This window comes from Bubalus bubalis, chromosome 16 (genome assembly GCF_019923935.1).
Source record: "Bubalus bubalis isolate 160015118507 breed Murrah chromosome 16, NDDB_SH_1, whole genome shotgun sequence".
In the NCBI taxonomy this organism is placed as follows: domain Eukaryota; kingdom Metazoa; phylum Chordata; class Mammalia; order Artiodactyla; family Bovidae; genus Bubalus; species Bubalus bubalis.
This window is the reverse complement of record NC_059172.1, coordinates 18065590-18565548: the sequence shown is the minus strand read 5'-3', so window position 1 is coordinate 18565548 and position 499959 is coordinate 18065590. Positions and strand designations below refer to the sequence as shown.

Here is a 499959-nt window from a genome sequence, read left to right as displayed (position 1 = left end):
TCTGCGTGCTCAGAGCCCTACCACATCTCCAGCTCTATCTCCCTCTACCCCCTGCTTTGCTCCATGTTCTCTGGTCACACTGGCCTCCCAGCTCCTTGCATCAAAGTGTGCTCAACAAAGTGTGCTCCTGTCTGCAGGGCCTTTCACTTTCTATTTCCAATAACATTCCTTCACCCCCATATCTCTTCAAAGGCTTGTTCTGACTTGGTCCTCTGTTATTTTGTCCTAATACTACCTTCATGATGGTCTAACTTCTTACTTTGCTTCATTTTTCTTTGAAACATTTATTACCACCTGCCATTATTTTATATTTGTTTGTTGTTCAATTGTCTGTCTCCCCCACTGGAACTCCATGAGACAAAGACTCCTTTGCTTTGTTCCCAAGTATATGGTATATCCGGAGAAGGCAATGGCACCCCACTCCAGTACTCTTGCCTGGAAAATTCCATGGACGGAGGAGCCTGGTAGGCTGCAGTCCATGGGGTTGCTAAGAGTCGGACACGACTGAGCAACTTCACTTTCACTTTTCACTTTCATGCATTGGAGAAGGAAATGGCAACCTGCTCCAATGTTCTTGCCTGGAGAATCCCAGGGACAGGGGAGCCTGGTGGGCTGCTGTCTATGGGGTTGCACAGGGTCAGACATGACTGAAGCGACTTAGCAGCAGCAGCAGAAGCAGCATATGGTATATCTCCAGGGCCTAAATAGAATAGTGCTGAACAAAATGTAATACCCAATAAATGTTTGAAAGAAAAAAATGCAATGAAAAGAATGAATAAATGAAAGAAATTAAATAGAATGAAACAAAATTAATTGAATGGATGAAAATTAAAATGAAAGAAAATCCCATGAAATTTTTAAAAAAATTCTTTTTCATGCCACTATGATCTTTGTTCTTAATTTCAATGTTTGAACTGAGTTAACCACTTATCTTCCGGAACCTCATTAATCATCCCAGAATACTTAGTAGTAAATCTCTCCTAAGCTGTCATCAACTGACCCCAATGCAAGAATTCAGAAACTTGCAAAGATTTTCTCCTTTATCCTTTTTCTCAACTACAACTGACAGTCCCAAGCAAAGATGCACCCCATAACTTTGACAATGAAATAATTGAGAAACTAATGTACAAACAGATTCTTCTATTTTGGGTAAATAAGATCATTTGAGGACAGAAAAATGGGAGAGGGAATATATACAAAAATTATGCATTCCTCAAGTCAAGACCCACTCCAATACTCTTGCCTGGCAAATCCCATGGACAGAGGAGCCTGGTAGGCTGCAGTCCATGGGGTCCCGAAGAGTTGGACATGACTGAGTGACTTCTCTTTCACTTTTCACTTTCATGCATTGGAGAAGGAAATGGCAACCCACTCCAGTGTTCTTGCCTGGAGAATCCCAGGGATGGGGGAGCCTGGTGGGCTGCCATCTATGGGATCACACAGAATCGGACACGACTGAAGTGACTTAGCAGCAGCAGCAGCAGCAGCAAGTCAACAATCCAGTGTTTCACTGCAACTTTGAGTGGACCCCTGGCTGTAGCCCTAGTGGCAGCTTATGGAATTGCAGGCAAGGAAGAAGTGGGACGCAAAGAGAATTAACACTTATTTTAAAAATTTAACAACTATTTTAAGGGGATCATGAGACAGCTTCCCTTGGTGGTGCTAGTGGTAAAGAACTCGCCTGCCAATGGAGGAGACATAAGAGAGACATGAGTTTGATCCCTGGGTTGGGAAAATCCCCTGGAGGAGGACATTGCAACCCACTCCAGCATTCTTACCTGGAGAATTCCATGGACAGAGGAACCTGGCAGGCTACAGTCCATAGTGTCACACAGAGTCGGACACGACTTAGCTCACAGCACACACATGATAGAGTTGCCTCCTCCATGGAAAATCAAACCCCAGTCTCCAGTTAAAACAGGATCTAGAAGCACCACTCTGCAAGGTGCAGATGTCAGAACCATTTGACATCTTTGTTCTGTCCTATACTGCGGAAAATTCTGAAAGAGATGGGAATACCAGACCACCTGACCTGCCTCTTGAGAAACCTATATGCAGGTCAGGAAGCAACAGTTAGAACTGGACATGGAACAACAGACTGGTTCCAAATAGGAAAAGGAGTACGTTAAGGCTGTGTATTGTCACCCTGTTTATTTAACTTATATGCAGAGTACATCATGAGAAATGCTGGAAGAAACACAAGCTGGAATCAAGATTGCTGGGAGAAATATCAATCACCTCAGATATGCAGATGACACCACCCTTGTTGCAGAAAGTGAAGAGGAACTCAAAAGCCTCTTGATGAAAGTGAAAAAGGAGAGTGAAAAAGTTGGCTTAAAGCTCAACATTCAGAAAACGAAGATCATGGCATCCGGTCCCATCACTTCATGGGAAATAGATGGCGAAACAGTGGAAACAGTGGTTGACTTTATTTTTCTGGGCTCCAAAATCACTACTACAGATGGTGACTGCAGCCATGAAATTAAAAGACGCTTACTCCTTGGAAGGAAAGTTATGACCAACCTAGATAGCATATTCAAAAGCAGAGACATTACTTTGCCAACAAAGGTCCGTCTAGTCAAGGCTATGTTTTTTCCAGTGGTCATGTATGGATATGAGAGTTGGACTGTGAAGAAGGCTGAGTGCCGAAGAATTGATGCTTTTGAACTGTGGTGCTGGAGAAGACTCTTGAGAGTCCCTTGGACTGCAAGAAGATTCAACCAGTCCATTCTGAAGGAGATCAGCCCTGGGATTTCTTTGGAAGGAATGATGCTAAAGCTGAAACTCCAGTACTTTGGCCACCTCATGTGAAGAGATGACTCATTGGAAAAGACTCTGATGCTGGGAGGGATTGGGGGCAAGAGGAGAAGGGGATGACAGAGGATGAAATGGCTGGATGGCATCACTGACTCGACGGACGTGAGTCTCAGTGAACTCCGGGAGTTGGTGATGGACAGGGAGGCCTGGCGTGCTGCGATTCATGAGGTCTCAAAGAGTTGGACACAACTGAGCAACTGATCTGATCTGATCTGATCTGATAGATGCATTTGATGAGGAGTATCTGTCTGAATTCTCACAAGAAGCATGCAGGAAAGATATCTATCTGTCCCAAGAAAGCCAACACTCAGAGATATGACATTCACAGAGGTAAAGGGGGAAGGACTTGAACCTAAGGTAGCTGATTCTAAACTTTGAGATCCTCCCAGTACTTGTCAAAGGGGATAAACTTCACAAGCGTATCTCATTTCAGTCCACATCAAATTTCCCAAGTCCCTGGAATTTGAATTTCCCTGCCAGTTATAGTCTCATTAATTCAATGGCCTTTATCAATTGCTTCCTGGGTGCCAAGAACTGTGCTTTGCCCAGTGGGTCCCAGAGGATGATGAGTGAACAGTGATAATGACAAAATTCAGGTGGTGAGAAAGCAACTCCTAAGGGTGTCAGAGCTCTTTCTCAGATTGAGTTACTTTCTCAGTATTGAATAAATTGTAATTTGAAAAGCTGATAAAAGTGCCTTCTTTCAGTGAGCCAAGCCAATCAATATGTGCCAGTTAAAATTCTCCTTTCTGCTTTTCTCCTATTCAGGGAGGCTGGAGAAAAAGCAAGCATTTAAGGGCTGAGTTTACTGAGCTGAATTTCTTAATGGAGTGATTTTTGTTGTTGTTGGAGTGATTTGTTTCTGAAGAATAGGCAGTCTGGGGCCGGCTAAGTGGACTGCTTTCCTGGAGCGAGAGGAAGACAGGGCTTACTTGCTTCCTGTCTGCTGGTCAGGAGGGATGTGGTAAGGGAGGGGGAACAGCCCCTGCATGAACCTGAGTGGACAGACATCGACTCCCACTGGCCCCAGGGACCTGTCCCTGTCAGCTGTCATAAGTATTGATCAATCACAGAAGCAGATTTCTAGAACAGTAGGTACCTGATGTAGGACACACATATTCACATACCAAACTTGAAAACTTTGGCTCTAAAATCTTAAAAGGGGTTATTTCTACTTGGTGCACCTATGAGTGACTTTTTTCCCCCTTTTTGTTCCATTTGAGAAAATTTCTCATGTTTCTTCTATAGTCTTTTATCCCCTAAAGTCAATAGGTGTCATGGGCTAGCATAGATATCATTGGGCAACTCTCCACCCACTTTTACTCTTTTCATTCCCACTTTCATTCCCTTTTCAAAGTGATGTCTTTAAAAAATAAAACGTTCTCTCTCCCCCATCTCCTCTGTACCTAACAGGGCTGAGAAAATTCTCATTATGCCTAAGAATTGATGCTTTTGAACTGTGGTGTTGGAGAAGACTCTTGAGAGTCCCCCGGACTGCAAGGAGATCAAACCAGTCAATTCTAAAGGAAATCAACCCTTAATATTCATTGGAAGGACTGATGCTGAAGCTCCAATACCCTAGCCATCTGATTCTGGGAAAGATTGAAGGCAAGAGGATGAGTGGGTGACAGAGACAAGATGGTTGGATGGCATCTCTGACTCAATGGACATGAGTTTGAGCAAATTCCAGGAAATGGTGATGGACAGGGAAGCCTGGCATGCTGCAATCCTTGGGGTCACAAAGAGTTGGACACAACTGACCAACTGAACAATGACGATATGCTCACCTTTCCTTTCTCTCCCCTCCCTTCCTCCTCACAGCCTTGCTGAGATTGCTGGGGGTTCCAGGTTGTAAACGGAATTTCTCCTACCCTCAGCCACATGCCTGTCCATCAGATCCCCATGGATGTTTCACTTAGGAAGGAACTGCCATGGGCTCCAGCAGGGTAGATGGCAGGAACAGGGTTGACACATGACAATAAGGCCATAAATCCATCCTGTGCAATTTCCTTCTCCTGAGCTCCAGGAGAAAGAGGGCTGAGACAACTGACCAGGACCAAAGAGCCACAGGATGACCTTTGAAGTACAAGGGTATTCGGGGATTTGCCAGTTTCTTCATTTGTCAAAAGGAGAGAATTTTTGACAGGTGTCTCTGCCACACAGGTGGCAGCTGCCCCTCTGCCTCTGAGGAGCAGATGAAGTAATGGATGCAGAAGTGTTCCGAAAGGTCAAAGTCCTAGAGAATGAATCATCAGGCCTCTCTTCTCCATTTCTTTCCTGTCTGGCTTCTCTCAGCTTTCCCCAAGCCTACCCCAGTCTAGGCCATCATCATCCCATCTCTGCTTCTTTTGGTCTCCTTGTCTTTACTCTTTCCTCACCTCAGCCCCACCTGTACACTAATGCCCCATGATCTTTCTAAACCCCACTGCTCAGCAAAGTGCATCCCTCAACAAAAATTCTTTTTGACCAAAACAAAAGCCCCAATTCTTAGCCTAGTGGTGGTAGGCAGAGTTCTAAAAATGAGCCAGTGACACTCACCTTGTATAATTCATTCTCCTTTGAGTGTGGATGGAACCTGTTAATAGGATGAGCTAACACTTCCATAATTATGTCATAAAGCAAAAGGGAAATTACCCAGGTGGACCCAGTTTAATTATATAAGCCTGTTAAAAGCAGAGAGTTTTCTCTCAGCTAGTAGCAGAAGAGAATTCAGAGATCAGAAGCCTGGGGAGGATTCAACAATAACCAGCAAGGAAGTAAGAACTTCAGTCCCACAACCACAAGGAAATGAATCCCACCTGCTGAAGGAGTGCGGATGCTGATTTTTCCCCGGACCATCTGGATAACAGCCCAATCTGGCCAAGGCCATGAGTTCAGCCTTGTGACTTTTAAACAGAAACTCCAGGTGAACCTACCAGGATCTCCGACCTACGCAACTATGATATAATAAGCAGTGCCCTTTCAATCTGCGAAGTTTTTAGCAATTTGTTATGCAATATGTTCGTTCAAGCTGCTTTAACCAAATACCATAGACTAGGTGGCTTAAACCACAGAACATTATTTCTCACAGTTCTGGAAAGTGGAAAGTCTAAGATCAGGTTGCCAGCGTGGTCAGGTCCTCCTGGTGAGGATCATCTTCCTGGTTTACACATGGCTCTCATCTTGCTGTGAATTATGCGATAGAGAGAGAGTTCATCTCTCTGGCCTCTAATCTTGTAAGGGCATTCACCAGGGCTCCTCCTCTCATCACATAATTATCTCCCAAAGTCCCCACCTCCCAATACCATTACATCCAGGGTTAGGGCTTCAGCATATGAATTTTGGGGAAGATGCAAATACTCAGTTCCTAGCATGCAGCAGCAGGAAGTAAATATACTTGATATTTCAAGACGTTAAGAGTTCTTAGTCATCCTACATCTCCAATCCACCTCTTAAACTTAAGCTCTGGTGTGACTGTGGGATTCGAATCTGAATTCTATCACTTGCTGGTGAGTTAATGACATCTACTCTGTGTCTATACATTTAGGATATTTATAGAACCTTCCTCATGAGACTGTTGGGAGAATTAAATTTGATAATCTACCAAAGCACTTAGTATAGTATCAGGCAAAAAGTATATGCCGGATAAATCATTTTTTTCTTTGTGTTGTTGTTATAGTCTCTGAAGACGTTCCTCTGAAGTCAAATGGGTTTATTTATTAACCTAGGAAGATTCACTCTTTTCTTGGCTCACATCATGCCTCTTCCCCTTACTGCTCTGCCTCTCAAATATCCATCCTTCCAGGCCTTGCTCAGATTCTTCCCTCCTCCAAAAAACCCTCCCAGATCCTTCTAGCTCATGGTGGTCTATTCTTTGGGTTAACTGCTCAAGTACCAGAGAATGATGTAAATACTTAGACTCTCATATCTGATCACTTAAAAGGATGGTTTTTGTTGTAAAAAGAAATGCCTGTTTGTTAAAGATAATTGGAAAATCCATAACAGCTGAAAGCAGGAAATAAGTCACCTGCTGCCGTTATTTAATATCTCCTTCTGGCCTTCCTGTTTTTGTTCTTTATGGATATAAAAACATATAGGTAAACAGTTGCTTTCCAGAGAATTAAATCTGTGCCAAGTCCACCCAGGGCAAGTATCTACCTGAGAAGAGATTAGGATATGTTCACAGAAGGAATTCAAAGGCAAAGTACAGTGTGACACCAAGCCTTAGTCATGCAAAATAGGATTTTGCAGAAAACCAGAGGGTTTAGCCAAGGTTCCTGCATTACTTTCCTATGGCTGCTATAACGATTACCACAAGCTTGTAAATGAAACAAATCAGTTCTCTGACAGTTCTGGCAGTCAGAAGTCTGAAAGGACTCTTCTGGGCACAAGGTGTTACTAGGGTTACCTCTGTGGACTTCAAGGGAGGCAGTTCCTTTGCTCTTCCAGCCTCTACAAGCACCTGCATGCCTTGGCTCATGGCTACATCACTCTGATCTCTGCTTCCATAACCACATCACCTCCTTACTTTAACTCTCCTGTCTCTCTCTCTGATAGGGACACTTGTGGCTCCATTGGGCTCACTGGATAATCTAGAATAATTTCCTCTCCTGAAGATGCTTCATTTAATCATATTCAAAATGTCTATTTTACTTTATAAGGTAACATAGTCACAAGTTCCTGGGATTAGTATGTAGGCATCTTTCAGGGGCCACTATTCTCTCTACCAACGTACCCTAGAAAATAGAGCATAAGATAAGGATTATATGCTGCTCATTTTATCCTTATGTATAAGCCTAGGGCAGTAGGAGTGAGGGAAAAGGGAAGTAAAGCAAGTTAAAGTGTTAGTTGCTCATCAATATCTTACTCTTTATGACCCCACAGACTGTAGCCCACCAGGCTCCTCTGTCCATGGAATTCTCCAGGCAAGTATCCTGGAGTAGGTTGCTGTGCCCTACTCCAAGAGATTTTCCTGACCAGGAGATCAAACCTGGGTCTGCACTGCAGATAGGTTCTTTACCATCTGAGCTACCAAGCAACAAGAATGCAAAGCAATGTAAGATGATGATAATTGAGCAGACCAGGATGTGTTGAGAAAAGGCACAGCAGCTTGCTCTGCAGGTGAATGGTCCAGCCCTGTGGAAGTCTCCAAGCAGGCTATTTGGAGACACTGTCTCTGGAGCAGTCAGTTGAAGGGAGGAAGGAAAGGGAATTTATCTGCCAGGTCCCCTCCCAATTCTTATTTCTCGTTGATCAACAGTTGCCCCACACGGAGTGAATCCCTACACATATTTGGGTTGCATCATTTGGGATCCTTTGAGAGATTTTTGGAAGGCCCTTCAGTGTGGTGCTGTACCTGAGTCTGGAAGTGATGGGAGGAACCTGACACTCCATGAACATTTGGTCAGCCTCAGCAGGCCTACGGGGAAGTGATGGCCAAGACAGCGTGATCAGCTGAGGGGCCAAGTTGCAGGTGAAGCCAAAATAATTCAAGAAAGACAGTGAAGTCAGGAGAATCTGAGGATGTCCCTGAGATGTATCCAAGACATTTCACCTCTGAATGTCTCAGATCCACCAGACCCTCCCAGTATATCCTCTTCCAGATCATAATATGAGGCATGAGGTTATTTTTTGAGAATAAGATGCCCTGGCTTCTCCCTGAGAAGTGAGGTAAAAATCCAGTCAGTCACAAAGTGCCCTTGTGGTTACAGCCAGTCTAAATTTCCAGTAGAACTGAAGGCAAGAAGATGAACAGAATAAGCAGCACTCCCCTCTGTGTTGGTCCCAAAGCCTTGACCAATATTCTTCACTCCCTCTTCTACCACCCATGCTAGGCCTCTCTGTTCCTCCTCGGGCTGCTTTTCTGTGGATCTGCATTACTAGAACTTGCTGTGCCCTCTCTGGTAAAATGGGAGAAGATGATTGGACTCTGAGATTTTATTCTTTCCAAAGTGACTTCCCAAGGGGTGGAGCTCCCATGTGAAAATTGGCTCTGTCTTATATCACACAGTAACTTAGGCTTTCCCTCTCATGTCCCTTGTGTAGATGAGGCTGGAGTAGGTGGAGGGCCTCCGGGTCAGGCCCTGCTGCCTTTTGCAGCTCCATCATTGGCAACCATGTTGATCATGGTTCTCTGCTGGCTTAGTGGCACAGGACTGAAACAACCCTGCAAACAGGAATCATCAGCAGATATGCCATTAGAGAGAGGGGAGTTCATTAAGGGCTCCCATAAGGTTTTAGAAGGGAAGCTGCTAGAGAAGCGGTTCTTAAAATGAAATTATTTTAGCGGTAGCTACCATCTATTGAGCATCTGTATGTCAGGAGCTATGTGTGTGTGTTAGTCGCTCAGTTGTGTCCAACTCTTTGCAACCTCATAGACTATAGCCCACCAGGCTCCCCCATCCATGGGATTCTTCAGGCAAGAATACTGGAATGGGTTGCCATTCTCTTCTCCAGGGGATCTTCCCAACCCAGGGACTGAACCCAGGTCTCCTGCAATGCAGGTAGATTCTTTACTGTTTGAGCCCCAGGGAAACCAGGAGCTATATGAGGCCTTTTTCTTTTTTTAAATAGTTGATAGGAAAAACAATGTTGACATAGAGACAGGATCTAAGATAAAAACTGCCTACGCTTCAGTCACCTAATTAAGTCGCTATTTTTATTTTTTCCACATGCATATATAGTTCTTTCATATTCCTCATAGCATTATAGATATTAATTTCTTCATTTTTACTTTAATTTTTACCATAAATAATATTTACATTTTGTGAAAATCACAGTTTATCTCTCTTTCTTCCAACTTTCTCTCCCCCCACACTGTGACCCGTGTTAACGACCTGGGGCATCCGTCTGCATCTCTTTCTATGTTCATTTAAAATAACAGCAAATAATAATAGCAAAATCCTTACTCAATGCTTATTACAAAGCAGGCATTGCTTTTTGTTTTTTACCATATGATCTACACTAGCTTGTTTAATCCTCACAACAACCTTAAAGGAAGTACTAGGGTCTTCTCTGTCAGTCCAGAAAGTCCAGAAAGACTCTAACTTTCATGCAGAAGTTGCAGGTTTGACCTCTGGTCAGGGAGCCAAGATCCCATGTGCCTCGGGGCTAAAAACAAACAAACAAACAAATATTAAAAGAAAACAGAAGCAATATTGTAACAAATTCAATAAAGACTTTTTTAAAAAAGGAAATACTAGGGTTATCCTCAGTTTACACATGAAGCAACTGAGGTCCAAGATATACAAAATATTCAAACATATAAACAAATACCTAGACACAAACAAAGGAGGTTTCTCAGTCATTTAAAATAAACCAAAAAATTGGAACACACAGGACACATTTCACTGCAGGAGCTTTTCCAGTAGAGGATATCACTGCTCTCTCTAGGTCAACAGGGCCAGCTCTAACTAATTTTTTAGGAGCAAAACAATGCACCATTGTTTGAAGGTACCATCATTCATTGGCTCTATTGACAGGGATTGATGGTGTTTCTGCCTTTTTTTTTTTTTTTTTTTGCCACTACAAATGATGTAGCAATAAATATCCTATAATTTAAATCCGCTGGTGCTGGTACTTTCATTTTGACAGGATAGAGTCAATGGGTGTTGGTTCTAAATCTGGCATCCTCCATATGAAATGGTAAGCACAGCTGTGAGCTGAGCCAACACACCCAGCTCTTGAAATACATGAGCTGCCCTGAGGTCAGGAGAGAAGACATACCATTTCTATGGCCAAGGGGTTGGGAGCCCAGTAAGACATGCCATCAAGGCAGCAGAGGAGGCCAGCTCAGGGCCCAGCCTCCGGACACACCCCAGTCAATTCACAGTTTCCTTGGGTATCTCCTGGGCACACAGAGTTGTAGCGACCATGCTACACCTTCTGGTCTCAGAGTGCTCATTCCAAAGAAAGGAAGGAAAAAAGAAATGGAGCTACTTATCCTCTTTCTGCTCCCCTGGAAACTCTTGTGCCCTGGAGGGACGCATATTAGACTCTGCATCAGATCCTACATTTTTATAGCTGCATGGAGGAGGGAAATGAAAAACTATGAGAGAAATGAGAGAGGTGACAGATAGTGGTTGGGGTGAAAGAATCGCTGTTCTTGACCTGCCAAGTGGAAGAGAAAAACATTTCAATAAATGTTTATAATAGCCTGATGTGTAGAAAAAGATGGTTGTATTCGAGTAGGAAAGCATCTTCAGGTGACAAGAAAAATTTAAAAACTGATTGCAGTAGCTTAAAGGGAATATTCCTAACACATAAAGAACTTCTAAAAATTGAGGAGAAAAACACCAAAAACCATACAGAAAAATGGGCAGAGTTTATGAATGGTTTTACAGAGGGGAAATGCAATGACCCCAGTGCAAATATATGATAAGAACTCAACTTCCTCTGAGTATGAAAAATGCAAGGTAACACTCTATTGAGATATCATTTCTCAGCTATCAGGTTGGCAACAATCCATATTCCAACAACATGTTCTGTTAATACAACTTTCAGGAAACAAGTCCTCTCATAAATTGCTGGTGGAAGTGCAAAGGGTGCAACCCCATGGCGGGGAATTTGGACCATCCAGCAAAATTAAAAATTCACATAACCTTTAACACATCAATCCCACTTCCAGGAATCTATCTCAAAAAGTAAACTGGTAAAAATGTAAAGTGACATAGTAGAGGTTATCCACTGCCAGTAATTACATTAGTAAGAGGATGGAAACAATCCAGATGTCCATCACGAGGGCACTGGTTGAATAAATTGTGGTGCAACCATATGATGGAGGATCACACAACTAAAGAACTAAGTAAGAAGGCTCTCTACATACTTACATGAAATAGTTTCCAGGATGTAGTGTTAAGATGAGAAAATTAGAGAATAGGGTTTATAGTATATTTTATTTAAGAAAGGGGGAATATGAATATAGAAACATATATTCTTATCTTATGAAAAGGTAATAATGGAAGAGTAAGCCAATAAAAATGGGGGACCTTTCAGGAGAGAGAAGGAACAGGATAGAAGGGCAAAGATGGAGCCTAATGGAGACTTAATTGCATGTAATTTGTTGTATAGTTTTAACTTGGAAGCCATGTAAATGCAGTAAATAAAAATAAAATTATAGATGAAGAGATTTATAAAAGTTGGAAAAATGGAAATTCATAATAATCATAGCATACTAGATAGGTGGTTTAGCCACCCAAAGAAGAGTTGTTGCAAATGACTCTATAAAACAGGATGTTGACAGTATGTCCTTAAATGGGTAGATTCTGAGGACTAAAAAGAACTGTGAAGAAATCTTAAACTGCATTCAGTGGTGTATTGGCTTTCCCAGGTGGTGCTAGTGGTCAGATCCCAGAACAGCCTGAGTGGAGAACTATAATCCCTACTGCAGGAGGAAATTGCCTACACCTAAAGAAATTTCCAAAAGAAATTTTAGGAACTGGCTGAGTTGTACGAACAGAGTTCAAAAAATATATAAGGGAGTAGATCTTTAGGATATTAGACTAGGGAAAGAGGCAGAATATGGAGCTAATGTATGCAAGCACACACCTGTGACGTGGGACCCAAAGTATTTGAGACCAGTCTTGTTACCTAGAAGGGTTCCTTGAAATCTGGACATGACAATAGCATTCAATAAATGAGCTAATAATGTCAGAAGTCAGAACTGCCTTGGCAGAATATCAAAGAAGCCAAAAGATTCAGGAAAACATGAGTTGTAGAATGGACTTATGATGTAGGACTACTGAAAACTCCTTGCCAGGCTATGTGCTCCTGGAGGACACAGACAATGGCTTGTTCACTAAGGCAACAGAGATTTCACTCGTGAGAGGGGCACTGGTATCTTTGAAGGCAAGGTTGACAATAAGGATGTCACCATGGAACTAGACTTGCTAATATCAGTAGGAAAGGTGGGATTCTGGAGTGGCAAAACAAACGCATGTGGCAACACCTAACACCAGGACAAGAGGCCTGATTATTAAAATTGGCAGAAGACCAGAATGGCATTCAAGGCACCTTGACCTGCAGGGATCTATGGCATTGGCTAGTACACTTCCTAGTGGTTAGGAAGATGGCAAGAGTGTTGCTCATAATGAAAAGTACCCATAGCTGGAGAGCAAAAGGCTGATGCCTGTCCTTCATCCCCTTGTGGATCTAAGTCAGACTCACAAACCCTTAGGCCATAGATAAGGCATTGGGTCCCCTTAAAGAAAGATCCTGTAATGCCAATATGAGTATATATTGGAAGTAGTTTTCCAATCTTTCCCCAAAGAGACCCATTGCTTTTTGCCAGGGTAATATAGTACCTTGGGTTGAATGTCTCTGGATCTACCCCTTGTTTATTTCTCTGGTTCCCAATGATAGCTTTGGTTAGAATGCATAGATGGGATGAATATCTTTAAGAGGTCCTTCATATTGGCTCCCTGGCTGATGGGGAGGGTGGGGCGGTAAAAGTCATTTTCATAGGAAGGGCCATGTGGAAACTATCTTTTGTCCTGGTCAAGACAGTGAATCAGAAGCAAAAGGACATTTTGAGAGGAATTACCGAAGTGAGTGCTACTGTTGAAAGACTTAAAAGATGCAGGGGCAGTAGCTCCCATCACACCGCTATTCAATTCACTTTTCCAGGCTTTGCAGGAGCCAGACTCTTCTTGGAGAATGGTGGTGGGAAATGACCGTGAGCTTAATCAGGTGGCCACAACCGCAGCCCAGCTGCCTTGGCAGTTGTGATATCTCCGATATTTGATATGTGGCTGTTGATAGGGTGAATTATTTTTCCCTTCATTCTTAATAATAGGAAGGTGAAAAGCATTTCTCTTTTACATGGCTAGGAAAGCAATAAACTTCCCCTATTGTTCCTCTGTTGAGAGATGTATTGGAGCAAAAGAGGTAGGTGCTGTGGGAGTCTAGACCACCTGTTCATGTCATTCACTTGAGCCATCTGGATGTGGTCAGGCTGAATCCTGAATGTATCATTTTTACCATACAGCAGATTACTTCTGTATCCACCCAACCTTCTGACTCATTGGCTCCAATAATACTCAGATCATAGGGAACATTTATGGTTGCCTAGTCACTTGGTGTCCCATGGTCAGGCATTAGTCATGGGTAGAGCCAAGAATCAAGGTGTGGCCTCGTTGCAGAACCCTGGGAGTCTGTACTGCATCTCTCTTACTGAAGTTTATTTAAAACTCCACGGCATCATTATCTGCCATGGTTAAGTGCTGCTGGGTCATATAGCCTAAGTGTCAGGGAAGTTTATACTACTGCCTGGACAAGTGGGAGAGCCCTTTATGGCTTTTTGGCTTCAAACCTCATAGGAAATTCTCATTCCTCTGAGTCATACAGTAGGACTTGACTTGGCTCTAGAAGCATGAGTAGAATGTCGATTCCAGCCAAAAACGGGCTGCTGCCACATTAAAGCACCAGTTAAAGATGCCCCCAGAAATCATGGTGAAAGAAACCCTCCAGATGGCTAGAGCCACCAGCAGTTGGCTTAATGGGTGTGCAGATGTTACCTCCTCATCAGTAGTGAATGGCCCAACTTATTGGTCAGGGACTTGGAAGGAAAAAGACTACAGTCCATATACCAGTGTCCTAATCAACTTGATCTGGCCTTTTAGCTGATATTTAACTAAGCCATTCCACCTTTTTATCAGGCTGGTCATCCCTTGGTGATGAGGGACATGAAGACTGCATCTTTGATTTGAGGCCAGTGGGTCATATCTGCCTGGTAGTATTATGAAATGTGTTCTTTGGTTCAATGAGTACATGTAGTATAGGATTCTATAAAGAGAGATTAAGCATTTTGTCAGCTCTTAGATAGTGGTGGATGGTGATACAGACATTGAATAAAAAATTCTACCTAATAAATGCCTAAGGAATAATAGATTTAGAAAATAACCTGTGATGATTAATTTTATGTGTCAACTTGACAAGGCCATGGGTTGTCCAAAAACTGGGCTAAACATTATTTCTGTGTATGTCTGTGAGGATGTTTCTGGATGAGATTAACATTTGAATCAGTAGGCTGAGTAAAGCAGATCAACCTCCCCAGAGTAGGTAAGCATCAGTTCAGTTGCTCAGTGGTGTCTGACTCTTTGCGATCCCATGGACTGCAGCACACCAGGCTTTCCTGTCCATCATCAACTCCCGGAGCTTGCTCAAACTCATGTCCACAGAGTTGGTGATGCCTTCCAACCATCTCATCCTCTGTCATGTCCCCTTCTCCTCCTGCCCTCAATCTTTCCCAACATCAGGGCCTTTTCCAATAAGTCAGTTCTTTGCATCAGGTGGCCAAAGTATTGGAGCTTCAGCTTCAGCATCAGTCTTTCCAATGAATATTTAGGACTGAGTTCCTTTAGGATTGACTGGTTTGATCTCCTTGTAGTCCAAGGGATTCAAGAGTCTTCTCCAGCACCACAGCTCAAAAGCAGCAACTCTTCGGCACTCAGCTTTCTTTATGGTCCAACTCTCACATCCACACATGATTACTAGAAAAACCATGTCTTTGACTAGACACACCTTTGTTTGGGAACGTAATGTCTCTGCTTTTTAATATGCTGTCTAGATTGGTCATAACTTTTCTTCCAAGGAGCAAGCATTTTTAAATTTCATGGCTACAGTCACAATCTGCAGTGATTTTGGAGCCCAAGAAAATAATCATCCAATTCATTAAGGGCCTGAAAAGAACAACAACTATTAAAAAAAAAAAAAACAGAAGAAGGAAGAATTCATTGCTTCTTCTGCCTAACTACTTGATCTGGGACATTGATTTTCTCCTGCCCTCAGATTGGGATTTACACCATAGGCTCCCATGGGTCTCAGGCTTTTGGACTCAGATTGAATGACACAGCAGGCTCTCCTGATGTCCAGTTTGTGGATGGGAAAGCGTGGGACTTTTCAGCCTCCATGATCTCATGAGCCAATTTCCATAATGAATCCCTTTACAGAACCCTGTTGGTTCTGTTTCTTTGGAAAACCCTTAATAGTTCACCAGTTTGCAAACTGGAATGAAATAATAGATTTAGCAGTGATTATCAATAAACACCAACATAATTAGATTAAAGGTTGATAGTGAACTTGACAGTGGAGGCTGACATGAATGAACCCAGCGATAATTCTTAACATCACAGAGAGTGAGTGAAGCAGATATTCTCTTCTTGTGATGTGATACAATAGGCACGCCCCTGTGAATAGGAAGCCTGAACCAAACTGAACCTTTGAATGTAATGATCAGCTTACAGGAAATTCAGGGAACATGGGAACAAATTTAAAAATAACATAAAGATGTGATCAGATAAGCCCAAAATGTTAAGAGATTCTACTATAAAACAAATAACCCAATTTTTCCAAAAAATTATTGTGATGTATGAATTTTGGCTTTTTATTGGAATGAACTAAGTATTGAAAGATATTTTTGAAACAATGGGGCAGTTTGAGGATAGACTAGGATAAGATGGTGCTATTAAGGGGTTTTTGTTCATTTTATTAGCTATACAACATGCTATCATGCTTTTTAAAGTTATTATCTAGTATAAATGCCTGCATGGGTGTGTGCTAAGTTGCTTTGGTCCTGTCTGACTCTTTGCAACCCTATGGACTATAGCCCACCAGGCTCCTCTGTCCATGGGATTCTCCAGGAAAGAATACTGGAGTGGGGGACTTCCCTGGTGGTCCAGTGGTTAAGAATATAATTTACCCCCTAATGCAGTGGATGCAGGTTTGATCCCTGGTCAGGGAACTAAGATCCCACATGCCGTGGGGCTACTGAGGCCATGCGCTGCCAGAACTGGGATCTGATACAGCCCAATAAATAATAAATATTTTTTAAAAAAAAGAATACTAAACTGGGTTGCCATGCCCTCCTCCAGGGGATCTTCCCAACCCAGGGCTCAAATCCATGTCCCGTGTCTCCTGCAGGTCATACATTGCAGACAGATTCTTTACCACTGAGCTACTGGGGAAGCCCTGTATAAATGCATATTGACCTATATTCCTGGGATTTTTCCTTCAATACTCCAGAAAAAAAGGGGAAGTTAGAAATGAAACCATAATGGAATATGTTGGTAATTGTTAAAGATGAGTGATTGGTACATGGAGGTTTATTGCAACACCATTCTCTCTATTTTTCCAAGTATACACTGGGTTTCCTTGGTAGCTCAGCTGGTAAAGAATCCACCTGCAATGCAGGAGACCCTGGTTCGATTCCTGAGTCAGGAAGATCCACTGGAGAAGGGATAAGCTACCCATTCTAGTATTCTTGGGCTTCCCTGGTGGCTCAGATGATAAAAAATCTGCCTGCAATGCAAGAGACCTGGGTTCAGTTCCTTGCAGAAGGGAATGGCTACCCCCTCTGGTATTCTGGCCTGAAGAATTCCATGGACAGAAGAGCCTGGCAGGCTATAGTCCATGGGCTTGCAAAGCATCGGACACAACTGAACAACTTTCACTCACTTCACTGGTTATCCAACTTTTTGCCCCTAGACCTATTCTCTGTTCTACTTTGCCTTGCTCTGTACCTTTAAGGCCAATCTTGATAGAGAATCTCCTAGACTTGCACTGTCGGCTGGTTTCTGGCTGGGTCCAGCCGATGGGGTCACCACAGCAGATGAGGAGGAGAGAGCAGTTGGTGTTTATTCCCCCTCGCTTCTTCACTGCCTTCCTGAGATTCTAATAGCTCTGTTCTGCTATAACAGTGGTAATAGTCAGCTAGGGCTGCCGTAACAAATGCCACAGACCAGACAGCTTAAACAACAAAAACCTCTTTCTGACAGTTCTGGGGAGCTAGATCAAGGTGTTGGCAGGGTGGGTTTCTTCTGTGGCCTCTTTCCCTGGTTTGCAGATAGCTGCCTTCTCCCTGTGTCTTTACATAGTCCTCCCTCTGTACCTTTGGGTAGCCTTCTTTCCTCTCCTTGTAAGGACGCCAGTCACACTGCATTCAGTTCAGTTCAGTCGCTCTTTACAACCCCATGGACTACAGCACGCCAGGCTTCCCTGCTTCCCTGTCCATCATCAACTCCCAGAGCTTGCTCAAACCCATGTCCATTGAGTCAGTGATGCCATCCAACCATCTCATCCTCTGTTGTCCCCTTCTCCTCCTGTCCTCAATCTTTCCCAGCATCAGAGTCTTTTTCAATGAGTCAGCTCTTCGCATCAGGTGCCCAAGTATTGGAGCTTCAGCTTCAGCATCAGTCCTTCCAATGAATATTCAGGACTGATTTCCTTTAGGATTGACTGGTTTGATCTCCTTGCAGTCCAAAGGACTCTCAAGAGTCTTTTCCAACACCACAGTTCAAAAGCATCAATTCTTTGGCACTCAGCCTTCTTTATAGTCCAACTTTCACATCCATACATGAATGCTGGAAAAACCATAGCTTTGACTAGATGGACCTTTGTCCGATACTGGATTAGACCTAATCTAATGACCTAACCAAATGACCATTTTAACTTATTTCTTTAAAAGCAATCTCTCTGGATACAGTTACATTCTGAGGTAGTGGGATTTAAGACTTCAATGTGTGAAATTCTGGGGAGATGGGGTCAGTGCATTTGAGCCAGAGAGTAAGTATTTTAGGCTTTGTGGGCAATATGGTCTTGATCACCACAACCCTGCCATTACAATCTAAAGCAGCTACAGATATTATGTAAATGAATAAGCATGCCTGTGTTCCCCTAAAACTTTACTTACAGAAACAGGTGGTAGGTCAAATTTGGCCCTTGGGCTGTAGTCCACTGAACCCTGCATCTGATGCAGCTCCCATCAGTCAGCGCCTTTCTCCTATGTTCAGTTCTCAATGGTCTCTGCCCTTCAAGCCATGGGGTGGTAACAGTCCCCACTATTGCTGCTCCCTGGGGGCCACGCTTCCCCTCTCTGGTTCCATGAACCTGATCACACTTTCCTCAGCCCCTTCATTCAGATCTCTTCAACTAAATGCTTTTTAAGTATAACATCCATTTCTGGTGAGGACACCCATTGAAATAACACAGGTTTGAAATTCCCCATAGAAGAATCATAATGAATGAAAACAACAGATGAAAAGCAAACATTTTAAAAATTATTTGTTTAGCTGCACTGGGTCTCCACTGTGGCATGAGGGATCTTTAGTTGTGGCATAGGGGATCTCATTCTCAAACCAGGAATCAAACCCCAGCCCCCTACATTGGGAGCATGGAGTCTTAGCCACTGGACCACGAGGGAAGTCACTGGAAAGCAAGATCAGTGTGACTTGGCTCTTGGCTCTGTAGAGCAGAGGCTGGATGGAGAACCTGGCAGGCACTCAAGATGAGAACCAAGATAGGGCCAGTGCAGGCAGAGAGCAGGCCGAGGGCCTGACCAAGCCAAGAAATGGGCCGGGCACAGGCCAGCAGCCACAGGCGTCCCTGGCCACCGCCTGGGGCCCAACATGGACAGCCATCCCTCAGTTGGCCCAGTGCAAGGACGCAGAGGCCACCATCTCCCCCTGCTGCATGCGTGTGGCCACAGTCATTCTCCACACCAAGCACCGTCTCAGAGAGGTGTGGGACAGTCGGAGAGGCTGAGAGGGTTTTTGTTTGCTCACTTGTTTATTTTACTTAAAAAGGCGAACCACGACTTCTAAAAACTTGCATTAAACTAAGTTTATAAGACTGGATAGAAAATATTTTATCCGGCAGCTAGGAGCCTATAAAAAAAGAAAAAAATCCAAGTAGATACGGACAACTAGAGAACCTGCATTTTCTCTGCAGCCCCAAGAGACAAGTGGGTAATTTGGGGACCGGCTCCAACTGTAATAGGCCTGTCAGCTCCAGCGAGAAAAAGGAGACTGAGGTTCACGAGGTGAAATGGACTCCCAGGTGACTTGGATACAGGGGTGCATCTCCTGGGAAAACCCAGGGACCACAGCAGCCAAGGTAAGCCTCCCTGAAAGGTACAGAGTTGGCTTGCTACCCACCCCGGAGACAGTCCTCAGCCTTCACCAAACGCTTCCAGTCGGAGGCCTGCGAGGAAGACCCTTCACCGTGACTTCACTGTGCTCTGCTGGCCGCAGGGGCCCTGGGAAATGAAGCCAGCCCATGGCCAGCCAGCCTCCCTGCTCCTCCCTCCTCCCCTTTATGAACCGCACTCTCCTGTGTGTTCCTGAGGAAATGGCACACATTTCCCTGCCTTTGGTGCTGCGGGCAGTGCAGCTGTTTGCCCCCATTCACCTGCCTCCTGAGGCCACAGGGAGAGGAAATGAGGAGGGTGAGCTCATCCGAAAGGGAAGGAAGCCAGGCCCCAGGGTGAGGGGTGGAGCCAAAGGGCATCAGGGATTTAGGTGTGAGCGTGGGGCCCCTGGAGCCAGGGGATTCACAATCCTTGATATGCTTGCAAATGTGTATCCAAAACTCCTACATTCATCAGAGCAACCTGGTACAATCTGAGTGCTTACTGGCTGGCAGGAAGGGGCCCTAGTTCAGGCTACTAAAACAGAACGCCATAGACTGGGTGGCCTATAAACAGAGGAAGTTTATTTGTCAGAGTTCTGGAGGATGCAAGGTGGAGATCAGCGTGCCAGCAGGGTCAGGCTCCGGTGAGAGCCCTCTTCTGGGTTTTCACAGGGCAGAGAGGGTGAGAGAATTTTCTAGAGCCTCTTTTAGGAAAAGGGGCCCTTATCCTGTTCATGAAGACTCCCTAAAAACCCCGCCGCCTAAGACCATCACACTGGGTCTTAGGAGGTCAACAGTCAGTCCATAACAGGTGAAAGCAAAAGAAATGATTAAAAGCAACTAAAATTATTTTGCTCTTTCAGTCAACCAGTACGTTTTGAGTGCTTGGTGTAAGCAGATTGATGTTTTGGGGTATAAGGAGTGGAGTGACAATTGAGGTGGCAGGGTAGACATCAGGTAATAAACCATAATAGGTACATGTATATATACACACACACACGTTTGTGCTGTATATAAGCCCCCTACATATGAACAAGTTCTGTTCTGAGGGCGTGTTCCTAAGTCCAGTTTGTTTAAGTCCAGCAAAGTCAGCCTAGGTACCCAGCCAACACAATCAGCTATATAAGAGCTATTGTTGTCTAATCACTAAGTTGTGTCTGACCCTTTTGTAACCGCATGGACTCTAGCCCACCAGACTCCTCTGTCCATGGGATTTTCCAGGCAATAATACTGAAGTGGGTTGCCATTTCCTTCTCCAAGGGATCTTCCTGACCCAGCGATTGAACCCATGTTTTCTGCTTGGCAGATGGATTCTTTTCCATTGAGCCACCAGGGAAGCCCCAGCTATATAGTACTGTACTGTAATAGGTTTATAATACTTTCACACTAATAAACATACATAAAAACAAGCACAAAAAGTAAACACTTTTAATCTAACAGTACAGTACCTTGAAAAGCACAGGAGTGCGGTACAACAGCTAGCATTCAGGCACCGAGCCGTTCACGTCTCTGAAAGTCTATAACTTGCAGTTTCATATGTGTGGGACTTTCTGTACATACTTTATGTGTTTTTGTGTGCATACATAAAATGCATGCATGCTATACTCATCTACATGTGTGTACAGTACATAGATAACATGAGGTAAGCATGAGCGCTTTGATGAGAAATAGAACACGGTGAGGGGAGAGAGAGGATCAGAGGGTCAGTAGCTCTGGTCTGTAGCAGCGTCCACCCACTTTGTCTCTAAAGCACCAGATGGTAAATGTTTAAGGCTTTGCGGCTCATATGGTCTCTGTCACCACTACTCTTGTCCTGATTACTCCATTTCTTGGGGCTTTGGAGAAATCGCTTCACCCCTGTGTTTGCCACCATTTCTAAGTTATAAAATGGGACTCAGGAAAAGTCCCTACTTCCAGTGGTTGTTAAAAGATAACATGAAATAATATTTTTAAAGTTCTTGGCACCAAATAAACTTGAAAAGTTGCTGCCTTTGTTCCTCCTCCCACTCCCCAAATCTGCAGGTGGATACAGCCATCAGGTCACCTGACCTGCCGCACACCTGGCCTCAGCTGTGCAGACCCCTCTCTGCCTTCATGCACAGACGAGCCCGGTGGGTTTAAGTCCATGGGGTCACAAAGAATCACACAGTGACCGAGCACTCTGCCTTTTAGTCCTTGGCATCAGGAGAGCCCCAACCCCAGCTTGGCAGGCCGGTCTGAAGCAGCCGCTTGGAGGAGAACACAGGACCCCACACAGACACTAGCTTGATTCATCCTGTTTAGTCCCTTACAGCGATCCTGTCGCTTTGATAGACAAGGAGACTGAGGGTCATGGATGACAAGAAGTACTCAGCAGCCTCCATGATGCTGTTCTGTTTGACACACTGTGGTGCTGAACACACAGGGAAGAGTTCCAGTTGAGAGAGTAGCAGGCCAAGTGGTCCAGAGACGGTAGGAAAGGTGCCCCTCCTCCACTGCCATCCCATTACCTGGCAATGTTTAATCCACCCCTGAGGTCCCCCAGGGTCTGCAGGATCAGCCTCTCCCTCCTGCAGCTTCTGTGCAGACCTTTCTCTGGTTCCATCACACTCCATCACCACCGCCTACTCTGTGCTCCATCTCCTCATGGGCTTCCTAATTTAATACATTTGAATTAATGAAAAATAAAAGCTCATTTGATGATGGGAAGATCTCCCAGGACATTGACATTTCAGCAAAGTTTTCATTCATTTGAAGGTGGGCAAGTCCCAGTGGTGTTGTCAGGCACCTTGGTAGCCCCTCTGAGGATATTTATGTCAGGAAGCAGATAGGGAAGCTTTGTACCATTTTAACAGAGGAGGAAACTGAAGCTCAAAGAATTTCTCAATGTAGTTATGCCTTGCTATTTAGCTCATGCCAAATTATATGCCACTGAAATCAGGAATATAAAATCCACCAGCCTCCAGCTAGAAGAGATATTTAGGTCAAGAAATGAAGGTTGATTGAAGCAAGACATTAAGGAGGAGTTCCAGTTGGATATGGAAAAGGAGAAAATGAAGAGATATTTGCACAGATATATTGCATATTCATAGTATTGCAATTTAGAATTTTCCAAAACAAAGGTCCATCTAGTCAAAGCTATGGTTTTTCCAGTGGTCATGTATGGATGTGAGAGTTGGACTGTGAAGAAAGCTGAGCACCGAAGAACTGATGCTTTTGAACCGCGGTGTTGGAGAAGACTCTTCAGAGTCCTTCGGACTGCAAGGAGATCCAACCAGTCCATCCTAAAGGAGATTAGTCCTGAGTGTTCATTGGAAGGACTGATGCCGAAGCTGAAATTCCAATACTTTGGCCACCTCATGTGAAGAGTTGACTCATTGGAAAAGACTCTGATGCTGGGAGGGATTGGGGGCAGGAGGAGAAGGGGACAACAGAGGATGAGATGGCTGGATGGCATCACTGACTCAGTGGACATGAGTTTGAGTGAACTCTGGGAGTTGGTGATGGACAGGGAGGCCTGGTGTGCTGTGATTCATGGGGTTGCAAAGAGTTGGACACGACTGAGTGAATGAACTGAACTGAATCCTAATCCATTTCCCATAAATCCATTTACTGATGTCTAGAACCCCCACTGAGAAATTTGTTTCAGATCTCCTTTAGAAGTCTTATTTAATTCCCAGTGTGCCTGGCCCAGTGGCAAGAGATTTCCAAGAAAAGGGAGGGAACCTCTCTTCTTGGTTTAATTTTATTCTGGAACACTTGTGAAGGCTCAGATCCAAGGGGAGAAAAAAATACCCTTCTATTCCAGGCAGCACAGCAAGGACATAACTCAAAAGCGAAAATCCTCCTGTAGAAGGAGGAAGGTACAAAGCTGCTCACATTAGCACCACATTGCAAACTTAACATCTGCTTAAACTTGGAGGGAAATAGGACTTTCCAAGGGCCAGGGGCAGGTGAAACAAAATGAATGTTTCAGTCTTATCCTGTGAAGATTTAAGAGGAAGTATACTTTAACAGTGCAAGAAAGATGGATGGATGGATGGATGGATGGGTAGGTGGATAAGTGAATGTACAAGTGTTTTGCGGTTCAGTTCCCAGTCGTGTATGACTCTTTGTGATCCCATGGATGGCAGTACATCAGGCCTCTCTGTCCCTCACCATCTTCTGAAGTTTGCCCAGTTTCATGTCCATTGTATCAGTGAAGCCATCCAGCCATCTCATCCTCTGGTGCCCTCTTCTCCTTCTGTCCTCAATCTTTCCCAGCATCAGGGTCTTTTCCAATGAGTCCAGTTATTCGCATCAGATGATCAAAATACTGGAGTTTCCGCTTCAGCATTAGTCTTTCCAACGAGTATTCAGGGTTGATTTCCCCTAAGATTGACTGTTTTGATCTCCTTGAATGAATGGATGGATAACTGGATAAATAAGTGGGTGATGCATGAGTGTGTGTGTGTGGTGGGTAGATAGATGGGTTATTAGATGGGAGGACAAATAGATGGGTAGACAAGTGGATAGGAAGAAATAGATGGACAAAGTGATAGATAGATGGATGGATGGTGGCTTAGCTGGCTGGTTGGATGGGTGGATGGAAGTATAGGTGAATGAATGAATGGGTGGTAAATAGGAAGATAGGGGTGCTAGGTGGCTAGCTAAATTCTGATCATGTTTGTGTTTTGTTTCACCTATATGGTATTTGAATTAATAATTCTCATTAAAGCACAGAAGAATGTACCTAAAAATCTGGATTTCTGGCTTTTCCTGAAAAATCAGCTCTGGCAAAACTGGGCCTACATTCCTTCACGGAAACAACTGATGAGTGATGACTGCCCGCTGTAAATTGGCAAGCAGGCGTCAGTCCACCAGGGTCCCCACCACCCCACGGGAGCCCTCATGCCTGCCAGCCTCACTCTTTGACATTGTCTACTTGCCCAGTCACCATTTGTTAACTCATCATGACAGAGTGAGAGTGAGAGTGAAAGTCACTCGGTCGTGTCCGACTCTTTGTGACCCCATGGACTATACAGTCCATGGAATTCCCCAGGCCAGAATACTGGCGAGGGTAGCCCTTCCCTTCTACAGGGGGTCTTCCCAATCCAGGGATCGAACCAGGTCTCCCACAGTGCAGGAAGGTTCTTTACGAGTTGAGCCACCAGGGAAGCCCAAGAATACTGGAATGGGTAGCCTATCCCTTCTCCAGCAGATCCTCCTGACCCAGGAATTGAACCGGGGTCTCCTGCGTTGCAGGTGGATTCTTTACCAATGGAGCTATCAGGGAAGCCCTGTTAACTCATCATAAGACCTGGTAAATACGGGCCCTTTAGTAAGTGGGCACGTGGTAAATTCATCGTTTGATAGCTCTGCCCTCAAGCTCCTGGTAAGAAGCTCTCCATCTCCCTTCGCTTTACTGCCAGTGCCATAATCCACCTCTTAGAGGCTGGCGATGAAGGCCTGGCCTCACTGCACACCTCCTTAGTATGGAGATCTCACCTGTCAGCACGACATGAAAAGCCTTTCAGGATCCAAATTCTCACCTACCTATTCAACCATGCACATGAACTACTCTATCACCACTGCAAACTAACATATCTAAGCTGCTTTCTCCTTAGGCAGGGCACGAAGCGACAATTCTTTGCCTTTGTGCTATTTCACCAGCCAAGAATGGGTCCTCAGTCATTCTTGGTCTGTTTGGTGAACTCTTCATCCTCTAAGGCTCAGTACAAGTATGGCCTCCTCCTTGAAACCCTCTCTAACCACCCTCTCCAGACAGAATGAGATGCTGCCTTCTCTCTATCCCCTCCCCCATACTTGGACAATTATAAAAACACAGCCCCACGTGACAGTCTCTCCCAGGAACCACACCACCCAGTCTGGATCCTCAGGGCCCAGCGGTTTCCAGCCTGCAGTTGCTCTCCATACATGTTTGCTGTTGAACGAGTCATCTAGCTGTGCTGTGCTTACTTCATCATCAAGATAGCGAGAAAATGCTTTGCTGTAGAAGTGACTCAGGTTGTGTCCTGAACACCTGCAGGGGACACTGACATAGTTTAAAATAGGAATGACATTCCTGGATTGTGAAGCGCACAGCAGTATTGGAGGACCTGTCCACAGACCATCCTGATAGGCAAGTCTCAAGAAGAGGTTTACCTCCCTCCAGCTAGGTCCATCAGAATAGACTTTGTTTATTTACTATATATGTGACTTTGGACAAGTTGCTTCAGCTGTCTGTGCCTCAGTACATTCATTAGTAAAAGAGCAATAAAGAGTTCCTTCTTGATGGGATGGCATGAGAATTATATTGAACAGTGTTTGACATGATCATTACCACCATTGTCAATATCATCACCTTCATCATCATCACCACCACGCCCACCATCACCACTACACCACTTAGAAGTTCAGGATTACTTTGATCCTAGACCATGAAAATTTGTTTGGCCCACATTTCATACAGCCCCTGGAGATCTACATCAGAGTGGCCTGCACGTCCTCTCTCCTGCTTCAACATCCCAAGGAAGTTCAAAGCCCTCCCTGTGATTTCTCAGGTTCTCAGGGTTGGGGGATTTATAGTCTCAAGACTCTTGCTTCTGTTTGTGCCTATGAAGTCTGTATCACTTTGAATCTGATGTGAAACTCAACTCCTTCCTCAGCCAACTCATGTGCAAACACACACACACACACACACACGCCACTTCTTCTAAGCATCTGTGGGTATATATTTTCCTAATCAGGGTAAGTTGGAGGGGAGAAGTGGAAAAGAATTGTAACCACAGACTTACGAAGAACTTAAAGTTCAATGTCACACATCCCAGTGCTTTAAAGTTCCCACTGCCACCAGGGACCTGTCTCCACCAATCTTCCCTACACATTCACATGGTTGCCAGCTTTTCCCTTCTCATAGGCACATCTCTCCCTGTTCCTCTCTGAAACAAAGAAAGAACTGCTGTCCTGAACTCATTCAGATCAGTTTAGCTTTGTCCTCCATCACCTTAGTTTTTGCCAGAGCCCATGCCCCTGGGACATTGCCTCCAACTCAAATATAATTCATTCCCCAGAATTCTGGGGACAGCTTTTCAGGCACTAAAATTCTCTCCTCTGCTGTGCTTGAGTGAGGCCAGCTTCCCAGGTCTGTCACCTGTGCAGACACACAGAAATCTATAGTCTATACTTAGAAGGGCCATGCTTAGGGTTTAATGTTATTTAGTCACTGTCTTGAAAGTCTTAATAGTTTTATGTTTAAATTTGTGTTCTATAAGTGCAGGCCTTCCCTGGTAGCTCAGTCCGCAAAGAATCTGCCTGCAGTGCAGGAGACCTGGGTTCAATTCCTGGGTCAGAAAGATCCCCTGAAGAAGGAAATTGCAAATCACTCCAGTATTCTTGCCTGGAAAATCCCAGGGACAGAGGAGCCTAGCTGGCTACAGTCCATGGGATCACAAGAGTCGGACATGACTTAACAGCTAAACCACCGCTGACTGCAGGCCAATGGGTCTTCATTTCAGTGAGGCTTGGAGCCTAACTTTGTGCACGGTCTTCCCCTCCAGTCACCTCCTGCCTGCATGCTGGCTCCTGGCACCCAGCCCTGTCTGGCCTCCTCCTTCCCACCTCTGCCCCATGACCAATGCTACCTTTCTCCTGGGGTGTACGAGAGGCACACACACGGATTAACTAATTGAAGGTATAAAACTTGGCACGTAAGAGATATCCTTGTTTTACGTTTCCAGGTCAGAGCCCCATCTGCTCTGCACCCCTGTGTGTGCAGCTCTCCAGCCTTTCGGCTTTCAGTTCTCCACTTCTGAGTGGCTCCTCCATTTCACCCCAGATCTGATAGCATGGCCCTTCTTCCTAATAATATCCAAGTACTGCTGTCTTCTATCAATTAGATGTCACAGTCCAGGGTCCCTCACCTGAGTCACAGATGTCTATTTTCCTCCATCATTACCCTAAGAAGGTTTTCAATACTGATCTCCATCTTCTTCCTCAGAATCCTGCTCCTCCTCTGTCATTTGGCTCTAGATCTTAGTTCCTGACAGCCTCATAGGTGTATATCTAAGTTCTTTTCAACTCTGACTCCAAGGCTGGAACTTACCAAACTATTCTTCATGCCCCACCCCACACCCATCCTGCCTTCTTTCCCCGACCCATGGAGCTGCAGACATGTGCCTCCCATTTCCAGGTCAGGCCTTCAGTCTAGGTCCAGAGTTAGTGGTCTGCTCTAATGAGGTCATCCAGGCTAGGGAAACTCCACTTCACCTCCCGGTACAACACCCTGGTTTGCATAACCCCTGAGTCCATCTTCATGGAAGGATTTCCCCACACCCTGTCCCCCAGGCAGGGAAAGCCGCCCTGGCAGACAACCTTCCGTAGGCCCAGAGTCACCAAGATCACCTGGGCCCTCTCTTGGATGGCTTCAGGAGAAGACAGTGATACCCTGTACTCTTTCCCTCCACCCCAACTACCTCTTTTTCTCAAATTGTTAGGTGACCAGCAGCCTAAGAATTTGCTCAAGGTGATACAGAAGTGGTCTGACTTTCCTGCCACAGACTCATCTCACAGCACTGGGGCCTTTTTGAATCAGTAGGGCAAGTGACATGGAATTGAGTTAATGGCTAGCCCATCGCCTTGACTTTCAGGAATCCCAGTTCTCCAGTTGCTTCAGAAGTGCTGATCATTGTCTCTGGTGAGTGTGCCATCTTTTCCAACACAGAAGAGGGCTGTGCCCATACCACCTTCCCCACACGTGCCTAGGCCAGGGTGGACTATCAATCACAGAGCTGACATGTCAGTCTGGGTATAGCCATCACCACTCAGCCTCTTTTTCTGGTAACTTCAGCGACAGGTTCTTTTAATTATGCCCATCTTCCATTTCATGTGATTCATGGGGCTTCCTGCCTGGAGGCTCTAGGCACATGATGTAAGCCAGAGGAATCAAATCAAACCAGGCCCCTGCCCATGGGAATTTGCCAAGTGAGAGGGGCATGTGATCCACACTGACCAATCAGGGACCTTCCCTGGGACTTTATATATGGGCTCCAGGAGACAGAAGCTTTCTTCTGCTGGAGTTTCCAAATAGTGTGATGGAAGTCTGGCGCTGAGATCATTTGGTGACAGACCTCCCTCAACTTCTTCCTTTTTGCCACTGGAAGGTAGGACTACATGGAGGGAAGCAGAGTTTGAAGATGGGTGGAGGAAAAGACAGCAAAGAGGATTAGAGAGAAATGCGGAGAGAACAGTGGAAGGAAGAGGGAGCCCTCCAGAATTCAGCACATGCTATAACCAGTTCTCGCTGCCTCCCCTAAACAAGCCTCAGTTACTATGTCTCTGCCTCTCTGCTTCTTTAGCTCAAGCAACTGCGCCTTGACATCAAGTTCTCCCAGTGAAACAATCTGGCTAGTCATCCTAGACTTTGCTGGATCTGAGACCATCTCATAGGTTGGTGATTAGAGTAAGGATTGGCTGTCCTCAGGTAAGGTGGCCAATCCCCCGTGACCAGGGAGATGGGAATTCACAGGGTGCCACAGCGGCAGCTGAGGGCAAAGAACTTCCAGAAAGGAGTTGGCGGCATAGCATACCTCCTGGAACTGTGGCCATCAAGGGCCACTAGTCATCCCCAAACTGGATTCTTTAATATTTATTGATTCACGGGTGGAAAATACTGAGTTGATTGCCTATAACTAACTCATACAGGGATCCCTCAAATTAAAGGGAGCTAGACATGAGAGACAAAAAAAAAAAAAAAAGCAATTTCCTCAAAAAATGCAATTTATTCATTTTTTTTTCCTCTGTGCCTGATTTCCTTTGGGTCGGCCCTGATTTCCTTAAAACCTCCCAAACCCCTAGACCCAGCTTGCATCTGGAGCCACATCCCTAGTCTAGGCTCAGTCCCTGCCAAGAACAGAGAAGCTGGCTCGGCAGTGAGGGCTTCCCAGGACACATTAGCCACTGTCAGGGTGAGAGATGATCAGCCGTTAGACTAATTCCTCATAAAATATCACTTAGGCCAGAGTAGGTTAGCTAAATATGTGGTCTTAAGAATTACACAGAGCTTCTCTTTTGGCTCCAACAAAGAAGAGACAGACAGGGCTGCAGAGGTATAACCTTGCAGGGGCCTGCACGGCTGCTGCTGGGCTGGTTGCCAAGTGACTTGAGGGCAACACCAGTGCAATGAGAGGGCTGAGGTTTTCCTGTCCCCCCACAGGGCCTTCCCTCCCCCTGCTAACCCTGCACGTCCCTCCTGCTGAAGTGGACAGCAGTGGAAATCGAGAGGCTCCCTCCCTCCTTCTCTGAAAACACCACCCAGTCTCCAGTCTCCGCAGACTTCAGTGAAAGATGCCAGGAAAGTGGAGTGTAGAGTAGTTCAGAGTGTGCTGAAAATGCTTGGTCAGAGCACACTGATGGTAACGCACAGGTTTGTAGTTCATTATTAAGAGAAGCATGATATCCACTGCTCTCCCTCAGATGGCCTCCGCTCTAGCCATGCTGGTTCTCTCCATATTCTTCAAACACAGCTGCCATGCCCCCACCTCAGGACCTTTGCACAGGCTGTTTCCTCTGCCTAGAATTCTTTCCCCATACATTTCGGCATGGCTTGCTTTCTCACTTTCTTTGAATCTTGACACAAATGTTACCTTCTCCACGAGGCTCTCCTTGGTCACTGAATCGGAAGTATCAGTCACTCCAAACTGCTGCTCTTCTTTTCTGCATTTTATTTTTTTCCTCCTTATTATTTACACTTGATATATTTTACTATTTAATTTGTTTATCTGTTTCTCAAGTTTCATGAGGTCAGGGATTTTTTTTCTCTTTCATTCACTGCTAAATCATCAGCAATCAGTCCCCTCTTATAAGATACTGATTGTCCACTGCCTGGCACACAGTGGGTGCTCAAAACATATTTGTTGAATCAATTAATCCATTGGAATGAGCCCATGTTTGGAATTGGATCTGGTTTGAATGTGTGTTCAACCAGTTAGAAACATTACTTCTCTCCGAGTCTCAATTTCCTTATCTGTAAATTGGGTATAATGTCTTTTCTATAGGGTTCCAGAAAGGAGGGTAGAGAATCCACTTGTAATGCAGGAGGACAACAGGAGATGCTGGATTAGTTCCTGGGTTGGGAAGATTCCTGAAGAGGGAATGGCAACCCAGTCCAGCATTCTTGCCTGGGAATTCCCACGGACGGAGGAGGCTGGTGGGCTACAGTCCATGGGGTCACAAAGAGTCGGACACGACTGAATGACTGAGCATTCATGCTGAGGGGAGGGTAGCGAGATAATGCATGTAAAGTACTGAGCACAGTGTCTGGCTTGGAGTAGGAAGAAAATTGCCTGGCAAATCCCATGGATGGAGGAGCCTGGTAGGCTGCAGTCCATGGGGTCGCTAAGAGTTGGACACAACTGAGCGACTTCCCTTTCACTTTTCACTTTCATGCACCGGAAAAGGAAATGGCAACCCACTCCAGCGTTCTTGCCTGGAGAATCCCAGGGACGGCGGAGCCTGGTGGGCTGCCATCCATGGGGTCACACAGAGTCGGACAGGACTGAAGCAACTTAGCAGCAGCAGGAAGAAAATAACCAACAGTTATCTTGCTATTGTGAAAATGTAACTGATTGTTACTACCCAAAAGCTTGAGAACAGGTCAACAGAAAGAACAAAAACCTTCAAATCTGCCTGGGTTTGAGGTCAGAGATAAAATAAAACTCATGTGCCAAGATGCTTCGGTATGGAAGACCCCGTGTGTGTGTGTGTGTGTGTGTGTGTGTATACATGCACACATACACCATCCCATTCATATAGAAGTTAGATTTCATGGGTTTTAATCCCCATCACAATTACTCCAAGCTCTATCTTTGGGTATCTGTGAGTGCAAAAGTCTTGTAAAGACAACACACATATACAGGTGCTCAAGCATACACAATCATGCACAAGGGGCTACCCCCACCCCCAAGAAAGGGGCCCTGTAGCAGGGCAACTACTTCGTTGTTCATGGATTGGAGGACTTGGGAGGGAAATTGCACCCTGAAAGACATGCCTACACTCAGGGTCCTTCCTAGATGCTCTCCCTGGCCAAACATGGCTCTCTGTCCCGCCCCGTGGCCCTCTTGACAGCCTCAGACAGCCTTCCGAGTCTTCTTGAAGGGACTCATGACTTCAAGACACAGAGACCCTCTAGTGGTCTGACTGCCAGGGGGAGTGCTTGGCAGCACAAGCTGCCTGAATCTGTGCCTGTCCCAGGTGGAGCCAAGACACACAATGAGCAGGACAATCATCGTGGAGCCAGAGTTTAAAAGACAAAGATTTTCTGAAGGACTTCCCCACCATGGCAAGGCACCCCAAGGGGGCTTCCAGAGCAGAGCAGCACCTGATGAGAATGGCTGATGGGACTGGACAGTCCCCAGCCTCTCCATCCCACCACATCCTGCCCCTCCCCGCCATGCCCCGGCCCCTGCCCTCTGCCACAGTGGAAATAGTGTCCTAGGACGAGCACTGGCTTCAGAACCAGGCAGCTTGAAGACTGGAATCTTAACTCCAACACTTGGCAGCTAGGAGAACTTCAGCAAAGTACTTAGCCTCTCCGAATCACAGTTTTGTCATCTGTTAAATCATCTGAACGGTAACTCCCTTGTTGACTTGATGGGAGGATTTAAGTCAGAGCCATCATGTACTGCTGCTCAGGTTGTGCACTGCACAAATCCAGGTGGCCATCGTAAGGCCACAAAGTCAGTGACAGCCCTTGCATTGTGCAGGCTTGGAAATATTGTGTTAAAAGCATCTGAGACAAGGCCTGGAACCTAGTGAGTGCTGAATCATTGTGGCCAAAAAAGATTAGGCTGATTCATCAGACTTTCAATTTACAAAAGGACAACCACCTAGCTTTCAGCTGGTGTAATAGCTTCAGAGTAGAAAGTTGTAGCCATGGTGATATATGAGGCAACTTCAGTGGTGACAGGGCTATGATGTCCTCAGGGAACCTATTTTCACTTTTCTTTAGAGTCCGGAGCTCCAGAAGTTGGTTACAGCTCTCCGCTTACAGGACATTTTTTGGGTGAGTAAATCAGATAGCCTGCAGTGCCCGGATGTGTGTGCTCTTGAAATCATTTGGTCTTCATAAGGTGAGCTTTGATGTAAGTGGTGTGTACTTGCCTTTTCCTATAAAATAATATGTTGCTTTCTTAAATTAAAACATAATGTACAGGGGACTTCCCTGGTGGTCCAGTGGTTAAGAATTCACCTGCCAATGCTTGGGGAACTAAGATCTCACATGCTGCAGAGCAACCAAGCCCCCATGCCACCATGAAAGATCCTGCATGATGCAGTGAAGATCCTGTGTGCCACAACTAAGACCCAATGCAGCCAAATAAAAAACATTTTAAAAATGTTATGCACAGAAGAAGTCCCAGTGAGAGAGCCAGGTCTTACCAATCTGTCCACAGCGAAGTCCAGCAACTGACAAGTCACACTGGCAAGCAGAGGACTTCCAGTCAGCAGTTCAGAGCCTCTTTCCTAGAGGTCCATCAGATATTAAGGGACGGATTCTGGAAGACAGAGGCTGAAACAACAATCCAAAAGAAAGAAAAAAAGGGAAGGGAGGGAGGAAGGCAGATAAGAAAGAAAGGAAGGAAGGAAAGAAGAAAGGAAAATGAACTCAGACAAATAATTCAAAACAGGAGGCAAAATAACAGTTCCACCAAATTTGTAATTAGCAGCCATATTGAGAGGATTTTACAACTATAAAACAAGAACAAGGGGTCATAATAAGAGAAAAAAAAAAAGAAACAATGTCTGGAAGTTCAAAATGTAAAAGCAGAAATAAAAATGCTGTTGATAAATGAGATGATACAGTTGAAGACATACTCCAGATACTCAAACATAAGAACAGAGATGGAAAATGAGGGAAAATGGTTATGTTCTGTCTGGTGGATAGTCAAGAGAGAAAACGAAGTGGAGGAAGAAGTACTAGAACATTTTCTAGGACTCAAGAAAGTAATATTCCAGATGGAAGGAGCCTTCAAAGAACCTAGCCTAATGAAGGAATTCTCTCACATCAAAGCCAGGCATTCCAAAATTGCCTATCACCAGAAATAAAGAAGATCCCAAAAGCTGTCAAGGAGAAATAGTTAGAGATTACAGTGGCGTACAACTATAATAGAAGACTATAGAACAATGCTTTCAAAATTCAGAAGGAAAATGGTTGCCAACTTAAATTCTGTGGCCAGGTGAATCATCAGTCAGGAATGCATATAGAATAGAAGCATTCGGAAATTGGAGCTAAGACTCCAGTCCCCAGAGTGCCTGATCCTGACGTCAGTGCTCTTTCTAGGATGCTATTGTCACTGTGGCAGTGAGAGGAGGATGGGGTGGGAAGGAAAGCCTGGGGGTTGTCCAACACCATCAGTCATTCTCATCAAGTGCTGCTCTGCTCTGTTTTAAAAAATTTACCTCCAATGTACCATTTGAAAGAAGGTACTGAAGGATGTGCTCCATCAAAATGAAGGAGTAAATTGAGAAAGAGGAATGGAATCAGCGAGTCATTCACCTAGCACAGGATGGCAGAGAAAGGGGATTATCAGGAGGATGGAAAAGAGATGACAAGGAAACCAGCTGTATAGCACCCAGAGAGGAAAAGCAACCCAGAACAGAGTAGAAGAGCAGAGGGACTCTAGGAGTAAAAATGAAATGATGGTTTATTTGACACAGTTGAATGTGAGAAGAGCCATTCCATAAGTTGTACAGAAGGTTTCATCAGAAATTTGAAGAAAACCAAACAATTTTTAAAGCAATTAAATACAAGAAAAGAAAATCATTGGAAAAGACCCTGATGCTGGGAAAAATTGAAGATGGTAGGAGAAGGGGACGACAGAGGATGAGATGGTTGGATGGCATCACTGACTCAATGGACATGAGTTTGAGTAAGCTCTGGGAGTTGGGGATGGGCAGGGAAGCCTGGCGTGCTGCAGTCCATGGGGTCACAAAAAGTTGCACACAACTGAGGGACTGAACTGAACTGAAGTACAAGGAAAAAACATTGTACAGTTACCTCCTAAAAGAATATTAAAATTTTCTCTCCATAATAGCTCTTGACAAACTATACCACTTTTCAGACAATAAGCATTTTCTGTCTTTCATTTTATTTTTGCTTTTGAGACAACAAAACTTCACCCAGAAGCACACTAAATATATATGCCATAGGAGGTGATAGTTTGACATTATAATGTTAGGCAATGACACACTTCCCAATTGATTAAACAGTTGCCAGTCAGAGACTAGCATATTGGACCAATGTGAGATACTTACTATGCTTGGGTGAGCCCAAATGCAAGGAGATCCAACCAGTCCATTCTGCAGGAGATCAGCCCTAGGATTTCGTTGGAAGGAATGATGCTAAAGCTGAAACTCCAGTACTTTGGCCACCTCATGCGAAGAATTGACTCATTGGAAAAGACTCTGATGCTGGGAGGGATTGGGGGCAGGAGGAGAAGGGGACGACAGAGGATGAGATGGCTGGATGGCATCACTGACTCAATGGATGTGAGTCTCAGTGAACTCCGGGAGTTGGTGTTGGACAGGGAGGCCTGGCGTGCTGTGATTCATGGGGTCGCAAAGAGTCGGACATGACTGAGTGACTGATCTGATCTGATCTGAAATGCTTTGTTAGGCAAGGAATGACAACAAGAAAGACCTTAACCAGCACTTCAGTCTATTATGGGTGCCTGCTCTTTCCTTGTATTCCCAAGCAGTCTCATCTCTAGCCTTCTCTTAGTTCTAGAAGCATTTCTACATACTCCAAATTTAAGTGCAGGTTGAGTGTGAGACATCCATGAGCCCAAAAACTTTGGTGAAGAAAGTGGTACAGCAAGAACATACCTTCCAGATAATGACTCCTGCAACAGGCATGCTTTTAAATCTACTCTTCCTCCTCTGGTGAATAAAATAAGTATCCATTACATCACACACACACACACACATATATATATATATATATTTTTTTTTAATTCATGTTATATGTATATATTTTATTTACACTATATATATATATATATATATTGCATCACATTATATATATATATATATATATTTCACCAAAGGAGGAAGAGCAGACTTAAGTGCATTTTATATATATACATATATATATTGAGGCTTGCCTCCTGGCTCAGATGGTAAAGAATCCATCTGCAATGCAGCAGACCTGGGTTTGAAGGGAAGCCCACATTTTATATATATGTATAAAATGTGTATACTATATATGTATGTGTGTGTGTGTGTGTATATATATATATATATATATACACACACATGCCTACTAAGTTGTTTCAGTCATGTCTGACTCTTTTCAACTCTATGGACCATAGCCTGCCAGGCTCCTCTGTCCATCGGATTCTCCAGGTAAGAACATTGGAGTGGGTTGTCACGCCCTCCTCCAAGGGATCTTCCCAATCTAGGGATCGAACCCATATCTCTTACATCTCCTACACTGGCAAGCGGTTCTTTACCACCACCGCCACCTGAGAAGTCCTATGTATATAAATACACGTACACAAGGTATATTTACTATCATGTTATGTATATTTAAAATTGTTTTATTGTTCAATTGACTTATTTTTCTGCTGGTAAAAATTGTTTGGGTACCTGGGGTTGCATTCAGTTCAGTTCAGTTGCTCAGTCATGTCCGACTCTTTGCGACCCCATGAACCGCAGCACACCAGGCCTCCCTGTCCATCACCAACTCCCGGAGTCCACCCAAACCCATGTCCATTGAGTCAGTGATGCCATCCAACCATTTCATCCTCTGTCATCCCTTTCTCCTCGTGCCCTCAATCTTTCCCAACATCAGGGTCTTTTCAAATGAGTCAACTCTTCACGTGAGGTGGTGAAAGAATTGGAGTTTCAGCTTCTACATGAGTCCTTCCAATAAACACCCAGGACTGATCTCCTTTAGGATGGACTGGTTGGATCCCCTTGCAGTCCAAGGGACTCTCAAGAGTCTTCTCCAACACCACAGTTCAAAAGCATCAATTCTTCAGCATTCAGCTTTCTTCACAGTCCAACTTTCACATCCATACATGACCACTGGAAAAACCATAGCCTTGACTAGATGGACCTTTGTTGGCAAAGTAATGTGTCTGCTTTTGAATATGCTATCTAGGTTGGTCATAACTTTCCTTCCAAGGAGTAAGCGTCTTTTAATTTCATGGCTGCAATCACCATCTGTAGTGATTTTAGAGCCCAGAAAAATAAAGTCAGCCACTGTTTCCACTGTTTCCCCATCTATTTCCCATGAAGTGATGGGACTGAATGCAATGATCTTCGTTTTCTGAATGTTGAGCTTTAAGCCCACTTTTTCACTCTCCTCTTCCACTTTCATCAAGAGGCTATTTAGTTCTTCTTCACTTTCTGCCATAAGGGTGGTGTCATCTGCATATCTGAGGTTATTGATATTTCTTCTGGAAATCTTGATTCCAGCTTGTGCTTCTTCCAGCCCAGCGTTTCTCATGATGTACTCTGCATAGAAGTTAAATAAACAGGGTGACAATATACAGCCTTGACATACTCCTTTTCCTATTTGGAACCAGTCTGTTGTTCTGTGTCCAGTTCTGTTGCTTCCTGACCTGCATACAAATTTTTTAAGAGGCAGGTCAGGTGGTCTGGTATTCTCATCTCTTGAAGAATTTCCCACAGTTTATTGTGATCCACACAGTCAAGGACTTTAGTCAATAAAGCAGAAATAGATGTTTTTCTGGAACTCTCTTGCTTTTTCCATGATCCAGCAGATGTTGGCAATTTGATCTCTGGTTCCTCTGCCTTTTCTAAATACAGCTTCAACATCTGGAAGTTCACAGTTCATGTATTGCGGAAGCCTGGCTTGGAGAATTTTGAGCGTTACTTTACTAGCGTGTGAGATGAGTGCAATTGTGCAGTAGTTTGAGCATTCTTTGGCATTGCCTTTCTCTGGGATTGGAATGAAAACTGACCTTTTCCAGTCCTGTGGCCACTGCTGAGTTTTCCAACTTTGCTGGCATATTGAGTGTAGCATTTTCACAGCATCATCTTTCAGGATTTGAAATAGCTCAACTGGAATCCATCACCTCCACTAGCTTTGTTCGTAGTGATGTTTCCTAAGGCCCACTTGACTTCACATTCCAGGATGTCTGGCTCTACTTGAGTGATCACACCATCGTGATTATCTGGGTCGTGAAGATCTTTTTTGTACAGTTCTTCTGTGTATTCTTGCCACCTCTTCCTAATATCTTCTGGGGTTGCACTGGGATACATCAATGTTTTCCCCAATTAGATTAATGGAATTTTTTTTCATTCATTTAACAGGTCTTCACTTGTTTGTAAGGTTTTTCAGGATCAAATTAAAATCTGTAAAAGGAATAGGTATTTAGGAAATGAAAGGTAAATACATTACTTGGCTCAGCAGTGAACATTTACATGATCCCTAATCATGAGAACAACAAATATGAGTTTAATAAAAGTAACGATTTAAGCCATACAGATGAGGATGCTATATTAGAGTTGAATCTTCATCTTTCTTATTAGGAAGTCAATATGTGATATATGAACCTAGAAAATTAAAAATAGCAATGCAAATAAGTGATTTAAGAGTGAATGCTAGAAGCATCATCTAAAAGGGTTAAAAGTGGTTGCCTCTGAAAGAAAGGACTGGGGTAAACAGGAAGAAGCTTTATTATAAGCTTCTAGGACTGTTTGACAATAGGCAATAACTTTGATAAAAATTTAAATTATGTTTAAAAAGTTAATAAATATTCATTGGAGAAAGCTCAGAAAATACAAATATGGAAAGAGAATAAATAAAAGCCATTCATAACTTATCAACCCAGAAAAGCCAATTGAGAAATACTACTTTTGAGTCTTTCCACTATACATACATATATGCACATTTTTAAACTGTGACATTGTGTTGTTAGTATTGTTTTGCAACACTCATTTTCCCAAAAAGTAACTACAGGGAATGTTTTTCATATTAATATTCATCTACTACATCATTTTAATGGCTGCATAGTCCCTATCATATGGATATACTAATAATTTATTTAATTCAGCTCAACATTAACCACTAATTATTCAATTGGCCTAATTCTTGCAGCAAACAAATGCAGCTTTAGCTTATTTTGGAAAGAGAATTTTCTCTACTCTGTGTTCAATTGTTGTCTTCAATAATTTCGGTTTTTCTTCACTAGCAAAACAGTACGAGATTTCACTTGCTCTGAGAGTTTCCTCTGACAATCTGCAGGTTCTTTTCTGAAATTCTCTGCCATTAAAGTTGGAAGTGGAATGCACGTGTGGTAGATGTCTGCTCCCGCCTGTCGGTGGCCTCCTTTTGTCTTTAGATAACAGCACCTCAATTTTCCTGGGTAGAATCCCTTCTCCCTCCTCTCCCAGTGCTCACCCATGGGGTTTGGGTGAAACTGATCCCACCCTCCATTTTGGAAGGTGATTTCAGCCTAATTCTTCTTTCTAGCCCCAGTGAATAGTTCAGGGGTGAACACATACATAGACCTGATTCAATGAAAGTCAGCTCTAGACTTTCACTGAAACCTTTAGGAAAGAGAAACTCTCTTTCTTCCACTGACACTGCTGAGCTGAAAAAAGCATAAACCTGGAGTGGCTGGAGGGCATTTGCCATTACAAAGGGAGAGCCGGAAGTGAAGTGAAAATCACTCAGTCATGACCAACTCTGCAACCCATATATAGTCCATGGAATTCTGTAGTCCAGAATACTGGAGTGGTAGCCTTTTCCTTCTCCAGGGGAATCTTCCCAGCCCGTTGAACCCAGGTCTCCCACATTGCAGGTGGATTCTTTACCAGCTGAGCTACAAAGGAAGCCCAAGGGAGAGCCTACCTAGGGATAAAGAAGAGCAGGAAAGGTGAGCCAAGAGATGCAGAAAGTCACATTCCCACTGACACCTTTTGTGCTCCTGGATCCAGCACTGCCTGGTGTCCTTAGCCACAGTTGTATGAATTAACAAATTTCCCCTTTCCCCTTAATCTCTTGAGTTGAGATTCTGTCACCTGCAAGTGATTGTGTATGTTAACACAGACTCAAAGTCAAATAAACAACAGAAAACCATAAGGTGAAAATTAAAAATTTTCCTCCTTACACCGTCAATTCTCAGTCTAAATTCCCCAGAGGCTGTCGCTCCTTACAGTTTCTTACATATGCTTACAAAATGTGTCTGTGCATTTACAAATACACAAATTTTTGAAGATATACAAACAGGATGACACTACTGTTCTGCAATTGTGTTTTCTAGTTCACCATGAAGTGAAGAATGCCTTTCCTCACCACATTTGAACATTTAGCTGATTTCTCCTACGACCTGCAAAGGTCCTATTATATGGACATCCACGTTCCAATCAGTCTTGTGCTGATGGCCATTTAGATTCTCTTGGTTTTTCACCACTAGAAAGAAGCTGCACTGAACATCCTTCTTATAGTTATATGTGACAAATGCTAAAGACGCTGATGCTTCTGGTCCCTCATAACTCAGACCCTCTGCTGAAACCACGCAACTCAGATTGGAATTTGAACCCACTGTTTTTTAACTGAAATCACACACATGGCCTCAGGACTTAAAATCACATTCTTGATGTTTCATCACAGAAAGAATTCAATGAGAGGAGGAAGAGCCAAGATGGCGGAGGAGTAGGACGGGAAGAACACTTTCTCCCCCACAAATTCATCAAAAGAGCATTTAAACGTCGAGTAAATTCCACAAAACAACTTCTGAATGCCGGCAGAGGACATCAGGCACCCAGAAAAGCAGCCCAACTCTTCGAAAGGAGAGAGAAGAAATACAGCTCCATCCACCAGAACATCGACACAAGCTTCCCTAACCAGGAAACCTTGACAAGCCACCTGTACAAACCCACACACAGCGAGGAAACGCCACAATAAAGAGAACTCCACAAACTGCCAGAATACAGAAAGGACACCCCAAACTCAGCAATTTAAACAAGATGAAGAGACAGAGGAATAGCCAGCAGATAAAGGAACAGGATAAATGCCCACCAAACCAAACAAAAGAGGAAGAGATAGGGAATCTACCTGATAAAGAATTCCGAATAATGATAGTGAAATTGATCCAAAATCTTGAAATTAAAATGGAATCACAGATAAATAGCCTGGAGGCAAGGATTGAGAAGATGCAAGAAAGGTTTAACAAGGACTTAGAAGAAATAAAAAAGAGTCAATATATAATGAATAATGCAATAAGTGAAATTAAAAACACTCTGGAGGCAACAAATAGTAGAATAACAGAGGCAGAAGATAGGATTAGTGAATTAGAAGATAGAATGGTAGAAATAAATGAATCAGAGAGGATAAAAGAAAAACGAATTAAAAGAAATGAGGACAATCTCAGAGACCTCCAGGACAATATTAAACGCTACAACATTCGAATCATAGGGATCCCAGAAGAAGAAGACAAAAAGAAAGACCATGAGAAAATACTTGAGGAGATAATAGTTGAAAACTTCCCTAAAATGGGGAAGGAAATAATCACCCAAGTCCAAGAAACCCAGAGAGTCCCAAACAGGATAAACCCAAGGCGAAACACCCCAAGACACATAGTAATCAAATTAACAAAGATCAAACACAAAGAACAAATATTAAAAGCAGCAAGGGAAAAACAACAAATAACACACAAGGGAATACCCATAAGGATAACAGCTGATCTTTCAATAGAAACTCTTCAAGCCAGGAGGGAATGGCAAGACATACTTAAAATGATGAAAGAAAATAACCTACAGCCCAGATTATTGTACCCAGCAAGGATCTCATTCAAGTATGAAGGAGAAATCAAAAGCTTCTCAGACAAGCAAAAGCTGAGAGAATTCTGCACCACCAAACCAGCTCTCCAACAAATACTAAAGGATATTCTCTAGACAGGAAACACAAAAATGGTGTATAAATTTGAAACCAAAACAATAAAGTAAATGGCAACGGGATCATACTTATCAATAATTACCTTAAACGTAAATGGGTTGAATGCCCCAACCAAAAGACAAAGACTGGCTGAATGGATACAAAAACAAGACCCCTACATATGTTGTCTACAAGAGACCCACCTCAAAACAGGGGACACATACAGACTGAAAGTGAAGGGCTGGAAAAAGATTTTCCATGCGAATAGGGACCAAAAGAAAGCAGGAGTAGCAATACTCATATCAGATAAAATAGACTTTAAAACAAAGGCTGTGAAAAGAGACAAAGATGGTCACTACATAATGATCAAAGGATCAATCCAAGAAGAAGATATAACAATTATAAATATATATGCACCCAACACGGGAGCACCGCAGTATGTAAGACAAATGCTAACAAGTATGAAAGAAGAAATTAACAATAACACAATAATAGTGGGAGACTTTAATACCCCACTCACACCTATGGATAGATCAACTAAACAGAAAATTAACAAGGAAACACAAACTTTAAACGATACAATAGACCAGTTAGACCTAATTGATATCTATAGGACATTTCATACCAAAACAATGAATTTCACCTTCTTCTCAAGCGCACATGGAACCTTCTCCAGGATAGATCACATCCTGGGCCATAAAGCTAGCCTTGGTAAATTCAAAAAAATAGAAATCATTCCAAGCATCTTTTCTGACCACAATGCAGTAAGATTAGATCTCAATTACAGGAGAAAAACTATTAAAAAATCCAACATATGGAGGCTGAACAACACGCTGCTGAATAACCAACAAATCACAGAAGAAATCAAAAAAGAAATCAAAATTTGCATAGAAATGAATGAAAATGAAAACACAACAACCCAAAACTTGTGGGACACGGTAAAAGCAGTCCTAAGGGGAAAGTTCATAGCAATACAGGCACACCTCAAGAAACAAGAAAAAAGTCAAATAAATAACCTAACTCTACACCTAAAGCAACTAGAAAAGGAAGAAATGAAGAACCCCAGGGCTAGTAGAAGGAAAGAAATCTTAAAAATTAGAGCAGAAATAAATGCAAAAGAAACAAAAGAGACCATAGCAAAAATCAACAAAACTAAAAGCTGGTTCTTTGAAAGGATAAATAAAATTGACAAACCATTAGCCAGACTCATCAAGAAACAAAGGGAGAAAAATCAAATCAATAAAATTAGAAATGAAAATGGAGAGATCACAACAGACAACACAGAAATACAAAGGATCATAAGAGACTACTATCAACAATTATATGCCAATAAAATGGACAACGAGGAAGAAATGGACAAATTCTTAGAAAAGTACAACTTTCCAAAACTCGACCAGGAAGAAATAGAAAATCTTAACAGACCCATCACAAGCACAGAAATTGAAACTGTAATAAAAAATCTTCCAGCAAACAAAAGCCCAGGTCCAGACGGCTTCACAGCTGAATTCTACCAAAAATTTAGAGAAGAGCTAACACCTATCCTGCTCAAACTCTTCCAGAAAATTGCAGAGGATGGTAAACTTCCAAACTCATTCTATGAGGCCACCATCACCCTAATACCAAAACCTGACAAAGATCCCACAAAAAAAGAAAACTACAGGCCAATATCACTGATGAACATAGATGCAAAAATCCTTAACAAAATTCTAGCAATCAGAATCCAACAACACATTAAAAAGATCATACACCATGACCAAGTGGGCTTTATCCCAGGGATGCAAGGATTCTTCAATATCCGCAAATCAATCAATGTAATACACCACATTAACAAATTGATAAATAAAAACCATATGATTATCTCAATAGATGCAGAGAAAGCCTTTGACAAAATTCAACATCCATTTATGATCAAAACTCTCCAGAAAGCAGGAATAGAAGGAACATACCTCAACATAATCAAAGCTATATATGACAAACCCACAGCAAACATTATCCTCAATGGTGAAAAATTGAAAGCATTTCCGCTAAAGTCAGGAACAAGACAAGGGTGCCCACTTTCACCATTACTATTCAACATAGTTTTGAAAGTTTTGGCCACAGCAATCAGAACAGAAAAAGAAATAAAAGGAATCCAAATTGGAAAAGAAGAAGTAAAGCTCTCACTGTTTGCAGATGACATGATCCTCTACATAGAAAACCCTAAAGACTCCACCAGAAAATTAGTAGAACTAATCAATGACTATAGTAAAGTTGCAGGATATAAAATCAACACCCAGAAATCCCTTGCATTCCTATACACTAATAATGAGAAAACAGAAAGAGAAATTAAGGAAACAATTCCATTCACCATTGGAACAGAAAGAATAAAATACTTAGGAATATACCTACCTAAAGAATCTAAAGACCTATATATAGAAAACTATACAACACTGGTGAAAGAAATCAAAGAGGACACTAACAGATGGAGAAATAAACCATGTTCATGGATTGGAAGAATCAATGTAGTGAAAATGAGTATACTACCCAAAGCAATCTATAGATTCAATGCAATCCCTATCAAGCTACCAACAGCATTCTTCACAGAACTAGAACAAATAATTTCACAATTTGTATGGAAAAACAAAAAACCTCGAATAGCCAAAGCGATCTTGAGAAAGAAGAACGGAACTGGAGGAATCAACCTCCCTGACTTCAGGCTCTACTACAAAGCCACAGTTATCAAGACAGTATGGTACTGGCACAAAGACAGAAATATAGATCAATGGAACAAAATAGAAAGCCCAGAGATAAATCCACGCACATATGGACACCTTATCTTCGACAAAGGAGGCAAGAATATACAATGGATTAAAGACAATCTCTTTAACAAGTGGTGCTGGGAACTCTGGTCAACCACTTGTAAAAGAATGAAACTAGAACACTTTCTAACACCATACACAAAAATAAACTCAAAATGGATTAAAGATCTAAACGTAAGACCAGAAACTATAAAACTCCTAGAGGAGAACATAGGCAAAACACTCTCTGACATACATCACAGCAGGATCCTCTATGACCCACCTCCCAGAATATTGGAAATAAAAGCAAAAATAAACAAATGGGACCTAATTAACCTTAAAAGCTTCTGCACATCAAAGGAAACTATTAGCAAGGTGAAAAGACAGACTTCAGAATGGGAGAAGATAATAGCAAATGAAGCAACTGACAAACAACTAATCTCGAGAATATACAAGCAACTCCTACAGCTCAACTCCAGAAAAATAAATGACCCAATCAAAAAATGGGCCAAAGAACTAAATAGACATTTCTCCAAAGAAGACATACAGATGGCTAACAAACACATGAAAAGATGCTCAACATCACTCATTATCAGAGAAATGCAAATCAAAACCACTATGAGGTACCATTTCACACCAGTCAGAATGGCTGCGATCCAAAAGTCTACAAGTAATAAATGCTGGAGAGGGTGTGGAGAAAAGGGAACCCTCTTACACTGTTGGTGGGAATGCAAACTAGTACAGCCACTATGGAGAACAGTGTGGAGATTCCTTAAAAAACTGGAAATAGACATGCCTTATGATCCAGCAATCCCACTGCTGGGCATACACACTGAGAAAACCAGAAGGGAAAGAGACACGAGTACCCCAATGTTCATCGCAGCACTGTTTATAATAGCCAGGACATGGAAACAACCTAGATGTCCATCAGCAGATGAATGGATAAGAAAGCAGTGGTACATATACACAATGGAGTATTATTCAGCCATTAAAAAGAATACATTTGAATCAGTTCTAATGAGGTGGATGAAACTGGAGCCTATTATACAGAGTGAAGTAAGCCAGAAAGAAAAACACCAATACAGTATACTAACGCATATATATGGAATTTAGAAAGATGGTAACAATAACCCTGTGTACGAGACAGCAAAAGAGACACTGATGTATAGAACAGTCTTATGGACTCTGTGGGAGAGGGTGAGGGTGGGAAGATTTGGGAGAATGGCATTGAAACATGTAAAATATCATGTATGAAATGAGTTGCCAGTCCAGGTTCAATGCACGATACTGGATGCTTGGGGCTGGTGCACTGGGACGACCCAGAGGGATGGAATGGGGAGGGAGGAGGGAGGAGGGTTCAGGATGGGGAACACATGTATACCTGTGGCGGATTCATTTTGATATTTGGCAAAACTAATACATTTATGTTAAGTTTAAAAATAAAATAAAATTAAAAAAAAAAAAAAAAGAATTCAGTGAGAGACAAAGCGATAGGTAAGGAGTGGATTTATTCAGAGAAATACACATTCCATAGCCAAAATGTGATCTGTCTCAAAGGTGAGAATGGCCGTGGGGGAAACACACTCTGCAGACAGAGTGTGGGCCATCTCAGAAGGTGACAGGCCCTGAAATGTGGCTTGGTCAGTTTCTATGGGCTGGGTCAGTTTTTAAGAGATGGGAGGATTATTCTAATTATGTGGGGGAAGAGGTGATGGTTTCCAGGAATTGGACCACAGTCCACTTTTTGATCTTTGATGGTCAGCCTTGGAACTGTCATGGCCTTGGTGGGTGTGTCTTTCAGAATTTGCTCATGTATTACAATGAGTGTACAATGAGGCCCAAGGACCGCTGCTGCTGTTGCTAAGTTGCTTCAGTCGTGTCCGACTCTTCGAGACCCCATAGATGGCAGCCCACCAGGCTCCCCCGTCCCTGGGATTCTCCAGGCAAGAACACTGGAGTGGGTTGCCATTTCCTTCTCCAATGCATGTAAGTGAAAAGTGAAAGTGAAGTCGCTCAGTCGTGTCTGACTCTTAGTGACCCCATGGACTGAAGCCCACCAGGCTCCTCCATCCATGGGATTTTCCAGGCAAGAGTACTGGAGTGGGGTGCCACTGCCTTCTCCGAGCTCAAGGACTACTCAGAGTTAAATCTTCCACCATCTTGGATCTAGTTGGTTCTAACCAGTTTTTGTCATGTCCCATGTCTATGTCCTTTTTTTTTTTTTCAGTAAGTCTGATTTGATGCTTATTGATTTTTAAAATGTATTTAATTTTTGTTTGTTTTTAATTGGAGGATAATCACTTTACAATGTTGTGTTGGTTTCTGCCACACAACAACATGAATCAGCCAGGACTATACATATGTCCCCTCCCTCTTACGTCATTCTTTCAAAGGTTGTGCCCTGCCGCCTTCCCTCCTATTTCTCTTCCAGGGGATACATTTAGTGTAAACACATCCAGGGATGTGTGTCAAAAGTTGCTAGCTGCACCATGTAAGAATAGCTTCCAGAAATACTCCTACTACCCACAGTACCAACCCATAGGGCCAAGATACAAGATACAAACTCCATAGATCATGGCTCAGTAAAAACATGTGTATGGATAACAGGACAGAATTATGTAGGGAGTGGAAGAGAAATGGTCTGAAAAGCACAGAGCCAGAAGCTAGTCTACAGAAAGTTCTCCCAATCATCAGAGGTATGAAAACTGTTTTTCTGTCATAAACATACTTGGCGATGCAACATATACTGTTACCATATTTTTTTTTCTTTTTTGATGAAAATCCTGGAGAATAGACTATATCAAAAATTTTGTTTTTGCAGGGCTTGAATGTGTACAAGTAGTACAAACAGCAAGTATTTCTGTGGGAAGCGGCATGTTTCATGCATCAAAGTTATCAGTAATAAAAAAAATTTTTTCAATTTACCATGCTATGGAAAAGACTGCATTATCTTCTTATTTTCTTCAGAAGAGTTTTTCAAAATTGTCATCATATGAAAAAAAGATCAAAGAATCTGCATCCAAAAATAAAATGTAGGAAAGAAAGCATAATAAGAGTACATCAGGCAGTAAATTAATAAAAATATTATGTTACTTTTCTGAATTTAATGATGCTTATGTCACTTTTTAGGATTCATAATTTTTGCAATTTCTTTTCTCATTGTAAGTATTCATTTTTGTGCATGACTTGTATTTGTAATTTTTTTAAGAGATGCTTTAAAATTACACAAGCTTCAGACTTCACAAAACTTGGATTCATACCTATGTAGTAGCTGAACATATAGTATCTGAAGCCAGACTGAACAGCTTCAAATCTCAGGTGAGCCATTGAGATAGACTGACTGTGTCCCCCAAAATTCTTATGATGAAACCCAGCAAAACATGAACCGTGAAATTCCTTATGTTCAAGCTGGTTTTAGAAAAAGCAGAGGAACATGGGAATGCCAGACCACCTGACCTGCCTCTTGAGAAACCTATATGCAGGTCAGGAAGCAACAGTTAGAACTGGACATGGAACAACAGACTGGTTCCAAATAGGAAAAGGAGTATGTCAAGGCTGTATATTGTCACCCTGCTTATTTAATTTATATGCAGAGTACGTCATGAGAAACGCTGGGCTGGAAGAAGCACAAGCTGGAATCAAGATTGCTGGGAGAAATATCAGTAACCTAATATATGCAGATGACACCACCCTTATGGCAGAAAGTGAAGAGGAACTAAATAGCTTCTTGATGAAAGTGAAAGAGGAGAGTGAAAAAGTTGGCTTAAAACTCAACATTCAGAAAATGAAGATCATGGCATCTGGTCCCATCACTTCATGGGAAATAGATGGGGAAACAGTGGAAACAGTGTCAGACTTTATTTTTCGGGCTCCAAAATCACTGCAGATGGTGACTGCAGCCATGAAATTAAAAGACGCTTACTCCTTGGAAGGAAAGTTATGACCAACCTAGATAGCATATTCAAAAGCAGACATATTACTTTGCCAACAAAGGTCCATCTAGTCAAGGCTATGGTTTTTCCTGTGGTCATGTATGGATGTGAGAGTTGGACTGTGAAGAAGGCTGAGCACCGAAGAATTGATGCTTTTGAACTGTGGTGTTGGAGAAGACTCTTGAGAGTCCCTTGGACTGCAAAGAGATCCAGCCAGTCTATTCTGAAGGAGATCAGCCCTGGGATTTCTTTGGAAGGAATGATGCTAAAGCTGAAACTCCAGTACTTTGGCCACCTCATGCAAAGAGTTGACTCATTGGAAAAGACTCTGATGCTGGGAGGGATTGGGGGCAGGAGGGGAAAGGGACGACAGAGGATGAGATGGCTGGATGGCATCACTGACTCGATGGATGTGAGTCTGAGTGAACTCCAGGAGTTGGTGATGGACAGGGAGGCCTGGCGTGCTGCGATTCATGGGGTCGCAAAGAGTCGGACATGACTGAGCGACTGAACTGAACTGAACTGAAGCTGTCCAAGTCAAGTTGATTGGTGGCTGCTGGAAATGGTTGGTCCTGCTCCCAGTTAACCCCTCCTGCAAAGCCTATGACCAGCTCCCATTTACAAAAACCTCTTCATTGAGCTTAGCAGCCCTGGAAGACGAAACTGTGGCTCAGAGAGGTAAGAGACTTATACAGTTACCCCAGCAGATAAGAGCCCAGGAAAGGAGCAAGAATCCAGGTCTTCTGAATGCCTAAAGCAATTCCCACTCTACCTTATTGCCTCTCAAAAACCTTTCCATTAATGAAACATACTCTTCGAAATGAAATATATTCATAATGAAATATACCCTTTTCTCCAAGTTAGTTGTGAAGAGCAAGCATTAAGACTATATCATATACTGAGAGTGCACTTCTTAGAAAAATAAATTTAATTGCAGCCTCTTGATTCAAATCAAACCCACTTTGTTTTAAACTTTCCATTACGGTAACATAGAGCTGCAGAGAATGTGCTTTCCATCCTAATTTGAGACTCAGATGGCAGCTCCTTTCGTACTTCTATCTTTAAAAGCCTACCTCCCCCATCCCCCGGCTTGTTATCTTCTCTTCCACTTGCCAAACAAATCTCAAAAAAAAAAAAAAAAAAAAAAAAATAGAACTGATTAAATGCCTAAGGGAAAGAAAGGGAAGAGCTCAAAATTAGTAGAATCTGTTCCCACATGTTCAGGCTAATTTAACTTTTCTCACATGACAGATTAGGAAGGAAAAGAAAAATTTGCATAGAAGGACAATTAAGAATAAACAAGAGGTGTCTTCTCTCTCAAAGTAGGACAGGATTCCATCATTTGTTTTTACATGGGTGGCACGTGGGAACTAATGGGTGGACACTTTGTTCTCCAGTATGATCCAGCAAGTGGGAGCTTAATCACAAAGTGAGAATCAGCTCACAATGAAATGTGCCTCCGGCCTTCCACTCGGCAACTGGGCTAACTACCCTAACTCTCATCTTACATGCCGTCGAGCTTATGGAGAATGTGAAAATGCCCAGGGCCCATGAAAGTGTGGCCAAGTCTAATGATTGATAGATAGGTAGATGTAGATATAAATAGACAGATGATAGATAGATATAATAGGTAGATAGATGATAGATAATAGATATATAGGTGATAGATAGATAGATAAGTGGTAGACAGGTAAATGATAGATAACAGATAGATGAATCAATGAAGCAATGAGAGTCTCTTCACCAGAGGGATTTATCTGAATATGAAACACCATGGCTCCCAGCCTATCTTTGAGCTCACCAACCCCAGTAATTTCTAGTGACTCTCTCATTCCTCAAAGCTCTAAGAATATTCAGAAGACCTGCTCTGCAAGGGTAATTATGGGGGTAGATTTCTAATGTGCAAGACTTGGTACACAGTAGCCACTTATTACTCCAGCTGCCACAGGAAGTTCCGCTCCTTGGCAAAGCAAGGATCCCTACACATAGAGAGTCCCAGCTGCTGACAGCCTTAAATTAGCTGGAGATTTGCCTCTCAAAATGAGCTTTACAAGAGCTCAAAGGTCAGTTAACCCCAAATAAGAGCTGGCACGGTCCCCACCCACTTCGTGGTGAACGAGAGGAAGAGAGAAGAGACACAGTGGAGTCTGAAGTTTTCAGCATCTGATTGTAATATCAACTATAATATAATATTTTTTAATAATAGATCATAGAAATTGACTCTGGCTAATTTAATTAAAATGAAATGCTAGCATTTATTGAAAGGATTTATGTTAGCCTAGAGATTCCCAGGAAAAGCTAAACATAACTTCATCAAGAGTAGAAGCCCCAGTAGCTCCTGGAATCTGGGGACCAGGAATCTAATAGCTCTGGAAAATGCATAATGCATCAAAGAACTGCCTTGGAGAAAGGCCTTTTCAAATTATTTTCCCATCAGTTTCCTCCACCTGGTTCAAATTGTTGGGCGAGAACATATGATTAACCCAACCTTGACCCAGGGGACAGAAGGGACAAAGCCTGTCTGTGTATAGTGTCATAGGAGTTATTCCCCAAAGGCCAGCCACTATTATTTTTAAAAGGCCAAAGAGATGTGGACAAGCAAAAGCAACAGGAATTCATTATGCAGTTTCTGTCTGTAACCCAAAGAAAAATATATGTCAAACCTTCCAAAGATTTCAGGCCCAGTGCATGAAACACCCTGTGTTCTATTTCCAGAAACTAAAGATCGTTCACAGGAACAAACTTTCTCAATCCCTACCTTACATATCAGACAATATCTACACCTTGGAAGGAGATAAAGGGTAGGGGCTACAGTTAGTGAGCTGCTAAGGGCTGTGCAGTAAGGGTCATGAGAGGGAAGTGAGAGGGACGGGGTGCCTCGCCTGACCAGGACTCAGGGAAGGGCAAGGAGTCAAGGGAAGGGGAAGGGCTGGGAGTCTATAGAGCGTGGGATGTAGCCTGAGGGCAGGAGGAGGAGCAGGTGGTGCCTTGGAAGGGTGCTGAAAGTGGTTCAGTTGGTCCAGAGGATAGGGGTTTAGAGTAAATTGAACTCTTGTCCCCAATGCTTCACTCTCTGCAGGCTCAACCTTGTTCGGGGCAGGATGAAGGGTACCTGTTTCTGGTTGACTTTGACTTGGCCGTGAAATTGGTAGACTTGTCAGTGTGTCATTAAGAGGCCTCTTAAGAGCCTAGGTTTTAGGCATTCAGTGCTCCATTCACCTCCATGAATTTCTGCCACTTCCGTAAGAAGAACTTGCCCCGGCTTCTTTGCTGGTCCAGGGAGGATGAAAGACACAAGGAGCGTGGCCTTCAGGCCAGTCCACAGAACTGCATCTAGAGGTAGAGCGGTTCAGCCAGGCCCAGTCTACATCAGCCAACCTAAGTGCCACAGCCGGCAGCAGAATTGCTCCAGCTGAACTTCGGATCCGTGGCTGGTTCATGTCACTGAATTTGGGGGTGGTTTGTTATACCGTATGCCTGGGACAAGGGCTGAGGAATACAGGAGCGACAGTAAAGAAGCCTGAGAAGGGACTGAAGAGGTAAGCAGAGGCCTAATCATTAAGGACTCTGTAAACCTATTAAGTTGAACTTTTATCTTAAAGGCAATGGAGTCTATTGAAATGTGTTAAGGAGAGATGTTTCACAGTCAGATTTCCTTCTTAAAAAGCTCACTCTGGGGGCCTATAAGGTAGATAGGATTAGAGAGGCTTGTGGGGTCCAGGAGAGGTTTCCTAAAGTCCTCAAACTAATACTTTTCCAAAGAGCACAATTTTACACACTTGTCTTCCAGTCTATGGATTTCCTATTGACTTTTTAAATGGTATCTTTAATTTTTATAAGATCCAGTTTATTACATTTTTCTTTGATAGCTAGTGCTTTCTGTGTCGGAGAAGGCGATGGCACCCCACTCCAGTACTCTTGCGTGGAAAATCCCACGGACGGGGGAGCCTGGTGGGCTGCCGTCTATGGGGTCGCACAGAGTCGGACACGACTGAAGCGACTTAGCAGCAGCTTTCTGTGTCTGTTCTAAAAAAAACATTGCCTTTCTCAAATTAGGAACAATATTCTCCTTTTTTTTTTTCCCTAAAAGCTTTATAGTCTGGCTTTTACATTTAGGCCTATGATCTACAATGAATTAATTCGGGGGTATGTTGCAAGGTACTATTGATTTATTTTTTTCCCCCATATAAAAACCCAATTATTTTGGCACCTTAAAAAAGGAAATTTTTTTTCTTTCTCTATTGAGCAGTCTTAGTTCAAATATAAAAACTTAATTAGCCATATATGTTTGGATCTATTTCTAGATTCCTTAACCTGTTCCATTGATTTATTTTTCTATTCTTATACCACATTGTCTTGATTATTGTAGCTTTATAAAGGATTTGAAATCAGATGGTGTAAGTCATCCAACCACGTACTTTTTGAAGATTACTTGACTATTCTAGGACCTTTGCATTTCCACATAAATTTTAGAATCAGCTTGTCAATTTATACCCTCTTCCCAAAAAGGACTACTGGGATGGTTAATTGTAATATTTCTAAAGGTTAATTCCAGGGAACTGATATCTTAACAATGTTGAACCTTCCCATTTTTGAACATAAAATATCTATTTATCAAATCTTTAATATTTCTCAACAGTATTTTGTACCTTCCTACATAAAAACCTTTAAAATCTTTCATTATCTTTGTACCTAAGTATTTTGATTTTTTTAATGCTAAGGTAAGTGATATTGAGCTTTTCATTTTCTTTTCCAACTGTTTGTTTTTATTTTACATAAATGCAGTTGATTTTTATATATTGGCCTAGAATCTTGCAATCTTTCTAATGTTAAACAAATCTTTTACATAGCTGAGATAAACTCTACTTGGTAACAATGTATTATATCCTTTTAAAGTGTGACAAGGCTCCCTTGGTAGCTCAGACGATAAAGTGTGACATCTCTTTAATTTAGCGATGAAATTTTTCACATAGGCATAGGAATTGTATGTCTTCTTAATGAATTGACTTTCTCGTTATTATGTAATATTCTTGTAATTGTTCTTGACTTTGTCTGATAATATGGCTACTCCTGTGTTTTCACAATTAATCATTATTTGGTTGTCCTTTTCTATTCTTTTTCTTTTAGTTGTATGTGTCCTCATAAACATTCTATAATTATACCCCATTTTTGAAATCCAGTGTGGCAGTATTGCTCGTTTAATTAGACTGTCTATTCTATTTAGGTGTAATGTAATCAGTGATTTGGTTGGATCTAATTCTACCACCTTGCTATTTGTTTTCTCTTTGCCACATTAATGCTTTCTTCCTTATTTCCCTCTTTTCCTTCCTTTTTTTGGATTAATTAAATTTTTTCTAGTATTTTCTAGTTTTCTTCTTTTTTGTCTTTTTAGCTATGCCTCTTTGTTTTAATTTTTAGCAGTTGCTCTGGAGACTAAAAGAAGTATATTTTGGTTATCAGTATCCCACGTTGAAGGTCAGGAAGGGCGGCGGTGAGGAGATACCCTTTGTCCAAGGTAAGGAGCAATGGCTGCGCTTTGCTGGAGCATCCATGAAGAGATACCCCACGCCCAAGGTAAGAGAAACCCAAGTAAGATGGTAGGTGTTGCAAGAGGGCATCAGAGGGCAAACACACTGAAACCATACTCACAGAAAACTAGTCAATCTAATCACACTAGGACCACAGACTTGTCTAACTCAATGAAACTAAGCCATGCCCGTGGGGCAACCCAAGATGGGCGGTTCATGGTGGAGAGACTTGACAGAATGTGGTCCACTGGAGAAGGGAATGGCAAACCACTTCAGTATTCTTGCCTTGAGAACCCCATGAACAGTATGAAAAGGCAAAACAATAGGATACTGAAAGAGAAACTCCCCAGGTCAATAGGTGCCCAGTATGCTACTGGAGATCAGTGGAGAAATAACTCCGGAAAGAATGAAGGGATGGAGCCAAAGCAAAAACAATACCCAGCTGTGGATGTGACTGGTGATAGAAACAAGGTCCGATGCTGTAAAGAGCAATATTGCATAGGAACCTGGAATGTCAGGTCCATGAATCAAGGCAAATTGGAAGTGGCCAAACAAGAGATGGCAAGAGTGAACGTCGACATTCTAGGAATCAGCGAACTGAAATGGACTGGAATGGGTGAATTTAACTCAGATGACCATTATATCTACTACTGTGGGCAGGAATCCCTCAGAAGAAATGGAGTGGCCATCACAGTCAACAAAAGAGTCTGAAATGCAGTACTTGGATGCAATCTAAAAAACGACAGAATGATCTCTGTTCATTTCCAAGGCAAACCATTCAACATCACAGTAATCTAAGCCTATGCCCCAACCAGTAATGCTGAAGAAGCTGAAGTTGAACGGTTCTATGAAGACCTCCAAGACCTTTTAGAACTAACACCCAAAAAAGATGTCCTTTTCATTATAGGGGACTGGAATGCAAAAGTAGGAAGTCAAGAAACACCTGGAGTAACAGACAAATTTGGCCTTGGAATACTGAATGAAGCAGGGCAAAGACTGATAGAGTTTTGCCAAGAAAATGCATTGGTCATAGCAAACACCCTCTTCCAACAACACAAAAGAAGACTCTACACATGGACATCACCAGATGATCAACACTGAAATCAGATTGATTATATTCTTTGCAGCCAAAGATGGAGAAGCTCTATACAGTCAACAAAAACAAGACCAGGAGCTGACTGTGGCTCAGACCATGAACTCCTTATTGCCAAATTCAGACTTAAACTGAAGAAAGTAGGGAAAACCACTAGACCATTCAAGTATGACCTAAATCAAATCCCTTATGATTATACAGTGGAAGTGAAAAATAGATTTAAGGGCCTAGATCTGATAGATAGAGTGCCTGATGAACTATGGACTGAGGTTCGTGACATTGTACAGGAGACAGGGATCAAGACCATCCCCATGGAAAAGAAATGCAAAAAAGCAAAATGGCTGTCTGGGGAGGCCTTACAAATAGCTGTGAAAAGAAGAGAAGCAAAAGTAAAGGAGGAAAGGAAAGATATAAGCATCTGAATGCAGAGTTCCAAAGAATAGCAAGAAGAGATAAGAAAGCCTTCCTCAGCGACCAATGCAAAGAAATAGAGGAAAACAACAGAATGGGAAAGACTAGGGATCTCTTCAAGAAAATCAGAGATACCAAAGGAACATTTCATGCAAAGATGAGCTTGATAAAGGACAGAAATGGTATGGACCTAACAGAAGCAGAAGATATTAAGAAGAGGTGGCAAGAATACACAGAAGAACTGTACAAAAAAGAGCTTCACGACCCAGATAATCACGATGGTGTGATCACTGACCTAGAGCCAGATATCCTGGAATGTGAAGTCAAGTGGGCCTTAGAAAGCATCACTACGAACAAAGCTAGTGGAGGTGATGGAATTCCAGTTGAGCTATTCCAAATCCTGAAAGATGATGCTGTGAAAGTGCTGCACTCAATATGTCAGCAAATTTGGAAAACTCAGCAGTGGCCACAGGACTGGAAAACGTCAGTTTTCATTCCAATCCCAAAGAAAGGCAATGCCAAAGAATGCTCAAACTACCACACAATTGCACTCATCTCACACGCTAGTAAAGTAATGCTCAAAATTCTCCAAGCCAGGCTTCAGCAATATGTGAACCGTGAACTTCCTGATGTTCAAGCTTGTTTTAGAAAAGGCAGAGGAACCAGAGATCAAATTGCCGACATCTCCTGAATCATGGAAAAAGCAAGAGAGTTCCAGAAAAACATCTATTTCTGCTTTATTGACTATGCCAAAGCCTTTGACTGTGTAGATCACAATAAACTGTGGAAAATTTTGAAAGAGATGGGAATACCAGACCACCTGATCTGCCTCTTGAGAAATTTGTATGCAGGTCAGGAAGCAACAGTTAGAACTGGACATGGAACAAAAGACTGGTTCCAAATGGGAAAAGGAGTTCGTCAAGGCTGTATATTGTCACCCTGTTTATTTAACTTGTATGCAGAGTACATCATGAGAAATGCTGGGCTGGAAGAAACATAAGCTGGAATCAAGATTTCCAGGAGAAATATCAATAACCTCAGATATGCAGATGACACCACCCTTATGGCAGAAAGTGAAGAGGAACTAAAAAGCCTCTTGGTGAAAGTGAAAAAGGAGAGGGAAAAAGTGGGCTTAAAGCTCAACATTCAGAAAATGAAGATCATGGCATCTGGTCCCACCACTTCATGGGAAATAGATGGGGAAACATTGGAAACAGTGTCAGACTTTATTTTTCTGGGCTCCAAAATCACTGCAGATGGTGACTGCAGCCATGAAATTAAAAGACGCTTACTCCTTGGAAGGAAAGTTATGACCAACCTAGATAGCATATTCAAAAGCAGACACATTACTTTGCCAACAAAGGTCCATCTAGTCAAGGCTATGGTTTTTCCTGTGGTCATGTATGGATGTGAGAGTTGGACTGTGAAGAAGGCTGAGCGCCGAAGAATTGATGCTTTTGAACTGTGGTGTTGGAGAAGACTCTTGAGAGTCCCTTGGACTGCAAGGAGATCCAACCAGTCCATTCTAAAGGAGATCAGCCTTGGGTGTTCTTTGGAAGGAATGATGCTAAAGCTGAAACTCCAGTACTTTGGCCACCTCATGCGAAGAGTTGACTCATTGGAAAAGACTCTGATGCTGGGAGGGATTGGGGGCAAGAGGAGAAGGGGACGACAGAGGATGAGATGGCTGGATGGCATCACCGACTCGATGGGCGTGAGTCTGAGTGAACTCCGGGAGTTTGTGATAGACAGGGAGGCCTGGCATGCTGCGATTCATGGGGTCGCAAAGAGTCGGACATGACTGAGTGACTGATCTGATCTGGTCTGATCTACCTGTGATAATGAATTAACTTTATGCCACCTCACATATAATGGAAAAGAAGACCTCACAGAGTATACTTTTATCTGTCGCTTCTTATCTCTTATGATACTGTTGCTTTCCAGTCTTCTTCTACATACATTATACATCTCACAATTCTTTGCTACTGTCTCTGGTTTAAGCAGTCAAATGTCTTTTAAATACATTTTAAGAATGTCATTTATATTTGTACCCAACATATTTTCTATTTCTTTTACTCTTTTTCGATATGATCTGATATCTTATGGAGTCATTTTCCTTTTGCCCAAGAACTTCCTTTAATATTTTGTAGAGTACACATATGCTGCTGCTGCTAAGTCGCTTCAGTCGTGTCCGACTCTGTGGGACCCCATAGACGGCAGCCCACCAGGCTCCCCCGTCCCTGGAATTCTCCAGGCAAGAACACTGGAGTGGGTTGCCATTTCCTTCTCCAATGCATGAAAGTGAAAAGTGAAAGTGAAGTCGCTCAGTCGTGTCCGACTCTTCGAGACCCCATGGTCTGCAGCCTACCAGGTCCTCCATCCATGGGATTTTCCAGGCAAGAGTACTGGAGTGGGGTGCCATTGCCTTCTCCAACACATATGCTAGTGAATAATAATCCACCTTATCTGAAAATGTCTTTATTTGCCTCTGTTTTTTCTAAAGGCTGTTTTTGCCAGAGACAGAATTTTAAGTTGACTGGGAACTTTAGTTTTTCCTTATTTTTTTATTTTAGAACTTTAAAGATGTCACTTCATATCTTCTGTCTGGTTTTATGACTGGTATGATGAGAAATCAGCAGTATTCTTATCGTTATTCCTGTGTATGTAACCTGTCTTTTTTTCCTCTGGCTGTTTTTAAAATGTTCTTTATCTTTGACTTCCAGCTATTCGCTCATGAAATGACTAGGTGTGGTTTTCTTTGTGCTTATCTTGAATAAGTTCCGTTGAGGTGTTTTTTTTTTTTTTTTTTTTTCAGTCTGAATGTTGACAGTTTGTCACCTAATTGGGGAAATATTATTGGTCATTAATTCTTTCATTTCTTTTCTTGCTTCTTTTTACCCCTCTCTTCTCCTACTAGGACTCCGTTTACACTCATACTGCTTGATATTTGCCCACAAGGCACAAGTCTGTACATTTTTTAAAATGAACAGTTTAGATAATGTAGATAATTTTTGTTGATCTGTTTTCAAGTTCACTGATCTTTCCTTCAGTGTTCACTGGACATGGAACAACAGATTTGTTCCAAATAGGAAAAGGAGTACAAAAAGGCTGTATATTGTCACCCTGCTTATTTAACTTCTATGCGGGGTACATCATGTGAAATGCTGGCCTGGATGAAGCACCAGCTGGAATCAAGATTTTCAGGAGAAATATCAATAACCTCAGATATGCGGATGACACCACCCTTATGGCAGAAAGTGAAGAATTAAAGAGCCTCTTGATGAAAGTGAAAGAGGAGAGTGAAAAAGTTGGCTTAAAGCTCAACATTCAGAAAACTAAGATCATTGCATCTGGTCCCATCACTTCATGGCAAATAGATGGGGAAACAGTGGAAACAGTGCCTGACCTTATTTTGGGGGGCTTCAAAATCTCTGCAGATGGTGACTGCAGCCATGAAATTAAAAGATGCTTATTCCTTGGAAGAAAAGCTATGAACAACCTAGACAGCATATTAAAAAGCAGAGACATCACTTTGCCAACAGAGTGCCGTCTAGTCAAAGCTATGGTTTTTCCAGTAGTCATGTATAGATGTAAGAGTTGGACTATAAAGAAGGTTGAGCACCAAAGAATTGATGCTTTTGAACTGTGGTGTTGGAGAAGACTCTTGAGAGTCTCTTGGCCTGCAAGGAGATCCAACCAGTCTGTCCTAAAGGAAATCAGTCCCGGATATTCATTGGAAGGACTGATGCTGAAGCTGAAATTCCAACACTTTGGCCTCCTGATTCGAAGAACTGACTGATTGGAAAAGACCCTGATGCTGGGAAAGATTGAAGGTGTGAGGAGAAGGGGACGACAGAGGATGAAATAGTTGGATGGCATCACCGACTCAATGGACATGAGTTTGAGTAAACTCCAGGAGTTGGTGATGGACAGGGAGGCCTGACATGCTGCAGTCCATGGAGTCACAAAGAGTCGGACACAACTGAGCGACTGAACTGAACTGAATCTTTTCTTATGGATTGTGCAGCTAATGAAGTTTTTCATTTTATAAATTGTGTTTTTCAGTTCTGTACTTTTCATTTGTTTCTTTTTAAAGTCTCTCTTTCTCCATTAGGATCCCTATAACAAGATGTCCATCTTTTCCTTTAAATTCTTTTTTTTTTTTTAATATTTTTTTATTTGGCTCCACCGGGTCTTAGTTGTGGCATGTGGGCTCTAGTTCCCAGATCAAGGATCAAACCCAGGCCCCCTTTATTGGGAGTGTGGAGTCTGAGTCTTTCAACTCCCAGGGAAGTCCCTCCTTTAAATTCTTGAACTTATTTGTAATGGCTATTTTATAATCACTGCCCACTACTGACTACATCTGTGTCATCTCTGGGTCTGTTCCTATTGACTTTATTCTCCTGGTTATGGGTTACATTTTCTTGCTACTTTGGATGTCTAGTAACTTTTTGGAATACTGAACATTACGGATGCTGCAATGCTGAGTCTGGATTATGTCCTTTTCCTTTAAAGAACGTTGCTTATTGAGTGTTGAGTATTGTTTTGGCAAGCATTTAATTCATTCGCTTTGATCCTGTTGAGGCTTGTTTTTCAGCTCTGTTAATGTGTGTCAAGAATAGTCCATGTGCTCGGCTCTAGTACTCCAGTTCCTTGGACTGGCCTCTCATGGGTCTCAGCTAAATGCCAAGAGTGTTCAGTAACATGGTTACCCTGAGATTGACCAGAAGCCCAATAACCCCATCACTGTGTAAACCAAGAATCTCCATAAGTTCATCGTCTCTCAGTAGCTATTCTCTGCCTAGCCAGGCAGAGTCTTGCCCACACATGCACAGCTTTGTATTTGGCCAAAACCTAAAGGGGACGTGAATGTAGATTTCTGGGGCAACTTCTCTGTTCATTTATTTCTTCTTTAGTACCCTATTGCATCAATTCCGGTCACCGCTGCCGCTGCAGCTCTGATGCCTTCAGCCAATGAGACCATGGCTGTCTTTTAACATCTACTTTCTCATGACACTATTTGGAACATGTCCCATAGCAGGAAGCAAGAATGAATGTGGGGCTCACTTCATGTGTTTTCTTTGCTTAAGGTTCACTGGCTATGCTTTCTGTAAATTTTTACAAGCATTAAGTAAAGCTCTTGGAACATATTAGGTGCTTAGTAAGATGGTTTTTAAGGACACAGGCATGATTAACTTGGCTCACTTGAGTCCTACTTCTGGAAATACCGACAAGTCTTATCAAATGGCCTATCCAGAGAATCAAACTCCATCTCCCCCTCCCACTTCCAGTTTCCCCTTAGGGTAATCAACTTTCTCTTCAGAGGCTGGCAAGCAGGCTTTTTTTTTTTTTTCTTTTTGCACATTTGGGTTACTCAGTTTGTAAAGCTTTGAGCATTCAGAGAATGATCAGAATTACATTCATCCACAATTAAGATGCACACTGCTCTCTGGGGGATTTGATACACATTTTCCAAATCAGCTAAATGCTCTCTGGGAGAATTATTTCTGGGGAGGGGGAGATTGTGAATGACCTAGCATAAATCATCATTTAGAAAGTATCCTTAAAGCCCTGCATGTAGTTTTGCATGTTACCAAGGAAAGAGCTTACGAGGTTGTTCAAAGATCAGTGCTGAAGAGGGGAATAAGGCGGCTCCAGGGGAACCTCCTGGGAAGGGAAGACCAAAAGTAGGAGGCTCTTGGGCAAAAGAAATCCCTAGCAAATGCCTCCTGGCTCTTTCCATTCACCTCAAATGTCCAGTTCTGCCTCATCTTCCTGGGGCACATTTTCCAGACCAGTGAACCAAATGAAAAACAGGCTCTTTTCTTTTGTTTTCATCTTGACTAAGAAGAACAGGTCTCCAAAGGGAGGATTATTTCAAGACTGCTTTGGAGATTACATTTGGATATTTCACATTTCACCATTATCTATCATTCTGTACCCCACCCACCCCCACCCCACATACAGACTGTATAACCAACACCACCCTCCTTTCTGCAAAACATGTGTCATTTGGCTTTGGGGCTTAATGACTCCATTCTTGCCTTAGAGATGATGAATGAACAATTTGAGTTCGGAATTCCTATAGTTTGGCTAGTGGAACCAACGCTCTAATTAACATTTCCTGTTCAGCAACAAGCACCATTCTCCCCAGGCCTGCATTTTGGTTCAAAAGCACAAGACAAACAAGGGATGGAAAAGACCAAATGTGTGAGAGTTTTCATTTTCCTCCAGGGGGAAAAAAAACAACAAGCTATGATTTTCCTCCAAGCAAACAAACTGTTTTCCATATGTTTCCAAGAAAAAACTGCTTTTCTGCCATTCTGCACATTCCACGGATGATTCCAGTGGGGGGATCCTAGGAAGCAGCACGTTTTCTCTTGTTGCTGGGAAAATGTGTTTGCCAACTTGTGGTCTCTGCGCTCTGGTAACTGGGCTTGGGGCACCCACTCCAACTCCACTTCTGAAAGGGAGCCAGAGAACAAGGAGGAGCAGGGTTAGGTTTCTACAAGTTGTGAGGGCGGCAGGACAGGAGCTCAGCGAGGCTGGCCTCGTGGCCTGAGGACGCTGCTGTTCCATACTCTTGTCCCTGCCCCCGGAGTAGATGCCGGCAGGATGCTGGGCCTTCTGCAGAAAGATGGTCTAAAATAACTTCTACAATGTAACTTCTGGCTCCTGGGATGCCTGTGGTTCCCACACTCAAACCACAGGGCACAGGTCAAGGGCAGCCCTTCTAATCCTTGCTGCTGCCAAGTCGCTTCAGTCGTGTCCGACTCTGTGCGACTCCATAGACGGCAGCCCATCAGGCTTCCCCATCCCTGGGATTCTCCAGGCAAAAACACTGGAGTGGGTTGCCATTTCCTTCTCCAATGCATGAAAGTGGAAAGTGAAAGTGAAGTCGCTCGCTGGACTATTAAAAACACCTGACCTCATCTTTCCCCTATTTCAACACCTTCAATAGTTCTCCCATTGCTTTTAGGATAAAGTTCATTCTCTCCAGATTTTCTCACGAGGTAGGTTCTCACCAACCTAATTCTACTGTATCTTTACTCTCATCTCTCATTACTCCCTCCACAATTCTGTCTCCACCCCTCTCTCCAGCCCCCACAACTTTCTCCACTCTAGCACACAAAAGTGTTTGCAGCCCCTTGAACACACAGAACTCTCTCTTTTTGGGTGTGCTGTTCCTATGGACAGCAACAATCCACACATGCTCTACCGTGCTGACTCCTAGTCATACGTCAAATCTCAATGCTGGCTTACTTCCTCCAGGAAGCCTTCCTTCCAGCCTGGGGTAGGAAGTGACCTCCTATTTGCTGCCATGGTGCACCATGCTTGCCACATCTCAGTTAGTCATTGATAAGTATTACGAATATGTCTATGTAGCAAACCCTGGGGATACAGTGGAAAGAAAACAGTAATAAACAAGTAAAAGAAGCAAATAAGTGGGTAAATACCATCTGTACTAAGAACTGGGAAGGAAGAGGATATAGACATGAAAAATAAGGAGTGAGGCAAAGACTATCTATATGATTTAACTCTGATGTTCTCTTTACCTCTCTTTCCATTAGACATCAGGTCTTCTGGAGCAGAGATTCATATTAATCATCTCTTTATTTCAAAACACACAACACAGGACGTGGCGTATAGAACGCGCTCGATAAGAGTTTGTGGTTTGAATCACAGCCATTTTCTGTTCCAATTCTAGGCTTATTTTCAGCTCTGCTGGAAATTGGAAATGTCAAATCTTTTTCCAGGAGGGGTAAACTGGGTAATTAAAGGGACCAAGAACAAAGACACTGGCTCAGTTGGGATTCACCCCCCAAATCTGTCATGCACCTATCATTATTCCTATGATAGGAGAGTGTTTTAAAATATGTCCTCAGAGAGAGTAGCCAAGATGATGGAGTAGAAAGGCCCTGAGCTCACCACCTCTCATGAGCACCCCAAAATCACAGCTGTCTGCAGAACAACCACTGATGGAAAAGACTAAAATACATCCCCAAGTTCTCCCTCAAAAGATAAAGCCCAGTTCTTCTCCCCTTGAAGGTGTGCTGTTCTTGGTGACTGATTTCTAATAAATGGGATACTGCAGAAATGATCATGTGCTCATGTGGAGGCTAGAAAGAGAGACACTGCAGCTTCCATCCATCTCTCTTACCTTGCTCTGTGGGAAGCCAGTGCCACATTTTAAGATGAACCAGCAGCTTCTGGAGAGACCCACGTGGTGAGGAATTGAGGCCTCCTGCCAACAGCCAAATGAATGACTATCTTAGGAATTGACCCATTAGTCCCAGGCAAGCCTTCAGATGACTATGGCTATGGCCAGAACCTTGGCTACCTAATATGAGACCTTAAACCACAGCCATTTAACTAAACTGCCCCCACTTTCCTGACCCCCAGAAACCTACAGATAATAAATGCTTGTTTAAAACTACTCTATTTGGGGGCATTTTATTATTCAGTAATAGAGAGTTAAAAAAATTGGTCTGCACACTTGAGTGTATGCAGAAAGACAAAGAAGTTAGCTGAGCCTCCCCTGCAAGGAAGTTAGCTGGGCCTCCTCCTTTCATTCCAGAGAGGAAAGGAGGGTTTGTCTGCAGAACCAGAAGGGTAGTTACTTTATCCTTAGTGGGGACTGGGCCTATCTTGGGATCTCTGGTTTCCAACTTTCTCCTTAGCATCTCCCACAGAAGCTGTGAATACAATGTAGGCATGTCATTCCTCACTCATGCTGCTTGAAAACTTTTTATGTGCTTAGCCATGTGCTTAAGAGCTTTGCATACGTTAATTTATTTAAGCCTCACTACACAGCTGTGAGGAACGATTATTATCCCTGCTTTACAAATGAAGAAACTGAGGCACTGAGCAGTTAACTAACTTGCCAAGCAGGCTTTTCATATTGGACTGGACTGTTAGTCACTCAGTCATGTCCAACTCTTTGCGACCCCACAGACTGTAGCCCGCCCAGCTTCTCTGTCCACAGGATTCTCCAGGCAAGAATTCTCCAGGGAGTGGATTGCCATTCCCTCTTCCAGAGGAACTTCCCAACCCAGGGATCGAACCCTGGTCTCCTGCCTGGCAGGCAGATTCTTTACTGTTTGAGCTACAGGGAAGTCTCTTCCATATTGGAAGAAAGGTCCTAATATAGACGAAGACCTACACTCTGACAGGCATCTTAATGGAAGCATGTGTATTAGCTGCTCAGTCATGTCCAACGCTTTGCAACCCCATGGGCTGTAGCCTGCCAGCCTCCCCTGTCCATGGGATTCTCCAGGGAAGAATACTAGAATGGGTAGCCATTCCCTTCTCCAGGGGATCTTCCTGACCCAGGGATCAAACATGGGTCTCCTGCATGGCAGACATATTCTTTACTGTCTGAGCTGCCAGGGAAGCCCCAACAGATACTTTAATATTATTTCCTTCAATCCAGAAACAAATCTGCAGGGAATAGATCAAACCCTTGTCTTATAATGCTAACAAAAATGAAGCCCAGGGAGGTTAAGTGGCTTGCCCATGGTCATACAGGAAGTGGCAGATGTGGGTTCGAAAGTTAGGCCCGAATGTCTCCAAAGTCCTCTTTCCACAGCATCTAGCTGCCTCTCTGTTCCCACTACCCTCTCCCTGCTCTCTCAGCTTTAGATGTGTGCTTGGCACATCCAGAAAAATCACCCAGGTGCTGGCCAGCTGCTTAAATGAGTAGAGAGCTGATAGCCCTGAATCTGCACACTCCCAGGCACCTCCAGATAGCTTTTTCCAGCACCCACATCTGTGCCAAACCCTGGGTTTTACTGCAAACCCTGGGTAAAAGATGTATGGGCAAAGCAGGAATGGAGGAAACAGGATAAATGGGATGCAATAAAACCCAGCTGGTTTGTCTTCAAGGCAAGAGTTCAATAAATCCAGAGGCACCTGTGCTTGTGACATTCCCGAGGCTGGATTTGCCACTGGGCTTGGCTTGGCTTCCTGAGAAACAGCAGGGATTCAGAGGAGATGGAGAGAAAGCTTTCTTCTGACTGTCAGGAGAGGGAAGAACCTCGTCTATGAAGTCAGACAGGCCAGCCTCAGGACAAATCATAAAATGAGGGAACTTTGTGTCCTGTGCTTACCTACCTGCCTGTCTGTGTAAGTGGAGAAAATGCTTCCCTGTAACACAGCAGGCACTCACTCATCAGTGTTCGTCCCCTCCTGTTAACCCTCTTTCTTACCCTTCCTTAACATGGAAGTCAAGGTGCTTCCTGTGAGCTAGAAATCATTAGCACTCCCTTCATTTCTCTAAGAAACTGGATTGGAACCTCCTCTTGACACTCGAGATGATTGAGTTTTGCCACAATACAGGGGAGAAAAAGAAAACTATGTGGTTCAAATCTGAGGGCTTAAGGATTACTTGGAGACTGAGCTAGAAAATACAAACTGAAGCTTCACACCAGCAATTCTGATTCACTGAGAAGCTGAAAGAAAATTACCATTTACAGTAGATCCATTAGACCTGGATTAGCAAGAACTCCAGGCAGAGTTAGAAAAGCCTCCCAGCCAGGAGGTCAATTCATACTTATTACTCTGAAAAATTATTACGGCCATGGTTGTCTCTAGACAGTTGGACATAAAAGTTTGTATTGAGAGATGAAGGGAGAGTTTGACCACAAAATCAAAAAGACAGTTGCTCTTTTATCCTTTTGGAGACTGGGCTCATCTTTGGGGTCCTTCGGTCCCTTTTAAGAGCTGTTTTTGTCCATTTGTTGTTTATACTCGATGAAATTTTGGCCCTCATGACCTTTGCTCCTGGTATTACACCTATGAATATGTTATGTTACATGGGAAAAGTGACTTTACCATTGTAATTAAAGTTACTAATCAGTGGCCTATAAAATAGGAAGATTATCCTAGATTAACTGGGTTGGGCCAATATAATCACATGACCCCTTCAGAGTAGAAGAGGAAGGCAGAAAGGAAAGCCAGAGAGATTCAAAAAGCAAAAATGACTTAACATGCTATTTTTCACTTGAAGATGGAAGGGCTATATAAGAATGAATATGCATGGCAGCTTACAGACAGCCAACAACAAAGACCTCAGTCCTACAACCTCAAGGGTTGGATTCTGCCAACACCTTGAATGAGTTTGAAAGTGGAATCATCCCCAAAGCCTTCAGATGAGAGCCCTGATGGCTGACACCTTGATTTCAAATTAGGAGTACACTGAGCAGAACTCAACATTCAGAAAACGAAGATCATGGCATCTGGTCCCATCACTTCATGGGAAATAGATGGGGAAACAGTGGAAACAGTGTCAGACTTTATTTTGGGGGGCTCCAAAATCACTGCAGATGGTGACTGCAGCCATGAAATTAAAAGACGCTTACTCCTTGGAAGGAAAGTTATGACCAACCTAGATAGCATATTCAAAAGCAGAGACATTACTTTGCCAACAAAGGTCTGTCTAGTTAAGGCTATGGTTTTTCCTGTGGTCATGTATGGATGTGAGAGTTGGACTGTGAAGAAGGCTGAGCGCCGAAGAATTGATGCTTTTGAACTGTGGTGTTGGAGAAGACTCTTGAGAGTCCCTTGGACTGCAAGGAGATCCAACCAGTCTATTCTGAAGGAGATCAGCCCTGGGATTTCTTTGGAGGGAATGATACTAAAGCTGAAACTCCAGTACTTTGGCCACCTCATGCAAAGAGTTGACTCATTGGAAAAGACTCTGAAGCTGGGAGGGATTGGGGGCAGGAGGAGAAGGGGACAACAGAGGATGAGATGGCTGGATGACATCACTGACTCGATGGGCGTGAGTCTGAGTGAACTCCGGGAGTTGGTGATGGACAGGGAGGCCTGTCAAGCTGTGATTCATGGGGTCACGGAGAGTCGGACATGACTGAGCAACTGAACTGAACTGAACTGAGAAGAGCTCAGAAGTGCTTGCCTAGATTCTCTATCTACACAACTGTGAGATAGTAAGTGGGTATTGTTTTAAGCTGCTGTTAGTTACACAGCACTAGAAAACTAACAACATCTAAGTGTTTTTATTTTTTGAATGTTTTGGTATGGATTTTTTATTTTTGTTCAATTTTTTGCTGGTCTAAGACTTGAATTCATTGATAGATGGTTTCTTACACCCGTGCTTCCTGCCTCTCTTTGAAGACCCTGTCAGACCCAGTCCACATCATACAGGAAACCTTGCCTGGTGGAGTCATCTTTTATCATTAGGAATAATGGTCTTTTCCCAAAAAAGATTCCTATTTTGTTTGTAAGTGAAAGTTAAGGGTGGAGTGGAGGTGATAAAGGGTTGAATGTATACATGGGAAGGTAGAGTAATGTTTGGGAGCCAAATAGAATGCCAAGTTCATTAATTTATTCATTCAAGGATTATCGATTGAGCATCTAATATGTTCCAGGTAGTCTTCTAGGAGTTAAAGAGATACTGGTGAATAAGACTAAGTCCCTCTCTAATGAACTCTACAGTCTAGAGAAGGGAGGCAGATAATTAGTCAACAACTAATAAAGAAAGTATTTCAGGCAGTAATAAGTCCTATGGGGAGAAAACCTCTAGTATTGTAGGGCTTCCAGAGGAAGTCACTATAAAGAAGGTAGCTGCTAAAGTCCTCTCTGAGGATATATTATTGAGCTGAGACCTGAATGATGAGAAGTCTGGAATCTGTCCAAACAAGGGAACAGCAATTGCAAAGTCCCAGAGGTCGTAAGGAGCCTGATATGTTTACTGAACAGGGGAGAAAGGGACAGTTGACAAAGATGCAGTGAGCAAAGAGGAATGAATAGCTGAGATCAGACTGGTAGAGAGAGGCCAAATCAACCAGAGCCTTGCAGACCACAGTTAAGAGTTTGGAGTGATTATCTGCATTGCACAACCACTGAATGTGGCATATTATTGCAACTGCTTCCAGACCAGTCTCTCCATGTTCAATCGCTTCCTCCCCAGTCCCTCCTCTATTCTGCTGCACCTGAGTAACCCTTGTAAATGGCTGGCCAAGCCATGTCCCTCTTTAACTCTAGAAACTACCAGTGAATCCCATAGCCCACTGGGTGAGGTCCAGACTGGACTGGCAGACTCTAATAAGTCCCCATTCTCACTCCCAGGCTTGTCTCTGGGCCTCCCTTATCTCACCCCCATGGTCAGATCACATTAAACTATGCCTGTTCCTCTAAATACATTCTACTTTTCTCTCCTCCACATATCAACATCAAGGGTTACAATGGGAAAAATCTTGCAGGAAGTTTACCCGAGGGACTTTACCCTAGGAAAGGTAAGAGTTGATTTGGAGCAAACAACAAAGATGGTGAATCACCCAGGGACCAGCGATAGCAGGGAGCTGTTACCTGGACAGGTCTTGAGAGACAGGAGGAAGGAGTCATACTAGCAGAGCCTGGTAGGAGTCAGAGCTTGGAACAGGAGCTGGGGTAGGGGGTGGGGGACAGTATATACCTGCTGTCAAAACCATAGTAGGCTTAGAGGGATCAAAGAAGTATTTCAACTGGCTCTTACCTTGCACTCCCCTGCCAGAGCCTCTCATTGGCCCTGAAATAGAAAGCCAGAGGGCAAGTCTGTTTGTTGATGATGTCATAGAGGTCAGCTCATGGCTCACACAAAAAAAAGAACAGCCCAGCTGGGAGAGGACAGTCAGCACCCAGACTTGCTGTTCTTACTACATGGAATGTCTTCCCCTTGCATTTTTACCCAGAAAACTAGCAGTTTATCTTCAAAACTATCTTCCAAAACCTACCTGAGTGGAAAAAAAACATATCAAATTAAAATATTCTACTAAAGTCCTTGCATTGTCCAGGAAGAAGCAAAAGCATTCATTTGTATTAAACTGTTTTAAGTCAAGAAAATACGGTATAATTTTTAGGGCAACCACTAAAAAAAAAAAGATAAAAGAATGTAATATCTAAAAAGATAATAGAGGGTGGAAATGAAATGATTAAGTACACTTGAATAATTGGAAAGAAGGCAACAAAGAAGTGGAACAAAGAAGAAAAATTATAAGTGGTAGATTTAAACCAAGCATATAATTTTTTCACTATTTATACTAATGTGTAAATGGACCAAATGCTTCGATTAAAATGTAAAGAGTGTCAGACTGAATTTTAAAAACTCAACTATGTGAAACGCACCTTAAATATAAGGACATAGGAATGTCGACTGTAAAAGGATGGAACAAAATTTAGCATACAAACATTAAGAAAAACAAAGATAGTGTAGCCATATCTAACAAAGTAAATATTTAAAACATACTAAATATTACTAAAGAAATGATATTTGATGATGATAAAAGAGTCAATCCACTAGAATTAATTCAACTCTGTTCAGCATAACACTGCTAAAGTTTTATGCATGTAATAGTCTCAAAATATATGAAACAGAAGGTAAAAGAACTAAAAGGAGACATAGGCAAACCTATTTCCCACTGAATGATAAAGTAGACAAAATTATCAAAAAATAGAACAACAAAATTAATACACTTAATCTACATTGACTACCACATTCAACAACTGCAGAATATACATTTTATTCAGGTGAACGTGGACTATTTACCAAAACTGACGATATTCACGACCAAAGCAAATCCCCATGAATTTAAAAGAATTGAAACCACCAATTGCACTTGGCCTACAGTGCAACTGAAGTAGAAATAAATAACCAAAAGAGAACTACCCAATTGCGAAAAAATTGTGAGAACCCTAAATGAATGGAGGAATATACCATCTTCATAGATCAGAAAGCACAATATTATAGAGATGGCAGTGTTCCCAAGTTTGACCTGCAAACATCAGTGCAGCCAAAGCAAAACCCCTGCTGCTCCGTGTGAGAGTGTGTGTCTTTGGTGAGTATTGACAAGCTCATTTTAAAATACATATGAAAAAAAATAAAATCCATATGGAAATGCAAAGTGCTAAGCATAACCCAGACAATATTGAGGAAGAGCAGAGCTATAGGACTAACATTACCATGTATCAAGATTTATAATGTTATGGAGAGTATAGAATTATTGCAAAAAATATGCAAATAGACCAAAATAATAGAACTTCCATAAATTGATACACACATATATGGTCACTTAATTCATGATATACTAGAAAAACAGATTTGCTTAAAATAAATTGTTCTAAAGCAAATAGAAATCTTTTAGGGAAAAATCAATCTTGATTCTTACTTTACATTACATATAAAAAGCAATTCTAAGTGATTGCAACCCAAACTGAAAGATAAAATAAAAAGGTTCTAAAAGTAGGAGAACCTCTTTGTGCCTTGGGGTAGTTAATATTCCTTCAGTAGGACATATAAAGTGCTAAATATAAAGGAAATTGGACTATGTTAAGATGAACTTTTCTTTTTCTAAAAACATAATTGAATGAGTGCCAAGGAAGTCCACAGAGTGGGATAAGATATGTGTAACACAAATCAAAAAGAGGACTTGTATTCAGAACATATAAAGAACTCCTATAAATCAATAAGAAAGTAACCAAACATACAAGTCAATCAGTCAATGGAAAAATGGCAAAGACTTAAATAGACGCTTCACAAAACAGATTAGCTAAAGGAATAATACATGTATGAAAAAGTGGTCAAGTTTATTAGGATATCAGAGAAGTGCTAACCAAAACTCCAATGTGACATCACATCTATCAAAATGAGTAAAACTAAAAAGCCAGATGATACAAAGCATTGGTAGGATGTGGAACAAGTATAATCCTGTATATTGCTTATGGGACTACAAACCAAAAGTATCTATGAAAGATGAACATATACAACCCTGATACAACCCAGCAAATTTTACTGCTATGATATACAACGGAAATGCATTCACATACAACGGAAATGCATTCACATACAACGGAAATGCATTCACATACAACGGAAATGCATTCACATACAACGGAAATGCATTCATATACAACGGAAATGCATTCACATGCTCCTCAAAAAGCACGTGAAGCGTGTGCTGTCATACTAGTCCACAGGCAGCGTCATACTGGAAGCTACTCAAATGCTTGTCAATGTCAACACTGTAAGTAAATGTTGTATTTTCACACAATGGAATACGAAGCAGCAATGACAACAAGCAAACTACAACCACATCCAGGAACATGAATAAATCTCATAAACACAATGTTGAGACAAAGAGGACGCAGAAAAGTACATAGTAAAACCTTCTATTTATATAAAGTATGTAAAAGAGTTTATTGTGTTTGAAGTTAGATGGTGGTTACTGAAATGAATGGACAGTGGTTAAAGGTGGGCATGACTGAGCTTCTGAGATGCTGGTTACCAAGAAGTTTCAATTTGTGAAAATACACCAAGTTCTACACTTATGATTTGTATACTCTTCTCTATTTATGTTATATTGTAATAAAAGGGTACCAAAAATTGATTTCTGGTAGATTGATCAATATGACTTCATTAAAACTAGCAACTTCTTGAATAACATAAGCCCACTGATGAGAGAAGGGAAGAGAAGTGCTAACAAGTTACTTTGGAAAACAGGATGATGACTATAATCCATAAAGCTAAAGACAAAAAGAAGTGTGTAGAAATGCTCTACTCTAGTTATGTGAATGTGTTTCTCATAAAGGGCATGGGTTAGTAATTCTGAAATTATGAGTGTGTGACATTTGAACAAGTAAGTATTTATATACATTGTAGGTCATGTATAGAAATACATCATATACGTATGATGTATTTGACCTACCTGTACATTGTAGGTCAAAACAGCCAAGTTTTTCACTATCAGAGAAAGAAGATAAAAATTAGAGAAGTAAGAAGGATCAGATGAGCCCTGTGGTGTTGGATAGAATCTATACATCAGCATAAATTCATGACTTTTAATATACCAATACATCTACATAGATGTATGTGTGATTTATACATGCCTGCATATACTTCTTACTCCTTTCTCTTGAGAGGGCCTAGAAGCAGTGACACTCCGGTAGCAATGAGCACACCTAGCACCAGGATCTTGATTCTAAATACCAATGCATAATTCAAGGAATGAGGGATCTTGGGAAAATGATTGAGTTTAGGGTTTGGAAAGGGAAAGTACATGGTGAGCATGGAGGTCATATGGAAACAGAAATGAAGGAATTGCCAAGGGGGAAAAAAATGATGGGTGATGTTGAAAAGACACAAAAGCCAACTTGAAAGGGTTCCCATTGATTACATCTGTGACAATTTGAGGAATAAATAAATATTTTTTAAAAAGGAATATAACTCATAGAATAAAATAAATGTTTATGAATCCATAGTAATACAATTGAATAGGTAAATGGGAGCAAAAAGACAGCCCTTACTTACAGTAGAATTTCTAGTTAATAAATTTGGAGGGAATTATAGAAGTAGAAAATCCCATATGTGCTCAGTCACTTCAGTCGTGTCTGAATCTTTGAGACCCCGTGAACCATAACATACCAGGCTCTTCTGTCTCTGGGATTTTCCGGGCAAGAATACTGGAGTGGGTTGCCATGCCCTCATACAGAGGATCTTTCTGACCCGGGGTTGAATCCATGTCTCCTGCATCTCCTGAATTTCAGGCAGATTCTTTACTGCTGAGCCAAGGGGGAAGCCCAGAAGTAGAAAATTACTACTAGGACTGGAAAAGGTCAGTTCTCATTCCAATCCCAAAGAAAGGCAACACCAAAGAATGCTCAAACTACCACACAATTGCACTCATCTCACACTCTAGTAAAGTAATGCCTAAAATTCTCCAAGCCAGGCTTCAGCAATTCGTGAACTTGCAGATGTTTAAGCTGGTTTTAGAAAAGGCAGAGGAACCAGAGATCAAATTGCCAGCATCTGCTGGATCATGGAAAAAGGAAGAGTTCCAGAAAAACATCTATTTCTGCTTTATTGACTATACCAAAGCCTTTGACTGTGTGGATCACAATAAACTGTGGAAAATTCTTCAAGAAATGGAATACCAGACCACCTGACCTGCTTCTTGAGAAATCTGTATGCAGATCAGGAAGCAACAGAACTGGACATGGAACAACAGACTAGTTCCAAATAGGAAAAGGAGCACGTCAAGGCTGTATATTGTCACCCTGCTTATTTAACTTATATGCAGAGTACATCATGAGAAATGCTGGGTTGGATGAAGCACAAACTGGAATCAAGATTGCCAGGAGAAATATCAATAACCTCAGATATGTAGATGACACCACCTTTATGGCAGAAAGCAAAGAAGAACTAAAGAGCCTCTTGATGAAAGTGAAAGATGAGAGTAAAAAAGTTGGCTTAAAGCTCAACATTAAGAAAACCGAGACTGTGGCATCCTGTCCCACCACTTCATGGCAAATAGATGGAGAAACAGTGGCTGACCTTATTTTTTTGGCTCCCAAATCACTACAGATGGTGACTGCAGCCATGAAATTAAAAGACGCTTACTCCTTGGAAGAAAAGTTATGACCAACCTAGATAGCATATTCAAAAGCAGAGAAATTATTATGCCAACAAAGGTCTGTCTAGTCAAGGCTATGTTTTTTCCAGTAGTCATGTATGGATGTGAGAGTTGGACTGTGAAGAAAGCTGAGCACCGAAGAATTGATGCTTTTGAACTGTGGTGTTGGAGAAGACTCTTGAGAGTCTCTTGGACTGCAAGGAGATCCAACCAGTCCATCCTAAAGGAGATTAGTCCTGGGTGTTCATTGCAAGGACTGATGTAGAAGCTTAAACTCCAATTCTTTGGCCACCTGATGCGAAGAGCTGACTCATTTGAAAAGACCCTGATGCTGGGAATGATTGAAGGCAGGAGGAGAAGGGGACGACACAGGATGAGATGATTGGATGGCATCACCGACTCAGTGGACATGAGTTTGGGTAAACTCCGGGAGTTGGTGATGGACAGGGAGGCCTGGCATTCTGCAGTCCATGGGGTTGCAAAGAGTCAGACACAACTGAGTGACTGAACTGAACTGAACTGAAACAATGTAGTAATAATTATTGCGTGCAAGAATCATCAAGGGAGGCTAAAATTAGTGGGTGAAAATATAATGAAGAACAGAGTATTTGCATAGTCTCCAAGTGTCTCCCCAGGGGATACCTCTTACTTACAAAGAGAAAAATAGTAACTTTACTTTGGAGAATCCTGACACACACCACCAATAATAATCAATTGTTCAAAGGCAACCTGCATATAATAAGATGTAATATATGTGCCTTCTGATGTGTTGCACTGAGAAGCACAATGTCATTTCCATGGTATGCTTGTCCCCTCCAAATACATAATCTCAACCAACCATGCAAAAAAACCCCCAAAACTGACAATATCAAGTGCTGCTGGGGATGTAGTGAAATCAGCATTCTTGTGTATTACTGGCGGTAGTGCAAACTGACACCACCACTTTGAAAAACTGTTTGGCAATTACTTATTCATACAGTTATACATACACTTGTCATATGACCCAGTAGTTCCATGCCCAGGTATTCATCCAAGAGAAATGAAAACTTGTGCCCACACAAAGACTTGTACAGAGACTTTTATAATGGTTTTATTTGTAATAGGCAGAACAACTCAAATATCCACCAACTGGTGAGTGGATAAATAAATTGTGGTACCTCCACACAACAGAATATACTCAGCAATGAACAGAAACAAACTGCTGATATCAAAATGAATCTGTCTAAAATGCCTGATGCTAAGTGAAAGAAGCCAGACTCAAAAGGCTCCATGTGGTATGAAGCTATTTATATGGCATTCTGAAAAATCAAAACTGCAAACGTCAGGGATTAAAAACAGATAGGTAGGTACCAGGGGTTGGGGCTGAGGGTCAAAAGCTGACTACTAAATATTAGGGGGCCTATGAGACTGTTTTACATGATAATTGTGGTAGTGGTTACATGACTGTAAATATTTATCAAAGCTCAGAACCAAATGCTAAAAAGAGTGACTAAACTCCCCAATAAACCAAAACTTCTTAAAGATACCATGTTTATAGTTTGAGCTTCCCTGGTGGCTCAGATGGTAAAGCGTCTGCCTGCAATGAGGGAGACCTGGGTTCAATTCCTGGGTAGGGAAGATCCCCTGGAGAAGGAAATGGTAATCCATTCCAGCACTCTTGCCTGGAAAATCCCATAGATGGAGGAGCCTGATAGGCTACAGTCCATGGGGTCACAAAGAGACGCGACTTCACTTTCACTTTCACTTCACTTTATAGTTACAAATGCTTAAAATAGTGTTGATAATTATAAGAAAACACGAGACAAACCCAAATTGAGGGACATTGTACAAAGTAACTCTTCAAAAGTGCCAAGGTCATAAAAGACTAAGGAAGACAGGAATTGCCACAGATTAGAAGAGACCATGGCACTCCACTCCAGTACTCTTGCCTGGAAAATCCATGGACGGAGGAGCCTGGTAGGCTGCAGTCCATGGGGTCGCTGGGAGTCAGACATGACTAAGTGACTTCACTTTCACTTTTCACTTTCATGCATTGGAGAAGGAAATGGCAACCCACTCCAGCATTCTTGCTTGGAGAATCCCAGGGACGGGGAGCCTGGTGGGCTGCCGTCTATGGGGTCACACAAAGTTGGACACGACTTAAGCGACTTAGCAGCAGCAGCAGCAGCAGAAGAGACCAAGGAGACATGACAATTTAAGGCAATGTGTAAATCCTAGATTGGATCCTGAACTGTAAAGAGGAAAAAAACGAGATAGTAGGAAACGAGATTAAGGTCTCTGGATTAGTTAATAGTATGGTGTGAACATTAATTTTCTGCTTTGATAACTCCATTATGATTATGTAATAGGTTACTCAGGGAAAGCTGGACGAGGGGCACACAGGAACTCTTACTTTTGCAAGTCTAAAGTTTCTGAACGTCTAAAGTTATTTCAAATTAAAATGTTTAAAATCATCCATAATTTCTATTTATCAAAAGATGCCATGAAACTGTAAAAAGACAATCCAAAGAATGGGAGAATCTATTTATAATATACATATTCAACAAAGAATTCATTTTCAAAATAGATAAATATTAACAAATTAAAAAGAAATATATATAATATACACATATATTATATATATTAGAAGAAGAACAAAAATTGTGCCAGGTAATTCACAGAATACCTAACTGGCCAATAATGGTAAAATCCATGCAATTTCATTAGGCATCATGAATATGCAAAATAAAAACCACAATGAGATGCCACTACACACTTAACAGAATCACTGTTCTTAAGAGGCTGATACTACCAAGTGGTGGCAACAATTTGAATTAGTACTGGATTTTCACATCCTTTTGGTGGGAATGTAAATTGGGACAATCTACTAACGGTAAGGATGTTTGTGCTTTGTCCCCCAGCAACTCTGCCCCTCATAATACAGAACTAAACCTCTATGTGTATATAGTCACCCAAAGACACGCACAAAATTATGATAGCATTACTATTTGTAATAGCCCCAAACCACTGCAAACAAAATGTCGGTCATCATAAATCGTGGCATATTCACACAATGGAATAGTATGCAGCAGTAAAAATGAAGAAAGTACCAGTATACATGATAACATGATTTAATCATACAAACATAACATTGAGCAAAGAGGCAAAATTCCTCTGTGAGGAACAGTTGTTAGTTTGGCAGGTGGTGATAGAGCAGAAAGATGATGCCTGGGGGGGCCTGAGGGGACGATAGGTACAACCATGTGTGCACTTTGTGAAAATACATTGAGCTGTACCCTTATCTGCATATGTTACACCACTTACAAAATATGTAATTCTTAAAACCTTTTGGAAAGAAAATGATACATAAAAATGTTTTCATGCTAATGCTAAGTCACTTCAGTCATGTCCGACTCTGTGTGACCCCATAGACGGCAGCCAACCAGGCTCCCCCGTCCCTGGGATTCTCCAGGCAAGAACAAGAACACTGGAGTGGGTTGCCATTTCCTTCTCCAATGTATGAAAGTGAAAAGTGAAAGTGAAGTCGCTCAGTCGTATGCGACTCTTAGCGACCCCATGGACTGCAGCCTACCAGGCTCCTCCATCCATGGGATTTTCCAGGCAAGAGTACTAGAGTGGGGTGCCATTGCCTTCTCCAATGTTTTCATAAAACTATTTAAAAGTCCCTTTGTTTTGAAGAAAACATAAATGACCTGGATAAAGCACTTCACTGTATGGGTGCAGCAAACAGCTGGGATAGACCTTTTAAATGTAGGTGTGATGTAAAATGTTAGATTTCTATGTGTATGCTGAAACAGTTACAGCCACATAAGCAAATGCCAAAAGCAAGCAGACAGAAAATTAGAAAAGGAACAAGCCATACAAATCTGGAGAACTGAAAACAAACAAAAAAAAGTAGTTTCTAAGAAATCAAATTGGAGAAGTGAAAATACATGTTTTATATGATAATCAAACTGCCCTTCTCCTGATGATTTCGGGACTCTGCCTTCTCAGAGTGAAAGCCATGGGTTACCACGTGGGGCAAGGATGAAGAAAGAAAAAGATACATTGCATAACGAAAGGGCATCAGAATGAAAAGAAGATAATTCCCTTGGACATGAAATGCAATCAAGTCAAGACCCATATTTTATCTCTGCTGGAGGCAGTCTTATTTGTTAGTAAAGTGCTGGGATAATCAACCATTGTTCTCCCTGCCAAGACTGTCAAAACAAATACAAGCTTCTTAGCTCAGTGCTAAAAATGTCTGAGCCTTTAGAGAACAGCTGGGCAGAAAGCAATCTTGTTCAATTTCAGCACATTTTCCCCCAAGTATTAGACTGTCCGAATGCACCCCACATCAAAGTATCCCGGACAGCCACTGCAGGGACAGACCTGTCATGAGAACACAGCCTATCAAACTCAAGTAAGCGGAGCACACAATGAAACCACTTTAAACTTGTCCGACTCCACATCTAGAAGAGCAAGGACTTTGAAGCATAAGAAAAGCTACTCTAAACAAGTTCTTTGAGTTGCTTTTTATAAATACAAAAAAATAATGGTGGTCTGCTTGCAAAACACTCTGTCTTGATATGGTTCTGGGAGCCTTAGAAATGATCTCTTGGCTATCTATATCAATATTACCCAAGGGACACCTTCGCTGAAGCATTTTTTGGAATTATGCTCCAGCTAGGAAGTTGGGTTTTATTAAAGCATGTCTCATTTGTGATTTCTATTAATCAGGAGGTGTATCAGTTAGGATGTTTGGGGTAGCAAGCAACAAAAAATTAAAAATCAACTTAACAGATTTAAATAATACTTCTTTTATCAAGTAACAAGAATCTAAGGTGTAATGTACAATATGGTGACTATAGTTAACAATATCGAACTAGATCAATAACATTGAACTAGATCTTAAAAGCTCTCACTGCATGAAAAAAATTTTAAACTATGTATGTGACAGATGTTAAATAGACTGGTGCCATTTTACAATATATACAAATATCAAATCATTATGTTTCACATCTGAAACTAATATAATGTTACATGTTAATTATACTTTCATCTTTAAAATAAATAAAACAGGAATCCCAGAGGGAAAGCAGTCCCAGGTAGTTTAACCCAGTTGCTCAACTGGATAATCAAAGACCCGAGTTCTTACCGTATTTCGACTCTCTAATCCTCAGGCTAGGTCCCCTGATAGTCATACGATGGCTGCCACCGTTCTGGGCATCACATCCAGACACAAGGTGGTAGAAGGTTAGAAAGTGTTCCTATGAGTTTCGTTTTATCAGTGAGAAAAATATCTTTGCAGAAGGCCCCTCAGAAGATCCGTCATCATGTTTCATTGGTCACAATTGTGTCATATGCCCATGCCTAAGCCAAAACGGGTCACAATGCAACCATTAGATTAATTTCCTTCTAAACACAGGGATAAGGTAAGCTTTCTATGACTGACACGAGGGAGGAATGGACATCTAAATATATGTGGGATCCTGCTAGTTGAGAAGGAGGAACAGGCTGTTAGATGGGCAACCATCTGTGTCTGCTACATTTGGGATGCAGAGCAAAACACGCCTAGCTAAATTGAGTTTTTGGCTTGACTGTGGTATGTGCAGAAAATCTTCTAGAGTGTGACCTTGGTTATTGAAAATTATTCTGAAATGCATTAGTCCTCTTTCTGCCCTACTATGTAAAGTGGAATGATACCTTGGGTGCCTCCACACGGAGACACTCCTCTTCTCCCACGCTTTGAGACCTCCTCCTTTATCTCCATCCTCAGGATGGCAGGAGTAAGCCCAGGTCTGTACAGTGGGCTGCTGCTTTCTTGGTCACAGATGATTGGAGCTGAGGTGTGTACAGTGGACCCCAGCTGGACCAATCAGCTTCTCTTCTCTGGGAATCTGGAATGGGGCACTGTTTGATAGCATCAGTTTCTTCCTGTGGTGGGGCCTGTAACACAAAATCTCCAGGATTGTCAGGCAGCTGTTTTCCTGTGATTTAGGATATGAAGAAAAGCTGATTTGGGGGAAGGTGAAAATGAAATATACACAGAAACATAGATGCATATTTCGGTTCCAGAGGTCCCCTTGAAATCCCCTCACTACACACAGACACACATGTGTGTGCATGACCACACGCATGCACACACACACAAACACACACAACATCCAGATCCATGCTAGCTGGAAGTAGCTCACACTACTTGCAACCAGGTCCTAACTCATACAACAGAGCACAGCCCCTTTTTCTGGAGTGACTGAGGACTGCGGCATTTTAGGGTCATCATTAAAAACTTTCAGTTCTTATTAGTCAGAGCTTTGTGTGCAGAAAACAGAAAACCATACCTGTCATAAGTTCAACCCTGGAAGCTGCTACAAAAGATGCCTTTGTTTGAGGTAAACCCTAACTATTGGTTCAGTTTCTAAACCTTTAACTCTTTTCCCTAAAAGTGTATTTAAACAAAACACTTCAGAGTACGGATGGCGCTAACCGGTCAGTGCTGTGGGTGGTGTTTGCTGGAGAGGCAGGGAATGGAACTAACACATATTGAGTTCCAGCAGTTCGCTTTGCATGTATTATTTACTTTAATCCTCACCACATACTATGCAGCAATCACTATAAAACCATTTAGTAAATGAGGAAGTGGAGTTTCAAAGAAGCTCATTGATTTTGTTAAGGGGAGGAAGATTTTAAACCCTGGTCTGAGGAGAAGCACCGCTAATGATGTTTTTATTATTCCACTATGATATTTTCATACAGAAAAAGAAAAGTACCTTGATGGGCTGCCCTGTTAGGTGGATTCTGATTAATGAACTTTTGATTCTGGCTGTTATGAGTATTCACCACACAAATATCAAATATTTTGTATATTCAGGGAAAGAGACAGAGACAGGGAGGATGACCGCCTAGCACCAGGTCTATTAAGATATTTCTGCATTTTCTAAATGAATCATTGCCACATCTGATAGAAATAAAAAACAACAATTTTTAGCACCTTGTTTATAAAGGTGGAAAACCCAAAAGCCAGGTAGATAAGTGATGGGTATAAGATCCTTAGCTGGACCTAGAAACACTTCATAGCCATCTGCTTCTGACTATCTCAGTAGGTGTACATTCTTAGGCTGTTGATTTTTCTTGACTAATTAAAGCTGATTGGAGTCTTAAGAGTTTGGCTTTGTTTTTGTTTTCCCCCATCTTTCACATACTTGAGCTCACAGGCTGTCTTGCTGCTGCCAATTAGCGATCACGTTGGAGAAGAGTTAGTCCCGGCTGTTCCCAGCTCGTATGGGAACCTGTCAGAATGAGATTAGGTAGAATCAGCCAAAACTGAACACTTTCAACGTGGTTTGTTCCTAGCAAGACAATCATGCAAATGTTTAGATCAAAACTCTCCAAACTTAAAATTGTCACAGACACATAAAGCTGCCTCCCCCCTGCCCCCCGCTGCTGTTCTGCAAACCAGTAAACACTTCTCCATCCAATGAATGTTTTCTTTGTATTATTTAGATATAAAAAACAAAGCAGTTGACTTGTTTTTCTTCATTTTGAACAAATGTCACACGTTTATTTTGAGGCATTCCAACATTACAGACATAGGCATGTACAAAGAGAAAGTTTGGATTGGAGTTTGTAATACTGTCAGTAGACCTTCCTGTAAATCTTGCCAGCGAACATCTTGAAGAATGTAAACCACAGGAAAACCCCAATTAGTCAAAATGCCCAGCGAATGGGAGATTCCAGGTTATCTTGAAGTTACCCAGAAAAGCCTTTTCACATCAATGCTTGATGTTGAAACCTTACTGAAAGGTATGAGTTGAATTTCCTGCCCTAAGAAACACAGCTTACTCTGAATGTGATTTAATGCTTTTCTGATAGTTGAGGGTCAGGCTGAACCTCAGGCTAAATATTCTGGACCCCAATTCCCATTGTCCAGAAAACAAAACAGGAGATTGGATAGAATTTGTCCTTGACCGTAGGAAATGGTTTTGAAATTCCTTGAATAAGCTTCTTCTTTCAAGTATGTTGTTCCTTTTTCCTTGTAGAAGAAAAAAAAAGTCTGCAAAACTGGGGGATTTGCCTATACAAATTCCAGTAAAGATTTAAGTTTTTTTCATTTAGTCCTGATGAAAGATGCATATGAGGCCTTAGCCATCAAGATTTGAGAGCCACCCTTCCCCCCTTAGCCTCAGGCCTGGCATAGGCGGAGCTGGAGGAGAAGAAAGTCCATCCCCTAGCCTTGCCCTCACTCTCACCACCTCCAATAGAACAGAACAGCATGGGCTCTGCACTTGGTCATTTCTTCCCAGATCATCACTGTCTAGTCCAGGGTTTCTCAACCTTGGCACTACTGACTCCTTGGACCAGGCGATGCTTTGCCGAGGGAGGCTGTCTTGGGCTCTGTAGATTGTTCAGCAGCATTTCTGGCCTCTACCCACTAGAGGCCAGAGTAGCACTCCCCCTACCTGCCCCCACCTCCAGCCCAACCCCAATTGTGACACCCCAAAATCTCTCCAGACCTTGTTAAATGATCCCTGAAGGGGCAAAATGCCCCCCCAGCTGAGAACGACCAGTTTAGATGGAGACACAATTATTCTTTTTTTTCCCTCTTCTTGTCAAGATTATGAGTTTTCTTGACCTTGGCAAGTAACTGCATAATATATTTCCTGTGCTATTTCATGGAAGAACAAAAATGATTCTCTGATGAAAGTAATATTCTGATTCGAATTGTGTGAGGCAGGCTTCATTAAAACAACTGAAGGTTTGGCATTATTTCTGCAGGGCCGTAGATTTGTTTTCCGCACCAATTCAATCAGAATTGATTTTTAAATACTGAATTTTCATACCTTCCTAAATTTCCTTTGAGGTCATTGTCATTATGGACTTCAAGTCAGAGCCTCAGCCACAGTCTCTCGTGTGGAACTGTCAGCCTGAATTTCACATTTGCATCCATCGAAGAAATATTTTTACTACTGTTACTGCTTCCTTATGCTTAAGAGATTTTCACCCACTGATTTTTTTAAATCCCTTATTCCCTCTCTCCAGTGAATTGAATCACACTGAAATTAAATTTTCTTAACAAATAGTCTACAGGTTTAAAAAAAAAGTCTGCTAAATTGGTGAACTTTGGGGGTTAGTTTTATATCCCTGATTTTAAGCCCACCGAGGTACTTCTGTTATAGAAAGAGGGAGGAGTTAAACTGTTTTTGGATAAGCAGATTGTTTGTATGGTTAATGCTGCAATGAAAGTCTCTATGCATAAATCTTCACGCACACATCTCAGCAGCAATTTCAGCTAAAACTTAAGACGATGAATATAGGTCAGAGGGTGTGAATGTTTTAAGTTTCAATACGTACTGCCAAATTACCTCCAGAAGGCGGTGCCCATTTTCAGTTTCTTTATTGGCAATTCTCTTGAAGGGCTTCCGTCTTGTTCTGTCAGCCTCCGGGCCTGCAAAGACATTTCCCGCAGGACGTTCTCCAGCTATGTCAATATAATAAGATCCATCTCGAGATATCTGTCAACAGCCTCCCTGGGCCCATCTCAGACCATCTGTCAATGGCAACTCTAATATATTTGGGGAAGATGCTGATGCAGTTGCCAAAAACAAGTTTGCAATATTGAATCAGGGTTTCCAATCAGAGAAGTTGCAGAATTGAAATGTGTCGATGGCATGTGACAATCTTAGTCCGATATCCAGAGACTCCTAGAAGCAAAGTGTCCTTGCAAATTTAAGGACAGCCGCAAGACAGAGAGTGTGGATTACCTTTCCCAGGAATTCTGTAGAGCTCACACCATCCCAACCATGTTGTAAACCTGGCAGCAAGAATTGACTGCCAAACCTCAGCCTCGGGCAAGACTAGGGAGAAAAACACCAGTTTGATGCAGGGCCATAGTACTTAGAAAGGTACAGGGAGACCACCGGACTCTCATGCATGCAACTGGTACCCTGAGTGGGTTTGTATTCCATGCAACCAAAGACACCTAAATGTGATAACATATGTGCTCCCAGGAGATGGAAAAAAATCAGCTTTCTTAAGTGTATGAAATGTCTATAAATTGGAAAACACTACACCTGTATGAGTTTATTACACCTGTCATTATATTGTTATGCACTCTGAACTATTCTAAGATCTGGCATTGAAAGCATCTAGAATCTATCCATTTGATTTTAGATGCTCAAAATCATAAGTGCCAGTAATTGCCTGGTGTCATCCCCTCCCTAAGCCCTCCATTGAGGGCCACTTGAACTCTAAAGAATCATGGAGCCCAAATCAGCCTTTAGCTTTCAAGAGGCTGATATGTATTTCTAGCATTCAGATGGCCAGGGTTGCCTCCGCCTTCAAATGGACGATGTGTGCTCTTTTCTCTGTACCACTGGCTAACTGAGTCACCTTTTGAAGTGTCACAGATAAACACGAAGTGCCCCGATATCCAGTCTGTCCTTTAGCCCCCTGGACCTCATCGTCCTTTTGGCATCTAGTCTGAATGAAAGAAACCACCGAAGCCAGAGCAGACAGAAACCACAAGGAACACCGAGGAGTCAAAGCCCCAGGCCCACCACGATGCCAGCGAGGCAGACCGGAAAGGCAGGACCGACCTGAATGGCTTCTTGCTATAAATAGATTTAACAAGAATGGGCTGTGCTTAGCCACCCTCAGACCATTTCAAAGCATCTTATCTGTTTCTTCTGCATGTGGCTTGTTGAGGATAAGAATGGCCTGAATTTTTTCTGTCAAGGCAACCCAAATGGAGATGAAAACAGCTGAGATTTTTAAAGCAGCTTTGTTGTGCTTAGTCGCTCAGTCGTGTCCAACTTTTTGTGACCCCTTGGACTGGAGACCGCCAGGCTCCTCTGCTTACCTATATTATTTTCCATATAATAGTTCCAATAATTCGACAAGCTAGGACTTTTTATGTCTTTCAGAGAAGAGGAAACTAAAGCTCAGAGAAATGAAGTGTCTCACCCAAAGCTACACAGGAAAGCCAGGACATGGACCCCAAATTGCCTGACATTCAGATCACTATTTCCTTCATTATAGCATAGTGGAGTCCTGGATTGGGATATTCTCTCAGGACTGGGATCTGAAATAACCTTCTCCCAGCAGATCCACAATCTTTCATCTCTGCCTCAGAGCCGCTGTTGAGTTTCTGGGGTAAAAGAAATAGGAAGAAGGTGAGTGATCCAGTCAGGAGAAGAACTCAAGAGATTTTATCACTTTGGTGAAAAAATCGCTATTACAAGGCATGATAGGCTCCCCAGATAGCACAGTGGGAAAGAATCTGCCTGCCAGTGTAGGAGATGTCAGAGACACAGGTTCAGTCCTTGATCTGGAAGACCCCTGGAGTAGGAAATGGCAACTCATTCCAGCAGTCTTGCCTGGAAAATTCTATGGACAGAGGATCCTGATGGGCTATGCTGTCCACGGGGTCACAAAGGGTTGGACATGACTGAACACTCATGCACGCACAAGACATGATAGAAATTTGCTTATAAATTTGTGCAAGCTTTATGTGTTAATTTTTCTATCTAAATGAATCCATTCTACTCTACATCAACATATGTTCTATGCCTGTGCCTTCCTACAAGATTTTATTCGGTCTCATACTCCTAGAACCTGGGAATCCTGACCATTTGTGTTACACCTAGAATTTAAAATTGCCTTTTATTTTCCTTCAATACAGAATCACTGTCAAATTCAGGGACAGTATAGAAAACCAAGAGTGTATGACTGTGGCAGACACAGGCTGCCCAATCAGGGTTCCATTTCCCAGTCCTCTCTGGCTCGAGCTGGGCCCATGGCTGGAGATATTGCCAAGAGACTGGGACATAGTGGAGAAACAGGTGGGTTCCTTCAAGCTCCCTCTCTTTCCTTCCACCTGGATCAGAGAACTTTGGTATTCAAAGGCAATAATTCTCAAACTTGACTATACATCAGAATCAACTGGAAGGCTCTTAAAGCATAGATTGCACCCCATCCTTAGAGTTCTTATTCAGCAGATCTGGTTGGGACCTGAGAGTACGAATGTCTTACAAGTCCCAAATGTTGCTGATGCTGCCAGCCTGGGGACTGTGCTCTGGAAAGCACTACCCTATAGTAATGCCCGAGGGAAATACTGGTTGCATTGGATACTTCTCTGGGGGGCATTTTAAACATTTTGATGCCTAAGCTGCTATTAAAACCAGTGAAATCAGAATCTCCTGGGGTGGGGCCCATGTATTAGCATTTTGAAGCTCATTGGGTAATTACAAAGTGCAGTTAAAAGTTGAAAACTACTGCCTTAAAGTGGAGTCTTAAGATGGAAAGAACATGGGTTCTTAAATCTTTAAGTGTAGGAAAGCTGTCAATGAGAAGTCTCCACTTTAGATTGTTATATGAACAAGAAATGAACTTTTATTACATTACCCGCTGCGAAAATTCTGGACATGATTTGCTGTTACAACAGTATTATCCTAACTAATATGATAATGGTAACTAATAAGAGGAAGCTTTCAGAAATTCTCTTTTTACCTTCTGCCTTGTTCTCCTTTGAGAAGGAAAGTATCAATCTGACTGGTTCCAAGACATTTATTAGCTCACATTTTCTCCTGGTGACATTTCAGTGGAAATAAGGTTACAGCTCATGTAACATAGGAACAGACGCCTTTTCTCGCTCTTCCTTGCAGCCAGGATGTCAGGGCAATATTACATTCCCCTCTTCTCACCCCTTCACTTTCTCTCTCCTTGGACACAGATGTAGCTACCCAACTGGAAGCAGATTCAGAGTTCTTGATTCGGCCTGACAGGTGTTAAAGTATATAGATGAGGCCCGAGACTGACTGACTCATGCTAAGCACTGCATCAAAAATGAAAACTTAACCAAGTTTCAAGGCTTAGCTCTTCCAGAAAAGGGAGGTCTAGATCAACCAATCAGAACTTTCCTGCTCAACCCAAGTTACCTGACATAAGTTACCTTCTCCAAGACTTCATTTCACTCCATGTAAGGAAGCAACCCTGCTTTCACCAATCAATAAGTGCCCAGAACAACTTCCTTGTTCTCACTCACTTTGGTCTATAAAAATCTCTTGCCTTATACCACGCTTTGGAACCCCTTTCCAGCTGCTAGACTGGATGTTGCCTGATTCCAGCATGGCTGACTAAAGCCAATAAGATCTTTTAAAACTTATTCAGTGGAATTTTGTTAACACAGGACTTGAGCAGCCACTGGACAAATTTCTGAGCTAAAGTGACACAATGCTTTCTTTTCCTTCCCTGATGTACGTCAAAAACCAAAAATCAAAACTAAACCAAACCACAACAATAAAATACCTGATTCAACATACATCAGCTGTGTCAGAAAATATGGAACTAAAAATCTACACTGGTTACATCTGAGAATTGAAATCGAACGATAAGGAGAAAGACAGACAATGAAGTCCATCCTTACTTGAATTTGCATTAGGTTTTGAACTAAAGTTCTCTCTCAAAATAAACTGTTTCTTGTTGCCTGCACAGGGGCACTGCAGGGAGATGTAGTGGGTAGGCCAAGGCAGGATTCAAGTGATTTGGGGTCTCCTGATCAAATGTCTTTGTATACCATCCCACAGCTACAAAAAGTGATGGAATCCAGATGGTAACATAAGCATTTAAAAGGCATAGTGACCAAAGAAATGACGTGTATGGCTTTTCGAGGAATCCAACCCATGTCTATGTTCACTGTAAGGCAGGCCCAGCAATCACTTGAATAATAAACTATAAAGATTCCCCTCCCCCCATAAAAATGTCAGCAGTAGATGGGAGGGAAGGAAAGGTTAACGGCTCTAAAAACACATTTTGTAGATTCTGCCTTCTCATGATAAATGTAAAGGGACAAATACTCTCGGGTGAGAATTGCTTTCCTGCTTGAAGGACTGTGATCTGCCTCCCCTCTGGCTGCTCTTATTCTTGGAGCTTCCTCTCTACTTCTCTTAGTGGGAGATAAACAACACTTTCAGTTGCAAGCAACAAAATCCAACCCAAGACAGTAGAAGCCCAAGGAAAATCTCCTGAATCACATAACTGAGCATCTTGAAACAAGGCTTGCTTCAGAGATAGACTAATTCCAAGGTTCAAGCATTGTCTTCAAGATCCAGAATCTCTTTCTTTTCATGCCTTGACAATATTTGCAGGCAGGAACTCCCTATCCATAGCAAGATGTTTACAGGGTCTCCAACCTCACACCTCTCTTTCAAGTGCAGCAAGGTAGAGTGGGAGTCTCCTTCCCAGAATTCTCAGGGAACTCCGCATTGCCTTCCTAATTGGCTCTACTTAAGTCACATGATTATCAGTGAGCAAATCATTGGCAGCCAAAGAAATTCAATGTTCTGATTCGCTTAGGCCTGAATCACATTCTCTATTCCTGAGCCTGGGCTCTAATCCTTATAGAATCACTTGACTGAGAAGGGTAAGGGCTGGTGTGAAATGGAGCAGGAACTTATGGTCCTTGCCCTCTGCTCCCAAGTTCTCTGCCTGCCTTCTATCCATAGAAGAACTTTCAGAGAAGTGAGAATATGCAGAAACAAAGGCAAACCGTCAAAGGAGACCAAATAATAATAGTTTGGTCATTAAGAATAATCAACCAGGATTGAACCCAGGTAGCTCGAATTCTTGACCAGCTGAGCCTCAAGGGAAGCCCAAGAACACTGGAATGGGTAGCCTATCCCTTCTCCAGCAGATCTTTCTGACCCAGGAATCAAACCAGGGTCTCCTGCATTGCAGGCAGGTTCTTTACCAACTGAGCTATCAGGGAAGATGGTAAGCATAATCAAGGGCCTCTAATTCCTTCTCAAGGGCTACAGATAATATTCTGAACCTTATCCTGTGAGCTGTCTTATAGATACTGAAACCCCTACCAGGTGGAAGAAGTTAACTACATGATGACCGGACTGTAGCCTTTACATAAGCTGCTACAATTTTGAGAACCAGCTTTAAGGAAATGGGAACAAACCAACCCTGGGACAAGACTAACTTAAAACAATCAAGATGGTGCTGATCAGACCACTAATGACCAATTTCAAGATGACTATCAGAGTTGACTGTATTGTTTCTGCATGTAGCCCCTCTTTTAGCCTATAAAAGCTCTTGCCCATTAAATGTCTGGGGTGAGCAATCAGCCTTTGGACAGAAGTCCACCCTCCCCACCAGTTGCTGGCATCCAAAATAAAGCAAACTTTCTTTTCTACCAACCTTGGTTCTTCAATGGCTTTTGAGTGGCAAGAAGCCAGATCCCACTCTCTGTTAGAGGTGAAATTGTCAAAAGATGAGGGAATGGATTCTGAATGACCAGAAATCCACAGATGGCTGTCACGGTACCCCTAACTTCCCAAGTCAGCTCCAGAGGATTCTTTAACTGTTTACCCGAAGAGGCAGTTCAGCAGGCACATCTAATTTCCTATACAGCTTTTCCAACTAACTAGTGGGAATAAAAGCTGATGATATAATGGGAAAGATGGAGGCAAGACCAAGCCTAAAATTGACCAGAACCCAGGGGCAAAAATCTCCAGGGAGAAAAAGACTGCTGGAATGAGGGCTGTGTTACCAGATTCGATGATCATTACGCAGATAGAGCAGCCTAGGACATAGGAACTGGACACTAAGGATCAGAGATACTTTCTTTCCAGGGAGACTGATCAGGCGGATGCTTCTTCCCCTGTTAGCTCTGGGCCACTTCTCTTCCTCCACTCTCTTGACACACACATAGATCCTTTTATGATGCTCCATGGAAACCAGAGATGGAATGAATCAAAAGTGGTCAGAGGAACCATTGTTTGCCCTTGTAAAATAACTGAACCCTTGTTAATTTGTTGCCAGCCTTACATCTCTCCAGGAGAGATCCCCATTGGATGGAGGTTGTAAACAGGAAACTTGAAACCCTCAGTCATCCTTTGTATTACTTATTGTTTGTGGGCAGCTGCAGGGGATTCACCATCACAGAGCTTGTTCCTGGGGGGTTGAATCCTAGTGGGGAGACGAGCAGTGTCTCTTTCTAAGACAGAACACTCGGAGGAGAAACCTCTTCAAAAACAAAGTAGAAATGTGGCTCAGGGAATGAGGAAAGAAGCATTTTTAAAGTAGGGGACAGATTTGCCAGAATGGTAAAATAACTCTTAGTTTTACATGGTGTACAATCAGCAGGCCCCCACACTGTGGCCAGAAGAAAATTTAAAAATCCCTTCATTTCCTCTAGTACTGCTAAAGATGGGCCACTGCTGTTGAGAATACTGAAGCATTGGAGTAATAGAAATAAATTGCAAGGTGGAGTGTACTTCAGAATTACTTATGTCTATGTCCAAGGGGACCCTTATTGCAAAAATGGTGCCTAGTGAGGGTTAGGAGCTAGGATTCTGGTGCCAGACCACCTGGGTGTGAATCATAACTCTCATACTCACTAGCTGTGAGACTTTGGAGACATACCACTTAGTCTTTCTCTGCCTCAATTTCCTCATCTGTAACTTAGGAATAATAGTAGTACTGGGTTATTGCAAACTCTAAATGAATTCGTATATGTAAAGTACTTAGAAAATGACTAGCTCATAGTAAGGACTTGTATATATTGAGGGTTTCCCAGGTGGCGCAGTGGTAAAGAATGTGCCTGCCAATGCAGGGGGCACAAGAGATGCAGATTCAGTCCCTGAGTCGGGAAGATCCCTGGAGTAGGAATTGGTAATTTTCTCCAGTAGTCTTGCCTGGAAAATTACATGGACAAAGGAGCCTGGCTGGCTACAGTTAATGGGTTTGCAGAGTCAGATACGACTGAGCAACTGAGCAAACACACACACACACACACACACACATTGCGAGCATTAAATAAGTTATTATATGTACAGTGCTTAGAAAAATGACTAGCTCAGAGTAAATTGTTGTTGGACCACAGTAAGTTCTTGTATGTATTAGCTATCATTACCACTAACCACAGAAGTAAATGCAGCAACTTAGTAGAACATTATTGTATTTTCTATATTTCTTTTTGCAGGGCACAGGTCACCTCCATGTGGCAGACAAGGGCTGATCCCAGCATGAAGGCAATTTCCTTACTAAGTCTGTATTTCCTTGGGAATGTGGATGTTTGTCATAGTGGGTGCCTGTGTATCCAACCTCATGCCTGTCTAAGAACCCAGCATCATCACCTCATTCTCTATGCTTGGATCTGCCTCTTACCAGCATGATTAACAACTGAATTTTCTTGGAAACTCTTCCTGAAGAGGTATGAACTCAACCATTACCTCAGAAATTTCCTCATGGCTGAGCACAGTGGTCAAATATTGGTATGGTTCTTAAATTCTGGAGCTTTGCAGTATAGATCTCCAAATCTGGGTTATTTTTCCCTCCTTTGAAACGCAAACCCTGTGTGCCTGGGACCTTGGTGGTGTTTGCTCACCGATGTACCTCTGTCTAGTCTCAGGTAGGCATTCATTGAGTGAATAAATGCTTGACTGAATGGAATCAGCCTTGACTTTTACTTCACAAAGAGCATCAGCCTCACAGTCCAGGTTGGGTTTCACGCAGTTCCATTTTCTCAGTGATGACTGGTGCATGGGGGAGCTCAGAGTTGCTGGTGCTTTCAGCAGCCTCATAGGGCCTCCATTCTAATTTTCAGTAGCTAGTCACCCCTCACCCCCTCAAAAGCCCAAAGTACATTAAAGTGTAGTCTAAATCTCTTCAGGAGCGAAGAAAGGTTTTCTTTAAATAAAAAACAAAATCAAGCAATATTGCTTTTGAAATAAGCAATTTACCAAATGAAACATCTCTCACAGTAGGGACCCAATGGATTCCTAGGTACATTCAATAAAAATCAAGGTGTTATCTTCTAGGTTATTTGATCCTGTGGGGTCTCTGTACCTTCATTACATGGAGCTGTTTTACTACTTTGTACGTGGTAACTAATCAATGCCAACGCAAATAATTCTTTTCTGTAGATGTATGTAAGAAATTTCTCTTGCTTCTTAGCAAACTACCACGAATTTAACAACTTATGGTAACATCAGTTTAGTATCTTGAATTTACTGTAGGTCAGGAGTCCAGGCTGTCAGCTGGGTCTTCTGCCCAAGTTCTCATCAGGCTGACGTCCAGGTGTTGAGCTGGTCTCATCTGGGCCTTGGGTTCCAGGATTGCTGGTGGCTGGCAGGATTCATCTTGTAGTCCTGCTTTCTTGCTGGCCGTCAGCTCTCAGATTCTAGAGGCTGCCTGCCATTTCCTGTCACGTGGCCTCCGCTACTTGGCAATTTGTCTCTCAAAGGCCAGAAGACTCTTTCACACTTCAAATCTCTTCCTTCAGGAAGGGTCCAGTATCTTTTGAGGGTTCGCTTGATTAGATCAGACCCATTCAGGCTAATTTCCTTTTTTCTTAATTCAGTGTCTCAGAGATTTAATTACACCTGCAAAATCCCTTCACTTCACCTTTGTCATCTAATGTAACCTAATCATAAGAAATTCATCATAGTCACACTTTTCTCAGTCCTGCCCATGCTCCAGGGGAGGGGATTATTCAGGATGTATACACGAGGGAGGCTTCCCAGGTGGCGCTAGTGGTAAAGAACCCGCCTGCCAATGCAGGAGACATAAGAGATGTGGGTTCAATCCCTGGGTCGGGAAGATCCCCTGGAGGAGGGCACGGCAACCCACTCCAGTTTTCTTGCCTGGAAAATCCCCATAAACAGAGAAGCCTGACAGGCTACAGTCCATATGATCTCAGAGAGTTGGACACGACTGAAGCAGCCACGCACGCATACACCAGGGGGCAGACAGCTCAAAGTCCTTCCTACCCCAACATGCAAATAGTTGTGAAAATTGTCCGCACCAGCTTCCATCAAGCCTGTTTTACATCTATGAGACAAGTTTATATCAGCCTATATGTGTACCCACCCGCTTTTTTAATTCTCCCTTCAGCCTACTGTATCATTTTAACAGTTCCTTAATGAACGAGTCAAACAAAATCTTTGACCCATGTTCATTTTTTATTTGTATGAGTCATGACTTTAAAAATATTCTCATTTAACTTTACATTTAAAATATATTTAAATTTTTATTTATTTGGCTGTGCCGCGTCTTAGTCACAGCATAAAAATTCTTAGTTGTGGCATGTGGGATCCAGTTCCAATATCAGGGATCAAACCCAGGACCCCTGCATTGGGAGCAGAGAGTCATGGCCACCAGATAACCAGGGAAGTCCCTTGGCATCACTTTTAGAATAATTCTTTTCATAGTTTCTCTTACAACAGATGTGCTGCCTACTTTTACATGCATAACTAAAGGGCTCTTTCCCACTTCCAGAAATTACCTCAAACAAGTATTCGAATTGTCCCTCTTGACACAGAATACCATTTGCTGTTTTGAAAGGATGGTGCCTCTAGATTTTACTGATCTCACTTTAAGTGAGTCAATCCTGGCACCCAATAGCACTACTTTTGTCTTAGCATTGAAAGGGGCAAATAACAGCCCACCTTACCACCTTTTGACTAACTTCCTTGCTATGCACAAACAATTATCAAAGGTCCCTGCTGACACTTTCTCTTGGAATCCTAATATTCTATGATTTTGATACTGGGATGTACAAAGAATCTTCTCCCCTTCGTGTTCAAAATGAAGCTCTTGTCTCACCACTAGCAGTGATTTTGAGGGGAAAAAATGTCAGCAAAATTAGGGAATACTACCCTGGGATTTCTTTGGAAGGAATGATGCTAAAGCTGAAACTCCAGTACTTTGGCCACCTCATGTGAAGAGTTGACTCATTGGAAAAGACTCTGATGCTGGGAGGGATTGGGAGCAGGAGGAGAAGGGGACGACAGAGGATGAGATGGCTGGATGGCATCACTAACTCCATGAACGTGAGTCTGAGTGAACTCCGGGAGTTGGTGATGGACAGGGAGGCCTGGCGTGCTGCGATTCATGGGGTCGCAAAGAGTCGGACACGACTGAGTGACTGAACTGAACTGAACTGAACTTGTGCTTGGCATGGTAGGTGTTCAGTAAATAGCAGCTGTCTTCTTCCTTTCCAGCCTCACTGTGGTGAAGAGCTACGAGAGAAAAGACATGGGTTCCCTCTTTATCTTGGGATCAAGCCCCTTGAAGGCAGGACAAATGTCTCCTAAGTGAGTATGGCTCATAGCTCACTCCTGTTTGCCTTTCTAAGCAAAGCAAAATCTTGCTTTGGTCAGAGAAATAAATGAAAGCATTATACCAGTTAAATAGTACATAATAGCTCTCTCAGTACAGTCTTCTCCAGTCTGCTCACAGTGTCATGTGTGAATGCTTATCGGGCCTACCCAGTCGGACTCCATAAACTGTATAAAACAGAAGGAATGATTCTGATCAGTCTGGCAGAGTACAAGGCCACAGGAATTGGGTTTTGCTTCTTTTTTTTCAGTCAGGAGCTGGGCTGACATTCTGGACAATCATAACAAAACAATTTTTCTGTCTACGTTTAAAAGGTATCCATCCAGTGTTCCCCCATCCCACTCCCCGTGTTACCTCCCTCTCAAGTTCCCCTATCATTGCCCCCGTCTTCAAAAGCAAAGACTGTACCATCAAAGCTTTTGCCTCCAAATCCATTAGCAAATATTGAGTATGTTTCAACCAGGTATGTTCTGGAGAGAGAGCAATCCATGACAGCCTTTATCCATTTTTCATTACTGCATGGTAAGGATGACACAACAAGCTAATTTAGGAAAAGCGTTAAAGAGGGAAGATGAGGGAGGAGGTCTAGCTTGCAACCTACAACTTGAAAAGGCAGTCAACTGTGAGAAATGCAAACCTTTGAAATTGCTTCCAGATCCACTGTAGATTGTTAGCTAATTGTATTGATTAGTTTTATGTAATTTATTTGTTAGAATTTCTGCTAATGGACACTTCTGAATCATCTTCTGCATTTAGTGTAGCTAATACTCATGGATCAAGTCGTTGATTTATAGGTTATCTACTTTGCTGCTAAATGATTCTCTATGATTGCTTTTTTTTATTACACATTTTTAATCCTGGAGCAGCTTCTATTGTGTCCCATTATCGTGTCCCAATAATGGAAATTATTGATATGGAAATTACCAGACACTGAGCTTACAAAGTCTATGATACACAACAGCATTCCATTTCTTCAAGCGGTAGAATTGTTCCTGTATAATTAGCAGTAAATATTGACATGTCAGTGAAATTAGTTAATTAACTTAACTCAAAGCAAAAGAAGAAACATCTTTAGAAAGGAAAGGAAATACCAAATATTTTGCATTACTGTGCATACTTTGTTAAAGATAAATATAGCAAGTTTGGTATTTATGTTTAACACTTTGGGTTGAAAACTCTTCAGCACCCCTAGGGAAACACAAGAGTGTTTTTGATCATAGTTTCTGTAAACATGCCCATGTTACAGATAGAAAAATTAGCCTCATCATTGCTAATATCCTCATTGAGTTATCCAATATGGTGGCCATTAGCCAGAAGTTTCTGTTGAACTCTTGAAATATGGGTAATCCAAATTAAGATCTGTTGTAATTATAAAATTTACACTGAATTTTGAAGACTTAGTATGAGAAAAAAATGTAAATACCTACTTAACATTTTAATGTTTATGGAACATTTTAATGTTCAATGTGTTGAACATTCAATATGTGGAAATAACAGTATTTTAAATAGTCAATAATAATAAAATGTACTATTGAAATTAATTTTATCTCTTTCTCTTTCTTATTTTTTTTGTTTGACTACTAGGAAAGTTTAAGTTGTATATGTGATTCACATTATATTTCCATGGGATAGCACAAGTCCTAACTGGGTAGTGTCTAGTGCTATGCTGACCAATAAAGCAGCAAATAGCCCCACATGGCAATTATATTTCATTCTAAATTACTTAAAATTAAATTCGATTTAAAATTCAGTTCCTCAGTTGTACCAGGCGTAGGTCAAGTGCTGTTCCCATACATGGCTAGTAGCTACCATTCTGGACAACATAGGTAGAAAGGATAGAGTCCTGGAAAGTTCTACTGGAAAGCACTGGTCTAGCTCATCACTGAGCAGGTACTGGAATTGAGAATGCCTCTCTGCTAAACCCTTGTCCACTGAGATTGAATGAAAATAAACATGTCATAGTAAAGGTAAAACTGTGCGAATAGTGATAGCAGGTGGGTGGCAGTGATGGTTATTAAATAAGGGATTGTCCTTGGAAATTCTCCTCTTCTAAGTGCTGCTCAGGATAAAACTTCAGAGACAATGTTTATCCATTTGGGCGACCACCTAATTCTGATGGACAGAAAAGATGTGAATTAGGTGGAAAAAACAAGAAACAATTAGGACGTTTTATTAAGTATTAGTCAACACGAGCTACCGTGTCAGCTCTAATACCCTCTTTGTAGGTATCTGATGTCCAAAGAAGTTAGGCTGCAGAACAGGCTCTATGTCTACCAGCCAGAGGACACCAGTGTTTGATCCCCTGGGCTGCTTCCCTGAGGTTGAGTCATGAGCGGGGTCTGTTGGTCTGGACGTTAGGGGTCTGCTCTCTGGAGGGGGAGGTCACAGATGTGAAAGTAAGCACGTAAGGGGCAATTTTTATAAAGTCAAGAGTCAAAATGATTCTTAAACCAACACCTTCAGAATCACAAGCCCAAATTCATTTCTTTAGTCTCTCTGATTTTGTCTGTGACCTCTTCTCCCTAGAACCAGAGAAGGTCCAGGCATAGTCCAAAAAATAAGGGCAGGAGAAAAAGGGGGAAATGAACCAGAGTTTCTCTTTTGCTTTCTTTGTCACACTCTCCTTTTAGGGATGAAAGGTGGATAGGCATCACATTTATTTAACGTATACACAAAGACAGGTGTCCCTGTTGGCTCAGACAGTAATGATCCTCCTGCAATACAGGACACCTGGGTTCGATCCCTGGGTCGGGAAGGTCCCCTGGAGAAGGGAATGGGTACTCACTCCAGTATTCTTCCCTGGAGAATTCCATGGACAGAGGAGCCTGGCAGGCTCCATGGGGTCACAAAGAGTTGGAGACAACTAAGTGACTAGTGCTTGCCCTTCACTTCATACACAATGGAGTTGCAGTTCTGTTTCCTTTTTTTGTTTGTTTGTTTGTCCAGAAGTGAAGATACCAAGGGAATTTGTTATGATTGTCTTGTTTTTAGATAAGGAAACCAAGCCTCAGAGTGATTAAGTCCATCGTCCAAGACCACTAGCTGGTTAGTAGCTAAGCCAGAACTTAAACACAGGTCTCCCTCGAGCCAAACTCTGTTTTACATAAAAATACCTCTCTGGGACAGGCTTCCCAGGTGGTGCTGCTGCTGCTGCTAAGTCGCTTCAGTCGTGGCCAACTCTTTACGACCCCATAAAGGCAGCCCACCAGGCTCCTCCGTCCCTGGGACTCTCCAGGCAAGAACCCTGGAGTGGGTTGCCATTTCCTACTCCAATGCATGAAAGTGAAAAGTGAAAGTGAAGTCACTCAGTTGTGTCCGACTCTTAGCAACCCCATGGACTGCAGGCCACTAGGCTCCTCCGTCCATGGGATTTTCTGGCAAGAGTACTGGAGTGGGATGCCATTGCCTTCTCTACAGGTGGTGCCAGTGGTAAAGAACCTGCCTGCCAATGCAGGGCACATGAGATGCCGGTTCGATTCCTGGGTCCGGAAGATGCCCTGGAGGAGAGCATAACAACCCACTCCAGTATCCTTTCCTGGAGAATCCCATAGACAAAGGGGCCTGGTGGGTTATAGTCCATAGGTTCACACAGAGTTGGACACAACTGAAGTGACTTAGCACACACACCTCTCTGGGGCACCCAAGACCTGGCACAATGGGATTTCTTTTGCCAGCATTAAGGTGGGCATAAGTGAGTTAATACTGTCTATTGCTTCTGAGGTGCATTACTGAGCCTGTGGGAGTCTCCACAGACTGGAGTATAGAGGCTGAGAACCTTTGTTTTGTCACTGATAAATGATCTGCAGACTCTTAATCCTGGTTGCATATCCTCATCTGTAAAGCTGTTGGCATGTTTGCACTGAGCAGATCGCTCTATGCCAGTTTAGCTTCCCATGGCAGTTGGGTTTTTTTTTTCTTGAAGATTTTATAAAGCTGAGTATATAATGGGAATGTTTTCATAAATGCTTAAGCATCTTTAGTGAGGCTAATTTATAGAATTTAAATGTTCCTCTTAGGCAGTTTAAACCCAAATTCCCCAGCAGCAGAGAGTGGAGGCTGAGAAACAGGAAACTGCTCCGTTTCATTGTTCATGCTCAACAATAAAAAATTAAATGGCCTAAAAAGTGCAAGCCAGAGAGAAATTTTTAGATCGACATTCTCTTCTCTGAACTTGAGTGATGGTGATGAACACAAAAATTGGATGCGTCTCTTCTTCCCACCGTACGCTCCCCCACCCCACTGAGCCTGGCAGTCATGCCTTGGACCTCTGGGGTGACCCAGTCTGCATGGCACAGTGCTGGCCACAGTACCCAGCCAGTCACTCAGGTCACCTCACCAGGAGCTGTCTTCTAGCCTTCCCTTGAGAAAGTCAGGAACAGCAGTGAAGAACTGTTCTGGGCAGCCACAACCAGGCCCTTCTGCACCGTCAGCTAGAGAGCTTAGCGCTCAGCCAGTCTGCAGGAATTTTCCCATTGTGAGACTGTTTTTGAGCTCCTTTCTGCTTCTATTTTATATCCCCATCCCTGGTTTAGTGCCTGTTTTTGTTTCCAAATTATGAGACGGCATGAAATCTGCCTTCTCTTCTCCTGTGGAGCCAGGCGGTGTATATAAATAAGTAGGTGTATAATACATCAAAAGAGCAAGTCTTTCTCCTCGCTTCTTATCTATGGCTTTAGGAGTTCAATGCCTTCCTTTTGTCTCTTGTCCCTTAACCCCTATCACATGCAAAGGATGCTAAATCCTCTCTGGATACAATGACTTTTTTTTTAATTGTGCATAGCTGACCCTATCCTAGCCTTCAGATCAAGAGATTAGGGACACTGTATACTATAAGACTAATTCCACAACTAACACTGAATAAGTGCTTATGCTCTGAAAAGTGCCTTATAAAAGATATCTCATCCCTTTTAATTCTCACAGCAATTCTCATTCTCATTTGGCAAATGAGAAACAGGATCAGAAAAATCCTGTGATATATTCAAGGCCTTACGTGTGGCTCATGAATGGCAGGGTAGGCACCTTGGTCCAAGCCGTGTATGTCTCAAATGCCATGCTGAGTGGAAGGCCAGTTTTCCAAATTGCCCGTGATGGAACAGAAAGACATTCCTCAGACTGGCCTCCAGGCTGACTGAGACCAGAAGACAAGGTAAATTCAAGCTGTTTTTTAGGCCTTCAGTCACGTCCAGCTCTTTGTGACCCCATAGACTGCAGCGTGCCAGGTTCCTCTGTCCTCCACTATCTCCCAGAGTCTGTTCAAACTCACACCCATTGAGTTTATGATGCCATCCAACCATCTCGACCTTTGTCGTCCCCTTCTTCTCCTGCCCTCAATCTTTCCCAGCATCAGGGTCTTTTCCAATGAGTCAGTTCCTTGCATCAGGTAGCCAAAGTATAGGAGCTTCAGCTTCAGTCCTTCCAGTGAATATTCAGGATTGATTTCCTTTAGAATTGACTGGTTTGGTCTCCTTGCTGTACAAGTCAGGTACCTCTCATTAAGTGACATAGCTCTGTATTTGGAAATTGTGTTAGTTCAGGCTAAGGTGGACTCTGGTGCAATAATATATCCCAAAGTGTTAGTGGCTTCACAAAATAAAGATTCATTCTGCTCATGCAGAATCCATCCTGGAAGACCAGGCTGGATGGAGACACTGTGTGTGTGTGTGTGTGTGTGCACTTCGGTTGACAGCCTGAATGGGAAGAAGCCTCCAGATGCTTCCTGCTTTTAACATTTGAAGACACCTCCAGCTCATCTCATCCCCAGGGTCAATTTGACTCCACCCACCAGAACAAGAGCTTTTCTAGGAGACTGGGCAGTGGGGCTGCTTCAGGTTTCATAGGTCACAGGTTCAAACCCTATAGAGGAACTGTTTTCAATAAGACTTCTGTTAACATTGAAGGGGGTGGGAAATGGACCTGGGAATGCTTTCCTCACTTTCCTTTCTTTGCCTCATTAATTATTCTACTGGGAAAAGTAACAAGGTTGCCCCAGACATGGGGAGAGAGATAAGTCATCCCATTGTGTCCTATCTGAAGTGTTCTCTAGGGAATGCATGAGCCTATTAAAATGATTATTATTTGGGGGGTGGCTGGTTCTGAATCTATAGTAAGCCTAGCAGCATACACAGTGGATTTACACACATCGCAGGGTATCCCTTTCAGTCATTCAACAAATATGTACTGAGCACATCCTAGGAGCCAGGTGCTACTCTGGGTATACTTGAGTGAGCAAAACAGATAAAAACTCCTGTCCTCATATTCAACAGGGAAAATCATTCCTGGCTTTTCCAAACAATCATTTGAAATATGCTTTTCTGGAAACAAAAGTAACATTTTCTTACTGTATAAAATTTAGTAAATGTGAAACATGTTTAGGAAATACAAAAAAATCCAACAGAAAATGATAATCACCATGCAACAATAATGTATGATTACTCACCACTGTATTGCCTTACATACAAGCACACATGAGTGTTACTCTCCAAACTGGAGTCTCATTATGTATTCAGTTTTATATCCTACTTTTTTTTTTCCTAGTTAGAGTGTATTACAAGCTTAGGCCATATTTCAGTCCAGTTAAGTTGCTCAATCGTGTCCGACTCTTTGCAACCCCATGGATTGCAGCACACCAGATCTCCCTGTCCATCACCAGCTCCTAGAGTTTACTCAAACTCATGTCCCTTGAGTCGGTGATGCTATCTAACCAGCTCATCTTCTGGCATCCCCTTCTCCTCCCGCCTTCAATCTTTCCCAGCATCAGAGTCTTTTCCAATGAGTCAGCTCTTCGCATCAGATGGCCAAAGTATTGGAGTTTCAGCTTCAACATCAGTTCTTCCAATGAATATTCAGGACTGATTTCCTTTAGGATGGACTGGTTGGATCTCCTTGCAGTCCAAGGGACTCCCAAGAGTCTTCTCCAACACCACAGTTCAAAAGCATCAATTCTTTGCTGCTCAGCTTTCTTTATAGTCCAACTCTTACATCCATACATGACTACTGGAAAAACCATAGCCTTGACTAGATGGAACTTTGTTGGCAAAGTAATGACTCTGCTTTTTAATATGCTGTCTAGGTTGGTCATAACTTTCCTTCCAAGGAGTAAGCGTCTTTTAAAAATTTCATGGCTGCAGTCACAGTGATTTTAGAGTCCCCCAAAATAAAGTCTGCCTCTGTTCCCATTGTTTCTCCACCTATTTGCCATGAAGTGGTGGGAACAGATGCTGAGATCTTAGTTTTCTGAATGTTGAGATTTAAGCCAACTTTTTCACTCTCTTCTTTCACTTTCATCAAGAAGCTTTTTAGTTCTTCTTCGCTTTCTGCCATAAGCGTGGTATCATCTGCATATCTGAGGTTATTGATATTTCTCCTGGCAATCTTGATTCCAGCTTGTGCCTCATCCAGCCCAGCATTTCTCATGATGTACTCTCCATATAAGTTAAATAAGCAGGGTGACAATATACAGCCTTGACGTACTCCTTTTCCTATTTGGAACCAGTCCATATTTGGGCTACTTGTAACAAAATACCTGAGACTGAGTGACTTATAAACAACAGAAATGTCTTTATCATGGTTCTGGAAGCTGAGAAATTCAAGATCAGTATGCCTGCAAACTGGTTGTCTGGTGAGAATCCGTTTCCTGATTCATAGACGGCATCATTTTGTTGTGTCCTCACCTGTAGGAAGGTGGGAGGGAGCTCTCTTGGAGCCTCTTACATAAGGGCACTAATCTCATCTGTCACAGCTCCACCCTCATGACCTTATCATCTCCCAAAGACCCACCTCCTAATACCATCACACTGGGGGTTAAGATTTCAACTTTTGAATTTTAAGGTGACAAATATTCAGACCATAGCACAAGCTTTTCTCACACCACAAAATTATGATTTTTTACTGGCTGCATATTGTTCTAGCCTGTAGCAATACCAAATATTTAACCATTTTGGAACTATTTTATATTTCAGTTGATTCCAAATTTTTACCAAACTCAGAAATGCCTTGAAAAACAATCTTATACATGAATCTTCAGCCACATCTCTGAATAGATGTTTAGAACATAATCAAAGAAGTGGGATTACTGATTCAAACGGTGTGCAAATGTTCAGATTCTTGACAAATATTGCCAGGTTGCTTTCCAGGGTGTTAGCACCAATTTACATTCTCACCTGTATTTTATGAGATGCCATTCTCCTGCCAATATTCAGTATTAGAGTGTTTCTAATCTTTGCCAATTTGTTACACTGAAGAATGGCATTTCATTTTAAGACTGGTGCACTGCCTAAGTTGCTCAATAATTATTGGGATTTGCTTAAACCTGAGTTTTGATCCCAGCTCTGGCACGTTTTAACAAGATATGCAACCTCTTTAAACATCAGTTTTCTTTCCATCAAATGGTGATAGTTATTCTGACTTCTTGGGTATTGAGTGAATTAAATATATTCAGGTTTATAAACTATTTAACACCGTGCCTGTCACAGAACAAATAAATGGTAGCTGTTATCATAGGTGTTATTCACAACTTTAGAATTATCAACACATGAACAGTTCTGGCCTTTTTTATTCCCTCTGTGTCTTAATGAAAATTTTGATTTTGCTCTACCACATTTCGTTCCCTTTAAATCTCCTCTGAAAGGGGGCTGCAATTTGGTGGTGGTGGGGGGGGCTTTGGTAATTAGAATTAGTACAAATGAGAGAAAAAAGTGCAGTTGATGGCAGCAATGAACAGGGACCTGGTTTTGGTTCCAATCAGGCTGGTGGTGGCTGGACTTAGATGGGTGGTTCTGCTTCACACTGTGGGCTGACTAAGCCTAGATCCACACTGTGAATGCATTCAGATCTGCCTCAAGTATCCCTGATTTGGGGCCTGTATGGAATGAGCAGAAAATACCCAGCTGTATTCTTATGCTAGCTCACCAGAACAAATGAGGTCAAGCAAAACTCACAAGCAGATTTAAGGCCTCTGCTCCAGTCACGCATGTGTATGTAGTCGCTCAGTCATGCCCAACTCTTTGTGCCCCCATGGACTGTAGCCTACTGGGCTCCTCTGTCCATGGGATTTTCAGGCTGGAATACTAGAGTGGGTTGCCATTCCCTACTCCAGGGGATCTTCCTGACCCAGGGATTGAACCTGAGTATCATTTGTTTCCTGCATCGCAGGCAGATTCTTTACCCACTGAGCCATCAGGGAAGCCCCTGCTCTAGTTACATCTGCTGATATTCTGCTGGCCAAAGCAAGTCACCTGGCCCAGGCCAACATCAGTGTCGGGGAGAGGTCTCTTTCCCCACAGTTGGAAAGGGAAGGGAGCAAATATGTGCCAAACAAATGACCATAATGAATGTTTCCAGGAAATTTCAGGAGGAGGGTGCTAGGCAGGGTGTCGTGTAGGGAAGCTGGGAGAAAAGAAAAGTGATCATGAGGCATGTTGGGTATGGGTGAGATTTCACAAATTAGAATTCTTTTAATTTCCAAAAGTCTTTAGTTAAGACCTTGTAGATTACTTTTTGTCTGTCTGGACTGGGCTTCATTAAATGGTACTTCCCTTTGGGACTGATCTTATGCTGTAGTGGCTAACATAATGTCACTTAATGGAAATAATTACTATCTCTTTTACTGTCAACCCTACGTAGCTCTTCCTCTTTGCATATCTTGGAACTCTGAAGCATTCTCTGATGGTTCAGTTTCTTTTCCATCCACTGATAAAAAAGTGCATATTGGTTCAGTTGCTAACGACGTTCGACTCTTTGCGACCTGATGGACTGCAGCACGCCAGGCCTGCCTGTCCATCACCAACTCCTGGAGCTTGCTCAAACTCATGTCCATCAAGTTGGTGATGCCAACTAACCATCTCATCCTCTGTCGTCCCCTTCTCCTCCTGCCTTCAATCTTTCCCAGCATCAAGGTCTTCTCCAATGAATGAGTTCTTCGCATCAGGTGGCCAAAGTATTGGAGTTTTAGCTTCAGCATCAGTCCTTCCAATGAATATTCAGGACTGATTTCCTTTAGGATGGACTGGTTGGATCTCCTTGCAGTCCAAGAGACTCTCAAGAGTTTTCTCCAACACCACAGTTCAAAAGCATCAATTCTTCAGCACTCAGCTTTCTTTATAGTCCAACTCTCACATCCATACATGCCCACTGGGAAAACCATAGCTTTGACTAGATGACCTTTGTCAGCAAGTAATGTCTCTGCTTTTTAGTATGCTGTCTAGTTTGGTCATAGCTTTTCTTCCAAAGTGCATATAGGGACTTCCTAGTTGTAAATTACCAAGCAGAAGTACGGTCTTCAAAGAACAAGTATCAGATGCAGCATTGCCAACTCATCTAAAGCAGGGCAGACATCAAATTTAAGAAAACTTGGAAAGACGGTGCAAGGGTAGGGAATGGGAGCAACCAACTGGGTTTCAATCATGCCTCAGAAGCTAGAAATTTACTCACAGAACCTTCCAGTGAAATCAAATAGACAGTGAGCACAGGGTGTGATACTGGGGAGACAGAGCCCAAAGAGCTCTGAGTGGAACCACGTCATTTTAATGGCCTTTATCGTCTGTGTAAAAAGTTTCCCCTCACCTTCCTGGAGACTGTTTACCAGGAACCTGATCTCTGGGTTTGCTTAACTCTGAGGATGACTGGTACATTGCATGCCTAACGTTACCCCCACGTTCCCAGTAGGATGAGAACCCAGAGAGTAAATTCATCCCCGATTTTAATTCTCATCCACTCTGATTCTAGGCAGGCCAGCTGCACACTGGCTGTTTCAGCTCTGCTTCTTCATCTAAATGTTACATGCCTATAACTTTACCCAAATCATTTTTGCTTTGTTTCAGAGAAAGCCATGCTTTTTGACCTCTTAAAAAAATCCAAGCCCAGAAGAATCATAGATCGTGTAGAGAATTACACTAAATAATTGGTCCACAGCCTTCCTAGTGCTGTGGGGTGGGGCGTCGGTACCCTCAGTATCCATTGGGCTTTCACTAGAATAATAGCAACTTTGTTGTTATTCTTAAATTGCTAAACTGTGTCTGACTCTTTGCCACCCCATGGACTGCAGCCGGCCAGGCTCTTCTGTCCATGGGATTCTCCAGGCAAGAATACTGGAGTGTGTTGCCATGCGCTCCTCCAGGGGATCTACTCTACCCAGGGATCTAACCCCGGTCTTCTGCATCAGCAGGCGGATTTGTTTCCACTGAGCCACCAGGGAAGCTCAGTAAGCAACTTGTACTTTTAAATATATAGTATCTTTGAGTTTTGGGGTTAGGGCATTGTCTCTCATTCTGTGTCTTTAAGTCATTCGAAGACATTTTTAAGAGTTTAAAAAAAAATCTATTGCCATATTGACTGTCTTCCTTATTTCCATAAAAAGAAGGGAGTGTGTTTATAAAATCTTCCCTGCTATTGTTTCTTCCTCCCTCCCACACATCCGCAAATAGTTGCTTTTAAAAAAATCTTTTATGAAGTCCCATTTTAGGCAGTACTTTGACAAGGTTAAATGCTTTGACTCAGGAGTTCAATAAGGCAGGTTTGAGTCTTCAGCCATCTCCTAGCTCTGTGACCTTTACCTTTCTGTGTCTCAGCCTCCTCTTCTGAAAATGAAGAAAAGGACAGGACCTATCTGTGGAACGTAAGATGCCTGGTGTATCAGAAGCCTCATCACTTACCCCATGGGATCTGGGCTGTGGCTATAGAGGGCAACTTTGCCCACACTCTGGCTGGATCCCACCTCCAGCATCACTAAGCCTCTTGGTTTTGCTGCATCGAGAGCTTCTCCAAAGTGGGGCAATTGGGAAGCTCACATGGTTAACACAACCAATGAGGGACAGGAGTCGGTGCATAAATGTCTCATTTCCGAATTCAGAGAAATAATTTGAGGTGTGGTCTCCATGGATCCCAAAGGGTGCACACCAGCGGTGAGTCTCAGCTGCTCAGAGTGTTAACCAGCTCAACAAATACTCCTTTTATTGATTTCTGTCCCCTGTCATCCCTCTGGCTTCACTCCCTCCCTGCTTCCTGGGATCACCTCCCATGAAACGCCTGGTCCGCGTCCTCATCTCAAGCTCTGCTGTTTGGGGGAATCCCAACTAAGAAAACTCTCAGTAAGTATCTACTTGTGGTTTTTATGGAAAAGCATTTCTATTCTCAGGAAGACTAATTTTGGAACTCAAATTCAAGATGAATGTTGAGACATTTTTTGCCCTCATTTGATAGTTTATTTAAATCTAGAAACATACAAACTGATAAACATTGCCTAATTTGGTTACACATTTAGCAAACTCTGTGACATCAGATTGTTCCCCCCAATACTGGAAGCTGGGTGGCTTCTGTATTTCTCTTCCTTTTCTGCCACTTCTCACTATTGCCTTGGGGAGGAGCTGGGCACCTGGGGCGATGTGAGGGACACTCGGGACTCAGGGTCTTTATTCCAACAGTCAGCTCTCTGTACTGGTGTGTGCTGCCTGAATGTCAGCCCTGCTCGTCAAGATTGGCAGTAGGTTCTCCAGAGTCCTTTGCCCTAGCCTTTTTTGATCCCGGATACTGGCACTGGCAGGGCAACTGAGCAGGATGAAGATTCTAGCCAGTGACCAGAGAATATTTTTTTTTTCCTTCAGGGCAAAGCCAACTGGCCCACAACAGTTTCAGCCTCCACTTTGGCTTCATTGGCCCCATGCTGAGAGAGCTGAGCCAACTGGCCTATGCAGACAGCTTCTAGCATTACCACGACCTGATCTTTCCCCCTTGGAAATTTTCATTGTAATTACTCTGGTGTTTCACCACTATCAGGCTCTTGGCTATGTGGCAGGGAGCTGAACCTTGTGGGTGGGTAGGCACACCTCTTTGGATGGGCTCACGTGGGTAAAAGTCCTCCAGCTGTGTGCTCCGCCACTCAGGAGTGTTTGACTCTTTGGAACCCCATGGACTGCAGGAGGCTTTCTTGTCCTTCACTGTCTCCTGGAGTTTGCTCAAATTCATGTCCATTAAGTCGGTGATGCTATCTAACCATCCCATCCTCTGCCTCCCACTTCTCCTTTTGCCTTCATTGGTTCTCTTTTAAATTCAATCCCTTCCTGGTTTGGCCACAAGGGCACAGTCATTGCCAAGGTGATTTTATTATGTGTATCTTGGAGTATATTGCCGTTTGTGTATGTAGTTCTGTTTTCTGGAATTATGACTTCTGGTAGAATTGGGGTTGACTTCTGGCTATCTATTGTTTTTCCAGCTGAAATGTTTTATTCCTTCACTTTGCCATTTTGTGAGGCTGAGTGAGGACACTCATCCTGCTCTGGGAAGGTCATTTTAGAGGGTGTTACTGCTCTCAGCTTTTCCTCCTGCCCAGCTGGCCATTGTGAGATATGAGGCCAGAGGCGGATCACAGCTCTGATGGTCACTGATTGTAGGACTGCAGACTTGTGGCTTGATTCTCTGAGCCTCTATTTCCTCAACTGTAAGGTGGAAATAAAGATAGGACAAAAGAGATCATGTGAATCCAAGTAGGAGGTGATCTAAGGTATTTGTTCAATTAGTAAATGTCAAAGTAACTTCTTGCCAGAGTTCCCAGCCTTAGGGAGATCATGGTCTGATGGGGGAAATGACATATTAATGGTCAACTAAGATACAGACTCATAAGTCCTACCAACAAGGAGAAATACAAAGTGTTACAAGAATACATGGTGATGAGGCTTAACTCAGTTTTGAGGGCTCATGGAGTGCTTCTTGGGGGAAGTGTAGGAAGATTTAGAGTCATTAGTGGTAATGTTAGTTATGATTAGTCAAGTGCTTACTATGTGCTAGGTAGTAAGCTGAGCACAACCTCATTAAGTGTCATAATTGTATCCGTCTCATGGGGTCTTAATCTCCCTTCTACAGTTGAAGAAACCAGCTCAGAAAGGTTAAGTAACTTGCCCAAGGACACACAGCTCAAGTGGCATGTTCAGGCTTGGAAGCTAAGTTTGATCCCAGAACCCTTGCTTTTAACCAGAGCACCTCTGTTCGTGCATGGCCCAGCTTGAAACTGACCATTTGTGACTTCCTATTGTGCACAGGATAAAGACTACACTTCTTAACATGCCCCAAATCTCTTGCCCACTCCTCTGGTCTCACCCTTATGCCCCTCTCTGCCCTCAACCCTCATGAAAACCCCAGTAGCAACTCATGAAAGATATATTCAGCTGAGAAGTCCGAGCTTGTCCTATGGGTAATAGGGAGCCATGGAAGTTTTAAGCAGATTGAATGGCAGCAAAACAAAACCCGAGAAGGCCAGTGAGAAGAAGGCTGAAGCAACTCAGGTTGAGGTGCAGGGGATCTGAATGAAGGGAGTGGCAGGAGAGTAGGAGAAGGGTGAGTTGTATTCAAGAGGTATTAAGTAGGTAGAATTTACAAATCTCAGTGACTGACATTGTTGGGGAAAAGTGAGTGAGAAGTCCAGCCTTATCCCCAGATTTATGGCTTGAATAACAAGGTAAAGGTGCCAGCTGGTCTTAAAGAGCTGTGACCAATGCCTAACAGAAGCAAACAATACCTGTAATTCTACTGTGTTTTCATTACTTGCAGGTAGAAGGGTCCTGCTACTGCTAAGTCACTTCAGTCGTGTCCGACTCTGTGCGACTCCATAGATGGCAGCCCACCAGGCTCCCCCGTCCCTGGGATTCTCCAGGCAAGAACACCGGAGTGGGTTGCCATTTCCTTCTCCAGTGCATGAAAGTGAAAAGTGAAAGTGAAGTCGCTCAGTCGTGTCCCACTCTTAGCGACCCCATGGACTGCAGCCCACCAGGCTCCTCCATCCATGGGATTTTCCAGGCAAGAGTAAAAAAAAAAAAAAAATTCCCTTTCTTGTCCCTTTCATTCCTTCTCTTCCACTCTGGAGGTGGGAATTCACTGAAAGATGCACACACAAAAAATCCCTCTTCTCTACACCCCTGCCATCCAGAACTGAACTGCAAACACACACGGCATCAGCTCCAGATCAGGCAATCAGACAGTACCCCAAAATTAAGCTTTTAAACATTAAAATCAATCAAGCCCAAAGAATCTAACTTCAAGAGATGTTTAAAAGAAGTAGGCTGAGGTGAACAGAGAAAAACAACGTAAATTATTAAAGCAGAGTTTTCATGGTGCAGGAAGAATGTTCCAATAATGTCAGATTAAAAATGTAAATCTACTTACCTTCCAGATGATTTTTTTTTTTTCCTCAGTACTTGTGTTAAAGCACTGCTTACCTGTTTGTCTATGAAAGAGGCTGTTAGTTAGGGAAGGAGATCATGGAAGCATTGTCTCCCATTTATCACTGAGTGAATATCTCCTATCACTTTTGGCTTGTTAGTTACTTACTGTATAAATTTCCCTACTGAAATCTTACTTCAGGAAATCTTACTTTTCAGAACCCAAGCGCAAAATGTTCATAATGTTTAAAAAGACACTTCCTTTCTTCTCTATTCATTTCCCTCCCTTCCTTCTTTTGGACCCTGTGGTGCATTTGTAATATTGAAATAATGACATTAAAATCACTTTTATCTCATTGACTTGGATGACCAGAATATAAGGTTAAGAAGGGTTGGGAACAAAATTATTTAGATGGAGAAACTGGGAGAAAAAAAGTTTCTCTCAAGTCAGTGATCTTCAAGTGAACTTACATTTAACAATGATGCCAGGAAAGCAGACATGTCATGTGGTCATTCATCAGATAAAACATCTATTATCAGTTACCTTGAAAAGAAATATGTTGTGAGCCCCAAATGCAAGCTACATGTGAAATTTTAAAATTTCCACATTAAAGTAGTAAGATACCAGTGGAGTTAATTTGAATATTATTTTATATAAACCTGTACATCAAAATCCCTTATTTCAACCTATGGTCAGTGTAAATATTATTGAGATCTTTTACATTCTGTTTTGTACTGTCTCTGAAATTCAGTTTGGCTTTTTACTTAGCTTCTATCATAATAGCCACATTTCAAGTGCTCAGTATATCTACTTGGGGCTACAAGCAGCTAAAGGCTACCATATTGCACACCACAGGTCTATTGTATATAATTCAATGACAGTTTTCCCTCTCAAACTGATAGACCAAGAATAGATTTATACATTTAATAAATCTACCTTTCCCCCCCTTTCCAACTGAGAAAGAAAAAAAAAATGTCTGTGATGAAAGCTGGCAACAAGGCCCAGTTAATAAATTTCAGGTTAAATTATTTTTCATATAATTGTTCATTGGTTCCAGGCCTGATCACAAATGAAAAATAACTCTTTTAAGGATGTAGACAACTTCATTCAAGGGGCAGTAAAACTGAGACATTAAAATAAATAACAAGCTGCATGTTTTTTCTAAATGAGGGGTAAAATTTTCATCCATTCAGAGGGTACAAATTTTTCATTTATAAATGTCAGACGATCTCTCTTCCTCAAGCTAGTGACTTTATTAAACATGAATTACAAGAACTGTGCTGGTTCCCAGCAGTATTTCTCTGTAGATTAGTCTGACAATTTAAAAATATATCTATACATTTGGCAGCTCTGGGATGACTTTAATTTCTAGCCGGGAGAACTCTCATACTCAGCATTTTTGGGAGTGTGGGAACTACTATAATTAGACGCATCTAGAAAAGTTTTCTGGGAGTTGAATTGTATTGCATAATAAATCAAGTTCCATTTGATGTGCTGAGCATTTCTACCTGTCTAGCCCCAATCCCAGTGAACACATTACCTTTCAAGCTGCTCACACCTTCTAAGTTTTATGAATAAGATGTTGTTTTGCTATAGAAGGCAGCAAGGTTCAGAATGGTATTGTGAGAATCCTTTGGAATCAAAAGGATCTGGCTTCAAATCTTGGTTTACTTTGTGGGTTATTTTGGGCCAGTCACTTCTGCACCTCAGATTTCCCCATCTGTGCAAAAGGCATCATAACATTCAACTCAGAGATTGCTGTGAAGATAGATGTGATCATAAATATACAAAGTTTGATGCAGACACTTGGTTAATGACAATTCTCTCCTACTGCCTTCCTCAGGCTAATGGGTAAGTGAGATTCAATAATGCTGAATGTTCACAGACTCAATGTTTACAGTAAGGCTTTTGTATTAGTTATCTGTTGGTCTATAACCGATTATCTCAAAATTTAGTTTTTAAAACTAACAAACATATAATCTTCCAGTTATCCTGGGTCAGGAATCTGGGCACAGTTAGCTAGGTTCCTCCGTTTAAGGTCTCTCATGAAGTTGTAGCCAAGCAGTCAGCTAGGGTTGGATCTCATCTGAAGGCTTAACTGAGGGGAAGATTTGCCTCCAAGTTCAGTCATGTGGTTGTTGGCGGGATTCAGTTATTGGTGGGCTCATTGGATTGAGGGTTTTAGCACCTCACTAGCTGTCGCTAGCAGCCTTTACACTTCCTTGCCAATTGAATCTTTCCATAGTACAGTTTGGAAATTGGCAACTGGTGAGGGAGACAGGGAGAGAGAGAGAAAGAAACAGGAGCCTGAGCGTTGGTATGATCTAGGTGGCCCTAGTGGTAAAGAACCAACCTGCTGATGCAGGAGACATAAGAGATATGGGTTTGATCCCTGGGTCAATAAGATATCTTGGAAAACGGCATGGCAACCCACTCCAGTATTCTTGCCTGGAGAATCCCATGGACAGACGAGACTGGACGGCTATATTTCATAAGGCCACCAAGAGTCAGACATGACTGAGTGACTGAGCACAGTTTTGGAATACTTTGGCTGTATTCTCTTTGTTAGAACTGAGTCACTAGATCCAGCAACATTCAAGGGAGGGAATGACGTAAAAGTGTGAATTCCAGGAAGTAAGATCATTGAGGGCCATCTCAGAGGTTGCCTACTGCAGACATTTGAAGTTTTAACCTTCATGTTTCCCGGTATTACTTAGCCCTCAAATGTAGGCCCTCAGCGAGTAATGCAAATAAGGGCTGAACAAATGAAGACTGTGAGTCAGAAACTGCAGAATGCCTCACATAGCCCTCATGATAAAGGACTCTGTATCACATGTCAGTTTGATGTCTGTCTGTCGCCCCAGTTAGACTGTGAGCTCTGTGAGTACAAGGAAAGGTGTGTTCACAGCAGCAAACCAGAGTCCAGAACAGTGTTTGACACAGTTCTCTCTAAACAACTGTCAAAAAGTGAGGGAATCAGTGAGTCCTCCTGCTTCATGCAACAACCCCAGGAGGTGGGTACAACTGTTATGCCCACTGCACAGGAAAATGGCACTCAGAGTAATTTGACTCTGAAAGACAGAGAAAGTGACTTTCTCAGCCTCACAGAGCTGGTAAGTAGTGGGACCGAGGGGCCCAGGTGTGCCACGCTGCTCCAAAGCCTTTGTGGAGTAGCTTACTTGACTTTGACGAGTCATGATAGTCGTGGTGTGGGGGAGACAGCTCGCGTGGGCATACATTTCGGGAAGAGCGCAGTCATTTTCCACCAGGCAGCCTCTCAGCAGGCAGATTCCAGCATCCACTCCGTGTGGAGGGGAACGAGCCTTCTGTGACTGTATCCTCAAGCGAATTTCTGTTTTCTTTACATCCCAGAAGGAACAAAAATCAGATGAATGACAGGGAGCGCATAGGGCAGGAAGGATGGCACCCATGTGAAACTGTGAGCCAAGGAAATAACTGGGAGAGGAAGGGAGCAAGGTCATCTACCATCTCTCTGCATGATTTTTATGAAGCGAATGTCTACTAGTTTCCGGTAAACATTTTGTAAGTAGTTTCTCTCTGTCTGTCTGGTGTCCTGTGGCTCTTCCTCTGCTTGTTAGTTCTACCCACATCTTTACTCTTCCTAGAGTTAAAACCTTTTTTTAAAGTCTGAATGTGGCCTAGGTGCTTTGGAAAAAAGGTGATGATAATGACAGTAATTTCAGAATAAACCGTGATAACAATAAAACAAACATTTGAGTGCTTACTAAGCAGCAGTCAAAATTCAAAGTGTTTTCCAATTATGCAGTCATTTATAAGGTCCTATAGAATCATTGAGCCAATCCCCTGGATGGCTTTAAAGCCAGAAGTACTAGTTATCTACTGCTAAATAAAGAATCACCTGGAAGTCAGTGGTTTCAAACAACAATACATACTTATTATCTCTGACAGTTTCTGTAGATCAGGAATTTGGGAGTGGCTGGGTGGTTCCAGCTCAGGATTTCTTGCAATAGCCGGTCAGATATTGGTCCAGGCACAGTCATCTGAGGGCTTGATTGAGACTGAAGGTTCTGCTGCCAAGATGGTTCATTCCAAGTTGGCAGGAAGCTCAGTCCCTCTCCCTGTGGGCCTATCCATAGGACTTCTTGAGTGTCCTCCCAACACAGTGGCTGACTTCATCCAGAGCAAGGGATCGGAAGGAGTAAGGAAGAAAGTGCTATGTCCTTTGTGATCCAGCCTTCAAGGGTACCCTCTGCCACTTCCACAATATCTACTGGTCACACGTGTCAGCCAGGCCAGTGTGGAAGGGATTATGGGAGGGGACTACAGAAAGCACAAATACCAAAAGCCAAGGATCTCTGAGTGCCATCGTGGAGACTGGCTACCACAGCAGCTGCCTTGCAGTGTGAACCGTAACCACAAGCATACCAGCATCTACTTTTTCTTGAGCAATTATTATGGGCAAGGTACTGTGCAAAAGACTTCACACAGCTCATTGAATCCTGACAGCAACCCTAAGATCTAGGGTGTCTTATTATTCCCATTTTACAGATAAGGTAACTAAAGCTCAGAGAGTCTAATCATTTGCCCAAAGTCACAGACTAGGAAGTGAAGAGAACTGGAGCACAGGTAAGAAGAAGTTTATTCATTGGAAGGAATGATGCTGAAGCTTCAATACTCTGGCCACCTGATGCCAAGAGCCAATTCATTGGAAGAGACCTTGATACTGGGAAAGATTGAGGGCAAGAGGAGAAGGGGACGACAGAGAATGAGATGGTTGGATGGCATCATTGACTCAATGCACATGAGTTTGAGCAAACTTCAGGAGATAGTGAAGGACAGAGAAGCCTGGCAAACTGCAGCTCATGGGATCACCAAGAGTCAAACATGACTTAGCGACTGAACAATGAAGAAGAAGCTGAGCTCAAGTCTAGTTTGTGTTATTTTCATGTGTGATATGGCTGGAGCTGCTGTGAGGAGTTGATGAGAAAAAGCATGAGAACTATAGATCATTCTACCAAAGACCACAGTGAGACAGAACTCTTTCTTCCTTTCTTTAACAATGTGAAGCCATGTTTAAGCACACATCCAAGCTCAGAGCGTCTCATTTTTGGTAAATAAGAGCCATGAAGCACTCTGATTTTTATTTTTATGAAACCAACTGTAAAAAAAGACTTGGGATTGGCTCCCTGAGATCTGAACAATTAGCACTGGATCCTATTACATTTTCCGGAAGCTGAGGGTCCTGTGCTTTTGACAGAATTCCAAAGAACTGGCAGAAAAGGCAGAGGAACCAGAGATCAAATTGCCAACATCCACTGGATCACAGAAAAAGCAAGAGAGTTCCAGAAAGACATCTACTTCTGCTTTATTAACTACAACAAAGCCTTTGACTGTGTGGATCACAACAAACTGTGGAAAATTCTTCAAGAGATGGGAATACCAGACCACCTTACCTGCCTCTTGAGAAACTGTATGCAGGTTAAGAAGCAACAGTTAGAACTGGACATGGAACAACAGACTGGTTCCAAATAGGAAAAGGAGTACATCAAGGCTGTATATTGTCATCCTGCTTATTTAACTTATATGCAGATTACATCAGACTGGTTCCAAATAGGAAAAGGAGTACGTCAAGGCTGTATATTGTCACCCTGTTTATATAACTTATATGCAGAGTACACCATGAGAAACGCTGGGCTGGATGAAGCACAAGCTGGAATCAAGATTGCCAGGAGAAATATCAATAACCTCAGATATGCAGATGACACCACCCTTATGGCAGAAAGTGAAGAGGAACTAAAAAGCCTCTTAATGAAAGTGAAAGAGGAGAGTGAAAAAGCCGGCTGGAAACTCAACATTCAAAAAACTAAGATCATGGCATCCGGTCCCATCACTTCATGGCAAATAGATGGGGAAACAATGGAAACAGTGACAGACTTTATTTTGGGGGGCTCCAAAATCACTGCAGATGGTGACTGCAGCCATGAAATTAAAAGATGTTTGCTCCTTGGGAGAAAAGCCATGACCAATCTGCTACTGCTAAGTCACTTCAGTCGTGTCTAACTCTGTGCAACCCCATAGACGGCAGCCCACCAGGCTCCTCCGTCCATGGGACTTTCCAGGCAAGAGTACTGGAGTGGGGTGCCATTGCCTTCTCTGTGACCAATCTAGACAGCATATTAAAAAGCAGAGACATTACTTTGCTGACAAAGGTATGTCTAGTCAAAGCTATGGTTTTTCCAGTCATGGATGTGAGAGTTAGACCATAAAGAAAGCTGAGTGCCAAAGAACTGATGCTTTTGAACTGTGGTGTTGGAGAAGACTCTTGACAGTCCCTTGGAGAGCAAGGAGATCAAACCAGTTCATCCTAAAGGCAATAAGTCCTGAATATTCCTTGGAAAGACTGATGCTGAAGCTGAAACTCCAACACTTTGGCTACCTGATGCAAAGAACTGACTCATTTGAAAAGACCCTGATACTGGAAAAGATTGAAGGTGGGAGGAGAAGGGGACGACAGAGGATGAGATGGTTGGATGGCATCACTGACTCGATGGACATGAATTTGAGCAAGTTCTGGGAGTTGGTGAAGGATAGGGAAGCCTGGCATGCTGCAGTCCATGGGGGTCACAAAGAGTCGGACACGACTGAATAACTGAATTGAACTGAACAGCTTAAATGGTGGGGAAGCTAAAAGTGATTCAATAGAAATACAAAAACAGCACGGAATGTAAAGAGGGCTTTACATAGTTGGAATGGTCTCAAAGACATTAATATATTTAAAAGAAATGTGTGTGCATGTGTGTGTGGCAGGGGGCGGAGGGGAGAGAGGGAGAGAGACAAATTGAGAAAGAGACAGAGAGGCAGGAAGTAAAGCAGGCACTTACAGAGTGGAAGCTCAAGTGCCCAAAGGAACACAGGGAAATAAGAAAGATGGTACTGGGTCAGGTCCATTCCTCCTTCCATATTTCTAATATTTGGAGGCAAATGAACAGTGGTAGGAGAAATTATTTGCCTTCTTTTGTATCATTATCAGAGGTCAGAAGCTTCATTCCAACACACTTGCTGGGAATTTGCATAAAACATTGGGGGTTTTACAATTCTCTGAAGCCCATGAGATGAGCACCCTAGTCCTTGTGGACCCCAGAAGAAAACCCCCAGAGGCTAAATGTTTTGGAGAATTTGTTTGTGTTTTCCATATTTAACAAAGTACTTTGTAGTATGCAACTTGCTCAACTTGCCTACATGGCATCACATTTTCTCATTACCTTGAACCGTTGTTGTTATTTTTAAAATTTTGACCTGATCCACTTTAACCTTTATATTTCCAGCCTAGAGCAGATAATTAAAATGCAAAGACACTGAATCTCAGTATCTTCTGTGGTTTCTCCAGTTCATCTCAAATCTAATGTGGGTATCCCATCTACAACTTCTCTTACCAGCAGTTCCAGCACCCATGCCCTCCCAGCTCCTCCAAACAGGTATGGTTTATACCCAGTAAAATGCGCTTGCTTTAGGTGTGGGTTTTAGGGATGTAGTTCTCTAAGTTTTCGCAAACGCATGAAGTTGTGTATATGTTGTATACAACAACAGCCGCCACCGCTGCTGCGAAGCCGCTCAGTCGTGTCCGACGCTGTGCGACCCCATAGACGGCAGCCCACTAGGCTCCCCCATCCCTGGGATTCTCCAGGCAAGAACACCAGAGTGGGTTGCCATTTCCTTCTCCAGTGCATGAAAGGGAAGCCGCTCAGTCGTGTCCGACTCTGTGCGACCCCATGGACTGCAGCCCACCAGGCTCCTCCATCCATGGGATGTTCCAGGCAAGAGCACTGGAGTGGGCTGCCACCGCCACCACCACTACCAGAATCAAATTGCAGAACAGTCTCACTGCTCCACAGTGTTCCCTTGTGACCCTTTGCACTGGTCCTTCCCCAGGCCAGATCCTGGTGTCTACTGAGCTGATTTTGGTCCCTATGGCTTTGCTTCCCTCCCTGTCCTCATCCCTCATGTCTTATAAATGGAGTCATACCGAATGCCCCCTTGGAGCCTGGATTCTTTCTCCTACCACACTTCTGACATTCATTCATGTTGAGCCACTTGTGACTTAGTCGGTAAAGAATCTGCCTGCAGTACAGGAGACCCGGGGTTCAATCCCTGAGTCAGGAAGATCCCCTGGAGCAGGAAATGGCAACTCACTTCAGCATTCCTGCCTGGAGAACTGTATGGACAGAGAACCCTATAGCCTGGAGGGCTACAATCCACTGGGGCCCAAGAGTCGGACACGACTGAGCGACTAAAGCAGCAGCACCTGTTGCTTCATTAAGTGACAGGACACAATTTCTTTATCCATTTCTCAGTTAATGGATATTTCCAGTTTGGGGTGATGACTTGCATTTTTTCTTGCTTTTTTTTCCGGAGAAGGAAAGGGCTGGAGAGTGGACAACGAAAGCGTCATTGATTCTTCCTCCCTCTAAATCCTCTGGGAATTGTCACCAGTGCGGTCTTGGAGCCCCAACTGCACTGGAGCAGCTGTTCTTTTTGTATTTGGGCTTCTACTTTCACATTTACTTTCCTTTTCTGCAAACTGGGGCCCCTAAGTCCCTTGGTCTAGGCAGACAAGATCCAGAGGAAATAAAGCACAGGCTAAAGCTGTGTGCCTACTTCACTTGTGGATCACCATCAGTTTCCAAATCACCTGAAAGCTTCTTAGAAAAGCAGAATCGCAGGCCCCACCCAATACCTACTGAGTCAGAGTCCAGGTGTGTCGGATGCATTTGAAAAGTTTGAGAAGCACTCCTCGTATTCCATATTGCTACTAAAAATAAGACATATATATATATATATATTTTTTTTTTCTCATAACATTTGGCCAATTCTTTCAACTCTTTCTTTCCCTCCGTGGAGTAAACTCATTTTGTAGTTAGTTCTGTAAAGAATTCAAGTTTGGGACTTGAGGAGGTGGTGAGCGCTGCATCCTTCGAGGATGGAGGAACAGAAGTGGGAGGAAAAAGAGAAAGAGAAGGCGAGGACTGAGCCTGGACTGTTACATCCTCGCAGCCAGAGGGAGTTGGTGGCGAGCGGCCGCCAGGGCCGGACCCTCCGCGGCCCCCTTGGCGGCCTCTCTGAGCTTGGACAACCGGGGCAGGACGCTGGCGGCGCGCGGCCCGGATGCTCGCGAAAACTTCGCAAAGCGGGGCCAGGCCGGCCAGGCTGAGAGGGCGGGGCGGGCGGGAGGCGGGACCGCGGGGGCGGGGCCGGCGCCGCGAGGGGCGGGGTCGTCGCCGAGGCCGCGGGGGCAGCGACGGCGCCGGGCAGCGGGAGCGGCGGCCGCGCCATGTGGCTGCTGGGGCCGCTGTGCCTGCTGCTGAGCAGCGCCACGGGTGAGTCGGGGGGCGTCCGGAGAACTTTCTGAGGGGCGCGGGGCGCGGCGGCGGGGCTGCGATCGTGCCCCCTCCCCTTGCCCGGGCTGCGTCTCCCGGCGCGGGTGTGTACAGAGGGCGGACCCCGGCGCCGGGCTGGCCGGGACCCCGGCGAGGGGCCGCGGCGGGGTGCGCGCCGTCCTATTGTGTGGGCGTGCGCGCCGGCTTGTGCTGTGTGGTGTGTGCACGGGCGGGGCTTTGTGTGCAGTCCGGCTCTGGGGAGCCCGGCAGCTGCCCCGATTGGGCGTAGCTGGAGAGTTCGTGTGTGTGTGTGTGTGTTGTGTGTTGTGTAGAAGAAAGGAAGAAGGGTGGGGAGAGGAGAGAACGCTTCCCTGATCCTAGCATCCCAGACGCGGGGTGCTGGGTGCTGCGATAGCCTCCCCAGGGCCCCTTTGGGTCTTGTGTGCACCCCCGTGCCTCAGTTTCCTACCTGGTCCGCGGGGCGGGTGGTATCGCCCTTCCCATCCATTCCTCCCTGGGACTGTGTTTGGTTTGAGCAAAGGGAGATGAAGCAGGGCCGGACCTGGGAATTATTCATCTTTCCCACTGATTCTGGGAGCAGGACATTTATTTAAATCATCTGATCACCCCCACTCGCCTTACGGTGGACGCCCTGTCCAGCAAGATGCCCTGGGAGAGGGCACGGGCTTCATCTGCCACCCTTTGAACCTGGCATCGCCTTTAGCGTGTGCACCCTGAGGTCTTCAGGAGCAGCGTGATGTTCTCTGGAACTTTTCTGCTGATGTGGGCACGCTCCAGATTCCAGCCCGGAGCTGTTCCCCTGCCCCTGCCCTCTGGTCACAGTTGTCAGCTGCCCCTCCAAGGGGCAGGCCCTTGACCCCCCCATAGTTATTTCTGGGCAGCTGGTGCACGGGAAAGTAGATGGCAGGGCAGCGTGAACTTTCTTCCTCAACAAGCTGGCTTGCCTGAAGTTGGTGCCATCTACATGTCTAATTCATGCTCGATTCTCCCAGATACTTCTAGCTACTTGAGGTGGAAGTATCTTTGGGGGTGTATTTGTTGGGGAAGTTGAGCCTCACTTAATTCCAGGCTTCCCCCTCCCTCCCAGATGTGCACTAGGAAAGACAAACCCTCCTCCTTGTTTGGAGTCCCTGGTCCTGGCCATCCTGAGAATCCGCTGGGTAGCCTTCCCCCACTCTAAGACCTATGACATCATCCCCACTCCTCCGAGACTCCCGCTTAGATGTCTGTGGCTTTTCTGCGGCTTCTAGGGAGGGTGGAATGCTGGTGGCTGCTGTGGATTTTTAACCAGGTGTGGGTCAGAGTGTCCTGTTTGTCCTGAAGTACTCAGCCACCCCAGGGAGAGGGTTCCCAGGGGGCGTTGGCAGTCACAGGTAGGGACGAGTGATTATTTGGAGGCTGTTAGAGCTGGGAGGTTTCCTGGACGTCTCAGACACAAAGCCCTGCCTAGATTCATGCTTTCTATTTGCATTGACCCTGTGTGTCCCCTGATAAAACCCAAGTAGGACAGTCCAGAAGCCAGGTCTTGCTCATGTCCTCAGGGAACTGCCTGCGGCCCAGTAGAAACTGTTATTTATTGCATCTCCCAGTTAGTACTGGGTGGCTTTCGTTGAGTCTTCATCACTGTAAAAATAGCTGTACAGTTAATTTTGTCTTTCTCTGGTCAGCACTGGTTAATATATGTGTATGTGTAAAATAGGGCTAAAATAAGTAGAATAGTCAGAGTGGGTTTGAGCAAGCTCCAGGAGATAGTGAAGGACAGGGAAATCTGGTGTGCTACAATCCATGGGGTTCAAAGAGTTGGACACGACTGAACAACAGTCATAGTGGGGAGGGAAGGATGGGGGGTGGTAGTCACAAAACACCTAGCTGTCCCAACTGGTGGTTTTCTGTTATCTGTGTTTCTTGGGCTTGTGTGGTTTTGACTCACCTTTACAGTGAGTTGCTAGTTTAGAAACCTCTAGGCAGGTTGAAGTGTGTGCATTTTTCCTGTTATATTAAGTATCACCCTTCTAGCAGGGATTTCACTTTGCTCTAACTTGTCACCGGAGAACAGGGCTGGTCATGTCTCCTGAAGCCTGCATGGTAGGTCAATTCGTAGTGGGCCAAAGACCCTGTCCTTCTGTCCCATATCCTCCACCTCCATGCTCTTTTGGGAAGTTGATCGAACAAGAAAGATGATAAATGCCAGTGCTTTGGCACTTTGGATTTCTTTCTCCCTTTGATAGTCTGTGAAGAAACTCGGGGTCAGAGCAGAGCCCTAGTCTGAGTTTCAGGTCTTTGTAGGACTGGAAGGACACTGACATTTCAACAGCAATCTGGAGGCCTCTATTTTTCAGGAATCTTCTCAGACACCTTTGCATGCATGTGTATATTTTTTCCTTCCTTTGTTTTTACTGTTTGTGTTAGGGAAATGAAGCATCGATTTCGACCGTTATTATTTTTTAATGTATCCGGTGAGAAAGGCTCAGGCTGTTTGAGGTCCAGCTTTCCTTGCCGAGGTGGGCTCAGTGGGTTTAAATGCGTGGATGCTGAAGGATATCTAATGGTGGGCAGGCCTTGTGGGGGTTAGACGGCTCACCTCCTTATTGGTTGACCTTTTAGGAACTCCCTGACCTTTTCTACCTGTCCGTGAAAAGGCTTGATTTCCCCCGTGTGTACCCAGGAGTGTGGGTGTTGACCTTTTCTTTTGGAGCGATCTGCTTAGTGATGTGAGCAGGTGGGTTTTATTATTATTATTATTTTTAAACGAACTGAGTGGCTTTGTGCAGCCTAGGCCCGTCGATGAGGCTGTGTGCAGCAAGTACAAATAAACACACCTTGTTGCTTTTTGTCTTCAAAGAGATGGATGAAGGCTCCCTGCTGGGGTGCGAGGTGTTTTTTCCTGACAGTCCACTTCTGCCTTTACCTTTGTGATAAGTGACGGAGAGGCGCAGGATGTGAGCCAGGAGCAGAGGGAGGGCCTCCAAGACTGGTCTAGGTGTCTCATTGCCAAGGTCACCAGAAGAACTTAAAAGTGGGTTTGTATCATCTTCTTTGTGAAAGGGTTTAGAGAACTGGGAATTAGGAGAGTTTCTAATCAAATAATCTACGAAAGTCATGGCCTTTTCCACCTTCCCCTTTTTCACGGGAAAGGAGAGAATAGGGAACCCAGTATCTGTGGACCCTCATCTCCTATGTGTGAGATGCTTTGCTCGCCCTTGAAACACGTGATTCCGTTGAGTTTTTCCAACGATATTGTGTGACAGGAAGTCATTTTGTGGTCCGTGAAAGATTACCCGTACCCACGGTGCCAGATTCTGACTTGAGTTTCTCTCTAGGCCCCCAGTCTGGGCTTTCCGCCCTATTTCCGGGCATCCTTCCATGCCTTTCCCCCTACGTGCTTTTGTGAATTAACAATCCATGAGTTTGTTTCCATAAACAGCCCCCCTTCCCAAATCTGTTCACTTTGCAGTCACAGCAGTTGGTATTTGTGGTAAATACATAAAAATAAATCCCAGTCCTTGAGTAAAGATAGAACTTTCAAAATAGCACCCATATTTTTGCTCTGTGCATGGGAGAGGCATGTCTGGCAGCAAGATACCACTGGACATGGTTCCATTTCTTGACCCGAGGTGTAGTTACATGGGGGTTTGTTTTCATTCATTAAATTCTATATTTACCTTTCCCCCCTTTTCTTACATGTTTATGGTATTTTACAGTTAAAAAATGGAAGACAAGTCAGAGTGATGGAACTGGTTTTAGCTATGAGAGAGCCCTGGGGGAAAATCTGTTTTTGGTTGTGGAGTTATCTTGTTTGTTCTTTTTCCCTCTTTCTCTCTTTGGAATATTTTGGAAATGCATGGGCCGTCCTAACTGTGCAGCTATTTTTCCCTCAACATCTACCTGACAACTGGGGAGGTTTTTAAACATGGCTGCTCCTGTGTGTGTGTTGCTTTTATTGTAATTGTTGTGAAAGAATCTACCTTTTGGGTCTTAAGAGTGCCCTTAAAACGTCTGCTGGGAGAAGAGCCAGGTACTCTGAGGATACAGGATTTGCCTGTCATATGTATTTGATGTTTGATATTGCTCACAGGTTAAGTAAACTTTTGGTGGCTTAGCTGGTAAAGCATCCGACTGCCATGCAGGAGACCCGGGTTTGACCCCTGGGTTGGGAAGATCCCCTGGAGAAGGGAATGGCTACCCACTTCAGTGTTCTTGCCTGGAGAATCCCATGGATAGAGGAACCTGGCGGGCTACAGTCCATGGGGTTGCAAAGAGTTGGACACAACTGAGCAACTAAGCACACACACACACACACACACGTGTGTGTGCACACACACACACACACACAGGATAAGTAGACTTGGGTGACAGGATAACTGCCCGGTCAGAGGGATGGCAAATATCTATTTCAGATAGGATGGTTAGGGTTTCTGGAGATGGCTGCAGGGCTGGGGTTTATCTGGGGAAGCATCTCTCAGCCGTGGTGCTGTTGACGTTGGGACTGGAGAGTTCTTGTTGTGGGGGGCTGTCCTTTGCATTGTAGGTTGTTTAGCAGCACCACTGGTCCTTGGTGCCAGAAGCAGCCTCCTTCTCCCTGCCCCCCTGAGTTGTGACAACCAACGTCTCCAGCCGTTCCCACATTTCCCTTGAGAATCAGCCCAGCTTGAGCACCCCAGTTGCTAACCCTGGGTCTGGTTGTGAGCATTCCCCACCTTGCCAGACATCTGGAGCATCCTTACTGCTCATCCCAAAAGTGTCTCCCAGATACAGTGATTCAGAGTGATATTCCCTTCCCAAGGGTCTCTTCATCATCAGGTTTCTGCTTTCTGTTTCTGCAACCCCACAAGTTCAATGTGAAAATAGGTTTTATCTAGAAATAGCCTCAGCCCTGACCTTTCCCTCCTGCTTCTTGCTCTTGTGTGATAGTGAAAGCAAGTGAAGCTGGAGATTGTGGATTTCATTTCCTTGGGAGAGACAGGCTGAGGAAGCAAGTAAAAGGCAGGTGGTGGGTGACACCAGAGCCACTTGGTTCCCTGAAGACCTTTTAAACTTGGGAGGTTCACTATCCCTGTGAGCTGGAGGAGAAGCGCCCTGAAAGTTTGCCTTGGGAGCTGCGTGTTGAAATCTCACCCTGGAAGTCCCCCTGCCTCCACCCCACAGAGCGGTCATTGTTTCTCTCGGTTCCCCTTCCCTCCCCATGGTTCCTTCCCCCTTCCCATCAAAAGCTTTTAAAACTGGAGTTCCTTCTCTAGGCGGGCGGGGGGGATCGCCTGTACTCGCAGCCAGTGAGCTTTGGAGAAATTTGCATCTTGTACTTTCTTCTCTGAAGTCCTTTGAAAGTTAAGCTCTGCGTCACTTAGTAACTCTTGCATTCCTTGTACACACTGCCTCCCAGCTGTCCGGCTCCTTTGTTCAGTGGTGGCCAGCCTGCCTTGAGTTTTTAGCTTCCTCCTCTCTTCAGAAGACCAGCATCCATGTGCAGTGTCTGCCGCTGTCTTCTTCTGTGTGTGAGTTTGCAGGGAGAAAGGAGCTACCAAGAGAGCAGCGCTGGGTTTGGAGTGGGGAGAAGTGTCCCTTATCTTCCATCAGACACATGAGCCTCAAATCACACCCTCTCCCCAAAGGCTTCTTCAGGTGGGAGCCCTGGCTTCCTGAGCCTGTGAGTCTTGTTTTCTTCCCTTTTGTCTCTGGGTAACTTGAAAACTCTTCTTGAAGCTTTATAGTATGTCCCCTACATGGGAATGGGTTCCATTCCAAGAGGGTATTTGTAAGTCCAATTTGTTCATAAGTTCAATGAAGTTAGCCTACGTACCCAACTAACAGAATCAGCTATGTAATACTGTTATGTAATACGTTTATAATACTTTTGACACAAATAATACATAAAAAACAAACACACAAAAACTAAACATTTTAAATCTTTCAATACAGTGCCTTGAAAGGTGTAGTGTTAGTCGCTCAGTCCTGTCTGACTCTTTGTGACCCCATGGATTGTAGCCCTCCAGGCTCCTCTGTCCGTGGAATTCTCCAGGCAAGAATACTGGAGTGGGTAGCTAATCCCGTCTCCAGGAGATCTTCCTGACCCATGCAGGGGCTGACATCAAATGGAGAGGCACGAAGAGTTACTGACTGGAGGAGGGAGGCAGGGGGGAGATGGTAGAGCTGAAGGATTGTCAGCAATAGGAGACGGAGAGCAAGCTGCAATTTCACTCACAACTGACATTGATGGCAGAGGTCCTGGTTCCTTGTTGGAACCAGATGCACATTTGCATCTTTGAAAGTTTGCAACTTGAAGGTTCGCGTATAGGGGACTTCCTGTCTTTGACTGTTCACTAGTGCGGTACTGGCTCTGTGCTCTAGGGCGGGCAGAGCTGTGTAGAACTTGTTCTTGGCCCTTGAAGACTTGAATGATCCAGTGATGGAAATGGGGTTGTTTACCTCTGTCATGATCTGGGAAGCGCAGAGGCACTCCTCCAGCAAGTGGGGTTTTGGAGGCGTTGTGTTCCTAAATATGAGATATACTGATGTATCTGTGATCTTCATGAGAACACAACTGTGTGGATGTCACAAGGCTTTGGCAAACCTGGATATCCAGTCATTGGGAATATTTAATGGATGAGTCATTCTTTTCTTAAAATTTTTATTTTTATACAACTTTTAAAGGTTACTTTTCATTTGCAGTTATTAGAAAATATTGATTATATTCCCTGTGTTGTACAATACATCCTTGTACACCCACTTACACCCACTGCCCCGCTGGTGACCATGAGTTTGTTCTCTACCCCTGTGAGTCAGCTTCTTTTATGTTATATTCACTAGTTGTGGTATTTTTTAGATCCACATATAAGTGATATCATATAGTATTTCTCTCTGTTTGACTTATTTCACTAAACATAATGCCCTCCAAGTTGGATGGGTCATTCTTAATAAGGTTTCAGAGGTGATGGCGCATGTCTTAGCTTGCTTCTTGAGCTATCCAGATAAAATTTTGGGGTAAATCTAATGGTATTCTAAGGTTCTTGTAACTCTAGGCTTATGAGATTCTAATGAGACATTTCTTCTGGGGCTGTAGGCAGCAATCTTCTTTATCTTGTCATACTTCCTACAGACACATATATGCTAAAGTAAAGTGAAAGTGAAATTGCTCAGCTGTGCGGACTCTTTGCAACCCCATGGACTATACAGTCCATGGAGTTCTCCAGGCCAGAGTACTGGAGTAAATAGCCTATCCCTTCTCCAGTGGGTCTTCCTGACCCAGGAATTGAACTGGGATCTCCTGCATTGCAGGCTAGCACACACATATATGTGATAAATATGTATAATTATATTATACAAATAAATATGTATATTTATATATGTATAATATGCATATCTTGGTGTATATATACACATATCTTAGTGTATGTGTATATATATATGTCTTTATATATATATTCACACACATACATATATATGTGTGTATAGAAACACATATATATGCAACAGTTAGAACTGGACATGGAACAACAGACTGGTTCCAAATAGGAAAAGGAGTACATCAAGGCTGTATATTGTCACCCTACTTATTTAACTTATATGCAGAGTACATCATGAGAAACGCTGGGCTGGAAGAAGCACAAGCTGGAATCAAGATTGCCAGGAGCAATATCAATAACCTCAGATATGCAGATGACACCACCCTTATGGTAGAAAGTGAAGAGGAACTCAAAAGCCTCTTGATGAAAGTGAAAGTGGAGAGTGAAAAAGTTGGCTTAAAGTTCAACATTCAGAAAACGAAGATCATGGCATCTGGTCCCATCACTTCATGGCAAATAGATGGGGAAACAGTGGAAACAGTGGTTGACTTTATTTTTCTGGGCTCCAAAATCACTGCAGATGGTGATTGCAGCCATGAAATTAAAAGACGCTTACTCCTTGGAAGGAAAGTTATGACCAACCTAGATAGCATATTCAAAAGCAGAGACATTACTTTGCCAACAAAGGTCCGTTTGGTCAAAGCTATGGTTTTTCCAGTGGTCATGTATGGATGTGAGAGTTGGACTGTGAAGAAAGCTGAGCACCAAAGAATTGATGCTTTTGAACTGTGGTGTTGGAGAAGACTCTTGAGAGTCCCTTGGACTGCAAGGAGATCCAACCAGTCCATTCTGAAGGAGATCAGCCCTAGGATTTCTTTGGAAGGAATGATGCTAAAGCTGAAACTCCAGTACTTTGGCCACCTGATGCAAAGAGCTGATTCATTGGAAAAGACTCTGATGCTGGGACGGGTTGAGGGCAGGAGGAGAAGGGGACGACAGAGGATGAGATGGCTGGATGGCATCACTGACTTGATGGACGTGAGTCTGAGTGAAGTCCGGGAATTGGTGATGGACAGGGAGGCCTGGCGTGCTGCGATTCATGGGGTCACAAAGAGTTGGACACGAATGAGCAACTGAACTGACTGATATATATATATATATATATATATATCTCCTACCTTTTTTAGTCTCTAATCCTACTAGATTGTAAACTCATTAATGGCTAGAATCATATGTTAAATGTATATGTCATATTTCTCATTTCTTTTGTGGAGTCTAGGAGCATAATAATGGCTGCCAATCACTGGAGGGTTCTCTACCTGGCAGGATGCCAAAACCGCACATATATCATTTCATTATAATCTTCCTGAATTAAAAACATTATCAAAATAATATCTTGCTTATTATAAAAATTTCAAGCACAGTAGAAGTCATTATAGTAAAACATTAACATCTTTCTTAATCCTCTGTTTACATTTCTTATTTCTTTTTTAAGTTACTATTAACTGTCTGGTATATCAGTTTAGTCCTTGTGGATTTATACACACACATGCATGTGCCCATAGAGTTAATGAGCTCATACTTGTCTATAGTTGTTGTTTTTTTACTTGCTTTTTGAAAATGTTGTATTTTATCAATTCTACTTTGAGATATATGCATTGGGCACACTTGCCTCCTGTCGTTTAGACATTCCGTTTATTCCCGAGCACTTGGCATGTTCATTCACCTTCACTTGCCGTTCACTTTCTCAGTTTATAAATGGCACTCTTTTTGCCTCTATCTTAGAAACAAAACGTGATATATCTTCAAGCACCTGACTTTAAAGTGCTTGGCTCATACTTTGCAAGAAAATATGGAACTGGACTTCCCTGGTGGTACAGTGGATAAGAATCTGCCTGCCAGTGCAGTGGAGACAGATTCAGTCCCTGGTCTGGGAAGATTCCACATGCCACAGAGCAACTAAGCACAAGTGCCACAGCTACTGAACCCACATGCCTAAGAGCTCATAGACCACAGCTACCAAGGCCACATGCCTAAGAGCTCACAGGCCACCGCTACCGAGCCCGCATGCCTAAGAACTTACTGGCCACCACTACCAAGCCCACATGCCTAAGAGCTCACAGGCCACTGCTACTGAACCCACATGCCTAAGAACTTACGGGCCACCACTACCGAGGCCACATGCCTAAGAGCTCACGGGCCACCACTACCAAGCCCACGTGCCTAAGAGCTCACAGGCCACCGCTACTGAACCCACATGCCTAAGAGCTCACAGGCCACAACTACCAAGGCCACATGCCTAAGAGCTCACAGGTCACCACTACCGAGGCCACATGCCTAAGAGCTCACAGGCCACCGCTACTGAACCCACATGCCTAAGAGCTCACTGGCCACCACTACCGAGCCCGCATGTTGCACCTACTGAAGCCCGTGGGCCTAGAGCCTGTGTTCCACAGGAAGACAAACCACCATGAGAAGCCGGTGCACGGCAATGAAGAGTAGCCCTTGCTTGCTGTAGGTGGAGAAAGCCTGTGCATAGCAAAGAAGACCCAGGGCAACCCAAAATAAATAAATTAATTAATTAACCAAGAAAATATGGAATTGTAGTCATTCTCCAGTGACAGATACTTGCTTCACTATTTTCATATTTATGTAGTTTCCTTGCCTTTTGTATACACAATAATTTTTCATTTCAGTGCAAAATTTTAGTGTCGTATTTTAAAAGGCTTTCTAAATAGCAGGTAAATTCAGCCTCTGCATTTCCAACAATACACAGTACTAGATGGAAATGATGACACGCATTAGCACCTGTGACCAAGTTCTTCTCCCAGGTGCTGAGAGTGACCAGCAGATCACAGCTTCTGTTTATTCTGTGCTCTCGTAAGGTGTTGATGGCTATTGGGCACCTCTTGAGTTCAGAGATGTTACAGTATTAAAGGTAAATTAGGCACATCCTCATTTCAGAGATGTTCCAATACCAAAGGTATGTGTCTTCTTGCTCATCTTTCTTTTAGTTTTTCTGTAACTATGCATTCTTTTAAAAACACCTTTAAAAACATGTGGTATATGTCAGTACCATGATTTTTTTTCATGTGTCTGCTGATGAATCCTATTTCATTTTCACAGCATTCATTTAGGTAGACAGTATGCTCTGCCATTGTAGAGATGGGGGAACTAGAACACTAAAGAAATTTCCCAACCCTGCAGCCAGTAAGAGGTAGTTTCAGGATTTGCATGTAGACTGCTCTTGACTGCTGGCTCTTCTGCATAGGCATTGAGTAGACATTCAAATTCTTGTGTGTTGGAAGAAGGAGGTGTACTCCTAGATGGTGCTAGAGAGTTCAGTGGTGTCAGTATAGATTCCTTGCTTATTATGTTAGATAGAATAATCTGTTGGAGAGCCATTGGTCAGGAAGCATCTCAAGTTGTTTTTATTCAAGTGGCCTGTTCTCGGCAGATTGAAATTGACATTTTGCTTGTCCCCCCTATGGAGGACTTCTTGTTATAGGCATTTAAATTGGCTTTTGTAGAGGTTTTATTAAAAGAAACAATAGCAACAATAAACAAATTATTTCAGCACCATGAGACTTGCCTTTGAATGTATTCATAATGGAGATGTTTTCCCCACTTTGGTGGAAATATTTTGTTGGAATACCAACCAAAAGTAATTTCTTTTTGGTCAGTACTTCCTTCAAGTAGCGCTGGCTGCCAAAGAGAAGTGCCCACTGTTTATAAAAATCTAAAAATAGATTTTTAGGACAAAAATATAGTGCTGATTATAATGCCTCATATAAAAAGAAAACTTTAAGTTTGGTCTTTCTCACTCCGAGGTTAAGCTGGTATGGTTCAAATATGGGAGAACTTTTTCCGAACTAGTCATTGATGTTATTTTGTTGAGGAAGGTGAAATGTTAGTGTACTGCACCAGAAAGAAATCATAGCTGGAAAGAATTTGCCCCATTTTGTTACCTCAAACCAAGGGGCTCTTATGGACAGTAGGTCCTGTCTTGTGAGGAAATAACACTGCAGGTCTGAAAGGCGTTAATAACTACAGGCAGACCATAATAAGCTTCAGGATTCCAAACCCTCCTAAGTTCTCTCCTGAAACCTGTCTCTCTTTTTAATGAGTCTTTGTGCTACCAGGGGACTGTGAACTGGGTGAATTTGCAGGTGCTCAAGTCCAGCTGTGGTTTTTGACAGGCAACATGGCGAGACTGAAGACAAGGGTTGTCTCTGGCCTGGAGGGAGGCTGCTGAGAGGGAGGACAGCCAGTTAGTTGCCTCTGGAACTGGGTGCTGGAGGGGGATGGCCCCTATGAATAACTTGATTTAGAAGACGTGCTGACCCAAGGTGCCAGCATTCCATGTGGGACACTCGTGTGTCTGTTGGCAGAGCGAAATGAAAACATAAAAGGTGTGTAATTTTATTGCATTAAAAATCTGTTCTCGTTATTATAAGGCCCAGTGAGGTTAGCTTTGGGGATATCACAAGTGTGCTGTCTGATGGCCTTACTGGAACATTTTTCTTCAGCTTCTGCCTTGAATCAGGGCAGTGTTCTCTAGGAGAACTAATTGGACATGGCTGAGAAGTGAGCCCTCGTGATACTTGTAATTCCACAGTCAGTTGAAAAAGAAACCCTCTCAATTGGTTTGGAAAGTGCTAAATTTAGCTTGTTTTTTATTATAAAAATAAAGATGGGGGAGTTTGGGGATGATGGAAGAGTGATTAGTAGCAGGGGGTGTTTCATTGGTAAAAATTTCATCAGAAAAAAATCCAAAGCTATAAAAAATGGTTGATGCTAAGGGAAACCAGAACAGAACTGAATGGGGGCTTCAAAAGCAGATTTTATAAAATTTGATTAAAAGGTATGATAGGAGGGAGCTCAGCTGGCAGGGGTGTGGCATGGCAGGACTGTAAAGAGCGGACGGTAATTGCTGTAGAAGAGAAAGGCTCACATCAGGAATAATCTATAGTAATTAAAGATTGAACTAACCTTGTAAATGTTATAGAGAAGCAATAAACATCTGTGGAACCTATGAAGGGCAGCAGCAATGCAGTAGGGGAAGATTTAGCATGCTCAGAGTTCATTTGTGTTGCCCAAGTTGATGATAATGACAATTCAGGAAAAGCTAACAGATGTCGAAAATATACTAAGGGTGTTTGATTTTTTGAATAAGAAACATACCAGAGAAATTGGAGTGGATCAGGAGTTGGACTGTATATTCAAGGAAAGGAACATTGTCCATCACTGGCGGGCAATCTCAGGATCTTTTGAAAGTACCCAGAAAGTGTAATTTAGCGCTAATCTTGAGCAGAAGAAAGAACTCTCCCATTCTTGTGTGATTCGAATTCCAGAGGCAGGATGGGGTCCTGCATGTTTCTTTAATGTCCATCTTATTTGTTGTTTAGTCCAGCACCTGAGTCAGGGCTTGGCTTAGCGTCCGTCACACAATAGGATCTCCTGTAAGTTACCTAGAAGGCATGGAGGTGATCGCTCAAGATAAGCGACTGTGACTTTGAAGAGGAGAAGCAGTTGAGGGAAGGAGGAAATTGAGAGGTTGCCCTTTGGTGATGCGCTGTTTCTGCTCTAGACTTTGAAACAGTCTCATTCGGCATCAAAGACCTGCAGAGATCATCATAGCAGAGACACCTGTGGCTTAAAAGAAAATGACAAAAAGAAAGAGCGCTTGTAGAGGAAAATGGATTATAGCAGTTTTAAAGGCATGTGATAAATTAGACAATTAAGACTCTAGCATGTGGCATATAAAAAGGGTTTCTGACAGGTGAATGAAAACTGCTGTGCCTCTTAATTCCACTTGAAGGGAGTTTACACAGCTTACTTAACGAATATGAGAAGTTACTGGGAGGAAAGAATTGAAAACAGATCCGTCTCATGAAATATCAGTGTTAAAAACATTAAATAATAAGAAACTTAAGGTTATCTTCTGGCCTAATCTAAAAGGAAGTAAAACTTGCTACTGAGACAACACAAATGATTCGAGGAAGGAAGCGCATCAATCAATATAATCTTAGAGGGAAGTGGAGGATGATAGAAATACATCAATTATAAGACCAAGTGTACAGCAAAATCTCAGTAACTCTTGTGAAAAAAATCACCCAGCTATTCTTCATAGGAGATGTAGTAAACTTAAAGAGACATAGAGTGAGAGGTTAGGGAAATAAAGTCCTATATGCCAAGACTTCTTTTGCAGTCAGATAAGTAATTGCATACCATTAAGCAGTAAGATAGATAAACAGGGATACTGCAAATGGCAAAGGTTTCATTAAACAGCAAGTATCTGATAATCCCATGTAAACAGACATAAAGAATTAGAGACATAATTAAAGGATGTTGAAGCTTCTTGGATAATATTAGTGAGTGCTTGCCAAACTTTGGAAGGTTAAAATATTTAGAGAGTACCTAATTTTAACATTTCAAAGAAAAGGTCTGTGGGAATAGTGGTGCATTAGTCAATCGTGTCTGACTCTTTGTGACCCCGTGGACTGTAGCCCACCAGGCTCCTCTGTCCATGGATTCTCCAGGCAAGAATACTGGAGTGGGTAGTCATTTGCTTCTCCAGGGGATTTTCTTGACCCAGGGATCAGACCTGGTCTCCTACATTGCAGGCAGATTCTGTACCATCTGAGCCACCAAAATGTGCTGGTGACTCGATGATGAGTGTCTGCAGTCAGGAGCGGTGGGTGAGACAAGCGGCTTCCTTGGGACACCCCTAGGGTGTCTTTTCTCCACACAGCTGCTCCCTGGGTTTGTGGAAGTGTTTGCTATCGGAAGCTTTGGGGATAAAATCCTCCCTGCTAATGAGATGAGAAGGTTGATTAAGCTTCGACTTGGGCTTAGTCTGGCACCAGCGTCTGTGGGTGGGAATTTACAAGAGCAGTTTAAGGCCTGCCATATGGATAGAAAAGGAGGCTTTGCAAAAGTGATTGAAAAGAAAAGGCTATTTTTGCTTTTATATCTTAGGAAGTGTTGCTATTATTTAAATTATTAGAAAACATTTTCCTGCTCGAGTATAGTGTATTTTCTTCTTAAAATCGTAGTATTATCGTGGGATTATGGTGTAAGAGCTTTGCTACTCACAGTGTGGGTTTCCAGGCCAACAGCATCAGCATTACCTGAATCAGAACCTGAATTTTAAGAAGATCCTTGAGTGATTCTGCCTTGAATTAAAGTTTGAGATGCACTGATGTGGTCACTAAGAATACAGGCTTTCAAATGAACCAGCCTGGGTTGAAATCCCAGCTCACCGCCTCAGCTTTGGCCAGGTTTCTTCAACTTTTTCCTGCCCACTGTGTCTTCATCTGTAAATAGGGATAATAAGGGGCACCACCCTTATGGAGGAAAGTGAAGAAGAACTAAAGAGCCTCTTAATGAAAGTGAAAGAGGAGAGTGAAAAAGTTGGCTTAAAGCTCAACATTCAGAAAACTAAGATCATGGCATCCAGTTGCCATCACTTCATGGGAAATAGATGGGGAAACAGTGGCTGATTTTATTTTTCTGGGCTCCAAAATCACTGCAGATGGTGACTGCAGCCATGAAATTAAAAGATGCTTACTCCTTGAAAGCAAAGTTATGACCAACCTAGATAGCATATTAAAAAGCAGAGACATCACTTTGTCAACAAAGGTCCATCTCATCAAGGCTATGGTTTTTCCAGTGGTCATGTATGGATGTGAAAGTTGGACTATAAAGAACGCTGAGCGCCAAAGAACTGATGCTTTTGAACTTTGGAGAAGTTGGAGAAGACTCTTGAGGGTCCCTTGGACTGCAAGGAGATCCATCCAGTCCATCCTAAAGGAGATCAGTCCTGGGTGTTCATTGGAAGGATTGATGTTGAAGCTGAAACTCCAATACTTTGGCCACCTGATGCAAAGAACTGACTCACTGGAAAAGACCCTGATGCTAGCAAAGACTGAAGGAAGGAGGAGAAGAATACAACAGAGGATGAGATGGTTGGATGGCATCACCAACTCAGTGGACATGGGTTTGGGTGAACTCCAGAAGTTGGTGATGGACAGGGAGGCTTGGCATGCTGTGGTTCATGGGGTCGCAAAGAGTCGGACACGACTGAGCGACTGAGCTTAACTGAACTGAATGGACCCTCCCAAGCAGAAATATTTTAATTGAGATAAAACATGGGAGGCACTTAGCTTTTACTATTGCTCACTAATATAACTAAATGTTATTTAAATAATTATCCAGGTTTATTGTAAAAATTTGGACAAGAATTTAGAAAAACCTACCTTATAGTTCTGTGATCTAAAGACTGTTAATACATTGGTTTATTTTCTTTGATTTTTATGTAGTTTTAATCATACAGAGAATATAATTTCATATCTGGCTTTTTCCACTTGTGAATATAGCGTTGGCATTTTTCCTCGCTAAACTGATGTAGGAGAACAAATGGTCTAACATCCCAGACTGGCTGGGTGGATTCTTTTGATGTTGGCTATAAAAATTCTCTAAACCAATCAAACTGGCAGTGCGCTTTTTCACAGCTTGTTTCCTTGTCGATCCATGTGGGCTGCTCTTCCCTGCCCCATCTGATTTTACCTGGTAGTCATTGAGGATCCTTCGGGAATTGTGTATGTGAAAACAGCTGGTGATAGGTAAAATTCTGTACACATCTATGTTATTGTAAGTGGGTGAGCTTGCTATGTAGGAAAAGCCCAGATGCATACTTACCAGTTGACTCCAGAATTCCACTTCTAGGACTTTATCCTCGTGAAATAGTTTGGGATGTATACAGAGACTCAGCTATGAGGATGTGTGTGTGAGCCTTGTTTTTAATGGTGATAGGCTGGAAACTAATGCTTTCTGCTGCTGCTGCTGCTAAGTCGCTTCAGTTGTGTCTGACTCTGTGCGACCCCGTAGATGGCAGCCCACCAGGCTCCCCCGTCCCTGGGATTCTCCAGGCAAGAACACTGGAGTGGGTTGCCATTTCCTTCTCCAATGCATGAAAGTGAAAAGTGAAAGTGAAGTCGCTCAGTCGTGTCTGACCCTTCGCGACCCCATGGACTGCAGCCCACCAGGTTCCTCTGTCCATGGGATTTTCCAGGCAAGAGTACTGGAGTGAGGTGCCATTGCCTTCTCCAATGCTTCCTAGAAGGGATGAATTATCAGTGTGCTAGAATACTATGCAGACACTCAAAAAGATGCTCTCCAATATTATACACACGTGCCACAGGTGGCTATTTAAATTAGTTAAGATTAAATAAAGTTAAGAATCAAATTATTCCATCATAGCAGGCAGGCATATTGCAAGTACTCAGTAAGCCTATGTGGCTGCTGCTGCTGCTGCTGCTGCGTCGCTTCAGTCGTGTCCGACTCTGTGCAACCCCATAGACGGCAACCCACCAGGCTCCCCCGTCCCTGGGATTCTCCAGGCAAGAACACTGGAGTGGGTTGCCATTTCCTTCTCCAATGCATGAAAGGAAAAGTGAAAGTGAAGTCGCTCAGTCGTGTCTGACTCTTAGCGACCCCACGGACTGCAGCCTACCAGGCTCCTTCGTCCATGGGATTTTCCAGGCGAGAGTACTGGAGTGGGTTGCCATTGCCTTCTCCACCCTATGTGGCTAGTGACTACTTTATTGGACATCTCAGATGTTGGACTTTTTTATCATCACAGGAAGTTCTATCGGATGGCATCACTTCCAAAGAAAAATTCTTCTGTGGAAAGAGAGTTCTTAAGAAACAGAATGACTCAGATTTGTAGTATGTATGTTATTAAGTCCTCCGCTTGGTACTTGGGGCACAACTAGCATTTCTTCATTTTTCTGAATTCCGTCAAATCTGGCCCTGTTTGCCCTCACTCACCAAAAGCTAGAGATTTGATTTAAGTCAAACGTTGAATTCTATAGGTATTCTCAGGACCCTGGGTGCCTGACCTGGTCATTGGTGTTACTATTGCTTTTTTGTTTTAAGGCCTGTTGCTTAGCTTTGGACCTTCTTGTCTGCCAGACACTTCAACCCACCCCTTCCCATAAATTAACTCTCCCCCATATTTTCCAGCAATGATTTACAAGGGTTATGAGCAGAGCAAGCCATTATACCCCTCCCCCATTCAGATGGGTGCGAAATGTTACCTAAGGGGAGGAAAAAAGGCTGAAACCACACTGCATTAGTAATCAGTTCGTTTGTGTGCTCTGCCTTAGTCTGGTTTGCAGACCTTTGTGGATGCTGTGGAAGAGGGCTCTGTCATAATGGATCCTCCCTCCCCGTCCCTTCCAGCAGCATCAGGCCTCCAGGCACCCACGCCTCTTCAGGAACCATGCCTTGGCATTGGAGTGAACTGATAGAGACGACCCTTGCGCTGATTTCCTTGGCAGATGGTATCTAAGCCTAAGTGATCTTGATTTCTTGCTGGATTTTTAGCCAATGATTCCCGCCAGCTTGACTGGGAAGGGTTTCCCAGCTTGTTCCTCCCCCAACAGCTAAATGCAGCCTTATGTCTGCGGCGTATACCCTTGCTCGCTGTCCGGTCTCACTGTTGATTGAAGTTATGCCTGTGTTTGTACAGAGTTTCAGAGAAAGCTTCTCATTCGCCTTTCAGAACTCTACTACTGATTTTCCCTGTCTAGAAAGCTTTCCTCCCTTAGTCCACTCCCAACACAGAGTGAATCTCACTTCTTTTTTTTCCCCCCAAACTTCACATGTGTGTTTATTGTGAAATGATTAGCGCAGTAAGTGTAGTTAACACTCATCACTTCACATAATTACAGGTTTTTTTTTCTTGTGGTGAGAACTTTTAAGTTGTCCTCCCTTAGCAACTTTCAAATACACAATACGGTATTGTTAACCATGCTGTATATTACGTCCCCAGGAGTTGAGAGTAAAACTGGAAGTTTGTTCCTTTTTGACCACTGTTCGTTTTCCCCACTTCCCCATCCCACCCTTTGCCTCTGGCAAATGCTAGTCTTTTCGGTTTCTGTGAGTTCGGGTTTTTAAAGGTTCCACATGTAGGTGAGCTCATATAGTATTTGTTTTTCTCTGTCCAAACCTATTTCACTTAGCATAATACCCCCAGGGTCCATCCACATTTTCCCAAATGGCATGATTTCCTCCTTTTTTTACAGCTGAATAATTTTCCGTAATCTCACTTCTTAATGACTGCCTCTCCATTGCTTCTGTTCATGTTGAATTTCACATGTGGTATTCTATTTATGCTTGTTCCCTATGCTTGAGTGGTTCTTAAACCTAAATGATTATAAGACTAGCCTGGGTGTTTCAAAATACATGCTTTTCAATTACATTAAATTCTGGGATCTCTCAAACATCATAAAAGAACCAAGAATAATATAACAAATACAAATGTACCTGTCACACAGATCTATCCGATTTTTAACATTTGCCATTTAGACTCTTATTTCTTAAAGAAAACTGTACTACATATACTATCAAAGAGTGTCCCTCATCTCATTTCCTTCTCTTCTGCACAGAGGTCACTGTTATCCTCATTTTGGCATATAGCCTTTCTGTCCATGTTTGAATCTTTTCTCACATTTGTGTACATCTCTTTCCAATGTGTAGTATTTTAAAGTATACACAAGGTCATCATTCTTTGTGTACTTTTGCAACTTACTTTTTTCATTTATTCTTGTAAATTTGAGGCTTATCCCTGTTACCACATTTTTTAAATTGCTCTAGGGTATCTCATTGTATGAAGAGAATAAAATTTGTTCACTCATCTTTTTTTTGGCATATGAAAATTTATTACTATTGTGTTTTCACGATAAAATAAATTTTCAAGATCATCAAAACTCATGATGTTGTTTTTTTCTTCTTGACTTTGTATAAGGCCAAAAAAGAGACATTGGCCCCTTGGACAACCTTAAAGAGGGATGTTACCAACAGCATGACCTTTGCAACCAAGTCCAGCAACCAGATCTTCATCGTTTTTGTTAGTAAGATGCAAACAATCACTGTTGGGTACAAAGACTGAGATTTTTTTTTTTTTTTTATCATTCTTGCTTTGCTGAACCCTGACACACTTCCTGATGACAGAATTTGGCTGTTTGGCTTCACCCCCTACTTTCCCAGCACAATTCCCTTTCAGTCATCTCTTAAGAGGGCATTTAGGTTGTGACCATGACCAGCCACACTGCAGTGAAAATCCTTGTGCACCAGAGCAGGACTTCATAATATTCTTAGAGTAGAATCTCGGATCAAAGGGTTTGCACATCCTCTGCCTGTCTCGAAGTTGCCAGCTTACCCTCTGAACTGGCCCTACCCATGTGTCCTGTCGTTACTGGTTTATGAGAGCACTTGCTCTCCCACATTTCTTCCAATATTTAGACTTGACTTCTTAATTAGTTTCCCCAAGGCCCAAAGTGGTAACTTACTGTGGTTTCCATGTCCTTTCGCTTGATTCTTAGTGAGGGGAGTGTGGTAGGCAGTGGCCAGGCCGCTCTACCTTGCTCCCCCTCAACTCCAAGTCCCCCAGTTGGATGTAGCTGGAGAACTGGGAGGACGTTTGGCACAGGGACAGAGAAGAGGTGTTGCTCCAGGGATGGTGTGGCAAGAATTTCCAGGTCTGGAACTCCAGGCCTTAAGCTGGGTTGTTGTTACTGTTGTTTAGTCGCTCAGTTGCGTCCAACTCTTTTGCGACCCCATGGACTATAGTCCACCAGGCTTCTCTGCCCATGGGATTCTCCAGACAAGAATACTGGAGTGGGTTTGCCATGCCCTTCTCCAGGGGATCTTCCCAACCCAGGCACTGAACCTGCGTCTCCTACTTGGCAGATGGATTCTTTACCACTGAGCCACCAGGGAAGCCCTAGGGCTGGGGAATCAGGTCTAATTCTGCTGGAGGGTTGAATGTTAGCCTTCTACATGGATTCTGGATGCTCCTATTAGGGCTCAGCATCTCCAAGGCAACTCTGGGCTTCTCTGTCTTGGTTAGTGTTTTGCTTTGTGAAAGCTGCTGAGATCACTGACCTAAGGGTGCTCCCTGGGTGAGAAAACCAGCAAAGCAGTGGGGACCTACTTTCTGAACCCCACTTGTGGTGGAGGTGCTGGGGAGCAATGGCTCAGAAGGCAGGCAGGCTCTTGAATTACGTGGTCTGGGTTCAGATCCTGATTACGTCACCTTGGGCCAGTTACAGAGCCTCTCTGTACCTCCATGAGCTCTTTCCCTGGAAAAGGGAGATACTATAGCATTCTTGGGGAGAGTGGATGAGGTCGTGCATGTAAGGTACTTAACGCCCAGTGCCTGGTACTTCAGCAGCATCACCACATGCTTACTAATCCATGCTCTGAGGCTGGGTTTGAATGCTGGGGGTGTTGTCTATGTCCGAATTCCCAGTGCTGGTACTGAAGTGGGAGCTCAGTGAATGGTTGAGTGAATGTATGGGTTGAGTGAATGTATGAGTGAACTTAGGTATGAACTTCAGTTTGCCTGCACGGCAGACTCTGTTAAGACTATTGAGTTTTACTCTAGGAGCAGTGGGAATGTTTTCAACCAGGGACCTTTGGGATCCCAGTGGTGGTCTTGAAACACGAAATGAGGACTCTTGGTCCACCTGACATTTTCATTCCTGAAATATCTGGTCACCAACCATGACATCAGGTGTTTCTGACTCATTTTCACACTGACTTTGAAAAATCATTCTTCCCATCTCCTCTCTCCCTGAGAGGTTTTTTGTTTGCCTTCTTGGCCTTTCTGAAACACATTCAGAACTTTTGTTTTCCTTTGATGACTTTGAAATACCCAAGTATTTGGAGTTTGCATTTGAGCTTGTCTCCAAGTTCTAAAGAGTACTCTCTTTATGACCTAGGACATACTGAAGGGTCGGTGCTAAGTTAGACTCTGGAAGGAGAGTCCTGAGAATTCTGGATATGTCGTAGGTCTGCTGCAAGTTCAGATGGCTCGTCACAGTCTCTTTTGCCTCTACAGAATCCTTTTTTCCATTTTTATATCAAAGAGGGTATACACACCCTGTGGGGCCATCGTGCAGACTAAGTAACTGATGATAATTTTCCATATGTTGGTTCTGCTCTGACTTCAAGGAAATGAACAGCTTGCTTCTGGGCGGTTCATTAAGTTTCCTGGTTCTCTGGAGCACCTCCTTTTAAGTGAGTTCCTAAGGTGAACAAAAGAGCCTCAAAGATTTTGAAATAGAAACGCCCTTCCTCTAAGTACATTTAGAGGAAGACACACAGGCTATTCCCTTGTCTGTTTAAATAATTTTCATTTATTTGAGAGATTGAGGATGCGAGCAGAATGGAATGAAATTGAACTCTCCCTGGACTTGAGTTATTTGCACACATAGGGCATCATACAAAGGCCATTTAGTGTTCCGGAAACCCAGGGGAACAGGGAACAAAGCAGAGAGTAAAAGGCTGGCTTTGTAAAACAAATAAATAGCAATGCCACATGGAAAGGGTGACCTGAGTGAAGGGAGGGAAATAACATGGTAAAGACGAAACCAAAAGAAGACATAATTGAAACAACACAGAAATCAGAGTGCAAAGTTGTAAATGTTAATGGAAGAGCAGAGTTGAGTCATGTACTGACCATTAGCCAGGTTTGTGGACAGAGGATGGGCCAGCCTGCGGGGACAATGGATTTCAATCCTATTGGAGTCGAATTTTAATTACTATTCATTTGTATTTCCTGGGATTTGGGGATGAATATATTTGTGTTCATATACATGTATATGTATATACACACACACAGCCCTTATATAGTTGTGTGTGTTTACACAAATATATGAACATTGCTGTCTTTTGTTCTGGAAAGAAGTTCAGCGTTAGACATAGGAGGTCATCACATTACATCTACTTCTCTGTTTTATTTTTTCTGCATCTATTGAGATGACAAATATATTTTTATTTATTTATTTATTTGGTTGCACCAAATTAATAGGTCTTAGTTGTGGCACATGGGATTTTTGGTTGCAGCATGCCTTAATTGCAGCCTGTGGGATCTAGTTTCGTGACCAGGGATCGAATCCGGGCCCCCAGTATTGGGAGTGCAAAGTGTTAGCCTTTGGACCACCAGGGAAGTCCCTGCCTCTTTTTTAGATTGATCTATTGGGTATGGTCACTGGCTTCTTAGAACAATTACTTATTGTTCCCCTACTTGTGAGGCCCTGTGGCAGGTACTGGTGGGTGTGCAGAGCTTCCCTGACCTTAACTGAGCGTTGAGCACAAGAGGGAAGATGTGCACGTAGGTCTGAGTAAGGCGTATGTGATTGTGCTGAGTGATGCAGTTAGGAGAATGGCTCAGACCCGAGGCTGCCGAGTTCAGAGGAGAATCACACCTCTTCCAACTCTGATGGACACACAGGGGTTGTGAAGGAGGTCCCTAATATGAACTTGGGTGAAAGAGTGGGAGTAAGGCTGGAATTCCAAGTTGGCAAGGGCAGAGTCGCAGAGGTGGGAAGGTGTACGGTGTATCTGGGGAGCCACCAAGGTTACAGTTTTGTAGGAGTCTCAAGGAGCAGTGGGAGATAGAGCTGGAAAGGGGGCATATCTATTACGAAGACTACTCTGCTTAGCTGTGTTCTAGTTAATGGCACTGACTGTGTCCCAGGCACTGTGGAAAGTGCTTTACACACATGCTTTTGTCACATCTTCTCAAGATCCCTGTGAAATAAGGACTGTCACCATCATGGCTTGATCTAGTAGGAGACTGATGCTCAGAGAAACGAAGCAACTTGTCTAGACTTGGGTGAGAGCTAATCTGTGGACCCTGGTCTTTATTAGCAGCAGGGCCTGTGCTTTGGTGGTGGGGTAGTGATGATAGTGATGGCCAGAGATGCCAGTGAGAGCTCAGGCTTTTGTGCTCAGCCTTGGGAAGCCTTTACCTTGATCAAATCTGTTTGGAAAGGTTGGGGTTGGCCTTTTTATGGAGGCTGTGAAACATCTGAGTCATGAGGGCCTGTCTTGGGCTGTTAGATTCAGGAAGAGGTCTGAATTTGGAGACCTTGGAGTGAGCAGTTTCCCCTGAATGGTGAGAGCAGGAGCTGAGTTTTTGAATTAGGGTAAGACTTTGAGCTGGGGAGGAAGTGGAGGCAGCCATGCACCACTGATGGGCATTGTTGGGTGACTCCCATGCTTGAATTAATGGACCAGGAAAATAATGAAAAGTAAACCAAGAAAGGTTAGACTTCTCATGTTGCCTCACTTACTTTTATTTGATCCAATGAAAAAAGTCACCTTTTTTATTCTAGCACTGCATTTTATAATAGAAATCACATTTTAATTCAACAGTTTAGGAGTGTCTCATTCTCAGAACAAAGGTTGGTCCTTTAAATGGGGTAAGTTTAGTTCCAAGAAGAACCGCAGCAAATGTTCCTTCAGTTTCTGATTTCATTGCTGATCGCCAAATGCTTTGCAGTGGACCAAGGGGTCTTGCAGCGTGCACTTGGGAACCATGGGTGGAAGCTGTGCTGTCCCGAGGTGTGACTGCAGGGGACGGAAACTGGAGGCAGAGACTGGGGGCCCTGGGAGGATGTCGGTAACTGGTTTTCAGTATGTGAGTCTTTAGGATTTAGGGAGGGTTTACTGCAACAGGGAGCCCTGCCAATGTTGAGAGGAACTGGGGAGGCCTCCTGAGAGTACAAGAGGGCGAGACATGCCTGAGAGATGAGGGAGGGAAGTGGAAGGGAGAGGGAGGGTCTGACATTAATGTAGCGCCTGCCAGAGGTGCATCATGTGAGATCTCTCACGTAACTCTCATAAAATGTTTCTGGGAGTCGGAAGCACTGTTATCCCCATTTTATAGACGAGGAAACTGAAGCTGCAGACGTTGGAGGTACCGAAGTCACCTCACACCCAGATCGCAGAGCTGGGGTCCACCTGCCATTTGGAACCTAAAGGGTGACTTATGTGTTTAGAGTAACAGTCGTGATGTGTTGGGGCCCCCTGCATTTCCTGGTTCAGGCCCTACTCCCTCCCACGTGTGTGGCTGTCCTCTCTCCCATTGGCCCGAACCCCTCGAAGGCCCTCCCGGAAAACTCATAATGGAGTCTTTGAATGGCTGCCCAAGAACGGTTTTCAGATTTTCAGCCATTTTTCTCTTCTAATGGAAGCTCCGTCTGACTTGTGGATTAATGGGTCCCAACTTATCCCAGGCCACTTACTTCCTAATTTTCGAGCATGAGCCATGGAGAAGATCCACCCTCAGGAGCTTATGCCTTAATGAGCCCAGTCAAAGTCAATCTCAAGTCGTGGGCATCAGCTTTGATTGTAGTGATGGGCATTTGAGGCCCACATTATCATTTGGGCTGTATCCACGATTTATTCATCACTTTCTTGGCCTCTCTGTCTCCCGAGGAGGACCCAGCCTTGGCTCCAGGCTCTATCTGTCTGTGCTCCCTGTGGGGCCTCCAGGGCCTCACGTCTGGATGTTTCTCATGGCTGGAAGGCAGCCAGATGTTGGAAGCAGCGGTGCACACCTTGGGTAAACCGTTTTTCAGCAGACTGTGGCGCTCCTTACTGGCAGACCAGCTCCTCCTCCTGCTCCTCCTCCCAGACATGTGGGGCCCACGTGTGGGTGCACGTTTGCTCAGAGACCCACTGATAAAATATTTACATCGGTGACTTGGTCCCAAACCCTGGTGGTGTGTCTTAAAAGTTTTAACGACACATCAGCCCTCAGGATACAGGCATGTTGGCTTTTGGTTTCTTGCTTGCGGTTTTTGTTTTTACGAGGCGTGGAGAAGCGGAGCCTGGTCTTTTGGGCCTTCCCAGATGGCTGGCTGCTGTGTGGGAGAAACGGCTGCCTTGTGTGGCTTGGTGAGCGCTCTGTGTGCCCCTGGCAGCCTTCTTAGTGCTTGGCATCCTTATCCCTTGAACCCTCTCACCATCTTCTGGGTGGGTTGAATTATGTCCTCCAAAAAATGATATGTTCATGTCCTCACCCCTGGTATCTGTGGATTTGATCTTATTTGGCAATGGGGTCTTTGCAAATGTACTAATAGTAAAGGTGATATCGTACTGGATTAGGGTGGGCTCACATTCCAAGGACTGATGTCCTTAAGAGGAGGGGATGCACAAATAGATACACCCAGAGAGAGATGGCTGTGTAAAGACAGAGGCAGAGACTGGAGTGATGTTGGTACAGGCCAAGGAGCGCCAAGGATTTCTGGTCACCATGGAAGCTAGGAGAGAGGCCAAGAGGCATCTCCCTGGAGCCTTCAGAGAGTGTTCAGTTCAGTTCAGTACAGTTCAGTTGCTCAGTCGTGTCCGACTCTTTGCGACCCCATGAATCGCAGCACGCCAGGCCTCCCTGTCCATCACCAACTCCCGGAGTTCACTCAGACTCACGTCCATCGAGTCAGTGATGCCATCCAGCCATTTCATCCTCTGTTGTCCCTTTCTCCTCCTGCCCCTGATCCCTCCCAGCATCAGAGTCTTTTCCAATGAGTCAACTCTTCGCATGAGGTGGCCAAAGTACTGGAGTTTCAGTTTTAGCATCATTCCTTCCAAAGAAATCCTAGGGCTGATCTCCTTCAGAATGGACTGGTTGGATCTCCTTGCAGTCCAAGGGACTCTCAAGAGTCTTCTCCAACACCACAGTTCAAAAGCATCAATTCTTCGGCGCTCAGCCTTCTTCACAGTCCAACTCTCACATCCATACATGACCACAGGAAAAACCATAGCCTTGACTAGACGGACCTTTGTTGGCAACGTAATGTCTCTGCTTTTGAATATGCTATCTAGGTTGGTCATAACTTTCCTTCCAAGGAGTCTTTTAATTTCATGGCTGCAGTCACCATCTGCAGTGATTTTGGAGCCCTCCAAAATAAAGTCTGACACTGTTTCCACTGTTTCCCCATCTATTTCCCATGAAGTGATGGGACCAGATGCCATGATCTTCATTTTCTGAATGTTGAGCTTTAAGCCCACTTTTTCACTCTCCTCTTTCACTTTCATCAAGAGGCTTTCGAGTTCCTCTTCACTTTCTGCCACAAGGGTGGTGTCATCTGCATGTCTGAGGAGTGTAGCCCTTCCAATACCTTCGTTAACTTATAGCCTCCAGAACTGAAAGACAATACATTTGGGTTTTTTTGGAAGGATAGTTAATTTGCAATGTTCTGTGTTAGTTTCAAATGTACAGCAAAGTGATCCAGTTATATATATCTATACACACACACACACACACACACACACACATGCACACGTATTCTTTTCAGATTCTTCTCCATTATAGATTATTACAACATATTTAGTAGAGTTCCCTGTTCTATACAGCAGGTCCTTGTTGTCTACTGTTTTATATATAATAACCTGTATATATTAATCCCAAATTCCTAATTTATCTCCCCTCATCCCCTTTAGTACTGTTAAGTTACCAGTTTGTTTCTTTTGTCTGTGAGTCTGTTTATGTTTTGTATATAAGTTCATTTGAATCATTTTTTAGATTCCATGTATAAGTGATATCATATGGTATTTGTCTTTCTTTCTCTGACTTACCTCGCTTAGTATTAATAGGATAATCTGTAGGTTCATCCATGTTTATTTCAAGTGACATTATTTCATTCTTTTTTATGGCTAAAATTCTGTTGTATTCCATCGTATATATGTATCACATCTTCTTTATCAGTCCCTCTGTTGATGGACGTTTAGGTTGCTTCTATGTCTTGGCTATTGTAGATTTCTCTTGTTTAAAGCCACCTATACATGCGTTCTAAGTCGCTTCAATTGTGTCCAACTCTTCATGACCCTATGGACTGGACTGTAGCCCACCAGGCTCCTCTGTTCATGGGATTGTCCAGGCAAGAATACTGCCATGCCCTCCTCCCGGGGATTTTCCTGACCTCGGGATGGAAGCCGAGTCTCTGTGTCTCCCGCATTGGCAGGCAGGTTCTTTACCACTTGTGCCACCTGAGAAGCCCAAGCCACCTTGTTTGTGGCAACTTATTAAGCGGAACTAGGAACCAATACAGAAGGAATTACCTAGAAGAGAATTAACCTCATTTGCCGACGCACAAACCAAGGCTCAGATGTAGTAAGCTTTCTGCCCCAGGTCACTGAGCTCCTGTGTGGACAGGAGTGAGGGATTGTGTGGTGCTGCAGCCAAGGTCATGCTTTCAAGGTCAGGCGGGGACTCCGATGCCTGTTATCTGGGTCACCCTAATGAGGAGCTGGGACTCAGAGGGAGGTCACCCAATTGCAGTTTAGATCTGCTTTACCATCTGGATTCAGCCAGATGTTTCTCTGAGTATGACTCGGGGGAAACCCTTGCTTTGGCTGAAGGGACACAGCTGTTTTCTGTCCAGGGGACCCAAGTATTGTTTGGAGATGTCATATCTTTTCTGTGTCATGACATGTATATTCAGGGAGGCTCATTGTCATCAAGGACCAAACTTCATTCTACAGAGAGTTTATACTGCTTGCCCCGAATCTGTCAGTAGTTGGAAAAAAAAAGAGAAATAACAGAAGGTGCCATCCTTCTTGATCTCTCTAATCCTGTCTCTTCCCAGCTGTGCTCTTATCTCTGTCTGCTTCTGTTCTCTGTTCTTGTTCTCAGCTGGGGGTGGGGTGAGGGGGAGGAACAGAAGTAGGCAGGGGTCACATGTTAGAAAGATATTATTCTAAGGCCAGTGGGTCACCCATAATAAAGAAGGTTTATATGGGAGGGAGTGCGTGAATGTTGGATATTATTATGGGCTGAATTGTGCCAGTCTGCCTTTCCCAAATTCACACATGTGTTGAAACCCTAAGCCCTGTACCTCAGAATGGGTACCTTTAAAGAGAGAGAGAGGGCCTTTAAAGAGATGATTAAATTAAAATGAGGCTAAGGTGGGCCCTCGTCCCATCTGACCTGTGTCCCTTCTAAAAGAGGAAATTTGGACACAGAGAGAGACCAGGGATGCAGGCATGCAGAGGAAAGTCCACGTGAGGTGGCAGCGAGGAGGGGCCATGTGCAAGCCAAGGAGAGAGGTCTCAGGAGAAACCAAGACTTCGCACACCTTGATCTTGGACTTCTAGTTTCCAGAAGTGTGAGAAAATAAATTTGTATTGTTTAAGCCATTCAGTCTGAGCAGACTCACAGAAACATTTCAAAGATGAGTGTAGCCGCTCATCTAGGGAGAGGGGGGTGATGTTGTGGGCACTCGGAGCAGCTGGGAGCTTGCAGGGGAGAAATTAAGATGGCCTCACTAGGGTGGTGACTGCAGAGATGGAAAGAAGTGGGTGGGTTACAGAACAGTGTAGAGGTAGAATCCACCAGGGCTTGTCATCCATTACTGGGAGGGGGCCCCACTGAGGGGAATGAACCCAGGAAGACCCTGCATTTCTCTCTGGATGAATAGGTGGTGTTTCTGCCTAGTAGTCCTGTTCACCAGGATCCAGGGGACCTCCTGCAGGTGTGGGGGACCAGGAGTCCAAGTTATCTGTGAGAAGAACCCAATTCCTGGGTTTTGTATCTGGAGCTCAGAGGAGAGCTCTGGGCATCAGTGGAGACTTGGAAAGTGATGGGGAAGTCCTAAAAGAGGAGGAACAGAAGAGGGACCATGATGGCTTAGACATGTTCATCATGATTTGACTTTAAATTGGCAATAACTATAGTGGTTCAAAATTTAAGGAAAATGTGGTGGAAAAGTAGTTCTCTCTCTGCCTCCCCACTGCCGCTCCACTATGCAGTTTACCGTTACCAGTTACGCTAGCTCTGCAGCGCACAGGAAACCAGCTCTCAGACTCTTGGGTGTTCTTTCAGAGATAGCTGTTTATGGCTACACAACATATAACATATGATATATAACAGCAGTCCTCAACCTTTATGGCCCCTGGGACTGATTTTGTGCAAGACTGGGGTCCACTTTTTCTATGGACTGGGGCAGGGGCAGTGGTTTTGAGATGATTCTCATAAAGAGCTCACAACCTACATCCCTCACATGTGCAGTTTGCAGTAGGGTTCGCGCTTCTGTGAGAATCTAATGCCACTGCTGATATGATAGGAGGAGGAGCTCAGGTGGGAATGCTAGCGATGGGGAGCGGCTGTAAATACAGATGAAACTTGATCGCTCACCCATGGCTCACCTCCTGCTGTGCAGCCTGGTTCCTAACAGGCCACAGACCCGTTGGGGACCTGATATGTAATGTATAGACAGAGGTGTATAGATGGATATCTGTATATAATATTTATCCATGATTATATATACTGTATGTAATATTGTGTATATATAGCTTAAATCTGATTTTTTAATAGAAATCATAGCATGCATGCTGTTCTACAGTTTGTATCTACTTACTGATTTCAGTTTTGTTTTGAAAAAGAAATGTAACCATGGGGTTTAATATTCATAAGGTGTAAAAAATCACATGATGAAAAGTCTCCCTCCCTCTTTGTTTCCAGTCACCCCAAATCTCTTTCCTGGAGGTACCTCTTGTTTGTTTGTATTTTGGTTATTATTGTGCCAAGTGTATTTCAGAGCTCTCTGAACAGAAAGAGCTGCTGCATTTATTTTTATGGTTGACGGTCTTCAGTGTATTCTGCAGTGTGGGTATGCCATGCATTACTTAACCGGTCTTCTCTTGGTAAGTTGGATGATTTCATCCTTGCTGTGACAGACAATGTTATATTAAATAGCCTTATACAGAGGTTATTTCAAATGTCCAATGAAGCAGAATTGTTGAAGAGCCAAGTGCATTTGATATTTTGATCACTACTGCCTAATTGTCTCCAGAGAGGCTGTTCCAGTTCAGTCCCACTGGCTGTGAATCAGGGCACTGGTTCCCTCACTGCTTTCCACCTCACTGTGTTATCAAACATTTGATTATAGTCTCCATCTCATTGTATTACTCTTGTAATGAGTGAGCATCTTTTCAAAATGATGTTTTCTTATTGATTTGTAAAGCTACTTATATATTAAGAAAATTAGCCCTTTGTGGTATATGTTGTAGAATGTGTTTTCTTACTTTAGTCAGATTTATTAATCCTTTTTAGATGAAAAAATTCTTCCAGATTTTCACATCATACTAAAGCCTTCCTCACTCCAAAATTACATGTTAAAAAAATCTGTGTCTTTTCCTTTTATTTTTCATATTTAAATATTTTATCCATGAGGAGTTTATTTTGGTGTAATGTAATTAATCAAGGGCCCAAATTAATTTTTTTCCAAGTGGCTACCTATGTCTTCCTATCATTTATTGAATAATGCCCCCTGCACACTGACTAGACCTCCTATGTTGGTTTCTTATTGCTATGTAACAATATGATTACCAATATAGTGTCTTAAACAGCACACATTTGCTTTTTCACAGTTTCTGTGAGTTAGGAATCTGGGCATGGCTTAGCCAGATTCTCTACAATGCTCCAGCAACAGTGTCAGCTGGGTCTGAAGTCTCATATGAGGCTCGCCTGGGGAAGGATCCATTTCCAAACTCATCTGGTGGTCAGCAGCATTTATTCCCTGGCGGGCTGCTGGACTGAGGCATCGTTTTCTTACTGGCTATGGCTCACAGTTCCTTGGCATGTGGGTCCCTAGACGGCCTCTTGTTCCATCAAGTCGGCAAGAGAAAGGGGGGACCTACCATCTACTATAACATCCCATTACCTTTGGTGTGCTAGAAGCAAGTCACAGTCCTGTCCACATTCAGGAGGAAATGATCACACAAGGACATGACATCAGAAACCATGGGGGGACCTGACCTTAAGAGTGTGTCTTGGCAACCTGAATGGGAGGGGAGCTTGGGGGAGAATGGATACATGTATATATATGAATGGATGAATCCCTTTACTGTCTACCTGAAACTGTCACATTGTTTGCTAATTGACTGGGCTTCTTTGGTGGCTCAGATGATAGAGTCTGCCTGCAATGCAGGAGACCTGGGTTCGATCCCTGGGTAGGGAGGATTCCCTGGAGAAGGGAGTGGCAACCCACCCCAGTATTCTTGCCTAGAAAATTCCATGGACAGAAGAGCCTGGTAGGTTGCAGTCCATGGGATCGCAAAGAGCTGGACATGACTGAGCGACTAACATTTTCACTGTCAATACAAAATAAAATTTTTTTAAAAGAGCCAATTGAAAAATATGTCTTGATTTAAAACACCTTTTGAGTAATTCATAAATTATATAAAGTCAGCATAAACTTATTTTATTATTTTTTTCTAATTGAAGAATAATTGCATACAGCTAATTTATTTACTAAAGTTTTTGTCTATGTCCCAAGAACTCTAACTGTGTCACATTTGAGAATAAATGGAAAAAACAAATAAATTTTTTTCATAATTAAAAAAAGAGTGTGTCTGCCACTCTACCTTCTCATAATTTAATTATCTATGTATACGTGAACTCATTTCTGTAATGCTGCCAGCTCCTAAGGAGTAAGAGACACCTGCTCCCAGATGGGGAGGAGGTGCCTTGGAGCTGCACTCATCTTTCCCGTCTGCCTGGCCTTGGATCCTGACCCTAGCCAGCTGTGGACTCTGTTTCACTGATTCACTTCGGCATCTGGCTGTATTCCTTGGCTGACCTCAATGTGAGGGGCTTCCTGCTGCCTTCATGTCCACGTTGCATGTCTCCAGGCTGATAGCCTAGCATCTGCTTGGGTGTCATGGAGGTTTGCAGCTTCTCTTCCATTCATTTGACCCTGGAATTTGACCCATTCTGCGCTTTATTACAGATGCTGCTTGTATTGATGAATGTTACTTTCTGGCCACACCACTGCCTCTAGATGCCATCGCATGTGTGGGTGTGACTTGAAAGCGTTATCCTGGTAGAAGAAGGCAGTGAGAGGATAAGCTGGGGGGTGTTTCAGATGCTGAGGGATTAGTACCCAGCCCTTCTCCCTGGGGGACACCAGTGTGCACAACAGGCCTCTGGAAGAAGGATGGAAATTCTAGCAGCTGTGTTCTCTCCACTTTTGTTTTCCCACGTTTCCTGAAGTCAATGTTACCCATAGTTTGTGACTGAGAGAAAAAAAAAAAAAAAAAAGGCCCTATTTCTTTTCACCAAAGTCATCGTGGATTGATTGGCCTGCTGGGAGGAGAGGATTTAAAAAGTAATTAAGAGGTGGTGGGTTAAAGAAAGTTAGCAAAAACCCCAACAATAATGAACAATGGATGAACTAGTGTGCTAACGGTGTAATCTCTCGGCTTTGTAGGATAGAGAGGTTTAAAGTCATGCACTGATTCTTGGTGGGGGTGGGAGGAATGGGTCCTCCAGCTGGGCTGGGCCAGACAGCTGGCATGGAAGAGGAGGACAGTAGGGGGCTTTTGAAAAAGTGGAAGCATATGAAACCAAAAGAAAGAATTTTTCTGTTGCTTGGATGTGCTAATGGTGATAGAAGCTTAGAGGAAGTAGGGACTTGGGTGCTCAGGCTCAAGAGAACGGCCACTTAGAAGATGCCCTTGGCAGGGTTGGAGAATCAGTGGATGCAGAGAAGGGACCATTTTGATATTAGAGTAGATGGAGTTGGACTGCTGCAGAATGGAGGGCTTGCATTTTCCCAGGAGTTCAGAGTGCTGAAGGGAAGTCCAGGCCCTGAAGTGGAAATGGGAGTGATCTTATAGTTGGGGGGGCATCAGAGTAGAAAATGGCAACCCACTCCAGTACTCTTGCCTGGAAAATCCCATGGACAGAGAAGCCTGGTAGGCTACAGTCCATGGGGTCGCAAAAAGTTGGACACGACTGAGCGACTTCACTTTCACTTTTCACTTTTATGCATTGGAGAAAGAAATGGCAACCCACTCCAGTGTTCTTGCCTGGAGAATCCCAGGGACGGGGGAGCCTGGTGGGCTGCCATCTATGGGGTCGCACAGAGTCGGACACGACTTAAGTGACTTAGCAGCAGCAGCAGAGTAGAATAAGGTGATATTGACAATAAACGTGCCAGGTAATTCTTTAAACTTGTTAATGAATCATATCATGGTAGAATTTGAATTTGCAACTAAGAAAAACATAATTGTATGGGTTAATACTGTGAATCCAGAGATGTGGCGAGTCAGTGTCCTGGTGGGAAAAGGAAGGCTTAATGAAGCTGTCTTGGGATGTACAGGTGGCAAGGCTGGAAAGTTTCACCTCCACAGCAGGTAATGGGAAGTGGCTTGGGGAAGGAAGTTGTATAGAGAAGAGAGGGGGGTGAGGGTCATTGGAGAATGGACGAGGGATGTTTCCTGGAAACACCGACACAGATGCACTGAGGAATGAAGATGTGATATATCGTGTGTACACTCCTTGCTCCTCTCCCGGGCCAGTGGATGGATTTTGTTTCATTCATCATCAAGTTTACTGTGTTCCAGGCATTGTATTAGGCACTTGGGGATTCTCAGTTGAATAACACAGTCTTCTCTCCAGGAGCTCAACAGAGTGCGTTTGGGAAACACATCTTCAGATACCTGAGATTCTATTGAGATGAATGAAACTTCATTCCTAGAAGATCATATGTTGATTTCTTAGCCTCTTGGTGTCACCTAAGCAGGAGGTGCTTCCCAGGTGGCTCAGTGGTAAAAAAAAAAAAAAGAAAAAGAAAATCCACCTGCAATGCAGGAGATGCAGGGTTGAAGGTTTGATCTCTGGGTTAGAAAGATTTCCTGGAGAAGGAAATGGCAACATACTCCACTATTCTTGCCTGGGAAGTCCCATGGACAGAGGAGCCTGGTGGCCTACAGTCCAGGGGGTTGCAAAGAGTTGGACACGACCGAAGTGACTGAATGAATGAAAGCTGGAGGCTCTGTTTACCTAGAGCAGATTATTGAGCTGGAAAAGACAGTGTAAAGGTAAATTGATCACCAGCTGAGCCTGGCAGAGTCAGCTCATTGAAACATTTACATTTTAAACACCCACTTGCTTGCTTGCTTGCTTAGTCACTTCAGTCGTTTCCGATTCTCTGCCACCCCATGGACCATGGCCCACCAGGCTCCTCCGTCCATGGGATATTCCAGGCAAGAGTACCGGAGTGGGGTGCCATTGCTGTCTATGCAAACACCTACACTCAGAGCTATTTCTCTTAACAGTCCTAGTGCCTTGGGTTAGAGGGAGGGAGAAGGATACTTTCAGCTTAAAGGATTGCTTTAGTTCTGGATGGTGTCCCTGCACCTGGGCACCAGGATGCAGGAGGTGTGGTTTTCTGCTGTGAGCATGCTGCAGCTGAGTGGGGCCAGGGAGTCCCAAATGGGACAGCCCCGTGGTAGAGTCTGGCCACAGGCCAGAGTGGGCAGAGGATGTTCCTGAAAATGCCAGGCTGTATAGTTCCTTAGTTCACTGCTTTATCATCTTGGCTAGTTTTGGGGTCAACCAACCTATGACCTTTTTGACTTTGGGATCTGTAGTTGCTTTAGTTGGTCCTGAGATTGATGGGTTGAAGGGTGCCAAGGTCTCTGCCAAGGTACTTTGTAGTCTGATGAAGCTCCTTTCCAGAGGGTGGGTAGAGGTTAGTCCTCAGGCAGTAGGTAGTGTTAAAGTTGGACCTCTTGGGTTAGCAGAGTTTGCTTGCTTACTTGATTGACTTAACATCATTTGTCTTTTTTATTGCAGCCATTATAATTTTTTAAGATATAATTGACATATAATATATTAGTTTCAGGCATACAACGTAATGATTTGATCTTGGTGTATGTTTTAAAATGATCATCATAATAAGTCTAATTAACACCCATTCCCACAGTTACCAATTGTTTTTCCTCTCACAATGAGAACTTTTAAGATTTATTCTCTTAAAGACTTTTAAATATACATTACAGTGTTGTAAACTGTAGGCACTGTGCTGTACATGACATCCCCAGAATTTATTTATTTTATAACTGGAAGTGTGTATCTTTTGACCACTTTATCCCTTTTCACCCACCCTCAGCCTTCGCCCTCTGGCAACTACCAATCTGTTCAGAATTATGTTTTTTCTTTTTTTTTTTTCCTCTGCTTATAAGTGAGGTCATACAATATTTGTCTTTCTCTGTCAGACTTTTGTTTCACTTAGCAGAATGCCCTCAAGGTCTATCCATGTTGTTGCCAATGGCAGAATTTCTTTTTTGTAGCTGGATAATATTGTGTTATTTATATATATATATATACATACTATTAGAGCTTCTTCCCTGGTGACTCAGTGGTAAAGAATCCACCTGTTAACTAGACTTACGCAAGGAGATGTGGGTTTGACCCTTAGGTCAGGAAGATCCCCCAGAGAAGGAAATGGCAACCCACTCCAATATTGCTGCCTGGGAAATCCCATGGACAGGGGAGCCTGGCAGGCTCTGGTCCATGGGGTTGCTAAAGAGTTGCTCAGACACCACTTAGTGAACAAAACAACAATATGTACTACATTAGATTTTCTTTATCTGCTCATCTGTGGACACATAGGTTGCTTCCATGTCTTGGTGGTTGAGAATAATGCTACAGTGAATGTGGGTGTGTGTGTATCTTTTCAAATTAGTGAGCTTTAGATGAGTGTTGAAACTGTGGGTGTCAGAGCTCTCTGTTTGTTTTCGGTTGTTGTCATTCATTTGCCTCTTCAGAAGTCATTAGGATAAGCAAAGTTATACTGAGTCAGCTAGTGCAAGTTCTTTCCTGTGTATCATGCTTGAAAGAGAACTTAGAATACACACCAGACCTCATAGCTCAGTGTAGAGAAGTGTCGTGGGGGGTATGAGACGAGCTTCTTAAGCTGGTGACTGTCCCCCGGCGAGGGCTCTCCTAGGCCCTTGGTTTCCACCTGGCTCTCAGATCTGTCCTCTAACCTTCTTATGAGCCAACTGTTTATCAAGCTTTATCAAGACTGTTTGAGAAAGGTCTCATATCCCTGCTCTAGAAATGTCTAAGCTGGTTTTGAATGTTCCGGTCTTTAAAATAACAAGGTGATGGAAAATTTTAAAAAACCGAGCCTCTTAATTGAGCCTTAATTCCTATGGAAGTAGTTTTATAAGATTTATAGCTGTGTTTAGGAGCTCTCTAATGATACCATCAATTTGCATAATGCTGATTATCCAGGCAATTCAAAGTAATTTATAGCTATATCTTCATTATCAGGTGGCAGATATTAGCCCCATTTTATTGCTGGGGGACTTGAGGCCTCTTTGACCCCCCAAAAAATCAAATGACAGGGGAGGAATTAATTGCACTCTGTTTTCAAGATTTTGTGGCATTTCCCCTCTCCTTGTCACCTCTGTGTTTATAAGGACGAGTGTGCTCTTATTAGGGAGCTAAACTGCAGGCGGCTTAGTTAGCTGGTTTGAGTTACTCTTTGGAAATGGGATTACTGTTTGTTTTTATATGTATATAATGGAAATGCTAGTTCACTTGGCTCTCCTACTGGGAAGGTTAATGAATGAACGTGAACTTTGTTAAACAGTTTGGGAGAACGACAGGATGAGAAATGGTATTTTGTTAATGATAAACTTGGGTTCTGCTTTTGGGCCTCACGCAAGCGTTTTCCAGTTTCCCAAATGTGAATGCCTCGGGCGCTGATAAAGCTTAGTCTACTTACTTTCTGTCTAACCCAGCCAAGGATGTCTTTTAGACTATTCCAGTATGAAGCAGATGTTTTGAAATAGCTTGCTACCAAATTGCAATTAATAATTTGTAGTTTTTATAACTATGAGAGATTCCATTTGAAGGAAGTAGTTATCGTTACCACACTAATGTGTTTTGATTTCAGCCAAGAACAAAGATATCTGATGTGCAAATTACCCAGGATTTAAACAAATGGACCAGTTTGGTTGGTCCTTCTGAATTAGTCCTGGAAGTATTCTGTATCCCCAGCCCTCTGGGGACACCAGTTTGGGAGCTATTGTTGAAGACCTTGAGCCACAGCTGACCTCAGGAAAGTCAGGGCATTATCATTTGGCTTTGGTTTTCAGATTAGTTGAGAAATTTCATATACAAAGAAAAAGAAAAAAAAATGTAGAAAGTCTTTATCTCTGGGGCCCAAGGTCTACCTAGAGCTGTGCCCAGGGGCTATTAGTTCTCTTTTCTCCACTTTCCTCATCACTAGGTCACCCCATTGGCAATACAGAAGGAACTGAGAAGGCAGAGCCAATGGCAGGGAGGATTTTGCCATGAGAGCAAGGGCTCTGCAGACAGAGTAACTTGGGACCAGACCCCAGCTCTCTGTTTCTCAGCTATGTGACTTTGACTTTGTTATTTAACCTCTCTGGTCTCAGTTTTTCCATCTGCAACATGGAGGCAATAACTGCCTCAGTGGATTGTTAGGAGGACTAAATGGAATGTTGTTGTTGTTTAGTTGTTTAGTTGCTAAGTCATGTCTGACTCTTTACGACCCCATGGACTGCAGCATACCAGGCTTCCTTGTCCTTCACAACCTCTTGGAGTTTGCTCAAACGCTTGTCTATTGAGTCGGTGATGCCGTCCAATCGTCTCATCCTCTGTCACCCCCTTCTCCTCCTGCCTTCAATTTTTCCCAACATCAGGGTCTTTTCCAATGAGTTGGCTGTTCACATCAGGTGGCCAAAGTATTGGAGCTTCAGCTTCAGCATCAGTCCTTCCAATGAATATTCAGTCTTGATTCCCTTTAGGATCTACTGGTTTGATCTCTTTGCAGTCCAAGGGATTCTCAAGAGTCTTCTCCAGCACCACAATTCAAAAGCATCACTTTTTCGGCTCTCAGTCTTTTTGATGGTCCAACCCTCAATTAAAAACTGGTGTCTTAGGCTAGCACCTAGGATGCTTGTAAAATTGTTAAGAACAGGAAGTAACTCCTGGAGACCTCAGATCCTATTAGCAGGTGTACATACTGTTAAAAAGGTTTGTTTTCACATCCTCATATTTTTAAAAAATATATATCTCTGATGTTCCTTTGGGGCTTCCCCGGTGGCTTAGGTGGTAAAGAATCCACCTGCATTACAGGAGACCTGGGTTCGATCCCGGGGTTGGGAAGATCCTCTGGAGAAGGAAGTGGCAACTCACTCCAGTATTCTTGCCTGGAGAATCCCATAGACAGAGGAGCCTGGTGGGCTACAGCCCACGGGGTTGCAAAGAGTCAGCCTCGACTGAGATGTTCCTTTAGATGGTGTTAATCCTGTGAACTTTGCCCCTTCCTGTAGATGGAAGTCAGTTTCGGTGGGGCCCTTTCTTGGCCTGCAGTTTGCCAATGCCACCATTGGCATGGATGTCCCCTGGCAGGATGGCCTTGGGAATCTAAGGACGTTAGCATCTCCCACCAAGTTGGCATTGCCCTGGATGTAACTGTGAGCGGGAGCCTATATCAGTGCTGCTCAGCCCAGGCTGTGGATGTGCCTGTGGGTGGCTGTTTGGAAGCCCACTTTCTGCACGTCAGAAACGCTGCATTTCCCACCCTTGGGAAAGGTCAAGAAAGGTCACTTCTTACTTGGCCTCATGACCTAGGAGTTGGAGTTCCCCAGTCCCTCCAGCCGGAAAAGGCAATGGCACCCCACTCCAGTACTCTTGCCTGGAAAATCCCATGGACAGAGGAGCCTGGTAGGCTGCAGTCCATGGGGTCGCTAAGAGTCGGACACGACTGAGCGACTTCACTTTCACTTTTCACTTTTCTGCATTGGAGAAGGAAATGGCAACCCACTCCAGTGTTCTTGCCTGGAGAATCCCAGGGACGGGGGAGCCTGGTGGGCTGCCGTCTATGGGGTCGCACAGAGTCGGACACGACTGAAGCGACTTAGCAGCAGCAGCAGCAGCAGCAGTCCCTCCAGCACCAGTTTTGCTTCCTTAGCTGTTCTGAGTTGAAGTAATTAGGCCACATTCAGGGCCTCTTTGAAGACTAGGACCATATCTACCCTATATTGGGTATGCTGGGTTAAATAAAATATATTATCAAAATGAATTTTACCTGTTCCTTTTTACTGTTTTGGTAATGCAGCCTCTAGAAGCATTTACACTACATGTGTGGTCTGCATTGTGTTTCTATTGGATGATGCTGGTCACAGCCCTCTCCCTGTATCTAGGTCTTAAACTGCACGGACCTGTATGGATTTTATGGCGAGCTGAGTGCTGGGGGCAGAGGTAGGCATGAGGTGCTGTTATTGGCTAGTGTACCTTCCAGACGGTGAGAGCTAGATTCCTGTAAGGGGGTGTAGGGAGTTGAATCCCCTCCCCCGAAAAGATATGTCTACCCAGAGCCTGCGAATGTGACCTTATTTGGAATAAGTGTCATTGCCGGTGTAATTAGGATCTGGAGATCTCATCCTGGATACCCAAGTGGGTTCTGAATCAAAATCTTCTAAGAAGAAGACAGAAGGCTGTGTGAAGACAAAGGAGAGATTACAGTGCTGTGTCTCCAGTCTAAGAAGCACCGGGGGTTGATGGCTGGCAGCCCAGGAAGTGGGGGAGAGGCGTGGAGTGGCTTCTCCTACAGAGCCTGCAGAGGGAACCACCCTCCCAGTGCCTTGATCCTGGACATTTGTCCTCCCTCCAGAATTACCAGAGAATATACTTCCATTGCTCTAAGCCACCCACGTTGTGGTAAGTTACAGCAGCCCGGGGAGCTAATAACACACAGGGGAGATGGCGAGCCCACTATACTGCTGGGAGTGGGCAAGGAGTTCCCCGAAAGAACTGGAAGAAACCCGTGCAAAACCAGGCTGGGGTGTTAAACATCTTGCTATCACGGGCCACCGCTCCACCCTACAGAATTACTCTGAAAATTAAAAGAGACAGTATAGACAGAGAGTGCCTAGTACAGCTTCCACAGTGAAGGACGTTTTCATTGTTAATGCTGAAAGGCACTCTGCCATTGACCTTGAAGATGAATTGGCAGGAGGCCGCCCTTGGGCCAGTAATCCTAGTCGTCTGGAGATACTTAAGAGTCCAGGCATTTTGTTTATGGCTTGTGAGGCTGTCCTCTTGGTTTTTTGGTTATTTTTCCTATTTGTTTTGTTCTCTAAGGGAAGAGGAGGAACGGTTTGCTAATTATGCAGCTTTTTTTTTTTTCCTTCTCAATGAGAAATCTGTCTTTTTGGTGCTCATTAAATGCTCTAATTGGATCCCTTATTTTTGGGAAAACAACATGATACGCTGGTTTACCTAGACATTTAGGTCTCTCACCAGCGATTTTAGAAGGGGCCTCACACTAATTACAACAAAGGGGAAGAGAAAGAATATTCGATGACTGTCTACAGTGCATCAGATGTTTTTGCACAGTTATTTCACTTCATCCTCAGGTTAAGCCTGGAAGACGGGTGTTATCCTCTGGTTAGGCTTTCAGCATCGAGACATCTTTTCTCTGAGCACGTGGTTCCGTCACAGCTGGACGCCTGATCCGGACTGCTTTGGTTGGATGGGAATTGGGTGGGGTGGCTGTAGGCATTCCTCTGGGTCCCTCCCCCATGACCCCCACACCCAGGCAGACCAGGAGCAATCCCTGCTGAGTGGGTTTCAGAAATTGTTTTTTTTTTGTTTGGTGCTTCCCTCCAGCTCCCTCTTTCTGATTCCACGGATTCGCCATTGCATTTGTCGCCGGAGTTTCTAACCTCTGGTATTTTGAGTTTTTCCTTGCAGATGAGTGAGGAGACAGAGGGGGCTCCGTGGGAGATGGTGTTTCTACAGCTCCTGGGGGGTGGCCTTGCTGCGATGTGGAGACTTTGGGGAGGATGGGACCTTAGTGCTCAGAGCTGAGCCTGTTAGCACTCAGGCTCTGGGGAGGCAGGGGTGCTAGATCCTCCGGGGGCATTCCCGTTATGGTGTGTCCAAGCGGAGAGGGGCTGAGCCCGGATGCCAGTGTCTGGAGGGACACCTATTTGAGAGGAGAGTTGTACTGGTGAGTTTGCGGAAGAACGTTATCCTTTGCAGAAGAGATGCTCACATACCAAACGTTTGCTGGTGCCCATGAGGATCCACGTCCACCACAAGACCAAAATCTTTGCTCCTTCCAGAACCATTCCTGGTGCAGCTGGAGTGGACCTAACTATCTCTGGGAAGAGGCTCAGTTCTTGTTACTGCTGTGTTATGTTAGCAAGAAAATACCATCCTTACTGCCATTTTAAGGGATCTTCTCATTAAAACCTTTTCGTGGGAAAATGTCTCTACAGAGCAGTAGCTAAATCGGGCACTTGTTAGCTAGTAGTCAGGGTGTGGAATTTATTTAGAGTTAGACAACCTATCCCCAATCCTGGTTCTACTGCGTGTTCTCTATGTGACTTTGACGTGAGTGTGTGCTCAGTCATGTCCAATTCTTTGCGACCGTGTGAACTGTAGCCCACCAGGCTCCTCTGTCCATGGAATTTTCCAGGCAGGAATACTTGAGTTGGTTGCTGTTTCCCACTCCAGGGGATCTTCCTGACCCTGGGATCTAATTCCTGCATCTCCTGCCTTGGCAGGTAAGTTCTTTACCTCTGAGCTACCTGGGAATCCATGTGACCTTGAACTAGTTAGTCTTTCTCTGCCTGTTTGCTCATTTATAAAATGGGAGATGAAAATGGCTAGCTGTCAGAGTGGATGGGATTTTCTTGACAGCTGTACTGTAGGGTTGCTGTAACAAATGACCACAGACTGTCCGGCTAACAGCAAGAATGTAAGAATGTGTTCTCCCACAGTTCTGTTGTCTAGAAGAGTGAATTCAGCACAGCAGCAGGGTCTCTTCCTTCTGGAGGCTCTGAGAGACGCCTGTGCCCCAGCCTGGCTTCTGGTGGTCGCCGGCCACGCCGCTGCTTGCAGCCGTATCACTCCCATCTCCGCCTCCATCTTTATATGGCCTTCTTCCCTGTGTCTTTGTCCAGATTGCCCTTTTATAAGGATCCCAATCATTGGAATAGGGTGCACTCTGACCCAGTACCAGCCCCCGGTGGTACAGTAGTAAAGAATCTGCCTGCAGTGCAGGAGAGGCAAAAGACACGGGTTCCATCCCTGGGTCAGGAAGATCCCCTGGAGAAGGGCATGGCAACCCACTGCAGTATTCTTGCCTAGAGAATCCCATAGACAGAGGAGCCTGGTGGGCTACAGTCCATGGGATTGCAAAGAGTTGGACATGACTAAGCGAGCATGGGCATTGAGCTGACCCACCATGACCTCTTCTTAACTCGATTACACCTGCAAAAAGCATCTTTCCAAATAAGGTCACATTCACAGGTCCTCGAGGTTAGAACTTGACCTCATCTTTCGGGCGGGGGGCCACGATTCTACTCACTTCAGTAGCCTCGGCAAAATACTAACACAGTATGCACACACAGTGGGTCTTCAACAAATAATAGTTTCCGTTACTCTTCTGAACAGTTTGGGAAAACCTTTGTGCACCTTTCTGACTGAATTTTGCTGTATTTTCAGGCCTTTGAGGTTTAGAGTATCAATAAAACCAGAGCATTTCTGTTGTTTTTTGGTAACGCACAGCTTTTCTTTGCAATATGATGCTCTTCTGGGCTCTGTATAAGAGCTGCCATGCATCTCAATTGCGGAATACGTTTGGCATTTGGATTTTGAGTGACTTTGGCCCCATGCTGTCAAGGTTTGCTTCGGGCACTTTTGTCTTGCTTAACGATGCAAAACAGAAAATGCTCACAAATGGTTACCCCAAAATGAGGCCTGTCGTTATTGCTTCTTTTACCTCCGGGGCCCCAAACTGCAGAAACTTATTCACTGCGAGACAACGAGGACTCTAAATCTCCCGCCTCCATATATTACATTTCATATTACACTCGAACACGGCAAAATTAATTGTGGCCGAGGCAGGGAAGACAGGAAAAACCTATAATGGTTTATCGTATTTTGCAGGCTTCGTGAGGACCATAAATTTAAAGCATATAGGAATTGTATTTATTCCTGAGATTTCACAAATTTGTCACGCTCCCTTTCTCTGAGGATGACAAGTGCTTCAAGACAACAGAATCTCTGATTTGGAAGCAGAAAAGGAGGCGACTGTGGAGATGTTCCCAGGTGACTACAGAGCTGTCCCTGTCAAGCTTCTTTGGTTACATGGCTGTTAATAGCTAAATTATTAATGCAGGTTTGCTGGGGAAGCAAGCTGCTTTTGACCATTGTCTCTCTTACATCAGCTCTTTTATAGCTGCAGATGTAGGAGTCTGATTTCCTATGGAGCAATCATAAATTGAATAGTGTGTATATGTGTGTTGGAGTTTGTAGTAGCCTCTGACCTTATTTCATGAGTGCGCTTGTGTCTGGAACCTTGAGATGCAGGAATTCACATCTTGGAATTGGATTCCTCTTGAAGCTGCTTAAACTAGGACATTTATCTGTTACTGAATTTCACTGATAGCTCAGTAGCTTCCATCAGCATGGAAATGCTCCCTACTTCAACCTGTTTGGACAGTGAAGGCACATATTCCAGTGAAATTCACTGAAATGTTGAGTTCTTCAAAATCATAATGAAGCAATGTTGAACAAATTGCTTTTATGGGGGAGCCCCTCCCACCCCGTGTGGCACAGCATGTGGGATCTTAGTTTCCAACAACGGATGGAACCTAGACCCCCTGCAGTGGAAGCGCTAAGTCTGAACTACTGGACTGCCAGGGAAGTCCCAGGATCGTAGTGAAGCAGTTTGGGCCAGAGAGTCTCAGTGGCTGTATCCCCAGAAATGCAGCCTTGATTTGATGGTCTTTATTTCCTTTTCCAAAGGAAAATCCATGAAATGATTTTTTTAAAAATTCACAGAATGGTATCACTGTCAGTAACTCTGTAGCTCACTGGCTTGAATCTTTGTTGATAACTACCCATAGAAACGTATTTATATGTCCACATAAGCATTTTTACATAAACAGTTCATAGCAATGTTATTCATTCTAGCCCCAAAGTGGAAACAACCCAAATGTTCATCAGTGGATGAAGGGATGAATAAATGTATTACATGAAATGGAATATTCAGTTCAGTTCAGTCGCTCAGTTGTGTCCGACTCTTTGGGACCCCATGAATCACAGCATGCCAGGCCTCCCTGTCCATCACCATCTCCGGGAGTTCACTCAAACTCACATCCATTGAGTCGCTGATGCCATCCAGCCATCTCATCCTCTGTCATCCCCTTCTCTTCCTGCCCCCAATCCCTCCCAGCATCAGAGTCTTTTCCAGCGAGTCAACTCTTCGCATGAGGTGGCCAAAGTGCTGGAGTTTCAGCTTTAGCACCATTCCTTCCAAAGAACACCCAGGACTGATCTCCTTTAGAATGGACTGGTTGGATCTCCTTGCAGTCCAAGGGACTCTAAAGAGTCTTCTCCAACACCACAGTTCAAAAGCATCAATTCTTTGACGCTCAGCTTTCTTCAGTCCAACTCTCACATCCATACATGACCACTGGAAAAACCATAGCCTCGACTAGACAGACCTTTGTTCGCAACGTAATGTCTCTGCTTTTTAATATGCTATCTAGTCATAACTTTTCTTCCAAGGAGTAAGCGTCTTTTAATTTCATGGCTGCAGTCACCATCTGCAGTGATTTTGGAGCCCCCCAAAATAAAGTCTGACACTGTTTCCACTGTTTACCCATCTATTTCCCATGAAGTGATGGGACCAGATGCCATGATCTTCGTTTTCTGAATGTTGAGCTTTAAGCCAACTTTTTCACTCTCCACTTTCACTTTCATCAAGAGGCTCTTTAGTTCCTCTTCACTTTCTGCCATAAGGGTGGTGTCATCTGCATATCTGAGGTGATTGATATTTCTCCCGGCAATCTTGATTCCAGCTTGTGCTTCTTCCAGCCCAGCGTTTCTCATGATGTACTCTGCATCTAAGTTAAATAAACAGGGTGACAATATACAGCCTTGACGTACTCCTTTTCCCATTTGGAACCAGTCTGTTGTTCCATGTCCAGTTCTAACTGTTGCTTCCTGACCTGCATACAGGTTTCTCAAGAGGCAGGTCAGGTGGTCTGGTATTCCCATCTCTTTCAGAATTGTCCACAGTTTATTGTGATCCACACAATCAAAGGCTTTGGCATAGTCAGTAAAGCAGAAATAGATGTTTTTCTGGAACTCTCTTGCTTTTTCAATGATCCATAGATGTTGGCAATTTGATCTCTGGTTCCTCTGCCTTTTCTAAAACCAGCTTGAATATCTGCAAGTTCATGGTTTGCATATTGCTGAAGCCTGGCTTGGAGAATTTTAAGCATTACTTTACTAGCATGTGAGATGAGTGCAATTGTGCAGTAGTTTGAGCATTCTTTGGCATTGCCTTTCTTTGGGATTGGAATGAAAACTGACCTTTTTCAGTCCTGTGGCCACTGCTGAGTTTTCCAAATTTGCTGGCATATTGAGTACAGCACTTTCACAGCATCATCTTTCAGGATTTGGAATAGCTCCACTGGAATTCCATCACCTCCACTAGCTTTGTTCGTAGTGATGTTTTCTAAGGCCCACTTGACTTCACATTCCAGGATGTCTGGCTCTGGGTGAGTGATCACACCATCATGATTATCTTGGTCGTGAAGATCTTTTTTGTACAGTTCTTCTGTGTATTCTTGCCACCTCTTCTTAATATCTTCTGCTTCTGTTAGGTCCATACCATTTCTGTCCTTTATCGAGCCCATCTTTGCATGAAATGTTCCCTTGGTATCTTTAATTTTCTTGCAGAGATGTCTCGTCTTTCCCATTCTGTTGTTTTCCTCTATTTCTTTGCATTGATAACTGAGGAAGGCTTTCTTATCTCTCCTTGCTATTCTTTGGAACTCTGCATTCAGATGCTTATATCTTTCCTTTTCTCCTTTGCTTTTCGCTTCTCTTCTTTTCACAGCTATTTGTAAGGCCTCCCCAGACAGCCATTTTGCTTTTTTGCATTTCTTTTCCATGGGGATGGTCTTGATCTCTGTCTCCTGTACAATGTCATGAACCTCATTCCATAGTTCATCAGGCACTCTGTCTATCAGGTCTAGTCCCTTAAATCTATTTCTCACTTCCACTGTATAATAATAAGGGATTTGATTTAGGTCATACCTGAATGGTCTAGTGGTTTTCCCTATTTTCTTCAATTTAAGTCTGAATTTGGCAATAAGGAGCTCATGATCTGAGCCACAGTCAGCTCCTGGTCTTGTTTTTGCTGACTGTATAGAGCTTCTCCATCTTTGGCTGCAAAGAATATAATCAGTCTGATTTCGGTGTTGACCATCTGGTGATGTCCATGTGTAGAGTCTTCTCTTGTGTTCTTAGAAGAGGGTGTTTGCTATGACCAGTGCGTTCTCTTGGCAAAATTCTATTAGCCTTTGCCCTGCTTCATTCTGTATTCCAAGGCCAAATTTGCCTGTTACTCCAGGTGTTTCTTGACTTCCTACTTTTGCATTCCAGTCCCCTATAATGAAAAGGACATCTTTTTGGGGTATTAGTTCTAAAATGTCTTGTAAGTCTTCATAGAACCGTTCAACTTCAGCTTCTTCAGCGTTACTGGTTGGGGCATAGGCATAGATTACTGTGATGTTGAATGGTTTGCCTTGGAAACAAACAGAGATCATTCTGTTGTTTTTTAGATTGCATCCAAGTACTGCATTTCAGACTCTTTTGTTGACCATAATGGCTACTCCATTTCTTCTAAGTGATTCCTGCCCACAGCAGTAGATATAATGGTCATCTGAGTTAAATTCACCCATTTCAGTCCATTTTAGTTCGCTGATTCCTAGAATGTCGACATTCACTCTTGCCATTTCCTGTTTGACCACTTCCAATTTGCCTTGATTCATGGACCTGACATTCCAGGTTCCTATGCAATATTGCTCTTTACAGCATTGGACCTTGCTTCTATCACCAGTCACATCCACAACTGGGTATTGTTTTTGCTTTGGCTCCATCCCTTCATTCTTTCTGGAGTTATTTCTCCACTGATCTCCAGTAGCATATTGGGCACCTACCGACCTGGGGAGTTCCTCTTTCAGGATCCTATCATTTTGCCTTTTCATACTGTTCATGGGGTTCTAAAGGCAAGAATACTGAAGTGGTTTGCCATTCCCTTCTCCAGTGGACCACATTCTGTCAGACTATGGAATACCATTCAGCTATAAAAACGAATGATATACTGATAAGTGCTACAACGTGACTGAACCTTGAAAACATTATGCTGCGTGGTAGAAGCCAGACACAGAAGAACACATGCAGGATTCTGTTTATGTGAAATGTCTAGAATACCATGGAGATGGAAAGTAGACTGATGGTAAGCTCGGGTAAGAGTGGGAGTTGAGAGGAAATGGAGTGACTGCTCGTGGGTATGGAGTTTCCTTTTGGGGTGATGAAATGTTCTAAAATTGATGGTGGTGCTGCTTGCCTATCTCTGAATGTAGTAAAAGCTGTACATTGGAAATAGGTGAATAGTTTGGCATGTGAATTATGCCTCGATCAAACTTCAAAATCACATTTACTTCGCAAACTAGAACATTTGTGCAAAGCTGAATTCAGACTTATTCTTTCTGTGTCTGGTACATTCTGATTTATTCCAGTCTATTCCATTCCATTTCTTTAAAAAGTTGCTGCACGTGACCCACCAAATCGATCCCCTAATCCATACTTCTATAGATTCCTCTCCCTTTGACAGATGAAAAATACGAGTCCCGGGGCTTGAGAAGGGCATGCACAGGTCTTCTGATGCCCAGTCCACTGTGCTTGCCAAGATGTTGGGAGTTCTTTTTAAAAGAGTGAGCGGAATTTGGGGTTAAAAAAAGGTATTGGCCATGAATAGCTTCCTTGTAAACACCTTCTCTTGGGGCCTGGGATAGTGGATGGTGCAGGACACAGAAATGGGCTGAGTGCAGCCTTGTATGGAGCCTGGTACCCAGTCCAGTACACACTGCATGGTCGTGGCTTATCCAGGAGGCCCTGAAGGTTGTTTTTCAGGGGAAGATGCTGTTTTTTTCCTGAACATTGCAGAGTACAAATGTTAGAAATTCCTCCTCACTGCTTGGCTTCTAGTCCTTCTGAAAGTAAAATCTGAGATGGGGAATGATAGAAAATTAGGAACATACAAACAGACAATTAGGGAAAAAAGAGGAGCTGGTTTCCCCTAAGGCTCTTGGATCAGCCAGCTGGTAGCAGTTAATTGTGCCCTGAGTACACAGTCCTGGCCAGAGACGCAAGGAAAAGAGAATTTTTCCCTGGTAAAGGAAGGGGAGAGAGTGGCGAGTGGAGGTCCCTCAAAGTCCCAGTTAGTCTAGGTGTCTGGTCCCTTCACTACAGGCTACAGGATTAGTTTCTGAGCACCAAGGAGCTGAATCAACCCTGCTGTGTGCTCCCAGGTCTGTGAGAGGCTATTTCATGGGCAGGGCTATTTATTCACCAAGTTTTGCTCAACTTTTGACAGAGCAGTCTACCTCCTTGGTTAATTATGTACATAAATATTTGCTCCTTCCCAGCAGGACTGTTTCCTGTGTTAAATAGGACTCAGGTGGATTCAAGGTTTTCTTTTCTCCGTCCTGCTATGAATGTAGTGCTGGTAAAGGGGGCCCACCTCTAGGTCAGAACACCTCCAGTTTAGTTAGGGGTCTGGAGGAGGAGATGGCCTGTTCGTCCAGTGGTCTGACCTTCAGTGGGATTCCTGCCTACCTAGGAGGGCATCTGCCATTCAATTAATATTGGATGACAGTGGTGAGAGCCTGCTGTGCACAGTTTCAATGTCAAATGGAGGTCTGTTTCTTGATCAAGGATTGATCTCCTCCCTGGCCTGATTGGGACTACCATTGGGCGCTAATGGTAAAGAACCCACCTGCCAATGCAGGAGACATAAGAGACGTGGGTACGATCCCTGGGTGGGGAAGATCCCCTGGAGGAGAGCCTGGCAACCTGCTCCAGTAATATTGCCTGTAAAATTCTATGGACAGAGGCACCTGGTGGGCTGCAATCCATGGGGTTGCAAAGAGTCGGACAGGACTGAAGCGACTTAGCATGCACGCACACACTGGCCTGATTGAGAAGGCAGCGGGCAGGGATCATGCTGGAGGGAATCTGAGCAGCAAATATAAGTAATATTGCATAAAACAATAACAGAAATTAGTTTGGATCTAAAGTCTCACTCAAATTCTGAACATTCTGGTCTAGAGACTAAGACACTGCGGAGACTGAGATGGGCCAGACCTGCCTCAAGTCCCAACTCCTTCATCTGCCCACTGTGCGACCTTGGGGATGTCTGCTTCCTTTCCCAGCCTCAGTTTCCTCATCGGTCAACTGCAGACAGTGATGTCCTAGCCTCGTGGGATGATAGATGGCACTTAGTGTGCAGAATGACCCATGATGTGTGCTCTAAAGATGGCAGCTGTTGATATGAATGGGTGGTGACTTTCTTACTCCCGTCTGGCAGATCAGGAGGTGGAGGTGCAGAGAGCTCATGTCACTTGCTTGGGATTCACAGCTCCAAAGGAGTAGGGCTGAGACCTGTGTTCCGGTGTGTCTGACTCTGGATCTTGTGCTTTCATCACGGTGTCCTCCTGGCTTATCAGCTAATTAAGGGGGTTATGTTTAGAGAAGCCACCTGGTGATGAATACTGGATCTTGCTGTCTTTTCGGATTTGCACGTCTTCCTGAAGGAAGTTGCCTCACCCAGGTGACCTGTGACCTCAAGGATGTTCACTGGAGAAGGAGAGCCGCATGGTGTGTAAGAGTGGACCGGCCTGTTCCTCCCTCTCATGTCCCTGTTCCTCTATTCCTGGAATTGCTGGGGCTACGGAGACGTTTTGCACTTCTGTTTTGAATTGAAGATCTCTGGACTGGTTTTGGTTGTACAGGTTCCTTTGTCATCTGGTTTTCAGCCTTTGCTGTGTGTCTGTTACAGATTACAGTCAGTCCTGCCAGATACAGGCCTTCCCAGCTTCCCCAGCTTCTTTGATGCTTGCAAACGTTCTCTGGGCTAATAAGTATTGGATGGCCCCAAGAAATTGAATAAACACATTTAATATAAGGTTGATTTTCTGGAGACCCTCGCACCAGCCTCCTCTCAGCCATAGCATATTCTGTCTCTATCAGACTTGTATGCATGACTTGTGTGTAATCACTTAGAGCCAGTTGGGAAGGCTGATTAAAAAAAACCCCAAAACAAAGGAACCCAATAAACAATCCTAGAATAAGCCTCTGGAGAGGATTATCCTGGTTTCTCTTGAAAAATATCCTCTATGGCTCCAGGGAGGTCAAAGATGTGACGCTGGGGGCCTGTGGTTTGTAAAGGCAGAGGATCCTCTAATTGGGGCCTTGTTCTGATGGCTCAAGGAAGCCTGTGGACTCAGAGTAGTAATAGTAATAGCAATTTAAAGTAGGCCCATTACTGCAGCAGTTACTGCTTTTATTCAAAATGGCCCATTGAAGTCAGGCCCTATTAAATACAGCCGTTCAACTGACACTTAGCATCTTTAGAGAGATAAATTATCCTTTGGCCTGGTCACCTCCACGTTGAAATTTGTTCACTGCTACGAGCCCTGGGAGGGCAGTTGGGGCAGCCACGTCTGCCCACGGCAGCCTACATTTCTATCATTTGTTCAGCCCACATTCAATGAAGACCTGCTGTCTGCTGGACACTGAAGCCGGGATTTTGCTGAAAATGGGTCCTGCTTTTAAGGGGCTCACAGCTCTTATTCAGTCATGAAACACTGATTGAGCACCTAATGCATGCAAAGCCCTGTGTTTGGCATTGTAGGGGAGATGTTGGTGGCAGAATGTGTGTGCCTGGGGGCCCTTACCGCCTTGTGCAGAGGACAGACTTGGAATCAGCTGGCAGGGCACAATGTCCTGGACCTGAGTGTATGCTCCGAAGAAGGGGGATGTCATGAGTGATTGATTCCATCACTGGGACTGAAGAAGGCTTTGTGGTGGAGGTGACATGAACTGATCCTTGAAGGACATCCTCACTGATGAAAGTCAACCAGATTAAAGGAGCTTAAAGCAGGGCTATTCCTTAGGGGCCTAGACCAGAGCCAGGAGGCTCTCTGGAACGGAGGCTGCCCCTCTCCCCATCTGTCTTGAAGCCTGCGTGGTTGCTGCTTCGGGGTGGTCTTGTCCTGCCCATCGCCTCCTCTGTCTTCCCATCCACACCATCCCAGTCTTATCTTCCTCCTGCTCTTCCCACTCAGCTCCCTGCTCTTTGGCCAGCTGTGCCCTAAAGCCCTGCAGGGAGCCATGTGTTCCACCTGCCTGACTTTTCAGGGTGTTGCTGGTCCCTGGCAGTCGGCAGGGGCCAGGGTCCCGCATGAGCAACAGTGACGATGCCCTGGTCCCCAGGGGCCCTGGGCACAGCAGCATCTAGGAGGGGTGGGCTGTGTGTGCTCTGGACCAGACACTGTCTCTCAAGACGGGGTCCTTAACTGTGCCTGTGGAAACGTCAGCCAGGATGTTCTCAGTTGCTCTGTCTGCAATGGTGAAATGTCCATCTAAGTCCAAGTCCATCAAAAGTCCAAGCTAAGCGGATTGAGCAAATGATGGCATTGTCCTCAAGTGGAGCTTTCTCTGGCAACTCAAATTAGAGAACTAGATCTTCACACACTGATGTGGGTAAATCTTCCCAGAAATTTAGAGTGAGAAAAAGAAAGGATCTGTATGGTATATGCCACTTGAGTTTATTTTAAAACCACACAAAACAGGACTGTCTGTCTGTCTAGTGTGTATGTATGTAGTGTGTGTATATAGATACATAATTATGTTTACACTTACAGAGAGTGTGTATGCATATATGTATGTACATATGTATATTATATTCATACACCTTGTTATATATGTGTAGTAAAGGAGAAACATGGAAAGAAGATTCCCACCAGGTTTACAGGTGCTTCTGAGGAAGGTGGAAAGAAAACGAGATGACGGATGGGAGGGTGCTCTCAAGCATCCCTCTCAGTAGTGTTTTATTCATTAAAAAAGATATGAACTAGAGCAAAATGTTCATATTTGTGAGTTTGGAAGTCTGGGTCCCTGAGAATCTATTATGTCAAAATTTGTACTTCTTTTTATGCTTGAAATGTGTCCTACTAAAAAGGATATTTAGAGCATGGCAGATTGGGGGAATCTGGAACTTGGTCTGTCCTGGTAGAAGGTAGGTAGATGATACAGGTAGAAGGTGGATGGAAGCTATGTCATGCAGGCTGTGAATCTTCCTGCCAGTTGAGTTTTGGGTGGAGGGTGAGGAGACATGGAGTGGAGGCAATGATGTGATGAGCCCTCTGTGTGAAAATGACCAAGAGGGTAAGAGCTTGCGGGCCCAGAGATTGGGTAGGATGCTGGTGTGATGGTCCAGAGGGTTTGGGGGCCAGAGCCAGGGTTGGGGAGGTGGTGAATAAGAGAGCATGAGGTGAGGCAGTGGGACCTGGCCATCATATTCTGGCATCCTTACCGCTGCGCCCTTTACACTCCAAGGCGATGCTGGCTGTTGAAGTGGTAGAACCAGTTTACCCAGACCTGAAGGCTGTGTGTCCTAGATGTTCATTGGTACCTGTTCTATCAGGGAACTGCCTGGAAAAGCAGATTGTGGTTGGAATGATACCTTGAGAAAAAAAAAAGACTCTGGGGAAGTGGTCTTTGCTTCATCTGACTGGTCAGGTGAATGTCTGAGACATACTGTGGTTCGAGTGTCATGAAGCCATGCTGGAAATGTAAAGGGTCTGTTCCATTTCCAAGTCACACATCAGGGATGCCACTTATTACAGAAAGCTTCTGTGGAAGAATTCTTTAATTAATGAGCTTCATTTATGCGTTACTGTATGGTTTCTTGATCAAAAAAATCTTTTAATTGAATTATTAGGGGAAACTGTCTTGTCAGAGACAAAGCTAAACTACTTTGATTTACTCTCTGACAGTTTGGTTCTGTATTGGTCTCTGCCGCCAATAAAAAATTCTGAAAAATCACATTTATTGGGATTCTTTTTTGATAGCTCTGTTTATTTATTTATGGCTGTGCTGGGTCTTTGTTGCTGTGTGTGGGCTTTCTCTAGTTGCGGTGCACAGGCTTCTCACTGCGATGACTTTTCTTGTTGCCGAGCACCAGCTCTAGAGCATGGGCTCTGTAACTGTGGCACACGGGCTTAGTTGCCCCCCCAGCAAGTGGGATCTTCCTGGACCAGGGACCGAACCCATGTCCTCTGCATTGGCAGGTGGATTCTTTACCACTGGACCTTCAGGGAAGTCCAGTTGCTGTTCTTATTGTTGTTTGTTGTTGAAAATACAATCAGAAAGAAGAAAATAAAAATCACCAATAATCCGACTATTCAGAAAAAAATGATTTATTATCCTTTCCGACATGTTGTATATGTGTTTGTATGTATATATAGTTTAAAAACTTCATTTTATACATGGTGAACATTTTTCTGTTTCTTAAAACATTCCTATTTTAGTTTATCCTCAGTTGTTTTCACCCTAACTCTTTGGTCATCATTTTTATTAGCTTTATTTTCTGTAGTCTGTATTATGAAGACAATAGGCTTTTCCATTGTCTCCTAACTTAGAATGTCTGGTCTAATACTAATGGATTTTTTTGAAACCACACAAGACCCCTCTTAACTGAGCGGCTCTCCATCTAGGGAGGATGCATCTACGACCAGCTACCAGTTCTGCACGAGTTTTAATGGCTATATTGAATTCTGTATTTATTTAGACACATCCAAATTCGGGGCAGTTGTCTTGTTTCCGAGTTTTTGTTTGTCCCTAGCATCGCTGTGGATGGCCTGTTTGCAACACGGTATTTGTGCACATTCGTAGTCATTTCTGTGTATTAGAAAAATTCCCAGAAATTCAACACCCATTCGTGTCCCCAGTATCAAATGTCCAGGAGCAGAAACTGTTATCTGGCCCTGGTTCCTGCAGAATATACAGGAGCTCTATAGGCCACTGCTTCATGTGTCATCCTTATCATTTTGTTAACAACCAGAGCATAGCTTATATTGCATTATCCTGTTACTGCCTTGCCTGAGTAAGAGCCCATGAGATAGTTCTCAAGAGCCCATCTCCTCTTGGTGCTTTTTTACCCCCTTAGCTCTGGCTTTTTGTCTTAGCAGCTACGCAGGGTCATGCTGGGTCTTCCTAATTGAGCATCAGCCTCCCCTCCACCCTCCAGACTCACTTGGCTGCCAGACAATAAATTGCACTTCAAAAACAGCATCTCAGAAGGTCAGGGGCCTCTGTGGTGACCCGCTCCCTTGCTTCTTACTTCCTAGTAACAAAGAACTGAAAGGGACCACCTAGGTAATGAGGTGGTTCGTCATCCTCCTAGAAATGTATTAATGTAGAGACAGCCATTTCCTGTGTAACTGTGTCAACTTTCTTCATTAACTCTCTGGTCTAGGGAAGCCTTCCCTGTGTTCTTAGGTTACCATACACATTTTTGTTAGGTGAAACCATACAATTTCCAATTAAGACAAAGAATGTGCAATTTCCTGAAGTCAGGATGGAGGTCGTAACCTTGAGTGCTCAAGAATTCCAAGTTTAATTAACCCACCCAATTATGATGGCTAAGAGGAAATGTCTTGTCAATATTAGATGTTACGAGACAGCGATCTGGCTGTGACAAGTCTCTCTTCTGATGGCTGAGCCTGAGCTTAGCTTATCCAACCGGCTCAGGCAGTGTCTTCTATCTGAGTGCGTGGATAGATGCCCACCTTCCTGCCTAATACCCTTTTTCTGTGTCTGTGTACACTCCACGCAGATTTGCTGTTGTGGGAATCCTGTGTTGTTTTTCTTCCACATTACCTGTGTGTCTCAGCGTTACTTTCCTACCAAAGTGGAAGCTCCTTCAGTTGGGAGGCCTGAGACTCTGAGATGAATGGCATTGGAGAGATTTGATCCTGGCATATCCCGCTTCTTGCTGGGAATGGAGTGTTTTCAGTGTCTTTGTCTCTCTTCTCAAAAGTCATATTCTACAGAGGGACCATCTGTTAGTTCAGCTTAGGTCACATGGCTTCCCTTTGGCTGGAGAGCATGGGACTCCTGATTATGGTCCTGTTACATCATAGTCATTGAGAGAATGGTTATGCCAATAAAGCAGAGTCAGAAACGAACACGAAACCTGCCGCCCGTGTTCACTGTGGCTGCGGCTTTAAAAACAGCCTACTCGCTCCCCATCCTGCTGGAAGCATGGGCTCTGGGACCTTGTGAGTGGCACCATTGCATATTCTCTGGCCCCACGCGTTTGGTCTTCTTTAATCCTTTTTCTCCCTGAATTGTGAAGGTTGCGTAGTTACAGTTAACTCAGGGTTTCAGCTCTCAGGTTAGAGAGAAAAGCCTTGAATTTTGGGGATATATGTAAGTGGGTTAAAATTTTGGCTCTGCAACTTACTAGATGGATGATCTTGACTTTCCCCCGCCTTTATTTCTTCATGGGTGCCATTGAGAGGATGGGACATGTCCCAGAGTTGTTCTGAGAATTAAACAGAACAGCCTCCGTGAAGGCACTGTGCTGGGTGACCAAGACATAGGAGGCTCTGAATGGCCATGTGATATTTTCTCCTTCCTTAGAGCCCCAGTGAGCATCTGGGGCTGCCTGCCCCTCAGCAGAGGCTGCAGCGCTTGGAATTTCAGAGCATGAGTTACACAGACCCAGTGATTCCGCTACTCTGATCAAGTGACCTTGGGCAAAGTGTTTAGTCTCAGAGCCTCGATTTCCTCCTCTGTAAAGTGAGTGCTAGTTTTATCTCTACTCAGGCAGCAGTAGTGAAGGATCCTATGCAAGTGCAGGTTTTGTGTCCTGAGCTTAATGCCTGGCACGTAGATCATGCTTCGTTGCACAGGGTGAAATCTCCAGTGAGCTCAGCCCTAGGGGATCCAGACCTCCCTTCCGGCTGCATCTGGCTGGCTGCACTGATGCCCCTTCTGCTTCTTGCAGGGGAAGCACCAACTGTAGCTCAGGGAGGCCGGTGCTGCTCTTACCTCCCCTCTTCCCCAATACCCCCGTGCAGTGTCCCCTCTCCATCTCCTATTTGTGTCTCAGCCCCACACAGTGGGCCCGAGTGTCTCTCCATCTGTGGGGAGAAAGTTAACAATTCCAATTCCAAGAGCTTTTGAAAAGGCCCACCTCCCCAGCAGGCATTATACACTTAAAAGCTTTAATCTTTGTAGATTCCTCTTGAGTTGCTCTCAGCGCTCCCAAAAGCCCAGAGTAAGTGGACGTAGTGCGTGCACCCGAAGTAATTATTGCAACTTTCTACTAGCGAGGGAACGTGTAATTTGCAGGAATGTGTGTCAAGACCCACCCTGCTAAATTTATACCGTGTAATTTGCAACGTGTGCTGGCACTGCATCGGCAGATGGGTGAGTCTAGCCTACCTGCTTCGCAATTATATCTGCTGGCCGGTGTTGCAGGGTTGAGTAACTGGGGAGACGGAGATCTCAATCGTTTAAGTAAATTAGAACCGGCTCCTGGGACCCATCTGAGATCACCCTCTGGTAGAGGAGGCTGGTGAATGATGTTTCCTTTACACACATTTGAGAGGCTCTGATAAGGGCCAGGAGGGAAAGAGGCGAAGTCTGCAGGCTTTCCTGGGTGTGGTGGGCCACAGGCCTGGGCGAGGCGTGTCTAGCGCTCTCCCCTCAGCCAGGCCTCTGGAAGAGGAAAACACACGACTCATCCAACAGAGAGGGTTTTATGGTCTGTTTTATGAGCTGTATCAGCCCTAATAATTGGCTCTGGGGAGATTCTTGTCAGTTTTTAAAACTGGAAGTCACTTCATAGCCTTTGCAGACTAGTGATTTTGGTAAAATCCTCGTAAATTTTCTGATGGGAGAAAGCTGCAGGAGAATCTTGTGGCTGACATGCAGGCTTCTTGTTCTGTGGGGTGCTAGTGTATGTGTGTGTGTGTGAGATGACTGGACTTTCCTATGGTCATATTTTTTGGGGGGCCAGATGGAACATTCCAGCAGAAGATAAAGTGTGGACAGACCCAGCCCTGTATAAATCCTAGATCCTCAATTACTCCATGTGACCTTGGGCAGACTGTTTCACCTCCCCATGCAGCCCTTCCTCATTTGTGAAATGGAGCTAGTGATTCCTTTGATTAAGGCTGTTATAAATATTAGATGTTTGTAAAGGCGTCTGGCACATGGGGAACACTCAATAAATGGTAATTATCATCAGTGCCATTTATGTTGGGGGAGGGCAGTTTATTTATCAGTTGTAACGAACGCTTGGCCTCACAAACCAGGCAGAATTGGTAAGCAAATTGGGTCAAATCATTTTTTCTTTCCAAAAGCCATTGTGTGTATACTGGGAGGCCTGAGAGAGACAGATTGGATGTGGTGGGTGCCACTGATGGGGAGCGGGGTTTGTCTCTAAAAAAAGCCTCGCTCATCCCAAGTCCAGGGTTTCTTCAAGAGGGTGGAATTATTATGTGGCCTTGGGACTTCTGGAAGGCTTGAAAAATAAGAGGAGGAATTCAAAACCTGGAGAGAAAGAGAGGGAGTGAGAGAAAGATTCCTTCCCTGGGGAGTTGGTTGTGGTTGGGGACTGAGGCTTTAAATGCTCCTGTTGCAAGATTATGTTTGTAAATCCATGAACAGTTCTGTGGGTATCCCACTCCTGCTCAGTGAGAAAGAATATTTTCCATGTGTGCATGCATGCATGGGCCCGAGTGTGCTTATATGTATGTGCATATTTTGGGCCCAGGTATGGAGTGTGTGTGTGTGTGTGTGTGTGTGTATGTGTGTGTGTGTGTGCCTGTGCACTTCTCTTAAATATTTATGGGCTGGGAGATTGCAACTGGGAAAGGCCAGTGTGTAACTGGCTAAGTCTTGATAAGTACGTTTAAGAGAACTGAGGCCTTTGTTTTGTCTTCATCAGCAATGAATCTGTCCTCATGCGCTGTGTTTCTGCAGGAAGCCGTGCTTTGCAAGGAAGAAGTGCCGCTTTGTTTTCCTTGTAGGCCTTCCAGCTTGGGCTTCTATTTTCACGGAGGCCTTATTTTTAAAAACATGTTTTCACAGCAGAATTACAGCTCTGGAGATTACGGCAGTCACTTACACTCTGATTATGAGTTGAGTTGGTAAAGTGTTTGTATTTCTTTTAATGGACCCTTTTTCCCACCTTCCCTTTTCTTCCCCTGGGACTCTGCCAGGTGTCTCTGCTTTAGGTCTTTTCTTTGTCCAGCACTCTGAGATCGGGGCCCAGCTCCACACTCCCTACATCATCCTGCTTCCTGGCACCCAGAGAAATGGATTTTGTACTGTTCTCATGTCGCCAGCTTTCTCCTGCTCCTATCTGTGACTGCTTCACCTTTTTATTCCTAGAACATCCCTGAAGAGTTTATTTCCTTCTCTTGGCATCACTTCCTAGGAAGCTCCTTTTTTCAGCTCAGAGACTGACATTTTTGTTTCCTTAGATCAAAAACTTCCAAACTACAGTTTAGGTCTCTTAATTTGGGATCAGATATCGTCTGATGAGTTCCATTGGCAAGATTTGGTTGGCTGTTCTGGTCACCTGGCTGAAAGAAGGTTAAGAAAAAAGTACAGAAAACAGTCCTGTATTATTTTTCTCTTCTACATCTGAAAAATTAGTTTCTGTTAGAATAGAGATGGTTTTTCCTCCTGCCCAAGGTTTCTGTCGAAAGGAGTAAAGTAGGATTGCAAGGGTGAAATGAAACTCTTCAGGAAAGGAAGGCTTTCCCACCCCTTTATAATCCTGGCTCTGCACCCTCCTAAGTAAATTGGTGTTGTTGAAATGCAGATGCCATTTGTTCTGTTACTGGTTTGCTCACAGAAAGTATCAGAGATTTAATCTATGCAGAAAATGCTATGAGTCACTCATCTGCAAGAGTTTCTTTATTATTATTATTAATATTATTACAGAAAGGAGTACCTCAAAAGGCAGGTCTAGAAAAACAGTTTTCAGGAAGCTAGTTTTTTGTTTTTGTTTTTTTATCTTATAAAGAGGTTATTTTCCAGAAATCTTAACCAGTATCAGGGATTTTCCAGTTTTGCCTACATAAACCACTTAGGACTGTCGGATTCTCCTCCATGCTTGTCTCTCTGTTGTTGTTGTCTTTTGAAGGTTTGTTTACAGAGTGCTGAATTGTTTATCTAGTGCTCAGCAAATGCCAGCCCCCAGCCCTGCCAAACATCACCAGCTTTGGAGATTGAAGAATATAATCTCCTCCGATGTCCTTGTGCCTGGGTTATCGCAGTGCTCACATTTGAAGCCCAGTGCAGCTTCTTTTATTGCTTGTTAGGCTGTGGGATGGCCTGCCCCTTCCTCCAGTGATGCAGGCTGAAGAAATACAAAGTGCAGCATTAGCTTGAGCAGAACATATAACTAGGACAGTGGGTCCGCTGCCAAAAATACCATCTGCTGTTTTCCAGAGCCAAAGATTGATGACTTGGGTTGTCTCCTCCTTTAGCAAATAGAGACTCAATATATTTATTTACTTTAAGTTTGACCAACTTTTTGTAATATTTTTTGTGAGAGGGAAGAATATATATTGGAGTTAGCAAAGTCAAACCCAACTCTGATTCCCAAACAGATGCCTAAAAGTTTCCAGTAGCTTCCAAATCAATTTTTCTTAACTGTTTCCCTACCCTGGTGTCTGTCTAGGTAGGGGTGCTAGGTTAACCGACCTGAAGCGTTACTCATCGCCTATCACTCCCCTGCTTGAATCTGATGTCGTTGGTTTCTCACTGTGTACAAAGTAAAGTCCAAACTCCGGTAGTGTGGCTTTTAAAACTTTTCTCAGCCCTCTCCCTCTTGTTCCTCGTGACTATTTGCTTTCGTGCCTTAGCTTAGCTTAATGTTTCCTTGGAATGCAAGTTTACACCCTCCACTCCCACCCCTCCCACTTCAGTGGCACAGGATCAGCCTGGTTGAGAATTATTCCATGAAGCATTCCACCATCCTTCCTTAGAATACATTACTTCCTCCTTGATGACATCCCATTTTCTACTCCTTTCTTGTGGCATTTATGATCCCAGCTTTTATCATTACAGCTGTCTAGATGCACACACCTCTCTTCTGGTTAGCTGTAGGCTTTGAATGTGCCCCAACCTTGTGGTCCTCATAGGCTTATCTTAGGTGCCCAGTAAGTTCTTTATGAATGAATGAATGAATCAGTTAGTTGAATGTCTGTGTACCATGCAACAGAGCACTCAGTGGGGAACAGGTAGAGATTAAATGTTTAATTGTGTTGTTCCGTGGACCCAGTGCAGTGGCAAAATGTCCAGGAGAACATGGGCTACGGTGGTTTAGACGTGAGAATGCAGTGGTTGCCCTTGGAGATGAGTTTCACATCTGAACGGTCTTTTAACACTTGTCATGTGGATTTGTATATCAGAAGCTCCACTATTCCAATAATACGTGAATTAAGACCTTGAAAGGGTGAAGAGAGAACCACAGCAATTGTAGGTCATGTTTTCTTAATAATAATTTTTTTTTTTTGCTGTGTTAAGAATACAGTGGTGGTTTTAAGAAAAAAAATGAGAGCTTTCGGGAGCTAGATCGACTCTGATTTGCATCCCAGTTCTCATTCACTAGTTTGTCATCCTGAGCCTCAGTTTCTTCACCTGTAAAATGGGGATAAAAGCCACTCAGTAGAGATGCGGTGTGGATTAAATAATGTGTAAAAACACCAGTGAAGATCTTCACACATTGTGGGTGCTTCATAAATGTAGGCATCACTTGTAAGAGAAGTTTGAGTGGTGGCCTGTTGCTAACATCATGAATCCATGAGTTTATGGTCTGCTTTTTTTGTCACTAATGTCCTTGAAGATGGTTTCTTACTATTGATTTTACTTAATAAAGTTAGCCTTCCTTCTATGTTCTAAGATTAGGAATTCTTCCTTCTGTATTCACTAGAGGTTAGGAATTCTGAGTGCTGTATTTCTATTTAAAGATATGAACCTCTGGGAATTTTGAAACTGGAAAAAAATACTGTGGATGGAAAACATAGGAAAAAAAAAAAAACCCTGGTGCTTGGGGGCAGAAAATGGAAATTTATACAGTGTTTAAATTCTTAGTTCTCTATTATAATTCTGAAGTTACTTATTAATTGTGAAATGTTATTGACTTGCCCATAGATATTTGCTATATTTAGAGCTGGAAATGCTGTTCCGATTTATTTGTGTGGGCATTCTGAACAATATTTTGTTTTTGAAATGATTCTGAACTTCCTTCTTTCATGTTCTTTAAGCAGCACAGAGGAAAGTGCCTGATTTAGATGGGAGTTTGGTAAAAACAGACATTTTTTTCCCTGAAATTGTGTGCTTGTTAGCAGGGCCCCTTAGCCTCTTGGCAGCTGACTTATGAGTACAAACTTTGAAGAACTGTTTCTTGGGATGGTGTTTTACAAAATAACCCCTTCTCTCCTCAGGAGTTTGTAAGCCCCAAGGGAGTGCTGGAGATTTTCCCTCCTGTTGGGGAGTTGACCGTGATGGTTACTTGCTGTCTTCCTCCCCACTGCCCCGGCCAGTTTTGCCTACACTCCCGGGCTGTGGTTCCGTGTTTCTGTGTTATCTGCTAGGATCTGGAAGGCCCTGGAAAAGAGCTGATGCCAGGCTGGGTTTGCTGGCACCCCATTTTTTTTCCTTAATAAAGACGCTGTTTTTGTTAAGCTTTAAGTTGGCTCTTTCTCTGCGGGCGTTCCCGGTGTGATCTTTGGATCTGTGACTTGTTGCTGAACTGTGGGTCTGTGATTCTTGGGCTCGCCTGAGGTGTTCCTTCCACACCTCACCGCCTCCCTGCTCTCGGAGTCCGAGCTTGGGGCTGGCCTGCCCAGTGTTTACACAAGTTTGGGATTTTTCCTGGGGTCGGGGAGGTGGCAGGAGATTGAGTTTATTCTGAGGTGGGGTAGGAGGGGGGCGGCATAGGGCATGGCTGGAAGTTGGAACAGAAGCTATTTGTTTTGTGGGAACACAAGAGGCTGATCTGAGAGACAGATGGACAGACAGAGAGGTGCTTGACAGCAGTGGAGTGGAATCTGTATGCAGAACACACATAGGGACATCACCAGCTTGGGCTTTCATGAAAATGCTGTAAGGACATCCTGGGAGAGAATGGGCCCTCTTGGACGAAGTTACTGGAAGGATGCAGTATGGGGGTGTGGTTGGTACCCTGATGATGCCTGGAGTGCTCTTAAAATAAGACCCTCCCCTTGGCAGTGAGGGGCTCTCGCTGACTCCTGCTCCTGTGCTGTGCTCTCCGGAGGTGGCACCTACCAGGCTGGTGAGCTACAAGCATCCTCTCTTCCCTGCAGCTGAAGATCCTCTCTGAACACGTGGGTAGTGGTGGGGGTGACTTGGCAGCGCCTTTTTGAAACCACCATTATAGCAAGGGAGAGAGAGAGAAAGCGGATTCAGAGTTCCCACCCAGAGATTTCAGTGTTGAGGTGCCTAATGTGTAGATTCATGGAACACACATCCTTTTGGATTGCTTTTCTCTCCATATAGTTTTCTATAAACTTTACATTATTCTTCATGTCAAAGACAAACAAACAGAAACCTTTTTATTTAACACAAGAAGGGGGTAACCTCCAAAGTAACTGCATGAAAAGTTCATTGAAAACCTAAATATCCATGATAACAAGAGCCACAGAGGAGATGGGGAATGAGGCTGAAGGTAGCTGGAGATGACGTGGGCTTTCCAGAAGGTGAGTCCCAGCCCGGGGTCAGACTTTTTTTGGAATGTGAGCTGGAACGGTTGTTCAGACTTTGCAGATGCTTCCTGGAGGCTTGCACTTCAGCCAGGGTCAGTGGATGGGGCCCACAGAGCCTCATGCCAGGCCTGAGAAGTCTGCGTGCTTGGGGTTTATCGGGGTGGGGCTGATGCCGTTTTGGTCATTGCAGAAAAGGAGTGGGGGTGTTTTGATATTAGGGGAAAGTGAGAAAATCAATTAAAAATAAAGGCTGGACATTCCATTCAGCACTTCTGCCTCTGCCCGTTCCCCCACCTGTCGATAGATAGTACAATTGTGGCCTGGGGACCTAGGAACCTGGCCTGACTTTGACCAGTGAGTTTGCTGGTGGCTCCGACTGCGAAAGGAAGAGAAGAGAGGGTCCACTGAGAATGGTCAGAGATGGTGCCTGTGAGCCAGCTACCGTTCAAGAGATGTTTTTTTTTTTTAATTAAATAAACTTTTTACAGAAGTTTAACACACTGACTGAAAAGTGCACAAATGTTAAGTGCAGAGCTCATGAATTTTCATGAAGCAAACACGCCTGGGAATCCAGGGCTCAGGTGGAGAAACAGACCATCACCAAGCACCCCAGAATCCCCATGGTCCCCCCGATCCTGGCTTCCAACCCCATAGGGTACTTTTGCTTGGTTTTGAACCTGGCAAGAATAAGCGTCTGGTTCCTTTTTCTCAACCTTAAAAAACATCTAATTTCCGCCCCCTTTTCCAGGAGGCGGACTGTGGGATGACCCTCCATCCACTGAGGTTGCGGGGACAACTTGGAAACCTTGGCGACCAGACGCCCCGCCAGCCTCGGGCTCCGGGCTCCAGGGCTTTCACTCCAGGCGCCCTGAATGAGCTCTGTGTCTTCCAGCAGAGAGTGTGGCTTGCTGCCACCTGGAAGACGCAGAAGTGTGGAAGCCGGAGTCCAGAGCAGCTATAATTGTGGGCTCACACTGAGCCCAGCAAGCCTTGGAGAGACTTGCTACATTCCTCGCAGAGGACAAATTAGATTTATATCCCTTAATCAGAGTCAGGGCTCCTGGCGCTCCCTCACGGGCCACCGGGTGGGGGCCTCCTGTGGGGAGAAGGGCTGGTTGGGAGGGGGGCCCAGGAGGGGTGGCCGCAGCTCTTTGTCGAATATATTTTTGTTCTATTAGGGAGTAAAGGGGAAGACAGCCCTTAGGTAATTTTCCAGAATAACTCATTAAGAAGCAGCCATCCGCAGATTTTTCCAGATGATTCCCTCCTTAGTTTTAACATTTGATTTTATTTTTTACTATTAGTTTGGGCCAAAGGTTGGGGCTATCAGTTTTATAACTACATAAAAGTCCTCTTACCCAAAGTTGTTCCTTGTAAGTTTTAAGGCATGCTTTGCCTTTTTTAATATTTTGTAAATTCTTGAATAGAAGGATGACCTTGTCCTTTTGGCTTTTGCTTCTGAAAGTTGAAGGAGCCAATCTCTTTCATCCTCTCTGTGATTGTGTGTGTGGAGGGGCATATTTTGATAATGAGAAGTGCTGTGCAATTCCTCCCCTGTATCATCGTGGTTACTCTTATATCATTAAGTTCTCCAGGCATATTTACTTATGGTGTATTTTAAGAAATTTGTTTTTTTTAATAAAAAGATGCTAATAGAAAATATAACCCATATTTTGAAAGGACATCTCACTTTTTTCCCTCAGAGTGTATGTTCTAAGACCTGCAGATGTAAATGGGGCTTATATATTACCACATACATCTCTAGAGATAAACAAAAATGGATTATGCTATATATACTGTTCTGCACCTTGCTTTCTCTCCTCTGCCTATATTGTAGATATTCTTCCATGTCAGTACATTCTGGCTGCTGGGTTTTTTTTTTTAAAGGCTGTAGTGTTCTTGGTGGGTATGCCATATCATATTTACCCATCTCCTGCTTGGTAGATGTTTAAGTTCTTCAAAGTTTTGAGCTTTTGCAAATAACCATGTAAAGGAAAACCAGCCTTCTGCGTGTTTCTCAATGCATTTATATTAATATATTCCTAAGGATGGGCTTCCCCGATGGCTCAGCGGTAAAGAATCCACCTGCAGTGCAAGAGACGTAGGTTCTATCCCTGGGTCAGAAAGATCCCCTGGAGAAGGTCATGGCTACCCACTCCAGTATTCTTGCCTGAAGAATTCCATGGACAGAAGAGCCTGCGGCCTACAGTCCATGGGGTCACAAAGAGTTGGGCATGACTTAAGTGACTTAGCACTTAGCACACATGCATTCCCAAGGATAGATTCCTAGAAATGAAACCAGTGAGTCCAAAGATAAGCTCATATTAAATACTGCTGGGCACTGCCAACTAGCCCCAGAGAGCTGGTACCAACTGATTTCCCCCAGTAGTATCAGTGTGCCAGTGTCCTTAGAGCAACGCACAGCCACGCCAGCTCAGTATTATCCATCTTGTTAACTTTTGCTGATCAGATTGTTTTTAAAAATGGCATTTCCATTTGCATTTGTTTAATTGCCATTGAGGTTGTGCATCTTTTTTTCTATTAGCCACCTGCATTTTTTGTGAAATGCTTATTTCCTGTATCTGTTTTTTCCCTTGGTTTGTTTGAGATCTCTTTATTAATTTTTAAGTAAATAGGGACACAGAGGATTGTTCTGAAAGATAACATTTAGGAAAAAATCATCTTGATGGGCATTCCAGGCTATAAAGCTCCACAAAAGATCAAGTAGTCCATCTTCTTTTTGGCACTGATTAAAGGTTTTGGTTTTCTGTTTTGTTTTTATCTAATTAGGTGCAAATTTTCCTCTTAGCTGGAGAGTCCTGGCTGTCTGTAACTGCATTATCGTTGGTGCAGTGTGGGGTGGATGGTGATGTGCCCTGGAAAGGGAACAGTGCCAGACAGGGGTTGGTTCCTGTTGGAGCTGATTACTGTGGATGTTCAGTGAGAAGCTGAATTCCTTGCCTTGTTTAAAGACCACGGCCACTCCAGTCTTTAGCATAAAGACCCATGATCGACGAAAGGAGAGACAGGGAGCGTGTCTCAAGCTCTGTTGGTAGTTTTGGCTCATGGTGTTTCTTCATTCTGCTGGCATTTCCTAGATCGGTGCTGCTCCCTAAACTCTCTTGGCAGGTTCACATGGAGCCAGGATTTTTCCCTCCACGTCCAGAGCCCATGGAGGGTAGCCACCTCCCATGCTGATAAGCAGACTAGGTTGTTTGTTCCAAGGAGGCCAGGGTTTCCAGGAATGGAGGTGGCTGGGGGCCCAAGTCCCCGTGTTCCCGAGACCTTGGATGGCAGGAACACCTTTGACGGAACCCCTTAAACGCCTCCATTTCTCCAGGCCAGCCACGCTGCTTCAGTAGCAGAGGGCTTGCTGCCTGCCTGCTCTGGCTGAGAGTCCCAGCCCCCAGTGCCCCTGTCCTCGGTGCAGCTGTCACTGCTCCCTGGATACGGAAAGAAACAAACAAAGCCCAAGTGTGTGGGGTGCTGATGGTTTGAGATTCACTGCGGTGAAAGGGGACTCAACCTCCCCCCGGGTGGAAGCCCGAAGGCTTGCCTGAGGCTGCCTGCGACCCAGCACAGAGCAGAAACAGAAGGGGGCCTGACTCTGTGCATGTTATCAGTGCCTGGATGCATCGGGGCCTGATTCTTCTCTCCCAGGAACCTTGATTTCTTGTGAGCAGGCTCTTGAGAGAATGGGTCATCGCAGAATGTTGTCCTTCCTGTGTCCCTGACAGCTGTGTCAGCTGTTGCTGACAACACATGCCCTAGACAGACTTCTCACACCCAAGAGTCCTGGAGGCCAGCTCTTACCTGCCGAGGTTACCGTCAAAGGATCGAGCCGTGTTGGAATTTTTACTTTGAGCCATGGAGAATTATCCATTTAAGCTCAAGTGAATCTAGACGTGAAGACGGCTTTGTAGAAAATCCCTGAGCCCATGGACTTCTCAGAAAGGACCGCAATGACAGTGATAGGAATGAAATGACTGGGGAATCCTGCTCCCCTGCTCCCATTTTTCAGATAATTGAGTTGAGATCAAATTGTTATCTGAGCATGAAGAAACATGTCTTCATTCCATAAATCTTAAGCTGCATACAAATGTGGACTGTCCATATGATTGAGGAATAATTTTAACTTGCAGGAATCATCCACAAAATGTTGAGTGAGAGGCTATTCAGAATATGATAGCCCGCAGAAGCAGCCATCCATATTTCTGTACACCCACACACTTCGTGCCTCCCACCCTCTCTCATTTCAGCATTCTGTCCTTGGCTCTGGGCTACATTAGGACACTTTCCCTCCCTTAGTGTGAAAGTTGCTCATGGGGTTTTGTGGGAAGACTGGCACACAAACAGTGGGTATTGTGAGAAGGGAAGAGATAGACATTTGCGTCAGTTATGTTGAAAGTTGTGATAGGGGAGCTTGTAAAGTGACCTGCATGTTAGGGGCTGTAGGAGAGGTGGGCTGGCCAGGACACGCACCCCTCCTGTGCTGACCCCAGGGCCGTGGCCTTACCCTCCATGGAATGACAGTGAGGGACGTGATCAGGTTTGCTCTACAGTTACATGAAGGATGCCTTTTAGAGGTCAAGACTGGACTTTGGAAAGCCAGCGAGGAAGCTATTAATGCAAAGCCATAAAGGCAAGAGAGAAGTATTCGAACTAGGGTTGTCAGTGGTAGGAATGGTGAGAAAAGATGGAAGTGAAAAATGTTTTACATTGGTTGATTGACGTGGGTGGAAGTAAAGGGGGAGGGATGGTTGGCCATTCTACCAACTGAGATACTGAGTGATACGGGGCGGGGTGGGGGGGGGCAGGTTTAGAAGAAAAACACAGAGTTCTGTTCGAAACATGCTGAGTTGATGCCTGGAACAGGGTGTCTTGGGCAGTAGTGGGTGGAAGCATGCAGTTGTGGGTGGAGGATGGAGTTGAAGGGAAGAGAGCTGAGCTGGAAGTTGACCCTCATGGCAGAGAAGAGAGCTTATCCAGGGAAGATGACTCTGTCATTCAAGAAATGGGAGAGACAACTCTGGAGGTGAAAGAGGGCTGGGTGGAGTGAGAGGAGCCTTCAAGGAGATGGGGGAGGAATGATCAGAGAGCCAGGAGTGTGGGGAAGGTGGGGGAACTGGAGAACATCATGTTGGTGAGGCCGAGGGAATGGAGTTTCAGGAGGAGGGGGCCATCCAGTTTATCCAGCGCAGCCTGGTCGTGTGCCAGATGAAGACTGAAAGTAACTTTCGGATAACAAATGCTGGAGAGGGTGGGAAAAAAAGGGAAGCCTCCTACACTGTTGGTGGGAATGTAAATTGATGTAGTCACTATGGAGAACAGTATGGAGGTTCCTCCAAAAACCAAAAATAGCGTTGCCATATGCTCCAATAATCCCACTCCTGGGGGACATATCTGGATGAAACTACAATTTGAAAGGCTGCATGAACACTTATGTTCATAGCAGCATTATTTTCAATAGCCAAGACAAGGAAGCAACCTAAGCGTCCATCAACAGATGTACAATGGAATACTACTCATCCATAAAAAAGACTGAAATAATGCAATTTGCAGCAACATGGAGGTACCTAGAGATTATCATACTAAGATAATGATCAGAAAGAAAAAGACATACTATACTACGTCACTTATACGTGGAATCTAAACTATGATGCAAATGAACCTATCTATGAACCAAAGCAGACTCACAGACATAGAGAACAGATTTGTGGTTTCCAGAAGGGAACAGGGGTGGGGAGGGTTGAATTGGGAGTATGGAACTAGCAGATGCGTACTGACATATACAGAATGGATAAACAAGGGCTTACTGTATGGCACAGGGAACTGTATTCAATATCCATAAACCATAGTGGAAAAGAATATGAAAAAGAATATATATACATACTCACACACAACTGAATCTCTTTGCTGTACACCAGAATCCAACACAGCATTGTAAATCAACTATTTTTCAGTAAAATAAATTAACAAATAGCTCTTGGATTCATCAGTTGGGAGGCCCCTGGGGACTTTGTGAAAATAGATCCAGGAAAGCAAGGGGGGCAGGAACCAGCTGGGTGTCAGAGGGTGAAGATCATGCCGACTCTAGGGGCTGAGCCTGTTGAAAGGCGATCCTGGTCTCTGTGTTCACCAAGCCTTTGACTTCTTTCCAGTGTCTTGGTGCTGAGCTGCACCTGTTATCAGAGCGCTGTGCGAACCTGAACCAGAGCCACGTGGTAGGGCCTCTTCAGGTTATCAAAAAATCCTTTCTTAATGAGCAGCTCCCGTCTCTCAATCTCTCATCTCACCGGGTAGGATTCTATCTTCTTCAGTTTAAGGTGGATTCTTTTGCACTTGAGATCACCTTTCCTCTAATTATTAATCATGTAACTACATTATAATGATATGTCTTGTGTAATGACATAGTCTCTGCCTACATTACATCTAGTCTTTATATAATAGTCATTCTTTAATAGTGGATAATAATACTTTTAACAAATGAACTCTGGCTAATCTATGGCCCCAATCTGCGTACTGTCATAAAATGTCTGAAAATGCCGGAAGCTTCAACTGAATTTTTAGTATATGTATCTTTTTTTTCTGTAAGAGGTTTTCTGGTCCAAATGATAAACAATAAGAGTTGAAATGTTTTCAAATCTGGGACTGTATATGAGTCCAATACCACAAGGGACAAAACAGCTCTTAGATCACCCTCGGGAGCTTATCGAGCTCCTGTTTGGTCCATCTTTATTTTATAGATGAGGAAACTGAGGCACAGAGGACTTAAGCCATACCCCTGAGCTTAGGTAGAGTGGAATTAGAATTTAAAGTTTGTGGGCTTTAGGGCTGACCTGAAAGAAACCAGCTCTGAAATGGATCACTCTTTCAGTTTAATTTGGTTTGTTTTCTGGGCCATCATAAACTACACTTCACAATGTGGAGAATCCGAACAGGTTCGCCTGCAAGGTTTCAGCCCTTTGTCCTTTCCAAATCTGACAAATCTCTTGCAAAGATGAGTGGCTCCCTCTAAAATCAGTGCTCATTCAGACACGCAGACTGAAGCGGGACTCCAGCCGTAAATACTGCTTAATTCTGGCACTTGCTGGATGTACAAACATCATTTGCTCAAGAAGTCAGCTAATTTCTCCTGATGGAGGGCCTGTCGGCGCTCTGAGCACGGAGGGAGGTGCTCACGTGAGCAGATTGTAGAAGCAGGATGGACGGGTTTAATGGATTAAGCTGCTTAAGAAAATTTAAAAAGACGCACCAGTTAATGTATTCCCCTCTTGCTTGGTGGTAACAGGCTAGCTTTTTTGATTTCCCTGGCAGAGTTCCTCTCCTAATCGGAAGTGATAAGCCCGACAGTCGTTCATTTGCTGAGACGTGATGGAAAATTGTGGATGATTGCAGGGAACCAGGGAGCCCTTGACTCCACAGGGAATGGGGGAGGGCAGGTCTGGTTCGTGACTTTAGAGATTATTTTCTCCTGGGGCAGGGGAGGTGGGAGACCATCTCCATGGGGGATGATGCAGGAAGTCAGAGTCCTAAAATGTGGTGGCAAGAGTTAAATCTCCCCCAGGGACTGGAACCTGAGTTCTCTGGCCAATTCCAGCCCTGGCTGACCTCTGAGTCTTAGTCTCTTTGTGTTTGAAAAGGAGGAACTGCCTTTAGTACCTGCCTTGCGGGAATGTTTTTAGACCTTCAGCAGAGGAGCTCTGTGTAAACCCCAGGTATTAGTTTTAAATGCTAGAGAACGTATCTAGGATGGGCAGACGGCAAATGTTCGCCTGCCTCGGGGACCGAAGGTGTGTCCATGGAAGCAAGAATGAGCGGTCAAGAGCTGGAAGGGAACTTGGACATCATCTGTTACTACTTTATTTTACAGCCAGGGTACCTGAGACCCCAAGAGATGAAGTTTCACCCCCAGATTCCAACGGTGGAATCCCTTGTGCTTTCACCTTTGACCTGTTTCATAACCACGTGGTTTGGAAGGGTTGGCTCATGAATATAGTTTGGCTGCTGTTAAAGAGCCTTAGGAATGATCAGTGGAGGGTTAATTATTTCTTAGGAATAGTGAAACTGAGACTGTTGTTTGTTAGAATACACAGTCAGCGTCGCATTGTGAATTCTTAAAACCTAGTGACTATCTTCAAAGTCTACTTTTCTGGACCTAAGTGACCACTGGTCTCAGCCAGCCAACCAGTTCCACCTGCTCAGTCTGTGTGCCCTTTCTAAGGAGGCGGAGGGAGGAAGGGGGCTCAGCCTTGTCTGAGTTACCACTACGGAACCTGCCCTAGGAGGAGAGGCAGGGCGATGGTGGAGGGAAGGAAGGAGTCACGGACTAGAACTGTTATTGAACTCCCAGTGTATGCTGCCTACACTATTATATTTACTTTATCTCTCTATTTTATATATATATATATATATATAATGTATTATATATGTGTGTGTGTGTGTGTATGTATTATATCCCTTCCCAGTTGGCTCAGTGGTAAAGAATCTGTCTGCCATGCAGAAGACTCAGGTTTGATCTGTGGGTTGGGAAGATCCCTAGGAGAATGAAATGGCAACCGACTCCAGTTTTCTTGCCTGGAAATCCCATGGACAGAGGATCCTGGTGGGCTACAATCCATGGGGTCGCAAAGAGTCGGACATGATTTAGCAACTACACTAATCCCTCAGCAACCCTGATAGGGAGGTAGGGTCACCCCAGTTTCATGAGTGGAAAATTCCAGCTCAGAGAGGGTAACTTACCTGTCTGAAGTCACACGGCTAGTTAACAGTGGTAAGAGAATCACACATTTGGCAATGGTGATGGGGCATACCAAATCAAAGCCTTGGCTGCCCCAGCTTAGCCCACGTTTGCTCAGCCTTCTGCAGCCCCATGTTGGGGGATGGGGTGGAGTAAGGAGGCAGATGGCATGGACTATTCTGAGAAAGCAAGCTTTCCTGTGGCTTCTTCCCACCCTGACATCTCAGGGAGTTAGTATTTATAAAATATCTGACCTGGCTGACCCTTGTTATTTTTATTTTTGGAATGTCATGCCTTAGTGAGTTGGGTGGGTAAATCTGTCTTGTGAAAGTGTTTATTTTTTTTCCTCTACAATCCGCTTCTGCTCTGCAACTGTTGCTGCCTTTCAGAAAATGAAAAGAGTTTGTAACAGACTGAATCTCTCAGATGAAATGTCCTTGCAATTTTTTTCCTCTGTGTGAGCACTTGCCCCCTTTTATCTCTCCTCCTTTTGTAGTTGATGAAGTTTCTGATGCTAGAACACTAGTGATAAACAGTTCCATATGTCTTTCATAGACTTTTCTCAAGTATTAGCATAATATTTGGTCTTTATAATAAATTTTATTAATGAAACATATTTTAAAGGATGGGAAAAGGACCAAGAATAACACAAAGAAAGCCTATGTGCTTTCCACCCAGCTCCATTAAACTCTGATATTTTGTTGTGCTTGCTTCAGACTGCTTGAAAGAAAGAAATCTTACAGTTGAAGTTCATTGAGTACCTTCTGACCCCATTCGACAGAGGGTAACCACTATCCTGAATCTGATATCTTCCTTTCCTGCACATTTTCAAAAATACCTTCACATCTGGATGTGTCTATTAGAGTAGCATGTTCTTTGATGAAGTAGCATGTACTTTAAGGTATATTCTGCTACTCACTTTTTTCATTAAGCATCAGCTTTCTCAGATTGACCCTTGGTGATTTGCACCACCCCAGTTCATTAAATTCCAGCCCCATTAGTCCACAGCTTTGAATGGACTGGATTCTTCATCCGTTCTCGTTTTGATGACTTTGGTGTGTCTCGCAGTTTTGTATTACAACAGTGCCACTGTGAAGGTTCTGTTGCTCTTGTCTTGTGCATTCTTGCCCCAGGCCTGGAGTAGGTACCAGAAGAGGATCAGCTGGGTTAAAGCCCTGGTACACCTTCAGGCTCACCGGGCATTGCTAAAAGGCTCTTCTGCACTATTCCACACCTGTAGCTGGGAGTTCACGTTGTATGTAACCCATCATTGTGCCACGTGAGAATATCAGGCTTCAAATCTTTGCAAGTCTGGTGAGTGTGAAAGAGAACTCCTTTGTTTCATTTATCATGCTCTGATGACAAGTGAGTTTGAGTTTGTCTGAAGCAGCTATTTGAGTTTTCTCATCTGGGAACATAACTGTTCATTTCTATGCTCTGACCAGTTTTCTGTTGGGTGCTCTATGTTTCCATATATAGTCTTATAAGAAAATCCTGAATATGGATCTTTGTGGATTATATATATGGCAGATACCATTTCCAGTATAACTTCGTTTATAGCATCTTTTAATAACCAGATGTTTTCTACTTTAATGCAGTCATATTTATCACTTTTAATGACTTGTGCTCTTTTGACTCCTCTCTTAGAAATCCTTCCTTACCGTGTGCTCATCAGGGTATGCTTTGGGGCCTAAATGAAGCTTATTTTGCTTTTCTGGCCTTATTTCTTAGTTTGCTTTGGGACTTTCCATGCTTGCCTTGGGTGTGTCTGTACAGGCTGCGCAGTGGTTTCTAAGGACTGTAGGCATGGCTGCACCTGTCCTGGGCCAGATGGGGCTGTGCTGACCTTGGAGTTGGAGATAAATTCCCCTCTTCTTGACCCTTGGCTGTTTCTGAGAGGTGCTGAAGTGTAGAATTGATTGGTCCTCTCTGAAGCCTGGCTTATCTTCAAGCCTGATGAATTGGTTATAAAGTTGTCCCTTCTCTTGTCCTTCGGTTTATCTTCACTGCCTGATTTTTGCTTCCTGCTGCTGCTGTCGATTGAAGCTGAAAAGACAGAAGGGACATGGGGCTAGGTTCTCACCCGGGCCTGCCATGCAGGTCACCCTTGGTGAGGACTCAGCGTGTGTGAAAAAAGAGCAAGTGCCTGTAGAAGTTCATCCAGAAAAGTTCTTTGTTTCTCTTCTTCCCTCGTGGGAGCTCAGGAATGTTTTACAGAACCAATCTCATTACCCATTGCTTTTTGCACAGAAGTATAAATAGATTCGGGTTTCCCAAGTGGTGCAGTGGTTAAGAATCTGCCTGCCAATGCAGAAGACACAAAAGACGTGGCTTTGATCCTTGGGTCAGGAAGATCCCTTGGAGTAGGAAATGCAACCCGCTCCAGTATTTTTGCCTGGAAAATTCCATGGACAGAGAAACCTGGCAGGCTGCAGTACATGGGGTTGCAAAGAGTTAGACACTACTGAGCACACATAAATAGGTTCAGGTAGGGTTTAGATAAATTCACAGAACCTGAGCGTGTCAGAACTGGAAGTATCCTTAGGAGTCATCGCTCATGCAGTCAACAAGCATTTCCTGCATGTCTGCCGGGTGCCTGGCACTTGCTGAGGACGTAGGGCAGCAGAGATCCCTGCCTTTGTGGTGGTGGTGAGGGCAGCCACTAAACCAAAGGAATTGTTTTAGAGTGTTGGAGGTGTGATGACATAGAGAGGAAGGCCCTTTAGATTGAGTGCCTCTTCCATTTTGATATTTTAGGCAGACCTACTTTCTTGCTTAAGAGTAATGCAAACTATGGCCCAGGGGCCAAAGCCAGTCCACCACCATGCCCAAACTCACAATGGTTTTTACCCTTTTAAAGTGGTTGAGAAAAATTAAACATTTGCAGTAGCTTTTAATGTTAGGGGATACCAACTTTGAACTTCAGCCATGTGCCCTTTCCCCCCCAGAAGAATTCTGTTCTCTTCCTTAGTAGACTTGCGCTACAGAAACATAGCTCTCGATTTTTATGTCAGTATTTTGAATCGCATCGCTAAAAGTTGTGTAAAATACTGTTTTCTCTCCTCTTCTATAAGTACTGGTGTAATATCTTTAATTTGGCCTTCTGTGCCGCACAGCCTAAAATATTTACTGTCTGACCCAAAACACTGGCAGATCCCTGTACTGTGTTTTGTCTTCAGTCTGATTTCTGGTTTGCAAAATGGGTATGGAGCCTATTTCAGAGGACTACTGTGAAGACCGAGGAAGAGAGCAGATGTTAGACTTCTGCCAGGTGCTAATGTCAGTAGATGTTAGATTTTCCGGAGTGAGAAGTCAATAATCAACTTCTCAAGGGCCGTTAAAGGGAGCATACGAGGGTTGGGGACCAGGATGGGGGGTGGAGCTCAGAACTCACCTTTGAGAATCAACCCCACCCAAGGAACAGCATACCCCAGTGTTGCTGTCCAGCCCCTGAGTCATGGACCTTGGGCCTCACAAGGGCTGCATCCTGCCAGCTCTGCAAATCCCCACAATGTTAATGCCGCTGGGATATAATTTTCCTCATGAAACACAATGAAGCATAACTAAAAAATGTAAGTAACAGCTTCGGGCCCTTAATGAGACTATAAATACAGTATGAAAATAATTTATACAGCTATTTCCTGGCGAAGAGCTGTCCTTTTCTTAGACCTCTTTGCTTTTCTCTTTGCTTGCCTCATTAATACTAGCCATTGGCTTTCTTTGCTCGCTCATTTTAAGAAGGAAACAAGGATTCGTCACTTTGTAGTGGCTGCGGCTCTGCACTGCACGAGAGAGGCAAATGGGAATGTAGAGCGCAGCGCAGATGCTGGGCAGACAGCTCAGCTTGCTCACTGTCCAGGTGACTCACTCCATCCATAAATCATTCCTGTGGGAAACTTACACCCCATCTTCCTTCAGGGTCAGTGTAAATATAATATGCTGTGTGTGTAAATATGAAAGTGAAAGTGTTAGTTGCTCAGTGTGTCCGACTCTTTGTGATCCAGTGGACTGTAGCCTCCCAGGCTCCTCTATCCTTGGGATTCTTCAGACAAGAATATTGGAATGGGTTGCCATTCCCTCCTTCAGGAGATCTTCCCAATCCAGGGATCGAACCCAGGTGTCCTGCATTGCAGGCAGATTCTTTACAGTCTGAGCCACAAGGGAAGCCCCATGAAATCTGTGTAAAAATGAGATCTATGAATGCCAAGGGTGTCATCCCTGGGCTGAATCCATGAGTCATTTTATAGCTTCTCCCCTATGTCCCTGGGCTGTATCTTCTTTAACAGGTGGATATGCAGAGATTGGGGTTCTTAGAATGAGCTCTCAGGGCGGGCAGGTTGCTGTGCAGAGTCTTGACACAGCTGGAGACCTGGTCCAGCTTCTGCACGTGGAGGCAGAGGCCCATCCTCACACCGGGCTCGGACGTCCACGTGTGAATCCTCCCACCCTGCTGACAGCTAGGATGCTCCCCAGACAGCTCTAGCGGGAAGCGGTTGGTTTGATGAGAACCAAATGGCTCTGGGAAGTGCTCGAGGCAGATGTGTCTGGTTCCATCCGACACCAGTGCCGCCATGAGGAGTGGTTTGGAGTCGAAAGGACCTGCAGGGATTTTTCAGGGCTGCTGAGAAACTAATCATGGTGGACCTGCTTACTTGGTGCTTTACACGTGCCCGTGCATGAGATGTTCATGTGTATTTGAAAGAGCAAGCAAAGGCAAAGCAGATGGTTGTCTTCAGTGGCCTTGTAACATGATGTGTGTTGGCACCAGGGAATGGGAAGAGGTGTGTTCATTCTCCAGGGAGGTTTTAGGGGAAAGTCTAGTTGAGATCTGCAGATGCGAACACTAAGTTGTATGTGTGTCTGTACATATACGTGTATATGTCTTGTTTTGTTCTTCACGGAGCCTGCAGACCCAATGGTCAGGAAGCAAAAGCTAAAACCGAAGGTGATTGGACAGAAATCTGAAAGCAGGGCCTGTTGATAGTTTGCAGATGCCAAGTCTGTATGACATCACATAAGGGGTGACCTTAGAGGGGGAAGATCAACAGAGGGAGGGAGGAGCATATGGAGGGCTCCAACCGGTGCAAGCAAATTCTCGTTTCTCAGCTGAAAAAGTCAGCACTGCTCACTGCCTGTTCCAGAAGGCACAGAATGCAGCAGCTGTCTTGAGTTTTTGCAGCACCCCCTCATCAAATAAAAATTTGTGGGTGCCAGAAATTTTGGAAGAAACAGCAGCAGCAGCTTCTTCTTTTGCCCAATGGGGGAGGACTTGGGTGTGTGTGTTTTGTTGTTTTCTTGGTGCAGATGGTGTAGTTATTTTAAGTAAGTGATGTGCTGCTGCAGTGAAAATGGGCAACTCTTTTTCATTTTTCAGCTTAATGAAAAAAGAAAAAGGAGAAGGAAAAACCCCAGCTAGCCAACCTCGTGCTAATGCTTGTCTTTTTTGGATTCTAAATGTGTCCCAAGACACTGAGATGGGATAAATATTTCAGCGACTAGAAAGTCCTGCTGTCGGGCTCAAAAGATTTCTAACCTCTTTTAAAGCTGGCAGAGTAGTAATTTACTTATACTCATCCAGACACCCCCATGTCCCTTATTTTTGTGTATGTACAGATCCTGTTCACCTTCTAGGGGGACGAGGCAGGGGGTAGATGGAACTTTCCAAGGTACAGTGTGAGGGGTGGGGATAAATCAGTAACTAGACATTTGGTTTTCTTCTGAGAATAACCACAGATATTTGATGAGAACCTACTAAATGTCAGATGCCCAGGACTCAGAGCAAAACAAAGCAGTGCCCTTTGGGGTTGTGCAATCTGGTGGGAAGATAGTACAGATGCATTGGTGAGCACACATCGGGATGAAGGAGAACACGGGACACTCTCAGAGCTGGAAACGGGGGGGCCGGCTTTAGACGGGGTGTCGGTGAAGGAGTCTCAGAGTCAATGATGTAAAGTGGAGGACGAATGAGATTAGCCAGATGTAGCTGTTTGCCAGGGCTGCCGTGACAAGGAAACATGGTGAGTGACTTCAACACCAGACATTTCTTTGCTCATGACTGGAGTCCAGAAGTCTGAGATCAAAGTGTGCAGAGTTGGTTTCTTTTGAGGCCTATCTCCTTGGCTTGTAGTCAGCTGTCTTCTTCCAGAGTTTTCACATGACCCTCCCTGTGTGCGTCTGTGTCCTCATCCCTTTTTGTAAGGACACCAGACCGATGGGATTAGGGCCCACGCAAACGGCCTCATTTTAACTTTGTTGTTGTTGTTCAGTCGCTAAGTCATGTCTGACTCTGTGACCCCATGGACTGCAGCACCCCAGGCTCCTCTTCATCCACTATCTCCCAGAATTTACTCAAATGCATGTCCACTGAGTCAGTGATGTTATCTAACCATCTCATCCTCTGCCGCCCCCTTCTCCTTTTGCCTTTAGTCTTTCGCAGCATTTTAACTTAATCACGCTTTTAAAGTCCCTGCCTCCCAACACAGTCACATTCTGAGATACAGGGGTTAAGACCTCAGCATGTGAATTCTGGGGGGACAGATTCAACCCGTAATACCAGATGCAAGGTGTGTGGAAGAATCGGGGTCAGTGGACAGCATGAGCAGAGGACCACTGCAGGGAGGACATTTGTGATGGAGGAGATGGAATGAGGTTGTAGAGATTGGGGTGGGGAGGTGGGGCGGGCACCAGGTTTTATAAATCCTGGCAAGAGTTTTAGATTTATTACAAGGGTACAGAAGAGCCATCAGCAGTGTTTAACATCTTCATCTGCTGTGAGGAGAAAGACCTGGGGTGGGGGGAGTGAGAAGTGAAAGGTTGGTTTAAGTCAGCATTTCTCAAATGGGCTCTCTTCTGCCATTTCAGGCCATGTGGTTCTCTGTTGTGAGGGGCTGCCCTGTGCATTACGGGGGTGCACTCCTGGCCTCTATTCAATAGAAGCCACAACCAACAATGTCTCCAGACACTGCCATCTGTCCCCAGGGGGCAAAAGTGCTCCCTGTTGAGAACCACTGGTTTAAAGCAGACCCCAGGTCTCGGTGGCTTGGATTGGATGGTGCCAGTTTAGTGAGGCACATTGGATGGGTTTGAGGAAGATTTTTTTTGGTAAACTTTTTATTTTGTAATGGGGTATAGCCGATTAGCCTGGAGAAAGAAATGGCAACCCACTCCAGTTTTCTTGCATGGGAAATCCCATAGACAGAGGAGCCTGGCAAGCTGTACAGTCCCTGGGGCCGCAAAAGAGTCGGACACAACTTTGCAACTAAACAACAACATAACCGCTTAACAATGTTGTGATAGCTTCAGGTGGACAGCAAAGGGACTCAGCCATACATATACATGTGTCCATTCTCCCCCAAACTCCCCTCCCATCCAGGCTGCCACACAACAATGACCAGAGTTCCCTGTGCTATACAGTAAGGTCCTTGTTGGTTTTTCATTTTAAATACAGCAGTGTGGACCTATCCATCCCAAACTCCCTAACTATCCCTTTCCCGCATCCTCCCCTCTGGCAACCATAAGTGGTTTGTGGAAGATTTTTGAAGACAGAGTCAGCATGATTCAACCTCTCTCAGCCTTGGCTTGTCCTTTTCCTTTTGTGTTTGTTGATATTGTCATTTCTAAAGCACAAGGCTCTGCAGCCCTTGCATGCATGATGGAGTTGCTGAGGTGTGCACAAGAATGGTTCCTTGGCGTTCTCATATACCGGGGCAGGAGATCCGATGTCCTGCCAGTAAAGCTCTGGGAGCCCTATGGCTGCAAGACCACCTGTGTCTAACCTACGTGGTATTTAGTCTGTATTCCACAGTCTCGTTTATCAAGTCCCCGTGCCTCCAGGCTCTGGATTCTCAGGGAAAGCACTTTGAAATATAATCTGGCCAATTTTTCTGGCCCTAGAAATCTGTTTATCAGAACAAGATTTCACAATCCCAGTGACTCTTCCAAGGGGCTTGCCTTCAAGAAGCTAGCTCTGCACTAGGAAGTGTAAGTGATTTCCAAACAAAACAGAATGGCAGCTACGTTCTAAGCCCTGAAGAGTTCCCTGTTTGTGGGGTGTGTGGAGGGGGAGCCCAGAACAGTTATTAGGAAACAGCTGGATGCGTAGGTCTTCGGGGTTGCACATCAAGTCTCTGGAGGGGATCCAGCACCTGGCTGTCCTTCTAGGCTTGTCTCCTAGGAGCCCCACTCCGGCATCTCATGCCTCTGTCCAGAGACAGGCAGCTGGTTTCACGACCATCTTGGGGCTGGTGGTGGCTTTCGCAAGCCCAGTCTTGAGAGGGGTTCTGACATGGAAGGTGGGCTCAATGGACAGAACCCCATGCTTCGTGATATCTGGTTTGGGTGTAGAAAGGGGGGAAGAGGGGGCACAGTACATTCTCACTTCCAGACCATCAGAGCCCTGTGGTTTTTCATTCCGTACCGTCCGTGCCCTGGACTGAGCCTGTGTGCTCTGGTCTCTGCCATCTTCCTGTGGGCGCGAGGGGCCCTTGTGCTCCATTTCTGCATCTGCCAGCAGACCCTGCAAATGCCACCTCTGTCCTGTGACCTCTCTCTAATGCCTTGAATTTTGACTTTATCTTAAGAACATTGAGTAAACCCTTCAACAGCTTTTTAAAGTCGAGAAGTGTCACGATCAATTTGCTCTTTGGAAAGGTCCCTCTGGCCACAGAGATGGGCTGGAGGGGAGGCAGGGGTCACTTGTGACAGGGGTCCTGGTGAAAGGGTGTGGTGGTTGGGCTGACGTCATGGCTGTGGCAGTGGAGGCCGGCGTGCACGACTTGGTGCCTGGCCCTCGTAGCGGGTGGCTGAGTGAGGAGGGGACAGGAAGGTTTTTAGGAGCCCAGTGCAGGCTCTTAAGGCAGGATGAGGCCCCTCCCTATAGCTGCTCTTCTAGAATTCTTCAGTGAATTACGAAAGCTCGTTTTCAGTAGGGTGTTCCTGTACGTTGTTAAGTCAGTGCAGCGGAGCAGGTGGTCTCTGAGGACTATCCGTGGCACCTGGGCGGATGTGGTACCCCTTGCCTATGGCTGTGTCTTTTCCAATTTGCTGCCCGCTTGTTCCAGTTGTAAAGTGTTTTTAGTATCACCCCAGTAGTACCATAGCCACACAACAGGGTGACTGCCCATTTCTCCTTGAGGAAGTCAGGGAACACTTCCGAGGTAGAGTAACAAAGAAGTTGTATGCTAACAGGTGTGTTGGGATTTCCCGGGAGACCCCATGGGTCGAAGGGCATTCCAGGTAGAAATCAGGTAAAGGATGGTGGCATGAGAGAAGATGTGCTGTCAGGGGGCTGGCATGAGAGCTGTGGAAGAGCCTCATGGGCCCTCTCTCCTCCCACTACTCCACAGGAGTCTGGACTTCCTCTTAATGTGGGGCATTAAAATTGTTAGTATACCCTTGTGCCTTTCCAGCCTGGAGGATGGAGCCTAGCTTTCATCTCTGCATCTTTAGAACCTACCTAGTGGATGAATATGGTTATAAAGTTTCAATAAATGCCTATTGTAGATTCAGGAGGGAGTCCTGGAAGGACTGGTCTTTTTTTTTTTTTTAAACAACTCCTTTTCCCCTAAGACTGTTTTATTTCCAATGGCTCATGATCTTCCAGACTTTGATCACAGTGGCTCAGATGGGTCCGATTGATCAGATCCTGGGTCCCTTGACAGTTGGCCTCCAGGGTCCATTGGTGGATGAATTCAGCTCTCCTTGACCTTCCCTGTTTGCTTTCCAGCCCAAGAGTTGGCCCAATGGGATGAGGGGCTTGCCATTCTATGACTGTGTTCAGTGGAGTTGAGTCTCAACCTTGAGGCTTGGTGCTAAATCTCTGGGAACTCTTGGCAAGCCTTCCAGGGACTTGGTACTCTTATGGGGCTAGAAGGCCTGCACTCAAGTTTCAGCCTGGCCTTTCCTCCCCGTGTGACCCCAGGCAGTTCAGTTTTGTGGGCTGGGGCTCCTGTTTCCTATCGTGAAATTATCTCCCAGTATTCCTGTCGACTTGGCCGGAGTTCAAGGATTCTGTGATCATAGGGCCGCAGAGTCTGAGACCTGGAAGGAACCTGCAGTTCCCTTTGTTGGAGGTGCTGAGAGTCCCTCGTTCACTTTCTGTCTTGGAAAACTTTCTTTTTAGCCACTGCCGATGACCGGAAGAAAAACGTTTGCATTTTATGACCAGTCTTCGACCAAGCAAGAAGTCTGTGAGCGTCTGTTGTGTGCTCAGCACCAGTGAAGGGCTTTTCTCATGTAGGCCTCACAGAATCCCCGGGGGTGGGGCAGATTATATGTCCATTTCACAGATGAGGAAACTGAGGCCCAGAGAGGCAACGTCACCCACCGGAAGTGTCACGTGCACTGCCCGTGTGGAGGAAGAGCTGTGGGGGCCCGGGTCCTTGGCACCTTGGCCATGCTGTCTCACCGCCCTGTCCCTTTCCTCCCACAGAGAGCCAGCTGCTCCCTGGGAACAACTTTACCAACGAGTGCAACATTCCAGGCAACTTCATGTGCAGCAACGGGCGGTGCATCCCCGGCGCCTGGCAGTGCGACGGACTGCCCGACTGCTTCGACAAGAGTGACGAGAAGGAGTGCCGTGAGTGGGCCTGCCCTTTGCTGGGGGTGCGGGCGGGGGGCCATCCCGGGGTGTCCGTGGGGAGTTCCCCCCGGTCTGTGTTGCCCGTCGCGGGGCTCGGGCCTCTGGACTGGCTGTCCTGCCTGCTCCACCTGTATCTCTCTCTCAGAGCAGCGTGGTCAGTGCAGAAGCAGGGGTCTTGGTGTGGTGGGAGCCACAGCTTTGGGGGAGCAGGGAACCTTTTCACCAGACTCTCCTCACCCCTACCCTGGGGTCCTCTCACCGCCTTCCCCTCACATGGGATGCTGAGGCTCCCAGAGGTTGAGCAGCTCCGGTGTCTCCTCACCAGCAAGCAGCCGACCTGGATTTGAACCCAGGGCTGCCTGACCCCTGGGCCCAGGCTGGAAACCACTTTGAACGTCTTCCACATTGTGCAGCATTCTTGACGATTAGATCCATTGCAGCATGACCTCAGGTATCCGCCATGGAGTTGGTACTGACTTTATGGTAATCTGCTTCCAAATGCCCTTTTCTCTGCCGACACCTGGGGCAGCATTTTCAGATGGGCACCAGCAGGACCGGGGTCTTTTATTGTCCTCCCCACCCATCTCCCTTCTTTAGCCTCTTACCCATTTTGTACCCCAATCTGCATGAGATTTGGGTCGGTGGTCATCTCTGAGAAAGAAGGCCCCGGGGGTGTGAGTTGAGGGGCCCCCAGAGAGTGGTAGGATCCTTCTCCCTGGTCATAGAGCCTTATTTCTCTTCATTGCCAAAGCTGGGTGCTGCAGAGTGAGCTGGGCCGTGGCACGCTGGCTGGCAGGAAGCACACTGGGGCCAGTGTGGAGGCCCTGGGTTGTGTGGTGCCCGGGGACCACACAGCTGGACATTGGTTCTTGGCTGTTTCCTGGGCTTTGGGCACCAGGCCACAGGGCCTCTCGCACAGGAGAACTCTGTGTTCTGGCTCTGAATCTGCTGTCTTTCTGGAAGCCAGCTGAGGAAATGAGGAGATGATGATTATCTGAACTTTTCACATAGCTGTTACCAGGATTTGAGGCTCAGCCTGTTGACGTACAGGAAGCAGCCCTGGGTTTGGGGCCCCTTCCGGGGCCAGGCTCCCTCTCCCTCGTGACGTGGCCCCCTCTGAGACCGGCCTCTCAGAGGTCTCCTTGTGTCCCTGATGCCTCCCCCGACTCTTCAGAGGCATTTTGGGAGGGGGTGGCTGAGAGTATGTTTTTTTGTGAGAGGTATTTCATCTTGTCTGTTGCATGTGATTTCTTCCGAATAGACCACTCTACATAAAGCATTTTTATTTTTACAGAGTTATATTAAAAAAAAAAGTATGAAGTCTGTTTCAGCTTTTTCTGTTTCTAGCCTGGCTTCAAAACTGCTGGAAGCTGAATGTTTGTAATTTGAGTTTCAAATGAGACAGTATGTGTGAACCCTGTAATCTGTCCAGTTTTGAGCATTATTAAACATTCAGAATGTGAATGATCGTTTTTGGAATACAGTGTGTATTTGAACTCCCATAAATACAGATTGTATTTAGCTGAACTAGGAATATTCAGACCAGGGCAAGTTTGTGACAGGATGCAGGATCAAGAGTTGAGACCTAAGTTTGATTCCCAGCTTTGTCAGTTGCAGCTGTGTAATCTTAATGTTCTCTGTGACATTCTCTGTCCTCTGCCAATCCAGTTCCATGATTTTAGAATTCATGCATAAACGGGAAGAGCTGGTGAAAAGAGAATTAAAAAAGAGAAAAGATGGTGTGGGCAGCTGCTTGGCGAGGTTTGGTTTGGTTTGGAACAGGCCCGCCTTGGCTATTCTCCATTATTTTTTTTCTCCTTGTTTCCTACCCTTCACCCCCAAGCGTAGCAGAGACTTTATTGGCATTTATTTAGTCTTATGATCAAAACATAATTTAAAACACCATACACATAAATACAGGCATTCACAAAACCTTTCCTCCATTGCCCCTCTTTTTTTCTTTTAGTCCTTAAAGTATAAAAACAGAAGACCACTGGAAAGTTTAGACAACAGAGGGAAGGAAAAGGAATCCCTTTTCTAAAACAAATTCTCCTTGCAGTTCAGATTCCTTGTATATTCCCTTCCAGTCCAGGACCTGAGGGTGTGAGACGTGGAGAAGGACTTTGTCCAAACCCCAACCCTCCTCTCCATCCCTCTCCCCACCATGCTGTGTGATTTTAGGAAAGCTACCAGAATGGTCTAAAAGTTAGTCACTGGGAGGATTAAATGAGAATTCCTTAATCCTTCTGCTACCTCAATTCCCTCCTCTCAAAATGAGAGTGATGAGCCTTCTAAGTGGCATTGTTGTAACTTTTTAATGGCTGTGAAGCACGCAGCACCGTGCCTGGGTATAGTCAGTGACTTGTGAACTTTGAGAGTTACTGGTCAGTCTGCACAGGGTACGGTTGTTGTCATGGGGCATGTGATTGAGTAACTTGCTTTTGCTACACTTTACTTTAGAGACCTTTGGCACATTCCCACACATGTAGCACCTGTAACTGTTGTTTTATAGGTTACCTACCCTTCCATCCAGTAGATGCTCTGTAATCTAATAATTTCCCTATTGTCGGATGTTTTAAGTCTTTTTTGCTTTTTTACTTCTGCTGATCAAACTGTTTAGGGTCCGTTAAGGAACTTATCCATACCCGGAGGACAGAAATACAGAATGGTTTCAGCCAGAGCTGGGATGGCCTGGGCCGAGGTCTCCAGGGTAGGTACCATTTGATCCGTCCTTTCAGGGGCTCCCTAAGAGTGGTCGATTTAGAATCCATGCCGCCTTCTTCTGTGTCTTGCTTAGAAGTTACAGGGTTCATTCTCTGATTCTTTGGAACAACCTGATACTTATAGGGAGGAGAGTGAGGGCAGCTGGTGTTCTCACTGGGGAGAAGGGATCGCTTCTAATGCCCTGTGAAATAGCTTTGGCATTTAGAAGAGAATACACTTCATCAGGGAGTAGCCTTGCCCTTTCCAAAGGGTGAGACAAGGGCCCGGAGAAGTGTGTGCTGGAGGGTTACAAGGCAAAGAGCAGTTAATGCTGTATCCACAGCAGAGGAAAGATTTTCGTGAGACAGGAAGAAACTTTTTCATTTAAAGGTAATAGTAAAAATTGGGGGAATGGGGAAGGAGGAAAACAGCATCCTGCATAGAGTCTGTCCTTTTTCATAGATCACTAGTAGCATCTTACAAGTTTGCATTTAGGCTTTTCTCAGTTGTAATCACCAGAGGTATACAATTTTATATTTTAATTTTTTCCCGGGTAACATTTTAACATTTTTCTATGTTTTTACAGTGTATTTGTCTATCACTTTTAATGCTTAAACAGTCCATTCATTTGGTATAATATGGTTTCAGTTCAGTTCAGTCGCTCAGTCGTGTCCATTATTTACCTATTATTTGGCATTCACATTGTTTGCGGTTTTTCACTTAGAAATAGTGTTCATGGTTGTGAAATGAGGGTTTATATGACTTTCCCCCTATTTTGAGAAATTTTCTTCAGCTTGATTCTCAGAAATGCAGTGATTAGGTGAAAGGGCAGGAGGTTTTTCTAACTCTTGATCAGACGGCCCACTTGTTCTGCTAACGGTTTGCACCAGCTTGTTCTCTCACTGGCAACATGTGTGACTTCTGGCTTTATTTTAGTCTTGGCAGCATTGGGAAATATCTTTAAAAAATAGTTTTTCTGGTTCATTTAATATAGTTGAAAACAGTTACATATTTTCACTTTTTCAAATTATCTAAAGTGGTTGATTGTTTTCCCGTTCCCCTGTTTACTGGTTGTATTTCTGACCTTGTGAAATATTAATGGGCTAGAATAAATTTCCAACTAGGTTGAGTCATTGAATTTTCCACCTAAAGAGTTTTGAGAGTGGGGGCTCATTTGGGGATAGGCTGAGTGTATTTCTGTTCTTAGTGGAATGCCCTAAATGATTGTTTTATCCAGATAACTTTTCCTTGGAATAAAAGGGTAAGTTTTTAAAAAACATAAAAGTTCCATGACAGCCCTGATTATGATAAGAGCAATGGCATGCCATTACTTGAGCTTTCGCTGGGCTGCACTGTCCAGGCACTTTACGTTATATTAACATGGATTGTCAGAAGCCTGATGAGAAAGGCCCTGTTGTTATCTCTGGTGGAGCAGACTGAGCTGTAGAGAGATGATGCAGAACTCGACGGCTGCTCCCAAAAGTCCTTGTAACCTTTCTCTATCAGAGACCACCAGTGGGTTCATTTAGTCTTTTGTACATGGATCCATGTTTTTCTGCTGAACAGGATTGTACTGTATGGTATCACTACTGATCTACTTCTCAAGAAACTTAAGAAACATCAGTAATGTCTTCCTGTGGACAGGCATACCTTGGAGATGGTGTGGTTTCACTTCTAGACAATCTCAGTAAAGCAAGTCACACAAATTTTTTAGTTTCGCAGTGCATATGAAAGTTGTATTTATACTACACTGTGGGCTTCCCCAGTGGCTCAGTGGTAAGGAATCCACCTGCAATGCGGGAGACTCAAGAGACACAGGTTCAATCCCTGGGTCAGGAAGATCTCCTGGAGGAGGAAATGGAAACACATTCTAGTATTCTTGCCAGGAAAATCCCATGGAAAGAAGAGCCTAGTGGGCTGCAGTCTATAAGGTCACAAAGAGTCGAACACAACTGAGCAACTGAACAGCAGCAGCAGCAGTAGTCTATTAAGTATGCAATAGAATTATGTCTAAAAATAATGTACATATTTTAATTAAAAAATTAAAATTGCTTTAAACTACTAACCATCATCTGAGCCTTCAGTGAGTTGTAATCTTTTTGCTGGTGAAGCATCTTCCCTTGGTTGTTGATGGCTGCTGACTGATCAGGGTTGTGATTGCTGAAGGTTGGGATGGTTGTGGCAATTTCTTAAAATAAGAAACAGTGAAGTTTGCTGCATTGATTGACTCTTTCATGAACAATTTCTCTGTAGTGGCAATGCTGTTGCTAGCATTTTATGTACAGAACTTCTTTTAAAAGTGGAGTCAATCCTATCAAACCCTACTGCTGCTTCTTATCAACTAAGTCTATGTAATGTCCTAAGTCCTTTGTCGTCATTCAACAATCTTCACAGCATCTTCACCAAGTATAGATTCCATCTCAAGAGACCATTTTCTTTGCTCATCCATAAGAAGCAACTCCTTACCCATTACAGTTTTATCATAAAATTGCAGCAGCTCAGTCACATCTTCAGGCTCTGCTTCTAATTTCTAGATCTCTTGATATTTCCACCACATCTGCATTTACTTCCTCCACTGAAGTCTTGAACCCCTCAAGGTCATCCGTGAGAGTTGGAATCAACTTCTTCCAAACTCCTGTTAATGTTGATATTTTGACCTTTTCTCATGAATCACGAATACTCTTAATGGAATCTAGACAAGTGAATCCTCCCAGAAGTTTTTCAATTTACTTCTCCCAGATCCATCAGAAGAATCACTGTCTTGGGCAGTTTTAGCCTTATGAAATGTATTTCTTAAAGAACAAGACTCAAAAGTTGAAATGACTCCTTGATCCGCGGGCTGCAGAATGGATGTTAGCAGGCATGAAAACATTAATCTCATTGTTCATCTCCATCAGAGCTCTTGACTCACCACATGTGTTGTGGTGAGCAGTAATGTTTTGAGAGGAATCTTTATTTCTGAGCAGTAGGTCTCAACAGTTGTTTTAAAATATTTAGTAAACCAAGTTGTCAACAAATGTGCTGTCATCCAGGCTTTGTTGTTTCATTGATAGAGTGCAGATAGAGTAGATTTAACATTATTCTTAAGGGCCCTAGAATTTTTAATGGCAAATGGTAAACGTAAAGTCATCAGCTCTTTAGCCCCTAACAAGAGAGTTAACCTGTCCGTGAAGCTTTGAAGCCAGGCATTGACTTCTCCTCTGCAGCTATGAAAGTCCTAGATGACCTCTTCTCATAAATGGTTGTTTTGTCTACATTGAAATTTTATAGTCACCTTTATTCATTATCTGAACTGGATCTTCCGGATAACTTACTGGAGCTTCTACATCAGTACTTACTGTTGCACCTTGTACTTTTATTATGGAGAGAGCTTCTTTCCTTAAACCTCATGAACCAGCCTTTCCTGGCTTTGAACTCTTCTGCAGTTTCCTCACCTCTCTCAGCCTTCATGCAATTGAGGAGAGTTAGTATTGGACTCTGGATAGGGCTTTGGCTTAAGGGAATGTTGTGGCTGGTTGGGTCTTCTGTCCAGATCACTACAACTTTCTGCATATCAGCAATAAAGCTGTTTTGCTTTTTTATCATTGTGTGTTCACTGGAGCAGCACTTTTAATTTCCTTCAAGAACTTTACCACAGTTTGGCTACTTGTTCAGCACCAGAGGCCTAGCTTTTGGTCTTTGAACATTCCTTCCTCGCTGAGTATAATCATCAGTTCTAGGTTTTTGTTTAAAGCAAGAGATTTGTGACTCTCCCTTTCACTTGAACACTTCGAGGTCATTATAAGGTTACTGTTTAACCTAATTTTAATATTGTGTTTCAGGGAATAGGGAGCCTGAGGGCGAGGGAGCGGGAGAGAGATGGGGAAAAGGCCAGTTGGTCTGTGGAGCAGTCAGAACACACACAACATTTATCAGTTGAGTTTGCCATCTTACCTGGGCATGGTTCCTGGAGCCCCAAAACAGTAACAGTAGTAACATCGGGGATCACTGATAACAGATCAACATAGTAAACACAGTAATAATGAAAGTGTTACCCCCAACGTGTGACAAAGAGACACAAAGTAAACCACCATGGTTGGGAAACGGCTTGACACGGGGTTCCCACAAACCTTCAATTTGTGAAAAAAAAAAAAAAAAAAAAAAAAACCTCAATATTTGCAAGGGGCAATAAAGTGAAATGCAATACAGAACGGTATGCTTGTAAATGATTTCTAAAATGGCAATTAGTCTGTGAATCTCTGAAAGAAGAAACTGCACTTTATTACTGCCCCTTGCCATAATAATAAAGCAGAAATCCAAATTTCGAGAACATACATGTGACTTGAAACCAAGAGCCTTCAGATCTCCTGCCAGCTTTGTGTTGGAGTGCAGCCGCCATTTCTCTGTGTTCTAACCAAGTAGGGGAGAGATCTTGAGATCCGGGTCACAAGGTGGTTCATTTGCGTTTTTTTGAAAAATTATATTGATCACTATCTTTGAGGCATGTACAGATTTTTAAAATCTCAGGCCCTGTGTGTGTGTGTGTGTGTGTGAGCGGGGTGGGGATGGGGATAAATTCAAGAATCTTGTCAAATGATAAAATTTTAATGAAACTCCAAATCCAGAGATTTAGAAAAGTAGGTCCAAAAATGGAATTTGAGTTTTCTTTGCTTGTAGTGTTCCCAACCATTTCTTGAGCATGACTTTTACTTGGTCGGGTGTGATGGCAGAAACCTAGGAGAAGGGGTTGAGAGGGCAAGTTTGAAATAATGATCACCAAGAAATGTCAAAAGGGAGGAAAGCCCAGTCAGAAATTCTTCCTTTTCTTTTCAGGTCTTTCTCATCATCTGACTCTAGGTGGTGCCACATATAATGTTTTCTATTAAACCTGGTAATCCAGGGCAAGCAGAGATGAGGGGAAAAACCTGGATTCTGAGTCATTCTCCTTGCCAAACTAGTAGTAATTCAGCTGTTTTACCAGGGCTCCTCCTGCTTGGCTTGCATGCAGAATGTCCCGGGAAATCAGGCAGTTTCCATGGGACGGGTAACAGCTCGCTTCTTCATCGCTCAGGCTGCTCTGTCTTTTCTTAGAGAAGGGGGTGGGGACAGGTGACATGCTGTGACCTGGGAGGTAGCCCGACAGTGACTGGGGAGACGCGACTGTAGTGGGATCTAGTCCTCCCCTGCAGCAGTGTAAGAGCAAAGCCGGCCCAACACTGTTGTGGGTTCAGTTGTGTCCCCATCCCCACCACCAAGTTCATGTGTTGAAGTCCTATAACCCCAGTACCTCAGAATGTGACCTGGCCAGAAAAAAGAACCAAATTTTGCCATTTTCAGCAACATGGATGGACTTGGAGGACATTATGCTACGTGAACTAAGAGAAAGATAAATACTCTACGATATCACTAATATGTGGACTCTAAAAAATACAACAAACTACTGAATATAACAAAAAAGAAGCAGACTCACAGGAAAAGCTAGTGGTTACCAGTGGGGTGGGGATGCCGCTGCTGCTGCTGCTAAGTCGCTTCAGTCGTGTCCGACTCTGTGCGACCCCATAGACGGCAGCCCACCAGCCTCCTCTGTCCCTGGGATTCTCCAGGCAAGAACACTGGAGTGGGTTGCCATTTCCTTCTCCAATGCATGCATGCATGCTAAGTCGCTTCAGTCGTGTCCGACTCTGTGCGACCCCATAGACCCCATAGACCAGGCTCCTCTGTCCATAGGATTCTCTAGGCAAGAATAGTGGAGTGGGTTGCCATTTCCTTCTCTGGGAGTAGGGGTAGGGGACGGTAGTATAAGGGTGAGGATTAAGATGTACAAATGATTAGGTACAAAATAAGCTACAAGGATATATTGTACAACACATGGAATATCACCAATATTTTCTAATAACTATAAATGGAGTATAACCTTTAGAAATTGTGAATTGCTATATTGTACACCTGTAACATAATACTGTACATCAACTCTACTTCAATTTAAAAATGTATTAAAAAGGGACTTCCCTGGTGGTCCAGTGTTTAAGAGTCTGCCTCCAGTACAGGGGACACCAGTGTGATACCTGATCAGGGAGCTAAGATCCCACATGAGGCAGAGCAGCTAAACCCCCGCACCACAACTTCTGCACCCACTCTCTAGAGTCCTCGAGCCGCAACCACTGAAGACACCTAGAGCCCGAACTCATCAACAAGAGAAGCCACCGCAGTGAGAAGCCTGTGCTCCACAGCCAGAGCAGCCCCCACAAAGCCCATGCACAGCAACGAAGACCCAGTGCAGCCAAAAATTATAAATAAATTCTTAAGAAAAAGTATATTAAAAAAGTTTAAATAGCATGAAAAAAACAAAAAGAACATGACCTTATTTGGACATAAGACCTTTATAAAGGTAATCAGGTTAAACTGAGGTCATTAGAGTGGGCCATATCCAATATGCCCTTATAAAAAGGTAGAGTTTGAGTACCAAGATCCATACAGAGGGAAGACGATGGAAAGACAGAGAGAGGGTGGCCATTTATAAGCCAAGGAGAGAGGCCCGAAACAGCCTTCCCCGCAGCCGTCAGAAGGAACCAGCCCTCCTGACACTAGGGTGTAACTCATGGCCTCCCGAGCTGGGAGACAACACGTGTCTGTTGTCGAAGCCACCCCGTTCTTGTCCTTTGTTATGACAGTCCTTGCAAACTAACCCAGCCCTCTACCCATCTCTTGTTTTTTTAAAAAAAGTGTTACGTAGTGAGTGACAGCCGTCCTACAGCTGTGTAACAGGATGGCATTCACAGACGTCCTGCTTCTATTTTTTTTTAACAATGTGAAAGTAAAGATCTTACTATTATAGGTTCAATTATGTTCCTGCCAAAGACATGTCGTGGTCCTCACCCCCAGAACCTCTGAATGTGACCTTCTATGAAATTGGGATGATGGGGGTGTAATTAGTTAAGATAAGGTCACACTGGCGTCTGGTGGGCTTTTAATCCAATGTGACTGATGTCCTCGTGAGAAGTGCTATGAGGATATGAGGGAAGAAGGCCACATGACAGCAGAGGCAGAGATGGGGGTGATGCAGCTGCAAGAGAAGGAACGCCGAGAATTGACAGCTGCACCCAGGAGCTAAGAGGAGGCGGGGAGAGAGTCCACCGTGAGTCTCGGGGCGCGTGGCCCTGCTGACACCTTGACTGTGGACTTCTGGCCTCCAGAAATGTGAGAGAATAAATTTCCGTTGCTCAGAGCCCCTCAGTGGGAAGTACTCTGTTGTTGCAGCCCGAGGCATCTAATACACATCCTTCCCAGGGACCAGTCAAGCCATTTGGGCTGCTGGGGGCCCGCCCAGCCCAGTAGGTGTGGTCTGCTGGTGTCAGCCGCCCTGACACTTGCCTGGCCTCTCAGAGCCTCACTCTTCTTTCTGCTGCGGCACACCACCTTGTCAAACAGTCGAGGCAACCCTTTTCCCCCCAGGTCGTGTAGCTGGCAAGCCATTGTTAAATGCTGAATTTCAAAAGCCTTCTGAAGACCTCGATCTTCAGACAACGGGAGTCTAGAGAATAGTGCTGTGGTTAATTCTCTGTCCCTGAAATGCTTCAGAATGAAAACTTACGTTCCTCTCCAGCACTCATGGCACAGAAGGAATCCAGGACTGTGTGTGTTAATGTTGCCCCTGTTCTAACTTAGTCGTTTTTGTTTGTTTGTGTATTCGTTTAGAAACATCTCAGATCATTTCAGGCATGCCTGCTACTTCACTTGGTTTCTTTCCTCTCAAATGTGAGACCGTAAATCCTATGGATAAAAGCAGGAACTTTGGAGGCCAGGGCATCCCGGATGGCTCAGTGGTAAAGAATCTGCCTGCCAATGCAGGAGATCCTGGAGATGTGGGTTCCATCACTAGATTGGGAAGATCCCCTAGAAGAGGAAATGGCAACCCACTCCAGTATTCTTGCCTGAGAAATTCCATGGACAGAAGAGCCTGGCAGCTATAGTCCATGGGATCACAGAGTCCAGCGTGACTGAGTACACGCACACACACACACACACACATTAGTGTTTGGCCTCCGTTTATGGCCTCTGAGGCTCTGGTCACCAACTTGCCTTCCACTATAGCAATTTCCTCATCCGTATAATGTGGATAATAACCCAGGGGTGATAGTTAAAACGTTTAATAGACGGCGTGTCCAGGCCGTAATCCAAGTTAGAAATAGAGTGGAGATCAGCACAGCTGACCACAGGGCATCGCTGTCACTCTTAAATGAGCTAACGTAGGTGAGGCTCGGAGCTGGGGTTCCGGGCCCCGGTAACACATTCAGTAAGTACTAATGGACATTATTCCCTCATGAGTGCCAATGGCACGATCCTCAAGCCCAAGTCTGCAGTGACATTCCTGGCCCTGCCATGCAGCCCATCCCTTGCCCCTCTCCCCCAGAGTTGCCCACCCCGTCTCTTCCCACTTTCACTTAGGAGCCCTGGAAGCCCCTTCAAGACTCTGCCTCCAGAGAGTCTTAAATACACAGTCATCAGCTCTTATGAAATTCTCTCTAGCTTTGTGCTCCAGGGGGCCAGACAGACACGGAAACCCTGGTACAAGAGAAGGAACCAAATCTTTGAGGATCTGAGGTGGGCCAGGCAGGCTCACTAGGGTCATAGGGAAAGGGACTGGACGGAGCTCTCTTGCGTTCAGCTGGGAACTCATGTCTTCACGGCCCTGCACTTGGCCCCCACCCGCCAGAGTGCTCCCAGCTCTGCCCGAGTCCCGCACAATTAAGCACCTAAGTGGATTTTGATGACAGCACTTTGCGGCTCCACTTCAGCAGCCTTCTGAAGTCTCTGCTTTCACTCCCGTTGGCCTGAAACCCGCACCACCTCCCTGCAGCTGCCAAGGTCTAGGACTCGTAGAGGTCACCTCCTTCCAGGCCCTCCCTCCCCGTCCGGACGTGCGCTTTGTGCCCGATGCCAGTCCTGCTCTCCAGATGTTGGGATGGCGGTATAAATTCCCAGCTGGCCAGTCAGCTACTTAGGGACAGCTTCCCGCCTGTCAGGCTACACTTGACCTTCACACAAATTGACCATATGCTAACGTTTCTAAAAGGGCCCTGGCTGCTGTTTGAAGAAGCCAGCAATTTTACAGTAGATGGAGACATACGAAAGTGCTCCAAAACTCCCTAGATATTTCAGTTGCCTGGGGCTACTCAAACAAAATATCACAAACCCATGACTTGAAAGAACAGAAATGTATTCTCTCCCAGGTCTGGAAGCTGAGTGTCCAGAATCAAGATGTCCACAGGGCTGTGTTCTCTCAGGAGGTTCTAGGGGCAGGACCTTCCTTGTTTCATTGCTGGCATCCCTTGGCATCTTTGATCTGCACGGGATGTAGATGAAACATCATGTGGTTGTTTGCCCTGTGCACATGTGTTCTGTGTCCAAATTTCCCTTTGCTTAAAAAGGACACCCATCGTTGACTTGGGGTCACCCCTCGTCCAGAGTGACGTCATCTTAACTTGATTATATATATTGCACACTCTTTTTCCAAATAAGGTTCCATTCTGGAATTCTAGGACATTAGTCACATACCATACCAGGTACATATTGACAAGGCAGAGTGTGCAGTGGCCAGCGCCCCCAGGACCAGACCTGAGAACTCAGCCCCCTGTGTGCTGTGTGCTGGATGAGTTTTCACTGCATCCCCTTGGGGTCATTTGATGTTATTGTTTTACTCCTCCCTCTATATTTGGCGGTCATGGAACAGGAGGGCTTCTCAGGTGGCTCAGTAGTAAAGACCCCACATGCCGATGCAGGAGACACGGGTTTGATCCCTGGGTTGGGAAGACCCCCCGGAAAAGGAAATGGCAACCCACTCTGGTATTCTTGTCTGAAAAATCCCATGGACAGAGGAACCTGTCAGGCTTCAGTCCATGGGGTCGAAAGAGTCAGACACAAGTGAGTGATTGAAAAACACATGCTCACATGAAACAGGACCGGGAGTGTCAATAAAACAGGAGTAGGTGGAAAGCCTGGGAGAGTACTTTATATGAGAAAATAAATATTTTTTGAGTCAATTATGGAAGTAGTCTTACTTCTGTGAGGTATCTTTACTTGGCTACTTCCATGATTAAAAAAAAAAAATTACTCTGAACTCCAGGTAGTGTGTATGGCAGCCTGTGAAAGTCCTGTGCCTTTAAAAGCCACTGGGGTGGGAGGTGCTGTCACTAAACTGATGCCTGTAGCTCTCTGTCTTCAGTCCACCTGGGAGAAAGCTGGGAGCGCTCCCAGACAGATTGGACTGTAGGTAGCCTTTTTGTCCCTGTACAAGGACATGGAGAACATGAGTTAGTTGCCAATGTTTCTAAATCGGAAGCTTGCACATAAACATTGGGATTATCAGGTTTTCTTGGAAAATTAGATTTAGTGTTAGGATACTCTGCGCTCAGAGAACCTTGTTTCCAGTCTGCATCTGTGGTCTATGGTTCGTTTCACCATCTTGCTCATTCGAAGTTCATCGGCGTTTCTTTAATCCCAAGACACACATCTCTTTACATTTTCAGGTCTCTGAATGTGAGACACCTTTTATAATCAATGGAGTAAGAAAACACGTGTCCTGGTGTAATTGGCAGAGTGCTTTTTCTTTCCCAGTTGTATGTAAATTATGGCATGCCTTATAATTGGTGGTGTCTTAGACCCAGTGAAATTGAATTCATTTTCTCTGGCTTGTTAGCATGTGGTGTTTCAACCAAAGGTGCTGACATTTCCAAGCAGATAAACATACCATGTGTATGTTTTCCTTGGGGTGCTTGCTGTGCTTGGAGCAGTGCAGAGTGGGAGGGGCCTGGCTTTGGGGCCACAGGGCCTCGGTTGAATCCTGGCTTTGTCACGTGTGAGCAGTGGGTCCTGGGCAAGGTACTCAGCCTCTGTTTCCTTAAATCCCATGGCATTTTTAGGAGGATTAAATGAACTTGAAAAGTCTTCAAACTGCTGCTGGTATGAAGTGCTCAGTAAACAGTAGCTGTGCTCGTATTGTCAGTGTGGAGTCACATTTCTGGCTTAGATCCCAGCTCTGGCCCTGGCTAGTCATTTCGCTTCTGGAGCCTTAGTTTCTCCATCTGTAAAACGGGAGAATGTCTGGAAAGGGGGAGGAGTATGAGAGTCAGACGTTCGAGTGCTGATGTCTGGTGCATCAGTTCAGTGCAGTTCAGTTCAGTCGCTCAGTCGTGTTCGACTCTTTGCGACCCCATGAATCGCAGCACGCCAGGCCTCCCTGTCTATCACCAAGTCCCGGAGTTCATGCAGACTCACGTCCATCGAGTCAGTGATGCCATCCAGCCATCTCATCCTCTGTCATCCCCTTCTCCTCCTGCCCCCAATCCCTCCCAGCATCAGAGTCCTTTCCAATGAGTCAACTCTTCGCACGAGGTGGCCAAAGTACTGGAGTTTCAGCTTCAGCATCATTCCTTCCAAAGAAATCCCAGGGCTGATCTCCTTCAGAATAGACTGGTTGGATCTCCTTGCAGTCCAAGGGACTCTCAAGAGTCTTCTCCAACACCACAGTTCAAAAGCATCAATTCTTTGGCGCTCAGCTTTCTTCACAGTCCAACTCTCACATCCATACATGACCACTGGATAGCAGGCACTTAATAAAATATGCTTTCCCATCATCTGCCTTCCTCAGCCATGCATCTGCCCTGAAAGGGAGAGTCTCCAGGATTGCCAGAGAATTTTTGATCCAGGTTCCCTGGGGCTCCTTCAGTCATCAAAGAAGGGCTGGAAGATGCTTGCTAGCGTCTACTTTCTAACAGGTTCTCTAAACTAAGGAGGGTGGGCTGTTCTATTTCAGAGATACTGGAAATATTCAGGGTGGCAGCGCATTAGTCACAGAGAGCGTTTTCAGAAGACAGAACCCAGAGACCCCGCAATGCCCTGTTTTGAGATGTGTGCTGCATGGCAGCTGAAGATGGGGGAAATGAAAATTGCTCAGTCATGTCTGACTCTTTGCGACCCCATGGACTGTAGCCCACCAGGCTCCTCTGTCCATGGAGTTCTCCAGGTAAGAATACTGGAGAGGATAGCCGTTCCCTTCTCTGGGGGATCTTCCTGGCCTAAAGATCGAACCCAGGTCTCCTGCACTGCAGGCAGATTCCCTACTGTCTGCACCAGCAAGGAAACCTGTGCCAACTTCAGTGATCTCAAGTCCCCATTTGTACCCTTAGAAGCTGAGAGGAATAAGATTGTCTACCAGAGGTCCTGGTTACTCCACACCGGGATCTGCCACAGGAGACTCTCTGGTTAGGGGATGTTGAGTCAGGTCTCTTGAGGTAAGATGTCCTGGAGCCTAAAGAAAGACTGGGAGGAATTTGTCCAATTTAGTATCTTCCTAGATTAGAGGAACTTTTTTTTATTACTGAAGTCATGAAAACTCCCAGTTCTTAAAAAGTTGTATTATTTAGTTAAGGCTCCCCCCACCTCGTATCCCTGCTGGTGTCCTTCTGACCCTCTTCTCAGGGTGCCAGGGAGGCACCAACAGTTCTGTCTGCCAGAACCCCCACCAGCCGCACCTGGTTCCCTTGGTTCCTCCCAGGTGATCGCAGCTGCCGTTCAGGATCTGCCACCGCTTTCTCGGTAACCGCCAATTTAAATACCAAAACTGTCACCAGCTGAGAAGCTAGTGACATGGAGTCATGCTAAAGTCATGTTTCAAATCAACTCTTTTGCACAAATATCAGCTTCACTCCTTCTCACCAGTCCTCCCCGCCACTTCCAGAGAACTCTCTTATTACCAGCGCTGCAGGCCGCCTCTTCCTGCCGGCACAGAGAGAATCTCGATGAGGCGCCTGAGCTGGGAGGGTTTGTGTTCCTGTGTCACTGAACGTGTGGGGCCAGGTTGCCTGGGCCCTGTCATTCAGGCGGTGCTCTCGTTGCCAGGACTTGGCTAGAGCTGCAAGATGTCCTCAGCGGTAACAGGCTCCATAATTGCTAATAAAATTTAAATGGCTGCAAAATCACAGAACATAAAAAAAAATTTTTTTTTTCTGGCACATCCAGACAAATCTTGCTGATCCAAGGGAGGCTGTGACGGTGCAGTCTTTTTATTTTTGTTTTTTAATGCAGACTTGCACTTTCATCTGCGATACAACTAGTTTGCAGTTGCCTAATGGTTTTTTTTTTTAAAAATTTAGAGACAGATGAAAAAGTAATAATTAAAAGAAGAGGATATGGTGCATTCTTGTAATTCAAATACGTGACTGGAATGGTTTGTTTACTAGTAACATTCAAAGACTACCTAGTAACATTCAAAGACTAGCTTCAGGATGGTTTAGAGTAGCAGAAAAAGGGGGCAGAAAATCTTTGAGGTCAGAAGGTAACTGTGCACCCCTCATAAAAAAGCATTTCAGGAACTTTTGGCTTCTGACATCATTACGACCGTGTCCTTTGTTAAGATCCCAGAAGAGGAAGCCCATAAAATGTAGGGAATGTCTTAGGGCTAAAAAGGCTGTCAAGTTTTCTAGATTCGATAGTTGGAAGAGAAGGGACTGAAACAGGTTACAGATGTTCTGTGTCCCACAGCACAGAACAGCTTCAGGTTAACTCTAGATTAGGACACAGCCTCTGGCTCCTTTGAAAAGGGGTCATTTGCATATCCCAGAATTTGCCCAAGTTCATGTCCAGTGAATCAGTGATGCCATCCAACCATCTCACCCTCTGTCATCCCCTTCTCCTCCTGCCTGCAAATCTTTCCCAGCATCAGGGTCTTTTCTAGTGAGTCAGCTGTTTGCATCAGGTGACCAAAGTATTGGAGCTTCAGCCTCAGCATGAGTCCCTTCCAATGAGTATTCAGGGTTGATATCTATCATCAGTGCCCTTCATTTGGAGGCATGCAGGTGTGGTGGCAGGTACCCAGTGTCTCCAATTCTCAATGCACTTTAAATATGCAGGGGCCCATGCCATCTTGATTCCTGCTATTTCTTCTCAGTGGCAAGAGTTATTTGCCTCTCCTCTCCATTTCTTTCAGAATCTAGCAGTAAAGCCCGTGATCTTTCCTGACCTCCTGCTGCTGCTGCTGCTAAGTCGCTTCAGTCGTTTCCGACTCTGTGTGACCCCATAAACGGCAGCCCACCAGGCTCCCCCATCCCTGGGATTCTCCAGGCAAAAATACTGGAGTGGGTTGCCATTTCCTTCTCCAGTGCGTGAAAGTGAAAAGTGAAAGTGAAGTCACTCAGTTGTGTCTGACTCTTCGAGACCCCATGGACCGCAGCCTACCAGGCTCCTCCATCCATGGGATTTTCCAGGCAAGAGTACTGGAGTGGGGTGCCATTGCCTTCTCCGTTCCTGACCTCTTAAGTGAAGACAAAGTTCTCTAGAGAGGGATTGGACACTGTTGGAAGTGTCCATGATTCTGGTGAGGAGTCATTCATGGGCTATTGAGAGCATTATGTGCCCTAGAGAGCAGGGTGGGCAGCCCACTTGACCAGTGACTTGATGGCAGTCACCCAGTGTGGTATATGCTTTTTTCTCTTGGCTTTTTGTACCTTGCAGCCAACAAGAGGGGAGCCTACCTGTGGTGGTGGATTTGTGCCCGAGTCTGCTCAAGCCCATCACCATGACTCTGCCATGTGTCTTGTGGTTTTCCTGTTGAGCTCCTAGCACAGCCTGCCCCTTGATGCTCACCCAGACGGTCCCACGGCTCTCTGTGCCCTGGCCACCCGGTGCGGAGCGCCCTCATATAGAACACGGCCTGTCTCCACCACTCACTGTCTGACAGTAAGAGCCAAACTGGGGTCGTTCCCATTCCCCGCAATTGAGGACCCCAGCCAGTCTGATGGAGAAGGCAATGGCACCCCACTCCAGTACTCTTGCCTGGAAAATCCCATGGACGGAGGAGCCTGGTAGGCTGCAGTCCATGGGGTCGCGAAGAGTCGGACACGACTGAGCGACTTCACTTTCACTTTTCCTTTCATGCATTGGAGAAGGAAATGGCAACCCACTCCAGTGTTCTTGCCTTGAGAATCCCGGGGACGGGGGAGCCTGGTGGGCTGCCGTCTCTGGGGTTGCACAGAGTCGGACACGACTGAAGCGACAGCAGCAGCAGCAGCAGCCAGTCTGATGCTGGGAAGGGGGTGAGGGCGGAAGGTCACGTGCTGCTCATAGTCAGGGTGTGTTTCGGGGCACAGCGGTGACAGTGCCGGTGCTCGGATGCCCCCCCATCCTGCCATTGCTCAGGGCCCCTCTGAGCGCCTGAGATGGGATGGAGGGGAGGCACTTTGCTCTGCTTCCCCCTTTCGCCTCTTGCGTGCAGCATGCCGGGATGCTGCTTCTAATGGCGACTTGAGGAAGACTTCTGTGTGGCCGCCCTGACTTTGGTGACAGGCCTGGAGTAGCAGGTGGGACCCGGGCTCTGCCACTGCGTTATCCAGGTCTGCTGAGGTGCTGACACAAACAAGATGAAGCGTCCCTGAGGCTTCCTGGGGGTGGGAGCCAGGGAAGGCAGGGAGGGTGGAGATGGACGTTGAGCATTTGCGGTGGGAGAGATGGAAGGAAGGAAGGAAAGGAGGGAGAGAGGAGGAGGAAGAAGAGACAGAGCAGGCCACCAGTGCTTCGGCCAGATCCACAGGTGTCCCAGGCCTCATCCCAGGCCTCGCAGGGGTGGGCAGGTCTCCGTACACCTGCCCTGCCAGTCAGTGGAGGACGGCCCTGGAGAGGTGCAACTTTAACCTGGATATGGCCACAGGATTGGGGCGAGGGGTGGGTGCAGAAGCCCCCATCAGCCGTGCTCCCAGCCCTGGAGAGCTGGTGATGCGTTTTCCTGATCCCCACAGCCACTGATGAGCCATGTTTGTGAACTGACTAATTTGCTGAACAAGCATTTATACAGCACCTGCTGTGCGCTTGCACTTGCTGGCACAGGGCAGGAGGTGGGGGGGATGGTGAACAAGGACATTCCTGTCCTAGGAGAGGATGAAGTCAGCTGAGGCCACACTCTACCAAACAGAGTATGACACACACTGGGAAAAGGGGTGTATCCTGGGTGCTGGGATCCCACAGGAGGGTCCCCCATCTCACCTGGGGCATCCAGGGAGTGTTCTGGGGGAAGCCGCTGTCTAAGCTGAGACTGGAATGGAAAGGATGAGTTAGCCCAGTAAGAGGTGGAGGTTCTTGCAGGGAAGGGAAAAGCCTAGCAGGTACGAGAGGGGGTGCTGGCTAATCTGGTCTGCCCGTGGTAATGCTGTGGCTGGGGGGGAGGAGGAGCAACTTTCAGGGGTGTTCAGAGAAGTGTGTGGTGGGAGGCAATCGTGTGGGGCCTTAGGACACTGGCTGTGTGCCTAGTGGTCGATGGCCTGATGAGTCGGTCACATCAAGCCCTAACGCTTCCTGCTGTGTGACTCTGGGCAAATTACTTACCATCTCTGTCCTTCAGGTGCCACATCTGTAAAATGGGTCAGAGGAATTATGTTTTACAAGGTTATAAAGATTAACTAGCCCTCTGTAAAGCTCTTGGAACCATACCTGTTGCTCAGTAAGTTCAACAAACATCACTTATTGTTCTTGCTAACATTCCATGCTTTAAATTCTCCTGCTCCAAAGTCCTGGTGGGACCGTCCTCAGTCCTTGCCAGCTGTCATCAGTCACCAGACTTATCAGGACGTCGTGACTAACACTTTTTCTGGATGAATGAAGGAGAGGTTGTAGGGTTATCTCCGTGGCTCAGCAGGAAGCTGCTCCATGTAATACTAACAAGAACAAACAATGAAGAAAGGAACCTCAGCAGCTAGTTTTTCTTGAGGTTTCTCTTGAACAACAGTTGAAGGAGGCTTTAAGCTGTTTCCCATGGGAGGTCCTGGTCTCTTAGGGACAGACCTTAACCAGTGTCTGCTAAAGTGTGCGTGGTGAGTTACCTGACTCATGGCTTATGTAGATTTGGGGACCACTCAAAACCCACTGAAACAGAATCTCTGAGATTGAGGCCCCAGCATCTTTATCTTCCCCAGCAGCCCAGGTGGGTCTTGTACCCATGACATTTTGAGACGTTCTTGTCCTACGATTTATTGAACAGTCTCAGGAAGGGGGCAGTTACTTAGGACAAGTCCTGACCTGTCAGCCTCTTTCCACGTCAAGGGAGAGGGGATACCCAGAGAACATCCCTCCTGAGAGGCCCAGGCAGATGAGAAGCATCCCAACTAGTGCGCTGGCCTCAGAAGCAAAACGTTCTAAACAGAGAGCACTGAGTGGCGTGGTTAGTGCTCTGTTTTACTTTTGAAAGGCTTCTACACATCTTGTCTCCTAAAGAAAGCAGATGGATGGCTCATGCTATCCCAGTTCTACCCATGAAAGAAAATGACTCTATCTGGGCCAGAAATGAAATTTTGAGCGAGAGGAAATCTCAGCAAGGAACACCAACAAGATTAAATCCCCGTTAACACTGGATGACTCTGAGAGGCGGGATGATGGATAATTGCTCTTTCCCAACTTCTTATTACTTCTGCATGGAAGACAGAAGTGTTGAGGTTCAGAGCACACAGGCCTAGCACAAATCTGCTGGGGTTTTTCCTGGGTCCTCTGTATCTTGGGAAATTTATTGAGGTTCTCTGTCCCTCAGTTTCCTCATCTGTAAAATGAGGAATTATCAAATAGTATCCACCTCAGCAGTAAAGAACCTGTCTGCCAATGCAGGAGACGTAGGTTTGATCCCTGAGTTGGGGAGATCCCCAGGAGGAGGAAATACCAACCCACTCGAGTATTCTTGCCTGGGAAATCCATGGACAGAGGAGCCTGGCGGGCTAGGTCACAGAGGGTTGGACACGACTGAGTGACTGAACATGCACACACATCGACTTCGTAGACGTCTTGTGTATTTTTTCCTGGGAATTTCATTGTTGGCTCTCCTTAGCATGTTTTTCTTCTCTCTTCCAAGTTAGATTACATCTGATCTACAATATTGAACACTCATCAACTATTCATCTCTAGGATGGCTTGTAATTTTTTTTTGAGAGATATTCCTCTGGTGCTATAATTTTTAAATTGATTTTATTTATTTATTAGTTTTAAATTAATTTTTATTGGAGCATCGTTGCTTTACAATGTTGTGTTAGTTTCTCCTGTACAGAAAAATGAATCAGCTATACATCTATCCACTCCCTTTTGGACTTCCTTCCCATTTCAGTTCAGTTCAATTCAGTCGCTCAGTCGTGTCCAACTCTTTGCGACCCCATGAATTGCAGCACGCCAGGCCTCCCTGTCCATCACTAACTCCCGGAGTTCACTGAGACTCACGTCCATCGAGTCAGTGATGCCATTCAGCCATCTCATCCTCTGTCATCCCCTTCTCCTCCTGTCCCCAATCCCTCCCAGCATCAGAGTCTTTTCCAATGAGTCAACTCTTCGCACGAGGTGGCCAAAGTACTGGAGTTTCAGCTTTAGCATCATTCCTTCTAAAGAAATCCCAGGGCTGATCTCCTTCAGAATGGACTGGTTGGATCTCCTTGCAGTCCAAGGGACTCTCAAGAGTCTTCTCTAACACCACAGTTCAAAAGCATCAATTCTTCGGCGCTCAGCCTTCTTCACAGTCCAACTTTCACATCCATACATGACCACATTTAGGTCTCCACAACACATTAAATAGAGTTCCCTGTGCTATAGAGTATGTCATCATTAGTTATCTATTTTATGGATACTGTTAATAGTGTAAATGTGTTAATCCCAACTTTAAATGTATTTATACCTGTTAAGTGTTTAGATCGTGCCTGACATTTACTAAGCTCTTGAGAAAAATTAGCCATTATTATTAATCTTTACATACATGGAATAAGAGATTTTGAGTGATTTTAAAAAAGTGTATGAAGAGAAAAGCTGCCTGGGTCATAGAAGCTTACATGTGAAGGGTCTAGAAACTCTGCATAAAGACCGATAGGGATTTGTGAGGATCCAGCTCTCTAGTTTGGGTCTCATTTTTTCATCTCTATAGCAAGGGGTGAGACTCCCATCACTGTGTCAGCCTGTGCTTCTCGGAGTGCCAGGGGTTAGTGCCCCAGAGGGAGAGGGGAGAGCCAGGGAGCAAAGGGGCCTTTGGACCGGGGCCCTTCTCTCTCTGAAAGCAAAGCAGCTATACTTCTCGCTATATCTCTCTTTTTAAATATCTGGTGGGCTTTGTATAGGAGTTCATTTTCACAGTGGGTCTGTGTTGAGCAGACAACAAGAGTTGAATCCCACAGGACCAGATCCTGAAAAAGCCACCTCCTTGCTTTTCATCCCGGCCTTGACATCTGTGATTCCAGAGGCAGCATGGCAATTATCCTTTTCCAGAACAGAGTTCACTTCCAATGATCATAGCATGAGATTCTTGGAAATTTATTTCTTCTAATGAGCCCAGATCTGCCTTCTGGAACTCTTTAATGGAAGCCACGGGGCACCTGAATTCCCTGTTTTTAGACCCGCTTAGGCTTTGGATGTGAGAGTGAGTGAGTCCCTCTGCCTGTCCAGGAGAGGATGTGAGGATGTGGTTAGAGTGCTTTCCTGCAGAGGATGGTTCATGCCAGGGACGCCGCTGCTCTGAGAATCAGAGGTGACTGGTGAGCATCAGCTTGCGACAGCAGAACTGACCTGTCCTCGGTTGCATGCAGTTTCCAGGCGATCTCCCTTCAGGGCTCTTGACCTTGGCCATGGGCCATATGCCATTAGGAACCAGGCTTTTTCAGTCTCTGTAAGCACTGCCTGGAATCGTTTGAGCACCTTCTAGAGGTTTTGGGACCCTCTTTAAAACAGTCACCCTGATGATGGAGATCAGCCTCACCCACATTCAGAGCCAGGGGTGTGGTTCCTGTGGAGTCCAGCAAGGCCACAGGCTTCTCATTGCCCTGTAGCGCGTGTTTCAGAAAACATAAACCGTGGCTGGTATAATAACACTCTGATGCAAATCACATCTTGGCAAGTGTGAACGACGATGAGAACAATACGCATGTGGGGCGCACTTTCCCTGTGCTTTTTCTTGGATGTTCTGCTTCTCGTGCCAGGTTCTCCCTCCATGTTCTGCATTTCAGAAATATTTTGTTTTCCATTCCAAACAGTGGGGGTACAAAGGCAGATTTGTTTCATCACTTAATTTGCTAATTCTGCCAGGCTTTTTCTCCCGCCGATGAGCAGTCCTCCTCACAGTGTTATACTGAAGGCTGGCCTTTAGGAGAATGACAGAGACCCAGGGTCGTATTTACCATGTCTGTGTTTGGCTGCAGAGGACATGTCTAATATCAAAGCAAAACAAACAATTTAGAAAACCAAACAGTGCCTCTGTGAGTAGCTTCTAGGGTAGGCTGGTAGGCTGCGACTGAGCAGGGTAGGGAGCAGACCTATCTTTGTTCCTTCTTTCTTTCTTCTTTTCTTTCTGTGCTGGGTCTTCGTTGCTGCCTGTGGGCTTTCCCTAGTGTGCAGGCCCGTCCTTACTGTGGCTTCTCTTGTTGCAGAGCACAGGCTCTACGGCACTTGGGCTTTAGTGGTTGCAGCACATAGGTTGAGTTGCCCCATGGCCTGTGGGATCTTTCCAGATCAAGGATCAGACCTGTGTCTCCGGCATTGGCAGGCAGATTCTTAACCACTGGACCACCAGGGAAGTCCTTCTATCTTTGTTCTTGACCCTGTGTGGGACTTAAGGCATGTGGCTTTACTTTTCTGAGCCTTCTTTTCCTTCTAAATAGAAACCTACCCTCTGACTTCTGCCCAGAGATGTTAGTTATTTACAGGATTGGCATCACCCATGTCACCAAGTTTTGTTTGCTTCCTTTATGATAGAAATGTGGAACTGGAAACACCAACAGAGGCTGCTGCTTAAGAAGAATGAAGATGGATGGATAGATGGATGAATGGGTCAGCGGATGGATGGGTGGAGGAGTGGGTGGATGGATGGACTGAGGGATGAAGGGTCAGTGGATGGATGGATGGAGGAGTGGGTGGATGGATGGACTGAGGGATGAATGGGTCAGTGGATGGATGGATGGATCAGTGGGTGGATGGATGGACTGAGGGAGAATGGGTCAGTGGATGGATGGATGGATGGATGGATGGATAAATACAGAGACTCATCCTATAACCACATCCCACTCAGAAGCCTTCCTACCCTCCTCCCAGGCTAGATAGATGCCCTGTTTCCATATCCCTTCTCTTCCTTACACTCATAAACAAGCAGATACAGTAAAGGGTATTAGGTACTATCTTCCAGGTGATGTTAGAAGTTTCAGGACAGCTAGGAGAGACCCTGCATACATCCTAATCACTCTTATCCCCATGCCAAACCATGTTATCTCCCGGCACACAAGGGATGTTCGCTACACATTTTTGAATGAACCAGTGAAAGAGCCATGACTAATTACAAGGATGCATGGGGGCAAATTTTGCTTGCCTTCCTGTATCCCTCTCACACTGCTGCTCTCTCAGAGTTCCTTGTCTGTCACCAGGGAGCCAGATGGGAATGCTAAGCTGGAACAGGATTCCTCCTACCAGTAATGTGCATGCGTGCGCGCACACACACTCTCTCTCTCTCCCTCTCTCCCTCTCTGCCTCTCTCCCTCCCTCAAGACGGTCAGAGGGGGCATCTGATAGATTTGCTTTAACAGCTTGACTTCACCTCCTTTTCCACATCTTCCATCCTAATTCCTCCTTGTTAATGAGTCAGTCTTCTGAGGGTACATATTCCTCCAGGACCCTTCTTTCTCTTTGGGCCCCAAGGGCCATGGCCTCTAGAAGAGCTCTGCCTTTCTCTCTTAAGCCTTTGTGTTCAGTTCAGTCGCTCAGTTGTGTCCAACTCTTTGCGACCCTGTAGACACTCATTATCATCATCTGAGTCCTTGGATCCTGATATTTTGGTGGGATTTGAAGACCAGTGGCAGAGGCTAGTGAGGGCTTCCACGTGCAGAAATGGGGTGCCTGGCAGCTTCGGCGGCTGCTCCGTTTAATTCCAGGCCTTAGGGACACTCACTGTGCTTAGCACAGCCCCAGGGGAGTGGCAGAAGCACTCTGGCTTTCCTGGGCTTTAGTGTTCTCATCTGTAAAGCGACTGTAAAGACACCCCCTTCAACTATAGATGTCTGTAATTTAAAACAGAATGTTCTCCTCCCTGTGAAAATACAGAAGGGCTTTCTGGCATGTGGGCATACACATGGAGGGATGGATTTAGGTCAGTTTAGGCCTAGGTGGAATGGTGGAGATTTCAGGTGAGCCTGTAGGGTAGGGTCTCTGGGGTCAGACCCTGGAACTTGTAAGTGGTCACAAAGTACTGTGGCCAGTGCTCTGCTTGGATGGTCTCATTCAGTCCTCACTCCTGCCCCCCCCACCCCAAGTAAGTCCTATTAGATCTCCATTTTACAGATGAGGACTGAGGCTTAGAGAATTAAGAAATTGACTAAGGTGCTTGCCTGGTCCTGCCGAATTTTGAAAGCAGACCTTGAGGCGTGAATAGATGGACTGCTCTGCTGTGCTGCCCCCTGCAGGTAAGTGCATGCCATGCAGCTCTGTACAGGGAGGCTTTCAGGGTTCAGGTGGAGCTTCCCACCTCCCTCGCGTTCCTTGCAGAGGGAGTGCAGACTGAATGTCCTGGACAACACTTTCCCATCCTGCAAAAAAGATAATGTTTTAAGTGTTTGCAGTCATGCCTGCCATTGTTCTGGAGAGTGCAGCAGGGGCTTGAAGCATCAGAACCCATATGGGGTTCTATTAGCCATCTCTTGTTGACTTTGTAAAAATCAATGGCTAGAAAATATCAGGAGACTCTACCCTGTGTATTGGATGAGGGTGACTGGGTACCTGTCCCCATACCCCTAAGACCATCTCTCCTTTCCAGTCCAGAACTTCTCAAGCATTATATATGCCAGAAAGGCATGGAGAGCTTGGTAAAATACAGATTCTGGTTCAGTGGGTCTGGGGTGAGGCTAACTGAGTTTCTAGCTGTTAGTCTGAATTTCTAACAACCCTCCAGGAAGTTGCCGATACTGCTGGCCCAAGGTCTACACTTGGAGCCGAGAGGGCCCTGGGGTCCCAGGCTGGTTGTGTCAGAATGACCTGGAGTCCTCAGTAAGCAGCTCCCTGGGACCTTCGTGAGAGAGTCCCAGTGAGGAGGTCTAGGATGGGATCCCGGCAGCTGCAGGTGCTCCCGGGACCACCCTGTGAGGAGCACTGCCCAGCTCAGTGCTTCCTTAGCCTCTGTGGTCATTGGAGTTCCTAGGGTCTGAGGCCACTTGCGGAAAGATTGGTTCATGGGCCTGGGGTGGGGCGAAGAGCCCTCTTGGGTCTTAATTCCCCAGGTGAGTCTGACCCTCTGACTCGCACTCAGGTTCGGGACTGACTTATCTTCTGTCTCCCCTGGCCCCAAACTCTTGTCTCCAGCTAGAGTCCTGCCAGCCCCTGCTCTGTCTTTCTCCTTCATTGTGTTTCTTTGGCCCTCTGCCATCTAACTTTTGCATCTGCTACAGTAAGGAAATTGCTCTGGGGAAGGTCACCAGGAATCTCCTAGTTGTCAGATCTGGCAGGTGTCAACATCCGACCCTACCTGACCTCGAGCAGCCTTCCGCATCCTTGACCTCATCCTCTTCTTCCCTCCTTTGCTACCTGGGGTTCCACCTCTATCTCCTCCCTCACAGAGAGCCTACTGGGTCTGCTTCTCTGCATTATCATTCTCCTAGAAATGATCCTATCCTTTCCATGTAATACATCCTCCCTTGGTGATCTCATCCACTCCCATAAACTAGTGATGCCTGAATACTAATCTCCTAAATGGTCTTCCTAAACCACACATCAGGTCACGTTACTGCTCTCTGATTTAAGACGGGAGGCAGAGGATTCCGGCACCATCAGCCTGGGCTCAGACCCTGGCTCTGCCACTTGCCAGCCAAGGAATCTTGTACAGATTATTGAGCTTCCTTAGCTGCAGTTTTCTCATCTGGAGGCAGGGATGAAGGGCCTTTTGTAGGTGGAGTGGCCGGTTATACAGTGAGTACTCATAGATGCCACTTTGAGTTTATTTTGTGTGCTAAGCCACTTTAGTCACGTCTGACTCTTTGTGACCTCTATGGACTGTAGCCCACCAGGCTTCTCTGTCCATGGGGTTTTCCAGGCAAGAATACTGGAATGAGTCACCATTTCCTGTTCCAGGGGATCTTCCCAACCCAGGGATTGAACCAGCGTCTTAGTTCTCCTGCATTGGCAGGCTGGTTCTTTACCATTAGAGCCACCTGGAAAGCCCCGAGTTTAATCATTAATAATAAGGAATGTGAATACCAGCAGCCTTCTAGCAGCTCTCAGGTCATGCATAGAATCAAATGAGACTCCGAAGTGTCTCTGGCCTGACCCTCCTTCTCCGGCCCTCCTCCCCACTCCCAGGCTCACACCCCAGTGCCTTTGCCCGTGCTCTTTCCCCTCTACGTCTCCACATAAGGCACAGCCTTGGAGCCCCCATGGAGCTCCCCTGGGAGCTAAGAGCCATGTCCTCCTTTGTGCTTCTGCTCAGTCTCAGGGGTTCTTCTGATGCCTCAGTCCTCCTATACTGACTTGACTTGCTTTTATGTCTGTGTTCTCATCAGACTCTTTTGGTCACGGCTGCATCCCTGGCACTGGGCATGACCAGCGTTCTCTGTGGACTGTGATGCTCACTGTGGAATGAATCAATGTTTGAGTGACAGTGACATCTAGAGCAGGCCTGTTGGTGTGGAGGGCAAACCCTCAGAATGTGTGAGATGGTCTTACCTCGTTACGGACAGAAACTTAGGGGTCATTCTTGGGGCCTCTCTTTTATCGGCTGCCCTCTTTCCCTAATCGAGTCCATCAGTGAGCTTGGGCATCTCTGCCTCTGAAGCAGTGGATCTCAGCCAGGGGTGATATTGACCCCTGGGGTCAATGTCTGAGGGTGTTTTTGTTTGTCATAACTGGAGGTGCTTCTGGCATTTGGTGGGTGGAGAGCATGGATGCTCTGAAACATCCTACAGTTCATGGGACAGCCCTCCTTCCAAAGAATTCTCCGGTGCCAATGTCAAGAGTGCCAAGGTTGAGACATCCTGGTCTAGAGGGTTCTGGGTCTGCTCACCATCTTACCCACTCCCACAAGGTGGGTTACCACCTTGGATGGTCTCCCTGCCTTTTCCTCCACTCCCTCCATCCCCTCTCCACTAGGCAGCTGGGTGATCTTTTAGAGATACATCAGGGATGTCCTGGGCGGCACCGTGGTTAAGAATCCTCCTGCCAATGCAGGGGTCACTGGTTTGGTCCCTCATCCGGGAAGATTTCACACGCCGCAGAGCATCTAAAGCATGTACACCTCAACTACCGAAACCACGTGCCTAGAGCCTGTGCTGCGTAACATGAGAAGCCACCACATCAAAGAGTAGCTTCCGCTCACCACATTTAGAGAAAGCCCGCACACAGCAACAAAGACCCAGCACGACCAAAAAGAAATGATTTTGTTTAAAAAAATTACATCAGATAAAATCACTCCTTGTAACGCTTCCCATCACACTTGACTCAAGCCCCGACTCCTTAGCCAGGCTGAGGGAGCCTCCCCTGATGAGGCTTCTGCTTTCTCCTCCTTGTCAGCACCTCCTCCTCCACCACCGTGGCACTCTGCTCCAGCCGACCCTGCCAATCTTCTGCCTCTTCCAGGTTCTTTCCAGTCTTTGGTGTGACCTTGAGATGTTTTCTCTGACTGGGTTGTGCTCCCCTCATCCCTGCTCCATTGGCTTCTTGTCATTGACATGTCACTGCAACTGCTTCTGCCTCAAATATTCCTTCCCCGACGACCCCAACTACCCACACAGTCACTCCTATCACATTGTCTTACATCTCCACATGGCACTTAGCACCGTCTGCTTTTGCAAGTTGGTTTGTTAGAGCTCCCCTGCCTTGTACAGGGCTGTGTCCACCCCTGCTTAGAACAATACCTGGCACATAATTAGTTATCAATAAACTATGATGGAAGTAGAAGCAATAGTCATAGCTTGTATAAAGGAGCCTAAAAGTTGTTCTATGGGATTTGTGTTGAATACCCACATAATCTCCATTTTATAGAGGAGGAAACTGTTGTTGTTCGGTCGTGTCCAACTCTTTGCGACCCCATGGACTGCAGCACGCCAGGCTTCCCTGTCCTTCAGTGTTTCCTGGAGTTTGCTCAAACTCATGTCCATTGAGTTGATGATGCCATCCAACCATCTCATCCTCTGTTGCCTCCTTCTCCTCCTGCCCTCAATCTTTCCCAGCATCCAGGTCTTTTCCAACAAGTCAGCTCTTTACAGTCAGTGGCCAAAGGATTGAGGCCCCAGAAATTTATGTAACTCGTCAACAGATTTTGTAGCTAGAAAGTGGCAGAGCTGGGATTTGAACCTAAGGAATCTGATTCCCAAATCTTAATCACTTTTCATAACTCCACAAGACTGCTTGGTGAAAAAATGAATGCAGAATATGGATGATGCATTCACGCCTGTTCTTCCTGAGTGAGTGATAGCAGGGTAGTCTTTGCAGGACTGGGATTTTGTTTAATTTGGCTTCAAATTTTGTGACTCTCTCTCATTTTGTGAATGATTCCCTAATGTCTGGGTTATTAAGAAAGAGCACCCAAAAATCTCTGTTGCTCATAATCATACAATACTCTATGAATGCATTCTGGCTACTACCTTCTTTTCTTCTGTTTTCCCCTATAACATCCCATTTTCCTCATTTTTAACTGATTTCCTTTCCTAAGCCAACTCAATTTAAGAGCTGAGATGGAGGAAAAACAAACAACAAGAGACATCACTTTGCCGACACAGGTCCATACAGTCAAAGCTATGGTTTTTTCGGTAGTCATGTGCAGATGTGAGAGTTGGACCATATAGAAGGCTGAGTGCCAAAGAATTGATGCTTTTGAATTGTGGTGCTGGAGAAGACTCTTGAGAGTCCCTTGGACTGCAGGGAGATCAAATCAGTCAATCTTGGAGAAAATTAACCCTGAATACTCATTGGAAGGACTGATGCTGAATCTGGGTCTCCAATAATTTGGCCACTCGATGCAAAGAACCGATTCATTGGAAAAGACCCTGAGGCTGGGAAAGATTGAGGGCAGGAGGAGAAGGGGACGAGGATGAGATGGTTGGATGGTATCATCCACTCAATGGACATGAGTCTGAGCAAAGTCCGGGAGATAGTGAAGGACGGAAAGCTTGGCATGCTGCAGTCCTTGGAGTTGCAGAGTCAGACATGACTTAGCAACTGAACAACAACAGAAGCAAACAAGTATATACAGAAAGTGTGTTCCTGGGTAAATTACTGAGTCTCTCTGATTCTCAGGGTTCTCAGTATAGAGTTGGTAGTCATCCCTGCCTCATTGTTTTTTTGGTAGAGTGGGCCTGGAGTAAAGTCCACGAAAGCCCAAGGCATAGGAAGCATTTACGGTTATTTTCTTATCTTGCTTCACTTATGGTGAGCATGATGGAATCTCATGCTGGTACCTGGCCCAGTGGAGGGAATGGAGGCACTGCGTGGTTTACTGTGTCTTCTCAAGTCACTCCTATCCGCTGCTGGGCTCCGTTACAGAGGCCCACAGCAAATGACAGGCTGTCATCTTGTCCAGTTTTGGGTGACTGTTTCCACCGGAGTAAATTGGTTTTTGAACAGCAGAGATATGGGGTCTAGTAACTAGAAGAGACTTCACGACTGTGCAGTGTGCTCGTGTATAAAGTCGAGCTTGACAAATAGAAAGCATTTACTGGGAAGAAAATGAGTCAGGTTCCCGGGAACTTTTTGTTACTATGGCAACAGAGTATTTAGCCAGTCCTGCTTTGGCCAGCGTATACTATAGTAGTGAGGAATGTCAACTGTTATGTCTCGATTGCTTATTAGCTCATAAAATGCCCCAGTTTACATACTAATTGTTGCTGGAGAAGAGAACCCTATTTTAAAATAACCCAGTCATTCATTTCTTGGTACTAAGCCGCTTTGGAGCTTTAGCAAAAAACAATAATTAGAGTAATGAAATCTCTTAGCCTTACTGGTGCTGGGCAACTTCTCATTTAATCCTCACAACTACACTATAAGGTCATCATCCCGTTCTAAAGATGAGGAAGTTCAAGTCTAAGGGTAGTTAGGTACTGTCCAATTTCTGGGAAGCTGGTGGAACCAGGATGTGGCTCTGGGTCTGATTCCTAATTCTTTCTCCTTTACCATTAATCTTGGATTATTCATTTCTTTAAATCAGAAGAGGCAAAAATACAAGAGTATTGACCTTTCCCTAGTACAGGATTCTTCCACCTCAAAACTATTGACATTCGGGGGCCAGATAATCATTTACTGGAGTTTCCCAGATGGCGCTAGTGGTAAAAAAAATCCACCTGCAAATGCAGGAGACCCAAGAGATGTGGGTTCAATCCCTGGGTCAGGAAGATCCCCTGGAATAGGAAGTGGTACCCACTCCAATATTCTTGCCTGGAAAATTCCATGGGCAGAGGAGCCTGGTGGGCTAATAAGTCCATGGGGTTGCGAAAGTCGGACACAACTGAGTGAGCACACAATCATTTATTTGTTGGGTGTTGGGGAGCTGTCCTGTGCATTTTATTAGTAGGATATTTAGCAGCATCCCTGGTCTGCCCACTAGATAGATGCCTGTGGTACTCACCCCTGCCACCTCCCCAGTATTGCCACATGTTGCCTGGAGAACCAAGTGGAAGAACCAGGGAGAGTTTAGCCAACATTGTGTCTTCCTGGAAAGCAGCAGCCCTTCCATCTCTGATGCCACCACCCTCCCAGATTTCAGGAGTTCCTGGGAAGTTTTGTTTCTGTGTTGAGTGTACTCGGAGAGCTGTGGCAGTCATTGCCAAGATCTAATTTTAGAACATTTTCATCACCCTCCAAAGAAACCTTCTGTTATTGATTTCTGATTCATTCCAGTGTGACTGGACAACGCACATGGTCTGATTTCATTCCTCTTTGAGGTCTGTTCTATGGCCCCAGGGGTTTCCTGGAGGACATTTTGTGTGCCCCTGAGGAAAAGCATGTTCTGTCTGGTCGACTGAAGAATTCTGTGGAGAAGTGTGAGGTCTTGTTGGTTTTCAGTGTCGTTTGTTCCTCGTGTTTCCTCCCCGATCCGCAGCCTCATTATTCTGCCCATTATTGAAAATGGAGTATTAAAGCCTCTAACTCGTATTATTTAAATGTTTCTCCTTTCAGTTCCGTTGGTTTTGCTTCATGTATTTTCTGGCTCTGTTTTTGGTGCATATATTATGTCTTCCTCATTTCTTTGTCTTTAAGAATACTTTTTATCTTAAATCCTATTTATTTGTCTGAGATGAGTATAGTCACTCCAGCTGTCTTTATTTTGGGTATATTAAAAAAGAAAAAGCCTCCTGGGTTAATCTGATATGCAGTCAGGATTGGGTGTCCTTGCTCTTGGAAGATAAATAAGAAGCTGAAGATTGATGTTCTGTCTTTAAAGTCAGCCCAGGGCTACCGGGAGATAATATCCATGGGATTATGTGATTCCTGTGACTGGTGTTGAAAGCATCATAGAAACCTCTGGATGCCTCAGTGAAAACCTTTCCTGGAGCAAAATTTGGGGTGGGTTAAGTACTGTTATTTTGGAAACAGTTGCTTTCAGGTTACATCATGACAGACAGAGAATGTTCTCTTGCTCAACCTTTCAGGGAAGCCAGAGGCCACCTCCCTGTCTGTGCTTTTTTTTTTTTTTTAATTTTTGACCATGCCACTTGGTTTGTAGGATCTTAGTTTCCCCACCAGGGATCGAGCCCACTCCTCCTGCGTTGGAAGTCTGGAGTCTTAACCACTGGACCACCAGGGAAGGCCTCAGTATGTGCCCTGCTGTGCCCTGTTGACACAGCCCAACAAAGGATTATACCTGCTGTGCCTGAGTCAAAGTCCTGTTGTCTGTGGGTGTCACACCACATTTAACCCTCACATCATAGACCTTTCTATGGGCTCTTTGTAGGCATTATTGCAACAATTAAGGAGACGAGACTCTGAGTTCCAGGGTTGCTCTGTGGATGTGGATGTGTTGCTATTGTTCAGTTGCTAAGTAGTGCCCGACTCTTTGCGACCCCATGGACTGCAGCACGCCAGGCTTCCCTGCCCATCACCAACTCCTGGAGTTTGCTCAAGTTCATGTCTGTTGAGTCGGTGATCCCATCTAACCATCTCATCCTCTGTCACCCCTTTCTCCTTTTGCCTTCAATCTTTCTCAGAATCAGGGTCTTTTCCAATGAGTTGGCTCTTTGCATCGGGTGGCCAAAGTATTGGAGCTTCAGCTTGAGCATTAGTCCTTCCAGTGAATATTCAGGGTTGATTTCCTTTAGGATGGACTGGTTTGACCTCCTTACAGTGGATGCATGGGAGCAAGTCAGAGGGGCTGTCAGACACTGACTTCTGGAAAGCTAATGAGTAATAAGCTTTCTCTTCACAAATCTGAGGGTAAAGACTGCACAGCAATGAGGGGCTTTTAAAAAGGGAAACTTCACAGTTTGTCAGGGGTCCTGAGGGCAGGTGAGGATGAAGGCTCTCAAAAGCAAAACCTTCTTTTGGCAAAGATGACTGTCACTGCCCAGCAAGATGGAAGGTGATGGAGAACGGACTCTTCTTTATTCATTTTTATACAAACAGTTTTTAATCAAAACTGTCTTTGATTCTCACATCCCCTCACTTTTTTTTTTTTTTTTGAAGTCTTCTTTTTAAGGTGAAAACTAATCTATCTGTATCCATTCCCACATCTGTTCTTAATCCCAGGGACTCTGATCATTGTCAGGAAGTTGTTCCTCTAAGCAATGAAAAGCCTCTGGAGGCTGTTATCTGACCCACATTTAGTTAGTATCATTTTTGAGCTGTTTTTTCCTCTCAAGGTTTGTCTCTAGAAGAATCAGTTGGGGATGTCTTGGTTTCCTGCTTATAGTCTCTGGAATTTGCATTCCAGCACCTTTCCGCACAAACATATGTTTATACACATATGTACGTTCATTATTAGTAGCCGAAATAAGTAACCTGATAGAACCTTTGGGTTGTAAACTAATGTCCTGATTCCAAATGTGCTAACTTCTTTTTTGCCTCTTTATTGTCATTTTAAATAATAAGATTATTCAAAGGGCAGTGGCAGGCAATTAGAATTCCCTCTTCGTTTAGTGCTTTTTTCCCCTTAAAAGCCCAAAGAACATTATAGACGTGGCTCTCTTCAGTTCCTCCAGGGCTTTTGGGGAGTGGGGAGGATATGTCCTTGACTTACAGAGCCTTGTAATATTCTTGTGAGTCCATAAAAATTTTCTTTATAAAAAGCAAATCTGACACTTCACTTTTTTTCATGGAAATGTCTGCTGGCTCCCAGGATAGGTGTCCAAACTCCTGCCTGTGTCTCGCTCAGCCTTCCCTTCTGCCGTATCCTATGTTCTGGATGCCCTGGCTTCTCCCAAGTCTCGCTATAAACCACAGCTTGTCTCAGTTCACATCATTTATTTCGGCTAGAGTGCCTTTCCCTCTTCTTTTTCACCCACACACTTCTCCTGATTGTTCATGTTGTTGTTCCGTCGCTAGGTCGTGTCCGACTGTTTGCAACCCCATGGACTGCAGCGCACCAGGCTCCTCTGTCCTCCACTGTCTCCCAGAGCTTGCACATTCATGTCTGTTGAGTTGATGATGCTATCTAACCATCTCATACCCACATGTGATTCTTCATACCCAAATAAAATAGCGCTGTGTTGTACCGTGCTCCCTGGTCCCCTAGGTTGCATGGGTTGTGTTCTTTTTCTAAATTTGTCTTATACTCTGGCCATCCCCCACATATTTTTTTTCTTAAAGTATAGTTGATGCATAGTGTTTCAGGTGTGCAGCAAAGTGATTCAGTTATACATTTATATGCATTATATTCTTTTTCAGATTCTTCTCCCTTTTCCCTTATCAGATTCCTGCTACATATCTCATTAGGTTATTACAAGATATTGAATATAGTTCCCTGTGCTGTATTCCCTTGTTTTTTTTCTATATAGTAGTATGTATCCATCACCCACATATTGATTGAGAATGCACTGCTGGGCAGAAGTGTTTGGAACTAATAGTAATAATTATGATAATAGCAATCTCTAATGCTGTGTGATAATCCTCTACAATACAGTCTAACACTAAGTACTACATGCTACTGAATTTTATAGTGTAATATCAAATAATAATAGCTAATATGTAATATATATGATAGTAGCTAGTAGAATATGAACTATCATAGCTAATAGCATGTTCTAGACAAAGTTCTAAGCAATTATTGTCTTGTCTCATTTAATCCCCTTAGCAGCCCAGCAAGAGAGGTACTGTTCGTATCTCTTGTTTCCTGATAAGGAAATGGAGGCAAAGAGAGGTGAAATATTTTCTGTACATCACATAGCGGTCCCAAAGCACTTGATTCAGTATTTGAACCCAGGCAGGCTGACATGAAACCCTGCATTAACTAACTGTGTATTAGAGTGTTGAAAGGTAAATGCTTATAGAGCTTATATAGTTCTTATCTTATCTCATTGTAGTATCTATTTATTGTCCTTTTCTCCCTCTTCTTCTAGGCTAGTGCTCTTAGTGAGGGACTAATGCTAGCTAGAAGTTATGTTTGATTCTCTTTGCAACCTTCACATCCTACGTGTGCCACAAAGAGACTCTAAGAATTAATGTTAGTGTAACCAATAACTGAAGAGTGAGACCTTAGTTGGGCTTCCCTGGTGGCTCAGTGGTAAAGAATCTGCCTGCCAATGCAAGAGACTCAGGAGACACAGTTTGATCCCTGGGTCGAGAAGATCCCCTGGAGGAGGAAATGACAACCCACTCCAGTATTCTTGCCTGGAGAATCCCATACAGAGAGGAGCCTGGCAGGCTGCAATCCATAGGGTCACAAAGAGTCAGACATGACTGAGCACGCATGCGCATATGCACAAGGACTTAGATGGCATAAATGGTTTCCATTTGACTTTTCTCAGGACCATCCATATGTGTGAAGAAGAGCAGTTTGTAGAACCATGAACCATGTTAGGGAAGGGAGAGTATTATCAGATCCCCACTAGATATTGCATTGGACTGTATTCTCTACATGCAGAATCTCACACTGAAACCTGTGCTGTCTTAATGCCCCCTTTACTGGTGGGGTTTTTAGACTGGTGAACGACAAGTAAATCCATGGTCTCAGCTATCATGCGGCAGAATTGGGAGAGAAACTCAGACGTCCGCTACCCTAAGCCCTTCTGACCTCTTTTGTTGTTGTTCAGTCATTCAGTCGTGTCTGACTCTTTGTGATCCCATGGACTGCAGCACGCCAGGCTTCCCTGTCCTTCACCAACTCCTGGAGCTTGCTCAAACTCATGTCCGTTGAGTCGGTGATACCATCCAACCATCTCATCCTCTGTTGTCCCCTTCTCCTCCTGCCTTCAATCTTTCGCAGGATCGGGGTCTTTTCCAGTGAGTCAGCTCTTTGCATCAGGTGGCCACAATATTAGAGCTTTAGTTTCAGCATCAGTCCTTTCAATGAATATTCAGAGTTTATTTCCTTTAGGATTGACTGGTTTGATCTCCTTGCAGTCCAAGGGACTCTCAAGAGTCTTCTCCAACACCACAATTCAAAAGCATCAATTCTTCGGCACTCAGCTTCTTTGTGGTCCAACTCTCACATAACTGTTGGAAAAGCCATAGATCTGACTATATGGACCTTTGTCAGCGAAGTAATATCTCTGCTTTTTAATACACCGGCTAGGTTTGTCATAGTTTTTCTTCCAAGGAGCAAGCGTCTTTTAATTTCATGGCTGCAGTCACCATCTGCAATGATTTTGGAGCCCAAGAGAATACTGTCACTGTTTCCATTGTTTCCCCATCTATTTCCCATGAAGTGATGGCACTGGATGCCATGACCTTCATTTTTTGAATGTTGAGTTTTAAGCCAGCTTTTTCACTTTCCTCTTTCACTTTCATCAAGAGGCTCTTTAGTTCCTCTTTGCTTTCTGCCATAAGGGTGGTATCATCTGCATATCTGAGGTTATTGATATTTCTTCCTGGAATCTTGATTCCAGCTTGTGCTTCTTCCAGCCCAGCATCTCTCATGATGTAATCTGCATATAAGTTAAATAAACAGGGTGACAATATACAGCCTTGACATACTCCTTTCCCACTTTTGAACCAGTCTGTTGTCCCATGTCCAGTTCTAACTGTTGCTTCTTGACCTGCATATAGGTTTCTCTGGAGACAGGAAAGGTGGTCTGCTATTCCCACCTCTTTAAGAATTTTCCACAATTTGTTGTCATCTACACAGTCAAAGGTTTTAGTGCAGTAAGAGAAGCAGAAGTAGATGTTCTTCTGGAATTCTCTTGCTTTTTCTATGATTCAGCGGCCATTGGCAATTTGATCTCTAGTTCCTTTCTAAATCCAGCTTGAAGATCTGGGAGTTCTCAGTTCATGTACTCTTGAAGCCTAGCTTGGAGAATTTTGAGCATTATTTTGCTAGCATGTGAAATGAGAGCAATTGTGCGGTAGTTTGAACATTCTTTGGCATTACCCTTCTTTGAGACTGGAATGAAAGCTGACCTTTTCCAGTCCAGTGGTCACTGCTGAATTCTCCAAATTTGCTGGCATATTGAGTGCAGCCCTTTCACAGCATCATCTTTCAGGATTTGAAATAGCTCAGCTGGAATTCCATCACCTCCATTAGCTTTGTTTGTAGTGATGCTTCCTAAGGCCCACTTGACTTCACACTCCAGGATGTCTGGCTCTAGGTGAGTGATAACACCATTGTGGTTACCTGGGTCATTAAGATCATTTTATATAGTTCTGTGTATTCTTGCCACCTCTTCTTAATATCTTCTGCTTCTGTTAGGGCTATACTGTTTCTGTCCTTTATTGTGCCCATCTTTGCATGAAATGTTCCCTTGATATTGCTAATTTTCTTGAAGAGATCTCTAGTATTTCCCATTCTATTGTTTTCCCTTATTTCTTTGCATTGTTCACTGAGAAAGGCTTTCTTTTCTCTCCTTGCTATTCTTTAGAACTCTGCATTCAGATGGGTATATCTTTCCTTTTCTCCTTTGCCTTTTGCTTCTCTTCTTTTCTCAGCTATTTGTAAGGCCTCCTCAGATAACCTTTTTGCATTTCTTTTTCTTGGGAATGGTTTTGATCACTGCCTGCCGTGCAATGTTATGAACCTCTGTCCATAGTTCTTCAGCCACTCTGTCTATCAGATCTAATCCCTTGAATCTATTTGTCACTTCCACTGTATAATCATAAGGGATTTGATTTAGGTCATACCTGGCTATCCCCAAGGTTATATACCTCCTATTCTTATTATAAAAGAGGAAATGTTTATCTCTGTCGTACCATGTGTAAAATAGACAGACATTAGGAAATAGCTATATAGCACAGGGAGCTCAGCTTGGTGCTCTGTGATGACCTAGAGGGGTGGAGAGGGGGAGGGGAAGACTCAATAGAGAGGGGATATATGTATACATATAGCTGATTCACTTTGTTGTACAGCAGAAATGAATACAGCATTGTAAAGCAATTACACTCCAATAAAAAAGAGATGTTTAGAAAGAATTTTCTATTTGAATTTTCTTGCAAAGCTATTTCAACTACATGCCCTCTTTCTATATTCGTGGTCCAGTTAGCGTGTGGTCTTTTGCTCTCTCCGCTTCCTAGTGTGTATCTCTGAAACAGCCAAGATGGCATTTTAAGAAATAACACATTGTCATATCTGATCAATAAAACAGTGGAGTCCACCCAAGTAGTCATGTGGAGCTGAACTGCTGGAACAAGCAAAGGGCATTTTGCTCGAGCAATAATGAATCTGCAAAGGCTTGGCTTCCCAGGCCTGGGTTTGGCTTGCTGGGCTGTTTGTCACGTGCATTTGGACTACAATATAAAAGGCCTGTTTCTCTCCCTCCCAGACTTCTAAGAGAATCCAACAATATATTGCTTTTTAAAAGTCTGTTATTTTTATGAGGCTGTTTTTGCTTTCTCACCCCCAGCCACGAAGTCATTTTTGACTTTTAAAAGGAACAGTTTGACTTTTTACAGAATGAACCAGGGGACTGAATATAGCAACAACTGCAGATCCATTACTTTCTGTAAAGTTTTTAGCGAGTGGTGGACACATGTGGGTATTTACTTTGGGAGCTATGGAGTGTGTGTAATGACTCAAACTGTGTGAATTTTATAATTTGATTTCTTTTCTAATTTATACTTTACTGTAGGATTTATAGTTCCCACACCTTTCATGTGAGTGGAATGGCACCTATCTCATAGCACATTCCTTATGAGAAATAGGGTTTAATTTTTTTTTTAAATTAAAGAAACAGTACTGGGTACTTTTACTGATGTGAGAAGCAAGTTCATTTTGACCACCTTTCATTTCTTCTGTTACTACATTGTTCTTGAGCTTCCCAGGTGCCTCAGTGGTAAAAAATCTGCCTGCCATTGAAGAAGACTTGGGTTCGATCCCTGGGTCAGGAGAATCCCCTGGAGAAGGGAATGGCAACCCACTCCAGTATTCTTGCCTGGGGGGAATTCCATGGACAGAGGAGCCTGGCGGCTACAGTTCATGGGGTCACAAGAGTTGGACACGACTTAGCGAGTAATTAACAACACTGTTCCTGAGTCCTGCCCTTTGCGTATGCGGGTCCCTCCACTTGGAACAGCCTTCTCTCCACAGTCCCCCAACACTGAAGGCTCATCCACGGCATAGCTATCACCTGTGTATCCTCGTTCTTTGCGGAATGACATAGTTGGTGAATTACTATTAGTGGAATGCATAACTAAGACCTTAACTGCCTGAGCATCACATCGGTTTGCACCTGGCTGTGTGTCTCCGCTGAGGCTGACTGTCCTTTGAGAAGGCTTTTCTGACATCAGCTCGTTCCCCAATTTGAGATTAGGTGTCCTCTAGCTCCCCCATCAGAGCACTCACGGCACTGCATGCAGAGGCTCATTGACCAGCCTGCTAATCCCATCAGTTAGAGAGTGCTGTTGAATCTCCGCACAACTGACTCAGGGCCTGACAGATAGTAGGATGCTCAGAAACATTTTGTTCTTTGCCAAGTTCAGTTCAGTTCAGTTCAGTCGCTCAGTCGTGTCCGACTCTTTGTGACCCCATGAACTGCAGCACGCCAGGCCTCCCTGTCCATCACAAACTCCCGGAGTTCACTCAGACTCACGTCCATCGAGTCGGTGGTGCCATCCAGCCATCTCATTCTCTGTCGTCCCCTTCTCCTCCTGCCCCCAATCCCTCCCAGCATCAGGGTCTTTTCAAATGAGTCAACTCTTCGCATGAGGTGGCCAAAGTACTGGAGTTTCAGCTTTAGCATCGTTCCTTCCAAAGAACACCCAGGACTGATATCCTTTAGAATGGACTGGTTGGATCTCCTTGCAGTCCAAGGGACTCTCAAAGTCTTCTCCAACACCACAGTTCAAAAGCATCAATTCTTCAGTGCTCAGCTTTCTTCACAGTCCAACTCTCACATCCATACATGACTACTGGAAAAACCATAGCCTTGACTAGATGGACCTTTGTTGGCAAAGTGATGTCTCTGCTTTTGAATATGCTATCTAGGTTGGTCATAACTTTCCTTCCAAGGAGTAAGCGTCTTTTAATTTCATGGCTGCAGTCACCATCTGCTGTGATTTTAGAGCCCCCCCCCCACCTATTTGCCATGAAGTGATGGGACCAGATGCCATGATCTTACTTTTCTGAATCCTGAGCTTTAAGCCAACTTTTTCACTAAGAGAGAGCAGTAAAGAAAGAAATGTTGGCCCCTTGAACTCTGTTTTGTATTATGCTCAGGTAAAGTGTAAATCCTTAAAAAACGGATAGACCTGGTTAAGAGTTTAAGAATTCTTAATGAGCTTGGTTTTTGTTGTTGTTGTTGTTGTTGTTGTTTTTGTGAAAATGACTGCTGTTTGAATATGAGCTCACAGCTTTTTTAAAAAGAATTATTTATTTACTTGGGTGTACTGGGTCCTGCTGCAGCACAGGATCTTCAGCTGCATCGTGCAGACTCTGAGTTGACACACGTGGGATCCAGTTCCCTGACCAGGAAGCTCTGTGACTCTTTGCTGGGCCCCAGATGTTACCCATAGGAAGATGGGAGTCCTTACTCTGAGAGGGTGACAACCCGATGACACTGGGGTGTCTCTTGGTTCCCTCTCTCGTTCTGACATGATCTCCAAACACTGGTCCGAGGGCTATGGCCTTCCTGCATTTTGGATGCTAATGTAGCTTTCCCTTTAGGGCGATGGTGAGTAGAGGTTATTGCAGATTTGTTTATGTCCTTTCTGGTTAAAAAAAAAAAAAAAAGTTGACAATTTTGTTATTCCTTCATCCACTTCCACCTAGTTTATTTTTTGTTAAAATGTTCTATTTTACTGATCCGTCAAGTCCAGAGCTGTGACAGGCTCTAAAAGGAAGGGGAGGGCTCAGATCAGGAAATAATCCAGCCCCCTGGGGAGCCCCCAGCCCTGTCTTGCTGCTGGTGAAAGCTGCTGCTTTGGAAAGTTCACGGTGCAGGCCCCTGAAGCGCGGCGGATTCAAGTGTTCAGTGGGATGGAGTCGCCCAGCTGGCCTCTGTCAGGCGGTTTTAGCCATAGAGAGTCTTCTGCTTCCGCCAGGGTCTGCTGAGTGTCTTGCTGAAATCTTCCCTTCATGGAAATGGGGGTGAGCTGGGGACAACCAGACTTTGTCCAGGACTCCTCTGAGCCCCTGGGGACCATGCAAGCAGGGAGCTGTTGTCAGCCTCGGGCTTCTCTCTGAGCCTCTGCCAGATGCTCGGAGGGCTGCCCGTGATCCGCGCTGCGGTGCCTGAGCAGGCGTCTGCCGGTGCAGATGTAAATCATAACAGGACTTGCTCCCTGACAGAGAAGGTAGCCGAGCATCACTGACAAGCCAAGGAGTCTCAGTAGTGATTCCTGAAGATGGTGCAGGGCCAGGGCCAAAGAGCTGGTTAATTGAGTGGTAGCTAATTCACGTACAGTTGTTTTCATTCTCTGTCTTTGTCTAGTCCTTTGGAGCTGGCTTGAGCCTTAGAAGTGTCTAAGGAGGCAGGAGAATAGATGTCAGTTCAGTTCAGTCGCTCATTAGTATCTGACTCTTTGTGACCGCATGGACTACAGCACCCTAGGTCCCTGTCCATCACCAACACCTGGAGCTTGCTCAAACTCATGTCCATCGAGTCAGTGATGCCATCCAGCCATCTCATCCTCTGTTGTCCCCTTCTCCTCCTGCCTTCAGTCTTTCCCAGCATCATGTTTTCCAGTGAGTCGGTTCTTCTCATCAGAGAGCCAAAGTATTGGAGTTTCAGCTTCAGCATCAGTCCTTTCACTGAATATTCAGGGTTGATTTCCTTTAGCATTGACTGGTTTGATCTCCTTGCAGTCCAACAGACTCTCAAAGAGTCTTCTTCAACACCACAGTTCCAAAGCACCAATTCTTCAGCTCTCAGCTTTCTTTATGGTCCAACTCTCACATTCATACATGAATCAATAATTAAAGTTTGAGCCTTCACTCTGTTGATCAGCAGTGTCAGGCACCTTCATTTCTGGGCCTCAGTTTTCTTATCTGTAAAATGGGTTTTGTGAGAAGTAAATGGGACGGTTGCCGTAAAGCATAGAGCACAGTGCTCAGCCCAAACTAAGCATTCGCTCAATGCTAGCTGTGATTACCCAGCCCAGTCTCTCCTTTTCTAGGATCATTAGTATATTCAGTGAGTATTGATTAGGTTCCTATGATAGCCACTGTACATTCACACTCCTTGAAGAGTGGTGAATGAGGGCCTTTCCTGGTGGTCCAGGGTCTAAGACTCCAAGCTCCCAATGTAGGGGGCTCAGGTTTGATCCCTGGTTAGGGAACTAGATCCCACATGCTGCCTCTAAAAGTTCACACGCTGCAACTAAAGATCTCACATGCCGCAACGAAGACTGAAGATCTCCAGGGCCGCAGCTAAGACCCAGCACAGCCAAATAAATAGTAAGCAAAATAAATATTTTAAAAAATAATAAAAAGAAAAACAATAGAGAAATTTAATTTAAAAAAGTGATGAGTTAAAGTGTCCAAGTGTGTGTGTATGTGCATCAAACAGCTCAGCACAAAGCCAGTGACGTTCCTCCTGCACAGGAAAAGAAAGCAGAGTAAGGGCTAACTTGCCTGAGGCTGGGGATCGAGGTTTCCACTGTAGAAACTGGTTAAGGAGGCTTTAGTAAAGTGGAGTGAGGCTTGCTGGCCCTTAAGAGAAAGGCATTCCAAGCAGAGGGTGCTGCAGGCTGCACGGGGCCTCAGACGGGTGCTGGGAGGCCAGCATCGCTGGAGCACGAACGTTGGGCATCAGATCGGAGGGGTTCCTTGGAGCCGCCTGATGCTGTGATGGGAGCTGTAGGCGTTCCTAAAGTGTTGGGAGGACATGGACGTTCTGAATAGGGGAGTGATGTGTTGAGTTTATAGAGAGGCTCTGAGGTGAGATGTCAAAGCCCATGGGCAGCCTTTCTTCCCTGACTGCTGAGAAGGCGATGGGAACAAGGCTGCCTGAGCCTCTGATTTGAGCGTCTGTTGCTGGGCCTCAGCTCTGACAGGTATTGCTGTGGTGTCTGCTTACTGGTCACTTTCTATTTCCCACATCTCTTCTATGTTTACTGGAATTCTTCTCCCTCATTGATACATGTATTCAGTAGTTATGGGTTCAACAGATTTTGGGGTTGCAATCCAATACTACTGCTGTTAGTTTTGTTGCTCAAGTTGTTCTAACTTTGGCCATTGGGAGCTCTTGCAGGTTCACTCCTGTGACCTTTTGACATGCCTCCATTGTATTTTGAACACTTATTTACTTTCTTTCCAGGTTTATCTTGTCTCCCCCCACCCCCGAAATGAACCATTTATTCAAGGAGCCCTGGTTCTCTTGATTGGATAACGGGTATTTAGAAACCAAGATCTAGGTGCTGGCTTTGCTTATGGCTATAGGGGTTTGGTGATGGACAGGGAGGCCTGGCGTGCTGCGATACATGGGGTCACAAACAGTCGGACATGACTGAGCGACTGATCTGATCTGATCTGATAGGGATTGTGCTACTTCTGGTCTTTCTTAGCAGATGGAGCTAGGAAATATATGTATGTACATTAACACACACATGTATCTTTCTACCTGTCTACCTTTACAAACCTTGAGTTCATAGTGATACCTTCAGTTCCAGTCCAAAGCCTCAGGGTTTATTTCAGTCTTCTCACTTGCTTTATTTGTAATTTCCTCCTCTGACAGTAAGAAACCTTGCTCTTGTTATCTGTAATATACTTACCTATTTGTTCAACGCTAGTACACACAAAAGGCTGTTGCAGAATTGCTGATTCATACCCCTGTGAGAAACAAATATAACTAGAGTATTTGTGAACAATTCTTTTTTTCTTTAGCCTTATAGAATCCAGGCAAAATAATGTTTTCTTGCTGCTGCTAAGTTGCTTCAGTCATGTCTGACTCTGTGTGACCCCTTAGATGGCAGCCCGCCAGGCTCCTCCGTCCCTGGGATTCTCCAGGCAAGAACACTGGAGTGGGTTGCCATTTCTTTCTCCAATGCATGAAAGTGAAAAGTGAAAGTGAAGTCGCCCTGTCGTGCCCAACTCTTAGCGACCCCATGGACTGCAGCCCTACCAGGCTCCTCCGTCCGTGGGATTTTCCAGGCAAGAGTACTGGAGTGGGGTGCCATTGCCTTCTCCGAATGTTTTCTTAGGCTAGTTCTTTTCTTCCCTTACCTCCTTCAGTCTGTTGCTTATTCATCTATAATATAGTTATGTTCATTTGTTGCTATTTATGTTTCATTTTAATTCCTCCTCCCCCAGCACACGTATCAACTTCAATTGTTTACTTTTTGAGTACGTAGAATATTATCATGGTTCTAAGAGTCAGAGCTATACAAATAGACCCAGAGAAGTGTCGCCTTCTCATTCTGGCTACCTCATTCCATTTCCATTTCCCCATCCTTTCCAGCCCTTTACCACCTACCTGCTGTAGGGATCCAGTCTCTTTAGTCTCTGATTCATCCTTCCTATACTTCTTTTGCGCAGATAAACCAATACTTGAATGTTTTCTTAGATCCCCTTTTTATGCCATACAGAGTGGATACAGTGCTAGAGATACTATTTTGCACTTTGCTTTATTCACTTAACAGTATATCCTGGAGATCACTTCATATCAATTCATAGATATGAACTCCTTAAAATTTGATTATCAGAAAAAAAAATTTAACAACCCAAGGATTAATTTTAAAATCCCGTAAGCCTAAGTGATGATGCTGATGCTGATAATAAATAGCATAAGCTCTACCATTAAACGAGTACCTACTCTATGGCATGCTCTGGGCTAAGCATTTTATACAGATTATTGCACTGAGTCCTTCCTAGAGCCCAGTGAGATTTACATACTGATGAGGAAACTAAGCTCAGTAATTTTTAGAAGCCTGCGCAGGTTATGAAGCATAGAACCACAATTTGAACTCAGGACACTCTCCTAAGTTCATGCTTTGTGAAGAGCACACTCTCACCATTCTAAAATATTAAGGCTAAAACAAAGCCATGTGGGTTTTTAAGTCCTAGATATATCCCAGGCCTTAAAACCCTGTTGATCATGTATCAGCTGCTGCCAAAATTGACATGTTACTGATGGCAGGAACATGAAGGTAATTTACTGCTTGTTTATTCCAAAGAAATGGCCCTTCCTTCCTGAGGACCATGGGTCCTGCCTCTAGACAGGAGACAAGAGGGATGCTAGGTGGGGCCCGCTACCCAGGATGCAGTAGTACATCCCATCTCACCTTGTAATCACAAGCCACAGCAGCCAGCCCTGTGAATGGGAAAGCGCATTGCCCCACAGGGCTGTTTGGCTAGCAGGACACTCCATCAAGCCTGAGTTACAGCAGTTCCTGTTAAAACTGTTTGTACAGCAGGAGTGGAAGAAGGATTTCTTTGGGCAGGAGTCTGGCTTCTGTTGTGAGAAGTGACAGCCTCTGGCAGAGGGGCAGTACAGCGGAGTTGGTTGAGAGCGTGGCTTCTGGGTTCTCAGTGCCAGGGGCCTCACATCAGCATCAGGTTTTCAAGCCTTGTAACCCTGGGCAAGTCACTTCACCTTTTCAGAGCATTTCTGTGACATGATACAACCTATCTTAGGGGCTTCCATGACCATGTTCAGTTTCTATGATTTGCTAGAAGGAATCAGAGAACTCAGCACACAGTCATACTCACGGCTATGATTTATTACAGCAAAAGGAGACAAAGCAAAGCCAACAAAGGGAACAGGTGAAGGAGTGAAGTCAGGGGACACCAAGCCCAGGCTCTCAGAGTCCCTTCCCAAGGCAGGCACATAGGAGGCACTGAATCCCTCCAGCAAAAAGTTTGACATGGTATATGACATGTTTTCTCCCCAGGAAGCTCATTAGAGACTCAGTGCCCAGGGTTTTTACTGGGGTCTGGTCATGCAGGCACCTTCTGCCAACATGTATCAAAATCCCAGACTCCCAGAAGAAAGACAGGGGTTCAGCATACATGCACTGTTTGCATGAATGGTTTGCATGAACAATGAGCCACCCTCAGGAGAAAATGACGCGAACCTTCCCGAAATGCACGTTCCCAGATGCCAGCCAAGCGAGGGCCGACTTTGCAAGCAAACCTTTCTCAGGGTGGCAGCCTTGGGCCTCTTAGGTTAATAACACTTTTCTGCTCACCGGCCTATAGGGTGGTTGCTGGGTGGATTAAATGAGATGATGTAAAGCGCTGGACACACTGGCTGGTTAGTAAACACTCAGCAAGTGTAGACGATTACTTTGAGAGTTCAGGGTATGAATTCCGAGTGGTTCTTTAGCACCTTAGAGCAAGCTCCAGCCATAATCCATCCGCTCACCTGTTCATTCCTTTGTTCGGCACATTTTGATTGCACCTTCCTGGCTCAGGGGCTGTGTCTGGGCTCCTTGGGACTTTGGTAGCAGTGGATGAGTCACCCCCTTCCTGGAGAATGATGCATGTGGGTTTCCATTCTGGCTGGGTTTTGGAAGTGGCTGCTGGTGGTAAGAAACTCTGGGGATTTCAAGGTAGATGTGAACAGACCCTGTTGCACCCTCCAAGTTAGCGGCTTGGGTACGCAGTGCTCAGAAAACTTATCCTTCTGACATCTCTCTTGTTTATCTTGTTTGTCCTCCTGCAGCCAAGGCTAAGTCGAAATGTGGCCCGACCTTCTTCCCATGTGCCAGCGGCGTCCACTGCATCATCGGCCGCTTCCGGTGTAACGGGTTTGAGGACTGTCCAGATGGCAGCGACGAAGAGAACTGCAGTAAGTGCTGGGGGCCCTGCATCCTGGCCACTCTCATCTTTGGGCTTCTTACACCACAGCCTAGCACCTTTTCTGTTGTTACCTGGAATCAACTCGTTACCATTCTTTCTTATGTGTATGTATAGAGGCCCAGCTACCATTTATCAGGGTCTCAGCTATGTGCACTGGGCCTGGACCATAGCTTGTTTTCAGTTCTGACGATTGCTCTGAGAATGTGGGCATGTGATCGCCATCCACAGATCAGAATGTGAAGCACAGAGGGGTCAGTGGATACATCCAGAGTCACACAGCTTATCAGGAGCAGAGCCAGTTCTAGGCCTATTCAGACCCTCATCTGATTGACTCTCCCACTCATCACCCATGTTTAGGTGCTTGCTTTCCTTCTCACTTTGAATTCTTTTTAAAAAAAAAAATGTGTGTATATTAATAATATATACACTATAAGAATCTCTTCTCCTTTAGTTGTTAAGTCGTGTCCGACTCTTGTGACCCCATGGACTGTAGCCCACCAGGCTCCTCTGTCCATGGGATTCTCCAGGCAAGAATACTGGACTGTGTTGCCGTTTGCTTCTCCACTGTAAGAATATGCTTTTGCAAGCTGCTGTATGATCCGGAAGTCCCGCTCCTGGGCATATATCTGGAGAATACTCTAATTTGAAAAGATACATGCATCTCAGTGTTCATAGCAGCGGTCACAATGGGGAAGCAGTTACGTGTCCACCCACAGATGAACGGATAAAGATGTGGTATATCTACACAATGGAACATTACCCTGCAATAGGAAAGCATGAAATAATGTCATCTGTAGCAAATGTGGGTGGACTCATATTATCATATGAGTGATATCATATGAGAGATTATCGTACTAAGTGAAATCAATCAGAAAGAGAAAGACAGATACCATGCAGTATCAGCTATATGCAGCATCTAAGATATGACACAAATGGATTTGTCTACAAAACACTCACAGAAAACAAACATGGTTACCAAAGGGGAAAGAGGGTGGGAGAGGGATAAGTTAGGAGTTTTATGATTAGCAGATACAAACTACTCTATATAAAATAGATAAATAACAAGATCTTACTGTATAGCAAAGGGAACTATATCCAATATTTTTAATAAGCCATAATGGAAAAGAATATGGAAAAGAACATATGTGTATGTATATATGTACGTATGAATCACTTTGCTGTACACCAGAAACTAATACAACATTGTAAATCAACTGTACCTCAATTTAGAAAAAGAATATGCTCTCAGAAAAATATCCAAACAGTAGAAAGCTAGCGTTTTCCTTGACTTGTGACCACCTCCGATTCTTTTTACCTGCTGTCTAATATTCCATGGCATCAGGAGACAGACACACACGTGAACTCCTCTTGTTCTCTCTACCCCGCCTGCCTCTTGGCAGTCTTGATGTTGGAGCTCACCTCACTACTCCTTGGTCTGCGAACATGCAGTCCCTTCCTGGTCAGCGTCTCTACGTCCAGATTCACACTCAGCAGCTTCAGTGAGTGTCAGGTGTACCTTCCCCGCCTTTCAGACAGCAGTTCGCTTTGTACCTGCTGCTGGTTCCTCTGGTCACGGCTCAGTTTATCCTCTTTCCTTTCCCCCGAAATATTTAGATAGTAGTTGGCTGTGGACAGGCCCACATGTTTACTTTCTGCACTTAAATATTTTAATAACCTTTTTTGCTTCCAATTATTGCAAAAGTTGCAGAATATATTGGGTTCCCTCACCCTCCTGCTCTCTGCCCAGGCACTCCTTCCCAATACAGTCTCATTCTGTCAGCAAAAAAAAAGTTGCAAAATATAGAAAAGTATAAAGAGGAAAGCAAAACTGCCTAGGAAAAAGCCCTGTTAATATGTGGGCTATTTTGTGATAGTTGTCCCCCACTCCATCTATGTTTCTATCTATCTGTCTATCTTCTCTAATATGCTTAATTGAGATGTCCTCTTTATTGTGACCATTTTCTCATGTTATTAATTTTTTTAAAAACAAAAGTTTTAATGACTTTAGTGATTGTTTTGATAAACTGATTTTCTCTTACCCTGTTGCTTCTATTTTAAGTCTTCAAAGAGGAGAGTGACTGTCTCCTGTGTTCTTTATGTCTTTCTGGGGAACAATCATTGCTGTACCCTCCCAAGAGGGACACAGAGTTTATAACTCTCCTGTGTGCCTTCTGTTGCCTTATTTCATCTTCTGAGCCTCAAGTGGCAGAGCTGCGGCAGAGCTGCTAGATTGTCGAATGGTAGTGAAGTGGCTAAAACCCACCTTAGCCAGGAGGGTGCGTGTCATTAACAGGGTCAGGGGCCTGGCTGAGCAAAATGACTTTGGAGCTGGGGTCTGGCCTCAGATTTGTGTTCTGCCCTGGGGAAGCATGAGTCAGGCATCTTACATAATCTGCTTGCACAGTGGCTTTTCTCTAAAATGGGGATGCTGCTGCTGCTGCTGCTGAGTCACTTCAGTTGTGTCCGACTCTGTGTGACCCCATACTGACAGCCTTTTTCCAGGTTTGTTGTGAGGATTAGATGAGATGATATCTGAAAAGTGCTGAGTGTGGTGGGTAGCCAGAGTAATTGACTTTAAAAATGCAAAGTGGCTTAAAGCAAAACTGAGTGATTAAGGGGAAGAGCATGTCTATTAGGATTTTGCCTTTGGTTTTGAATGGCTAAAGACATAGTTCTTTTATACACACATACCTCCAAGATACAGTGGGCTTGATTCCAGACCGCAGCAATAAAGCAAATGTTGCAATAAAGTGAGTCACACGAATTTTTTGGTTTCCCAGTGCATATAAAAGTTATGACTACTCTATGCTGTAGCCTCTGAAGTGTGCATTTGCATTCTGTCTGGGAAGAAAAAGCAATATACCTACCTTAATTTAAAAACACAGAACAAAAAAATTTTAATAGTAACATCAAAGATCACCGATCACTGATCACCAATAACAAATATAATAAAAGAAAAGTTTAAGTTACCAAAATGCGACACAGAAACGCAGAGTGAGCAAATGCTGTTGCAAGGATGGTGGCCACAGACGTGCTCAGTGCAGGGTTACCACACATCTTCAGTTTGTTTAAAAAAAAAATGCAATATCTTCAAAGTGTAATAAAGTGAAGCTCAATAAAACAAGGTGTGCCCATGTTTTACTGAGTCCTTTTGTGAGTATCTGCCTGGTCTCAATTTCCTAGCGTCCACAGGAATCTTATCATCTAAGGAGGGGGGATTCTTTTTATATATCGTTGTGTATACATACATTCTTGGAGAAGGCAATGGCACCCCACTCCAGCACTCTTGCCTGGAAAATCCCATGGACGGAGGAGCCTGGTGGGCTGCAGTCCATGGGGTCGCTAAGAGTCGGACATGACTGAGCGACTTCACTTTCACTTTTCACTTTCATGCATTGGAGAAGGAAATGGCAACCCACTCCAGTGTTCTTGCCTGGAGAATCCCAGGGACGGGGGAGCCTGGTGGGCTGCCGTCTATGGGGTCGCACAGAGTCGGACATGACTGAAATGACTTAGCATACATACATTCTAGAGAGTAATCCAATGGCAATTAAAGTAGGTGTGATGCATTATGGTATGTACATTCTAAATGGTTGCACCATCCTGTGTACTCTCTGCCATAATTAAAGACCCTGTATCATTTAAATGTTTGGATATTGGTCTTCAGTAGTCTAAATGAGTAAATTATATCCATTATCTGTCATTTGAGAAGAGCGATTCTAGTTCCCTACTTGAAAACTGGTAAATGAAAGAATCAAGCATTTATCCTCCCTTTTCATACATGGATTGTGTTTCTGAGTAATTAAATAGCTGACTTAGGAAAGTTCTTTTTTTAATTGAAGAATATCAGCTAATAGAAGAATGAGAGAATTAGAGTATGTCTGTTTTATAACCCTTAATGAAGAAATGGATCTTCAATGGCTACTAAAACCATTAGATGAAAAATTGATAGGGAGTTTCATAATGGATTGGATCCGGCAGAAAAGTTTTGAAACCAGCTGTCAATCTTCTCACAGACGGCTTTGAATCAATATTGCACCTTAGAATGATAAGGAGCGTAGAAACCTTATCACTCTCTGGATCTCTTTATATTATAGTTGTATAGATAGTACATCTGCATACTTAAGAAACCCCAAAAGACAGTGTTCTAATTCTTGCTTTAACTTTTCCAGTATATTTTAAAGAACTCCGGAGGAGAAGACTCATCTACTACAAATATTTACCCAGATATTTACCATTTTGACTGCTCTTGCTTGATTCGTGTTGTTCCAAGTTTTTTTCTCGTATCATTTTCCTTCTGTCTGAAGAACTTCCTTTAGCAATTCTTTTAAAGCAGTATTGCTGGTAACAAATGCTCTTAGTTTTCCTTCATCTGCGAATGTCTTTATTTTACCTGCTTTCCTGAAGGATATTTTTTACTGCATAGAGAATTCTGGGGTCACAGTTCCTTCCTCTACAGCCCTTTTAAAGTGTTGTGCCACTTCCTCTGGCTTCTCTCATTTCCCGTGAGAAAGTTGCAGTTATTTTAAATTGTTTTCCTCTAGAGAACAGACTGTTTTCCTCTAGCTGCTTTGAAGATTTTTTTGGTCTTTAGTTTTCAGCAGTTAGATGATGATATATCTGGGTATGTGGATTTCTTTGAGTTTATCCTGTTAGGGTTCTCTCTGAATCTGTAGGATTTTGTCTATTGCCATACTTAGTACATTTTAAGCTATTGTTTCTCTCTCTTTAATTGAATTGTAGTTGATTTATAGCCCTCTGTCTTTTTTTTTTTTAATGGGATTCTGCTAACAATTTTAGGTCCTTGTAGGTCTGTTCATTTTTTAATCAATCATTTTTCTTTTCATTGTCCAGATTGGATAGATTTTACTACTCTACTCTTCAGCTAAAGTTCGTCAGGTTTCCTTTTTTCTCTGTCATCCCCAGTCTGCTTTAAAGCCCCTACAACAGGGTACTTTTTAAATTTTGGTTACTGTATTTTTTTGTCTTTTTTAATTGAAATGTAGTTTATTTACAATGTTATGTTAATACCTGCTGTATAGCAAAGTGATTCAGTTATATATATATATATTAATACATTCTTTTTTACAATATTTGTTTCCATCATGATTTATCAGAGGATACTGAATATAGTTCCCTGTACTATACAAATAGGACGTTGTTGTTTATCCATAGGCTACATAATAGCTTACATCTGCTAATCCCAACCTCCCACTCCATCCTTCCCCCAACCCTCCCGTTGTTCTCTAGGCCTGTGAGTCTGTTTCTGTTTCATAGATAGGTTCATTTGTGGCCTATTTGAAATTCCACATGTAAGAGATACTTTGTGGTATCTTTCTGATTTACTTCACTTCATATGATAATTTCTGGGTCCATCCTTGTTGCTGCAGATGGCATTATTCCATCCTTTTTATGGCTGAGCAATACTCCATTGTATGCATGCACCACATCTCCTCCACCCATTCCTCTGTTGGTGGACATTTAGGTGGTTTCCATGTCCTGGCTGTTGCAAATAGTGCTGCTGTGAACATAGGGTGCATGTATATTTTTGATTTTTACTGGGTATGTGCCCAGGAGTGGGATTGATGGATTGTATGGTAATTCTGGGCTTCCCTGGTGGCTCCGTGGTACAGAATCTGTTTGCAGGGTGGGAGACCCAGGTTCGATTCCTAGGTCAGGAAGATCCCCTGGAGGAGAGCCTGGCAACCCACTCCCAGTTCTTGCCTGGAGAATTTCATGGATAGAGGAGTCTGGAGGGCTACAGTCTGTGGGGTCAGAAGGAGTCGGACATGACTGAAAGACAGCACACACGTGGTAATTCTATTTTTAGTTTTATGAGGAACCTCCATAGTGATGGTTGTTCAGTCGCTAAGTCGCTAAGCACACCAGGCACCTCAGTCCTCCACTATCTCCCAGAGTTTGTTCAAATTCATGTCTACTGAGTCAGTGATGCCAGCTAACCATCTCATCCTCTGCCACCCTCTTCTCGTTTGGCTTTCAATCTTTCGCAGCATCAGAGTCTTTTCCAATGAGTCACTCTTTGCATCTGGTGGCCAAAGTATTGGTGCTTCATCATCAGTCCTTCCAATGAATATTCAGGGTTGATTTCCTTTAGGATTGACTGGTTTCATCTCCTTGCTGTCCAAGGTACTCTTAAGAGTCTTCTCTAGCACCGCAGTTTGAAATAGTGGCAGTACCAACTTACATTTCATCATTGGTTACTGTATTTTTTCAGTTCTACAATTTTCTTTTGGTTCTTCTTTATATCTTGTGTTTCTTTGCTGAGGCTTTTTATTTTCCATTTGTTTTGAGAGTGTTCATGATTACTTGTTAGAATATTTGTATAATAGCTGCTTTAAAGTCTGTGTCACAAATTTCCAACATCTGCCTTAATTTGGTGTTAGCGTCTGTTGATTATCTTTTCTCATGAGGGTTGAGATTTTCCTGTCTTTTCATATGCCAAGTAAAAAGCTGGATTATATTCTGGCTATTTTGGTCATTATGTATGACACTTTGGGTTTTGTTTAAACCCCATGGAGAAGGCTTATGTTTTTGCTTTAGTGGACAAATGGCCCTGTTGGTCAGGCCTCAAGTTCCTGGCAGCCCTCTGTGGGCTGTGGTTGCAGTTGTTCTCAGACTGTTTTTGCAGTGGCTGCTTGGACCTGTCCTGTGTCTGCACCTTCCAGTGCTCAGTCTGGGAGCTGGGCAGTGGTCTGGGAGCTGGGCGGTGGTCTGGGAGCTGGGCGGTGGTCTGGGAGTTGGGCGGTAGTCTGGGAGCTGGGCAGTGGTCTGGAAGCTGGGCAGTGGTCTGGGAGCTGGGCAGTGGTCTGTTATCACAGTCTGGTGTGCTAATTAGGACAAGACCCATGCATGTCCAGCTTGGGAATCCACTTCAGAATTCAAAAACAACTTTATGGAGTCGCTTTCCTAGGTTCTTCGCTCTCTATGATCTCTCTGATATTTGCCCATTTCTTGGGAGTCTGAGAGGAGTAAAAGAAAGTAGACTTGGGACCCTTTCAGTGCTAGTTCAAATCTTGGTCTTCTTCCCCCAAATTGGTCTGCTCCAGTTTACTTTTCAGAATCTAAAAGTTGCCGCTCCAGGTGTTCTGTCCAGGTTTTCTTCAGCTGCGTTCAGTGGCAGAGCCAGGGTGCCACGTGGTTGCTCTGCCTGATTTGGATGTGGGAACGCCCAGAAGACAGTCTTAGCATTCAAGAAAAGAGACCACCAGACACTGGCCTTCTGAGATGACCCTAGAGGCACACCCAGCCCACTCTATGGTGTTTCTGTCCCCACGCATCCTACCTGAATCTGATCGAGGCTGTAACTGGCTCAGTCAGTTCAGGCTGCTATAATAGAATGCCATACACTGAGTGGCATACATGATAGAAACTTATTTCTCACAGATCTGGAAGTCCAGGATCCGAGTACCAGCATGGCTGGGTTGGTGGTGTGGCCCCCCTTTCTGGCTGTAACCTCACATGGCTTTCTGTGCACTCAGAGAGAGAAATTTCCTCCTCATCTTGTAAGGGTGCTTATCCCATCATGAGAACATCACCCTCTGACCTCATCTAACCCTCAGCACCTCCCAAAGACTCCACCTTCTAATTCCATCTATTTAGGGGTTAGGGTTTCCACATATGAATTTAGGGGGAACATGAACATGCAATTCTTTCTCTTTATTTTTTTACATTTTTTTCTTTTTGGTCATGTGTACAGCATGCGAGGTGCTAGTTCCCTGACCAGGGATTGAACCTGTGCCCCTACATTGGAAGCAAGAGTCTTAACCACTGACCACCAGGGAAGTCCCCAAACATGCAGTTCTTAATACTAACCACTAGTTTAAAAAAATTCAGGGACAGAGGAACATACACATTAGTGGCCCCATGGGTACACAAATCGCCAGATCCGGAATGTGGGACATTCTCCATCACTCAGTTACATCCGCAAATAAATTCTAAAAAAAAAATAATACAGGAAGGGGGAACCTACAGATTCAAAGAGACGAAGAGACAAACCAACCAAATGTAACATATGGATCTTGTTTCAACTCTGATTCAAACAAACCACTGTTTTTAAAAACTTGAGATAGTTGGGAAATCTCTAATTGTGGTTGTGTATCTAGTGATATTAAGGAGTTATTGTTAATTTTTTTAGTTCGAGGGTGACATTCTTAGTTTTTAAAATAGTCTTTATCTTTGATAACTATATCCCAGAGTATATGAAAGTAAAATTACATGGTGTCTAGGATATGTTTCAAGCCTTTCCTCTGGGAGGGGGTGGGGGAGGTAGTAATGGGTGAGCTGGGACTGAAACAGAATTGTCAGCATATTGGTACATTTTTTTTTTCATTTTAATTATGGGTTTATTGCTTAGACACTGGAAAATAAATTTTCTTCTTTCTTTTTTTAAATTGAAGTATAGTTGATTTGCATTGTTGTGTTAATTACTGCTGTGTAGCAGAAGTGATTCATTATACATATATATACATTTTTTAAAATATTCTTTTTCCTTATGGTTTATTGTATAATATTGAATATAGTTCTCTCTGCTATACAGGAAGACCTTCCTGCTTATTCATTCCATACATGAAAGTCCCCGTCTGCTAACCCCAATCTCCTGCTCTGTCTCTCCTCCAACTTCCCGCCCTCCACCCTGACTCCGGCAACCATCAGTCTGCTTTCTTTGTCCCTGAGCGTGTTTCTGTTTCTTAGGTTCATTTGTGTCATATTCTAGATTCCACCTGTAAGAGGTATCAGATGACATTTACCTCTCTCCTTTTGGCCTTCTTTCCCTTTGTATGATGATCTCTAGTTGCATTGCTGCAGATGGCATTATTCCATCCTTTTTATGGCTGAGTAGTATTCCACTGTGTGCGTGCACCGCATCTTCTCTACCCATTCCTCTGTCAGTGGGCATTGTCTCTGTGTCTTGACTGTTGTGAATACTGCCGCTGTGAGCATAGGGTGCATGTAGCTTTTTGGATTGTAGTTTTGTCTGGATGTCTGCCTAGGAGTGAGATTGCTGAATCATATGGTAATTTTATTTTTAGTTTTCTGAGCAATTTCCTCAGTTTTCCGCAGTGACCGTACCAACTTACATTCCCGCCAACAGGGTAGGAGGGTTCCCTTTTCTCCACACCCTCTCCAGCATTTGTTATTTGTAGACTTTTTATTGATGTCCATTCTGACTGGTGCGAGGTGGTACCTCATTGTAGTTTTGATTTGCATTATCTAATCGTTAGTAATGTTGAGCATCTTTTCAGTGCCTATTGGCCACCCGTTTGTCTTCTTTGGAGAAATGTTGATATATAGGCCTTCTGCCCATTTTTGGATCGTACTGGTAATTATTAAAGCCAGGTGATGGACATACAGGGGTTCCCTATACACTCTCTGTTTTCATATGTAACTGGAATTTTCCAAAAATGGTAAAAAGAAATAAAGGATAAAGGAGTGGTTTTGTTGGGTGGTGTCTAAACTTCAGCAAATAATTGGAAAGTCATATTTTTAAAGAATTTTATTACTCTGATGTGTTTTCCCACCATTTGCGTTCATTTGGCAGAAGTGAGGACAAGCAAGGACCAGTGTCCCTTCCAGAGGATCACAGTGCTGAGATTTTGCCCTTTCGCTGCCTTCCTTCCTCCTTTTCCCTGTGTTTGGCCTCTTCCTCCTGCCTCATTCTCAGACATCCTTGGCAGGAGGTGAAACCCTGGACTGGCTGGCAGCACAGCTCTCCCCAGTTCCTTTTTGGTGAGCTCGAGGACTCCTGCCAGGAACTAAGATGGCAGACCAGTCTGGATGACCACAGTGGAAAATCACTCAAGCAGAATCTTCTGCTGCTGTGTTCAGCATAGTTGTGCTCAGAAAACCCACTGTGCTTCTTCCACTGCTGATGCATTCTTGACGGTCCCCCTAAACAGTTGAATCACCCAGCCAGTATATCTGTATTTTTTATTCATGGAGCCCCTCAGTGCTTGTGTATTTCTATAGCTTTATTCATGTCAACCTGGATGAGATTCCACATTTCCTCTTCACCCCTCAGCAGATCCATGGGTGAAGCCTCAAGGAGCTGTACCTGCATCAGTCAGAGGGGCTGGGTGAGCAGAGAAGGAGAAGGGTACTTCCACTGCGTGCTCCGAAGCTCCATCAGCATGGTCCCCTTAAAGGCTCCTGTGTGACCTGCTTCCTTAGGGAGCTGTTGCTGGCCTTCCGAGGCTGGGCTTGTCTTTCCCTTGCCTGTTGGCACACCATCTTGGGCCTTCTTCAGACAAATGCCACTGAATCGGACGCCTGCCCTGAACACCTTGTAAAGATAACTTCTCCCCTCCCCAGCCTCCCGCTCCGTCTCCTTCCCCTGCTTCACTCTTCTCCTCTGCACTTACCACCACTTTTCATTTATTTTCTGCCATCGCGACTACACCATAATGGCCATTGCGTGGTATTGTTGGTGGTTCACAGCTGTACTCCTAATGCCAACTGTATGGTCTGGTTCAGTGTCCACACGTGGTAAATGCACGTGGAATAAATTACACTTCTCATGCTTTATCTTCGGTACCCACTGACCTGCCTGTCTCCCCAGTAGAGTGTAAGCTCTTTAAGAACAGACTGGGTTTTCTTTCATCCCCAGTGCCTATTAGAGGGCTTAATTTACAGGAAATAGTGAGTAAATGTCTGTGGAATGAATGGATCAGGCCACTAATGAAACACAGGGTTAAAGAAAAAGACAGGCAGTCAGGATATATTCTTAACATGGGCATGTCTTCATCCTCTTGTACGGTTGCAGATATACACCCAGAGGGCACATTTAGGTTGTACATTGTGGATTCAACCCAGTTGCTACCTTCTTTCAGATTCATTCTCTTTCCGAGATTTCTGTGCCAAACACCATGCACGATGCTGCGAGGGATGTAGAAACTGCTTTGTTGAGATGATGCACAAGCCAGGGAGACCAAAATCATCTTACCCAAGTAATTACAATATGGGTGGACAGCTGGAAGTACTGTGAGAATCACTGATCAGAGGAGAGGTTATTTCCCTCTAGGCTTACCAGAGCAGGTTATTGAAAGAGGTGGATCCAGGAGGATGGGTACCATTTAAAAGTTGGCAGTATAGTTCCATGAAGTCTTTTAGGCTGAAGGCCCAGGCAGAAGCAGGGAGGTGTGCAGACCGTGCAGGGCATAAGATGCAACTTGGCTGACAATGACTAAGCACCTATGTATACGGCACATTGTTATATGCTGTACGTGTTTGATCTCACTTTAGGTTGGTAATACTATGACTCTCTTTTGGTAGAGAAGGAATTGAGACCCAGAAAGGTTAAATAACTTGTCTAAAGTCACATGCTGCTTCTGCTGCTGCTGCTGCTGCTAAGTCGCATTAGTCATATCTGACTCTGTGCGACCCCATAGACGGCAGCCCACCAGGCTCCCCCGTCCCTGGGATTCTCCGGGCAAGAAACTGGAGTGGGTTGCCATCTCCTTCTCTAATGCATGAAAGTGAAAAGTGAAAGTGAAGTCACTCAGTCATGTCCGATTCTCAGCGACCCCATGGACTGCAGCCTACCAGGCTCCTCCATCCATGGGATTTTCCAGGCAAGACTACTGGAGTGGGGTGCCATTGCCTTCTCTGCTAAAGTCACATAGTAAGTGGCAAAATTGTGACATCAACCCAGATGGTTATAAATCCAGGGTCTGAACTCTTAAGCACTATACTAATGTGTATTCCCAGTCAGACTTTATTTTTGGGGGGCTCCAAAATCACTGCAGATGGTGATTGCAGCCATGAAATTAAAAGATGCTTACTCCTGAGAAGGAAAGTTATGACCAACCTAGATAGCATAGTAAAAAGCAGAGACATTACTTTGCCAACAAAGGTTTGTCTAGTCAAGGCTATGGTTTTTCCAGTGGTCATGTATGGATGTGAGAGTTGGACTGTGAAGAAAGCTGAGCGCCAAAGAATTGATGCTTTTGAACTGTGGTGTTGGAGAAGACTCTTGAGAGTCCCTTGGACTGCAAGGAGATCCAACCAGTCCATTCTAAAGGAGATCAGTCCTGGGTGTTCTTTGGAAGGAATGATGCTAAAGCTGAAACTCCAATACTTTGGCCATCTCATGTGAAGAGTTGACTCATTGGAAAAGACTGATGCTGGGAGGGATTGGGGGCAGGAGGAGAAGGGGACGACAGAGGATGAGATGGCTGGATGGCATCACCAACTCAATGGACATGAGTTTGAGTGAACTCTGGGAGTTGGTGATGGACAGGGAGGCCTGGCGTGCTGCAATTCATGGGGTCACAAAGAGTCGGACATGACTGAGAGACTGAACTGAAGTGAACTGAACTGAAAGTCACATAGTAAGTGGCAAAATTGTGACATCAACCCAGGTGGTTATAAATCCAGGGTCTGAACTCTTAACCACTATACTAATGTGAATCCCCAGTAATAATTACTATTATAAGCATTTATTGAGCATCTGCTATGGGCCACATGTGATTCTCAGTTATTTGGGTGTATTATCTCATTTGATTTTCACAGAATCTTAAGACACAGGCACTATTCCTGTTTCTACTCTGCACGCATGCTAAGTCACTTCAGTCGTGTCTGACCCTTTTCGACCCCATGGACTGTAGCCCGTCCATGGAGAGTCTCCAGGCAAGAATACTGGACTGGGTTGCCATTCCCTTCTCCAGGGAATCTTCCAGACATGGGGATCAAACCCGCATCTCTTACATCTCCTGCATTGGCAGGCAGGTTCTTTACCCACTGAACCACCTGGTAAGTCCACATGATGAAATTGAGGCTGAAAGAAGGTAAAGAGTTTTCCTAATGTCATGTAGCTCGTGAGTGGTAGAGCTGAAATTTGAACCCAGGTGGATTTCATTCCCTCACTATTAATCATTACAGAAAAATGTATGCTTGGAAGGGTAGTCTGCGGCAGGTCATGAAAAGTTAACAGTCTGGTTAATAAGTTCTAGGGATGTGATGTACAACATGATAAGTATAATAACACTGTGGTATGTTATTATGTATGAAAGCTGTTAAGGGAGTAAATCCTGAAAGTTCTCATCACAAGAAAAAAAAATTTATTTCTTTAATTTTGTATTTATTTGAGATGATAGATGTTCACTAACCTTAGTGAGATCATCATTTCATGATGTATGTAAATCAAATCATTATGCTGTATGATTAAACTTACACAGTGCTGTACGTCAGTCATATCTCAATAAAACTAGAAGGAAAAAAAGTTAACAATCTAAGATTGTATTTTATTCCTGGTGAGGAGCAGTTGGTTCTGAGCTGAGTGCAGAGTGAGGAGAGGGAGAAGGTCAAGCGTGGCTGGAGCCTGGGGAGCTGGGACATGGTGGTCCCTTTTTTAAAAAATATATTTTTAATTGGAGGACAATTGCTTTACAATGTTGTGTTGATTTCTGCCATACATCAGCGTGAGTCAGCCACAGGTACACATATGTCCCCTCCTTCTTGAACTTTCCAGCCACCTCCCACCCCATCCCACCCTTGGTGGTCCCTTTAAGACAAGTGGACCCAAGGAGCAAGGGAGTGGGTGGGAAGGGAGGTAAGGATGTCAGTGTTAGCCATGCAGAGTTTGAGGTGAAGGGGACAGTCAGGCAGAGGTGTCCACGAAGCGTCAGGAGAAAGAGGATTGTCCCTGGAGGGAAGATCTGGGTAGCCATCCACAGAAGAGTGGTGACCGAACCGGTGAAATTGAAATTGGAGGGAGGCAGGCGAGGGGTGGGACAGGAGGTAGCCGGCTCAGGAAGCCTCTGCAAGGAGGAGGCAAACAGCGATTAGCAATGACTTGGGCTCTGCCCCTTCCACTGTGCTGCCTGTAGAGGGCTTCTGAAAATTCACATCCTCCAGGTCCTTGTGTGCTCAGTCGCTTGAGTTGCGTCCAGCTCTTTGCGACCCTATGAACTATAGTCCACCAGGCTCCTCTGACCGTGGGATTCTCCAGGCAAGAATACTGGAGGGGGTTGCCATTTCCTCCTCCAGGGGATTTCCCCACCCAGGGATCGAACCCGTGTCTCCCGCATCTCCTTTACTGCAGGTCGATTCCAGGTCCTTAGAGGCTGGGGAAAAGGCAGATGGGATTGAGGAACCTTTGCCTCCTCCTGCTTGACCAGAGCGGCAGCCTTTCCCTTCCTGCAGACTCCTTGCAGACTCCTTCTCCTTGCCCTCGGAATGCCGCGGCACATGGCCCTGCTGTGTCTCAGGGGGCCAAGGGGCTGCTCTGAAAGGCAGCATGAACTTGCCTCTGGCTGCAGACAAGCCGCCTCTTCTTTGAAGGTCAGGGCTGCCAGCATCTTGCAGGCCACAAAGGAAGCAGTGCTTGTTAATGGGTCGGATTATTGGCAGAGAGGCTTAGGGCCGGACATCCTCCGTCCTGGAACAGAGGAAGTCTCGGGGCAGCTCCGTTTCCCCCAGTTGCCTGGTTCCCAGGGAGACGGGGGCTGGGAAGACAAGATCCCCTTGGAGACGGGGAGGTTGGGATGCTTGGCGAGGAAGTGAGTGATCACCACCACCTCCCTGGACTGCGGAGCAGATGGGGGGTGTGGGGGCTGGGGGCGAGGAGGTTCTCATTGATGTGTTTTGCCAAGAACGCTTTGAGGTGGGAGAGGGGCTGACTTCACAGACTTTAAATGGATTAAAGGCGATATTTCCTACATCCTGCTGGAGATAGATGGCTTCATTTCCTGTCTTGAAGCCGCTCAGTTGCTTTTGGATGACTTGCAGTGAGCCCTGGGTCTTTTCCTTCAGATGTGGTTGAAGTAATTGCCGCCAGTTTAATTAACCACTGAGTTTAACCTTAACTCACCCCTCCCTCCCTCTGGCGGGGAGAGACAACTTCTCTTTCCTGAGTCTTGTGGGCTGGGAAACATATTCTTAGATCCCTGTGTTTGTTGTGGTAAGAAGAGCTGGGAACCTTTGGAGTCACCGTTGAGTTTTTGAAGTTAACTCTGTAGACAGTTTTCTCCATCCCCATTGAAATAAACACTGGAAAGAGCAGTATTCCTCTTGCTAGTTAAGCGAGTAGAATAATACATTTTTTCAGTGACTGGGAAACCTTAACAAGGACAAAGGAAACATACATGTGGAGCACATTAAATTTTGCTAGAAGACACAGACGTAACATCCCAAAGTAGGAGGCGTTTCCTGGTTAGTTTATGGGCTGTCCAGCAGTTATGTTTCAGAGTTCTGGGTGAGTGGCCCATGGCATCACAGGAACCCCTGAGACTTAACCACTTTCTACCCCCCTGCCCAGAGCCTATACAGTTAGTCCACCATACGCACACCCTGAAATTTGCCTTAAGCCTGGTAAATGCTGCAGAGGCCCTGGGAGAAATAGAGTGAAACCTGAGTTGTCTGGGGTCTTTGCAGAGATTTTAGTCTGGGTAAAATCTGAGTCTTTGACGGGGTTCGCTTTCAGACGTGTGTAGCTTGGCTTCATCAGCATCTCTCTCTGCGGACAGCACAGGACCATTCTTGGGAGCTCTATTGTTTAGACTGGGCTTCCCAGGTGGCGCTAGTGGTGAAGAACATGCCTGCCAGTTCAGGAGACATAAGAGACATGGGTTCAATCCCTGGATGGGAAAGATCCCCTGGAGGAGGGCACAGCAACCCACTCCAGTATTCTTGCCTGGAGGATCCCATGGACAGAGGAGCCTAGCAGGCTACAGTCCATAGGGTCGCAGAGTCAGATAGGACTGAAGCGACTTAGCACGCACATTGTTCAGACTGGGCTATAATACAGGGTTGCCTTTGGCTCCATTTAGAACTTCTTGGTCTCTTTTGAAACTATCTTAGGCTCTTCTGCTTTTGGAATTCCTAACGTGGCTTTTTATAGCTTTGGGGGCCCCTCCCCTGGTTGTCAGCTTTTACTTCTTGCTGGCGGTTTGTCTGCAGGTTGGCAGCAGCATCTTGTCTCCCTTCTGGTTTGCTGTGTCCTTGGGAACCGAAGCACAAACCTTGTTGGAATTTACATAAAGAGACAGTCAATAGACCTGGGGGAGGGGAGGGCTTGAGGGTCCTTCCTGAGGACGCTGCCAGCACTTGAAGGGCACCGACATCCTGAAGTATGTTTGGATGGTTCAGAGGTCTTTTTCTGGCTTGCTGCTGGGTTTAGGGAGTATTCTTCTAGCATCCTTTGCCTCTCTTTCTCTGCCCTGCCTTGGAGGTGAGACACAGTGTTTTACGAGGAGCCATTGATAAGGAGGAATCCCAGGTGTGCCTGTTGACCTGTATCTACCTGTGTTCTCTGAGCAAATGGGCTATAAAATTCTGAAGACAGGGATCTGTAGACCAGAGATAACTGTGGGGAAAGAGTAAAGGAAAGTGAGTGATCACTGAAACATTTCTGCCAGATTAGACTCTTTAAAACTTCTGGTAGACTCTTTAAAACATACTGAAATAGAAAAGTTAAATGAACACCTGTATTTCCCACACCCTATTTTAAAAGTCATATTAACTGTGTGTGCATGATAGTCATTCAGTCGTGTCTGACTCTTTGTGACCCTGTGGACTGTAGCCCGCTAGGCTCCTCTGTCCATGAGATTCTCCAGGCAAGAATACTGGAGTGGGTTGCCATTCCCTTCTCCAGGAGATCTTCCTGACCCAGGGATTGAACCCAGATCTCCTGCATTGCAGGCAGACTTTTAACCATCTGAGCCACCAGGGGAGTCCCACATATTACCTATAGTTATGGCTATGGCTATGGTATGACCTAAATCAAATCCCTTATGATTATACAGTGGAAGTGAGAAATAGATTTAAGGGCCTAGATCTGATAGATAGAGTGCCTGATGAACTATGGAATGAGATTCGTGACATTGTACAGGAGACAGGGATCAAGACCATCCCCATGGAAAAGAAATACAAAAAAGCAAAATGGCTGTCTGGGGAGGCCTTACAAATAGCTGTGAAAAGAAGAGAAGCGAAAAGCAAAGGAGAAAAGGAAAGATATAAACATCTGAATGCAGAGTTCCAAAGAATAGCAAGAAGAGATAAGAAAGCCTTCTTCAGCAATCAATGCAAAGAAATAGAGGAAAACAACAGAATGGGAAAGACTAGGGATCTCTTCAAGAAAATCAGAGATACCAAAGGAACATTTCATGCAAAGATGGGCTCGATAAAGGACAGAAATGGTATGGACCTAACAGAAGCAGAAGATATTAAGAAGAGGTGGCAAGAATACACAGAAGAACTGTACAAAAAAGATCCTCATGACCCAGATAATCACGATGGTGTGATCACTGACCTAGAGCCAGACATCCTGGAATGTGAAGTCAAGTGGGCCTTAGAAAGCATCACTACGAACAAAGCTAGTGGAGGTGATAGAATTCCAGTTGAGCTGTTCCAAATCCTGAAAGATGATGCTGTGAAAGCGCTGCACTCAATATGCCAGCAAATTTGGAAAACTCAGCAGTGGCCACAGGACTGGAAAAGGTCAGTTTTCATTCCAATCCCAAAGAAAGGCAATGCCAAAGAATGTTTAAATTACCACACAATTGCACTCATCTCACATGCTAGTAAAGTAATGCTCAAAATTCTCCAAGCCAGGCTTCAGCAATATGTGAACTGTGAACTTCCTGATGTTCAAGCTGGCTTTAGAAAAGGCAGAGGAACCAGAGATCAAATTGCCAACATCCACCGGATCATGGAAAAAGCAAGAGAGTTCCAGAAAAACATCTATTTCTGCTTTATTGACTATGCCAAAGCCTTTGACTGTGTGGATCACAATAAACTGTGGAAAATTCTTCAAGAGATGGGAATACCAGACCACCTGATCTTCCTCTTGAGAAATTTGTATGCAGGTCAGGAAGCAACAGTTGGATCTGGACATGGAACAACAGACTGGTTCCAAATAGGAAAAGGAGTTTGTCAAGGCTGTATATTGTCACCCTGTTTATTTAACTTATATGCAGAGTACATCATGAGAAACGCTGGACTGGGAGAAACACAAGCTGGAATCAAGATTGCCAGGAGAAATATCAATAACCTCAGATATGCAGATGACACCACCCTTATGGTAGAAAGTGAAGAGGAACTCAAAAGCCTCTTGATGAAAGTGAAAGTGGAGAGTGAAAAAGTTGGCTTAAAGCTCAACATTCAGAAAATGAAGATCATGGCATCCAGTCCCATCACTTCATGGGAAATAGATGGGGAAACAGTGGAAACAGTGTCAGACTTTATTTTGGGGGGTTCCAAAATCACTGCAGATGGTGACTGCAGCCATGAGATTATAAGACGCTTACTCCTTGGAAGGAAAGTTATGACCAACCTAGATAGCATATTCAAAAGCAGAGACATTACTTTGCCAACAAAGTTTCATCTAGTCAAGGCTATGGTTTTTCCTGTGGTCATGTATGGATGTGAGAGTCGGACTGTGAAGAAGGCTGAGCGCTGAAGAATTGATGCTTTTGAACTGTGGTGTTGGAGAAGACTCTTGAGAGTCCCTTGGACTGCAAGGAGATCCAACCAGTCCATTCTGAAGGAGATCAGCCCTGGGATTTCTTTGGAAGGAATGATGCTGAAGCTGAAACTCCAGTACTTTGGCCACCTTATGAGAAGAGTTGACTCATTGGAAAAGACCCTGATGCTGGGAGGGATTGGGGGCAAGAGGAGAAGGGGACAACAGAGGATGAGATGGCTGGATGGCATCACTGACTCGATGGACTTGAGTCTGAGTGAACTCCGGGAGTTGGTGATGGACAGGGAGGCCTGGCATGCTGCGATTCATGGGGTCGCAAAGAGTTGGACATGACTGAGCAACTGATCTGATCTGATCTGATGGCTATATTTGGAGAAGGGCATGGCAACCCACTCCAGTATACTTTCCTCGAGAATTCCATGGACAGAGGAGTCTGGTGGGCTGCAGTCCATGGGGTCGCAAAGAGTCAAACACGACTGAGTGACATGGCTATATTATTATAATTAATAGTACTATATTATAATACATTCTAATATTGTAACTATATTAACTATAGTTAATAGTACCACGTTATATGTTTGAAAATTACTGAGAGTAGATCCTTGAAGTTCTCATCACAAAAAGGATTTTGTAACAGTATGTGGTGACGGATGTTAACTAGACTTATTGCAATATATACCAATATCAAATCATTGCATTTTACACCCAAAACTAATATAATATTGTATGTCAGTTATTTCTCAATGGAAAAAAATCCATATTGCTATATTCCTTATTTGCTTCAGGTTTTTAAAATAATAAAATCTTAACAAATATCATTACCAGTCTTCAGTACAGCCTTCTCTGATCCTGTCCTCCCCTTCTCTCCAGAGGCATCCACTGACCTTACATGCAAGTATGTATTTTCATAACTTGAATAATAGATAGCATTCTTGTGCATAGGTAATTTCATCTGAGTGGTACAACCCTATGCATATTTTTATATAACTTGCCAGTATCTTTTATAAGTTTTTCCCCATGATTATATTTGTGAGATTGATCCATCTTGATTCTGGTCCTTTCTTATTTTGTATTTTTTTAAATTGAAGTATAGTTAATTTACAATGTTGTGTTAATTTCTTCTATACAGCAAAGTGACTGTTATACATATATATATATATATTCTTCTAATCTTTTCTGTTACAGTTTATCCCAGGATATCGAATATAGTTCCCTGTGCTGTACAATAGGACCTTGTTTATTGGTTCATTCATTTTTCACTGCTGTTCAGCAGGTGTTGGCCCCAAATTGTCCTATGCCCTGTTCTGAAAGTTACTTAACTTTAAATGTGTTTATTACCCATAAATCAAGTTTTATTGGAACACAGCCCTGATCTTCATTTACGAGTTTTCTATGGTCACTTTGTACCACCATGGCAAAGTTGAGTACTTAAGAAAGAGGCCGAGACCCAAAGGTTACTAAAAGCTAAAATATTTACTATCTGGTCCTGTACAGAAAAAGTTAGCCATCTCCTGCTGTAAAATTCTGTTATAACAATGTAGCGCATGGTGTTAATTCTCCTGTGGGTGAATATTTGGGTCATTGCTAATATTTTTATTTTACAAACAGTGTTTCAGCGAACATTTGTTTAGCTGGAAGTGAAATGACTGAGCCGTGGGGCCTATGCCCCTTGAGCATCACCTGGTATCACTCAATTGGTCTCCGAGGTGGATCTACAAATTTACACTCCCACGAGCAGTCTCTAAGACTTCCTCTCCCTCCCCAGCCTGACCAACAACCTGGAATTTTAAGACCTGAAGTTTGGCAAGTCTGCTGCGGTTCAAGTGGTGCTTTCGTTTCTGGCTGCTGTCAACATTTTTTTCTTTTTTTTATTTTATTTTATTTTATTTTATTTTATTTTATTTATTTATTTATTTTTTTTTTACTTTCCTCTGAAATGTGTGACTTTTATTTATTTTTTTTAATAGTGGTTATTCATTTTACTTTTAAAATTTTCTATGTGTCAGATTTTCTGTTTTATAGTTTTTTTTTTTAATTTTATTTTATTTTTAAACTTTACATAATTGTATTAGTTTTGCCAAATATCAAAATGAATCCGCCACAGGTATACATGTGTTCCCCATACTGAGCGTTTGCCATTGCTCTGATGGGAATTGCCCGGTCATGTCCTTTGCCCATTTTCCTATTAAGTTGTTTGTCTTTTTTCTTTTGAATTGTGAGAGTTCTTTCTATATTCTGATTCTGGTTGTTTTGGTTATATGCATTGGAAACAAATATATGTATTCATTCTATGCACTGAGACTGGTTTTTGGTCCCGGTGGATTCTTTATCAGTAGAGCTGTGTGTTAAGGTGTAGACAGTCTTCATTCATTTGGAGATACGTGTGCTCTGAGCAGGGCTTCCCAGGTGGCGCTAATGGGAAAGAACCCGCCTGCCAGTGCAGGAGACATAAGGGATATGGGTTCAGTCCCTAGGTTGGGAAGATCCCCTAGAGGAGGACATGGCAACCCACTCCAGTATTCTTGTTTGGAGAATCCCATGGACAGAGGAGCCTGGCAGGCTACAGTCCATAGTGTCGAACAGAGTCAGACACGACTGAAGCAACTTAGCATGCATGCACGTGATCTGGATATACTCATACTTACACATATGCATGCATATATGTGGTACATGTGTATGCACATGCTCACATATGGCTTCTTTTCCTTGGAAAAGTTTATGAGGTTGGAAGGGTCTAAGGCTGAAGAAAGGTCAGTAGACGCCAGCAATGTCTTCAATATTGGTTCAGCACAGCCCTCCTACTGGGGGTAGGGGGACTCAGGTAAGTTTGCAGCAGCCCCTTCTTGGAAGTCTTCCCATTCGAGATGGGATTTTCCACTTTTCCAAGGCTGTCCATTAGAGTGAGCTGATTGTTGTCGATGCTTTGGCTGCATGGACATGACCCACAGGGTCCCAGGGAAGCCAGAGGCCACCATGGTGGGATGCTGAAGGGTTTGGAGGGCTGCCTTGGACAGAAACCAAATGTGACTTGTGGTTTTGGGTTTCCCCTTTCTGGTTTTGGCTGAAGTCAGACTTTGGTTTCAGCATGATCAAGTGGAACCATTCTCTGACCCACAGCGATTTAAATAATTAAAACTTCCATTTCCAGGCCAGACTCCTATTGCTTGCCTTCACACTGGTCCCTCATCTTCAAAACAAAGAGCACTGGCTTCCGCATCCCTCGGCTTCCTCTGACCTTTCAGATTAAACTTTCTGAGTTGACAAGCTAAAAAATAAAAAACTCCACAGCCCTTTGGGCTTGCGGGGCCCTGTGAAGTTTGCAGTCTGCAGCTGTGATCACAGTGCATCTGGACAATCGCTCTGTGAGGCAGATGGGAAAGATAGACAACTGCCATCTTGCCGGTGAGGACCACCCAGAGATGCTGGCACTGACTTGTTCCTAAGCCCATAACCGTCTTCAGTGCTGGGTCTGTCATCCTGCTCTGGTACCATGTATAATGCAGCTGCTGGCTCAATTCATAACCCAGGGTCCCAGGAGGGGAGCATCATCACCAATGTTGCTCCTTCGGAGGAACAAGGCAGACATAACTTGGGGAGCACGTCCAACATTTCCTGAGCCCCTATGTGTCAGACTCTGGGCTGCACATTTTCTCACGTGTCATCTCCTTTGAGCATTCACTGATGCTCAAATGAAGGCTGTAAGCAGCAGGGCCAGCTTCATGGACCTGTGACCAGCACAGGATTCGTGCTTAGCTCCGAAGCATGCCAGACTTGGTTTCATGCCCAGCACTTATCTTTTTGAATTTTTAAATAATTTTTGAAAAATGACCTCACATTGTCAGTTCGCAGTGGGCCCTCAAATTATGGAGCCTGTACTGTCCACGGAAAAAGGAGTCGAGGCTCAGAGAAGTGAAATAAGTTACCTTAGATCACACAGCTAATAAATGGCAGAGTTGGGGCTGGAGTAATTTCTCCTTTTGCTGCTTCATTTATCGAAAATAGAGCCCTGGAAAGAGCCTTGCGTGAATTGTGCTGCAGGGAGTGGCGAAGCAAGATAAATTGTGCAGTAGAAACAGTGATTTTCCATGGAGATTTGCTTCGTTAAGGGGTTTTGTGTTGACTTCACACTGGCTGGTTGCCACCTTCTTCCTTGAGGAGAAAGGCTGTTTCTGTCCTTTTTCTTTTTAAGGTTTCTGAAAGTGCTTGTATCTGGGGGCCACTCAGGCTGACCAAGTGGGTTAATGGTTTTTGTTTTTGTTTTTTGCAAAGTAGACCACTGCGCTCACCTGGGTGAGCTGGAGAAACACAGGACTTACCGGGAAGGTCTATAGTCAGGGAACCAGTAGGATCCAACATAGCCCCTGGATTTCGTGTGCCATTGCTCCGTCAGTGGCAGAGGTTCATGGATCCCCAGCCCAACTTCTCCTTCCATCTTTGCTTTTCTCTGTGTGTCCTTATGTTACTGACTGTTCCATTCCTGACTCTCCTGGGAGATTCCAGTTTTGCTTTAGACCCCTCAGAGGCTGCTGACCCACCTCGAGGTGGACCAGTTGGGGCTGGGCATTGCCCTCTGGCCATGTTGGTATGCTTATAGGGCACCAGCATGATGCTTTGGAAGAAGCTTCTATTTTTTTTCAAATAATTTATTTTTTAATGTAAGTTTTATTTTTAACACCAAAAACATTTTGTACTGGTGAATAGCCAATTAGCAATTTGTGATAGTCTCAGGTGAACAGTGAAGGGATTCAGCCATATATATGCATGTATCCATTCTCCTCCAAATCCCCCCTCCCATCCAGGCTGGCACATAATATTGGTCATGTACACACTGCTGTATTTAAAATGGATAACCAACAAAAACCTGTGGTATAGCAGAAAAAGGAGCTTTTAGAATGGGACAGAGTCAGTCTTGCCCTATCCAAGTCATTGCTTGACCAGTCTCTCAGGACAGGCTTTGAGACAGCCATCCGAGCTGAGTTCACTGCTTCCAGAGCACGACATACCCCTAGATGGAGAAGGTTCTGGGCATCCCAAGGGGACTGGCTAACCTCCCTGGTGACCTGCTCTGTTCTCCCTTCACAGCAGCAAACCCTCTGCTCTGCTCCACTGCTCGCTACCACTGCAAGAATGGCCTCTGCATTGACAAGAGCTTCATTTGTGACGGGCAGAATAACTGTCAAGACAACAGTGACGAGGAAAGCTGTGAGAGTTCTCAAGGTAGGAGCCTCCCAGGTTCTTAAAAAAATAAATAAATTACGACACCACACCACAGTAACACGGAAGAAAGCAACTCCCATCCCACCTCCAAGTACAACAGCTGTGTTCATTTCTGCTCTTCCCACGCAGCTCTCGTACACATGGTTTTAACCATAGCCCACCTACCATTTTGTACTTCATATTTCTCATGCATTAAATAGCAAATACACATTTTTCTCTTCAAAATTATAATTTGCCCAGCTGCACTGCATACCGTGACAGTGGTCTCTACTATGGTTTTCTAAGTAGTTGCATTGTTGGGAGCCACCGAGGTGTTTCCATTGAGTTACTTCTTCAGGATAAATTCAACGGAGTAAGACATCTGCGTAGTTCATGACTACATCTCATCATATAGCTGTTGGGAAATTTAAAAAATTTTTATGCTGCTGCTGGTATTATCTGTGTGTATCAGGTTTACAGTAATATCCCAAGAGTTCACTCTTGTCCTCTTTTCCCTATTTTGGCTGATTTAGTAGTCATAGAATGATAGTTCCCCAAATGCTTTAGTTTGCATTTCTCTGATGATGAGCTAAGTTAACATTTTCTCCTGGGTGTTTGTTTACTACTTCGTTTCCTCTTGTGTGAATTGCCTATTCCTCTCAGAGCTGTTGAATGGAAACCAAAGGATGCATTTGGGGATGGAAAGATGAGCTTTTTAGGGAACCCAGAAGGACACTCAGGGGTCATATCCTCCCCTGTTAAAACTGACCGGATACCTTTTCTTATTCATTGACTCTTTTCCTGAAAAGAAATATGTATTTCTTCAGTGATTAGAAAAAAATACGATTTTAAAAATGCATGTCAATTTTAAGGCATCCTAAAAAGTATATATTTCTAATGTTATCAGCTGGTATCATCCATATGCAATCCTTATTTTTCTCACTTAGTATTAAGTTGTGATCCACCCATATTATTTTCCTGGTAGAGATTATTTGTTTTGACCGTTATTCAGTATGCCACTCTATGATTGTATCACTGATTACAGATTTAATAATGCTGCAAAAAAGAAAACCAAGATAAGGATGGATAACTGCTTAACTCATATGTTGGGAGGTAGAGTGGTTGGGAGGTAGGATGAAGTTAAATGGAGGTTCCTTTCAAGGTCCTGGCTTTTAGTAGGTGTTTATTACATTGTTAAGAATGATGAATGAATGAACAGATGGGCCATGCATAGAGCCCTGGTGAGAGTGGGCCACGCATTAAGGCTCATGATCAATCCATTCCATATGCCTGAGGTCCATAGATGAGAAAAGGCAAAATCTGTATCTACTTGGACTTTGCCAAAATTTGTACAGAGAGCAGCTCTGGGAGGTGGGTCTTGGGCAGAGTTAGCCTCTGATTATCCTGGCCTAGAAAAATCCCCTCCTTGTGTCCTCTCCTCACGAGTGGCTCTCAAAGTTTAGTTCTCAGACCAGCAGGATCAGCATCACTTGGGAACTCTTAACAGCAAAGTTCAGGCTGTACCCAGACCCATCGAACGGACCCTAGGGGTGAGTCCAGCAACAATCTGTGTTTTAATAGGCCCTCCACGTAAATTGAATTCACGCAAAAATCTGTGAACCACTAAAATCCATTAGCGATATGAATGTCCCTGTGCTCTGAGTGCAATTCTAGTATTGAAGGGTATGCTTTTCTCTGTCAGGCAGCTTCTAAATGTAAACCGACTGCTAATTTTGCTGCTGAAAGGAACACCAGTGTGCCCGTGCGGGGGGAATCCCTGACCCGTCCAGGGCTTTTAAATGTCTTCCTGAAGAATTTCAGAGGCATCTTGAGTAGACACTATATTGTGTAGGATTTGACCTATTGTCATCTTAATAATAGCTAACGTTTATCGATCCCCGCCCTGTACCAGCTACTGTGCTGGGCACCTTCTGTACATGAACTCCTTTAGTCAAAATATTAATACATCCCAAGCTGCTGGGCTTCCAGCCCTCAGAAATTACATCATTGCTTCCAGTTGATGTGGGAAAATAAAATGATATTTTACGATGCTTATTTTGATGGAATGGAGAAAACTGACCTCAAGACAGGAAGCAGGGTGCTTGAAATACTTTTCCTCTAATTTGATGAGGGTATGAAAAGGTCGTGTCTCCACTGAGAGACTCCAGCTTTGTGTGCGCCTCTCCTCTCTTCTTCCTCTCGTCCCTGTTTACTTCCTTTCCTTACATGTGGCCTTGCAAAGCAGCAACAAACCCTGCCAGGACTCGGAGGCAGGAATGGGACCATGAAAGTACAGTCATTACTGTACCTCTCAATTCCAGATGGGATGTATTGGAGACCAAACACTATGGTGGAATCGAATTTTAGTTGGGGCTTCACTGATGGGAAGTGTAAACCATTACAAGGTAATTCCGCAAGCAGTGGCTTTGGAGCAGTCTTTGGAAATGACTTTCTGTTGCTTAGGAACCTTCCCTGAGAGGGTGCATCTGAGGGTCAGCAGGTGCTGCTCTGCACAAATTGGCTGTGGCCAGCACCTAGGTGGTCTTAAACACGCTGGATTCAGTCCTAATTGAACCCATAGATTCTTGCCAACTTTGGATGCATGACTGAGGATGGCAGGCCACCCTCAGCAGTCCCCAGCCCCTAGGGTTGATGTCTTGGTATAATCCCATCCCTTTGCATGTGATCTGGGCCTTGTGCCTTCTTTTTCCCCAGCCCCTAAGGTTGATGTCTTGGTATAATCCCATCCCTTGGCATGTCATCTGGACCTCGTGACTTGCTTTTTTTCCCAATTGTGGCAAATTACACATAACAGGGTCTTTCCAGGTGGTCCATTGGCCAGAGAATCCGCCCGCAATGCAGGAGATGAGAGTTCGTTCCCTGGGTTGGGAAGATCCCCTAGAGGAAGGCATGGCAACCCACTCCAGTATTCTTGCCTGGAGAATCCCATGGACAGAGGAGCCTGCTGGAGCTACGGTCCGTGGGGTCACAAAGAGTGGGATGTGACTGAAGTGACTTAGCATGCACACACCCACACATGACACAAAATTTACCATATTAACCATTTTTAAATAAATGGTTCAACAGTTTACCTTATTGTGCAGCTAATCTCCAGAACTTTTCCATCTTGCCAAACTAAAACTCTATGCCCATTAAACAACAGCTCCCCATTCCTCCTCATCCAGCCCCTGGCAACTGCCATTCTACTTTGTTTTCATGAATTTGACTATTCTAGATACCTCCTGTAAATGGAATCGTACAGCGTATTTATCTTTTGGTGACTGGCTTGCTTCACTCACATAACGTCTTCAAGGTTCACGCTGTCGCATGCGTCAGAATTGTCTGCCTTTTTACTTGAGGCTGTATCACACCCCATTGTACGCCAGTACCACATCTTGTGTATCCATTCATCTGTTGATGGACACGTGAGTTGCTCCCACCTTTTGGCTATTGTGAGTCATGCTGCTGCGAACACAGGTGTATAAATTGTGATTCACTTTTAACAAAGAAAATAGCAGCAGAAGCGATGGGATGTCAGTTCCAATGTAAGATTACAAAAGACCCCGCGTCTGTTTTTCTTACCGTCTCGCTCACTCTAATGCGGCAGCTGCCATGATGTGAGCTGTGCCACGGACAGGCCTGCGTGGCAGGGAACTCCAACCAAGTGCCCGTGAGGAACTGAGGCCTCCACTAACCACAAGCGTGGGCCCCAAATTGGCCTCTCCCTTGGTCCAACCTTGAACTCTCTGCGGCCCAGGAGATAACCACGATGGTAGCCTTCTCTAACTATAGTAAGCAGAGCTCAGCTACTCCTGGATTTCTGAGCCACAGAAACTGTGAGATAATGAACATTTTTTTTTAAGCCTGTAGGTTTCAGAGTAATTTGCTATGCCATACTAGAAAATGGACACCATGAATACCTCTTATGTGGGCCCCACTTCTGATCATTCCAGTCACAGAGAGCTTATGAAGACTCAGGTGATGGTGAGAGAGGGTCAGTCCTTTGGACAGAGATCAGACAGGGTGTTTACAAGAATAGCCATCACACTAAGCGCTAAGTGGCAGGCCCCATTCCAAGCATTTGACTTACATTTTCTTACTCAGTCCTCACCAAATCCCTGTGACAGGAGGATCCAGGAACAGAAAATGACCCTCATTTTTCTAGAGGAAGAACCCGAGGAACAGAGAGGTTCCATAGTTGTGGCATGACCACACAGCGAGTGGGCAATGAAGCCGGGAACTTAGGTCCTCTGAGGTACGAGTTAACGTTCTCCATCACCCTGTGCTATGGTTGTCTGGGTACCACTGTCCTGGGACCAGCAACAGCAGACCTTGTCCCGCCTTGGTCCCTTGAGCTCAGAGGGGAGGTTGTGTATGAGGCTGGCATATATTCCTCTCTTTGTATTCAAGTTCCCCTCTCAGTCAGAAAGACTAATGAGGCCTGCCCACCTTCCCCCGGGTAACGAATGCTAGGGAGTTAAGCTCTTTTGAAGAAGCCACAGTGCCAGGGTAGTTAATTGAGTGTATTGGCACTTGGGTTGCAGTTTCTTTATCTCGCTTGCTGTATCCTGGTGATAATGCTTAGAGAAGAATTTGGAAAGCTGGCCATGAGGTTGGGCACCTCACCAGAAGCTAACAGTGACGGCTTTGTCCTGTTTCTTCTGTAGGATTGGGCGTGTGCGTGTACGTGTGTGAGAGACAGAGAGAGAGCACATGAGCTGTCCTTTTTGGCACTTTGGTCAGGAGGCAGGTGATGGCGTGCCCCCAGGTGCCAGGCCCTGAACTCTATGCAGGGGATACGGAAGTGGTCTTGGAGTCTCTTAAATTATGTTCTTTCCTATAGCTCATATGTGGAAGTCCTAAACCCCAGGATGTGACCGTACTTGGAAATCGAGTCCTTGCATTGAAATTACAGTGAGGTCACACTGCAGGGGGATGTGCCCCTAGTCCCGTGTGACTGATGTCCTTATCGAAAGGGCGTGTTGCCACACACACAGAGGGACATGAAGACGGAACTTGGGTGATAGAGCTACACGCCAGGGGACACCAGAGATTGCCAGCAAACCTCCAGAAGCCGACAGAGAGACACGGATTTTCCTTGACAGCCCCTAGCAGGAGCCAGCGTGCCAGAACCACAAGACCGAAAATGTCTTGTTGAAGCCGTCTAGTTGGTGGCACTTGGTTACCGCAGCCCTAGCAAGGGCATACGGCTCTCAGGAAGTCACACTGAGGCACAGCACAGCCCTGTGCCAAGTGCCACGGCAGAAAGACAGACAGAGGGATGTGGAACTGCTAAGAAGTGAGCAGAGTGCAAAATCAAAGGGAGGTGAGGATGTAAGGGAGTCGTGAAAATGCTCGGGGCCTTCTTGGAATCAGGACAGTCGAGCGGGCCTCCTCCTGGTGGGGAAAGCGCTGGGCCGAGGCATGCGTGGTTAATGGGCCGTCTCCCAGCGTGCATTTTGAGATGTTCATTTTCTGTACTCGGTGTGCAGGCCTCATTAACTCTGTCTCCACAGCAGCTCTGAGACTGAAATCAGGGTGCCAGAACGCCTCCGGCTTTCCAGCAAGTCCTGACCAAGACCATCAGCACTTCTGCTGTCTGGGCACCTTAGGACGGTGGCACTCGGGTCTTCTCCCGTCTGGTTGTAAGCCCTAGACGACCTAAATTAGCCAGCCACCCTGAGGATTGCCTAGGGCGAAGGGTTGAGGGAGGGATGGAGTTGGGGGCTGGGGAGAGTAGATATAAGCTTTTATATAGAGAATGAACAAACAACAAGGTCCTACTGTAGAACACAGAGAACTGTGTTCAGTATCCTATGATAAAGCATCATGGAAAAGAATGTTTTAAAAAAGAATATATATGTGTAACTGAGTCACTTTGCTGTATAGCAGTAATTAACACGTTACTGTAAATCAACTATATTTCAATTAAAAAAATTTTTAGTAAATAAACTAGCCAGTCACCCACTCAGATTGGGAGCTGGAGCCTAGCCTTACAATGGATAATTAGCTGCAGAAAGAAAGATTTCAGGGTAGTGATTGCTTCTTAGTTATGCTCTTAAATAAATACCTCAAATAAAGCCTGACAGCAAAGGGAATCAAGGAGGATTCCTTGCGGCCGCTGGGCAGAGGGATGAGCCGTTGGGACGGCCACTGCTAACGCAGGGGCCTTCACGCATGGTGAGCAGGGCCGTGTTCTGTCTTGTCCAGTGTGTGAGCTGGCCCTCGGTGCTGCAGAAATGTGTGGTGTGGTGTCCCTTCCCAGATCTCTCCTCCATGCAGGGCCTACGGTGGGTGGATTCTTCTCTGCAGGTCTTCGGTCCCTCCCTCTACCCTGTGACCTGGCACAGTGGCCAGAGGAGGTTCCCCACCTGCAGATGCCAGGCTTGCTCTGACTGTGGGATGTTGGCGGACAGATGATAAAGGCGCCTGGCATGTGCCGGGCCCTCGTGCCTGCTCTCTTTCATTCTAATGTCTGCCATGAGACGACCAGACTACTGGTCCAAGGAAAAGTGACACATGGGTCAGAACTGAACCCAAGTCACAGCCTGGGATCAGTCCCAGCAGAAGCCACAAAGATGCAGCCCACCTGCAGACCCATGGGTGAGACACTAAATCTCTGCTGTGGCCAGAGATTTTAAAGTGTGTTTGTTATATAGCAAAACCTGGCTAATATCAGGTCCTCGGGAAATGTGTGTGTGTCTGTGTGTATTTATCACGTAAAATTTATTGACGGCTGCTATGTGCTGGGCACTGGGCCCATTAGACACAGGGACATACCTTATTTTGACAAATACCAAGATGCCATCAAGTGTAAGGCCCACTATTGTTTTATGTTTTGCTGAGAAAGAGGAAATGCTGACAATTCAGTTATGATGGACTATTGATTTTAAGATGCGTCCCAGTTTTAGAATGTTAAAATAGGAGAGGGGGAATGTGGATCTTAGAATGGAAGATGGCAATAGGAAGCAAGACAAGTGTGATCTCTGCTCTGTTGACACCTACATCCCGGTAGGAAAAATAGGCATTGAGTTGGTTACTGGTGTGAGGAGTGTGTGAGAAAGGCAGAGGCAGGATGCTGTGGAAATGAAGGAATTTGAGACCTTCTTGAGAAAGTGATGCTAAAGATGATGAAACAGGGAAGATAAGGGGAATTAATTGGACAAGAGGAGGGGAAGGTGGGGGGGAAGGAACCTTCTGGGGAGAAGGAACTATAGGCTGTAGGATCCAGGATTGAGCATGGTGATAGCCTGGTGCATTTGAGGGCTTCCCAGATGGCTCAGATGGTAAAGAATCGGCCATTTGGTGCGTTTGAAGGACTGGGGAAAACAAACAAACAAACCACGTGGCGCCCTCTGGCGGACAGGAGAGGAATAACTTGGAAGTAAGTTGGTGCCATCAGCAGCGGTCTGGTGTGGTGAAGTGGAGCCACATTAAGGATCTTGGATTTTCTCCATGGGCACTCATGGCAGTCTTCTTCTCTGGAAGAGAGTTCCAGAAAAAACATCTACTTCTGCTTCATTGACTACGCTAAAACCTTTGACTGTGTGGATCACAACAAACTGTGGAAAATTCTTCAAGAGATGGGAATACCAGACCACCTTACCTGCCTCCTGAGAAATCTGTATGCAGGTCAAAAAGCAACAGTTAGAACCGGACTTGGAACAACGAACTGGTTCCAAACTGGTAAAGGAGTAGGTCAAGGCCATATATTGTCACCCTGCTTATTTAACTTATACACAGATTTCATCATGTGAAATGCCGGGCTGGATGAAACACAAGCTGGAATCAAGATTGATGGGAGAAAAATATCAATAACCTCAGATATGCAGATGACACCACCCTTATGGCAGAGAGCAAAGAGAAACTAAAGAGCCTCTTCATGAAAATGAAAGAGGAGAGTGAAAAAGCTGGCTTGAAACTTAGCATTCAAAAAACAAAGATCATGGCATCTGGTGCCATCACTTCATGGCAAATACATGGAGAAACAATGGAAACAGTGAGAGACTTTATTTTCTTGGGCTCCAAAATCACTGCAGATGGTGACTGCAGCCATGAAATTAAAAGACACTTCCTCTTTGGAAGGAAAGCTGTGACCAACCTAGACAGCATAATTAAAAAGCAGAGACATTACTTTACCAACAAAGGTCAGTCTAGTCAAGGCTATGGTTTTTCCAGTAGTCATGTATAGATGTGAGAGTTGGACTGTAAAGAAAGCTGAGTGCTGAGGAATTGATGCTTTTGAACTGTGGTGTTGGAGAAGACTCTTGAGGGTCCCTTGGACTGCACGGAGATCCAACCAGTCCATCCTAAAGGAGATCAGTCCTGGGTGTTCATTGGAAGGACTGATGCTGAAGGTGAAACTCCAGTACTTTGGCCACCTGATGCGAAGAGCTGACTCATTGGAAAAGACCCTGATGCTGGGAAGGATTGAAGGCGGGAGGAGAAGGGGACGAGATCAGAGGATGAGATGGTTGGATGGCATCACCGACTCAATGGACATGAGTTTGAGTAAACTCCAGGTGATGGACAGGAAGGCCTGGCGTGCTGCAGTCCATGGGATCTTCGAGAGTTGGACAGGACTGAGTGACTGAACTGAACTGAACTGAGTCATGCACCGGATGTGTGACAGTGATGATTGTGGGGTAGTGATGACAGTGGGGAGGACAGGGTGGTGGCCCCAGGATGTATCGGCAGCTCGCATTGCTAGTTGGGGGCTTCCTTGGTGGCTCAGCTGGTGAAGAATCTACCTGCAATGCAGGAGACCCTGGTTGGATTCCTGGCTTAGGAAGATCCCTTGGAGAAGGGATAGGCTACCCACTCCAGTATTCTTGGGCTTCCCTGGTGGCTCAGCTGGTAAAGAATCTGCCTGTAATGCAGGAGACCTGGGTTTGATCCCTGGATTGGGAAGATCCCATGGAGAAGGGAATGGCTACCTACTCCAGTATTCTGGCCTGGAGAATTCCATGGGGTTGCAGAGAATTGGACACAACCGAGCAACTTTCACTTTCATTTTCACTTTTGCCGAGCTTTGATGATAAACTCCATGAGGTTGGCCAGGGGTAGAAAGGGCCCACAGCAGGTCTCCATGGGGATGCTATTTTTATGGGACCGGAGAACCTGCTGTAGTATTTTCCAGATAGGCCTGCTCTTTGCTCTTCCACTCCAGCTCCCCAGCCCTGCAACTGGCCTGGGTAGTTGAGAGGAAAAGGAGCTTACGCTTTTGGAAGAGACCTTGGCTTTCTGTCGCAAAATGAAACCAAGTGACGTGTAGCCAAAGACATGTAAAGAAATCATGGAGGGCGTGAGATGGGAGAAGTGCTAATTTTTTGTTTTGTTTTTCAAGTATGAATGGAGAAGAGCTTTGTATAGTTAAAAAATAAAATAGTAGCCTGGGGTTAGGGGATCCAGCCCCAAAAGTCACAACCTAGAATTTGATGGGCGGTCAGTATTCACTGCAAAGCTCGTGTCGCCAGATGATGTCAAGAGCCTCATTAGAGGGACCCTGGGAAAGAGTCGTCACTCAGAAAGAATTTATTTGGCCTCACCTAGAGTAAAACTGCTGGAGGTACGATTAACAGGAGGAATGTAGAAGCCTTTTTTCCACTTTTAATTTGAGACTTTGAAAGCCCAGCTGGGCTGGGAGAGGCAGAAATGCTGACTTCAGTGGAAGAGCCAGAAGGAGGTTGAGAGGTCGATTGCGCCTTTCTGTACCTGTGGGGCTCTCTTCTTAGTAACTGAGTGTTTGTCTCACGGACGCCTCCTTCCCTTTACCCACTGCAGCAGGCGCTTGAGATTTCTAACATGTCCCTCATTTAGAAGCAAGTCCGAATGATTCTCTACTCCTCAGAGTAATTGCTTCCTGATCTCGTAGCCAGCGTGCTCATCTTCCGAGCTGTTTCTCCAGTCTCCCTGACTCCCCACACAGGTCCCCTTTCTCTTTGCATCTCCTGGCTTCTGTCCCCATCTGTCCCTCCCTCTGTACCCCTGCCTGGACACCTGGTAGAGCGTGTCTCTTCCCGAGGCAGATGGACCAAGTTTCCAGGCAGGGGGACCCAGTGTGGGGCTCTCTGCAAGTTTTTTGAGTCTCGGGACAAGCCGTCTTGTGCGGTCTGACTGTGCGGGGGACATTTGTCTGTCTGTGGACGCTTGTGGCCCTCAGCTTCCCACCCAACACCCTTTTACCATCTTGACTCTTCCTTACCTTCATCAAACACCAATCATTTGCACCGTGCCTGTTACTGCCCGGTTCCCCCTGGGTTCTGGAAGAAACACAAAGCTCGATCAGAGTGCACTTGCTCATAGTCAGTAAGGGAGAAACAATGCCCTGTGGATAATCACCCTGAAGTGTATCCCTGGGTCAGGAAGATCCCCTGGAGGAGAGCATGGCTACCCCCTCCAATATTCTTGCTTGGAGAATCCCCATGGACAGAGGAGCCTGGTGGGCTACAGTCCTCTATAGTCGTGTCCGTCTATGGAGTTGGACACGACTGAAGCAACTTAGCATGCTCAGGCACATGATTAATGCTGTAATAGGGGAAGGAGGAGCATGGCTTGCCGAGACACGAGGACATGACTAGTCCTTGAGGGGTGACTGTTTTTCCTAGGGGAATATGGCAAGACTTCAGAGGATGAAATCTCTGTCCAGACATTAAGGATAAATAAAAATGGACCCAGAAACAAGCATGAGACTGGCATCTAGCCAGAGGGAACAGCATATTCAGAGGCAGAGATTCCGAATGGCCAGAGCAGCGTGTGTGCTTGTGTGTGGAGTGCGGTGGGGTTGTCTGGTGTGGGGTGGGGGGTGAAGCTGTCAGGGGGGTTGAGGCTGGCTTGTGCAGGCCCCCTGCCTGCATGCTTCAATTGGAAGGTGGAGCCGGAGGAGGAAAATCAGGAGAAATGAGATGTTCTGCTCTGGTGACGGAATCCACAGGAGGGGCTGGTTATCATTGCCTGTGATGAGGATTCTGATCCTCTGTGGATCTTACGGAGCTTTGTGGTCCCACTGGCAGAGGAAATCTAATTGAGACTTGCAGATATTGTAAATGAGACTGCGGAGTGACAGATTCTGTGAATCCTCCAGCGTGAGAGTAGCTTGGGAGGTTAGATGATGGCCATGCTCTGGAGATTCCCCAGCCCCCACCCTTGATTTGAAAATCTCCCTTGGGTTACACAATCCAGTAATTCTCTTTCTTGGGGGTGGGGGTGGTTGGAGGGGCTCTGGTTTGGCTACCTGAGAGCTCTTGCTTTGATGTTGCAAATATCTTGCTGCAGCCCCCAAATGCTTCCAGCACCCCTTTCTTGTTCTCTCCTTGTTTCTTTCTGGAAACTCAGCAGCTTATCAGTCTGGTTACTGTTTGGTCCTGGAATGCTGCAATATGATTCTTATATATGTTCCCCTTCTCTGAGTTCCCTTCCTTGAGGTCTTGTGCCTTCTGAAATGTGTGTGCTGCTCAAATTACCATCAGGGTTGGCTTTTACCGAAGGTCTTCTTTTGCTGGGGCACTGCTGGGTGCTCTGAGAAATCAGGAAAATGCCCTGAAGCTGCTCTGTTCCCTAATAGCTTAATTTTCAGCTAGAGAGGAAGACCAGAAGTACTGAACCACTCCTTTGACCAATAATACTAACCTGAGAAATGTCCCATGAAGCCCCTGCATCTGACAGTATGTCGACATTAATGCTCCTTGTGTTCTGGGGCCAAAGTATATTGGATGTCATGCTCCTTGCTCTGCCCTCAGCTCCTTCTAGACTGTCTGCTCCACTCATGACCTCCGGCAGGGCCAGCCCTCTGCTTTTCAAGGTCGTTCCCAACCACCTCAGTCACTGTTGACTCAACTAGACTTGGACACCTGACCCACGGCCAGTCAGTTCCTGGGCTGGCCAGCAGTGAATCAGAATGACTCTCTCAAGCTCAGAAGCTCAGGGTTGAATGAATCAGCCTTAGGAAGCTAAGCAAACATTGTGTAGAGATAGGACCCAGCCATGTGGAAGCCACAGGTGGGAGGGGCAGAATTCACAGCAGAAGGGCACTGGTCTGCCCTTCCCAACTGTCTTCCACATGGCTGTGTCCTATCTCTACACGATGTTTGCTTAGGAGACATCTAAGAGGCCTGAGGTGGTAGTCCCCAGAGAGAGATGGATAGAGTATGGGCTTTATCTTGGATGGCTTCCCAAGTCTTGGCTCTAGCTCTCATGAGACCCGATATCTCTAGCTTTCGCTGAGGCCTCTGGAACCTAGACCAGACCTTCTTCTTCATTTGAACTGGCTTGAGTGGGTTACGAGGGATAATCTACTGAAAGAGTGGTCAGTGTCAATCATACATGGAATCAAGCAAGATTTTCATACTTCAGACAATTAGGAGGGTCTTGAAAGATGGGAAAGTAGAAAAACAAAGATATGAGCAAATTTGGGGGCATCTTTAGTATCCAGTTGCTAGTGTTTTTTCTCAGATTCTTTCTTTCACAAGGTTCTTAGTGTAAAGGACTTGAGACAGTTCAGGAACTGGGTATTAGTTTAGGAAATAGGCTAAGCTGCTGTAACAAAGATACCTTATCATTCAGTGTCTTAAATGTGATGGAGGTTATAACTGAAATAAGTACCTCAACTAAGATGAATTCTCTCACATATTACATCCCAGGGATGAGCAGTCTGGGCCAGTAGGGAGCTCTGCCCTCCCCTAAGGATGCTCCAGTGGTCACTATTTCCCAGAAGGAGGAAAGAGGGGGAGACCAGATGGACTGCTTCACTTTAAGGCAATGAACCGAAAGTTGCACAATCACTTTCATTCCTAATCCAGAGACCTGAACGTAGTCACGTGACCTTAGCTAGCTGCAAGAGAGGCTGACAAAGGCATTCTTAATCATTGTGGGTTTTTACATGCTCAGCTAAAACCCAGGAGTCTATATCTGCAAAGACAGAAAGGGAGGATAGAGAGATACTGGAGCATAATTGGTCACAGTCTCTTTTAAACTGAGCTGATAGTTCAGAGGTTTGTGCATGCCCACAGCATGTCCTGTGGGTTTTTTGCATGGACCACCACCAGACCACAGATTTTTATCTGAGTGGCACTGATTCCTGCAGCCTGAGAGAGAACATTCTGGATGTGCTTTGCCTCTTCACACTCTCAAGCAAAAACAGGTCTGAGCTGGACTGCCCTGCTGTGCCAACCAGGGAAACCCAGTTATACACCCAGTAGGGGCGGCACCTCTGCATTCCCAGGTGTGCAGTTGAAAAGGCACTTCATGCATTTCTTTGTTCCTTCATGTCTCACTTATTGTAAGCCTGTTGTGACCCTGTGCGAGCTTTTATCTTGATTTTGGAGTGTGATCAAGGTGATAAGTTATTCTTCAGATGGCAGGAACATGACTTTGATTCTGCTTTTTTTCCCTGGAGTCAGTGGGCCTCAGATTTGGGTCAGTTTGCATCTGAAGGAAATCTCCAGGGACAGGTGCTTTGTCCTCATTAGCTGATTTGTTAGGCAGGCTTTCCCATGTGGCTCAGAACCTTTTACAGTGTTTCCCTCAGACTCCTTTGGCCTCCCAGTGCCTGTCTGCTTCCCTTCTGGAAACGTGTATTTGGAGAACGTGTCTGTCTAGCATGTCCCTCCCCCCACCCCAAGCCCGCATCCCCATGCTGTCCACAGCTCAGTTACATCTTTTTTTCTCCCAGTCTGCGTGTGACAGATTTAAAGCATGTCCACAGATCCTTTGGCATCCTTCCATCACGAAGTGAAGCCTTCGTCTGGAAACTGGGCGGGCTTACTTTGTTCAACAGAGAATGATAGAAGTGTTGGCTATGTGACTTCTGTGACCGTGAAAGGCCACGCAGCTTCCTTTTTGCTCTTGGAACGCTGCCTGTTGAAAGCTTCAGCAGCATGTAAGCAGTCCAGCTGCCCTGGGGCCGCCATGTTGTAAGGAAGCCCTAACTAGTGTCCAGGGCGAGACCTTGGAGAGACCCGTGAGAGCGAGATGCCTGGGCAGGCCCTGTCTGACTCAACACTGTGCAAGACCCTGAGCCAGAAATGTCTCTCCTTTTCCGAAATCCTGAACCAAACAAACTGTGAGAGATAACAAAATGCCATTGTTTGGAGCTGTTACATTTGGGGGTGATTAGTTATGCAGTCGGAGAAGGCAATGGCACCCCACTCCAGTACTTTTGCCTAGAAAATCCCATGGATGGAGGAGCCTGGTAGGCTGCAGTCCATGGGGTTGCTAGAGTTGGACACGACTGAGCGACTTCACTTTCACTTTTCCCTTTCATGCATTGGAGAAGGAAATGGCAACCCACTCCAGTGTCCTTGCCTGGAGAATCCCAGGGACGGGGGAGCCTGGTGGGCTGCCGTCTATGGGGTCACACAGAGTCGGACACGACTGAAGCGACACGGCAGCAGCGGCAGTTATGCAGTAGTAGGTAACCAGAACCTCGGTCAGTTAAAAGACATCTCCCTGGGCTCCCTGCAGGGAAGAAGCTGATTGGCCTCAGCTCTTCACTGGGCTCCTCGTTTCCCAAGAGGGCTTTCACGGGGCCGTTGTGTGCCGAGTGCCCCCAAGGTAGCATTGCACATGTGGACTGGAAACGCTGCTGACCCGCAGGCTCTGCTGTGTCGTGTCTCAGTCACACAGTCACCCCATACTTCCACCCACAGTCACCCCATAGGGGCTGCATAAAGTGCTTCTGATGGAAGCTGAGCCCAAGTCTATGCCCACCACTTCCTCAGTGTGAGACAGATACTTGAGGGGGTGGAGCTTGATTTTCTCTGCCAGCCCAGTGTTGGCATGGAGGATACAGAGAACATTTAACGTGAGAAAGTTAAAAAAAAAAAAAGAATCATTAGGCTTTGGGTATAAATTTAGGAGCCATCTGAGTTCTAAGACCTCCCCATTGCCTTACAGTAGTATTAGCCATATTCATGATACAACATGAATGAGCCAACACTTTCAAGAGCCCAGACTCGGCGTAAGGTCACCTGGCAGCTCTGCTAGTTAGCAGCTCTGTGACTTTGGGCAAGTTGCTAAACCACTCTGAGTCTCTTAAACACCAAGATGACAAGGGCTGGCTGTAGGATTGCTAGAAGGAAAAGTGAGAGAGCGTAAAGCTCAGAGCAGGTGTTCCTGAGTGCGGGTTCCATTCCCCAGGGGTCAGCATTCCTCTCTGTAACCAGCAAGCACCATAGCTACTGGCCGGAGCTTTTTCTCTTCAGGGAAACACTAAATGTAAAAGAATCAGGTAAGCTCTCCAGGATGCTCTGTCTCTGACAGCTAACAAGGTTTTCTCCTTCCTGCCTACCAGCAAGGAGCCAGGGCCCGGGCTTGGTTTCATCTGGCATCTTTGTTCCTGGCCTACAAAAGTGGAAAAGGCAATGGAACATTCCAGACTGTGAACATTCGCATAGAAGTAGCGTGGGGCAGACCCTCTGCCAAGGAAGCGGGGATGGGAGATGCTCAGGAGGGGCTTCTGCTGTCAAAGTGTCTCCATAATAACTTCCCTGGTTATGTCCTTAGACAAGCTGTCTTATTGGTAAATAACAGGGGTGAATTCATATTAGCGGTTATTCATTCAGCGGCTGTTACTGAATGTTAGGCACTTGGCAAGGACCGTTGAACAAGTGGCCCTCCTCCATTCATGGTTCTCTCCATTCCTAAGGACTGGCACCAGTTTAAAAGCCATGTGTGAATCTTGATTAGTTTGGAAGAAATTAACTTTGATGATTTATCAGGAAGAACAAAAATTTGCCTTCCGATTGCAGGAGTCATCTCTTAGAGCAAAAAAAAAAAAAAAAAAAACTGTAAGATGTAGAATCTGGGAGAAAAGGCAGAAAAAAGTCTCTGGAGTGACTGATCATCCATTCTACACAATCACACTTGGAGATGTGCGGAAAAGACGAGTCCCCCCAGACTAATTTATGGCGTGTTTCCTGTTAGAATTGCAAAATTCGCACAGAGGGCATTAAAATATGACTTCACATCATATTTAATATACGCTGTATTTAAAACTGGGATATGAACAGAAACGTGAAGCAGAAACCAGGAGGATTTTTGCTGCTTTCTGCTGTTGGCTTTGTTTTGTTTCCATTATTCTCCCTTATTGTTTTCCATTAAAATTACTTTGAATCAGAACCACACCATGAATTTTCAAAATTATTCAGCTAGAACAAGTCAGAAGCATCACAGCGCCCCAGCTGAACTGGACTGGTAATCGTCCAAGTCCCCGGCTCCCCGCTTAGGCTGACAGTGTGCCCGGCAGCGTGACGACCATGGCTGCCCTGGTATCCACAGGACTGTGGTCCTCATGGGCTCTGCCGGTTCAGAGATGCCTCCGATGGCACTGTTCTCTGCTTGGTCACCCCTTTAGTTCCCAATCTGGTAGTAAAATTTAGATGATTCTGTAAGATGTTTATATCCCCCGAGAATAGATCATGAAAGTGGAAATGAGCAATGAGCGTGATCAGGGTTCTATGGAGGCAGAAAGAACTTAAAGAGGAAGGAAGTATGGTCAGTGGCAAGGAGTATTTGGAGCTAAAAAAATGTTACCCTGGAGAAATGTAGGGGGGAGAGAGGGCATTTGGAAATGCTGATGGTGAATTTCAAAATGATGGGGCGGTGGTGAAGACATGATTGGCATTTGGTGGATGGGGTCAGGGAAATTCAATGCCTTTCATTGTGGGGTACGGTCTCACAAAGAATCATGCTCCCCACCCCCAAATACCATGAATGCTCTGCTTGAGAAACTTTAGATAAACTCTTTGATCTTTTAAAGGAGACAACAGAGATCTAGAAAGTGATGTGGTTTGTCCAAGGTCACACAGCTTAGAAGTGACGAGACTGGACAGGAATCCAATTTTTCAGACACTAAAAATCAGGTCTCTTCCCATTATGCTTCCCATGGGGGGCTTCCCAGGTGGCACAGTGGTAAAGAATCTGCCTGTCAATGCAGGAGACACAGAGACATGGGTTCCATCCCTGGGTTGAGAAGATCCCCTGGAATAGGAAATGGCAACCCACTCCAGTATTCTTGCCTGGAAAACCCCTTGGACAGAGGAACCTGGCAGGCTTTTGGGGTCTCAAAGAGTCAGACACGACTGAGTGACTGACCAGGCATGCATGCACGTGATAACTCTATGTTTAATTCTTTGAGGAGCTTCCAGACAGCTTTCTAAAGTGGCTGCACCATTTTACATTCCCACCAACAGAGTTCTGATTTTTCCAGATCCTCACCAACATTTACAATTGTCTTTTTATTGTTTATCATAGCCCTCCTTGTGGTGTGAAACAGTATTACATTGTGGTTTTGATGGGCCTTTTCCTAATGACTAACAACTCAGTGGACATGAGTTTGAGTGAACTCCGGGAGTTGGTGATGGACAGGGAGGCCTGGCGTGCTGTGATTCATGGGGTCGCAAAGAGTCGGACACAACTAAGCGACTGAACTGAACTGAACTGAACTGAATGATGTTGAGTATCTTCTCATGTGCTTATTGACCATTCATTTATCATCTTTGGAGAAATGTCTCTTCAAATCCTTTGCCCATTTTTAAGTTGAATTGTTTGTCTTTTTATTGTTGAATTGTAAAGGTTTGTTATATCTTCTTCAAACAAGTCCTTTATCAGATATATGACTTGCAAATATTTTCTTCCATCCTGTGAATTGTCTTTTCACATTCTTGACAGTATCATTTGCAGCACGAAAGTTTTTAATTTTGATGAAGTTCAATTCCCCTGTGTTTCCTTTTGTTGTTTGTACTTTGAGTTTCATATTTAACAAACCATTTCCTACTCCAAGGTACCAAAGATTTACTCATCTGTGTTTTCCAAGGGTTTTATAGTTTGGGCCCTTGCATTTAGGCCTGCGATCCTTTTTTTAGTTCATTTTTCTGTGTGTGCGATTCGGGAGTCCAGATTCATTCCTTTGCCTTTTGATATCCAGTTGTCCCAGCCCTTTTGTTGAAAAGGCTGTTTTTTCCCCTATTGAATTGTCTTGGCACCCTTGTCTGCTTTGTCTTTAATAAATAAACTGCCTAGACTCCCTTAGCTATATTTCTTGTCTGGGGACAAGTTCACAAGTAGTGCATGACAGTCCTTTCCTTCTCAAGATTTATATTCATAAATGTTAGGATGAACCAACAAACACACTTGAAAGAAGACAAAGTTGTGTGATGATGTAGCAAGTATTTTTTTTAAAGTGGCCACATCCCTTCCTCATTGGAGGGCCTCATCATACCATGTCCTTCCCCTTCATCAAGCCCGTGGCAATCTTTCATCCAAATAATATTATTTCTTTTTATTCTGCAGGTAGTGGTAGTAGCAGAGCTAGGTGTACTAAGTGGAAACTGTCATATGTGTGTTTAACTATGTTCTGGGCGCTTCTCTGAGGATTTCATACATGTCAATCATTTAAATCACAAGAACCCCATGAAGCAATCAATAGCTATTATCCACGTTTTATCAATGAAGAAGATGAAACCTCATAACATCACTATTTGCAGATGACATGATTTTTTGAATAGAAAACCCTGAAAACTTCACCCAAAAAAGCTACTAGAAATAATTATTATAGTAAATTTGTGGGGAACAAAATCAACATACAAAAATCCGTTGTGTTTTTATATGCTAATGATGAGCCAGCAGAAAGAAAGCTTAAGAAATTCTCATTTACAATTGTAACAAAGAGAATAAAATACTTAGGAATAAATTTAACCAAGGAAGTGAAAGACCTGTACACTGAAAACTATAAGATACTGTTGAAAGAAACTGAAGAAGACATAAATAAATGGAAAGATATTCTGTGCTTATGGAGTGAAAGAATTAACATTGTTAAAATGTTCTTATTACCTAAAGCAATCTACAGCTTCACTGCAGTCCCTGTTAAAACCCCAAGGACGTTTTTCACAGAAATAGAACAGAAAAATTCTAAAACTTGTATGGAATCACTAAAGACCCAGAATAGCAAAGCAATACTGGAGAGAAAAAGACCAAAGCTGAAGGTTTAATATTCCCAGATTTCAAACTATGCTATAAAGTTATAGTAATCAAAACAGCATGGTACTTGGCAGAAAAATAGGTTCAGTAAGTCCTTGGCAAACATGTTCCATTCTGAGAGTACATTCATAAGTCCTATTTGTTCAGAAGTCCGACAGAGTTAGCTTAGGTATCCAACTAACACAGCCAGCTAAATAGTAATGTGTGTGTGTGTGTGTGTGTGCGTGCATGCATGCATACTCAGTCGTGTCCAACTCTATGAGACCCGATGGACTGTAACCTACATGGCTCCTCTGTGATGGAATTTTCCAGGCAAGAATAGTGGAGTGAGCAGACATTTCCTCCTCCAGGGAAATCTTCCCAACCCAGGAATTGAACCCAAGTCTCCTGTGGTTTCTCATTGCCAGATGGGTGCTTTACCACTGAGCCACCTGGGAAGCCCAGTGGGATATGATATAGTGGAATATTCCATTTGTGTATGGAATATACATGTAATGAGTACTATTCAGTTATAAAAAAGATAAAATCCTGCCATTTGCCACAACATAGATGGTATTATGCTAAGTGAAATAAGTTAGATGGAGAAAGAAAAATACCAGGTGATTTCACCCCTATATGGAATTGCTGCTGCTACTGCTAAGTCACTTCAGTCGTGTCCGACTCTGTGTGACCCCATAAATGTCAGCCCACCAGGCTCCCCTGTCTCTGGGATTCTCCAGGCAAGAACACTGGAGTGGGCTGCCATTTCCTTCTCCAGTGCATGACAGTGAAAAGTGAAAGTGAAGTCACTCAGTCGTGTCCAACTCTTAGCGACCCCATGGACTGCAGCCCACCAGGCTCCTCTGTCCATGGGATTTTCCAGGCAAGAGTACTGGAGTGGGGTGCCATTGCCTATATGGAACAAAATCCCCCAAATAAGTGAATAAGCCAAACCAAACAAAGACATAGATGAAGAGAACAGAGTTATTGGAGGGTAAGGGTGGTGGAGAGGGTGAGATGGATGAAGAGGATTAACTGTATGGTGATGGATGGAAACCCAATTTTTAGTGGTGAGAACACACCATTTAGTGTACACACAAGTAAAATATAATGTTGTACACATGGAATTCATATAATATTATAAATCAGTGTCACCTCAATAAAAAAAAGTTTTTTAAACCACTGTATAAGGACGTAAATGGTAAAATGTTGAGTTTGTTCTTTGAAAAAACAAACAAACAAACTGAGCTCTAAGAGACCCAGATTTCAGCTTACAAGTGGGATATATCACTATGTCACCATAGGTGTGTACAAAAACCTGCAAATACCAGGTTTGGGGTCTTCAGAAGGATCCAGAGGAGGAGATGGGACCACTGTATGGAGACTACTTAAACATCACCATTCCTTTTTGCCTTTAATAAATATTTTAATGGGCTTCCCTGGTGGCGCTAGTGGTAAAGAACCCACCCTACCAATGCAGGAGACGTAAGAGATGGGGATTCGATCCCTGGGTCACAAAGATTGCCTGGAGGGTGGAATGGCAACCCACTCCAGTATTCTTGTTTGGAGAATCCCATAGACAGAGAAGCCTGGCGAGCTACAGTCCATAGGGTCACAAAGAGTTGGAGATGACTGAAGCGACATAGCAGCAGCAAATATTTGAAGAATTAATTTTTAAAAAGAAAATGAGGCCCAGAGAGGTTGGTTAATTTGCACTGGGACACCCAGCTAATAGGTGAAAAGGCCAGATTTGAACCCAGCAACCCAGCTCCAGAGTTCTCACTTTCAACATTTCAGCCATGAAGCTGAACTGCCTCCCCCATTTATGCTTCTGTCCCTGGTCCCCAGCACACACCTGGCACTCGGTAACCATTTGCTGAATACACAGTTGGATGAAAGGAACGAACAGCTAGAGGAGCAATCGAGATAGAACAGCTGTGGCCTGGGGAATGGAGGATTGATTTATGGGAGAAAATTAGAGGACTGAAATCCACAGATAGAGCCTGCCTCCCTGAGAGTGATACCGAAAGCCAGAAGGTGCCTGGGGGACAGGAAGTGTTTACCTTGGTAGGAACGAGGAGGAGGAGAGATGGGTGGTCGGGCAGAGACGAGGCTGGAATACGAGTAAGGGACCACTGAGTTCACCTTGCAGCCTGTGGAATGGGCTGTGTAAGAAAACTGGCAGTTCCATTAGGTCAGCATATACACCCAGAGCACCTGACCCTGACATTTAAAGGGGGCTAGCTGGGGACACCTGTGCTCTGCAGGGCTGCAGGGCAGACCTGGCATTAGCAAGACCTCAACAACTCTGAGAAGATGCTACAGCATGTGTATCAAAGTATTATTGTTCCAGCAAAGCATTGTGTGTGTGTGTGTTAGTCGCTCAGTTATGTTCAACTCTTTGCGACCCCATGGACTGTAGCCCGCCAGGCTTCTCCATCCATCGGATTCTCCAGGCAAGAACACTGGACTGTGGGTTGCCATTTCCTTTTCCAGGGGATCTTCCAGACCCAGGGATTGAACCCAGGTCTCCTACATTGCAGGCAGACTCTTTACGGTTTGAGCCCCCAGGCAAGCCCGCCCAGCAAAACATTACTTACTGTGGAATTCAGAAGTGGTATTTCAGGAGAGAGACCTTTGCAGAAATGTTCAGGTGGCAAGAGTCGGTTTCTGTGAAGGAGGAACGTGTGATGGGCTAGCCAAGGTGACTGATGCTAGGAATTCTTAGCTGCTCTGCTTCTCTCACGGTCTGTGAGCCTCGAGGTCGCCTCCAGCTTGGAAGGGTGAGAAGACCACAGCCAAGGTGTGAGATGGCCTTCTTTGCAAATGCTGTGCCCACCGCCCCGGGATCCCGGAGAGAGCCGCGATCAGCAGTGGTTTTGCCCTGGTGCTGTTTGCAGGCATCGTGCATTAGAGGTTCACACCATATTGAATCCTTTGAGAAAGTTTCTCCTATTGCTAAGATCCCCATTTTACAGGGGAAGAGATGAAGTTAGGGAGGTTATGGGCCTGGTATAAGGTCACTGTGATGGCTGATTTTATGTGTCCCTTTGACTAGTCATCCCTTAAGATGACCAGAGAGCTGGTAAAACGTGTCTTGGTGTGTCTGTGAAGGTATTTCTGGAAGACATGAGCATTTGAATCATGAACTGCGTAAAGCAGGGGAAGAAAGGTGCTTCCCAAATGTGGGTGGCCCTCATCCAGTTCTCCACAAAAAGTTTGTGACAGAGAAATTCACTGTCTCCACTTGACGTGGATCCTCCATCGTCTCCTCCCCTCTGACTTCTGGACATTGGTGCTCCCCGTTCTGGGGTTTCAGATTCAGAGCCTTACTCTGTGCCTCCAGCATGCAGAGGGTGGACCGTGGAGCTTCTCGGCCTCCATGATCGTCTGAGCCATCCCTCCTAGTAAATCCATCAGTCTGCCTGCGTGTGTGAGTGTGTGTGTGCACGCGTGCCTAGTCTCCCGTTGGTTCTGTCCCTCTGCGGATCCCTGGGTGTAAATGGCACGGCCAGGATTTGAACCCAACACTCTTGTGACCTCCGGGGGCAAGCTCTTAACTACCACATTCTAAAGACATGATCTCTACCTCCCGGGATCTTAGAGTTTGGTTTGGGTGACCAGATACACAGACAGAAAACAGCACATCAGGGCTGTGCTCTGTGGTCATGAGAGTAAGTGAGGGACCTAGATGAACGGCCTGGAGACTGTCGGAGCTCCCCTCACTGTTTGTTTACCTCCCTGTGCGCTCACCCCTCTGGACATTAAGTACTTGAGCAGATCCCCACAAGTGAGCAATCACGAGTGAGCATTTGAAATGTGCATAATGCAACACGGGAGTGTTGCCCAGTCTGTAGTTTGGGAGGCTGTGGCCGATGCAAGCCAGGCTCAGCTCCGTTCTGCAAGTGGGGCTCAACTGTGCTCGAACCCCTGTTGCCCTTGCTTCTGGGAGGAAAAAAATGTGGACTACCCAGTGCAGAAGCTCACCCCAGGCTGCGCAAGCATATTTTAAGCCTCTGCTCGTGGCACATACTGCAGTCCTGGTGGCCACAGTCAGTCACGTGACCAAGTCCAAGGTCAATGGTGCAGGACATGTACTCTACCTCTAATGAGAGAAACTGCACGATGGCGTGGCCAAGGGCATGGATGCAAGAAACAGTGAAGACCTGGGAACAGCGATATATTTCATACTGAGTTTGGAGGGGGAGGAGGCTGTGGCCACAGATGCCTGGTTTTCCAGGAGACTTGCCTGGCCGAGGCAGAGCACCTCCCCACCGCCTTCACTCTCTGTGCCAGTTCCCCAAACTCCGGACGGCCTGCTGCAGTTGTAGAAGTGGCCTCTGGCTCCAGCCAGCGCTCCCTTTTATTGAGTCTGTCTCTGCCTCATTATTTACACAGACAGTAAAATAAAGCTTAACTCAAAATTACCGTAAGTCAGCGCATCCGAGTGAAGCCGGCATCTGGGCCTTCACAGTTGAAAGCAGACTAAATAAAAGGGGGAGGGAATAAAAAGAAGAGCCTCAAATAAAATGTCAGGAAGTGCTTAATTACATAAAGGTTATGCATCTGCCTGCGTGATGGTCTAAAGCGGCTGATGGCAACAGCTGGCCGAGGAAGCTGGTCTTCAGAGCTATTTATGTGTTTAGCTGGTGCCTGTCACCATAATAGCGGTAAGCAGTATTGATTGCAAATTAATTTGGCCTCATTCCTTCTGTTCCTTGGCTCTACCCTCCTGAGGACCTCCTCTACTAGAAGAGGAAACTGATTGAACACGTGGCAAAAACTTGGAAGTTTGGGGGGATGGGAGTGGGCAGAGTCCACCAGTAATCCACAAACAACCTTTTATTATATGCCCAGCACTTGCCTAGTTTTTTTTTGTGTTTTTTTTTTAACATATATAACTGACTTTTCTAATACTCACAACAACCCTATGAGGTGGGTATTCTTCTAAATCCTATTTACAGATGAGGATGCTGATGCCCAGAGAGGTTAAGTAACTTGAAAAAGTCACACAGCTTGGGTGTGGTCTAGCAATTCACTCAACCATGGCCCTCCTGATTGGGCACTGCCAGGGGGCATTTTGGGAGTTCTTTCTTGTGCTTGGAGTGAGATTAAGCTCTTCACCAAAGACTGCAGTGCCTTGATGTTCCAGCTCCAGCCAGTCTCCAACAGCTTTTCCTGATATTCTCTGCCTTTTCCAGCTGTCTCAGGCCACACTGGTCTCCTTTCCTTTCCTTTCTTAGACACGCCAGGCTCCTTCTGGTCTCATGGCCTTTGCAGGTACTTTACTTCTGCCTGGAACTCCACCCCTGCAAGGATGACAGCCTCCCTGGTCACTCTCTCTAAACAGGCTGTCCTCTCTTTGCCCTTAATATTCTCAGTCACACCATCCTCTGGGTTTCTCTCCTGGGAGGTCATTAGGTATTTACTGGTTATTGCTGGTTTCCCCTTGGACTGTACCTTCCATTCAAGCAGGGGTCATGCTTGTTTGTTTACCTGTGTGTTCCCAGACCCTGAAACCCAGAGGCAGTAGCAGGCTCTAGAGTCTGGACTTTGGAAGCAGTTGCCTGGTTCAAATCCCAGCTCCACCACTTACTATGGACTGTGTGACCTGAGGGCAATGACCGTATCTTTCTGTCCTCTGTTTCTCCATCTGTAAAATGGGAGTAATGATACGGTTATTACACAGAGTGAACTAATTAACCGATAAAATGCTCATAGGACAAAGCCCGATGGCTCAGTGGTAAGGAATCTGACTGCCAGTGTCTGCCAATGCAGGAGATGCGGGTTCGATCCCTGGCTTGGGAAGATCCCCTGGAGGAGGAAATGGCAACCCACTCCAGTATTTCTTGGCTGGAAAATCCCATGGACAGAGGAGCCTGGAGGGCTACAGTCCATGGGGTCGCAAAAAGTCAGACACAACTTAGCTACTAAACAGCAACAAATGATATACAGTAAGCATTCAGTAAATGTTTACTGCTATTACGGTCATTATTCACATTCATATTAGTGGCACATATGCCGTGAGAGTGGATGAATGAATGAATTTTTATTCATAGAAGGGGAAACAGAGGCCTCAGCGGGTCAGTGGGGTTGTCCATGAGCTCGGGACCCTGATCCAGCCCTCCTTAAACCTTCTCGCCCAGTGTGAGACGGCCCCCCTGAGACGACACCGTGATGTCAGGGTTATTCCTATGTCCTGTGCTGCCCTCCACTACCAAGCACCCAACTGTTCAAACTCAGTCTTGCTGTTCAAAGGAAATAGGTTTGGGAGACTAGTCTTTGTGCAAAGTTCTGTAAATCTTTCTGGGGCGTTAGGAAATTTTGTTGGTGGCAAGTGATGTGTTGCTGCTCATGCAATGGGCAAGGTGGTTCTAAGCCATGTGGAAGATGCGCCTAGTGGCTCATTGTCCTGTTCCACTCCCCCAGCAGCCCCCCTCCCCTGTCTAGTCTGTTGTGCTGGGCCGGCCCTTCCCGATAGGAGGCATCTGATAGAGGAAGCTGTAGGCTTAGCTGGGGCCCGACCAGTGACCAACAAGGCCCGTTTGGAGCTGCTGTGCATGGTGACCTGTGCATGCCACGCCTCTCCTCGTGCTCATTTGCAGTCTTGTCCTGTTGTCTGCTCTCTTTCTTGCCCTCCAGGCTTCAGCAGGTTCCCGGCAGGAAGCTTTAGCACCCTCCCCGCCCCCGTGCTCCCCACTCCATCCCTTTCTTCTCTTCCCTTCTGTTGGCCTCTGGCTGCTTACTTCTTCCACCCACCTCCACTGGCTTCTCCGTGTAAATCAACACCCACCGCCCCCTGCAGTTCCCAGAGATGGGAACTGCGCCCTGTTCCTAAACAGAAGCCAGTACTCGCTAAGAACAGGGTTTCCTTTATCCCAGTGGCATCACTCATCCCTCCCCAAATGCTCAGATCTCTTATTAAAGTGAGTTATGGCAGAGACTCTGTCAGCCTCTTTTCAGCCACACCCAGCTCTCAGAAAAGTAAGCAAAGCTTGGTCCTCAGTCACGAATGGAAGACGGGTCCCCAGAAGCAGCCAGCTGGCTGTCGGCTGTGGCTTTGGGGCAAGGATGTCTGCTGCCTGCTGGGTCATCCACTGGGGCTGTCAGCCTTGTTTGGGTTTTCCAGTGGGAGCTCGTTAACATATCCAATGACGAGATGCTGGGTGGTCTGAGTTGCTCTTTGGTTTTTAGCCTCCAGGAGCTCCAGTGTTCCTGGTGTTATATGGTATGTCTGTGACTTTAATTTCCTTTTTAATTTCTGTTGAAAGGAAGAAAAAAAACTCTGTGAAGTTGAGGATCTACAAAGGACCTATGTTGTAAGACCAGTGGGTGTTTTGAGTGGCTAATTTGAACATGTGTAGCCACTCAGTGTGAAACCCACTCCCAAGTGCATTCTGTGAGCTCGATTCTGTAAACAGAACTGTGCAGGAACAGCCCGGAGGAAAAGCCACCAAATGCAAGCAGCGGTCAGTCATCTCTCATGGTAGCTCAGTGGCGACATTTATGTCCAGTTTAAGCATCTTCCGTCACTTTACACTGAGCACTTTACTTTGATGTTTTAAAAGAAAAGATACACATTAAAAAATAAATAACACCCGTACTTCTGAACACTTGATCTTGTGACCTTAATAAAGAGGAGTGGCGAGAGATGGATTAGGAGCTTGGGATTAACATGTATACAGTACTATATATAAAATAGGTAAGCACCAGGGACCTGCTGTGGAGCACAGGAAAATGTACTCAGTATACTGTCATAACCTATAATGGAAAAGAATCTGAAAAAGAAGGGGCGTGTGTGTGTGTGTAACTGAATCACTTTGCTGTACACTTGAAACTAACACATCATTCTAAACTAAGTATCCTTCAGTTTAAAAAAAGACTGGAAATATAACTGTTAGAAGTTAAATATACAGATTGTAAAAGACCATATTATGTATTTATATTAAATAAACAATATTATAATACTGCAGGTTTGCATTGCCATTATGGATTGGCTAAACAGGGATTTGAAAGCATAAGTTATGAATAGTTTATTATGAAAGTGCGAGTCAGAAAAGAAAACGGTGCTAGAGAGAAAAGGAGTTTTGTGCTTATATTTTTGAACTTAGATAGTAATGCTGTTAAACCCCAGGCTGGTTCCTTGATTTCTGTGCCTTAATTTTCTATAAAATGGCATAAAATAGTCCTGACCCATAAAGTTATTCTTAGAATGAAATGAGTTTGTGTTTGTGAAACTCATAGAACAGGACTGGAACATAGCAGTTACTCGAGAAATGTTTGTGGCTATCGGATCACTCTTGTGGTATTTAGGCTTTTGACCACAGCTTGTATGTCATTATGGGAAGTAGCGGTGGCAGTGAAGTTACAGTGGTCAATGAGCAGGCATGGGTAGAGCTCTGAGCACGTCTGAGCCTCCGTGTGCAGCTTTCTATTTAGATTATCTTATTTACTCCTCACACCTACTTTGTACCCTTTGTCCTATTGCTATCTGCGCACTTTAGGTTAGGGTACAGGGTCTCAGAGAGAGGTTACGTTACCTGCCTGAGATTATACAGCTTGCAAGGACTTGACCCTGACTCCAGAGCTCACTCTGTAAATCGTTGTCTTATATTTTGTATTCTCCTGCAGGTGCCCGAGATACGCAGTTATCTTTGCCTTTTCCCTGGCATTCATTTTGTGGATTAAAGGTCTCTAGTTGAGCTGTTTTAATGCCCTTCCAAAGGGATATGTCTGGAATCTCTCCAACTGTGTCCCCAAAGCAAAGCCCAAACCACCTCCTGGGGGATACACGTCAGGGGAGGCAGGAGTCAACCCCACCCACTCGCTGCAGGCGTCAGGCAGCAGCAGGATGTTCATAACTTAGATGCTGCAGACACTGATGACAGAGGGTTTTTAGAAATATAAAGCAATAATACAGCTTGCAGTTAAAACTCAGAATGGGACTCAAAAGTTGGATAATGATTAATAACTTCCTGTTTGTTTGTAGTGTAGTGTCTAAGCAAACAGTTCATCAGCATCTGCATAAATACCCACCCTAGAGGGGCTAGGACCCAGTGAGAGGGGTCTCCTCTGCGTCCTGTTAGCTAGAGAATGTCAGTCCATCTCACACCTTTAACAGCGACTTACCCTGCCTGGCGCTGTGCTGGGTGCTATGACTCAACTCTCAAATTCATGGATGCTCCCCTGGGGCCTTCAGATAGAGGTACCTGAGGACTCCAATCAAGAGCTACAGAAGCTGTGGGCCACGGATTGGACGAGCAGGGGAAACCCAAAAGGCGTGATCAGATTTATACTTGGAAAAACCACTGTGTTTGCAGGTGGAACAGTGATGGGCAGAGGCCAAGATTAACACAGAGAGACCGTGGCTTGGAGGCCACCTCTGTCATCCAAAGGGAGGCTTTTGGTGGTCCTCCCTGTAGAAAGAGGAAGAAGACAGACTTGAGAGGTTAGGTGGGCAGAAGTAAGAGTAGATCTGATGTTTGTGGGGAGGAGAGGGAATTGGCCCCTGTGTTCAGCTTGAGAGGTGTAATCGACCTTTGCAGATATAAATGTGCAGGTCATCATGTGGGGAGGGAAAAGGGTTTATTTATTTTCTTTGAATGTTTATTTATTTATTGGGGCTGTGCCAGGTCTTAGCTGTGGCATGCGGGATCTTTAGTTGCAATATGTGAGATCTAGTTCCTTGACCAGGGTTCACACTGGGGCCCCCTGCATTCAGAATGTGCAGTCTTAGCCACCAGACCCCCAGGGAAGTCCCAGAAGGGTTTAGAAGATGATATGGCCTAGTTCACCTACTTCAAGCAGAAAGATAACAGCCTTTCTCTCTTTCTCCATGTCTTTCTATCTGTCTCTCTTTTTCCTTCCATCTTTATCCATCTACCTATCTATATCTATCAATCTGTTGATGTATCTATATTGTTCGTTGCTGTATCCCAAGCCCCCAGAACAGTCCCTGGAACATAGAAAGTGCTCAGTAAATATTTGTTGAACAGACAATAATGTTACTGGCTAACTTGTATCAGCTGAGATCTTGTGCCCACAGTTCCCTCTGTAGTGGGAAAACAGGCATTGACCAGGCAATTTCCAAATATGATGGTTCACCTAAGGAAATGTGTAGGACCCAGCATGAACAAGCCTGGCTTTCCTGAGGAAGAGGCGTTAAAGTGAGGCCTGAAGCATGAAAAGGAGTCCAAGGAGAAAGAGTTTTCTAGGCAGAGGGAAGAGCATGTGTGAGGCATAAGGTGGAGAGACTGTGGCCCACAATAGTGCCCAGATGTGAGCCTGAGAGTGGGCAGAGACCAGTGTGGGAAGGTCTTCTGGGACTGGGAGAGGCTGGGTGGGGTTGGCCTTAGACCTTGATCCTTAGAGTAGTAGGAGGCTGTTGCTGCTGCTGCTAAGTCACTTCAGTCATGTCCAACTCTGCGCGACCCCATAGACGGCAGCCCACCAGGCTCCACCATCCCTGGGATTCTCCAGGCAAGAACACTGGAGTGGGTTGCCATTGCCTTCTCCAATGCATGAAAGTGAAACGGAAGTCGCTCAGTCATGTCCGACTCTTCGTGACCCCATGGACTGCAGCCTACCAGGTTCCTCTGCCCATGGGATTTTCCAGGCAAGAATACTGGAGTGGGTTGCTGTGGCCTTCTCCAGGAGGCTATTAGAGGATTTGTTTTAAAGGACAGTTTAAGAAAGAAGGATGGAGGCAGTGCGCCCTTGCCAAGATGAAGTCAAAATGACTCTCAAGCAGTTTTATCCTCTGAGCCAGGGTGCCCTTGAGCCCAGACTGTGACATATCCAGGCTTCCTCTTCAGGTCCCTCCAGCCCCTCTGTCATTGTCAGCGTTTCAGCTCCAATCTGAGCGCCAGCTCAGGACCCGACCCTGGGCTGCGTCCTCATATGGCAGCTGGTTCCGGAGGAGTCATTTTCATTGTCATCCCCGCTGTGCAGCGGTGGAAGCCAAGGCTTAGAGACCCACCAGTCCTCTCTTCTAGATGATGTCGGAGCCATGTCCAAGCCCACGACCTCTGACTCTTTCATGGGCCAACTTTCCCACTCCCAGGATTCCAGGGTCCTCACCCTGCCCTTTGATGGCCCCAGGCTTCTCCCTGTTCCTCGCCTGCCCTGGCCCCTCTCAGGATACATGCACCGGACTTCCTCTGGAATCCAGACTGAGGTGTCCCAGCTCAGTCAAGTGGTGAAAGACCAGAGAGCAGCCCTTCCTGCTCTAGAAGGAGCTCAGGAAGCTCTCTGAGCCATGCCTGTCTACCCCAGCTCCCCCCACCACTGTTAATCCACATTCAACATGGGTCTCTTGCCTTTCAGCACAAGTGAATTGCAAATAGTGAGATCTGAAGCCACAGAAGACATATTACAGAGCTGGTGTGGGGCACAGGCCCCCCCTCTCTGTATGAGGATAACCTGCTCCAGAGCCTTCTCGAAGGTGGGGAGGTTGGTCTTTACATGACGTGAGGTTTTCATAATGAACTGAGGGCCAAGCTGCCAGGCGGAGCCCTGCGTTAACCTGGAGTCCCCCAGTTGGTAAAAGAGCTATTTTTATCATTGCCTTGGGGCTGGAGGGCATTATACCCAAGCAAGAGGTTATTTTTATTGATTATTTTTATGATTGAATATGCTGTTCCTGGGCTTCCCTGGTGACTCAGATGGTAAAGAATCTGCCTGCAACTTGGGAGACCTGAGTTTGATCCCTGGGTCAGGAGGATCCCCTGGAGGTGGGCATGGCAACCCACTCCAGTATTCATGCCTGGAGAATCCCCGCGGACAGAAGGCTACAATCCATGGAATTGCAAAAAAGTCGGACACGACTGAGTGACTAAGCACAGCACAGCATGCTCTTCCTATTATTGGGGATGATTTGCCTTTTTTTTTTTTTTTTTTTCCTAGTTCTTTTTTTTTTAATTTTGGTAAAACATACCTAACATACCATGGACAGAAGAGCCTGGTCGGCTACAGTCCATGGGGTCGCAGAGTCATGCATGCCATGCCACGCGTACCTAACATAAAATTTACCACCTTAACCATTTTTAAATGTAGAGTCCAGTGGGAAGTATACTCACATTGTTGTGATGATTTGCCTTGTGAAATCCCAGAAAACAGTGCCTGGATATAGTTTGTCCAGGGAGCTAAAAGCAAGCATAATATTACTTCTTTGACTGCTGCTAACATTCATATAGTTGATGCCAGTTTGAAGTGTCTGTCCCGCATCTTGCCTCAGTGAACCTAGCTGCAGAGCAGGGTGGGGTGTGTGGACAGCTGAAGGCTGCCAGGCTTCGAGTATGTTCTAGTGCCATCTAGTGTCTGATGGGCCTTGTGTACCCACCCCCACCCCGCCCCGCCCTGGCTAAGGCTGTTGGGTTTCTTCCCGGCTTCCGGTGGCAACTCTGTAAGCCCATATGGCTTTAAAAGAGCACCAAAGAGATGTCTGTCTTTTTAGATCAACTGGTACTTTTTCTGCCTCTGGTCTTGTAGAAACTTGCAACTGAAATCCGTTTCATTAGCAGTCAGAACAATTTGTCCCTTTGAAGCTCAGACAGAGTGAGATTAATATGAACCCAATATTAAGCTATTAAGCATCAATTTGGCAAACCTATTTATAAAGGAGTGCTGAAGACAGAAAATAAAGAAGGCTGCATTAAGGGCTCTGTTGCCAAGTCCAGTTTCTCTCTTTGGAAAATGTGACTCAGTCACTAGTTTTTGTGCAAGAGAAGGGAAAAACGTGTGTGTGTGTGTCTGTGTGTGTGTGTGTGTCTATGTGTGTGTGTGTCTATGTGTGTGTGCATGCATGGGTGAACCTGTGCTTTGATGATATGTGCTTATTCTCAATTATAGTAATAACAGAAGTAATGTGATGTAGCCGGACTTATGTAATGCTGAATAGGTAGGTACCCAGTGCTATTCTAACAACTTTATATTTTAAATTATTTAATCCTCATGACAACCCAAAAGGAGGAAGAGTGATTATCTCCCCATTTTATAGATGAGCAAAGTGAGGCACAGAATGGAGTGGTTAAGTAATTTGGCAAAGGTCGCAAAGTCACAGGAGCATGTTGTGATGGGGAAATTGTGGAGGACTTAGAGACTGCCGGATTCTAGTTAGGGTTCCAGGCGATCGTGGCTGTCCTCCCTGCCTGTGTTTCGCCACGTGGCTGTGGCCTTGCTCTCACATCCATGCGTCACTGCTAGTCCTGAGCACCTCACAGTTCGTGCACAGAGAGAACCCTGCTGTGCTTGTTGAATGGTGGAGTTAGGTTTGTTTGTTTCCATGGGCTCCCACTTCTGAGAGGACAGAGGCTGCGTGCGGAGGACGTGCCCCAGCTTGGAGCTCGCAGGTCTTGGTCCTGTCCCCAGCCCTGCCACTCACCTGCCCCATGACTGCAGGCAAGTGATGGTCCTTCCCACACCCGGGTTCCTCCATATGGGGAATACTAAAATAAGTTTTAGAGTATGTTGGGGGTTTTTTAAGGATCTATCAGGCAATGATTATGTTATCACCTTGCCCAAACAAAGGTTACTTTTGTTTACTTTTGATCCAGAAAGTTCATCTTAATTTAGCTCTCCATCCACATGCTCCTGGCACCTCCTGCTGTGATGGTGTGTCTGCGCTGTCCCTGGAGAGGACCAAGTCCATCTTCTCTTTTGAGGGTGGACTGCTCCAACTCCAAGGGGACATGGTTCTTAACTGTCTCTTTAGTTGAAAGAATTAAAAGCTGAGAAAGTCAGCTTTATCATCTCCTTCTCTCTTTCAGATTTCTCCACACACGTATACACACTTGCATGCAGTGTGTATGTAGACACATATATGGATACACATGTCTCTATTTACATATATGTGTATATACACATAACATACACTCACATGTATATACACACGTGTGGTGTGCTCAGTCGTGTCTGACTCTTTGTGACCCCATGGACTATAGCCAGCCAGACATGGAATTTTCCAGGCAAGGATACTGGAGTGGGTTGCCATTTCCTACTCCAAGGGATTTTCCCGACCCAGAGATCGAACCCAAGTCTCTTGAGTCTCCCACATTGGCAGGCGATTTTTTACCGCTGCACCACATACACACACGCATGTCAACCTGGATCATTCTGCATGAAGTATAACTTCATGGACTGGTGATAAAACCAGGACATCGAGCATTTGCATGCCCAGCCAGACTCTGGAAACAAATTGTGTTAGCCTGCATGATACCTCCTGCAATGCAAAATGATCATATCAGCATCTTATGGAAGCTGTGAGGAGGTTAATCCTGAGAAATTTCTTGCGAGCAAGGGATAATAAATTGCGATGCATTAACAGCTCTCATCATTGCAATTTTAGATGTTTAAAGTGTCAGTGCCTGTCTCTTTAATAAGCAGCGTGTGTTGTAGTTAGGTGCGCTAACAATATTAATAAGCCCTTTCGTAGGTCCTTGTAAAAACTGAGTTCCCCTAATCCTGTTTTTCCCACCAGGTCTTAGGCTGCTGTATCACAGATTCTCACTCCAGGGGGTCTGTAATATTTGTGTGTCTGGAGGAATTGATTTCTTAACCCAAAGGTATGAGACTCAGAGAGGGACTTTTACATATTATCTTAATGGCACTGTGGGGAATGAGACCTTTTTATTCAGGGGGTTCTTGTGGGTTCCCTTCTCAGGTCATGGAGGAGGTAGCCGTAAAGGTTTGCAATCGTGAGCCCAGACTCTCAGCTGAATGGTAGGATCTGCTGCAGTAGCAGCAACTCAGGGCATCTGCTCCTGACGCTCATGGAGAAATGAAATCATCCATCCAGTCCCTCTTGGACTTGTTCAGTTACAGTTGGCACCTCCCATCTGGCTGGAAAATCTGTCATCTGACCCCGAGCAGAAAGAATAGCTCGGAGTTGGTGAGTTGATGGTGGGTACCTCAGGGGTTTGGGGGCCCCCAGAGAGCATCACTGCTCGGCACCATGGTGGAGTTAAATGGGATGGAACGCTAATTACTTTCTCCAGTTCGCTCTGCCTCTGGTTGCCTCTGCTTCCTCCTCTCCTGGTGCCGCTCGCTCCCCCGGTCCCATACCCTCTCAGCTTCCTTCTCCTCTGGATTTTCCCTCTTCACCCCTCCCTTCCCTCTTTGTCTTCCTCCCTGTTGTAGATGCAGTAAAATAAGGGTGATGTTTGATGGACAGTTTGGTTGCCCACGGCTTTCGTCTTTTGACTCAGCCCAGGGATGCAGCCTCTGCATCTGTCTCTGCAAATCACTTAAACACAGGGTTTCAGAAGCACAAGTGGCTTGTTCTTGTAACAAGCTCACTCGGGTCGCAGCCAGAAGTCTGGGGAAAGTTGGATTAGATATTCTGGTTCTGTGCCATCTGCTCTATGAAAGATTCATCTCCAGCTTTTGTCCTTTCCTGGGTAGAGTCTGGGCGGGTTAGGGACCGTTGCCATTTCTGGCTCTTAAATCTTGAGAGTGGGTGGCAACAATTCTGAACTTCCATTCGTCTTCCTGCCCGCTGTTCTCATTCTGAGCCTTTTTGTTACCCTATCTAAAAGGATAATTTTTCTCATGCCGTGTCCTACCTACTCCCCCAGAAAAAGTTCTGTGACTTAACTATGGGAAACACTGGGTAAAACCAAATTAAACCATTTTCTTTGTTTCAGGACTGCTACAAGCCTGGGATGCACTTGGGTGCACTAGGGATCCCTAAGTGGGGGAGATGGTAGCTGGCATTTCCCAAAAGTACTTAACTACAGAGTGGTGTCTTTGAGTTACATCTGGATGGATACTGCTAAAAATCCGATTCTCCAAGCCTTTCCAGTATCATACCCTCAGGATAAGTTGTTCCTTCCATACCCGGTTCATCATCTGGGCTGGTGAACCTGTGCTTCTTAAGTCCGGTGCTCTATGGCAGTTTGCCTTTGTGGATGTGTTGCCATGAGCAAGCTGATTATTTCTAGGATTAAATGAAGTCATGAAATTTTGAGTGTCTACTATACCCCAGGTATTTCACTTGTGATCTCTTAGGTAGATTTCATAACAACCCTGCAACACAGGAGAGCTTATTATCCCAACACCACAGATGCAGCCTCTGATGTACAGAGGGGTAACCTGAGTTACTCAAGGCCAGGCACCCAGTAAAAGGCAGAACCAAACTTCAGCATAAACACTAGGAAGAGTCCATGGAGCAGAACTAAGCCACGCTAAGCTTCGGTTGTCACTGGCCAATGACCTGACCTGAAGTTGACCAGGAAACAGAGATTGTGATGGGACCATTCTCATGGAGCGGGGGGTGGTGTGTGTGGGTGTGTGTGTGTGTTTGTGACTAAGGCTCTTCCCCTGCTGCTACAGCCAGAACACTTATACTCTTTGGCTACCTGAATACTTTCTGAAATCTACGACTCAATTCAGATGTCTACAAGTTCAGTGTTTATCCCCTCAACGTTTAAAGACATAACCATGTGAGTTCATTGTACCTGCCGGAATTAGCAGATTGTCCACAATCTGGGAACTCTGGTCAAAAGCAGCGGGAAGACTCCAAAGGCACAGCATCCCTTTCTAGCAGCTCTGATAGAAGGAGTATCATTACAGCAAGTCCCTCATTTGCAGTCAGCCCAGATCCCTTCAATTGGTTTCCAAGAGGGTTTAAGGTTCATGGGAACTTTCGGCAGAGCTAAGCTGGTATTAATAAGCACCTTGTGCCCACAGACAACATTGTAGATCAATACAATATATGCTCCAAATTCAGATGATAAACGAGTACCATTACGACCTAATTAGCAAGACTCATATTTTGAATGGATAAATAATCATTCCACTGCATAATCCTAAACCGCTTCTTGAAAACTGCCGGTAATGCCACTCTTCCCGGCTGCGCAGATGAAGGCAAAGGGAGCAGGGCCGCCATTTACATATTTATTTGCTCCAGAGATGAGTAACTATTTTGTCTGTATTCACAGGCCTGTCTGGCTCAGCTGGGCTCATTATTTTTTAAGTTTAGATAACATTAAAGAGTTCAGACTGAAAAGAAAAAAAAGCCAGACTGCCTCTTGAGGGTGGAATTTCCCAGATCCCATGTGACTCGGGGCTGCCCCCTCTTCCTTTAATCTCTGGCATTTGAGCATCAGCTGAGTCCTTGACCAAAGGTCATGCCATTGGGTCCAAGGTCAGCAGTGATACCGGCTGACTGCCCATAGCAGAGGGCTACCCCCTTCTGGGCAAGCACGTGGGCTCTGGAACCAGGGACCTGGGTTCAAATTCTAGCTTTTACCTTTCTTCATCTTTCTGAAAGGCAAGTAGATGAGGGTGATAATAGTGCCTACTTCCTTGGTGGCTGAGAGAAATAGTGGAATATCACGTCCAGTGCTCAGCACCCAACACATGACATGGGCCAAGATCTGTGTTAATTTTTAAGTAGTTTCTCTAGCCCGCAGATTCATCTTCTTTGCAGTGCGGCAGTCCAACCACATCATAGGCTCCCCAGCTGGGGTCCTCAGATTCCTGCTCTTCCATAAACATGTTGATGGGGACGGCCCACGTGGCACTTTCAGTCTGAATTAGGATCGCCCGGTGTCTTTGCTCTTGGCTGGACTCTTTTCAGCTTCACAGCAACACCTGTTATCTCATGCGGATCAGAGGCTTGTAATTGGCAGTTACATTTGTTCAGGATTAATAAAAAATGGGAATCCGATGAATTAGTACTTCATAATTGTGTCACGGTGATAGATGTGGCAGCCAGATTGCTGTCACACATCTTACATGAAAAATGCCTGTCGACGGGAGACGGCAGTTGTCAGAACACTTGGTCCTTGGGGCTGGAGCATGGCAGGGACACTAAAGAAAAGGCATGGTGATGGAAGGTTTGGGACTTTGGTCTGGATGGTGTTTCACTTCGCCTGTCTGCTTCGGTGGGTCAGGTCTATCAGAAGGGCACAGCCTTGTGACTCAGTGGGGAGTCCAGACAGTTGTCCTCTGACCTCAGGTTATTATTTAATAGGGGTCATGACCATTTTGGCTTCCTTGATGGCTCAGCAGGTAATAGAATCTGCCTGTAAGGTACGAAACTTGGGTTCGATTCCTAAGCTGGGAAGATCCCCTGGAGGAGAGCAACCCACTGCAGTATTCTTGCCAGGAAACCTACATGGACGAAAGGAGCCTTGTGGGGTACAGTCCATGGGGGTCACAAAGAGTCGGACATGACTGAAATGACTGAGCATGCGTGCATGACCATTTTTACCTATTAGTACACCTTGCCTGTTCCCTCCACGCCCACCCATTATCCTCCAACTCTGGCCTTGTCTTGAACCGCATAAACATCAATAAATCTCAGGAAAATGTTGCACTCACATCTGCTTCCTGCCCTAGAATGCTCTTCTCTCTCCTGTGACCCAATGCAGCACTTCTCAACCTTGGCCCTTGATGTTTTGAGCTGGCTAATTCTTCATCATGGACAGTTGTCCTGTGCTTTGAAGGTTGTTTAACAGCAGCCCTGACCTCAGCCGGGCTTCCCTGATTGCTCAGTTGATAAAGAATCCACCTGCAATGCTGGAGACCCCGGTTCGATCCCTGGGTCGGGAAGATCCGCTGGAGAAGGGAAAGGCTACCCTCTCCAGTATTCTGGCCTGGAGAATTGCATGGACTGTGTAATCCATGGGGTTGCAAAGCGTCGGACATGCCTGAGCGACTTTCACTTTCTATCACTGACCTCAACTACTCCATACTGGTGGTGCCCCCACCCGCAAGTGGTGGCGACTGAACATGTCTTCAAGTCTCCCTGGGGGCCAGACCCAGCTTCACATCCCACCTTCTCTCTGAAGACTTCATTTCCAGCCCATGGGATTCATCAGTTAATTCTGGATGATCCCAACTTTGGTCCGTGTTACGTCTTCATTGTGTCTACCCAACCAGGGTCTGGACCACATCTGACCAATCTGTATCTACACAGAGCTTTGTTTGATGTGTTGATTTTTATTTATTTATTTGGCTGTGCCGGGTTTCTGTTGCGGTGTGAAGGCTTCTCTCTAGTTGTGGTGCAGGGGCTGTAGAGCGTGCAGGCTTAGTTGCCCTGCAGCATGTGGGATCTTAGTTCCCAGACCAGGGATTCCCTGCTTTGGATGGCAAATCCTTAACCACTGGAACACCACGGAAGTCCCTGATGTGTTGATTTTAACACAAGCTGCTTGACTTGCTATTGGTTCCCCTGAATTAAGTGTTTAGTATTTTCCAATCCCTTCACATGTAACATTATTTTCTCTTAATTCTTACAACCACCCACATCTTTCCTGGGAAGGTTTCTGAGACTCAGAGATGGTAGGTGACTTCCCTGAAGTCACACAGCTGATGAGTGCAAGCCTGTGTCTTTTCCGCTAAACCTCCCAACCTTGCCAGTTTGGGGGGGACAGCGAAAAGGCAGCTAGCATCTCTGCCTGTGTGAGGATCAGACAATCCTCTGTGGCCAGTCTGAATGAGATGAGAGTGAGAGCTGGGAGCCCTTGTAGATGGATATGGGGAAGAGCTGGAGTAGAGAGAATGGATGACAACCTCTTCCTCCACAAAGCCTCACAGTTGGAGCCAGCTGAGATGCCAGTGTGCCTTTTAATTGTAGAGATGGGCACTGGGTTTGGTGGTTATCAGTGCTGCAGCCCCGACGGCTGTGTTAGGAGCGGGGTCAGGTGCTTGGGGCTGGTGCACTGGGACGACCCAGAGGGATGGTACGGGGAGGGAGGAGGGAGGAGGTTCAGGATGGGGAACACGTGTATACCTGTGGCAGATTCATGTTGATATATGGCAAACCCAATACAACATTGTAAAGTTAAAAAATAAAATAAAATAAAACACTAAAAAAAGGGAGGAGGGTCAGCCTGCCATCCATATGGATGCCCTGGAAACTGACATATCTCTCACTGGGCTAAGGCCATGCCAAGGAAAGGTGACTATTCCCTCTGGCAGCCGTGAAGAGAACGGTCAGTATTGGGGAGCAGGAGAAGAGGGGTGATTCGCTTTGCCTTGGACAGCTGTTTGTTACCAGAATGTGGCTTGTTTGTTCTTAAATACTGACCCAGGAAACTCACTTCTAAAAGGGGAAGCCGGATGAACCATTAGCCTAGGAGAAGGTGCTCAGCCATTTCAGTAGACAGAGCGAAGCACGTCGGAACAGCAAGGCCCCTACTGATGCAGGAGGAAATCTTGCCATGTGTATAAAAGGAGGGGATTAAGGTTTTATTATCATTGTTTCTAATAATGAAAAAATTCCAAACAATCTAAATGTCTGTCAGTAGAGGGTTAGATAGATTGGAATACTATACAGCACTTGAGTTTTTAAAAAGAGCAAATCTGATCGATAGTATAATAATACTAAATTTGTGTACTTTAAAAACACATGCAAACCAGTACTACATTTTGGTTATAGATACAAATATGTATATGAAAGTCTTTCAAATTGGATTTTAAAGTTGCAAATGAACTCAAGAAAATGGGGTGGATGGGGGTGCAGACATGCAGTTAAGAGGGGCTGGATAAGGAGACTTTTGCATTATCTGAAAGAATTTTTTTAATTAATGGAAAGTGATAAAAATCCTAGCTAGTTTTCATTCCGGGGTGTGTGTGTAATTTTTTAAAATTTTTATTGGAATACGGTTGGTTTACAATGATGTGTTTCAGGTAAATAGCAAAGTGAATCAGTTATACATATACATATATCTACTCTCTCTTTTTTAAAAATTCTTTTCCCATATAGGCTGTTACAGAGTATTGAGTAGAATTCCCAGTAGGTCCTTATTAGTTATCTATTTTGTATATAGTAGTTTGTATATGTCAATCCCAATCTCCCAATTTATCCTTCCCCTGCCTTACCTCTGATAACCATAAGTTTGGTTTCTACATCTGTGACTCTACTTCTGTTTGTAAGGAAGTTCATTTTTATCCTTTTACAGATTCCACATAAAAGTCCCATCGTATGATATTTGTCTTTCTCTGGCTGACTTGCTTCACTCAGCATGACAACCTCTAGGTCCATCCATGTTGCTGCAGATGGCATTACTTGTTCTTTTTTATGGCTGAGTAATATTGTATATGTATACCGCATCTTCTTTATGCATCCTTCTGTCGACATTTAGGTAGTGTCCATGACCTTGGCTATTGTAAGTAGTGCTGCATTTTTTCAAATTATGATTTTCTCTGGGTATATGCCAGGAGTGGGGCCCCTGGGTCATAGGTAGTTCTGTATTTAGTCTTTTAAGGAACCTCCATACTGTTCTCCTTAGAGAACACATACCAGTTTATGTGTAATTTTTTTCAGTCTTTTTCTATGAATTTTTTAAGAAGTCTCCACCCTTAATGGAGATCGTACATTACCAGTTCTGCCTCATGCATGGGGCTGTCATGAGGAGCTGATGGTGTTAATAGATGTGAACATGCTCTGTCAACCAGGTTGCAAGGGGATAGTGAGTAGTGTTTATTTAATAAGAATAATCACCTATTGGGCTTTTCTTTGGTCCTTGGCTAAGTCGAGTTTGTAGCTTTTGGAGGCCTGGGAGGATCTGCAGTGATTTACACATTGCACGCCTTGAAGTTCATGTTCATTTGTTTTATAAAACCTCCCCAGAGTGCACAGCAGGGATAAAAGTAAAAAGAGAGCAGAGATCTGAGTTTTATGTGCATCTTGGAAGGCTGGGAAGGATGTGGGAGCGGATGCTTCCCTCCAGGAAAATAGAGACAGCTGTCCTGGGGTCTGGGGTTTGATCTACCCAACAGTCACATCCCCTGGAGCAGACCTGGTAGACTTAGGCACACACCTGCCGAGCTCTGGTGCATGCCACACCCAGAATTCAAGAAGAGTGGAGTGTGGTGGGGTCGGGAGTAGGGAGTCAGTCAATAAAGAGAGACAGGGATGAGGGAGGGAGGGACGTTGGCGAACCAGTATAGATGAAGGGTGGGATGCTCATATAGTGGTTTCTATGACAACACATGGATTGAGCCAGTGTCCCATCCCAGAAGAGATGGGCAAGCTCAGCAGAGGACTCTTGCCCTTACCTGAAAAGGTAGCCAGCTGGAATCATCGGGGCCATGGGAAGTCAGCAGAATTGTCAGTGGGAGGCAGGCTGGGACTCAGAGCATAGCCTCATCTGCATTTCTGAAGGCCATAAATTCGCATTTAAGCTGTAGTATTGATCTGCTCTGTGAAATTGCAGCATCAGTGATTTTTTTTTAAGCCATACAATTGGGACCTTTCTCTGAATCTTGAGATAGGATGTGCAGGGGCTAATTGTTCCATTTTCTGATTTAAAAAAAAATGCATCTCTATTGCTTGCTCCCAATCTTGCTCCCAATCCCCTCTCTTTCTTCACCCTGAGGGAAGCCATCCCACAATGCGTGGGGGTTTCGGGGCAGATGGTGCCCACAGCCCTCCCCCACACCCCCATGTCTTTCCATTATGACTGCCCTGAGCGCAAGGACTGCCTGAGGTTTACTCCTTGTCTGTGGCCTTTCTCTGACAGTTTTCCTCTGGACTACAGTCTAGACCTTGTTTAGCCCTCCCCGCTGGATTCGTTAAGTGAGCTCCAGAAGAGCAAGACAGAAAATCCACCTGTCTGTGCGTGCTCTGTAAGTCGCTTGTCTGTCTGGGATTGTTATCGCCTTTGATGTAGTAGCTCCTGGTGACATCCTAAGCTGGAATTCTGAATGGAACACCCTGTCTACTTGCCTGCTTTAAATGTGGCTCATCATTAAGTGAACGTGGGTTGCACAACCATTAAGTCAGAGCTGATGAGGATTCCATTCCTTGACCCGTAGTGCCCCCTGAGCCCACTGTCTGGTTCCTGCCCCCTTCTCTTTCCTCCCTGAGCCCTCTGTGCACATGTCCACAAGAGCCCGGGCAGGTGGGCAGTGGGGTAGCTGTTCAGGTCACCCCCATGCACATCGGAGGGCACACACTCCTTGAAGAGGGCACCCCCACTCAGCTCCAGCCTGGCAGTGCCACAGAGGCAGGCGCTGTCTGCATGGCTGCATCTTCCAGGTTATCCAGACGACTCAGAGCTCGGAAATTTTATGGGAAAGCTCTTGATTTTTAAATGCTGGGAATGAAAATTCAAAATCTTTTAATCTATTGTGTAACAACTCCAAAACCCATCCCCCCACCCTGGGATTAAGGTAACCATTAGAGGGAAAAAAGGCCAAACTACTCCCATGGGATTTAGGCACTGTTGAAAAAGGAGTCAAATTTGGGCACCGTTTTTCATTAACACACATAAGAAACATTTATTAAGTACCTCCGGTGTGGTGGGCACGATGCTGATTGCTCGACATTGCAGAATCATCCCCTGCAGTGAGGTGGGTGGTGTTGGCTCCACTTTACAGATGAGGAAACTGAGTCTCCACTTGGGGAAGCAGTTTGCTGGGGGGCACACAGGAGGAACTAGCCTGTCTCTGAATCCAGTCGCCTTCCCGAGCCTGTGACCCGGCCACCACACTCTGCCTCCTGCAGCCTTTCTTCCCCCTGCCTGAAAGTCACAAAGCACCACTCACACCCTTCACCCCCGCTTCTCCCTACACACACATGCCCACACAGTAATGGCCTGTAGCTCTAAATGAGAAGCCAGAAGCAGCTGGCACATCTGGAGAACACGGCTTTGACCACTCCACCTACCCAGCGGGCTTGGCAGACCTTCTGCCGAAGATAGATTTGCCGGAAGTCTTGATTGTTGTTAGCCCAGAAATAACCTAACTGGGCGGGAGAGACCTATAGCTGGGAATTATGTTTCCCTCCTTCCGTTTCAGCCCAGGGAGGATGCTGCAGGAAGAGAAGAAACTGGCAAAAAAGAGTCTGTCTTCTAGCCTTCCTAAGCATCTTGGCTTGGGGCTGCCAGAACACAGCACCCAGGCTGCATGGCTTCACAACAGCTTATATTTTCAGTTCTGCAGGCTAGCAGTCGAAGATCAAGGTCAGGCTTCTCCTGAGACCTCTCCTTGACTTGCAGAGGGTGCCTTCTCCCCGGGTCCTGCCATAGTCTTTCCTCTGTGCATGCGTGTTTCTGGTATGTTTCTATGCATGTCCAAGTTTCCTCTTATGAGGAGATGTGCTGGATTAGATTAACGTTCACTCTAATGACTTCCTCTTAACTTAATCACCTCTTTAAAAGACCTTACCTCAAATGTGGCTCTACTAGAAGTGCTGGGGACTTGAACATGAATTTGGGGATGGGAGGGACACAGTTCAGCTCCTAGAACTAAGCAGCTGGACACTACTGGAGCTGCTGAGAAGCACCCAGAGACCCAAATTATTCAAACTCAGCCACCAACTCCACCTTGATCACATTCCAGCTCCAGGTGCTCATCTGTAAAACTGGAATGATGTTCCCCGGCCCAAGTTATTTTGAAGATCAAATGTCTGGTGAGTGAGACCTGGGATGCGGTCACAAGGTTTGGCTGTGAGCTAATATTCTTTTAAGATGGCAGATTGCTCGTGCATTTTTAATAACCTTTCCCCCTCTTTATAAGAAGAATACACACCCACTGCCCATCTGTTTTACATAACTGAAACCATCCTGTAAATAGTTGTATAAGCTGCTTCCATACTTGGCATCATACGTTAGTTTCCTAGGGCTGCCGTAAATGACCATAAACTTGGTGGCTTAAAACAACAGAAATTTATTCCCTCGCAATTCTGGAGGACAGATGTCCAAAGGCAAGGTGTTGGCAGGGTTGGTACCTACTGAAGTTTCTAAAGATTTCACTCCAGGCTTCTCTTCTAGCTTCTGGGGGCTGCCAGCGGTTGTTGGCTCATAGGTGCATCACTCCAGTCTTTGCTTCCACCTTCTTTGGTCTTTACCTTCTATAGCTCTGAATTTCTCTCTTGGGCTTCCCTGGTGGCTCAGATGGTCAGAAATCCACGAAAAAATTCAGGAGACCTGGGTTCGATCCCTGAGTGGGGAAGATCCACTGGAGAAGGAAATGGCAACCCACGCCAGTATTCTTGCCTGGAGAATTCCATGGACAAAGGAGCCTGGTTGGTTACAGTTCATGGGGTCGCAAAGAGTCGGACACAACTGAGCGATTAACACTCTACATCTCTATGTCTCAAATATCCCTCTCTTTACTTTTATAAGGACACAGTCTTTGGATGTAAGGTCCTCTCAAGATCCTTAGGGCTTCCCTGGTGGCTCAGTGGTAAAGAATCTGTCTGTCAATGCAGGAGACGGAGGTTCAATCCCTGGATCATGAAGATTCCCTGGAGAAGGAAATGGCAACCCACTCCGGTATTCTTTTTTGGGAAATCCCATGGACAGAAGAGCCTGGCAGGCTGTAGTCCATGGGGGTCACAAAAGAGTCAGACAGGACTTAGCAACTAAACAACAACAAGATCCTTAACTCAATTATGTCTGTGAAGACCCTGTTTCCTAATAAGGTGATACAGATACCCCGGGGTTAGGACTTGGTCACATCTTTTGGTGGGAGACACATACTGTCCAAGCCACTGCATATAGTACTCTGTACATTTTCTCAAGTTGTTAAAAAGTCCTAAAACAATGTGTTTCAAAATATCCCTTCATATGGTGATGGTATCATTTGTCCAACACTGCGTCTGACTTCATGCCAGGCTCCTGTAATTCTGACCTGTTACATCACTGCAAAGCAGTCCCTGGCTGTTCATGTGCCCTACCATGTTGCAAGGACGAGCTACCAGTTTGAGTCTGTAGTTCCTGTTCTTTTTTTTTTCCCCATCAAGTTTTTTTATTGCTTCTTTTCCTTAGTCTCTAAGTGGTACATATTTGGTATAAGGATTTTAGAAAATTAAGAAAAGCTAAAAGAAAACTATAAAGTGGGGGTCCAGGGATGATGCTTTCCTTGTTTTTCACCCCTGTGTGGCTAGTGTTTTAACATCTCTCAGTCATTTCAGGGATTTAGAAACAGAACTGAAATATCTGTGGATGCTCAGTCCACCCTCCTAATGCACTCAGGAGAAATTCTTGCTGGATTTCTATGCTGACTCTGGAGGGGAAGGGCGGGGCGTCTCGGTTCGTTTAGTGGCAGCTTTCCTATTCCCTCACTGGGACATTACTGTCTTTACTGGTTTCCTCTTGCTGCCTGCTTTGGGGAAATTATTCTGACAGCTGTGTTTACCAGTGGGACCAGAAGGGACAGCTTCAGTCTAAGAGCCGTGGTGATAAGGAGCGTGTGGCATAAGGGATGGAATCTAGATGAGGGTCTGAGAGATTGGCCAAGCAGAGGAAGGAGAAAGGGCCATCTTAGGGTTTCTGCTCCCTTGGACTCTCGGTCTTGGACTCTTTTGGGGGACATGCAGCAGCGGGAAGCCTAAGCCAGGACTGCTCCATCCCGGTAAGGCTCCCAAACCATACCTTTGAGGTTCTGAGGAACGTGGAGAGTTCAGCTGTCTTCTCCCCACACAGATCACCAGCCCTGCGAAGACAGTGCTTGTGGTCGCATGGCTTCGATAGCCAGAAATTATTGGCAATGAAATGAAATAATTTTATCTGGAAGCTTTTACGCTAGACTGTGGTGGCAGATGTTCTAGAAGCGGCAAATGAAGTGAGTGAAATGGACCCTCAGTTACCCCTTCATCCACTTACCCATCCGTGTGGCCATCGCTGATGCTACTGCCTCTGAACAGCCCTCAGTGCCGTGCTCTGGGCTTGTAAAGGGAACTAAGACCCAGGACCTCAGGAAACTCCGAGTCCAAGAAGAGGAACAGACTCACGGGCAGCTTGTGAGTTCTGTCAATGTGAGTACCAAGAAGGCACATTAAGGGAGTGTGGAAGTCCATTTGGGCGGGGGCAGAGAAGGTGACCTTTCTGCTGGGTACGTGGGAATGAGCGGGCGCCGAGCACTGGGTGGGGAGAAGACAGGAAATGTCAAGCGCCTCTGTTCAGAAGATGAGGAGGGAGGTGAAATCTGCCAACTGGAATCTGCAGAAGAACAGCACGTGGAAGAAACACATGCAGGACCATCTTGGATAAAATTTAAGTTGGCAGAAAGCAAGAGGGGACAATGGAAAGAAAGCAGCAGCAGTCAATAAAAAGGAAAGGACAAAATAACCCAATTTGGAAGGCCCTAGAAAGACAAATGACTCAAGAGACACCATCGTCTGTGGCCGAGACGCTGACCTTGCATGGCAGTATCCGCCAGCTGGTGAGAGATGAGGACAGGAGGGAGTTTGAACTTGACCTCTGCTCCTGCTTGCTTCTTGTTAAAGTCGTCGGAGCCGCCTGCCTGCTCCTGTGCTGGTGGGCAGGGGCCCGTGCCTCACAGCATCGCATTGTCCAGCCTCGTGCATCTCAGACAGTAACTGGGAAGAAAACCACCGCCTGGAGTCAGTGATGGGGGTGGAGAGGGGACACGCGGCACGCCGAGGAGCGTCCCTGGGGCCTCGAGTGCGGAGGCGCGTGCAGTCCGTGCCGGGGTGGGCCGGGGGCAGCTTCCCTGAGGCTCTGCAGCTGTTGCCATGGGTCTCCCACCTTGCAGCGTGAGAAGGTAAAGCCCTGCTTCTTCCTTACAGCATTGCTTTTCTGTACATAAGGCCCAGGACGGTGGTGGTCTGTGGGGTAGGACGAGGTGGAAGGAGCAGAGAGTCCTTGTCCATTCTCAGAAACCAGTTTCTCGCAGTTGCCACCCGGCTGCCGCTGGATGTCATTGACCTGGGTGTGTGGTGTTGCATACCCGGGGAAGAGCAGTATCTCCTCCTAGTGGCCTTGTCTGTCTAGGACACAACCTATCCCTGGACCAGGAACATTGTTGGATGAATGAGGCATCCATCCTTGCAGCTCGATGCCTGTGCCCCAATTCTGGGCGTCTTTACCTCATGCCTTTGCATAGCTTCCTAATAATGTGTCTCCCTGCTCCTCATCCGCCTTCCTTCCAATCCGTTTTACTCCAAGCCTAATCCCAACTGTCTTGCCCTCTCTGCCAACAGCATAAAGCTGAGCTTCTTGCTCCATATCAAATGTTCTCCAGATCTGATCTGTTCATCATTGCCTGTACCCACTTCTTGGTTAAACATTTTCAGTCGCACCTTCCTCTCTTCCTGGAATGCCTCCCTGGTCTCAGCCAGGCAAAAGGTTTCCAGTTGTTCCAGTTGTCCAGATGGCTCCTTTTGGTGGGTGAGTCATGCTGACATCTAGGAATGACTTCTGAATTCACTTACTGCTCGGATAATTGTTAATTCTCTTAGGGTGTTCATCACACAGCAACACCACTGACAGGAATAGCACCACTGTTTAAGCCCTTGTTACATGTAGATGGCAGGGCTACCACATTGCATAGCTTGAGAACTTTGGGGTCCTGTTTACCCGAGTTCCCATCCTGACTGCTATTTAGTGTGCATTTGGGCAAGTCATTTCTCTGCTCTGAGCCTCAGGGTCCCCAAGAAAGGAGATATGAATGCTGGAAGAGTCAGTGAGATGCCTGGCTTAGGGGAGATGCTTGACGAATGAGTGCGGAGCTGTGTTGTCTGCACTACATACACCCCTGCTTCTGAGAACAAGGCCTCTGGCTACATAGCCGGCCCACAATAAATATTTGTTGAATTTATACTCCCAAGACTGGATAAATGCCACCTTACATTGCTGTAGGAAGCACATGGGTTGGGGAGGAACCAGAGGTGGTTGTCAAGTGAAGTGAGTAAATTTCATGTAAGTTTCTGTCTGCCCACTGACTGACATCTGGTTGCTACTGAGAGAACCTTGAATTGAACACCTTGGGGCTGGAAGTCGGGGGTGGAGAAAGTATCTCTGCTTTTAGCCAGACCTCCTGCCTGGCTGGCTCATCTACCCACACTTAAGACCCAGCCCTGTCTTGCTTCCCAGGGCTCTGAGACTTCTTTCCAGATTACCTTGGTTTATCTATTTCTGGATCAGTCTGTAAAAGTGAAAAGTGAACGTCTCTCAGTCGTGACCGACTCTCTGCAGACCCTATGGACTGTGTAGTCCATGGAATTCTCCAGGCCAGAATACTGGAGTAGGTAGCCTTTTTCTTCACCAGGGGATCTTCCCAACACAGGGATTCAGCCCAGGTCTCCCACATTGCAGGCAGATTCTTTTCCAGCTGAACCACAGGGAAGCCCTGGATCAGTCTGTAAAGTTGTTGTAAATGTAGACCCAGTTCCATCAAGTACATGATCTAATTAGCAAATCTCTCATTTGGAATGGCTAAGTAGAACATCCCCACATCACAATCCCAGCGACCCTTTTCCCAAATGCTCCGTTAATGCTGTTTTCTTTGCTGCTTCTTGAACAGAGGGGGGAAGGCAACAGCCCCATTTGCACATTTATTTGCTCCAGCGGTGGGCGACCATTATGCTCCCTGCTATAGGGAGTTCCTCTTGCTTGCTTGTTTGTTAATGTTACTCTTACAGGATAAATAATATGGACATGTCAACGTGGACCAGCAAGAGCTGGTCAGCCATGGGAAGGTAGAATTTACTGCCTCCCCTAGTCCAAGGACACAGCTCCTCCTGAATTTTTAAACATGGGTTGGAGTTGCACTTTCAGCAGGAGACCAGGTAGGAGGCAGAGGGAGCTCAGACTGAGGGTCAGGAACCCTGGGTTCTCATTTTAGCTCAGCCACTGAGTTGTCCCGGAGACTTTGGCTGTTTGTCTTCTATACATGGTGAGTTGACCCAGAACATTCCCTTATATCTCTGGCATTCTTCCAGAGTGTCAGTCAGCACACAGAACCCCACTTTTGATCTCTAAGACTGTCACACCTACTCAAAGTCACACTTGAGCACCAGGCAGACTTATCTCCAAACCATGTGCCCATTCTGCCAACATCACCAGTGTCTCCAGGTGAGGAAATGGACACTCACCTCTAAGTGTCCACAGGAAGATGAGACCCCACGTGGCACAGCCAAGCCTGTGGGTTCCATCAGTTCCTTTTGAACCCGAGTAGCTTTCCTAAGCCACCGCGTTTGGAATCATACATCTATAGGCAGCTCCACCTATGGTCATGAATTTGAGAGACACTATCCGACTCTTAGAAATCACATAAGACATAAGGAGAAATCTTATAATAAAGAAGCAAGCTGTGTACCTGTCTGCCTAGTGTTTCCCAAACTGAATTGACCAAAGAACCCATTCTTTTCCCCTTTTCGTACCACCGTTACACTCCTGTGCAGACCCATTCTGGCTGCCGCGGCTGCACTCAGCCAGGTAACTTAGTGGGGAATGTGCTCCATGTCTCTGTTAATTTTCTTGGAACTTGTGTCAGTGTGTGAAGGATTGATTGCGTCTCCCTCCAAATTCTTATGTTGAAATCTAAGCCCAGTGTGATGGTATTAGGCGGTGAAGCCTTTAGGAGGTAACTAGGTCATGAGGGTAGAGCCCTCATGAATGGGATTAGTGCCCTTGCAAGAACAGGCCAGAGAGCTAGCTTACTGCTTTTTGCCTTGTGAAGATACAAGGAGAAATTGGCAGTCTGCAGCCCCAAAGAGGACCCTCCCCAGAACCTGGCACCCTGATTTTGGACAGCACCTCCAAAAACTAACTTATAAATAAATTTCTGTTTTTTATAAGCCATCTAATCTATGGTAGTTTATTATAGCAGCTCAAACTAAGACAAATGACATCCTTGGGAGAAGACTTTCCATCAGGGACAGCGTACCACCTGAACCCCCACAGCTGCCCTGGTCCTGCCGTGATTTGTAGGTAGCAGGTACCACCTGCCATCAGTCTCAGTCTGTGTGCTTCTTTCTCTCCTTTCTTTTCCCCTTCTTGAATCTACACCTCTTTTTCCCCATTCTTCATCCTCCCACCTTCCCCTTAGTTTGAACTCTGCTGGGAAGGGGGATGGCCTTGACCTCAGACCTAGTTTTTCCAGATTCAGACTGGCTTATTTGCCATCATTGAGCTTCTCACTGATCAGGAATTAATTGATGGCTGAAGGGCTCCTCAGAGGAGATCTCAGCTGTCTAGGAAATCTGCTGATCTAGAAAGATTTTCCGATATTGTTAACAACCCAGAGAGCATGCTGTTAAGTGTTTCCTTTTTCCAGCCAGCTCTTGGCACTGTCTGCAAGGGATTCAGCCACTCTGCTCCTTGTCCTTTTGGTGACATTTATTATTTATTCGGGGCTTTTGAAGCTGTGCCTCAAAATGTCATTAAGGTTTCTGAATTATTTGATTTTCTTTCTCTTTTGTTTAAAGAACTGTAATTAAAAACTTTGTTTTGAGACAGCTCGCTTAAGTAGTAGCTATGTTGACTTTTGCCTCTGTTCCCTGGTTCATTTTTCCTGCCAGTTTTCTCCCAAGTCTGGCTCTAAGGTTTAGAAAAAGTCAGACTGGTGCCACTTCTCCGCTTGCGACCTCTGGTAATTGCTTTGTTTCTGAACCTCGATTTCTTCCTCTGTAACATGGGCTTACTGATACTCACTGCACAGATCAGTGGTAAAGATTAAATGAGAGGATGAGAGAGGTGCAAACCACTTGGCACAGTTAAAGAGCATGGTTGTCTGTAGAGGAAGACACCCCTCTTAGGTAATTTGTGGGGGGCTTGCAAATTAAACTGATAAAAGACAGGCTAACCAATATTAGTATTCTTAATGTTATGTGCCAGGGGATTCATGGAAAAGAAATGAAAACTCAAAAAAGTGGTTAGACGTGGGGGCTTTTGTACCATTTTAACAAAGGTGATGAATTGTGGAGAAGTGATTTGGGCTTCTAGGGGTGGTAAATTGTGGGAATGTAAATATGTAGAGAAATTAATGTCAGGCAAGGTTGTTTAGTAATGTGTGTTTACCCCAACTCATCTCGGTGTCATCTTTGTCCCTGATGATAAGTTATTTATTCTCCTCCTGGTATAAGGCCAGTGGACACCTTCACAAGGGGACCTTCAGCTACCTTTACAGAAGGAAGTGCATGCCCTGCTTTTATGTAGTTTTGGGGCAGCTCCTCCTTGACTGCTGTTTCTCACTTGCCTTTACTCAAAATAATCCTCAAGCCAAGGTGGCATATTCTGGACTGGCATGTTCTGATCCCCTTGATATCCATCACTTTAGGGAAAGGAAAGGGCCTCTTGTTCACTTCTGTATTTCCAGGGGTGTCTGGCTTAATAGTAGATGCTCAGGAAGTTTTTAATAGTGGAAACTATAGGAGTAGGGTATGCCTATTGTGAAATCCTCTATGGAAGCCCTGCCTGGGCCCTCTGAAGTCCTGGGCCTGGCTTCTTCCTAGCTTCAAGGCACTGAAGGAGGCTACCTGCAAGGTCCTGTGTATGAAAGAGCATTGGGCTGGGAAAACGCCTTCATACATAAGTCATTTTTCTGGCTCCCTGTTTAGCTATTCCATTCCTAGTTGCACGTTAGAATCACCCAGAGAGCTTTTTTTTTACAATGTTGATGCCAGGGCCATCCCCAGAGACTGAGTCTGCTGGTCTAGGGTGGGGCCTTGTGATTCTACTGTGCATCTAGGGTCAGAAAGCCTTGGCTTTAATCCAGGGAAAGGGACTGAGTGGAGATTGTAAAACCTCATCGAATGGGAAGCATTTGAAGGGGTAACCAAGAACTCCACTAGGGTGCATCATAGTTGGTACTTCAATATTGAGTCGGAAGCAGTTAAGGATTTCTGTGGTGTCACCAGCTTGGACCTGTTTGTCCATCCACTCTGTCACTGGAGACTTAAAGTCCAGGCTGGCTCCTGCAGCCAGGTCTGCCCAGCAGGACCATGGTCAGGGCCAGGTGTCTTGGCAGAACATGAGCCAGGTGGTCCAGGGCCGCTTGGAACCACACCACTTGTTTGTCATCCTTAGCAGAAGAAGTTGGATCTTTCCGAAGCAATTTCACCTCATTGCAGGCAACAGCAACTTTCCTACCATCTTTAAAAAGACCCAGCATCTTTAAATAAACATAGATTGGGTTTTGTTTGTTTCCCCAGACAAAGCTTCCTCTTGAGGGGAGGTTAAGTGAGGAACACAGTCTCAACACTCACACTCGTGTTTGTTATTTGGAGACGATGACTCGTTCTTCAGTCACTGCCTCCCTCCTCAGGCCACCCACAGGACTCGTGGAGGATGACACAGGAGGCAGCTCAGCATTCATCATCTCCAGCTTCCTTTCAGAGATGTTTAGCGTTTGATTTGCAATGTTTTGGGAAGGCAACATAAATCACGTTGGTAGTTTTTTTTATCGTTTTTTTTTTTTTTAAAGGAAAGTCTGAATCCATGTGGGAGAGCATGCATGTCAGTCACAGCCCTGTTTGGATCTGGTTGAAAAGCTACAAATATATTTTTTTCCCACACAAAGTGAATTCGGGGTTTTGTGGATGATGTTGTTGTTAAGTACAGATCTCTTCGGGGGCTCTGAGTGACTCTCGGGGGAGGACAGAAAACAGAGCAAGGCTGTAATTTTCAGCCTGGAATAGAAGCAGCAATTTTAAGCAATTTAAAAAATTCTATTAAGGGCAATCTGTTGGTCTCCTTCTGGAAATAGAGAGCCTTATTCAGAATGTTTTTGGTGATGCTAGAAGGGGCTGATGGAGTCTCCAGATTTTGCACAGAGTCCCCTGCATTCCTGCCACCAGTCACATTTCCAGTAATGTTCCAAGAAGTCGTGGTCATCAGAACGGTTCAAAGAACAGACAGAGAAAGGGAGAAAGGGAATTTTTAACTTTACTGAAAGCCCCCTCAGGGTCCTGACTACCTCCATACCCAGGGAGGCTAAGGTAGACACAAGGAGCAGAACTCCTAATGATACACAAAAATGCCTTTTGGCGGGTGGGGTGGGGGCGGGGCAGGGATCTTTTCAGATAATGTTGGGTCTTAAGTAACGATTGAACACACTAGGACTGTATTTGTAAGAAACATAATGGGACAAGGGGTATGCCTCGTGTAGTCTTGTGTAAAACAGACGAGAGTCAGTTAACATAAGTTCAGGTCAGAAACCTGTCCAAATCAGGGCATTGACAGTAAGAATCAGGTATCTGATCAGATAAAAAATCAAGTGAAAAATGAATTAAATGAATGAGTCACTTCTCTCATTACCCCATTTCTGCCCCCTCATGCCTTTAAATTCCCTGCTTAGTTGGGTATCTGTTACAAAAGCTAGAAATCAGTTTTCCAGATAAAGCCAGACCTCTGGGAGCTGCCTGACAAACTTGGTTTTGTCAGAATAGGAAAAAGTAGGGGAGTTGACTGCAGACTTTCCCACATTGCGGCTTGTGAGCAGTTATGTAGTGCTTTTGTTGATTTTTTTTTTTTAAGTTCTTTTTATTAAGTCATCATTTTTTAAGGTTCCAGCTGAGCCATGGGTCCTTGGCCAAGAAAACAGATGAACAGTGGCTCAGCCATGTTTCTCAGCAGACTGCCCATGAGCTGGACTCCACTCTGTCAAGTGGGGATCATGATAAGCAAAGGGAGAACCCCCCCCACACACACACTCACTGTGCATGTCTCTGTTATGTGTGTCTTAAAATCTAATGGAGCAGGACCCCTTGAGGCTATTGGGTGAGGACCTTCCCAGTGGCCAGAAGATTGCGTGTCAATCTTTGGAGAAAGCCGAGCATGTCTATTTCGGTCATTTCTGAGGCAGACAGTGTCTGGTGGGTGAGAAAATGTCTTCGTCTGTCTTCTTTCTTCATTTTTTGAGCCTGCGTTATAAAGAATCCAGATTTGTCAAAGGAGATGGTCCCAGGTGCCAGGGGCAGAAGGCACTGCCGCATGGAGGCAGGTTGGGGCTTAGCAAAAGGTAGCCTATAGGCCAGTAGCTTTCAAATTATTTTGACACCAACCCACAGTAAGAAATCCGGAGGAGGAAATGGCAACCCACTCCAATATTCTTGCCTGGGAAATCCCATGGACCGAGGAATCTGGCAGGCTACAGCCATGGGGTCACAAAAGAGTCAGACACGACTTAGTGACTTAACAACAACAAGCTACCGACTAGACAAACAAGAGCAACCACAGTTAAAAAATAGTTTCTGCATCACAATCAAGTATACAGATAGGAATGTGTTTTATATGCAGCGCATTGATGGGTTTAATATATCCTATTGAAAGTGAAAGTGAAAATGAAGTCGTTCAGTCGTGTCTGACTCTTTGCGACCCATGGACTGTAGCCCACCAAGCTCCTCCGTCCATGGGATTCTCCAGGCAAGAATACTGGAGTGGGTTGCCATTTCCTTCTCCAGGGGATCTTCCTGACCCAGGGATCGAACCCAGGTCTCCCACATTGCAGGCAGACGCTTTAACCTCTGCACCACCAGGGAAGCCCAATATATCCTATTTCCTTCTGTTAATTTTATGCTGGCCCTGACCCACTGTGTGAGATCTACTTAATGTTTGGTGGAGACTTGACATTAACAAAAAAAATGTTGCAGTAGAGCATTCCGTGTGAAGGACCTGAGCATGTGAGTTCCGAGAGCTGCCTAGAACGTTCCTAGAAATGTTACTGTCCAGATTCATTCCCTTTGTGCTTCATTCCATTTTAAAGAGCAGCCCCTGCTGTTCCTTACCCCAGGGTCTTTGCACTCTTTCTTCCTTTTGTTGAGGACCTGCTTCTTCTAGAATCAGGCCGTGGGCCTGATTCCACGGGTCCATCTCCAGTTCTTCTTCAGGTGTCACCTTCTCAACCAGTCACTCCCTGGCTGCCCTCTTCAGAACTGCATCCCATTCTGCACCCTGCCCCTCCTCATTCCACTTCCCATGGTCTGGGGTGGTTTGGTCGTGGTTTGGTTTTTACCACGGTGCTTATTACCTCCCAACAAACAATATAGTTTATAATTTACTTGTTATACTCATTGTCTGCCTCTCCCTGCCAACTTGTAAGTTCCACAAGGGTATTTTTGTTGTTGTTCATCCCACACTGCTAGAGAAGTTCCTGATACCTGAGGAGTGCTCATTCAAGGCTTTGTTGAATGGATATATTAATGAGTGTGTGATTAAAAGCATGACCTCTGATGGGGACGATCTTGAATTGAGAACATTAAGGGAAAGGCTGATCTTCCCAGGTGGCTTGGTGGTAAAGAACCCGCCGGCTAATGCAGGAGACTTAAGAGACATAGGTTCGATCCCTGGGTCAGGAGGATCCCTTGGAGGAGGAAATGGCAACCTGCTCCAGTATTCTTGCCTGGAAAATTCCATAGATAGAGGAGCCTGGTGGGCTATAGTCCATGGGGTTGCAAAGAGTCAGACACGACTGAGTGACTGAGCGTGAGCACCAAGGGAGAGGCTGAGCCCTCACTTAGATTAGAACAGAAATGAAGAACAGTGAGACCAGGAGATAGAGTGCTGGTAGAGAGTGAACGTTCCTGGGATAAAGGGGAGATCAGGGAACCAGCATCAAGGTGACAAGGTGCCCACAAGAACAATGCACTCTCACCCCTAGGGGCCCATGGCTGATTACGGGACTGCGTGGCTTCCTCTCCTTCTGTCCTAAGCCCAAGTCTTTCATTTCATCACTGAGTGTCCAGTGGCAGACCCTCCAGCATCTCATCAGCAGTGCCAAGCTGTAGGGGTGTTGTTAGGACCCCTGTGAAATGCCCGGGCCACGTTGCTGCAGGTTGCTCACGGTTGATAAGACCATCATGGGAGAATTTATAAATCCATTGCTATAGTGGCTGTGACTGAGGCAGATAAGCAGCTGTCTGACAGAAATGAAAGCGTCTTTCCCCTCCCTTTTCTTGCCTGAGACACGCAGAGTAAACCTGAATCCATGTGGTGGGTAAACGTTCTGGTAAGTGAAAAAGATAAATACCCTACCTTGCCGCTTTGTGGGGAATGTTGTGAGCCACCTAGCCTTTGTTTTCAGACCCCTGTGTTCTTCATGCAGGCTGGCTGCCAAGCCCTTTGCCCCTCAAAACCGGGAGGAAAATCATACGCCCCCAAAGCCAGCCTGATTTTCCAGCCAGAGGAGATAAGGCTCCTGGGAAGCGTATTTCCATGAAGCAATGCCAGTTGAGCCAAATCCTCCTTAAGTATTTAATTATAAGATACATGAATGCATGTCCCAGCAATTCTTTTTTTCCCCTCTTAACCCATATTTAGCCTTGCAATAAAATACAATTCCTGGGACTTTGTCTTATGTTTATTAGGCTCTCAGAGGTCAATTTTATTTATTTTGTAGATTTATTTTTTAATATTTATTTGGCTGCACTAGATCTTAGTTGTGGCATGTGGGATCTAGTTCCCTGGCCAGGGATCAAACCCGGGTCTCTTGGGATCTCAGAGATCTCAGAGTCTCAGCCACTGGACCACGAGGGACGTCCCAGAAGTCAGTTTTATGATGTTTTTATCCCATTGGTCAAGCCAGGAACTCTGCTTGTCTAAGGTGAGGATATTTAAATCAAATAATGTTGTCTGATCCCTTTTATAGTCATAGTCAACCTTCTATATTGGTTTTCAACTTAGCAGATATTCTTATATAGAAGAAATAGGGACTGAAAATGCACTCATGACCTGCCCAAAGTTATATAGTGACTCAGTAAGAGCTGCATGGAAGCTAGACCTTTAAACTGGTCTCTCCATTTCTACCCAGTGAGGGCTCCCATCTCTGATTTCTCTTTCCACTAGGAGAGAGGGCAGGAGCTTGTGGGGTGTTCAGCCCTTCAAGTAAGGTACTTTTCATACATTGCCCCACTGACTCCTACCAGGAGTCCTGTGAAGCAGATCCTATTACCCCATCTTGTAGTCGCTGAAATTGAAACTCAGGGTGGTTTTATTGCAAATGGAAATCAAGCTTTAAATATCTGAGTCCCTGCAAGCAAGATGAGATGTGAATTTTACATATGGCTGAGACGCCACCAATATGTAGATGCATTTATAGATAGAAAAACAAGCAAACACAAAAACCCTGCCCTTGTGGAGGCCACCTTCTAAGGATTCCTTTTGGGATGGATGGATAATATAACAGTTCTCAGAAGCCACCTCCATTTTCATTCCTGTAGCCTCTGTCCATGGAATTCTCCAGGCAAGAATCCTGGAGTGGGGTGCCATTCCCTTCTCCAGGGGGTCTTCCCAACCAAGGTACTGAACCCGAATCGCGTGCCTTGCAGGCAGATTATTTACCATCTGAACCATTAGGGAAGCCCATTTTCATTCCAGGAGTAATAACTAGCCCCCTTGCTGAAGGGCTAGCACAGATTCATTTGGAGACATAGACAGCCTAGGCTGAAGAACAGGGACGTGTGATTTGGCCAGTTAATTTGGTTCCTGGTGGCAATCTTGTGACTCATAAGATGACTGAGAAACCCATGCCTTAATCAGTTTTGTGTGCCCCTCAAACTTACTGCTTCCCCCCGTGCTCATGGAATGTTGAAATAGACGACACGTGTAAACCAGTGAACATGAGGCTCTCTGAGAATGAATTAACACCTATCAGGAGTCGTGCAGTCCACAAACTTATAAACATCCAAAAATAACCACCATCCTCCTGAGACATCTCTGAGAAGGAGGGATGAAAGAGCTGAACGGAAACTATAAATCTTTTCATGATAGTTTCATACGTTTATAAGTAAGTGGTTTTGGAAATAAGATTGGTGTAGGGCTGCATTTAGCCTTGGTATGCGAAGCAAATTTGCACCAAATATAAATTCCTGGTATTTTTAAGCCATGGGGGAGTGGAGCATGCCCTGGGGAAGAAAGAGTTGGAGGAGCACCAAAGCTATTTCTGAAAGTTTAATCTACATTTTTAGAAAGATGCGTTTTTGAAGAATTGGAATATCAATCACCGCTCACTGGCAGGATTCTTCATCACAGGAGACACACATCTGATCTTCCTTGAGTTTCTTCAGATCACATTAGGAAGTGGCTTTTGTCACTGTGCACCACATGTGAGAAGAAGCCATTCCTTGGCATGCCGCCCTGTCCTTCGCCTCCTTATTTACAACCTGAGATAGACTTGTTGAGCGTGAAGGGAAAACCCAGACGGAATGTGAATGCAGAGAAATGACACATGAGCGGGGGCACCCTGGGCTGTGCATCCAGGTGAAGGAGGGGCGGCCCAATCAGCTCTGTTCCTTGCATTAGCTTTGACGAGCTAGACACCACGTGCAGAATGAATGGAGCCTCTGCCAGGAACCCTCCAGCCAAGAGCCAAGCGATGGCCCTTACGTCTACAACGTCCTGCTGAGATTACTTAATTAGCCAGGGTCCTGAGCTTGGCTGATGGTGGGCCCAGTGAACACTTGACTTGCAATGGAAATCCCCGATTTGGTATGGGGTCTCCCTTTTTTTAAAGTGTTGGCTAACATTGCAGCTTCCCCCATTCCCTTTTCATGACAATCTTCCCTTCTGGAATATTTCAAATGTGAGAGATCAAACAGGATTGTTGTTAGAACTGGATCTTCTCCAGGAGGGCTCAACAGTCGTGATGTTCAGCAGGACAAATATGGACCCAAGAGGCCAAACAGCATCTTCTGCCCCAGGTAGCTGAAGCAGAGATCTGCTCACCACCTTGTCCACATGTGTCTGCATAGGTGTCTGATATCAGACAGAAAAAGCAGTGCAAATGCATTAGGCGGGAAGCCAGGGTAGATCAGGAAAAGGTCTGGAATTATGGAAGGCTGAAGATAAGCAGTTTTGGTTGGGTTTCCAACATGGTCAGTTGCCTGCTTTAATGTCTGGATAAGAACTTGCTTGTAATTGGTAGATGGATTGCCTGGAGGTACATGGAGCCTGAAAAAAACTCTATTCCCTTCCAACAATTAAACATTACCTCCTTTCTCCACTCTAGTTATTCAGCAGACCCTTTCTCCTGAATACACAGCACAGAAGTGTGTTATCGCCCAGTTTGATTCGAATTAGCTTACGAGCTCCACGTTAATGAAGTTTGGTCTTAGTCATGATTAGATATAATAAAGTATTGTATTATTGTTGTTGTTTAGTCACTAAGTTGTGTCCGACTCTTTGCAACCTCATGGACTGTAGCCTGCCAAGTTCCTCTGTCTATGAAATTCTCCAGGCAAAAATACTGGAGTGGATTGCTGTTTCCTTCTCCAGGAGGTCATCCCAACCCAGGGATCAAACCCTTCTCTCCTGCATTGGCAGGCAGATTCTTTACTGCTGAGCCACCAGGCAAACTGACCAGGGTAAAAAAATGGATTTTGGAGAGTGCTGGTATAAGCTACCTACCAACTAGATGCAGGGGACCTTTTAAGGATTCCTTCCCTCAACAAGACAGGAAAGGCAGGAAACCATCCATTCCTGCCCCCCTGGCCCTCCCCACGGCTGCCACACCATCTGACAACCTGCTTCAGTATATAGAACCCTTCTCCAAAGAGGGATCGTGTGAGGTGACTCTTCAGGGTTCAAGTACATATTTTTTACCTTAAAGAAAAAGGAAAGCTTTATGTTTGATATATGGATTGACAGAGGATCATATATAATAAAAATCTATATTAGGGGAATATGGGGTTTTTTAATATTTATTTATTTATTTTTGGTTGTGCTGGGTCGTTCTTGCTGTGTGCAAGCTTTCTCTAGTTGCAACAAGTGAGGGCTACTCTCCTGTGGGTGGTGCTTGGGCTTCTCACTGCCGAGCAGGGACTCTAGGGTGCATGGGCTTCAGGAGTTGTGGCTTGTGGGCTCTAGAGCATGAGCTCAGTAGTTGGGGCACATGGGCTTAGTTGCTCCACGGCATGTGGAATCTTCCTGGAGCAGGAATTGAACCTGTGCCCGCTGCATTGGCAGGTGGATTCATAACCACCGGATCACCAGGGAAGTCCAGAGAATATGTTTATGAAAACATATTAGTAGGAGTCCACTGATTTATAGCACTGAATAGACAACCAAATTTTGCTCCTTTTTTCACGTTGTCTCTAGTGCTGGGTGGCTTCTTTTTTTGCTGCTTTCATCCCTGTCCTGCCTGAATGGTTTACAAAAATAGACCCCGAGAGCTTCTAGAGAGAAAAGAGGAAGTCAGTGCCATCCTTCCCACTGCCATCCATGATCTCTAGGTTTTGACTGAGTTTCATGGACGTCAGCCATGCACACAGTCCACACTCTCCTAATACAAGCTTCCCAGGCGATTAAAATTGTAGAGATGCTTTAGCTGAAGTTCGGGGCCTATTGGGCTTGCCCATCCCAAGAGGCCCAGTCGTCTGTCCTACTTTTCCATGCGGCTGCTGCTACTGCTATTTAACCTGTTTAGGTCACCCAAGTGTTGCTTTATTTAAAATTGAACAAGATTCAGGTACTTAGAAAATGTATCAATAAGCTCATTGCTCAGATGAAATTGTTCCCCTACCCCTGCACCCTGCATATGGTCTTAGATTCCTTCTCATTCCAGAAACAGATGGCTTGCTTCCAAAAATCTTGCTTGAGCCCGGTCAGAAAGCTGGAGATGATAGCTTTCAAGTGCACAGATTTGCCAGGAAAGGAGGGTGCTGTGATTAGAGATGCTGTCTGGAAAGGAGAGGTGTCCGATCTAATTTCCGCCTGTCCATCCCTCTGTTTGCCAATGCTGCAAGGTGGAGCTCCTTCCAGGGAATGAACTTGAGCAAATGGAGTGTCTATGACAGCTATTTGCTTCATCCTGGAGTCTAGTAGTTTAAAGCTGACGGCTCTGATTCTTCTTTTACCTTCTTAAGTGCAGCATTTTGGACAGATTTAGATGCTTTGCAAGCAGGCAGCAGGTCAGACTTTTCTCTGTCCCAGATCTGGATGTTAGATTTAAAAATCTGGTGTTTACAAATACGTTTCACTTTGAATTAGCCATGATTGAATCATTATTGTTTGTTGAGGGAGCATCTTTTCAAGTCTTACTTAGACCAAATGACTTGCTTTTGGAAAACAAAATCATATGTTTCCATTATAAAGGTACACACACTTATAATAGAACATTTTGAAAATAGAGAGGAGGAAAAAATTCACCCATATTTTCTCCATCTGTAAATAATGATTATTAGCAGTTGGTGTGTTTCCTTCATATATTTTTTTCAGTGAATATGTAATGGTGGCTTCTCGTTCTTCTAGCCGTGGTATTATTTATTGTCTTGCATTCTACTTTCCCCCCACTTGTACTGATACGTATTCTCCTATGTTTTTATAAACTCTTAATAAGCATTCTTAATGATTACTTGCTGTTCTATCAAATGGATACACCTTATTTTACTTAGCCACACACCTAGTGGTAAACATTTAGGTTTTCCCATTGAATTATTGTAGACAAAGCTGTGAAGCTTTGTTTCAGTTTGGACTACTTCCTTAGGATGGATTTCTGTAGGAAATCAGTTTTAGGGCTCATCGCCCTTAAATTACTAAATTATTTTGCAAATGGATTGTCTCTTTTTACACCCCCACAAGCAATTGGACGGATTTTTTTTTTTTACCACATCCTTGCCAACATAGAATACCATCAATTTTAAAATCATCCCTGCATTGCTAGGCAAGAAATGATATCTAATTGGCTTTGCTGTCACAGCTCCTTTTAAGTGTTGATTGAGGCTTTATTTGGAAAGACCCTGCTGTGTTTTCCATAGTTCATAGAATTTCTAGGAAAGTGCTCTTGAAAAAGGAAATCATTTATTTTCATTCTACTTTTTCAAAACTCTCATCTTTTTCCCCCCACCCCCACTTTTAAGTCATCTTATTTGAAGAAAAATATATCCAAATACAGGAGGAGGGGACTCATATGCCAAAGATTCTGGTGATTGAGGTGGCCACCAGTTTTTAAGCAATAAATAACCTCAGCTGAATTTTAATTTTTCTGCTTCTACCTTTGAGTGCCTACCGTTTCCAGTCAGTGACAATGGAGTCTGTTTGTAGTCCTTCATTGCTCCTTCCCTTCCTTCCTTCCTGCTACCCTCCCCCTCCCTCCTCTCTCCATCCGTGACAGCTCAGGTGAAGGTCTGACGGAGCGAAATTAACTGGCTAATCCGTGTGCAGCAGCCCCTGGTTCCTGCTTCTCTTCCTGCTGAACATGATTTATAGCTGTTTGGCAGAGGTCAAAATCTGATTCCTCCAAGTAGGGGGTAGAGGGGGAAATACTTGATTTCTTTGACATGGCTCATTAAAAATTCATACATATGGATCTGAAAATGAAACATTTCTCCACATCAACATGAGTTACGGTGGGAGCCTAGAGCAAGCCTTCAGTATTAGAGTGAGACAACGTTCCCAAGTTGTCACATCGGCATACCAGTGCCTCTCGATGATACAAAAAGGGGGAAGGGTAACCTGGGCTCTGGACGGTGGTAATGAAATTTTTCTTTCTTTTGCCTAAAGGCTTTCCTTGTAAATAGAAGCTGGTTTATTAGAAAGCCTCTTCTATATCTTAAAGAACCCACTTTATTCTTTTGTCTACTCATTTGATACTTTATTTAGTCTCAACTGTTGGTAAGGTGCTTCTTAACGAGACATGACTTATTTCAAAATTCCCTGCTACTTCAACTATCTCTCTTAGTTCCTCTCCCCTGACCCTTTACTTTAAGGTTGTCTGACTTTTACAATGTCTAGACTCCAAGCATTTTATTACAAATACCATAATGGCTGGAAGGGCCTTCCCAGGTGGCGCTAGTGGTAAAGAACGTGCTTGCCAATGCAGGAGACATGAGAGACATGGGTTTGATCCCTGGGTCCTGAAGATCCCCAGGAGGAGGGCATGCAACCCACTCCAGTGGGTTCCATTCTCCATGCCTGGAGAATCCCATGGACAGAGGAGCCTGGAGGGCTAGAGTCCATAGGGTTCACACAGAGTCGGACATGACTGAAGTGACTGAGCACACACACACAATGGCTGCAAAATCAGTCTTCTAGCCCAGTGCTTCTCAAACTGCAATGTGCATACGAATCATCTGAATGGTTAAAGTGTAATTAGAACCCCAGAAGAGAGGAGAGAATGGTCCAGTTTTCTCCAAAAACTCAACAAAAGACACTTCTGAGTAGAATCTATCAAATCACTGAAAGCCAACATTACCACTGCTATAAATTTTAAACATACTAAAAAAGATAATGATCTTGATTCACCCTACCACTGTAATAATTACAAAGGCTCATTTGTAATAAAGAGAAGACCAGGACTCTCAAAAAAATTGGAGATTCAGATTCACTGGATCCCATGAATGGGGATGGGGTAGGGGAGACTGCATTTCTACCAAGCTCTTGGGAGATCCCATGGCCACTGATCCAAGCCTCATGCTTTTAACAGTGAGGCCCTAGTCAACATGTCTATAATGGGTTGAATTAATGTTCTCCTGAAATTCATGTCCACCCAGGACCTTATCCGGAAATAGAATCTTTGCAGATGCAATCAAGTTGAGTATATTAGTCAGGGTCAGGGTTCTCCAGAGACACAGAACCAATATCTATCTATCTGTCTGTCTGTCTTTTGAAACAGAAAGAGGTTGATTAATTGATTTTAAAAAATAAGGTCACTTGATTGTGAGAGCTGGCAAGTCCAAATGTACGGGGCAGGCCCATAGGCTGGGGATCCAGGGGAGAGTTGATATTGCAGTCTTGAATCTGAAGCCATCTGGGGGCACAATTCCTTTTTCTTTGGAGAACGTCAGTCTTTTCTCTTAAGACCTTCAACTGATTGAATGAGGCTCACCCACATTATGAAGGGCAATCTGCTTTTCTCAACCCTCAGATTTTCTCAGTCTTCTGATTTAAATATTAATCACATTTAAAGAGATACCTTCACAGCAACATCTAGACTAGTGCTTGACTCAAAGCTATGTGCCATAGCCTAGCCAAAAAAGTGAAAAAATTGAAAGTGTTAGCCACTCAGTCATGTCCAACTGTTATGTGACCCCATGGACTGTAGCCCACCAGGATCCTCTGTCCATGCGATTTCCCAGGCAAGAATACTGGAGTGGGTTGCCATTCCCTTCTCCAAGGGATCTTCTTGACCCAGGGATTGAACCTGGGTCCCCTGAATTGCAGGCAGATTCTTTACCATCTGAGCCACCAGGGAAGCCCAGCCAAGTTGACGCATAAAACTGACCGTCACAATGAGATCATATGAGATTATGGTGGGCCCCAAATCTAATATGACTGGTGTCCCTATAAGAAGAAGGCAGTTTGGACACAGACATACAGGGCTGTGTGAAGACAGAGGCAGAGATTGGAATGATGCATCCACAGTCCAAAGCATACCAAAGATTGCCAGCAGCCAGCAGGCGCTAAGAAGAGTCAATGAAGGATTCTTCCCTAGAGCTTTAGTGTCTGTTCTTTAAGCCACGCAGTTTGTGGTCATTTGTCCCAGAAGCCCTGAGAAACGAGTACAATCCTAAGTACAGGCCAACGACAAGCCTAAGAACATCATCACAAATGCCTGAATTTTCTGGTAATCGGCCACCTTGAAGGATGGCCCCAGAGCCTGGAAAGTGCAGAAACTAAAGTGTTTCATCATGAAGAGAGGTTCAGAGCTGCTGTGCCTGGAATGAATCTGTCAGGACTCTTCTTTCTCTAACTCTCAAGCTGACCTGCAAATGCTCATTTGTCTTTGCTTCTACTCTCTTCTCCCTCTGCCTCAGGTTGCGGGGCAGCTGGGTGACAGATGAAGTAGAGTTAAATTTGCTTTTCTTTGAACAAACTATACTAATTAAAATGTCCCCCACTGGGACTGCCATTTGCCATAAGTAATGCATATTTCATTAACATTCGCTTTAAAAACCAACAGGATCATAAAGCGAAGATTGCTTCAGCCTAAACGCTGTCCAGATTTAATATGCATGATATAAACTTCCAGCATAGCAATAAGCTTGGGCAGGCAGTTTTTGGTGCCTCGCTGATGCTTATTTTTAACAGGAGGAGAATCGATACTGGGTGAGGGTTAGACTAACATCATGAGCCATCAAGAACCGAAGAAATCATTAAAGTTATAATATTAACAAAGCAACATGGTTGTAGGGCAATGAAGAGATGATATTATTCTGGTTGTTTTTTTCCCTGCCTTGGGCGTATTTGTTGGCATTTTAGAAGGAGATAGAATCAGGAGGTATTTTTCTGCTAGGGACTGTTTAAGTAAATGTCAGTTGTGATCAATAGGGTAGCCTCCACAAGGAAAGCGAAGCTGTAAATGTCGCTCATTTCACTGTTTAGCAACAGTTGTGTGTGTGTGTGTATGTATTAGAGCTGAAATCTGAAACCAGTGAATTTGACTTCAGCCAGGGGGTATCAACCAAAATCAGTGGTGAGGAAATAAAACTACCCTGAAAAAGTTGAGTTCCTCATAACAGTGATAAATAGCAAGGAGAAACCAAACTCGTAGATATTGTGTTTTCACGACTAATACAGCAAATTAAGACGTCTCTTTGGACCTGCCTCAAGTCAGACTTCAGACAGAACACAAGCCACATCAATCTTTGAGCTTGAAAACGATGCTTTTAAAAGAGTGTGGACATTTAGGTTGTAGTGTAGCTGTAAAGACTGGCATGTCATGAGTAATTCTGTTCCTGTGGTAAGACTGCTTTTTCTGACTCCTCAAGAAGGGTCTTTTAAGAACTGACTTGAGTCAGTACAAATTCTTGATACCCAGCAGCAGATAGACCCTTACTAGTACTAGTACTGGAACTAGTACTAGGGTGAAGTGGGTCCTTCTCACTGACCTCCTGTGGATTGGTGGTCCATCAGCTGCCACAGTGTTAAACCATCCTCATACTCAACCCCCAGCGCCATCCTGCAGAAGCTCATGCCTTCAACTTTATGGACGGCACGGAGGCTGCCCAGTGTGAGTTCCTCCAGCTTCTTTTCTCCTGGGGATCTCCCTGTGCTCCTGCCCTTACCCTTCCTCCACTGAAGATCCTCTTCTTCTGGAAACTGTCACTTTCTTTGCCTTGCATGGTTCACATGCCAGCTGTTCTTCCCTCCTCATTGTTTTCCCTCAGGCCCATCCGTCCTGCACTCAGGGTCAGATTTCTTCTCCTCAGTCTTGCCTCCAGAGTCAACTCCCCCATTCAGACCCCTTCCAAAGACCACGCTCTACCACTACCACCCTTTGCCTTTTAAATCAAGAGTAAGCTCCTTACCGTGGCATTCAGAGCTTCAACTCTAATGGGCTTCTTCACGCTTGTCCCCCAGCCCCAGCAAAACTGAATTGTTTATCATTCTTCAAATGGCTCTTGCTGTTGCCACCTTCTACTAGTCAGTGCTGCTTCTTTTTACATGAAATATTCTGTCTCCAGTTCCACTTGCTAAAATTGCTTCTATCCTTCCAGAACCATCTCACGTACCACCTACCTGATGAGTCATGCTCACGTCTCACTTTTTAGCCGGAGACTATCCTCCTGCCTTTGAACATCATCGCATTTAATTTGTACGGCTCTTCCAGCACTGATGTTGGAGCACTTTTATTCCTGACATTTGTTTCCTTTTATTTATTTTTATGCAAATCGCTTTTTATCATCTTTGTTTATTTTTGGCTGTGCTGGGTCTTCGTTGCTGCATGGGCTTTTGTCTAGTTGTGGAGAGCGGGGCCTACTCTCTAGATGCAGTGTGTGGGCTTCTCACTGCAGTGGCTTCTCTTGTTGCAGAGCATGGTCTCTAGGGCATGTGGGCTTCAGTAGTTGTGGCTCCAGGGCTCTAGAGCACAGGCTCAGTGGTTGTGGTTCAGGGACTTAGTTGTTCCGCGGCATGCGGGATCTACCCAGATCAGGGATCGAATCCATGTCTCCTGCATTGACAGGCAGATTCTTTACCACTGAGCCACCAGGAAAGCCCTGTTGCCTTTTATTTTTTTTCCCCCACTTATTTGATTATAAGTCTCTTGAGGTCAAGAGAAGTAAGAGAGAGGGTGCCATGTCACCTGAAATATGGACCATCATATTAGCTGTCATAAACCCTCCTTAAGTGTGAACTGGGCTGAACAGCAGGATAAGTTCTGTTTGTAGCATAATTCTTTCTCTGACTTGAATAATGTTGAGGCAGGGAGGCAGAATGCCCTGGCTGAGAAGGGAGTCCCGAGGCATTCACTCAGCACAGATTCCTGGGCTGCATCCCTGGAGATTCTGAATCAAAGGGCAAAGCCCAGAAACTTAGTTTTATGATAATCGATATCTCAGAAGTTTGTTCTTGCTGAAAGACCTCTTGGGAGCCGCTGGTGGAGTGGATCCTATGGATGTGAGTTTGAATCCAGTTTTGCAGTTTCCTAGCTGTGCAGACCTGGTTGGCCTCCCTATGTGTAAAATGAGCTATTATGATAATACTTGCCTCTTTAGACTACTGGGAGGGCACGGTTTAAATAAAGCACACATGTAAAATGGTCAGCCCAGTGTTCCATCAGAGAAGACACGGAGAATGTTGGTGTCCTTCATGAAGTATCACGCCCAGTTTGAATCCCAGCTTCAGGTCACTCTTACCTGCCTGAGTGTACTCTCGTTGTCCTCATTGGCACTATTATTTGAAGGCCGGTTCCACCACAAGCCAGCAACTGTTCTCCCCCTGGGATTTGTCTGTCTCTTTATCCCTTTCTGCTGCTTGTGGTCCAGGGGACCTGAGTTGCCAGGGATACAACTTCAATGCTGCTTTTCCTAGAATATCCTTTTGTTGGTGTCATTTCTTCAACAAATACATATACAGAGAATCTGCTCATCCAAATGCTCAGACACTGACATACAGCAGTGAGCAAAGTAGGCAGAAATCCCTGTCCTCAAGGGGCTTAGATTCTAAACAGACTAGTAAAGTAAAGTAAATGTCACTCAGTCGTGTCTGACTCTTTGCAACCCCATGGACTGTAGCCTACCAGGTTCCTCCGTCCATGGGATTTTCCAGGCAAGAATACTGGAGTGGGTTGCCATTTCCTTCTCCAGGAGATCTTCCCAACCCAGGGATCGAACCCAGGTCTCCAGTGTTGTAGGCAGACACTTTACCGTCTGAGCCACCTGGGAAGTCAAAAACAGACCAGAGGCATGATAAATAAGTGGTAGGAGGCTGTGCAGCATGCCCTGTGAGGCTGAAGCAGAGTGAGGGACAGATCGAGGAGAGATAGGAGCCTGGAACCAGATGCTGAAGCTTTGGGAGACACAGAAGGAACTTTGGCTTCCACTCCAGGTGAGGTGGAGCCATGGAGCATTTTGAGTAGAGGAGTGACATCTGACTCAGGTTTTCACCGGATCTCATTGGCTGCTGTTTTGAGAGTAGACTGTAGGGGGCAGTGGTGAACATGGAGAAGCTGCAGAGCAGGAGCTGCTGCAGGAATCCAGGCCATAGGCTGGTAGCTGGGGCCAGGTGGTAACAGTGGAGGTGATGGGAAGCAGTTGGATGAAAGGGGCTTTGTCCTGAAAGCAGGGTCCATTGGTCTTGTTTCTAGATTTCCTGTGGAGTGTGAGAAAAGAGACAAAGCACTGGCCTGGGAAATGGAAGGATGGAGACCCCAAGAACAGAAATGGGGGGGGGAGGTGCGCATTGCAGGAGGAGCCGATGAGGAACTCAGCTGGAGACATGCCACCTCCTGAGGTTCAGCCTGGCCTTCGGTGACCTCTGATCTCTGGGACAACTGGAAGCTCAATATCACCTGTGACCCAACATGAACTTGTCAAGAATACAGGACTCACTCAAGTGGAAAAATAAGTCTTCCTCAATGCCTCTGCTGCCCTGAGGTCATTATTCTTCAATTTTTACCGTGGTGGTTTTGCAGATAACATTTTCCTACATGTTCTGCATAACCGGTCCTAGGCAAATTAAGTGCTTGATAAGCATCATCTCACAATAACCTCCTTAGGGTATTTATTGCCCAGATTTTACAGTTGAGTAAAATGAAATCAAGCAGAGAAATCTTCCTAAGACCAGGAGGCTGGTGAGTGCAGGAGTTCACGGGAGGTCCTGAGGTCTTCAGCGTTGTCCTGGGAGCAAGTGGTCCAGGCTTCTGTGAAGGACGCTTCTGAAACTTCTCTAGCTTTTCCTGCTGTGGGGGTTGGGTGTAGACCCTACCTAAATCGAATTAAAGTTGACTAATTAAATGTGGCCTCTTTCAGTAGACTGCCGTGTCTCCACTTACAGCTCTCCTTCTCTCCTGAGAAGGCAGCCCCAACATTGTTTTGAAAAGTTGCTCAATTATTAATGGTTGAATAACACTTTGAAGTGTTATTATTATTAAAGTGTCATTTAATTGTTAATAAGAAGGCCCTGAGGGGGGATGGGAGTCGGTTTTGCCTGCCTGCCTCCTTCTCCTCCTCCTTCCCTCCCTCCCTCCCTCTCTCTGTGTCTCACACACACACACACACACACACAAACACACACACACACTGTTAGTTCACAGTTGACCCAAAGCATTGGAAATAAAAAGTCAGACTGCCTGCTCTTAGCTGCTAGTTAACATCGTATGTTATGTAACCTTCCCTGCTCTTGGCCCTGAGACTGATCTGGGCCTGTGGATCACAGAAAGAAACTGGTTATCCAGACAGAACCTGTGGAAATAGCTGGAAACAAATCGTCATGGTGAGAAGGAGAACTAAGGAAGAGAAATTGACCAGCTTTAAACAGGGAGTGGCTTCCCATCCCTCTGGCTTGGAATTCTGTCCCAGGTGTGAAGCTATTGCTTGTAATCCAGTCCTTTCCAGAGAGAATAAATGAGGCTTGAAACTATATAGCTCGGATCACTAAGAAGTGTGCAGCTTTGTGGGTTTCAGAGATAGAAGACATGAGAAAATGATAAAAGAGACGAGGACTTAAGTGGGGAAATGTAGGACGAAATGTGACAGCCTTGAGTGACCTTAGAATTTGGTGGCCCAGGTTCAAAATGTTGGCATCATCTTAGCATTATTTTTGCTCCCCTGTTCACTTCCAGCACTTCCCTGGTGGTTCAGACAGTAAAGCGTCTGTCTACAATGCAGGAGACCTGGGTTTGATCCCTGGGTCGGGAAGATCCCCTGGAGAAGGAAATGGCAATCCACTCCAGTACTATTGCCTAGAAAATCCCAAGGACAGAGGAGCCTGGTAGGCTACAGTCCATGGAGTCACAAAGAGTTGGACACGACTGAGCAACTTCACTTCACTTGTTCACTTCCATCTCAGCCTGCCCTCAGTCAAGAAAATAAAGAATGCGTTCCAATCCTGGCAGCATCCGCTACTTATCAGTGCATTTACCTTCCTGGGAGCCTTGCTCCGCTTGGCTCCCGAAAGCCCACAAGCCCCAGCTCCACTGGGCACAGTGGAAAGTTGCCAGTCCCCCATCTATTCCCTACTGAAGCTCGTACAGACCCCTGACTCTCCAGGATAGATTTCTGGAGGCAAGAACATGATGATAAGCCATGAGGTTTTCATTTGCCACTTTCTGCATCTTTGGGAAGGCATTCCTGGAATTACCAGGGGCCAAGTGTCTCAGTTTAATAATGTAAGCTTTTAATATGTGCTAGACATTTAATATTCGTCAGACATATGTTTGTTAGACATATGCAGGGCCTGATATTAAGCGATTAGGCAAAGGAGTGAGACTAAGACAGTGGTGCCAAGAAGTGGCTGTCTTTGAAGAAGCACAAGGAATTTAGAGAGAAAGCGAGAAGGAAGTCTGAGAGTTTGACGCTGCTGCTGCTGCTAAGTCGCTTCAGTCGTTTCCGACTCTGTGCGACCCCATAGACGGCAGCCCACCAGGCAATTCAAGAAATGGATACATCATTTATTAATAATGGTTTCTGATGTTTAAGCACTCACTGTGTGCCAGGCCCCGTGCTGAGCATCTCATGCATGTCACTGGGGGCGTAAATGGTGGGGTGCCCATGTGACAGGTGGGGAACGTGAGACAGAGAGGTTACGTTAGCCTGCCACAGACCCACAGTGGCGGTTAGCTAACTTGAGAGATGCTCTTCACAGGCTGGAGAGAGTAACAGACAAGCAGCATGTAAACCCCAAATAAGCAAAGGTAATACATTTACACACACTCAATTTAGAAAAAAAAAAACACACCTTAAATATCACTTGCTTTGGAAATATAGAATTACTGGGTTTTAACACATGTTTTGATTTTCCTCTCTAAACCCCTATTGAATTAAAATAAAGCACATTTACCATAATCCACAGAGGAAAATTACATATTCTGCCAGCTGTTCTGGGTGGGAAGGGTACAGTCAATGAGAGATGAAAAACTTAATCTAGTTCGGAAAAAACAAACAAACAAAAAAATAACTTCTGAAGTCTGCCAACCAGAAGTCACTATTCCAGTACTTCTTAAAGTATTATGGCCTCTTCTCCTAATAGCATATATTTCTGGGACCCTGTTGAGGGAATCAAAATAATGGGAGAGAATCTGTTTTAACAAACTCCGAAGTCGATACTATTGTACCATCGTTTGAATTTCCTTTAGCCCACCTAACCCCGTGTCTGTTTGCCTCTTGTGTGTATTTTCCACCTTTTTGAACGTCTGTCTGCCATGTTCTGAACTATCCCTCCTGAAGCGTCTTTCAGTTCATTTATTTCCGTTTCATCTGTGTACTGTGAAAGTGGTCCATTGAGTTTTTAGTTTTAGTTAGTGTTTTTTACTTCTAGATGTTCTGTTGGTTCTTTGTTCAAATGTATTTGGTCATTTTTTAATAGCTTCTCTCCTCTGCAGATGAATGTATTCGAGTTTTTATTTCTTTAAACATAGTAAGCATGTTAATGATCTGGCCTGATGATTTTAATATCTGAAGTCTTTGTGTCTGTTTCTGATGTCTGTTCTTTCTATTGGTCTATTCATGGTGCCTTGATACTTCAATTACTTGGTATTTGGGGCTGTATACTGCTCATTGTCTCTGAAAAGTTATTTGTGGGGATTCAGTGATGGATATAAGATCCATTTTTCAGAGAGACTTAGCTTGGCTTCTGCTCAGGGCCTGCAGAAGTTATGAGGTCCCCTAGACCACCCACGTAACGCAGCCTCGTGATATACAATCCATGAGCAGGCCACCAACAATGACAAATTCCTCTACATCTCCCTTATTCTACCTGTTGCAAAGACAACCTTCCCTGAAGTCCCCTCAGCAGAAGGGGAGGCGGTTTACCTCTGGCTCATCCTTACCCTAAGAGGAGCCCCAGATCTTGACTTCAGCCTTTGGCAACAACCCAAGTTTTTCCAGATCACCATTGCTCTTGGAAAAAAAAGATTTTTTAATTTTCCAGTTGCTTCAGTTCAGTTTATTCGCTCAGTTGTGTCTGACTCTTTGTGACCCCATGGACTGCAGCATGCCAGGCTTCCTGTCCATCACCAACTCCCAGAGCTTACTCAAACTCATGTCCATCGAGTTGGTGATGTCATCCAACCATCTCATCCTATGTCATCCCCTTCTCCTTCTGCCATCAATCTTTCCCAACATCAGGGTCTTTTCAAATAAGCCAGCTCTTCACATCAGGTGGCCATAGTATTGGAGTTTCAGCTTCAGCATCAGTCCTTCCAATGAATATTCAGGACTGATCTCCTTTACGATGGACTGGTTGGATCTCCTTGCAGTCCAAGGGACTCTCAAGAGTCTTCTCCAACACCACAGTTCAAAAACATCAATTCTTCGGTGCTTAGCTTTCTTCATAGTCCAACTCTTACATCCATACATGACTACTGGAAAAATCATAGCTTTGACTAGACAGACCTTTGTTGGCAAAGTAATGTCTCTACTTTTTAATATGCTGTCTAGGTTGGTCATAACTTTTCTTCCAAGAAGCAAGTGTCTTTTAATTTCATGGCTGCAGTCACTTCTGCAGTGATTTTTGGAGCCCCCCAAAATAAAATGTCACTGTTTCCATTGTTTCCCCATCTATTTGCCATGAAGTGATGGGACCAGATACCATGATCTAAGTTTTCTGAATGTTGAGTTTTAAGCCAGATTTTTCACTGTCCTCTTTCACTTTCATCAAGAAGCTCTTCAGTTCTTCTTCACTTTCTGCCATAAGGATGGTGTCATCTGCATATCTGAGGTTACTGATATTTCTCCTGGCAATCTTGATTCCAGCTTGTGCTTCATCCAGCCCAGCATCCAGTTGCTTACTTTTTACTTTCTCTCACGTCTTCAATGATATTAAGATTTTTTTTAAACGTATCTTACTCCAACCTTGTAAGTTACTTTTTTCCAATGGGAAAGTTAGTTGGAAGGATAGCCCACCATATTCCCAGAACTGGTAGTCTCTTGGCTAGAGTTTAAGAACCATGCTTCTGTCCACTTTAGCCCATGCTAACAGTGATAAAACAAAAAGCTCTACTTCTTGCTTTACTTGCCTTTGCCCAAAATTTTCACTTTCATTCTCCTAGAATATCTCCAGATATCTGAGATGACTGAGATAAATGAGATGGCGCGAGTCTCAAAGCAACAGTTCCTTTAATCCAATAAAACGATTAGACGGTGCTTTTAGAAGGTCAGTGAGTTGACATCAAGTTGAGAATCCTTAGTCTCTGGGAATTCAGGCAGCACAACTATTGAGATGAATTTGGGCTCATTGCCCCCTGCTATCACCACGTGCCTCTGGACAGAACACGCAGGGTGATTTACGCAATGGCACAGGATGGCTTGCGTTCACCACGGAGACAGATAGATGCAAATTGGAGAGAGTCCTCCTGTTCACCGTCATTGAGGACTGGGTAGACCGTCAGTACCCGGGCTCTGCTGCAGGTGGATGAATTGGCCTCTTGAGGTGAGGTTGCCAGGGACTCTGAAAGATGCCCCTCTCTCTTTGCCACGTTCCTGCTCGCCCTTCACTCGGCTCCTGAAAGTCGAAAACACACATTCCTCTGGACCTGTGAGGCCTGATTTATCAGCCAACTCCTCCAAGAAGAAACAACAAGATAAAAAAAAATAACTCCGGCTATAAAACACTGTTCTGCATTGTGCTCTGTTGATTTTGTGTCTAGACAGAGCTTGGAGACCTCTTTGTGGCCCCAGCAATACCTGGAGGTGACTGTATATTTACCTCTTTTTAGAAGAATGGTGAACTTGACAGTTTTATGGATTAGACAGAGGCCACAGAGTCTGGCAGAGAAAGCTCCAACCAAGAAGTCAGGAGGTGACACTTTCAACCCTGGGTTTGCCGGTCCTTCCCAATGAGAGAAAGCATAGCCCTTTCCAGTCCTGACAATATCACTCACTAATTCTGTGACCTTGGGCAAGTTACTTACATCTCTGCCTGAGTTTGTCATCTTTAAAGTGATGATAATGATCGGACTTATCTCATGGTGTTGTTGTAAAGGTAAATCATGTAAATTGCTTAGAATATAATGCTTGGCTATAGCAAGCACTCAATAAATGTGAGCTATTGTGATTATTATGCTAGCCCAGAGCGATTATATGCAGGTACTGTCAATGCCTGTAAAAATAGTTCCCTGTTCCAGTGAGTCACGGGAGCTAAGAGCTCCCATTTTGAAAGGGGAAGTTGCCAGAGAGAGCTGGCTTATTTGAGAGAGCTGGTCTACCTCCAAGGATCTGTTCGGCTCAGTACATCCCTGCCAGACTGACTGCATGTGTGGTCTAGGGTTATCATGTACATTGCCAAGAGACTTGTGAGTTCCTAAGCCAGGAGACACCCACATTAGGAGTGTACAGAATCAGAAACTCTCTGGAGGAACTCAGAGAGATGATGACTCCCTAGCACCACCAGGCAGGTGCTGGCTGGGGATTAGTTAGATGAATGGTCTATGAATCCCACACCCAACAACAACCGCTGACCCATGGCAGACCCCTAGGGTTGGGACAGTGATCCATTCCTGCATTTGTCCATGGCTGAGTGAACCTATCCCCTGCAGATCCATGCATCTGCATAGAGCTAGAAGGTTGCATTAAAACAAGTCCTCTTGTGGTTTACCTGGGTATATGCATTTTTTCGAAGTCATTGAACTGCCCATTAAAGATACATCCTATTTCAGTGGAAATGAAAGTTTTTAAAAAGTAAGTTTTTCTTCCCCTTACATTGATAGTGGAGCTTGAAGATATGGGCAGGTGGTTGTCATGACCTGAAGGGGATCCTTTTGTGATCACCAGCTGGGAGGAGGGACACCAATTATATGTCTTTAGCAGAAGCAGGTGACCTGCCCCCAACCCTTGCCAACCCTGGCCTCTGTCTTAACCTCCTCCACACTGGGCTTCTCCTGACCCCTTACTACCTTTATTATTCCTCCCAGACTCCGTTTTCTTTTTTACTCTTTCAGGTTTAATCTTTTTATGATTAGAAATAATACATGTATGTTATGGAGGAAATTAAACTGTTCACAAGTATATAAAGTATGAAGGAGAAGTCTTTCCCCACCCCCAAACCCATTCCCCAGAAGTGGCCACCATGAGTGGTTTGGTGAGAAGGCAACCAGATCTTTTCTATGTATCTATGGTATGTAAATAGGATTGGGGGCAGGAGGAGAAGGGGACGACAGAGGATGAGATGGCTGGATGGCATCACTGACTCGATGGACGTGAGTTTGAGTGAACTCCGAGAGTTGGTGATGGACAGGGAGGCCTGGCGTGCTGCAATTCATGGGGTCGCAAAGAGTCGGACACGACTGAGCGACTGAACTGAACTGATGGATACATACATACAGATGGATATGGTTGATGTTTTATTTTACGAATGGAATCATTCTCACGGTTCTGCATCTTGTTTTTAATCACTTAATGCGTGCATGCGTGCTTAGTCGCTTCAGTCGTATCCGACTCTTTGAGACCCTATGGACTGCAGCCCCCTAGGCTTTTCTGTCCAAGGGATTCTCCAGGCAAGAGTACTGGAGAGGGTTGCCATGCCCTCCTCCAGGGGGTCTTCGCGTCCCAGGGATGGAACCTGCACCTCTGTCTCCTGCGTTGGCAGGCGGGCTCTTCACCACTAGAGCCACCTGGGAAGCCCTCTGTTACTTAATAGTGGGTATCTTTTCATGGCCCCACAGACAAAGCTACCACCCCTCTCTTTCTCAAGGGTATACTGTATCTATTGTTTGGATATATTTAATGACTCTTTTTCCTTTATTTCTGACCTTGGCCAAGATGGATACGTGTAGCTCAGCTACAGACCCACTCTGGCACAGACGCCCTGAAAGAGTCCCCTGTCACTCATCTTTTAGGTGACACTATCTTGGATGTTTGTTTGGGGTGATGTGGGGCCCAGGTGTCTTTGGCAACTGATTGCACAGTGTTGGTGGAGAGAGAAACACTGTCCTATGTCGTATGTCTGTATGACTAAAGGATATTCTTTTGAACGTCAAAGGGGTGATTTATAAGATTACTGGAGACAAACCTCTCTCCCCTGAAGACAGGCCAAGGGAATGTCAGATTGAATTTCGGGAGATGAAAGTGAGGTTTAAGCAATAGCAAAGCCTTGTGTGTCTGTAGCGCTTTATGCTTTTTGAAGTGTTTTCACAGGCATTATCCTGTTTGATCCCACTTAGAACCCTGAAAGTGCGCCGAGTTGGTGGTTATTATCTTGAGACTACAGATGAGACCAAGGATAACGAGGAGTAAGAATCAGAGCTGTGATTAATCCCTTTTTTCCTCTCCCGGCCCAGTGTTCTTACTTCACTGAAAATGCACCCCGGAAGAGACACTGAGCCCAGACGCCCAGGATCCATCAGCATCCATTGCCTAAAAACCTAGGCGCCCCAGATGGTTTTCTCTCAAGGGATTAAGTGGTGTCCCAACCCACCTTCAAGACGGCCACTTTCAAACGGCAACCTAGACATATACATTTTACCTCCGCTTCCTCCTGCACATCTGCTCTCATGATACTTTAAAGGGTAAACCCTCAAGGACAAAGGAGAGAAGAAAAATCAGGCATAAAGATGGGGAAGCTGGGGGGCAAATGGATGGACAGTACTGACTTAGTATGCTCAGAAAACGGAGCTCTCAGCTGGCCCTCAGCAGAACCAAAAAGCAACCAGATTTGCTTCCAGAAGGCCTGGGAGTTACAGCATGAGATAACTCTGGAAGCAGAGGTGATGATGGGACTCCAAACAGGAAGGTTGATTGGCATTTCATTAGGAAGCTGTTGGTCTCCCAGACCTGCTTCCTGTATGATGGACAATGGCCCCTCACACATCCAAAGAGAGAGCAGTAGAGTTTCTTTTCCAGTGGGGGTAAAGCAGAGGGTCTCAGAAATATCAGGCGTTGAGGATGGGGGTCCTTTTCTGAAAATGGACTTTGTGTCTGCAAGTTGACATACTGAACATTGAAACCACTCATCTTTTGCATCAAGTCATTTGCCAGAGCGCAGTAGGCCAGATTCAGGAACTTTCCAGTCAAAGTCTAGAAGAATCTTTCATGTGGGAATCTCATGGGTTTAAGGAGTTCTCTCTCTCTCTCTCTCTCTCTCTCTCTCTCTCTCTCTCTCTGCTGTGTGCTCAGTCGTGTCCAACTCTTTTGCAACCCCATAGACTATAGCCTGCTGGGCTCCTCTACCCATGGGATTTCCTAGGCAAGAATACTGGAGTGAGTTGCCACTTCATTTTCCAGGGGATCTTCCTGACCCAGGGATCAAATCCACGTCTCCTGCATTGGCGGGTGGATTCTTTACCACTGAGCCACCTGGGAAGCCCAGTTTAAGGGACTGGAGATCCCCAGTGAGATGGACCAACTGATTCAACTCATGGTGAGGCCTGAAGCCATCACCTTTCTAGTGCCCTATACTTAAACAGGAGTGTTCGGCTGAGAGTTACCAGAGACTTGGGGAAATCCTTGAATATGAAGAACACATGTACAGCACAAGGAGGGATGAGGGGATGGTGGGGGAGAGAGAGAGAAAGTGAAAAACTCCTTAGAAGAAACAGCCTATACAATGAGAAGAAAACTTTAAAAATAAATAGATAAAAGATAACTGAATAGACTGCATTTTTTAAATGAAAGCAGGATGCCCCCCCTCGCCCTTTCATAGAAGTACTCAGGAAAGAGTTTAAAATATGAAAAAGGTGGGAGGTAATTTTGAGGATATATCCCAGAAAGTACAAAAACACAGAGAAATACAAAGTAAGATCAAAAAGAGAAAAAATAGAGGATATGGTTAGATTTACATGCAAGTAATAGGAATTCTAAAGAGAAAGGAGAAATGAAGGAAATTCCCCCTGAACCCAAGGACAGCTTTCGGATCCATAAATGAAAGTAAACTTCACCAAGCCCATCATCATGAAATTTCAGAACACTGGGGTAGAAAAAAGATCCTCCTAGCTTCCAGACAGGACATTAAAAAAACTAAGTACGTAAATAAAAACAGGTTTTATACCACATTTTCAGAGTCAAAATGGCATCAAATGTCATATTCACATTGGACAGGAGTCAGCAGTTTGGAAGTAATTTCAAATTCTGCACCATAAAGGCATTTTCAGAAGTGAGGGGAAAAAAGTGACTTCCAAACAGCCCTTTGAAACTACTAATGAATATGTTCCCAAAACTCAGGGGGTAAACCAGGGGCTTCCCTGGTGGCTCAGTGATAAAGATTCTGCCTGCCAGTCCAGGAGACATAAGAGACCTGAGTTCGATCCCTGGATAGGGGAAGATCCCCTGAAGTAGGAAACGGCAACTCACTCTGGTATTCTTGTCTGGAAAATTCCACGGACAGAGGAGCCTGGTGGGTTACCATCCATGGGGTCTCAAAGAGTCGGACATGATTGAGTGAGCACGAAAACCAAGGAAAAAGAAGACACAGCTTATGAGAAACTAGCAGAAGTGGGGCTGAAAAGGACCCTACAGGAACTGATAGAATACTGTGCTGTGCTTAGTCACTCAGTAGTGTCAGACATTTTGGGACCCCATGGATCGCAGCCCACCAGACTCCTTTGTCCATGGTATTCTCTAGGCAAGAATACTGGAGTGGGTTGCCATGCCCTCCTCCAGGGGATCTTCCCAACCCAGGGATCGAATCCAGGTCTCCCGCTTTGCAGGTGGATTCTTTACCGAGCCACCAAATGAACTTAAATGCATTGAGAGAAAATTAACGAAGCCCAGAAGAGACTTCCCTGATGCTCCAGTGGTTACGAATCTGCCTTCCAATGCAGGGGACATGGATTCGATCCCTGGGCTGGAAACTAAGGACCCACATGCTGCAATCTTAGCCCGTGTGCTGTAAGAAAGACCCAGAGCAGCCAAAAATTTAAAAAAAAAAAAGGTCAGGAAGACTTTATATTAGTGAGAAATATATAAACCCCTAAACCAACTAAAAAGAAGGGGCTATAAGGAAAACAAAAATTTTTCCAGGAAGAAAACTGTTTAAAGCATAATATACTCTGTTGGTGCATCAATGGATAACATTTTCATGATCAAGACAGCAAAAACACCAATTATCTAAAATTACTATCTAAAAGAGGGCTTGAAAGTGGGTCTGCATGGGGTGGTGGCTGAGATGGAGATAAACTGGAATTAAATTCTCCTCTTGCAGAGAAGGAAGTCAATAGCCAATTTCTAAAACAGAAAAAATCAAGAAGTCGTGTCGAATGCATGTTATTTAGAGATATGGAGGTAAACTACGAAAAGAATCAACCAAAATAGCAGGAAATGATTGCTTCTGGGAGAGGAGGGTCAAAGAAGACTATTTTTTTAATCCAGCTTCATACAGCTATCTGACTCTTTAAATTGTGTGTGCATGTTCCTTTGATAAAAAATGAAAACAGAATTTAAAGAGTGCACTGGTCGGAACAATTGGTCTGGAGCAGCACTTACGCTTTCAAAATGAACTGTTGGAGGAAAAGCTCTTTGAAGTGTCTCCAGCCTCCCCGAAGATGTTCCCAGGCAGGAAGAACACCTCTGTACCCGGATTTGTCCCCCAATCTTGGGTCCACCTTGACGATGTAAGCACAGATGCAATGGTGATATTTCAGAGCCTGTGACCTTTTCTCTCTGCAGGATAACTGCAGGATGAGTAGTTTATTGAAAAATTCAACTCTGAGCATTTTGGTCTACCACAAACCAGAAGGACAGCGAGGTGCCCTCTAAGTGGTCTGGGGCCCACAGAAAGCATCCCAAGACCCCTTCGTGGGGTGAGTTGTAATTCTGCCCTGATTTTCACAGCAAAACCACATGGCATGTGACTAGGAAGCAGGATGAGGGTTTATTCCCTTTTCACTCACCCTCCCAAGCAGCCTGGATTAGGTACATTGATTGTGGCACCTTCCTTTCCAAGCTACAAATGAAAAATGTTACCTGGTTCATCTTTCCAGTCCCCTCGGGTGAATAGCAGAGGCTCCTTTGCTGAAATGGGATTCTGCCGCATGCTACCAGGCATGTGGCAAGTAGAGAAAGGTGAAAACAGTGGCAGATTTTATTTTCTTTTGCTTCAAAATTGCTGCAGATGGTGACTGCTGCTACCAAATTAAAGGACACTTGCTCCTTGGATGAAAAGCTATGACAAACCTAGATAGTGTATTAAAAAGCAGAACCATCACTCTGCCGACAAAGGTCCATCTAGTCAAAGTTATGATATTTCCAAGTAGTTATATATGGATGTGAGACTTGGACCATAAAGAAGGCTGAGCGCCAAAGAACTGATGCTTTTGAACTGTGGTGCTGGAGAAGACTTTTGAGAGTCCCTTGGAGTGCAAAGAGATCAAACTAGTCAATCCTGAAGGGAATCAACCCTTAATATTCATTGAAAGGACTGATACTGAAGCTCCAGGACTTTGGCCACCTGCTATGAAGTGTCGACTCATTGAAAAAGACCTTGATGCTGGGAAAGATTCAAGGCAGAAGGAGAAGGAGGCAACTGAGAATGAGGTGGTTGGATGGTATCACTGACTCAATGGACATGAGTTTGAACAAACTCCAGGAGATGGTGAAGGACAGGGAAGCCTGGCATGCTGCAGTCCATGGGGTCGCAAAGAATCGGACGCAGCTTTACAACTGAACAATGACAGCCAGGTACGTAACCCAGCCAGCCAGGACTGCAGAGACCAAACATGTGTTCCCGTCAATGTAGTGGGTCAGGGCATGAGTTTTGGAGCCCACACAAAGTTGGTTCAGATCTTGACCTTGCTTCTTACCAGTTGAGTGTGACTCTGAGTAAGTTACTTCACTTCCCAGAGCCTCTGTGTTCACCTCCGTAAAATGGAGGTAACGGTAGTGCCTCCAGTGTAGAGTGAGATAACACAAACTACGTCCTTAGTACAGCGCCTGTCACGTGTGGTGCTGGTGGTTCAGTCGCTAAGTCGTATCCGACTCTTGCGATCGCGTGGACTGTAGCCTGCCAGGCTCCTCTGTCCATGGGATTCTCCAGGCAAGAATACTGGAGTGGGTTGCCATTTCCTTCTCCAGGGGATCTTCCCCACCCAGGAATCAAACCTGAGTCTCCTGCAATTCAGGCATCTGATTTACCAACTGAGCTATGAGGGAAGCCCAAAGCTAGTGGTTACCCATAGAGAGAGGGAAGAGAGAAGGGCTCATTCCCCTCTCCAGGGGGTCTGTAGCTATTAACTCACTACTATAATGCCTGCATTTATCAGGAAGGTCACCGAGTCTCTGGGAGCCTCACTTTCCTCATTTGCAAAGTAGGACACTACTGTATCTGAGACGGCGGCGAGCAGTCTGTGAGCCCATGTGTACAGCTTCCTCAGCCCAATGCACAGTGACTAGTGAGAGCTGAGTTCACAAAGGCAATTTTTACTTCCTTTCCCGTGTACTTCCACAGCCACCATCCTCATTCAGGACTACCTTCCTCTTGTCGGGCCACAGAATCACTTACCTAGCTACTCTGAGTCTCTCTCCCTCTCTGCCATAGCTCATCCTCACACAGTTACCAGGATCATTTTTCAGAAACACCGCTTTTATCCCTTCCCACCCCCACCGAAGAGCCCACTCTGGTTATAAAATCGAAACAGCCAGCCTATTATTTAAAGCTTCACACAGCTGCCTCCTTCACCACTCTCCTGCTGCCCCTCTTTTCTGTCCAAGTGGCCACTGTCTTCCTCATCCAGCCTTGTGTCTTCTGCCTCTGTTGGTTACACACTGTCACAGGCCCTCCCCAGCTTCTCTCATTAGAGCATCACTTACTTGAAGAATTGACTTGAAACTCACTTCCATCAGAAAGCCTTCTCTGATCGTACTTCTTTATGCCTTGTCCAGCAGCACTTCCTGCTGTAGCCAGCATTGGTCTCCTGCAATTTCAGGTAAATTTCCCTGGCCAGGAAAGCTGTTGAGTCCATTGGTGGGAAAGAGCATGAGGTTTTGGAGTCTTGACGGTTTGGACTCAAAATCTTAGCTTTGTCCACTTACCAACTGAGACACCTCAGAAACATAATTTTACATCCCAGGGTCTCACTTGTGAAATGGGAATTCGTAAAACAAATTCTTCCTTTTCTTCCAAGGAGCAAGTGTCATCATTCCCAGCTTACAAATGAGGACATTGAGAAGTAAAATAATGCATGAGGTCATGATGAAATAACTGCATAAATCCCTTAGTATCACACCTGGCATCTGGTTGCTTCCCTATCAATGTTCTTCCCTCTGTTGTTTCCTATGTGGGTGTTCTGCTCCTCCTGTAGCCTTAGTTCTGTAGGTCCAGAGCCTGGATATTTTGTCATGTAACTTACCCTTCTGTGTCAGTCAGTTTACCCTAGCTAATGCAGAGGTAACCAACAGGCCCAAATCTCAGCAGTTTAAAAACAATAGAGGTTTATTTCTTGCTCATGCTGCATGTCCCTTGTGGATCAGTAGGGCAGGCTCTCATTTTACTTACCCAGGGAGCTAAGTTGCTCACATTTCATTGGCCAAAGCAAGTCATATGTCCAAGTCTAACTTCCAAGGGTACAGGGCAGTCTAATCCATTACCCTGTGTATCTGGAAGGAGAAAAATTCAGGGATTTCGGTCCACTGTCTAATGACTGCCTTGTCCTCCAGGAGTCTACTTCACATATGGACATCCAGTTTGAAAGCCTGGTGTCACTTCTGGGTGTGTGGTTCTCTGCCAGGCACGAGGAGTTTTGGTGATTGGGTACAGTCCTGTTCTCTGTGGACTCATGCTTCCATCACCACGATGCACAAGCTTTACTAGAAACCCAGAACAAATTCAGCTGTCTCAAGGTGCAGCCGTGCCTCACAGCCCTAGTTCAGTTCAGTTCAGTCGCTCAGTCGTGTCCGACTCTTTGCGACCCCATGAATCGCGGCACGCCAGGCCTCCCTGTCCATCACCAACTCCCGGAGTTCACTCAGACTCACGTCCATCGAGTCAGTGATGCCATCCAGCCATCTCCTCCTCTGTCGTCCCTTTCTCCTCCTGCCCCAAATCCCTCCCAGCATCAGAGTCTTTTCCAATGAGTCAACTCTTCGCATGAGGTAGCCAAAGTACTGGAGTTTCAGCTTCAGCATCATTCCCTCCAAAGAAATCCCAGGGCTGATCTCCTTCAGAATGGACTGGTTGGATCTCCTTGCAGTCCAAGGGACTCTCAAAAGTCTTCTCCAACACCACAGTTCAAAAGCATCAATTCTTCAGCGCTCAGCCTTCTTCACAGTCCAACTCTCACATCCATACATGACCACAGGAAAAACCATAGCCTCGACTAGACGGACCTTTGTTGGCAAAGTAATGTCTCTGCTTTTGAATATGCTATCTAGGTTGGTCATAACTTTGCTTCCAAGGAGTAAGCGTCTTTTAATTTCATGGCTGCAGTCACCATCTGCAGTGATTTTGGAGCCCAGAAAAATAAAGTCTGACACTGTTTCCACTGTTTCCCCATCTATTTCCCATGAAGTGATGGGACCGGATGCCATGATCTTCGTTTGCTGAATGTTGAGCTTTAAGCCAACTGTTTCACTCTCCTATTTCACTTTCATCAAGAGGCTTTTTAGTTCCTCTTCACTTTCTGCCATAAGGGTGGTGTCATCTGCATATCTGAGGTTATTGATATTTCTCCCGGCAATCTTGATTCCAGCTTGTGCTTCTTCCAGTCCAGTGTTTCTCATGATGTACTCTGCATATAAGTTAAATAAGCAGGGTGATAATATACAGCCTTGACATACTCCCTTTCCTATCTGGAACCAGTCTGTTGTTCCATGTCCAGTTCTAACTTGCTTCCTGACCTGCATACAGATTTCTCAAGAGGCAGGTCAGGTGGTCTGGTATTCCCATCTCTTTCAGAATTTTCCACAGTTTATTGTGTTCCACACAGTCAAAGGCTTTGGCATAGTCAGTAAAGCAGAAATAGATGTTTTTCTGGAACTCTCTTGCTTTTTTGATGATCCAGCAGATGTTGGCAATTTGATCTCTGGTTCCTCTGCTAAGTTGCTGCTAAGTTGCTTCAGTCGTGTCCAACTCTGTGCAACCCCATAGACGGTAGTCCACCAGGTTCCCCAGTGCCTGGGATTCTCCAGGCAAGAACACTGGAGTGGGTTGCCATTTCCTTCTCCAATGCTGAAGGTGAGAAGTGAATGTGAAATCGCTCAGTTGTGTCCGACTCTTAGCGACCCCAGGGACTGCAGCCCACCAGGCTCCTACGTCCATGGGATTTTCCAGGCAAGAGTACTGGAGTGGGGTGCCATTGCCTTCCCTGCCTTTTCTAAAACCAGCTTGAACATCAGGACGTTCACGGTTCACATATTGCTGAAGCCTGGCTTGGAGAATTTTGAGTATTGCTTTACTAGCATGTGAGATGAGTGCAATTGTGCGGTAGTTTGAGCATTCTTTGGCATTGCCTTTCTTTGGGATTGGAATGAAAACTGATGTTTTCCAGTACTGTGGCCACTGCTGAGTTTTCCAAATTTGCTGGCATATTGAGTGCAGCACTTTCACAGCATCATCTTTCAGGATTTGAAATAGTTCAATTGGAATTCCATCAACTCCACTAGCTTTGTTCCTAGTGATGCTTTCTAAGGCCCACTTGACTTCACATTCCAGGATGTCTGGCTCTAGATGAGTGATCACACCATCGTGATTATCTGGGTCATGAAGATCTTTATTGTACAGTTCTTTTGTGTATTCTTGCCACCTCTTCTTAATATCTTCTGCTTCTGTTAGGTCCATATCATTTCTGTCCTTTATTGAGCCCATCTTTGCATGAAATGTCCCCTTGGTGTCTCTAATTTTCTTGAAGAGATCTCTAGTCTTTCCCATTCTGTTGTTTTCCTCTATTTCTTTGCATTGATCGCTGAGGAAGGCTTTCTTATCTCTTCTTGCTATTCTTTGGAACTCTGAATTCAGATGCTTATATCTTCCCTTTTCTCCTTTGCTTTTCGCTTCTCTTCTTTTCACAGCTATTTGTAAGGCCTCCCCAGACAGCCATTTTGCTTTTTTGCATTTCTTTTCCATGGGGATGGTCTTGATCCCTGTCTCCTGTACAATGTCATGAACCTCAGTCCATAGTTCATCAGGCACTCTGTCTATCAGATCTAGTCCCTTAAATCTATTTCTCACTTCCACTGTATAATCATAAGGGATTTGATTTATGTCATACCTGAATCAAATGGTCTAGTGGTTTTTCTACTTTCTTCAATTTAAGTCTGAATTTGGTAATAAGGAGTTCGTGATCTGAGCCACAGTCAGCTCCTGGTCTTGTTTTTGCTGACTGTATAGAGCTTCTCCATCTTTGGGTGCAAAGAATATAATTAATCTGATTTCTTTGTTGACCATCTGGTGATGTCCATGTGTAGAGTCTTCTCTTGTGTTGCTGGAAGAGGGTGTTTGCTGTGACCAGTGCATTTTCTTGGCAAAACTCTATTAGTCTTGGCCCTGCTTCATTCTGTATTCCAAGGCCAAATTTGCCTGTTACTCCAGGTGTTTCTTGACTTCCTACTTAGTATTGCATTCCAGTCCCCTATAATGAAAAGGACATCTTAGGACAAACAAAGAAGGAAGCTCTCCTGTGTGAAATTATGACCAGCCTTCAAGGACCCCAGTTCTCTGAAGTTCTGTCGTCCTCAACTCATTCATTTATTCATTTCCTTGTCAAATACTGTACTTACTGGGATCTGCTTGCAATGTGCCAAGTGCTATCTTATTTACAATGTAGCCATAACCAAGACAGACATAGTCTTTGCCAGTGTGACAGTTGGGGGCAGCAAAGGTTGTTGACTACAATGGTGAGGAAAGGGTTCTAGAGTCAGACCATCCCCTGGGTTTGCCTCACTCCCAGCAACCTTGGTAAGTAAGTTCCTAAACCTCTGTGTGCCCCAGACTTACCATCTGTAAAGTGATAACCACACTTATGATACAGGATTCTGGTAAGAACAGATGTGATGGAGAATCCATAGGAAACATCTCATAAAGACGGTGGCATAAGGTATAGAAAGCCCTTGGTAAATGTTAGTCATGACTGCTCTCATCACCGTCGTCAGCATCATCATCACTATTAGTAACATTAGTATCCAGGGCAAATGGTGGCGGGAATTGCAAGATAATTGAACCAACAGGGAAGATTTTGCAATTCTCTTTAAGAATAGTTGTTTGCGTGGTGCACGAGTCCATGAAAGCCCGTTTCTCATGCACCTGAAGCACCCCTGAATGGCACCATTACAGTCGGACCTCAGCACTGTTCACAACTAATCCAACTAATCCTCTGTGATTGGCCATTTATGTGGTTCCAACTGATCCGCTGTTATTGTTCTCTGAAGTCCCACCGTCTAATCCCTTTTGAATCAATTCAAGCAGCTTTTCGCAGTTAAGGTTCAGACATTGGAAAGAACAGCTGAATATAAATTGAACATTTTAAAATAGGGGGAAAATGGCTAATACTTCTAAAATCCAGACTAAAGGGCTGCAAAGCATCCCTATGATACAGCAGACCAGTGCTTTAGGGCACACTTTTCTATAGCCAGATCTTGCTCTGGTTTCGAGGGGAAAATGCATTCTAAGGCCTGCTCTTAGTCACTGAGGATACTTGACCAGCAGTGACGTGGTGGGTTTGGCAGGAAGAACGGAAGAGCAAGAGAAATGCTACTGTTGACTCCCCACATATGCATAAAGTTCTGACATTTCCTCGGTCTGTAACTACTCCTGTTGAGGATGGGCAAGTAAAGGAAGCCCCCGCTGGTCAGTCAGACATCACCTGAATCAAGGATGTACCTGTTCCATAGTCAGAGTATCCCAGCTTTTTGCCAAAATGTCCACCCCCCCAAAAAAATGTGTTGTCATTGTTGTTCAGTCGCTCAGTCGTGTCCGATTCTTTGTGACCATGAACTGCAGCACACCAGGTTTCCCTGTCTTTCACTATCTTCCTGAGTTTGCTCAAACTCATGTCCATTGAGTCAGTGATGCCATCCAACCATCTCATCCTCTGTTGTCCTCTTCTCCTCCTGCCCTCAATCTTTCCCAGCATCAGGGTCTTTTCCAATGAGTCACCTCTTCGCAGCATCAGGTGAAGTGAATGGCAAACCATTTCAATATTCTTGCCTTGAGAACCCCAAGAACAGTATGAAAAGGCAAAAAAGTACCCCATCCACAAAGCTGGCCTCATTAAACCCTGACAGATTGCTGCTCTGTTTCACAGCTGCCTGGTAGCTGGATCTGTTTCTAAGCTCTGGCAGGAATCGGAAACATCTGGCTTCACTGCGTTATTGAATATCTTTGGCATGAGCCAGAGAACGGTAGAAATGGTAGAAAGCATGTTCTTATCTTACTTTAAGACATGGGGGAGTTGGGAAAAAGTAATTTTTTTCCCACTTGACTTTAAAAGATCAGAAGGGGAGGGTGGGAAGGTTCACAGGCAGCCAGCGAATGCACTTCTGCATTCCATTCACAGGGCATGTTGTCAGGGTATGGTGCTTCCTGCAGGCTGTGAAACGGGGTAGCAGTTTAACCATATCAAAAGCTTAATGAAGTGAGGCCCATCTCATCAGTATTCAGGGTGGTGCTGACATGACATCCACTAATCCTGAAACAATAAGCTATAAGGAGATGCTTTCTTTCTTGGTTTGAAATGAACAGAGCAGCCTGAGTTCTTCCACTTTTAGCTCCTGCTTTAACCTGGAATGATGCCAGCATGTTGGGTTTTACCGTGGGGAATTCATATCATGTGAAAAACTTAAATCAGGTCTGTCTGCCAGGACACGTGGTCCTAATCGGTTAAATATCTCTAGCTAACAATGCACACGGGGCCCTCTAGCTCCACAGACAGTCATGTTCTGCTAAGACCCTGCAGAGATAACCGCTTCTGCCTACCTTTTTAGGGAGGAAACAATAATTTTCCATGCCTACATGGTTTTACCCAAATCCTTCACTCACAGACAAGGCACTTGGCGTGTCCTCACCTTAGCGGTAGTCCACTGCCAGTTCTCAAAGGCTGGATATACTTACCGTGAGCCTGGGAAGGTTTCAGATGAAGGACTGACTTTCTCTTTGATTAGCTAATTATGAGGAGCCAGAACCCTTGACTTTATCAAGTTATGGGAACTTGAATCCAGAGTCTGGCTGTAGGGAGAATGACATTAAACCCTGTCAGTCCCTACTCCCTTCTGGATTCAGGGAAGTTAAAACATTGGGGACTTGTTTTAATGAATGAACCCTGTGTGGAATATTTTTCTATAGAGTCAAGCACTGCCATCTGAAAAAGAAAATTTCTTTCCAGAAAACTCTGATTTTTCATAACGATTTTTTTCATTCTGCTGGTTCATTCCCAGGGGAGTATTTTGTTTTAATTTCCCTTCATCCAAAAAAAGGAGATAATGTTTTTAGGATTCTAAAAGGAATGTGTGATCGATCTTTCATGTGACAAATGTTTATCGGGCACCCATGGGTGCTAGATAAAGTTGCTGGAAAAAAGGATAGTGAAATGTATGATAGTTGTTCCAAGCATGGACTCAAGAGCCCGGCGGCCTGGGTGCAAATCCTGCTTCAACCCTTAGTGGCTGTGTGAGGTTGTGCTGGGTACACAGCCTTCCTGTGTTGTGATTTCCCCAACCATAAAACAGGGATGTCAACCATGCTTGTATGCGTGCTCAGTCGCTTCCGACTCTTTGTGACCCCATGGACTGTAGCCCACCAGGCTCCTCTGTCCATGGGATTCTCCAGGCAAAAATACCAGAGTAGGTTGCCATGCCCTCCTCCAAACCCAGAAATCAAACCCACATCTCCTGCATTGCAGGCAGACTCTTTGCCCACTGAGTCACCTGGAAAGCCCCCAATCATGCCTACCTCACTCTAAAGTCCTTAGAAAAGCACGTGGCACTTAATAAGTGCTGTGTGTCAGCTCCACTACCAGATTTGCTCCTGCTGCTATTATAGACATCATCATCGTCATCATTATTAGATGATGGGGACAGAGACTTGTCTGAAAAACAAACAGAATCCACCATGATCTCTGTCTTTATGGGGCACAGAGTTTCCTGGGAGAGACAGACAGTAGCTAAAAGATTGTAGTGGAAGTGTAACTATAGTGCGTGCTCTGATTAAAAGAAAGCGAGCTAGTTCCAGGTGAGCAAAGGTAAGAATTACCCCAACCAGGAAGGTCCTCAAAGGCTCCCCTGACAAGGAGATGATTGACCTGAAATCGAAGGAAGGGGAGGCATTAATTCATTAAAAATAATTAATTCAGAAGATATAGGAAAATACCCCCCCAAATCTATAATTTATCGATCTAGTGAAAACCACCATTAATATTTTACTCTGTAGCCTTCCACATCTTTTTTATGAATGAATAGAAATGCTTGCTCAGTCGTGTCCAACTCTCTGTGACCTCATGGACTGTAGCCCGCCAGGCTCCTCTGTCCACGGGATTCTCCAGGCAAGAATATTGGAGTGGGTTGCCATTTCATCCTCCAGAGACTCTTTCTGACCCAGGGATCAAAGCCGCATCTCCTGAGTCTCCTGCATTGCAGTCAGATTCTTTACCACTTGAGCCGTCGGGAAAGCCCTGAATAGAGATATGCACACGCGTTATCTCATCCACAGAAGTGACATCCTGCTCTTATCATGTGCTTGCGTACACCAGGCAACATACCTCGGATACTTTTCTGTGTCCACTGTAAGGACGGAACTCCCAAGAGCTGAGAACCACTCTGAACCTTCAGGTCCGTACCAGCTTTCCTCCCTGCCTTCCCCCCACCCACCTGACAGCTCCTGTCACACCCCAGTGACTGGGCTGCCCTCTGTCTGCAAGGCTGTGTTACAGCACCCACTGAAAGCCTTCAGACGCCCATAGCATACTTTCCTGATGTGCAAATAGTATCCAGAAACTTTATGGCTGTATCTGAACACCTAATTTGAGTTTGCAGCTAGGATTTATGGGCTCATCTGGAACAGGAGCCTATGTTTAATATGTGGAAGAAAAATTATACACATGCACATCATCTTATTTTTAAACCACCTCTCATATTTTGAGAGCCTGAACTCTATAAAGAATCTTCGTTAAGGAATCGTTCCTTTAGTCATCAGAGGGTCCCAAACCTCATGCGCCTCTTGAAGAATGAATTGTTTGTCCTGAAATTGCTGAAGGGTCATGTCATTAAAAGTCACTTGTAAAAGAGATAATTTTTGTGGACTCAAAAAAAAGCAATGGCCTTGTGCTCTGTGGATTGGTTTTCTATCTCTTTCTCCTCCCCATCTGCTCAATGACAGATGGTTCATCCTTGTCCTCTGGGTGAGGACTCCTGTTTGTATATGTAATATACATTCTGTCTCTTTCCAGGTGGGATGATAGCAGCCCCTTGGCCTTGGAACAGTAGCTCATCCAGCTTCCCTTGTGTCACGAAGACATGTCTTCTCTCTCTTGACTTGGTTTCCATTTACCTTTTCCTTTATACTCTCATGCCTTCACCTTGTATCAGTTGAAAATGTATAATGTGAGCAAACCTAGGTCATTCAATAAAACTGTGATACAGTGTTTTTCTCTGCTCTGCCTGCCACAGCAAAACAGCATAGCCTGAGTGCCTTAAACAAAAGAAATTTATTCCTCACAGTTCTAGCAGCAGGGAAGTCCGAGATCAAAGCACAGACAGAGAGGTTTCTGGGGAGAGCTCCCTTCCTGGCGTGTAGATGACTGTTTTCTTGCTGTGTCTTCACATGTTGAAAAACGAGAGAACAAACTCTTTCATGTTCCGTGTTATAAGGGCACTGGTCCTCTGATGAGAGCTCTACCCTTATAACCTCATTTAACCCTAAAGACCTCCCAGAGGCCCCATCTCAAAAACCGTCACATTGAAGGTTAAGGCTTCAGTGTATTTGTGGGGTCACATGAATACTCAGTCCCTAACAAATGGGTTTCAGGACTCAGGGTTAAGAAACTAGGTTATCAAGAGACCGTGGTTGGCAGGAGATAAAATCTTAACGATCAGGATGGTAGGGCATCCAGAGAAGGATGAAGAGGCAATGTGGCACCAGATCTCAGCTCTGTCATTTACTGACTGTGTGAACTCAGAGATGTACTTAATCTCTCAGAATTTGCCATTATTTCTCTGTACATGTGGGGTTGGTGATGCTCAGTTGTGAGCTTGTGACAGCTAGTCTTTATTCAGTCAGTCAGTTAGGAAATAACTGTGGATCGACTGATTGATTATCTGTGATATGTCACATGCTGTGTTAGGTGCTGAAATTAAATGAAACTCATGTATACGTCTACAACCAACTGCAGGACAGGGTAGGCACTCCAATCAGTGATTCCTTCCTGGTCTCAGACAGAATAGATTACAGAAATAGGATTAATGGGGGTGATTCAAAGGAGCTGAGAATAGTGGAGCACTGTGACAAACAAGAGGAAGAGACATTTTTGTTTGTTTAGCAAGAAAGCGAAGTGTCCTGGCTGCCATGTTGCACTTGGATCCTGAGCAGAGACGTTTGAGGGTAGAAGCTGGATGGGGTGATAATGAAAGCCACATGCTATTCGTCTCTGAAGGCTGGAGATGCAATTAATTGAACATAAAATGATAAGCCCAAAGCCAGAAGATAGGCAGACCACTGGCTGGCCTCTCCACCCATCCTGAGTCTTGTCTTTGTTGCTGTTGTGTAAAGATGTGATTCCAGGGCATTTATGGGACTGGCATTCGATTATAGCTTGACATGAACAACCCTGCGTCTGGGTTAGAAATAATCGCTTTGCATTTTTAATGCACATCATAAGTCTTAGTAACCAGGTTTGCCATAATAGCTGGTGGTAGGATTTTTGTTGTGTGGTTGTTGGGTTGTGGGGTGGGGGGGAGTTGTACCTTTTAAATTAATTTTCAATTAAGTTTTGAAAGGACAAAGTATAAAATTAACTAACTTGCAATTAATTTCAACAGTAATTATGCAAAAATTCTAGGCATGTGAAAGATGGGGAGCATGGAATAATTAGTCGTGGATTTTTTCCACTACCATAATTACAGTGATGAATATGTATGAGGCCATTTGGGAAAGGAACGCACCGCAAGCAATTGTATTTAATTAAACTTTTAGCTGGGTTAGCTTGGGGAGCCTGCGCTGGGTTTTAGTCTCCTCAAACTATTAGCAAAGTCTCCCCACAAAATAGACCCCAGACATATAATAGAGACAGTCACAGGTAACTTTTATCTCAGTTTTTCTTTTGATTTTGTAGACTTTTGGCTTTCTTGGGTCTTTGTCATGGCATACATCCTTGCCCAAGCTGTGGTCTGAGGAGCACCTTGGACTCCCATTTTTACAGCACACAGGCCTAGCCCAGCCCTAGCACACCAGCTGCCCTGTCTCCATTCAGCCTGTTGTCTAAGGCTCCTCATTGGACATCTCTTGGGGCAGCCTTTTCTCTAGTGCAAGATACAGGAAGTATATATATATAACATACATATATAACCTACTGGTTATAACAAGAATATAGTAACCTCATCTCCTGGGTCAAGCTGTTACTGAAGGCTCATCAGTGCTCTGGGCACTCAACACACAGTATTCTCTCCCGTCCTCCAAGCCACTGAGGCCTGAGACTTTAAGAGCTTGCCCAGGGTCCCTCTCCCTGCCACATAAGTGGCAGAGATTTGAACCCAACTCTTACCCAGCTGCTTCCCAGGTGACTCAGTGGTAAAGAATCTGCCTGCCAATGCAAGAGACACAGGTTCAATCCCTGGGTTGGAAAGATGCCCTGGAGGAGGAAATGGCAACTCACTGCAGTATTCTTGCCTGGGAAGTCCTATGGACGAAGGAGCCTGGTGGGCTACAGTCCACGGGGTTGCAAAGAGTTGGACACAACTGGATGGCTAAAACAACAGTAGCCTACTAACCTGTTCAGTCAGAAAATGAAAAGAAATTCTTTAGTCCTGACTTTAGGCTGCATGTAGAGTTTATTCATCTCTCTTGTTTTTCTGAGGCCACCCTCTACTACAGATAGACACTCTGGGGGTATCTAAGTCAGTAAGACAAGCCCTCTGCCTCCTCATGAAGGGTAACACAGCCGAGGTGGGGTGATGGTGGTACCGGCAGTAGCAGCTATAGATACCTGTTGAGTCCTCAGACTCTTCACCTGTCTCTGTGCTACATACGTCATAATGACTGTGTGTGCTCTTTACAAGCACTCGTGAGATGGCTGTTAAATCCCCATTCTGCACATGGGGAAAACTGAGGCTCAGGAGTTTAAGTAACTTGCCAGAATCTCAAAACTAGTCATCACTACAGCCAGGATTCAAACCTGGGTCTGTCAGCATGCAGAGTCCATTGTCTATACTGGACTTCTCCTCCTGCCTTCAATCTTTCCCAGGATCAGGGTCTTTTCAAATGAGTCAGCTCTTCGCGACTTCTCCTCCTGCCTTCAATCTTTCCCAGGATCAGGGTCTTTTCAAATGAGTCAGCTCTTCGCATCAGGTGGCCAAAGTATTGGAGTTTTAGCTTCAACATCAGTCCTTCCAATGAATATTCAGGATTGATCTCCTTTAGGATGGACTGGTTGGATCTCCTTGCAGTCCAAGGGACTCTCAAGAGTCTTCTCCAACACCACAGTTCAAAAGCATCAATTCTTCAGCGCTTAGCTTGCTTTATAGTCGAACTCTCACATCCATACATGACCACTGGAAAATACATAGCCTTGAAACTAGATGGACCTATGTTGGCAAAGTAATGTCTCTGCTTTTTAATATGCTATGTATCATCATCTCAACCCCTTTTTAATGTCCATGGACAGCCTCCAGTTTTGCCCCTGTTGATAAGTGTCAGAGTCTGAGTATCGGAAATCTTGGAAAAATTTCCCCTGGCTTCTAATAAGATGGTATTTGGATGGCTGTGAAGAACTTGAATCTCCAGAGCAAAGGATTGAAGAAGGGTTGATTGGGTATAACCATAATCATTACAGGGTCTTGTGGTTATTTAACACACAGCACTTTCTCTGAGGTTCCATGTCCTAATACATAACCCCCCAAAGACCTCTCCACCTTTGGCCTCTTTCTGTCAGGCTGTGGCCTCTTAGCCAAGACTCTGTTTTGGTTTCTGAAACCCTCTCTTTAAGGTCAGTGGTTTCTGTCTGGGAGAATATGATTTCTGAAGGCAGTTACAGCTCACCAGAGAGGCTGGGATGGCCCCCATGGATGCTGCTTCCATGGCCCTTTTTCAATTCTCATTAATCTGGACAGCTTCAGTTTAAAAAAAAATTCCATCACAGACGCACCTACCAGACTGCCATTAGCTGCACCAGGAGGAGAACCTTTCACCAAGTGAAGCAATTTCCTCATTCTGTAGCTAAAGCAATTTGGGGGCTGAATGCATTTGTGGGTGAACCTGCTGAAGTGAGACAGAAGTGCATATTGGAGGGAAATCAGAGGCTCGGGGCAGAACATCCGGGTGCCTCTCCAGCATAAGTGCGGTTTAGCGGTGCGTCAAGTCTGAGCCAAGTCTCTGTGCTGAGTCAGGCACAGTGTCAAGGAATGAGGAAACTGAGGCACGAAGTCCACCAGTTTTCCCAAGCTGGAGAGCCAGCTGGCCAGTGGCTGAACTGGTCCAGGCGCTCTCCTCCTCCTGCTGCCCCTGTGCCTGCCCTACAGAGTGGAGCTCAACTCATGGGGCTCCTCTTCTTCTCCCGTAATTTTTGAATTTTCTTGTTGTCATTGGAGTTTCTTTGTTAATGGTTTTCAGTTTTTCTCTGGTTCTTCATTTACAAAGTTTCCAAGTGTCGTTTCGGACTTTCCCATCCCCTGCCAGGCAGCCTGTTTAGGCCATTATGTCAGCGCTTGCTGTGCAGAAGTCTTGAGAAGCTACGGGCCACAGGCTCCTGCTGCCTGTCCTTATGCACCCCCAGCCCTAATGCACAGCCCTGTCTTTTCCCCAGGCTCCTGGATCCTTCCTCCTCTTCACTAATAAGTGACCAAACTTCTCTGGCTAAGATTTCTATTTTCCACAATCAGATGGGACTCGTGATCAGTATTCCCTTCAATTTGGATTTGCCTCACTTTTAATTTTAGCAAATCCTAAGGGTTTAGAATTAGGTCACAAAATTCCAGTCCCTTCGTGGTCTCCTCGGGCATGGTGCAGCCTAAGAACCCTGCCATCAGTGGGTTCACCCCACAGTGACCGTCATCAGCGTGGAAAGCCCAGGGAAGCTTGAAGCGCATCCCTCCAAAGAGGATGAAACCTCAATTCCCCTTTCCTTCAGCGCCTCTGTCTCCTTCTGTCTGCTTCTTGAAATGTGGTTTCCAAGGAGTCGGGCAGTCAGGGGCTTCCAGGGCCAGCCCTGTCATAGTTTTGATCACCAATGGTGTCCACATTGAAAGAGTAAATGTTTATACTGCATCTTTTAACCACAGGAGAACCCATGATGGTGGAAACGCCACAGATAGTATCTTTAGCTTAAGCTTCTGTTGATGGGTCTTCTAAACCAAAGGATGCAGGAAGGTTTGTGGTATCTCTTATCTCCTTAAAGTGTTCACAGAGCAGAAAATAGTTAAGAGCTTGTTTACCATCCAACAAGATGCTTCAGAATAGCACCAGTGTCTAAGTCTGAGGAAATGGCAAGCCTCTCTAGTATGCTTGCCTGGAGAATCCCCATGGGCAGAGGAGCCTGGTGGTTTATAGTCCATGGGGTCGCAAAGAGTCGGATACAACTAAGCTACTAACACACACACAAGTCTGTGCTGTTGAGACCACAAGAGGAGTTTGCAATCATCACTGGTTATGAGGTTTCCTCCTCTGAAGCCAATAAAAAAATGCTATTAGCTTAGTCTTCCTTTATCTCCCTCATTTGTGTGTTCAATTAGTGCAGTTGGACAGAGATGCTGTGGTAAGAGGAGCTTTGCTGGGAATGATAGGTGGCCAGCAAAACTCTCAGAAATGAGGAGTAGAATATTAATTGACATGAATCTGACTGATGCTCCTGCCTGGATATTTCTGCTCCCTGAGTCTTCCTTGAAGGTTCGGTGTTGGTATTAACACCAGTGTCCCCTTGTTGCTCTAGATGGAATCATCACCAGAAGAAGCTATTGGTCAGAAGCTATTTCTTATTTCTTCTAAACTTGGAGATTCTGAGATGAATGAGGAAGATCATGGGGAGTCCAGAAAATTAAATCCTTTTTAGAAAAGGGAACATTCATTCATGAAATATTGAGTGGTGATAATAATGCATATAATAGCTAATAACTGTGTGTGGTAAGCACTGTGACTGCCAGTTGAGTCTAAACCCATAATTTGAGGCTTATTATTACTTACTCGTTCAACAGATATTATAGAGAACCTAATATATGTGTGTAAGGCTGAATTTAGCGCTTACGAGAGAAAGCGACAAGTTATAAACATGACTGAGACAGGAATCCGGCCCTCAAGAAATTTAGGGTTGTCTGTACGGGAAAGTAGTTATATCCGGAAGTCTGCAACAAGGGAGGGGGTGAGCAGTGCTGTGGCGTGGATCCGGTGAATTTGTAGGTGGAGGCTGAAACCGAGAAAAGTTATTTAAAGTTGGAGAGCCTGGGGGAGAAGTCAGGGAGAAAATGGCTCAGAGGCCATCTGAGTCTTGAAAACCAGCCAAGATGTGTACAAGAAGTCTTATTGGGAAGGACATAGCAGCCAAAAGAGCAGCAGCTTTAGGAAGAAAGGACTTCTGAAACATCTCCCTGTAGAGCCTTGTAACTAGAAAGACTGCTCTCCACTCTGAGCTCTTCTAAAACATGATTTGATTTCACCCTTTGTGCATGAGTAGGTCTGGCTCAGGTGGCTCCTGAAGTTGCAGATATGCTGTTGGTTGAACTGAGGTCTCATCTGAAGGCTCGCCTGGGGAAGGATCTGCTGTGAACCTCACTCACGTAGCTATCATCAGAGTTTAGCTCCCCGTGGGCTGCTGGGATTAGGCCTCGGCTCCTCACTGGTGGGCTATTGGCTAGAGGTGTCCCTCAGCTCTGTCACATGTGGACTTCTCCATAGAGTGGCTCCCATCATGGCCCTCTTAGGAAAGAGAGAGGGCACCTGAGGCAGAACAAAAGCACAGTCTTTTTACAGCCTAATATTGGAAGTGACAGGGCTTCCCTGATAGCTCAGTTGGTAAAGAATCCACCTGCAATGCAGGAGACCCCAGTTCAATTCCCCAGGGGAAAGATCCCCTGGAGAAGGAATAGGCTACCCACTCCAGTATTCTTGGATTTCCCTGGTGGCTCAGTTGGTGAAGAATCTGGCTGCAAAGTGGGAGTCCTGGGTTCAATCTGTGAGTTGGGAAGATCCCCTGGAGAAGAGAACAGCTACCCACTCCAGTATTCTGGCCTGGAGAATTCCATGGACTGTATAGTCTAAGTGACTTTCCCTTTCACTTTTCATTGGCAGTGACAGCTCAGTGTTTCTGCCATAGTCTATTCATTAGCAGAGATCACACAAGAGTGAGAACCCCAGGAGGCGGGAATCAGAGGGCCTGTCTTCAAGATGGCCCAACACCCTGGGTGAGGGGAAAGGAGCAAAGAGAAAATGTGGGGGCTGCTCAGAGAGGGCCTCGTAAGTCTTCATACAAATTTTAGGTTTTATTGTGACAGTTACTGAAGTGTCAAGTGACCCCTCCATAAGGATTTTTCATTCTAAAAGATTATAAGAGGAAAAGATTGGAAGTAGGTCCAAATGTCCATCAAATAATGGCACATCTCTGCAAATAGCACATTACATCTATTCATTAAAAAATAGTCAAAAGTTGATTCCAGGCCCCAGACTGGGAAACAGAAGATGACCCAAAGCATCCCCTGCCAGAAAGTAAACACGTTGTCAGACAAACAGAATCATAGAGGTGTTTTGGAAGGTTCCAGGGGCCAGCCCCAAAGAACTTCCTGTGACCAAAGTTGAAACAACTTGAACAACAAATTAAATAATAATAGGATTGGATTCAAGTTCAGAGAGCGAAATGAATATTCACGAGTCCATCTGATGTAAATAAATAATCAAGTAAATAAATAAATGAAAGGAAGGGGCAACCTTCCTTCTAGAAAAATTCCAATTAATGAATGTAGAAGGCAGGAGAGAAAGAGAAAATCACCATCAGGATAACACAATAATAACTTGCTGCAGGCAAAATCCAGGAGGAATGCTAAAATTAATGGGTGGACATTTAAGCAGAAATAGGATATTTGCATAGTTTCAAAGGATCTCATCCAGATATTAATTAACTACAAAAGGAAAAAGTAGTAACTTAATAACGTAGAGTCTCCATGGCTAGCACCTTACATTAATCAGATGGTCATGGTTGACAGACAGTCAATACACAGCAGGCATCCCCAGATGAAACACACTGAGAAGGACCCATTACTTCTGTGATATTCTTCCTAATAATGGATGTAACTACGAGGCCTCTTCAAAAGTGTCAGGGTTGTGAAAGATAAAGAAAGACTGAGAAAGTGTCACAGGTTCACAGAGTCCAATGCAGTGTGGGATTCTGGGCTGGATGCTAGGATAGAAAAAGGACATTAGTGGGGAAATCTGGGAAGATCTGAATAAATCCTGTCATTTAGTTAATAGAATTGTTCCAAGGTCAATTCTTAGTTGTGACAGTCATCCTGTGATTAGTAAAGGTGTTCAAATTAGGGAAAACTGTATGTGGGATATATGGGCACTCTATTTTTGTAACTCCCCTATAAATCTAAACTGATCTCAAAATTAAAAATTTTCTTGAAAACATGTAGTGAGTGCTGTACAGGTATTTATTGAATAGGCAAAATGGTACTTGGCTTTTAAAAAATTATGTGTGATATGGTTCATTAAGTGAAAAAAATTTTAATTGCCATAGTGTTCAAAATAATAGATATTTGCTAATGTATGCCTGAACTATTTCTGGAAGTCTGCACACACATACACACACATTGATACACACACACACAACACTTAGTGTGGTTGTGTCTGGGGAGGGGAATGCGGTGGCTTGGAGACAGGGGAAACAGACTGACTTTTCTCTTACAAATCCTCCCTTTCTAAAAAATATTTATTTATTTGGCTGTGCCGCATCTTAGTTACAGCACGTGAGACATTTATTTGTGGCATGTAGGAACTAGTTCCCTGACTGGGATTGAACTGTAGCCCCCTTCCTTGGGAGCATGGAGTCTTAGCCACTGGACTAAGAGGGGAGTCCCTACAAATTCTTTCTTACCTGTTCAATTTGGAGTGTAAGCGTTAGTTGTTCAGTTGTGTCTGACTCTTTGTGACTTCATGGACTGTAGCCCACCAGGCTCCTGTCCATGGGATTTTCTGGGCAAGAATATTGGAGTGGGTTACCATTCTCTTCTCCAGGAGATCTTTCCAACCCAGGGATCAAATCCAGGTCTCCTGCATTGCAGGAAGATTCTTTACTGTCTGAGCGAGAAGATGTATGGTTGAGTTTGGAATCATGTATCTATTGCTTATTTAAAAAAATAAATGTTAAAAAAATCTATGCAGGCATGGTAGTGCTGAGGACCCAAGGGTTCCTGTTCATTACCCAATATCTCCCACCCTATAGCTGTGCCCAGAATCTCCTGGCACTCAGGCTGGCCCAACGTTCAGTAAACGGTTAATGAATAAGCAGGTGCCCTTGGCCATCGGCCCATTACAGGATTCATTTTTATGCCACATCGGTCCTTATGGACCCTCTTATTCCTCTTTCTAAGGAGGCCAGCTCGGGCTCTCTGTCAGTGACAGAAGCTTTGATATCTCCCCTTGCTTGTTTTAACACAGCTCCATTAATGTTTTAAAATGCTTGCCCGAGCTCTCCGGCCTTGTCTTTGGTGTCTGGAGAGCGTTTGACAAAGATACATGGATTCTAAAATGACCCTAGGGATACGTGGTGATTATTTCCTCTTTAAAGATTCAGGCAGGTAACGGAATCCTCCACTGCCTCAGACCTTGTAAGTTACTCATTTATTATGGAAGAGCCAAGTTCAGAGACCCACTGCCTAGGAAACCATCAGGTTTTGGCATGAAGCCTCCAGCACCTCGTCTTAGAGAACGTTAAAACCTCCAGCCAGCCTTTGTCTCAGGAAACATAGATACGTGCCATCCAACCATCTCTTAGAAGACAGGATTGCATGGTCAGGGAAAGCTACCTGACCACCCAGGAAGGTAGAGGTGGCAGACAGCAGACAGATTTATAACCATTCAAGGCTTTTCATATCCAAGATTGAGGCCAAGCTTGCCATTTCCTGTAGGACCATTTCATTTGCTCACTTCTATTTTGGAAGGAATGATGCTTAAGCTGAAACTCCAGTACTTTGGCCACCTCATGCGAAGAGCTGACTCATTGGAAAAGACTCTGATGCTGGGAGGGATTGGGGGCAGGAGGAGAAGGGGACGACAGAGGATGAGATGGCTGGATGGCATCACCGACTCGATGGACGTTGAGTCTGAGTGAACTCCGGGAGTTGGTGATGGACAGGGAGGCCTGGCATGCTGCGATTCATGGGGTCATAAAGAGTCGGACACGACTGAGCGACTGAACTGAACTGAACTGACTGATGGACAATGCAAAGCAAGAGCTGGTGAAGGCCCAGCTGGGGAGGGGTGTGCTTGGTTTCTTCCTTTTTAGTTATTGATTTTGTCATTCACTGTCTGTAATGGATGCAATCGTCATGTCATGATTGCCACATCTGGGGTATTATAGTAACTTCCCCAAAAGACTGTGTGCTGGTTAACAGCAGCCGGTATTTCTCTTAGCTCCTTGATTATTGCAATATTGATCTGCTCCAGGATTCAAACTTAGACTTGTGTGGCCAGACAGTTAATATTTTAGGTTTTGAAGCTTGTCAGAGTTGTGTACTTCAGGCTTGTGGCACAAAAGCAGATGTGTACAGTATATAAATGAACATTTATGTACCAATAAAGCTTTATTTATAAAATTAAAAAAGCAGGCTGTGGATCAGACTTCATTGACCCCTGAGCTAGAGCCTGATAAATAACTCAAGATCAGGTTGTGGAACAGTTGAGGGCCAGATCAGAGAGGCTTCTCTGGGCCATTGTTAGAAGGCTGGGTTTTTTACTTCAGGGAGCAGCCATCTTATTTAGTTCCTAAAAAGAGCTTTCTGGGTGCTGTGTGGAAAATGGATTGGAGAGGAAAATGGAGAGGAGGCAGGGTAGAAATTGGGAAGCCAGCTAGGAAGTTCTTGTGGTAATCCATGCCACAGATAATGCCAGTTATTCCCATAATTTGGAAGCAGAATTAGCAAGACCTGCCCTTGGACACGAGTTGTTCGTGAATGGAAAAGGGTTGGACAAGAATGGAAAACAAATGGCAAAGACAGAGCTGATGCTGGGACTTCCCCCTCAGGGTGGCTGGGGATGCCCTTGTGGGGTTGTAATTGATATTTAATAGTATTTGTTTTCTCAGCCCCACACTAATGAGACTTTATCTGCAATGATGATGGCATGCCTGAGATAGAATTTTCCTCTCCCTGGCTTTTAGGGTTAGCTTTTCCCAGCAATGCTATTTGTTTACATTCCCCCGGCACTCAGAAACTGATCAGAGCTTCCCACTGGAGTTAGCAGTATTCCGCTCTGGCCGCTGACCCTGCAGGCTCAATAAACCATTGTATTGCTGCGCGCCAAGCCTTATTACCAGACCAGAAACCAACTGACCATCGAGTTCAAAGAATGTCTGCTAAGCATTTAGTTTTGCAGCTGCCACCAACCACTCCAGGTAAATAGATAAAGCAAGCAATAGAAATAGTAATTCTGTGCAGCCTTCCTTATTCAGCAAATTCCAGGAGGCACTTATATCCATTTTAAGCACATTGCCTCCCGGAGCAGCCCAGAATGTCATATGCAGGAGCCTGGCTTGGCTAAAGCTACTTGTACACAAGAGAGAGGGGCCCCTTCGATGGTTAGAATGATTAGAACATTGATCCCAATGTTGCATGCCTGTTGCCTGCCAGCTCCCATTGGCTTTTGCTTTTCGTGGTCTGCATGGAACCGCAGTTCCCACTCACTGCCCTCTTCTGTTGACATTTGTTAAAGCCATGGCACGATTGAGCAGAGTTCTAAAAAGGCCACTGGGGGGCCTAGCTCCCAATTACCCTCATTACCGAGTTTTGGTAGTAATCTGAATTTCTATTTTCACAAAAGCCCTTTTCTGGCTTAAATAGCCAGTTAAGTTCCTTACCCTCTAGCCAGTTGTGTGTTACGGCCCTGGGCCTGCTTCTTAGCAAAGAAGCCGTTTACCACCACCTCACTCACCGGTTAATCACTTTTGTCCTTCCTCGTCAAAGACAAAGAACCAGCTCTGAGCTTGCACAGCAGCTTTTGTCAGGTTTCTAAGAGCCTTGGATCCTGGAAGGAGCTTTCCTTCACACCAAGCCGCCCTCCTCATGGTGAGCAGCTTGTCCATTAGAAGCTATGGGTAAGAGTTGGCTGTTGAAAATGCAGGGCCTCTTAGGGACACTTCCTGTCCCCTCTGCTCAAATGTGAGAGGTGGAAAGGACAAGAATCCCTGGGCCCTCTTGGAATAAGAACCACTAGAATTCTCGGGGAGATGGGCCCTCATTCTTTCTCCAGTCTTAAAACTTTCTCTTCTCTTTTTCCTCTCTCCCATCTTGAATGTAATCTTAATGTGTTTGTCTCCTGGCTCTCAATGATCTCAAAGCCCTAGTTCCCTCCTAGCAGATGGATCCCGTCTCTGATGTCCTTCTGGCTCGAAGCCAGGATGCCTCCTGCTGTGGTCCAGCTGACGCTGGGCAGGCTGGAAGCAAGGATTTTCCCATCACCCTCCTCTCGGTTAATTTTAGAAACTCGCGTTGCCATGGTAATGGTTCAGTGGGGTTTTCATGGTTCTCTTTTGATTCAGTCATTTGCCAGTCTGCCCTTTAAATTAAACTTTTTCAGTCCGCATCTAAATTGGGACAGGAGATGTGCTCGGAATAGAGATCCATAAAGGCGCAGCAGCCGCATGGGATGTTTTTTGAAAAACAGGACAAAGTCCAGGGGGATGTTGGGATGTCCTTGGTTTACAGTGGCCAAGACAGCTCCTGGAAGCTCCCCTGCTTGAGAGGATGTGGCTGAAGGTTGGTAGAGGTGATCCTGGGGGAGCCTGGAGAGAAGCAGGGGCCTAGGGCCTCTCCCATGTGAGCATCCCCAGGGTCAGGTCTCTGCCATTTGGGTGCTGGAATCCCCAGCTCTGAGCCCAGGGCCTGACCATCAATCTGGGCTCCATAAGTGATAAATGAACATGGCCTCAACCAGGTGTCCTTCCTTAACTCTTATATAAGCTTTGGAAGGCCTCAATCTCCCTCTCCCTAAAATCCTGGCTCTTCTCCCACTTCTTCTTCTCTGCCAGTCAGCTCAGGTGTGAAGGGATCAGTGTCTTTGCACAGACAAGAGGAAGTCACAGCAGCCAGCTCACAGTCCGTTCACTTGGCTTAAATTGAAAACAACAGTCTTTAATGTTCCTGTCACCTCTGCTGAGGCAGGCAGGTTTTTAATCCTGACATTACAGATGAGGCTTCGAAAGTTGCAGGAAATTGCTCAGCATCACTCATGAGGTCTGTAGCTGAACTAGAGCCCTGAGCCTGTCCACCAGACTCCCAAATGTCAGCTGACCATCATGCATGCCATTTGTGGTTCATTGGTTGGACCTGTCCTCATTCACACTACACCTCACTTCCCTGCGTGAGCAGCCAGGTACCCGATGACCTTAGACTCACCGCTGCAGGGTGGGGACGTCACATGTGTCAGCTCTAAGCCCCATAGAGACGCTGCATGCTGGGTGTTTACTGCGCCTACTTTACAAATGAGGAGAATGAGCAATAGCCTGACCAGGATGTCATGGGGACACAGGCAGAAGTGGGATTTGGGCCAAACCCGGGGGTATGATTGGGATAGTCTGCAAGAAACAGAATATACAGATGGACATTGGCCATACCACGTGTCAAAGCAGAACTCTGACCCCCCACCTCCAACATCACCCCAGGGAGCCAATCATTAACTCCTGTAACTGAACCCAAAGCATCCAAGATTTGATTAGTAATTGAGAGCTTCCCTAAATTTTGTCCTCATTTCCAGCTTTAGGACCAACCAGAGAAAACTAAATATGATCCCTCCCCAGCCACTCAGATCAGATGTCCACACCTAGTCTGCCCGCCTCCAGCCTCCCCAGGCCAGCAGCCTCTGGTCAGAGCTCACTCCATCCTTCCCATTTGTCCTCTAGGTGTGGTCAGAAACCTGGGCTCCAGTCTCAGCTCTGTCTCTTCCTGGCTGTGTCATCTGGGGCAAGTGACCTTACTTCTCTGAGACTTATTTTCTCATCTGTGTAGCTAACTGAGCTCATAGCCATGAAGCACTTGGCTCGTAGGGTGCTTAGTCTCACATGAAAGATGTCGGTGCTTCTGGCGGGAGTGCAGTGTGCTGAGACTGACAGAGCCGCAGAGCTGGAGACACTGCTCATTTCCACCAACGCATTTTTACAGAGCACTGTATTGGGCATCAGGGATGCAGCCATGAGTGGGCGGAATCCAGGTATGCCCACAGAAAGTTACATTCCAGCAGGAGAGAGATGATTTGGTACAAATGCACTGAACAGTGACAGGTGGTCGTGGATGCCGTGGAGACATATAAAGCAGGGTAGGAGTGGAAATGGATGCCAGTGGCCCAGGAAGCCACCCCATGACACTGACCTAGGAGCAGAGACTTGAGTGGGATCTGGTGTAAATGATGAGGATGCCCAGGGAGGCCTGTCCTGGGCAGATGGTACAACAAGAGCAAAGGCCCTGCAGCAGGCATGTGCCCGGTGTGTCATAGAAACAGCAAGGAGGCCAGTGGGTCTGCAGCAGACAGAGCCAGAGAAGGGGCAGGAGTGAATGTCGGAGTGATATCAGAGGCAAGATCATTTAGGACCGGGAGGCCATGGTGAGGACTTCAGGGTCTTATACCGACTATCTTGAGTGTCACTTGGACAACAAGGAGATCAAACCAGTCAATCCTAAAGAAAATCAACCCTGAGTATTCATTGGAAGGACTGATGCTGAAGCTGAAGCTCCAATACTTTGGCCACCTGATGTGGAGAGCCGACTCATTGGAAAAGACTGATGCTGGGAAAGATTGAGGGCAGGAGGAGAAGGGGACGACAGAGGATGAGATGGTTGGACGGCATCACTGGCTCAATAGGCATGAGTTTGAGCAAACTCTGGGAGATAGTGAAGGACGGGGAAGCCTGGAGCACTGCAGTCCACGGGGTCGCAGAGTCAGACACGACTGAGCGACTGAACAGCAACAACCGAGTATGTGGGAAGCCACTAAGGGGTTTTGAGTAGAGGAGTGAAATAAACATGAGCGAATGAATTTAGGGTTTAGAAGGAGCACCCCACAGCTCAGGAAAAAGAGAGTGGGGGCAGGGTGGAGGTGACATGGCTCCTACGATGGCAGCAGCCATGGTGGGTATGGGATGCGGGCATGAGGACTGGGGCTTGTGGGCAGAGTCCTGCTTGGGATCAGATGTGTCCGAGCTCCCCTTTGAGGACTCTGTGTCCTGCCAGCCCTGGGACCGAAGCACAAGACCCAGTGCGTGCAAAGCGAATAGCCCTTCCCTCTGGGGTGCAGCGGCCCTAGTCATCATGTTAAGATTTTCTGAAATTCCAGAAGCCATGTATGTGTTCATGGTCAATAACACTCCCCCTGGGGAGCCCCACTTGTAATCTTCTGTTACCAACCCTTTCCCCTAAATTATTCAGCAAGCTCTCTGCGCTCAAAGCTCCCAGTGTGCTCACTCAGCATTTCCCTGGGTAATAAGGTTTAACAGACAGATGGAGCACTGAGGAACTGATTATGCAGGGACCACGATGAACTCAAGCTTCCAGAGAACAGACCCAGGGTAGCCTTGGGCTCTTTGCATGTTTAAACAGGACCAGCTCCTGCCTACTTGGTCTTGTTCGGTGCCAAGATGGCGGGGTGTGGGACAACCTTCCCAGTGATGGAATCTCTTATCTAATTCACAGGAGCTGCCGCGCGGGCTGGGCTCCTGGTGCTTGGCCGACTTAAGTCAGTGATGGGGATGCTGGGTGTGGCCTGGGAGACGGGTGCCACTGCTGCTCAGAGGGGGAGGGGTGCTAGGCAGCTGCTTCTCACCTTCTGCCTCTTAGGTTTGCAGCTACAGCCACAGAGCTTCCTCCAACAACATACCTGAAGGCCAGGGATGCCCCTATGATCTGTGAAAAGATGACTTCCAGAATGTTGGGAATATGCTTATTTAGAATGTAATTTATGTTCTGTCCAGGGCTTCCCCAATGGCTCAGCGGTAAAGAATCTGCCTACAATGCAGGAGCCTCAGGAGGCGCCAGTTCAATCCTCAATCAATGGAGGAGGGCATGGCAACCCACTCCAGGATTCTTTCCTAGAGTATCCCATGGACAGAGGAGCCTGATGGACTACAGTCCGTTGGGTCGCAAAGAGTCTGACACGACTGAAGCAACTTAGTATGTGTGTTCTGTCCGAAAAGCAACAGGTTGATGAAATAGCCATATTCTCCCATGAAGCATCACAGTATATCAGTTCAGTTCAGCCGCTCAGTCGTGTCCAACTTTTTGCAACCCCATGGACTGCAGCACGCCAGGCCTCCTTGTCCATCGCCAACTCCCAGAGTTTACTCAAATTCATGTCCATTGAGTCAGTGATGCCATCCGACCATCTCATCCTCTGTCATGCCCTTCTCCTCCTGCCTTTAATCTTTCCCAGCATCAGGGTCTTTTCAAATGAGTCAGTTCTTCGCATCAGGTGGCCAAAGTATTGGAGCTTCAGCTTCAGCATCAGTCCTTGCAATGAATATTCAGGACTGATTTCCTTTAGGATGGACTTTAGGATCACAGTATACAGTTGCCTAATAAAGACTCTGAAAAATCCTATAATGATAGCTATTAATATTAGCTAGGCTTTGTTGAGTATTTCCTGTGTACCAAAGTTCTAAACTCTTTTTTATGTATGTTCTCATTTTATCCATAAAACAACCCCATGGGGGAAGTTCTGCTGTTATCCTGTTTCACAGATGAGGCTTTTTAGGCACAGAGAGGTAGAGTAACTTGCTGTAGGTCACACAGCTAGTAGGTGGCGAAGCCAAGGATTGAATCTAGACAGTTTGGTTCCAGAGCTTGTGGTCTGAACAGCTACAAAGAAAGTGGCTTAATTTGTCTAATCCACTTTTTCTCATACCTCTTTGACCAAGGCACCCTTTTTCATTAAATATCTCTTACCATTTCACCAAAGACATTTGAGAATATATTGATCAGAGTCAATGGAGTTACTGGAGAAAGGACTCCATTGTAAGAACAATAAGATGGGGTCACAGCTGGACAGGAGAAGCAGAAAGGGGGAGGGGAGGGCACAGAGAACCGCCTGGGACCATGTGGCGGCTTCCGGCATCAGACTCCTGGGCGCCAATACCAGTTGTATCGTGTGATCGCTTTGTGACCTTCCGTAAGTTACTTAACCTCTCTGGGCTTCAGTTTCCCTGTCTGTAAAGCAGGGTTATTGTAAGGATGAAGTGAAATTGTGCATACGGGATGGAGATTAGCAGTAGGGGGCCTACTCGCCTCAGCTTCAAGGTTGCCCTCGTCAAGGTCACCTTATTCAGTGTTTGACTCTTTCTGTAAATGGAGAGGTTGTGGATTCCCATGTTTCAAAGGCAGTTTACAGATATCAAAAAGTACTTGCAGGAATTCTGCTGGTGGTCCAGTGGTTAAGAACCCACCTTCCAATGCAGGGGTCGTGGTTTCAATCCCTGGTCAGGGAACTAAGATCCCACGTGCCATGGGGCAAGGAAGCCTGAGTGCTGCAATAAGAGAAGGCCACGCACCACAACAGAGAGCCCATGCATCCAAAACAAAAAAGTGCTTGCCGAATACCTGCTGTATTTCCATGGCTGTGTTTGGCCCTGAGTAGGACTCCAATGGGAGAGTCCAGCCTTTGCCCACTGAAACTCCTCTTCATGGTGAAGGACAGGTGAACGTGAAAGAAAGTCATGCGTGAAGAGCAAGGATTCTGGAGCCAGACTGGCCGGGTTCCTCCCAGTTCCCTCTCTAATCAGCTCTAACATCAGCTAGTTGTTATTATTATTACTATTATTATTAACAGAGTGTCTGGAGGATTTGGGCAAGTGACTAAACCTCCCTGTCCCTCCATTTCCTCCTCTGTAAAGTGGTCGATGTCATAGGATGGTGTATCCGGTTCCCAGGGCTGCCAAAACAAACCGCTACTACCTCGGTGGCTTAAAACAACAGCACAGTTATTCTCTCACAATTCTAGAGACCGGAAGTCTGAAATGCTGGTACTGGCAGGGTTAGTTCTTTGTGGAGGTTCTAAGGAGAGTCAGGCCTCCCTCCTCTCCTCTAAGCTTTAGTGTCCTTTGCTTGGGGGCTGCAACCTCTGCCTCCGTCTCTGCGTGACTGTTCCCTTGTCTGTTTCTGGGCCTTCTCCTTTTCTGTCTCTCGTAAGGACACTCTGAGAGTTCACCCTAATTCATCTCAAAGTCTTTACCTTAATTATTTCTTCAGAGATCATTATTTCAAGGAAAGTCACATTCTGAGGTTCCTAGTTGGATGGAGGGACATCGTCCAACTCACTGCAGGTGGCTTAAGGATTACAAAATCAGAATTCATATGTCAACACATAAGATATTGCTGATAGAATGAGAGCTTCAGTGATCATTAAGATGGTGATAACATTATTATTACTGTTTCTGAGTTCAAAGTAAACATGGGTGGTGGTGGTTGGTATTATTTGTACTATTTCAGTGGGGGACAGGTCACAAAGAAATAGCCATGCAGCACTCCAACACCCTCCAGGGTTGGTACTGAGAAGCCGAGGCAGGGAAGGCTGCAGAATCTGAATGTGTGGCTGGGGAGGGTGATATGAGCCATTCAGAGCCCTGGACCTGAAGAACTTTACAAGAATGCCATAGCTACAGAGCTGGGTCTTGTTCAAACGGATGAGGATATTGCAGAAAGATTAGAGGACAAAGAGGCTAAAGCTAGTAGACCACAAGGAGGTTTCTCTTCCTGTCCTGCACCTATTGGAGACCAGAAGCAGAGGCTGGAGAAGCCCTGCATAGCAGCAGTTGACCGTGCCTGGTGGCTCAGTGTGGTCAGAGAAAAGGAGAGTGTTCAGGACAGCCCCAGAGACTAGATGGCCTGGGAAACAACCAGCATCCAGAGTCCATCCTAAGAAATCGCTGTATCAGTGACCAAAGACTAATGTATTTATCCTTTGTCTGGGGCAGTGAGTATAGAAGGTAGACCAGTAAACCCAGCCCTCCCCTCATGGCTGTCATAGTCTCGTTGGTCTGCCTGAATATTATTGTAGCATTGTTTATATTAGTGTCCTCCCCAAAAAACAACCAAAATGTACGTAAGTCAGGGACTGGTGAAATAAATTGTGAGGTACGTAGGTAGTGGGATTCTACATAGCTCCTTAACAAATGTGTGTGGAGCTGAGGAAAGATGTCCATTTGTAGAAATGTCTGTATAACCTGAAGAAAAGTACATGTGTATATACACAAAGAGTTTTGAGGGATCTCTACGTAATGGGTCAGCAAACTAAGGCCAGGGGGCTGAATCTGATCTGTTGCCTGTTTTTTGTTTGGCTGGTTTTATCTTTCTAATCTTCTATTGTATTTGACTCTACAGTTTTTGAAACTATATCTATATGATTTTTTAAATAACTTTCGACATATGAAAATTATATATAATAACATGATTATTCAGGCTTAATAAAGATACTCAGGTATTTTTACACATTAAAGACCTCAAAAAGTACAATCTTTCTGAAGCTAAATTAAAAGAACACTTAGAATGAAATCAGTTGTAAAATGTAATAATTGTTTTCTCTGCCTTAACTGGAAATTTTAAGAACTATTATCTCTTCTCCTAAAGGATTATTTAGCTGAAGTTGATAAATTCCTGAAAAAACTTTTTTCCTGTTAAAATCTAATACCTGGTCACATACATACATGTAATACACCCATAAGTCTCACAATGCTGCTGCTGCTAAGTCGCTTCAGTCGTGTCTGACTCTGTGCGACACCATAGACGGCAGCCCACCAGGCTCCCCCGTCCCTGGGATTCTCCAGGCAAGAACACTGGAGTGGGTTGCCATTTCCTTCTCCAATGCATGAAAGTGAAAAGTGAAAGTGAAGTCGCTCAGTTATGTCCGACTCTAGCGACCCCATGGACTGCAGCCTACCAGGCTCCTCCGTCCATGGGATTTTCCAGGCAAGAGTACTGGAGTGGGGTGCCATCGCCTTCTCCGAATTCTCACGGTAAGAGAATATAAATAATGGCTTGGAGAAATCTATGAAATGATAGTTCTCAGTGGTTGCTCCAGCTGCCTGTCATTGTAAATCAGATCTGGAACACAGATACACTCATTCACTGATGTACTGTTTGTAACTGCTTTGCACTACAGAGGGCTTCCCTCGTAGCTCAGTTGGTAAAGAATCTGCCTGCAATGCAGGAGACCCAGGTTCGATTCCTGGGTCAGGAAGATCCCCTGGAGAAGGAAATGGGAACCCAGCCCAGTATTCTTGCCTGGAAAATACCAAGAAAGAGGAGCCTGGCAGACTACAGCCCATGGGGTCGCAAGAACTGGACACAACTTAGCAACTAAACCACCACCACTTCAGAGACAGAGTTGAGTGGTTGTGGCTGAACCTATACGACACACTGTCTGACTCTTGACAGAAGTTTCCAACCCCTAGTCTACACCAGACTGTGAACTCCTTTTTCTAGTAGAGAGAGGGAGGGAGAGGGTGTCTGTCATGAACATTTCTATATCACTCTAAATTTTAATTGTAATGTATTTTTATAATCAGAAAAATTCCATTTGGAAGAAAAGAACACAGGATTCACACTACCCGATTTTGAGACTTGCTATAAAGCTGTAGTTCTCAGTACACTTGCTGGCATAAGGATTGGCATGTAATTCAATCAAACAGAATAGATCATTTAGAAATAGACCCAGCCTTGTATGCCCAATTGATTTTCAACAAAGGTGCCAAGGTAATTAAATAAAAAAGGATAGACTTTTCAACAAATGGTCCTGGAACAATAGGATATCCAAAGGGAGGGGAAAAAAGAACATTAAACTTCACCTTGTACCATAAACAAAAATTAACTTGCAATGGATCATAGATGTAAATGTAAGAGCTAAAGCTATAAAACGTCTTCTGGGCAAAGATTTCTTGGATAGAGTACAAAATGCACAAAACACGAGAGAAATAATTAATACAATGGACTTCATAAGAAAATTTTGAACACTTATCTTCAAAAAGATCCTGTAAAGTAGGTGAAAAGCCAAGCCACATTCTGGGAGAAAATATTTGTGAGACACACATCTGGAAAAGAATTTGTCTCCCAGAACGTCTATCAGACTCTTACTACTGAATAAGTAGTCAAACAAGCCAGTTTTGAAATGGGCAAGAGATTTAAATAGATGTTTCACCAAAGAAGATATACAGATGGCAAATCAGCACATGAACAGATGCTCAACATCATTAGTCACTGAGAAATGCAACTCCAAACCTCAGTGAGGTAACACTACACACCTGTGCGCCTGGCTGAACTTGAAAAGGCTAGCTGTGTTATGTGCTATGAGGTTGCAGAGCGACTAGGGAAAGGCTTAGTGCTACAGCCACCTTGAACAGTGTGATAGTTTCTAATAAAGTTAAGCGTACACCTTCCATATGACCCAGCAGCCTCAGTTCAGTTCAGTTGCTCAGTCGTGTCTGACTCTTTGCGACCCCATGAATTGCAGCACGCCAGGCCTTCCTGTCCATCACCAATTCCTGGACTTCACTCAGACTCACGTCCATCAAGTCAGTGATGCCATCCAGCCATCTCATCCTCTGTCGTCCCCTTCTCCTCCTGCCCCCAATGCCTCCCAGCATCAGAGTCTTTTCCAATGAGTCAGCTCTTCGCATGAGGTGGCCAAAGTACTGGAGTTTCAGCTTTAGCGTCATTCCTTCCAAAGAACACCCAGGACTAATCTCCTTTAGGATGGACTGATTGGATCTCCTTGCAGTCCAAGGGACTCTCAAGAGTCTTCTCCAACACCACAGTTCAAAAGCATCAATTCTTCGGCGCTCAGCTTTGTTCACAGTCCAACTCTCACATCCATTCATGACCACAGGAAGAACCATAGCCTTGACTAGACGGACCTTTGTTGGCAAAGTAATGTCTCTGCTTTTGAATATGCTATCTAGGTTGGTCATAACTTTCCTTCCAAGGAGTAAGCGTCTTTTAATTTCATGGCTGCAGTCACCATCTGCAGTGATTTTGGAGCCCAAAAAATAAAGTCTGACACTGTTTCCACTGTTTCCCCATCTATTTCCCATGAAGTGATGGGACCAGATGCCATGATCTTAGTTTTCTGAATTTTGAGCTTTAAGCCAACTTTTTCACTCTCCTCTTTCACTTTCATCAAGGGGCTTTTGAGTTCCTCTTCACTTTCTGCCATAAGGGTGGTGTCATCTGCATATCTGAGGTTATTGATATTTCTCCCGGCAATCTTGATTCCAGCTTGTGTTTCTTCCAGCCCAGCGTTTCTCATGATGTACTCTGCATATAAGTTAAATAAGCAGGGTGACAATATACAGCCTTGACGTACTCCTTTTCCTATTTGGAACCAGTCTGTTGTTCCATGTCCAGTTCTAACTACTGCTTCCTGACCTGCATATAGGTTTCTCAAGAGGCAGGTCAGGTGTTCTGGTATTCCCATCTCTTTCAGAATTTTCCACAGTTTATTGTGATCCACACAGTCAAAGGCTTATACTCCCTAAAGAAGAAAATATATGTCAGCGTAAAGATCTGCACTCCAGAAACTAGAAGCAACCACTTCCTTCCATTAACTGGGTGGAGGGATAAACAAGTTGTGAGTATCCACACAAGGAACACTGTACTCAGAGAAACAAGTTGTGAGTATCCACACAAGGAACACTGTACTCAGAGGAGCCCGGGCGCATCTCAGAGGCATTATGCTGCGTGAAAGAAGCCACGCACAACAGGCTACTTACCGAAGGATTCCCTTCCCTGACTTTCTGGAAATGATAAGTCTATCTGGACAGAAAACAGACCAAGGGCTTCCAGCGGCTGCTAACAAGGGGAGGGATGGAAAGGGTTGATATCTTGCTTGTGGTGATGCTTATGCAACTGTTGCATTTAGTTGCGCATGTGTGCTAAGTCGCTTCAGTCGCGTCCAACTCTTTGCAACCCTGTGGACAGTAGCCCCCCAGACCCCTCTGTCATGGGATTCTCCAGGCAAGAATGCTGGAGTGGGTTGCTGTGCCTCCTTCAGGGGATCTTCCTTATAGCTCATCTAACGGTACATTTTAAAAGGGCGAGTTTAATTGTGTGTCAGTTATCCTTCAATAAACTTGGCCTTTAAAAATACTTAATCTAGAGGAAAATTAACTTTAAAAATAATGTTTTTAAAGAAGCAGTGGAGTTTTCAGGATAATGGTGAGGCATCCATTTGAACAGGGCAGTGTCCCTTCTAGAACAGGAACTCTGGACTCAGGGATTTTGAGTGAGTGAGTGACAGTGAAACATGAACCCCAGGAGCCCTCACACGACAGGGAGAGAAGGAAGGAAAACCTCTGCACACCTCAGCCTAGGCAGAGCCAGAAGAATAGACAAGATGCTTATTTTTTGACTGGATAATACAGTATAAATAATGAAGAGTAGAAAAGAGTAAATAATGGAAAGTACTGGGAAAGTTCTCTCCCAGTCGTACTAGTTCTGTGTCCTTCTAGAAAATTCAAAACATTCTCTACTGAACTTCCCCCCACCCCACACAACTTAGCATGATATCTTTCAGACTATTTCATATCAGTTTATACTTAAATAGGTGTGATACTGTCTGGATGCACCATAATTTATTTAGCCAGTCCATAAATGATGGACATTTAGATCTTTTCTTGATATATCTTTCTCGATATATTTGCTATTGTAAACAATACTTCCATGAATACTTGTATTAAAGAGTTGTTTCTCATTTGCGTGAATATATCTGTTGTTAGATTCATAAGAGTGGAAAGGCTGGGTCAAATGATATGTACTTTCTCTGTTTAAATGTATATCGTTAATGTACATTTGTTTAGATATATATTGTTAATGTACATTTGTTATTTTGATCTATATTGTTAACCCCATCACTGCCCTAGTTTGTACCAATTTACCCTCCTACCAGTCATGCATGAATAATTATATCTGTTTTCCTGGCAAGATGTGAACTCATACTTCACCTTTGCCTAGTCTGAAAGTAGTGAAACTGTTAGTCTCTTGGTCGTGCCCGACTCTTTGCAACCCCATGGACTGTAGCCCATGAAGCTCCTCTCTCCATGGAATTCTCCAAGCAAGCATTCTGGAGTGGGTAGCCACTCCCTTCTCCAGGGGATCTTCCCGACCCAGGGATCAAACCCAGGTCTCCCGCATTGCAGACAGATTCTTTACTGTCCGAGCTACTAGAGAAGCCCAGTCTGAGAGGTGAATAATTGTATGCTAAGAGGAAATACAATTTGAATCTGGAGGAGGGAATGTTTTAGAAGCAAAGGAACTCCAAGTCACAAGTGTCCACTGCTTTAGTCCCTCTGTCTGTCCGGACAGTGCCTCTGTATGAATTAGAAAAAGGCCCTCCTCCTCCCCAGGACATCTACCGTCTGCTGGAAAACTGTCACGGTAACTACACAAAGCTGTGACTGAGGTGATGAGAGACCTGGGGCACGGCCGTCTCCACCATGCACAGCAGCCAGCGCCCCGGAAGCTTTGAGGACACAGTGGACCCTGGTGGTAACCAGATCGCTTGGAATTAATGCAGCAGAAGCCACAGATGCAGGACAGGAGTTCAAGCTGTTTGACGGTGGAGTAGGAGGGCATGAGCTTGAGGGAAAGCCAGAACAAATGGAAACTTCATTATCCATGGATTATGCACTTGGAACTCAGGTCCCAGGCAACACTGATATTAGTAATTTGGCTCGCGGGCTCATTAAGCTCTTAAGAAAAGTGAGTCTAGTTAATGAATTAATGTAAGATGACATTTTACATACAGAGCGGAAACCAGGCACCCCTGAGTTATGTAACATCATAATTTCTCGAGCAAATGTGGTCACCACTTCTCGCCAGCAAGCATTTTACACTCCATTCATTAAGAGCTCCCTCCTGGATTCTTAAAACCTCAAGTGGTTACATGCAAGTCACTGTTTTAAGATCTCTGGAACCATTTGTTTTCCATGTGAAAATCCATCAACTTTTAAGAAGTCCAGCTCAGGGACTTTGCTGATGGTCTAGAATCTACCTGCCAATGTAAGGGACATGAGTTGGATCCCTGGTCCAGGAGCTAGGATCCCACAAGCCTCAGGGCAACCAAGCCCATGTGCAGCAGCTACTGAGTCTGCACACCTGGAGCCCATGCTCTGCAACAAGAGAGGCAACCGCAGTGAGAAAACCACACACCACAGCCAGACAGTAGCTTCTGCTCCTCACAGAGAAAGCCCGTGCGCAGCAGCAAAGACCCAGTGCAATCAGAAATAAAGAAGGAGGTGCATCTTCCTGGAGGGGACTCATCAGTTCTCTCCCCAACACCACCCCCCACCAAAAGGGGCTTTCCCAGCCATTCTCTCTGGTCTAGTGAAGCTGGTGAGGATAGCAGAAAGCATGCAAACACTAAGAATTCACATCACTAGTTTGCGATGATGAAAAAGTCTCGAGATGGATCATGGTTGCACAACAGTGTGAATGTAACTTCATGTCGCCGAACTGCTCATCTGAAATTGGTTAAAATGGTAAATTTTATGTTACATGTATTTTTACGACAATAGAAAAGAGGAAAAGGATTCCTCATGCACTGTTGAAGGGAATGCAAACTGGTGCAGTCACTATGGAAAACGGTATACAGGTTCCTCAGAAATGTAAAAATGGAAATACCGGGTGATCCAGCAACTCCACTTCTGAGTATTTATTCAAGGAATATGAAAATACTCGTTTGAAAAGATACGTGCACCCCTGTGTTCATTGCAGCATTATTTACGTAATCAAGATATGGAAACAACCTGAGTGTCCATCGACAGAAGAATGAATGGACAGAAAAGATGTGGTCTGTGTGTGTATACACACAAACATGCGCATATGCACACGTGTGGATTACTACTCAGCCATAAAAAATGAAATCTTGCCACGGTACCTGGAGAGTATGGTGCTAAGTGAGATGTCAGATAGAGAAAGACAAACACTGTGTGATTTCACGCATATGTGGAATATAAAATACAAACAAAATAAGGGAACAGACCAAATCAAACACAATACGGAGGTGCGGGGAAGAGAGTGGTGGTTACCAGAGGGGCGGGGGCGTGGGGGGAGGGTGGAATGGGTAAAGAGGGTCAACTGTATGGTGGTGATGAGTAGCAGTGGTTTAGTTGCTACGTCGTGTATGATTCTTGCGACCGCATGGACTGTCACCCACCAGGCTCCTCTGTCCATGGGATTCTCCAGGCAAGAATACTGGAATGGGTTGCCATTCCCTTCCTCAGGGGATCTTCCCAACTCAGGGATTGAACTCACATCCCCTGCATCGCAAGCAGATTCTTTACCACTGAGCCACCAGGGAAGCCCATGGTGATGAGTGAGAACCGAATTTTTGGTGGTGAGCACACTCTAATGTATACAGAAGGTGAAATACAACACTGTGCACATGGCTATCTAGTGACGAGGGTGTGGGAAAGCTTAGCCCGGGGCTGGACCTGCCAGCACAGTGCTGCTTCCACTTCAGAGCTCACACTGGCCGCTGAGGACCCACGCCGACCTCCGCACGGCTGCAGAGGCTGACCGGGCACGGGTTGTGGTCTCAGACTTGCTCACTTAGGCTCCATTTAGATGATTCTTGCGGCTGGGCCACAGCTGGGGGTAGTTGTGGATCTTCCAGCTTTCCACAAGGAAGGACCGCTCTGGTTTCCTGGGCCCTCCTGGACCTGGCCACCCTTGCCAGCTGTGTCCTGCTGGTGGGAAACCCTCCCCCTGCGTATGTGAAGTGGGGGCTGTTGCTCCAAGTGGAGAGGGGAGGACTGGCATCCTGCAGGGCTGGGGCAGGATTCAGGCTTTCATCCAAAAGCTTCTGAGCAAATGCCTGCTGGTTGCCTAGCGGGCCTTGTTAGGGGGCTGCGGGCAAAGTGTTAGGGGCGAGGCTCTGAAGTCAGACCTCTGGGGCTCAAATCAGGCACAGCCCATCACCTCCTGACCCTGTGACCCTGGTCAGGGGACCCAACCTCTCTAGAAAGAAGGCAGTTAAAACACCTACTTCCCGGAGTTGCTGTGAGTCACATAGATGTGATGAAGCACGTATATGTGCCTGGAACACCCACAGTGTGGCCACTGTTGTTCTAAGTGTTTGATAATGAGTCACTCATTTCCCACTGGGAACAGCCCAGTGCAGTGGGGACTAATACCATCCCCATTTCACAGATGAGCAAATTACAGCACAGAGAGGTTGGCCACTTTCCAAAGGGCACACAGCCAGTCAGTTGAATTGCTAGGGGTTGAATGGCTCCAGAGTCCATGATTTTAGCCTGTGCAATGCTGGCTTTTCATCTTGAAAGCTTGGCAAAGGGCCAGGCATGAAATAAGTACTTCACCAACATAAGGAACCCCAGACACACTGGTGTGCCTCATACATATAAACTTCCAGAGAAAAACTGTTTTCTGTCATAGTAATTATTAGTCCTGTTCCCTGGATATTATAGTCTCCTGGGCTGATTTTTTTTTAAATGACTTTATTGAGGTATAATTTACATTCTATATGGCTTCCCAGGTGGCACTAGTGGTAAAGAATCCACCTGCCTGTGCAGGAGACATAAGAGATGCGGGTTCCATCCCTGGGCTGAGAAGATCCCCTGGAGGAGGAAATGGCAACCCACTCCAGTATTTTGCCTGGGAAATCCCATGGACAGAGCCTGGCGGGCTACAGTCCATGGGGTCACAAAGAGCTGGACACGACTGAAATGACTTAGCGTGCATTACATAATATAAAATTTGCCCATTTTAACTGTACAATTCAATGAGTTTTAGTAAATGTATTAATTTGTGCGGCCATCACCATGTCCAGTTTTACAGCAGTCCCATCTCCCAGCAAGATCCCCAACACCCATCACCAGTGAGTCCCCATGCCCCAGGCAACCATTAATCAGCTTTTTGTCCTTATGAATTTGCTTTTCCTGAACATTTCATATAAATGGAATCATACAATATGTGGTCTCTTGTGTCTGGCTTATTTCGCTTAGTATAATGTTTTGAGGCCTCATTTGTATCATAGCATGCATCAGTAGTCTTTATGGCCTGATAATATTCCATGGCATGGACAGTCACGTTTTGTTTATCTATCCACCAGTCAGTGGACACTGGGGTGGTTTCCACTTTTCGGCTACTGCACATGGTGCTACTGGAACACTGCACGCCCTTCCTGGGGCTGACTTCGAGGCACGTGAGTGAAGCAACCTGGTAACCTCTCTCCTTTTCTCTCCCCTCTGGGGTTTCCCAGAACCAGGCAGCGGGCAGGTGTTTGTGACCTCGGAGAACCAGCTCGTGTACTACCCCAGCATCACCTACGCCATCATCGGCAGCTCCGTCATCTTCGTGCTGGTGGTGGCCCTGCTGGCGCTGGTCCTGCACCACCAGCGGAAGCGCAACCACCTCATGACGCTGCCGGTGCAGCGGCTGCAGCACCCCGTGCTGCTCTCCCGCCTGGTGGTCCTGGACCACCCCCACCGCTGCAACGTCACCTACAACGTCAACAACGGCATCCAGTACGTGGCCAGCCAGGCCGAGCAGAACGCGTCGGAAGTGGGCTCCCCGCCCTCCTACTCAGAGGCCCTGCTGGACCAAAGGTGTGTGCTGGATGGGAGACCCTGGGGCGGCCAGGGAGGGAGGTCATCCCACTTAGGGGCAGAGTCTGTGCACACGCCCGGGATCCTGGTCTTGCCAGGAGCCTGCATGCAGCTGCAAAGGCATCGCAGCGTCTGACTTGTACTGAGTCTTTGCAAAACCGTTCACAGGTATCATCTCACTTAATCCCCATAGCGACTCACCAAGCAAGGTTATATTTGCCTCAGTTTTGCAGGTGAGAAAACTGAGTTTTTCAGTTACTCATCTGAGGACAAACAGCTAGGATCCTAGCCAGTTCAGATCCCTCCTGCTCCCTGGTAATGCCACATGGACACATGTGCCCAGCTCTGGGGACTCACCTGCTACCACGAAACAGTGCCCATGTTGGAGGTTTGATTTCTAATTGAATAAATGAATGAATGAGTGGGTGAATAAGTAAGTTCTTTAACATTGCATGGCATCATCTATAAGATAAAGGAGATGAACTAGAACATTCTCAAGCTTAGAACCCTCATTGCAGATGGAACTGTACAAGAAACCCCAACACACCAAGTCAAATGCAGAATTCTGTAGTTGGAGCAGGTAGTGGACCTCAGTCCCGCATACTCAGCCTTCTTCTGTCCTTTGGTGACCTCCAGCGTATCCCAGAAACCCCACTTTGAAGTCCCAGAACCAGAGCTACCTGAGCCCCCTGTTCTCAGCATCCCCTATCCTGCAGGATCCCTCTTCTATAAGCCTGGGACTCATTGGTGAGGCATTTTGCAGGCAGTGTTCCTGGACTAACTGGGCTCTTCCTTGAGCCCGTCCAGTGACAGCTCTTGTATTATCTTCATTTTTCCTCCTCGTAAAAGATAAACAAAGCTCCAGGGCCTGGTGCTTAAGGACATCTTTGCAAATAAGCACTAAGAACACAGAACCTCACTCATTTGGACCATCAGATGTAGAGCGAGGTTAAAATTGCTGCATCTGGAAACAGAGCTCCTGGGTTCAAATCCTAGCACTGCTGCTTACTAGCTCTTTGTGATCCCGTGCAAGCTGTCTAATGCCCCTTCGCCTCAGTTTCCTCCCCAGTACAATGGGCATACAAGTAATGGCTCCCTCTAGCATTCTTCTGAATGCTAAATAAAATAAAATAAAGGATATAAGGTGGGTGGCGCAATGCCTGACTCACAATAAGCCTTCTGTAGATGAGAGCTGGAAAATAAAATGCCTTTGAAGTTACCTCAGTGCAAGCAAGGTATCATTATTATGCCCTTCTACAGATAAGGACGCTATCTGTAGAGGGTTTGAGAGGAGGTCCTCTCACTTACCCAAGTCCAGAAAACCAGGAAGAGTTGGCTTTCAGTAAGGACCCCCAATTCTGTGGATCGTTAAGGTCTCCATGAAGACCTCAGGCCAGCTGCATCCCTGCTGAACCACCCAGGATGAGCTGGGGGCTTCTTAGAATTCCCCCTCCCAAAGGTTATGTCTTTGGCACTGTCCAATTGGCACAAGCCAGCCAGAGCACACTGACCTTTGATCCCTTCCCTTCATCTTATTGCTCATCACTGGTTCGCCTAGTACTAGGATTGCCTTTCTCCTCAGAGGGAAAAATCTTGATCCTGACATCATCATCCACTCAAAAACAGACAGAAGTCAGCATTGCCTGCCATGCCTGGGCTCCTAATGTGTTCTCTTCTCTCCCTTCCCCCCAACCCTGCTCCTCACCCCACCCTGCTCTCTTCATCGCAGACCCGCCTGGTACGACCTTCCTCCGCCACCCTACTCTTCAGACACTGAGTCTCTGAACCAAGCCGACCTGCCCCCTTACCGCTCCCGGTCCGGCAGTGCCAACAGCGCCAGCTCCCAGGCAGCCAGCAGCCTCCTGAGCGTGGAGGACACCAGCCACAGCCCGGGGCAGCCTGGCCCGCAGGAGGGCACCGCTGAGCCCAGGGACTCCGCGCGCAGCCAGGGCACCGAAGACGTATAAACTCCGGCTCTTCCAAAGTCTCTATGGGTTCATCTGCTCTGACCTTGGCTGTCCTAACAACTTGCGCTTACGGGAGGCTCCTCGGGGTCCCTCAAGGAGTGATTTGGAGTGTCAGCTGTCTCTCCAGTCACCTCCTTGCCCAGATTTCAGGAATGTTCTTTGGAGGGTGACGTGCCTTGTTCTGGCTCTCAGTTGACGTGTTTTTTGGTGCATCTTTTCTGGGCACTTACTCTTCCCTCGAGGCCGAGGATCACAGCCTCGCTCTCCAAGTCGTTCTTCTGTTACTGCTGGAATCGTGCTGAGGCGGTGGCGTAAGTTTGCAGGTGGCGGGTGAATGTGGTACTCAGGTACTGAGAAAGCAGTGTTTGTGTCATATGGGACGTTCAGAGGGGCAGAGGAGACTGGACCAAATTCTGTGTGGGCTGTCACTTAGAGCTCCACCTGGGGATTCGGGTTGGGTGATCCTCCCAGGAGGCCGTCACTGGATGTTGCATTAGGCTGCACGTTGCTCTTGGGTCAGCAGAGCCTGGGGCCAAAGAAAACTGTTGCTGTGAGTAACGCCCTTCAGAAGTCAGTGGTGTTGTTTTGGTTTTCTGAAGGACTCTGAAACCATCAATTCTGGAGAGATTCTGGATTTAACAATTTGCCCAAGAGTCCTCATCTTGAGAGCTTTTTCCAGCGTCATATACCATCAGCCTCATCCCAGAATAAGCAGGGAGCCCCCACCACGAGTTTATCCAAGTTCTCAGCTCCTAAAATACAGGCTGGCAAGAACCCAGGTCTGCTTTGGTCCACAGTCCTTTCCCTGGTTTCTGATTGTCACCCTCCCAGCTGTGACTTGCCTTAGCCAAAAGATGAGGACTAAACCTGAATTGGCCAGAAATCTGATCTGGTCCTTCTGTCCCCGTAAACCACGCCCAGCCTGCCTTGCCCATTCACGCAGCTTCAACCCTCACCTCCCAAGTGCCCCCAGACACTCAGAAGTCATTCTACCTGTGCAGTTGGGCATGAGGACACTGTGGGTTTCTAACTCACATGAAAACCTAATTCAGTACCTGCCACAAGAGCTCCCCATTCTTGGGCTGCACTCACCCCCCACTTCCCGAGGCCTAGCCAGATACCAGCACCAAGATTTAGGATTAGGGTCAGAGCAAGAATCAGACCTCTCCAGACATCCCATAGTTTCTTCTCTGAGAGACGTGGATCACAGACAGTTTGGAGTCAAGATTTGCCATTCGGACTTTTTGTTTTATAATCTCTTAGAAATGCATTTGAAACAGTGTGTTTGTTTTTTCCCTTCTAGTTAAGGGACTATTTATATGTGTATAGGAGAGCTGTCTTTTGTTTTTCCATTCGCGAGGTCCAAGCAAAGATGCAAAAGATCACGCTTTGTCCCGCTGAGCTCTAATAACCAGTCCCCCCGCCCCCAGACTGCCCTGTGTGCCAGGCATCTGTGCGTTGTTGCACTTTGAGTTTTTATTTATCGAGTTCGTGAAGGATGCAGAAAGACCAATGCCCTTTCTCCCTCAGTTCATGGTCTCTGTGTTCAGGCTCACCTTCCTCTTTCTCCGTGCCCAGCCAGCCACAGCGCCCACCCCCTCAGGAAGTCATGGGTGGAAATGTAGATGTTATTTGTCAAGAAACCACACTGACTAATGGGGGGAACAAAACTGAAACCAGGCGGAGCCTGGGGCAGCTGTCATGCCTACCGGCTTCCCACATGCTCAGTAACTTCTTTGATGCTAATTTAAACAGAGCCTGCAGGAGGGGGGACGAAGTGGCATTCAGTGATCCTGTTCTGTAGACTTTTTTTTTTAACCAAATTGAAAGTGTGCTACAGGAAAGCTAGCCACTTGGTGATTTTCAAGTTAAGAAAAGAAACCTAGTTGCTTACGTCTTTTCGTTTTTAAAATAACATGCGTTATTTTCTGAGTAGTCCAGTGAAGAGAGAACTTTAGGTGGCAGCCGGAGTGTGTGAGGAACTCTGGCCGAATATTTCCTATCATGTGAGTCAGAGTGGCTTCGTTTCTCCCCTTGGTGGGCCCCTGCTTCTTTCTGGTGCTCTGGAAATTGTTTAGAGGAAAGGATTCTAATTTTAATTAATTGTGCAGTGAATTAATTTCACACATCCTTCAGCTTCCAGGCATCTTAGGAAAGACAAATGGTCTTAGTCGATAAGGAGAGCCTATTAATGTTGTTTTTTCAAATAAACACAGGGACATTTTTATTATAGATTTGATTTTTTTAAATGGTGGGTTTTTAAAAAAGATATAAATAGGACACCAAAGCAGCAGAGTTTTGTTTTTTCCCCTACTTAAGATAGCAAATAAGTGGCCAGCATTATTTCTTTAACTCATTCCAACCAGGATATTTTTTTAATACATGGCATAAATGTGTGCCAACCAGAAAATCATCTTTGCTCCCTTTTCTCAAATAAGATCAGCATTTATTTTAGCATTGAAATCGTTCCACTGTGATCAGTCACTTATCACCTGCCCTCAATCCCTTTACTTTGAAATTGACATTTTTAAAAAACACAAGGAAGTGGTTAATAAATAGCATGTGATGTTCAAAGTTGATGTAAACTGGAAAGGTTATGTGTGGTTGCTTTTTTGATTAGGTTTTTTTTTTTTAATTTTTATACTTTCAAATAAATTTGCAGTTTCATTCTTTCTGTTGGTGTAAATGATTCTTAACCCCCTTTATCGCTCAGTGGACAGCTGCTTCTGTCATGCCTTCTGCAATGAGTGTATACCCTAATAAAATGAGAAGAGGAGAGAATATTGATGGGCCCTCAAAATATGATGGGTGTGTAAGAATTCCACAACTGGCATGGTTGGAATTCGGAGTTAAGTCATGGACACCAGTCCATTATGGAGGGATCTGGGATGTCAGTTCAGAAGATGGACATTAACTATGCCCGGAGTGACTTCAGTGTTTGAGGGAAACGGGCACGTGGCTGTGATACTGAACAGGTTCTGACCACATACTCAGGACATGAGCTGACTCTGCCACAGGTGTGCCGGTGAACAGCTTTGAACCACAGATGGCTCTGAAGGGTCCACCAGTGATGGGAGCATCTTTGTGCTCTTGTAAGTCTCGTTTTATGCTACAGGGACGGTTGCACAGGAAGTCAGGATACCCATGAGGTCACCACCACCACTCATGAACAGTAGTAAACTTGGTCTTGACCAAAATCAAAATCTGTGGGAGTCAAAACACAGGACCTACAAAATCAAGGTGTAGATCATGTGTCAGTACCCAGAGGTGTTGGCAAGAAGACTAGTAGTATCCCAAGCATATTCCAGGTCATGTCCTGCCCCAAGTGCTCTAGAGAGACCTTCCAGAACAATGTGCCCCCAAAAGCTTATCAAGATGTGAGCTCCTTCATCTCTTACAGTATCATTTTTATGGGTACTAAGCTGAGAAAACAGTTGAGAAACACTAATCTAGAGCAGAGATCAGTAAACTTTTTATGTAAAGAGTCAGATAATACAATACTGGCTTTGCAGCCATAGGGTTTCTGTAGCAACTACAAAAACAGCCATAGACAATACATAAATTCATAGATGTGCCTGTGTTCCAGGAACTACCAAAATGGGCTGGATCTGGCTTTGTCATTTGCCCACCCCTAATTTAATGGCTCATTCCTACATCGTGTTCATAGATCTGAAGCTCATGAAAAGAAAAGAAACAGCCCAGTAATGGTTGGCCTTGGATACTGGAACCCTCAAAACGGCACCAACCTCCAAAAAAATTAAAAATGGAAGAACATAGGAAGAAGGCAGTTCAAGGGCCTGTGAAATTCATTTTAATTGACCCTCTTAGCTCTTTTCACGTGAATAAAGAAATACAGGTTTATGATGAGTAGAGACTTTCCCAGCGAGGCCCTAAAACAGTGAGTTGAATGCCACGGTCTTGGTTGAAAATCTACTCTCGGTAAGGATTCTCTAAGATAAAGTATCACAACAGTCTGTCTCGTAGAGAAAAGTTCATGGGGATAAATGAGCTGGGAGGTAGTGTTCATCTTCTCAGTTTAACTTGCTACCCTCAAGCAAGGCAGTAGATTCAAAGAATGAACAGTATAAGGAAGAAGGAGCTTCAGACGGCTGCAGTGGAGGTGTGGTACATGTTCACAGGAGAAGAAATGCATCCAGTGAGAAAATACCCAGACTCTCTTGACATCCTGTAGTTATAACAAGTGAATGGGAATGTTAATAGAATCCCTGGTTGTAAGTGATAGTTGTAAGTAATCCCACTCACACAAGCTAATTGTGTTAAATTTTAGAAGCTGTATTGGCTAAATGCAATCATAATCAAATGTATGGAAATCAGTTTGTGGCAGGGCTGAATTCTTTTGTTTAACAGCTGTTAGGGATCTGTTTTGCCCTCTCTGACTTCTGTGTCCTGCTTTATCCATGTCAAGCCATGACTTCTTGGCTTTATAAAATGTGGTGGAAAAATCAGATCAGATCAGATCAGTCGCTCAGTCGTGTCCGACTCTTTGCGACCCCATGAATCGCAGCACGCCAGGCCTCCCTGTCCATCACCAACTCCCAGAGTTCACTGAGACTCACGTCCATCGAGTCAGTGATGCCATCCAGCCATCTCATCCTCTGTCGTCCCCTTCTCCTCCTGCCCCCAATCCCTCCCAGCATCAGAGTCTTTTCCAATGAGTCAACTCTTCGCATGAGGTGGCCAAAGTACTGGAGTTTCGGTGGAAAAATAGGGTCCCAGAATATCCAGGTTCATGATCTAAGAAAAAGAGATTCTCTCTGAGCTGAGTCCCTTCACTGTTCACCTGAAACGATCACAGTTAACTATTGTTGATAAGCTATACCCCAATACAAAATAAAAAGTTCTAAAGAAAAACAAAAGATACTCTCTCTCTGAGAACTAAACGAAACTGCCTTCAGTGAACTCCCTAGCACCACAGATCCTGTCTGGAGAGGATGATATCCCCAGTTCAGAGATGAGGAACTGACACCGTGTTCAAGCAGGGAAATGAGTTTTCGGGATATTATAGAAAGAGAAGAAGGGGTTAGTTTCCTTGTAAGTGACAAACTATTTAAATAACTCATCTCTCTAGTTGGAATCAGTTGCCAGAAAGTGATGGAATGTGAGTATCTTGACCTAGTTGCTATCTTGTCTTACATGTAATAAGTGCCTCTTCGTGAAAATGCTGTTTATCTTTTCCCGGTGTTTCAGCTGGGATCAGTCAGAGACACTGCAAGTGTTACAGGAATAAGGAACTGAAGATGGAGATAAGGAATTATGCTGACCCTGAAAGAGCTGGCAGAGCAATGCCTAGAAGGCTGCAGCGGGAGGATCCCAGACATAATTACCAATGACACCAGCCTAAGCCTAGGACAGATGGGCAACCAGGAGCTTGCAAGGGTGAACAGGAAGGCACTATAATAAGTCCAAGATGGTACTTCAGTGACTTAGCTCATGGAGAGGACTTGAATCACATGGCCACTCACCCCAGTCCAGAGTAGTGACTTACTTCACTTCTGCCTTCAAGTCTCACGTGAGCCCCTTTCATTGACACACTTGCCCCCTAGAACCACGGGGGAAAGGGGATTCCAGGAAGTATGATTCCCAGCCTGAGATGAGAGTGAAGACAACAGGCATTCATCCCCCCTGGGAACCATGATCTTGATCCAAGCAGTAGTTTTCAGAACAGATACTCTCTCCTCCCAGTGAGAGGGTTCTTGTTATGTATTATAGCAAATTGGACTCGACAAATATTGAACATTAATTTCTTTGTATTTAATAAGAAAGTGAAAGGTTGTTGTTGAATCATGCGAATACACCGGGATTCTTGGCCCCTGGAGAAGAATTCATTCTGGGGCCAGAGACGAGGCTTGATCGCTCAGAGCTTTTGTGTAATAAAGTTTTATTAAAGTATAAAGGAGATAGAGAAAGCTTCTGACATAGGCATCAGAAGGGGGCAGAAAGAGTACCCGCTTGCTAGTGTTAACAATGAGGTTATATAATCCAAAGAAGGTCTGGAGGTTGTAAAGACCTCATCAGACCTACTCCCATAATTTACATTTTAAGATAACACTGTTCTCAGGTAAGATACATCCTTGTAAAGACTAGGTCTACTCCCATAATTTACATTTTAAGATAACAGAAGGTTTAATCCAAAGACTGTCCTCAGGCAGGATACATTATTGTTATATAATCCTAAGGAATGTAGAGAAGGAAAAAAATTTGTGCTTTCTTCCTCCTTGAGAATTCCAGACCCCTCTCTCCTTGGGGACCCCTAGACTCCCTATCAACCTGCCTAGGAACTGACTCTCTCAAAAGGAGAATTTCATTTTTGACCTTTAATTTTTTTTCTAGGTGTATCTAATAACTGGAGTTCACAGTTTTCAAACAAGAATGATTCTATTATTTACTTTAGTCTCCAATAAGATGTTTAGACAACCTGTGTTGGGAAATGCAAAAGCATGGTGTTGGAGAGACTTTTATTAATGATCTGTGTTGACTTCCTAGTGTCCACTGAGGGTCCCTGGGAGACTCATCAAGGGCCAGGTGTGGGTGATGGGTGAGCAACTTCATGAAGATGGGAGTAAGATGCTCGTCTCCTGCCCTGAGAGAAAACACCAGCGTGTTTACCACAGGTTTGGCCGTCAAACCAAATGAGTTATTAGAAGGGAAAATGGAGAAGCTTCCCGGCCCCTCTCCAGAATGGTTTCCCTCTCCCCTGCTTCCTGATACCTTCTCACAGAAGCAAATTTACTAGGCAAGAGTCAAACCAAGTGAATGTATCAATTATTTTTCAGTAGCTAAGTCACATCCAACTCTTTGCAACCCCATGGACTGCAGCACGCCAGGCTCCCCTATCCTTCACTATTTCTCAGGGTTTGCTCAAATTGGGCCACGTCAACCAGAGAACGCGTTGCTCCAGGTGGAAACAGGCATTTCAGAGACTCCAGAAGAAGGAGTTGGCCTTGAGAAAAGGCTGAAAACCCGTTCTGCATCCTCCCCTTTTCCTTCCATCCTACCCTGTCCTCTTCGCGTCTGTGTCTCCATCCTGCCCACTCTGTCTCACTCTCTCACTCTGCATTCTCTGGTTCATGAGTTTCAGAGGCAGAGCTCTTCCTGCCCCTTGAACAGGCAGGGTGACTGAGTTCCCTTGGAGTTTAATCCTCAGTCCCAACTCTGCCCCAGAAAATCCGAGAATTTAGCGTGGGAAGTCGAATGTACTATGAGACCCTTATTTTGATTTTAGCTCATAGCTATGTTTTCCTTAGCATTCTTTCCTGGGGGATGTCTGAGCATCAACTATTAAAACCGACATCTTGATGTTATCTTTGGCCCTGGCCTCTAGTCTCAAACAGATTTCACAAACCAGCAGCCCAAGGGTGGCATTCAACCCAGAGAGAGATTTCATCCCAGCCTGCAGTCTCTCATATTATTTGAATCTGTTGCCAATGATTAAAGTTTGGGAGATTTCACATAAATATCTGGACGTCTGGCTTCTTTTTAAGAGCCAGGAGATGGAGCAGCATGGGGCTTCCCGCCCATGTGTCAAACTTGCCCAAACCGAGGAGCAGCTGCCCTGCTGGGATGGAACTTTTATTCCTCAAAGCATCACAGTCTCCCCTTCTCCTCGCTGTCTCCCATCCAGCCCACTCAGCTCGCTGGGTCGCTTGCCTGGCAGAGCAAGGCTAAGGAGCTGGCACCTTACTTCTAATGGTCCCAACAGTTTCTTTCTGGAAGGAGCAAGTACTCAAGACTGACAGTCGCCCACGTTGCCACTGATTAGTCACTTTCTGGGCCTCCAGTGCCTCTTCTCGAAAATGAAATCTTAAGTTGTCAGCGTGGATATGTGTCATGCTCGGCACCTTTATTTTTACGATAAATATACATAATGTACAATTTACCATTTCGGCCATTTTTAACTGTCTAGTTCAGTGGCATTAAGTGCACTCATGTGGTCGTGTAACCACCACCACCATCCATCTCCAGAACTCTTTCATCTTCCCAAACTGAAACTCTGCACCCACTAAAAATAACTCCTCATTCCCCCTCCTCCCAACCCCTGTAACCTCCACTCTACTTTCTGTCTTTGTGTATTGGACTATTCCAAAAACCTCATATGAGTGGAATCATGGACAAATATGATTTGTCCTATATCTAATTTTATTTCTAATTATACTTGGCATAATGTTGTCAGGGCTCATCCGTGTTGTAGCCTGTGTCAGAATTTCCTTCCTCTTTAAAGCAGAGTGATGCTCCATTGTAGAGACATACCACACATTTGTCCATTTAGCAATTGACAGACATCTGAGTTGCTTCTACCTTTTTGCTATTGTGAATCATGCTTCTCTGAACATGGGTGTACAGGTATCTCTTTGAGTCCTTCCCTTCATTTCTTTGGGGTCTGTACCCCAAAGTAAAGTTGGCTCAGCATCCTTGGCACACTCTTCCTGGGCTTGGGAAATCCCTCTCCTATGAGCCCTGCCCCCCACCCCAGGACAGTCAGTAACTCTTTTGGGAACTAGGGCCCAGACACATGAGAAGGTTCAGCCCATAGGACCCTCTCTTGAAGACTTGCATTTGAAAGATTGATGGGAAGAAGGAAGCAGAGTGCAAGATTGGTTCTAAGGCGGCAGAAGAAATTGCACTTCAGGCCACAGCAGGGGCAGGCATCTTAAAGGCCACAGGCATTGGTGGGGCCAGCTGTGGTTCCTGGATCTGAAGCATCTGCAACTTAGCATCAGGCATTCTCACTGGGATCTATTTCTCCCCTCATAGCCTCCCACATGACTCTCTGTACTTCTCAGAGTTTCTCCAAGCCACTGACAATGAATTCCTTTTCTGCTTAAACCAGCAAGTCTATTGTTGGCAGCAAAGATCCTGACTGATCCAGTACTCCATGGAGCTGTAGCATGGAGGCATGAGCACTGGATTTGGAGTCCATAGACCTTTTGAACTGTGGTGCTGGAGAAGACTCTTGAGAGTCCCTTGGACTTCAAGGAGATCCAACCAGTCAATCCTAAAGGAAATCAGTCCTGAATATTCATTGGAAGAAACGATGCTGAAGCTGAAACTCAAACACTTTGGCCACCTGATGCAAAGAGCTGACTCATTTGAAAAGACCCTGATGCTGGGAAAGATTGAAGGCTGGAAGAGAAGGGGACAACAGAGGATAAGATGGTTGGATGGCATCACCAATGTGATGGACATGAGTTTGAGTAAACTCCAGGAGTGGGGGATGGACAGGGAAGCCTGGCCTGCTGTACTCCATAGGGTCCTAAAGAGTTGGACACAACTGAGCGACTAAACTGAACTGAGATGAGATCAAGTGTCCGCTCAGCTCCTGATTCTCAATCTGACTTCACACAAGTCAAGATGTCTTCCCAAAGCTCAATTCCTTGCCGGCAAGATTGTTGTAATCGTCTTTACTTCTTCAAGCAGCTGTGAGAAATCCATGCTATATTACAGAGGAAATCCCTTGTGACGGGCAATGGAAACTTCTAATGGGGAGTCACATCCCTGTTACTTCACTGGGGATCCAAACTCCCTTGCTTTTAAATGCTAAGAGATTTGAGAGTCCGCATTATGAAGGCCACTTCAGGGCAAAATCCTGAATGTACTTGCATCCAGGAGTTTGAAGGAACTCAAGCAAGTGCAGTTTTTGGAAATTTAACAAGTCAGTGAAGGCAGAGAGATGGGGAGCAGAGGTATTTATTAGGCAGCACCTGATGCTTCAAATGGCCTTCCTGGTGGCTCAATAGGTAAAGAGTCTGCCTGCAGCGCAGGGGACCCAGGTTGGATCCCTGTGCTAGGATGATCCCCTGCAGAAGGAAATGGCAACTCACTCCAGTATTCTTGCCTGGGAAATCCCATGGACCAAGGAGCCATGCAGCCAAATGCAGAGGAGTGATGCCAATAATGAAGAGGGTGAGGATGTCAGTCATATTTATTGGTTAGCTTTTGTGACAAACAGTTTGCTATCCTTTGCATTGTCTCATGTAATCCTCTGAAACAGGGGTTGGCAAACTTTGACTCTCAGGCCAAGTCAGACCCACCACCTGTTTTGTAAATCAAGTTTAACTGGGACACAGCTATGTCCATTCATTTACTGATTCTACAGCTGTTTTCATTCCAACAACCATAGAGTTGGAGTAGTTGCAACAGATTTCACATGACCTCCAAAGCCTATGTATTTGCTATCTGACCCTTTATAGAAAAAGTTCCTGATTTTTGTTCTAAATGAAGCTTGAGAGATGGATACCATTGTTCTATCCACTCTCCAGATTGGAAAACCGAAGGCCACAGATGTAAAGAGATTGTTCTAAGAGCTAAATCTTGAAAAGCCTCAATTTCAGATTTTCGCTCAGCGACCATGCTCCAACCACTTGGTTTTAACCTTCCCATCGTTTTACAACAGTGATGTCCCCTCCTTTTCATTCCTCTTGGCCTTTTGGGGAATTGGCATTAAACCCACAGTTACCGCTCTGCAGCTTCAAATGATGGCATCAGCCCTGGACTGAAATGTCCACTTCCTGCCTCCAGGGTCTCCATCAGAACTAGACGTTGCTTCCTGAGGGGTTATTTGTTAACCTGATGCTCTCAAAATTGACCCCCGAAGCCACGGTGCTGTCTGTCTGGTAAATGCTGGAAATCTGTGCCAGTTTGGGAGCTGAGTCCAGGGACCCTGGAGAACTAAGGCTTTGCCAGGCAGGGCTGGCTTTGGAGACATTTCCCCGGGAGCACACGTGTCCAGGGCTCCAGCTCTTGTCACTTCAGTGTCCCTGTGCCCCATCCCCCACATTATGGTACCCTGAGTCCCAGAGGAAGTGTTGGCATTTTGCTCTGCTTCTCATCTGAGTCTAAGGCTTACTTGAGACAGATTAGTCTCTGACAGTAAACAGCCACAGACCACGGAGAGGGGCTCCCGGGGCTGGGCACCCACATACTACCTGCCGCATGGTGAACCGAGATAGGAGGGAGCCAGAGGGCGGCCACTTGAGAGAACATGCAGCTCCAGCCGTGTTGCCTTTCTGGTTCCATAGTTTTCTCACCTCTGTGGTTTTCAATCAACTTTGCCATCTTAATGCTGTTGTCTGTGATTCGGAAAACGTTTCAGGACTGGGGAAAACAGGTGGCAGGAACCAGTCTGCAAGCCCCTGGCAGGTGAATCTGCCAGGAAGGAGCTGGCACATTGATATGAAGCCTGAGAGAGTGAGTTTGTGCCTGGGCTCTGCTTAGAAGCCTCATTCAGGCAAATGAATGCTGATAGAAGGATTCTGATTTGCAAAATGAAATGCCTGCAGCCCTTACTACACCCAGAATGGTCTCATTTGTCATTTCAGGATGTGCCAGAGAGATGCTTTGTCACATTTAGTTTCCAAAGACAGACTAGGCCACACCAGTCCTGGTCTCGGTTTTCCCAGGACTATTTCCATGTGTTAGACCCTTTTTTTTACCTCAGTAAATCCATCTGTAAAATGGGAAAGCAGTGGGACAGCAGCCCAGGCAGAATCCTCATTCCAGAGAGCCTTGGCCCCAGGAGACAAGCTTGGGGTCTGGCAGCACTGGCAGCAGGAATGTTCTGCCTCCAGAGGGAAGGCAGAGGTTTCTGCATAATCTCTCAATAGTCCTCATCTCTTGGATAAATTGCATGCTGGATTTAATTTTGAATCCCTGTTGTTTCCTTCACCTTTGACCTCAACACAGACCCCATTACCTCTTGACCCCTGACAACAGACCTTTGACCTCGGTCTTTTGACTCCATGATCATCAATCTTTGATCTCTGACCTCTCACTCCAGACCCTTTGATTGCCCTCTGATCATTGACTTCTGATCCTGGACCTGTGACCTCCTGCAATTAGGGTGATGAAGCAGGCTGCTGCCGCTCCTCGAAGGAGTAATCTGTCTGAGCAAGGAGAAAGGGGACAGGCACTTGGCAGGTGGCTTGTAGACTCTTGCTGGGCATGTTCTCTGCACCTTCCCTGGGGAGAAAGACCCTCAGGGGAGGAGGGCTGTCTACGGTAACCTCAGCTCCAGGGGCAGGGTGGAGGAAGGGTTTGGAGGAGGACTTCCTTGGTTTGCATCCATGACTCATGGCCCACTACAATCCCTGCTAATGCTCTGTGGGACAGCTGATTTAGCGCCTTCTTGCATCTCAGAATCCCACCTCCTCCACCATCCCTGGGTGGAGGGACGCAAGCCGCTATTGACCACATGCTATGGGCTTTCACTTAGGCCACATGCTCTCAAGCATTAGCCCATCTGACCCACTAATCAGCTCCATGAGATCGGCACACTCATGTTGGCCAGTGCTGGGACGCAGGGAGCCCACTAGAGCCCTGTGGTTGCATGGATGACGGTGACCAATGATAGTGCTGGTGGTGGGGAAAGCCATAGTTGTATGACTTAAATTCTGTTATTACTATTGCCATGTTACAGACAAGGAGACTGGGGCTTGGAAACATTGCACAGCCTCTCAAAGTGATACCATTACTAAGAGCCTAAGTTTTTTGATCACCGTGCCATACCACCTCCTGGAATTCACATTCTAGGACCTTAAGACCAAAAGGAAGCAAATCTCCAAGAACTGCAAAAGCCACAGGACGAATGTTCCAAGATTAATGATCCAAGTGATTCTGCTAGTATCCGAAATCCATTGCACATATAACAACAGTGGAGTCAAAACGTGACCTGGAGAGGCGGCAGGCACACCACACACACTTAACTTTATCCCACAGCTCGTTAATCACCCTCAATTCAAAAGCATTTATCATGATTAGATCCAGCCCAGTGTCTGTGGTAATGGATTTTTTTTTTTTTTTTTGTAAGTAATTCAAATAGAAAACCATATCTTCCCTGAAAGATTCTACAGGTCAAGATCTGGAGGTCAGGATTATTCATTCATTGAACAAATATTTGTTGTATACCTACTGTGTGCCAGAGGACTTCCACAGTGGCTCAGTGGTAAAGAATCTGCCTGCAATGCAGGAGCCGCAGGAGACACGGGTTCCATCCCTGGGTGGGGAAGATCCCCTAGAGAAGGGCATGGCAACCCACTCCAGTATTCTTGCCTGGAGAATCCCGTGGACAGAGGAGCCTGGTGGGGTACAGTCCATGGGATCGCAAAGAGTCAGACACGACTGAAGCGACCCAGCACGCATGCACTGTGTGCCAGACACTTCTAGACGCTGGAAATCCAGTAAGGGTCAAAATGAGTAAAAATCTCTGTCTCTCTGGAGTGTATCTGTCTCCTCGAGGTAAGAGATACTCAATAAACAAAATAAAAGATATAAAGATCATTCGTTACATGGTGGTTTCACACTCCTAGGAAAGGACTGATTATTCTATAGTCATGGGTTCAAGTATCCATCAGAACTAGTTTTCAACCTGTCTAATCCATCAATGATAATTCTTTACTTGATGAATCGATGAGTGACAACTCATTTCAATGAACACAGCTCTGAAAGCCAAGCTGTCAGTGACAGTCACCATGGTGTGGAAGCCAGCCAACTGCTGGTGGACTGCCTTCTGTGAACACACTTCTAAGGCTGACACCAACCCATCCTGCCTCTAAAACCAACCCAACCCCAAATACACTCTTCCCAACCATCTATAAAAGATCAGCAGTTTGCTTTGCTTAGAGAAATTTGCGTGATCAATATGGCTCTTCCTTTACTTAAGAAATATTTTCAGGACTTCCCTGGTGGCCTAGTGGTTAAGAATCTGCCTGCAAATGCAGGGGACATGGGTTCTATCCCTGGTTCGGGAGGATCCCACATGCCACGAGGCAACTAAGCCCATGTGCTGTAACTACTGAGCCTGAGACCATGAACCTCAACAAGAGAAGCGACTACAATGAGGAGCCCACGTGCCACAACTAAAGAAAACCCGTGCACACCAACGAAGATCCAGCACAGCCAAAAATAAAAAAATAAATAAGAAAGATTTTCCAATTTTGAGCAGTGGTCTTCTCCTTTGGTAAGTCTGGAGGTTCCAATGAAATTATTTGAAAGCCCTCAATCCAACAGACAGAGAAGGCAATGGCACCCACTCCAGTATTCTTGCCTGGAAAATCCCATGGACGGAGGAGCCTGGTAGGCTGCAGTCCATGGGGTCGCTAAGAGTCGGACACGACTGAGCGACTTCACTTTCACTTTTCACTTTCATGCATTGGAGAAGGAAATGGCAACGCACTCCAGTGTTCTTGCCTGGAGAATCCCAGGGATGGGGGAGCCTGGTGGGCTGCCATCTATGGGGTCGCAGAGTCGGACATGACTGAAGTGACTTAGCAGCAGCAATCCAACAGAGGCATGCACCTGGTCCTTTGTGCCCAAGAGTGGTTACTTCTATAGATTCCCCTGATGCATTCCATTAATGTCTTTGCTGAATTTATTATCTTGGGATTTGTAACCAAATGGTTCTTTGAACAAGAAAATTAGGTCTCAGTCATGACATAATGAGAACTATTTGGAGCTGTACCATTTGGTAAATATTTTTGCCATTAATCTGCTTATTCTTTTCCTGCTTGCTTTGCTTTTGATTCTGTTTGACTGTTTCTGAGGAGGCAGGCCATGGACCTGGTGCCAGAATTGGGCTTCCCATGTGGCGCTAGTGATGTAAGGGATGTAAGAGATGCGGGTTCGATCCCTGGGTCAGGAAGATCCCCCGGAGGAGGCCATGGCAACCCACTCCAGCATTCTTACCTGGAAAATCCCATGGACAGAGGAACCTGGCAGGCCACAGTCCATGGGGTCACAGAGTCAGACACGACTGAAGCAACTTAGCACGACTATTTGTAAAGCCTTGTCGTGTGTGTCTTTGTTTTGACTTGGATTGACTTGCATCTGTTGAATACATAGAGAAGGCTCCATGGGGAGAGTTGGAGGCATAGGCTCCAATTCAATTCACACCAGTCCTGAGGACTACAAGCTGGAGGTTTGGAGACCAGCAAACAATTCATGCAAAAGTGGTGCATTAAATTCTGCTCTGGGTCCCCTTCAAAATTTTGTGAGGATACTCCCTGTCTTATCAATTTGTAAAAGAAGGTCACTTTGCTCGATCTATTCTAAGGTCAATAATTGTTGGACTAATGATTATCTGGCTCCCTCCTAACATGTTCTTGGTTGAGGAATCTGAAAAAAATATTCATAAACACACATACTTTTTGACCAACCGTATTGGTTGGTCTCTTTGTCATGGGTTTGGCTATATTAAAGCCTCAACATCCTCCTGGCAGAATTCCTGTTCCTCATATGAATTTGCATTTAATTAGGTAAATGGCAAAACATTTTTCTTCTTGGTATATTAGTTTGTGAGGACTGCCATAACAAAGTATCACAGACTAGGCTGTTTAAAATACAGAAATGTATTTTCCCACAGCTCTGGAAGCTTGAAGTTCAAGACCAAGGTGTCAGCAAGTTTGGTTTCTTCTAAGGCCTCTCTCCTTGGCCTGTGGTTAGCTGTTGCCTCTCTGGGTCTTCACATGGCCTTCCCACTGTGTCTGTGTTCTAACCTCTTCTTCTTAGAAAAGCAGTCATACCAGAGAAAGGCCCAGCCTAATTCTCTCATTTAAACTTAATCACCTCTTTAAAAACCCTGTCTCTGAATATAATCACACTTTGAGGTACCGGGAGCTAAGACTTCAACAGATGATTTTTATGGGAACACAATCCAGCCCATAAAACTTGGGACGATTGACTGTCGGGAGCCGCGTTAGGCATTACTGACAAAATGGAGGCACGGTCCCCAGCCCCCTCTCCTCATTCCACAGGCACGGATCCCGGGATGAAGGAGTTAGGCCTTGTAATTCTGACTTGTCTTTTCCTCTCCTCGGCTGAGTTGACTGAAAAGGAATATTAAGGTGCTTATTGTTCTTGAGAGGAGCATGAGAAGGCACAAAGCCTTCTGCAGCATTGCTCAGAAAATAATTCATAAAGTTAATCATTGACATTTGTTCAAGGACTTTTAGAAAAGAGTGTTCCAGGATGAGCACATAGGCCGTAGCTTGAGGCCATGGGAGGGATTGATATCTGAAGCCTATTTGTGAGGAGAATGTTTATGGCAAAGGAATTTAGTGAATTTAGGGCTTAGAAATAAAATAGTTAGAAGTTAAAGATTTAAGGAATGTTGTCAAGTTAGCATATTTTACTATAGCTTATAGAAGTTAGGAATTTTTTAGAGACACTATAGCTAGAAGCCTTTTTAAGAGATAGTGAGCTCAGGATGTTAGGGGCAAACAGGATTTAGGAAGATAAGTAGTAAACTGAGGAATGTAGCATGAGTTACAATGTAATCACAAGTTAACTATAGGACACATTAGTTCAGTTCGGTCCAGTCGCTCAGTCGTGTCCGACTCTTTGCGACTCCATGAATCGCAGCACGCCAGGCCTCCCTGTTCATCAGCAACTCCCGGAGTTCACCCAGACTCACATCCATCGAGTCAGTGATGCCATCCAGCCATCTCATCCTCTGTCATCCCCTTCTCCTTCTGCCCCCAGTCCCTCCCAGAATTAGAGTCTTTTCCAATGAGTCAACTCTTCGCATGAGGTGGCCAAAGTACTGGAGTTTCAGCTTTAGCATCATTCCTTCCAAAGAAATCCCAGGGCTGATCTCCTTCAGAATGGACTGGTTGGATCTCCTTGCAGTCCAAGGGATTCTCAAGAGTCTTCTCCAACACCACAGTTCAAAAGCATCAATTCTTCAGCGCTCAGCCTTCAACACATTAGAAGAGGTACATAATAGATGATAAGGCTGATTCCCAGAGAATCACTGAAGCAGGAACTCTGTTTGAAGAGCAACAATGATTTATGGAGATGATAAATCTGGGACAGGGGAAACTGAAAATGTCAAACCTCTGGCCTAATGTTTTTGTAAAAGTATAAAAGAAAATCTTAAACTTGGAATAAACAGGCAGTCCATAGAGAAATGAAAGGCTGTCTCATTGCCGACACCGTCCATCTCTTCAGGTTGAATCCCTGGTTGCTGGAGTTGGACTCCGGCAATTGACCACTTGGAGGAAGTGAGACATGTCAAAGTGAGGGAATTAACTCATTTAACAATAGTTTTATAAAATTATGAGACAATATATTAAAACTTCAATAGTCAGCAACTTTGTACGGGGACAGATGGTTCCTAAACTTACTGTGAAGATCATTTCATAATGTATGCCTGTATTATGTAATATATCTAAAACTCACATAATACTACACATCAGCTATATTTCAATTTTAAAAATTCAGTTATCAGCTTCTTTGATTGATACACTAAGGACTCAGAAGAAAACCCTGACTCTTAAGAGTCTGTCTCAAGGTCTTTCTATTTCACTCCTGTCCAAGCTCTCATATTTCTGCTCTTTGCTTCATTCTTTTGACTTTATGGTCCCCACTCACTTAGGTCCCTCTTTTTCTTCTGCTTTTTCTCCTGACTTTCTAAGTGAGTTTGTCTCAGGAAAAACATAATAACATTGCAAAGTATCCCCATAAAACTACTAGACCAGAAGGCACATCTATAGCAGCTGGAATTTAACCACGGTCTAGGGCTAAATTGAAGGTTATAATTATAGTATTTTTGTAAACCTCAGGAAGACAGAAATTTGCTGTAGAAATTAGGATTTTTGCTAGACTGATTGTCCTGGACTATCAGATTTTTACTTGCTAGTTTACTTAATTGTTAGTACCCCAATGAGGAGATAATACTAAAACTAGTACGGAGGTGAGAAAAAGAGAGAAACTAAAGAATCCAGCTATGTCACAATTTTTTCAAAGGCCCTGAAAGGGCAAGAAAAATAAGAAAGTTACTAAAATATGGTCATTTGAGAAGTCTTTTCCTTAGAGGCAGTGGTATGCTGGTATATATTTAACCACCAGCTCTCAACCTGGAAGCGAAGCCATGAACTACGGCATTTGTATATTTCATGGTATAACTGACTTCCCTGGTGGCTTAGATGGTAAAGTGTCTGCCTTCAATGCAGGAGACCCGGGTTTGATCCCTGGATCGGGAAGATCCTCTGGAGCAGGAAATGGCAACCCACCCAAGTGTTATACCCTGGAGAATCCCCTGGACGGAGGAGACTGGTTGGCTACAGTCCATGGGGTCTCAAAGAGTCGGACACGACTGAGGGATTTCACTTTGGTATAAATACTCCCACCCTGGCCAGTTCCAAGAGAACAACATGACGTCATCGAATGCGGTACTGAGTAGGGAGGCTTTCAAGAGCTGGTGCGAGTCTCCACCACAAGACTCTGCTTCAGGATGGTTTGGCTAGATTTGCAAACAAAATTAGACATCAACAGGGACTCCAGGAAACCTCCAGCGATATTCTGGGGGATACCTACAGTCAAGGTCAAGGGAATCTATTTCCTTTGTTAATGTCCTCTGACCTGAAATAAAAGAACTGGAAAACAATAAATGAGAATGAATTGCCAATTTAGACATTTTTCAACAAATAATCCTATAGAAATAAATAAGTTAAAAATGGAAACAAACATCTGGCTTTCGGCTTAAGCTGCTGGTCCAGAGTCCAAAAGGCACTCTGTGCACTCAGAATGCAGAGCTGGCTGAAAGGACCGCCTGTAGGTGTTGCAAACCTCAGAAGGTCAAATGCCCCATGATGCACAGAAACCAAAGAGCAGATTACAAAATCTGTCCAGCGGTGCCTCTCAGGCAGACATCAATACCCAACAAGTCCACCCCTTCCTTCCCCTAAACTCCATGTATAGCACACAGCTGTTGTTTTTGTCTACCTTGGTAGCTCTGGAGTCTTTTCATGTGGTTTAAGTAAAGTTGACCTCAGCTCTGTCCCCCTCCTCCTTCAGACTAGCAGGTGACTCAGAGGTGGGCTGATCAGAACTCTGGCCCCTAGGTTCAATGACAGGCAAACGACTCAGTCTGTGACCTTGATCTCCAAAATTTTTAGGAAAGATGGTATCTCTTTAGTGGAGTTAAGCCGCTTGCTAAGCTAGTAAACAGAATGCATTTCTCCTTTTACCTGGGCTTGCCCTGGGGAGGCTCACCTGTGTTTGTGCCTCTGGTTCTGTTTCCCTGCATTATTTTCCCCTTCTCCCTCTTCTCACAACCCCATGGATGCTGCTTTTTCATGGCCACTGATGCTTCCTCATTCTTGCCTTTGCCTTGTGCATCTCTCCACTTCTCCCTGTTTCACGCCAGGAAGCAAAGACTATGTCCATCTCATGCATTATTGTGTACCCAGTGCCTAGAATTCCTTTAGAATAAGGAATGATTATTGCCTTTCTCTGAGTCTTCCATTCAAACTACCTGAATCACGGCATCTAATAGGGCTGAGCCCCAGGCATCACTCTGGTCCGGTCTATTATGGCCAGTGTCTCGCAGGGCCATGGGCAGGTAATTAAAGGCATCTGGAAAGATGGAAGTATAACTTGTTCACTGCAAACCAGCTATGACGGGCAGCTTCTGACATGGCTCCAGTGGTCGCTGCCTCCAGGTATTCCTGCCCTTGTGTAATCCTCTCCCCTTGAGTGTTGGCTGGGGCTTGGTTGCTCCTAACCAAGAGAATACAGTAAAAGTGGTCAGGTTATCGAAGATTTTGTGACTTTTGTCTTGCTGGTATTCTCCCTCTGTATCTCTTATATGCCTGTCCTGTTGGAGAGGACCGTCTATCGAGGGAGTGTTGGTGACCTTCAGCCAACAGCTGAAAACCGAATGCTACCAACAGTCATGTGAGCTGAGAAGTGTATCAATCCCAGAAAAGCCTTCAGATTAGACCATAGCTGACGCCAAGATTTCAGTCTTCTAAGAGACCCTGAGGCAGAGGACCCAGTGAATCTGTTCCTAAATTTCAGACCTACACAAGTTGTAGCATTATAAATGTTTTAAGTTCAAGGGTAAGTCACTGATGCAGCATTACATAACCGTCTTCAAGCCAAATGCTTTCTCATCTCAATGCCGTTTTTACCATTATTTCTTGTGTGTGGGTGTGTGTGTGCTAGTCGCTCAGTCGTGTCCAGCTCTTTGTGAACACATGGACTGTAGCCCACCAGGTTCCTCTGTCCATGGGATTCTCCAGGCAAGAATCCTGGAGTGGGTTGCCATTTCCTCCTCCAGGGGGACCTTCCCGACCCAGGGATCAAAGCCAGGTCTCTCACATTTCAGGTAGATTCTTTACCATCTGAGCCACCAGGGAAACCCACCGTTATTTCTAATTGCTGCCCCTTTCTTAATTCTGGTCCTCCTGGCTGAGCATTTGCAGTGCTGTGTTTCAAAGGCCAGAGGCAGTGGGAGGAGACTGATTGTCCACTGAAGAGCCCCCAGCGTGGGTCCAGATCCAAGGAGGAGACTGCACCTCCCAGAACCGCAGGCCCCCCGTGCCCTGTAGCAGCAGTGCTGGGAGCTGCAGCTTCATTGCCAGGGTCAGCGTCACTGACCCTTGCAAAGGCGCCTGGGGCCAGCAGATGCCAATGACAGTGAATGGATGGCTTACGTTGGGGCTGAGTCCTCCTTCCTTCCCAGAGAATGGTTTATATTTTGGCCTGAGATGCCCATGGGAGCCCCACGTTCTCCTCTGGGCCTCTGAAGCAAACATGAACCGCCCATGGGTTAGAAGACTTTGGCTGTTCTTTTTGGTACATTCCCAGGCTCCTATTAGTGCTCAAGTGATCCCTGTCGCTCAGAGCCCAAGAGACTTGATCTCAGAGCCCTGTGATCCTCAGCCAGAGCCAGGACATGGATGTGTCCCATCAGGGACAGGCCAGAGGCCAAGCCTGTTCCTATTCTTCCCCAGATTGGCCATCTCCTTGGGGACATGGCACACCCAGCTGAGGCCTCGAACAGGAGACAGAGAAAGCATCCCTGTTGAAAGAGTTCCTCTACAGCTTCCATCCAGTAGACTATCTATCTGGCTTCTCAGAGAGCTGCGGGGGAACCCAGCACCCTAGGCTGCTGGGTGAGTAGGTGACAGGACCCATTGCTGCTGCTTCAGCACCTTCAGTGGGAAGGGGGCTCCTTTGGGGCCTTTATGGTTTGAGGGGCTGCTCCCCCTTTTACCTCTGTGCTGCAGGGCTAGGTGCCTGGTGGGGCTGCAGAATCTGTGCCTACACTGTGCTCACTTGGTACAGTGGAGTCCCAAGGTGGGTTTCTGGCCATCTCTGGAGGGCAGTTCTGAGAGCAGAGAAGTCCAGTCTGAGAACCACCTTCCTCCTGTGGGCACACGCCTAGGTGACCGAGGAGGTGCTCCAGGGGCAGATTGGAGTGATGGGAAAAACAGAGGCACTGGAGTCAGACAAGTCTGGGACTGAATCCAGCCCAAGTCACCTGCAGCATGACCTCAAGTAAATCACACCCCCTCCCAGCCTCAGCATACCCATGTGTAATCAGGCAGTAATGTATTCACAATGTGCCAGTCCTCACCTTGAAAGCCTCATCTAGAGAATTCCCTGGTCCAGTGGTTAAAACTCCAAGCTTTCACTGCTAAGGGCCCAGGTTCGATCCCTGGTTGGGGAGCTAAGACTCCATAAGAGAGGCCCATCAAGACATGAACTGCTGCTGCTGCTGCTAAGTCGCTTCAGTCGTGTCCGACTCTGTGCGATCCCATAGATGGCAGCCCACCAGGCTTCGCCATCCCTGGGATTCTCCAGGCAAGAACACTGGAGTGGGTTGCCATTTCCTTCTCCAATGCATGAAAGTGAAAAGTGAAAGTGAATTCGCTCAGTTGTGTCTGACTCTAGTGACCCCCGTGGACTGCAGCCTACCAGGCTCCTCCATCCATGGGATTTTCTAGGCGAAAGTACTGGAGTGGGGTGCCATTGCCTTCTCCAAGACATGAACTAGGGTGAGGCAAATGGGACACTTGTCTTGGGCACATAATTTAAGAGGGTGTCATTCTGTTTATTGTTTCTTTTGCTATGCAAAAGCTTTTGAGTTTAATTAGATCCCATTTGTTTATTTTTGTGTTTTTTTTTCCATTACCCTAGGAGATGACTTGGAAAAGGTATTGCTGTGATTTATGTCAAGTGTCCTGCTTTTCCTCTTAGAGTTTTATAGTATCCTGTCTTACATCTAGGTCTTTAATTAATTTTGAGCTTATTTTTGTGTATGGTGTTAAGGAGTCTTCTAATTTCATTTCTTTATATGTACCTATCTGGTTTTCCCAGCAAGAGCCAAAAATGGGAGAAGATATTTGCAAATGATGCAACTGACAACAGATTAATCTCCAAATTTACAAACAGTTCATGCAGCTTAATATAAAAAAAAACAAAACAAACAATCCACTCAAAAAATGGGCAGAAAATCTAAATATACATTTCTCCAAAGAAGTTATATAGGTGGTCAAGAGGCACATGAAAAGATGCTCAATATCAACATCGCTAATTATTAGAGAAATGCAAACAAAACCACAAAGAGATATCACCTCACAGTCGAACAGGCCATAATCAAAAAATTTACAAACAATAAATACTGGAGAGGGTGTGGAGAAAAGAGAACCCTCACACATTGTTGATGGGAATGTAAACTGGTAGAACCACCATCAATAACAGTATGGAGGTTCCTTAAGAAACTAAAAATGGAGTTACCATATGACCCAGCAATCCCCTCCTGGGTATATATCTGGAGAAAAATATGGTTCAAAAGGTTAGATGTACCCCAGTGTTCTTTGAAGCACTGTTTACAAAAGCCAAGACCTGGAAGCAACTTAAATGTCCATTAATAGAGGAATGAATAAAGAAGATGTCGTACATATAGTGTATTATTGTATGCATGTCAGTCACTCAGTCATGTTCAACTCTTTGTGACCTTATGGACAATATCCTGCCAGGCTTCTCTGTCCCTGGGATTCTCCAGGCAAAAATATTGAGTGGGTGGCCATTTCATCCTCTAGGAGGTCTTCCCAATCCAGGGATTGAACTTGCATCTTCTATGTCTCCTGCATTGGCATGCAGATTCTTTACCACTGGGACCTGGGAAGCCCATAATGGAATATTACTCAGACATTAAAAAGAATGAAATAATGCCATTTGCAGCAACATGGATGAAGCTAGATAGTATCATACTAAGTGAAGTACTTCAGACAGAGAAAGAAAAATATCATACGTTATTGCTTATATGTGGAATCTAAATATATATATATATATACACATATGTACATATATATATACACACATATGTGTGTGTGTATATATATATATATACAATGAACTTATTTATAGAACAGAAACAGACTCACAGACTCAGAGAATGAACTTATGGTTATCAGGAAAGAAGGGTGGCAGGTAGAGATAGTTAGGGAATTTGAGATTGACACATACACACTAATATATCTAAAATTGATAACCAACAAGGACCTACTGTAAAGCACAGGGAATTCTACTCCATGTTCTGCAGCAGCCTATATGGGGAAAGAATCGTAAAGAAGAGTAGATATATGTATATTTATAACGGAACCACTCTTCTGTACACCTGAAACTAACACACCATTGCTAGTCATCTGTGCTTCATAAAATAAATTTTTTAAAAGGAGTCAGAAAGCTGAGTCACCAGCATCAATACTATTTTAATGCAATATTCTACATCAAATTTAATGCAAAAAAGTCATGGGGAACAAAACAGCACAATTCTAAACAAAGATAGGACCTATCAACATTAGCAGCCTTTGTGAGGTGCTCCTGGGAGGCTGGAGAGATGGGTCAGAGCCTCATGAGGGGCTCCTGTCAGCAGCTCAGTGCTAAGTTCAAGTGCACTCTGCTGGTTTCCTCCGTCTAGTGCAGGGGTTAGCTGTACAGGGGCGGGGGATGGGGCATCCCACAAACCCAGGTATGAGTCCTGTTTTTACTACTTATAGGTTGGAGGCCTCAAATAACGTTACTTCACCACTCTAAGCCTCAGTATCCTGACATGCGCGTGCTAAGTCGCTTCAGTCATGTCCAATTCTTTGCAACTCCATGGACCAAAGCTCACCAGGCTTCTCTGTCCATGGGATTCTCCAGGCAATAACACTGGAAGAGGTCGCCCTGCCCTCCTCCAGAGGATCTTCCCCATCCAGGGATAGAGCTTGTGTCCCTTATGTCTCCTGCATTGGCAGACGGGTTCTTTACCACTAGGGCCACCTGGGAAACCCTGTTCCTGACATGTGAAGCTTCATAATAAACAGAATGATGATAACAACACTATCTCCACCAGGCTTCCCTGGTGGCTCAGACAGTTAAGTGTCTGCCTGCAATGCAGGAGACCCAGGTTCGATCCCTGGGTGGGGAAGATCCCCTGGAGAAGGAAATGGCATCCCTGTCCAGTATTCTTGCCTGGAAAATTCCATGAGCCGGGTAGGCTACAGTCCATGGGGTTGCAAAGAGTCAGACATGACTGAGCCACTTCATTTCACTTCACATCTCCACCAAAGGGTGGTTGGAACACAGGACGCCTTACACTAAGTGCTCAATCAAGTGGCTGTCGTTATAACATCATTGAACATCCTTTGGAATCAACACAGAAAACTCACTTGGCTGGGCTGAGGATAAAACCCGCCGGCGTTTTGTGGCTGGCCTGTGCGCTGCCTTGGTGAGCCCTCCAGATAGGCTGTGTCTGCTGGGCTTTCTGCTTAATCAGACACACCATTGGCCTGGGAGCTGCCTGACTGAAGCCGCCTTTACTGCTGCGTCTGCTGCCATCTGGATATCAGAGGGTGCACGAGAAGGGGCTGGTTGCTGCGGCAGGAACAGCTGGGGTGGACAGCCCGGAGAGTCCTGAGCTGCAATCTGTTGGCTGCACGCTCTTTGGAGATGCATGGTTTGGGGCAAGGGATAACATAGCATCTCTGGGGTACAACCAGCCACTTCCAGCCTTGGCATGCTGGAAGCATGGGGCTTTGGCCCAGTTCTGATGGCTTCATTGTCCAGTTTGAGAGCTGGACAGTGAGAGCTGGAAAGCTCAGGGTGCAGGGAACCCCAACAGGACAAAGGAAGGCATTCACCATCGTGGGTGGATTTTTTCCTTCTGATGCTTCGGATGTCAGGAATTCAGGGGTGATCCATCAGGCATTCCCCGTCAAGGTGTCTCATGAAGGCACAGTCAGATATTGGCCATCTCTGCGACATCTGAAGGCTCCAGTGGCGCTGGAGGGTCTGTGTCCAGGATGGTACACTCTTGGGCTGTTGGTCTGAGGCCTCAGCTCCTTTCCAAGACACCAAAGAGGAAGCTGTGATGCCTTCACACACTGCCACTTCCACCATATAAATGTCCTAGTCACACAGGTCAGCCCTGATTCAATGCAGGAGGGACCTCAACAAGGGTAAGAATGTCAGGAGGCAAGGATCAGTAGGGGCCACATGCCAGGCAGGACAGCATCAAATGATGCCTGCGTGTGATTAGCACTCAACGAACATCACTTATTTTTATTACTAACTGAGTGATCAATAAGCTGTAGCTTGGAGGGCTTCCCTGGTGGTCCGCTGGTTAAGACTCTGTGCTTCTAACGCACGTGCTCAGGTTCGATCTCTGGTCAGGGAACTAAGATGACACATGCCTCCCAGTGCGGCCAAAAAAAAGAGAGAGAGAGAGATTAAAAGGAAAACTCTAGCTTGGAGCTCTAGCTCCTCCATCATCTTACTGTTCTTCACTCATTCCCCAGCAGCTCTCCTGGGTGGCATCTAACTGAATAGCATCTGTGTAGCTGTGTGCTGGGCACTGGGGTCCCATCCAGGTCCCTTGGTATCCCTGGGATAGAAATACTGTGAGAAACATGGGAAGATGCTAAGAGCCAGGGGAAAGCAGGTTGCTAAATAATAAATTCTTAAATGGGGGTCTCACATGTAATAGGACTTATTCATGTTGATTATCTTGCTTGAGAACCATGGGGTGTAAAGAGCAGAAAGTCGGGAATGAGACTGCCTGGAGCAAAGTCTCATTTTTACTGGCTGTGTGACCTCGGGCGAGTTACTTAACTTTGCTGGAACCGAGTTTTCTTATCTGTCACGAATGGAAATAATGACAGTTCTTACTTCACAAGGTGGTTAGAATATTAAATGGGTGAATTCCACATTCTGAGCATCTAAAAGGCTCAGAATAGTGCCTGGCTTGTAATAAATATTCAGAAAGATGAGCTATTATTATTCCTCCTTCTCAAATCATCCAGAGATGGAAGTCAAGGAGGAGATAAAGAAACAAGGAAATAAAAAGATTTGTGGCCCCGCACTCAACAATTCCAAGGCAGAAAGTGAAAGACACGCTCAGTCGTGTTTGACTCCTTGCGACCCTACGGACTGTAGCCTCCCAGGCTCCTCTGTCCATGGGATTCTCCAGGCAAGAATACTGGAGTGGACAGTCATTCTCTTCTCCAGGGGAATCTTCCTGACCCAGGGATCAAACCCAGGTCTCCTGCATTGCAGGCAGATTCTTCACCGCCTGAACCATAAGAGAAGCCCAAGGCAGAGCTGGTGTTAAATGTCACGTTCCTTCCAGGACTTTCCCCCAGACTCTCTAGCTCGGTTGAGAGTGTGGTCACACGGGGTAAGCTTGACCCAGACTGTCTGTGATGCTGTGAGTCACCAAGCCAGCTGGGTACCCTGGGAGCCGCCCATAAGGACAAGCCTCAGCTGACTTAGTCTCGGGAGCTCTGTTCTCCTTCCCCTTACGCTGCTCTCTGTCTGTGTCTCCCTTCCTGGCTCCTTTTGTTTGGTGCAGACAAGCTCAGGAGTTCCTTACTGGATCTTGCCTTCCTTTGATAGGTGAGTGGCAAGGGAGGTGGGGCTGGGGCTGAGGAGGCTGGCGTAGAAGCAGATGGATTGAGGCGGGGAGCAGGAAGGTAGAGGAAATCAAAGGCTCCACATCAAAGGCAAGAGGAACGATCAGCAGAGGATTCTCCATCCTCTGAGACCGGATCTGCACTCTAATTCACGCATCTTAGTTAAATTTCAGGAACTAAGGGGTTGCTGGAGCTCCTGCCTACAATGATGCTTGTTGAAAGGATTCAGGAATGTGACCAAGATACAGCTCCCGTGGGTGGAGCTCTGCAGAGAGGGGAGGTCAAGTGCTAGAAGGCGGGACACATCATTGGAAACGATGAGGTTCAGGCTCTCCTGGAGCGTGGCTTCCAGGGGAGGAGACAGACCAAGCAAGATCATTTCAGCAAGTGTGACAGGAGACAAAGAGAACACCGCACAAGGTGCCTGGGGCTGCCTTGTTCTAGGCTGTCAAGGAGGCCTCTCTGAGCAGCGTGTTTGGACTGAGCCCTGAGCAACCATGCATGGATCTAGGGGCAGAGCATTCCTTTAAGAGCTAGCACAAAGGGCTTAAGCAGAAAGAACCTGAACGTGGCTGCGGGGATATGGTGCGGGGGAGGGGTCAGCAGGGCTGGAGCAGAGTGAACACAGGACAGGGGGCCCCCAGGGAGGGGGTGGGGACTCAGGGCTGGGACATGCTCTGCGGAGGTTTAGGGCTGGAATGATGACCCTTGATGGGTTTAAAGTGATGACTTGGCCCTCAGGTAAAGAATGGATGTCAGGGGCAACAGTAGAAGTGGCGGTGTGGGTTGGGGGGATGTCTGGAGTCCCTGTGAAAGGTGCTGGTCTCGCCAACTAGGGTCCACAGTAACACTGAGGGAAGTGAGCGGTTGGGGCCGTGACCTTACTATGAGACAGAGAACTTGCTTCTCTACCTATAGGGGGCAAGGAAAAACTGAGTCACTTATTTGTATTGGAGGATAATTGTTTCACAATATTGTGTTGGTTTCTCTGGCACAATGAAGTGAATCAGCTATTCAGTCCAGTTCAGTTCAGTCACTCAGTCATGTCTGACTCTCTGCGACCCCATGGACTGCAGCACGCCAGGCCTTCCTGTCCATTACCAACTCCCGGAGTTTACTCAAACTCACGTCCATCGTGTCGGTAATGCCATCCAACCATCTCATCCTCTGTCATCCCCTTCTCCTCCTGCCTTCAATCTTCCCCAGCATCAGGGTCTTCTCAGATGAGTCAGTTCTTCTCATCAGGTGGCCAAAGTATTGGAGTTTCAGCTTCAGCATCAGTCCTTCCAATGGATATTCAGGACTGATTTCCTTTAGGATGGACTGGTTGGATGTCCTTGCAGTCCGAGGGACTCTCAAGAGTCTTCTCCAACACCACAGTTCAAAAGCATCAATTCTTCAGCACTCAGCTTTTTTTTATAGTCTAACTCTCACAGCCATACATAACCACTGGAAAAACCATAGCTTTGACTAGACAGACCTTTGTTGGCAAAGTAATGTCTCTATTTTTGAATATGCTATCTAGGTTGGTCATAACTTTCCTTCCAAGGACCAAGTATCTTTTAATTTCATGGCTGCAATATGTATACCTGTATCTCATCCTTCTTGAAGTTCCCTCCCTCCCACCCCCAGCCCCACCCTCCAGGTCACCGCAGAGCTCTGAGCTGAGCTCCCTGAGCTACGGAGCAGCTTCCCACCAGCGCTCTGCTTTACACATGGCAGTGTATATACATCATTGCTTCTCTCTCAAGTGGTCCCATCCTCCCCTTCTCCCCCTGTTCCCCCATGAAAGATGAGTCACTTAGGTTCTGAGGTTGGGGCTGAGTCCAGGGAGTGTCTGCTGGCACAGGGTCTGCCTCTGAGTCATTCTCCACCACTCAAGCCAAGGAAGCAGTTGGAGACCCAGCGCTACAGTGAAGGGAGCCTCTCCTTAAGACTCCCAGGGTGGAGGGGTGGTGGACCCCAAAAACCACTGGCCTGATGACGGCACAGGCAGGGCTCTGAGGAGAGGGGGATGCTCGTGGCTGGTCCTGCCCTGTCCAGGAAAGAAAGGGGTTGGGGAAAGTCCCTGGCCACAGCCCTGTCTGCAGCATCTGGGGACTTGGCAGTAAGGAGGACTGGCCTTCTTCCTGCACAAGTGGCCCTCTCAATAGTTCAGAGTGTGGAAGAGAGGAGCTTTGGGAGGTTTAGAAAAGGGAAGTGCCTTGGATCAGGCCAGGAAACATGTGTCATGGGAACCCGAGTTCAGGGCCATTGTAGCCTCTGGACCCTGGCAGCTCCAGCCCTGGGGAGGGTTATCCATGAGGCTTCAGCCCCCGGTCCAGAAAGAGCACAGAGATACCCGAGGGAACTGGTCACCTGCAGCAGGGTCCAGAGGGGCCCAGTACCCAGAGGATGCCTGAAGGAAGAGCAGGTCACCTGGCAACATCTTTCTTGCCAATCTGCCCTCCTCATAACCCTCTACCTGTGGGCCAGGCTCTGCCTCCTGCAGGGGGAGCAGCAGAGGGGCTGCTGAGGACTACGTGGAGGTCCTGGAACACTCCCTGGGGAACCCCTGGGTTGGAGGAGAGGATGAGAGAGGGAAGAAGGATCTCTATGACTGATGCTGACCACCCCAGACTTGGTTCTCACTGGGGCAGCAGACCCCAGACCCCAAACCTCCTCCCCAGATACACATCTGTTCACTCCCTCACTCACTCAACCAGCAATATTGGGGGTGCCCGCTGGCAGGAGTGTTGAGTAGCTACTGGAGGACACAGGAGCTTATGTGAGGACCCTCAGAAGGAGACCTTAGAGAAACCTACAAAAGCCCCTCAAAGGAAGTGAAAGTGAAGTCGCTTAGTCATGTCCAACTCTTTGCAACCTCATGGACTGTAGCCTACCAGGCTCCTCTGTCCATGGGATTTTCCAAGCAAAAGTACTGGAGTGGGTTGCCATTTCCTTCTCCAGGGGATCTTCCCGACCCAGGGATCGAACCTGGGTCTCCCACGTTGTAGGTGGATGCTTTTACCATCTGAGCCACCAGGGAAGTCCCCTCAAAGGAAAGCATGGCTTTAAACCTCCCCCAGAGCCAGAGAATGTTCCCACCAAGCCAGCAGCATTTCCTCTCTTCCCACCTTCCTCCTGGCCCCAACCTTGCCTCTGCTGCCCGGAATAGCACGCATTCCAGGAGCTAGCACTTGGACACTGGTCCTCATCCCCACCTCCAGCGTTCCTCTTTGTTTCCACGCTCTATTGCCAGCAGCTCCCACTCCCAAGGTCACAAGGTCCCTCTGACCCTCGGGTCTCTCTGCTCCCGTCTCAACAAGGAGAGTCAGCCTGGAGCTCCGAGCTTCCATCACTGGCACCTCCAGCCCCGCCCCTAGGAAACGTCTTTTTGATTTTGACTCCCATCCTCTCAGGATGATCCTTCTCTCACTGTAAATTCCTGCACCTCAATTTTTCCAGCAGTGGGAAACCACCTGACTTGGGACCCCCAGTGAGTTATTTCATGTCTCCTGGCCTCTGTTTCCTGACCTGGCTTCATGCACACACTGGCCAGAGGCCTTATGTGGCAAAGTCTGGTGTCCAGCGTGAAAGTGGGGTCACTCCATCCTCTCGGCAGATCCATCCCAGTGGGTTGATGAGAAATACAGAACAGTTTCTGAGTTTGCTAGGAAGAAGCTCAGGCTGCTTGGACTGGTTGTATCAGTGGAAAAGCACCTGGAATCCCCCAGCTCCTGCTCTTAACGCCACTTCCAGCCCCCAGCCTACTCCCACCATGGAGGCTGGATCCATACCGACAGTCAGAGCTGAGCCTGGAGATTCATACCCAGAGCTGCACGCCGGGCGCAGAGGAGATGTGTTCTTGGGGCCTCTGAGCTGGAGGCTCAATCCTGCAGCTGTCTGGCACTGGGTGTGGAGGCTGGAGCAAGCCACCTTGGCTCAGAGCCCCTTTGCCAGGAGCCAACAGAGATAAGTTTAATCTGCTGGATAATTGTTTTAGGGCAGGGAGCAGAGCAGAGCCTGGGCCAGAAGGACACCTTCGCCTGGGGCCTGAGGTTCAGTCAAGGTCTGGAATGGTTCAGGGGAGGGGGGCCAATAGCCCCTCCCTCCTCTCCCGAGAGGCTCGTCATTCACGGGGGACCTTGGCCCCCAGGGGCTTTTTTGCAGTCTCGGTGCACCTTAGTTATGACACCACTGGAACAGGCCCTCTGGCCCCCCCCACACACGCCTTCACTTAGCTTGTCACCCAGGGCATCCGGTGCCAGGTCCCTCACTAAGCGTCGAGGATGCAGTGTGAAGCAGTGGGCGTGGCCCCTGCTCCTATATCTGCTCATTTCAGAGGGACTTTAGAACTCTTGCTCCCTGGCCTCAGTCAGTGCTTGGGGGTTGGGCATCTGCACACCCCTCCCCAGCCACCCAGAGTGGTCCCTGCTGATCTCAAGTTGCTCCCTTGGCTACTTGGTCCAGAGTTTCATTCTTGCTATGGTTAAAAAAGAAATTCAGACATCACACAATTGAAGCACTGCCTAGGATCATGAAGGTCATTTTCACCTCCCAGGTCACTTCTCTGCAGTGAGGCACAACCACCTTTTGGCTCAACCGCTTCCATGCTGATTCCCCATAGGCCTGACGAGGGAGCTGGGAAAGGTGAGCCCGAGGAGGTGGTAAAGAAACTGTCATGGGGCCCATGGAGTTTGGCACATATACTGAGGACAACGGGAAGCACTGACAGTCCAAAGCAGGCCAGTAACTGAAGGATCTGCAAGGATCACTGAGCACACACTTGGTGCAGGCCTGTGCTGGGCTCTGGGGGTGGAGTGAACGAGACAGACAAGCTTCTCACCCTTACAGTGCTTTCCAGTGGGGGGGAGGGCTGGGGGGGCGTGACAAATTATGTACACACATACATTCATTAAATGAATAGAATTTATTGGGGAGTGGGAAGGAAATAAACAGGATTCTGGGACTGGGAGTACAAGGAGGAATCCTCTTTAGAGAGTATAGCTGGAGAAAAAGTCTCTCTAAGGAAGCGACTTTCTCATTGAGCCCTAAAAGTTGAGAAGGAGCCAGCCTTGTGAAAACCAGGAGAAAGAGTGTTCTGGGCAGGTGGGTGGGGATAGGGGTGAGTGAGCAGTGTGTGCAAAGGCCCTGAGGCAGGAACCACTTAGAGGACCCCTGGAACTGATGGTTGGTGTCATGAGCAAAGTAATCGGAGATCTGGAGGCAAACTGACAGACAGATGTCTCCGTGCTTAGGAGCTCCTGAAAAATGACGGCCCCGTGAGTGCAGAGATGAAGAGATATGGAACAATGTGAATACGTTTCAGAGACAAAACCAGCAGGACTTGCTAGTGGGTTACATGGGGGGAGAGTGGGGGACAGTGATGTCCCCCACATTTCTGGTTGGAGCTGGTATTTGCTGAGATGGGGAAGCCTGGGGAAAGGGGGATCTGGTCTGGAGGATAAAACAAGGGCAGATTTACTTTCTGGAATGCATTATGAAGGCCAGATATGGGGAAGGCAACAAGCCCAGGACAGGGAGCCCAGTTTCAGGCTGATGATGAGGAGATCTAGGGCGGGGACCATGTGGATGTGGGAAAAATCCACATCCCTGCTGAACAAGCCGACAAAGTGCTCTGGGTGTCTGCCCCAGGTGGCTGAGCAGGCTGACCAGAGGGAGAACACTGAAGTGAAACCACAGTATGGAGACGACGGAAGGCAAGTGAAGGGGAAACTGGGTCACGAGAGAGACCAGGACGAGGCTGAGGCAACGTGACATCTTGGCAGCCGGCTGTGCGCCATGGACGGGGGAGGGCTGGACACAAGCATCTGTGCAGGGACCAAGCTGTCCCGGAACAGCTGGCCAGACAGCCACGCCCATGCCCTTGGCCAACCAAGGGGTTCACGGAGGGAAAGCAGGGTAACCTTGCTACGAGGTTCAGGATGGAGCGCTGAGAGAGGCTGCAGGCAGAGCAGGCTTTCTGCCCTCAACACCTCCACTACTTCCCCTCGAACTGGGTCCCAGGCTGCACCGTTGAGACAATGCCTCTTCTCCTTGGCCTCACTGCCCTCCTGCACTGCCCATTCCGATCTCGAAGGCCCATCAAGGCAGCAGTGAGGGGCCAGCCCAGCAGGTGGAGGAAAATGAGGTATAGTCCTTTATAGACCAAAATCAGTGGCTGCTGGACACAGGAAATGTCAGTCATGCAGGCATTCATTCATTCATTCACTCATTCATTCATGCCTGCGGGCATTCAGCAAACACTGACCCAGCGTCTCTGATGTCAGGCCGTGCCCCAGGTGCTGGGCACCCAGGCTCTGTCCTTGGAAAAAGACAGATCAAGGCCTGGACATTGCTGGCCATCAAGACCTCTCGCCCTTTTCTTCCTCTCTCTGTCCCCACTCCCTCCCTTCCTGGTGCCCAGAGTTGTCCTGAATCATCACCCAGTGCTCACTCCTGCCCCTAGACCTCACGCAGTTTATTCTGATTGAAGCCCATTTCTTTAATCTTGTTTCATGGAACTAAAATGTAGGGAGAAATCAGATTGTAAAGAGCAGCAAATGACATTTTTTCTGAATTTGGCCTTTGTGCTGAGAGCACGGAGGGCGTTGAAGTATTTTAGGTGAGGGATGGCATTAGGTTTCCATTTAGAAAACGCAGCGGCGAGGTGGCGGGGTGGGAGGCCAGGAGAGGAGGACAGCGAGATGGGAGGCGGGGAAAGCTCTCAGGAGGCTCCTCGCCACCCCCACCCCACCCATCACATCCCCCTGCTGGCAGAAAGGGCTTCCCTTGTGGCTCAGCTGATAAAGAGTCTGCCTGCAATGCGGGAGACCTGGGTTTGATTCCTGGGTTGGGAAGATCTCCTGGAGAAGGGCAAGGCTACCCACTCCGGTATTCTGGTCTGGAGAATTTCTTGTACTCTATAGTCCATGGGCTGGCAGAAAGGAACTGAAAAGTCCCCTGATTTGTAGGGGGCTCTGCTCCAGAAAGGTGTCTCTGTGTGAAGTTTAACCATCACGGATTGGGCAGCCTCCATTTCTCAGATTCCTTCATCTATAATTAATCCCCTCCAAGCGGCCTTGTCAGGAAAAATTACACTTAATCTCTCTTATCTGGAGATGAAGAAACCGAGACTTGACTCCAAGACGACCTGGACTTGAATCCTGGCTCTACCACCTGCCCAAGGATTTAGGTAGGAAGTGAGGCAGTTACAAGGTCTGTGGGCTTTGCCACTAAAAAAACCTTACTGAGAAGAGTTGCATCTTTCGGGCCCCAGGAGCTGGATTTCTGGCGCCCACCAGCCTGCGGTGGAAGTGACCAGTGCTTCCAACCTCAGCCCTGGGAATAGCCTTGAATCGGCTCCCAGTGGGGACATGGGCTCCCAGTCCTGCCCCCACCCCCCTGCTTCTCTCCCATCTGTCGCTCTGCGCCTGAGGGGGAGAGTTCTGTAAGGGCGGGGCCTGGGTCCTAGCCAGGGTCCGAGGAGAGGCCTGCCCACCGCCCCACCTGCCCTACTCTGGACCGGTCTTTGTTTTCGGTATTAGCCCGGGTGGGGCGATAAGGAGAGCAACTGCGCCACCTGCTGGGCATATTGGGGAAGCTCCAGCTGCGCTTGGGTGAGGCGTGGGTGGGAAATGACCCTGCGGGTGTGGCTTTTGGGCCCAAGACTCTTGGGTCAACAAAGGGGATGTAACAAGTGACAAGTGAGCTCTGCTATAGGAGTAACCCTGGGGACAGAGCCCCATTTCATCCAGAGGCAGGAAATCCAGTGCCAAAGGAGGTGCCTATTACCTGTGCACGGAGGTGATGGGGATACAGTGAACAGTGCGGGGGGCACAGGGGAGGAAAAGGGTGGGAGAGGCAAATGTATCGATGATTAAAATGCAGTGTTTCTAAGACCAATGAGGGGCTTCCCAGGTGGCACTAGTGGTAGAGTCCGCCTCCAGGAGACTATAAGAGACGTAGATTCTATCCCTATGTCAGGAAGATCCCCTGGAGGGCCTGGCAACCCACTCCAGTATTCTTGCCTAGAGAATCCCCATGGACAGAGGAGCCTGGTGGGCTACAGTCCATAGAGTCGCAAAGAGTCAGACACGACTGAAGCGACTTAAGCACAGGACAAGACCAATGATGGGAGAAATACAGGCAGACCAGACAGGCAGTTAAATTGACTTAATAGTTTCTATTAGGTGCTGCTCCTGAATCCAGAGGGATAAATATTAATAGGAATTCAGCCAGGATAAAGGAAGACATGCCAGAGAGAGGGCGCAGCAAGGCCTGGACCGTGTGGCCATCCTACTCAGGCCCAGGGCTAGTCTCTTCCTTTCTGTGCACCGCGCGCCCTCCCCGCCACGGACCCACCCCCAGCAGCCGGAATGAACTCAGAGCTTCCCTTGGAAACGCTGTCCCTGACCTCTGTCATAGTGGCAGGAGCTCAGAGTTCTGCCCTCCACCAACCCCCGGCCAGCAGACTCCCCCCTCCTATCCCCCACGGCTCCAATGGCTTCCTCCTCCAACACAAGCAAAACTAGAAACTAGCATGGTTGGGAGACTGCTATGCGACCACCCCGTGCCCACAGATCTGAGGTTAGCCTAGGCCAGAAAGCTTGGTGGCAGGAGGGGAGAATGGCCCCAGTTGGGCCCACTCGCCACAGCTCGGGGCTTCCCTGGTGGCTCAGCTGGTAAAGAATCCACCTGCAATGTGGGAGACCTGGGTTCGATCCCTGTATTGGGAAGATCCAGTATTCTGGCCTGGAGAATTCCATGGACTGTATAGGCCATAGGGTCGCAAAGAGTCCAACAGGACTAAGGGACTTTCACTTTCACCACAGCTTCCTCTGCAGGTGCTTGGATGAACTGATCTGGGGTGAAAGTGGGCACTGCAGAGGTAGATTTAGGAAGAGAAATTCACATCTACATTCATTCCACGAGTCTGCCATTTTGATCAATAAGTCAACCATCATTTACTAACAGGTGTCAAATCGTGTGTGTCTGTGGAGGAAGGTGGGACACCAATGACCGTTTCCTGGGGCATCTACTGCCTGAAGTGGGAACTTGATCAGAGTTTCCGAAATTCTAACCAGAGGCCAACTCCTGAGCTGTGATCCAGTGTATGTTTATACTGACCCCAGAGTCTTATGATATCCCAAAGCATCTCTGAATTCATTTATGATTCAACTTGTTGGGACAGGATTGTTTTCACTGTGTGGTATGTGTCAGAGGTCACATGGCTAGTGCAACATTGACAGGAAGAGCCAAGGCAGGCCCGCTCTTCAGCCAAGGGGTCTACTTCGGAGTTTACTGTGAATCTGTGAGGTGCATTTCTCTAGTTATCTTCACTTACAGACGAGGCATAAAAACCAATCAGAGTCTTTCCCAAGAGCCCAGGGTGAGTAGAAGCTCAGCTTTCCAGACTTATCTGTAAGAGCTCTTGACATTTCCTCAAGTGAAGACTGGTTCTCTCTCCTTGGAGATCAGGGTCCTCTGATAGCAGCCAGGAAATTGTTGCTCAGTCATGTCTGACTCTTTGAGACCCCATGGACTGTAGCCCACCAGGCTCCTCTGTCAGTGGCTTTTTCCAGGCAAGAATACTGGAGTGGGTTGCCATTTCCTTCTCCAGGGGATCTTTCCAACTCAGGGATTGAATACCCATCTTCTGCATTGCAGGCAGATTCTTTACCATTGGGCCACCAAGGAAGCCCACCATCCAGGAACTACTACTAAGAAATCTTTTTTCTCTCTTTCTTAAAAGTAGTTCTAAAAAGGGCAATTAAAGCCCAGAAATGTGAGCACTAAATAATGAAGGAAGTTGTACCAAAGTCAGCATCACGCAAATGAGAGAATGTTTAGGAATGATCAGTATTTGAAAGTCAGCAGCTACAGGTTCAAAATAGTTCTTGTAAATGTCCAACCACTGGAAAACTTTCAAAATGCCAGGGAGCCAATGGTTTCCAAATGAAAATAGTTTTAAAATGTAATAAAAGCTCACTCTCATTTCTGGTAACATCTCAGTTTACTGAACAAAATAACCAAGAGCCTCTAGATCACGCCGGGCTTACTTTCTGGAAATCTGTAACTACCAGAGCACAGAGCTTGACTAACAACCGTTGGACATGGCGCCCAACACGCGTGTTTAGAGAACTGGCTTGTGTCGGAAAGACTCGCACGTCTGGTCCCCAGGCCAATCACGGTCTTTGAAACTGATAATCAGCAGAATCAGGAAATGGGAAAGCAGAACTGATTTCTGCTTTCTGAGTGAGGGAGCGGAATGTCGTCTGATTAAGGGTCAAGTTTCACCATCTGTAAAGAACCCAGGTTTTCTTTTTCCAAAATCAAGGTAAGAAAGAGCACAGACCTTTGAGCTGAAAGACCCAGATTGGAGTTCTAACTCAGCCCTGGCTGTCTCTGAACTGACTCTTCCTCAGTAAATGCCCGGATTCTCAAGGAACCACGCTCCACTGACTTCAGGAGGTCAAGGTGAACAGGCACTAAGGTATCTGGGAAAATGTTTCACACGCTTCTAGTGTCACACGGGTGATGAGGTTTATCATGAGAAAAGGTGCTGAGATGACATGTGTGTTCTTACAATTCTTTTGATTCTAAGTACAAATGAGTTTAGGCAAAATGGAGTCTTTGGTTCTGCTGTTGGGGAGCAGTAGTTCAGATCTGATTGCAAATATCCCATTTCTTTCTTCCTGGTACATGGAAGGACTGACATTCTCTGCCATCTTCAAAGTCTGGTGTGACCATATGACTACCCTTGCCATCTGGACAGAACTTTAACAGCAGGCATGCAATCTGTCACAGTTCCCTGCCCTGCCTCGGTGACTGGGGAGGGATGTGTTGAGATGAAGTTTCCATGTCCTTGGCCCCTTAGTGACTAAAGTTGAACAGAGTCCCCAACCTGCATTGACTGTGTAGCAAAAAATAAACTTCTGTTGTGTAAAAGTCACTGCGACCTTGGGATTGTTTGTTACTACAACATAACTGCATTACTTTCTGTATTTGTGATGCTCAGACATTTTGACCCTAGAGAGACTGACCTTCTAGGGCTAGCTAATCCCTAGAGAGAGCAAACAGCTCCCTGAGAACACACCTTTGATACACAGGCCAATCAATCCCCACCCACAATCCCAACTACGTCTTCTCTCAAACTCTCACACCCAAGCCAGTATTCTCCCTGCCCTGAGTCACCCCCAGACCAGGTACTAAACAGCAAGGGCCACACCTGTAGCCCAGAGCCTACCCAAATTATCCAACCTAGCCAATCCTATGCTTACACCTCCATTTCTTCCTGTGAAAACCCCAATAAAGGCTCTGCATGCCTGCTCTTATCACCACTCCCGTCCCCCACCCTATTGCCCTCACAGAGTGTTAGTCACATCCGATTCTTTGGGACCCTATGGACTGTAGTCCACCAGGCTCCTCTGTCCATGGGATTCTCCAGACAAGAATACTGGAGTGGGTCGCCATGCTCTCCTCTAGGGGATCTTCCTGACCCAGGGATCGAACCTACATCTCTTGGGGCTCCTGCATTGGCAGGCAGGTTCTTTACCACTGAGCCACCTGGGAAACCCAATAAAGGCTCTGGACCATGCTATTCTGCCTCCAGGCCAACTGATTCTTCCCCGTTAGCCCTGCAAGACATTCCATGCCTCCAGTTTCTAAGGCTATGTGAGTAGAAACGTCTTCCTTTGTGACAATCATTTGTGTGTCTGTGTGTCTTGCCATCCTGGATAAAAATGCATCCCAGGCCATTTTAACACAAACCCGACCCATCCTGATGGATACAGTAGGAGGAAGACTGGGACTTGCTTCATTGGATTTTCTCATCTTCTTCCCAACTTTGGGGTTCTGCTTTGCTCCAGGCGAGCCTCTCCTTCTGTAGATGGGCTTTCTCTGTGTGGGGGAACAGGGACCCAAGCATGGCTTTACTATCAGAGCTGAGAGGCAGGAGGTGGTCTTTGTTGCCAATTTCAGCAAAAAAAGAGTCATAGGGAAAGATCAGATTGGCCTAACCTGAGTCATGTACAATCTCCCTGGGACACAGGATTGAGCCATCTGCTCACCCCTGTGGCTGGCTGGGTGGACAGTACTGGGCAGCCAGAGCCAGGGGTGGCCATCACTGAGATCTACCATGGCCCTTTCATGAATGGAGCCTGGACACCCAAAGCTTGCTGCAACCTAAGGAAAGGACAGTCTGCAGGTAACTAACTGCTCATTAGTACTACTGGGAAACCAGACAAGCAATGAAGCAACTTCCTTTGATGTAGAGCTGGGAGGTTTATTCTGAGATAGGGTCAGGCCAACGATTGATATGGTAGTTACAAACAGTCCATGCTAACAATGGGAAAACCACCCCCTTAAATGAGCATGAGCAGCGAAGGGTAGCAAACACTTTTATCATTTTTTGCCTGCAGCACGTGGCACGTGGGATCTTAGATCGTTGATCAGGGACGGAACCCACATCCCCTGCACTGGAAGCGCAGAGACTTAAGCACTGGGCCTCCAGGAAGTTCCTCAATGTTATCTCTTGAATGCTCTCACTGTCACACACCCAGTTTTGTTCAGGTGGATCTGGCTAAAGGAATGTCCAGCTGTCCAGACACCTCTGCCGGGCTTCCTGCTTCAAGTCAATTTCTTGCTGATTCATGTCAATGTATGTAAAAAAATCACTACAATATTGTAATTAGCCTCCAATTAAAATAAATAAATTAATTAAAAATTTCTTATGAAACCCCACGGCAAACCCAGCAAACAGGTTATTTGGAGATCTCTATGGGTCACAGGGAGTGGCAGGAAAAAAGAGAGGGATGAAGTCACGACAAGGCTGAACTCCACCTGAGGCTGAGACTAGGGGCTCTCAACCTGGAGATACTGGGCTGGCCACCAGGATCCATGAACACTTGTCCTTGAATATAAAAAATTTAGTGTTCATTTCCTACAGAAAGGATTCAGGGTTTTCATTAGGTTCTCAATGGATATAGCCCCAAATGGGTCAAGAACTGCCATTTTAACAGAAGGTAGCTCGGCTTCCAGGGAACGGCAGAAAGGGGTCTGGGGATATTTTTCTTGACTTCCCTAGTATTTCACTGGCGAGGGCAGAAGATTTCTTATCTCTACTTCAGTTCTAGTATTTTCCAAATGGAGCTAAAGTCACAGAACTCTAAGCCCCTTGCAGAGTCCTGTGGGGTAGAGAGACCTGGGCCCAAGATCTGATGAGGCAACTTACAGCAGGTGACTTTACCTGGATGAGCTGACTTTGTTGTTGATGAAGAGAGGACAGTCACTCATAGTCATACGAACCCCATTACAGTAGATCAGACAATGAGCACAGAGCGCTGTCTACTCTCCATCCCATTAATAACCAAAGCTAATAGTATCCAGCCCTCATTTGTCGTAATAGCGCCAAGTGCTTTTCAGGTTCGTTATACCGCTTAAATCTTCACAAAAATTCTACAGAGCAGATGCAATTATTATTCCAATTACAAAAAAAAAAAAAAGTAAAAACTCAGGGTGGGCAGGAATTGAGCTCAAGTGGATCCTCTTAACCTGAGGCCCCACCTCCTCCATCCATCTTCCCAAGCACGCCATCCACACACATCACCCGAGAAGTCGCCAGAACAAAGCACTCAGAGCAGGCTGCAGGCTCTTGCTACTGAGGGATATGGATAAGGGGCACCTCTGACACTGAGCCCCTGGGACGTGTCAGGCACGTGACAGTGACAATTCCACCCAGTTAAACTCCTTGAGGAGTACTTTTTTTTTCACTATTTGGCTGGAATGGGTACTAGTTGCAGCACGTGGGATCTAGTTCCCTGACCAGGCATCGAACCCAGGCCCCCTGCATCGGAAGCATGGAGTCTTAGCTAGTGGACCACCGGGGAAGTCCTGAGGAGTGCGTTCATCACAGCTCTCGTGAGAAGCACCTGCTGATGTCAACTCTGCTTTTGCTCTATGCGACAAGACTATATGGAAGGTGGGCCAGTTCACAGGACCGGTTTCAGGTCACACTATGATCATGAGATAAGCCAGGAAGGACAATGTGCAGACAGATCATCTTTACGAATGAGAGGAAGCACTGGTCCAAGGTAACAACTCAAGCCAAGGACAAGCTACAAAAGCGACTGGAATCACAAAGTTTTTACAACTGGTATTTATTTACAATCACTCCCACTTCTTCACCCTGAGTGGTCCCATTACATCAAGGAAGGGGCACTGGCTCCATGAAGAAGGGAATGAATTCCCACTTTCTACAGTCCAGCAGGGATGAGGGGCTTGGGGAGGCTCTGGGCTCAGGGAGACGGGCACACTGCGGGGACCCTGCCCTGTGGGGTCGGTCTGGCTCCTCTGACAGAGCAGAACTGTGGACATCACCTGCCTGACTCCCTGCACGTGTTCCACAGCAGAAGCGAGCTCAGCCAGCAGAGTGAACGCTGGACAGGGATGTACTAAGATGAGCACCACAACCTGGGCCTGAATCCCCACTCTGTCAGGTAGAGGCAGCTGGCCCAGAAACACTCCCTCCCTCTCCCGCCACGGCTGTCACAAAGTCCCCCCAGGAGCCTTGTGGGGACAGTGGCTTCTGCCCACCAGCTTCAGAGAGAGCAAAAGGAAGATGAGTGAGAAGAGTGTGGGGGCCCGGATGCCACCTCCCGACCCAGCTGCTGTGCCTTCTGGATGCCAGCCCCCTTCTGTGCCGGCCCCCCACCCCTGCGGTGGGCGCTGCGGGGGCCTCCACGTGCTGGGGGGTGGCGGGCAGGGCGCCGGGGCCCGCGGGCCACCTCACTTGCTGGCCACGGCGGACAGCTGGTCCCGGATGCGGCCCAGCCCATCTAACATCGTGTCCAGCGTCTCCTTACTCAGCTCCACGGTGATGGCCGACACGGAGGGCCTGTCCCCACAGAGACTGGGATCTTCCTGGATCTGAGAAGAGAACATTTTCCCAGAGTCAAGGCTGCCTCTCTTCAACCCGCAGGCCTTACCTGGTTCTGGTGAAGCTCTGAGGAGAGGCTCTTTGCTCAGAGTCACGAGTGCTAGTCCTGGAGTTACCCAGCAAATGGGGGCAGGGCGGGAGCCGTCTTAGGGGCTCCGAACAGGAATCGGAGAAGCCCAGGCTCCCTCACCCTCCCGCCCCCAACTCAGCGCTCGAGTGAAAAATACCGCCTAGGTGTATGCTGGCACTTTAGGCTGGGGCTCCACGGGTATGTAAGAATCCGCCAGGATGCAGGAAAAATATTACAACCTCTAGTTATATGTGTTTGCATCTTTTTTTAAGTGAGTCTTACACTAACAGTTAAAAACTTAAGTTGTCAGCGGCACCCTTTGTTTTCATTTTCTCACCGGTGTTGAGTTTCTGGCTGTCTGGTGGTTAACCAAATACAGCATTACCTTATCTAGTTTTAACTAAAACCTGAAAAAAAAACAACAAACTGAAACTGTTAGTCGCTCAGTCGTGTTCAACTCTTTGCGACCCCATGGACTATAGCCCACCAGGCTCCTCTGTCCGTGGGATTTTCCAGGCAAGAATACTGGAGTGGGTTGCCAGTTCCTTCTCCAGGGGATCTTCCTGACCCAGCGATCGAACCTGGATCTTCTGCATTGCAGGCAGATTCTTTATCATCTGAGCCCCCAGGGAAGCCCAGGTTTTAACTAAACAAACCCTAAAAATAGGTATGTGACTTAACAAGATTCCTGAAAATAACTGTGAAGATACCACCAACGAGGCAACTGCATGTGAACAATCAAATGAAGAACTGACACTTCTCCAACTGCTAACAGGCGCCCCTGTTCAGCGCGGTAGAAACAGCGACAGCCCCCTTAGTTTGGACAAGAATCCAGTCAAGTATACCAAACCTATCAAGAAGACAATTTGAAATTTGAGTGCGTGCTCCTATCGTTAAAGCCAAACCTTCCTGTTTAAGTGTTGAAGGTAACCTTTAGGTTCAACAAATTATTTTTAAAATTTGTATCTCATGTCTGTCTTATTTTTTAAAAAATATTTCTACTTTCGGTATAGGTTTTATTATGACTGTACTATGCTAATTCATGTATACTTTCTAAATAAACACTCTGCACTTTAGGGGTGCTACAGCTTCTTAATTTATGGGGCTAGGGGCTTCCCTGATGGCTCAGCAGGTAAAGAATCTGCCTGCAATGCAGGAGACACAGGAGATGCAAGTTTGATCCCTGGGTCAGGAAGATCCCCTGGAGAAGGGAATGGCTACCCACTTCAGTATTACTGCCTGGTAAAATTCCATGGACAAATGAGCCTGGAGGGCTACTGTCCAAAGGGTTGCAAAGAGTCGGACATGACTGAGCGACTAAATACACACACAGAGATCCTATGATTTTGGAGACCGGCATTTCCACTGGTCTGTGGGACACAGATCCTGCATGCCCTGCCCCCTGCCTTCTAGTGAGCATGACGGTGGACATACCTTCATCTGGAGCAAACAGGTGGGGACGGCCATGCGGCTGATGCTGTCTGAGGAGGTTTTGATGTCCACCCTCCAGTCCAGGTCCACCAGGCGCGGCAGAGAGACTGCGGGGATACAGCTCAGCTCAGCCCTCGCACCACCGAGTAACCAAGCCTTTATGACGGGCAGCTCTAAGGGCTGCACGCTTGTAAGGCCCTTAGTCCACACCGCAAGCCTCTGAGGGAGACAGAGAGATGGGGCCCGAGACCCCACAGCAAGCCCTGGGCCTTCCTTACCACTGCTCGTGGCCCCCGCACTTATTATAGTGTGGACTCCTGGTGGACAGCACCTCCAGGCTTCTGCCCGAACACCTAGCCCTCCAGACATCAAGGGAAAATGAGGAATGAATGACACAGGTAGAGAAGATGAGGCCGTGGCCTGAGTCTTAGGAAATGTGTAGCTTTGCCAACAGCAGAAAGAGCTTTTGTTTGAGAGACACACAGGCTTGGCTTCAATATTCCTGTTTAACCTCTGAGCCTCTGTTTGCTCATCTGTAAAATGGGGATGATCCCCACCCCGTTTACAAGGTTGCTTGGAGGACTAAATGAGCTAATGCAGGCCAAGTTCTGCAGCACTGTGACCGAGTTTAGTGACCATTTATCAAGCACCCAGTTTTATTCACTCTTTCACAATAATTTCAATTATCATTAATTTGTTTCCTAATGGAAACATAGTCACTGTAAGTACTTTCTGCTTTGGACAGAAAGTTTTGTTTTTTTTTAACAACATGCCTTATAATCAGAAACAATATTAAAAAGTAGGATTAAAAAGAAATGCAGAACAACCACTAAGTGGGTTAATTCACTTTGGTTTTAGTTAAAAACTCCAGCAGATTCAGGGTTAGGGCTGGGGAGGAAGTGGGGTGGGGAAAGAGGCAGGTTCCTTGATACTCACTCTGATTCGCTTGGGCTTCAGCTCTCCAAGTAGATCTGTTTAGGGAAAGATGAGAAAAACAGAATGGAAAAGGGATGCCAACTGAGTCTTCCAATAATGAGGCCTGTGGGCCTGGGCCTCCGCTCCTTCAGTAATCTTCAAACCTACAATCCCCTCCTGACAGGAGAGGACCACAGAAATGCCCCCCTCCAAGGAGCAACTGTTTGTTTTACAGAATCGAGTGATGTAGAGGCCACAGCTGTTCAGTTTTCAGCTTAGGAAAAACAAGAGAAGGCTAAATGCCCTGTAATCACATTGTACTGCTGTTCTCAGAGACAAAACAGAAAAGGTCAACTCATCCTTTGTCACTAGGCATCTCCTACACAATGCTGGCACCTTACATAAACCACACCCAAGCAGGCCTAATGCTACAGCAAATCCCGCCACGGCGAGGTGCAGAGTCAGAGTAAAACGTGGCTGCCCATGAGAAGGTTTCTACACAAGCAACAAAACCCTTGGTAAGTAACGTTATCCGTTGGGATTATCACAGAGGTCTGTTGAAGCCTGCTGCTAACCAGCAGTTAATCAGTTCTGCTTAAATTATATGTACTGAAAAGGATTTTCCCAGGTAGAAAATGTACAGATAATTCACAAAAGAAATAAAAATGACCAATAACATGAAAAAGATATCTGACATCACTAGTACCAAAGATTCATGCGAGCATGCTACGGCACTTCAGTCATGCCCAACTCTTTGCAACCCTGTGGACTGTAACTCGCCAGGCTCCTCTGTCCATTGGATTCTCCAGGCGAGAATGCTGGAGTGGGCTGCCATGCCCTCCCCGAGGGGATCTTCCTGACCCAGGGATCGAACTCGGGTCTCTTGTGTTTCCTGAACTGGCAGGTGTGTTCTTTACCACCAGCACCACCTGGGAAACCCAGTAGCAAAGATACGTAAATTGAAATGAGGTACCGTTTGCCATGTGTAAAACTCGGAAGTAAAAAAAAAAACATTCCCCCAGTGCAGGTGATGGTGTGGGGAGAGTGGCACTCCCACGTCCTATTGATGGAGAAATAGTTGGGGCAGTCTTTCCAATGGCTGACTGGATAATAAAAAGCCAAACGTCAATATCACCATTTACCAGCAAGGAGATAGTTAAGCACAATGTGAGCAAAGGTTCCCCAATCAAGTGTTCACTGAAGTGAAAACTGCCAACAGCCTAAATGTCTAACACTAAGGTATCTATTAACTAAATTATACATAATTTCTTCATATAATGAAATACAGTTAGCCATTAAAAATAATACTGAAGGTAAATATTTATCACCCTGGAATATCATTCATATTAATACTGTGAACTGAAAACAAACAAGTTATAAAACGGCACGACATCACTGTGTTAAACACAAAAGCAAAACAAAAATCCCTCTCTCTCTGTGAAAATGGAAAAAGTACACCCCTCGAAAAAGGTTTTCTGTTAAGGAGTGAACACTGCTAACCCTCTGGGGGGTGGATTTAATGGTTTTCTTCTTTTTTGCTGACTTGTGCCTGCCTTTCAAGAATGAGCATATTTTATTTAGAAGAGAAATTGAAACATAACAGCATTATAAGAAACTCTCAAGAAATGAGCACTTACATGTGTTCCAGGATGATTTTTGTCAGCAGGTTTTTGAGGTTTTGGTGGAAATTTTCAGGAAAGAGTGCCAGAATCGCCTCGGCGGAGGAGAGGTCACGGAACACAGCCAGCCTGGTGAGGCGGTGCAGGGCTTGGAGCAGCTGCGGGGTAGACGGGGAGCCTGGGTGGTGAGGGGCACTGGCACAGGGGACAGGGCGCCATCCCCTGCTGGCAAGAGGGCCTGCCGCACGCTGCCACTGTCACTCACGCGGGGCCTCAGAAGTCCAGAGGCCCTGGGGGCCCAGCCACTGATGCCCACGTGCCTCGGCCTGCCTCCAAGTTCACCTGTTGCTTAGAGGACACGCAGCTGCCCGACCAAGCATGCTATCAACCTGCCAGAAAGTCTCTCTGCTAGTGGGCAAACGGCTAATAAAGCCCGTGTTTTTCCTGGTGCACGCACTCTGACCTTAAGCTAACTTTCTAGCCTGTTCCCCTGGTAATGTGAGTGAAGCAGCAAGTCAGCTGTGTTACTAGGCAATGCTGCACTGGTCCCTGCCGCTGGACCGGGAGGCCTGAGGAGACACCAGAGCCCACAGTTTGGGCTTCCCCGAGTGTGGCCACACGGTCCCTGCCAGCACCCGAAGCTGTGCTTACTGCAGAGGTACTGGCTCCGGGGGAGTCTCGGGTTTTCATCCAGAGTAGCTGGAACGTCACCTCCTTACCCCTAGCTGTCACCAGGGAGGGCGAGGAGAGCAAAGAGCTCCAGGCTGGCTGTGCAGAGCCCCCTGCGGAAGGAGTGGCTGACACTGCCCTGCTAGGACACTGTCCAGGTTCCACCCCGGGTCATTCCAAGTGCGTGTGTAGCCAAGTGTGGCCTGTCCTCGTCTTGTGAGTATCACACTGCTTAGCTGAACCTAACAAGATGCCCCGGAGGTAGTTTTCTCTGCCTTAGGGCTTTCTCAGATGCCATGGGAGGTGGCTCAGCTCAGAGAAGCACAAGTGTGGCTTTCGTGCACACCGTCTAGGTAACAAATCTGAAAGTGAAATGGTCAAGAGCTCTGATTCTGGGTATAGTCTTCCCATCCATGCCTCATTTATCATAACGATGTGAAGGTTCAATGACAACAGCTATTTTGGGGGGTGGAGGGCATAGTTGCTTTACAATACTATGTTAGATTCTGTTGCACAACAGAGGGTATCAGGAGAAGGAAATGGCAACCCACTCCAGTATTCTTGCCTAGAGAATTCCCACGGACAGAGGAGCCTGGCAGGCTACACTCCATAGGGCCACAGGAGACGGACACAACTTAGCAACTAAACCACACCAAAGTGTATCAGCTCTAAGTATACATATATCCCCTCCCTCTTGGGTCTCCCTCTCACCCCCTCATCCTACAGGGGTGCCTCTAGAGCACAGAGCTGAGCTCCCTGTGATACACAGCAGGTTCCCACTAAGTTCCCTAACATTAAAAAAAAACCATCTGTAATGTCAACAGACAATTCAGGGGAAAAATTCCCTTGGACGTGGCAGTGGCTGGGACGTCAATGAAGAGACTGATGAGCTGAGAAGCCAGTGGCCAGAGGTCATTTCTGACCACACTTACTTGCTCTGCCTCCTCCTGGGTCACGGACAAGCTGGAACACGTAACATCCAAGAGATTCTTGGAGCCAAGGGCTGAACTGGAAAAGCTCTCTTGGCACAGCTGTCTGACAACATCTTTCGAGGAGGCCTATAAATTAATTCACAGATGGAAAAAGACAAAACAAGAAACAAACTCAGACTCTGAAAATACATTTCTTAAGAACATAATACAGTCTCGGTCAAGGTGTAACACCTAAGAGGGGCATAGGACACTTCCATTTCTGGGAAGATGATGCAGATGTACTTTTTCTTATTTTTGCTGCTAAACATGGCTAAACTCCCCAGGCACTCTACAGAAATGTAAGATAATGCTGAAAACGGAGAGAAGGCAGACCTTCTAGGGACCTCATGACCAAGGAATGACACGGTCATATTATGTCCTGAGACTGCGGACCTTGTTTAAATCTTGTTTCAGCTGGCTTTCTCTTTCACTGCTCAGGTAGCACGGGGAGTGTGTGTGTGTGTGTGCTGGGGGGGAGGGTGCGGCTTCATGACTACCGAATGGAGATGAAAGCCCAGCTCCCCTGTTGGTTCCTGCTGACACTCTAACGTGGGGGCTCCTTGCTGCCACAGCACAGAGGTGGAAGTTCTGGCTCCGTGTAGTCTCCACTCATGCCAGGGGTGGTGGAACCCGCCGGTGGGGATGGGAGTCCAGCTCCCTACTTGGCTTTCTCTGACGCCAGCTGCCGGGGCTGCTGAAACACGGTGTTGCAACCTCACACGGCGGGAGTCTGTGCCCCCCAGCCTTTGCTGACACAGTGGGCAGCGGGGCCACGGTTTTTTCTGTGGTGCTTTGGTGGAGTAAACAATTACTATCTAACAGTTTTCTCTCTTCCCAAGCTATCCCTTTCTTGGTCTTCGGTAAGAGAAAGCAAGTATTTGCTGGAGTTTCTTTGTTTTCACTCACTGGGCTCCTGGGTGGCCCTCTTCTTCAGCTCAAAGTCTGGGACGTATGAGCAAAAAAGAAAAGCCACTGTCCGATGGTGGCCCTAACTGTATGTAGAGGAAGTATTTAAGATAACTATATCATAAATAAGGGACTACTTCACTCTACCTGGTAAAATGATGATACTAATATTGCCTCTGAGATTGTGATATTATGTAAATAAATGTAATAAGTTGAATAAGCACTATAAGAGTTATAAACAGAATTACATTTTAAAGCACTATAGATAAATCAAAATGGAATTCCCCCAAATAGTTAACTGGTCAAACAACCCACAGAAAGGCAGAAAAATTAAAGAAACAAAAAATAAAGGCTAAGTGGGTTAAAACAGGGGTCCCCAACCTCCAGGATCTAATACCTGATGATCTGAGGTAGAGGTGATATAATAATAACAGAAATAAAGTACACAATAAATGTAATGTATTTACATACCAAAACCATAGCCCCCAACCCAGTCTGTGGAAAAACTGTCTTCCACAAAAATGGTCCCTGGTCCCAAAAAGGTTGGGGACTGCTAGATTAAGAAATGTGATCAGTTAAATGCTGTCTACAAGGAACTCCCTTCAAATATAATGGCAGAAGCAGATTAAAAGTAAAAGAATGGAAAAGGAGATCATGCAAACAATCAGGAAACCAAGGTGGCTACACGACCATCAGATAAAGCAGACTTCACAGCAGAGAAAATTACCAGAGACAGAGAGGGACATTAAATAACGATAAAAAGTTCTGTTCACCATGAAGACATCCTGAGTGTAAGCACTCAGCAAGAGAGCTACTACATATGGGAAGCAAAAGCAGAAGTGAAAGGAGAAATCGACAAATCCATAAATACAGCTGGACTCCTTAACACCCCTCTTTCAACAATTGATACAACTAGACCAGACTCAACAAGGATACAGAAGAACTCTGCAACACCATCAATCAACCTAATTGACATTTATGGAACACTACCCAGTAACAACAGAATACACACTCTTTTCAAAAGCTCACTGAACAGGTACCAAGAGAGATGATATTCTGAGCCAAAAAACAAACCCTAATGAATTTAAAAGAACTGAAATCATACAGAGAGTGCTGTCAACTAACACAATAGAGTCAAACTAGCAATCAATAAGAAAGATCAAAGAAATGTGTCCAAACATTTGGAAACAATAATCCACAGACTAAAGGGACAGTCTCAAGGGAAAGCTTAAAAATATATGAAATAACTTATTTCATTTATTCAAGTGAATAAATGAAAATGAAATACAACACCCCAATTTTGGGGATACAGCCAAGATGGTGCTGAGAGAGAAATTTACAGCACTGAATGCATACATTAGAAAAGAGGAAAAATCTCAAAAAAAAATAACCCAAGCTCTCATCTCAAGGACCTAGAAACACATGAGCGTAATAAACCTAAAGGAAGAAGGAAGGAAATAACAAAGAGCAGACACCAAGAAAAATAAAAACAGGAAAAAAGGGGAATGGATGGAACAAAAACCTGGTTCTTTGAAAATATCAAACTTTAAAAAATTAATTAACTAAATTAAATAAATTAATTTAAAAAAATTAACAAACTTTTAGCAAGACTGACAAAGTTAAAAAGAAAGGGAACACTAATTACCATTATCAGGAAGGCAGTAGGGCATATCGCTACAGACCCTGCAGATATCAAAAAGAAAATAAGAGAATAACTAAATACAAACAACTATACACACGTAAATTTGACAGTTTAAATGAAATGGATCAATTTCTCAAAAAACACAAACTACCACAACTCTCTCAACATAACATTGAAAACTTGAACAGTCCTGTAACTATTAAGGCAACTGTATTTGTCATTTTAAAACCCCTAGAAAAGAAATCGCCAGACTCAGATGGTTTCACTGGAGAATTCTAACAAACATTCAAAGAAAGAATTAACTAATTCTACATAATATTTTTCTATAAAACAGAAAAGGAGGAAACACTTCCCAATTCATTTGACAAAGGTAGCATTACTCTGATACCAAAATCAGACAGAGAATATATGTAAAACCAACCAAACAAGCAATAAACCAATACCCCTCATCAAAAGAGATGCAAAGATCCTTAACAAAATACTACCAAATAGGATTTAGCAATATATAAAAAGCATTATTCACTATAACCAGGTCGAATTTACTCCAGGGATGCTAGCTAGGTCAATCCAGTATTTGAAAATCTATGTAGTCCATCATGTTAACAGGCTCAAGAAGAAGATCACAGGATATCAATCAATGTAGAAACAGCAGTAGATAAAATTCAACACCCATTCTTGATGGAAACTCTCATAAAATTAGGAATAAAGGGGAACTTCCACAACTTGATTTAAAGCATCTACCAAAAAACCTAGAGACAGCATACTTAACGATGAAAGACTAAAGTTGGGAACAAGACAAAGCTGTCTGCTCTCACTACTGTTACTCCACATAGTGCTGAAAATTCTAGCCACTAAAACAAGGCAAGGGGAAGAAAGAAAGGGTTTGCAGATCAGAACGGAAGAAATAAAACTGTTCCTATTTGCAGACAGCATGACAGTCTATGAGAAAGCCCAAAGAAATGTACAAAAAATTATTTGAATAAATGAGGTCAGCAGTTTGCAAATTCAAGAGACACATAGAAAAATCAGGTGTATTTCTACACACTAGCAATGAACATGTGGACACTGGAATTAAAAGTACAATATCATTTGCAACTGCTCAAAAAAAAAAAAAGAAGAAATACTTAGGAATCAATCTAACAAAGCATGTACAGGACTTGTATGCTGAAAATTACACAGCACAGATAAGAAAAATCAAAGATCTCAATCAATGGGGAGACACACCATGATCATGGATTGGAAGATCCAACACATCAAAATGATGTCAATTTGCTCCTACATGATAAACAGATTTAACCCAATTCCTATGAAAATCTCAGCAAGTTTTTTTTTTAAAGATATATCCAAGATCATTCTAAAATTGATACAGAAAGGCAAAAGAATTAGAATAGCTAAAGTAATTTTGATAAAGAATGAAGTAGGAGGAATCCATCTGCCTGATTTTAAGAGTTATTATATAGTGATGGTAATCAAGAATATATGGTATTTTCAGAGGGATTAACAAATAGATCAATGGAACAAACCAAAGACCTCTGAAGTAGACCTATGCAAATATGCCTGACTGATTCTTGACAAAATTGCAAAAGCAATTCAACAGAGGAAATAGACTTTTCAACAAAGAACTTGAACAACTGGATATTCATAGGCCAAAGGCGGAGGGGAACCTCAAAGTGTCTCACACACCTTATACAAAATTAAGGCAAAACTGGTCACGGACTTAAACGTTAAAACATACATAAATGGAATATATAAAACTATAAGCAAAAAATAGGGGAAATTTTTGAGAGCTGCTGCTGCATCGCTTTAGTTGTGTCCGACTCTGTGCGACCCCACAGACAGCAGCCCACCAGGCTCCCCCGTCCCTGGGATTCTCCAGGCATGAACACTGGAGTGGGTTGCCATTTCCTTCTCCAATGCATGAAAGTGAAAAGTGAAAGTGAAGTCGCTCAGTCGTGTCCGACCCTCAGCGACCCCATGGACTGCAGCCTACCAGGCTCCTCCATCCATGGGATTTTCTAGGCAAAAGTACTGGAGTGGGGTGCCTGCTAGGTTCTTCTGTCCATGGGGATTCTCCAGGCAAGAATATTGGAGTGGGTCCATGTCCTCCTCCAGGGGATCTTCCCAACCCAGGGATCGAACCCAGGTCTCCCATTTTGCAGGGAGATTCTTTACCATCTGAGCCACTAGGGAAGACCCAAGGAACACAGGGTGAACTCTAATCCAGTATGACTGAGCCGTAATTAAAAGGGAAATTTAGAAACAGACATGCCAACTGGGAGAACTCCATGTGAAAGTGAATGCAGAGACTACAAACATTAAATATTATCAGAAACCCACAGACGGTAGGAGGGAAGCACGGACAAACTATCCTTCAAAGCCCTTGCTGCTGCTGCTGTCGCTTCAGTCGTGTCCGACTCTGTGCGACCCCACAGATGGCAGCCCACCAGGCTCCCCCGTCACTGGGATTCTCCAGGCAAGAACACTGGAGTGGGTTGCCATTTCCTTCTCCAATGCATGAAAGTGAAAAGTGAAAGTGAAGTCGCTCAGTCATATCCGACTCTTAGCAACCCCATGGACTACAGCCTACCAGGCTCCTCCATCCATGGGATTTTCCAGGCAAGAGTACTGGAGTGGGGTGCCATTGCCTTCTCCAGTGCATGAAAGTGAAGTCGCTCAGTCCTGTCCGACCCTCAGCGACCCCATGGACTGCAGCCTATCAGGCTCCTCCTTCCATGGGATTTTCCAGGCAAGAGTACTGGAGTGGGGTGCCATTTAGAAGGAACCAATTTGACCGACATCTTGATCTCATACTTCTGGCCTCCAGAACTGGAAGACAATACATTTCTGCTGGGTGACCCACCAATTCTCTGTAGCTATACACTAGGAGAGAATATGTGCAAACCACATATATAACAAAGGACTGCTGCTGCTAAGTTACTTCAGTCGTGTCCGATTCTGTGCGACCCCATAGAAAGCAGCCCACCAGGCTTCCCCGTCCCTGGGATTCTCCAGGCAAGAACACTGGAGTGGGTTGCCATTTCCTTCAATGCATGAAAGTGAAAAGTGAAAGTGAAGTCGCTCAGTCGTGTCCGACTCTGTGCGACCCCATGGACTGCCGCCTACCATGCTCCTCCGTCCATGGGATTTTATAGGCAAGAGTCCTGGAGTGGGCTGCCATTGCCTTCTCCAAACAAAGGACTACACGCTCGAATATATAAAGAAACTCAAGAGTAAAAAGCAAACAATGCAATTAAGAGTATGAACAAAAAACATAAACAGATATTTCTCTGAAGAGATACAGATGGTAAGCACATGAAAAGAAGTCCAAAATCATTAACCATTAGAGAAATTCAAATTCAAACCACAATGAGGTAGAAAAACACGCCTATCAGAACAGCTCAAATAAAATATAGTGATGCCAATAAATGCTGGCGAGGATGGGGAGAAGCTGGATCATTCATGCACTGCTGTTGCAAATGTAAAGTGGTATAGCCATGCTGGAAATTTTGGCAGTTTCATAAAAACAAAACAAAAAAACCCCAAAACATGCAACTACTAAAAGATCCAGAATTGTGCTCCTAGGCATTCATTTCAGAGAACTAAAGACTTGTGCTCAATACAAAAAAACTGCATATAAGGGTTTACAGCAGCTTTATTTGTAATAGCAAAAAACCCTGCCGATGTCATACCATGGAATACTACTAAGCAACAAAAAAGAAAGAATTATTGATACATATGGCATGGATCAATCTCCAGAAAACTGGGCTCAGAGCCAGTCCCCAAAGGTTGTATATTGTATTGTTTCCTTTATAGAACATATTTGAAATGAGAAAATTATAGAAATGAAGAACAAATTAGTGAACAAATTAGTCAGAGTTCTGAGAGGGAGTGAAGGCTGAGGGCAAGTGGGTGTAGCTCTGTAAGGGGAACATGAAAAACCCTGTGGTGATGGAAAATGTTCTGCATCTTGACTATCAATGTCAATATCCTCGTTGTGGTATCATACCATAGGTTTGCAAAATGTTACCACTGGGGGAAACTGGGTAATGGCAAATAGGATCTCTCTGTATAGGGTGTTTTTTTGTTTTGTTTTGTTTTCTCTCAACTGACTGTTAATCAAGATCTCAAAATTAAAGTGCGTGGGGAACTGGTAAGGCGGATCTAGCGATTACTACCCCCAATGCACCAATCCCAAAAGCCAGCCCCAGAGACTTTTAGTAGGGCACCTTCGTACACCACCTTCGAGTCCATTGTCTTGTTTTCCCCACTATCCTGTCAAAGCGATGCTAATTTTGTTTCTACTATTAAAAAGCTCGGAAAGGCGCGACCACCTGCCAGGGGTCACAGTGAGAGGCAGTGGCAGAGTCGTGGCTCCAAATCAGGGTTGGTTTATTCTCAACTCCTGCTCTGTCCAAAGTCTTGGAGACAAAGGCGCGTCTTGCGCTGGCCCCAGCCCTCCCATTTACCTTCAGCAGGCTCTGGAGGGCTGCAAAGTTCTCCGCCGTCAGCGCGGCCATCTTCCCCGAGTCACGTGACCGAGGTAGGCGTAGAAGCGCGGTCACGTGGCTCCGATAGCCTCGCGGGGCGTACCGGGAGCGGTAGTCCTTCTGGGTGGCGGGAGCGGCCTGAGTTGCGGAGCGAGCGGGTGGGGAGGCGCGGAGCAGGGCGGGGAGGCGCCGAGCAGGGCGCGAAGGCGGGACTGCTCAAGCCGCGGGACTCGCGGACCGTGGGATTTGCAGGACGCAGGCGCTGGATAGTTTTCAGGGGAGGAAATTGGTTTCCCTGGTGGCTCAGGCGCTAAAAGCGTCTGCCTACAATGCGGGAGGCCCGGGTTCGATCCCTAGGTCGAGAAGATCCCTGGAGCAGGAAATGGCAACCCACTCCGGTACTCTTGCCTAGAAAATCCCATGGACAGAGGAGCTTGATAGGCTACAGTCCATGGGGTCGCAAAGAGTCGGACACTACTGAGCCACTTAACTTTGTCTACTCGCCAGGTCCCGAGAAACCTGATTTTCTCGGCTCGTGTGGATGTGCTGGCTGATTGGGGGGCTCCTTGGAAACGTAGCTGTTCTGGAGTGATTATCGTACCTGGCCGCTCGGAATTAAAATGTGGCTGTGCACGTCATTACAAATTCTTGGAATGTACCCCCCAACCCCCACCCCACCTGTCTGGAAGATTGCTTTCATGTGTACAGTTTCCTTTTTGTCCCTGGGGTAGGTAGGAGCTGGTAGTATTAACCTTATCCAAATGAGGTCTTGATGACTTTCCCTAGTCCTGGAGGAGATCCATTCTGATAAGCAGCTGGGGAAGTTTTAGGGAGAAGGAGTAGAAAGGGAATCCAATGAAAGATATTACCTAACTAGGTTCCTATGACACCTATAGCCGGGTTGGGAGGTGTGGTTCATGGAAATGATTTAATTCATTGATTTAACAAAATAATTGGAACAAATGTAAGGATGATTTTGGGTGGACAGTACTGGACTCTTTGATTTGCCCAGTGATTAGATCCCATCTTGGAACAGATTCAAATTGTAAAGTCCTGGAACTTGGTTTTGAAGAACCACCTACCTCCTCTGCCCTCCATCCGCCAACCTCTGACAGTTCCCTTATACATCTTTCCTGCAGATTCAAATTGTAAAGTCCTGGAACTTGGTTTTGAAGAACCACCTACCTCCTCTGCCCTCCATCCGCCAACCTCTGACAGTTCCCTTATACATCTTTCCTATCTAGTTGTCTTTCTTTTTCCATCCCCAGTGCCTTCATGAAATCTGGCTCAAAACAGGTTCTGATGAATTTAAGCCAGAGAAAGAATGTCTAACTGTGAATCCAGAAATTGGTCATTAGTTTTTCTGCCTTCTATTTTTTCCCGCCTCTTCACCACACAAATCTCTCCAGAGAACTTTTCATATCATGACAGCTTGTTTTCCTGGGACCAAGAGATTCAGCAAAAAGAAATCAGACCCCCCCCCCCCCCAAAAAAAAGAGTACTGAGAAGCTGTCTAGTTTATAACTAACCTTAAACTAAGTTAACTAAAAGTTTACAAGTAATCTTAGATGTGACATACCATCACTTCTGACACCTGCTGTTGGTCACACAGACTAAAGTGGCACCATGTGGGAGGGGACTTCACAAGGGTGTGAATACCAGGGAGCAGGGGTCTTGAGAGCCATCTGGGAGGCTGGGGAAAAACTGAAGCCTCTGACCAATAGCCAGCCAGAAACTAAAAAGCCTGCAAACAGCCTCATGACCAAGCTTGGAAGCAGATTCTTAGCCCTGGTAGAGCATTGAGATGACAGTGGCCATGGCCAACACCTTGAGTACAACCTCACAAGAGATTCTGAGCCAGAACTGCCTAGCTAAACCACTCCTGGATCTCTGGCCTTATGAATGTTTGTGGTTTTAAGCTGCTAAGCTTTGAGGTAATTTGTTACATAGCAGTAACAACTATTCCATGGAGGCAGAAAAGCATAAGGGCTTTAGAATTTAACCTAAGGTTGAATCCGAACTCTCCATGTTGTTAACTTACCTTGAACAAATTCTTGAACTTCTCTGGGCCTCTTGAACTTCAGCTAAAGCTGATGTTGATCAAAAACTGATGTTGATCACACCCACTTGCCTCAGTGGAAGGAGCCACCTAACAGTTCTCCTTGCCCTTGTGGGCCGGCATGCTGTGAGGGGAATCCTGGGCTTAGTCAGTGCCAGGCAGGACCTGCAACCTTGCATCAGATCATCCCATTTTGCCAGGACTGCCCACACTGCCACTGCCATGTTGCAGCTAAAGGTGTGTCTATGGCCTGAACAGTTTCCAGCAGTTTCTCAGCCATGAACATTTACATGGGAAGCAGCAGAATGAATGTTAGAGTTTACTTGCATGATTTGGTCTCGCACTCTGGTTTTTGTTAAACCTAGTCTGATTTCTTTCCAGTACTGGGTATATGGATCTGTGCTTGGTTTCATTTACTTAATGACACCAATTTATTTAATAAATGTAAATTTGTATTATTAAATAAATGTATTAAATAGATTTACTTAATACATGTGCCATGCTCCATTCTAATCATTTCACATTTCTTGGTTTATTTACTTCCTATATCAATCTGATGTGATACACACACACACACACACACACACACAGAGTACTATAATTTTTACCATTTTACGTAAGGGGGAACTGAGGCACAGACAAGTCAAGTTAACTTGTCCAAGTTCACACAACTAAAATTTTGGCAAAGCCCAAACTTGAGCATTTTAGCTCCAGAGTCTGTGCTATCTCCTTGTCTTCCTGTAGCTGAAAGCTCATGCTTCTTCTCTCTGGATGTCTAACTACCTTCCCCAGGGGCCAGAACAATCTGAGAGTGTTCCTGGACACTCAACCCAGTGGTATGGTAAGAGACGAGATGATGAGTGGAAGGGGTGACTTGGGTTTTGGAAAAAGACCCAGGTTCAATTTCTGGCTCCTGTAGGCTTCTGGCTGGTTATTTCATCACTGAACCTCAGTTTCTTCATCTGTAAATTAGGAGCAAGAATAATTTTTTAAAAATACCTTCTGACCATTAGAGGGTCAAAAGGGTCATTGACTAAGGATGACTTACACCCAAAATGGGGAAGGATTATTTATATGGAGACTTAGTTCTAGCCATTGGCTGCACTGAAGGGCAGAACATTCCTGTGCTCTGGGAAAGAGTGGGCATTAGGATCATCAACCATCTCTGTTTGGGACACCAGGCTTTCTTGCTAACACTGGACGGTCTCAGGCAAACCAGGCTAGTTGGTTACCCTTGTTTGAGCCCTGTGCTTTTGAGGAAAACCACCCTTTGAGAGCTCTTGACCTGTCTTCTCCAGTGAGGCTGCAGTGAAGAGAGTGATATGGATAGAGTTTCTTTTTAATAGAAGGTAATTAAGATCCCTTGGAGAAGGAAATGCAACCCACTCCAGTATTCTTGCCTGGGAAATCCCATGGACAGAGGAGTATGGTGGGCTACTATCCATGGAGTCACAAAAGAGTTGGACACAATTTAGTGACTAAGCAACAGCAATTAAGGGGACTTCTTTTGCAGTGGTTAAGGCTTTTCCTTCCAATGCAGAGGGTGTGGGTTTGATCCCTGGTTGAAGAGCTAAGATCCCACATGCCTCATGGCCAAAAAACCAGAACATAAACAACAGAAGCAATATTATAACAAATTCAATAAAGACTTTAAAAATGATCCACGTCAGAAAAAAAAAAAAGCTTTAAAAAAAGAAAAAAGAAGGTAATTAAAGGCAGCAATCTTAGTTTTGAGGGGTTTTTTTTTGGTAACAGCTTTATTGAGATATTAGTCTTGTATACAATTTACCCACTTAGGGTGTAACAATTCAATGGATTTTAGTGTTATGTAACCATCACCACAGCCAATTTTAGAACATATTTTATCACTCCCAAAAGAAAAACTATACCCTTTAGCTATCATTCTGCCAACTCTCTTCATCACACCGAGCCCTAGGCAACCTCTAATCTCCTTTCTGTATCTAAAGATTTGCCTATTCTAGACTTTTCATATAAATGAAATCTTATGAAATGTGGTCTTTTAATTAGCTTCCACTCAGCCTAATGTTTTTTCATGGGATGTCCTAATGTTTGGATGGCCTGTTTCAGCACTTCATTCCTTTTGACTGTTGAATAATTTCCATTGTGTGGATACACTACATTTTGCTTTTCCATTCATCATTTGATGGATGTTTGGGTTGTTTCTGCCTTTGGCCATCGTGAATAATGCTGCTGTGAACACTCTCAAACAAGTTTCTGTGTAGCTTTATGTTTTCATTCCTCTGGGAGTATATACCCAGGAGTGAAATTGCTGGGTCATATGGTAACTCTGTGTTTAACTTTCTGAAGAATTGCCAGACTGTTTCCCATCGTGGTTGCACCATTTTACATTCCCATCAGCAGTGTCTGTGGGTTCCAGTTTTCCACATCCTCACCAATGCTTGTTATTATCTGTCTCTTTGATGGTAACCATCCTAGTGGGTGCGAAGTGGTACCTCATTATGAGCAATCTTGTTTTGAAGTTGCTTTTGCCTACCAAGCACTTTTGGTCACCTAGACTACTTATGTTCATTTGAGGTGATTGATGGAGATTACAGGGGCATGAGCCCTCAGTCTGCCCTTTGGTCCCACCACCAAGTCCCGGCTTTATCAGGGGAGTGCCTGCAGCTGATGGATTAGGCCAAGGGACTGCAGTCATTTGGGGAGAGCCCCCTCATCTCACTGGCTGACCTCTTCTTCACCCCCATTTCATGGTCTGAGACAGGGCTGCTCATCTTTTTTTATCTTAGGCACCTATTCCAAGTCAGAGAGTGGGTTTGAAGTGGCCTGATCAGCGGACAGGGAATCTGCCAGCAAACGGGGGGCAGAAGATTTGAAAACGACAGGCGTGGCCTGGTGTGGAAAATGACGTCTGTGGCCAGACCAAGCATCACAAGGTACATGATTTGAGGCTGATTTCGCAATAACAGTTTCTCAGGAAACGTGTCAAAATTGGGAAATTCGACATAAAAATCCAGGTTTCTGGGTTGTTTTGAAAATTGACAGGCATGGCCATGCTATCGCCACCTTTGCATGTTGCAGCGGTCGCCCAGAGCTGAGCCCTGGCTGCCTGTGTATCCTGGCTTGGGTGCTGGAATCCCACTGTCCCAGCTGCTCCCTGTTGTGTCGCAGTTGGCCACCTGCCTCATCCCTGAGGGTATTTATTGGCGCCCAACTTCCCCGAGGGACCTAATGGGGCAAACTTAGGCCATCATGAGCAGTGAGGCTGCATTTGGGTATTCGAGACCCTGGGATTCCAGCCATCCTCATGCCTTCTCCTCGTGAGTCTAAGCAAATCCCAGGTGTAATGTGAGCATCTAACTTGTTGTTCCTGCTTCTTAAGCAATTTTTACAAGCCAAGTAATGTTTCATGAATTTTGTATTGTTGTCGTTTAATTGCTCAGTCATGTCCGACTCTTTGCGACCCCATGGACTGTAACCTGCCAGGCTCTTCTGTCCATGGAATTTTCCAGGCAGTGATACCGGAGTGGGTTGCCCTTTCCGTCTCCAGGGGATATTCCTGACCCAGGGATCGAACCCGTGTCTCCTGCATCTGCTGCATTTCCTGCATTGACAGGTGGATTCTTTACAACTGAGATGCCTATTAACTCATTTAATCTCCATGGTAATCCAAGGATGATCTCAGCTTACAGGTGGGAAAACTGAGGCTCAGAGAGAGGAAAAAAAAGAACCCTCATAATCTATGAGTTCAGTTCAGTTCAGTTCAGTTCAGTCGATCAGTTGTGTCCGACCCTTTGCGACCCCATGAATCGCAACACACCAGGCCTCCCTGTCCATCACCAACTCCCGGAGTTCACTCAGACTCACGTCCATCGAGTCAGTGATGCCATCCAGCCATCTCATCCTTCTCCTCCTGCCCCCAATCCCTCCCAGCGTCAGAGTCTTTTCCAATGAGTCAACTCTTTGCATGAGGTGGCCAAAGTACTGGAGTTTCAGCTTTAGCATCATTCCTTCCAAAGAAATCCCAGGGCTGATCTCCTTCAGAATGGACTGGTTGGATCTCCTTGCAGTCCAAGGGACTCTCAAGAGTCTTCTCCAACACCACGGTTCAAAAGCATCAATTCTGTGCTCAGCTTTCTTTATAGTCCAACTCTCACATCCATACATGACCACTGGAAAAACCATAGCCTTGACTAGACGGATCTTTGTTGGCAAAGTAATGTCTCTGCTTTTCAATATGCTATCTAGGTTGGTCATAACTTTTCTTCCAAGGAGTAAGCGTCTTTTAATTTCATGGCTGCAGTCACCATCTGCAGTGATTTTGGAGCCCAAAAAAATAAAGTCTGACACTGTTTCCACTGTTTCCCCATCTATTCCCATGAAGTGATGGGACCAGATGCCATGATCTTCGTTTTCTGAATGTTGAGATTTAAGCCAATTTTTTCACTCTCAACTTTCACTTTCATCAAGAGGCTTTTTAGTTCCTCTTCACTTTCTGCCATAATGATGGTGTCATCTGCATATCTGAGGTTATTGATATTTCTCCCGGCAATCTTGATTCCAGCTTGTGTTTCTTCCAGCCCAGAGTTTCTCATGATGTACTCTGCATATACGTTAAATAAGCAGGGTGACAATATGCAGCCTTGACGAACTCTTTTTCCTATTTGGAACCAGTCTGTTGTTCCATGTCCAGTTCTAACTGTTGCTTCCTGACCTGCATATAGGTTACTCAAGAGGCAGGTCAGGTGGTCTGGTATTCCCATCTCTTTCAGAATTTTCTACAGTGTATTGTGATCCACACAGTCAAAGGTTTTGGCATAGTCAGTAAAGCAGAAATAGATGTTTTTCTGGAACTCTCTTGCTTTTTCAATGATCCAGCGGATGTTGGCAATTTGATCTCTGGTTCCTCTGCCTTTTCTAAAACCAGCTTGAACATCAGGAAATTCATGGTTCACATATTGCTGAAGCCTGGCTTGGAGAATCTATGAGTAGTCAGTGGCAGAACCAGGATTTAAAGACAGAAGCTTCATCTTGTGAGCTTGCTCACAACAGAGTGTCTGGTCTTTGAGGGGGTCCCAGGGATGCTCTTACATAATGATACATCTGGTCTTGCCAACTGTAGCTGACGTGCGACACAGCCAGGTGACTGTCCGGGCCGGATGCCCCCTCATGAAAGCCAAGAGTTGGAGTGTTTGAAGACGAGATAGCTGTGATTCTTTTCAGCTCTAACTTGTGGTGAGCCTCTGAAAATTGGTAAGAGAAGAGCAGAGGGAGAGGAAGGGTCACTTGGCAATTCATCATGCCTGGAAGACTAGCCTGGACCGGATCGGTCACTCCTGACAGGTGTCCCCTGCCCCGCACTATGGGCTGGGAGTCGGAAGTTGCTTTCCCATCTCTGACCAGGCTGGGGGCTGTGATTAGCAAAGTGCACAGCGCGCCAGACCCAGGAGGGTACTGTGGCCTCGTTTGCCATCCTCCCGTCCCCAGGAGTAGCACAGCAGTGGCTGGTGACACACGCCATTGTGTCACAAACACAGGGCCTCTTTGTTTCCTCCGTCCACAGAGAGGAGGCTGGAACAATGGCCTTGAATGGCACTTTGCTCTCCTTTCTCCAACGTTACACTTGTTTTTTCAGTTCTGGAACCAGCTAAACAATTATTTCCTGCAGGGGGTGTCAGCTTTTTATCTTTTCCGCCTATTCCTCTGCCAGTCCTCAGGGCCCGGGGCAGTAGGAACTGAGTGGACAGTCAGGCCCAGGGACAGCTGGGCCTCCTCGAAATGTCATCTTCTCAGGAGGCTGAAGGGCTGTGGTACCTCACCTGCCCTGGAGGAAGGAAGCAGACCAGGTAACACGGAAGCGGCTGAGAGCTTCTAGCATGGCATGGGGGCTGGAGGTTATGGCTGAGTGTCCAGCCCGAGGAGGGTGGGTTTCTGATTTCAAGACACCCTGCTGGCTTGAGAGCCACTGTCTGCCGGTAGACAAAGAAGCAAAAGCAGCTGAGGTCAAGTTCCGCCACCTACTGAGTAGGGAAGCACGCTTCCTGTCAGACCCCCCACTCAATGCCTCTGATGTCTCTGGGTGACCAGCAACTTCAGGGTCTTTGTGGGTTTGTTGGGAAGACTAGTTCCCTAATGATAGCTGCCCTAACTAAGCTCTTACTCTGTGTATTGCATATGTGCACATACGACTATAGGTATCTGACAGTATTGCTAGCAATTAGAGCAAACAGTTATAGCGTGTGCTTTCCATTCTTGCTTGATTCAGACCGGGGCAGTCTGGTTCTAGAATCTGTGCTTGCATCACCACACTTCTTGGCTGATGTCCTTTACAGCAAACCAAGGTTATTGTAAGCTTTCACTTTGAGGGGCACTGACCTAAAATACTAGCTATACGTAACCATGTGTAATGCTAACTCCCGTGTCAGGCGAGGTTCTAAATGTTTTGCATCTGTTTCCTCATTTATTCCACATAATGAACTCTATTTATTCCACATAAACTCTATGGGGTGGGTACTTCTATCATCTCCACTGTATAGATAAGGAAAGTGAAGTACAGAGACATTAAGTATCTTGCCCAGGGTCACACAGCTGTCAGGTGGCAGGGTCAGGATTTGAACTCAGTTTTCTCTGGAGCCTTATGTGAATCTGAAGCCTGCCCTACCCTTCAGCTGGTTGGGAGCTAGTCTCCTTCTCTGGATCATGAGTTATGGAGGGTGGTGTTCTGATCCTGGCTTTGTAGAACATCAGCACTTGAGTTGTCAGCTCCAGGAACGCAGAAGCTCCTCAATGGTTTTCCTGTTGTTCCTTGGCTTTTGCTGAGCTCAAGGAAGATGGAATTGCCCAGAGGTGACAGGGAAGGAATTTGGAATGATAATAATTGCTCAACGAATGCCATCGCTTACTTGGCCAGCAACAGGCTAAGTAAGCGAACAGATATTAAATAAGCAGAACTCACCAGGTATATTCAGGAAGCCAACTTTATTTGTGTCTATTGCTGCCTCTAATTTTTTTGTGTGTATGTGCTGCCCTTCTCTTTCCTTGCCTTGGGATGAAAATTAGGGCAGCTCCCTGACTTCTTTTTTTTAATATATATTTTTTGCTGCTAGATGTTATGATGGGCCTTTTTATTTTTTAAGTCTTTATTGCATTTGTTACAAAATTGTTTTTGTTTTATGTTCCGGTTTTTTGGCCAAGAGACCTGTGGGATCTTAGCTTCCAGACCAGGGATCGAACCCACACCCCTTACGTTGGGAGATAAAGTCTGTTAACCACTAGACTACTAGGGAAGTCCACTGCCTCATTCTTCTGATCACCTTTCTAGTTCCAACACTGTTTCAGCTCAGTAGCTGATACACTGAGGTCTGTGCAGTAACCCAGACCTTCAATATTGCATCCAAATGGAGACTAGTCTTCCTCCCCCACTGGCTGGGCCTGGTGGGTGTTAAACCTGCTTCTTTGTCTCTTGATACAATGTTGTGGATGCTACAGAGAATGCCCTCCTTCCTTAACTTTGGGGATTTCTAAACTGTCAGTCCCTTGAAGCAGGTGCCCAAGACTCTTTCCTGAGTCCCCAGCATCCAAGCAGTCTGTCTGAGTCAGAGAGGGTTGCCAAAACAAATGGCACAGACTAGGTGGCTTAAACAACAGAAATTTATTTCCTCACAGTTCTGGGGGCTGGGGGCAGAAATCAAGGTGTACGCAGGGCTCGTTTCTCCCGAGGCTCTCTCCGTGGCTTACAGACGACTTCTTTTTGCTGTCCTCACGTGGCCTTTTCTCTGTGTATGTGCACCCTATCTCTGTGTGTGTCCAAATCCCTCTTCTTGTAAAGATTGGACTGGGGCCCATGCTAAATGCCTCTTTTTGACTTAATCATCATTTTAAAGTCACATCAGCAAATATACTTATGTTTCAAGGTTGGGCACAGAGTTTCAACATATAAATTTGGGAGCACATAATTCAGCCATATCAGACGTTCTTGGCTTCTTTCTCCACTCTTCCTGGTGATTGTCTTAAAAGAATCTATACAAGGACTTCCCTGGTGGTCCAGTGGTTGAGACTCTGGGCTCCCCATGCTGGGGGCCCGGGTTCTGGAATGGTGATGCAGGAAGAGGTGGGACATGGAGGTTATTCTTACAACAGATTCCTACCAAGGAGGGCTGAGTGCTGGGGTGAGGGGATCAAAGGGACACATTCCATTCCTCTTAGAGCTGCAGCCCAAGGAAAGGAGCAATTCAAACGCAATCTTGCAGAAAGACAGAAAAGGAAATTAGGGAGGAATTGGGGAAGTTTGGATACAGATTAAGTATTCAGTTATTAGAGAATGATTCATTTTTTTATAGGTGCTATTAGGGTATTATAATTTAGATTGGAAAATAACCCTCAGCTTTTTTTTCTTTTTCGGAGATGCAAGCTGAAATGTTTTGAGCTGAAAGGTCATGCTGCCTGTAATGTGCTTGGAAACAGGAGATGTGAGTTTGATCCCTAGGTTGGGAAGATCCCTTGGAGGAGGGCATGACAACCCACCCCAATATTCTTGCCTGGGAAATCCCATGACAGAGGAGCCTGGCGGTCTGCAGTCCATGAGGTCAAAAAAGAGTCAGACACAACTGGGTGACTAAACACCACCACCACCTGCACACACACACACACACACACATACTGAGAGAGAAAGCAAATATGGTAAAACGTTATCAATTGTTGGGAGTGTATGAGAGTTCACTGTAGTATTGTACTGTTCTTTTGGCTTTGACTTTTCATAATAAAAATTTTAAAATACAGTGTAGCAAGGGCATTAATTGGAAGTAAGATACAGTGGAAACACAAAGAAGGGCTCCTACTTGGATCAGATAGATGAGAGAAGCTTCCCAAAGAAAATATCATCTAAGACCTGAGAGATGAGTGGTCAATAGGCAGGGGGTCGGGGAAGAACTGATGGGAGAAGGTTCCAGGCATGGGTAATGGCATGGTCATCTGTTTTGTGCATGAAGGCCTGGTAATCTGTTTTGCTAGAGGAACAAAAGGATATTGAATGTGAATATAGAGTGAGAAGCAGAGAGTCACCAAGAGGTGAGATGGGAAAGGTAAGCTGGTCCTGTAGAGTTGTGGGCTGGGTAGGAGGGCTTGAATTTTGTCCTGATCTGGGTGGAAGCAAGGAGGTTGTGTTTCAGAAAGATGTCACTAATGAGTATTAAGCCATTATCATCTGGCAGCCACTGTTCTAAGCACTTAATCTAGATTGGTTCACTTAATCCTCACTGTGCCTTTCCCAGGGACCTACAAAATTAGCCTCTCTATTTTAGAGATGAGGCAAACAGGCATGGCCGGGTTCGGTAACCTGCCCAAGGTCACAGATATGGAGGAACCTGGAGGAGCAAGGATCTGATGGCTGCTAGAAGGCAGGTATTCTTTCTTTCCTGAGTTCTCTTGGGACTCACCAGCTCACTATCTGTGGTGACTGCAATTGCTGATGACCGTGACATCCTTTGTTTACTGGGATGGTAGGAAATACTTCTTTTCTCAAGGCAGAGTCCAAGATGGTGACCAGACCCTACCCCACTGCCCCATCTTGGTCTGAGCCTTGGGACATAGTCAGAGAAGAGATGTCCTCCTCATCATAAGTGGAGAGGGTGTCAGCAAATCCCTAATGTCCCCTTCATCTGTGAGAAGCAGCCTGCTGTACATCCAGCTCACGTTGCTCTTGCCCAGGCCTCTGCTGTCGTTGTTGTTCAGCTGCTAAGTCATGTCCATCTCTTTGTGACCCCATGGACTGCAGCACACCAGGCTTCCCTGTCCTTCACTATCTCCCAGAGTTTGCTCAAACTCATGTTCATTGTGTCGATGATACCATTCAACCACCTCATCCTCTGTTGCCCTCTTCTTCTCCCGCCCTCAGTCTTTCCCAGCATAAGGGTCTTTTACAATGAGTCAGCTCTTTGAATCAGGTGGCCAAAGTATTGGAGCTTCAGCTTCAGTCCTTCCAATGAATACTCAGGGTTGGTTTCCTTTAGGATTGACTGGTTTGATCTCCTTGCTGTCCAAGGGACTCTCAAGAGTCTTCTCCAGTACCACAATTTGAAAGCATCCGGCCCCTGCCAACCATCGTTTTCAGTGCAACTTGACCTTTTCACTGAATTTTGTCACCTGTAACTGTTGCAATTTGTAGGTCAGCCCTGTACCCTAAGTTTGCCAGAATAGGCCACAGCCCCAGTCCCTTTCCTGTCTCCCAACTCCAAATGTCTCTTAATTGTCTTCCAAGGTGGTTAGCCTTACATAATGTGATGTGAACACCTGTGCTGTTTTACCAGCAGCCCTTGACCTTTGGGCCTCCTCAGAGGGCTCATCAGGGATGACAAATTAAACAAATATTGAAAAACAATAGAAAGGAAAATACTTGGCTGTGTCCTTCTAATGCTTATTGATTTTTAAGATCTTCTCGGGCATGAAAATAAGATTCACTGCTGGCATCTTGACACTGGATTCCTGTTAACTGAAAGAACAACTTATTGATCAGGCTGGGATACCCAGCAGGGCTGGAGCCAGCCTGTCTCCCCTGCAGGTGATCAGCCCCAGAGACGGAGCCCCTCTGGGAGGAAGCTGTATGCACTTGAAGTCGGGGGCGATGCCGGGCAGGTCCTCGGGTGTCCCAGGAAGACACTGAGGCTGTGTATCATTTCCATACCAATTCTCTTGGGGGCCTCGTTTTTCTCTTGCTAAAGGCCCCAAGAATTCCAGGTGTTGGTTTTTTTTTCATTTTTAATTTTTTAAGCCATCCAAATAGTTTTTATTCATTAATATTCATAAATACAGCAGCTTCATTAGACATGTCCATTTTCTTCTTTGATCTTAATGTAGAGGATTAGGAGAGCCTTTGGCATCTCAGCTTACGGGAAGCAGAGATCATCCCTGCATTGCTACCTGTGTTTACCCGGCTTATTTTTGTGTGTCAAAAATGATACAACTTATATGGATTCACTCACAGAGGACATGGCTCTGCAGAATGAAGCGTGAGCTCTTCTGTATATATTCCTTTTTTCCAATCCTCTCTCCAAAGGAATTGCCCATTTTACAGCAAGTATTTATTTTGCTCCTACTATGTGCTACACATTTTCCAGTGGTCATGTATGGATGTGAGAGTTGGACTGTGAAGAAAGCTGAGTGCCGAAGAATTGATGCTTTTGAACTGTGGTGTTGGAGAAGACTCTTGAGAGTCCCTTGGACTGCAAGGAGATCCAACCAGTCCATTCTAAAGGAGATCAGTCCTGGGTGTTCATTGGAAGGACTGATGCTGAGGCTGAAACTTCAATACTTTGGCCACCTCATGCATAGAGTTGACTCATTGGAAAAGATCCTGATGCTGGGAGGGATTGGGGGCAGGAGGAGAAGGGGATGACAGAGGATGAGATGGCTGGATGGCATCACCAACTTGATGGACATAAGTTTGAGTGAACTCCGGGAGTTGGTGATGGACAGGAAAGCCTGGCGTGCTGCGATTGATGGGGTTGCAAAGAGTTGGACACGACTGAGCGACAGAACTGAACTGAACTGATGTGCTACACATCCAGTTCTGGGTATCAGTGATATGTGTGCCTGCTCAGTTGCTAAGTCATGTCCAACTCTTTTGTGACCCTCTGGACTGTAGCCCGCCAGGCTCCTCTGTCCATGGGATTTCCCAGGCAAGAATACTGGAGTAGGTTGCCATTTCCTCCCCCAAAGGATATTCCCAACCCGGGGATTGAAGCTGTGTCTCCTGTGTCTCCTGCATTGCAGGCGAATTCTTTACCACTGAGCCATCAGGGAAGCCTGTTGGTGATATAGCAGTACACAAAATGAAAAGATCCCTGGCCTCCTGGAGCTTGCTTCCTAACGAGGTTACTGTATAACCTTCCGATCTATAGCTATATCATATATATCCATAACTGTATCAATGACTGTATCTGTAGGTTCATTTTGTACACATGATCCTGTGACTGCCTTTTTCACTAACAATTTGCTTTTGAGTTCATTTCATGTACACATAAATGGGCCTTCCTCATTCTTTGAAAACTGGAGAATGGTCTTCTGTAGGGATAAACCCCTGGTGTTCTAATTTTTTTTTCATAGTACTGCAGCAAGCTATCTTCTGCATATACTGTTGTGTTCACAAGAGTCTGTACACTTACTAAGTAACCAGGGGTACTTAATTCACCTCTCTATAATTCAGTTTCTTCATGTGTGAAATAAACATAATAATTGTACCTCCCTCTACTCATCAAGAAAATGCAAAGTAACCACAATGAGATGTCACTTCACATCCACTCAGATGTCTGTAATCAAAAAGACAGATAATTAAGTGTTGGTTGGCAAGGATACAAAGAAATTGGAACCCTTGTGCACTGCTGGTGGGAATGTAAAATGTTGCAGCCAGTTTAGAAAAAAGTTTGGCAGCTCCTCAAAAGGTTAAACGTAGAATTGCTATATGATTCAACAGTTCTACTCCAGTGTGTATACCTGGGATAAATGAAAACACAAGTTCACACAAAAACTTGTACATAAATGTTCACAGCAGCATTATTCATATTAGAAAAAAGGTAAAAACAGCCCAAATGCCCATCAGCTGATAAGTGGATAAACAGAATACCGTTTATCTATACAATGGAATATTATTTGGCATTAACAAGATGTAAGTTCTGATACAAGCTGTAGCTTGTAGCTGAATCTTGAAAATATTACGCTAACTGAAAGAAGCCAATTACAAAAGACCACATATTGCATGATTTCATTTCTATGAAATGTCCAAAATAGACAAATCCATAGATTGGTGGTTGCCAGGGGTTAAGGGGTTGCAGAAATGAGGAATGACTACCATGAAGGCTTTCTTTTAGGGATGATTAAAATGTTCATGAATTTGAGCAAACTCCAGGAGACAGTGGAGAACAGAGGAGCCTGGGGTTTTGCAGTCCATGGGGTCACAAAGAGTTGGATATGACCTAGCAACTGAACAATAACAATAACAAAATATTCTAAAATTGTGGTGATGGTTACACAACTCGATGAATATGCTAAAAAACCATTAAGTTGTACACTTTCAAGTGGGCAAATTATATGGTATGTGAAATGTATCTCAATTGAGCTGTTATAAAAAATATAATATCTCCCTCATGGGTAGTGAGGATTAACTGAGACAGTACAAAAATGTGGAGAACAGTACCTGGCATTCTGCAAGCTCTATCCAATAATCCACCCCTCTTGCTGTTGTTCTAGAGATCAGATTCTAAAGGCAAAATTGTTGAGCCAAACTTCAGTTCAGTCGCTCAGTCGTGTCTGACTCTTTGCAACCCCGTGGACTGCAGCATGCCAGGCTTCCCAGTCCATCACCAGGTCCTGGAGCTTGCTCAAACTTAGCGAGTCAGTGATGCCATCCAACCATCTCATCCTCTGTCATCCTCTTCTTCTCCTGCCTTCAATCTTTCCCAGCATCAGGGTCTTTTCCAATGATTCAGTTCTTCAAATCAGGTGGCCAAAGTATTGGAGCTTTCACTTCAGCATAAGTCCTTTCAATGAATATTCAGGGTTGATTTCCTTTAGGATTGACTGGTTTGGTCTCCTTGCAGTCCGAGGGACTCTCAAGAGGAGCCAAAGTGTTGGTGCATTAAATATATATATATTTTTTAATTTCCAAAGACTCTACAAAGTTTCCTGCCAAAAGGTCATCACCAATTCACCCTCAGAAGTAGCATACAAGGATGCCTGTTTCTTCTCTCTTCTTCCCCTTTTCAAAGATGCCCCCAACTAAGAAGTTTGGAAGAACATGTACATAGTATTCAGAATGCTTTCCTTTGGGCGTTGGGATCATAAGTAAATTTTCTTTTCTTTTTCTCATATTGCTTATCTGCATTTTTCATATTAAAAAAACCATGTATTAATTATGTAATGTTTAAAAAATAAGACATACACACATCCCCCTTGTACTCTTCATCATGGGGCTTTTACACCTCACAGGCTTCAGAGATTAGGGTAGAAGACCTTATACTTCTCAGTCCATTATCAAAATAGGTTTTGGGGGGTGGAAGGGTTGTAACTTTCTAGAAGGATCAGCCAGAGGGCAACAACTGTAAACACAGAGAAGTACATAAATTACAATTCTCAGCCCAGGCCTGCACTTTCTTGCTTGATGGTGCCCCAAAGCCCTATAATAAAAATCATGCCTGGGAGTCATTTGCATCCTTACCAGACACCAGACACTGCAAATTTTCAAATGCTTCATACTCGTTGTCATTTAATCCTGGCAATAGGTTCTGGTGCAAAAATGGAGTTAGAGAAATTAAGTGACTTGCCCAAGGACACAGTGCTAGTCAGTGATAGGGTAGACACTGCTTAAGATGGTTTAGCTGTGAGTCAAGAGTCAGGAACCAGGATCTTTTATGACCTCACTGCAAAGCAAGGTCGTGCTTAAGACAAGCTTCAGGGGAGGTTGATTCAGCAGTTCAATGATATCCTCAGGACGTTTGTTCTTTCCATCTCTCTGCTCTGCCATCTTTCGGTTGTTTTCATCTTTGGGAAGTTAGAGGATTCTAGCAGTGACATCCAGACACAACAAAGTTCAGAAAAAGAAGAAAGGATTGGTTTCTTTCTAGGGCTTTCTCCTTACAGTGATGGAATATTTTCCCTCCAGCAAACTCTTCCTGCAGCCATGATGTTTATCTCTTCAGCCCCTTCTAGGTCACTTACCTATTCTTGAACCAGTCACTGGCAAAGGGAACAGAACGACTCCCAGCCAATTAGGCTGAGGCTTGTGTTGGAGGTGGGTCATTGTTGCCTGAGGAGGGGAGTTCCATGAGCAAAATGAGGATTCTTCTTGGGAGACAGAAGGGGAAATGGAAGTTGAGAATCTGGGTGGGGAAGACAATTAGTATCCAGTATAAGAAAGATTCAAATGTGTGTTGTCAAACTCAGGAGTAGCTATTCCTGGCCACTGCACTATTCTGTATCTTGGCCAGGACCTTTATTGCTAGACATTGACTACTGAGGGTGAAGCATATAAACCACCCTCATCTGCCTCTTCTCTCTCTTCAGGTCCCATCCTTTCTAAAGGGAAGTTTGAAAGCTTGATTTAGGGCAGATCATGAGAAGTAAAATGGAAGGTTTTTAAACTATCCCTGATCAACTAGATGCTTTCCATCTCGGGGCTCTCTAGTTTGGGAGAATGCCATTTCCCATCCCCTTGGGTCTCTCAAGAAAAGTCGCTTTGAGATTGTCACCTCTTGGCAGCTTATAGGACTGACTTCAGTAATAGGACAGTATCAGTGTGTAGATTTAGAGAACTTTGGGAAGATGTACTGGACCTCCCACCCTCCCCAGGAATCACACTTTTAGCTGACGTGATCGACTGAAGTATTATTCAGCAAACCTTCACTCATCTCACTTGCAATCTGGGACTTTGTATGCCTCTTACCCCACTGACTGTGGGCTTGGCCAGTGACCTGCTTCAGCGAATGGAATGTGAGTGGCTGTTGACTCCTGAAGAGCCTTTAAATGATGGTTACACTGTGTGGCTTCTCTTGTAACCACCATGAGAAGAGCATGCCTTGGGTAGCCAGTGCCCTTTGTCTCTGGATCCCAGGATTAGTCATATGGAACACATCCAAACCCAGACTGAAGTAGCATCACAATAGCCAGTCTGCAGACCTGTGAATAAGAAAAATAAATGCTTGATTTCATAAGTCACCAGTTTTTATTTTGCAGCTGTGTTGCAGGAATAGGGGACTCCCACAGGTGATATTTTCGAGTATTGCCCAAAGGGTGTGGATGGTGTGAGGGATTTGTAGGACAAGATATGAGACCAGGTCCCATCAAAGCAGCCCCTGGAAGAGCATGTGTTAAATATAACTCAGGGAGGGAATGAACTGGAGATGTTTTGGTGAATTTCTTGAAACAGCCCAAATTCTAAGAACTTTTTTATGAAGTGTTCTCTGACCCATTCTCACTGAAACACTCTTCATGGCCAAGAAATTGCTACACCACGTGTTTCATCATCAATGCTGAAATGTAGAAGAATGTAAGGGAAAGAGCACTGGGCATTAATTCCTGAGCCCTTCCAATCTGCCTTACATATGGGCAGAATGGCCACTGGTAGCTGGAGAAAGCCCTTAGGCAAAGAGATGCGGATGCTAGTCATTGAAAGCTGGGCCACTGTACCCTGAAATGGTACCTAAGAGAATGTGGGCAGGGAACCAACAGCATCAACTACGGGTGGGAGGAGGGAGGAGGTAGCTGGAGAATGCAGTGACCGAGTTTAGGGAAGGGGAGGATGTTAGGACAAACCAAAGGCAAGCAGATTGTCCTAATTCTCATTATTTTAGTGCTGGTCCCACTCTAAGGTGTGACTGCTGTTTTTAGTAAAGATCTGAAAGGGGCAAGAGAAGAAATATGTATCATTTCTCAGTGACAAACCCAGCACTAATGGGACATTTTCACAACCGCAGGCACACATCTCTGGCTTGGATGGGGGAGGGCTGGGGAAGTGAATGTCTTCACGGAGAGGACTGTTGCTCAGCCCCTAGTAGGCCCAGCCAGAGAGGCAAAGGAAAGACCTCCATACTTGGTCTCCTCCTGAGTTGGTAGGCTAGGCTGGGCTGAGTTTTATATTATCTCAATTACCACCTCCCCCCCACCAAATTATAGTTAAAAACTGCTTTATGTATAGATTGCATAATTCAAGATATCAGGTTTTTTCCTGAGCTGAAGGGAAATGGAAATTTTTAAAATTAATTATTTTTGACTGCACTGAGTCTTCATTGCTATGACTGGGCTTTCTCTAGTTGCCATGCACAGGCTTCTCATTGCCGTGGCTTCTCTTATTGAGAAGCAGGAGCTCTAGAGCTCAGGCTTTAGTAGTTGAGGCACATGGGCTTAGTTGCCCCACAGCATGTGGGATCTTCCAGGATTGGGGATCAAACCCATGTCCCCGGCACTGGCAGGAGGATTCTTAACCACTGGATGATCAGGGAAGTCTGGAAATAGGATATTTGGGACAAAGTAGACATGGCAGTCTCTCCTGGCATAGAAAGGTCTTCTTAGAGTGGAGCTTTTCCTGAGTGCGTTTTGCTTCTTTGCTCTGACACTCTGTAGTGGTAGTTCTTTGAAATTTGGAGATGTCCATCAACCTCTTTATTTTTCATGGAGTTCTAAAGTGTCAATTTATGAATAGCAAAATAGTTAGAGACCATCAGAATATCTTTTAATAGGAGGAAACTCAAGTATAAGTATGACACATCCATAAATGGAATAGTATGCAGCTATAGAAAAGAATGAAGATGCTCTCTCTGAGTATTCACAGGGCAAGAGCACCAAGAAAATGAGTAGGAGTGAGGATAATTAATAACTACTAAGTTTGTAGTGTCTTATATATGTATATGTAAATTTGGCAGGAAACACAAGAAAATGCAAATCAGTAGAACTCAGAGATGGAAACAGAGTGGGTGGGACCTGGGTGGGAGGGAACATGTTTCACTGAATACTAAAACATGTACATAAATTTATACCTGTAAATGTCTAGAGATATATATAGTAGTCATGTATGGATGTGAGAGTTGGACTATAAAGAAAGCTGAGTGCCAAAGAATTGATGCTTTTGAACTATGGTGTTGGAGAATTCTCTTGAGAGTCCCTTGGACTGCAAGGAGATCCAACCAATCAATCCTAAAGGAAATCAGTCCTGAATATTCATTGGAAGGACTGATGCTGAAGCTGAAATTCCAATATTTTGGCCACCTGATGTGAAGAACTGATTCATTGGAAAAGACCCTGATACTGGGATTGATTGAAGGCAGGAGGAGAAGGGGATGACAGAAGATGAGATGGCTAGATGGCATCATTGACTCAGTGGACATGAGTTTGAGCAAGCTCTGGGAGTTGGTGATGGCCAGGGAAGCCTGGTGTGCTGCAGTCCATGGGGCCACAAGGAGTCACACACAACGGAGTGACTGCACTGAACTGATATCTAGAGATCTGGAGAATGACTCAGAGGGGGAAGACATAGTTGCGTTGCCCCCATTATAAATCATCTGACTGCTTCTTCCCATCACTTTGGGAAAGGGAGAAGGAAAAGGGTAGGCGGGGCAATATGAGAAGGTACAAGTGACGAATGGTTGGGGCGTGTGCTCTGCCTGCAGTGCAGAACACCTTCTCCATCTGCTGATTCTCCCACTGGTGTGCTCCCTACAGTTCAGTCCACTGGATGTGTTGGATGCCAAGTGCATGTGCACTAAGTCGCTCAGTCATGTCTGACTCTTTGAGTTCCTATGGACTGTAGCCCTCCAGGCTCTGTCCATGGGATTCTCCAGGCAAGAATACTGGAGTGGGTTGCCACGCCCTCCTCCAGGGGATCTTCCCAACCCAGGGATCAAAATGGAACCAAATATTCCATTTCCAGACTTCCCTGGTCATCCAGTGGTTAAGAATCCTCCTGCCAGTGCAGGGAACATGGGTTTGATCCCCAATCCTGGAAGATCCCACATGCTGTGGAGTAACTAAGCTCGTGTGCCCCAACTACTGAAGCCCGAGCTCTAGAGCCCATGCTTGTCAATAAGAGAAGACACTGCAATGAGAAGCCTGTGCATGGCAACTAGAGAAAGCCCAGTCATAGCAATGAAGACTCAACGCAGCCAAAAATAATTAATTTTTAAAAATTCCATTTCCCTTCAACTCAGAAAAAAAAAATCTGACATCTTGAATTACTCAGTCTATACATAGAGCAGTTTTTAAGCATCTCTTAAGTCGCTTGCATTGGTCACACCTGGAAAGCCCCTTGACACAGAGTAGGTACTTTGAAAAATTACTGCTAGAGTCAAGCAAGCCAGAGTGCTGCAGAATCTGTTGGCATAGCTCTATATGATCACCCACTTGGGAATTAATATAGGGTGATGGTTAGGAGCATGGGCTCCAACATCAGAATATACCCATGTTCAAGTCTTGGCGCTGCTAGATACTTGGGCTTGAGTACTTAAATCCTCCCTTGATCCTGCCCTCCCTTGTTAAACAGGAATAATACAAGTGACGTTCTCACTGTTGGAAGCATCACTCACAGAGTGAGAGGACGGTGCCTGGCCCATTGGTGGTGGTCGTGGTGGTGTGTGCGCCTCAGGTAGTGTCTGACTCTGTGCGACCCCATGGACTGTAGCCCACCAGCCTCCTCTGTCCATGGGATTTCCCAAGCAAGAATACTGGAGTGGGTTGGCTTTTCCTCTTCCAGGGGATTTTCCCGACCCAGGGATCAAACCGGAGTCTGCTTCTTTGGCAGGCAGATTCTTTACCTCCGAGCCACCTGGGAAGCCCTCCTGGCCCATTACAGATGCTCAGTTACTTAGGGAGTTTGTTTTTACTAGTTCAGTCACTTCTTTTTGTGGCCAGGAGCGCAGATCCCAACTCTGTATAAAATACAGAACCAAGTCTAGGGTTTCTCGCGTGGTCAGGGCAGCCCACCCCTTCCTGACCTCACTGGCTGATACTGAAGCTGTGTTTCCCACCCAGCCTCCAAGGCGCTCTCCGGAGGAGCCTCTCTGCTGGCAGATGTGTCCTCTAGGATTCCAGAGGCAGCGCCAGATGCTGGCGTGCAGCTGTGCTCATGGAATACTCTATCAGTATTTATTCCCTGCATAATTACTAAGCCATTTGGCTTAATGTTATTGTGAAAATGACTCTAAAACTTAATGGTTCCCCTTAAAAGGACAACCCTCCTCGCGCTTCTCAGCTGCACCAGATAATTCGTTCTCCATCTTCTTTCAGTCTCAGGGAAAGAAACAGAAGCCCCCCAGTTCACCCCGGTGAGACACTCACGTGGAATCTTGTCTGTGGTGATCTAGTCTTGATGGGGGAGGGACGGGAGAAAAAGTAAAGCCAGGGTAAGCTGTGATGTTGGGGATTTCCCGCTCTTAAAATTGTTACTTTTTTAAGATCCCATTTTTGTGACAGAAATTTTAAGCCACACCAGTGTTTAAGAGTTAAGTGTGTTTCGGGTTTCAGAAACTCTGAATACATCAGAGATGGTTTTGTGCTGGTCCCCGGGTTCTGGTGGGGGACACATTTTGCGTTGCTGTGTGGCTGGAGGCTGTCTCTGCCTCCTTTTGAGGCAGCAGGTGAGCCAAGGACAGACAAGCCCTGCAGGTGTAATCTGATCGAGAAGACTGTGCTCAGCTCGGGGAGGAGCCTAGGCTCTGGACACCTGGCTTGCGAGTCTCATCCCATCCCTAGGGTCTTTTTTTTTTTTTTTTAAATGAACACCTCAGAATAGGGGCCCAGCAACAGCCAAGCGTCAGTGACCTTACCCGCACTGCCCATTAAATCCACCTGAGGAAGAATACGAGCTGGAGTCTGTCAACTCAGGAACCAGATATCAGAGGCTGGGGGGCCCTGCTGAGTTCTCTAGGCACTGTGCTCCAGGCAGTGGGTTCTGGGTGGTTTAGCATTTGTTCAGATCCTGGGCTCTGAAGCTGGATTGTCTTGGGTTCAAGTCCCAGCCACGTGTCTTCCTAGCTGCCGTGTGATGTTGACCCAGGTGCTTGACTTCTCTGTGCCTCAATTTCTCTTCTGCAGTTGTGAGGGGTGGGTGAGTTAATAATGAGTAAAGTACTCTTTTCCTAGTAAGTAGGATAGAAGTTTAGTCTCAAACACCCTCTAAGAGTCTTTTTTTCCCCTTGTCTGTTACCTGGCACTAAGGAGTACTTAATGCAGTACTAACGAGTACAATTGAGTGGGGTAGTTGGCAAGAGGAAACTGAAATGTGCCCCCTGTAGATGACTGTTGTAACCTGGACGGGTGTCAGTTGGCACCTTGGGCTGGGGTTCTCACGTAACATGAGCTGTCTCTGGTTTTGCTTTGCAGCAATCCAGCTCTTGTCTTGGTGCCTAAGTTACCCTAAAAAAAATCTCATCATCAGCGAGCAAGGCGGACTTTACTGACAATATCCTGGTGAGTTTTGAGAAGGGGATGGGAGTGTATGTTGAGTGCACATGCACACACACACACACACACACACACACACCCCACTGCCACACCCACTTCTGCCTCAGGATTTCTTTCCTCCAGAGTCCGCGTGCTTGGCTCTGTTTTCTGTTGGTGCCCTTTTCCCCACACCAGCTTCCAGGGTTGTTCTCTCTGCCTCTTGGGAACTTAAAATTCCTCACTTTTTTTTTTTTTTTTTTTTTGGCTGCACCAAGTCTTAGTTTGGGCATGCAGGATCTAGTTCCATGGCCAGGGATCAAACCCAGGCCACCTGCATTGGGAGCTTGGAGTCTTAACCACTGGACTGCCAGGGAAGTCCCTCAGTTCCTCACTATTTTTTAATAAGCAGAGCCGTTTGGCCCTGCCCCAGGTCCAGTGCATGAACTTACCCAATCAAAAGCATCATAGCCCAACAACCCCAACTTGATTCATCGTATGAATCAAGATGCTGCTCTCCCAAAGGGGCATCAGAGCACTTCGTTGTTGTTTAGTCACTAAGTTGTGTCCAACTCTTTGCAACCCTATGGATGCAGCACACCAGGCTTCTCTGCCCTCCACTATCTCCAGTCCAGTTCAGTTCAGTTCAGTCACTCAGTCATGTCCAACTCTTTGCAACCCCATGGACTGCAGCACACCAGGCCTCCCTGTCCATAGTCAACTCTCAGAGTTCACTCAAATTCGTGTCCATTGAGTCAGTGATGCCATCCAGTCGTCTCATCCTCTGTCGTCCCCTTCTCCTCCAGGAATTCTATCTCCAGGAATTTGCTCAAACTCATGTCCATGGAGTCAGTGATGCTATCTAATCATCTCATCCTCTGCCACTCCTCCTTTTGCCTTCAATCTTTCCCAGCATCAGGGTCTTTTCCAATGAGTCAGTTCTTCACATCAGGCGGCCAAAGTATTGGAGCTTCAGCTTCAGCATCAGTCATTCCAATGAATACTCAGAGTTGATTTCCTTTAGGATTGACTGGTTTGATCTTGCAGTCCAAGGGACTCTCAAGAGTCTTATCCAGCCCCACAATTTGAAAGCAACAATTCTTCAGCCCTCAACCTTCTTTATGGTCCAACTCTCACATCCGTGGGCTTCCCCGGTGGCTTGGCTGTAAAGAATCTGCCTGCAATGCAGGAGATGTGGGTTGGATCCGTGAGTCGGGAAGATTCCCTGGAGGAGAAAATGGCAACCCACTCCAATATTCTTGCCTGGAGAATTCCATGGACAGAGGAGCCTGGTGGGCTACAGTCCTTGGAGTTGCAAAGAGTCAGACACCACTGAGCGTGCACAGATGCACTCACATCCGTACACTGCAGCATTCAAAGGCCCATTGCTCAATTGGAAACCTACCACTCTGTTCTTTACCAGCTCTGTGATGGCAAGCAAGGTACATGAGCTCTCTGAATCCCAGGATGATCACCTAAGAAATGAAGATACTGATAGGGCTAATGGAGCTGTTGTGAAGACAAAGTGAAATCATGCCTGCAAAACACGGAACAGTGACTCGAGTTTAACAGAATTGCCATCTACGCTTTTTGAATAAATCATATCCTGAACTCTCACAAAACATAAATGGGATTTCTCTCAGTAGAAAATGGGCATTGATAACTTTTTATGAGATGTGTATGTGCAATAAGAGCACAAAGGAGGAAACAGGGCTATCTAGATGACACTGCAAAATTTTTCTGCAAGTTACTTAATCACTCCGCATATTAGTCTCCTCTGTCGTAATATGGGGATACTAATAGAAGCTGTTTATATGGATGTGGGGAAGATTAAATCAAATAATGTGCTTAAAGACAAAGACTTGTGCAATTTAATAGTTTAAGAAACTGTAGCTATTATTATTAAAAGCTTATGCCTTGAATCGAACTATTAGGCTGGGAAAGTATATTTGTCTTCTCTCCTGGTATAAAATTCACATTTGAAAAGTTCAGATGTATTGAGAAAATCCCAATGCTATTTTACAAAAGGCTTTAGTCAAGACAGAAATTGATTAATTTAAGCTGATAGCTCTGGCTTTAGAAATTTTAAATCATTACACATTTCATAAACTTCCTAATGGTTCTCTCTTGATATTTAGTTTTGGAAATTGTAACTTCTTTGGGGGCTGTTAGCTTTATAGTCGTTTCCTTTCTTCAGCTACACATGAAGAAATAATTCTGGGCATGAGCCAACAGCCCAGCACTCCTGACCAGTGTTCCCTTTGATTTTGTGTAAATTGTGAGCCAATGACCATTTTCCAAAGACAACTCATTAGGAAGATAGAATATAAATGAGTATAGTTTAGTTTGGAATCAAATAAGGCTGGCAACAAACTTAATATGACATTGTAAAGGATATGCAAAACCAATCTGTACTGTGGGGTAATTAGACATAAAGAGAGTTCACACAGATGACCGTAGTTACCTTGCCGCAAAACTAGTCCTTTCAGGAGTGGCTACCAGAGGAGGGATGGGTTTGTTAGGAGCAGAAAGGAGCTTCGGGGCACCTGTGAATTCTCCTAAACCCAGAGCATCCAGATGTCCCTCCTTTGGGATGGGACCTGGGGCACCTAAATGTTTGTTGTTTAGGACCAGGATGTGATGAAATCAACCTCCTCCTGCCTCTTATAGGGGTTTGACTGCAAGGGAAGTTTATTAGTCTAGGCAGGGGTCAGCAAACTTTTTCTGTAAAGAACCAGATAATAAATGTTATAGGCATTGAGGACCATATGGATCTGCTGATACTTTAAAGTTGACCTGTCTTTACACTTAGAAATGTCTCTTAATAGTAGGCCTCCCTGGTGGCTCAGATGGTAAAGAATCTGCCTGCAATGCAGGAGACCTGTGTTCAGTCCCTGGGTTGGGAAGATCCCCTGAAGAAGGAAATGGCAACCCACTCCAGTATTCTTGCCTGGGAAATCCCCTGGACAGAGGGGCCTGGTGAGCTATGGACCATTCAGCCACAAAAGAGTCGGACAAGACTGAGCGACTGAACAACAACAATTTGCATTCCCATGAGATTTCTTATGAGCAGTTCAGTTATCATTCTGGTTTCTGGTGTTTTTGGTTGGTGTCTCGGAAGTGAGTGATGCGTTTGTATGCTTTTCATATACTAATTAGCCATTCGAATACCCTCTTCTGGAAAGAGTCTGTTGAAGTTTCTTACTCATTTGCTGAAATTCTTCATGGAGTCTAGATATGAGAACTTTAGCTGTTATAGGTGCTTTCTGATAAACAGAAGTCCCTGATTTTAATGCAGTTCTTTTTATCAGTCTTTGTTTTATCTTTTTAAGTTCACCGATTTAAGTAAATTATTTGCTACTATTTTTACCACCTTGCTTAGGACACTACATACAGCTGATCCATACATACCATTTAGGATCATTGCATTAGATAGCTAATTTCCTTCCAATCCTGAGATGTGATGAATCCATGAAACCCTGATAGTTGGGGTTCATTTACATCATCCCTGGAAAGGGAGGATATGGACGTATGGGGCTGCTGTCAGCTATGAGTCACTAAGGACCCTGAGGGTGGGAGTTTTGGAGTGCTCAGCCTGCGCTAGGACAGGCGCACAGGGACATATGTGACATAAGTCATGCAGTGAGAGGGAGGTGTGGGCAACACGCACAGCCAGGGATATGTCTGGGATATGCGGAAAAGTGGAGAGGAATTACGAGGGAGTGGATCACAGGACACATCAGAGAAAAGGAAGATGGGGGAAAGGCAGAAAAGGAGGTTTAAATTTGGTAACAAGTGTCAGAGACTCAAATATAACGGAAGAAGATGTTCTTGGGAGGTTGGCCGGTTGAGAACCGGTTTCCTTTAATTACCCTCCCTGCCGCACCCCCTCCACACCTTTTATCCTTTTACTAGAACAGTCCTGATAGTCCAAATCGTATAGCAATAACTTTTTAAATAATAGAAGCACTTAATACTCATCACTTTTTTCTCTCCTGATGGAAAATAAAATGGGTTATTAACTCTTCAATAGGTACTATATGAAAAAAAAAGGAGGAATAAAGGAAATTTAGAACCAGAAGCAAGCATTGTGAAGAATATATATATATCCCATGTCAAGATTATAGAACTAGTCTAGCCTAAATCTCTTCTTTGCTTTGAGGATTCTGTGTAGGTCATATTGGAAGGCCCTTTCTATCAGACAGAACTCTTGTTTGCTATGACTGAAAACCCAACTTGGAGTCTTCCATGATAAAAGGAAAATTTTGATCCTAATAACCAAAAAGTTTAGAGTGGATGCTGGCCTCCAGTGAGGCAATTTCTAGCTGCCCAAATGATGTCATTGAGGATTTTCTGCACATCTTCATGCTGCCTTTGTTATTGTGGACTTGGTCCTTTGCTTAGATGCACACTTGCATCCGCTGGTGGCTTCCTGCTCTCTTATCATGAGAACAACAGAACTAACCCAGTTAGAACTCTCAACCCACACTGGACTCAGGAATACTGGGAATCTCTTCTCAAGCCTCCGGCTGAAGACCTAGGATTCGAAGCTCTCATTGGGCCACAGTGGGTCACGTGCTCATGCCACGCCCAATCACATGGCCCAGAGTCTAAGGCAGGCTAATTGTAAGTCAGGATCCTTCATGGGACTGAGTGTGTGAAGCTGGTCCCACTCAAACTGCACGGCTGAGAAAGGGGGAGGAGTGGATTCTCCAGTAAAGGAAAGGTGGTGATGCTGAAGGAGCATCAGAGACCAGCCATTAAACCTAGCAAGGGGACGGAGGGCTTCGGGGAAGCTTTGTGAGCAAAGAACAGCCCAGTGATTCAGCGGCTAAAATGCTAAGAAAGTGCAGCTTTCTTTGGTAACTGTTGGAGTTAGGAGACCTGGCTGGATTGTAGCTCCAATGCTTAACACTTAAGTGTCCAGCCTTTCTTTTTCTCAAATCCCTTATCTGTCCAGGGTGGAAATGATGCCAGGGCTGTTGTTACTACTGGAGTAAATGAGAGAGTATTTTCAGACAGATTTTGGGCAATATGAAAAAATACATGAATGTGAGTGTATGGTGTTTTTATTACTAAGGATCATAGGAATAAACAAATCTAAATTTAAATAAGCACATCCGTTTAAAGTTCGACTTCTGAAGCTAATATTTGTGCCAAGTAAAATCAGTAGTGTTGATCATGATAGAAATACTAACCACTAACATATATCAAGGGTTTACTATGTTCCAGGTACTGCTCTAAGCATTATTTCATTTAACCTTCAAACAACCTTGTGAATTAAGCAGTGTTACTGTCCCCATTTTACAGATGAGGCAATTAAGCCACAAAAAAGTAAACAATATTCTCCAGATAACAATAATAGAGCTGGGATTCAAATCCAGGCATCCTGTCTCTACAATCCGAACTCTGAACCACTATATTATCCAGGGTAATAGTGTTGAAACCTACTGCTTCGAAAGTCAAATGGCAGAGTCAAATTTACCTGCTCCATTTTTGCGTGCTAACATATCTGATTCATCAAAATATATTAATGGACTCATTAGCCTATACAAATAAATCCCTAAATAAAAGCATTTATTATCCTGGTAGTTTTTCTTGTGGCAACTTGGTTCTCTAGTTTTAACCTGTTTATGTGTGTGTGCATATCCCAAGACAAAAGCATGTTATTTGTGGGATTACAGCTCATAAAATAGAGTTTAGAATCAAAAGACTAGAATTATAGGCACAGCTCAACCAGTTGCGAAGTGCCGACTCATTGGAAAAGACCCCACTGGACACACCTTAGCAACTGAACAGCAACAACAATCAATTGTCTGCTATAACCATGCCCACATTTCTGTTTCTCATTTGTAGAGACATTGTCCCCTCCAAGAGTGAGCATGGGTCCAAAATCAGATGGTGCAAAGCACTGTCCTTTGAGAGCTTTCACAGACAGTATAGATCCAAGACATTTCTTAATTTTCTTATTAATAATGCTCTCAGAGACTTATTATCAATGAACTGTGTTCCATAGTAATGGCATTTAATATTTATCTGTATTTCCATCGTATTGTGCTTTTAATTTTCCTTGGTGTCTGGCCTTCCTACATGGCCTGATTTCTTCCTATGGAACTTTCTGGATTAGCTCTCAGCATGGCCTAATGGGTCACTTTACCTACTTTACCTACTTCAGGAGGCCACCTGAAGTCAGCATAAACCAGTGCTTTATGGAGCTCCTTGAGGGACAGTGGGCAGCCTGTATAAGCCCACATATCTCTAGCCTCACAGGGGCTGACTCCAGCTTCCCACCCCTGTTGGAGTCACATGCTGTTTCCCATATTTACCTGGTTTATCAGTTTTTCCTCAGTGGATACTTGTATGGTATTTTTGTTGTTGTTGTTTTGTATTTACCATCTAATATCTATTTGTGTTCTGGTAAAAGAAATTTCCATAAGTTTTATGCTGTGCTGGAGCTGGTGAGTAAGAGCTGACTGTTTAGTATAAGCCAGTTGTCAAACATGGCCCTTATTAAAAATTAACTTATATAAACAGGCAATTAGTAATAAATGTTCCAAGTTCATCACTTCCTAATTATTTTGCTACACTTTGTTATCATCTTAGCCCTTGAAATATTTATGTCTATGGCGTTTATGGTGGAAATACTATTTAATGGCCTGCTACGATGCATCTCCTCCCAACTCTGCATTGGAAGTCAGCTATGATAGGAGTATTGACACTAGAAAGTGAAGTCTCTCCGACTTATTCAACTCTTTGCAACTCCATAGTCTGTAGCCCGCCAGGCTCTTCTGTCCTTGGGATTCTCCAGGCAAGAATATTGGAGTGGGTTGCCATTTCCTCCTCCAGGGGATCTTCCCAACCCAGGGATGAAACTCAGGTCTCCTGCATTGCAGGGAGATTCTTTACCATCTGAGTCACCAGGGAAGCCATTCAGCAAGTCTGGTAAATTAGGGCTCCTTATATCCTTACAGACCTGGTTTACCCCATGCTTAGCTTCAGGGGTGAATCTTTATTGACTTAAACCAATCAGTAAGCCCCACTCCTCTGCCCATAGGGAAAAGCTGATTTGGGCCAATGAGTTGCTGACCCAAGACTTTTATTTGCCTGTGAAGGGAATAAACTGTTGTCCCTGCTTGGGCTACAACTGCAAGGGGAAAGCTAGTCCAAGAATGAAGCTAATACATGGAGGAAAGCAGGTAGAAGCTGAGAGATGGAAGGTCTGGATTTTGGAAATATCATCAAGCCCCTCGATCAAGCCATTTGACTTTGATTCCTCCTAAATCAGAGATCGGCAGACTTTTCCTATAAAGGGCCTGCTAGAAAAGCATTCTGTCAGAGCTATTCATCTCTGCTATTACAGTGTAAAAACCATAGAGACTACATAAACCGGTGGGTGTAACTAGGCTCCAATAAAACTATTTACAAGAGTAGGGGGTGAGCAGGATTTGGCCCAAGAGCAACAGTTTGCAGATCCCTCACCTAAGGCACTAAATGCTTTTTTGCTTAAGTGTATTGGGCTTGAGTTTCTAACACTTGTACTGAAAAAGCCTTAACTAATCCAGGTTCACAGATTCTAAACTATACAAATTGACTCTGAATTCCTTAAAGAAAAACAGAGATTTGTTATCAAAATAAATGGTAGCCCAAATTTAAATTCCCAGGAGACAGATTCCCATTGTTCTAGCTCAAATCACATGTCCAAGGGAGGGAGACTTTTACCAGTCCTTCCAAGACCACATGCAGGGAGAAGGGGTGGTTTCTACAGCAAAAATCAGGGGGCTATTATCAGATGAACAGGCCCTGGAGGCTTGATCTACTCCATTAAGACAGGGAAAATTTCCCAAATTAAGCACATTCAGCAGATGCCCTACACATGCCCTCTCTGTCCCTAACATGCTGTGTTGCCCTGGGCAAGAGATGAAACTTCTCTGAGCCTCAATCTTCCAGTACTAAAAGAACGTGATGAACCAGGACTCTAAGGGCTCACCAAGTGCCGAGTTTTGGTGGTTCATTCTATATATCAATTATCTTGTCTGTTAATCTCTGACTTAATACTCTGTGCCCTGTGGTTCACCTTTTTGCATAATCATGAGCTTATGGAGCTCCCTCCTGTTACTTAATTTCTGTGAATATGAATTTCCTCATCTGTTATTGGTCCCACCCTGGAGAGTGGTGTAAGGATTAAATTGATATATGCTGAGAAGGCAGTGTGTGTACTTGTTCAAGGTGGGGCTTTGGAGTTAGATGGTGTGCTAAGTCACTTGAGTCATTTCCAACTTTTTATGACCCTATGGACTGTAGCCTGCCAGGCTCCTCTGTCCATGGGATTCTCCAGGCAAGAATATTGGAGTGGATTGCCATGCCCTCCTCCAGGGGATCTTCCTGACCCAGAGATCGAACCCACGTCTCTTATGTCTCCTGCATTGGCAGGCAGGTTCTTTACCACTAATGCCACCTGGGAAGCGCCTGGAGTTAGACTAGCAGGACCCAGTTCTCCTTTAGCCATTTTTATGGTAGCACTAAGCAGGTTATTTAAACTCTTGGAATCTGTGTTTCCTCATCTGTAGAAGTGGAAAATTTGTAGAAGCCTCTTCAAAGGAGTGTTGTGCAGATTAAATGAGCTACTGCATATGATACACTTAGTATAGAGCCTGGCCAAAGATAATCTGTAAAGGGTAATTGTTTATTATGTTTGCTTATAATGATTTTATTCCGCTTTTAGAAATAAGTTCCTGATAGAAAATTCCTCCTGCTTCTTACTTTTCTTATTATGGAATTTTCCAAAAGTAATTCTTTGGACTTTGATGCTGTAGGTTGCTTTGGGGGCTTCCCTGGTGGCTCAGCCAGTAAAGAATCTGCCTGTGACACAGGAGACTGGGGTTCGATCCCTGAATCAGGAAGATCCCCTGGAGGGGGAAATGGCAACCCACTGCAGTATTCTTGCCTGGAGAATCCCATGGACAGAGGAGCCTGGTGGGCTACAGTCTATAGGATCACAAAGAGTTGGACACGACTGAAGCGACTGAGCGAGCAAGCTTGCTGTTGGTTGCTTTCAGTTATTTCTCTAAACTTATGAAAGTAATCCGTGCCTTTAAAAAAATATTGATTTTCTAACCATTAGAGAAAGATACTTCCAGTTAAAATAACTGATTGATATGAGAAAGGGCATTTATTGGCCCATGTAATTGCAAAGTCATCTAAGGCTTAATATAGCACCCAAAATTGTCACCAAAGATTCTTTTCTTCCTCTCACTATACTCTGTGTTCTGTGAGGACAATTTCATGTTAAAATGATCACAAATCAAGGCCAGAAGATGGTTTCCAATAGATCCAGGGGCTACATGCTTCCTCTACCACATCCTTCAGAAAGAGAAAAGGTCTTCTCCGGTGGCTTTCTCAGAAAAACAAGAAAGTGGCTTTCCCATAAGCCTTTATCGCCATCATGTGTGTGCTCAGTCGTGTCCGACTCTTTGTAGCCTCCTGGACTGTAGCCTGCCAGGCTCCTCTGTCCATGGGACTCTCCTGGCAAGAATACTGGAGTGGGTTGCCATTTCCTCCTCCTGGGGATCTTCCCAACCCAGGGGTTGAACCCGCATCTCTGCTGTCTCCTGCATTGGCAGATGGGCTCTTTACTGGTAGCGCCACCTGGGAAGAAGCCCTGTAACAAATGTCTTTTCAAGCCTCATTTGCCCAGATGAGGTCTTGATCTCATACCCGAGAGAAATTATGCCTCAGAGGTTTTGCCCATCACTAGCCAAATATGACTCCCCTCTGAAGCTGCCTGACTGTCCACACTGCACACGGAGGATGCCAAAAGAGGCAGGCTCCAGGGAACGTACACCAGGACTGGATGGCAAGCACCAAGCTCTGGTGCATGCCCACCACCTCTGCCAGGATCCTCTGTGTTGTTTCTAGGTCTGCGTATTCATTTAGGACTCCCACAACAAAGAACCACACATGAGGTGGTTTAAACAACATACATCGATTTCCTCCCAATTCTGGAGGCTAAAGATCCAAGATCAAGCTGATATCAGGCCTGGCTTCTTCTGAGGCCTCACTCCCTGGCTGGCAGGTGACTTCTTTCTCCGTCTCTTCACCTGGTCTTCCCTCCGTGTGTGTTTGGTCCTAATCTCTTCTTCTTATGAGGATGCCAGTTACATTAGATTAGGACCTACCCTAAGAACGTCATTTTACCTTGACCTCTTGAAAGGCTCTATGGTCAATATGGTCACATTTTGAGGTCCTAGGGATTAGGACTTCTACATATGAGCTTGGAGGTGGGAGTGAGGGACACAATTTAGCCCATAACAGTTCCCAACTTCCAAGATTACTCTTCAGAATAAGCTTTAACCATTTTTAATGGTTTGTGACATATCTATAGTTTCATAATAATTCCAAAAACATTCTTTGACATGAACCTATTCTGACTTTGCCTAAGAGATTATGGCAGCTGTTTTATTCATGATATATAACAGTCAGGAAATGTTTCATGCAACTGATAATTTCACCTTGGAAAAGTTTTGAGGCAGGTGTTACCAGAAATTCGAGTTCCTATTTTTAAAAGGTAAAATGCACCAATATACCCAACATTAATTCTTGGTGAATCTCTCAAAATGGATTGATAATAAATATAATCCCAGAAAATGGGATGATTTAACATAATGGTTTATTAATAAGTATTGGTGGTTTAGTTGCTAAGTCATGTCCAATTCTTGTGACCCCATGGACCGTAGCCATCCAGATTCCTCTGCCCATGGGATTCTCCAGGCAAGAATACTTGAGTGGGTTGCCATTTCCTTCTCCAGGGCACCTTCCCAACCCAGGAATCAAACCTGGGTCTCCTGCATTGCAGGTAGATTCTTTTCCACCACCAACATAATGGTTTAGAGTAAACTGGGGCAGCTATTATTTTCATCTGCCTAACATACTTTGGTATACCATTTCTTTGGGAAATTTTCTCTACTGCACGTGACCTTTGGGTATTTGAGTCAAATCATTGCCTACCCCACCCACCACTGAGCATCTCCTGCCTCATCACAGATTTAAACAGGTGGTAGCATCCTTGGGACAAGGTGATTGTCCATCCTTGGAGGACTGGACACATGACTCATGTCAGTACTTAGCTGGTTGTTAGGAATTGGAGGGGCAGGGTAGCCCTCCTGTTGTGGCTTGGACTGAGTCCCAACAAAAAGATATATTGAAGTTCTAATCCCTAATATCTGTGAACATGACCTTATTTGGAAATATGGTCTTTACAGGTACAATCAAACTAAGATAAGGTCATTGTTGGTTAGGGTGGGCCCTAATCTGACCGGTGTCCTTTCAAGAAGAGAAGAGAGACAGAGACACATGAGGACAACCCCAAATGAGGATGGAGCAGAGGCTGGAGTGATGCCATGAGCAAGTAGAGTCTACAGGCCAAGAAACAATGAGGATTGCCAGAAACACCAGAAGCTGAGAAAGACACAGGGCAGATTCTCCCCAAGAGCCCTCGGAACATGTCCATGTGGACCCCTTGATTTCAGACTTCTTCCTGCCAGAGATGTGAGAAGCTAAATTTCTGTTATTTTAAGCAATCCAGTTTGTGGTATTTTGTTACAGAAGCCTTAGGCAATATATACTCTTCCCGTTCTCTTATTTCCTTTGGCCATGCCACGAGGCAAGTGGCATCTTTGTTCCCTGACCAGGCATCAAACCCATGCCCTCTGAAATGGAAGCACAAAGTCTTAACTACTGGATCACCAGGGTAGCCCCTCTTTTTAGAATTTTAGAAAAACATAAAAAATATAAAAGGAGAAAATAAACCATCTACATTCTCACTATTTAGAAAAAATCATTATGACTTTTGAGATACGTCTTTTCATTTTCTCTAGAAAAGCAAAAATCCAATTATAGGGAACCAGTTTTTTACCTTTTTCACCTATTATGAACATTTTCTATGTTAGTATTATTCAGCAACATCATTTTTCATGACAGCATAATATTCCAACATAGTTCTTCACCATGAGTTATTTAACTCACTTTTTACTGATAGTCATTTTAATTGTTTTCTGTGTTCTGACATTATAACACCCCCACTGGAACAAATATCCTTTTAGTGATCTTTAACCATATCTGGGATTATTTCCTTAGGATGGATTTCTATGAGTGCATTGTTGACATTAGCAAAAATGACAATTTTTTTTAATAGAGTAAACCCTTTTATTACTTTGGATATGTATTCCAAATTGCTTTCCAAAAAGTTTGTATTAATTTACACTACTGGCAATGATGTATGCCATTTTATTTTACTTTTAATTATTTAAAATATCAAATATGCAAAATTCAGATAGTATTGTGAACCCTCATGTCTCTATTACCTAACTTTAATAATTATCATTTTGCTATTCTTGTACAATTTGCATCCCCTTTTCCCACATTATGCATTATTTTTTATTTCCTGATGTGAAGTAAATTATAGATGTTATAGCTTTTCATAGAGCTTCCCTGATAGCTCAATTGGTTAAAAAAAAATTCATTTTTGCAAACATCAACAATGCACTCATAGAAATCCATCCTAAGGAAATAATCCCAGATATGTGTAAAGATCACTAAAAGGATATTTGTTCCGGGGGTAGGGTGGATGGCAGTTATAATGTCAGAACACAGGAAACAATTAAAATGACTATCAGTAAAAAGTGAGTTAAATTTAGCTTTTCATCCATAAATCCTTTAGAATGTATCTCCAGTGGCAAAGAACAAAAACACTCCAACTCAAACCAATAACACACACAATTAATACAATCCATTCAACTTCCTCATATTAAAAAAAAATTTAATAGTTGCTTTATTGGAATCAAGATCCAAACCAAAGTTGCACTTGGTTGATCTACCTCTTGTGCTTTTTAATCATTAACAGTTTCCCTTGTCCTCTCTTTCCCATTTCCTCCCCGCCACCCCCAAATTCCATTTATTTGAAGTCCGTGATTCAATCACTTATCCTATATTACTCATTTAGATCCTGTTCCTCATTTGACTGACCATACCCTTTGGGGTCCTTAACATCCTCCTCTGTCTCCCATCTCCCCACCAGGTGGCAGGTGGTCCTGGATTCTTTAGACTGTTTCTCTTAAACTTGCTAAGCTCTTGAAATGACTTTTTAAATGTCCCCTGGAAAGACTAGAACTATTTAAAGAATCTAAACCATCCTTAAGGACCCAATTAAATGTCAGGGTAAGTGATTGTTAAAACCTGGTTTTAGTTAGGAGCAATAAAAATAAAACCCTGTTATCCTCGTCTGGGTAAATTCCCCTAGAGACCAGTGGAAGATGAAATACAGAGGTGGTATGAACTCTTTAAGACATAAGCCAAAGTCATTCTATATTTACTAAATTTGTTTTCTAGTTCTGTGCTCCACAGCTGGATCCATCGGATAAACAGCAGAATGATGGTAATACAGGTAGCTATCCATTTAATACCACCCGCAAGGCAGTCTCAATTTGAATCAATCTTCTGGGGAGAAAAATACTTTTCTTCTGCTCTCTTTATGCTCAGCATTTGGAGCTCTGCAAATTAATCTGACAAAATATAGATTAGCAAGAGAAAAGGCAGATTTTTATTCACATGTGGGAGTACACAGAAAAATGTGACTCAAGGAGGCACAATTTGGAGTTTGTAAACCAACTTAATAGAGGATGAGGAGGAAGAGAAGGGCAATTATGAAAAAACAAACAACATTTAGAAAAGATAAATGGGCCCTTAGGAATTACTTGAGAGAGATGATCTCTTTGTAATCATGTGAATTTAGATACTTTCTCATCCTCAGGCCAACTTCTCACCTCCAGCGACAGGAGTCAGTCTTCCCTGGTTGTGATTTCCTGGGGGCAGAGGTTTATGAAAATGTAATTCTTTGGGAAGGGTCTCCTTGTACGTAGATAAGGGGAATTCAGAACAAAGACCCTTCACCGTGGTATATTCCAGATCCCTTCATTTATCCCATCTGAAACCTCCCTAGAAGTTTCACAGATAAGGAGCTGAGTTATTAATGGACTGGCTCCTATCCCACTAAGCCAGCCTCTCAGTCCTGGGAACAGATCAGTCCAGTTTAACAGCTGTGTGTCATTGCAGGAGGTGATGGTGTAGAGGGAAGTAGGGCCAAAGTAGGCCTTTATATGGCTTCCCTGATGGTGCAGTGTGAAGAATCCACCTGCCAATGCAGGAAACATAAGAGACATGAATCCCACCCCTGGATTGGGAAGATCCACTGAGAAGGAAATGGCAACCTACTCCAGTCTTCTTGCCTGGGAAGTCCCACAGGCAGAGAAGCCTGCTGGGCTACAGCCCGTGGGGTCGCAAAGAGCTGGACACGACTGAGCGGCTAAACAACAGCAAATGGTGCAAGCGATGAGGACAGTTAATGAGGAGCATTTCTGTGGAAACAAAAGAAAAACAAAGATTAATGGTTGGAACTGACTGCAGAACCCATTTTTCTCCCCTTTCTTTTCTTCTTCTCTTCTCTCCAGTTTTCTTCTTAATCCAGAGTACAGCCAGTTTAGATTTCTAAATATTGAGCTCAAAATATCTTTGGGTAGTAGTGTGAAGATGGCAGCTGGCAACGTCATGGTCATGGTTATTCCCCAGAGGGGACCATGGAAGATGCAGCATTCGGGTGAATTTCTGAGCGGTGCACGCTGTTGAGGTGATAAATCTTCTGAAGTTATGTCGAGTCGTCCAGTTCAGTGTGCAGGGCTTTGGGAAAAGGACATCTTAGATCTCAGTGATGCCAAGACAAGAAGGTGAGAGAAAAATTGGAAACATTAATTACTGACGAAATGTGTGAGATACCAGGATCCCGTTTAGAAAGTGGAGAAATAGGCTCAAAGACAATGAACAGAACTAGAATCTGATAACCCACAAGAATTGATTGCAGTTGTTCACTGAAACATAACATTTCTCTGTACAATCACTCCCATTCCGATCAAAGACAATCAAAGTAAAGCTTACTCTTATTTTCAAAATAAGAAATGGGCTGGGGAGCAGCATGCTTTAACATATTTGTGTTTTTCATTTAATTGGGGAGACAAGACTGTGTTGATCTACCTGAGGGACAATCCAGATACAGTGTGGTCTACTTAAGTGGAAGCTTTGACAGGATAATTATAGGATATTAATAAATCCAGAAAAACAAGTTCTCCATAGGGCAACTCTCGGTCTGCCAACTAGATAATAAGCAAAAGTGAAAGCCACTTTCCTTTATAAATATTCTCTTTTCAAAATGTCCTTGCTAGTTAATCCAAATAGTGGATTTTGTTTTGTTCATGCCTGTATTCCGAGCATCTAGCACAGTGAGGGGCACATAACAGGTACAATATAACAGCCCATGAATGAATGAGTGTCTTCTCCCATTTAATGCTTACAGTAACTTCAGCACATAAACGATTATCCCCAATTGTCGTGTAGGTGAAGAAGAAGCCAAGGCACAGAGGAGTTAAATAACTTGCCCAAGGGTGCAGAGCTGGTAATTGAAGGAGCCAGGATTTAAACCGAGGAAGTCTAACTCAGGAACCTCCTTTTAAAATATTATATGATATTATCTGATTTTCTCTGGCCTGGTCTGAGCCACCAAGGCAAGATTTTAGTTGGATCAATTAATAAGCAGTAACTTTTTTCAACATTATCAAAATACATCATATTCCATGTATATTTTACTTTTTAATCCCAGTTCCTAGCATGATTTTTCCCTCAAAACAGGTTTCAACATATGCTCATTTGTGATGGCTAATTGTATGCATCAACTTGACTGGCCAGAGGTTACCCAGATAATGGTCAAATATTATTCTGAGTGTATCTGTGGGAGTGTGTATTTTGGATGAGATTAACATTTGAATCCATAGACTAAGTAAAGCAGGATGTGCTCCCTAATGTGGGTGGTCCTCATCCAATCAGCTGAAGGCCTGAATAACACAAAAACAGCTGACTAAGAAAGAAATCTCTCTCTCAACCTGACTGTCTTTGAGCTGGGACATTGGTCTTCTTTTACCTTTGGACTTGGACTAGGACTTGGAACTATCCAATTGGTTCTTCTGGGTTTCTAGCTTGTCAACTGCAGATCTGGGGACTTCTCAGCCTCCATAACTGTGTGAGCCAATTCCTTCTTATATATATAGTTCTGCTAGTTCTATTATAATTCTAATGAGTGTTAGTCAGTCATGTCTGACTCTTTGTGACCCCATGAGCTGTAACCTGCCAGGCTCCTCTGTCCATGGAATCATCCAGGCAAGAATATTATTAGTCCTGTTTCTCTGGATAATTCAACTAATACACTCATTTGTTCATTTTGCCTAAACTACTGCATTAACTGGAGAAGGAAATGGCAACCCACTCCAGTATCCTTGCCTGGAAAATTCCATGGATGGAGGACCCTGGAAGGCTACAGTGCATGGGGTCGCAGAGTTGGACATGACTGAGCAACACTTACTTACTTATTTACTCACTTACTGCATTAACCTCCTCTCTGAGCTTTCAGCCTTTGGGTTCTCCTTCCTTCCATCCCTATTGCATAGCTGCTTCCAGACTATTCTGGGTTGTATCAGATCAGATCAGATCAGATCAGTCGCTCAGTCGTGTCCGACTCTTTGCCACCCCATGAATCGCAGCATGCCAAGCCTCCCTGTCCAGCACCAACTCCCGGAATTCACTCAGACTCATGTCCATCGAGTCAGTGATGTCATCCAGCCATCTCATCCTCTGTCATCCCCTTCTGTTCTTGCCCCCAATCCCTCCCAGCATCAGGGTCTTTTCCAATGAGTGAACTCTTCACATGAGGTGGCCAAAGTACTGGAGTTTCAGCTTTAGCATCATTCCCTCCAAAGAAATCCCAGGGCTGATCTCCTTCAGAATGGACTGGTTGGATCTCCTTGCAGTCCAAGGGACTCTCAAGAGTCTTCTCCAACACCACAGTTCAAAAGCATCAATTCTTCGGTGCTCAGCCTTTCTTCACAGTCCAACTCTCATATCCATACATAACCACAGGAAAAACCATAGCCTTGACTAGACTCCGTACCAAATATTCATCTTATTGTTAGTGTTAGTTGATCAGTTGTGTCCAGCTCTTTGCGATCCCATGGACTATAGCCCACTAGGCTCCTCTGTCCATGTGATTCTCCAGGCAAGAATGCTGGAGTGGGTTGTCATTCCTTCTGCAGGGGATCTTCCTGACCCAGGGATCAAACCTGGGTCTCCTGCATTGCTGGTGGACTCTGCTATCTGAGCCACCAGGGAATCTTGTTACTCACCAAAAAAAATTTCCAATGGTTGCCTGATATCACAGGATAAAGCATAAAGTCTTTGACTTATGTATCAGTTAGGATTAGGTTTGGCTGCATGTTAAAATACACCCCAAATAACAGTGGCTTAAACAGTAAAGTTTATTTCTCTCTTTAGTAGCCATTCAGAGGTAGAATATCTGAGGCTGATGAGGGAGATTGGCTCCTTCCTTCCTGCCAAAAGCCTTAGCATTTTGCCTCAAGAGCTAGGGTGGCTGCTAAAGCTCCAGCCATTGTGTCAACATCCCAGAATTTAAATCTCATTAAGTCTCAACTAAAATCAGAATCTAGTCACATGGCTGCACCCAGCTACCACTGAGGCTGAGAAGTATAGTATCAATATATTTTGGGTAAATAAACTAAGAATTTTGTCTGAAAGGAAGGAGAGACATCTAGCAATCTCTACCATAGCCTGCCTTTGAAGGCCTTCTTCAATAAAGTGTCAATCCAGCTTTCCAGATTTCCTTCACCTACTAACTGTTCTGACCACTCTGCCCCCATTGAATTCCTCTGCTCACTGTCTCTGAAACACACCTAGTACTTTGTCACCGTCTCTCCATTTACTCAGCCCTCATGGAATGTGTTTTTGCTTCATATCCAAGCCACACCTTTGTTTCCTTGAGATTTTCCCCTGACTGCATCTGAGTTGATTTCTTCTGAAACTGAATATTCAATGGAATTGTATTTGACTCTCAGATATTCATACCCTTCTGCTTCAGATTGACCTTCTTTTGATGACTTGAGCAGCATTAATTTTTCATTGTTAATTTTTCACACATTTAGGTCTTGCTTCTCCCCACCACTCCCTGAGGACAGGAGACCCTTATTCAATGAACACTGTGCTCCATGCTGGGGATTTAGTAGTAAGTAAGATTTAGGGCCTGTCCTCAATGTCCTAATATTTCCCATGGAGTCTGGTTTTAAAACTCAGATCCATTAAGTGGTTCATAACTTTCTGTTTCTTTGTGAGTGATAAGAGCTAACATTTATTTAAATGATGGTTACTTATATCAATAATAATATTTCTTGAGTAATCATGCTGTGGTCGGCCCTATGCTGACTTTTCCCATGTGTCCCTTCATTTCTTTCTAATGCAGCTGTCACTGCAGAATGCAGGAGACCAAAGCCATGCAGCTTCCAGGAAACACAGAGATGGATGAATTGCTTTTGCATCCAAAGTAGCATTTGACAATCAAAAAGGAGGACAGGGGACAGGGGTGAGCAGCTGAGACTCGAATGGGCAGTGGTAGGTCGGCACTGCTGAGCCTGGAGGCACTCAGTAAGGAAAAGGCATCCTAGTCCAAGCAAGCTTCCTGCTGGGACAGGGTGGCAGATAAAGTCCAGATTGTGAATGGCTATGTACAGGATGCAGGCACTATTAATTTTTACAAATAAAAATGAGGCACAGACAAGTAAAGTTACCTGTTCAAAGTCACATCGCTGAAGGTGGGTAGAGCCAGGATGTAATCCACAAAGCTTGATGCCTGAGGCCCAGCTCTTGGTCCTGTGTTAAGATGGTGACTGGAAAGTAAGGGTAAGTCTGGTGATTCAAAGATTTAGTGGCATCCTGTAAGTAGCCACCCACAATCTGGATTTTATCTGCCACCTGTCCCAGCAGGAAGCTTGCCAAGACTGGGATGCCTTTTCCCTACTGAGTGCCCCTGGGCTGGGCACTGCCAACCTACCACTGCCCATTTGAGTCTCAGCTGCTCACCCCTGTCCCCTGTTCTCCTTTTTGATTGTCAAATACTACTTTGGATGCAATAAAAGCAATTCATCCACGTCTGTATTTGCTGGAAGCTGCATGACCTTGGTCTCCTCCATTCTGGAGTGACAGCATGGAGTGAGTAAGGAGAGGCTGCCGTCTGCAGGCCCCAAGCGGCATCAGACCCCCCCACTGATTGTCCTGTGCAGTCCAGCATTTCATGTTTTTTTAAATTCATCATCAGCATTCACAACTTAGAAGATGTCACACAAAATCTGGACAGGGGGAGCTTCTTTTGAAAAACTGGAAGATTTTGGAAACACTGGGTCTGTATGCCCACAGGTTCAGGCTGTCTAGTTCCGATGGAGCACTTTCTGTCTAAATTGGCATAGCATCCCCTCCCTATTACCCAGACACCTTTATCCACATTAATTTTCCTTAGCAGCCAGCAGCACGTAGCATAGGCATGTGGCTCTATATGTCAGACACTGAACTAAGGGCTTCACCTTTCTTTGTCACAGTCACCTTTGGAAGAGGTCCTGTTATTAACCCCATTCTACAGATGAGAACATGAAGGTCCATACTAAAAGTAGTGTCAGGGCTGGAACTCTCAGCAAGACATTCTAGCCCCACAGTCTTAGCTTTTAAGCGCCACCTCTGTCTCTCACGGAGAAGGCACTGGCAACCCACTCTAGTTCTCTTGCCTGGAAAATCCCATGGACAGAGGATCCTGGTAGGCTGCAGTCCATTGTGTCGCTAAGAGTTGGACACGACTTAGCGACTTGACTTTCACTTTTCACTTTCATGCATTGGAGAACAAAATGGCAACCCACTCCTGTGTTCTTGCCTGGAGAATCCCAGGGACAGAGGAGCCTGGTGGGCTGCCGTCTATGGGGTCGCACAGAGTCGAACACAACTGATGCAACTTAGCGGCGGCAGCAGCAGCTCTCTCTCACTATGGATTGAGATTTATCTCCCTGCTCCAAAAGAGGCTGGACGGGGGAGCAGGGAAGGAACCTGGCCCTTATGCAGCCTAAAGTTGACACACTGAAAATCCAAACCCATAGAGCTAATTTCCTGTACAAATAACAAGCCATCAGGGAAAGGTTGCTTTTCCTTATTGCTCTGAACAAAACTAACCTTGACCCAAAGGAAATCAGGGCGTAGAAAGAAACCAGTAAGCACCTGCCAGGGGTTTTGGGGCCATCGGAGAGCCTGCTGTAGTGGAGAGTTTTCCCTTATCTCCTTTTCCCTCCCTTCCCTTGGAACACGGAGAATTAATTAATTCTATTAAGCCTCCATCCAACTCTCACTTGAAACGTTAGCCCATGAACAAGTGTAATCCATCTCAATCCTGACTGTCTCCCAGGGAGGAAGGTAAGGATGAAATATGATGACTTCAGCCTTTGTGAAGGTGTCCACCATGGTCGCCCAGCCTGTCTGAGTCTCACCATGCTGCGGACCCACAGGGAGATGAATGGAGCCTGAAGCACAGAGAGAAATTCATTTCGTTAGGCTAGCTGCCTGACAGCCTTGCAACAGAGCCCTCTTCATAGGCTTTGAGGAAAAGGCAGGGGAAGTATGGCTGATTCAGACGGTTGATGTCCGTCTCAAGGCCCACCCAGGAAGTGTCTCTGAAGCTATTCATTGAGCACTTCTGGCTGCCAGGCCCTGTGGGTGCAAAGACGGACAAGTCCATGGCATAGTTAGAGTAACCATAAGGTTCCAGACTAGGGTGCCGCAGATCATGAAGAATGCTGGCTTAAACTGGGACCCTCCAGAGCTAACTGATGGAGAAGGCAATGGCACCCCACTCCAGTACTCCTGCCTGGAAAATCCCATGGATGGAGGAGCCTGGAAGGCTGCAGTCCATGGGGTCACTAAGAGTCAGACATGACTGAGCGACTTCACTTTCACTTTTCACTTTCATGCATTGGAGAAGGAAATGGCAACCCACTCCAGTGTTCTTGCCTGGAGAATCCCAGGGACGGGGCAGCCTTGGTGGGCTGCCATCTATGGGGTCACATAGAGTCGGACACGACTGAAGTGACTTAGCAGCAGCAGCAGGGCTAACTGAGACATATGGTCACAGTAAGCCAAGCCACTAAGAGCCCTCACAGGTCTGGATTTCTTGATTCTGAAGCTGGCTGTGACCATGGGCAAGTTAACCTCTGAGCCTGTTTCTCGTTGTCCAAAATGGGAATGATCCCCAGGAAACTTCCCTCTCAAGAATGTCAAGAGGATTTTATCAGCTAATGTAGTGACTGGAATGTGCTGAGGACCCCTTGCTCACAAGACAGGTGCTTGAGGCCACGAAGTTGGGTTCCATGGATGAAGCTAGCTTTCCTTACCTGAGTGTCAGCTGGGCTTTGCAAAGTGAGAGCTAGTGCCTAACAGCTCTGGAAAATCAAGGGAATTATAGGCGGTGAGGGTGGGGAAGAAAAAGAGGAGAAATGAAGAGACAGGCGGAAGAAGAGAGAAGTTTGGGGATGGTAGGGAGAGGAGGTACCTATTGGGAAAAATTTAAAGTCAGTGCTAGCTGGTAACACTGAGAGTCCAAGTCTGCATATTTATCTCTGCTTACGGTCTTCAATGGAGGAGCCATTGCTCACAAATGCCATACTGGAGGCAGATCTTTTGGGTGGGGGTGCTCAGTCACTCAGTCATGTCCAGCTCTTTGCGACATCATGGACTGGAGCCCACCAGGCTCCTCTATCCATGACAGTTCCCAGGCAAGAATACTGGAGTGGGTTGCATTTCTTTTTCCAGGGGATCTTCCAAGCCCAAGCATCAAACCCTTGTCTCCTGTATTGGTAGGCGGATTCTTTACCACTAAACCTCCTAGGATGATGCCACAGACTCAAGGTGGGCTGGTGGTGAGACTGAGACCTCTAGTGAAGGCTCATTCCACATGGATTTCGTGAATACCTCGTGCGGATCCACAGGGAGGCTCCATAAATGTTAGTGCTACGATCATTATTAGCTGCCAGGTTCCGTATATCAAGACCAGCCTGGAAATACAAAGCTGAAAACCAGTGGGGCCGACAGGAGGGGGGAAAAGCCCCATGAGAACAAAGGGGAGTTTTGTTTTGTTTTGGTCACAACACACGGTTCCTAGAGAAGGCTAGGATTCCGCAGAGCCATTTAAATCCCAGACCAGCCTTGGGCAGCTCCAGGCCTGCGCTTGGCCTACTGCAGTAGGACCAGCAAGACACAGGAGGCACTCCTCCCGGATCAGTTGTCTGCAGAATGAGAAGAATGTTAATTAATCCTGTTATCTGAGCTGCATGCTTTCTGGCTTAATTCCTCTGATGAAACCACACTAAATGGAGAACTCTCAGAATGCCAAAGCAGCCCTTCTAATGGGATTCTTGATGTGCAGTGAGCCCTGGAGTGGGTGAGGGTGAGGGGATAAACTTTTTGACCCTAGGAACCTGGGGATCAGCACTGACTCTCTACTCTGGGTATTCTGACTGAAGACCTTTACCATCCAGGCTTCTTGTCCCATTCAATACAGCCACATTTCAGAAAAGAATGGGAAAATAGAAATTCATTAAAAAAAAAAAACACTTAATCTGTTTGACCTTTTATACAAATAAATCAGCCAATTTTATGTTTATTTCACAAAAATGGGCTTATCAGCAAAAATGGGTTTATTTAGAAATGGCAGAGAATTGAAATTTGAGACAAGCATGCTCAAGCAAGAACCATAGGCACCTTCTGAGAAGCAAAAGAGAAGACCCTTATTTCAGAGAGGAAAAGGAGAAGCTAGGACAGCCTGTTGTAAATAAAGAGTCCATTGGAGGAAAGTGGGAGTGCAAAGTGTGGTGACTTTTCATTGGCTGAGTTGCAACAATCTCTCATTGGCTAGGCTGTTGCCAGGCAAGGAGAAAATCCTCCTTCCTCCTGCGGGGGTTCCAAAGTAGTAACCTTCCACTTGGAGATGAAAGGCAAGTCTCTTCCTGTTTGGGATCTGCAGAGAGAAAGAAGTAGGAAGGCAAGAGAGCTTCTGGCGTCCTGATTCTATTTTAAATGAGGTTTCCTCTTTCCAGTTTTATAGTTCAAAATCTGTAAGGGAGTACATGGAACCAACGCAAAGTTCAGAATATGGAGCTACTTAGAGTTTTTGCATCAGACTTACTAATCACATAATTTGGTGAGCTTACATGTTTCAGGGCCTTTATTGCTTTATAGGTGTTATTTGTGTGATTTACTCTAAAACACTGCAACATAGGTCCTGTGATATTTATATATACTTATTTGAAGCGACAGGCTTCCCAGGTGGCTCAGTGGTAAAGAATCTGCCTGCCAATGCAGGAGACATAGGAGACATGGGTTCAATCCCTAGAGAAGGAAAGATCCCCTGGAGTAGGAAATGGCACCCCACTCTAGTAATCTTTTCTGAAAAATTCCATGGACAGAGGATCCTGGCAGGCTACAGTTCAGGGGATGGTAAAGAGTCAGACATGACTGAGTGACAGAGGAGGCACACACATTTGAAGTGACACCCTAGGGCAGCAACCATTCTAATCAGGCATCTGCTCTCCATGGGTGGTCAGCTAGGGTTATGTCAGAAAATTATCACTCCACAAGAGGCCATTTAAAGTACTTTGGCTCCCTTTACCTCCGAGAGACACCAAAATGAGCAAACTAAGTGTCAAAAATAGATTTTCATTGGTGAAATTAGTAGGATGTTGATAAGTATAATGGATGTTAGAAAGGAGCTCTCAACTTCTGTCATTGAGTGGTATTCAAGATTCATACATTGGCAAGAGTGTTTTATTATTACTATTCCTACCCTTGTGTGAAAAATATGTAAGACTTCAAGTCTTTACCCCTAAATGCATGTGTGTGCACTCAGTCATGTACGACTCTTATGATCCCCACCCCCCATGAACGGTAGCCCTCCAGGCTCCTCTGTCCATGGGATTCTCCAGGCAAGAATACTGGAGTGGGTTGCCATTTCCTCCTTCAGGGGATCTTCTTGACCCAGCAATTGAACCCGCATCTCTTAGTTCTCCTGCACTGGCAGGCCGATTGTTTACCACTGAGCCACTGGGAAGGCCCCTTTTACCCCTAAGTGGCTGTCTATCTGTTTGAAGATTTTCTTCATTGAGACTGACTGTAAGGGTTTTACAGTCCTATCTCTGAAATATTGTTTCAGCTGCCTTGGTGATCCTTTCGATGCAAGATGGTAGTTGGTCTGAGCACCTAAAAAGACAGCTATGCTGCTGCTAAGTCGCTTCAGTCGTGTCCGACTCTGTGCGACCCCATAGATGGCAGCCCACCAGGCTCCCCCATCCCTGGGATTCTCCAGGCAAGAATACTGGAGTGGGTTGCCATTTCCTTCTCCAATGCATGAACGTGAAAAGTGAAAGTAAAGTCGCTCAGTCATGCCCGACTCTTAGTGACCCCATGGACTGCAGCCCACCAGGCTCCTCCGTCCATGGGATTTTCCAGGCAAGAGTACTGGAGTGGGGTGCTGTTGCCTTCTCCTAAAAAAAGACAGCTATAAGGGACTTCAACTACACATGCAGCACAATTTATAGGAACTGCATCATTCCTGCTCACTGATAGAAGTTTGCAAATGCTGATAGTGTAAGGAAGAGGAAAAAGAAGCCTACCTCTATCCTTTTAGGGTTAGTACCTAGGATCTGTGAATTAAACTGACCAAAAGATGAACAGGAAAGAAAAGTTATTTTGTATGCACATGGAGGGCCTTACAGAAAAGAGGTGAAAACTCCTCAAAGAGGCTAGACCTTGGAGCTTGTATACTATTTTAATAAAGGGTGATATATTGTGGACACATGGCCAGACAGGCAAGACAAAGGGAAAGCAGTTTGGGCTTCTAGTGATGGTAAGTTTGGGGAAGGTAAATATATGAGAGAAACTAATGGAAGATAAGGATTGTTTAATAAGGTTTGTTCTGCAGACTCAGGTCTCACAATAATTCTGATATGTAGATACTATTATATGCCCCACTTACTGTTGAAGAAACAAGTCTGGAGAGATTGAATCACTCCAAGGACACAGTCAGAATATAAATCTAAGCTATTTGATTCTAAAGTCCATGTTCCTTACACCATGCAGAAATAAGTTTTATGATTTTTTTCTTGACTTTATAAAATCACACACTCATAGGAAGACTGGAAAACATATAAATGTATTACATAGCCTAATTCCACTACTCAGAGAAAGCTGGATTAAGCTTTGACGTATTACTTCCAGATTTCTTTTTTAATGCAAATTTAGTTGTGATTGTACATTGCTTATCATCCTGTGTCCTGTTTTACTTGACATGTTATGAACATTTCTTCATATTATTAAAAATTCTCCATTAACATCATTTTAAGTGAACATAATATTTCACCCTATGGCTGTGTTATACCATCTGTTATTAGACATTTAACCTTGTTCTGTACTTTACTACCATCAATAACAAGATGGCCATCCCCGAAGGTAATCTCTTGCTTACATTTCTCTCTGTTTCTTCAGGGCAGATTCCTGGAAAGGAAATGTCTGGATCAAAGGGCAAGAACATTTAATGGACCTTATGAGGTATTAAAATAGACACCCATGTACCCTGCCTTTGAAAATAACAAAGACCAGCATTACTTTGTAGGACTCCTATTAAAAATCAAGAGAAAGTAAAATGGTGAGGATTTTGAGCAAGAATCGACTGACCAAGTACTCAGGTTTACTTGGTGCTTCTTTTCTAACCAGGAGGGGGCAGCACGAATACCAACGGAAATCCTTGACCATTTGAATTTGACATTTTTTTTTAGCATTTTTTCTTTTTTGGCCAAACTTCCTTTGTAAAAATTTAGCAACTACAATGTCATCATATTTACAAGCAGAGGCCAGAGAGGAAAATCTAGTTTACTTGAAAGATTTACAGCTTTCAGGAAGATTCCGGAAGACCGATCCAGATGGCAAAAGGCTAGAGAGAAAAGTCTTTCCAGTGTGGGTTTGCACCCGAGGCTAGGAAAGCAGGTCAGGGTAATAGCAACAGCAGGAAAAAATGGTGTTGGTCCGTGGCATTGATGCCGGCCTTCTGTGCCCAGCGAGAGCTTTCTGAGGGCTAGGAAGTGGGTTTATCTTTCCAAACAGGATAGCTGGAGGAGAAGGAGGCACGTGACATCCAGCCTGAGGGAGACCTCGCACAAGGTCAGTGATGGGAGGAAGGGAAGCATTAATGAATCACAGAAAAATATGCTGTGTCAAATCCATGCCAAGGGCTGGGTGGACCTCAGGAAGGAACGTGATTGCAGTGTACCTGGAGCCGGGCTGCTGACCTGAGGACCGTGTGCCTTGGATAACATCTTCAGGAAGTTTGTGCATACCCTGAATTTGTGCAGAATCTGCCTGGTGGCTCAGATGGTAAAGAATCTGCTTGCAATGCAAGAGACCCAGGTTCAATCCCTGAGTTGGGAAGATCCCCTGGAGAAGGGAATGGCAGCCTGCTCCCGTATTCTTGCCTGGAGAATTCTGTGGACAGAGGAGCCTGGTGGACTACAGTTCATGGGATCATAAAGAGCTAGACATGACTAAGCGACTAACACAGAAAAATAAGCACGTTTTTCTAGGGGGGGGGGTGCGGAAATCTATAGCTTTCAGGAGTATACGACCCCCAGAAAATCAGAAACAAGTAATCCATCTCTAGGATCAAAGGTACTCTCTCTTCAGAGCTGAACTCCTTCTGCCCTATTTCAAAGGCACCTCCTTCCCCAAAATTGGCAGAAAACCCTGTCTGGATGGAACAACAGGGTCCTCAGCCTATCTCCTGGGTGATGGAGGGCTTAACAGGAGGTGTGGGTGGCTCAGGTGGCAGAGACTGAGTGTTCAGAGGAAAGCTCTTTGGCACAGCAGAAAGCTGGGACGCATCCAGGTGAATCTATCAAGGCAAAATTTCCACTTGGAGATGTACTCTCTTTTCTAAAAGTTTAATTCCTCCTGTGGGAGTCTGGCAACACCCAAGGCTGACTAGAACTGCTGCCTGAAGAGGCTTATTGGCACAACGGGAGCTTCATATTTGAGCCCTATGAATCTCTTTATTATATCCCATTTCTTCTGGGAAATCTTAAAAATAATTTATTTTTTTTCTTTTAATTTTTTTTGACGTATAGTTGATTTGCAATGTTAATTATTGCTGTATGTGCTTAGTCCCTAAGTCATGTCCAACTCTGCGACCCCATGGACTGTAGCCCACCGGGCTCCTCTGTCCGTGGGGATTCTCCAGGCAAGAGTACTAGAGTGGGTTGCCATGCCTTCCTCCAGGGGATCTTCCCAATCCAGGGATTGAACTCAGGTCTCCTGTATTGCAGGCAGATTCTTTACCAGCTGAGCTACCTGGGATACCCCGTTGCTGTATAGCAAAGTGATTGAATTATACACACACACACACACACACACATATATATATTCTTTCTTTTATATTCTTTTTCATTATGGTTTATCATATAATATTGAATATAGTTCTCTGTACTACACAGTAGGACCTTGTTGTTTATCCATTCTATATGTAATCAGTTACATCTGCTAATCCCAACCTGCCACTCCATTCCCCGCCTCAGCCCCCACACCCTTACCAATCACAGATCAGATCAGATCAGATCAGATCAGTCCCTTAGTCGTGTCCGACTCTTTGCGACCCCATCAATCGCAGCACGCCAGGCCTCCCTGTCCAGCACCAACTCCTGGAGTTCACTCAGACTCACGTCCATCGAGTCAGTGATGCCATCCAGCCATCTCATCCTCTGTCGTCCCCTTCTCCTCCTGCCCCCAATCCCTACCAGCATCAGAGTCTTTTCCAATGAGTCAACTCTTCGCATGAGGTGGCCAGAGTACTGGAGTTTCAGCTTTAGCATCATTCCTTCCAAAGAAATCCCAGGGCTGATCTCCTTCAGAATGGACTGGCTGGATCTCCTTGCAGTCCAAGGGACTCTCAAGAGTCTTCTCCAACACCACAGTTCAAAAGCATCAATTCTTCAGCGCTCAGCCTTCTTCACAGTCCAACTCTCGTATCCATACATGACGACATGAAAAACCATAACCTTGACTAGACGAACCTTTGTTGGTGAAGTAATGTCTCTGCTTTTGAATATGCTGTCTAGGTTGGTCATAACTTTCCTTCCAAGGAGTAAGCGTCTTTTAATTTCATGGCTGCAGTCACCATCTGCAGTGATTTTGGAGCCCACAAAAATAAAGTCTGACACTGTTTCCACTGTTTCCCCATCTATTTCCCATGAAGTGATGGGACCGGATGCTATGATCTTCGTTTTCTGAATGTTGAGCTTGAAGCCAACTTTTCACTCTCCTCTTTCACTTTCATCAAGAGGCTTTTGAGTTCCTCTTCACTTTCTGCCATAAGGGTGGTGTCATCTGCGTATCTGAGGTTATTGATATTTCTCCCGGCAATCTTGATTCCAGCTTGTGTTTCTTCCGGTCCAGTGTTTCTCATGATGTACTCTGCATATAAGTTAAATAAACAGAGTGACAATGTACAGCCTTGACGTACTCCTTTTCCTATTTGGAGCCAGTCTGTTGTTCCATGTCCAGTTCTAACTGTTGCTTCCTGACCTGCATACAAATTTCTCAAGAGGCAGATCAGGTGTTCTGGTATTCCCATCTCTTTCAGAATTTTCCACAGTTTATCATGATCCACACAGTTAAAGGCTTTAGCATAGTCAATAAAGCAGAAATAGATGCTTTTCTGGAACTCTCTTGCTTTTTCCATGATCCAGCCACAAGTCTGTTCTCTATGTCATGAGTCTCTTTCTGTTTCATAGGTGGGTTCATTTGTGTCATATTTTAGATGCTGCATTAAGTGATATCATATGGTATTGTGTTTCTCTTTCTGACTTACTTCACTTAATATGATAATCTCTCGTTGCATCCATGTTGCTGCAAATGATATTACTTTGTTCATTTTTATGGCTGTGTAGTATTTCTCTGTGTGTGTGTGTGTGTGTGTGTGTGTGTGTATGTGTGTGTATACCATATCTTCTTTATCCACTCATCTGTCGACAGACATTTAGGCTGTTTCCACGCCTTGGCTATTGTGAATAGTGCTGCTATGAACACAGGGGTGCACATATCTTTTTGAACTGTAGCTTTATTTGGATATATGTTCAGGAGTGAGATTGCTGTATCATACAGGAATTCTAAAAATAAACATTTATTACAGTATTGATTACAGCTGAAGAAACCTGTGAACAATCTGAGGGTCCATCAAGAGTATGACTGATATGATCAGTATTTTTACCCATATTCTGTATTTGATCCCGATGTGTGGGTTTTCTACACCAAACAATTCTCTAGTCCTCTGTGGATAGCAGCTGGGTATCCTACAAATCAATTCACTTTTGACCCCAAGTTAGTAATTCACTAATTACCCCAAGTTAGTCCAGCCCCACAGGTTAAGGGCTCAGTCTCACAAAATTGCCTGCCTCATTTCAGATGTACTCAATCAAAAGTAGTGGTTTCCAGGTTACTCAGGCTTCTGTCTGACCTAGCTGGGAGTTTCTAGGATCTTCTCCTTAGGTTCAATAATTTGCTTTGCTATAAGGGCTAACAGGACCTGGGGAAACACTTTACTTACTATTACCTGTTTATTACAAAGGATATTTTAAAGGATACAAATGAACAGCCAGTTGAAGAGGTATTTACAGGGAGGTCTGGAAGGATCCTGAACACAGGAGGTTCTGTCTTTGTGCAGTTTGAGGTGTGCCACCTTCCAGCACGTGGGTGATCTTACCAACCGGATGGTCTCCAAACCCCTCCATTTTTCCATTCAGTTCAGTTCAGTTCAGTTGCTCAGTCATGTTCTACTCTTTGCGACCCCATGAATCGCAGCACTCCAGGCCTCCCTGTCCATCACCAACTCCCGGAGTTCACTCAAACTCACATCCATCGAGTCGGTGATGCCATCCAGCCATCTCATCCTCTGTCGTCCCCTTCTCCTCCTGCCCCCAATCCCTACCAGCATCAGAGTATTTCCAATGAGTCAACTCTTCATATGAGGTGGCCAAAGTACTGGAGTTTCAGCTTTAGCATCATTCCTTCCAAAGAAATCCCAGGGCTGATCTCCTTCAGAATGGACTGGTTGGATCTCCTTACAGTCCAAGGGACTCTCAAGAGTCTTCTCCAACACCACAGTTCAAAAGCATCAATTCTTCAGCGCTCAGCTTTCTTCACAGTCCAACTCTTGCATCCATACATTTTTCCATTACATAGACACAATTAATTAAATCTCTGGTCATTGGCGATTAACTCAATCCCCAGATCCCGCCTCCCCTCCCTGGAAGTAGGGGGAGTGGTGGGGGTCCCTCTAATCACATGGCTGGTTCCTCTGGCAACCAATCCCCATCCTGAAATGACCTAGGGAACCACCAAGGGTCACCTTATTAGCATTGACTCAGCTTTGGTTGACAGGGGTGTATAATGAATAACAAGACTCCTCTCACCCCTATTACATGGGAAACTACTAGGGTTTTAGGAAGCTTTTGTCAGGAACCAGAGAGAAAGAAGAAATACATATTTCTTGTTGTTGTGTTAGTAGCTCAGTCGTGTCAGACTCTTTGTGACTCCATGGACTATAGGCCACCAGGCTCCTCTGTCCATGGCATTCTCCAGGCAAGAATACTGGAGTGGGTAGCCATTCCTTTCTCCAGGGGATCTTCTCAACCCAGGGACTGAACCCAGGTCTCCTGCATTGTAAGCAGATTCTTTACTGTCTGAGCCACCAGGGAGGTCCATATGTTTATTATATCATGGTATCACAAATACTGAAGTCATAGAATAAGTTACAATTCATCCATATTATGAAACATTAAATAGCTTTAAAAAGAATGTTAGATCCTCCGGTGTGACCTAAGAGGCGGCCATGATACTTTGTGACAATATGGATTGGAATGTCATATATAGGGCAGACCTGGCTTCAGTCCCCCTTGAATAGTGTGTATATATTTTATAAAGATAGGTCCAAGCTGTTATTGTTGGGTACCTTGGGCAGAAAAAAGGTAGCAAG

General features: G+C 45.0%; 2 protein-coding genes and 2 long non-coding RNA genes across 8 annotated transcripts; 1 reads left to right on the top strand and 3 right to left on the bottom strand.

The window, feature by feature from the left end:
• Window positions 1-9456: 9456 nt before the first annotated feature.
• Window positions 9457-83132, bottom strand: LOC123465025. The gene is made up of 5 exons (XR_006640106.1): window positions 83050-83132; window positions 80890-80976; window positions 78843-79674; window positions 33091-33220; window positions 9457-9906 (listed from the first exon to the last, which is right to left on the bottom strand). It is a non-coding gene; the product is annotated as an uncharacterized LOC123465025 (long non-coding RNA).
• A 35065-nt stretch (window positions 83133-118197) lies between these two features.
• LDLRAD3 (low density lipoprotein receptor class A domain containing 3) lies at window positions 118198-394317 on the top strand. 5 transcript variants are annotated; one of them, XM_025266218.3, is made up of 7 exons: window positions 118198-118314; window positions 200114-200260; window positions 202884-202973; window positions 247084-247209; window positions 270742-270876; window positions 389331-389676; window positions 391406-394317. In XM_025266218.3, the coding sequence occupies exons 1-7, from the start codon at window positions 118269-118271 to the stop codon at window positions 391641-391643; spliced, it is 1128 nt and encodes a 375-aa protein (XP_025122003.1). In that variant the 5' UTR covers window positions 118198-118268; the 3' UTR covers window positions 391644-394317. The 5 variants fall into 5 exon arrangements, with proteins under 5 accessions (XP_025122003.1, XP_025122004.1, XP_006062406.1 ...); XM_044929251.2 differs by lacking the exon at window positions 118198-118314 and adding an exon at window positions 160429-161370; XM_025266219.3 differs by lacking the exon at window positions 202884-202973 and having other exon boundaries at window positions 270745-270876.
• Window positions 314879-316508, bottom strand: LOC123465024. Its single transcript, XR_006640105.1, has 3 exons — window positions 316371-316508; window positions 316140-316200; window positions 314879-315010 (listed from the first exon to the last, which is right to left on the bottom strand). It is a non-coding gene; the product is annotated as an uncharacterized LOC123465024 (long non-coding RNA).
• A 38149-nt stretch (window positions 394318-432466) lies between the features above and the next one.
• COMMD9 (COMM domain containing 9) lies at window positions 432467-446108 on the bottom strand. The gene is made up of 6 exons (XM_006062342.4): window positions 445952-446108; window positions 438899-439024; window positions 437316-437455; window positions 435700-435734; window positions 434767-434870; window positions 432467-433252 (listed from the first exon to the last, which is right to left on the bottom strand). The coding sequence occupies exons 1-6, from the start codon at window positions 446000-446002 to the stop codon at window positions 433112-433114; spliced, it is 597 nt and encodes a 198-aa protein (XP_006062404.3). The 5' UTR covers window positions 446003-446108; the 3' UTR covers window positions 432467-433111.
• Between the last annotated feature and the right edge of the window lie 53851 nt (window positions 446109-499959).

Coding starts and splice junctions, on each gene's coding strand:
- LDLRAD3 (XM_025266218.3), top strand. CDS start 118,269: ATGTGGCTGCTGGGGCCGCTGTGCCTGCTGCTGAGCAGCGCCACGG. Junction 118,315..200,113: donor GCTGCTGAGCAGCGCCACGG/GTGAGTCGGGGG, acceptor TTCCTCCCACAG/AGAGCCAGCTGCTCCCTGGG. Junction 247,210..270,741: donor CAGCGACGAAGAGAACTGCA/GTAAGTGCTGGG, acceptor CTCCCTTCACAG/CAGCAAACCCTCTGCTCTGC.
- COMMD9 (XM_006062342.4), bottom strand. CDS start 446,002: ATGGCCGCGCTGACGGCGGAGAACTTTGCAGCCCTCCAGAGCCTGCTG. Junction 439,025..445,951: donor CCCTCCAGAGCCTGCTGAAG/GTAAATGGGAGG, acceptor ATTAATTTATAG/GCCTCCTCGAAAGATGTTGT. Junction 434,871..435,699: donor TGAAGCCCAAGCGAATCAGA/GTGAGTATCAAG, acceptor GTATCCCCGCAG/TCTCTCTGCCGCGCCTGGTG.